This window comes from Canis lupus, chromosome 6 (assembly GCF_003254725.2).
Source record: "Canis lupus dingo isolate Sandy chromosome 6, ASM325472v2, whole genome shotgun sequence".
Taxonomy (NCBI): domain Eukaryota; kingdom Metazoa; phylum Chordata; class Mammalia; order Carnivora; family Canidae; genus Canis; species Canis lupus.
Genome location: NC_064248.1, coordinates 7,548,078 through 8,066,862, shown reverse-complemented (window position 1 = coordinate 8,066,862; position 518,785 = coordinate 7,548,078). Strand labels below are relative to the sequence as shown.

The window sequence follows — 518,785 nt, the reverse complement described above, 5'->3', positions numbered from 1 at the left end:
GATTAAAGGTTGGATCAACAGTAACAGGCTCAGGACTTATGGATCATCCTAAAATCCCTAGAGGGCAGGGCTGGGCCCAGGGAGGGGTGCCAAAGGGGTCGGGGGCCAGCTTACTCCCAGGGAGAATTCTGCTGTAGGCAGAGCTATTTCAGAGAGAATCAGCTGCCTCTGGAGGTGATGAGCTTCCGTTCGCTGGAGACATGCAACCAGGGCTGGACAGTTGCTCCAGCTGGTCCAGGGGGTGTAACGAAGCATCAGGCTGCAGTTGGGCTACCTGGCTCTCCCGTGCCATGAGTCAATAATGAGAGACGGCCTCTGAGGATGGGAGGTGGGGTTCCCCCCTCGCCCTCCCCCACCCTCCTCCATGCTCACTTCTTTTTGGAACTAGCTTGGGTATTTAGAAGATTAATTTCATGTTTGTGCAAAGCAGAGGATTAGGAGGGGGAGGAGAGTGAAGTTCTCTGTAGGTTGTTAAGGAAACATCATCTAAAAAAAGACTCTGGCAAAATTGCTGTGGATACCAGTTACAGCTGAATGCGCCACTTACCTCCAACAACCCAGGGCTTTTAGCTGGTAACTTGCTGTCGTTCTTTGCAGTCTCGAAACCCATGTGCTCTGGGACATTAAAACACAGAGCATGGTGGGGTTGCCTCCTCCAGAGCCAGAAGGACGGGGACGTCCCATCACCAGCCCTGTCCAGCCAGAGTCCAGGCTACAGGCCTCACGCAGAATTCCGCCACGGGGATTGCTGGCTCCTTTGTGCACCGCCACCACCGCCTGCATTACCTCCTCTCAGAGCTCCTGGGGGCACCAGGAAAGAGGCTGAGGCTCAGAGGGGGCACAGGCTCACCCCAGCGCACACAGCAAGCCGCTGACTCCAGTCCAGAGCTCCAAAGCTCCTCCTCTGAGCTGCCACTTGCACATGACATGGAGGCAGGGAGAGTCGCTGGACCACGGCAGGCCTCTCCCCAGGCCTCAGGGACACAGCACCTGCCACCCATGTCCAATTTTTTTTTCCGGCAATGGTTTTATTGAGATATAATTCACATACCACATAATTCACCCACTTAAAGTGTGCAACTCTTTGTACATTCACAGAGTCATGCAGACTCAGCACGATCAACTTTAGATAATTTCTTTCCATCACCCCAAAAAGAAACTGTGGACTTTGCAGTAGTCACCCTCAACCTCGCCTTCCCACAGCCCCAGCAACCACTAATCTGCTTTGTCTCTGTGGATTTGACTATTCTGGGCCTTCCGTAAAAGGAATCATATGCTACAGGCTGCTTTCACCTGGCACAGCGTCTTGAGGTCCCTCCATGTAGCGTGCATGTCCTGTCTACGGCTGAATAATAAAATCCCACTGTATGCACCTGCCATATTTTGTTTATCCCTTCATCCACGTACGGACATTTGGGTTGTTTCTACTTTTGGCTAATGTGAATAGTGTGCTATGGACATGGGCATACAAGCTTCTGTGTGGGCATATGTTTCTGTGTCCCTTGGGTGTTTCTATCCTTTTGAAGAGAAGAAACAGGCAGACTGAAAGTGTTTGAAACAAACCTCAAGGTGGATGAGAAGATCAGGCAGGAAAGATCACAAAGGGTGGGGGTGGTCTTGGCAGGCTTCCTGGAGGAGGCAGCACTGCACTGGAGCTAGAAGGGCAGACAGGAAGGGAAGAGACAAAGGGGCTGGGAAAAGCAAGGGCCCCATCCTAGCACCTCAACATCTGCTGAAGTCTTCCCAGAACTGTGGGAAGTGGAAGGTGAGAGGCCCTCCCTGCTCTGCGGACTAGAGGCACCAGCATCTCCTGGGAACTTGTTAGAAATGCACATTCTTGGGCCCGAGCCCCCATCTGTTGGATCAGAAAAGCTGCTGAACCAGCAGCCTGTGTTTATGGCCCTGCCGGGACTGACGCTGTCTCCGCTGTCTCCGCTGTCTCCGTGTAAGACGCTCTAGCTCTGCTGGAGATGCTCTGGGCAGGTGGGGAGAGCGTGAGGGGGAGGAGAAGAGAAGCGAGAACCCAGCACTCAGGCTCTGGCCCTGCCCACCCCATCCCCCCAGCTCCCTAGCTCTATGTCTGCCCTCCCCCAGGCCCTGCCAGGCTGCTATTCCTACCAGAAGCTTCTAATCCCTCAAAGTGTCTCTTTTGCGATATTGTCTGATCTGGAGAACAGCTAATCGGTAAACTAGGATCTGGGCCAGGGCCCCCGCCCCCCCCAACTAGGACCTCTCCTGTCTACCCAGGCAGTGGGTTACCTCCTCCAGACATGCAGGCGGCACCCTGGCAGGTCAGATCTGGGTCTGAGCAGAAGCCAGGCACGGGGTGGGGAGGCAGGGAACCTCCAGAAGGAAGTGGCTGAATGACTTGGTGATCTCCATACAAACAGGAACAGGGTAGGCTCCAGGCTGTTTGCGTCCCCCAGTATCCCCCCCACCCCCCGGGCATCCCAGCACCCATGAAGCCAGCCTTTCCCTCACTCCCTCTGGTCCCTGCACACCTTTCCCCAGCCTTCAAACCCTGTAGCACAACTCAGAAGTAGCATTCAGTCATTCACTTGACAAGCCTGCTTTGGGTACCTGGCATGCCAGGCATGGCATAGAACCATGGCTGGCTCCAGCATCAGCACAGCCCCAGATCATTGCCCTGCATGAGTACAACATGCTAGTAGGCACACAGGAGGTGCAACACCCATTTATGGGGTCAGAGGGGGCTTCCTGCAAGAAGCAATACCTCTTCAGAGCACTGGAAGACAAGCAGAACTTGGCCAAAAAAAAAAAAGGAAAAGAAAGAGGATTCTTAGTCCAAAGATGAAAACCGCTGGCACCTTCTTATATCATCAGCACAGGGCTCAGTACTGCTGGGAGGAGTGGGCACATGACCAGGAGGTGGACTGGGTGGCTGGTGGGTTCTAGGGAGCAGAGCCCTGGAGACAGACCAGACCATGGCAGGAAAAACGCTCACAGAGCTCTTTAGGCTGGAGCCGAAGTGATGAGATTTGGAATTTTTAAAAGATATTTATTTATTTATTTATTTATTTATTTATTTATTTGAGAAAGAGAGAGAGAGCACAAGAGCAGGGGGTGGGGGGAGAGGAGCAGAAGGAGAGGGAGAAGTAGGCTTCTCACTGAGCAGGGAGCCTGATTCAGGACTCGATCCCAGGACCCTGGGACCATGACCTGAGCTGAAGGCAGACGCTTAACCCACTGAGCCACCCAGGCATCCCATCATGCTTTCTACAATGTAGGGAGGGAGCTGGAGGGGTGTGGCTGAAGGCAGGAGGAGAGCCCAGTGCTTGGACTCGGGTGGTGACAGTAGACATCACAGCTGGTGTTCACCAAAGCCACTTCCTCATCTTCCGGGGCCCACAACTAAGTTTCCAGGGTTCCTTTCAATTAGCTGTGGTTTAGGGATGGAGTTCTGGCCAACCCACACAACAGGAGGTGATGTGCACACTTCGCAGCCCCATCTGTACAAATCACCCACAGGCAGGGCTCTACACTCTTTCTCTTTCCACCCACTGGAGGTCAACACCCAGGCCAACCTTGGAAGCGTCCAGCGGAAGATGGCAGACCTGCCATGAACCCGTGAATGAGGTGTCAGGTGGGGGGCACATGCAAGGAATGACAGCTTGGAGCAGCCTCCCACAGTCACAGCTGGAGGAACTCCCACTGACTGTACATGAATGAAATAAGTCAGAATGAGGTAAGTCTCAGAAATAAGCCCTTGCAGGGGCGCCTGGGTGGCTCAGTGGGTTAAGTGTCTGCCTTCGGCTCAGGTAATGATCCCAGGGCCCTGGGATCGAGCCCCACCTCGGGCTCCCTGCTCAGTGGGGAGTCTGCTTCGCCCTCCCCTGCTGCTTCCCCCTGCCCCCCTCCCTTGCCACTAGTGCTTGCTCTCATGCCTTGCATGTGCTCTTGCTCTCCCTCACTCAAACAAATAAATAAAATCTTAAAAAATAAGAAGAAGAAGAAAGAAGCCATTGCAGGGGTTTACTTGTTATGGCGGCGAGCACAGGAAAGACATGGAGTGGGTACAGCAAGGATAAAAATCAAAAACATGTGACATCAGCTTAGGAATTGGGTAGCAGAAGACAAGAAAATAGACTTCTCAGCCTGGGAGGCTAAGGAGCTCCATGAAACCATGCCAAAACTTTGGGCGAAACTGCAGTGGTTGGGTCTGCAGTAACCCCTGTTACCAGAGAGCATGCCATGCGCTCCCTGACTCTGTAGGTTTAGGGAAAAAGACTGGAAAGAGGCAGCATGATGTGTGTGTGCTACTAAGGCCTGGCATTGGTAAACACCTTGCAAGAAAGAGATGAGCTCAGGAAAGACTGAATCAGTTTGTGGACACAAATAGAAGGGAATCGAGAAAAATCCAGAAACTTGGGGCTTTCCAGGGTTTGAACAACTGACCATTTCTGGCTTTTAACTTTACATGTTATATAAAATTTACCCTGAAATAAAAGCTCTCCAAGGAAGCTGACATAATTCAGGGGTTAGAGGATGATCTTCTCCAATTAGTAAAAACTCCAATTAATAGCCCCAGGGGGATTCAATAGGAAAACAAAAAAGAACTGTAGGAAATTTAAAATGTGTTTGCCAGAATTTTAAAAATATAATAAAAGTTACTGATTACAGTTGCAGGAGAAAGTAGGGAAAAAGAGAGAAGAGAAAAGGAAAGATTAGATGACAGGGGTCAATTAAGGAAAGTCAATATTGGGAATTCCAGAAGAACACAAGATACGGAGTGAATAAATTATCAAAGACACACAGTAGAGAAGTTTCCAGAGCAGAAAGGCCACGAGGCTTCTGATTGCACATGGCTGAGCATCCAGCTTGGTGAATGACTGATTCTAAAGCAAACTCATGAAGACACATCACAGTAACACCTCAGGAGGCACCCTCTGATAAACAGATGTCCCTAACATTTCTGCTGGGTAGAGGCAGAAACGGGTCACCTGCAGAGAAACTATGAACCAACCAGCCACGGACTCTCGTCCACAGCACCATCTTCCAGAAGATAATGGAGCAACGCCTTCCATCTTCTGAGGGGAAATTATTTTTAACCTCAAATTCTAGATCCAGTCAAATTAGCAATCAAACCAGAGGACCAACTCATTTTTTTATTAGACATGCAAAGTCTCAGCTAATCACTTACCCACTCTGCCTCCCCCTGCTCCTCCCACCAAGAGAGAAAAAAGTAAGTAAATCAAGAAAGAGGAAGAAATGAATTATAGGGCAATAGTGGCTCCAGCCCAAGGGGACAGTGAAGGAAAGTTCTAGAATGACAATGTCCCAAGCAGCAGAGAGGTTTGCATAACCATGATAGTGGAGGCATTTTATTAATTTGCAGCTTTCATAATCAGCCTATAGACAAAGCAGAGAAGACTTAATTCAGGTTAAAGAATGCAAATTTTTCAACCACGAAGGTGGAAATGGACACATGGAGGCTGTGGGGAGGGAAGAGGGAGAAAGAGAGCTGGCACAAAGGACAGAGGGGACCACAGCCTCATCGTGTGCAGTAGGTTCTCAGTAATTGAGGAAGCAAAGTTCTGAAGATAAATAATAATAATAACTGGGAGGAGAGATGGTAAGTAAGATCTCAGGTCTTGGAGCAAGAAGTCGTCAGATATCTACAATTGATAAAGCAAGAAATCCCAGCACGGGAGACATGTGCCATCCTTACTGGCCACTCAGCATCTGGGTTCCTCTTCCGTGTTTGGGGAATCATCCTGCCACCCATAGAAAGGGGGAAATGCCAGATCCTCTTTCCCAGCCTCCCTCATGGCCAGGGTCAGGTTCGGCCGCAGCTTGGCTCAGCCAATCAGGTGCACTTGGCCGGACTGTGATCCAAAAGCCACGGCATGGAGAAGCAGATGCCACACAGATTCTATTCCGGTGAGGTGAGGCTGGAGCCTGCTGGGGGTGATGGGGGCCCACCTCGGCTTCTACAAGTGGCAGGGAGCACAGAGCAGTGTCCTGCATCGGGGATGCTCAACGCACAGGCTGCAGCATCCCGGCTCCTGCAGGGGTCTTCACCAGGCCAATGCCAAGGCATGAACTGGGGGCCCCCCACCCACCAGATCTCCAGCCTCCTATTGATTTTATGGGCCTCCCAATATGCTTCAAAGAAGTGCTCTTTCGACTTAAATGACCCAGAATTGGTTTCTATTGCCTACAACTCAAAATGCTGATGGATATAGGTGGCATGAACTTGTTCTTAGAGATGGGAAGGTAATCTCCAGGTAGAAATGAGGACAAAGACAGGTGCAGGGTACCTGAGGAGGGGTGCCTGGGCAGCGGGGAAGGACAGGGCTCCATGGCTTTTCCTCTTCTAAGCCTCTCTGTATGACATTTTTCTTTAACCCATGTGCTTTCATTAATCTGATTACAATTATATACATATATATATTTTTTTAGTTTTAGAGCTCAAGTTCTAGTTGCTGATAAGGCTCAGGTTGTGATGGTGTGTGTGGGGTGGGGGGTGGATGGCTGAGTAGTGCAGACAGGAAGCACTGGCCAGGTGTGGCATAGGTCACCCACCAGGCACACAGGCTGTCAGGCTGGTGGCACGAGAGAAAGCCTGAGTTGGGGGCCGATGTCTTCACTGCACGAGGAGTGACGGAGGTAGATGAAGTGAGCCTCAGGGGTCCTCAGAGCAGCTGCTGCTGCAGCCCGGGGAGGCCAGGCTCCGTACTTGGCCCACTGCCCAAGCTCGCCTCCCTGCCCACCGCTGGTCCCTCTCACCTCACGTCCGCACCCACCCAAACTCCGACAGAAGCCCGTGAGCAGCCCTCCCCGGCCCTCATGACGTCCCACACTGGTATGTGCACAGGAGGGAGCAGGCTTGCTTTTCAGACAGGTCAGCAGTGATGTAGGGGATGAACGGAGAAACTAAATACATTTTCCCAGAAGACTTGGCAGGGAGGAGGGAAGACAGGGCTGCCAGTGGCAAACAGCGTACCCAGGGAAGAGAGGTAGACTGTCTGTGGCTGGGGACCCCCAGTTGCTAAGCTGTCGGCAATGGGTGGAAGCCAAAGGCAGTCAGACTTGGGTTCAGATAAGTTCACTTGGAGGAGTGAGTTACCTGTCAAGGGACGTGTGTAAGCAAGCAGAGGCCACACCTCCACCCAGGACTCTTGCCTGGGGTGAGCATCTCCCCCGGCGCTGAAATACTAAGAAAAGGACAAGAAGAAGACCAAGGGGAAGGAGGGGAGAGCGAAAGAGGGCGCAAGGCAAGAGCAGAGATGGCACCATAGCAGCTGATAGAACAGCAGCTCAAGATGGAAACATGCCTTTATTTGTGAGGAATTTGTTTCAGCAAACGAGAGACAGTGATGATGCTCAGGCTGTCTCCTGAAATGAATACCATCTGGGGAAAAAAAAGATCAAATTCAACAGGACCGTTTTTTTTTTTTTTCCCCGCTAATGAACTAAGCCAAGCTTTGTGCCTGTCCTGATGCATCTTTTCAGAAAGAAGCTCTTTATGCCCAGGAGCCGGGCCACCCTTCTGGCCAGATAAGGAGAGGTTCCCTGTCTGAGGCTCTTTGTAAAATAACCGATGTTTATTGTGAAATATATTGCTCCAAATATCAGGTTAATTATTCCCTTGCTTTTCCTTCAAACCACCCACATTTGTATCCCTAAGTGATATATTGTTTCATTTGCTTGTCTCTGACCTTAAGATAAATGGACATGGACGCATACTGCATACATTTTTCTATGACCTTCTTCTCTTGCTACATTGTTTTGGATGGTTCATTTACATTGATGTGCGTAGCTGTATTTAATTTGTTTTTATTCTCAATGGTATTCTACTTGGTGAATATGGATATTTTTTTATCGACTTGTGGATTGAGAGGTTTTTCTGTTTAAATTTCCAAATGTATACTGTCTTTTCCAGTTATCTATTTATCATTGATTTCTAAATTAATTTCACTGTGGTCCTAAAATATAGCCTTATGATACACATTCTTTGAAAGTTGTTGAGGCTAGCTTTATGAACGAACGTGATCATTTTTCATAAATGTTTGTGCGCCCTTGAAAAAAAATATTCTCCTGTTGTTGGATACAATGTTCTCTGTATACCTGCTTGGTCAAGTTAGTGATATTTACTATTAAATCTTGTAAGTACTTTCTTATTTTGATCCATTTCATTCATGAGTAATTGTAAGCAGTGAGTTCAACTGTCCCATTATAATATTGGATTTTGGTATTTCCTTTTACATCTGTCCATTCTTGCTTTAAATATTTTAGGCTATATGATTAATGTATAAAAGATGCAAATTGTCTATCTTCTTGTTGAACTGATTGTTTTTTATTTATCATTGACTCTCTTTAATCTCTGGTAATGCTTTTGTCCTGAATTAAATTCTGTTTTTTTTTTTAAAGATTTAAAAAATTTATTTATTTTAGGGAGAGAGAGTGAAAGTACAAGAGTGGGGAGGCGCAGAAGGAGACAGAGAGAGACAGACAGAGAGAGAGAAAGAGAAGCAGACTCCCCGCTGAGCAGAAAGCCCAATGTGGGGCTCAATCCCAGGACCCAGAGATCATGACCTGAGCCGAAGGCAGATGCTTAACTGACTAAGCCACTCAGGCACTCAAAGTCTGTTTTTGTTTTTTTTTTTCTGACATTAACATAGTTGTCCCATTTTCTTTTCTTTTCTTTTCTTTTCTTTTCTTTTCTTTTCTTTTCTTTTCTTTTCTTTTTTTTCCCCTAGAATATATCTTTCTATCCTTTGGTTTTCAATCTTTCCGTGTCCTGTTTTTTTTTTTTTGCATATCCTTTATAAATAGCATAGGTTGATTCTATTTTAATGTTCTTTGAGAGTCTTTATCTTTTAACTAGATAGTTTAGTCCATTTCTGTTTTAGTGATTGGTGATCAATTTGGAAGATTCTATTTTTAAATATTTATTTATTTATTTATTTATTTATTTATTTATTTATTTATTTATGAAAGAGAGCTCAAGGGGGGGCGGTGTCAGAAGAAGAGGGAGAAACAGCTCCTTGCTGAGCAGAGAGCCCTACTCAAGGCTCAATCCCATGATCTGAGCCGAAGGTAGACGCTTAATGGACTGAGCCACCCAGGCATCCCTATTTTTTTACTTTTAAAAAATATGAAAAGGGGGCACCGAGATGGCACAGTTGGTTGGGTGATGGACTCTTGATTTTGGCTCAGGTCGGTCTCAGAGTCAGGAGATCGAGCCCCATGTCAGGCTCTGTGCTCAGCAGAGTCTGCTTGAGACTCTCTCCTTCTCCCTCTACCCCTCCTTCCCGAGCTCTCTCTCTAAAATAAATAAATAAATCTTAAAAAAAAAAAAAAAAGATAAAATGCAGTCAGAAGTGTTAAGTGGCTTGCCTGGGGCTGCCCTATTAGCAGGTGCCAGACTTGGGATTCAAACCCATGCAATTGGTCCCGGGGCCAGAGCTTGCATTACACTGAATGGCCCCTGCCATGTCCAGCCTCTGGGGATCTCCGTATGAGAGATGAAACAGGAAGGCAAGGCACAGCCTTGCTCAAGCTTCACAGACAACATGTGCACTGGGCAAATGAAAATTTCCACCACTATGTGACTATCCATAGATGACGGTCAAAGCACCATGAGCATGGACATTGGGATAACAAATAAATGTTAGTGAGATGAATTCACAAATATGGCATCCACAAATAAAGAAGCTTAACTGTATATAATCTTCTTTTATTCTCTGCCATAAAATCGACTCAATATTATTTGCCTGGTTCTTTAACTACATTTCTGGGAGTGGATGTGCTTGACCAAAATGGTCAATGTCTCTGTGCTTCAGGATCATCATCTATAAGATTTCTATCTTAGATTTCTTTCTAGAAATAATATGAGTCCAAAGAACCACATGGGATCGTGTAGAAGTACTCAGCAAACAGTGAAGGGGTTGCTGCTTCTTGCAACCTGAACCCACAAGTGCAATGACAGCCTGGTTCCACGAACCATTTCCAGTTACTCCCACAGAATGGAAGTTTGTGTCACCAGTAAATGTCCCAGGAAATGTCTCACCCCACCCCACTTCTCTTGTTGGTGATTTAATAAACTCTGATTGAACATCGATTATGAGTTCAACGCAGAAGGGCCGCTTGACAGCAGGAATGTCAGAGCTGAACTAAAGAGATAATCAAGTATCAGATCCAGACCTCAGAAGATTGTCCAAAGGTAAAGACTTGGCCACAGAAACCAAGAGAATGATCTACTCACCCCACTTACCCAGAAGGAGCTGCAAGAACAGTCTGTCCACCCAGACAACACCAAAGCCTGTCTGTGCTGCCCACACACGAGTTGCTGAGGAGCAGCTGGCAGAGGGGAGGAGGGTGCAGGGTCCCAGAGGACAAGCGGAGAACGTGCTTCTAGGGGAGAGAGGTCAGTTGTAGCAAAAGCTGCTGAGAAGTCAGGAATGATGTAGGCTGGGGATGGCCCATGGGATTTGGCACATGTCATCCCATTTCGTCCTTCTAAAAGTAGGTTCAGAGGAACACGTGTCTTGCTGGAGGTCATACAGTGGGGAGGTGTCAGAGGCAACACTGAAATGCCAGTGGCTACCTCCAGCTGCGGGCTCCTCTCCTGGCCCACCCCTGCAGCCTCTGGCCAAGAGCCCTGTATGCTCTATCAAATGACCCTGAGCTGGTCAGTGCTAGGAGGATATCCAACCTCCTGGGCAGTCACAGGGAACATTTCTTGACCAGTTACTACCAGCAAGCCCACTTCTAAGGGCTTGGCTCATGTGGACTTTTGCTCCTCACAGGAGTTCCAGAACATTCCATATGGTGACATTGGGTGGAGGGTGTTGACACTGCATTTTGAAGAGAATCTCAGAGTCCTGCCTCACATCCATTTCACAGCCGAGGAGACTGAGGCACATCAAGTGTTGTAACTTGCCCAACACCACATAGTATGAGTCCCCCACAGAGCGGGACTCCAGAGTCCCTCCTCCGTTACTCCAAGAATCAGCTACAAAACCCTCTTCTGTTTGTCCTTCCTGGGTCGAAATCTTCAGGAATTCAGCTCCTCCCTTGCCCAGTCCAGTCCTGAAGGCCTCAGGCCATCATCTGAACTGTCGGGAGGCTGGCTAGAGAAGGGAAAGGTGCTAGAGACAGAGGAAATTGCATTTGCCTGAACCAGCGCTAGGGGCTGTTTGGGAAAGGGGGTGAGGTTCAGACCCCCCCAGCCCCGGCCTTAACAGAGCCCTCTGTTGGGTTCATCTAACTTCCTTTGAAACAAGGTTCTACTGAGGCAGGAAATGAACAAACCAAAAGGTTTAGGGATCCCTGGGTGGCTCGGTGGTTTGGCACCTGCCTTTGGCCCAGGCCATGATCCTGGAGTCCTGAGATGGAGTCCCACGTCCGGCTTCCCACAGGGAGCCTGCTCCTCCCTCTGCCTGTGTCTCTGCCTCTGTGTGTGTGTGTGTGTGTGTGTGTGTGTGTGTGTGTGTGTGTCTCATGAAAAAAATTAAGTCTTTATTTAAAAAAAAAAAAAAGTTTAAAAACCAAAGGCCTCAAGTTCACTGGTTTCGAAACTTGAACTTGATGAGAATCTCCAGGTCTTCGTTAATGTGCATGTGAGGGGGACGCGGGTACCAGCTGTAAAAGAGGCCCGGGAGATGCTGGGAGGGGCTAGTCGCAGACCCAAGTAGGGAGAACAGCCTCCTTCTTCATAGGCCTTGTAGCTGCTGGGCTCTGATGGGCTCCCCATCCTGGCCCTGCCTGCAAACACCCCTGAGCCTGTCATCTCCCCACACCCAGGCTCTGAAGCCCTGGAGTGGATGGTGTCCCCTAGGAGCACACGGTCACCCTCTCTGGCTGGCCCGGCCTTGAGCTCTCTGCAAAGTCTCCTCATTAGTGACCAGAAAGCCTGGGGGGCGAGGTGGGGTGAGGGGCCGCCCCACCATTTCCCAGGGCCTAGTAGGGGCTGAGAGAGGCTGTAACGGCAGCCAGCCCCAACTGCCTTCCAGCAATCCATCATTATCCCTTCCCTGGCCCGGTAATTCCATTGTTAATTAAAATCCTGCAGCCTTTAATAGCATAGCTCATAATTACTGTTTTTACCAGTCCTGAATTGGCTGTGCGGGCTTTGGGGGGACCTGGGGCTTGGTTTCCTGGGCTTGGCTTTGACGAAGCTCTCTAGCCATATATTCACCCACTTGCCCTCCACCAAGAGTCCCCCACGGGTTTCACAGCAGGGTGATGATGGGGCCCAGTGTCCCCCACCCTGGGCCCCATGCCAGTACCCCCTCAACATCTCCAAGGAAGGAGGCAGCTCTCCATCCCCCAGAGATGCAAGTCTCCACAACAGAGCCCAGGGGAAGTCTGGTCTGAGCACATACAGTTGGCCCCGTGGGTGCTCTGAAGCTTCCTGCTGACCTTGTCTGCATGTGGCCACATCTCCTCTGATGCTCCCCACCACCTGAGCCCCTGCTGTATGAGCAAAGAAGCTGAAGATCAGAGTGGGAGGAGGATTTCTCAAGGCCACACAGCAGGCAGACAGCAGAGCTGCCAGGTCCAGAGTTCCCCTCTGCCCCCACCTACCCACACTCACCGCAGCCCCTGCTTCTCTTCCTCAGCCACTGAAGTCCCCTTAAAGTCTGAGGGATTATCCCCTAACTTCTGGGAAGGTGATTGCAGTACCTCTCTGAAGAGAGCTCCCCCACGGCATGGACCCCTTCCAGAGACAGCCTGTGCCCATGGGTGCTGAGTGTGGGTCTGTGAAGGCCCAGCCCCAGCCCTGAGCCTGGCTGAGGTCTGGCTGCAGGGCCAGCTCTCCCTCTGCTGTCCTTCCCCCCCAGGTACTGATCCCAGGAGCATCCCCATTAACCTTCCTGCACACCAGCCCTCATCCGGAGTCTGCTTTCTGGGGACCTGACCTTCCAGAACCGCCCTGACTTTTGGGAGTCCAGGTCCTGCTCCCTTCACTCTGCCCACCCCTCATTCACCCCTGGGGTGCCCACCCTCCCCCCTGCCCATGACCCAAGCTCCTTACCCAGTTCATGCTCCTGGTCCTCTGTTCCTCGGAATAAAGAATCAGTCCACTCAAGCTGTAAATAACCTCAGGTACACCCAGCTGGAGGTCACTGGAGGCCAAGGACTCCTTCAGTGTCCTTTACATCTCTGAGGTCACCTGTGTCAAGCCCATTTTGAATGCTCAGTTCATAGCTGCTTTGGCCAGCATCCAGAGAAAGGGCACCTGGGTGGTTCAGTCTGTTAAGTGTCTGCCTTCGGCTCAGGTCGTGATCCTCAGGTCCTGGGATTGAGTCCTGTGTTGGGCTCCCTGCTCAGCTGGGAGTCTGCTTCTCCCTCTGCTTCCTCACCCCTGCTTGTACATGCTCTCTCTCTCTCTTTCTCTGTGTCTGAAATAAATACATAAAATCTTAAAAAAAAGAAAAAAGTAAAAAAAAAAAAACTTCCAGAGAAAGAAAACTGGCATGGATCCAGCAGTAGGATCTCGCTCACTCCAGGATCCCGAAATCAAATGGGCATGATCACCTTCTTTTTCGTCATAAGGAAGACGAAGTTCAAAGAAACTAAGCACATTGCCCAAGTGGTGCAGTGGGGGTTCAAACCTGCATCTTATCTACTCCTAAGAGGCGAAGATGTCCAAGAGACAGCCCATCCCTACCCCCTCCCCGGGAGGCAGGCACCCCACCCCACCCAGCTGGTAGGGGTGCACAGGGCCCAGATACTGCAAGTGAACCTGCGTTGCTTGGTGCCAGGTGTAAGCTGCCTGGAGACCTGGGGAAGAGTTTTGTTCAGAGCCATGGCCAGGAGGGGAGGGCCGACTATGGCCAACAGGGTCACAGTTCCCTCCCTCCTTTGCGTCTCTCTGCCCCCTTCTTCAGGTGCCCAATGCCTGAGAGCTGTCCCTCTCCTGCTGCCACATTGAGGCCACCTGGGGTGCCAGCAGGAGGCAGTGTGGAGCAGAGAAGAGCGAAGGCTCTGGAATCCGGTTGATCTGGGAAAGCCCTTAACACTGCACCTTCTCCAGCAAGTTACAGTCTCTCTGAGCCCCATTGGATTAGTTTTCTTTTTTTGTTTTGTGTTTTTTAAAGATTTTATTTATTTATCTGAGATAGAGCATGAGAGAGAGAGAGAGAGAGAGAAAGCACGAGCAGGGGGCAGGGCAGAGGGAGAGAGAGAAGCAGACTCCCCACTGAGCAGGGAACCAGATGCAGGGCTCGATCCCAGGACCCTGGGGTCATGACCTGAGCCGAAGGCAGATGCTTAACCAACTGAGCCACCAGGGCGCCCTGGATTAGTTTTCTAGGCTGCTGTAACAAGTTACTACAAATGGAGTGGCTTAAAACAGTGCATATTGATTATCTTAAGTTCTGGAGTCAGATCTGACATGGGTCTCACTGCACTAAATTCAAAGTGTCAGCACGGCTGCTTCCCCCTCCAGAGGCTCCAGGGGAGAATCTCATCCACTGGCCTCTTCCTCCTCCTATGACTTTCGACTTTCCGCATCCCTTGGCCCATGGCCCTTCTCCATCTCCAAAGCCAGCAAAATCCTCTGCAAATCTCTAACTTCACCCTTAAAGGGCCCTCTGATGACATTGGGTCTACCCAGACAACCCGGATAATTCTTGTCTTAACATCAGCTGATCAGTGACCATAATTTCATCCGCAACCTCAATTCTCCCTTGCCATGTTAGGTAGCATATTCACCAGATCCAGGGATTTGGAAAGTAGACATCTTGGGAGGGGATGAGGGTGCGTGGAAGGAGTGTTCTTCTGCCTTCCTTACGCCGGCACTGTAGAAGAGCCCAAAACCCGAAGCTATCATAAATAGATGTTTAATAAATGATCCTGGTGACTGTGTGTTTTTATGCTAATTGATTTAAATAAAAAACAAATGTAGCCCTCACGAAAGGGATCAAAAGCCTTAAAGGAACCACAGGGAGGTCCCCCCTGTAGCCCCAAGCCTGACAGTCCGGGTCCCTCCAGGAAGTGCTCTCTCCAGCCCAAGACTTACACCCTGGCTGTTAGGGTATCTCTTTAGGAGGTGGGCTAGCCTGAGTTGTGTGCCAGGACTTAGTTAATTCTGGCACAATCATACCTCCAAAGCCAGACTCTGGAGCTGAACTGGAATGATCCACCCCAGACCTGGCATTTCCCAGACAACTCCCAGAGGCAACTAGCCGGGGAGGGCTACCTCCCAGCCAGGCAAAGCCAGCTGGCTCCTGGCCTCTGGAAATGTTAGTACTTGGGGTCCATTGAGTTTTCTGACTCTTCCTCAGATGTTTAAAAAAAAAAAAGAAAACAAAACTCTGGGCCAAGGGAATTTGCTACTTGAGGTCTTATGCATTTAAATGAAAATCAAGTCATTGATCCCAGAGTCTAATGTCATCAGTTTGTCTTAAACAAAAAGATATGCAAAATCCTCAGATCTTTCAGCTCTTTTCCTTGAGAGAAAGGAAGTCAAAGTTTCTCTTGTGAGGTAAGTCCTGAGCCTCCAAAGGTCTTGCTTCAAAGAAGAACTGGTCAGGCTGCTCAAGTCTTCACTCCAGGGGCAAGCCTCCTCTCCTGCTTACTATGGACAACTGTACACTCTGTGCACTGCACAGATATATCCAGCTCAGGTGTCAAGGAGTGAGCATGGGGCTTGAAAACCAGCCCCCACTGCACTTACCAGTGGCATGTATTCCCCCAGGGTTGGCTCCTCCCAAACAGAATGCACAAAAGCATAGTACAGGCTCATACTCTGCTTCACAAACTAGATGTCCATCATGGACAATATGTGGTGCTTCTGCACATGACCAGAATGCCGCTCAGATCAAATGTGACGCACCTCCCATGTTGACAATTCTCAATTGTATACTGTCTATTTCCTATTTGAAGAGACAGTACATGAATCAAAGTTTAGCTGTGATGGCAATGTCAAATTTCGATCCCAGTGTCTAGACATGCTCAATTTTTGTGCTCATCTTATGCCTACCAGTTAGCTATTTGCATACCATAGCCCTACTCCTTCCCAGTGTGGGTCCCCCAGGGACACTCTGGGGCCTCCTGGCCACACATTTTGGGAGATGGTCAGAAACCATGGCAGAGGTGAGGTCTAAGAGGGACTCCAGGTGAGGGAGTGCTGTCCAGAGGGAAGGGCAGAGAGACTTTCCTCCCATAGGCCCTGGCTTTCCATCATACTGCACATGCTCTTTGTGGTAGCTTCTTAGCTGGTGTGGAGGGCTCATCTCAGAGGAGGATCTTGAACATGGCCTTGGAAGTCACTCAGTCATGTCCAGTACATTCTACTGGTGCATATAGGGCCAGCCCATATTCAAGGGGAGAGCATAGTAGGAAGGCATGAACCCCAGGAGGTATGGCTCACTATGGGGGCCATCTTTGAAGACTATCTACCACAGGGGAGGTTCCTATGGCAGGGGCAGGGGAGCAGAACAGCCAGACAGTTCCCTCTGGCTCAGGTTGAGCTGGACTTTTTCAGAAATGTTCCTGGGGCACCTGGGTGGCTCAGTGGTTGGGCATCTGCCTTTGGCTCAGGTCGTGATCTCAGGGTCCTGGGATCGAGTCCCATGTCGGGCTCCCCCCAGGGATCCTGCTTCACCCTCTGCCTGTGCCTCTGCCTCTCTCTGTGTGTGTCTCATGAATAAATAAATAAAATCTTTAAAAAAGAAAAGGAATGTTGTCCGTGATTGATTTCACGACTATTGTTGCCTGTCCCAGTTACAACAGAGCACCAGCCCCACCCTCGGGGTGCCTAGAGTCACCAACTATTGGGAATATAAGCACGTTTTTCCTATAGGAAATTGTCCTTCCAGGTGGAGAAGTGGTATGAGATATTCCAGGCCTCACTACTCAGTCTGATCACTGATTAAGTATCTGAAATTTATTAACTACAGCCCACTCCATGGTCCAACCAGTTTAGAAATGCCCTGGAATTTTAGTTTTTCCTCAAGCAGTCTCAAAATTATTTAACTCACTCGTGGATTTTCAGCCACACCAAGGAAGTACACAGCTCTATATTCATCCAGTGCGTTGAGGCTGATCAAACTTTCCCTTCTCCAAGTGTTGATTTTCCCCTGGAAGAAGAACGGTAATGGGAGGGAGGCGAGGTTGGCCAGATGACTAGCCTCCAAGAGCCACCACTGTGACCAATGGGCTCCAAGTATCTCTATGGCCTTGGGCAAATCCCTACCCCTGCCAGGCTCTTAGTCTCCCACCTGTAACATGGGGATTCAGACAAGACGACGCCTGGGTCTTTCCAGCACCATCTGCCCCACTTCAGCACATGCAGGAATGCATCCATTGCCGTAGGATTGGGATTCAAGCCCGGCTGTTCAGAGCAGATTGCTCTTCCCAGATCCAAGCCCCTAGCATTTCAAACCATTGCAGACGGGCGTGCGCAGCCGTGGAAAGTGATCCGCAATCCATTCGCTGGCCCCCAGCTTCAGCGGGGCGGTGGGGCCGGCTGGGCAGCAGCTTGGGATAAGGAGAAAGAAATTGAGACATGAAGTCAGCCAGGCTGGGTGAAAATCCAGGCTCCTGCTTGATTACGGCCTTGACCTTGAGAAATTCCTTAACCTTGCCGAGCCTCAGTTTCCCCACCCGCAAAATGAGGGCTAAGATGCAGGCCGCCCGGGAGAGGCCCGAGGATTCAAGAGCACGTCCCAGTAAGGCTGATGCAGCGTCTGGAAAGCACCGTCTGTCTCGAAGGCAGTGGCGCTGATTCCTGTCACCCGCGCAGAGCCTTCCCGGGGATAATTGAGGAGGTCTGGGCTCGGGGACACTTCCCGGCGGGCGGCCGCAGGCTGGAAGGGCCACGCGGCCCCGCCTCCAAAGATGGCCTGGCTGTCGCGCTTTCTGGCACGCCTCGCTGAAAAGAGGACTCCAAAGAAAAGGAAGCAGACACTCCGGGCCATAAATATTTCAGAGCCCAGTGAACGTCCTTTCCCCAGCGCCGACTTGCCATATATATTATTTATAAAACCATAACTTGAGTTGAAAGGTAGTCGTCAAGAAATAGAGAGTCTCACTCAGATTCACTTGGTGATTGGAAAAACAATCTAGAAAGGGAGAAAATAGTGTTGGCCAGACGAGGTCACAGGAGGTCATCTGGTCCTGCCCCTGGCTTCAGCCCAGCCCAGGGGAAGTGTGACCGGAGGGTACAGCGGGGACAGGCTCCGGACACCTGCACCCTGCTGGTCCACACCGCCAGGGGCCTCACTGGCTTTTCAGGAAGTTTCCATGACATTACAAACAAAAATCGACATGTTTTTTAAAAAAAATCTTCTGGGAGGACCTGGGTGGCTCAGTGGTTGAGCGTCTGCCTTCGGCTCAGGGCGTGATCCCGGGGGTCCTGAGACTCGATCCAACTCACAGGGAGCCTGCTTCTCCCTCTGCCTGTGTCTCTGCCTCTCTCTCTCTCTCTCTCTCTGTCTCTGTCTCTGTGTCTCTCATGAATAAATACATAAAAATTTTAAATAAATAAAATAATAAAATAAAATAATAAAATCTTTCATTCCCCCCTGTGTAATAGGGAGCAGAGCTTACAATGAGAAAACAGGCCGAGAAGGGCGGCCACAGGCTGTTGAGGAAGCAGAAAGAGCCCCAGACCCGGATTTGGGAGACCTGTATTCCAATTCTTTCTGGCTTGTTCCTAGTGCAACATCCAGCAGGTCACGGGGTCTTCCTGGACTCCGTTTCCCCCATCTATGAAATAGAAGACCCAGCATTTCCATCCTAAAACAGATGCCTGGTGGCACCTCCCTCTCTCTCCAGAAATAGTTAACTGATAATATGACCTATTTGAGTATATAATTTTAAAAATCAATGTAATAATGCCTTCATTTGTAATATAAAGGAGAAATAAGAGTGGTATATAATCAAACAACATTTTGGGGATCCCTGGGTGGCGCAGCGGTTTGGCGCCTGCCTTTGGCCCAGGGCGCGATCCTGGAGACCCGGGATCGAATCCCACATCGGGCTCCCGGTGCATGGAGCCTGCTTCTCCCTCTGCCTGTGTCTCTGCGTCTCTCTCTCTCTCTGTGACTATCATAAATAAATAAAAATTAAAAAAAAAAAGAAATTAAAAAAAACAAAAAAAAACAAACAACATTTTGTATTTTTTAAAGATTTTATTTAATTATTTATTTAATTATTTGACAGAGAGAGAGAGAGAGCACAAGCAGGGGGAGAGGGAGAAGCAGGCCCCCCACAGAGCAGAGAGCCCAATGCGGGACCCGAACCCAGGACCCTGAGATCATGAGCTGAGCCAAAGGCAGACGTTTAACCAACAAGGCCACCCAGGTGCCCCCATATTTTGTATTAAATGCTTCAGCATGTATACACTAGAGATAGAAGTGAAGCAGTAGAATTGGAGGTTGGGGCACCTGCTCATCCACTCACCATGAATGTGACATTTCCAAATACAGGCTGGCGTCGTGACGCTGTACTGGACACTCAAATACCATGAGCAGCCTTGCGTCTGGGGACGTGTCTGGAGCAGTGAACACTCTCGGTAAAATCCTGAGACAGAACAAAAGACAATCTCTCCTCAATTTTCACTGTGGCTGCATGCCTTGGAGATTCTGTTTTTGCTAAAACTATGCAAAAACAAAACAAAACAAAACAAAACACCAAAACACATACTGTGTATTAATACGTCAAACAAAGTCCGGCTCTAGGCTCAGATCATCTTCAACAAGTTTTTCACCCATAGGAATGTCTGGTGGGACATTTGCAGTTTGCGTGGGAGGCAGTAACCGTTCTTCACAGCACATTAGAGGCCCAGGCATCCCTGCCCACCAAGTGGCAGTCCCCGCTGCCAGCACTGTGACCACCGAGGAGTGCCCCCCCATGTCCAAGACACCCCCAGGAGCCACCGGACAAGCTGCTCCCAAGGTCCTTCTGCACTGCTCTGACCATCTAACGCCACCCACAAAGGGCTTGATGACAAACACTCACCTGAAAGCCAGAGTGGCCACATGATGGGCACTTCAGTTCCTGCCCCGCCGTCACACTATGGTGACAGCAGTGGCCAGAATTTCCAGACAAACTCAACACTGTTTGAATGGAGGCCAGAGTTTGTGGGAGGGATCCCCGATCCTTCCCTTTCCCCACTCAGGAAGTCGGGCGTCTGATGAGCACAGAGGGAGTCCAGCACCCCACCAGCCAAGGCTCCCAGCCATCCAAACAGCAGTGCCCGTGAGCAGCCTAGGGACAGTGAGTCCATCTCCTGGGACTGTGAGAGCCCACAGTAGCCATCCCTCACCACACCCCAGCAGTTAGCCTCCAGCACCCCCATCAGAGAAGATCCAGGTCTCTATGGGCTACTTTGCAGCTGCCTGGCCTATGTCAGGGGACAAACGGGTTCCAAAATTCTGAGACTCATGCCCACCCCAGGGCTTGCAGCTGCATTAGGGAGGTGGCTTTACTCATGAAGCCACAAAGTGACAATGCATGGCTGTGAGCCACCACAGGTGGCCTTGCAGAGCCTTGGGATGGCCTTGCTGTCACCCTGCTCTGCCACTCACCAGAGGCCCCGCAAGCCTTAGTTTGTTCAGCTTTCCAAAGGGCATAAAAGCCATACCTGCACTGCAAGGCCTGGGAGGACCCACTGAAATCTGCATGCAAACTGCTTAAGCAACAGTCACCCTCGGAATTCTTACACCAGCGGTTCCAGGGCCTCCTCAGCCGGTTCCCTGCAGTAAGTCCACTTCCTCAGCTCCCAACTCTGCTGATGTAGCACCTCCTTCCTCCAGATGTCTCCCAGAACCTGCAAGTGCCCCCGGGGTGTCTCCTGTGAGTCCCTGGCTCTCTCTGCTACCAATGGCAGCGCCATGCTGCTTCCTCCCTCCTGGCCTAGACCACCTGCCTGCACAAGGGCCCCTTCCTCATTGCCAGAAAGTAGGCCCTGCCTCCCGGGGCACCACCATGCAGGGGCTGGCCACCTGTGGGGGGTGCCTCCCCGTTCTGAGCCTCTCTGTCACCCAGGCTCTGGGCAGAGGGGCTGCTATCTCAGGATCCCACAGCTCATCCGGACCCTGCCTGTCCCAGTTGTTGCCCACAGCCTCCTCCCCGTGGCCAGGGGCCTGGCTGGGCCCAGACTTCCCCTGTGCCCTCTGCTCAGACTGAGTACTGGACCCTCTATCCCCTGCACATTGGGACACTTTTCCATGCCCACAGTGGGCACAAATCTGGCACCTAAGGTCAGCGTATCATGGTTCTGAGCAATGGGAGGTGGGAGGAGGGTGGGGAAGAGTACATGGGCTGGGAACAGTCTGGAAGCCTCTCAGAGACAGCTGAACCTGAGCTGGTAAGGCCTGGGCAATGATGGGACCTGATGTTGACAGAGGCGCGGGCCTCCCAGGAGAGACAGGATGTGTGCCTAGGCCATGCCATGGGCCCCAGCATCTGCAGCAGGGCATTCTCGGGCTCTTTAAGATCAAATACCTTTAGTAATCCCCCAAACATTTGAGAGGAAAGGAGCACATGGCCTGGCTAAGAGGTGAAGGGAGCAGAGACCCCTCATCTGTGTTGGGGGTTTGCAATACCTGCCCCAGAAGGAGACATGAGTACAAACATGACTGTCCTGGAACTGCAGGCCGGGCCCCACCGTGCCCGTGACTGCAGTGTGGTCATTCTCACACGGGAAGGCCTCGCAGAAACTTCCAGACTGCTGTCTTCTGGCCCCGGGACAATCTGTTCCAGGAGGCCTGCTCAGACCCCAGGAATCCTACCCCACTTACTCCCAGTGGGGTTGTTAATGCTCTTCCAGCTGGTGGGCACAGCACAAAGTGTCCAGGAAACACGCTCAGGGGGAGTAAATTTCCTCCTCAAATATGTGCCCCCGCAGGGCCGGAGGACACATCAGCCTCCAGGAGCAGTGGCCCCGGCCCCCCTGCTTTAGCCTGGACCCAGCTTGTCTCCAAATCTGTGCTCAGCAGCTCAGCGGCTTGTCAGAGCAGCTGCTCAGCTCCGGCCCCGGCCTCCACCACCCCCGGTTCCCCCCCAACCTCCCGCCACATTAAAAAAAAAAAAAAAAAAGAAATAAAAACTGGACGAGTTAATTTGCTAAAATGGAACGGAGCGCAATAACTGATTACATTTTTCCCCAAAGGAAGCTTGAGTTAATTTGGCCGGTGACTCATATGCCAGGCTGCCAGTTACAACACACCACCCCAGACACAACTCCTCGCTGGGCCCAGCTGGCAGCCGCCCTCCCCACTCACGGCTGCGGGCCCCAGGGTCCCTGCTCTGAGAGGCGGTGTCCACACAGAAACACGTGCATCTGCACTCACACCAGGTACAGACAAGCACTCAAGTGCACACACATACGCGCGCGCACATGCAGCATGCACACATGTGCACACACATGTCCACGCAGAACTACGTGCATGCACACACACATGCACATGCACACTTGGGATGCCACAACAACACTCTGGCCTGGGCCAACTGAGTAAATCATTTGGTAGTAAGCTCTGCAAACCAATCCTGGGGGAAAATCCAATGAGAGTACCTCATCCCGGGACGCCTGGGTGGCTCAGGAGGTTGAGCGTCTGCCTTCGGCTCAGGGCATGATCCTGGAGTCCTGGGATCGAGTCCCACACCGGGCTCCCTGCATGGAGCCTGCTTCTCTCTCTCCCTGTGTCTCTGCCTCTCTCTCTAATGAATAAATAACTAAAATCTTTAAAAAAAGAAAGAAAGAAAGAAAGAAAGAAAGAAAGAAAGAAAGAAAGAAAGAAAGAAAGAAAGAAAGAAAAAGTACTTCATCCCTAAGTCATTCTTATTTTTCCCAGAATCTTAAAGCTTCCGGGGAGCAGAGGATGGGGCTGGCAGGGTGTTCATGGGAGCCCTGTGAGCTCTGGGTGGAAATCCCAGGCCCAGCAACCCATGGGTGGAGGCCACAGATGGGCTTCTTCATTCCCCTGGGTGTGAAGGGCACCTTGGGACCCCTGTCTACCACATGGCCACCTTTCTAATGAAAGTGGCACCGAGGTCCAGCAGAGGCCCCCAAGGTAGTCCTTAGAGTCAAAAGACACATTTGCACATTGTGTGACTTTGAGCAAAACTCCCTCTCTGAACCTCAGTTTTTTCTAGAAAATGTCTTCATCATCTGGTGGCACAATAATGGGAATGTATCTAATAGCACTGACCTGTACATTTCCAATGTTAAGATGGTAAGTTTTATGTAATTTGCATTTTAACACAATTTTTTAAATTGAAAAAAGAGGGGGAAAGAAAGGCTTAAGCTTTCTCCTTCTTCTTTCCTCCTTATCACTGGCTGGGGTGTAGAAATGATGGCAGGAGCCCTAGCAACCTTTTTAGACTCAAAGATGAAAGTCACCGTTGAGCGCGGCAGCGCAGCTGGATGAAAGGATACTGTTCCTATGACGCTGTAGAGCTGCCAGATAAACCCTACACTGCTTGTGTGCAAGAAATAAACTACTGTTGTTGTTTTTAAGAATACATATGCTCATACTTGAGAAAACTGAAACCATTTGGAGGGGTTGATTGGGACAAGGATGAGAAATATTTCCTAGGACCCCTCACCCAGTTATCTTCAGCAAGGGAATATGGCCCAGGGTTTTGGGTTCTGGCTCAATTCACCCACCAACTTCCGTGGGACTTCAGGTAGATCAACTGCTTCCCTAAGCCTGTTTCCCTACCCATCTTTTGACACGAATATTACCAGTCTCAGTTTTTCAAATCTGATTAGTGAGAGGCCCCAGCAGGGAAATCACTTAGCAAAGGCCTGGGAGCAGCAAGAAGGGGGTCCAACAGAATCTGAGGGAGAGCCAAAGCAGAACAGGTAAAGGAACCCCAGCAGCTGGCCCTTGATCCTCTTGCTAAACCCATTTTACAGGAGAGGAAGCTGAGAAAGAGCAGGGAGGTCTGAGAGGCTGGCCAGAGCCCAGGGGCACCAGGAAGAGCAAGGGGCCCAGGAGAGGAGCTATAGTCCCACAGGCCACGTCCCCACCACAAACGTACTGGTGGTCAGAGCTTTCTGGAGCTGAGGCCCTCCTATCAGATAAGAAAGTAGAGGCAAAGCCCTCCCCACCAACCAGTTCAGGATTCTTTTTTTTTTTTTTTTTTTTAAGATTTTATTTATTCATTCATGAGAGACAGAGAGAGAGGCAGAGACACAGGCAAAGGGGAAAGCAGGCACCGCACAGGGAGCCCAGTGTGGGACTCGGTCCTGGAACTCTGGGATCACACCCTGAGCCAAAGGCAGACGCTCAACCGCTGAGCCACCCAGGCGTCCCCTTGTTCAGGATTCTATGTGATCTCTGTTAGGCCCATACTGTGGGTCTCCCTAGGGCCCAGGGGGAGGAGCTAGCCTTAGAGGCTGGGTCTTAGGGGAAGACAGGAGCCAGTTCCAGCACTTGGGATGCAGAAAGAGGAGGAAATCAGAGAGAGAATTGCTGGGAAGTGGCATGGGTGAAAAAAAAGTGTTTGCTGGTTTCCAGGAGGGCCTCTTGCCTCCCTGGAAGAAACTGGGAGTTGTTATCAGAGTGAAGGACAGAGATGCCTGTCCCCAGATAAGCTCCAAGAAAATCTCTCCCTGAAAGCTGACACCTCACAGCAGGCAGGAGACAGTACTCATGGAGGCAAGACTCCACTCCCAGACTCCTGCCAAACCCAGAGCCGAAGGCCCAAGCACAGAACAATAGTCCATGCATGACGCCACAGCCAGGGAGCAGAGGCCAGATTCCTGGGCCAGCAGGCACCAGCTGTGGCCACTCTGAGGCACACTCAGGCCCCACCATGCCAGACCAAGCCCCATGGTGCCCCACCAGGCCGTCAGCATTGGTTGGCACTCCTGCTTTTAGGTAACATCTACACAGCCCTGGTGTCGGTCAAGCCAGCTTGAATCTTCCCTCTGTCACTTAGAAGCAGAGGATCTTGGACAAGGAGGTTTTATAACCTCCTTAAGGTTCAGTCCCTGTCTCTGTAAGGAGATACCCACTCTGGGGGCTGAGCTAATGGCCCTCAGCCAGTGGGAACCCCTTCCCCCTCCCCATGGACATCTGTGGCCTGATCACTCCTGGGAAGGGCATTACGTACGGAAGGACAAACTGTGCTGGTCACATTTGTGGTCACCATCCTCCAATTTCCTCCGCCATCACCATTTCACGTACCGACAAGTTCCTTCCACTCCAGCAAGCAGAGAGTCCCAGAGTGGAATGCCCCCAGGGCTCAGGTCTCCAGTCCTCCTCCTCATTTGGGGTCTGGAGCATCAGGTTCTGGATTTTTCGAGGCCCGAGACAGCAGAAGAAACACCCTCGTCCTCCCGCACCTGGAATTTTATTTTTTTAAAACATTTTATTTATTCATTTACGAAGAGACAGAGAGACAGAGACACAGGCAGAGGGAGAAGCAGGCTCCATGCAGGGAGCCCGATGTGGGACTCGATCCCAGGTCTACCAGGATCAGGCTGAAAGCGGCGCTAAACCGCTGAGCCACCCGGGCTGCCCTGCACCTGGCATTTTAAACCACACACTTAAAAAAAAAAAACACACTTAATGGCTGCTGGGTGTCCTCATCTTTTCCACCTGAAGATCCTCACACAGGGCTCTCAGACTGAGGCTGTAAAGCTGGGTGGCCTCCACGTCCAGCCTTAAGGAGCAATTTCCTGCAGGGCCACAACTCGAGGGAGCATCTGCTGCCAGTGGGACTGTGGGCGGGGGCTGGGTGGGGACAGAAGGGGCCAAACCTGGGAGCCGCCTGCAGGTCCCTCTGGGGTCACAGGAGGGCTCCAGCTGCTCCAGGAAGAGGGGCAGGGCGTGGAGGGCAGGTTGTACCAAAGTGCACGGCCGAAAGGGAAGCTCTGCCCAGTGTTGCATGCACACCCAGAACACACGCAGAGCGCACTTACACACACTCTCGTACAGACACACATTCACATATGCAGTCACACACACACAGATGCACAGACACCACCATCACGCTGTGCCCCCAGCATCATAAAGCCGGTGTGCATGGCCTTGCCTCCCACCGAGGTTCCAGTAGTAATGGGGTCCCGCTCAATCCTAGGCCCTTGGACCACGGACCCCTCCGGTGTTTCTTCCTGCCTGCCCCCTGGACTTCTGCCTCATCCTTGGGCCTGGAGGTGGGACCTTGGGAGGGGACAAAACTAGGACTGAATCAAGGTCAAAGCCTGCTTCCCGCCAGCATCTGCCTCCACCCCTTCCGCCCCTTAGGTGTCAGGTGTCACCGCCTGCTCCTCTGGGCCAATTGAGGGCGATTCCTTCCTTCCCCTCTCCCCCAGGGATGCAGAGGCCCAAGGACCTGGGGGCCCAGCTCCCGCGGGCAGGGACAGGTCGCGCCGCCGCTTCCCCAGAGGGCCGCTAGGTGGCGCCGCGCTAACGGGGATCGGGACGGGCGGGCCGGCCGCGGAGCCCCTGCGCCCAGCTGCTCGCCCGCGCGCCCCGTGCCCCAGACCCGGCCCACGCTCCCTCCAGCCCAGGCTCGGGGTGGGGCTCAGGGCACAGGGCACAGCCCCTGGGCCCCCTCCACCACCCCACCCCTGGCCCCTCTTCGCCCCTGGGCAGCAACTTTGGCCTCCCCTGCTGCAGACCCCACAAGACGCCCCGGGAGCAGGGGCATAAACAGGAAGCTTGGTGAAGAGCCTGAGAGTCTGGGTTGGGGCTTCCTCTCTCTGAGCCTCAGTTTCTTGATCTATAAAATGGAATTGATCCTGGTCCACAGAGTAGATGACGTCAGAGTGAATGATTCCGGGCACTGACTCTGGGCTCGCCAAGCAATGGTGCCTCAGTTTCCCCTTCATGTCTCCCTAGGATCACCTCACTTTTGCCTCTGGCCCCCCAGCTGCCAAGTGCTTGTGTCCCTGGGCATCCTCATCACGTGCAGGCTACAGCTCAGAGCTTCTAATGAACAGCCACGGGAACAGGAAGACCATGTTCCCCTCCTTGGCAAAACTGGCCCAGTGCCCACCTTCCTCCCCTCCAGAATCCAGAGAGACAGAAGGAGGCCCTGGGCTGCCCGCACGCACCAGACTTCTCCTGGCCTCTGCTGGAGTGATCCTGGGACAGAGACACCACATCCCATCAGTGGCCTGGCACAGGCGGGGGAGACGGAGTAAATGCTCAATAAATGCTTGTTAATTCGATTCATGTGAGGAACAGATGGGCGCTGACAGCCCGTATGGACTCCACTCTTGTCCGGGCACCGTGCAAGCGGGCTTCTTTACTATATTCTCCCAACAATTCTGGGTGGTTTACAGACAACAAGGCAGCTGGGGCTAAGAGAGCCCAAGGTCACACAGAAGAGCAACGACAGCCAGCGTTGCCACATTCCAGGGGCCCCAGACCCTCACTGTGATGAGCCCCTCTTGCCCTGCCTGAGACTTACCCCCAAAGTATGGTGACTAGGCCACTCTCAGACTTTTGGACTCAACTCTACCTCTGTCCCTCTGAGGCTAGCCTTTGCAGGGGCTGATCATCCTGCCAGGAAAGAGAGCCCACCTCCTGCAGGAAGCCTTCCAGGACTACTCCTTAAGTGGAGGCTTCAATGGCCCCTCCATGGCAGGATGTGTTTAGCTTAGCACCTCACTTGGTCTGTGGCTCAGACACATGGACTCAGCCAGCGGTCAGGGACCACACCACCACCACCACGATGCTGTTCCTTGGGGGACCTGCACCACCTGCCAAACTCAGCTTACAAAGAAGCTTTTAGAAGGGCAGTTAGGGTATGCCATGGACTGAATGTGTCCCTCCAGCACTCATACCCTGAAGCCCTCATCCCTAAGACAAGGGTGTTAGGAAGTGGGGCCCGAGAAGTGAGTAGGTACAGCTGAGGTCATGAGAGTGGGGACCCCCACATCGCGATCAGCGTCCTTAAAAGAAGAGGAAGAGAGACTTTCTCTGCTCTGTGAAGGCACAAGCAGAAGGTGGCCACCTGCACGCCCGGCAGCGCCTCTCACGGAGGACTTCCCAGCCTCCGGAACCGTGAGAAAAAGCCTGTCTGTTGTTTGAGGGCCTGGTCTGTGGTGTTTCTTCCATGGGCCGAACTAACAATGGGGAGATGATAAAACCGGGCGGCGCATGGGCCAGGTGACCAACACGGTCACACAGCAAACCAGAGCAGAGAGTAGACCCAAATCAAGGTCTGTCAATACACTTAGTGAGAGAAAATATATGTAAGGAAAAGGGGAGGAGCCAGAGGACCATGAATTTAAAACACACACACGCACACACATACACACTCACTCAAGGGACCGGGCACAGTCACGCTGTAGAAAGCAACTGGAAGCGAGTGACTCACAGCCAGAGATGTCCTGTGCTGGGCCCTAAGCCTTGTCACCCTCCACATGTCATCTGTCATCACTTAGCTTGCGTAGCCAAGAAAGCTCTGCCTCCGGTCCCCAGGACTAATGCCCCTGATCACCTAGGGGCACACTAGGACCCCAGAAGCCCTCTGACATCCAACCTCTCTCTCTCTCAGGGTCTCAGGCCAAGTCACTGGGCACCATGAACATTCTGGAAAGTACCTCGAAGATGGTCTCATGGAGCTCTGGGTTCTGGCCCTGCTCTGCCCCTGACCCTGCGTACCTTCGGGCTCTTCTTTGGGCTTCATCAATACAAGGATGGGCTGGGGTACAGGGCACAAGGTGTGCTGGGAGCGGCTCACAGCACTCTAGAGGGATCGTGCACATCTCGGCCTGGGCGGGAGAATTTACACCATGGCAAGCAGCAAACACTACTGCTTCCTCCTTCCTTCCTTTGTTGCCTTCTTTCTCTCTCTGCCTCTGGCTCTAGTCCTGTCTTTTTAGAGCCAACTGTCAGTCATTTACCTTCAGAGGTGGGGGGCCAGGCCACAGGATGGCCGGTGCAGGAAGCAAGCTGGCACTTCCAGCAGCACACCTGACCCCTCTGGTGCCCCCAAAACCTCTGTTCTTCCACTTGCTGGATTTCTTCTTTCCCTTACACGAACACAGAAAACCCTGCTGATTCTGGGTGGGTTGAGCTAAGTTCCCCACCAGCCAGCCCCCTACTTGACATGTGCCTCAAGCGTATCTGGTCCCAGAGCATCCCTGGAGGAGCCAGTATTCTAACAGAGTCACCTCTTGGCCTCGTGAGGACCATCGGTAGCAGGAGGGGATGGCTTCTGAGGCTCAACATAGGGAGCTGCTACAGCGAACCCAAGCCACCGAGAATCCTTTCACACCACCCCTGGAGATGACAAAACAGACCATCAGTGAGGTCGAGAGGCAGGACCCTCACGGATTCAGGCAGCACCAGCATGCAGCCGGCCTTATTTGGACAAGGGCTCTGCTAAAGCCGACCTTCGAACACTCTAGAAAAAATATAAAAGTCCTTGCTAAAGCTAGACTCAGGACTGAGACAGAGATGCTTAACCTACTTGAGGAAGGGGATCCCTTTCAAACACTTCTACCGTGTGCATCTAGATACACCAAACCTGATACCCTGATCATGCTCTGCCCGTGGTCACTAAAGGCTGACACCCTCCTTAACCCCACCCAGAAGTCAGAACTGGTGCCCACGCCGAGCATTAATAAAACTCCCTTTTAAGAGTAGCCAGCCAGCCAGCCAGGCTGCTTTCCTCTTTCGCTGAGCAATATTTACTCAATGAGAACTGGAGCCAAAGCCTGCTGAGTGCACACACTCAGACACTCTCCGTGTCCCTCTGGCCCGGCCGCCCCCTTTGTGGGGTCTGATGGCAGAGGCCCTGGGGTGGGCATGGCTGGGCCACAGGTGCCTCGGCTGGGTGCAGGTGCCGTGGCTGACTCCCCCCCACCCCAGGCCCAGGGGTGGCTCTGTCGCTGCGCACTTGGCACATGCTGACTGGTCCGGCGCACACCCGAGCAAGCGTCTGGCAGAGTGGCCTGAGGGGCAAGCCGGTAACCGCCTGCTCTGAACCAGATCACTGGCTTTCCATCATGCTCCAACACCCAAACTGGCTTCACCAGTGAAGTCCCATGCGGAACCCCGGGATGCGAAGTGGATACACTCAGGGCGGCTGTGGCTAAAGCGCATCTTGCCGGCTGCCCCTCTTCTTGGGACCTCCCTGGAAATTCCCGCTCCGCTGGCTGTGGTTTCCACTGAGGCTTGATTCTCCCTGCATCTGAGAAACCTGAGTTTAGAGATCACTCCAGCCTGGGGATGTAAAAAAAAAAATACCAGAAACAAAAACTGGAGGTTACAGTAACAATCCCAAAACTCTGCTCCCTGGGCTCCAATGCTTCGCTCTCTTCCCTCCGTGGATACTCTGGCTCCTCGGGTTCCCCAGACAGAAAAATCTTCTCATTCTCCACCTGATGGGAGCCTTCTTCCCTCTACTGCTCCAGGTCACTGTGGGGATGATGTTCCTGGTTATAGCCTCTGCCAAATCAGTGTCTAGAATGCTGAGATCCCATTGTCCCTACTTCACCTGTGAAGGACTAGGCTAAGGAGCCACATCCCCTGATCACACAACTGACAATGTGTCACTCAGTCATTCAACACCTGTGGGCCAAGCCCTGTGCTGGGTGCCAGGAACACAGTGTGGCCTGGAGAGACAATGCTGCTGCCCTCATGGAATGTGACATGGAAACCGGAAAGGATACTGGGAGTTCTAGCCTGGATCCATATGTGTCCCTATGAGAACAGGAGGAGAGCTTTGGGGCACATGGAAGGACCCTGACTCAATCTGGGGATCAGGGCAGGCTTCCTAGAGGAAGTAGCCTCTGAGCTGATACCTGGAGAGTTAGCCAGAAGGAGAGGATGCAGACAAAATGCATTTTGCTGACAAGAACAGCATGTGCAAAGGCCCAGGGGCAGGTGAGAGTTAGATAAACCGTGGGAGGAGTGTGGGAGCTGGAGTTTGGTGTGTCTTGGAGTGAGAGGGCCAATCAAGGGGCAGGCCAGGTGGCAGCCAGCCTTCATGGGGAGCTAAGGGAGCTAATCTTTTCAGTGAAGATTGCACGGTGTGGGGCTCAAGCCAGGGTGGCTGTGGGGAAGCCAGTGGCTGCACAGGGCCAGCTGTGCCTTGAGGAAAGACAAAGAAAGTCACCTGGTGTTTGGGGCTCACCCTTCGCATTGTGGTGCCCCAGAGCCCTCGGGAAGCAGTTCTGAGACTGTATCAGCCTCCACTGCAGCCCTCGCCTGAGTCTTGGGCACTCCTTGGGCTGGACTTCTGGGCATGGACAAGTGAGGGCCCTCACTGCTCCGGATTTCAAATGGTGCCAGCCCGTAGGGGGAGCTGTGGATCAGATCCAGGGCTCTGGGCCCCCCCAGAATGCCTTCTCCTGGGCTGCCCTGGGCAGGGGTGCCGCTGTGCCCCTGTGCTGGAATAGTGTCCAGAACTCTGCCCTCCACCTGCCCTGGTGCCCGCCTGTGGGAATGTGCCGAAGGCCTTGCTCCCAGGCTTTGCTCCCTGCAAAGAGTGTCCATCTTCCTGCAGCTGCTTGGGTTCCTGGGGCCCTGTGGCTGATGGCTGATCCAGTTTCCTTCTCTGTGTGGCCTACCTTAGGAGTCCAATCGTCAGGCCCAGCAAATGGCCCTCAGGCCATGCAATAATAATCAGAACAACATTATTATCATGATTATTTATTGATGGTCATGTTTTGAGTGTTCCTGATCAGTCCCTATGCTGTCTGCCTCACAGGTTTCTTATGTGATCCTTGCAATTACCCAAAGTTCTGTATGACTCCCGTTTTAGAGATGAGGGGATGGAGGTCAGAAGTTGTGGATCTGAGATTCCAACCAGACCTACAACCTGCTTCCTCTTGCTTCCTTCCCCCACCCCGACCCAGGGACCCTGTCAATTCCCCTTTATGTTCATTTTCATTTGAATTTTTGGTTTTTTTGTTTGTTTATTTTTCTAAAGATTTTATTTATTTATTCATGAGAGACACAGAGAGGCAGAGACACAGGCAGAGGGAGAAGCAGGCTTCCTGCAGGGAGCCTGATGTGGGACTCGATTCTAGGACCCCGGGATCACTCCCTGAGCCGAAGGCAGATGCTCAACCACCCAGGTGCCCCTCATTTTCCTTTTGTTTTTTATCCTACTGCCTGCATCACTGTACACCTCATGAAATTCTTTCCCAGACAAGGTCGGTACAACTATCCAAACAACCAAAGGTAAAATGAAAATGAACCCCTGCCCAGTACTGAGCCATCATCCACCACCCAAAGGTCTGCCTCTGAAGGTCCAGCTGACCTTACTCCCTGGAAGCTCCAGGGTGCTCCTGCAGACAAAGCCTGGGCAGGCCTTCCCTCCAGTTCTCCACAGGACAGGGGACAAGGCTTGGACCAAGCTGGGGGCTGGCGGCCCACAGCCATCCATTCATTTGCTCACTCATTTGATCGTGGGGCACACAGGCACACCGTTGGTCTGAGTCTCCATAGGGATCTCCAGTCTGGCTCGCTCTCATCCAGGGGAGGTGGGTCTTAGGTTGGTGGATGTGCAGTGGGGATGACACTACCGGTCCTGGAGGAGGGGTTGCCATGTGCCTCCAGGGCTGGGGTCTGTCGTGAGGTTGCACCCTGCAGCCGCAGATGCATGCCGCCTGGCCAGGCCCCAGAGTCACTAGCCCCGTTCAATGGCAGGAACTCCATCACCTGCTCAGGCAGCTCCAGGCCCTCCTGTAGACCGAGGTTTGGTTTCTGGAGCACCCCACCAAGCCTCCCTACAGAGGAGCTGCCACACCAGTGGGCACCAAGCCCCTGCCTGCCTCTCAAAGCTACCCCAGGTCCACCAGGACCTGGGAACAAGGCTCTTGGGTCTGGGAGAGGGTTTGAGACTCCACCTGCCTGCCTCTTATTCCTACCTCAGCCTGGCTGCCCCTCCCCAGGATGAGAGGCAGTAGAAGAGAAACTTTCATTCCTCTTTTGTGCAGACAGACGGACAGACAGACTGGCTCATCGGCACTGCAGGACTCCCAGGGCTGGCTGAGACTCTTTGACAACAGGGTGGCAGGTTTCCTAGGGCCCCTTCCACCATGGTGATGAGGACAGGGGAGCAGAAGTGCAGAGGAACAGAACAAAGGCAGGACTCCCCGGGTCTCACCCTAGGCCCCCCAGCCATCACCCCCACGGGACCCTGCTGGCTGGTGACCTCTCCATGGCTCCTGGAGGGCCACTGCCCTCTGTGAGGAAGGGCGCCTCGCAGGCCGAGAGGTGGGGAAAGAGTGGTGCATTATTGTGCACTTTTTCTTAAGTCTGTGATAAGCTCCTTCTATTAGACTATAGATCTCGTCACATAAAATAGATTTGTGGACTCACGGCCGGGGAGAGCCACGTTCCTGAGCCGTGGAAATGGCTCATTTTCCCCCTCTTCCTTGAGTAACTGATGGTCATGAATTTTTCACCCAAATGTCGCCACTAAAGATGTCACTAGCCTCCCTCCCCTGGAGGTTTTATGATCTGGCTCTAATGGGGTGGGGGTGGGGCCATGGGGGGAAGGGGGCTGTGTCCTGGGGGCCAGAAAGGGAACTGGGAATCTGGTGGGGGGTAGCTGGCGACAGAGCCCAGCTTACTGAGCTGTTGCTGTGGAGCTGACCCACTCCATTTTCCAGCAGCCCGGTGAGGGAGGTGGCCGATGGGCTGGGACTCAGAGAGGCTGAGTAACTTGCCAAAGGTCACAAAGCTTGGTAAGGCCTCAGTACCACAGGCCAACTCAGCTGTGGAAGGGCTCCAGAGGCTGGGCCGGTGACGGCTGTTTCATTCACTGCCGCTGTCACAGACCTGGGTCCTGGGGCAGGTCACCCCCGACCCCCCCACCCCCCCACTCCCAGGCTAAGGATCTTGACAAGCAGGTAGCACAATGCAAGGAGCAGCAGGGCTGAGAGGCAAGGCATATACTTGCATTCCCTCCTGGATGGAGCAGTGACTCTTCTGCGAGGGTCACAGTCAGTCACGTTGCGGAGGGACACAGCCTTTCCTCCTGCAGAGCTAAACTCTGAGAAACTGAGACGCTCCTTGAAATGCAAGATGTGTTTCCCTTCTGGGTGCCATCCGTAGCTCTTGTGAGGGAGGGAACAGAATGGGCACTGGAAGCCCCCCACCTGTCCCTGCTGGGGTGGGGCAGGAGATGCAGGCAGACTCCGCCACGCCAACACCTGCAGACCAGAAGGGATGGGATGACAGCTCCCTACCCTCTGGGGAGGGCTGGGCTGCTGGATGGAAAGAGACAGGTCTGGGAAACCAAAGGGGGAGAGAGCTGAGTGTGGGGAGCAAGAATGTTCTTGGGTTACCATCCACCAAAAGTCAAGGTCGGTGGGGCCAGCCTCCCCTTCGATGGTGTAGGGGTGAACCCTACAACCAACTCCCCAGTCCTCCTCTGAGCCACAGGGTCGCAGTGAAATTACAATGGTACCTGCATCACAGTCCAGCATCTGTCCGGACTCCACAGACTGCCACCCAGCAGGAGAGACACAGGACAGGGGTTTCACCTGCGGGAGAGGATGGGGGCCTAGCTGGGAAAGAGCTGAAGTCACCCTGCCCCAGATAACTACGTGGAGTCCTTGCCATCACCGGCCACCTAGAGCCAGGAGGACCCTCAGACTGGCTGTGAGCTCATGATTCTCAGGTGTCAGGTGTCAGAAAAAGCAGACTGTTGCTGGTCCCCGGCTCTGGTGCCCCCACCCCGGCTCTGGTGCCCCCACCCCAGCTCTGCACGACAGGAACAGAGGAGCCCTGTGTGCCTGGAGGTGGGGCATCCCTGAAGCCTGGGGTAAAGGAAAGAAGTCTTCTTCTCTTTTTTTTTTTTTTTTAAGAGCTTGAGTCTGTTCTTTTGAGTTGTGCTCACAGTTTCTTCTCTTTTGTGATTTATTTTCTTTTTATCATTTTGTAAAATTTATTATTTTTTTTTATTAAAGTATAGTTGACGCAGTGTTGCGTTAGAAAAGAAATAAGTATTCAAAGCAGCTGCCAGAGACTTGCTGGGCTGGAAAGGACAGAATGGCATCAAATGCTTGCATCTTTTCATAGCCTCCCAGCCAGGAGAAACTCTGGCTCTTGCTTTTATCCTAGCAGTGACGGGAAACTCACCACCTCTAAGCTCAGTCCATCTGCTTACAGCTCTGCCTGGAGAGTGAAATGGAATCAGCAACTACTGCCCCCAGCCTCCTCACTGAGCCATTCTTCTAGGGACTCTTGGGGACCCCTCAGGGACCTGCAGACTGTGGTCCTTTAGCAATTCAGGCCCACCACATACCAGAGCCAGCTTTGTGGTTCCCGGAGCACCCTCGTGTCCACAGTCTACTCAACACATCAGCCTTTGAGGCAGGAAGAAGCCCAGGCCCAGGTTACTGTCCCATCTTTCAGATGAGGACGCTGGGCCACACAGGGAGACAGTGGAGGATGGGTCTGGAAGAGCAGGACACTGTCCCCTCTTTGCCACCTTTTTTCTGGCCCCAGCCTTACGGCACCTGCTGAGAACCAGCTCCAGCTGGTCTCTGGTCCTACTGTGGGTCTAGCCCTAGCCCTGCTCTGAGCCCTCCGTCACACTCTGCCAGGACCCAGGGCACTGACTGGTGAACCAGGGTTACCCGAGGATGTCCCACCGAGGGCCCTGCCAAAACCTCTCCATAGGTTGCCTGGCCTGAAAAGCAGGAGGCCCTGGTTCTAGTCCCTGTACTCCCCACCTCATCTCAACCTCCTCCTCTGGAAGATGAAGGAAGGGGCTTCTCCAAAAAGATGAGAGCCCCACACACACCTGGATCCCTGTGGCTCAGCACTTTGAGACTTGGTGCACATGAAACTGCCAGGATCTGGCATTGGGGGCAGGGATGTGCCAGCCAGGCCCATGGAAACCCTGGCAGGCCTGGTGAGCTGGAACAAGGTGTCCAGGAAGGAACGATGGTGGCCTTTCAGCTCTCCCGGACAAGGGTCCGAGACAAGTGGGGGTCTGAGCCCTCAGCCACTCTGCAGAGCCCACTCCTAAAGATGAAGAAGCACAGCTGAGGGTCTGCAGGGAGCCTGTGGGAAGGGGGCAGCAAGGCTGAGGGGTGGGGACGATGGGAGGAGGAGAGAGATCCAGCACTGAGCCCCTAGAAAGAACCAGAAAATGCCCATGGACTGATTGACACTTTGCAAGAATGAAACACTGCACGTGGCACTCGGGCTGCAGCAGGTTATTGCCCTATAAATGAGTAAGAAACATGTTGACTGATTCACAACCAGAAGGACTCGAGGCTGAGACGAGTAAACAGGTGATTAGAGCTCTAATGGGCGCTCAGGTGCAGCTGAGCAAGTTGCTAACTCTGCCTAGGGGCAAGGAGATGGCCAGGAAGACTCCCTGGAAGAGGTGACAACTCAGCTTATAGCTATTATGGCACTCAGACTGCAGTTCTCCTAATGGCAGAGAATGGCTGACTCTCTGAGCTGGGTCAGTCGTGTGCAGCAGAAAGCGGGTCAGTTGCAGAGAGAAGAGGGTTGGGGGCAAGCTCAGAATCACTTTGAAACTTTCCAGTTTTATCTTGAAAAGACATGCAAATTTTGCATTTTGCTCCATAGTATAGCCTTGGTTTTAATAGAAAAACACATTTTCAAATTACTTACCACATTTATGAATAGATAAGTCAAAGGGACAGAAAGAAAGCCTAGAAATACACCCCCCATCCCTGGAACTAGTAATGTAGGATGAAGTTGGCCTCTTATATCTGGGAGGCAGAGGTGTGAGTTTCAATAAATGGTGTTGGCACAACCAGGAGACCAACTGAGCTGTATCTATGCTTTACCAGAAAACCACCAGGACAAACTCCAAAGGGATCCAAGATTTAGATGTAAAAACTGAAACCCTAAGGGGGGCTTGGGTTAAGTGGGTTAAGTGTCTGACTTCAATTCAGGTCATGATCTCAGGTCCTGGGATAGAGGCCTGTGTGGGGCTCCCTGCTCAGTGGGGAGTCTGCTTCTCCCTCTCCCTCTCCCCCTCTGCTCATTCTCTCATTCTCTCTCTCTGTCTCTCAATCTCTCTCCCCTCCAAATAAATAAAATCTCAAAAAAGAAAAAGAGAAACTGAAACCCTAAGACAGAGGAAAATATGAGTGACTCCCTTTAGAACGGCATGCAGAAACTCTTCCAACAATGACTTGACACTGAAAAGCCAGAAAAGACAATAAATTACATTAATAATAATAGGAGAAGAAATACAAGCAGCCCTTAAACCTATGCAAAGAGAGCCCACTTCATTCCTATGAAGAGAAATCCGAAGTAAAACTGGGACAAGGATCCCGTTTCTTACCAATCAGATAGGCAAAAATCCAAAAGTCTGACGACACAGCCTCTTGGTAAGGCTGTTGTGTTGGGAAACAGGCACTCTCCTACATCGCTGGTGGGAATGCAAAATGATACAACGCCGATGAAAGATGATTTAGGCATTCTTATCACAGTTTCAGATGCATTGACCCCTGTGACCCGACCATCCCACTGCTGGGAATTTACAGACATGTTAAACACGTGAGAAACGATGTACATACATGTGCATTCGTCACAGCTGTGTGTAATAGCAAAAATCTGGCAACGACCAAGGGTCTATGTGAAAGGAGTAGGGAATTAAAGCATGGTAGAGCCACACGGTACCCTACGCAGCTGTCACACGAGGCAGAGGTGGAGGAGGAGGACGGAGGCCAAGGGGCAGCTTTCTGCACACAGAAGGCTCCCGTATACATTATTAGGTAAGGCTCAAGGACTCAAACAGCACATAGGTATGCATATATGTACCACTTTATATATTTACGTAAAGAAATACTGGAAGGATACACAAGAAACTAAGTGCTTCTCTAGGGAGCAGGGGTTTGGGGTGTTGGCACATGGATGGAAATGCGACTTGCATTTCTAGGAATAAAAAACTTGCCAGGTAAGTACACGTTGGTGTTTATCAGGTATTTACCTGGTGGTCTGTTTATCCCGAGATACCAAGTCCTAGATCCACAGGACTCTGCCCCGCTCCATTTGGGGAGAAGGGGTTGCAGGCAGCGGGGAGCCAACAAAGGGTTCCAGTCAAGGAGGCACTTGTGGACAAGAAAGCCCACAGCCCTGTGACCAGAGCTGGGCATCAACAAACACCTGTGCAGGGCAAGGGGACCTGTGGCAGGGGCCCTGGGGGAGGCTCTAGTTCAAGAAGGGACCTCTTCTGTGCCCAAGCACACACAACCCCTCACAACCCCACATGCCCAAAGTCCGAGCTCCCTGGGATTGGCTTAGCACTGGCTCCTGGCTTCTGTGCAGGCTGCTTTCTGCTAAGGAGGATTCTCCAATTTGGGGAGAGAGGCTCAAACAAGCCTCAAACAAGTCCACAGGAGCCAGTTTCTGAGCCTAGTGGCCAAGGCTCTAAGGCTCAGTGGGGACCTGGTGGATGCTCCTCTCCTCCCTTTCAAAATAGCCTCCTTCCAGTGTACAAGGGGTAGATGGGAAGAAGGGATTCCTAGATGGCTCTCCACACCCCACCTCCTTCAGGAAGCCTTCCTGGATTCATCGAGAGGGTGGGACACTCCTTCAGACACACCTTGAGCCACAACCTGTCCAGGACTGGGACCCTTGATCCTGATGGTACATCATCCCATGACCCTCTCCTTAGCCCTGGCACACTGGGCCCCTGAGCCAGAAGGCACAGCCCCTCACCATCAGGCCCCAGCATGGGTGCGGCTCTGTCCAGAGGAACATGCCAGTGAGAGTTCTCTGCAAACTTTAAAGGGCTGTGCATCAACAGTGTCTCCCTGGGGGAAGGAGACAGAGGCAGAGCAGGAGGCAGAGCAGGAGGCCGTCTACCTGTGTTTCCCCCACCACGGGTCTGGGTTTTACTGCCCCACTAAATGCCATGTTTGCTTGCACCCCACCCGGCGGCTTGTACACACCTGTACACGGAAGGCTGTAATTTCTCTGCATGAATCACAGGTAGGATCACACCCAAGTTACCGGCACTCCGCTCCTTAGGGCGGGCTGGCCAGGCAGTCGCCTTTGTCTTCCAATTATGTAGTGTTTTATTGCTCTTTTAACTGTAACAGAAACACCCAAGGAGGCAGGGTCTGGAGGGCTAATACTGACATATGGAAAAGCCACACAAAACCACTGGATCTGGGACCCGAAGGAAGCTCTGGCTCTGGACACAGTGGGTGTAAGGAGGCTGCGTCGGGTAGTGGCCTCGCATATGTTCTGGCATCCTGCAGGCCTGCATTCAAATCTTGGTTCTGGTACCAACCAGCTGTGTGACCTCAGACAAGTAGCTTCACCTCTCTGAGCCTGCATCTCCTTTTCTACAGAACGATACTGCTGAGAGCAGCACGGATAACTCAGCTGGCAGTAGACATTCCATCAATGTGGAGTCCTCCAGGGGCCCTCCTCCAGGTCAGTTTTACAGACATCCTTCCTCTCCCTCCAACTTCCTGTCAATCTGGCACATGCCTTGTACACAGTAGATACACAGGGCTGCAGAAAGAGCATGGGCTTTAGAGTTCATCTTTCATCGATTCCATAAATATTAACCAAAATTGGGGATCCAGAGACCCGATCCCTGCCCTCAAGGGGCTCACAGTCCAGCCAGAGAGGAGACCCAGAGCAATAACCAAGGAGACAAGACAGGCGACAAGCACCACTACCAAGGGAAGCCCGAGGGGTACCCTCCCACCCAAGCAGGCCCCAGACAGGCATGAGGGCTCAGAAGGCATCTCTAGGGTGATGCATGCCTGACTCTGTGCCCCAGAGGAAGAGTTGGGGTGATCCAGAAGGGGAGCACAGTGTCTCAGGCAGGAAAACTACATGTGCAAAGGTCCTGAGGCAAAACACTGCTGTCGCCTAAAAGGAAGGATGCGGGGAGACAAGGCTGGGGGAAGTGTCTGTGGTGACATCTAAAAGGGCCTTTTCAATCCTGAGGAGTTTGAAACTGAGGAGTTTGAGGTTTGAGCTCAATCTAGAGGACGCGAGGAGCCTAGCGACAGCGAAGGATTTGCAGTATTCTGGTGCTCTGGAGTCAGAGGGCAGGGACAAATGTGAATTACAAAGCCAAGGGTGGAAGCAGAGGCAGTTCTGAGGCCAGGGCGGTGATCCAGGCAAAAAGATAGACGGGGCTTGAATCTGGGGTAACTTTCCCTCCCGCCTCAGCCACTTACTGGCCGTGAGAACTCAGGTGAGTAATTTAGAGACGCCTGACCACGGTTCCTTGCTCCTAAACCTCAGTGGGGACACCTAGTCCCCAAGGTGGCAAGATTCCATGGGGAGAAAAAGAGGGATTCATCCACACTGAGAAAAATAAAGGCATGGGGACAAGGGACAGCTCTTCCATGCACTGGAGTGCCAGTGGAACCTGCAGAAGGAGCCCTTGGCCAAACAACCTGTGATCGCTGCTGCCCGTGGATGCTGAGAGGAAAGGACAATGGTCCGAAGAGAAAAGATGCCTCGTCTCGAAGGACCACTCCTCGGATATTTATTTGCTAATGAGAGGAGGAGGAGGACGGTAACTTTACAGGGAGACACACGCAGCCCGCACACCACAACCAAGCGATCCAGGCTAACGTACCAAGGCGTCGAGCCACGACGCACCGAGGACACGCCGCTGTGCCTGTGCCTTCGGCGCTAAGATGCATAACCTCATCCCGGTCACGAGAACACTCGGGATGAACCAGACGGAGGAGCTTCAGCATAACACCCAATCGGGACTCTCCCGAAGTGTCCAGGTTATAAAGGTGAAGACGGACGCGCGGAGGAGAAATGACTGGCTGAAGCCAACGTGGGGTCCTGGCTAGGGTCCTGGGCCCGCGAGGGGGTATTAGGACGATCAGGTGACACTGGGCATGACCCGCAGTTCACTTCCTTAGGATTGTGGCAACGTTAATTTCCCTCTTCGGGGCATCGTACTGCAGTTATAGAAGATGCTGACTTTATAGGGGAAGCTGGGCGAGAGATACAGAGGAATTCTGCAACCGTTTTTGCAAGTTTTCCGGAAGTCTGAAATTAGCTTAAAATAAACCGTTTTGTTGTTTTTTTGGTGTGTTTTGTTTTGTTTTGTTTGTTTGTTACAGGATTATATCCGTGGTTCTTAAACTTGGAAACACATCTGATTTGCTTCGAGGATCCTCAGCCCCCTCCTCAGGCCAGCTGGATCAGCATCTCCAGGGGAGGAGCCCAGGCAGGAATAGTCTTTCCAAGTCTCCAGGATGCCATCGACAGCCCCGAGGGGGAGGGGACACTGCTGTAATCACTTGGCCCATAGCAGGCCTTCAATAAATCATCGTCTGCTCACATAAATGCGTTAGTTCATCAATTGACACCTTTGCGCATTCAACAGCTATTATTGAGTACCTACTGTGTGCAAGACACAGCAAGGATGCAGTGATAGGCAAGAGAGACGAGATCCTTATGTTCTTGTAGGGGAGACAAACAGTGGGTAAGGGAGATTATTACACATGATAAGGACTCTAAAGGAAATCCGTGGACACGATAGAGAGTAAATGGAGGAGTGGGAGCTCCTTTAGATGTAGTAGTTCAAGAAGGCATCCCGGAGGAGGTGACATTTAATCTGGGAGAATGGGAAGGATGGCGCCGGCATCTTTGCTACAAAGAGAACAGCCGGTGCCAGAGACCCAAAGCAGCCCAAGTGAAGGAGGGAGCATTGGAGAAAGATCACAATGAGGAGTCAGGATTTCATTTTTGACTCAATGAAAAGATTTCAGGAAGGGTTTGAGCAGGGTTGGTCGGGTGGGAGGATGATCTTCAATCTGATTTAATATCTTTATTTTATTTTATTTTATTTTTATTTTATTTTATTTGAGAGAGGGGGAGAACACGAGCAGAAGGAGGGGCAGAGGAAGAGGGAGAAGCAGGCTCCCTAGAGAGCCAGGAGCCCAAAGCAGGGCTTGATTCTGGGACCCTGGGATCACCACCTGAGCCAAAGGCAGTCACTTAACCTAATGAGCCACCAAGATGCCCCTGGTGTAGGATTTTAGAAGACCTCTGGAAAGCAAAAAGATCACTCTGGCTGCCAGGTGGAGAATGACTTGTCAGGAGGCTGCCTCTGTCCAGGAGAGAGATGATGGTGGCCTGGACCCAGGGAGATAACAACAGTGGAGACGAGATGCCAACCCACTGAAACAGGCCTTGTGTTGAGCCGAGGTTGGGGATAAGCAGCCCCTTGCTGGGCAGCAGAGCCATGTCGCCCTTCCACATTCAGCCTCCTGTTTGAGCCCTACTGTCCCTCCAGCCAGAGCCATCCTGGTCATGAAGTCCCCTCCTACAGAGGCACCCACATGCCTTAATATATCACATCCCACACTAACCTTGGAAGCCACATGTTCTCAGCATCCCTAATGCTGATGGGAAAACTGGAGCTCAGAGGGGTGAAGGCATTTGCTCAACATCACACAGCAAGTGATACCCAGGACCGACTGTACCCCTGCCCCAGGCTTGGTCCCTGATTGGGGGCCCACCTCCTCCTGCTGAGCCAGGAGGATGAGGGGAGGTGTTGGCAGAAGGCTGCCCTGGTACTCTTGAGGAACAGGGACAGGATGACAGCCCAACCTGGGCTGGGGCCACACAGTCTAAAGATGGCAACACTTTTCTGCCCAGGGTGTCCAGGAGACGCCAGGCTCCCAGGAAGCTGTTCTCACTAAGGTGTCAATGACTGATAGCCAGTCCTTTCCTGAAAGGGAGAGAGTGCATGGGGATACACAATAGGCTTCAAAAGCAGGAGAAACAGGAAGGCACTGAAGATAGAAACTGTCACCTCCGATTTGTACCCTCTTGGCAGCCATAGCCCCTTTGGGGCTCAGTTATTAGCTGCAAACTCCTCCACTTAATTCTGAAAATCAACAACAGATGTTGTTGCTCAGCCTCTCGTCCACCACCCACTAATGCTGCAGTCCCCTCCATGGTTGGTGGCTGTCCCTCCCCAGGCTTGGACACCCCCAGTGACAAGGCCTTATGCTTATCAAGGGATCTTACATTATTTGACAGAAAAAAGCAGAAAGTGCGTTCCTCCAGGTGTGCAACATGCAGATACATATAAAACAAACACGGGTGGATCTATTGGACGAAGATCCCCAAAGCCCAGAGAGGTGGCAGGAATGGAGCTGGGATCCAAACCCAGGCAGGGAGCCTGATTCTGGAAACCTCTCCAGCAGGTGATCATCCATCAGTGGGTGCCAGGCCTGGCCAGCTTGCCCCGCCGTTAGCTCCCCCTCTGCCTAAAGTGCAGCTTCCCAAAGGCCACTGTAGGGCTGGGGGCGGGAGAGGGCATGATGGGGGCACTAGCTGGACTCAAGACGAGGCTTCCTCTTTTCCTGGCGGGGAGTGGGGGTGTCTCGCTCAGGACAGCACTTCGCCCTCTCTGAGCTGCACTCAGAGAAAAGTAGCGCCCATAAGCCCGGCTCCCCGTGGGCCCCGACAGAGACTCCTCCCCAAGCAGCCCTAGTGGGCTGAGCACACGGAGTCCTCCCGCAGTGATTATGGGACTCTGGGACAGTGGAGGCCAGCCTCTCCTCCTCCTGCAGGAGGCCCCCCACGTCTGCCCCTCTGCCCGGTCCCACATTCCTCCAAGGCTGAACCAGCCCCTGCCCTGCTCTCCCAGGGACTCCAGGCCCCCAGCCCCGTCCTCCCACCCAGGCCCCAGCAGCCTCCATCCCGGCCCCTTCCCTCCCTGCAAAGGCTGCAAACGCTTCTGAGGGCTGGAACATCTGGCTAATGACGGAGAAAGTGCTGAGACGACAGGTTATTTCAACACTGTCATCATCCGTTGGGTATTTCAACACTCGGTGCTTGTGCAAGAGACATAATGGGACCTGTCATAAACTCACGCTGTCTCAAAGCTCAGGCACGTCGCGGCGGGGCTGACGAGGAGTTGTTGGGGTTTAGCAATAGGCACTGTCTTGGGGCCTGCAGCCTCCTTAGGGTTATTTTGGCTCCACCGTGGAAGGCCCTGGAGAGAAATCTCAAGGTGTCAGAGAAAACCCAGAGCAATTACCTCTCGGGGTAATTAGATGGTAGCAGAGATAGATTGCCCGCCTTCCTGCCTTCCCCTCCTGCATGCCAGGGAGAGGGAGAGGGGAGGACCAGCTGCCCCATCCCACTGGGCTGGCCCCCACCGAGCCCGGCCCCGTGCGGGAAGGAGGCCACAGATGACCTCATGGAAGCAGCAGTGGTGAATCATGGCCCCGACCATGTTCCCACTACCCTGGGGGTTGGTAAGCGGGTGGGTCCTCAGAGGTACAGCTCAACACCCCTGGACGGCCACCCTCCCGTCATGGTGGCTTCTCCAAAGGACCGTGGGGGAGGCTTCAGGGACCCGCCAGCCTCTCTTCAGCAGACGGGAGTCAGGACTTGTACTGGGAATCCTTGATCCAGCTCAGCCCCCATCCAAGATTTCGTCGGAACCCCAACCATCCTGTTAGAGGCCAAGTGGAGAGTTGAAGGTAGCCTAGGGCCAGCTGCAGCTTGGAGGCGGTGGCCACCCGTATGGGGACTGCTGTGGCTGGAAACAGTACTGAGGTCCCTGCCGCCAGCTGTATGGGGCAAGCCTGAGTCACTGCCCCGAGTTGGCAAAGCCAAAAGGATGTGTGATCAGGGACTCCCAAAGCCAACTAGGGCCAGGCCGAGCTATGTCCAGGCTGAGAACCAACCCTCCCCTCCCCCTGACCTTCCCCTCCCCCCCATGACCACGACCCCCAACACACATCTGCAAAGAGTCCTGGGAAGGAGGGTCCTGGCTGGGGATCTGGCCAGCACTCAGGGAGGAGTGTGGGGTCTAAGAGTAGGAGCCTAGGTTTGGGACAACAGGCCACAGGCCACGTGGGGAACACGCAGACCTGGTCAAGGCTGGGGCCTGAGGCCGTGGAGCCCCAGGAACATGGATTCCCTTGAGTGGACACTGGGGAACCACAGAAGGTCTTTGACTGTGGGAGTCCTAAGCACACCACGCAGCTTTGCGCTCTTTTTCTAGGTTCCATCTGGCTGCAAGAAGTGAGTAGAGAGTTCCAGGGGAGGGTACAGGAAGGCAGGAGGTACCGAGCGTGACCAAGAAGCTGGACTGTGGCCAGATGGGGACGATGGCCAGAATGAGCCACTGGAAGCGTGAGCCCAAGGATATTTGCAAGCAGATGCCATCACAGGATTGGGTTCCATGCGGGGAGAACAGGGACAGGCCACAGGGGTGGGGGTGGATTCACAGGAGACTTTGGGGTCTTGGTGGGAGTCAGCCCCTACAGGCCCCCAGCGGGTCCCACATCCCTCCACCAGCAGGGACTCATCCTCTGCTCTCATCGAACCTTCTGGAGTCAGTTGGAGATGAATCAAGAAAATGGTTTTATGTCGTTCTTGGCTCCGCCTCCTGGATTAAAGCTCCTTCCTGCCCAGAGAGGCTTCTCCCCACTGACCCCACCTCCTGGCCCACCTCCTCTTCCCCCTCCCCGCCCCCACCCTGCCCCGTGGTCTCTCAGGGCCTTCATTCGGGTCCCCTAGAGGGTCGGCCAGCACCCACAGACTCCTCGACAGGGCCCATACCTGTCCCTCCACGGTTCTGCCCACGCGCTCCCCCGCTCCAGGCCATACCTCCCTCCTGGGTGCCCCTGCAGGTTCCCCACCCCCACCACCTGCCAAGGCTGCAGGCAAGTCCCACCCCCTTCCTGCAGGCCCCAAGCCTCTGTCCCAGTCCCCCCCAACTACTTTATAGTTAGTGCAGCTGCCAGGGCTCAACCGGGCATTCAATGCCCTTCCTGGGGCAGGGACCTGTCCGCAAGGCTGTCACATCCCCTCTGCCAGAGGCTGTTTTCCAAGTGCCCTTTGTCACCAGCCTCAGACATACAAAGGCTGGGCAGGGAGACAGTTTCCTCTGACTGGGGCCTGAGTCTCACTCGGTGCTCACGCCTGTCCGCCATGGCAGGCAGGCAGGTACCATCATCATCCCATTTACAGATGAAGGGACACACTGTGCCCATAGGGCAGGGCCAGTGGCAGCCGTGCTCTGCTCCCCGGGCAGGCGGAAGCCACCCAACCACTGCCTCCCCAGCACCCCAGCCCCGCTTCCTCCCAGGTGCCTGCCTGGCCTCCCAGGTCTCAGACTGCCCTTGCCCCAGAACGAAGCGAGCAGCCGTGAATAGCAGAAGCCTGGCCTTGGGCTTGGCAGGCACGTCGGCAGTCCCGGCTCCACCCCTCCTCTTGCTCCATCATCTTGGGGAAGTTATTTAGCATCCTGGGGCTTCTGTTTCCATTCCTGCAAAAGGAAGCAGTGGCCTCAGTTTCTCCGGAGAAGAGACAGGCACATGGCATAATGGAGAACCACCCCTGAGGCCAGCCAGCCATGGGGCGGGCTTCTAGCTCTACCTCTTGGAGTCGGTCCCTCACTGCCCCAGGCCACATCTTCTCATCCGTAGCGGGATACAATCCCGTGTCTCACACACAGCCCAGGACAGGTGCAGGGGAGGTACTGTATGGTGTTTTCAGCATGATGGTCCAGGTTCCATCTGGCTCTAGAACTCTCTGTGGTTCTTTGACAGACCATCTTCCTGGGGGCAGCTCAGTAGATCTGAGGCTGGACCACCGGCGCCTCGCCCAAAGCGGGTCTGTGGTCTCGGTAAAGTCGCAGCTGCGAACCCAGAAACGGCCCCATTCCCCCGAAGCCGTCAGGACTTGCTGGAGCCCAGCCAAGGGGTCTCTGTGGGGGCTCCACACCCCCGAGGCAGCAGCCCCTGTGCCCCGAGTGGAGACAGACCAGCTGGGACACCCTCTCACCCCCCGCCCGCCTTGCTCTCTCTCCCTCGCCCTGCCCCATGACGCCTCACCAGGAAGCCCTCTTGCATTGACATGTCCCTCCCAGGGTAACGCGCTGCCGGCATCTGAGGCTGATTCACCCATTCCCAGGCCGGGATGACCAGACATGAAGCCGCTGAACGCACCGGGAGCCCAGGACAAGGAGCCGGGAAGGGGCCCAGGTTCCGCAGCGGGGCTGGGAGGCCGAGCGGGCAGCCACGGCCGCGCAGCCCAGGCCCCGGGCCCAGAGGTCCCTCCCCCCTCGGCGCCGCACCGGCCGCAGGGGACGCCCCAGCCCGCGGGAACGGGCGCACCGGGGGCGGCGGAGCCCGGGGAGGGCGGCCAGGCCCGGGGCTGCGTGGGCGCTGGGTCCGCTGGGCTCGGTGAGGGCCCGAGACCAGGCCGGCCTCCCGCCGTCGCCCCCCGCTGCGCTGCCGGATGGCACCAGCTCCGCGTGCATCTGCCTGTTTACATTTCCCCCAACGAAAAGCAGCTTTGTTTATGGAAAAGAGCTATTTCGGTTCCACGGTTTCTCTCAACTCCTCTGACTCGCAGGAATGGCTGCTGCTCTCTTGAGGGGCTGAGAGAAGCCCGCCTCCACCTCCCTGGGGAAGGTGCCCAGGGCTCCCCCGGTGGGGCAGGGCTGGGGGCCGCATCCTGCCATGGCCTCCTGGAGGAGGGGGATGTGAGGACCCACGTCCCTCCATCACGAGCCAGGAAGCTCGCCCGGATGTGAGCCAGAGACTCGGGCACACGGTGCCTCTCATCACCCCGCTCTTCAGCCCCCACCAGGTGAGTGACATCAGCCCTGCCACACAGAGGAGACACGGGCCCCAGGGGTGAAGTGGTATCTCCGAAGTCACAGAGCTGGTGACGCCCAGGGGTTCCGCTGCAGATGTCATGCCTGTTCGTCACCAGGTCACCTACCATGGAGGAAGATACGCACGTCTCATGGAGGGGCAGTTGGATGGAAGTCCATAGGTGTAGCTATTTCTTTTTTTTTTTTTAAGATTTTATTTATTTATTCGAGAAACAGAGAGAGAGAGAGAGAGGCAGAGACACAGGCAGAGAGAGGCACAGGCAGAGGGAGAAGCAGGCTCCACACAGGGAGCCCAACGTGGGACTCGATCCCAGGTCTCCAGGATCACACCCTGCGCTGAAGGCAGCGCTAAACCAATGAGCCACCGGGGCTGCCCAGTTGTAGCTATTTCAATAAAAAGCCATGGCAAACATTTTATTCCAGGCTCAGGAGACAACGAACAATGCGTGAGCAGGAATAATTAAGTTCTACGACGTGGGTCCTTCTCCAGAGAGAAGCTACCATCTTCTAGATGAGAACCCCAAAGCTTGGAAGGGGTAAGAGGAAACAAATCATGGCACCCCTTGCAGAAAGAAAAAACAAGAGGCAGGTCCCCCAGGCCCTGTGCACCTGCTTCCCCACACAGGAGCAGAGGGTGTGCAGGGTGGGTGGTGGAGGGTTCTCCCGAACACTCGCGGTGGCCCTGGATAGAGTGCCTGCACACTCTCCCTTCCCTCATGACCCTGCACACTTCCTCCGTGGAATTTGTGATTTCTGGTACACACGCTGCCTGGGCCGCCAAGGCAGGTCAACAGCTGTCACTATGACAACAAAGAGAAAGAGAAAGAAAAAGAAAGGCTGATGGAGGTGGAACACCCCCTGGAGAGACAGCAAGACAACCTCAGGACTCATTGCCCTGCCCCAAGGAGGGAAGTGTTCCTGGAGGCAGGGACAGGGCCACAGGGGCCCCCTAGGCTGGGGATGGAGATAAAGTGTGTTTAGAGAAGAGCTTAGAAGTTCTCACACAAGGTGGTAAACACTCTCAGAGCTTTGTGCAGGGCTTCTCCTAGTCCTCTGGGACACACAGCCTGTGGCCTCTGGTGTCTGGAACCTCCCATGTGGCCAGCGCAGTGATGTGGGCCTGGGGTCACCTGCTCTGGAGCAAAGCTAGGGTTCCTAAGCCTTGGGGAGACCTTGCTTCCCTCAGGGCCTTTTGTCCTAGGCTCCTCCTTCCCTGGTTTGCCTGCCACCCCACATGCAAAGCCACAGAGGAAGTCTTCAGACTCTTGAAGGAGGGACACACGGTGCCAGGTGGCTTTGTGCCTTGAGCAGACAGGTGCCCCCTTTACAAAGGTACCTGGAAGCCACCCTGGCATCCAGAGCAGCACTGTTCTGGATGCCTTTCCTCCATCCTCTTGGGTTAGTCCCTGGAGGGAGAAAGATCACAAAACAAGGTGACCCCTCCACCCCCTCCAGACAGGAGAGAAACGTGAAGGGGAAGTGCTATGCTCATCTAAGGGGCAGCCAGGGCTTTCCAGGATGGACCTCTTGAGGTCACTGTAACTGAGTCACCACCCAGGCTCCTTCTCTCTCAGAACTGTCCCCAAAAGAGGAAAATGTGGCCCCTTGACCTAACGGCCTCCTGACCTGGGTGTTCTCCCCAGCACCTCCCCAGCACTGACTCCTTCACATCTGTTAATGAGGACATCCAGCCTGAACCAGGCTTCTCCTGCTCCCGTGGAAAGCACCGTGGTTGGCTGACAGTGGTAGTTTATAAAATACAGTATCAGCCTTGGCTGACCCTGTCTCCCTCCTGAATCATCTCTCTCATGGTTTGGGGGGACCCTATGACCTGGGAGGGCCACTGGGCCCAGTCACACCACACAGGCCCAGGCCTGGAGCCCAGGAACCCTTCATAGTTGAACACGGCCCTTCACAGTTTACAGAAGGCTCTCTCTTGCCTCATCCCATGTCACTCTTTGAAGTGGAACCTCAAACACCTGGAAGACACAGTGCCAGGACCCAGACCCCACATTCCCCACCTTGGGTCACAAGTATTGCTACAGAGCCCACTTGGTTCCCAGGGCTGGTGGTAGAGCCCTGGGGTGGGTGTGGGCCCAGCCTCACCATCCAGCCCCTAATGCAGTAAGGGAATTCTGCCAAAATCCACCTCCCCTGAATCCCACCCGTGGCCCACCCAGATTCTGCGATGTGCCCCCATCCCGTTGCCCAGATGGCCAAGCGGCTCTTCAGCCTCAACCGGAGGCCCTATCCCATTTCATCACTGCATGCTCTTTGCTTTGGCCATAAAGTCTCAACTCCTCCTTACTGAGAGTGGCTGACATGTGGCAAGCCACCTGTTTCCTGTCCACCAGGACCTATTAAGCTTCCAGACTGGTCCCCGTACATACTGTGCTCCCCCTTCCAGGCCCCGGCCTGGAGTTTCATGCTTTCGAAGCCCATCAGTCGAACACATCCAAGACTATGGGTACTCTGTGCCCACTGCAAATTCCACCCTCCACAAAGTCACCGCACAATAAAGGTGGCCGCTACCCAGATCGCATCTGACACAGGGGTCACTCTGCCTGGCATCAGAGGCTCAGGCCTACCACCTTGGTCTCCTCCACCAGACAGTGAGCTCCTGGGGTAGGGAGTGGGACACATGCACCACAGGAAATGACTCAGCCCAGGGGCCCTATACACGGCATAGGGCCCCCCAGAACACGAGAACTGTCATGGGCTGAATGAATGAGCAAAAGGATAAATAAAAGAACAGGAAGTAGTGAGGCCTGTGGCCAGCCTTGGGGTGCTCTTGCCAGAGTGCTCTGTTAGCAAAGGGCAGAGGAACCCCTCACCAAGCACACCCCCTCACCCCTGCTTCGAAGAGCACCCGCACACCATTCCTTTGCCTGCCCAGCGCCTCTGGACCCTCCCCCCCCATCCAGGGAGATCCCCCCCTTATGACTCTGCATCTTCCCTCTTCTCGCACAAAAGCCAGCCGGCCCCCATCAGCCGCCCTCGCAGCAACGAATTAATCATGTGACCTGAGCTCCATCGGTGACACATCAGCCAGACTTGGGACGGGCCAGGAGTGGCCCAGGAGGCAGGTGCTGTACAGAATCCACTCTGGCTAGCAAGGGGCAGGGACATGACCCAGGGTGGGGGGCAGACCCCAGGGGGGATCAGCAGTTCTGCTGTGGGATTTGGGTCCCTACTCCTGGCTCTGGTACATTCGGTCTTTCTCAGAGAGTCTGAGCAGAGGCTGCTTTGGATCTTGAGGCCTGTTCCATGGCTATGAGGCCTGGCTCTCCCCTCTGGGCCTTTGCCCTGCTCCTGCCTCTGCCTATCCACACCCCCCAACCACTTCTGTTAACTCCTTGTCATCCTTTAAGACTCGGCTTCTCGTTACCTTTTTCTGGAAGCTTCCAGCCCCAACCCTTCTGGGTTAGGTGCTTCCTCGGTGCTCCCAGAGCCCCCCAGGGGCCACACCAGATGGTAACTGCCCATTGCCACACCTGTCTGCGTCCCTACTGGGTGACGATGCCCCGCCCCCTCCCCAGGGCAAGGGTCATATCTGGTCCACTCAGGGCATCCAAGAGATAAATGCTCACATTTGCTGAGTGACTGAGTAAGTAGGTGGGAGAAGCCAGAAGTCTCTGGGTTCTGTGAAAGTCGGGAGAGGGAAAAGCAGTTACAGGATGGCCTTGGGACTTGGTAGGCATGCCCAGCGCTCCCTGAACCCCTCCCCGCCATCCCCCCACCCCAGGCCAGCAATCACCTATTCAGCTTGCACCCATGCAAGGGGAATGTATGAGGCTGGTCAGTATCTGCTGCTCCATCTACCATGGGTTTCTTAGTGAATTCAGTGGAAAAATACTTCCCGGGAAATAAATCTGGAGTTACCGACTGGCTTCAAGGCCCCTTTATCCCACATTGATTTGTATCTTGGAGATTTAAGCCTCTCCATTTGTTTGCCGGAGACGCTTGTCGTGCAGATGTCGACGCACGTGGCCGCAAGAGCAGTTTCCTGAGCGGCACTGAGTACAAGTCAAGTGCATCCCTTTGGGACATATTCCTCCTCCCCTGACATGGGCAGGCAGGGAAGTTCCCGAGGAGCCACTCAGAGGCCATCAGGCCTCTCTACCGCACCAGCCAGGCCACCACGGGCTGCATGGGAGTCGAAGTACTGGAAGTCTCGGCCCCTCCAGGTGGCGGTCACCAGAGACTCACAAGGCTGCACCAGAATGATCCCCAGCCCACCCCAGCCTGTGCATGGGAAGCACATGAACTCCTTCCTCAGGATGTCTGCAGAATCTGTGGCAGGGGCAAGACGGGCCGCATCCCATCGGTGCCGCCTCCGCTGAGCATCAGTTTGGATGGTCTCAGCTCCTTGCTCGAAATGCCTCAGTTCTCTGGCCACCCGGACATGGAGGTCTTTTTCCTTCGTTTCCATTCCCCAAACCCACTCACACCAGGCATTCGTGTGAGTAGAAGTCTTACTGACAGTTGGAGAGGCAGAAAGATCTGCTTTGTAATTACAGGAGCCTCATTAAAATCCTTCTCCCTGGATGTCTCTCTGCTTTTTTCCGCCCTGGTCTACTCTCTTTTCCTTCGTGCCCCTCAAATCCTGCCTACTGTCAGAGCAGAACAGTCCAGCCCCCGGAATCCCATTTCCTCCCCTGGAGAGGCTGATCAATTCTCTTAAACAAGGAGGATGCGCTTCGAAGGAGAATTTGGTGCCAGTTCTTAAAACGATGAATTTTCAACCCTTGGGACAGACTTGCCCTCACACCCGACCCAGTGCCAGGCACCTCTTGCCTTCCAGGGACCCAGAATTGAATGGAGTACAGATGCAGACCTCACAGAGTCCAGGGTCGGGGGCGGGGGGGGGGGGGGCAAGCCCAGGTTCACCACAGCAGAGCGGGTGGGGAGATACTGAGCAGAGGGAAGCACAAGGACAGATGAAGGGCAGCTCCCTCCACGTGGAGGAGCCAGATAGGGCTTCACCAAAGACATGGAAAATATGGCCTGGAGGGGGTTCCATGGGGGGGGGGGGTTGCAGCTGGACCAGAATCCTTATCAGTATGTCTCTCAGGCTGCGCTGTAATCGCTGGTTGCTGGGTCTCCCTTCCCTAGCAGACTGGGAGCTCTGGAAGGGGATCTCCCTTCAAGGGCCACGTTTAATCAGCCTCAGCCCCAGGAGGAAGGACGGGAGGAAGGTAGGTAGGGGCAGGAGCCACGGCAGCATCTAGAGTCTGGAGGCGCTGGAAGCCACAGGACCCCTGACGCTGCAGCAGAGACAAGAGGCAGAATTGGCTGGATCTGCCTCCTACACGTACGCGGCAGTGGATGTGATCACTTCCTACTGAAAGTGGGCCGGAGGCAGGGCTGCAGGTCCCTGGGTCACTCCTATGAAGGACCTTTGCCGTCAAGTGCTATGACCACCGACAGTGCCCTGTGCGCTCACATCTGTCCAGCACTCTGCAGTTAGGAAGAGTGTGACCACCCGCAAGCTCAGCAGAATCAAGGTGTGGTAAGCCCTGGGCACTGGGCACCGTTTGGGACTCCTAGGAGGTTCTCCAGTCCTCTCGGTGTCCCCGTGCTTGGAGCTTCCGGAGCACGGAGAGTAGTACGCGCGTAGCAGTTAATTACAGGCTGCCTTGCATTGTTCTCTGATTACTGTTTCAGGCTGGGGAGGCTCCTCACCTGCTCTGGATCCTCGAGCAGAAAGGATGTGCCTTCTGCGTCTTCTCTGTGCCCAGCACCCCCTGCAATGCCAGCCTGGAACCAGCACCCCTTCAAAAGCATCAGGGTCAGGTGATTCCTCTACACATTGGCCGCACGTTAGAATCACCTGGGAGGTTTGATGAAATACTGATGCCTGGACGCCCCCTCCAAGGAGGCTGATTTAACTAGTCTGCAGTGGGGCGCCGGGCACTAGTATTTTCTCAGACAAATAATAATTATTCTAGTGTGCCGTGAGGGCTGCGAACCTCTGCTGCAGCATCTAGTGCGACAAAAGCCAGTGCTCATGGGAAACGTGTACCTTGAAGGAAGACTGGCTCTTGGTACCAAGTTTTGTCCCTTTCCAGAGCTCACCCATCCCAACAGCTTTCAGGTCCCCACGGCGTCAGATGACTCCTGAATCTCGGCGTCCAGCCCAGGGAGACTTTCAGCTCCAAAACACAAGCCCCCGGGGACAGTACATACAGTACGCAGCTCCATCTGTACCAGGACCCTGCCATCCTGCTGAACAGCTGCATTAGTCATATGCTTTAGGCTCTCCGTCACGGGAAACCAACTTGAACTAGCATAGTCAATGGAAGGATTTGGGGTATCGCCTACAGCCCTTGGGTGCAGGGTACCAGCGGGCCCAAGGGGGATGGGGAGGTGGCTAATGGCTGCCTTTTGGGGTGAATGCAGCCACTGCCACACTTGGAAGAGCAGGCACTGGGGAGACACCCCAACCTCTCTCTGCCTGGCCTGTAATCTCCCGCTGCTCTCTCATTGGCTGAACATACCTGGAAGTTAGAGAGAGCCCGAGAGCTGCAATCCACAGTGGTCAGCTTTCCAGGCACAGAGCATCTGTAGAAACGAATATGAAACACCATGAGCACTGGACAGCCACCCAGATGGACTCTACCCTTGGGCTTCCAGTTATCCAAGGGATTTAAAGTCACCCTTGCTTCCCCTGTTTGTTCTCCCCCACTGCCATATTCCCATCACCAAGTCCTACCCTACCCACATCACCTCCCAAATGTTTCTGGAGTCCAGCCTCTCTGTCTCCATTCTCTCTCTTTTGGACTTTTGCAAATTCTCTCCTCCCCTGGCTTCTCCATGTCCAGTCGAATCCACCCATCCAGATGCCATTGACTTGGACCCATGGCCCTTCCCAGCCAAAACCCTTCCAGGACCACCACCCCTAACCCCCACTGTCTTCAGGGTAACAGGCAGACCCACCCTGCATGCTCCAGAGCTACAGATCCCCTCCAGGTGGGTTGGAGCAAAACCAGCAAGGTTGGTGACAGCCTAGCTTAGAAAACTGGGCCTCTTCCCTTAGGCAACAGGAACCTAAAGGAGTTTTGAAAGCAAGATTTTATTGCCCTTCTTGTTAACTTCTTATTTCGAAATAATTTCAGGCTTTCCAAGAAGTTGCAAAAATGGCACAAGAATCCCCATCTACTCTATCCAGAATCTCTAAATGTCAACGGAGGACACGGTACAAGGATAAAATCGAGAAATACTACTACCTAGCCCACACACCTTATTTGCATTTCTCAGATAGTTGCCCTAATGTCTTTATTTTCTGGTCTGGGATTCAACCTTGGGTCACCCTGCCTTCAGCTGTCACAAATGTCTGGTCTCCTTTCATCTGGAACAGTTCCTCACCTTTGTCTTTCGCAACCTCCATACCTTTGTGTCTGTACTGGCCCCTTGTTTTCTAGAATGCTCCTCTCCTGGGTATTTTCTGATGTCTCCTACCATTTAATCCAGGGTATGCATTTTGGGTAAAAATGCCACAAAAGACGGGTTGTATCTTTCTCAGTGCGTCAGAGCAGGTGGCACATGACGTCAGCTCGTCCCAATATGGTTGATACTAATTTTGACTGTTTGATTGAGATGCTGCGTGCCAAGTTCCTCCAGTGTAAAGTTGTTATTATCTCCTTAGTAAGGATGCCCTGGGGAGGGTACTTTAACACTGGAAATGTCCCTTTTCATATACAACCTGCCCACCAATTTAAACGCCCATTTAGCATTCTCACCAGAAACAATCTCTACCCGGGCATCTGCCAAATGGTGATTCTCAAGCCCGCCACTCCTTCTACATGTACTCATTGGAATTCCACTGTCAGGACAAGAAAAGCGGGATCCACCCAACAGAGGACGGTCTCCAGGAACCATAGCAGTTCACCTGACATATGGCAAACCATATACCTGATAAGGAACTTTATCTGGAGTATATGAAAGACCCTCACAGCTCAATAATAAAAAGACAAATGAGCCAGTTAAATAAATGGGCAAGGGATCGGAATCTAAGTTTCTCTAAAAAAATACAAATGACCAATAAGCACATGAAAAGATGTTCGATGTAATGATTAGGGGAATGCAAATCAGAACCACTGTCAGATGTCACTTCACAACCACTAGGCTGGCTGTAATAAAGAAACAGACACTAAAGAGTACTGGTAAGGCTGTGGAGACCGAACCTCTCCCTTGCCTCTCTGGTAGGAATGAAAAGCGGTGCAGCTACTTTGGAAAACAATCCAGCCTCTCCCCAAAAAGTGAAATATAGGGTCACCATGTGACCTAGCTCTTCCATAACCAGGTGGATACCCAAGAGAAATGAAAGCCTCCGTTCACATGAGAACGTGCACGTAAATGTTCAGAGCAGCATCATTTGCGCCAAAAAGTGGCAAGAATCCAATGCCAGTTCAGTGATAAATGCATAAGATGTGGCCTATCCACACGACGTGCTATTATCCAGCAGTACAAAGAAATGATGTATGGATACACGCTACAACACGGGTGAACCTTGACAACATGATGCTGAGTAAAAGAAGCCAGCCACAAAGAACCACATATGCTGTGATCCCATTTATGAAATGTCCAGAATAAGCAAATTTATAGACAGAAGGTAGATTACTGGTTGCTACAGGCTGGGGCAGAGGAGGGAAGGGGGCGTGACTGCTAATGCGTTGGGGTTTTTTTTGGGGGGGGGCTGCTAAAAATGTTCTAAAATTCTGGTGATGGTCACACAACCCCGTATACTAAAAAACATTAAATTGTACAGCTCAAATGGGTGGGTTGCATGGTATGTGAATTATATCTCAATTATTTTTTAAAGATTTTATTTATTTATTCATGAGAGACACACAGAGAGAAGCAGAGATGTAGGCAGAGAAAGAAGCAGGCTCCCTATGGGGAGCCTGATGCGGGACTCGATCCCAGGACCCCGGGATCGTGCCCTGAGCCAAAGGCAGACACTCAACCACTGAGCCACCCAGGCGCCTCTCAATATATCTCAATTATATCTCAGAGCTCCTTGGGAGCTTCTCCACATCCCCGCCCAGCCCAGCTTCCAGCTGCCCTCCACACGCCCAACACGCCAAGCAGAAAAACGACCGTCTCTCAGGCCAGGCAAACCCAGCGCCAACTCAACAGAGTTGCCCGTGATTAAGACTAGGAAGATTCACGGCTATGTCCTGACCAGCTATCTCTTTACTCCCCAGTGAAATATCCTGAGCCAGACTGTGGTTTTGTGACTTGAGGCTCAAGTCCATGAATCAACATAATCTACTTATCAAGACCAAAGGCTGCGGTCACTGTGCCTGCAGAAGAAACAACTCGTATTTCTTGGCGCCTTCATGCCAGAGGGCTGGGCCGCACCCTGGTGCCCAATGGGGAGCCGTGCCCACGGATCCTATTGGACTAACCACACGCCACCCTGGGGCATACCTTTCCCGCAGCCGTCACGGTTGTGCCATTTGGAGCCTAGCAGTCTGAGTCCCCATTTGCTGCTTCAGTGACTCTGGTGGGTTAGCTAGACCCAGCCAGGCCCATGCTGGGTACCCTGGCTTTGGCTTCCTTGCTCTCCTTGACATGACGATGTAAGACACGACTATATGGGGGATGGTGAAGTGGGACAGGGGAGTTAAACGTATAAGCTCTCAGCCATAAAATAAATAAATCCTGGAGATGCAGTGTACAGCACGGGGACCACAGTTAACCACACTGTATTGTATATTTGAAAGATGCTGAGAGAGTAGATTTTACATGTTTTCATTACAAGGAAAAAAAATTGGGAGTTGTTTGAGTGGCTCAGTGGCTAAGCATCTGCCTTCAGCTCAGTTTGTGATTCCAGAGTCCTGGGATCAAGTCCTGAATCAGGCTTCCCACAGGGAGCCTGCTTCTTCCTCTGCCTATGTCTCTACCTCTCTCTGTATGTCTCTCATGAATAAATAAAATCTCAAAAAAAAAAAAGACTTTCATCTAAAAAAAATTTGTTATTAAATATGGTGCTGAATATTAACTAGACTTACTGTGGCGATCAGTTCACAATATATAAAAATATTGAATCGTTATGTTGTATGGTACATGTCAATTATGTGTATAAAAAAAAAGATCAGAAAAAGAAAACCAACTTCAATCAGGGCCCCTTCCTTTGGTTTAAAGTACTTTGATAACTTCCCAGTATAAAGAAGGAGCTCCCGAAGTTGGTCTGCTGTGACTTCTGGGGGGCAGGAGGGACCTGCCCCACCAAGGCCCTGCCAGCACATGGCCATCCTGGTCCATTCACTCCCAACCACATGGGCTCTATCTCAGCTTCCCCAAGTTCCCTTGTCCCCACTGGCCTCCGGGCCCCTGGACAACTTTCCCACCTTGCTTTTCTCACACCTAGTTGATTAGCTCACAGCGTCCTGAGATCTCTGTTAAAACCCCTCTTGATCTTCCCTGATGCCCCAGAACTCTTGAACCTCTTTCCAGCACTGGTCAGCATTGTCGATGTTGGTATGAGGATTGAACTAATGTCTGTCTCCCCTGCCAGGCTGTGTACTCTCTGAACCCTGGGGCCTCTCTGCTTTACTCACGCTGACACCCCCACCCCTGTGGCTGGCCTAGAGCCTGGCACACAGCAGACATTCGGAAAGCCTTGTAGATAGGAAAAAAAAAAGAATGCTGTCCCGAAGTCTCACTGGAGCCCTTCCTGCATTCAGCCTCCTGAATTATTCCATTCTCCCCAAACATAAATCAGATCATGGCCCTCCTCTGCCTAGAACCTTCCAAGAGCTTCCCACTGTGATTGTAATAAAATCCAAAGCCCTTGCCTCAGTCTGCAAGGACCTGCAGGGCCTCAACCCTCCGCCTCCCTCATACATCACTAGGGGAAGTCCTGAAGAGTTCTAAGCAGAGAAAGGCTTGGCCTTCAGAACTGTCACTTTGACTTCTTTGTGTCCCTTGACCTCTCCAAGTGCATTCCCATCTCCACATTGTGTGGGGCCAAACCAATCAGGAAGGGGGGCCAGCCCTGGACAGCAAGCATGAGCTGAAGAACCACCACCTGCCAGCCTCCTGGGGCCCTGTCCCCAGAGCACAGCAAGGAGTGGGAGAGGGCACTGGCCCTACCCCGTACAGAGGAGTGCTCTACCACTGACATCATGCACAACTGCCAGCATGCAGTGATAATAAAGAGCAAAGCAAACTCCAGATCAATTTTATTATTGTCATTAAATCCCCCCCACTGCCCGAAAGCCAGAAGAACCACAGACCACTCACGTAGCTCACCGCCTTGGCACGCCACGGCTCTGTGGGATGATGTCCACCGTTCATTCTCCTCTCTGTCAGGTGTAGGAAGAGGCTAAAACCTCATATTCACCCCTTAGGGGTTCCCTGCTACAGGCATGGATTATATGTCACTCGACATGGCCAGGCAGGTCAGTCATTTCCTGCTGGGGAGGGAAGTCAGGGCTCAGTCACCCAGTCACACTGCAGGAATTCAAGCAGCTCCTGATGTGACAGGCTTTCTGGATAGGGGCTCTAGAAGGGCTATGGCATTCACTTCAGATCTACTGGCCTCCTCTGAGATAAGCATGGGAATTCTTTTTTTTTTTTTTTTTAAGACTTTATTTATCCACTCATAGAGACACAGAGAGAGAGGCAGAGACACAGGCAGAGGGAGAAGCAGGCTCCATGCAGGGAGCCCAACATGGGACTCAATCCCAGGTTTCAGGATCAGGCCCTAGGCTGAAGGCGGTGCTAAACCGCTGAGCCACCCAGGGATTCCCAAGCATGGGAATTCTAGATCCTTCCCTCAAATATCTCTAGTTGTGGGGCTGCCTAGGGGGCCTGTGGCAGTCGCTGCTGATGGCGCTCAGGGGCCAAAGCAAAGCAGGAAAGCCTCCGAGTGTTCTTCCTATTTGTTTCCTGCGCCAGCATTCCCATCGCCCTGATCTACACATATCTTACTCTCATGTCAGGGAGGCCGACTTCTCCGCATTTTTTGGATGAGTAAACCAGGGCAAAGTTATAGCCAATGGGGAGCCAGCTGGTCAGACTCCAGTGGGGAGCACCTCCTATGCCTCTGACCCCCACACTCCCATGGCCATGTGGAGGAGAGGCAGGATCAGGGCCCTGTCCTCAGAAGGGACCAAACAAAGTCCTGCTTCACGAGTAGGGAGGCAGTAGAAATGGTTGTGAATTGTAAAATTTCACCAGAAACACCAGGGAAGGAAACGCTGGCCAAGTGGGCAGAGAAATCCTGGCCAGGAAAACAGCCTTCTGTTCCAGGTTCCACAGGGGGAGTCAGACAGATTCGGCTGCTCGGATCCAGCCCTCGTTAGGGCCCACCGCCATCCCAGATGCCAGCACGCACACCGTGATGCATTTTGTCTTCGCCACCATCCTTGGCAGAGCACTAATCATGCCCATTTTACGGATGATGGAACAGAAATGCCTCCAAGAAAGGCAGTAACTTGTGTAAAAGAGTCAGGAGCTCGGCCTTCTAGCCCAGGGCTGTTTTCAGGGATATGTGAACCCCAACCTCCCTAGCCCACCCTCATCATCCACCCTCATCACCCATTTCCATTCCACCGCTCCCCACCTCCCACCCTGCACAGATCCAGCCTGGGTCTTCCCCACCTGCCTGCAGGCCTGTGCCAACTGCAATAGGAATCCCAGGACATTCCCCTCCTCAGCCCCATCCCTGAATATTTTGTAAGAAGAGAGCACTCCAGAACTTTGGGCCCAATATGAAGGACATTTAGTAGATGTTAGAAAAAAATAGTCAAGTGTGTAATGAATTCCTGAAAACTTACATTCTGGGATCCTCATTTTACCCTCTGACAATCTCATAGCTAACAAATCAAAGAGGGTGGCCAGGGCGGGCATGGCCAAAACAGACCTGGGACCAGATCCACATGGAGCTACCAAGGGGCCAGAAGGTAGCTTATCTTCCTTATCTCCAGCTTCCTGAACCTTCTGAATTGGAGAACTTGCTCTTCCAGAAAGACCTAGAATGTGGGATAGCCCCAGGAAGGGATGGGGTGTCAGGGCTTCTGGACATACAGATCAGCCTCGGGATCTCCACCACTGGATACCTCCTCCCCTCAAAGCCTCCTCCAGAGACCTCACTCCTCTGAAGTGTATTCCCAGCTGATCGAGCTTCATCTTGCCTCTTTTCACTATAAGCCCAAGTCCATGAGGCAGGGATTTTGGCCCACAGAGCAGAAGAGACTTGTCTAGAAGCTCACCTTAAATTCTCTCCCTCTCCAAGCCCCAACATGTTAGGTCTGTGCCTCAAGGGTACATTTATAATCTGACTTCTCGTGTGGGCATATGAATTCCATCCCACTGGCCCACCCAGAATCCGAGTTCTGGGAAGGCAAGGCTTGGGCTGGGACTAATTTTTGCATGCCAGAATGCTAGCTCAGGGCCAGGCCACAGGAGGCAAGAACTCGGGGAGAGGAGGGGAGGTAGGAGATTAAACATGGCAGGTGGCATCACTCGGGACCTACGACCCTGCCCTGATGGGGCCACCATAGCAAAGGGAACCATCCATTCAGCAAATGTTTATTTGAGCTACCATAAGCTCAGCATCATTACAAACACTGAAGTGACACCAGAGAACAATGCAAAGTCTCTGTTCTCATGACATTTAATTCCAGAACTTCCCAAGGGGAGAGCAGGTAGGATGTTTGGATGCAAGTGACAGAACCCAAATGGAACAAGCTTAATCAAAATGGAAAATCAATAAATAAAACCTTTAAAAAAAAAAAAAAAAAGCAGGGAGGGGGTTATCCCTGGGTGGCTCAGCAGTTTAGCACCTTTCTTTGGCCCAGAGCATGGTCCTGGAGACCCGGGATCACGTCCCACATCGGGCTCCTTGCGTGGAGCCTGCTTCTCCCTCTGCCTGTGTCTCTGCTTCTCTCTCTGTGGGTCTCTCATGAATAAATAGGTAAATAAAATCTTTTTAAAAAATGGGAAATCGGGGTGCCAGGGTGGCTCAGTCTGTTAAGCACCTGCCTATGGCTCAGGTTATGATCCCAGCATCATGGGATCAAGCCCTGTGTGGGGATCCCTGCTCAGCGAGTAGTCTGCTTCTCCCTCTCCCTTTGCCCCTCCCCCTACTCATGCTTGCTCTCCCTTGCACTCTCTGTCTCTCTCTCTCTTTAAAATAAATACATGAAATCTTTTTAAAAAAAACTTTTTGGATTAAAAAAATAAAGGAAAATTTATCAACTCCAGTGACCTAAATGTAGGTCAGGCAGGGGAGGCACTGGCCTTTCAACCCTTTAGAGGCAGGACCCAGCATGCCTCTGGATGTGCTGCTTATCCCTGCCTGTCTCCATGGGCCAGCCTGGTTTGCTCTCACTGCAGACCCCTCTCTCCCACTGGCAGCTTCAGACTCACTCCTACCAGCTCCACCACCAGAACACAAAAGAAGTTTTGTTCTCCTCACCCTAGACTTTTAAGCCCCAGGGAAGGACTGTGATAGGTCTCAACAGTATCACACGACCACCCCTTGACCCAATTGTGATGGCCAGAGAATTGGGTCCATTAGAAGAAGCAAGGAAATAGTGCAGGACAGTCTAACAGGTGTTTACCACCCACGGATCTGATTTAGTTTGCTGCTCCTATCAGCTCTGGAAAGGAAGGTGTCTTAGGCCACGCAGGCTACTATTACAAAAAATACCAGAGACCGAATGGCTTAGAAACACCAGAAACAAAAAAAAAAAAAAAGAAAGAAAGAAAGAAAGAAACACCAGAAACTAAAAAAAGAAAGAAAGAAAGACCAGAAACTTATTTCTCACAGTTCTGGAAGCTGGGAAGTCCAAGATCAAGGCTCCGGCAGATTTGGTGTCCTGTGAGAGCTCTCTTCTTGATTCATAGCTCTCTTCCTGATGTGTCCTCACGGGGCGGAAGCGGCGAAGGATCTCTCTGGGGCCTCTTTTATGAGCACACTCATCCCATTCATGAGCACTCTACACTCATAACCTAATCACCTTCCAATGGCCCACAAACAGGGGGTTACGATGTAACACACAAATTTAGGGGAGATACAGACATTCAGACCTCAGCAAGAGGGCAAGAAGAAAGAGCAAGTACTGGGACACCCCTCTCCTCCCATTCGGATCACTACCTCGGACCAGTGCATGTTCATGTAGGAAGGGTTTTAGGAATGATATCGTCCACTCAGTCAGGTGGTCAAAGAAGCTCTGAAAAGCTGGAAATAGGATTATCATAATCACAGCTACTATTTCTTGAGTGCTGGACACTCTCTAAATATCAGGGGAGCACTTACTCTCCCACCCCTAAAGTTTTCATTGGGAGTGGGGTGCCCACATTCCCTTCCTGCTCCCCATCCCATTTCTGTACGCCCCCTCCTGGGGAGGAGAATGGACTTGCCGGATTGGTGGAGTTTGGAGAAGGAAGTGACCGTTCCAGCTAGTCCCTTGTGGGCATGTTCCTTTTCAATCGGCCACCTACAGAGAGGCTCCAACTCCTGTGAGTGTCTGTGTCAATCTGGTCCTGAGCTTGGAAGGGGAAGAAGTTGTGCTCATTGGCCTACCCCAACCCCCAACAACATGTATGTTATCATTATCCAACAACACAGGTGGGTGAGTATTGCTACTGTCTCCATGTTAAGGACAGGGCCATGGAGACAAAGGCCACCCCGCCAGCCGGGGCCAGGGCTGGGACTCAGAAGTTGGTTTGCCAGGGCTCTAGCCTGTGTCTTGGCCTCCCTAGAACTCAGGATTGGTGACTCCCAGTCCAGTTCTTTCTTTCTGGCACCAGGTCATCTCCTGTCACAGAACGGGCCTCAGAGAAGGCCCACAGATGTCACCAGTGGCTCCCGGAAGCTTGCAATGAAAACCAAACGTATCAATGGAGTTTTCATCAGAAAGGACTGCATGAGATGCCATGTTCAACCTTGTGTGAAATCAGGCTTCCAGCCACCCGCCCAGAAATAACCCTATGTACCTCCCAGGGTTAGTATATGAGCATTCCATATTAAAGTACACGTAAGGGGGCTCGGGGGTGGCCCATTGGTTGAGTGCCTGCCTTTGGCTCAGGTTGTGATCCCAGGGTCCTGGGATCGAGTTCCGCATTGGGCTTCCTACAGGGAACCTGTTTCTCCCTCTGCCTCTTTCTCTGTGTTTCTCATGAATAAATAAATAAAATCTTAAAAAAAAAAAAAAAAAAAAAAGTTGGGAAGCCTGGGTGGCTCAGCAGTTTAGCGCCGCCTTCAGCCCAGAGCGTGATCCTGGAGACCTGGGATCGAATCCCACGTCAGGCTCCCTGCTTGGAGCCTGCTTCTCCCTCTGCCTGTGTCTCTGCCTCTGTGTGTGTGTGTCTCTCATGAATAAATAAATAAAATCTTTTAAAAAAAAAGTACATATAATAATGCTGAGAACCAGGCATGGCATGCAGAAAATGCCTGATACCTTCTGGCTCCTGCAGCTATTACCATGTGACCTTAGACAAATCACCTGCCCTGTATGAACTTTGGCTTCTTCACCGATATCATGGCCATGGTGATGGCACCCAGCAAGGTGGTCATGCCAGGGTTCTATGAAAAGGGTATGGGGAAGCTCTAGCAGAGGTCTGGGATTTCCCTCTGGAAACCCTGGCGAGCTCTTGATTCTTTCTGATTCCTGACCCTAACCTCGTACTGGCCTGACTCACGGAGGGCCAGATGGCTGCAGCCTGGTGAGAAAGGGCAGTTCTGGTGGATAGAGCAGCATCACCTGGACTTGGTACTCTGTGTCACCCACTTACCAGTCTCGACACACCAGCAGGCCAAGGAGAGGCCTGTGATTCACCCCTGCCACCACTGTTTCCCCAAACCAGTGCGGGACATGGCAGAGGAGGGCCTGGGTGAACAGCTGTGGACAGAGCGCACGAGTGAGCGTGTCAGTAAATGGGTTAGATCCACAAATACTTACCGAGTGCCCATGATTGTGCCAGGCATTATGAATTGCGAAGCAAGTAGAGACGGCCCTATCCTCCCCTCATGGAGCCTCCAGTCTACAGGGGTAGATTTTTCACAGGTCTCTATGGAGACCCCCCCTTGGGGGCCATAGCACAGAATTCAGATTTTTTTTAAGGATTTTATTTATTTACTCATGAGAGATGGCGGGGGTGGGGGCAGAGACACAGGCAGAGGGAGAAGCAGGCTCCATGCAGGCAGCCCAACGCGGGACTCAATCCTGGGTCTCCAGGATCAGGCCCTGGACTGAAGGTGGCGCTAAACCACTGAGCCCCCCCGGGTTGCCCCCAGAATTCAGATTTTATCTTAAATCTTATTGAAAGCCATTATCACATTGTCGGCAAGGAGAGATATGACCTGATGGGCATTTCGGTTGCTCTGGCTGCTGTACAGAGAACGGATGGAAGGTGGGGCCGATGCTGTGGCCACTACGGGTGTCCAGATTGTGGGCCATGGCAGCTGAGACCAGGAGACTGGGGTGGTGGCCACACAGATGGTGAATTGTAGCCTCATGGGGGGTGCACCTGGGAGCTGGCATCCCCACCCCGGGATGTCTGATCAGGAGCCGAGGGTGAGAGGGAGGGATGAGTCAGAATAATTTCCAAGTTCCTGGCAGGGTGGATGGTGGCAGTGTTTCTAAAGAGGACAGTCAGAGTCCGAGTTGGGGATGAGGAGAGTCGGGCCTATCCCGGGGACCCGGAGGAGGTGTTGGGGGGCAGCAGGTACCTAGAGGTGAGTCCCAGAGGGCAAAGGGACAGAATGGAGGACGGATGGGTGAGCGGGTGCTGTTGCCACAGCCAAGGTGCTTGGATACAGCTCTTCAGAGTTCCTAGGAGGTGGGACCCCGCATTGGGAGACCCAGCTGGCTCCAACCCCTCCACAGACTGTCACCCCCGACTTCTTCTGCCCCAGTGATGCATACTCCTGTAGTCTGGGGGACAAAATGAGGCTTGGGCAGGAAGAGGAGATGGAGGCAGTGTGGGCAGACTCCAGGGACGACAGGAGGGGTACAGAGCGGGGGAGAGAGAGAGGGGCCTAGAAGCTCCTTCCTCCTTGGCTTTGCACAGCTGCCCAGGCCAGAGCTGGGTCAATGGTCTGCACTTCGTTCCCTCACCTCCAGGGGAGGCCAGCTTGCTGTCTGGGTCAGGTATGGAACTCCGCGGCAGGGTCCCGGCGCTGGGGACCCTCCTGTCCCCTTCCCACCCTAATGCATGGCCCTCCTCTGTCTCCATGACCCCATCACAGCCTGTAATTTCCAGTGCCCCCACCAGGCGGTGAGCAGTTGAGTTCATGGACCGTGTGTGTGCGCCCGCACACAACTTTTCCATCTTTCTTCATGCTCCTGGCCGTGCATACTAGGTGCTTAATCAATGTTTGTTTCATTGAATTAAAAGTGTTTGGGCTCCCGGATGGCTCAGTGGTTAAGCATCTGCCTTCTGCTCAGGTCATGATCTGGGGGGCCTGGGATCGAGTCCCGCATCAGGCTTCCAGCAGGGAGCCTGGTTCTCCCTCTGCCTGTGTCTCTGCCTCTTTCTCTGTGTCTCTCATGAATAAATAAATAAAATACATATTTTTAAAGTGCTTGATTCATCTTTTGTAAGCTAGGATTAAGATCTTTCTGTCTCTGTCTCTCTTTACCTCTCTCTCTCTCTCTGATAAAATGGCACTCAGGGTGGGGATAGAGGACTTCTCAGGGAGACCTACTACCCCTGCTCTGGATGGTTGAGGAAGGTTTTTTTCCCCCCAGTTTCCAGACCTGCCAGAGACACCAAGCAGACTGTCTCCAGCTGCCCGCATCAGTCCACCACGGTGGGAGAGAATAACAAGGACCCTATACTGGGCACACACCATGTGGCAGGTGCAATCACCTCACCTGCATTAATTACGTCCATCACTTCATTCCATATCCCCACGACATAGTTCAAGGAGTACATTTAGAAGGGCACTCAAGAGGGCCAGGTGACTTGCCAAGGACGCTCAGCAAACTCACGGTGAGCCTGCCTGTCCTCAAGGTCCCTGCCCCTGGTCACTCTGCCTCCCGACTGCCTGCCTCTCAGGAGGCCTCTCAGAAGTGACCATGTAGTGGGACCTTGGCAGGACCCAGAGGAGTATAAGAGGAAGTGGCTTGACTTGGTGACTCCACTCCTGCCCCTCCTCCCCACCCCCACCCAGGTGCACGGAGATCTTTCCTCTGTGACTCCGCACCACACCAGCCTGGCAGTCAAAGGCACAATGTCTCTCGCCTAGGACAGAGAGACATAACCCTCACATCAATGCCAGTAACGGTTTACCCACTTGGCTTCCTGTTAGGTTTTTTTCTTCCTTCCCCACAGGGGTGTCTCTTATCATAAACTTCTTAGGAGGGTTGTTGTGCTGGGCTGTTTACCATTTGGTGACAGTTGGTGCCAGAACCAGCCCCTGGGAAAAATGAGGAGTAGAGCAAGCCCAGGTGGGCCCTGGGGTCCAGACTGGACGGGACAAGCAGGCCCCATGCAGTCAATGTCAAAGCCACATCCAGCTGCCCTGCCAGAGGCAGACTCCATCTTCTAGACAGGACTAGCTGAGGCAGGTGGAAGGGTTTCAGCTTGCTGTGGAGCTCCCTCCGACTGCAGGGAAGAAAGAGGCAGGGAGTTGCAAATAATCCACCAGATGGATAACTGAGAGGTGGTTGGGTCTGCTGGGCTGGGGCTTGCTTTGGCCTCCAAACTGGGAGTTCTGGGTTATTCACAATGAATGCAAAATAAGAGAATCTGCTACATGAATTGGCCCTTTCTCATCCTTCTACTTCTTAACAGTCTTCTAGCAAAGACCTCTTAATGCCCTGTGGTGTGAGCTCTGTCTGACCTGGTGGCCCAGTTCTAAAGAGTGTTTTGCATCCTCCTGGGGGTCTCTGAGGCATAGCCCAGCCCTGAGCCCTGGGCCCCACATCACCCTGGGCCCCATCTCACCCTCATCAATCTGCCCAGAACACTTGAGTCTGAGACCTGTCTACACTTGCTCATCCCCACCCCGCCCAGACCCCAGAGCCCCAACCTCAGCTTCACTCAGGGCTGCTAGGCTGCTGGTCGCTCTTCCTATCTGCTCCTGCCTCGAGATGTCCGTCCACCTGAGGGATCACCTCCGGACCAAATATTACTCTCCCCGGGGAGGGGGTGAGGGTCTGGACTTGTGATCACCCATCACTCACCTGTAAACCAGCTAGGTCTCAAGCCCCCTGACCATCCCTCTGGGCCTGTCCAGGGTCTAAGTTCAAGGCTGACCCAGACCTGACTAACCCTGAACCTCTCTGGCCAATTCTCTCGAATTGTGCCATGTCTGGGACACATAAGGAACAGATGCAGTGAATGAAGACAGAGGGAGAGCTGGTGTGGGTTCAATTGAGAGAAATGCTCGAACCGGGCACAGAGGCATGGCCTGGGGTTGGGTCGGCCAAACTCTGACCAGTGATGGCAAAAGAGACTCTCTTACCTGGTATCCAGAAACCGACTCCTACAGCTGGGTGAGGCTCAGAGAAATAGGCTCTTGGATCCCCAACTTTAGTTGAGATGCCACAAAACACAGAGGCATGATCTAAATGGAATCCCACCAGCCCTCCTTACCCACCAGACTGAGATCTAGGAAGGAAGTCTGCGCCAAAGAGGCTCGAGTCATCTCTCAGACACTGCCTCTGGTCACAGTCACGTAAAAGGTGAGATGTACAGAAAGAAAACAATACGTGAGGAGGGTGGAGAAGATTCGAGAGCCCCAGGTGGCCAGTCCACGGCTTCCTCCCGCCCAGCTGCCCAGCCGCCTCCCCTCCCCACAACCAGGCTGGCAGCGCTGCCCTGAAGGTGCTCAAAGGAGGGCTGAGAAACTGAGGAAGTAGAGAGACAGCAGCACGTTCCTGGAGACCTGTGTTCACAGCCCACCACTGCGAAGACACACATGGGGACCGCACATGTCCAGGGCTGTGGGTAACACGGGACACTGAGGTGCCAGGGGGTGGAGGGAAAAGTGACATGTGTGAAAGCTTCTGAAGTTACTCATTCCCCATTCATTCCTTCGACAAATATTTATCGAGCTTCTTCTAGGTATGTAGTATAAGACAGAGATGAGCTCACAGACTCAGGCCAATGGCCTGAGTTCAAGTCCCTTTGCTTTTTTTTTTTTTTTTAATTGTTTTCTAATTGTGGTAAAATAACCTAACACAGCGTTTACCATCTTTACCATTTTTAAGTGCACATTTGGCCGAGGTCTGTGCAAAGGGACTATCTGTGCTTCTGGCTCCACCTAAAAATTTTTTTCCAGTGCTTTCTGTCTCCTTGTGGGCACAGGCTGCAAGGGACATAATATTGTGGGCAGAGGGGCACCTGGGTGGCTCAGTGGTTGAGGGTCTGCCTTCGACTCAGGATGTGATCCCAGGGTCCTGGGATAGAGTCCTGCATCGGGCTCCCCATAGGGAGTCTGTTTCTCCCTCTGCCTATGTCTCTGCTTCTATCTCTGTGTCTCGAATGAATGAATGAATGAATGAATGAATGAATGAATGAATAAATCTTTTAAAAAATATATATTGTGGGCAGAAATCATGGGTCTGGAGTTCCAGCTGTACCTCTCCTGGGCAAAGTGGAGGTAGTGAGTGTGTGTGTAGGTGGTCCCCAGGGTAGAGAGTCCCTGCACTTCACCCCTGCATCTTTCCCCTCAAGCCTGCCTCCCCTTTAACTTTGAAAAGCTCAGAAGCTCCTCTGGAAGTCAGAGCCAGCCTGCAATCTGCATTCACCCTAGAGTCAGGCAGGACCCCCGGGGGGGGGGGGGAGTGTGAGGGTGGAGAAGCTTGGGGCACCCTCAAAGCGCCAGGGGAGGGGGAATCCTGAGGATTGAACCACTCCCAGGAAGGAGATCCCCAGGGGGAAGGTGGACAGGTGGCAAGTATGAGGACAAAGGGGCTCCAGCCGAGGCAGGGATGTTTGGGGCCTGAGGGAGATAGGGAGGGCTGTGCTGAAGATCCCAGAGGTGAGAATGCCTGGGAAGGGGGACTGGACTGGGAAGGCCCCCCCTAGCCGGGGAGCTAGGGCCCCTTGCACTGCCCTGCACCCACCGACTGAGCAGGGACGGCCCAGGGAGGTGGATCCGGCCCAACTCGGAGACGGACAGACGAACGCTCACCCAGAAGACGTCATTGGCTCTGGAATGCAGAGCCGGGCTGGGAATGCAGTGACAGCGCCCGGTGGCAGCCCGCAGGACAGGAGGAGGGCGCCTCCCGTTCCCCACTCAGGGGCCCTCCCTCCCCCCGCCCCATCGACGACACAGAGAAAACCCACAGGTGACAAGTAAGGACTCTTGGAATGTGCCCCAGTGAAAAAGCCCTGAAAATCCAGCCACCTTGTTACCCAGACGGGGAAACTGAGGCTCGGGCAGGGTGCCCGCCCCGCCCCGCGAGCGTCCCGCTGCGCTCGCCAGGCAGGGGGCGCCCTTCCCCGCCCGCCAGCCCCCCGAAGGCGAGCTCTTAAGGAGTTTTCCCTTTCGCGTGAACTCGCCGCCTCCATCCAGCCGCGCGGTCTCAAAGGTGAACATCACGTAAATGCGTTGCAGATGTGCTTCCTTCCATTCCGGCTACCGCGGGGCGCCTGCGAGCGGCGGCCGCCTCCCGGCGCGATCCACGCCGCGTTTTCCGGCCCGCCCGCCAACTTTTTCAAGCTGTAGTTATTTGATAATGATTTTTTTTTTCCAAACCTCTCCCAATAATTGTTATCCTCCCCGCCCGGTGCGGCTCAGGTGATGGGCACAGACTGCAGACGCCTCCTCCTCCTCCTCCTCCTCCTCCTCCTCCTCCTCCTCCTCCGCCTCCGGGTGCACAGCGGCAGCCCCCGGGGTGAGAAGCCACAGCCCGGGCACCTTCTGCAAAGCCAAGGTCAGAGGTCGGTGTCTGGGCCAGCCTGGCGCGGCTGGAGGACCTCCAATGGTCCCCACAACCCCACAAAGTTTCTGCACGACCCCCCACCCCCACCCCTACCACTACCCAGGCCACCTCCCCAAAGCCCACTCTCAGGGGCGCCCATGGCTGTCTGATGGACGACTGAACAGAGAGGGTGTGCTGGGCACTGAGCTCCACACTACAAATATTGCTGGGCACCCACTGTATGCCCGGGCCCTGGGCAAAGCGCTGGCCTCAAGGACAAGCAAGAATAGGGCCTGCCCCCTTGGACTCCCAGTCCAGAGGAGACTGGGACCACACATCCCTTACTTGGAAAGATGAGAGGGTTTCCAGGCCGGAATTCAGACCAGAAACTGCTCAGAATAGCAGAGTGGGACAAGGAGGGCTTGACCCCTGAGTAGAGCTTCCACACTGTCCTCCCTTAACTTTCCTCCTTTACCCTGGCCTCTGCAAAGGGTCACTAACAGTCTGGGTGGAAGCCTCTTCTAAGAAGTTACAGGGCTCAGAAAATTGGGTCACACAGGTCAGGGTAGATAGGCAAGGGTCCAGACTGTTGAGGTCTCTGAAGCCACCCAAGCAGACCGCTGAGAGGCAAGGCCAGGTGTCCCTTTGGGAGTTTAACCCCCAAGGGAGGAGCCAGGTGAGCTCTTGCTTCCCCATTTAGGGATCACATGTGTTTCTGATGTTCAACTAGAGTGGTTTGATAGAGCCCTTTGCTGGAGGGGGAGTGACACCCCCAGAAAGCCTTAGTTAAACCTGAATGAATTTTAAGTTTTTACACTGACACATATGAGGTGGAATGGGGGCAGCCAGCAGCAGGGGGTGAAGGAGGAGGAAGTGAAAGTTAAGAAGGCAGAGGGGCAGCATGGGGATGCTGAGAAGAAGAGGGTGCTGGCTTTGAGGCCAGAAAAGAATATCCTTGGGCAAAATCAGAGGGCTCTGCTCCCCCACTCCCCTCATGGCTGGATCTTCCAGGAGCCCTCCAACCCCTGGAGCCTGGAGCCCACCATCCAGCAGGCTGGCTCAGAGACACCATGTGCTCAAGAGTTACCAGTCAATTCCAGTGAATCCCAGGGTAGCTGAGGGGCAGCATGGGGGTGTGGCAGTTGGCTCTTTCACAAACCTGCCAGCTCCCCCCACCAAGTGGTGGGACCCTCCTTGAGCCTTGGAGAAATCTGTCTTCCTGTCTCTCTGGGTCCAGTGGAGGCCCTCACAGCCCTCCAGGAGGGGGCTCCCCTAGACACCTCCCCTCCCCGTCCAGCTGGGAGGAGGGGCGTCAGCTGCAGAGTTGGAGGCCCCTTGTCTAAAAAGAAGCAGGATTTATCTCAGTTTGGGGAGGTCCGGGGCCCCAGAGTCCTAGATCATCATTAGTTCCATCAAAGAGGCGGCTGTGATCTGAAGGGGCAAGATGCATGGCGTCCAAATTGGAAACAGCCCGGGGGGCTCCGGGGCAGGAGCCGGGCTGTGAGGGGGCTCAGGCTTCCCCTGGGGAGCCCGGGACATGGGAGGAGTCCCACAGACAGTGCACAGGAAGGGGAGGAGGAGGAGGCAAGAGAAAACATTCCACTCGGGCTCCAGGGAAGAGTGCCGAGTGAGATGGAGCAGAGCCAAGTCTTCGAGTCAAGGCGGCCTCCCCAGGGGGACAGTGAGAGAGGGCGGCGAATGCTGCCAGTGACCTCAGGGCCTACTGTGTGTCTGGCCCCGGGCCGCACGCCCGTATGCATCCTATTGGACCGCCTGCAGAAATAGAAAGCACTGCCTTTGCTTTACAGACGGGGAAACTGAGGCTCGTCAGGGCGAACTGATGTGCCCAGGGTCACTCAGCCCAGGTGCCTTGCTCTCCAGGACTTCATGCCTCCCAGAAAAGGCAGAGCAGAAGGAAGAGTGGCTCCCACGGCTCCTCATCCTCAAACCCCCAGCTATTGCCCAGCCTCAAGCTGCAACCTGAGAGTTTAAACTCCAGGTCTCCAGGTGTGACGTGGAGATAGAAAAACAGGACAGAAATATCTTCTAAATATTGGGAAGTGATGACACTCCAGACAGAAGTAGAATTTGTTGTGTGTGTGTTTTTCTTTTTAAGTAGGCTCCACGCCCAACGTGGGGCTCGAACTCATGATTCTGAGATTAAGCATCACGTATTCTACTGACTAAGCCAGGCAGGCGCCCCCAGAAATGGAATTTAAAGGACACAGTCAGCTATAAAAACAAATTTTAAAGATCTCTTGGGGGCAGCCCAGGTGGCTCAGCGGTTTAGCGCCACCTGCAGCCCGGGGTGTGATCCTGGAGACCTGGAATCGAGTCCCACGTCGGGCTCCCTGCATGGAGCCTGCTTCTCCCTCTGCCTGTGTCTCTGCCTCTCTCTCTCTATCTCTGTGTGTGTCTCTCATGAATAAATAAATAAAATCTTTTAAAAATAAGTAAATAAAATGTCTTTAAGGGGAGATAGAGTTAGAGAAATGCTCAGGCTAGGAAGCCATCCCGAGAGAAGGAGGGAAACGCTGAGCAACAAGATTTCTGCCCAAGGGGTTCCAGAAACTTTACATATAATGCTAAAAAATGGGACATAACCTAAACTTCCAAGAACAGGGAGATAATTCTATGTGATGGAATACCATGTTGCCCTTGAAAATGATGCCTGTGGACGGGGTTCATTGACACAGGAAGTGCTTCAATACGACATTGAGGAGTAAATGAGATAAGTCTAGGTAAGTGCCCGGCACACGATAGACACAAAGTCCTGACCGTGGTTGGTGCGTGATAAAGGCAGGAAGGAAGAAGTACAGGGGAATGATCTCCAGGCGCTAAAACAGCAAATGCATAGAAAAAGGCAGGAGGGAAATACAACAGAATATTACTGAGTTGTGACATTAGAGATTTTCTGTAACAAGTGGGATTTTAAAAATTCATTTTCATTTAATTTTGTGCAGCATATTAACTTAGAAAAATTTCAAACATACAGCAAAGTGGATACCTCTTCCTAGGTTCTACCAGTACCCTTTTTTTTTTTTTTTAAGATTTTACTTATTTATTTGAGAGAGAGAGAGAGAGAAAGTATGAGCAAGGGGAGGGGCAGAGGGAGAGGGAGAAGCAGGCTCCCCCCAAGGACCCTGGGATCACTACCTGACCCAAAGGCAGATGCTTCACCGACTGGGCCACCCAGGCACCCACCACCACTAACTTTTTATCATGTATTCATCTATCTATCCCTCCCTCTATCCATCCATAAATCCTGTGTATTTTTTTAAGGTATTTTAAAGTAAATTGCAGGCAACAGTAACTTCACCCTAAATACTTTACCCTGAAAACATGCATGTCAGGAAAAATCATGTGTAATAGTTACCTACAGGACAGAGGCTGTCCTTAGAGCTGAGAAAAGCAGCCCCAACCACCCCCCCTCCTGCAACAGGCTGGTCAGGAAGAACTGAGCCTGGCTGGGGTGAGGCCTGGCCCTCCTGGCTTACTCTGTGCATAATGTAACCGTGACTGTGAGCTTGAGCGCAAGTCCCTGGAGCCCTGTGGTTCCTCCCCACCTGAGGCAGGGATAATGAGATGTAAATAAACCCTTCTTTCGGTCATCTGAGGACATGGTGAAGGTTACTTAAAACGAGGCCTGCACTCACCTTGGGCTTCCTACAGGGATAGAGTTGTCAAATTTCGCAAATAGAAATGCAGCACACCCAGTTAAATTTGAATTTCAGATAAACAACACATTTTTTTTAAGATTTTTATTTTTAAGCAATCTCTACACCAGACCTGGGGCTCAAACTTACAACCTCTGAGATCAAGCATTATAGGCTCTACTGACTGAGCCAGCCAGGTGCCCCACACGTTTATTGATTTATTAATTTTGTTAGTATGAGTGTGTCCCCGGCAATGCTTGGGACATGCCTATGTTAACAAGTATCCCGTCTATATTGTATCTGGCGGCCCCATGCAAGATGAGAAAATGGAAGCCCCAGGAAGCAAGCGTGGCTGAAGGTGGGAACAAGGTTGGGATTCTTGATAGTGAAGTCTCCTGCTTATGCTGTACTTTGTAGTGGACAAAGTGTTTTTCTGTCCTCACCTGAGACCCGCGATTGCCATTTGAAGTTGAAGAAATTAAGGCTTGGGGAGTCCAGGGTCCCCACCCAGCTGACTGGGTACGCACTTATAGCTCAGCCTCAGTGTGTGGTCTTCAAGGGAGCTCTCTCCTTCTCTAGCTCCTCTCTGGAGGCCTCAGCAGATCACAAAACCCACCAGGGGGCTGTGGGACCAGACCTGCAAGCCCACAGCTCCCATGCTCAGGGCCCACCACCCCTGCGGTAGTTGACTGTGTGTCCATTTAACCAGGATATAGGGTGTCCAAATGTTTGGCTAAGCTTAATTTCTGGGTGTGTCTGGGAGGCTGTTTCTAGATGAAATTAGCACTTGAATCAGTAGACCCCGTAAAGCAGATGGCCCTCCCCAACAAGGGTGGACCTCACCCAATCAGTTGATGGCCTGAATAGACTGCCTGACTGCTGAGCTGGGACCTTGGTCTTCTCCAGCACTCAGACTGGAACTTATCCCACTGGCTCCACTGGTTCACAGACCTTTAGGTGTGTCTGGAACTTACACCATTGGTTCTTCTAATTCTCAGGCTGCAACTCACTAGTTTTCCTGGGCCTCCAGCTTGCAGATGACAGATCCTGGGGCTCTGAAGCCCCATAATCACAGGAGCTGATTTCTTATAATGTATCTTTTTTTTAAAGATTTTTATTAATTTATTTGACAGGGAAGGAGAAAGCACACAAGCAGGGGGAGAAGCAGGCTTCCCAACGAGCAGGGAGCCCAAAGTGGGGCTCAATCCCAGGACCCCGGGAACACGCCCTGAATCAAAGGCAGACGCTTAAAAAACAAAAAAAAAAAAAACAAAAAAAAACAAAAAAAAAAAACAAAGGCAGACGCTTAACCTCCTGAGCCACCCAGGCGCCCCACAATGTGTCTCTTTCTATCTGTATGTATCCTATTCTGTTTCTCTGGAGAACTCACATAGGTCGCCCTGGGGTGCTAGAAGGGACAGATGTGAATTAAGAGGCCTTGACAGGTCGCATGTCACATAGTGGGGTTGAGGCTCCCAGAGGTTATGGGGCAAGATCCGTAGAGCAGGAGAGAGGGAGCATCCAGGCTTCTACCTCCACAATGCTCTTTTCAGGGCACCCTCGGGCTGGACATGTGGCTTCTCGGGGAGGACACAGGCACAGATGGTGGCAGCATGGAGTGACAGGAGCGTGTCAAGGCGTGTGAGTGGGTGCCACGGATGGGAAGTAGGGATCCCTGAAGTGGTAAACCCTGCCGAGTCCTCCTTCTGATTCCCCGGACCTGCTCTTTCCCGGGGCAGCCACTAGCTCCATTCTGGAAAGAGTCAGACCCAAAACGTTGAGTTTATGAAAAGGAGGCTAGGCCAGTCCCTCTTCTAGTTAGCCTTTCGTTCGCATGTGATCCAAGTGTTTGACCATTTACTTACTCCCACGTAGTGATAACTGCTCACTCCACCGGCGGAACTCTGAGAGCGCCTGACAGGTCTCTAGTTAACTATCTCCCAAAAGGCTCATTTTTAAATAACCTGTGAGTGTTTTCACAAAACAACATGAGGATTTCTAATTTTGTCACTCCTACAAGCATGCCTCATTTAGCCAAGACTGGGGCAGCCAGTTTGGGGACCTGTGAGTTAAAGATTCAAGGGTAAAATACAGTCCCTGGGCTCACACACCTCTCAGGGCCAGAAGGTTCTCCAGCACACCACGGAGGTCCTTCATGTCCTTCACCTTTTTCCCAGCACCTGCCCAGCTATTGTCAGTGTTGGCCACCAGAACCACCCCGGGGTTGGTCAAGGGCTTGAGCAAGCCAGGGCCCAAGAGCAGAACCCAGATGCAGGCTCTACCGAGTGATGGTTTTGAAGCTCCGATCTGCACCAGCCCTCGTGGTGAAACTGAGCCCAGGGAAGCTCTAGTGAGATTCAAGCTCTAGGGTCGTTCTTACATCAGGTGTGTAAATGTATCCCATATGTTCGGCCATTGCTTCACTCATCGGTTCATTGCATTCAAACAGTTATTTAAAAATATAATTTGTTTTGCTGTGATCATTCACCGAAAAGTGTGCTTTTAAATTTAGCAATACAGTAACCAACACTTTGTAGGTCACATATTGTCAGATGCTGTTCTGACAAAGTAGGGAAAAACTCACTATCTGAATTTCCATGATCTGCTCCCCCACCCCCCCAGACACACACACACACACACACACACACACACATCCTGCCCCATGCCAGAATTTTTCTTCTCTGTAGGAAAGGGTGTTATTTATTTATTTATTTATTTATTTATTTATTTATTTATTTATTTATTTTGGTTTTGTTTTGTTTTTTACTTTGAACTCCCAAGATTAGTTTTTGGCAAGTTTCCTTTGCTCTCTACCAAATGGTTTTGAAATCGTCATCATTTCTCTGAGATGATAAACAGCGAAAGATTGCTTTTACTTTTGAAGGCAATGAAAACATGTCTACGGTTTCACTTTGAAGCTCATCAGGAAAAAAAAAAACAACCCTCCTATAACATTTAGCATGTGTAAAGGAATTCTCAATTCATGGGCCACCTGTGTGTCTGATAATCATTTAATGCTACTTCCAAAGTTTCAATAATCTCTGTGAACAGCTCAATCACAGCAGATAAAGCCTGGCGATGCATGGCCCCATGTGACTTGCGCCAACTACCCCGTGTCCCCGGTGTGGCTTCGCTGCTCTGGTTACACGTGTTTTGGGTAATCGCCAGTCTTTTCAGAGATGAATAGATGGCATGGAACAAAGAACTGAACACAATGAAAGCATGTCATGGGTTTTTTTTTTTTTTTCATTTTTCTGCAAAAATGATCGGCATCACAAAGTCCAACCGATGGGCACGACAGTGTGCCTGAACAGCTCTGGTTCTTGCTCCTCATGCCACTGGGCACTGTCGTCCAATATCCCCCACATTTGTCATTGTGGATTTGATCACTTTTGTGATGAGTCCCGCTTTGATTTGCTGCAGATAAGGCTTCATGACCCTATGTAAGTCTACACCCGTCACCTTTTTCAGGACCAGCAACAATCCATGCGTCTTTGTAATTGACATTGTGACTGAGACCTTTCCTACCTAAGCCACGGGGGCTCTTTCTCTGCCCCCCCAGTGGTCTTGTCGTGATATTGAATCCGGAGACATTGATATCATCTGCTGTGCCCTGTCACATTTCAGGTTGTATTTTTTTTTTTTCTGGCAATTTCCTTTTGAATTTGCTAACTCCTTTAGGCATCGATGAATCTGTAAGTTAGAAGAGCTGGCTTTCTCTCTCCCTCCCAATTGCTTTTATTCATAGATAAAATACACTTGTCATGACATCTTAATGATAAACACTGTTTTCCAAGGAATAAAATATGTTTAACTCTGAATTTCAGGTGTATTCGAGTTTCTGCAAGCCGTTATGAGCGAGCAAATAATAATTTGTTAGTGACAGTTTCCCCGAGAAATCAATATTTTCTGCCCCCTCTACTCTAACTGCAGTGATTTTAAGTGCATCTTACATTTTTTTGAATTTTTAGATTTTTCATGCAGATTTTTTTTTCTCCAAAACAGAAACCCCTTGTACTACGGGAATGATTCTCCTCTGCAGGTGTATTTTGTTGGCAACCCATGGGCACAAGTAATGAGGGAAGCATGTTTTATCACCTCATTTCCCACCCCTTGCAAATCTAAGTATTGGGAGTCCTCAGAATTTCCAGATCTGCCTTAAACTCCTCATACATTAAAAATAAGTTATAGGGAGCACCTGGCTAGCTCAGTTGGTTGATCTCAAGGTTGTGAGTTCAAGCCCCACATTGGGTGTGAAGCATACTAAATAAATAAATAGGTAAATAAATAAATATTTTAACGTATTCATCACACATTTCAAATTATGTGTGGTATCCTGACTTGAAACCATATTACTTTCTGTATATTGGTGTCATTTGTATACAAATTAATTATTGGTAATCAGTGAAGTGCTGGATTGTACCATGCTGACTCCATTATTAAAGAATAAAAAAATGGGGGCCCCTGGGTTAAGCACTTAACTCTTGGTTTTGGCTGAGGTCATGATCTCAGGCTTGTGAGTTCAAGCCCACTGTAGGGCCCTCCGCTGAGCGTGGAATCTGCTTGCAATTCTCTCTTCTGCCCTCCTCCCCTGCTCTCTCTTGCACATGCTCTCTCTCAAAAAAAAAAAGGAGGGGTGGCACCTGGGTGTCTCAGTCAGTTAAGCATCTGCCTTCAGCTCAGGTCATGATCCCGGGGTCCTGGGATCAAGCCCCACATCAGGTTCCCTGCTCAGTAGGGAGTCTGCTTCTCCCTTTCCCTCTGCTGCTCCCCCCTGCTTGTGTGCTCACTCTCTCTCAAATAAATAAATAAAACCTTAAAAAAAAAAAAGAATAAGAAACGAGTAACACCTTGTCGGTATTTTTTTTTCAAAGATTTTATTTATTTATTCATGAGAGACACAGAGAAAGAGAGAGAGGCAGAGACACAGGTTCCGTGCAGGGAACCCGATGTGGGACTTGATCCCGGGACTGCAGGATCATGCCCTGGGCCGAAGGCAGGAGCCAAACCGCTGAGCCACCCAGGGATCCCTTGTTGGTATTTCTAAACATGGGTCCAATACCATGAGAGTCAGACTGTCCTGCATTCGAAATACTCCTTGGAGCCCTGTTTCGACTAGCCACCTGATTTTTAGATCGGCTGAGCTGAACTCTTCGAAATACGAACATAAGCTTTGATTTTCACATCTTTTCCCAATAATCACACTTAGCAAGAAAGCAACCATCGCAGATCATGATCAGGATATCCAGTCATTAAAGGAGAGTAAGATGTTTGCCCTCCCAGTGACACAAAGCTACGCGCTTGTCACTGTGAACACGGGGCTTCCCCAGTGAGTGGGCAGAGTACAGAGTATCCGTCAAGAAAGAGGGCACGATGGATGGATCCCGCTACTGTGCTGGTGCTGGTGCGAGCTCTCACTTGGTGAGAAGATTATTGTGGCTTGTACCACTATAGCATGAGCACGAGTGTGAGCTGTTTCTCACGCCTACGTAGCTAATTGTACAGCTTTTCGACTCTACGCTGTCATGTCTCCGGCACGTCCTTCTTCCTCTCTTTGGGAAGTTGGGGTGCCTCCATTCATTCTCTGACTCCTTGGGCTTTCACCAGGCCCTTCTATGTAGGCCCATAGCTGGGCCCTGGGCACACAGATGAACCACCCATCACATGTCCTAGCTGGGAAGCTTGTAGCTCAGAGGGAAAGACAGATGTAGACCCTTCTTTTTTTTTTAAGATTTTATTTATCTATTTGAAGCAGACAGAGAGAGACCACAAGCCAGGACAGGGGCAGGGGCAGGGGAGGGTCAGAGGAAGAAGCAGGTTCCCTGTTCAGCAGGGAACCTGATGTGGGGCTTGATCCCAGGACCCCAGGATCATGACCTGAGCTGAAGGCAGACACCTAAGCCACTGACCATCCAGGCACCTCCAGATGTAGACACTTCTAAACTGTTTTTACCTTCAACTCTCCTGACATCAATTGTGTGCCGCCCCACTCCCCCACCCCCCTGCCACACACACAGATGCCAACCACTTCTCTGACTTTCTGGACACCAGTTGGATGTCCTACAATTCACAGAGCTTCCCCACCTTCTGCAGGTATACCACCTCCCAGCCCCTGGTTATGGCCACCAACCTGAAAGCTCTCTGAACCCTTCTGTGTAGGGGATTTTATGGAGATTCCATTACAGAAGCAGGATTGCTCAAATCTTTGGCCATTGGTGATTAATTCAAACTCCAGCCCCTCTCCCTTCCCAGGTCAGGGGGTGGGGATGAAAGTTTCAACCCCCTACTCTCAGAGCTGGTTCCTCTGGTAAGCAGCCATTCTGAGGCATCAAGGGTCACCTCATTAGCAGAAACACAGGTTATGGATGAAAGGGATTTGTTACCAAAAAGATGTCCTATCTCCTCTATTTTTCAGGAAATTCTGAAGGTTTGAGAAGCTCTGTGTCAGGAACTAGGGACAGAAGCCAAATACATGCAGTCAATTACCTGTATATAATTTCTGACTTCCCCAAAACTTAACAGCCTACTGTTGAGCAAGAGCCCTACTGATAACATAGTGGATAAACATGTATTTTGTATTTATATGTATTATATGCTGAATTCTTACAATAAAGTAAGAGCGAGAAAAGGAAATGTTATTTAAAAAATTATATGGAAGAAGGGTGCCTGCGTGGCTCTGTTGTTTGAGCAGCCAACTCTTGATTTTGGCTTAAGTCCTAATCTCACGGTCATGGGATCAAGCCCTGAATTGGAGTCCGTGCTCAGTTCAGAGTCTGCTTGGGATTCTCTCTCCCTGTCCCTTTGCCCTTCCTGCTCATTCTCTCTCTCTCTCTCTCTCTCTCTCTCTGAAATAAATAAATATTTTTAAAAAAATCATACAGAAGAGAAAATATAAGTGCAGTATTGTCTCGTATTTATCCAAAAATGTCCACACATAAGCAGACAAACCCATGTTGTTCAGGGTCACCGGGACTTCTCCCTGTCTCACAAAACACAATGTGGTAACTGTAGAAGACAGGTGGGTCGTTTCTTCTGGTTGCAGCGAGGAAGGAAGAAGGAGCCAGTTTTCCAGAAGTGACTGGGACCACCCATAATCCCCACTGACACCCCCAAAACTACACAACCCAAGCAAAAGCAATGTCCAAATTGAGTTTCAAGGTAGGTTCCCAGTCCCTTGACCCAACCCAGAATTCTGGTGCTCAAAGTTCCTCCAATCAGAAGTGGGTGCATGCAGTAGAGGGGGAAGGGGGCTTTCTCAGGACCTTCTGGCCACCTTTGGGGGAGAGGCGGGCTCTTTGCCGACGCCGGGAGTATTCTTCACATGCAGAGAGGCCCCCTAACCCCAGGCGCCAAGCCTTGTGCCGTCTGTGATGGGTACATGTAACAAACACAGTCCATGCTCCAGCTCAGACACACTGCAACAGAATCTCCGGGTGTCGGCACCTAGGTGAACTGCCTGACCACAGGTGTGAGAAAAAGAGGGTGGCATTCCCTGAGAAGCCACAGCCCCTGGACCGCCATTTAGGGTCAGTGATGGGGACCTTGGTGATGCCGGCGGCTGCCTTGAAATGAATGGCAAAGGCTTCTCAGTTGTGACCTTGGGCCCTGCCCAGTGGCCTCGCCAGGGAGAGTGTGCCTTCTCAGGCCAGCTGACCTCTGCTCAAGTCAAGCCACAGGGAGGGAGGAAACCAAATACAGTGTCTGGGTTGGGCTGGTACCTCTCCCACTTTTTTAACCATTTGCTGTGCTCCTAGCCTACTCCTGCTTCCCGTCCCCCTCAACACTGTCGGAGAGCAGCCTCACCATCCCTCTGCCGATCTGCTCCTCTGCCTCTAGCCTCTGCCCCCGCCTTATCCATTCGCCAAGCTGCAGCCTGGGCAGTGGTCCATGATGCAAATTGCTCTCATTCTTCTCCCGTCTAAATCCTTAAATGACGCCCCCCCCCCCCTTGTCTACAGGGAGATGTCCAAACTCAGCAGCCCAGCATTTGGGACCTTACAAAATTCTGAAACACTTCCCTTGTCTCTGAATAACCCTCTTTATCCCCCAACCCCTACCTACCAGCCCCTGATTGTGACGTGTTTGGGCATCACTCATGTTGGGTAGCATAGTGGCTGGGAGTGTGGCTCTGGAGGCCGGCTGTTCAGGTCCAGATCCTTGCAATGCCAGCTACAAGTCTTTCAGCATGTGAATTTAAGCAACTTAAATTCTACCTCAACTGCCACATCTGAAAAATGACGACAATAAAGATTCCTACCTCACGGGGTTGCAGTGAGGACTAAAAGATTAAACACATATGTATAAAGCCCTGGAAGCATGCCTGGCACAAAGTCTGCATCTAACAAATATCCACTATCTTGGCTTGGCTCACACTGCTCCTTCCACCTGCACGTCCTTCCACCCTTCTCACTGAACTCCTATTCACCCTTCAAAACAAAATGCAGCTTCAAAGTCCACCTGCGACCTCTCCAGGATATCTACTTCCTCTTTTGTATTTCCTCCACCTCTTGGACTCCCCTCCAATGTCACCTGAGTCACTGCTTATCTGTCTCCTCAACTAGGCTATGTCTTATTTACCCTTCCCCCAAAAGCCCACAAGGCCAGTTTGATGAATGAATGAATAAAACTTCTGAAAGAGCGATGAGAAGAAAATTTCCCCCAGTATCGAACAAACACAAAAGACCACAGTATAAAGAAAAAACCTGAATTCTATCTATGCAATCTTTCTTAAGGCCATAAAAGACTGGTTATGTTTCCCTCTCAAAAAGAAAAATATGAAAAACTAGATAGAAGGTAGGGAAGTATATATATATATCAGAGAGATAATAAAGTAGAAAAAATTTTTTTGTTTAATTAGTCATTATGATCAGGCATCTATGGAAACAGATGGATATTCACATTCAAGACAGACAATCATCTACTTATTTAGCAATGTATAAACAAACATGAAAGTTGGAGCCTAAAGCGTCAACATTGGTTCCTTCAACAAGTGTTTCTTGACCGGAAGGATATGAGAAAACAAGATCCAATCTTTGCCTTCAAAGTCACCATAGGTCAACAGGCAACTCCAGTCCACCTTGTTCTGATACGATAGTCAAGGGAGGGTGTGCCAGAGTGTGTGGGCACACCAGTGGGGAAGACCTAGTAGCAAGGGAGATGGGGTGGAAGAGACAGAAGACGAATGTAGCAACAAAGCCCTTGAGAAGGTTGGCTGGGGATGGGAACTTTGGAGGGTTGTGGAAAGTTCTAGAACTCCTTGGGGGGGAACGTTCTAGAACTTGATGGGGTGATGACTACCTGAGTGTATGCAATTGTCAAAATGTACTTGAAAGGAGTATATTGTAGTGTATGGGACTTATACCTTTTTTATAAAGTCTTTGAGGGGCGCCTGGTGGCTCAGTGGTTGAGCATCTGCCTTTGGCTCAGGGAGTGATCCCGAGGTCCTGGGATGGAGTTCTGCATCGGGCTCCGCTTGGGGATCCTGCTTCTTCCTCTGCCTGTATCTCTGCCTCTCTCTCTGTGTCTCTCATAAATAAATAAATAAATAAATAAATAAATAAATAAATAAATAAATAAATAAAATCTTTTTTAAAAAAGCGTTTGAGAAGAAGAGAATGATGGTGGTGCTTGTCATTGCTGTGGGGAACATAGAATTAGGGCAGGAGAAGGAGTGGAAGGGAAGACTCTGAACCCCATCTTTAACATGGGGAGGTTCAGGTATCTGTGGTTTTATACTAAAAGTGGGGTCCCTACCCCTGCGTGTCACCGGTGACAAAGATTCTCTCCTTGACCAAAGTTTACTCAGGCTCCCTAACTCTTTTCCAGCTAAGCCCTCCCTTTTAGACTTCCGTGCTTGTTTCGGCACTCTGAGCCGAAATTTGAGCAAGAATCCTGCTCAGTGAGTTTAACCAGAATCCCCCATTCTCCCTATCTGATCACCCTCAATAGCTGACCAAATTCCTTACCCCAGTTCTATACCCCCCTCCTCGCCCCAGGGGATGCTGACACCCTGGCCTGCCTTTGGCAAGAATCCTGTTGGGTCGGTTTAGCCAGAATCCCCCTCACCCTTGATGATTCCTCTGACTAATTTTCTATCACTAACCCCACCCTGCTCCTTGGCTCTGAGTCTCCACGTCACTGGGGCTGAGCCCAACCTCCCTCCCCTACCGCAAGACCCCATTGCAGTGGTCCCTAGATCTAGCATGACGGCTCCCACCCTGAAGAAGCTTCTTTAGCAAGTGTCACTGGATAATGTTTTCTTAAATCCTGGGAATCTGTTAGAGACTCAGGATCTCGGTGCCACCCCAGACCTTCTGAACCCGAGAGCTCACGTTAATGAGATCCCCAAGTGAGTCATGCACACGTTGAGTTTGAAAAGCACTGATTTAAGTCTCCTGGAATGCCTCCTTGAAGTCAGTGACACACAGCTGTGACAACTTATAGCCACAGAAAGGCAAAAGGCACATAGTAGAGTGGCAGGTCTACATGGGGCACCCCCGCCCTCAGGTGGCAACCTGGCCAAAGGATGAAAGCAAAGAGGTCCAGGGCCCCTGATTTGGGTCCTGGTCATTTTCACAGTGAAAAGCAGCCTGGTCATAAAGATCGTCAAATTCACCAAGGGTTTTCCACACACGTGGTCGTCTTTTTTTTTTTAAGATTTTTTTTTTTTTTTTAATTTATGAGAGATACAGAGAGAGAGAGAGGCAGAGACACAGGCAGAGGGAGAAGCAGGCTCCACGCAGGGAGCCCGACGTGGGACTCACTCCCGGGTCCCCAGGATCACACCCTGGGTTGAAGGGGGCGCGAAACCGCTGAGCCACCCGGGCTGCCACATGGTCGTCTTTGAGTCTGGCTTAACCCTACAAGAGGCTGGCAAGATCAGAGTGAGTCTTTTCTCAGCTTTACAGATGAAGAAGATTGAGCTCAGAGAGTAGGGGCCTTCTGCACAAAGACGAAGCCTAGGCAGCCTGTCGCTTGACTGCAAAAGTCCCCCTCAGTAGAGTCAAGAGACTGGGCTTGGGGGGTCTTCGCAGGTGGCTTCTAGAACACCCTGGGAGGAGAGGGCCAGCCCCAACTTAGAGGGCCTCCCTAGCATAAGTCCTTGCTTGCCCAAGTGCCTCACTACAGTCTGGCTTGTTTTCCAGGAATACCCAGCCATTTCCCCACAACGCCCACTCAGGCCGTCTTTCAGGTATTGGGCCTGACCCGAGCACACTGCACAGAGGGCTGTGTCTGTCACCGGGATGGCAGGGGAGCCAGAGGAGCTTTACTCGGCCACCGGTGCCCACTTTGACGCTTATCCCTGCAGCCACTGAATCCTGGCAGGGTGAGGGGGTTCAAGTCTAGGGCCATGGGGCATCTCTCTGCTGCTGCCAAGCAGCCTCTGGGGGGGCTGTTTCCTGCCATCTGCTCCACTCCAAATCTCCACACCATAAGCCCGTTTTCTGGTCTCCAGATTTCGAGCTCATGCACACACGTCAGAGCCCACCCTTGGAGCTCAAGCCTTCATTATGTACAGACAGAAGTAGAGCCCAGAGAGGGAAAAGATGCTGCCTATGTCACCAAGCAAGCCAGGGGCAGAGCCAGCTCAACATCAAAGCCTACCCTTTCCAGGGCTTCCTGAAAATCACGTGTGCATGTGTGCCTCAGCCTGGGCTTCGCCAGGGCCGTACTCACAGGAGGCCTTTCATGAGCAGCAGCCGCGTGGTACTGCTAGCCCCAAATGCCTGCCTCAGGGCCCTTGCATCTGCTGTCCCTCTGTCTGACAGACTCTTCCTCTCAACATCCCCAGGACTTATCTTCTCAGGACATGCATGGATCCAGGATCTAGGATCAGGCCCTGGGCTGAAGGCGCTCCTGAGCCACCCGGGCTGCCCCTATAATAATGGTTTTCTTTTGTTTACTCGCTGTCTTCCCTGGCCTGAATATAAAAGCCAGAGTGGCAGGCACTTTGTTTTGTTAATTGCTGTATCTCCAGTGCCCAAACAGTACTTGGCATTTAAGAGGTGCCCATGAGGGGCACCTGGGTGGCTCGGTCAGTTTAATGGCTGACTCTTGATCTCAGCTCAGGTCTTGATCTCAGCGTTGTGAGTTCAAGCCCTGAGTTGGGCTCCATGCTAGGCTTGGAGTCTGCTTTTAAAAAAAAAAAAAAGAGAGCGAGATGCCCACAAAATATTCATCAGATGAATGAATGAATTGAACCTGTGAACACATCCCTATTTCCACCCTCCACCGCCTCTGTGGTTGGCAGATTCAACCCCTTGCCCTCACTATTCTCAGGGGTGTGCGTGAGGAAGATGGGGGCTTCATCTTCATCTTGCCCTTGGATGTCTAATCTTCACCCTCCTCATGCCGCCCTGAACTCCCAGCACTACCACCATCCCCTGGAGTCCTGCTGATTACTCATCTGAGAGTGGGCTCTCCCCCTCCCAGGTGAAGTGGCAGACAGTCTGTAATGCTGTCTCACTGCCTAGTCAATCCTCATCCCTACCTGTGGAGGCAGACACAATTACACCAAGAATCCAAGGCTCAGAAAGGTTAAGTAATTTCCCTGAGGCCACACAGCTAGTAAAGGAGCGGAGTGGAGACTCCAACCTGACTGCCCTGAATCTGGGTTCTGTCGTCTGTCCTCGTCTATGCCGGCTCCAGGGCCCGGCACGGAGGGAAGAATGCCAACACTGGGGTAATAAATGTGAAGCGCCTAGCAAGTAGTGAGGGCCTGAGAACCCAGACAGGGCTCTGCTACAGGAGTCGGTTCTCTTGGAATGTTGTCTGACGGGTCAAGCAACCCTTCTCGGTCCTTTCTTTTAGAACACCCACCAGGAGCTTGCAGGAGGCAATGAGTTCCTGGTTCTCTAGACGGTTCCATCCATCATCAGCAGAGGGGGCTGAGCAGTTAACGGGGCAACCCAAGCCAGGGGGTCCATGCCACCATCCTGAGCAGACTCTGGGTCCTGATGCTGCAAAGAGCAGCTCCAGCCAGGCTTCTGTGACCAGCCCAACCTCAGCCTCAGCCTCGGTGAACAGTGGCAGACAATTTATTACCCCATCACATTTCCCAACACCTCCAGTGGGGAGGAATGTTCTTCCCTACACTGAACTGAAAGCCTGCTTCCTGGAAGTTCTGCCCATGAGCCCTTTGAGGCCTCACAGAAGAATTTTTCTTCAGGAGAGCGAGGATCTCTTGCCCCACCAAGTTGCCCTCTGGTAAAATGATTGTGGGTTCCCTCACGGTTCCACACATGATAGAGCTCCTAATCAACTTCCTTCTTCTTTATTCTTTTTTTAAAGATTTTATTTATTTATTCATGAGAGACACAGAGAGAGAGGCAGAGACACAGGCAGAGGGAGAAGCAGGCTCCATGCAGGGAGCCCAACACGGGACACGGGACCGGATCCCGGGTCTCCAGGATCACGCCCTGGGCTGAAGGCAGCGCTAAACCGCTGAGCCACCCGGGCTGGCCTCCTTATTCTTTAAAAACACTCAGTTCCAGAGAACAGAATAGTCATCTCCCTCTGTATGAGAAACTAGGCCTCTAGTAATATAGCCCAAATTCACATTTGCTGTTTGAGCAGCCATCTCCTAAACCATGAAAGGTGTGAGCTGAGTTTGAAGAATGACAGGATTTTCATCCAGTATCCAACACAGTGAAGATTGGCAGTTGGCCTCAAAAATACACACAAAATGGTCAGAGAAAATGGTACGGCCAAAATCGTGAAGTCAAAAACAACCATGCCTATTTGGAGGAGAAGCAGGTCTGACTGAGCCAAAGGTTCACAACGGGAGTCCCAGGTCGAATGGGGGAGTTGGGACAGCTCATGCAAAGTCTTGAACAACAGATTCAGGGGTTTGAACTCCTTGCAGGCCTAGGGAAATGACTGAAGGTTAGCAAAGTTATGGACATGCTGGCCGTTGATTCAGAAAGTTTATGGGCTTGACTAAGGTTAGGGAGGAAAGGAAGAGAGCCCACATTAGGAGGCTCCCCTGCCATCCAAGTGGAAGATGAGAAATTATAGAATGTCACCAGGAAGAATAATAAGTGATGATCTGTATCTCCCTTCATCCATCATTGAGAGAAATCAGGGCCCAGAGAGGGAAAGTGTCTTGCGCAAGGTCACACCAGCTATCAAGGAACAGAGCCTGGACTAGACTTGATTTTGTTGTAGGGTTTTGTTTTGTTTTGTTTTTTTCCCTAATTTCCAGCAAGATGTCTTTCTATTACATCAGGCCCTTGCAGGGGATGACTTGGATCTTGGTACCTAGTAGGTATTCAAAAATATATGTGGGCTTGGTTTGATATGCTACCTGGCCTAGGTTGGTGGTGACAAAGAGGCATTACTGAATGGGTAGCAAGAAGATGATGTCGGGACAGGGTTCCACTTGTCCAATACAAGGGTGAGCTCACTCCACAGATACTCTTTCAAGGATCAAGCTGCTGAAAACCCCTACAGATCCAAATGGGCTCAGAGCCCTCCCTGGTCCCTAAGGCCATGGCGTGAGCACACAAGGAACATCCATCTGACCTCTGGAGGGAGGCACTGCACACAAATCCCTGGACTTTCTGCAGAGGGACACCCCCAGGACACCTACAATCCTCCCTCCAGGGTGGGGGACTCAGCTTGGGAGAACTGACTTCCTAGCCTCCTGCCAGCTGACCCAGGGGCTCTCTGGGCCACCTTGAGCTAATCACTTACCCTCTTTGAGTCCTGGCTCTCTCATCTGTGAAATGGGGGTGATGATACTTACCTACCTCATCGCCGAGTTATGGGAATTAATTAATGTTTATAAAGGACCTGGAGATCCACAGATGAAAGGCGCTATGGAACTACAAAGTATCATTACTGTAATTACATTACACTATTATATCTCAGGCCAAGGGCTTTCTGCAGCTTCACTTATTACTGAGAATGGGCGATGGGTTGCAGATAAAACCCAATCTCCCCCAACCATCGCTCCAAACTCCAACCAAACTCCATCCAGATCTAAATTCCGGGAGATTCCATCAGGCTTGGAAAACATGACAAGCGTCTCCAGCCCCAGAATTCCCCCAGGGGCAGAGAGACAATGAGAAAGACTGTCTTCTGAGTCTCCTCCTGAAAGCAACAGTTTTTGGGGGGGATGGAAGTGGTCTTAGGAAATCATGGGCTCTGCTGAATTCATGCAGGTACTGCACCCCCATTGCACTGACCCTGGGTTGTCTGGCTATGTGCTCTCTTCTGAGGGCCCTTTTGGTGTTAAACTGGGACCCTTACGAGACCCTTTTTCATAGTTTCCCTGGCCCCAAGTCAGAACCCACTTCCAGACCAAAAAAAAAAAAAAATAGAAGGTGGCTGCTCACGTTTATTGAACCTCCAGCGATTCGTGCATTCACCCATCATCACCCATTTCTCAATTCCCCAGCCTGGCCAGGTAGGCGAAAGCTAGATCAGAAAGAAATATAATTACCTTTTTATGAGCTTATGACATGGTTGCACCCTCCTCGGCTGCCAGCTTGTCCAGTCACTCACAAATGATGATATACATACTATAAATTATATCATTATCGACCTATAATTACAGGCAACATATATACAAATCCCCCTGAAGGAACTGGGGCTCCAAGATTATGTACCCTCAACCCTCGATCCCCTGGGAAAAAGCCCGCTGCCAGGAGGGGAGTTAACCTATTTCCACATCTCATGGACGCTCGGTTAAAACAACAGAGACGCCCCCTGTCATCTTCATGCACACACCCCCGGGCTCCCCCAGAACATATCAGCTCTCCCCGCAGAAGCACAAAGCCGGAGATGTTGGTGTGAACAAATCTGGACATGTGAGGGCGAACTCTCAGGGGGAGACCGAGAACAGAGGCGCCCTGGCACAGAGCTCCAGGGGGAAGGGCTGGTATCCAGACCCTGGAGCAGGCCCCCGGACACTTCAGCTGGGTGTCTCGAAGCCCCGTGGCTCCCCTCAGGCCTTGGGGAATACCCTCAAGCACACCCCTGCCTCTCGAGGCTAGCTGAGCATCCGTGCCTTCAGAGTTGTCCTCGTTCCACTGGGGTGATTTCCAGGGATTCTGGCAACATCTACATGCCTGCAAACCATCCTGCAGGGTGGCAGCGGGGTGAGGGGATGGGTTGGACCTGCCTGATAGGGCCTGTGGACCCTCCCTGACACTTGGCTGATGGCAGAGAGCTATGAGTCACAGCCCAGCTCAGTTCCTCCCGGGGAACGACCTCTGGGCAGGAGGGAGATGGTCAGCTGGGCTGCACCCCAGTTACACTCTGGGTCCTGGGGCCAGGCATCTACTCCTCTCTTTCTCCCTTGCATCCTTCTATGGACCTCCCAGGTCAGACTCTGGGGAGAGTCATGAAAAGGACAGAAGCCGGTCCTGAGGAAGCTCATAGGGAGAGGCCCATGGCTGGAGGAGCATCTGCCCTGAGATAAATGGGGCAGCATCACACCTGGACAGCACACAGGGTGGGACAAAGAAGGGGGGGCAAGGCAGCCCCGGGGAAGGCAGAAGCTGAAATTTAAGGGATCAGTAGAGACTTTCCAGGTGGGCAAATGGGGGAAGGAGATTTCAAACAGAAAGAACCACCCCCACTTAAAGGCACCAAGGAAGGGATGACAGGGTCTGGTGTGTCCAGGCAGAGGGGAGCCTTCCAGCAGGATGTCCAGGGCAAGCAGGGGCGTGGTATGGGGGCAAGGCAGGATCCTCAGGCCAGGCCTGTCCCTTGCCACCTAGGACATTCCACTCGTCGTTATACCTCCTCCTGCCAACCACCGTGCCCTGTGGCCCCAGCTCAGGGACCCCTGCTCTGTGACCCTGCTCCAGGTGCCCCAGCACATCTGATCACACTGAGTCTGTGAGGCCTGGATGGCTCTCTGCCCCAATTCCCAAACAGCCGGGCCCCAGGCAGCTCTGAGAACCAGCCCCCAGGCCCATCCACCCACAGCGAGAAGCCGGGGACTCGAGTCACAAGTGGCAGGCTCACGGCAACCAAGAGCCTCCTCCATCTGGCTGGCAGGCGACCCCAACTGTAGCTCGTCCTTGAATCACATCTTGTAAAAAATCATTTGCACATTTGAATTCAAAGCCCCTCAAAACAGTATAAACACCACCATTCCGAGTACCATAAAAACCACGTTGAGCATTTATGGAAACTAAAACATGTGTATTAACATATGGCAAAAATTTCACTTACTGCATCTTTTTAGCATTGGACTGATGCATGAGGCATCTGTGCTAAAAGCGTTTGAGTGGAAGCTTCAGAAAAGAGCAGAACGCGAAAAAGGCTGTCGCCAAGACTGGGTTGTTGGCAGGGCTGCAGGGAAGCCCGAGGACTCGTCCCGGGGAGGGCCTGGGCTTTGGCGGAGGGGAGCAGGGGGTCCACCCACCAGACGGCGGGATGGGGGTGCACGCACAGCATGGCACGGTCACCCCAAACCCAGCAGCGCAGGCTCCCTGGCTCCCAGCCTCTCTTCCCTCCTTCTCATCCCTTGTTTTCTTCTCCTCCCACCCCAGAGAGCAGATGGGTATCAGGGGAGAGGGTGGTCAGCATTGGAAACCAGAGAGGAATGTTCTCCAGGGACTTTTCTCTCACCTCAGTCCCGGGCAAGGGAGAGTTGGATTCCCTGGTGCCCCATAGCCCATGGACCCAACTCTGTCGGGGCTCCCAGAGCAGGGCTTCCATCAGCTTCCACCCAGAGCTAGCAACCCCTGGAGCTCTTCCAGGTGGCCGCAGCCTCCATGGCTACCTTGCCTCCAAAGCCAGTTGGGAACATTCCTCTTGTTCCAGGGCTCTAGGCACACAGGGTCCCACGTGCTGGGCTCTAGTCCTTACACCAGCTTGTTTCCAGCTGCGGCAGATGCAGGTTAGAATGCCCAGGCCCTCACAAACCCCAGCATGCTGGTGGTCAGTGGGTCCTTGAAGCAGTCCCCGACACCAGCTTCGGCCTCAACCTGGCAACTGGGGGGAGGGAGGCGGCAGCAGGTTGCAGATGGAGGTCTGACCTGGTTCCTTGGGGCAGCCTGTGGGCACGGGTGCTGTGGGCAGGGATGTGCTGGTCACTCTCGGTTGCTTTGGAAGAATAAACCAGCCTGGTCAATAGCTACGGGCTCCAGGTTGACTCATGGCTTTGATGAGACCTGTTTTTGTTTTTTTTTTTTAATTTCTTTGAGTGATTTTGCTATCATGTGTCTTTTTTTTTTTTTTAAGATTTTATTTATTTATTCATGAGAGACACAGAGGGAGGCAGACATAGGCAGAGGGAGAAGCAGGCTCTCTGCAGGGAGCCTGATGTGTGATTCGATCCCAGGACCCTGGGATCATGCCCTGAGCCAAAGGCAAACACTCAACCACTAAGCCACCCAGGTGCCCTACCATGTGTCTTTGAGAAGAGGCCAGACAGGCATTCAAGTTCCCTCTGAGTGGGAGACCATCCCAAGGAAGACACGAAGACCCTTGCCGGGCAGTGTGGAGCAAGTCTGTGGAGGGCTTAGTCACAGATTCGCGCTCCTAATTACATGGACATCAAGCATAGAGGTACTAGAATCTTGACCCTTCAACACCTTGCAGATGTAGGCCTGGGCTGGCCCTCTGTCATTTGATGGGATGGGGCTCCTCCCGATTGGAGGGGAGGGTTTGGGAGTGAAAAGCCACATTCCTGGTAGCAAGTGGGAGCATCATGACCACAACTTGATCACACCAGCTGCCAAGAAAGGCCCTTCTGGTGTGGGTGGGTGCCAATGGGCCCTTGGGTTTTGTGTCCGGGGCTAAGCGAGTCTATCTCTCTCTCAGACAATAGGATCATAGCCCAAGGCAGGCAGCGTGGGGGTAACCCAAGCCAGCCATGTTGCAGTCAGGATGTGCAACCACCCAACAAGGGAGGCATCCGGATGGTCATCTCTTTCTTACATTTGAGGAAGCTAAGAACAGAGAAGCGCAGTGACCTGCCCAAGGCCACATGCCTGACAGGTAGAAAGGACAGCACTCAGAGCTGCAGACATTGTGCCCCACCCCTGGCCCATGGGTTCCCTCTATCCCCAGAAGACTCCCAGGTGGGAAAGCTTGATGCTTTCGCTGGAAACCTAGCTCCAGAGAGCAGATCCCCCCTTTCTTGCACAGTGGGTGCCAGCTGGGTGCTTGCTCACTCGTGACCAGAAAGTGGCCTCTCAGGGTCAAACCAGTCACCTGGGGCTCCACGTCTTTAGCTCTCAGTCCTGAAATGGAAACAAAATAATATCCAACTTTCCTTCTTTGCCTTGATAAAGATCAAAACCCCGAAGGTAATGTCAAAGACCACCAACCCTCGCCCAGAACCAGCATCCTGGGTTTGGAGTTTATTCCAGCCCTGCAAGGTCTCTGGTCAGACAAAAGAGACACAGAGCGCCCCACCTGACTTTCCCTTTCTCTCCTGTTCAGAGAGAGAGCGAGAGTGAAAGTACCCCAGGCACAAACATGCTAAAAGGAGATAAGATGATACCCTCTCGTTACCGTCCTGGTATTTCGACTTCCAGAGATGGCAGCCCAGTGCTTGCATTGGCAAAGAAAGTGGGGTAATTGATCTCAACTTACGACATCTCTCAGAATGTGCTCCTCCCTGCTTTAATTTCAGCCTTAAGGTGTGGAGAAGCAGCCTGCTCTCCGAAAAACAAGAAAAACACATCCTCCCGTTAACCAGCGTGCCACATGGCTGCTGGCCTTTCTCACGCCTACCACCCGAGGCCCCCATGCCCCCACCCCAGCCCCAAGATGGTCCAGGGTCTTTTCAACTGGATCTGTCCCATTCCAGCTTCTTCCTGCTGGATGACCAGAGCGTTCTGTTCTGAGGGGTCATGGGAAGCTATGCTGTGGCCTCTGGAATAAAGATCCAGAGACAAATTCAGGAAATGGGAAAGGCAGTTGTGATGTCTCTGGCATTCAATGCTCCCCAGGGTTGGGAGGACGAGACCCCTCCTGATTTCCCAGGAAGTGCTTCCTGGGACACTCGTGTTGGCAAGGGGGTGGTTCACAGTGGCTAGGAAGGCCGGAGGACCTACTTGGAACCCTTGGCCCACACAAGTGTGATGAGAACCTGACCCCACTGTGACTTCATGCTGTCAATTCAAGTATCTGCCTTCAGTGTCTCGCCCTGTAGTAAGAGGTGGTAACTGACCTTCCAGAGTCCCCAGAGGGCCCAAGGATGGTGTTGGGCATGCAGGAGACTGGCACACTGTAAAGCCCTCTTCAAAAGCCAGCAAGAAGCCAGGGTGAGTGGACGTGGGTCCAGGCCAGGTGGCATATCTGAAGTTCCCTCGAGAATCCACCATCGTCAGCATTCCTTTGGGAAGAGCCTTAGATAGTCCATTGAGAAGTGGACGGGAATGGGTACATTTCTAATCTTCAGAGGAAGAAAAGGCATCACCTGTGCTGGCTGGCTCACAGTCACACAGAATTTCTGGGTCCTTCCCAAGCAGGCAATGACATCTGGTAACCCCATTGTCTGCTATCTGCAGGGAGAAAAGTGTTAGACTCGAGGGGCAGATGGAGTTTGCCTAGCGTGTCTGTTCTCTTCTCTGCTGCCTTTTCAACTTTTCTTGGGAATGCAGCAAAATAGCAGCTGTTCATAATTTCATGAATAAAGAACTATGTAAATTTCAGCTATGAAAATGTGTTGCATCTCTTGTGGGCAAAGTGTGGTATATGCTCCCGCTCAGTCTCTATTTCCATCTCGTGTGCATCTTGGAGTTTATCTAAACTGCATTCGCCGGGCAAATGCTCTGCTTCAGACTCCGTCCCGGCTAAGTGATGACAAGTCATCGCTCCCCTTCCCTACTGGCCAGAGCGAAAGGCTGACAGGCCAGGCTCCCAGTCCTGGTTCTAATTCAAGCTGTGGCACCTCTGAGTGAGGTGCCAGTCTCTGTGTGATTCTTTTACTGACCTGTAAAATGGGTATATTGACATTTCTCTCTTTTACAGGACACTCGTGTGATAATTAGGTATTTGTGAACTAACTTCCAGCAGCCTTTGGATGAGGAGGCCAAGCATGTTTACAGTTTTCTTCTGGATACCTGCACAAGGCCAAACTTGCCAGTGAAAGATTCCATCTTGACTGGGTCCAAACAGGTACATGCAGCTCAGGAGCTGCCTTCTGCCCCATTTCCTCTACCCCTGGGAGCTTCCAGAAGGTGTGTTCACACTGCTTCTGAGAAACATGTTGTACTCTTTACTCACAATCTTACCAGCTCAGCTCAGAAGTAGCAGGAGGGGTCACCCTGTTTGATGGGTCTCATACGGGAGAGATCAAGCCTACTGTGAATGGGTTTGAGGTGTGGCCTTAGAACCCATGTGTGTTCAGCTCCTTAGAAGGGGGAACTTTCCGGTGTGCCCAAAGAGATGGACCAGGCTAATAGGGAAGGATGAAGGTGGAGGTCTGGTGGCCAGTGGTCAGGGTACCACGAGGAAACACGTGCCCATCAGTCACCTGGGGACCTTGTTAAAATGCAGACCTTGTTAAAATGCTGGTTGACTATCTGTCTTCTGCTTGGGTCACTTCTCAGGGTCCTGGAATCAGGCCCTGTGTCAGGCTCTCTGTTCCATGGGGAGTCTGCTTCTTCCTCTCCTTCTGTGATATCTCCTGCTCTCTCAAATAAATAAAAATAAAATAAAAATGCAGCTCTTGACTCAGCAGGCCCAAGGGAGGACCTTAGACTCGGCATTTCAACCCAGTTTCTGGTGATACCAATACCGCTGATCCCAGGACCACCCTCAAGTATAGCTGATCCCTTGACATGTCTTCCAGCCCCAAGTACCTACACTTCTGTGATTCTATGGACAGGTGAATTAATTCCCTGGAGGTCCCTGTTGGCTTAGACTAGGAAAGGTGGAAAAGGAGCCAGAGAGCCTCCCTCAAAGGTGCCCCCCCGCTCAACATCCCCCTACTTGTCTTCCAATAGAACAGTGGCTTTCAGTTTTGTGATGAACAGCACGACATGGGTTGCTTCTGATCCCATGGGCTGAGGCTATTTGGGGGCCTCTTGGAGTCATGCTGCTTTGGAAAGCTCGGCCCCAAAAGGTTTCCACGGAGGCTGGGGCTACTGTGGTCAGTCGGCTTCATAAAATACAAAGTTCCCTTCCATGGTCAAGGTCAACAAAAGAGAGCAAGTTACAGGAATTCTATTGTGCCCACAGGAAACTGGCTGGCCAGGACCAAAGGAATCTGTGAACGAGAACTAGTCTCTGCCCAGTTGTCCTTTGTTGCCTGAGGCTCCGTCCATTCTCCAAGCCCAGCACACTCCTGCACACACTCCCTGACAATATTTGAACTCCATCCACTGGGTCCAACAACTATTTTCCACAAGCTTCCCTTCTCTTGCCAGGTACCAGGTCTGGTGCAGGGGACACAGAGGTGGGCCAAGCACAAGGCCCCTCCCCATATCGGACCATGAGGAAAAAGCAACCAGTACACAGAGGGAGGACTGAGGTAATCAGAGAGGGCTTCTTAGAGAAGGTGAGATTTCAGGTGGACCTTAAAGATTATAAAGATAAAGATCATTGGAAATGGGTCAGCCAAGAGTATGGGAAGGGAGTAAAGAATGCACGTGTCACAGAAAGACGTCCACAGGGAAAACTATCCAAGAAGCGTGAGGGCTAGGATGCTGGTAAGAACACCACAGGGTACGGCTGCTTTGGAAGACAGTCTGCAGTCAATCAAACAGTTAAACATGGAGTTAACCTATGACCCAGCAATTCCTCTCCTAGGTACGTACTCAAAAGAAGGGAAAGCATATAGTCCCACAGAAATATGTACACTAATAGCAGCATGACTCACCATAGCCAAACAGTGGAAACAGCCCCAAACGTCCATCACTCAATGAATGAATAAACAAAACATGATGTGTCCACGCACTGGAGTATTATTCAGCCCTAGAAAGGAATGATATATGCTACAACACAGATGAGCCTTGAAAACACTATGCCAAGAGAAAGAAACCAGACACAAAGGACCACAGATCGTATGAGGCCATTATATGAAATGTCCAGAATAGGCAAATCTTTTTTTTTTTTAAGATTTTATTTATTTATTCATGAGAGACGTGGGGAAAGGCAAAGACATAGGCAGAGGGAGAAGTAGGCTCCCTGTGGGGAGCCCAATGCAGGATTCAATCCCAGGACCCCAGGATCATGACCTGAGCCGAGGGCAGATGCTCAACCACTGAGCCACCCAGGTGTCCTTCCTGGATCCAGATTTTTGAGGAAAGTAGGCTTTAGCAGGGGGAAAAGTTGAGCTGGGAGCCACAGAAAAGGCCTCAGCCGATTCTATGGCATCCTCTGGACCTGGGATGATCCATGAGAATTGTCATACCTTGTGGCAAGGGGGCGGGCCCATTGAGTTGGGGGCTGCCTTCCAGGAAGGGGCATGACCTTGAGCAAGTTGAGTTTTGGGGGGGAAGGGCAGTCCTCAAGAAAGGATTCAGTTGAATCTTGTGGGCCTCTAGCACTCCCTCCCCCATCATTCACCACATTGCTCTTCAAAAAGGCTGGAGATCCACTTTCCACCTGCTTAAAGCAAGGAGCCTCACCGTCAAGGAGTGAGCCTGTCCCCCAGGCTTCATAGCTCCGATAAAACAGGCTTAGAGGGTTCCTGGCTGGGTCATTTGATAGAGCATACAACTTTTGATTGCAGAGTCGTGAGTTCGAGCCTCATGTTGAAGGTAGAATTCACTTAAAAAAAATTTTTTTTTTAAAAGAAGGCAGGCTTGTTTCAAAAGGACTATAATAGGGATAATCTTTAAAATAGCTGCATTCTAGCACATTTCTGGCACAAGAAGGAACCCGAGCCCTGCGTTGTCTCCTGTTTCTTCCTTGTGCTTTTTTTTTCTTTTAAAACAGTCTGAAAATGGAGATACAATCCATATAACATAAAATTTATTCCTCTTCGTAAATCTTTTTTTTTTCTCCCATTCTGTCATTTGAAGGCATTTGTGTACAAGGCTCACCCTTGAAGAAGCAGCAACACTGACAGTCAAGATATAAAGATTGGTGGAAAGTTAGGATGGTAATTATAACAAGTGTCATCAGAGAATGGCTGAAGTCATTTTTTTGCTTAAAGAAATGAGATTCTCCGCAAAGTTTTGATATGTTCCTTGTTGGTTATGTGCATCAGCCACTGATAAACATCCATGTATATAGAATAGAAAGAGACTCCCTATCCCTTTATTTTTTTTAATATTTATTTATTTATTCATGAGATATACAGAGAGAGAGAGAGACAGAGACATAGGCAGAGGGAGAAGCAGGCTCCATGCAGGGAATCCGATGTGGGACTCGATCTAGATTCCAGGATCACACCCTGAACCAAGGGCAGATGCTCAACTGCTGAGCCACCCAGGCGTCCCTGGCTATTCCTTTAAATATTCTTTCAGCATAAAAGAAGGAAAACTGGGGCATCTGGATGGCTCAGTGGTTGAGTGTCTGCCTTTGGCTCAGGGCGTGCTCCTGGGGTCCTGGGATCGAGTTCCATTGGAGTCCCCGTAGGGAGTTTGCTCCTCCCTCTGCCTAGGTCTCTGCCTCTCTCTGTGTCTCTCATGAATAAGTAAATAAAAATCTTTTAAAAAAATGAAGGAAAGTTACTTTAGACTATCCACTGAGGTTTTTTTTTTTTTTTTTTTTTTATCAATAATACATGATGTCCTGTCCCACCAATGAAAGTGAATTGGAAAAAAAAAAAAAAAAAAAAAAAAAGAAAGTGAATTGGATCATCAGATTGCCTGAGCTACAATTTAAAGCCACCTTCCACTACCCACAGTTCCTGTTTCCAAATCAACTCAAGTAGAAAAACAAGTGTAAAAAAAAAAACCTTAAATAATTATGGAAGTGGGCAGAAGGCTTTTTTTTCTTTTTTGTGATCAAAATGGTTGATAACACTTGTATAAGGAGGGAAAACATCTCACATAAAAATTTAATCTGAGTGTTTTTGTTGTTAAAAATCTCCTGTGAATCATGAATTATGAAAAACATGACCGGGGTAGGCTGTGAACAAGTTGATTCAAGTATCTTAGGCATCTGATGATCTCACGCCCCAGTCCAGCTTGGCTTCTGGGACTGTCAGGATTTTTATCAGGTTCAGAGCTCACTGATGGCCTAATGCTGGCTCTGGGCCTCACCCGGCTCCTTTCACACCGGCACCAGATGTTTGGAAGGCGCTCAGGAAATCATAGCGAACCAGCACTTGGCTGGTCACTGGTGAATACAGTGGCAGTGGCTGGTATGGCTCTCCTGTTCTCAAATTCAAAGAATGGCTCTGAAAATGAGGAGCACAATGAGATTGACTTAGACCTCATGATCTCTGACCTTGGACTCTTTTTTTTTTTTTTTTTAATTTTTTATTTATGATAGTCACAGAGAGAGAGAGAGAGAGGCAGAGACATAGGCAGAGGGAGAAGCAGGCTCCATGCACCGGGAGCCTGACGTGGGATTCGATCCCGGGTCTCCAGGATCGCGCCCTGGGCCAAAGGCAGGCGCTAAACCGCTGCGCCACCCAGGGATCCCCTGACCTTGGACTCTTAACTGAAGTGCGAACCTGGCTCCTTCCTTCATCAGGTGTTTTTCTAAACACCTACTATGTGCCTAGCTTATAGGCTATAGGAATGCAGTGATATGAGACAAGGTCCCTATCCCCAAATGGCTCAGTCCAATGGCAGAAACTGAAAAACAATTGGAATATGTTTAGACAAACAGACTTCAGATAACTTTTGACTCTGGGATGGAATCTGTGTGACGTGCATTTGGGGCCAAAAGATGGTGTTGACCTTGAGAGTTGGGGCCATCTGCTAGGTCCAGAGAGTGACTGGCTGAACGCAGGCAGAAAGACTTGCCTGCCCCTTGCGTGGGAGGGGTTAAACTGGGCAAAGAAAGATGTCGGTGACAAATCTGGTGTCCAGTGTTAGAAAATGCTAGCAACTAGCTAATCAGAATAGAAGGGCTCTGGCCAATCAGAGTGGATGCCGGCCATGCTGGGGCTTTGCTTGTGCATGTGCAGTGTTGCTGAAGCAGGGAAGAGTCTGGTGTAGGCTGGAACAGTGACTCCAGGATGGAGGCTGACATAGTCAGCAGGGGCTGAGAGGTTTAACTCAAGGGAAAATGAAAGAGAAGCTAAAAAGTTAGCAGGAGACAGGCCAAGCAAGGGTGTTTCAGGATGCTCACCCAGGTAGCCCTGTGGAGTGTCAAGTGGACGATTTGGTCCCTATGTCCTGTGTACCTGAGAATACAGATGCCAAGCTTAATGGCATGGAAAGGACATGAAAAGTTGAGAGGACTAGACCACTGGTCCCCTGCTCCCTTTCTTTCTGAATGCAAAGACAGCATCCAGCCACTTGATGTCTATTCTTATCAAGTTGTCCATGACTTAGAGGCTACAAGCATGACCTAGGCTATGCAGACCTGATTAAAAAAAAAAAAAAAAAAAAAAAAGATTAATTTTTTTTATTTTAGCTCTAAAAGAGAGAGAGAGAGCAGAAGCAGGAGGAGAGAAAGAGAGAGAGCAGAAGCAGGAAGAGGAGCAGAGAGAGAGGGAGAAGCAGACTCCCTGTGGACTTGGGGCTTGATCCCATGAGCTGGAGATCATGACCTGAGCCAAAGTCAGAAGCTTAATCCACTGAGCCATCCAGACTGATTTTTTTTTTAAAGAAAGATTTTATTTATTTACTCATGAGAAACAGAGAGAGAGAGAGAGAGGCAGAGACACAGGCAGAGGGAGAAGCAGGCTCCATGCAGGGAGCCCGATGTGGGACTTGATCCCAGGTCTCTAGGATCATGCCCTGGGCCGAAGGCAAGGCGCTAAACCACTGAGCCACCCAGGGATCCCCCCTCAGACTGAATTTTTAAATCACCTTCTCATCTCTTTTTTCCAGGGTCACCTAAGTCCTGGTGCAGCCCAACCCAAGAGAGAAGTCCACACTTGCCACACGCTCTGGAGAAGCGCTGCTTTCAACAAGGCCTGATCTCCTTCTAGATTGGCTGGAGGGCTTGAGATGTCCCCAGCACACCATAGGCAGACTGATAACATCAACATGGAACCACAGTGATGAGTTCCCAAGAATTTGAACTTCTGCTATTACCAGACACCATACCAGGTACTTTATACACGTAATAGTTAATTTATTCCCCACCACACGTTTTAACTCATCTTTCCTCCAAAGCACAAAGTCACCAAATATACCGTAGCATAGCTCTACCCCTCAAAATGGGTCCATAGCAATGAGTGGAGACCAGTAAGGATGCTGGACCATCTGTTAGAAGACTCTTTGGCAAAATGACCAGCTTCTGTGCACTTGCCTGCTGGCACCCCGTGAAACGGCAAAATTAGCACAGATCACAGACCTTCAGGGTTGGTCTCAAATCCTGGAACCTGAAAACACGAAGCCCACCAGTGCCAAGAGTCCGTAGAATTATTGCCACTTTGCAGATCAGGAGACCCCCATTCAGTGTCAGTGGCTGACTCGCAGTCAGTCACCCAGCTGGACTGTGGCGGAACCAGGACTCACACCTGGTCGTGTGTGGCTCTGAAGCTGTGTCATCTTTCGCTCCCTGCCCCGTCCTCTCAGTGATGTCTGTTCCCAAGTTATCTCAACGTTCAGGGTTTAAAAATATATGAATTCTCATGGGAGCTAAGATGCTACTTTTCTTTTGCCATCAAGAGGGTCTATTAAAGCTGGATCTGACCAAGTTCCTTCTGTGAACTGAGCTCCCGCACATGCCTTGTCTTCAGATCAACACTTCCAGGCTAAGCGTCATCACCCCTATTCTTTCTGGAGAGAAGGTAATCTCCCAGTGGCCCCCGGGCTTCCTTTTCTCTGTCACAGTCCCTGGTGATGGGGGAAGACCATGCATTCTGACACCCAAGGACCTCAGCTCTAGCTTTATTTGGCAGAAATACCTTGCTCCATCACCAGCCAGGCTCAGAAACCATGGGTGACTCTGGAGAGCTGGGGATCTCCCATGACATTTCCCAGCCATTTGCAAGAGTCCATAATCCTTCATCACCCTATTCTACTCCGCGTACGTCAGGGCAGAGGGGTCCTGTAGTGGTTTCTCCCTTAACCCTCTGAGCTAAATGCCCTCAGATCAGAACTGCAAAGACCGCTGCCTTGGACCCAGCGAGAGATGGGCTTGATGAATAAGATTGGTCAATGCCTTCATTCATTCAATGCATCATTATTGACAGAGCCAGGAGATAAAACAGTGAGAGGGAGAAAGACCCAGTCCCAGCCTCGCTTCTGCTGGGGGTTAGCAGAAAAGACAAGCAAACCAGGGGCCCTTGGAAGGCTTGGTAATATGCATACTGACAATGGGGGAAGAAATGAATGAAACCCTAACCAAATACCACTTTGGTGTGTGGAGTTTCATATATATTCTCTTTCTTCCTTCTTGTTCATTTACATATAAGTTAAATACATATTTGGAAATCCCTGCTGTATCAGGCAGGGGCCTACCAGAAGACCAGAATCAAACACAAATGATTCAGGAGAAGTTAACCAGAGTCTAGGTACAAAGTGCAGGAAAATTGAGAGTGTCACCTAGGGGTGTTGGGCCCCCTGAGATTAGCAGCAGCGGGAAGCTGTTACTACCCCAGGTCGGAAGGGGGAGGGGGGGAGGGTGAGGGTTGTGACAGATGGAGCCTCAGGGGAGGGAGGAATGGTCTGGTGAGGGGTGGCCTGGTGGAAGCAGTCCTTTTGGGAGAATGCAGCTGATACCCAAGCTCCAGAGGCAAAGCAGGGAGTGGGGAGGGAGTAGAAAGCAAAGCCCCTGCTGAGGTGCGTCATTCCAGGCTTATTATGCTGAGGAGCTAAGAAGAAGCTAAGGAAGAAGAGTGTTGGCACAGAAGAAAAAGTTGGCCCGGGGTCCTGGGATTGAGTCCCTCATTGGGCTCCCCGCAAGGAACCTGCTTCTCCTTCTGCCTATGTCTCTTTCTTTCTCTGTGTTTCTCATGAATAAATCAATAAAATCTGAAAGAAAGCAAGAAGAAAGAAAGAGAAAGAAGAAAGAAAGAAGAAAGAAAGAAAGAAAGAAAGAAAGAAAGAAAGAAAGAAAGAAAGAAAGAAAGAAAGAAAGAAAGAAAGAAAGAAAGAAAGAAAGAAAAAGTTGGGCTAGCTGGTTAATCTGCGCTGTTTGGGTAGTCAGAGTGCGTAATTTAGTCTCAAAATGGGAGAACTGGGAAGGTGAGGTGGTGGTGGTGGTGGTTTGTCACCATCCTGTCTGTATCGATCAACTAAACCGATAACTGCCAGCTGTCCCATTCCCTGTGCTGTGAATTCACAGCCATAATGTGTGTGCATCTGGCCCTTAACGAGAGTTCATGGAGGCTGAGTAATGTTTGGATGGAGAAAAAAAATTATTGCATTCAGCAATATGATCTTCAGCAATCGACAGCTGGTGATGGAAGAGCCTTCAATCTTTTATTTCGTCTCAGGCTGAGCAGCTAAGTCTGGTGTTTAGCTGTCTGTTGTATTGATTTCCAAAACGACAAAGAAATTTCCAAAGCTGTCAAACAAACAGGAGACGTTTATGAAATGAAGTTGCGTCTCCTCGCAATTTATGATTTCTTCCTCATCAATTATGGATATTTCATTAGCGATTAGTCAGAAACTTGAAGCTAACTCCGGAGTTTGTCATTTAGAGTTTTCATATCAATTTCCTTATAACACGAGAAATAACATTCCTATAAATAAAGCAAAAGGCTAAGTATGTAGGCGGATAATGAAGAGCAGAAAATAAAACATCATTTCCAAACATATGCAATTATGAAAAATAGAATAACAAAGCCGGCGATGTTTCAAATTAAGTTCCTAAATGTACATTTCATTTAAGCTTAATAAAATATCACTTATATTGCAGTAATACCATTTAATTATTAAAAATCCTATCCAACCAGATTAATAACTGTGTAAGAGATGCTTGTCTAAATTCTACGTTTTTCCTCTACCCAGCAGTCCCTCATTATGAAGACCATCCCTCATTTTAGAAAGAATTTTCTTCTGTCCTTCAAAGACCTGCTGTTAACTCATTTTTAACACTGTAAATTATTTACATCAGAAGCTTGGAAACAGCAAAGCAAAATAGAGAAGATGTCACTGATGTATCATTTCGTGTTTATTTTTCACCTACTCTGTCTTACTGGGCTCAGGCGAAATCTTGAAGAAACATCATTCATAACCATCTACAACTGAGTTTTGAGGACAGAAACCAGACTGTGCTGGGACATATTGTACGTACCTTCCCAGACACTGGACATGTTCTATCCTAAATACTCTCTGCAACAGGCCCATGAGGCGAGTACAAATGCCCCCAGTTTGCAGACGGGGGAAGAGAAGCTTGGAGTGACACAGCCAGTAAGCGGCAGGGCCTGATCTGACCCTACATGTACTGCTTCAACATTTTGTGCTTTCTCCACTCAATCATGCTGCTAAGACAACTTGTGATAATTACCTACTATAATTCCCAACACTGCAGTTCACATCAAATGCCACAGCCTTCTGATTTGGCTTCCGTTGGATCTTAGCAATCTTAACGCCTGATAACAGTAATGGTGCCAACCCCCTCCCATGACACACTGTGTGAATATATCAAAATTGATGGTTTTATTAATCGGTGACATGCCTTGAAAATTCAATCTCACAGGGTAAGAGTTTGGGGACTTGGCAACCAGACAGAGTATGCTGGGGAAGTTTCTGTCTGTATTTAAAATGTGTTCCTGGAGTTTCTCTGTCCTTTTTGTGGTTGCTTTTTACTCCAGGGTATTGTAACATTGGCCTCAGGACACGAAACAATCAGACATTGGTTGCTCAGCGGGATTTGTGTTGGGTGGGAAGCCTATTTTTATTCTATGAGAGTCACTGCTTTTTCTTTTCTTTTCTTTTCTTTTTCATCGAGTTTGGGCTTTAGAGGTTTTGGAACAGAGAAAAGCTTCAGGGATTCACTTGACCACAGAACCATGTCTTGGAAGTCAGTATGATGAAGCCAGTAGCTTAAGAGTCTGAGAAAGACACATCCATGACTGTGGTTGCAAAAGAGCCTAGGACTCAGAACGTAGGACATGACAGACGGTCCCTCCTACCTTTTTTTTTTTTAAGATTTTATTTTATTTATTCATGAAAGACACAAGCAGAGGGAGAAGCAGGCTCCGTGCAGGGAGCCCGTTGTGGGACTCCTGGCATCCCAGGATCAGGACCTGAGCCGAAGGCAGGTGCTCAACCACTGAGCCACCCGGGGTCCCTCCTGCCTTGTGAACTCAGGACAAGGAGATAAGGGACCTCTACTCCGGGCAGTCCTGGTGGCGCAGCGGTTTATCTTGGAGAGCTGGGATTGAGTCCCACATCGGGCTCCCTGCATGGAGCCTGCTTCTCCCTCTGCCTGTGTCTCTGCCTCTCTCTCGCTCTGTATCTCTCATGAGTAAATAAAATAAAATCTAAAAAAGAAAAAAAAAAGGGGGGGACCTCTACTCCCAGCTCTGTCTACTCCAGAACTTATGAGACGTTGAAAGCAACTTGATCCTGAGACACCCCCGCCCCCTACTACCACCACCAGAAAGCCTCCAGTCTGGTTCTCTACCTCCAAGGACAAAACTGGCTCACTGTGAGCCATTAGCACAGGACTTGCCCACAGGAAAACAAAACAGTTGTTAATTTCGGGTCACCAGTGAAAGGATGCATCACTTCCCTCCCAGCCGCCCTTCCCCTACCTTTAACACCTTGCATTATACGGTACATTTGTTATAGCAAAGGATCCATACTGATGCATTATTATGAACCGAAGTCCACAGTTTACATAAGGGTTCACTCTTGGTGGCGCACAGTCTAGAGTCTGGAGATACGCATAAGGTCATGTATGGACTATTGCAATATCACATAGAGGAGATTTACTGCCCTAAAACCCCAGTGCTATGGATCCCTTCCCCGGGCAGTTTCATTATCCTGGAGTTAAGCGAAAACCATACTCCTGGAATCAGAAAGCATGAACAAATATCATACTCCTGATGGGCTACGAACATCGTATGACAGATCTGGGCTCACAAACAAAAATTGTAATAGCAAAGAAAAGAATTATAGGCAGAAGAATGTAAAACGGGGTTGCCAAGGGAGGGTAGATCTTCACTGGGTGAGGTCTGAGCCCAAGTCAATGCTTCCCTTAATCCCACAAGGTGGGTACCATAATTATTCTATTTTACAGATAAGGCACAGAGTTTAGGCAATTTGAGTCCAAGGATGCAGAGAAAGAGCAGGCTGCATCTAGAATTTGAATCTGGGCTGCCAAGAATCAGGGAATGTTCTCTTAACTTCCACCAGGAAGCAGGAGCTTGCTGCATCATTATTGCTCAATTCACCACAGCCCTGTGGGACGGGGTAGCTATGGTTCAGATGTTACAGGTGAGGCCACAGAGGCTCAGAGAGGTTAAGCCACCAGTTCAAAGTCACCCAGCAGTATCGCGGCAAAGCCTAGGGTTTGCACACAGGTCTTTGCCCTCTGATGTCCGAGCCCACGACCTTCTCTGCCCTAGGGCCCCGTCTCCTCTGAGAAGAAGGGTGGGTGAGGATTCAGCCCTTTCCTTCATCAGCGGAGTGGCCGCTACAATTGTTCCCGGGAGCGCGAGGCAGGCAGTTTTTAAGAGAAGCAGCGACAGGAAATTTGGTCTATTGTTTGAAACAAGAGGTGCAAACAAGTCTCCGCTTTGAAGTGCTGAATAACAAATCCCGCCGGGAATGGAAAGGCGAGAAGCTACAAGATTCCTGAGCTGGTGTCAAATGCACAGGCAGTGGCGGAGGGCAGGAGGGGAAGAGGCGGCCCTCGGAGAAACTGGGGCAGGATTTGTTTGAAGAGAACGTGTCTTAAATAGATCAGGCTTACAGAGGACAGCCAGGGGCCAGGGGGTCATTTCTCTTTTTTCTCCAAGGGAGCCTGTTTTTGAAGGAAAACACCAGGTCCAAAGATGGGGGTGGGAGGCGAGCAGCTCAACAGTGAATCGCAGAGCAGTATTCAAAGAAAACAACACCAAACCCCACCACCTGGTCCGCCTGGGTCGGTCATAAAATGCTATCGCGTCCAAGGAGCTTGTGTAAACTAATCCCACCTCCCACTCACCCAGTCCGCGTTGCATTTAGGAAGCAGAGAGGGTAGGATACCCGACTTGGAATGATTTGTCATTGTTTTACTGAACGGTCCGTCTTCGCCCCTGATAGCGAACCCATGACCCCACCCTCCCGCCGCACTGGTAGCCAGAATGGGATCGTTGATTAGATATTTCCCCAGACGGTCTATTAGACCAGGCTCCCCTAACGTAAAGGAGTGAGAACCCCCTGGGCAATCAGCAAGGAGAATCCCGATGCTGGCTAGGAAAACACACCCCTCTCTCCTGCTGCTCAGCTTGCCAAACACCCTGTCTGGCTGTACTCTGGGGGACTTTTGACTCTCCCCGCCGCCTCTCATTTGTAATCGATGTCTCATTCAAGACCAAGGTCAGGTTATCAATCTTTATTATAGATGCCCTGGACCAGGGTGTCTGGAGCCTCCAACTGCCACAGAGAAATGTCTGGAGACAAAAGCTCCACGGGGAAGGACTGCTGGCAAGCAGGTTGCTGTAAGGTAAGGCGGAGGGATCCCCTCCTGGGCGGGCAATACCCAGGACTTCCTGTCCCAAGAGGGCCACCTGTCCCAAGTCCCAGGTGCGTTCCCACTGACCAGGTTGGAGCCCTGGGTGTGACAGGGGCAGCCCTGTACGGACACCAAACATTGGAGGAGTCTCCTTAGATCTCTGGTCTTTAGTTTTCTTATATGTAAAATGCTCCCTGCCTTGCAAACCTGCTGCGAAGATCAGAGATAAAGCTGTGGATGTCTCAGGACAGATGGCAGGTGCTCCCTGGATAGTAATTGTTGTTATTTGGTGGTTTTACAGACAAAGATGACTCTTCCAGGCTTGTGACTTTCAGTCTGGCCTTTTTACCCTCAGGACATCAGTAGATAATAGAATATCCTGCATGACTCTATTCCCAACCTCTTCCAAGAGTTTCCATTAAGATGTCTTGTTTGGGGGAGGCCTGACCTCAGAAGTCCCCGAAGGGGAAAGAAGTTCCAAGGGAGGTGCATGGCTGAGTCAGAACGGGGCTGGGTGCCTTGGACCCTGGTCTCAGGAGCAGTATCTACCAGCTACAGCAATGGACCTGCACGCAGTTGGGGTTTCCTAGGTTTTTACCTCCATCAGATATTATGTTCTTTTGCACATCAAGTAATCTCTAGAATGGAACCAATTACATGTTCCCAGTGTCTCTTCAGCCAGATCTTAAACTTTCTCCAAGGGCAGAAGCTACTGCATTTCATTTGGCTTTATATACATCCCCCACCTTGCCTTCCTTCCCGCCTGCCCCCAGTACACATGTGCATACACACACACACACACACACACACACACACACACACGATCTCCACCAGCCTGACACAGTCTTCAGGAGCAATTGCAGACTTGAGCTGACTCTAGTTCACATCACATTTGGGAAAGCAGGACACTCTGCTGCTCTATATGTGGTTGTGGTCTCAGCCCTGATTTCTGAAATAAAAGGTGGTCTGGGGTAAAGAGTCCTCGAAGCTGAATATGAGCGTAGCCTTTGCCAAGGTCAGACCTACCAAAGATTTCATTCTGCTAATAAGTGCTTACATTGCCAAAAGAGAAGGCTGAAGGGTTACAATGCCCTGTGGCATGAAGAATGTATGTCAGGGAAGTGAAAGGCACTTACTAGCCAGCACTGACATGGTACAGGATGAGCAGGCTGTGAGGGGCCATTTTGTCTCACTCCAGGATTTTTTAAAGAATATTTTATTTATTTATTCATGAGAGACACACACACACAGAGGCAGAGACACAGGCAGAGGGAGAAGCAGGCTCCATGTAGGGAGCCCCGTGTGGGACTCGATGGCAGGACCCCGGGATCACGATCTGAGCCGAAGGCAGACGCTTAACCACTGAGCCACCCAGGTGCCCCTGGGATTTCTTTGCACGGTGTTCAACCATCTTATAAGGAAGGATCAGAGGACTCCTTCGGGCTCCAAACTGGGCACATAATAGGCCCTCGATACATATTTTTTGGAGGAATAAATACATAAAGGTATACATTGCTTCAGAAAGGCATTTAGGAGGGTCAGCCGAGATCAAATCATTGAAAGGTGGTCAGAAAACTAGCAGGCGCTTGGCAGCCTGGTTGAGAAATCCAATCTCTCCATCAAACAGCTCTTGGTGCTCTGAACCTCAGTCCACTTGTCTGTAAAATGGTATTCTATCAGCACGAATGCAGAGAAGCAAAGTTAGGGTCCGTGGATGTGATTCAGCTGAGAGTAAGTAGCGGCTCGCTTTTCATGGGTGCTTGCTCCATGCAAGTAGAGCTCCAAGATTTGTACGTAAGTTTTCTGATTTCATGCTCGCAGCACACAATGAGGTGTGTGCTTCTTTTGTGGAAACTGAGGCTCTGCGAGGTTACATAATGTGCTCAAGTTCAAACTGTTCATTACTAGAATTTGAACTCACATCTGACCCTGTCGTTGCTGGCTTCAATGCAAACTGCTTCTCCTTAGCCCTGCTTTTAAATGCCGACGGATAAGGCAAGAGAGTCTTTTTGACATGGTGCGCTGCAAATAGGCAGTCAAGTGGGAATGGGTCGTTCACAGGAACAGCATGTCTGGCAGCACCGTGACACATTGTTCAAAACGGCTGACTCCCCCACCACCCCTGCCCCTTCCGAGATACCACCAGCATCTTCCCATCTGGCCAGTCTTTAAGATGCCAGCCTTCTTTCCCCCTCCTGGGCTCCCGGCTGAACAACCACACTCACCGTTTCCCTTCTATGTGTGGATTTAGTGTGTGCTGCATTGTGCATGATTTCCTGATCCCAAACACCCTCCACCTTTCTTGCCACCTCTTCCCTCCACCCTGTCCAACACCCCAACATTTCTGAAGTCTTGGCTCACGAGAAAGCATCTCAGTTCATTGCTTGGATCAAAGCGAGTGCTCTGGGGGTATCTGGTTGGCTGAGTTCAGGGCAGGCAACTCTTGATCTGGGAGTCATGAGTTTGTTGGGGGTGGGGGGAGACATTACTTAAAAGTTTTTTTTTTTAAAAAAGCTAATGTTATGGTATGTATTAGCATTTTAGTTTCTTCCCTGGATATCATTTGTCTTCTGCTTAGGTTGAATACTTATTTTTTTTTCCCACATTGAACAAGATTGTTATTTTTTACTATTGTTATGGACCTATTCCCAACAAAATTGTAAGCTTCAAAAGACAGGGACCTTGCCTGCTGCTTCTGTGTTTCTTTATAGTGTCTGGCACAACGCTTTGCCCAACAGATAGTGTTTGGTGATTAGATGGTGGACGTTCCAGCATTATTGGTGACATCCTTATCTGCCCTCAAAACAACTTTTGTAAAGAACACAGGGAACCCACACAGCCACGGTTTGTCATTTGGCACCGTATCTGTTATGCCTTCTTCCACTGACTGTAATGACTTCAGTTTTTCTCGAATGCCTTTGTATTTTATACTTGCTTCAATTAGTATTAATAGAACAATACCTTGTGCCTTTATGGGATCTTTTGCTGGAGAGCTCAAAAGCATTTTACAAGAAAGTATTAATTATTCCTATTTTACAGGCAGGAAACCTGAGGCAAAGTCAGTGACTCAGTGGCAAAATTAGGACATGATTTTCCTTCTGTTTTCAATTGTCTATTTTAATCACTAGGTCACGCTACCCCTTCTGGTTAGAGTTAAATTGCTGTTTAAAAAATGCCATATCAGGGACGCCTGGGTGGCTCAGTGGTTAAGCATCTGCTTTGGCTCAGGTCATGATCCCGGGGTCCTGGGATCAAGTTCCGCATTGGACTCCCCTCAGGGAGCCTGCTTCTCCCTCTGCCCATGTCTCTGCCTCTCTCTCTGTGTCTCTCATGAATAAATAAATACAATCCTAAAAAAATATAAAATGCCATATCAGCCTTTTCCACCATCCTTATTTTGAATAATATTCACAATTTTCCTGTATTATAAAGATAGTTTATGCTCATATAGAAATTATAAAAAATACAGAAATATTAAAGAAACTAAAACTTACCCATGAAGTCATTGTCCAGAGACATGCACGGTTAAGACTGACGTATATTTCCTTATGGCATTTTATGTGAATACAGAATATGCTGTTCTTTGTGGCTGGGCTCACCCTATGGCCTGTTTTCAGCTTATATGATGAACATTTCCTTGTCTTGTTACAAATTTTCAAGCATAATTTTTAATGGCTACACACTATTTCATCATTTCTGTGCTATTGGGCATTTCTGTATTGTGGGACATTTAGGTCTTTCCATTTATTTATTTATTTATTTATTTTTCTATTTGCTTTTTTTTTTTTTTACCAGAAATACTTCTGTGCTGAAAATATTTGCATTTCATTCTTTTATTTGACATTTTTACTTTTCAGACTATACATGTACATGTGTGTGAATATTTTAATTAGAGAAAACGATTGCTAGATTAGAGGTCCATTCTCCTGGCTTCTTTTTTCTATCTCACACACAAACAACATTTTGACATCCTATTGAGATTCTGCTAGCTACTTAGACCTCTAAAGATATTATAATAATACAGAGTCTCAAAAACTGACACTAGATCAAATATCTATTGTGAATGGAGCTTGAGGGAATGAGAAAAGTTTTTTATTCACTGCTAGAAATATCAGCTTCCCTATTTTCCAGTGGAACAAGCTTTTGGAATCTTCCAAACCACAGTTACCAGGGAAAAAATAATATCCAGCCAAACAGTGCTCATGACAAAAGAAAATCTAATTACATTTCATGAAAACAAATCTTCATTCAACTCCAACCATATAACACTGCAGAGATGTGTCATAAATGATCTTGTGGAGAAACAAAACAATATTTTGCTTCATGTTGTAAATGTGATTTTTTAAAAAGCATGTCTCTACCCTATATGTCTTGGCATCAGGGATATAGTTGTGTGTCTAAAATACTGGATGGCAAACTGATATTGTGAGAGCAATATTAATAATGAAAGGTCAATATAAATAGAATGCATATGGCTCCCACTTCCCAGGAGGAAAGAAAAGGAATTAATATAAGGTCTTAGCCCAGAACATGAACTTTACATTAAGCAAGATAATAATAATATTTATACAGTACTTTACACATTTCAAGCCCTTTCAAGCTACTGTCAATGTACACTATTAATTTCTAGTGATTCAGCAATGACATCAGTGAGAGCATCATGTAGGAGGGCATTTGTTTCCATAGTGCACAGGAAATAAGTAACACCCCATGAACACGGGCATCTCACGAGGAGGCAGAGGCAAGAAGGGGGAAAATGAGCTGTGATATTCTAATAATCTCAAAAATTCAAGAAAATTTATATTAGAACAGAAGTTCGGTAAAAAGAGACTCTGGCAGGGGAGGGGGTGTAGCTGGTGAGGTGCAGTTGGCAGAAATTGTTGGGTGATGGGAAGCCCCAGGACCTTCCTTGGGGCTTGGGAGTCCCAAAGCAGTGAGCAGTTGAGTCCGTGAAGCTCGATGTATTTCCAACTGTAAGACTGAGCTCCATTCGAAGGCTTCAGCTTCTAGCTTTCTTGTTTAAGAGCGGAGGAGAGCAGAATGTAATCATTAGAGGTGCAGAAAGATACCTAGAGCTAGTGGCATGGACATATGCTGTCCAGAAGTGTAAGGCAAAGTTAAATGGTGGGCCAGAAATGAAGTCTTTGAAGATTTCTAAAAGGGTCTTGGAGACTGAGAGAATGCTGTCACCAGACAGAGGCTGATAGGGGTGGTGAAGAGGAGAGCCCTACTGCTTAGAAATCATTATAGTTTGTTCTTACAAGTTTGGCAGGTTCTTGGTACAATTATATAACTACACATACATTTGGCGGATAGAGATGAATTATGTACTATGCATGTAATTACATGTAGCAAAATGTGTACTTTTATTTGGTGGGTATTTACATAGTAGGGTGAATAGCATACTTAGAAATAATTAACATAAAGTATTATTTAAAAAACAAAACAATTAAAAGTAGTTTGGTTTTCTTGAGCTCCCAAAAGAAAAAAAAAAAAAAGAATCTGGAATCTTCCTTTTATTTATTCCAGTAGTCCATGCCAAATTGTTCTGGAAGGCAGTCGCCAAAGACAAAAGGAAGACAAAGTAATTTCCTTCTGTTATTCATACTCTTTTGATTTAAGGAAAAGGCCTCTTCAAATTTAAAGTGTCTCAAAACTTCTGTCTGGCCTTAGATTTTCCTAAATTTAAAACATTTACAAATTCAGTCGACGTGAATGAATACCTTGATTTAATTTTCACCTTCTATCTTTGTAAAATTGAGATTCTCTTATGACTTATTAGGAGTATGATTCATTTTTACCCATGTACTACAAAGTAAGCACGTATTTATGTCTGTTTGTGAATAAATTATGATGTAAACGGGGATCCCTGGGTGGCGCAGCGGTTTAGCGCCTGCCTTTGGCCCAGGGCGCGATCCTGGAGACCCGGGATCGAATCCCACGTCAGGCTCCCGGTGCATGGAGCCTGCTTCTCCCTCTGCCTGTGTCTCTGCCTCTCTCTCTCTCTCTCTCTCCGTGTGACTATCATAAATAAATAAAAATAAAAAAAAATTATGATGTAAACGTTAAGCATCATGTCTTGTCTCTGCTTAACTGTTTCTTGTTGAACACGCTTCAAAAACAGTACTAATTCTGATGCAAAAATATTCAATAAGTGTAGTAAAGTTTCGGAATGAATCTCTTTAGTTTTCTTTTCAAGCATATCACATGAGATCTCTGAATTTTTTCATTATCTGTAGAGTTTAGATCATTTTCCAACTTTTTCTGGAGATAAAGTTTCTAGGTGAAACTTCATTTTATGAGTCCATTATAAATAAGATCTCAGAACATAAAGACTCTTGTGAGAGAGAGTATTTTTTTTTAATAATGCTCTACATTGTGAGACATTTTTCATTTTGGAAGAATTTTTTGACAGTTAATTCCTTCAAAAAATTAGGTGACATGTATCAGAACAACTACTATCCCAGAGTCTTTAGAAAACAAGGCAATATTATTTTCCTTTCTTTGGGGGTACCAAAGAGGACCAATTTAGTCATGATCAACCCATATGGTATTTTAGAGAATTTGCCAATTTTCACCTTTAGGATTTAATCAACTGTGTGTAGAGGTCAGGAGAGTAGGAAAATGGAAATTTCTAAAAGTGCTTTAACCATTTTTGGTAAGTTATATCCATTAATGTTATCACACCCCCAGTACTGGCTACTGTATTTTTCAGAGGCGAAACCAAATAGGTCAGAAAAGAAACTTAGGAATTCTGGACCTAGATTCCAGTTGTTAGTTGCTTTATTTGGTGCTAAGCTGTATTTCTTTTAAAGGTGTCAGCAACAAACATTGATTGGTTACTCCCCACTCTCCCCAGCCCCGTTGTCCCCACCTGATTATTTGGGGCTTGATTTTTGAAAGCTGGGGATGGAGAATTAGTCACAAACTTGGGAAGTCTGAGCTTTCCTTCCCTAAAAGGAGAGCCTGAACGTCAAAAAGTGAGAAGAATGCTTCTGTATTGTTTTCCTTCGGCTCCATTGTAAGAAAATGACTTTTAGTCAAAATGCTTTTCTGTTCTGGGCCAGTTGCTTGCTAACCTGTCTCTTACACTTTTTCTTTTTTTGGGGGGGGGGTTCTAGTCATTATCTTATTGTCTTTGTGGGTCCTAAAGGAGATCTAAGTCCTAAAGCCTTTCCATTTTCTGAATATTTTATACAGAATACAATTTAGTAGATCTACTATGTTTGGATGTCAGCAAGTCCTCCTAATCTTCCACAATGCTAAGACAAAGTCAAGCTGAAAAAAAAGAAAACCCGAAGAAAATAGTCTTTAGAAATAGACATAATTTATTCTGATTCTATGTCTCCACTCAAGAAAAATTAAATATGCTTTTATAGGTCCCTGATGATTACTTCACTCTGCTAAGATAATTTTTGATCAGTGGTTTATTTTGAATGCCATTTTAAAGTGGTAACATTTTGTGGTGTTGGCAAAGTTATTCCAACCCTCCCTTTCCTCCCCAGGAGAGCAAGAAGCCTTGTATAACGCAAAACTTTGGTAGAAGACATCCAAATGTTATTTAAATAGAGCTTGACCTCTGGGCCAGTCAATGTATTGTTTCTTTCCTGGCCAAGTTAGCATGCAAATAGTGTAAATACAACCAGAAATGTAACAGGGGTATCTAATACTCATCAAATTTATTTCTAAAATATTGCAGTGGATTCAGAACCCTGAATTCCAACCAGATGTACTTCTGGAGTATTACACAGGTCATATATATTTCACTTTTTTTTTGGTTCAAACCCAGGGGATCGACACGATAATTAGATTGAGAACATCTGCACCAAATCCAAACCATTTCCCTGATCCTTCCTTGAGCCTTCCCCACGGGAGCGGTCTTTTTATTTATTTTTTATTTTTTAAGCCCTTGCACATTTTATTTGTCTAGCCCCCTTTAGGGCAATTCCGAGGTTTTGCCTGCCTGCCACCGCACATATAGGAGGCGAGCGCAGACGTACCCCCAAGAGTAGGATACGGGGGCGGGGGGATCGTTAAGGATGTGGCATCTTGTCGGGACAGGAGTCCCCAGAGGTGGCAGTGCAGTTTCCCGCCTGGGGCCTGGCTCCGGGACAGGGCGTGGCCAGGCGCGGGGCGCGCGGGTGGGCACGTGCGCGGGGACCCGAGGACGCGAGTGTCGGGGCGCCGCTGCCCTCTACCGGGCGGCGCGGTCGGAGCTGCAGTGCGGCCGCCTGGCGACTGCGCGCGCGGGCTCGGGCGCCCCACACCAAGGCGGTCCTCGGCGTTCCCGAGGTCGCCACTGCCCTGCCCGGCGTCACAGCATCGGGGGCCGAGGCTCGCGGCGCCCCCCCGCCCCCCCGGCCCGGCTCCTGCCCCGCGCGCTCCCACCACCTGCTTCCTGCCCCTTCTGCCGGTTGGGGCTGCGAGGCCGGGACGCGGAGGGAACCCCCCGGCCGACTTCAGGAGCCGCGCGCTGAGCACACCGAGACGCCTGGTGTGCAGCGCGAGACCTGGGGGGCACGTGTGTCCTCTACTCCCGTGGCCTTTCGTTTCCAGTCCTTTCCACTCCAGAACGCTCCATTCGCCCCCTTGATCAGCGCTAAGCCCTCGCGCTCTCGGTTCGAAAAGCAGTTATATCCCACTTACATGCTTTATTTTGTATTCCATACGAATTTTATTTACATATAATTTTCAAGGTTCAGGAATTTGGGGGTTTAACTGATGACGCGTCAACTGGAGTGCGGGAGAGAGGAAGAGGACAGTATTCCTACTGGAAAGTCCAACTCACACGTGTGTGTAATCAATGAAAGATGACGCTCATAAAACGTGTACTTGTGCCAGGTTTCTGCGAAAAAAGGAAATCCAAAGCGAATGGACTCTCGGGTTTGAATTTTAGCAGTTCTGTACACCAGGGACCACGCTTTCTGTAAGAAGCGTTACCCACTCTTCCCAAGTTTCTGCACCAAAAGGAGTGCAAACCCAAGTGTCTGAACTACAGGAAGTTTCCAGGGCTGTTCCGCTGCCGCGGTGCGGGGGGATACACAACCGTGCCCGCCGGGACTTTTCCTGCCTCGGCCTAGGCGGGCGCAGCTCGGGCGGAGGGGGCGGCGCGGACCCCGGCGGCCGGGATCGCGGGGCGCCTCGGGGCGTCGCGGGGGCCGCGTGCCACCGCTCCGGGCGTTAACGGGTGCAGCGGCAGGAGGGTCAGGGCTGGTCTCGCCCCAACTCCACTGCCCCCAGCTGGAAACGCCGTCCCCGGCAGGCTCGGCCCGAGTCCCGCGGGGGCCCGGGGCGGTGGGCGTGCGGCGGCCGCTAGCCGGCTCGCCGGGCACACGCGCGGGGTCGGGGCTCGGGCAGGTGGTCGCGGCGGTCCGGCGCCGGCTGGAGGGCGAGCGAAAGCGGCGCGGCTCCGGCGCCCGCCCGGACACGGCCGAAAGCCCCCGGCCGGAGGTCCCGGAGGGGTGGCGGTCGCCCGCTGCGGGCCGCCCGCGACCCCCGGGTTTCCCGCCCCCGCCCCCGCCCCGCGAAGCACGCCCCAGGTGAGCCGGGCCCCGGGCCTCCCGCGGGGGCCCCGGCGCCCCTCCCGCCGCCCTCCAGCGCCCCCTCGGGGCCGGGCCGCCGCCCGCCGCCCGCCGGGGCCGGGGGCCGGGGGGCCGGGGGGCCGGGGGCCCGGGAGGGGCGGGGGTCGCGGGCCGGGCACCGGGCGCGGGGGGAGGGGCAGGGCGCCGGGGCCGCGCGCGCCAGGCCCCGCGGCTACCGCCGCGCCCTCGGGCTCAGACTCCGGCTCCGGCTCGGGCTCGCCATGGCTGCGGCGGCGCCGTGAGGAGGAGTCCGCGTCCTCCGTGGCGGCGGCGGCGGCCGGCTCCAGGCCGGGTTTTGGCGCCGCCCGCCTGCTGCCTCCTGGCGGCTCCTGAACTCCAGCCCCCTCTCTATCAGCCTCTCACTCCGTCTCAATATGTCTCAAGATGGCGGCCAATGTGGGATCGATGTTTCAATATTGGAAGCGCTTTGATTTACAGCAGCTGCAGGTCAGGCTTCTGCTCGCTCGGCCTCTCGCCCGGGGGTGGGGGCTGCGGGCGGTCGCGGCCTCCCCCGGGGCTCCGGGCTGCCCGGCCGCCGGGGGGCCGCGGCGGCGGGGAGGAGGGGGGTGCCGGGGAAAGCGGGGCCGAGTCGGGGACAAGTCCCTCTCGCTCCCCGGCCCCCATTGATAACTCGCTTGATCAGAAATTGATCCTCTTTGTTCAATTCATCGATCAGCCCAAGATGGCGCCGGGAGCCGCCGCCGCCACCGCTGCCCCCGGTGTCGGCCCCCACCCCGGGCGCCCCCCCGGCCCTGCGCCGCCGCCGCCGCCGCCGCCGCCGCCGCGGGACCGGGGAGGGGGCGGCCCCGGCGGCCCGCGGGGTGCGCGCGCGAGCGGGGAGCGGGCGGCGGCGGGCGGCGGCGGCGGCGGGCGCTGCGCGGGGAGGGGGCTGCGGCCCGGGGACGGCGCCCGGCCGCGCGCCCCGCGCCCCCGGCCCACCGTATTCCCGGGGAAAGTTTGTGGGGAGTTGCTGTGGGGGGTGAAGCGCCTGCCTCTCCAGGAGGAGCCGCCGCCGCCACTGCCGCCGGCGCGGCGGAGCTGGGGCTGGTGGCGCTGTGGTGCCGCCGGCTCGGGGGAGGGTCAGAGCGGCCACCGGCGGCGGCGGCGGCGGCGGCGGCGGCGGCGCGGCCCGGCTCCGGCCAGGCGGGCGGGCGGGCGGGCGGCCGGGCAGGCGGGCGGGCGTCCGCGCGCCCCGGCCCCGGCCGGCCCGGGCCCCGGCCGCCGCGCGGGGCTGTCAGCCGGCCGGGGCCGCGCCGCCGCTCCCGCACCCGGCGCCCGGCTCCCGGCTCCCCGAGCGGACCCCGGGGTTTGTTTACGTCCGGGCGGGCGCCCCGGGGCCACCCGCGGCCGCCCCGCTCTTTTGTGTGCCCGCGCGAGAGGCGCGGACCGGCCTCTCCGCGGCGGGAGACCCCGGCAGGGGCGCTGAGGGGAAACTCGCGGGGGGCGGCAGGCACCCAGCGCGCGGAGCCCGGGGATCGGAGCGCCCGGCGGGAGCCGCTGCGGGCGGACGGCAGCAACTTTCCCCGCGCAGGCTCCGCGCTGGCCCCCGGCCCTCCCCGCGGGGGCCTCGGGCTCAATGGAGCGCGCGGCCGGTCCCCTCCGAAATGCCTCCTCGGGTCGGGTTCTCGAAAACAGGGCCCCGGGGGCCCCCCGGGACTGTGGCGTGCCGGGCCGTGCTCCGCGCCCCGACCCCGGAGCGTCACGGGGGGATCGCGCGGGGGCTCCCCGTCCGGCGCCCGCGCCGCCGCGGTGCCCGGGGGGCGCGTCCCTGCCGGCCGCCCCCCACCCGGAGGAGCGGCGCTGCCCCGGGCTTCGCCCCGAACCTGCCGGCTCCGCGCTCGCGGCGCCCGGACAGCCCCGGGACTCTGCCAGGTGGATGTTGTGCGTAGCGGGAGCCAAGTTGAAGGTGAGCGGCGTGTGGTCCGGGAGCCCCCCGCCCCCCCCCCCCGCCCGGGAGCGCTGCGGGCGGCGGGAGGGCAGGTTGGTCTGCGGCTGGCCGGGGCCCAGGGCGGCCGGTGCTCCGGGGATCGCCCAGCGTCCCTTGGGGACGGCCGCGGCGTCCAACCCCGCCGGGTGCGGGAAGGCAAACTTGACCGAACTTTCCCAACCCGGAGACTGGTGACGGTGACCTGGGATACTTTAAGTCAGGAGGGAGGCAGATGAACTCCAGATGCAGCCTTGTAGGAAACGAAGCGGATTGCATTAAAACGTCTATCAGTGGAGTCCGACAACTTTAATTGTACACGCTTGTTTTCTGTTTCTGCCTACGTAAGAACGGTAAAGCAGACTCATAGTCGTTATGAAATTTCTTCAAATTTCTCGCTTAACTAGGAAGAAGACTATGTGAAATATGTATTTCCGATAAGATTAAAACTTAAAGGAGTTTGAGTATTTATTGACTAAAATAGATTACTCCAAAGTGTCTATTGTGTAAATTAGATTCCTGAATGTAATGAACACAGCCGAATGGCATTTTTGATAAATTGGTCTACCCTGTTTTAGTAAAAATAGCTCCCTTTTACCATAATTTAATTCCTGTGCTTACTGTAAAACCCGTTGTGGAGTTTTGAAGAGACAAACCTTAATTTTTTTTTTTTTTTTCTTCTTGGCTTCTTAAGTGGACATGTAGCTGAACATTGGCGAGGTTTATTTTTTAAGCATCTTGGCAAAACTCCATGGGAGATGGATTTGGTTTCCAGAGCGGTATTAGGTTTTTAGGAACTCTCTGACACCACGAACCTGTGGGTGATCAGCTACTTGAGGATATCATGAGGATGTTTAATACTGTGACTTACAGAACTGGGGTTGGAAGTTTTCTTGTCAGTCTTTGTCAACGAACGTTAAGGTGTTGATCTCAAAAAAGAAAATTAGGTGAGTGAGCATCACTATCGTCCTCTGTACAGAGCATCCGTCGGCTTTGGGTGGGAGGTAAAGATTGGGCCCCAGATGATTTCCTGCTCCTGCTCCATCACAGGTTTGAGAAACTTCATTTGACTATGGAATGCCAAAGTTCAAGTATAAGGCTAAACTCGTTCTTTTCTCCAGGCCCTGAAGAGGCCTTTTGAGTTGGTATCCAGTTTAACGTCATCTCTGTTCCCACAGACAGTAAGTAGTAAGTGAGCCAATGAGACTGCAGTTTGAGAGGAGAGAATTCATTAGTTTCAGACTCTTCTCATCTTTCCACAGCCCCTGACCCAGAGATCAGGTTGCCTGCAGAGCCAGCTCAGGCTATGGCCCTGCCACCTGAGGGCAGATCTCAGCTAGACTCAGACCCAGGTTGGACACTTAATGCTGGTTTGCTTGAGACAAGACAGTTGTGCCCCTCCCATGCCTCTACTACACCCTCAGTGAGCCGGGCCTGAGTTCTCATCCCTCTGCTTGGTCTTGAAGCTCCTTGGGACGTGGACTGAGTGCCCAGGAAGAGAGCTTCTAAAGATTGAGCTCTATTTCGTTTCCTTAGCAGTCCCAAAGGCTTGTGGTATGGAAGTGTCAGTGCTTTGGTGTTGCTAAGACTAGTTGGACAAGTTTTTGTCCTATCCCAGACTTGTAAAAACCAGAATTTTTTTTGTTGTCGTTGTTACAAGAAAAACACCGTTGTATAAATTTGTCTTTTAAATACATGTTTGAAAAGAGAACAGTTTCTAAAACAAGTTCATCTAACTCCGTGAGCGAAGCTTTTGGGGCATGGGGCCTGCCAGTGACTGGCTTCCCTTTGGGGCGTTATTCCTACGTGGTAACTAGTGCTCCCCTTTAAGGAGTCTCTGCAAAAGTAACCTTGAAACATTATCCTCTTTTTCAAAATCAGAAAATAATTCCGGTTTTGCCGAAAGTCCCATTTCTCTGATAGGTTTTATTTTGTGTTTTCCTGTTAAGGCAGTATTCCCCAGAAGTAGATCATTTTGATTACAATATGTATCCCGTCTTGTACCCTTTAGAAAATGCGGAGGAAACAAATCATCAAGGAGTTCTACACAGCTGCTGTCTTTGTTTCCTTGGTTCTCTTAATATCGGTGTCTTTGAGATTGGGTGTGGGAGGGGGTCACTTCACTGTCAGTGGATTAAAGGTTTTTTCTCCATGTGAAACTATGTGTAGTGTTTTGTTTTGTTTTGTTTGAAAGGTGCAAGGCAGTGGAGGGATGGGGTTATGCAAGAGTTTCTGATGCAGTTGGGTGGTGGAGTGTCGTTCTTCCCCCCCCCCCCCCCCCCCCGCCTTGGGGGGTGGGGAGGCTTTTCCTCAGTTTCACTTAGCTCTTGCCAGTAGTTAGCTACATGAGGAAGTTGGAAGGGCAAGGGGACAAATTGCCAGTCCTCTTAGGAATTACTCTCTCCTAGCCCACTGAGCTAATCTTAAAAATGCTGTCTGGGGAGCAGCCGATGGAGTCTGAGATCTTTAATGGCAATTGAAAAAGTCTCTGGCCCTGTTACATACAATTAAAACAAACCCAGCAGGGGGTTTACAGGAGCTGTGCAGAAGGGGTAGTCAGTGCTTTCTGATCAGTGGTGTCCCCCACTCCCCTCGCCCCCCACCTGTAGCAGTCAACAATCCAGACTGCTCCAGGGGCTGTGCTCACAGCCCTTCTTGGGAGAGAAAACAAGGCTCCAAGTAGAAAAATCTATACTCGTTTCAGCTCACTTATAAAGCACAAGGAACATCCTCAGTGAAATGAAGGAAGGACAAATTTGTTAGAGGGAAGCTGGCATATTTTAAAAAAGAAATTCATCACGTGAGAAATCCTATGGAGCTAGGCCAAATTCCTACCTGTGCTTCGTTTTTACACAGTTCACACTTTTGGCATGTAAATTTCACAAACTTAAAAGACAGGTGTACCTGATGTCCTGTACCACAAACCCTACCTAAAAGTTACTTTAATACATAGGATCCTACATTATAGAAATTACTTTTAAAAACCTATTTATGGTCACTTAATGTATAAAAATGTATATATATATATAATTGCTTTTCCTATGAAAGTTCTGATTTTTACAAGTAATCGTCAAAGATAGAAATTGGTTATCTTCTATTGTTTTGTCTGAAGCTCTGCATTATGGCTGTGGAGAGATAGTTTTGGTTTCAACTGAAATTCCCCTGCCTCTGATTGTTTAAACCAGACCCTTAATCTTATTTTAACATACTTAAAACGTTCAAAAAACCCGGAAGAATTGTTTTGTATAAGTAGCAAGTGAATGTAGTTTAAACACTCAAGCAATTCTGGTATCTAATTGGAAACAGGTGGAATTCTTGGAATCCTGTGTTTGAATCTTATTATAGCAAAGCACAGAGACACTTTTTACTTATGGCCATTTGTTTTGTTGAAGCTGTTTGAAGAGGGGCCCCATGACCTCTCATTGTGCCCCACTACTGTTTACCTGGACGTTCCAGTCGTGCTGGGCATTTTAGGAACTAGATGCCTGTGTATGTCTGGACACCCAAGAGAACTATGTGTGTGCAGATTATGTGGTGAAAAAGGAACTTTAATGGCATAATTAGACAACTGATTTAATATCTGTGTTATGTAGCATTTATGGTGAAGAAGTTATGAATTCACTTGTGATTTCTGATTTAAAAAACATTTATTGGGGATCTCTGGGTGGCTCAGCGGTTTAGCGCCTGCCTTTGGCCCAGGGCGCAACCCTTGAGTCCCGGGATTGAGTCCCGCGTCAGGCTCCCTGCATGGAGCCTGCTTCTCCCTCTGCCTGTGTCTCTGCCTCTCTCTCTCTCTCTCTCTCTCTCTCTCTCTCTCTACGTCTATCATGAATAAATAAATATAATCTTTAAAAAAATTTATTGACATGAGCATTTGGATACATTTTATTATACCCTGATTTAGAATTCAGAGAGAAATTACTTTTCTTAAAAACTCTACATTTAGGGATATAAACTTATGTAGCACTCCCCCCCCCCCAAAAAAAAAAGCCAAACGGAGTTGGAGATATTTCAGCAAAATGTCAGTGGTAAGGCTCTGAATTATCTCAGCCATTTTTCTTATTCTAGTTTTCAAAGCCAGCTAAATCGCTGGTTTTGCTGTATGTTTAAGAACCAGGTTTTGGTTGGTGTTTGGGTGTTGATTTTATTGAAGAGGACAGCTAAGATTTGTATTGAGCTGTTGCTCCTGTCACAGTTTTGGATTTGCTGAGCTGTAATCAGCCCTCATGTCAGCTATATTCTGAAAAAGTGGGTAGAGGAAGGTTGTGTCTGGCTAGGCCGGGGGTGGGGGGATGGGGAGTGTGTGTATTCCTACAGGAAGTTACCTGGGATTAAGGGGGGGACCCATGGCATCGCCTACATTGGCACCCATAGCAGGAGCAGCTTTGAAGCACCTTAGATTTTTTATAAAAGTACACAGTGCCACCCTATTCACATGATATGACACAGTTAAAAAACATAACGAGGGCAAACACGGGTTTCTGAAAGACATCTAATTTGTTGCAAAACCCATCAAGGACCTTTCCTTCGAAAAGTAAACAACTCTCTAATAAAAATAATTCTCATTCTTGCTGTAATTAAATTCTGAGAGTATGATGTTAGTGCACGAAATAAATCTTGTCATTTTCTTCATTTGAATCTGAAGGTTCTTTCTTGCTGCAGGAAGCCCAGGGCAGTTGGCAGAATTTTTGTGTTTATTAGAGCCCTGGGCCATGGGCAGCCTGGGAAGTTACTCAGATTTGGCTGGTAGGATTCCCACCTAGAGGGAGCCCCCGCCCACGGGCCCCATCCTCAGGAACCCCATCAGACAGGTGGCTGGAGAAGGAGTGAGGTTGGGAGTGTTCATTGCTCCCAGGAGTTTATCCAGCACCACAAAGCATCTGGGAAAAATAGCCAGGTAGGAGATTCACAGGGAACTTTATAAAAAGCCTAAGAGGCCACAGCAGGGCCCACTCAGCTGACAATTGAAACCCTCAATGCTTTTGACTGTGATTTATGAAGTTAATGTTGAAGAAATTACCAGAACTTACTCTGAAGCTTGTTCTGTCTTAGCATTATCCTGAGCGTACCAGCATGGGGCTTGTTTTCTTAAAGACATCTTTGTATTTGGCGGTGTTTAGTCAATATGTTAAAGGAGTTAACGTTTTTTAAAAAAGTTATGTATGGTTACGAGGTATTCCGAGTTTGGTTAAGGGAAGAACAAATTGACAAATTTGCTCTTTCTTAAGTGAACATTGCGAAATTGCAAGAAATGGAATGCCATTCTGACTGTCATTAAGATTTTATTTGGGTGTTGACAGCTTTTTGCTAAATGTAAGACGTTCGGATCCTGTCCACTCAACTGGAAAAAAAAAAAAAAAACACAAACAACTAGCTTAAAAGCTTCTTCCTAGTTTCCTCTTAAAAGTCTCTCTTACGTTAGTTCTTCCCCCAATACAATTTGAATGTTTCATTGTTTCATTTTCTCATATTGTCTTATGTTTTTTTCAGACCAAAAAGGGTAGGAGGTCCTTTTAGGCATCTTGATTCTGTTTATATTTTAGACTTGTGAAGGTCTTTGGTTGATTGCTAGTTTCCCTCCCTGTTTTTAGGGTAGAAATCGCTGTTGAGGTCAGAGTAACTTGATGAATGCTAAGAAATGACCTCATAGGGGTTTGCAAGGCTCAAGGCTCCTGGGCCCATGGGTAAGGAAGGGCCTCGAAGGCGCCGCCCTCAGTCTGGGCGCCGTCAGCCCCGAGCACCTGCTGTCACCGCTGCCTGCCATTCCTTGCCCCTCTTCTGAGCCCCTGCCCTGCCAAGCCTACCCCCTCCTGTGTTGTGACAACTGTTGTTTTCTTAATTTTTTTTTTCTTTGTAAGTATTTGTGGCACTCCATTATTTTGAGATTCTTGGAAGAAAGAGACTATGTAAATGAAAATTAAAAATAAAATTCTTGCTGGAGGGAATTGTGCATTTAATTCTTCTGATTAGTTTTGGAAAAGACTTTTTTTTCCTTCCCCTGAAAATAGGAACATTCTGTTGCTCCTATCACCATTTTTGCCTCATTCTGAAAGGTGTGGCAGATAATGGTGAAACATGTCCTTTATTTGCTGTGTCTCACCATGGTAGTTGACCTAGAACTTGAACCCACGCGATTCTGCGTACAGTGAATTATTTCTGATTCACATTGTTCTGCTCTGCCCTCGCTAAGCGTGTAGATAGCAACTGCCCATAGAACACAGACCTTTTAAAGGGGAAAGGTTTTGAGTCACTGAACACAGAAATTACAACTAAAATTTTGAGTAGCCTTACTTCAATTTCCAACTTCCCTTCTTGTTCATATGGCAGAGATGTTATAAGTCGTATGATTTTGAAACAGAAAACTATGATTTCAGGAGCATTCATGGAAATAATTCACTGGAATCCCTTCATTTCAGCTGTGCCATGGTTCCTTGCTTACATAACATCATGTGCTGTCACAGCATTCAGCTGGGGGGGGGGTACCAAGGTCAGATTTGGGGTCATGCTTCGGTTCTGTAGGCATGTGGGGGACCCAGGAGCCAGATGGGAAACCCAGGCTGCTGCAAGGCCCCCATCCAGGTGACTTGGTCCGGCACAGACCTCACAGTTGCAGGGGAGCTGGGGGGGGGGGGGAGGGGGCAAGTGAGCACCAAGGGCCTGGAGAGCAGTGCTAAGCGGTCAGGAAGTTGGTACCTGGAGCTGGTCACCCAGACGGGGTCGCTCTGTCCCCCCCCCCTTCAGATTTGTCAGCATTGGCATGGGATTGGGAGAGGAAGGGTATTGCCAGTTGTGGCTTAAGTGTCACTGTCAGGGGAGTGAGAAGTGGTTTGCGATTGTTTTACTTTGCTCTGTGTTGGTCTGTAATTATAGTCATTTTACGTCGCACGGATGCTTTAATAAATCTGTGTGTGCGCGCGCGTGCTCGTATGTAGGTAGTTTTGGGGGCTGCTTGTTGTATGAGAGAGCCAGATCAAAAAAAAAAAAAAAAAAGAGCCAGATCTTTCTAGCACAGGAGAACTGAGCATGTAGCCTTGACTTGTTTCAAAAGTGTCTGTTTGAAACAGGTCGTAATCCATTATAGATGTGGCTGCCAGATTATATCTTCCCAAACCATTGATCCAACCATGCTGTTCTCTCTCCTTAAACTCCTGCAGTGGCTCACTTGGGTGCAGAATGGAGACTGCTTTCCTTATGCCAGCAGATAGAGTTCCTCATGTTTGGCCGTACCTTACCTAAACCTTTTGCCCCACTTAGAAGGATCCCAGATTCATGCTCAATTTGGGGGAATGCTCTCATCCTTCCTCTGCACGTCTGAGTATCAAATCTTATTTCATGTACTTCCTTCCTTCATTCTGGCCCAGTGCTGCAGGAGTGTCTGGGTACCAGGTGCTGGTGATGCAGGCTGGAAGAGCAGCATTTGCCACCCTGGGGGCGTGGGCAGCTGGACTTTAGCCATGATGGAGCCATACGCCAGGAGTTGTTGGAGGGCTGCAGAGGAAGGGAGTCCAAAATTGGGGAAAGCGCCTCCCCCTTCCCTCACCCCGGAGCAGAGAGAAGGCCTTGGCTGAATTCTGTGCACCTGAGAATTTGTGGGAGAGAGGGCATTCCAGCAGTATGGTTGGGGGTGGCTGGTGATCTCTGAGGTCTGGTACCTTTTCTGGACCCCACATAGCATCCACCATAACTTCTGGCTGTCCTTGAGCACTCACGCTCTTGTTCTCCACCTTACATTGTCTTGTACCTGCTGTTTGATACAGCTCTGTGACAGAGCACCCAGCGAGTCCCGCTGCAAGAGAATTGCTGGCCTCTTTTAAGGGGGCAGTCCCAGGTATTCGGGTTTTTATTTATTTTATTTTATTTTATATTTTATTTTATTTTATATTTTATTTTATTTTATTTTAATTTTTATTTATTTATGATAGTCATACACACACACACACACACACACACACACACACACACAGGCAGAGACATAGGCAGAGGGAGAAGCAGGCTCCATGTACCGGGAGCCCGACGTGGGATTCGATCCGGGGTCTCCAGGATCGCGCCCTGGGCCAAAGGCAGGCGCCAAACTGCTGCGCCACCCAGGGATCCCCAGATATTCTGATTTAAGGCTCATTCAGCTAGTTCACTTAAGAGTGCAGACGGAATTCTTTTTAGGATTGTGCAAGGCAGGTAAGTTATATAAAAATGGGTGTGTTTTGAGTTAATAATAGATATATATACCAATAGAACATGCATTTCTTATTTATTTCCACTTACTGAATTCCATCTTTGTAAAGCTGCATGTACAGTGGTTAAAACATATGTAATCGTATTTGTGGTACATGAAATATTTAAAAAATCCACATTTTTAAAAATAGAATTAGCCAGAACAATTCTTTGATAGAGATTTATTCTTTGACTCTGCCCAGAGCCTGAATGGGAGGAAACTTCCCCCTAAGAACGGGGAAAGTGCGTTTTGTAATGATTAGAGCCCAAGCAATGCAAGAGAAAGCAAGCAGCAAGAGGCATGAAGGTCTGGGTGGCAGCACTGGAGAAACATCTTCCGTGTGCTCAGCCCGAAGAGGCTGCCCTGTGGGCCTGGCGTAAGGAGAGGCAAAGGCCCTGGGCCAGGCCCCCTTCAGAGCAGTGGCCTTCATAGCCTGCATGCTTTCTCTGCTTCTTCATTTACAAAGAAAGTACCTAGGATATTTTTGTGGAGGTGACGTCACTGTCTGGCCGCATAAGCATATGCATGGATTTGGGGAAGTGAGGGTTGCCAGGGGCAGCTAAGAGGAGCCACAGACCCCAGGGGCCAGCCTGGGTGGCTGATGGGAGGGGCGGGACCTGAGTTCACAGGGACTGGAAGAGGGAGAGGTGCCACCCCAGGCCCGGGAAGAGGGTGTGCTCCTGGCAGGATCCATGGGATTGGGGAGTCTGGTGGGAATTCAGGTGCTGAGCCCAGGAGAGAAGGAGCGGAGGAGATCAGTAGAGAGGTTGGTGTAAAAGTAGATGAGAACTTGACTCCTGGGGGTTGAAGCTAGTGGAGGATTTGTGTGGCAGTTGGTACTTGAGAGGCTGGCATCGTTTGAGGTGGGGAGGGCCAGAGAAGTAATCTTTATTGGGGGACCCCCGCTGAGTGTTAACTGCCCCAGTCCTGGAACTAGGACTGCTGGGATGTTTCAATGGAAGGGGAAGAGAAGTACTGTATTGCTTTGCTCATAGTAGACTGCACATCTTATGCCTGGTTTCATGGCCACTGGTGACAAGGTGGAGGCTTAAACTCTTCTTCTTCTTCTTCTTCTTCTTTTTTTTTTTTTTTAAAGTATACATTAACAGCTGTCATCTCCCAAGTACTGACCATGAGCAGGAGCGTTTTGGGGCCTTGAGTTCTTTCCTGTCATCCACATAACAGCCCTGGGGAGGAGAGAGGATCCGGCTGGTAGGTGGGAAGCCAGAGAGCCTCCTTGGTCCATGGCTTTCCTGCTGATCCCTGCTGCTCACGAGACTGGCTCCAGAGAAGTGGTGGGGTCCTTGTGCTGAGGCTGTGGGCAGATTCAGGAGCGGGGCCCCTGTCCATGGGACTACTCGAGACGAGCCTGGGCATGGGGAAGTCATCTAATGAGCAGCTGGAGATGGAAATGAAGCCTGTGAGGTGGGCATGCAGGTACTTGGGTTGACCTCGGTGGGTGGACACCTTCTGGTTGAGACCTTGCTGGATTTGAAAAGTTTCCTAGTGCCTCCCCGAGCCTTGAGACTTCAGAGTCCATTCATAGCAATAGAGCTCCCCAGAGAAGGTAATCAGATCATCCTTTGCTGGGCAAGGAGCGTTCCCATCAGCAAACATTATGTGATAGGGTGTAGCGACAGCCTTGAGCTGAAAGCAGCCCTCTTTTCTGTGCCCCCTGCTGTCCTCCTTGTCCCATCTGTGCAGACAACAAATGTGTCAGAAGAGCTTTGGGGAAATGGTAGGCAGGAGAGAGGGTGCTCATGGGAAGGAGGGAGAGAAGGAGCTGGCACAGGAGAGGCAGTATACCCCCATACCCCCTGTCCAGCTGCAGCGAGTTGGAGAGTGCGACTCTAAGCAGGGCTTTTCTCTGAGACACGGGGCCTGAAGCTGGTGCCGGGGAGCAATTTGCTGTTAGAGTCTAATATTTGTATTTCACTCCTGTGGTGGCCGGGACAAAACCCCCTCTTGCATAGCCCCCAGGAGTCCAGTTGTTTTAGGCACTGCAGTGATATTGGATTCAAATCCAAGCATCATCACCTGACAGCATGGGGTTCTGTCTGTAGTTACACATTGGAGGCAATGTTGGGGCGCCATCAGCGAGAGCCTGGCTTTGTAGGGGGGTCTGTAGGTGGGCATCTGTCCCGAAAGAAGAACCCTGGCTAGATCTACTCCTTCAGGGAATTATCATGGAAAAAGAGCTCTTAGTCTACTCTGGATTCAGATGACGTTTTTTGAATGTCTGATTTTTTTTTTTTTTGATGATGCAGTTTCTTTTGTAACAAAGTTATAAATTTAAAAAATAGAAAAAGGTGCAGTGGTCTTGGAAATAATGCAGCATGTGTGAGTGAAGTTGTCGGCAGTGACTCATTTTTCTCTTAGACTGTTGGGGCCATTCATTTATCAAGATTGTCTCTGTGGTTCCAGATGACCCCTGGGGTGCCAGGAGGAATAAGCCCTAGGCTCAGCTGGTCAGAGAACTGTAGGACACACAGGGTCCCCAGGGGTCAGGTTATAAGGGCGGGGGCCTGGAAAGACAGTCCTTGGCCATCTTGCTCCATTGGCTTATTTCATCTCCTATGGGCCATGCACTGTTCTAGCACAGTGTTCTAATGACCAGAACAGCAGGGAAACCCCTGCAATCAAGGAATTTACATTCTAGCAGGGGACTGAAAATAAACATAAGGGATACGTAAATTACATACTGTCAGTGACCCCAGCCTTGAGCAGACAGAGCAGGACTTTAGTGCAAAGCCCCACTGAGCCATATGAGGGGCTGACCAGAGTGAGGAGGGAGAAGCCGCTGAGACCAGCCTTGGGGAGGGGTGTGTGGAAGGCATAGTCCTGGAGAGAGATGGGGCGGGACAGGAGAGAACAGCCTGCGTGCAGGAGGGAGGAGCCCGGGCCCTGGTGTTTTAGGGCCGGGTCACAGGGTTGTAGTGGCTGTGGCTCAGAAGGGGCCACTTGTGCTCGAGGCTTCAGCAGAAGAACCCGAGTTGGGGAAGGGACAGGGAGCAGGGTAGGGAGGGAGTGGCCTTCTGGGTCTGTTTGACCCTGAGCGTCCAGCAGGCTGGTGTCACCTGGCGCTGGTCCTTGCACACTGCTGCCTGGCTAGGCCCTGGGAGTTTATTAAAAGCAGGTGGGTGGGGTGACTGCCCTGTACTTGAGCATTGGGCGTGACTCGATGTGCAGGGAGTCAGCTTGGAGTTTCTTTTCTTTATTCATCCCTATTTGCTTTTTTGTCGGTAATCCTTTGTAATTCCCCAGTTTCGTGATGTAATTTTAATGGAATTAAACTTGAACACTTTGAAATTATGTAATTAATTACGTTCAGCTTCAATTACAATGACTAATTATAGCGTGATACCTGGTGGCAAGTCAGACAGGTAGGTACTGGTGGGGGTTTGTTCCTGCTAGCTCACAGGACAGCCACTTCTGTGCAGCATCCAAGCCATCTGCACCCCGGGGACAGGCCAGCTGCCTTGCTGGTTGCCCCGGGTGCCTTCCAGTGCCACCTCTCCCGGAGCAGGTCCCTGGGACAAGGCGAGGTGCGAGACGCGTGGGCATTGCAGGGAGGGCGGGTGATGGCGTGTGGGAGGGTTGTTTTGGGATGCAAAGGCTTGAACTTCTTTGCAGGTTGAAAAGGAGGACTCACTCGTAAGTTTGGGGTGCCAGAAGGAAGCTGACAGCCCTGTTGTGAGATTCTTCCATTTTTCTGTGGGATGCGGGAGGGAGGCTACTCCCACAGGGAATCAGAAGTGTCAAGGAGAGGCTAAGACAGCTTACAGAGAAAAGAAAAGGTGTGAGAACCACCTTGGGGTGAACAGGAAAGTTGGGAGCAGGTTTAAAAAGGTTCCTATGTGGTGTTATTTCCAGGTGGCCAATGTGCAGGGCTTCTGGGACCAGTAAACTGAGCCTCAGACACCAGGACAGCAGCTCTGTGTTCGTGGACTTCCCAGAAAGTCTACCTCCACTTAGCACAAGGTAGCGGTTTTATTTTGTGTTAGGAGGAGGAGGAGGGTTGAGCTAAGAAATATTCACCTGAGTTGACCACTGCCCCTACAGCACCCACATCTCCTCCGGTTGGGGGGATGCAGTGTTCCCACGGGGATGGAGTGGTCAGGCCCTTCCACCTTGTCCCAGCACAGCTGCCTGCTTGCCCTTCCTTACTCTAGACACACCTGCCATCTAGCTGTTCTTCTGAGGAGGCTTCTCGGAATGGACTTGAAACAGAGGCGCCTGCGTGTGGCATCAGTGGCCAGCGTGCTGTTTCTGTGAGATGCCTGTTGTTTGAGAGGCTTAGGGCATTTTTCCAAAAGCTGATCTTTACGTCTCTGAGTTTTCTAGCATATTCCTCCTCTAGCATATTCCAAGGGTGCGTGGAGTGGACTGCACTAGCCAAGGAGCCCCTGCTCTCAGAAGCTTCTGCAGAGACTGTTATTTGGGTTAGGGCCTTTAGGATGTCTAAAAATCTTACAGATTTCTATTTTATAAGGGACAGTGTGACCTGAAAACATTTGAGTGTACAACTGGTTTTACATTTTGGTGGGGGTGGGGCACGATGGTGCAGAGTGCTCTTGGAAAATTTCTTTTTCTATTGAACATTCTTCAAAGAATATCTCCCTGGACACAATGCCCAATACCTCTGTTCTGTTACTTTTTACTTTTTTGTTTTTTTTATGGAGCCTCTGTGCCCAACATGGGGCTTGAATTCATGACCCCAAGTTTAAGAGTTGCACGCTCCACCAGCTGAGCCCAGCCAGGCGCCCCATTTCTCTTGATTTTTTTTTTTAATTTTTAAAAAATTTATTTATGATAGTCACAGAGAGAGAGAGAGAGAGAGAGAGGCAGAGACACAGGCAGAGGGAGAAGCAGGCTCCATGCACCGGGAGCCCGATGTGGGATTCGATCCCGGGTTTCCAGGATCGTGCCCTGGGCCAAAGGCAGGTGCCAAACCACTGTGCCACCCAGGGATCCCTCTCTTGATTTTTTAAAGATGAAATTCATATAAAATTGGCTGCTTTAACCTTTTTAAACTGTGCAATTCATTTTTTTTGTGTGTGTATTCATAATGTGCAACTGTCACCACAGTTGAATCGGAGAACGTTTTCACCACTCCAACAAGAAATCCGTACCTGGTAGCTGTAACCCCCCTGCATCTGCTCTGCACATCCCCTCCCGCTCCACTCCCCGCGCCTTCCCTCTCGCTGCCCCACACCTCCCCTCCCGCTTCTCACCTCAGGCTCTGTGGAATCGTTACTGTATTCTCTGTCTCAGTGGATTTGCCTGTTTTGGATATTTCACATATAAATGGAATCATATGATATGTGATCTTTTGTGTCTGGCTTCTTTCACTCAGTGTAATATCTTCCAGGTCCATCCGCTTTGTGGCACGTTCCTTTTTATGGCTGAATAATATCCCATGGTATGGGTATATAACATTTGATCCTCCTTTCATAAACAGGCATTTGGATTGTTTGTGCTTTGGGGCTTTTGTGAATACTGCTGCTTTTGTGAATACCACTCTGTGTGCAAAGTGTGTTTTTGCTTTTCATAGGTATGTACCTTGGAGTGGAAATGCTGGGTTGAACACGAGGACACTGTGTTCACATTTTTCAGTCTGCCCACCCTTAAAGATTTTATTCATGAGACACCCAGAGAGAGGCAGAGATACAGAGAGGCAGATAGAGAGGCAGCGGGGAAAAACGGGCTCCATGCGGGGAGCCCGATGTGGGACTTGATTCCAGGACCCTGGGATCATGACCTGAGCCAAAGGTGGACACTCAGCCACTGAGCCACCCAGGTGCCCTGAGTCTGTCCCTTTTTGACCTCCTGTCTGCAGCTCCGTTTTTATTGCCCAGGCTGCTCCCATCGTATTCTGCTCTGGTCTTCCTTTGGCCTCCTCTCCAGGGCCTTGTGTGGTGGGGTCGTTGCGCTTTGGAACCAGTGTGTGATAGAGGGGCTTGTGAAAAGACTGTGTGTTTGGCTAAGAGCAGACACTGCTGGCTTGCTCCCTCACTCCTTCCTGCTCTGGGATGAAATGAGAAGTTTGTCTAAACTTAAAAAAAAAAAAAAAAAAGTTTGTCTAAACTGCCACAGCATTGCCTTCCCCTGGCCAGGCGTGGTGGGGATTTCACTTTGTTTTGGCCACAGAGACAAGGGGATGTCTTATGACATCCTTGCTTATGAGAAAGTGCTGCTTCTCTCATGAAAGAAGATGAGCCAGACCAAAGCCCATAACGGGCCTGCGGGCAAGGAGGCTCTGGGGCCCGCTGCCACCAATCTGAGCACCATAGGGGGTGCCCAGGCTGGGGCAGATGCACACAGGTCATGGAGCAGGAAGATGGAAGGGGCCTGGGCCCTCAAACCTGCAGTCACTCTGCCTCCAGCCATCTGCGACACGAAGCAGGAATATTACAGATACGATCCAGATGGTAGGAAGTTTCTCTTGACTGCTTTGCTGGTGTGGACTTAGGAGTAATGCTTTTGAGGTGCTCTGGTCCTAGGTGAGGGGAGGCCTGAGAGCATGAGGAGGAATGTGTGCTCCAGTCTCACTCTCTTAGTAGCAGGCAGGATCCCATTTGCCAAGCCAGATGTCCCTCAATACTTTAGATGGAGCCAATAAAGCATTAAGCAATTAGAATTGTTAATATTCAGTTAAGTATAATTAGAAGCTGGTGTAAATTGTGAATGAAATTGACAGGTTCCATAAGTTACAGCAAAATGCCGAATCTTTTTCAGCTGTGTACGTGTGTCTGCGTGGGTCTGTCAATTCAGATAGGCGTGCCATGGCACCTCCTGAGTGCAATCACCACGAGGGGCTGTTACCAACTCAGTTCTTGGTCATTTTCAGAGTTTAGCAACATCTTGCCAACTGTTTTATCATATCAGAGATTGAGATCCTTGAGTCAAATGTAAGAGGTTTAGCACTCATTTTTGTACATGAGTGGCAGGAAAGTCCAGGTCTGTCTTCTGCCTGCCTCCAGGGTGTGTGTGTTGTGTGTGCATGTGTGTCTCTCACTCTATATCACTCCTCAGTTCACAGCACACATGATTCATCTTATTAAATGTTTTCTCCTCTGTGAGCCATTTCCGGACCCCCCACCCCCAGGCTGGTGTGTTTACTATGCCTTTACATGGCTGTGTTCTTGGGAACTGTGTGGCTTGCTTCGTAGGTGTAGATAGCTTCATGCCTGTCTGGCATTGTGCTGTACATCTTTCTCTCCCTCCTTTTCACTCATCACTGGTTTTCAAATCTGTTCAAGTTCCTCCCTACATTTTGGTCGACCTTCACAATAGCAGCATTGGATTCCATTTGAAGAATCCACTTGTCTTGCTTGGCTCAGGCAGATAGAACAAAATACTGTAGACCGGGTGGCTTCAACAACACATGTTTTATTTCTCACAGTTGTGCAGGCTGAAAGTCCAAGGTCAAGGTGCCTGCAGATTGCATTCCTGGTGAGCGCCTTCTTCCTAGCTTGGAGAGACAGCCATCTTCCTGCTATATCCTCCACATGGCAAAGGGGATTGAGAGAGTGATGTCTCTTCTTAGAAGGTCACTACTTCTGGCATGGGGATCACCCTTATGACCTCATTTAAACCTAAGTACCTCCCAAAAGCTCACCTCCAGATGTCATTATATCAAGGGCTAGGGATTCAACGTATGAATCTGGGGTACACAATTCAGTCTGTAGCACCAATCTGCCACCCCCAGCTCCTATGTCCATTTCTGTGGGGGGTGGCCCCGCTTTGTGGCCTCTTAACACCCCAATTCTTAGGGTATCCTTAACACATACCACTTGATGGATGGCCCAGGAGTGGGTTGGTGAGTCCAGAGCAAAAAGGATTGTTAATTTCACTAAGCGCTGCCAGATTGCTTCTCAGAGCGGAGGCATCACTGCTCTCTCCACGTTCACTTCAGCACTTCCTGGAGACTTTTTGCCATTCTGATGATTTTAAAGTGGTACTTCAGCGTTGTGTGATTTTACTCTGATCACCGGTAAGGTTCATACTTGTTATTGACCTGTTTTATACTTGTTAGATTTTCCACGTTTACCCTTCTGTAAATTGTCTCATCGTATAGTGGGTTTTTTTATTTTTTTTTTAATGGCTTACCATGTTTTTGCTGATTTGCAAGAGGTCTTTGTATGTTTTATATGCTAATCCCTTGTCGGTTTCGCTGTTGCAAATAATCTTTTCTTAGTCTCTTGTTGATTTGACTGTGGTGTCCTTCAGTATGTAGCAGAACCTAATTCTGATGAAGTCAAATCTGTCAGACCTTTACCCTTATGTTTGGTGTGATTTCCACCTTGAGAACATCTTTCCCCACTTGAAATCACAAAGACATTGGTATATATTTTTAAAGTTTATTTAAGTGATTTTTTTCGTCCAACATGGGGCTCACAACCCCAAGATCAAGAGTCGCACACTCTACCAGCTGAGCCAGCCAGGCGTCCCAAGGATACTCCTATTTTGATAGCCATAGATTGATCTTCCACGTTTAGATCTTTAGGTTGGTGATGGATTTTGTACCGAGAGTTAGCTAGTTTTTCCAACACTACCTGCCAAGCTGTCCCAGTGGTTTTTGGGATGCTGTCTTGCTTATAGTCTGGTGTGTTTCTGGGGTCATTCATTTGTTCTACCCAGCTATTTGTTTCTTCTTGTGCTCGTACGCTCGTACCACACCATTCTTTAACGGTGGCTTTATATGCATTTTAATTTCTGATCAGGTGGATTTATCCTCTTTGCTCTTCTTTTTCAAAATACCTTGGCAACTCAAGGTCCGTTGTTCTTTCGTGCACCTTTCTGTCTGGTTCCCTCCAAATTCCGGTGGAGTTTTATTGGATTTGGATGAAATAATACAGGTTATTTGGCGGCAGGAGGTGGGGGACGCGGAGTGAACTCTTAGGTTGTCCCATCCTTGAACAAAGCTATCTCTCCATTTATTTAGGTCTTCCTCCTCCAAAAAGATTTCTTGAATTCTTTATTAGAGGTAGTAGTAGCATTGTGATCAGTGTCTTATTTAAAAAAAAACACACACACACAACACACTTTTTTCCTCCTAATTGATGGTTGCGGTGTAGAGGGAAACAACTGGCTTTGTGTACAGATTCTGAAACTGGCAGGCTTGCTGAATCTCTAGTTTTCTGATTACCTTGACTCTTGCCTTTCTCTGAGGATGCAAAAAAGTGACACTTTTGTTTGTCTCTTTCCTTCCATTCCTTGAACCAGAGCTACTTGTTTTATGGGCCAGAGCCTTGGGGACCCTTTTGCCTATTGGTGGGTGATGGTGGCCTGTCCTTTCATGGTCACCAAGGGGATGTGCCTAAAGGGGTTTTTTGTTAGAAACCTTAATCGGATTGAGGAACTACATTGAGTCCCTTTCCTTTACTGAGGGTTTTCTTTTTCTTTTTTTTTTAATAATAAATAGGTATTGACCTTTAGTAAATACTTCTTCTTAACGATCTATTCAAGTCTGTGCAATTCTGATCCCCTCAGTCTGTGTCTGTGATAAATTACATGATGGTGATGGGTGCTTTGAGGTCAAATTGTGTGTTGCATTGTGGGGTAAACTTTTTTTTTTTTTTTTTTGGTCTCATATTTTAACATACAGTAGGATTTGTTGTAGAGTTTTTACATCAGTTCTATCCCCACCCCCCCAAAAAAAAATTGGCCCATACTTTTTACCTAGTTGGAATTGAAATGAGACAGGTCTCCTATACAGGGGGTGAAAACTGTTTTTGGAATCATTCCTCTGAGATGAGGATGGCCTCTGTAGGTCAGGGTGGAGTAGGGCTCAGCTGTTCTACCGTGGGTCCTGAGACTGGGCGCAGCTGGCAGGCATTTACCATTACACTTTCTTCAGCCTTTCGTTGACCAATTTGGGCATTTGGTAACTTTCTAGAAATACATCTATTGCATCTAGGCTTTAACATTTATTCTTGTATGAGTGTTCACAAGAGCTTCACCAGTTTTGCAAATCTGGCTTTTAGTGCTAGCTGTTGCGCGTCTTCTTTCTAGATTCTCTGCCTCTGAATTTATCTGCGACCTTATTTTTCAGTCTCATGTAGAGTTTTTGTTTGTTTTATTAATCCCTCAAGGAAACCCAGCTTTTGCCCTTCTTGACCTCTTTGTCTTTGTTTTTTGTTCATGTCACCAATTTCTCTTCTTCATTTCGTTCCTGTCTCTTAGAGGCCACTCTTTTCCAGACTTCTTTTTTCAGAATGCTCAGCTTTCTGATTTAAATTCTTTCTCGTTTTCTGCTAAATGTATTCAAAGCTGTAATATCTCTTCTAAGGATTGCTTTAGCAGTGCTCCACAAACTTTGACACCTCGTGCTTTCATTTTTATGCACTTTGTAGAATTGTATTCATTTTGTAATTTCCCTTATAATTTCCTCTTGAACCCAAGGGTTAGTTAAAAGTAGATATTTTCTAGATTTTTGACATTAAAAAGAAAACTTCTTAGACTATCTCGATGTCTGTTTTGATTGCATATAGTTGGAGGACGTAGTTCACATGATGCTGATTTCTCCAGAATAAATATGTAAGAGACCTTTTGAGTGCCTTTGCACTTGGTGGATTTTTGCAGATGTTCTGTATGTGTTCAAAAGTAATGTGTTTTCTGTTTGGTGATAAAGTTTTCTCTATTATTTTTGAGCCTATTTGTGGTACTTAATTTTTCTAGGTCTCTGCTGATTTTCTTCCTATAGTTTTGACAGCTATTTTATTATGTTAAGGCTGTATTGTTAGATACACATAGGAGCATGGTCTTTGTTTTCCTGATTAATAGTTTTTTTCTGGTGTATATGTAGACTCTTTCTTCCTCCTTTATGATGTTTTTCACCTTAAATTCTGTTTGTATTGTTGCTATAAGATTTCTGTTTATTTTTCTTTGTAGTTTCTGTGTGCCCGATAACACTTTTTTTTTTCCTCTAACATTATTTTCAGTCTTTCCATATCCTTTTGCTTTAGATGTGTTTATTTTAGATATACGATGTAGGATTCTGTTTTTTAAACCCAGGTTAAGAGTCTGTCTTTGATTAGTGAATTTAATTGGCATACATTTAGGGTAATTATGGTTATTTTAGGACTTGTGCAATATTATACGCTTTTCTTTTTACCATTATTTTTGGGGAAGGTGTCTTATAATGTTTTATTGACTTGGTTTTTTTTTCCTCTGCTGGATTTTAAAATTGTGCAATCTATTTTATTTTCCTGAAATCCAGAATCGAGATTATTCCTGAAGTTATTAAGACAGACCCCTTCATGTGTTTGTTTTTTTTCTGTTTCTAAGGTCATTTTCTCTGTCTTCTTTCCACCAGCCTCTCTTTCCTCTCTGCTGGTTTTGACTGTGTCCATTTTAAGTTTTTGTTCAGTCAGATCCATTAACTCTAATTTCCCTGTGCAGGTTGTTGGGCTAGCTAGTTGGTTTCTCTCTTCCAGTGTTTGCTCTCCTTCTGGCTGTTTTTCCCTGTGACCTGTGGTCTCCTCGGCCTGAGCCCAGGGGTATATCAGCTGATGCCTTGCCCCTGAGGGGAAAGAGTGAGGCCACAGTTTATCAACCACCTGGTTTGGTGAGAGGGCCCTGCCCTTAGGGTAGAGAGCTTGGGCAGGGGACAGTAAGGCCCCTTAGGCAACCTTGAGTCCTTGCTCTAGCCACACCTGTTTTCCTCCGGCTACCTGCCTCTGATGTTATCAGCCAGCAGATCCCCTGGGGCATGGGTCACCTTCAGGGATTCTGATTCTGCTAGTCTGGGATGGGTGTTGGTAGCTTTTAAAAGGGCGTGATCTTGGAGACCCGGGATCAAGTCCCACGTCAGGCCCCCTGCATGGAGCCTGCTTCTCCCTCTACCTGTGTCTCTGCCTCTCTTTCTCTCTGTGTCTCTCATGAATAAGTAAGTAAAATCTTTAAAAAAAAAAAATTTCTTGTGATAGGGGTAGGGTACACAGTGGACTGGTCATGAATTAGCAGTTGTTGAAGCTGAGGGACCACCAGATGGGTAAGTACTTAGGGGTTTATTATACTGTTCATAAACAGCTAAAATTCTGATTACTTCCTGGCTAACACCCACTGGTCCTAGGCTGTGGTATGGGGATTGAGATAGGGGACAGCACAGAGGAGACCAGCTAGCTAGACCCGGGGGTGGCTGCCAGAACATTTAAAATGACTTATGTGGTGTATGTTATATTTCTGTTAGCACTGGTCTAAATCGAGACCCTCACTACTCAAAGAGGTCCCACGAACCAGCAGTTTGGGCATCTCCTGGAGCTTGTTAGAAGTGCAGAATCTCAGGCCCCATCCCAGACCTCCTGAGTCAGAATCTGCAATTTTATGAGATCCCCAGGTGATTCATATGCACTTTAAATTTGAGAAGCATTGGTCTAGATCCTCTTAAAAGGGAGGGTTGGTTTTATTGAATTTGTATTTTAATAGTGACTCCTTCCTTATCTTCCCTGTAGAGTTTTCCAGAACACAGTGTTGCAGAGGGCTGAGCTGCCAGGTGGATGGCCTACAGTCAGTGCTCTTGGGACCCCTCCCAAACCTCTCTTATCTATTAGGCCCTCCCAAACCTCTCTTATCTCTTAGACCCAGCTCCTCTGGTATATATACTTGGTTCTAATAATACCAATCATCTGCTTTTCAAGGTCTTAACATATTAAAATAACACATTGGAAGAAGGCAAGGGATGTTCTCTTGGTAGGACAACTAGGGGTCAGCTAGGGAGCAGACCAGAAAGACAAAAGAGTTGCAGGCCTGGGCTTTGTGGTGTAGAGGCAACTTCTACAGGTAGACTCTTGAGGACTGGAGGGATTCACGATGGATGTCAGCCCCGACTTCCAGTATGATTAGCCCGAGCCACTAAGAAGTGACTAAGTTACACTGTGATTTGAGGCCTATATGCACCATCCTGTGGGGAAGGCCCTGCTTTCACCTGTGCCCTGGCAAATGTCGGGGCCTAGATTGAAGACATGTATTTGGAAAACGAACTTCGAGGAGCCTCTGCGCTGCTCATGGAGCTGTTCTCAGTGTGAGCATACGGGGTTTTCTTTTCTTTTTCTTTTTTTTTTTTTTTGGAGCCCGATGTGGGACTTGATCCGGGGACTCCAGGATCACACCCTGGACCGACAGCAGGCGCTAAACCGCTGAGCCACCCAGGCTGCACCACATGGGGTTTTCTAGATGGATAGCCTTTGGATGTGCCCAGAGCCTGTCAGCTGCTGGCCCTCCTGGCTGCGGGCACACCCACCTGGGTGGCAGATGACCCTCCTGGCTTGGAACCTTTGCTCTTCTGTTTATTGGCTGTGTGACTCTGGGCATCTAACCTGCTTCCTTTGTAAAAAAAAAAAAAAAAAAAGGGGTGATAGTAAAACTCCATACTTTATTGGGGTTTTCTTAAGGCTCAGCTTAGGACAGTGCCTGATATACTGTCCTCAGTTTTTTTAGCCTGAAAGAGTCAAGGAGAGTAGTGGTGCAGGCAGCTCATCAATACAGACTGCCTTATATTAAAAGAATAATAGGGACACCTGGGTGGCTCAGTGGTTGAGTGTCTGCCTTTGGCTCAGGTTGTGATCTTGGGGTCCTGAGATCGAGTCCCGAGTCAGGCTTCTTAGGGAGCCTGTTTCTCCCTCTGCCTCTCTCTCTGTGTCTCTCATAAATGAATGAATGAATGAATGAAAAATAGTGGGGTACTTGGGGGCTCAGGTAGTTTAGCATCTGACTCTTGATTTCGGCTCAGGTCATGATCTCAGGGTCATGGGATTGAGCCCTGTGTTGAGCTGTGCGCTTAGTGTGGAGTCTGCTTGGGATTCTCTCTCTCTCCTTCTCCCCCTGCTCCTGCTCTTTCTCTCTCTCTAAAATAAATACATCTTGGAAAAAAAAAAAAAAAGAATAATAGTGTTACTAACCCAGATGGAGCTGTCCTCTGTCACAGTGTCAGCCCTGATGCCTGGGCTGTCTTGGTCACTGGGTACAGACTGATGTTGTGTTGTTTGTGTTTTTCTTTTATGCTTTTCCCTGGAGATTTTTCCGCCTTATAAGATTAAAAATATCTGCTTCCACATTAAACCCAACTCAGTTTGAATAATGTATTTTTAAGGCAAAAGCCTGCTCTTGGGTGTGAGTAACTTCCACGTCAAATGTTCAGTGGGCAAATGAAAAATGTGAGTCATGCAGTACTTGGCACCTTTGGCTTTTAATATTTGGTGGCAAACTTCCTACAGAGAGGAGGAATTTCAAAGTGGAAGTCCTTTCAGATCCAGATGGCGAAAGAATTGTTCAGTGTTGGTGGGGACTGACTAGTAATTGGTTTTTCTCCTATTTTCTCAGCCTGCTAGGCCACTGGCAAGGCCAGATTTAGTTCTGACTTCACTTCTCTTGTGCGGTGAAGCTCTGGGCCTACGGAATGTGCTTACCTTGAAGGATGAGAACGATTTCTAGCAGCTTCTTAAATGCACAGCAAATAGAAAACAGAATGTGGGTAGTCCCACAGAACACTGGCAAGGCATCTCTGCCGGCCTGGAGAGCTTTGGTCTGCTCTCTGCAGTGGTTGCTGACAGCGACGAGCAGGATATAGCAGCTGGGCCATGTGACTTACATGTCGGGCTCTGAGTTTTGTTTTCTTGGCCAAGATCTTGAAGCCTGTTTCCAAGTAGGTGTTTCTGCCTTGGCAGCAGATTTGAGCTGTTATGTAGGCAGCCTTGTCCTTTTCCAAAGGGGAGCTGCCTTGGAGGGTACAGGAGAGGGACAGAGCAGCTAATATTAGTGTTCTTTCCCTCCTGTGTCAGGTAATCTTGAACGGAGTGGCACTGTTGCCTGAATTTTGAATGTAGGAAAGTCATATAAAACCTGCTTTGATCTGACTTTTTAGGTACATGATAGAAATACGAAAATTGGAGGAAATGGTGAAATCGTTGTGTAGAACATGCGTCAGCAGGGATTTCAGAGGCCGAGTAAGAAAGTTTGTTGGTGAGAAATCTTGGGTGATAAGGAAAGAGAAGTCAGTGCCTGGTAAGGGCTCGAAGCTCCCCTGCAGGTGTGCCTGGGGTGTCATGCCGGGGCCCAGCAGCTCCAGGCAGCCTCTGGGAAGCTGTGGCCTCCTCCATCTGACCCTTTGCAGCCCAGGCTGGAGCCAACCTCCTAGGTTCCACCACTAGAAAATGGTCAGGGAGGGGAGCCTGGCTGGTACAGTCGGTTGAGCATCAGCTCAGGTCAGGTCATGGTCTCAGGGTTGTGGGGTTGAGTCCCACATGGGGCTCCATGCTCAGTGCAGAGCCTGCCTAAGACTCTCTCTCCCTCTGCCTCTCCCCACCCCCTGCACACACAGGTACTCTCTCTGTCTCTAAAATAAATCAGTCTTTTAAAAAAATTGGTCAAGGAGGGTATGCCTGCGTGACTCAGTTGGAAGAGCATGTGACTCTTGATCTTGGGGTCGTGAGTTCAAGCCCCACATTGGGTGTAGAGATGACTTAAACGTAAAAAAAGAAGATGATTAGGGAGTAAAAACAGTTATTAAAGCAGGATAAACACTGTTCTGTGTGATTCGTACAGTTATCACAATTTGGAATTGTTGAAGGAACAATAAAAGGGGGGAGAAAAAAAGTTGTACATCTTGAGTGTATTTAATTTGAAAATAAAAATTGTCTAAAGGTAGTCATTGGTTTTTGCATGTTTTTCTTTCATTCAAAGCATTTGATTTTCAGTTTCCAATCAAAATTCTATCAGTATTCAAAAAGAACCAGCCCCCTGCCCACATCTCCCCACCATTGGTACCTGCGCCCTGGCACAGTCTCTTGTCTGGGAAGCTGGCTTCTCTGATCCTGATCCTGGTCCTTGGGTTTCAGGGTGGGCGTCTGCTTGCTGGTGTGGCGCTATGAGATGTGCAGGTGCAGTGGGGGCTCACAAAAGGTCCCCTTCACCCCTCTCCCCCTTGCAGGGGTAGTCCTGTTTCTCCTTTGGGCTCAACTGATTTTCACATATTCAGCGTTCAGATGGCTCTGACTACATAAATACTCATAAATACTAATTTCTGTGTACAAGGTCTGATTTCTTCCCAAACTCTCTTCTAGCAAGAGAATTTGTGTCTCTTAAAATATGGGAACCCATCAGACTGGTAGGGCCTCATCTTTTCTTGGCAGTACTGCTCCTGGCCCCTTGTCTTTCTGCTCCAGCTGGGACTAGCTGCTGCCTGGCCCCGGCACCACCCTCCTCCTGGTCCCCTTCACCATCATCTTTCCTTCCACTGTAGGATCGCCTGTCTCCCGAAATCTTGTGGTTTTGACTTTCTCGGTTAATATCTCACGAGGGCGCGGGGGTGGGGGGGGTGGGGGGCTCTTCTCCAGTAGCTCCTGATAAAGGTGGTTGTGGAGCGCAGCATTCCAGATCAGAAAGCCATGCCCTTGAAATCAGGAAGACCAGGCAGCCAGGGCTCCTGTTGTTGGGGACAGTGGCATTTCCCATCCTTTGCTCTGTCTCTCTGCCACTTGGAGAGACATGGTCTTGACCTTCCCCTTTTTCGAGATCAGGAAGATGCACCTCAGGGCGGGTCTTGTTTCCTTGCCTATATTCCGCGTCGTCCGGAGCTCAGAGCTCGTTATTCAGACGTGGGGCCTCAGGGCCATATCTGGCCGTTTTTCTTACCTTTTATTTTTCATGTCTTTGTCTTTTTTGATGTATCCTGGAGAACTGTTCAACCGCCCAATCTTTCTGAACTTTTATCTGTCATATTTGTAACTTCTGAGTTTTCTTTCTTGTTCTCTGAATGTTCCATTCTTATGACCTATTCTTGTTTTTGTACATTAAGTGTCCTCTTTGATCTCACTGGCTATATTCACCACGGTGTCTTTTTAAAGTTCTGTTGCTCGCGTTGACTTCTCTTTATTTTTACTTAAAACATTTTTTTTTTTTTAATTAAACGCTACACCCAACGTGGGGCTGGAACTCAGGACCCCGAGATTAAGAGCCACACCCTTACCAACTGAGCTGGCTAGGTGCCCCCTCTTCGTTTTTACTTTTCAAATCCTTAAGAAAACATACAATTTAATACCTGTAAACAATTGCATGTAACACATTTTGATCACAAAGTGTAGTAACCTGGTGATCTTCTCTCCCTCTTGCCCCAAGAATGTCACCAATCATTTACATCCACCTGTAAACTCCTCCTCTCCTGTTTTCCTGCCTCCCTATCCAGACAGGAGACCCCTGTCCTAAGTTCTGGTTCTATTATGCCACAGTCTTAAAATAGCATTTGTTTTATCACAAATGTCTATACGCTTAAATGCTGTGATATTTACTCTTGCTTGGGTTTGAGCTCTATAAAAATGATATTAATTCAGCATGCTGACTGCTGGCACTTACTTTTTGACTCTTGTGTCATGGAGATTCACCTGTGATGTTGCAGGAAATGTGGTCTGTTTTCTCTGATGTTGGTACCCAGTAGTGTGACTAGACTGGTTTTATTTATCTTTTCTCCTGTTGCTTCGTCTTTTTTCATTTTTTCTTTCTTTGTTTTGGTCCCAGTTAGAGATTCTGTCGAATGCCTGGTGACATTTGCATCATCTATCCATACTTCAGAGCAAGCCACTAGCATGCTTATGTGGAAGCTGTGTGTGCATGCGTGCGTGCGTGTGTGTGTGGGTGGGTGGGTGGGTGGTTTGGGGACAGTTGACTGCTGGCCTTCACTATAAGAGATCAACCAGGTGTTTTTGTGGGGTGGGGGAGTCCGCAAAGTGTCTGTATCTGTGGCTCTTGTTTTGGGCTGACAGTTTCTTCAGTGAGAGACCCTTTGTTTCCCTGCAAGGAGGGGTGGTTGGGGGCTATATGTCTGATTGACTGTCTTCCAGTGACCAGGCTGGGGAAGAGGCTGGGATGTTCATTCAGTCCGCCTGCAAGTAGTGGAGAGACATCTCAGTTTTCTGCTGACAGTGGGGGACATGTCCTGAGACTGCATGAGGTCTAAACGGCATCTTGCCCAACTTGCACTCCCACCTTCCAAACACCCCCCCCCCCCCCCCCCGCCTGTCTTGAGTCTTTTCCGAGTTCTTTGGCACAGATGACCTTACTGTATATTGGGTCCCATCTCAAGGTCAAGGCTATAAGCTTCCCCTGGTCTCTTGAGGCTATAGTGTCTGGTTCAACAGCTTTGCAGCCTCTTACATGGGTGTGTGGGGGGCGGGGGGGGGGGGCTTCTCCTTCACTCCCTCATCTCTCCACTTGTCTCCTGAGTTTAGACCATAGTTGTTCTGTCCGAGAGGGCATAGAGATGACCTGTGTGTCAGTCTGCCCTGTTAACCTGGAACTTACACGATTTCAAAAGGCCCACATTTTTGGATCAGGGTAGGCCATATATGATGACACCAGTTTTATAGGAAACACCAGTTTAGTCTTTTACAGCAATCTTGGGAGCAGCTTCCAACCAGGCTGCCAGTGAGTGACACATGGTAAACACATGCTGGGATCGTCTTTAGAAGTGGCTTCATGAACCGCCAGGAACACTGGTCTCCTTACTGTAGGGGCCTGGGCTGGACCGGGAAGAAGGGAGCACGCAAACTTTGGGACCTGGGGCCTGGGTTCTAGTCCTGCCTGCATCGTCTACTGCTTGCAGGGCTACACTCCCTCATCTGTAAAAGGCGAGCCCTTCTTGGCTAGGTTGTTAAAAAAACAAAGGGAGGGGGTAGATGTGAGGTGCCTTTGGGGAGCTGCTCTGCCAACAGGAGCTATTATTAACCCTAACATCCTTGCTGGACTAAGAAATGGCACCTCATTCTCAGCAGTGTGCTCCCACCTGTTTTTATTCACACACACACACACACACACACACACTCAAAAGGACTAAAACCAGACTCGCTTTGGATTGTGATGATCTGTTGCAGGTTATATATTTCCCTCTCTTTATGAATTTCCCTGCTTCTGTCTTTTTTTAAGTTATTTATTTTTCTAATCTCTGCCCAACATGGGGCTTGAACTCACAGCCCCGAGATCAAGAGCCACATGTTCTTTTGACTGAGCCGGCCAGATGCCCCATCCCTCTCTTGCTTTTCATCTTCTGCCCCTTCCCTTGGAGCCCCCCCACCCTACTTGGCCCTGCGTCCCTGCAGAAGTGATTCTGTTTTCCCATCCTCCGGAACTCTGTCTCTGGAACCCTTTGGCCTTCCTGGTTGGCCTGGCCCCTCTGCTCCCTCTGTGTTGACCTTGGAGTCTGTGAATCTGGCCTGGTAGCCTGGCCGGTCTGGGCCTCCTAATGGGAGGAATCACGCCTGGTTGTGTGATCTTCTTTCTGTAGGGTCTGGTCATGTCTCACTGATTGACAGATTGAGGCTCAGGGAACTTACAGGTGGCCAGGTGGCATAGCAGGAGAGCCCTCAGTGCTTCTGTAGGGATTTTGTAGCTGAAGTCCCAACATTTAGCATGGCACCTTCTCCATGTGTCCTGTCGTGTGTGTCCCGTGTCCCCCCCATCCCCTTCCCCCCCTCCCCCGCCCCGCCATGTTAGAAACAGCTTGGGTCAGCAGGAAGTGAGCAAGTTGCAATTTGTTTACCTCATTAGAGTGGTGTGTCCATCCATTCTCCTCCCTAACCTGAATTGTTTATCCAAGCCTGTGTTTTCCATTCTCTAATTGAAGGCTCTAAAAATGGGCCCATCAAGAAGCCGGTGGCTGTGGGAAATGAAGTGGACTTCACAGAAGGATGGCATGAGCAGACGGATTTTCTTCCCTTTCGATGGAAAGCCTTCAGAGGGCTGTGTCTCTCCCAGCCAGGACAGACACAGCGATGCAATCTGTTTCCTGCAGGCCCAAGGGGAATGCTTCCTCCTTGTGGTTAGTGACTTCAAAAGTTGCCCCAGTTAGATGAAGTTCAACCGTTTCTCCAGTTTCGACGACTTGGGGGTAAGCCGGTCACGTTGCTCTGACACTGTTGCCGTGGCACTTGAGGAAAAGCCTCCCTCGAACCCCAGGAGGAGCTTACAAGCTTTCCTCTTCTCTCCAGTCCCCTCTTCATCGTTAAACCGAAACTGCTGTCCTGAAGCCAAACTAATTTTGGGATCCCTCCCTGGGCCTCATCCTCCTTGACCTCTTCCTGTCCCCTCTGTGCCTCCTTGACTCCCACACGTGCCAGCTGTACCAGGCCCCTGGGTGTTTGAACTGCCGCCACTGAGCCTCTGCTCACGCCACGTCGTGTCTCCCCCCAGGAGCACCCTCTCATGTCCGCTCCCCCAGCCTCCGAAGCCCTGCCCAGCTCAAGTTCCTGTTTGAAAGGAGCCCTTCCGATCACCTCCAACAGACAGAAGCTACCCTCCTCTGAACCCCAGCCCGGGGCCCGTTGGGCCTGGCCTGTATTTCTGCCCTCACTGTACCCAGCATCAATTCCCTGCGTGCTGGTTTCGTGCCTCTTGGAGGCAGGCAGCTTACACCAGTGCAGGGGCTGTGCTGGGCTCTGGCACTCCAGCCCCTGTCGCCTTGCCTTACATATGATAGGCACAACATTCAATAAATGTCATATTTTTGAAATATCTGTAGAAATAAAAAGAAATGCTTCCCCCCTCCCTGCCCCCCGTTCCAGGAGTCACAATGCATGGCTTTCATCCACTTTCAACACATAAAAGCTGTTTTCAACACAGAAAGGCCTTTCACATTCTTAGTTAATAGTCAGCTTTTGGAATGATGTGGACTAGAATGAAAAATGAGGATGAACACCTCTGGAATCAGCTGTTTTGAATTAAATAAAGCTGAGTGAGTGAGGTTGGAGTCAGGTGAAGCGAGAAGATGGGATTGAACCAGGGAGGATTAATAGGCTGGGCTCCTTTAAACTCTGAGGGACTGTTTTCTCAGAAATGAGCCAAAGGGATGGACAGGGCTCTTCTGGTCCCCATTCTGTCCTCCCAAGGCTGTTGCACCCTTCCCTCCACCTGGCTCAGAATAACTTAATCCTTCCTGTGGCTTCGCATAAGCGCAAGAAGGTGTTTTTGGTCTTTTTTTGTGGGGGTTTTGTTCTCCCCTTCACCGTTCTCCCTGGGACTTTTCAGAGACCTGCTTCCCCAGGCTGGCTTAGCAGTAAGGACTCTGAGTCTGGGAGCGAGTTGTATGAATGTCCAGGTCACTGCTCTGTGTAGTGTGTAGGCATGTTGGGTGGGTTGCGTGCCCATGTCCCATGCTCTTGGTTGGCCTGCCCGCTCCACATGGAGCGTGGTGCTCTGGATGTGGCACTTTGGACGTGGTGGATGTGGCAGTCTGGATGCGGTACGTCCACTCAGCCCCCAGCTGCTTTGTAGTAGCCGGCTCTGCCCAGAGGCCACAGGAGCAGAACCAAGGTAACAAAACAAAAGCAAATCCTACCAAGTCCTTATTACAAAACCTGCTGAATTGACCTCTGTCTCAGTAGGGGCAGGGGGGTCCCAAGTCTGACTGTAAAGGTGGTAGAGGTGACCTTCCCTTGCCGAGGCTGGCGGTTTAATGAACTTCACCAATACCTTGGGTGGGGACAATAGATGGCCTTTGGCCAGCTGATAGGAACTAGCTCCCTGGAAATTCTGGGGCCTCCAGGTCTGCTAGCTTTTAGTGAAGTGTATGGACAGCAGCGCAGCCAGATGTGTCTGTTCCCATGTGGGTCCTCTGGTCACATTCGTCCGCCATGGGCAGGTGGGCACTGGCGCCCGCAGTTCTTGCAGGGGCTGAATGCCCCCACTTAACAGAGAGCATGGTGGGGCTAGCAAAAAAGGCTGTATGTAGATCCCTCAAGGTTAGGACACAGCTAAAGCAGCTCGTAACCAAGCAAGTGGACAAAACTCACCAAAAGGGTTTCAGTTTCTGTTTTCTGGGGGTGGTGGTGGTAGGGTTTCATTTTAGAGGCTGACTTGGTGTGCCTCAGTTGGTTTTACTTCCTTCAGGTCCCAGCTCAGATGTCCCCTTCCCACCCTGTAGAGGATAGCACCCCCTCCTGCCCCTCCCCGGACTTTTTCTTCTCCAATGACTTAACAGTCACGTGAGCCACTATTTATAAAGGCTATCCCCTTCCTCCCCTCCCCCCATGTGAACCGTGGCTGCTTAATGAAGGTATACTTTGGCCTCTAGCATGGGAATGGCTTTGTAATCCCAAGAACACCTTGCTATTTACTAGCGGATCATGGAAACCAGTACACTTCTGTTTTTTCCTTGAAGAAATCCAGTAACCTAGGCTTTCTGGATCCAAAGTAGGTCAGATGGCCATGGATTGAAAATGGATTGGCATCCAGTGTCTCTGGAAACATAGAGCTGGACTCTGGCTGCATTCATGTTTATCTTCCTGTCATGAAAGCACCTCCGATGGCAGCTGACTTTGCAGGCGCTGTGAACCAGGATTCAGCTGAGAGAGGGGGAGAGAGAGAGAGAGAGCGAGAGAGAGAGCTCGAGCGCGCTAGCAGAGAGAGAGAGAGAGAGAGAGAGAGAGAGAGAGAGAGAGAGCTCGAGCGCGCTAGCTCGTGCCAGAGGGCCAAGAGCAACCCCAACCCCAGGCGGGCGGCCCTCCCTCCACCTGAGCCCAGAGGGAGGCGGGCCCATGATTAACTCTCGGATGTCTTCATTGCAATTTGCTGGGGGCCAAAAACATTCACTTTTAAAAAATGATTTAAAATTACCAATTGACCATATCCGGGGCTGAACCTGCATGATTCAGCTCCTTTTAAAAATATCTTTTCTCAACAAATTGCTTCCTTAACATTTTAATTTGTTGATCATAAAGGAAGCTTGCCAAATATTAGCCGGTCTTTTCCATTTCCTGCAGCTTCGAGCTTCCCTTATTTGGCATATTTCAGAGGAACTGTAAGGTCACTCCCTATTTCTCTTCCCAAATAACTGTATTTATTACTGTCAAGTATTGGCGGGTTTGATCCAGCTGTCATCAGAACGTTTGGAAATATTGTTCTTTGCCAGAATGCTGATTTAATGATCTAATACTGACATGGCTTGTTTTCTCCACTGATTTGATAACTTACTTGTTCAATAAACTTCCGTCTTAGCGAGCCACACTGTTCTTTTTCTTTATTCCCCCCCCCCCCTCTTCTATAAGCTTTATGGGCAATCTTTCGCTCTCTTTTTAAAAGATGTATTTATTTAGTTTTGAGAGAGAGAGAGAGGGAGGAAGGGAGGGAGAGAACATGAGCAGGAGAGGCAGAGGGAGAGAGAATCTCCAGCAGGCTCAGAGCCTGATGTGGGGCTTGATCTCATGGTCCTGAGATCATGACTGAGCCCTGAGCAGAAACTGAGATTCGGATGCCTGACCCACTGCACCATCCAGGCACCTTTATGAACAGAGTCTTATTATTATTATTTTTTAAGCTTTTATTTATTCACTAGAGACACACAGTGAGAGAGAGAGAGAGAGAGAGAGAGAGAGAGAGAGAGAGAGAGAGGCAGAGACATACGCGGAGGGAGAAGCAGGCTCCCTGCAGGGAGCCTGATGTGGGACTCGATCCCAGGACCCTGGGATCACGCCCTGAACTGAAGGCAGATGCTCAACCACTGAGCCACCCAGGCGTCCCTATGGGCAGAGTCTTAAAGACAGCAGTAAGGTTTTTTTTGCCCCCCTTCTTTCTTTCATTTCCTCCCTCCATCCTCCCCTCTTTACCTCCCATCCATTTTTGTCTTCTTTTGTCAGAGAATGTGTTACCAGCTCTCCTTGAAGAAGCTAGCATTGCTGCTGCCTGGTATTTTGAGGAGCACTTCAGAAAACTTTTCCTCGGAAAATTTCAAACGTACACCAAAGTAGAGAGGCAACTAGAACATATCCCCCATGTACTGCCAACTAACTTGACCACTTATGAGCTCATGGCCAGTCTAGTTTCATCTCTGCCCCCACGTACTTGAATTTTGGAAAAGACCTCAGATTATTTTACCCATAAATATTTCAATAGGTGTCTAAAAAGTCATATGTTTATATTTTTTTAATACCATATACCAGTGGCATACCTAAAAAAATTAAAGCCAACAGTGTGACAAAGGAGTTCCTCCTGTGTGGCACCATAGAGAGTCAGTCTGTGGGTGTCATGGGGGCAAGGCGGCTTGACCCAGAGCCCTGCCCCAGGTCCTTTGCTCTGCTGCTACTGCCACCCTCGCCCACCGCAGGGCCGGGGGCTAGTTACTGCGCATTCTCAAGCCTCAGTTTCTCTGCGTAGACAAACAGGGAGTTGCTCTAGTTCTTCTGATTCAAAGTCTTGAGTCTTGGGATGTGTGAGGCACTGACTTGCTTTAGAATTGGATGTCCAGGCTCCTTGAAGGAGGGGGTGGGCATGTGCTTCCGGTCGACTGGTTCTGCTTCCTTCAGGGCACATTCTGCCTCATTCTTGCCCTACCTCATTCCTGCCAATGGGTGGGAGTTTGAGTGTTTGCTTTCAGCTGTGTCCACCTGGAAGACAAATGTGTGCTCCTGAGCATCTTTTTTTATCCTGGGGGATCACTTTGTGTGCTTCGGATTCCCCCCCCCCCTTTTTTTTTCTCCTGATCATCTGAAACAATGCGAAATAGTTGATTCTCTAAGTAGATGAGTTTCCACATTTAGTAGTTAGCTGTTAAGGGTCAGTTAACAGGTGTTCACATTTGTAACCCATTTTTCTCCCCAATCTATTGGAACTGAAATGTTTTCGCTTACTTGAATTTAACAAACGGCCTGACACCACACCAGATGCTGAGGCTTCAGAGCTCCTTCAGGTACTGGCTGTTTGTCTGGGAGCTCCTGTCTGGAGAGGAGAAGGCACCTGCCACTGTAACTGTGGCAGGATGAGCCAGGTGTAGGGCTCGGGGCTCAATGTTAGGGGGCTGGGTGGACAGAAGGTCCTGATTTGGTGGTAATGGTACTGCTGGAGCACAGGTGGTATGTGCACGTGTCCTGGCTGGTAGGGGGTAGTGGGTCGTCATGCGTCAATCACCATAATCACACTATCAGAGTCATAATCACCATTAACGTTGCGATTCATTTCCCTTGGATATTTTCCTATATGTGTTTATGATATCTATTCAAGTACTCAGGAACTCAAGAAACACGTATGGAGCACCTGGCCATGTGCCAGGCACCCTTCTTGGTTGTGGGTTTGGTGGGGAGAGGTCAAGATAATTTTTGCCCTCAAGGAGCTTACATTCTGGTAGACTTGTGTCATCTCCTCTCTGAGAGGAGATGTGTGTGTTTTGTTCACTTTACAAATGACATCAGGCCATCCATGGAATTATTTGCCTGCCCTTCCAGCCTGCAGTTGCCCTTGAGCTTGACAGAACAGCTGCCTGTGAAATGTGACCTTCTGGACGCCAGCCCCCCTGACACTGGCTCTAAAGGTGCTCAGGGATGGCTTCCAGCTGGGTACGCTTGGGACCTGCCCCCTTTCCCTTTGGGTTGTCTGTAAAGGATGGGTTTTTCTTCTTTTTGAGTAATTATACTGACCTAATTGGCATTGAGGGACATGTTTAAAATCCCGGTATAATTTGTAACCCATGTTTGCCTTTAAATTGTTCCGTTGCCAGGGTTGGCATGGGGGCAATTGTTCTGTTGGATTTCTTAGGATTTCTAAGTGCCGGGTGTGTGTTTGGAAATGTCGGACCTGAAGTTTAACATTCAGAAGGGATGAATGCCCTGTATCGTTCAGTGTATTTGGAGAATATGACTCCAAATTCAAATATATTCCCAAATAGAACAGCATAATGAATCCTTTTGTACCCATTATCCGGCTTCCTGGATTATCTGCTCACAGCCAACCTTGTTTTAGCTGTACTTTCTCATTCCCCACCCCAACTTAATTTTGAAACAAATCCCAGACAGCGGGTCTTATTTCATCCATAAATATTTCAGTGTGTATCTTTAAAAGATAAAGACTTTTTTTAAAAAAACACAACCACAATCCATTATCATATTTCTTCCCTCGCAGATGGCAAAGAAAAAAAAAACATTGATATCAACTATCTGGTCGGTGTTCAAAATTTCCATTTTCCCGTAAATATCATAATTAAAATTTATTTGAATCAGAAACCAAGTAAGATCGTCATACTGTGATTCGTTCATGCATCTTAGTCTTTTAAATCTCTTAATTGACCAGGACCCCTCCCCCCCATCATCTAATTCTGAACCTGAAGATCAGATTTGGGCTTTTTTCGGCGGGGAGGGGGAAGGTGCAGCTAGATTCCTTCCTAGGTGATGGTATGTATTTCTATCAGGAGGTCACGAGACACATGTAATGTATATGTGATGCCAGGGTTTCCCTCCCCCTTATTTTTAAAATTATAAAATACACATAAAATATACTATCTTGACAGTTTTTTTTTTTAAAGATTTTATTTATTTATTCATGAGAGATACAGAGAAAGAGAGGCAGACACAGCCAGAGGGAGAAGCAGGGAGCCCAATGTGGGACTCAATCCGGGGTCTCCAGGATCACGCCCTGGGCTGAAGGCAGAGCTAAACCACTGAGCCACCCAGGGGTCCCTGGCTATTTTTTCTTTTTTTTGACTGTTTTTAACTGTATAGTTTAGCGGCATTAAGCACATTGACATTACTGTGCAACCATCACCACCATCCATCTCCAGGATTCTCTTCATCTTGTAAAACTGAAACTGTGTCCCCATTGAATACTAATGCCCTCCTTCCCCTGCCCCCACCCCAGGCACCCACCATTGTACTTTTCTGTGTTTGTGGATGACTACTCTAGGTGCTCATGTAAGTGGAACCATAACAGTGTTTGTCTTTTTGTGACCGGTTTATTTTCCCTCAGCCCAGTGTCCTCAAGGTTCATCTGTGTTGTAGCCCATGACATAATGTTTTTCCTTTTTAAGATTGAATAATATTCCATTGTATGGATGGATAGGCCATATTTTGTGTATCCATTCATCCATGGACAGACACTTGGGTGGCTTCCATGTCTTAGCTGTTATGAGTAATGCGGCTAGGAACATACACAAACGTATAAATAATTCTTTGAGACCCTACTTTTAGTCCTTTTGAGTATATACCCAGAAGTGGAATTGCTGGATCATATGGTGGTTCTGTTTTTAATATTTTGTGAAACGGCCATACTGTTTTCCATAGTGGCTGTACCATTTTACATTCCCACCAGTAGTATATGAGGGCTCTGATTCCCCTACTTCACCAATACTTATTTTCTGTTTCTTTTAGTTTTGTTTTGTTTTGATAGAAGCCATCCCAATGGATTTGAAGTAGTATTTCAGTGTAGTTTTGATTTGTGTTTCCCTAATGATGGCACTTACTTTTAATAACTTATTTAAACTTAATATTTCATCTGTGGGTGCTTCAAGATGAGGAATGTATTTAGGGAGCCACCATAATTATTTATTTTAAAAAATGAGAACTATTTCTTAGACAATTTTCTGTTTTTTGTTTTATTATTATTATTTTTTTTAAGTAGTCTCCATGCCCGGTGTGGAGCCCAACATGGGGCTTGAACTCATGACCCTGAGATCAAGACCTGAGCTGAGATCAAGTCAGATACTTAACTGAATGAGCCACCCAGGCGCCCCCTGGACGATTTTCACAATGTTTGCATCATTTGTGTGAAATGTTTTGTACAATCACCAAAATTAGACCAATCCTCTCGGTTTGTCAGGAAGAAGCCGAAAGCCTGAAGGCTGAGTCTTTGCCCACGGCCTTGAATCCGTTAAGACCGAAGCGGAGGCTTGGGACACAAGTTCCCTGGGATCCAAGGTCTGAATCTCTTGGCTGCAACCGCCTTGTCGTTGTACCCTGTTTCCACGGCCCACTGTGGTCCTTGGGTGGTGAGGGCCAGGTGCACAAAGCCCTGCTTGTTTGGCTACACATGCCCACCAGCAGTTGCTCTTATTACAGAGTGGTTATTCTTATTTGTCAAGAAACCCAGAACAACTGTTTTTATTCTTCACAGCGGACGCTTATGCACATGACCTTTTGAGAACATATTTCTGGATGGTGTAGAGGCACTGATGTTCATGCAGATCAGCTAAAGTTAAATCTTTATTTCTTGCCATTGGAATCATCTCTCTGTGCCTTTAAGAATTTTGCTGTGTAGAGTTTGTGTGTTTCTCGTGCTGTTAAATGTTTATTAGAAATCCCGGGTAATTTAGTGTATTATTTTCAGATGACAGAAGAGCCCCTCGGCAGAGAGTGGTGTTAAAGCTTGGTGTTAGTTAAAGCCTCCCCTTCTTGTCATGGTTCGTGTTGTACGGCACTGGGTCTCAAGCGCACGTGGGCAGGATGGGACAGAGGGGACATCTATCTGACAGTCTGCCGCGAGCAGCCATGTCACATGTGTGTCCTGTAGCATGTCCTTCTGGGGGCAGCTGGTAAGTGTTTACGCATTTGTATGTGGTCTGTAAACACAGATATTCACGAATGGAGGAAGTGTGCTCATACACCTTGCAAGTGCAAAGATGTGTTGAATGCTGTTTAGGATGGCTGTGGTGGAAGGTTCATCTGCTTGTTCATGAAGCCGATATTTATTGTTTGTTAGTGAGAGCCAGGCACAATGCTAGGTACTTAGGATTATGACAGTTCCTGCCCTCCTGGGACTTAGATTTTTAGTGCTTTCAAAGGAAAACAACACTTGTTTTTGAGAGACCTTGGCAAAGCAAATGACCTTGAAATCTACCAAAGGAAGGGATTTGGAGTGCTCGTTTGATAGTCTCCAGATGCAGGAATCCTATCAGACCCTTTATTGCAGACATGAACATTTATTTTAAGGGCTCAAATTAAACTAGAGTAGATAAACGAGCAGGCATAGTTGTTTGCTGATCATTCATGGTTAATACAATGAACAACTCAGTAAATTGTTGATAGCAAATGGAATCATGAGAATTTCAACCCCGAGACACTCCAAATAGCACAAGCCAAGAAATGTTGAGGTAAATGGTGATTCTACTTTGTCCCCTAAGCTTTTGACTGACTTCAAAGCTTCTAAAGAAGGCACTTCTGGGGCCTGTGGGGAGATTGCCATATAAGAAGGTTCAAAAAGTTTTGTAGAAGTTAGATTTGAAGTCTCAGTGTGATTTGATTTTCCACGGTAATAATAGGCTCCGTGTTACCATAAGCATTTTGGTTCTGTTTTCTTCTGAACGCTTAATTTTCCAAAGCAGAGAAGAGTCAGTCTTGGTGGCTGAAATGGTGGAGGTTCCTTACACAGAGGTATGTTCCAGAACGTGTGTAGTGGAGCCAGCTCAGGCAGCAGCGTCCTGGTTGTTCAGGTGGCCCCTCAGAAGCTCAGTTTTAACGGCAGACTGTTGATTCCAAGTCTGGCCCTCCAGCAGCGAGTCCCACACCTAGAGCCACATAGATGCCACTGCACGTCCTGGGGTGCTGGCAGTGGCCAGGGTGAAGTCGTACCTGGTGTGCCGAGTGGCCTGGCTGTGGCAGATCTGAGGCTCTGCTGCCAGGGAAAAATGGGGTGGGCTGGGGGGTGAGGGCAGGCTCACGGGACACTGGAGAAGTTCTGAGCAGCACACCGTGTGCACCCTCCCTGATGCCTGGTCAGGGGCACATCACAGAAGCCAGCGAGTGTGTCAGCTGACCAGCATTTAACGTGCTATTCTTCCTTTCTGGACCTTCATCACCGAGTGTCTCCAGAAGCTCAGGCTTCAGATAATTTGCTCTTCCCTTTTTAAGCCAACTTCTTTGTAGAATCCCTCACTTCAGCTTTGACCATTAATGCTGCCTCAATGTCAAGGTGTTAAAAGTCTGGTCCTGTGGGCTTGGTTGCTTGGGTTTGAGAGTAGTCTCATCTGTGCTTACCCTAACCCTTGGCAGAGTGGGCTTGTGCCTGTGTGGAGCTGGCTCTATCTTCCTGATTGCTTGCTGAGCGCTGGCCTCTATGTGATTTGACACCTCCTCTGGCTGCTGGGGACCAGGCGGGGGGGGGGGGGGGGGGGAGGACTCTTGAATTTGCCCCTTTGTGTCTCTTCCCCTCCAGCCCCGCACCTCTGTTCCAGTTGCAGGCAGGCCTCCCCTGCTCCGTCTCTCTTGCTCTGCACGTGTAAGAGCTGGAGCACTCGCCGGTTCCCTGGAGCACTGCGATCCACAATCCACAACGACTGTGACCTGCCTCCCTCTCAGAGGTCGCTCCCTTAACTGGGTGATGGGCCATTTACAGGATAAGTCAGCCATGTTAACTGCAGGAAATCTCTTGAGCAGCATAGAACTCCAGAGGGACAGTTTGTACTTTAGGTGTCGACAGGAGAAGGACCGCTGATACAGGAGTGATCAGGAAAGGCTTCTGGGAGGAGGCCTTGTTGGAAGTGGGAGGTGAAGGATGAGGATCACGTGGCTGGCAGGGAGGGGGTGGGGCCTTGGGAAGGGACACACATGTGAGCACTGGCCCTGCACTTGAGGATGCCCTGGCCGGATCTGAATCGGGAAGCCTGGCATCATCGGGATCGCATAGGAGAGCCCCAGGGCTGACTGGCCATTGGAGACTTGGTGCAGGAGGGAGCCGGACTCCCAGGGCCCAGGACAGCGCCTGGCATGTAGTAGGTGCTTCATAGACACGGGGACTGAAGGAGGTGAGGGGAGGTCAGAAAGACTCCGAGTCCACATGCCCGGTGGTGTTCTTAACCCCATGTAAGTGAGTAAGTTCCCTGAGGGATGGAATTTAAAAAAGAGCCAGGGGCTGAGCATTGGCATGTTTAGAGGCTCAGTGGAAGCAGAGAAGTCAGTAAAGGAGTCAGGACAGGGATGGCCATGGGTGGGAGGTAAATGGCCCAGCCCAAGGTCAGCCAAGGTCAGGAGGTTCCTGTGAGGTGGTGGATACTGAGGGCACATGGGCCAGAGAGGGTAGAATAAGAAACCTTGTTCAGGTTTCCCATGGCTTCCCGAGGCCGCCCCTGTCAAATCTAAACATGGCCCGTAGTGGACGGTTCACCTCCTGCCACGTACACCCACCAGCCCCCTGACTGGCCACCACCGCCTGCCCCTCTGGCTTGGGCCCATCCTCCCCAAACCTTCTCTGAGTCCCTCCTGAGGTGACCTCACTGGGGGAAGGCTGTGTCTCCTGCCCTCCTTTGCTCTGTGATGTATGGGAGCATCTACCCGCAGTTGGATCCCTGTGTCCCCAGCCTCAGAGGGCACCTTTCGAGGTCACGTATCCCAGAGCAGCTGCTGTGTCCCCATGTCTGGTTTTTACTGGTGGGGCATGCTGTTCGCTCACCTCTGGGTCCAGAGTGGGTGTTCTGGTGGACGGGAGGAAAGTGTACTGATTGTCAGAGCTGGTTCTTCTCTGCCCTTTGTAAAACTCTTGTCTGAAAATTAATGGGTGAGCGAATCTAGGGAATCTTGTCAGCTTGTTTCTTGAGGAGGCCTTGAGAATATGAACTAAATAAAGGGAAATATCACAGCTATTTTGATGAGGCTGTCCGATGGTAAATGCGCGTAACCTTAAGTGGTAGAGCTGGTTTAGCTAGATTTTTTTCCTCTTTGTGGCAGTTTTCATTTTTCCTCCAGTAAAGTTGTTCAGATAAAGCTGTTAGGGAAGCATAGAGAGTCTTACTTTTTTTTTTTTTTTTTTTTTTTGAGTTGGTAATAAGTAATTTTAGGATAGATGCTTATGAAGTCTGTAAATAATAATTAAAAAAAAAACCCTTGCCTAGTGCCTTGCAGATATCACTTCTATAAATATTGATGTAGTTGGACTCACCTGTCTGCTTGGAGGGGTTGGGGTGTGGGTGTGGCTCAGAGCTGGTGGTCCTGATATTCCCTGGCTCAGACATTTTCTTTTCTTTCTTTTTTTCTTTTCTTTTCTTTTCTTTGCTTTGCTTTGCTTTGCTTTGCTTTTTCTTTCTTTTTTCTTTTCTTTTCTTTCTTTTCTCTTTTCTTTCTTTTCTCTTTTCTTTTCTTTTTTCTTTTCTTTCTTTTCTCCTTTTCCTTTCCTTTCCTTTCCTTTCCTTTCCTTTCCTTTCCTTTCCTTTCCTTTCCTTTCCTTTCCTTTTTTCTTTTCTTTTTTTTTTTTTTTTTTAAAGATTTTATTTGTATATTCATGAGACACACATGGAGAGGCAGAGACAAAGGCAGAGGGAGAATCAGGCTCCCCAGAGGGGGCCTGATGTGGGGCTTGACCCCAGGACCCTGGGATTACGCTCTGAGCCGAAGGCAGACACTCAACCACCAAGCCACCCAGGCGCCGCCCCAGACCAGACATTTCTTCTCAGAATCCCGAAGCACGCCTGTGGTCTGAGCCCCTCTACTTGCTTGCTTGTAGTCTGCAGATCCAAGGTTCAGGAGATTGTGTTGTTCATCCTCCTGTGGTCTGACTGGCTGGCACTGTTGGAAGCCACCTAGGTCATCAGCAGAACACAGGCCTCGGCTCCCTGTGATCTGGTCCTATAGTGAGGACCAAGAAGGAATGTTCTCGGTGACATGATGGCTTTCAGAAGTAAATCCCCTACCCCCCCTTTATACACTCGTCAGAGTGGCAGCATTTTAAGTCTGAATATACCGAGGGCTCACAGTGTGAACTCTGTCCTGTCGGTGGGTGTGTGAGCCGGAATGACCACTTCAGGATGATTCCTGGAAGGCCCCCTCGGACAACAGAGTGGTCATAGAGATGTTTTGGGCACATGTGCAAGCTATGGTCATGGCAGCACAGAGGAATAAAGAGCGAAAAAGCATGTTGGGATCCTGGGGGCGAGTGTGGTTGTCTTCCCGTGCTGTTCTGGAGAATAGGCCGCATGTGGCTGGACCTCACAGACATAGCGTGGGGCCCAGGAGGCCTGCTGATGGGTGTCTGTGGTGCAGGCCTGTCTCTGTGGAGTTCAACATGCACAGCCATACCTTGTGTTGTTAATAGGATCGTAAAGAGCTAGAACATATAGAGAGACTCTTTGATAAAGGTAAATGGCAAATTCTGGAAAGTGATTATTTGCAGGGAAAGAGGGAGAAAATGGGACGGATTAGGGTAGAAGGGGCTCCAAGTACATTTCCTTCCTTTAAAAATAGCAAAGATGGCAGAATGTTACAAGTTGATGAAGCTGAGTGGTGGGTACATAGGAATTTGTGCTGTTTTTTTTTTTATGACGGAAATACACCCTTAACTTAAAAATAAAGCAGTGTATGCTATCTATATGCATCTGTGTGAACGGTAACCTACTGTACTTACAGCCTAAACTTTTCAAAATTGGGGTGTTTTGTGTATATCTCATCTGCTCACTTAGCGGAATACTAAAATTATGGTGGCTTTAATTGTATCTGTTGAAGACCTTTATGTTCTCTTAGTTTATTTTCTGCCTTATTTTAAATATCTGAAGGTAGGTGACACTTTCTAGGTTTGTCTCCATTTTAAGAAGACAATTTTAAGGTGTGTCTTCTCCCTTGGATTATGCCTTTTGGTGGAAAAATAGATCCTTGCCTCTGTGTCTGTTCAATAACAGTGAATTTTCTACAGAGAAATGAGGCCAGGTGAACCACTGAAGTGAATGCCTGCAATTCCTTAAACTATTCGGGATGCCTCAGCAAAAGTAAAGTACAAATCATATTTAATATCATCCAGGCCATGAGTCTGGAATGGTTTCCCATTGTCCCCGACGTAAGATGCTTCTCAGAATGCGAGTTCTGGCTTAATTGAATTAGGATTATTGCAGGCAGGATGGGAATGAAGTGGTACATTCCTTCTGTGCCCGTTGTGGGGGGTGATATTAAAGCAGGCCGTTGATAGAATAATATCCTGTTACTTACTCCATGTCTCTTTCTGAGGAAATAAGAGCTTAATATGCCCCATTCAATTAATCCTGACAACATCCTTATAGGTGAATGGAAGACAGGTAGTGTTCTTTCCATTTTACTTTAAAAAGCAGCTGAAACACGAGGAGTCTGAGCTCCAGCCCTCGGACTCCCCTCCAAATGCCAGGCGGGAGTTCGTTAATAGGACAGGCAGTGGAGAGGACCGAGACCCACCGCGGGAGGGGGGGGGCGCGGGGGGGGAATTGATGATGCGTCACCTCCGTGCAGGGCTCTGTTGGGAACTCCTGGGATGGTGATCCCTTTGGATCCCGATTGCAGTTTTGAGAGATGGGAGGCCAAATCCTCCTGTGCCCATAGGCAAGTCCAGTTGTCCCCAGGCTTCTCCGCAACAGGCTGGGCTCTGCCCTGCCCACCAAGCATGCCCCACCTTCCCTCCAGGCCATGGGTCCAGCCTGGTGGTGTGCAAGAGAAATCAGGGCTGTCTATTGTTGGAGGCAGGGCTCAAGGTATGGGAAGTGAAATTGACAAACTGAGTTGTGGTGGATGTCAGTTGCAGAGACCGGGTGGCAGTTTTACTCAAAGGAAATAATTTGGGATCATTGAGCAGAGTTCAGGGCACGTGAACTCATGCTTCTTGACAACTGGACAGGGCTTGCCTCCCCCAGAGCTTCCAGCACGGATGCAACGTTCATTAGTAGCCTCTGCTGGTAGACTTTAGTTGGCCACTTTAATGGGGCCCATCCTGTGCCAGGGGCTCGACCATTCCAGTGTTTAACAGTTTTGATTAGAAATCATTAGGTAAAGGTCAAGAAGGGGAAATGAGGCTAATTGGGGCCTGTTGTCTTTGCTACCGTGCCCCAGTGTCTTGCCCAGGGACTTATTAGCATCAGGGTTTCTCTGTTTTACCAGTAAAGAGAGGGGGGGGGGGGCACGGGTGTTGGACTTGCCTGGGGCAACTTTTTATTAAGTAGTAAAGCTAGGCCCCAGGCCCAGGCCACTTTGATTACAAGTTCATGGGCTTTCAGATCTAATAAACTGTGTGCCGTGCCTTTGGTGGGATAATGTTTCTTCTTTTCTTGTTGTTTTTTAAAAAAATATTGCTAATCACTCACAAGAAATCAGGATGAGGGCTTAGACTACTTCAGCTGCTCTGAAGTAGACAATGATTTCTCTTATTATAAGCAGAGCCCTTTATTAACTGAAAACACTTGGCTGTTAGACATGGTGTTTAATTGCCTTTAGAATGTATTTTTGTCACACTGCCCTATAATAAGCCAAAGAACTGTTTGTGCCAAACATAGAAGGAAAGAGAAGGGAAGATGAAAACCCTTCTGCTCCTCCAGCTCCCCATTTGAGCCCCTGGTGTTCTGTTTGCTATTCTGATTCTGGTTTCTGTTTACCACTTCTACCTCTTACGCAAAGAACACCTGGTCTGGGGCTGATCGGGACCTGAGAAAGGGAGACCCTCCACAGGAGCTCACACAGTGTCTCTGCTTTGGCGGAGTGCTCTTCTTTTTCTGGTCTTTGGGGTTTCTTTCGTTATTGTATGGGCCTTAACATTTTATTTTAAAAATTTTATTTATTTACTTATTTTAAAGAGAGAGGGAGAGAGTGAGCTTGGGGGACAAGGAGCAGAGGGAGAGGCACAAGCAGACTCTGCACTGAGCACAGAACCCTATGCAGGGCTCAATCCCATGGCCCTGAGATTATGACCTGAGCTGAAATCAAGAGTTGGAGGCTTAACCTACTGAGTCACTCAGGTGCCCCAACATTTTGCGTACTTTAAAAAAAAAAAAGCTCTTTGGCCTTTTAAATTTTTCTTTGCAAAATGGAAGTGACTTTATGTCTGAAACTAAAGTCAAGAATGCTAGTAAAAATGAAGCAACTACAAAAGAGTATAATGAAGGAAACAAAAGTCACCACTAATCCTGTGTCACTATTCGCATTTGGGCAAATATCCTTCCAGAAATCTAGTTTATAGACCTAAAACTGGGTGAGTGGTATAACACTTTGGATACTGTTGTATAACGATCTTTCCCCACCCAGGAATTTACTGTGATGTTAAGAATATCTTTCCTTCGTGTGTTAGTTAAAGGAAATCAGTCTGCTATTTGTTGAGGTTACATATACAGGATTCCCCAAATTGCATTAAATCGATCCTTTTTCTGCTTCTTAGTACTTTAGACATTTGCTATATTTAGGCATTGGGGGGTGGGGTGAGCTCCATCTCTGTGAGTTTTTGATGATTGTACTTGATGTCTGATGACTTCTGTAGGTTACATTTCTAAAAGCAGTGCTGAGTGAGTGGTGTGAGTATATTTTTAAGACTTTTGAGTACATGCTTCCCAAACTTCCCAGAAAAGCTGGACCAATTTTATAGCAGCAATGGTACTAAATTCCTTGCATTATTTATTTCCAAATAACACGATCATGGTTCTGTAACAAAGCATAAGTACAAGTCTTCTGTCTGCCCTCCCCTGCTACTGCTGTTGCTGATTTCTTTGAGTATCCTTCCGGAATTTCTTTATACACACAGAAACAAATATGAATGTGTGTTGTTATTCCCCGTGGACACATAGTCTAGTGTGCTATGAACCGTCTTCTCTACCTTGCTTTTTTTTTTTTTTTAATTGTTTCTTAGACTTTTCAAATGAGACAGAAGCTGAGCTTTCTATCTCTAGCCCTTCCTACATCTCTCTCTCTCAAAGAGATGGGATATTCCATGCTATAGATGGCCATATTTGATGTACCCAGGTCCCCACTGATAGATACTTGAGCTGCTTCCAGTCTTTGCTCTTCTCTCTCTCTGTCTCTCTCTCTCTCTGTCTCTCTCTCTGTCTCTCTCTCTGTCTCTCTCTCACACACACACACACAGTGCACATAATCACACAAGCAGGGGGAGCAGCTTCGGGAGAGGGAGAAGCAGGCAGGCTCTCCCCTGAGCAGGGGGCCCTACATGGGGCTAGATCCTAGGACCTTGAGATCATGACCTGAAGCCAAAGGCAGATGTTTAACCTGCTGAGCTACCCAGGTGCCCCCAGTCATTGCTCTTACAACAGGGGCCACCTTGAAGAACTTTGTACCACATCCCTTTGACACTGGTACCTGTATATCTGCAGGGTACATGCCCCTGCAAGGAGAGTGGCTGGGTCCAAGGACAGGGACACCTGATGGGTACTGTCAGCTTACCTCCGCGTGCCTGTGTAACTTTTCCCAGCATTGTTCTCCATGGCCCCACCATGGAGCCTTCCTGGAGTTCCAGTTCTTTCGCTATCATTCCAGTTGTGCAAATAGTATGCACATAAGGAATGCAGAAACCAAAGCAAAACAAATCACCTTCTCTTGCAGGCAAGTGTGTGAGTGCTTATGGAAGCATGGAGTCAGAAGAGAGTAAAATTGGTTGCTGTGGGTACCACCCCCATACAAGTGAGCGTCCCCTTCGTCCTCCTCCCCACTTCCCTCCTCTCTATCCCTCCCCTTTCTCTCTTCCTGCCTTTCCAACCTGAAACAGCGCCACTTCCTTTTATGAAACAGGCAGTGGCTTTCAGCCTGTGTGACCAGAAAAGCAATGAGTCTTCTTAGGGACTGACCTCACAACTAGCAAGCAACAGGTACTAGCAGTTTAACTAAATGGTCTTTGAAGCAAACTTATGACAGTGCAGAGCTCAAGGAACCCAAATGATCAAAGCTAAGGCTGACAAAATGTAGCCTGGCAGTGCCCCGGAGGACTGGGTGGCGCCACTCTCGCTGGGACGTGGTTGGACTTCATGAGGTTCTGTTCAGAACAATGTGGTTGCCCAACCACAGAAACAAACTTATGCTTTTTAATAGAATTAATTGTTTAAAATGCTGCTTATAATAAAGAGAAAAAAGATGAACCAGCAGCTTATAGGTTTTTTTAAAGAGAAGAAACTATTTTCTCTGGACTCCTGTGAGGGCAGGAGGCCTGTCTGCATCTCATAGGGCATCCTGGCCCTGTCCATTCCACGCAAGTGGTGCAAACCCATGTCATATTCCAGAGCTTTTTCAAACTCCTAGCAGGCAAAGCGTCCCTGGTGCTGACTTGTGCTGTTGAGCTGAGCCCAGGGAAAGGTCATGGGGCTGCTCGTGGGAAGGCAGGGCACTACCTGGTAACTTTTGGTGACTTTGACTCCCTTTCTTTTCCTCTTGTGTCCCTTCCTGATAGCTTTAACCTAAAAATGTTTATACATCATCCACCCTGTGTGAAAATGCTGAAAATAGGGTGGATCTCTCCCTCTTATTTTCTATCCAGGTTTCTAGTCCTTTAAGATACCGTAACTTTCTGCTCTATTCTTCTAGATTAAGTACATTCCAACCATTGGCATTTCAAGGTTTCTTTCTCAGGGGCTGTTAGCCTCTTCCTGGATGAGGGTGGGCTTACCTGGATGAGGTTGGGCTTACCTGATGGTGGTCTTACTGAATGAGGCCGGGCTTACCTGGATGAAACTGGGCTTACCTGATGGTGGTCTTATTGGATGAGGCCGGGCTTACCTGGATGAAACTGGGCTTAGCATGGCTCCAGTGGCCTTCAGTGTTTTCTTGGACTTGCTGTCTCCCATTCCAGAGGCCCCATTCCTGAGACCCAGCCAGCACTCTCCTCAAGCAGTGGGACCCCCACAGTAGGTTCACCTGGCTTACCTGATGGGTGACATGCTTTCTTCTGAGATCTGGTGTGTTCCGCTTTTTCCATGACCTCACCTTGCTGGAGGATAAAAGTGGGCTCCCTAGGTGCTAAGTGGGCTACCTGTAGGGTCCCTGGTACACTTCCAGACACAGGCATTGATATGCCTATAGGATCTATCCTTGTCCTGAGGCATCCTCACAGTGGCTCCACAGAAGGTGCCCTGCTAGGTACACTGTGGTCACCAAAGACAGGCCAAGACTGCCTCTGTATCGGGTTACTACACGTGTCCATGTGGGGGACCATAGGATCAGGCGCTTATTACGCCCCCACCCCATGAACCTCTGTGGTGGGTGGTGGCAAACAGGAGTCAACTCGGACTGTAAGGAAAAGGTGGCTTTGCTGGGGGCCAGGGAGGAGGAGAAAAGGATGTGTTCCTGGGCTGCAGCACATACCGGTCTAGAACTGTATAAAAACCTATAGGAAAAGTCTTGCTTTCAGAAGCAACCCAAAGGCACACAGGACCCAAAGCACAAGAATATCCAGAAGGCATTATATAATGTGCTCCACTGGAAGGAACATTGTGAACAAACTGAAGAAAAGGATTTTTTAAAATGGCTTTCATAAAAATACTGCTAGGAACAGGTCAGAAGATTGGAGAGCTGGCCTGGAGAAAGTTCTGTTCCAGTGCATTGACTGGTGCTCGAAACTGGTTGTGGGACTTTGGGAAGTGTGTTCCCCAGACACAGCCACCTGAGGAAGGCTCCATCCTACTTTCAGTGAGTTGGGAGGAGGGTGCATGTCCCCCTGCAAGAGTGGGCTTTGGGGGCTGTTCTTCCTTATCATTCATCCCCCAGACCCCTCTCGCTGGCCTCGTAAAGAAACAGATGGCGCACCAAGAATAGCTCAGAAGTCACGTTGGCTCCTGGCTGTATAAAGAGAAAGAACCAGACCCATAAAAATTTGAAATCTCCCAGGAAAGGAAATTATTCCCTCAATGAAATATTGACATAAAAGGAGCGTTTAAAAAAGACAAAAATTATGAACCCGGATTCAAGTTGAGCTAGATCCTATACCTTCACCTTTTTGAGAACTGTTCATTTAAAAGCAAATAGAATGAAATATAGGCGATAAAAACAAATTAAATCATTTTTATGCTTCCTGGTTTTTTTGTATCACATGACTGGAAGAGCTAATAGGGGAGAGCAGGTTCTGGACCAAAGATGGGGGTGCATGTCCGATCAAGCGTGGGCTATGACCCTGCAGGGATGGGAAAGAAGCAAGCTGAGTGAGGCCTCACCCAGGACTAGAAGCTCTGCACATGCAGAGCGGCCTCCAGAACAGAAATCTTCGGTGACAGACATCTCTCTGGAGCAGAAGAGACTGCCTACTGCCTGTCCCGTGTCCCACCAGAGGGAGCAGATGTTTGAGAAAGGTGTCTGTATCTGATTCATTTGGGGGTGCCCCTCCCCGCCCCCTCAGCAGCCAATGTTTTGTGTGGAGTAGGGGAAGCTGGGGCCGGGTTACATGTACCTACCTGCAGGAATAAACAATTCTTTTGAAACATCACTAGGTAAAAAAAGGCAGCTTAAGATTTATCTGAAAAGGAAGTGGGAAATTTAAGTTGCTGGAGATCTCATTACTGTCTGTCTCGCTAACCGTAATTAAAAAATGCCTGAATGATCTTAATAACACATGATTCAGCTGACAAGCACTAATTGCCCTGTATCAGGCCAAGAGAAGATGAATGTTGTCAAGAAAACCACAAGTCAGACAAGCTGATTCTCTCCTAGTCTGACACCGTGTTCCCATGTACAGACCAGTTTTTACTGGAGCCCTTCCAGCATCAAAAGAAGCTCTTTACCTTCCCATTAATTTTCATCGCTGGCAGGCCCGAGTTGTTTGTGACGAGCCGTTCTCATTACTCCTGCTTGCCGGCTCTAGAGCCCCGGTCTGCAGACAAAATGTAAATATGTTTCTTGCTCTTATCTTGGTCCCTTTTAAGAAAAGAAATCCGCTCCCATTCAGGACTAATGCCCCGGTGGGCTTGTCAGTGAATTACATGGCATTTGGGAATTGATTTTCTGACTCTCTCGATTTGTCAGGAATTTATTCTGCCTTTTCAGCAATTTGACAGAACCTGTTGGTCGGCCGAATCATGTGATCCGGTCTTCTGTCTGTAGAGAAAAGGGAACGAGCAACTCTGTGTCTCTTGGACACACAGAAACCTCCTTGAAGGCGGGGCTGGCGGCGGCTGTGGTGGTGGGGTGTGATGTGTGAAGACGGAGAAGGGAGGAATAATGACGTTGGCCCCTTCCTGCACTTCCACAGGACGGCCGAGTCATCTTGTCACACTAGAACTGAATCATAGTCTGAGTCTAATATTGAAACTCAGTTCCCAAAACTGGGCCAAGTACCCCTGTGTTCTGAGCAGTGTGCTGGTGGGAGAAGGGGCCACGGTGATAATCACACCTTTGCTGGCCGTGACTGTCTAGTGCGGCCCTTGGCACCAGGCCCCGTGCCAGTAGCAGGCTCCCTACACCCTTGGGGCGGGGGAGATGGATGCAAAGCCTGCCCTCACCTGGGCTGGGCAGACCTCTGCAGGAAAACACCATAGCAGAACGTGCTGAGTCCTGACCAGCATCTTCTGTGACAGCCCTGTCCCTGCCCCCTGGAGAGGCAAGCCACTTGGGAGTGGAGAGATTGACTCAGAAACCCAGCAGAGCTAGCTGGGCCCTGGCTGTGGGGTCAAGTGCATGGTTCTTGCCATCTCTGAGCCAGTGTCCTTGTCCTAAGGAAGGACCTCTTAGGGCGGAGGTGGGGTCTCCAGGCAGGGATGCCTCACCGTGACACTGCTTAGCACAATGCATGGCACAGAAGAGGGCCAGTCCACTGCTGTTACTACCCCACAGGATGGGGAGGAGAGCACACAGGCTTCAGACTGCCTGGTACAAGGTGGCACATGTGAGGAGCAGAGTGATTGCTGCAAAAGGAGCCGCTCTATTAGTGGAGGCTGATCGAGCTAGTAAATAAATAAGCATAGCCTGGTATGTCAGCGCAGTAACTCAGCAAGGCGACAGTGACTAGTCACCTAGTGTTCCCTGCCGGAGGGCGGATGACCAGCTGACAGGAACGCTGTGGAGCCGCCCCCACACAGAGCTTTCGCTTTAGCCTACTTAGCGTAAATGTCTCTTTCCAGAGGCCTATTTTCTTGAAATTTAGGGGAAAAAAAAAAGTGAAAATTTGCAATGATCATCAAATACCATCAGCGCAACTTCGTCGTAGGGGAAAAAAAAAAGAATCTTAAAGGAAGTTGTGCATGGACAGCAATCAAGCCAGGGTGCCTGCCCTGTCTGATCTCTCAGTCAGAACGTGAGTTTGGTGGCCTCTGTCATTACCTTTTTACTTTGAAATGCAGGACCCTGTGCAGGGGCCGCATGTAGGTGCTCAGGATGGGAGCCGCTAATGTGCATGTGTCTGGAGGACCCAACACAGGAGTGTATACACGGTCCCTGCTCCCAGCCAGGCTCTGCGATCAGGATTGCCCTTTCATCAGGATGACCTGGTGACCTCCAGAGTGTCTGGAGGCCTGGACTCCCCCACCTTAGGTTGTCCTGGGATTTGAGAATCAGGAATAAACCTTTGCAGGCTTCTGGAAAGCCCCATGTTTCTGTATATTCTAAGAAACAGCACCTCTGTGTGGTGGTGTGTCCCCTTTGTCGTGTAATGTATGCAGAGCCCTGAGTCACTGGAAATGAGGACTAGAGAATCCAGATCCGTTACTGATTCCCAGCCTCATCCTTACAGGCTCAGTTTTTAAAAATTTTTGGCTCTGAAGGGGATAGTGGTTCATTTAATCTTCATATCTCACCGGTTTTTTGTGTGTAGGAGTGGTTCTCATCACCCTGATTTTTTTTTTTAATCAAGTTATTTATATTATGGGGCGAGTCTGTCACACGGTCTGAATGCGGAATGTTGCCATCTTTTTAATCAGAACCCTGCCAGTAATTTCTGTTTACAATAGAGCTATTGAAATTATATTGGGATGAAACTAGCGTAATATAGAAATTGTTGGCTTGCATGAGATTTCTATAATATGTACATGCAGACAAAGTTGGCTTTAGTTCAGAAGGCTACTTCTGTTTATTGTTGTGCTTTTATTAGCCCATGTTAGAGAGCCCCCACAGTGTGCCAGATGCTCTTGAGAAATTCAGGGAGATGGAGTCCCTGGCCACAGACCTTGAGATCTCTTGTCTTATCTGTAGTTAAGAGTCCTCTTGATGGCTTCTCAGAAAGAATCTGATTCTAGAACTCCTTGCTCTTCTTCTCCCACGATTTGATACATGCTTTTTTCTCTCCGGTAATTGCCACAGTGCCAGTTTGTAGACAGGGTGGGGAAGGCATTGTGCTCGGGGTGGGGGAGAGGGGTACCGGGGTGGGGGGGCTGCTCATCTGGGAGACCTGGTGCAGTTTTGGACAGGTGATTGTTTAAATCCCTCCCCTCCCCAGGGCAGGTGAGTGTCGCACCTGCCATCCGCCCAGGCCCAGGATCCTGTGCAAAGTACCTGGGGAAGCCTGGGGAAGCAGGCTTCCCGGAGAGTGCAGAAGAAGCTAATAGGCGGGGCTTTGAGACAGAGACGCACGTGATTGTCAATTTCATGGATTACAGTTAAGTCTGTTTAATGTCCTTTTCTCCCCCTACTTTTTGCAAAGTCCTGTGCATTATAGAACATTGACTTTAGCACAGAAGTGCTTAATACTTGATTTGGCACTTTAATGGATATTTACACAGTGACACCACAGATGTTGGATAAACAGGGGATTTGTTCTAATGAGATCTTCAGTGATTTGAAGCTGTTTCCCCCCTTGCCTTCTGGAATCCTGGGCTCCACTTCTGCCTACTTGTGGTGGTGCCAGAGCTGCAGAAGGCTTTTCTCTGGAGCATTCCCCCCACTCTGGTCTCTTCACTTCCTTGCTGGGTTTCAGCACTTTGAAGCACCAGCTTCCTCTTCTGTCTCTGTGTGCCTTCCATAGCTCCTGGTTCTGTGATTTGCATGTAGCGGAAATATTTGTTGAACTGAATTATTTTTACACATGAGCCTTTCATGTGGCCAACGTTTTGAGGTCTGTTTCCTTTGGCTGGAGGTGGGGAGAAGTCTTCCGGTCTCCCGAGGAGCATCAATAGGTTCAGGTACAGGGGTACCCTGCTCAGGGAGGGTTTCCGGCCAGAAGGGGGCATGAGGCGAGTGCCCACATCCCCCAGCATGGTGGTTGGGCAGAGATGAGAGTGCCTAGTCAATGGTGACGGTCAGTAGAAGGGTCTAGAGGTCTTCGGGTGGACGCCATGGGAGAGGCATTCCTTCTGCGGGCCAGAGAGGAAGAGGAAAGCCATCCAGGACCCCGGAGTTCCCATGTCCTTCAAGCCTCGGCTCAGTGTTGTCCAGATTTCCTCTTTGCATCTTGTGAATTAGCCAGTAGATAATCTGTGTTTTCCAAGGATATTTTGCCCAGCTCTTTCTGATGAGATTGCTGGCTCCAAGAATAAGGACAGTTTACGCTTATGGAATATTTCCTCTGCGTGCTGGGTACTGTTCTGAGCTCTTTGTATCTTCTAACTCGGTCAGTCCTCACGAGGAGGAAAGGGAGGTGCAGGTGGCAGTTCTGGCTCCAGGGTCCCTGTGTGTCCCCCCTTGTCCCCCAGGAAGACATTCCGGGAATGGCAGGTGAAGTTCCCCAGGCCTCTCCTGTCTCCTGATAGACCTGAATATCTGTGCCGCGGTGAGCCTGGCCTTGTGTCAGTCCCAGCCTCAGTGCCTGCTGGGACTTCTTGAAAGAGGTGCTGGCCTTTCATGCTGCTGACTTTTCTGTTCACTCAGTACATTCGGTAGGAGGGGTCTCAACAGGTCCCGCCCCCGCCCCGCCCACTGAAAACTTACAGTCCCCAGTGAGGGCCACCTCAGGCACCACATATTTGTAAAGTCCTGTTCTCTTGTATCCACCCCAGCCTGGCTGAAGTTAGATTTTGTCCCTGAGAATACAGCGGCGCCGGGGTAAAGAGGTGGTGTCAGATGGGCTCTGGCCTTTGTCGGAGGCCCCACACGGCCACTCTTATCCCTTTCCCCCCACTGACTCTGGGTCACATTTGCTTCATTGCGATTTGGAGGCAGCCTGAGAACTCACATGTTTTCTGGCCTGCCAGGTTTAATGCTGCTCCATGGTGACAAAAGGACCCCTCAGGACTCAGCTACAGTGCATCCCCCACCCCGTCCCAAGCATTGATCTGGGAAAGCAGCTGTGCCCAAGAATAGACGTTCCTGTGAATGGGGTCCGAGCACTGCTGGGAGTCACCTCTGGCCTGGTGGATGCTGGAAGGGAGGCTTTAAAGGAGCTCCGTGAATGGAAGATTCTGGAAGGGAGATCCTGACCATTGTGGTGGAGGTGCTGGCACCATCTCTCCTCTGCCTGTTCCCTTCTGAATTATGTGTTGACAAAGAGGGAGAGAGCCACCCAGGACACTGGCATCAGCCCTGGGATCACCTGCATAAATACCTGGCCAAGGATGCCTCCTAGCCCTGAAGAGGGCCTCCAGGAGGAGCCATTGGACAGGGCCGAATCCACAACCACTGTGGGTACGAGCCACTAAAACTGCGTCTTCCTCCAGGATTCGTTCTCCAGTGGCATTTCTTACTTTTAGTACCCAGGGATTGAAAAACCGAAACTACACAGGGTGTCATCTGGCAATGACAATGACCTTGACTTTACTTAGCCCCTTTCAGTTCTTAGGTGTTTTTTGGTTTACATGCAGCTCAGCAGTCATGGGATGCTCACTCCAGGAGAACACATCCAATGCTAAGGAACTGTGATGTATAAAATAGTTGAATTTAGGGATCCCTGGGTGGCACAGCGGTTTGGCGCCTACCTTTGGCCCAGGGCACGATCCTGGAGACCCGGGATCGAATCCCACATCGGGCTCCTGGTGCATGGAGCCTGCTTCTCCCTCTGCCTATGTCTCTGCCTCTCTCTCTGTGTGTGACTATCATAAATAATAAATAAAAATAAAAAATAAAAAAAAATATAAAAAATAGTTGAATTTAGGGACCTCCAGGCTAAAATGCACTGAGGGGCAGTAAGTTCACTAACAATTTTTACATGTTTTCCTTGCTGCCTGGTACTGTGCTCCATCTCATTTATTCCATTGACTATTAAACTAAATCCATGTTTGCTATCAGATTTACATACATCTCTATATTCCTGTTTACTTATAAATAATGTATTTGACACTTAGTTCTATACTGTCCTTCTCCCCATCTGTATCGTCAGCCTGAACCTCTTTTTTTTTTTTTTTTTTTCCCTGAATCTCTTTTCACTGTGGAAATCATGCCTCCTAAACTGGAGGATAGAGCAAATGAGGCTCTGTCCTTCTTTTCTCCCAGAGATCTCACTCATAGGATGTGGCTATTCAGATTCACCAAATCAGATAAGTTCTCACAAAACCTTGTCTCCTAAAACTTGGTATCATTCTTATTTTGCAGATTAGGAAACCAATGCTCAGGAGAGAATCTGAGGATGGGTGTGGAAGAGGCACCTCCTTCCTCTAATTCTGGTGCCTTTATCTCTGTACCACAACTTTGTCTTTAGGTGCACGTTAGCTTTTGGGTTTCATTCTTACCCCTCCTTTAGTTTTTGGATTGTTGTTAGTGGGGTTTTGTTTTTTGTTTTTTGTTTTTGTTTTTTTTGTTTGTTTACTTTAAGCTTTAAAGGATTCATAGAATAGACTTGAGTAACCACTTCATCCTCTTCCTGAAACATTCAGTGCACATGAAGTGTTCGGGAAATAATTTCTTAGAAGGAACCCTGCAATTGTAGACATCATATTGCTGGTTGCATGCAGGATGCCATAACTCTCCTTTAAAATAAATAGTGATGTGAGATGCTCTGTTTTCTGGTGATCCAAGCTTTCCTACCCCTGCTCAGCTTAGATGGGATACCGGGGCTTTTGTAGCAGACATGGCTGTCCTGAAAGCAGAACCATTTATTCTGATGTGTGGTGGGGCGTCCCAAATGATCTGAGGGGGAGGGAAAGCCAGTGGCAGGAAAAGACTGGAAGAAGAGGGTGCTAGGGGAAACATGAGGTTACCGAAGAATAGGTTTTAGCACCAGGTCAGCCTGATGTAGGATAGCAGACAGGCATGAGGAGCCCTGAAGTTGGCAGAGACCTAAAGAGTGTGTAGGTTTGGAGCAGGAAACCCATACTGGCACAGTGGGGTAAGCGGCCACTGGTTGGAGAAAGGGCAGGACGTCACTTTCAGAGGTAACAAAATCCCAGACAGTGACCAAAATGAGAAGAGAGCTTGGGGGTCAGAGCAGACTGGCAAGAGGGCTCTTGCCCCCACCCCTTCTCCCCCCTGCCTTGGGTCCAACTGGACTGGACAGCCGAGCCTTTCTATCCTGGGCAGGAGTCAGGGCTGGAGGGTACAGAGTACCTGGCAGAGAGCCCTGCACTAGATTTCTTGGGATCAGAGCAATGCACGTGCCTTATGATTTTGAGTTGCTGCTTCTGTGGGTTAGTTAGTATGGGGAAAAATGGAGGGTCCCTTCATATTTATGAAATGTATATAAAGTCTGGCTGGAAAAAGCAGCCTGAACCTGCTTTGTGTATCTTCTCTCACTGCTAGAACACAAATCTACTTTCCTATTTTCTGAATAGCATTTATTTAAGTTTTTAAATCCTTACATACTTACTGAACTGGCCAGGTTAACCTCAGACCTCTCCATGGCTGTGATTACTGCGTTCTCTGTCCTTCCTCACTTGACCTGTTAGCATGAGATCTTTTTTATTTCTGAAGTGTGGTTTGACATTGCTTAAGCTGCCACTTGCTTCTTATTTTCGACTCTTTTTTTTTTTTTTGTCACTTAAGTAGGATGCCTTAATTCTTAGTGTTAGATCACCTAGCAGAACTTTTTTTGCTATTTTTTTAAAAATGTTTTTGTATCGTGTTTTGAACATTCTCCTGTGGGAGGAATCTTTTTAGAATCACTCCAGGTCCTGTGACTCTGTTCTCAAAGATGTTTAACTAACTATCAGATGTAGACACACTTTGTTTAATCATTTATTTAGAACTCCAACCCAGGGAAGTCGGCTGTTGAGAACGAGCTCCAGAGAGAGTGCAGATTGGAGGAAGAATCACTTAATGATGGGCGTGGACTTCTGACCTGCACTAGGTGCTGTGGGGAGTCCAAGGATAAGCAAGACAACCTCTGTCTTCTAGGAGCTGGACTTAGTAGGTCCAGGAAGACCACACAGAACATGCATGTGCCACAGACAGTGGGCAGGGATGAACAGGGAGATGGTGGCATTTGAATCCCAAATTTGGGGCTGTTGGCGTCAAATATTAAATTTGGGGCAGTAATCCATTTTTATTTTCCCTTGTCAATTCAAAGAAATTGTGACATTTTGGGTTTTAAACTAGTTGGTGTAGGTGTTGAATTTCTTTTTCTTTTCTTTTCTTTTCTTTTTTTTTTTTTTTTTTTTTTTGGTGTTGAATTTCTGTATGGAGAACATCTGCTCATTTTTTTTCCCCGTTGTGTCTTCCATTTGTATAGTGTCCATAAATGTTAAAGTGAGGTCCTCGAAAGGCCTTGTTGCTGCCGCTGTTAAAGAGCCGGGTGCCTTGTTTGGCTTCACACAGATCGTAGACTGGAAGCCCCATGTGGTAGGGGCAGTGCCCATTTTAGCCTTTTGTCCCCACAAAGGGACACACCAGAGGCGAGGGGCTCACTAGATGCTCATTGAATGAGGCAGATCCCAGGAGCGTCTCTCCCAAGTTTAAATGGCGAGGCTGTCCGCGTTCTGTCCCTTTCCTTGCTCTGAGCTGACGGATGGCAGACAGAGCACGGTGGACTTGTTGAGAAAACAACACCTTGGAAACAGTTTGTTGGTCAGATTCTTTTCATTTTAGGCTTAGTATTGCTCCTTTTTCTCCCATTTGGTGAAGTGGTATGATGCTTTAGCACATTTTAAATAAGATTACACAAGCTGCTGTTAGTTGGCATCAAGTGTTTTTTAATCTGGAGAGAAAATGTTACCTCCTTCACTTGCAAAGCAGAGTGTTAGTGGTACCATAATCCAGAGTGTCTTCTGGTGGTTCCATTTTTCAAAATTTACTGTAGGCTTCTAATTACCCTCATTTAGACGTCCAGGGCAGAAATTGCCACTTTGGCAAGAAAACTTTGTGATGAGCCAGAGGAAATGGACTCATCATTACTATGTTATATGTAGCCTAAAAATCTATGTGGGTTTTATTTCATGAGAAAGTGACTGTTTAATTGAAAACTTTCCCTTCCCATCAGTCTGTTGTTAATGTTTATACATCCAAGCTAGAGTCCGTTAAAATTGGTGCCCCTTTGCCAAAATGCTTCTTCCTTCTCATTTCTTGTACAGAATTCTGTGGTGCTAGATCTATTTTTGTTTAATTAGGCCCTGCAAGACTATGAAGGAGAGCTGTATTTAAATTTTTAGACTATTAAAGAGCCTAAAACTACCCTAGATGAAAGGCGCAAAAAATTAACTTTAATATTTATTATATGGGTAAAACCAACAGGGAGAGTATTTCCAGAAACCTCTTTTTCCTTCTTCAGATGGCTGGCTCAGATTGATAGCAGGCCAGAACACAGGCATGTTTGCTACTTTTTCTTGTTCTGTCACCAGAAACTAAGACTCCGTCTTCTTGCCTTGGGAGGGGGAGAAGCGGGGCAGGTCGTAAATTCTGTAGCTCACTGATATAATAAAACGTTGGTTGAGAACATGATCATATTTTCTTTCCTCTCTGATGGGAAAGGTCCTCCGATTTTTACTTGGACTGGGATTCCTTTTAAAATCTTCACCTAGAAAACAAAACCATGTGCCACATACTTGCCTTGCATAGAAAGTTAGAACCACTGCTTCCAGTGACCTCAAGCAGGCTGGCCACTAGCCCGAGAGAAGCTTGGTATTGGTAGGAAGCTTGTCTGGGGCATGGCCTGCGAATGTTCCCTTTGTTGTTGGGGTAGCTATACCCATTTGAGCTGTGGGTTAGCCAGAGACTTTTGTAGAAGAATGGACAAGACCTGGTTGCATCAAATGGAGATGATGGGCCGAAAGAAGGAAGGGGAGATCCCTACCTGGCTTGAGCTCTTGTATTCCCTCTGTACACTTGAGTCCCCAAACTGGATTGGCTGTTGGGACGGAAAAGATTGTCAGTACTATATGTAAATGAGAAAGAGGGATGAAAGTGCATCTCATGCAGATAATTTCTATGTAGATAATTTGCCATAAAAATTTATATTGCAGTCCTTAAAACCTTCGGAGATTTAGTCTGTCTAGGGAAAGGTGATTTATATGGTATTAAAACACTTTTTATGTTCCAGTCCTTTAGATTTAATGTTTATTGCCTATAAAAATGAAATCTTCTTGTGGATATTTAAAAGTTTTGGTACTGTGCGAAATATATATTCAAGTTAGAGCCTGAAACGCTTTGGAGATGTTGTAAATAAATGGCAAATTCTTTGCTCCAAAGTCCATGCTGCTGTTTGGGCCTATGTCTGTGGTTTGCACACTTAAGAGGTTGTACAGGTGCGGTGCCTCATCACCATGGTGAGGTTGCCAGGTAGGAAAATGCCGTGTGTGTGTGTGTGTGTGTGTGTGTGTGTATGTGTGTGTGTGTGTTAATTAGCTAACAAGTCTAGAGGTATTCTGATGCTACAGAAAGTTATGCAAGGTGTGACCAGAATTTCATTCAGTTCTATAGCACTACATGAATTATGGCCCAGGCTTTAAAGACTGGAAGTGCTTCGGTGATACAGAATCAAGTACAGAGCCATTTTTGGACTTTTGAAGGCCCTCAGATTCATAAGTCACGGCATGCTTTAGTGCTGGTCTTAAATAAAACTCTCGTGGTTAAATCATACCATGAGGCACAGTGCTGCTGGGGAGGGAAAGCATTTAAGCATTTTGTGGCTCCTGAAGGATGTCTCTTGAACTAAGAGCCCTGAAGATGAGGACCTTGGTTTGATTGTTAAACTAAAATGTGGTCCCTGTAGCCCAAGAGCGTGCTTCCCCAGGCTGTCCGTGTCCTGATACTGCCCATGCGTGGAGAGTAGCTGGCCACCAAAGTGCCCAGATGGTGGCCTTGCTGAGCTGTACGAACCAAGTGCCCATCCCCAGCTGAGCCACAGTCCGCTTTCCAGCTTCTTTAGATGCTGGGCATTTTAGAAGTTACATGAGAAATGCCTTTCCTGGAGATGTGCAGGAAAAGGTGGAACTAATCAGCGAGGCCACCCCATTAGAAGCTGCAGTGGGGATCCCAATGGGAAAGCCATTGGAGCCTGGTAGTTGGGGTGAGTCTGGCCCGGGGTTTTGGCTGCTCTTTGAGGACTGGAATGGCAGGAAGAGGAGACTGGGGCTGTTGGCTTTGGATTAAATTTGGAGAAGAGGAACTTGAGGCTTTGAAATTGCTGTGATGGGGGTGTTCTCACCTATATAGCACAGAACATTTGTTCATCCATGGGGAGAAGTTTCGATAAGCCTCGCTGGGTGACCGCCCCAGGAAAGGGCTGGGCTCAGCCTCTGAGTGGGAAGAAGAGCCCATATTCTTACAATTCTAGGGGAAGAAGGATGGAGGCCCCTGAAATTCGGATCCCCTCAGTGGAACTTGAGTGTCTCTCTGTGGTAATCTGGAGGTCAGAGGACCCCTGTAAGGGATATCACTGAGATTGAGTTTTTTTTAGGCAGAATTGGCACAGAAGTGGTTACTCTTGGAGCACCTGGGTGGCTCAGTGGTTGAGCATCTGCCTTTGGCTCAGGTCGTGATCCCAGGGTCCTGGGACCAAGTCCCGTATCAGGCTCCCTGAAGGGAGCCTGCTTCTCCTTCTACTTATGTCTCTGTCTCTCTCTGTGTGTCTCTCATGCATAAAGAAATAAAATCTTTAAGAAAAAAAGAGAGAGATTGCTGTTGCCTGATTGTGGTGGTGTCACTGGTAGCCATATGTGTGAAGACAGGTTACTGCCAATTCAGGGGCTGCGTTTTCTTGTGTCACCAATAAAATGAAGCAAGATATCTATCTCGGGAGAGAAGACTATAGTCGACAGCCTCTTGACTTGGAGCTTGCTCTAACTCATGCCAGTGGCCTTCTGGGCCAACACAGTTGTTTGTGAGGGTGAAGGTCGAGAAGAGGGTCAGCAAGTGGGCAGGTGTGAGAATAAAGACACACCAGTCACTGTGGGGACAGTGTCCCACCCTGAATAGGTGTGTAATCCGTCTGCATTTGTTGAAAGGCAAATGGGTAGGTGCAGTGACAGTCCCCACCCTGAGTGGGGAAGGGACAGAGAAACGCCATAGTCAGCTTTGCATAGAAAAGGCCACTGAGCAGATGGCTAGCCTTGCTTCCCTGGCTCCATGTGCTCCTTGGGAGGAGGTGGAGCTCACCAACCTCAAAACTCTGCTTTATCGGCGTGAACCACACTATCTGAAAGGAATGTGAACACGCAGACTTCTCAATGACAGTGTGCGAAGCAGGCCAGTTACACAGCTACATCTACTAATATTTTTGGTATAAAGTGGTTGCTAAAATTAATTCCAGTCTGAAACTTGACAAATTCTCAGTCATGGAATTAACAGGTTTCAAATGAAAAAAAAAAATCAGCTCGATAAAAATAAACGTTTATGGTGGAGATTTGGAGCCTATCCCGAACAAACTACATCTGAAGTTTTTCCACTTTAGAAGGTCTGTTTGCCTCTTTGTGTTTATGGGGAAGGGACATCTTCAAACCAGAAATGTACAGACTGGTACCATTTGCCTTCCTCAAATACCCACTTATGGGGAGTCAGTATTATTTGTCCTTCGTGCAGAAGGCTGGCAAACAAGCCCTGTGAAGAGGCAGCCTGGCTTCCCAGGGGACCCCTGAGCACACGTGGAGGGGCTTTAAGTCGTGCACCTGCTACCAACGGTAGAGTACCAAGTGCCCAGGAGGGGCAGCCAGCCTCCTTGCAACCATGCTTCTCGTCTTACTAGGCCTTGCTCTGGATTTCTGTCAAGCGAACTATTTAGGACACCTACATGTGTTTCATTCAGTTCTTAATGAGGTTTTGAACTTCCTCTGCCCATCTCTGTCCTCTGGGTGACAGCACGGAGCTGTACGTCATTTGGTAGGAGACATCTGTGGTTTGCCACCCTTGAAAATGTTGCTGCTCCAGGGTGTGTTCGGTCAACATAGTGGGCACAGAACAAGGGGCTCTGGATGAAGTATTTGGAGATTAGTGCTTAGTTAATTAGAAGATTTCCAACAGTGAAGGAGTGAGGTACATGCAGTATTGACGGTTTAAAGATCACATGGTGGGGGGGCACCCTTGGTGGCTCAGTGGGTCGAGCATCTGCCTTCAGCTCAGGTCATGATGCTGGGGTCCTGGGGTCAGCTTGGCCCCTGCTTGGCAGGGAGCCTGCTTCTCCCTCTCTTTTTGCCTACTGCTCTCCCCCACCCCTCATGCTTGCTCTCTCTGCCAAATAAATAAATAAAATCTTAAACACCCCCCCCCCACACACACACACACGGGTCATCGTGAACAGTTTTATTCTTTGGACACCCAGCTTTGGTGTTGAATAACAGCCAGAATGTAGCAAGACTAGCTCATTATCATCCCTAGGCCTCTGTAGGTTTAGCTGTAGGCATTGAAAGTTGAGTTACCAACTGGTGTTCCTGGATACATCTGTGTAGCAATAATAATGCAAAAAGCTGGATGTTACCAGTTTCTGTTAAAAAAAAAAAAAAATCCATACCCAGGTGTCACTGCAGTGCCAGTGCTGCAAAATAAGCTGTCCTTCCCCCTCCTCCAGCTGTGAGATCCAGTAGCACACTCCACACTGGCCCGTCAGGCGTCTCTGGCAGCTGGCCGGCATAGGGATCCAGCAGGGTGAGGTCACCCCGGGAAGGGCAGATGTATTGGGAGGGGGAAGCCCATTCCCCTGCTTTAAACCACAAATGTCTTTTGATAACTAGTAAAATTGGCAAGCAGAGTGATTGAAAACATGTGAGAAGTAACTGGATCTAAGTTTCAAGTAGTACATATTTGAAAAGTTTTCCCCAATGTAAAAGTTACTCTTTAAGAGCCTTAAACTAATAAAAACAAGGAAATTCCATGTTACGGCTGCCACTCGGCCTTTCCATTTTTATTCCAGCAGTCAGATTTGACAGGTCCAATGCTGATTGGCTCTGGGACCCCCATGAGCATTTAAAGCTGGGTTTGGGGGAGGGTGTTGGGAGTGGGTACGTAAGCATAAGCTGGCAGCAGCTGGGCTGGGCCAAGTCTCCACGGCTCTTCAGTGCCAGGCTCCTAATTCCATTTTAGTATATCCTATTTTCTCTTCTTGGGACTGCTTCCTGTATTTACTTTATCCACTGAAGCTGATTCGGGATTAATTGAAAGATAGTGCTTGTTTCTTTTCTTTTTTTTTTTTTTTTTTTTCTTGGTCTCATCGCAGACTTCACTGGGTGTCTACTCCACAAGCATTGGGGGCTGGACGTCTTTCGCCCTTCGCGACCCTGCCCTGTGGCTTATGGCCCCTTGGCTGAACTGCCCGGCCTGCTCTTGGGCGCCCCCAACCCCCGCGCCAGTTCGTTTCTCCCCGTGGATCTTTCCAAAGAACTGCCTTGATCACTAATAGCCTGGAGAAGCAGCAACATACTGACTCAGCACAGTCAGACGCACATTTGGGGCCTGGTGAGGTGCCCCTACTCTGTTCTAGATCCACCTCCTACCTTTCTTAGTGACCCAGCAAATAACAGAGGGCTTTGGCCCGCAAACCCCCACCAGACTCTTTTCTCAAAGTGGACCCGGTGCCAACAACGTGAGGGCACCACCCCTGCCCCCGATTGACCCCATCATGGAACTTTACAAGAGGAAGGAGCCCTAGAGTCCATGTCCTCGGTGCCCTCAGAGCCCAGCGTCCCCATGTCAGCCCCAAGCCTGTTGTACTTTTTGGGACGATCTCGCTGTCCCGCTCTTCTTAGTCAGGTGACCTTTACCATGGTGTCCTTGTGCATGGGCGGAAGGGCTATAATGAACACGTAGAATCACAGTGGTGCTTAGTACAACGAGGGACATGAAACGTGGGTCCCTGAACACTAGATACAGCTGTTTTTCTTGCCTCTGCCCACTCTAGGCCTCCTGGAAACTTCTTCCAAAGTCAGCCCCATTCCTCAAGGCCACCTTAGATCCTGCCACCAGGAAGTCACTTCTCTCCCTCTCAGCTCCCAGGCCGTCAGGGTCCCTATCCTACAGCGATCTGCCTGCCTTACATAGAGCAGTTGGTGCACCAGGGCAGTGTGTTGGCCCTTTTGTGCCCGGTCTTTCCTGCAAAGAGCTTGGGAACTCATCTGATGAGTGGGTAGTTGGTTGACCAAGTGCCTGGTGGGAGGATAGCAGTTTCCTGGAGCATTTGGGCTGTGTAGTGTACCCTGGGAGTGAAGCCTTGGGTTTCCTGTGGCCCTTGTCTCACGTAAGTGTGTGAACTCGATCTAGCTGTCCCTGAAACTGGTTGTAGCCTTTCTTCTCAGAGTCTTTCAGATACAGGTGGGTTCTTCCCGTTGGATCCCATTGGACCTCCCCCAGGCCAGGCCTTTCCCCTGCAGCCAGATGTGCTGGGTTTTTGTGCTTGGTGATATGTAACAGTTTAAGTACAATACAGGTGTATAGTCACCCTGTGAAACCCACTAAGCAGGCCCTTAGGGATGGGAGTAGGTTAGCAGTAAACCAGCAAATCCTCTTTTGTCTTAGCTCTTATTGCAAATCTTGATAAAATGAATATGTTGCTGTGCTTTCCAAAGAATTAGTAGAGTATACAGAATATAATTGATTTTGCTTGTGATCATTGAAGATCTTGATTATCATTGTGGATCTGTGGCATTATTTCCTTTGTTATTTACATTAGCTTAGCAGAATCAAGTATTTGCTGGCACGGAAGGACCCTGGCTGCTGCTGGTACATCACTGCCTGTGGCCTTCTGCCTGTGATGCAGTGCCATGGGCAGAGAAATTGCCAGAGAGTGTAAGTGGGGCCACTTGGGCAGAGCTGCTTCCTGGTGTCTGTCTTCTTGGTGTTGTCCTGGTGTCTGGGCCTTTGGCTGATATCACTGAGAGGGCCAGTGGGGTCAGATGTGTCCTTTTCTAGATCACACTTTACTGGGAGCTGTCTTTTGTCCCCAAACTAGAACCCTGTTGTCCCCTTTGTCCCTCGAGAAGTCGCAAGAGGCACAACCCAGAGAGAGAACCAAGAGCATGGGGGTACAGGGAAATGTCATTCCAAAGGCCGAAACAAGTGGCGTCTGTGCAATTAAGAAATGACACATGGAATCAGGGAAAAACAGGTGCCGAGAACCTGAACTTGGAACGGTTACAGAGAGATCAGAATGCTTTGTAACTGGCATTAACTTCCTGCCTTAAGAGCCATTCCTGGGGCTCCTGGGTAGCTTGGTTGGTTAAGCGTCTGACTCTTAGTTTTGATTCAGGTCATGATCTTGGGGTCCTGGGATCGAGTCCCATTTCGGGCTCCCTGCTCTGCAGGAATCTGCTTGGGATTCCCTCTTCTCCCTGCTCATGCCCCCTAAAATAAATCTTAAAAGAACCATTCCCTTGCACCCCATGTGGCCTTGAGGAGACCATGGAGTCAAGCTGTGGGATGAAGGAGGGGACTGTTCAGAGTTGGGAGGGCATTGGGAGCTGCCCTGGCTAACTAAGCATGCTGCTTTTGGGTATCAGAACCCCACTGTATAGCATAGTTATTAGTAGTTTGTTGTAATTGTGCTTATCAATTGTGTGTGTTAGATAGTTAGCAAAAGCTCTTTAGCTGGCTTTATAAAGTCTGAGTTAAAGCCTCTCTTCAGCTATTTTCCAGAAGGTTCCCTGTACAGGATGGAGTGCAGCTGATGACCGGACTCATCATTCCAGTGGGCAGACTGGTGGCAGCACTTCCAGGGCAGTACATGGAGCAGCTCTTTTTCTTCTCTGGGTATCCCATACCTCTAGCACAGCTAGAGGTGAAACTCTGAGGATTTAAATGGCCTCCTTAAAGTCACATTTCTGCCCTAGGCACTGGGAGCCCTCGTGTCATGTCACCTGTTGGTGCCCAGCACCCAGATTTCCTGACAGTGGCCAGCAGCACTGGTGCCAGGAAAGAGTGTAGGAATCACAAGCGACATTCACATTCTCTGCCATACGAGTGTCATTCTGCTGGGCCATCTGGCTGGCAGTAGCTCTCAGCCAATGGCGGGATGTTATAAACCTTGCTTGCTGAACATGGCACCAAAAATCTTGAAAATTAACTGCAAAAATAAAATCAAAGCTGGCTCTGAGGTGGCATCTCTTGGCCTGACATATGCAGCTCCAGTGATGCTGCTCTGCGTTGTTGATAGATGCCTCTTACTGGTTTGGTTTTCCCTGGGAACTGCTTTGGCATCTTGTAACTTTTCCTTCTAAATTCCAGGCAAAAAACATTTTGAGAGCTTTTTGGGAGTTTTATTTGCTAATTAAAATGTGAGAAGGGAGCACAGCTACAGGTAGAGTTCTAGTGCAAGCCACAGCTGTGATTTAAAAAAAACCCAACCTGACAGTTTCAAAATGAAGTTATTAGCACTTCACCTATAACTGTGATAGCTTTTAACTTTCATGATCTGTCTCTTCAGCGCCCCCCCTCCGCCCCCATAGCATACAAAAAAGGCTCAAGTGAGGAAGTTGGAGGATACTTTACCCTTGCAGAAGAGAGTAAGAGCTACCATTTTTTGTGGAACCTTTTTAACTTACAAGAGATTTTCTTATTCTTTTCTGCCATGCAGTTTTCGAGCAATCCTGTGAGCCAGGGTAGGTGGTATATTTTACAGATGAGCAAACCAAGGCTCAGGGTGTCTTGGTGACCTAGTTATTGTAGCCAGGATGGAGCCTGGTCACCTGGAAGTTCTCCAGCTGCTTGCTTCCTAGACCTCATCTGTGTCATAAAAGACAGGGCAGTGTGGAAAAATCACCCACTGTTGGGTGACAAGTCCTCTTCCACTCACAAAATAATTAAATGAAATAGGCTCTGATTCTGATCATCGAATTCAGCTGATTCTCTACCAAGCCCAGTCATATACTCCTAATAACCCTCAAAGCAACTCCATCCCAGCACACAAGCACTAGCTGGTTGGCTTGATGCACAGCCTGTGTCTGCCTGCAGATGTTTGTGGCCAGGATAGCCCAAATAGAGAGAGAGAGAGAGAGAGAGAGAGAGAGAGAGAGAGAGAATGAGAGCTGCAGGGTGGTGGATGGCTTTGCCGCCAAGCATTTTCCCAGAGAAGTGGAAGGGAACCGTTGCCAGAGTGGCTGGTGCCCTAACAAATTGATTCCTGCCAAACAATAGAAACAAATATTTTCAACAGACAGAAATTTTGGCTCCTAAAGCATTCAAATTAAAGGCTTTATTTCTGAAACAAATACTTTAGGAGGAAAACGTTTACCAGCATAGATGAGATCAGAGTTATTCCTTCTGGCAGCGGCGTAATTATTTTTTGAGATTAAAACACGTTTTTCCTGTCCCTGCTTCATTTTTAGCCTGTGACCTTCCCTCCTACTTGCTGGAGAAAGTCAACTGTATTAAGCTGGGGCTTGGGGAAGGGGCCCCTACGTGGTTTACTGCAGAGAGCTTCAGCTTCCATGGAGATGGTCTCCCAAGTCTGGATTCAGATCTCAGGTCGACCCCTGACCCTTTCGTGGTGCACTTTGGGCAAATCTCACCAGCTACCCGTCAGTTCCATCAGTCCGTTAAATGTCAGTCTTGTAACAGTGAATAGCATCCCCCTCAGAACCCAGAGAGTCATTCTAGACCAGCACTGTGTAATGCATTGATGGAATGGTCCTTGTGTCATCAAGTGTAGTTGCCTCTGGCCCTCGAAATGTGGCTACTGCGATGGAGAAACTGAATCTCTAATTTCAGCGGACGTAGGCACATGTGGCTAGTGGCTGCTGTGGATAGGGCAGTTCCCACTCACCCCCCTCCTTCAATTAATTGGTCCCTGGGTCCAATTACTTGGTTGACAGGCCCACCTGCTAAAGATCTCTCTGTATTCCAAATGCAGCTATGGGGGGCTCGGGGTGTCTGCTCTGACACCCACCCAATCTCCTGTCCCGCAGCCAGAGCAGTGGGGCCATACCCTCGAACTAGACAATAAACCCCCAGGCCAAACCTCCGTGGGTGTTGTAAAATCGTGACAAGGTCTCATTTGGTTTTATTTTTATTATTATTTTTTTAAATTTTTATTTATTTATGATAGTCACAGAGAGAGAGAGAGAGGCAGAGACACAGGCAGAGGGAGAAGCAGGCTCCATGCACCGGTAGCCCGATGTGGGATTCGATCCTGGGTCTCCAGGATCATGCCCTGGGCCAAAGGCAGGCGCCAAACCGCTGCGCCACCCAGGGATCCCTCATTTGGTTTTAAAATACGCCTGCCTCCTGATGTGTACTAAGTGTAGGAAGAACAACAGAAGTCAGGGAGTCGAGGGAGCTATTTCCTAGGCATTTTTTAGCCAGGGTGAGTCACTTACTTGCCCAGCCTCAGTCTCCTCATCTGTGACATGGGATTAGCAAAGCTCCTGTGGCTGCATCTCTTTCAAAATCATTCCGAGGCCCACAGGTTGGGGGCGGGGGGTGCCAATAGGTGGAACCTCAGCAGCACTCTTTGGTCCCCAGTGCTGTGGCCTGGGGGACCTCAGAGGAGGCAGAAGATGAAGGCACTCAGCGGAGGAGGCCCTCGGAACAAGCCCCGGGAGAAAGCAGTAGTGAGCCTAAGAAAAGAGATAACGAGACAACAAGAACAAGGTGGAAGGGCTGGGAGAGGAGGAAGGAGGCTTCCTTGGGCTCTCTGGAGAAGTCCAAGAAGAGAGGGGGCGAGCCCTCCTGCCATTTGGGGCCACGTGTGTCTAAAAAGTGAAGGTGGGTGGGCAGAATTTATTTTTGTTTCGTGATACAGCCAAAGAGAGGAGCGGTAAAGAAGGCTACTTAGGAAACAGGCATTTTTATAGCTCAAAACTGGGCAGATATCCGCAGTTTCCCCTGGCTTGGTCAATGTGTAAAGCAGAACCTCCTTGTTCGGGTGGAAGGTGTCCCTCCATCTTCTCTGCAACCAGCGCCAGCCCCGCGGGCCTCCTCCCCACCGCCGGTGCTCAGATCCATCTATGTTTCATTATGCATCACCGAGACGCCGTCTCTCACGTCTCACTGTTTAAATGAGAGTCTGGCAAGTATTCTATGTAGCGCCGTGCTTGTTGGATACATCTGGCATTTTTGTCTTTGCCTAGTGGGTTTGCAATGGGGTGCAAAACAACAAAAAAACAAAATCTTGGTTCTCTGTTGAAATTTCTCGATCCCGAGGAGTTCACAAAAAGGGTTGGTTTGAGAACTTTTGTACTCACAGCCTTTGTTAGGCCGACGTATTTGTTTTTTATGCACTTTTTATTTTCTGAGCCAGTAACGCTTTCACTTGATTCAAAATTCTGCTTAAAAGTAGACACTGAGGCATCTTGGCCGCACCTCGGTTCTCTCCCATCCCCGCCGTCCCCGGGGGTGTAGCCTTCAGCCAGAGCTGCAACAGGCAGCAAGTTTTTTGAATTTCCTAGATTAGGAATTAATCCCAGGTCACGTCCCAGAACTGGGGAAATATTGAGTATGTATTAAACAACCAATACATACATACATACACACATAAATAAAAGTAAATGACCGATACCATCTTCAGAGTGAAAGGAGCACAAGGGAATAATCTTTATATGAGGTGGGATCTGCTTGAATCGGAAGAGAGGAGAAACTACCATAGTCCTTGTAGTGAGTATTTTATCCTGTTTAATCCTCATGACAGCCCCGTGAGATGTGTATCAGTGTCCCCACTTCAGGTTAGAGAGCTCGGCTGGTCGCAGAGCCGGCAGGTCCATATGCACACCAGTCCCCCAGCACCCTGCCCCACGGGCACCTCCTCCCCATCCCCAGCCTCAGAGATTCTGTCTTTCTCCGGGGGTGCTGGACAGCAGGGCCCACCCTTGTGCTGGGAGTCTAGCCATGTGCTCTGGGGATCTGGCCAGGAGGCTGTGTCCTGCTCCTTGGACTCTGATCTCCAAGGTGGGAGAAGACGAGCTGCATTGCCTGGAGACCTCAGCAAGGGCTGGAGCACACAGCATTTCTGACCCAGACCCCAGGGAGCTAGAAACCTGAACTATAGGCAGTCCCTTGCTTGTTCACATGCCCCCTTCTTTTTTCCTGGAGTCAGAGAGCCGCTGGTTGTGATTAACTGAGAGAGCTCACGCTCCTCCCTGGCTGACGTTTACTGAGCCCCTGCCAGGAGCTGGGCTCTGTACATGGTGCTCCCAGAGAGTGCTTTCCCTGCCCTGAGAAGAGCACTCCCTCCCAGAACCCCTCCTGGAGTCCCCTTCTGGGGGCCCGTTTCACAGTCAGGGGAAGAGCCTCCACAGAGAAGCCCGTGTATGCTTTTGCTGCTCCCTGTTTACCCCCGAAGTACTGTCAGGATAGACTTTCCCCACCCCTGTGTGCCCGTTCCGCATTCTTCGGCTGGAGCTCTGATGAAAGTTGCTTCCTGGGCTGCTATGAGAGCTTGCCAGAGTGGCTCCAGCAGGGAGGAGGCCCTCTTGGGCAAATGATCCTGATTCTTATAAGATGGTACTATTCTAGGGCTCGACCCAGGATCCTTGGAGGCTGAGCAAGAGGGGAGTGTGGGTCTCCTCCAGGCCTCCCTGCATCCTTTCCCATCCATCTTGCCTTTCAAGAAGCTGCCGGCTCTGTCAGCCTGACCCCCCTCCACCCCCTCAGTCCCCATAGTCTCCTGAACTGTTCTAGAACATTCTCTGCCACTCAGGGCCTCTGTGCTTGCAGCCATCTCTCTTTCCAACTGGAAGCCTTGCAGAGTTGTTAAATTTGTCCTCTCTCCTGGTATATTTTGCCTTTCTTTTTCTTTTTTTTTTCTTTCTTCTTTTTTTAAGCTTATCCTTTCATTTAGCAAATATTGACTGCCTACGTATGATGTGCCCCAGCACCGCATGACGTGCTGACGTGGGAATTCTGAGGCAAGCAAAAGGCAGGCCCTTTGGAACTTCCAGCCCATGGGGAGACGCACTGAACTCACACACTTGTCCGCGAATATGGAATTGCAAACTGGGGTCGCTGCCACAAGGCACGGTTCAGGGAGCTGGGCTCACTCACCTTACAGTCTCTTCCAGGGTGGGGGTAGAAGGGGATGGGGTCGGGGAAGTGGTATTCAGTTGATCTGATGGTTTGATGGAGGGGAACAGGGACAGGCCTCCAAGCAGAGGGAACAGCTGGTGCTGAAAGTTCGAGGACAAGGAGTGGACCCAACCCCTGGGGACAGCAGAGGAAGGCCATTGTGCCCTGTCATCTTATCTGAGGCCCCCTAGGAAGCCATTGGAGGCTCTGAGCAGGGAATGAACAAGCTCAGATCTGGGCCGTGCCATGGCATGTCTTCTCTCTTGCCTCTCGTAGAAGGTGTGTGCATGTCCTGGCTGTCCTTACAGCTCCCCCTGCTCCGTGCTAATTGAAACCCCCAGGGAATGCTGGGTGTCTAAATCTTGCATCAAGCTGCACTCCTGCAGCTCCCGTACAACTCCAGGATCCTGGCTTTCCTGCCTTTAGCTGTGCTGTTTTTCTCATTCAGTTCATCCACTGCCCCTCAGTGGGTGGGGTCTCTGCTGGAGTTCCATCTCACTCTGTGGCAAGTACTGCTTCCCGAGTGGGAGTACTCACTGCTGGCCCCCAGCTGCCATCACATGACTACTGTAGCTGTGACCCAGACCTCGGTGGGACTTGTGGTGAAATCAAGGATCATGAGCGGGAAAGTGATGAGTGAGGACCAGATGTCTGCAAAAGGCACTTGGGACACATGGGGTCAGCCTCAGTCCTCTACCTAAACTTAGAAAGTAAGCGAAAGTGGTAGTGTTCCCTTCGTGTGTTCTGCAAGGTTCTCCTTTAAATATCACACACCCAGCAGTGGAACAAAATGCACTTCCTGCAGCTCTGTGGGGAGCACCGTTCTGAGAATGAGGGGGCAGGCAGTCAGTGGTCCTTATCTGTCTATCAAAGCCTGCTTCCCATTACAGGGAAAAAAAAAGATTTAGAAAGATAAATGTATACTTTTTAGCAGAAGTCATTGCAGTCAGTGCTCAGAATTCAAAAGGTATGAAGGGAAGAAGGGAAGAGGACCTCCCTGCTGGCCACTGGCCCGCTTGTCCATTCTTCTCCCAGGATAGGGAGTGGTACCCGTACCTTGTACTTGTGGAGTCTCCTAGAGGCATCTCGTGTATATGGAGCAAATGTGTGGAGCACACATACTGTCCTCTTATGGTGGATGTCTTGGTCACTGTTGGTGGACATGTTTGGGGAAGTGGACTGTATGTTTCCATGTTGGCGTGTTCCTCCTGTGTCTCTGCTACCCCCACCCCAGGGGAGAGGGCTGACCAGGCTCCTGGTTCCTCAGAGCCCTGTTCTTGGTCTCCCACAGTGCTTACCCCACGGGTTGTGCCAGGGACTCTGTGAGCCCTGGAGAAGGAGAGGGAGGAGGGGAAAGAGGAGGAAGATAATGGGGGATCAAGGGTGACCCACACATAAGCCCCAGCCGAGATGGGTACCTTTTGAGAAAACTTGGAAGTCTTGCTGGAAGTTCTGTTTTCCCCTTTGAAACCTCTGTTTTGGTTCCCCTGGCTGGATCCCTTCTGTCCTGGTGCCCTGTCATGCCTGCCAGCTTCCTCGGCAGGACTGTGGGCACCTGGACGTCAGAGTCAGCTTCTGATTCATCTGTACATCCCTGGCGCCCCTGGCCTGGGTGGCAGACGGAGTTCAGGCCTGAGGTCAAGCGCGTGGCTCTGATAGTACAGAAAAACTCTCTTGATGGAGCACGTCCCATGCCACAAATTGAACATGCTTTATCTTAGTTATCTCCAGAGAGGGAATGTCATTTGACTAAAACCACACAGGTTACAGCCGAGGTGAAGCCCGGATTCCAAGCCGGGCTTTTCCAAGGGCACTGTCTGAAGGGTCTTCAAATTTTTTTTTTTAATTTTTATTTTATTTATTTATGATAGTCACAGAGAGAGAGAGAGGCGCAGAGACACAGGCAGAGGGAGAAGCAGGCTCCATGCACCGGGAGCCCGATGTGGGATTCGATCCCGGGTCTCCAGGATCGCGCCCTGGGCCAAAGGCAGGCGCCAAACCGCTGCGCCACCCAGGGATCCCCTGAAGGGTCTTCAGATGTCCTACGTAGGGGATGGGCATTTGGGCTGGGGATGTGGCAGGAGGCTGGAAGGTGGGCTTGGGCCTCTTGTGGGGGTGGTGGTGGACATGAACGACCCTGTCTAGCCAGAGCAGCTTCGTTTGGCCACTTGACCCCTGTTGTTGGAAACAAAGCAGAAAAAGCCCCAGGGACTGCCCCTTACAGAATCTGGGGTGCCTTTCCTTATTTTGTTTGAGTCCTCATGGTTTCACTGATAAAGCCATTTTGAATTCGTATTCAAGATTTTCTATTTGATTAGTTTGACAGGTAAGCCTGAAAGAAACACCAGATAAACTCACTCTTTGGTTTAAGGTTACAGACAATAAGTAAAGAATACTTTCCTTGCTTTGCTGAAGCAGTTGGCCAGGTACATTTCTGGCCAGCCCAGGGGTGCTGGGGGAGAAGGAGCAGGGAGGTGAGGCAGGCCTGTCCTGGGGGCTTTAGGGGAGGAGCCTCACAGACACTCCACAGGTATCCCCACATCAGTACAAAACAGCTGACACACATACTCTAAAGGTGAGCAGTTTCTTTTCTTTTCTTTTCTTTCTTTTCTTTTCTTTTCTAAGATTTTATTTATTTATTCATGAGAGAGAGAGGTAGAGAGAGAGAGAGAGAGAGGCAGAGACACAGGCAGAAGGAGAAGCAGGCTCCCCGCAAGGAGCCCGATATGGAACTCTATCCTGGATCCCGGGATCACGCCCTGAGCCAAAGGCAGATGCTCAACCACTGAGCCACCCAGGCGTCCTGAGGTGAGCAGATTCAAACTGATCATTGACGTGCTTAAGCTTCGTTTTCTTTGGGAAAATTTCCTTCTTAAACAGGCAATTATTGTCACTTTTTATTTTCTGTGTTTTCATATGTCTTCAACACTTGGTTGAGTCTGGAGTTCAGGCAGAGAGAAAGTTAAAATGTTAGGAGAGAAAGTTAAAATGTTAGGAGCTTTGCCTTTTGAGGATCTGTCAAAAAATGGAGGAAAAGTGTCCCAGAAATTCTGATCAGTGAAGAAAGCGGGATTTCAGGCATCCCCAGATCTTTGGCAGCCCCTGGGTCTCACTAGAAGGAGTGTACCTATGCACGGGGAGACTCGGCTCTGAAGCCACTGACTAGTCTTGCTCTGGACCTCGTCACCTCCTGGCATTGGTCATCACTTGATGACTCTGAACGAAAATTGATTGCAGTTTCTGCATCCAGGTGCCTGTTCTTGTAAGACACTTTCCCAGCACAATTCCCACCCCTTTTGGCCTAGTTGGAAGTGCCTGTGTGTTCAGAGCCTGCGGGTTTGCTGCCAGCCCTGCCGACTCCCCGTCACTTCAGACCTAGGACTCAGAGATGTTTCCAGCGGGACAATATTTCTAAATCGTTTTGAGGGGACGCCCTCCTCTGCCCTTCCCTGGGAAAGTTCTGGCCTGGGTGAGTGGTGTTTTCTGTAACTGGCCGCAGCCTCCTTGTTCGTCAGCTGGGAGAGTGGCCAGCGCGCAGCGCGTTGTGCAAGAAACAGCTGTTGTTTTGACAAAGGACGGGCTAGCCTCACTTTTTGAATTACCGGAGCGAGTCAAGAGGTCATCTATTCCAGGCCTTTGCTCCTGGGCAGGTGGACATAGAGACCATGAACACGCATGTATGGGACACATGATGTAAGATATATTTCTGTATGTAAATCTGTACTCACATTAGCAGGATTTAAGAAATTAACATATAGTACAGTTTTTCCAATTAGGTAATTACATGCGCATGGCTCACATAGTCCAAAGATGTACACTTGTCCCTTGAACAGTGAGGATTAGGGGTGCTGACCGCTGGCATAGTCAAAAAAAGTCTGCATATAACTTTTGACTCCCCCCAAAACTTAACTACTCAGAACCTACTGTTGATTGGAAGCCCAACAAGTAACATGATTAACTCGTAGTTTGTATGTTACACATGTTATATACTGTATTCCTGCATTAAACTAAGCTAAAGAAAAGAAAATGTTATTAAGGAAATCATAAGGAAGAGAAAATACATTTATGGGATTGCACTATAAAAAATTCTGCCTCCAAACCCATGTCCAAACCCATGTTCTCTGAGGGTTATGTTTGTGCTGAAGGGCCGGTCCCTGCACCCCCCACCATGCCTTCTCAGAGCCAAGCAGTTACAAGTATCTTTTGTGTCTTTCTGGAGACAATCAAAGCTTATGCAAGGGTACGTATGTATAGATACCCTTTCAAACAATATAAGCATTGTTTTTGCACTTTGCAGTTTTTGCTTAAATATATCTTGAAGATCATCCCATCTCCTACTGCATGTGGGACTTTTTTTTAACTGTTGCTGAATGATCCTTGAGTGGAGATGCCAATGCTCTCTTATTGGACACTTCAGTTGGTTCCCAGTTTTTTGCTTTTTGTTTATTTGGGTTCCCCCCAACCTTTGTGAGTTTTTAGTGCTTTTTGGATGTGAGGACTCTACATGCTCTTTTTTTTTTTTTTTTTTTTCTTACAAGTGATTGGTGACTCAGGGACTGAGGGCTCTGTATTTTAGGCCCCCACCGCCACCTCCCCTAAACCCATTAAATTTTCTTGTTAATGTGTCATTATATTTGACACTTTGAGAATAGGCAGGCTGGGTAGATAATAAAACAGTATTTGGCTTATGTTTAATAGCTGTGTCTTCTCTGTGTTGTCCCGACAACCTTAGAAAGTCCTGATGTCCTTCAGAAGGACTCAGTGGTGGTTTTGCAGGGGACCCAATCAAAGATCGTGAGCCCTAAGCCTGACCAACCAACCGGACCTGGGGCCAGGCAAGCGCAGCCTGTCCTCGCTGTGCCAATCTGTTTCTGTGGTGGCGGGTGGTGGTGCGGTGTTAAATTTGGGGACCCCTAGTGGTTTCTCATGTGGACCTGCGTATGTCTGCACCGATGGGGAAGGGAGTGTGGCAGGCCCCTGGAGGATCCCCGACTGCCAGCAAGTCCCCCCAAGAGCCCTGGCCCCATGGCTCCGTGACAAAGGTGGGTTTGGTGCCTTCCATCAGGGACCTGCCCTGGGCTGAGTACTTCTGAGTCGGACTTTCTGACGGATGTACCCATGGGGCTCCTTGGCATCAGGCTGGGCTGGACTCCAATGAGAGGGACATGTTGGGACCCCAGGACCCACCAGACCGGGTGCTCTTGCGTTTCTCCCACGGCATGGCCCCCACCGTCCCCGCACTGGTCTCCCTGGATGGGAAGGCAGGGATCAGGGCCGGGCCACCCAGTCACCTCTGTGCCCCCAGTGTCCAGTGGTCCTGGCTGACCAGGTGGCACCCCTCCCAGGAAGTAGGGTCCTCCTTGAAAGCAGTCCGTGCTCTTGTTTTTCTCCATGTATTCTGCATCTGCAGGCGATGGGAACAAAACATCGACTCTACTTTTTCTGTCATATTTCAATATTGGCGTTGGTCCCCTCTCTTGAAGCCTCCTTTTATAACTTCTTCTGCTGCTGCTTAAATATAGCTGTCTAAGTCCTCCTCCTTACCAGATTGTTTATATTTTTGAAAAGCCTTCTGCTTATCTGCGATTGCTCTCTCTTCTCCGTCTCCGTCCCCGCATCACCACATTGGTTTTGGTTGCTCTTTTTTTTTTCTTGCCTTCACTCGACTGGGATGTGTTTCAAATGTGGTCTATCAAAATGTACAGTGTTTCCCTCTTTTTTGCAGTAGCTTTGACATCTGTTCTTGAATCCTAGCCCATGTTATTCTTTTGGACTTGTTTGACCAAGATTTGCTGTGATGCCAGAAACACAAGAAGGGGAGAGTGTGGTGGGGGGTGTCTGTGCCCCCCCCCGTCCCTCCCCCCCGTTAAAACTGTCTACGATTTCCAAGCCGACAGCACGCTGGATATTGGCTCCAGAGCCCTGTCATCTTGTCTGGCAGTGGCCCACCCTGCTGAGTACAAGTGGAGTGCCCACTGGGAGACCCTACAGACTACTTGGGTTACTTCCTCCAAAAAGGGAAGCAGGTGGAATTTCATGTGGTGGGTGGAAGGTGCATGGAGGGGGAGACTCACGTGCTTCCTGGGTGTTTGTAGAAGGACTTCCATCTCTGATTTCCCTTGCCTTTCAATCTTCGATTGGGTCCCTGCTCTGCTGGGCCTCAGGGGATGGGCCGTGACATGGAGAAGCCACATGGAACGTTGAATCCTAAGCAGAATGTGCCAGTGTGTGTCTTTAGTAACTGAGGCCACTCAGCAAGAAAATGGGCCTTTTGGTGGTTCCGGCAACGTGTCCTTGGGCCCCTGCTGTCAGCCAGGACACCACTCTGGGCCCATCTGCCACAGCCTTGTTTGAAATAGATCCTGTTGGCCTGCTTCTCCCAGAATTTCTGAGGCCAGGGCACAGCTTCTCTGATGCTTTGAGTGTCATTTTGTCGTGTGGGCAGAGGTCCTCAGAGGGGCCTCACAACTGGTGACTCTCAGTTTCAGTGTGAGGAAGATAGTTTGAGGATAACTGTTGTTTCCAGGCGCCTCATGTTCAGAGTTGACTACGTCCTGCAAATCGTCATTCCTGGAGATTGCCTCTTAAAGATGCCTCCCGAAATCAAGTAACAGGTTAATTTGGATTGTCCTGGACATGATGCCTCATGTATATTAAACCCACAATAAATACTCTTAATGAAAGCAAAACCAAGTATCACTCCAGAAGATCCCAGGCCCTGTCGAAGACAAATCGATTGCCCCAATGAGCAGCCCAGAGTAAAGCAGAACCAGGGCACAGAGACGTAGTGAGGGGGAGTGCCTGTCAGGAACAGCAGTGAGCCACTCGGGGTGGGAGGGCGTCTAGGCATTGGCCTGATGCTGGGTTTAGTAAAGAAAAAATGTTTTGGCGTGTTCTGTCATAGAAGTAGCCATGTGTGAGGTGCGCATGGATACACAACCATCAGGCTGTGCTAGTTTGGTGCTCTCGGCCCACCCAGTGCACGGGATGGGTGTGATGGGTGGGATCTGCCCACGTGTCCACTTCCTTCCTGCCACCCCCTGCCCCCTGGCCCCTTCTGAGCCCAGGGGTCTCTCCCATATTCTGGTCAAATGCAAATACGATCTCCTGGTATGCAGTGCAGTGACATCTCCTCCTCCCTTCTTTCTTCTGGACAGAGGGAACTTGATGCCACCGCAACCGTGCTGGCGAACCGGCAAGATGAAAGTGAGCAGTCCAGAAAACGGCTCATTGAGCAGAGCCGAGAGTTCAAGAAGAACACTCCAGAGGTGAGGCTGTAGTCCTGTCCGGGTGTCTTGAGAGGGGTGTCCCTGTCCATGCACATGTTCAGGAGCCGTGTTGTGAGCATGGTGTTCCCAGCACTCTGCAGGTCTCTCTGTGGGTCAGGGAACTTGGGCATTGGTAGGCCGCCTGGACCCATGAAAGGATGAGCTAATTCCAGATGCAGATATGGACCCAATTGGGTGTGTGTGTGAGCACGTGGCTGGCCTGTGGCCCATCCGTGGACTCTGGCACTTGCACCCCTTGCCCACATCTGTTAGAGTGCCAGGCCAAGTCTGCAGGGGCACTGAGTGCTGGGGCCTAGTGGGATGGGGCCTCTTCCCCCGTGTGGCGTCTGAAGGCCATGCCCATCTGAGGGTGCGATGTGCTGATCCTTCTTGTAGAACAGACATTTAGCTTGGTAGGGCCTGTTAAACGCTTCTGTTTCCTGAAATACGCCTTAAAGGGCACAGGAAACATGCACCTCGCGGGCTCCTTTTTCTTCTTGTAAGCACATGTTTCAAAGGCAGCATTTAGAGGGGCTTCATTTTGGGAAACAAACAACTCTCTATTTTCAGAATAAATATTTGGGGAGAAAACGTGGGCAAGGGACGCAGGCGCCAGAGTGTTGGGGAAGAAGCAGCTTGAGTGGTAAATGCCATTTGATGCATTTTTTTTGCAGGGCATGTTTTTTAGACCCTTTCTTCCATAGGGAAGGGGCTCCCAGAACACACCTGGCAGGGGAAGGAAGGTTGCCATCCTGCTTGCTCCTGGCCTTTGCCAGCTGGGCAGGGCTAGCAGTCACTCAGGCTTCTCCTTCTGCACTAAGGAGGGTCTCACTGCCACTGGAATTTCCAGGAAGCTGGGAAGCGTGAAGCTGCCTGCAGGCTCCTGCACCGCCCCTTGCATTTTCCTATCCAGGTCCATCCTTGAAAACTGTGTGGAGTCCCTATGGCCCACAAACTGGTGGAGAAGATAGGTTCACGTAGGCCACCAACCAACCAGAATTCTCTGTAAATAGTGAAGCCACTTAAACCAGAATGGGTGTGGGGTGAGTCCTGTAGGGTACACGGAGGGAAGGGGTATGTGTGTGTGCGTGGGGGGGCGGTTCTGGTGGCACATGTTGGGGCTCTGGTGAGTGCAGGACCTGGGATCGGGAGAGGATGTTGGATTGTCTGTTTGTTTGGAGTCCTAACGCAGAGGGGCCCTGATATTTCTCCCATCTTTAGTTATTTCTTGTGACTGGGCAGATCACTCAGCACCTGAGCAGAGTAACACTTACTGTAGGGGAAACTCTATGAGAGATTAGACATAGAAAAGTGAAGGTTGCTTAGAACTTTGTTCTCAGGGGTTAAAAAAAAAAATCGGCTTGTTGGCAGGAAAGGCATCTTCCTCAGGTGGACACAAAATTGGCCATGTGAGGACAAGGCCCTCGTTCCAGGGTGGACAGTGTGGCAGAGCCAGGGCTGGTGGTGTGCCCACTGGTTTGTACCCAGTGTGCCTATGGCTGGTGAAAACACTGGATTCCCTCATTGTTCCTGGGAAGAAAATGTGTTCCTAGTGTCTGTTGAACATCTAGTGGATCTCATGTGCAGGCTTAGGCACCAGAGAAAAGTCCAAAGTGAGTAAGGTTGTCTCCTGATAGGGAGTTTATATTTTCCAACCTGGCCCTGCCCAAGCGTAGCTGGAAAAGCTCAAGTACAGAGGGAAAGGTGGGCTCTGCAGGAGGCTGGGAGCTACCAGAGGACATGCAGGAGGAGCCACAGGAGGAGCAGGTGCTGTGCTGGACAGAGCTGCGAAGGTTTCTCATTTAAAGGACATGTTTAAATTTAAGTTTCAATTTTATATGTTTTTTAAGATTTTATTTATTTATTCATAAGAGACACAGAGAGAGAAAGAGAGAGAGAGGCAGGCTCCATGTGGGGAGCCTGATGTGGGACTCGATTCTGGGACCCCGGGATCACCCTGGGCTGAAGGTGGCGCTAAACCGCTGAGCCATCCGGGTTTCAATTTTATGTCATTAAATTAATACATTCACAGTCAGTTAATATTATTGCTTATGACTTTTTAACCCCCAAATTGTAATCAATTTGGAGAACATTGCAGTTACTTCAAAAATAAAGTTTTATACATTGCTTTGATTCAAAAAAAAAGTCCCTTGTAAAGAAAAGTGGTTTTTAATTTTAATTTTGTAACAAAACATCCATTCCATATTGAATTAATAATTGAGAGTTGAGCATAAAAGACTGGGGTATTTCTAGATTCTATCACTTTCCATCCAGATTACCTCAGGTGACTTACAGCCTGGTGGCACTGCAGATTACTTAGCCTCCCAAAGTCTCAGTTTTGCCACCTACCCAAAGTGTAATAATAGGGCCTAGCTCACAGGGTTGCTGTGTGTGTGTGTGTGTGTGTGTGTATGGTGTGTATTTGTGTGTAGATGTATGGTGTGTATGCATATGTATATGGTGTGTATTTTTGTGTGTATGATATTTGCATTTTGTGTGTTTGTATATTTGTGTTTGTATGTGTATGGTATGTTTTTTGTATGTTTGTATGTGTTTGGTATGTTTTATGGTATATTTTTTTTCTGTGTGTATGGTATGACTTTGTGTGTGTGGCATGTGTGGTGTGAATGTGTGGTGCGTGCTGTGTATTTGTGTGTATATGTGTATGGTATATATTTTTTGTGTGTTTATGGCATGTATTTATGTGTGTGTATATGGTGCGTATTTGTGTTGGTGTAATTGTGTATGTGTCTCTCTGCATGAGGGTGTGGAGGGCTTTGCCCAAGCCTCGCATCTAGAGTCCAGGACGTTTCTTACTGGAATGAACTTGGGATATATACTGTGGAGCACAGTTGATTTATGCTCCTTAAAGTTAGCTCCGAGGACTTTAAGAAAACACAACAAACGCAGGTAGTTTCAGCTTAAAGTATTTAAAAAGTTGGTTTGTGGTAATAGGTGATGATTTTACAGATATTTTGTGAGCACTTTCCATGTGCCAAATGGTTCCACCCTGAGGATACAGTCCTATCCTTGTTCTTAAAGAGTTCCTTATCTTTGTTACCAGCAAGCAGAGCATCCTGATCTGGCATGGTAACGGCTAGGATGGTATAACTGGAATCTTCTGAATGCAGACTTCCCCCCCAGAAACATATTCTTTGTCAGCGGTAATAAAGGTGTAAGCCATGTAGGCCTCTGTAATCCTTCCTGTAGGTAAATGGGGCTGCTTTTTGAGCCTTGGTTCTAATGCTAAGTGGAAAGGACCTGCTGCCCAAGAAATGCGCATGCTTGCCTAGGTTCTCCTGGCTTCCTTGGAGCTCATCCCAGAGCCCCGAGCTTAGAACACAGCCTGCAAGACGCAGGAGGGCCACGCCAGGAGGGCTCTAGTGAGCTGGGGGGTAGGAGACAGGTGGGGGAACTGGGCCACCCCCAGTGTGATGACCAGGGCCAGTGCCTTCCTCCTGCCCGAGGCTGGTGAAGGGCAAAGTTAGGCTGGTGACAGGTACGCAGGCAGGGCAGCAGTAGCTTTCTGGAAGCTTGGCGGTGGTAGAACTGTGTGCAATGTAGGCCCGAAAGCACTTGCCTTTTGCCTTTCTGTGGCTTTGATTAGGGATCCCAGGAACAGGCCAGGATGGCTTCTGATGCCCTAGATGGCAGCTGTGTTGACACAGCCGATTGCAGACCAGATGACCCGGGACATGGAAGCATGCAGGCACTGCCTAGAACTAGTCCAGGATGCTGGGCCAGCTCTGCACTCCTAGAAACAGAGTCCTTTCTTAAAAGTCAGGGACCTTGAAAGGGACGGTGCTAGGGTTTCAGGATTCTACTTTGGAATTCCTTTTCTCTTGTTGTTTTGTCAGTTAAGTTGGCTCCTTGGGCCAGTTAGTCTCTAGAATGTGGCAGTCTCTGCTCGGATGAGCTGTGACTTGAGCCCAGGCATGGTAGGCCCTGGACTGGCGCTCTTACCTGCCAGGCTCTGAGCCTGAACAGGGTGCAGGCCCCTGCGGCGAGCTCACAGGGCACCGGCCTGGCTCTTGGAATAGAAAGCTCTCCTCTCAGAAGAAAGGTCCTCAGTGTTCAGTTTGCTTCCACAGAGAGCAGGGGCTCTTTTTTTGCTCTGTTCCAGCTCTTTTCAGTAGAGAAGAACCATCCTCTGCTGGGGGGCAGGGGCAGGCAGGAGAAGAGGGGAAGCAAAGACCCGGGGTGCAGGGATTTTATCACAAAACCACCCTCAGGGCTCACTTCTGTCCCATCCGTGTGTCCAGCTGCTACCCTGGAATCTGTCTTAGGCACTTGTCTGCCTGCCTTGGCTAGGTTGATTTATGTTTCCTATAGAAGGGGCCACACTGACTGAGCTGCCGTTTGGGGGCTCTCCCTGGTCATTTCTGCTCTGATAACCTCTTGCCTCAACTGGCTCTTCGGAGCATTAACCATCGTGACACCTGGCCCACCACACACACTCACATTCGGGGTCGTGTTTTCTGTGTCCCTCCTGCCCAAGTCCAGGGTTCCGTCTGGCTCCCATCATCATGGCAGAGCCCAGTGCAGCCCTGACAATTGTGGGCCTGGTTGCCTGGGGGCTGGGCCGGGACTGACTGCCCCTTCCTGGCTCATGTCTATACTGGAAGGCAGTCCTAGGAGATCTGTGACCGGGAACATTCTCTTTGCGGCTGACTTGACTGCCTGCTCACTGGAGTTCATTTCCTGGGTGGCACAATCTTATTCGCCCCTTGTGTCCCAGGCTGGAGTGCTTTTTGAATTTTACATTCCTGGGAAACTTGTAAAAGCCCCAGAGTCATCTCAAGATACAACTTGGAAAGAAACCTTTTTTGTCATCTGCAAATCGAACTAGGTCTGTGGATCCCTTCCCACCTCTGGCAAGTGGGGCTTGGGCCAGGGATAGGTTCTGGCGGAGGTAGGGGGGGACACCTCCTTCAGGACTGCCCCGGTCATCTCTGTACTGATCAGGCTGGACTACTGGAGCAAGAAAAGAGAGCATGGGTTGTCCCCTCCCCCGCAGGCTACCTGGTCCCTGTTGCCGAGCTGAGGACAACACTGCAGGCTTTAGGAGTCTTCTTGCATACCCCATGAGAGGGGGAGTCAGCAGGCAGCGGGAGGGTGGAGGGAGTAATATATAGCCGTGGCCCAGGCCCAAATGCATTTGGTCACTGCCTCCAAGCCTTTATATAGCCACTGCAGGGAGTGACTCAGCCTGGAAAAAGAGAGTCACTTCAAGTTGCGATGCAGATGGACACGTCCTGCACGGGCTGCCTTGAGCCCGTGTGGCCAGGGCTCAGGAGGCAGTGGGGGAAGCGGTGGGGGGGGGGTGCCTGCAGGGGTCCCTGGCAAGGATTGTGTTACCATTGCATTGTGGAGTAGGGGTGGGGGAGTTCCTGGGCTCACATGTGACTGACTCCTTGTGTCTTTTTGACTGTGCAACCCTGTTTAGATGTTATTAGCAACACCTGGCAACATTTGACTTGAGCCCTGAGCACATTCTCCACTCGTGTTTTCTACAGATAGATGGACGGGCTCAGGAGACCAGCCTGGATCTTCAGTTTACCACTGTTCTATGTTTTACCATGTTTTTTGTTCTTTTGCTTCCCTCCTTATAAGAATCTAAAATCAATTCCCACAAAAGAACTAGAAACACCAGCATAAATTTTCTTTCTCACTGGACATGTGAGTGGGTTCATTGAAGACCCACAGTGTCAGCTGACAGACTGTGACTTTCATAGAGGAGGGCAGAACAGACATGCCCCTCGGGACTTGGACCTTTCAGAGAAGGCATGGAATAGGAGGCCTGTAAGCCTGGAAGGCCAGGGGGTGCAGTCTGGGCACAGCTAGATATCCCCCCAACACACTGCTCAGTTCTAGTACAATTACTTTCTCCCACTTTCCAAGGGCAAGGCCTTTGTATTGAGCCATGCACTTGGTATCATGGACATTTGATAACAACTGTAGTATGAAAAAGTCTTAGCCATATTTACAGCATTTATTTAGGAATCTTTTCTTTATAAAACAGAATTCTTAAAAAAAATTTTTTTTAAAGATTTTATTTATTTATTCATGAGAGAGACATAGGCAGAGGGAGAAGCAGGCTCCCTGTAGACCCCGGGATCATGACCTGAGCCAAAGGCAGACACTCAACCACTGAGCCACCCAGGAGTCCCTAAAACAGAATTCTCAAAAATGCAAATTACTCTGCAAGATTCATTTCTCAGACAGGCAGCTAGCAACATTTTATTTGATGCTTCAATTTTATTTCTTTGTACAGAATTTTTAAAAAACCAACAAATTCAAGAAATGCCTCCCTTTGGCATTTCTTCAAAATGTTAAACATAGCATTATCCTCTGACCCATCATTTCCACCCCTAGGTATATATCCAGAAAAATTGAAAACATGTCCACACAGAAACTTGCACATGAATGTTCGTAGCAGCATAATTCAAAATAGCCAAAAAGTAAAAATAACCCAAATGTCCATCGACAGACAAATTGATAAACAAAATGTGGTCTGTCCATATGAAGGAGTATTATTCGGCTATAAAGAGGAATGAAGCCCTGATACCCACTGCAACATGGATGAACTTTGAAAGCATTATACTAAGTAAAAGAAGCTAGATACAGAACGCCACATGATTCCATTTATACAAAATGTCAACAAGAGGCAAAAATCCACAGAGACAGAAAGTAGATAAGTGGCTGCCGGGGAAGGGTAACTCATAACACTTATGGAGTTTCTTTCTGGGGTGGTGAAACTGTTCTGGAATTGGATAGTGGCAGTGGTTATACAACTCTGTGAATAATATGTCAGATACCACTGAACTGTATACTTTTAAAGGGTAAACTTTATGGTATGTGACTTTTCCCTCCAACTCTTTTGTCAGTGCCTCTCTTTGTGGGGGTAGGAAATCATTCATTTGTTCTCTCTGATACTCTGAACAAACTCCCCCTATAAAAGTAGCTGGTGAATTTTCATCTTGGCAGTACCAGCTTCGTTTCCAGAAGGCTACTCTGGTATCTGACAAAACTATAAAGTTCAAATAATCAGCTCAGATGTTTAATCATTCTAGAATCACCTACCGTTAAGTTATAATAAGACTTTAACTAGAAAAAGTTTAAAAATTAAAAGTGAGAATTTTAACTGTTACCGATTAAACCCTTTAAGCCAGCTGATCAACCCAAGAGGTTTATTTCCTCTTTGGGGTGCCTTGGAGAGAAAACCTGCCTCGTGTGTGAGGGGGTGATGGGTGTAAGTCACACAACTTAGTCACTGGCCAGTTGCCCTGTTGTCTGCCCTGCATTCCTGGCAGACCCTGCAGTGTGCTCCAAGGCACCAGGAGGCCTGTGGAGCAGGGGCATTAACTTGGGCCTGAGCAGATGGAGTGAGAGTCCAGTGCTAGCACCTTCATCTACAGAAGTATATATCATGCATACTTGGGGGGAATCATGTGAGAAACATGTGAGATTCCAGGGAAGTAAATGTCTAGCTTCATGTTGGGAGTGGAGTGGGTATTTGGGCCAGATGATCTTGACCAAGTTCACTAAACATTCTGAGACTAGGACCTGTGTATGTTTGCAGGACTGATCATGTCCCAGCTACTAGGCAGGTGGAATGAAATCAGATGGATGGAACATAAAATAGGTGCCCAGAAAACATTTCTGTCCTGTGTTCTTTCCTCCCTCCCTCCCTTTCATAAGTAGCTCTGAGTGCTTGCCAGGGGCCAGGGGCAATCTGAGGTTTGGAGAGAGACAGCAGGGACTGAGAGAAGGTTCCAGCTCTCACAGAAGGGCAGGCAGATAGTGACCAAGTAAACATGTGGCACACGGACAGGATAACTTCCATTGGTGGTCAGAAGTGAAACAGGGGGATCCCTGGGTGGCGCAGCGGTTTGGCGCCTGCCTTTGGCCCAGGGCGCGATCCTGGAGACCCGGGATCGAATCCCACATCAGGCTCCCGGTGCATGGAGCCTGCTTCTCCCTCTGCCTGTGTCTCTGCCTCTCTCTCTCTCTCTCTATCATAAATTAAAAAAAAAAAAAAAAAAAAAAAAAAAGAAGTGAAACAGGACACTAGGGTAGTGAGTGAATATGGATGGGGTGAGGGTTCTTCAGGGAGTTAGGGCAGTATTTAGAGTCAAAGATGGGAAATACCCCTTTGTACACATACACCTCCCATCCCCTGCAAAGGATGAATTTGGGCAGGTTGTTGAGCAGTGGCGTCCCTAAAATATCTTTCAGCTTAAAGCCCAGTCATCGTTATTTGTTTTTATCATTCAGCTACTTTCAGACATCATGTTCCATTCCTCTGCTTTCTGAGACTTGGATGCTCTTTGGTTTGGATGTTAGGAAGTTCTGGCAGTTTGAGGGATACCATCTTTTGTTCAATTGCCTTTGGCCCAGAAAAGTGAATTCTTAGGTCATCAATGAAGAGTGTGTGTGTGTGTGTGTGTGTGTGTGTGTTGGTGACACAGGAACCCTGCCGAGGAGCAGCAAGGTGGTGTCTCAGAGTCACCTCCTCTCTCCCCCAGGCCACACTTGCTTCCTTTTTTTTTTTTTTTTATTTTTTATTTTTTATTTTTTATTTTTTATTTTTTATTTTTTTCTTTTTTTTCACACTTGCTTCCTGTGAACCCCGCGGGGACGCCTGTCTGGATTACTCCCTGAAATGTGGACACAGCCGCCGTTCCCTTTCCTTCCTGAGCTCGTGCGTCGCTTCCTTCTGTGTCTAGCAGTCTTTAAAGGGCTATTTTAAGTCTAACAGACAAATTATCTAAGAGTTTAATAACTGGCAAGAGGAAGAGACTGTAATTGGATTCATGTGGTATGGAAGTTTAGTCGACACCACACCGAGTTGTACAACCTCTCTGGGCCTCCGTGTCCTCGTCCAAACACTGGGAGTGATGACAACTATCCTGGAGTTATGAGTCAGGCAACATGTTGTAGAATACCCAGAATAGCTTTGGCAAATAGTAGAAGCTCAATAAATGGCGCGTTGTATGTACGTTATTAAAACCTAATCTTCTGAAAGGAGAATTTGTGTTCGTGAGCGTATTTTGAAGCCATAAAGGAACATGAATGTCATAAAAATCCTCTAACAGCCTAGATTCGACCTGTCAGTCTGTGTAACTATAGACCTGGTTTCTACTGCAGACGTGAGTATTAAACGAAATAAAAATAGGCTCCCTCCATATGTATAGAGATGGTCATTTTCCTCTCCCTTTGGCTGAACTTGGTTGTTCATAGAAATACTTGGGCTGGACTCACCCTTTGGAAGCTCTTCTTTTCATATAGCCCCCAATGTATCTTTATGAGCGATAACCTCCACTGAAGTGCATTTTGAATGGAGGAGGTCACTCTGTGGAGATCTTCTCCAGAGATACCTTTGTCGTGTGTAGGTTGTAAGGCATAATGGCCAAATGTGAAGGCCATCAAATTTGGTTGGAATTGTAGCGCACTGTTGTTTATTAATATTTATCAAACATTTGCTAAGAGCAAAGCGTTATGCTGAGTGCATTACAGACGTTTCCCGGTCCTTCACTAGGAAAGTGTCGCTAATCCCGCCTCATGGTCTGTCAGCCACCTGCCTACCAGGCAGCAGACTCCTGAGAACAAGGCTGTAACCACTGTGCTACCCTGTCTCCTTTTAGATTCTAGAAGCTGCCTTTTCATTACTTGTCAGCAATTTCTCTTCTATTAGTAGGAAAAAGTACTGATTTTTAAAAAAATTTTATTTATTCTTGAAAGACACAGAGAAAGGTAGAGACATAGACAGAGGGAGAAGAAGCAGGTTCCTCGAGGGGAGTCCGATGTGGGACTCGATCCCGGGATCCCAGGATCACACCCTGAGCCAAAGTCAGATGCTTAACTACTGAGCCACCCAGGTGCTCCCAAAGTACTGATTTTTGAGTATTACTTTGAAGTGACACACTCATTTAAAGGTGTGTGTATGTGCAAGCGTGTATGTGTTCTGTGGGAGTGTACCCAGTCGGGAGCCAGTAGCCTGCAATCTGACGTTAGTTCAAAAGCATTGGTTAGGGGATTATTATAACCAGAGCATAGAAAAGTCTTCCCTTCTGTCTTGAAAGAATGTCAGTCAAGAAAGAGACAGTTGGGGCACCTGGGTGGCTCAATGGTTGAGCATCTTCCTTCAACTCAGGTCATGATCCTGGGGTCCTGGGATTGAGTTTCACATTGGGCTCCCTGCAGGGAGCCTGCTTCTCCCTCTGCCTATGTCTCTGCCCCTCTCTCTGTGTCTCTCATGAATCAATAAATAAATTCTTAAAAAAAAAAAAAGAATTCATTTTGGTATGCAGCTAAGAGTCATGGTGATCCTTCTAGTGTGTGGAGTTGGAGTCCCAGGGCGATTCTGTTTTGAGGGCTCTGGTCGCTGCAGGGACACAGTGGTATGTAATAGCCAGTGACAACAGCTGACACTGAGTACGTACTGTGTGTGCGCGCCAGTGTTCCAACAACTTCAGATGGGTTGGCGGAACTCAGGATGCCTGTGAGGTAAGCACCCTGTTTATCTCCATTGCAAAGAGGAAAACTGAGGCCCAGAGAGGAGTAGGAAGAGGCGTAGCTAATAAGCGGCCAAACTGGCTGGAGGTTTTCAACCCAGGCTGACTGGCTGCAGGTCTGTGCCAGAGCAGGTCCTCAGGGAGCATTTACTGAGCTCTGGCAGTGACAGGCCAGACCCTCAGAGCTGCCCTTCCCTGCCTCCCCAGCAGCAAGACGTCCCAGTGCAGTTAGCGGGAAGCACAGGGTCTGGGTGACTGCCTCCTGATGCACCTTCTAGCTGCAGGACCCCCCCTGCCCCAGTGGTTCCCTACTTGGGGCACTTGGGGTGCTTTAGAGAGGCGCCGCCGCCAAGAGCCCCTGGGATAAGTAGCCTGAGGTTGGACAGCCGGTGACAATGTGCCTAGCATTTCTTTCAAGAACTTGTCTGAGGGAGTAGCCACTTAGGCAGAAGGACCCAGAAGGTACATGCCCCCCCCCGCCTTCCCTGAGCCCCACTCACAGGCCTCAACGTAGGATTTTTCCCTGCGGGGACTCAGTTCTCTTGTACACCAAGCTGTGTAATGGCTTTAATTATTTTTTTTTATGTGAAATATTTCTCGCATACTGAAAAGTATAGAAAACAAAACATTTTCATGCCCTTCGTGAGGGCTGGATAGATGTTGACATTTTGCCCATTTGCCTCTGATGCCTGTTTTTTCAAACAGAAATAACACCTTTCACATGTAGCTCAAACCCCACTTCCATTCCTTCTCCTACCTTCTTCCTCAGATGGAAACCCCATCCTGAAACCGATGGTTCCTTTTCTTATGCTTTTTGCATTTGTAGCAGTGTTTATGCATTCCTAAGCAGTGTGTGTTGTTGTATGGGTACATGTATTTTACTGTTTGTACAAATGGTACTATGCAAATGGTATCTTGCTATATATGTATATATCCTTTGACACCTTGCCTTTTTCACCAAGTGTTACTTCTTATTTTATTTTTTTATAAGATTTTTTTGTTGTTGGAGAGAGAGTGCACACTGCACATGAGTGGGGGGATGGGTGGAGGCAGAGGGAGAAACAGACTCTCCACTGAGCAGGGAGCCTGATGCGAGGCTCCATCCCAGGACCTCAGGATTATGACATGAGCTGAAGGCAGACACTCAGCCGACTGAGCCACCCAGGTGCCTCACCGAGTGTAAGTCCTGGGTGCCTCACCTTTTAGAGAGTAAGTCCTGGGTGCTACATCTATGCATCTAGTTGATTCATTTGAGCTGTAACACAGTATTCTGCTGTGTGTGGGAACCACAGGAGATGTCTCCATCACCTTTTAAGATGGCATGTGGATTTTTGGTTTGCTGACACTCTTCTCTTATTATAATACTTCCCCTGGGGAGTAGTGGCTTCAGGAATTTTGTGGGGTGGACACCCAGAAGTGCGGTCCTAAGTCACAGCCTCGACCAGTCTGATGTGCCCAATAGTTGCGTTTGATGATGCGTGCTGTCACTCCCACTGGCGAGCTCCCGGCTGTGTCCTTGCCAACTTTTGCCATGTTTCCTTATTTCTAATGTGGGTGAACACCCTTTTGTACAATGACTTGCCTGTACAGTGTCATCTTTAGTATATTTTTTTTTAAGATTTATTATTCATGAGAGAGACGGACAGACAGACAGGCAGAGGGAGAAGCAGGCTCCATGCAGGAAGCCTGAGGTGGGATCGTGACCTGAGCCGAAGGCAGGCGCCCAACTGCTTGAGCCACCCAGGAATCCCTCATCTGTAGTGTCTTAACTGCTCGTATCCTTTGCTTATTTTATCTGTTGGGCTGTTTACTATTTTTCTTACCAGCTTGTGGGCAGTTTAACATTCTGAATTGAGACCTTGTGCTGTATGTGTGCTTTGCTGGTATATCCTCCTGGGCTGTTGGCCTGTCCTTTTGCTATGTTTACAGTGTCGGTTGTCACCGGTAGATTTTAATTTTAATGCAGGTGAAATGTTTTCCAGGTTTAGTTGTAAAATTTACATTTTCTCGTATCTTTTGTCAGAAACCTGCCCCATGCTGATAGCATAAAGACAGTCTCCTGCTTTCTTTCAATAGTTTTTTTGTGTTTGCTTTTCACGTTGGGCCTATAATATATTGTGTAGATGGTCTTGGGTGCAGCTCTGATTTACCTGTCTTTTGAGAGCCCCTCATTCCATAACGTTTACCATGGGATCCACCTTTCCCAATCTCTTTGTTAAGCCTGGGTATCTGGTAGGGGAAGGGACTGGCCTCCCCGCTCTTCAAAATCATCTAAGCTGTGCTTCCACATCACTTTTAGAGTCCTTTATCCACCTCCATTTAAAAAATTCTGTTGGGCCATATATGGGAATTGCGCTGTATTTGGAGATTAGCTCAGAGAAGCTTTATTCATAAAGTGTTGAGAGTTTTGATGGAATTACTTTAGATCTTAGGTGAATTTCATCCTGTGTATGGCTGCAGGGATCTGTGAAAACTAGACGCTCTTAACTTGCCCTAGTTCATTGTATGGATGGAGAATCGTCACAACCGAAGGATTGATCATTGTAGTCTGGAGCCAGGCACAAAAATAAACCCCACTCTGTTATCATAGGTGGCTGTGATTAAGATCAGGGGGAAGGTCAGCCCTGGGCCTCCTAACATTGACAGTTTCGTTCAGAAGATTAAGTGGTTCTTCATTTTTGGCCCCAGCCATCAGTAGCTTAAAGCCATTACTGTCTATTGGCTGTTTGGTTTGTCTGAAATATGGGGCTGGTCTCAGCCTATTTCCCCGGGGTCAGGTGTGTTCACATAATCAAAGTGCCAGGAGCCCATATCGTGCCTCTGTGTGTGTGTGTGTGTGTGTGTGTGTGTGCGCGTGCACGTGTGCGCATGTGCACACACACACACACACACACACACATATGAGCACAGATTAGCCTTCTTGGGGGAGGAATGCATAGGGCCCAAGACAGAGGGATGTTCTTCTTGTGCTTGCTTTTTAAAATATGCGCTCTTCATTAGTAGAGTTTTCTAGCTCGTTTTGAGATAGATTTGTTCAGCCAGTTATGTGGTGCTTTCGGAAATGGCCATTCGTGAAGCTGTCACCCACTGACAAAGTGAAGAAAAATGAAGATCCCTTTACTGATGATGTGTGTTAGGGATTTTCATCGGTCACTGTGATTCCCATGACCTGTTCAGGGAAGGGCGATAGCTTGTTTCCTTTCATTAAAAGTTAGTGACGACGAGGAAATTTTTATTTATTCTGTTTGTATATAAACAAGCCACGAAAAGCATTTCATATATATTTAAATGATTGCTTTGCCAAAGAAAAAATGCTGGTTCCCACAGTGATATGAAACCCCTCTGCCAGTGACCTGTGAGTTAGGAATGAAGTGAATAGTAAAAAATTTGATGAGGACAGGTTGGGCTTAATACCGTGGAGAACAGAACTTGGGGTTTGATTCCCTTTCCTCCTTTAATATATGGGAAATGTTTATATATTTCTTTCTTTTTCTTTCAAATCAGTTTGTTCTTCAAATTAGATAAAATGTTTGTGTTCGTTTTCTTAATTACAAGTGTGAGAAGTGAGTTCCATGGTAACCCTTTATAAGTAACTGAACTGATAAGTTAGAACCAGAAGAGCTGAGAGTCATTTTTATTTTAAAATTCTTTTTGCATTAACACATCTGCAGTGTTGAAGAATATATGGAAAATTGAAATAGTGCTTCTATCCTGCCGTGTCTCCAGCACGTCAATAAATCACCTTTTTTTCCTTTTAAAATGTCTGGCCTTATAATTTATGTTTGCATAACCCATTACTAAATTCATAGTAGGTGTTTTAGTTGGCAGGCATTATTCCAGGGATTCTGAAGATCTTGAAAAAAAATACAGAGCCTTTGTTAGTATTTATATTTAAGTGGACATTTTCCTTTTAAAGAAAATAATGAACTAGTTTTTATAAAAAGAATTGGGAACTAGCTATTTACCTTTTTCTTAAGCAAACAAGATTAAGTCTGTTTTCCCACATTATCAACTATGATCATAGATTTCTTAATAGACGTTTTCCCCTCTTTCTTTCTTCTTTTGATTAAAACCGGCAGAAGAAAAGGATCAGGATATTCGGATCATACTAATTTCTATATAATTTTCCGTAGGTTTCATGATGCACATAAAATAAGAATTTCTGGTTTAGTGATTTTTTTTTCATTTCCTAAATGCATTTGACTGTTTTCGTTATAAAGTGAAGATGAATATCTTCATTCATTTATAACAGTGTTTGGTGCTTGACCAGAAATAGAAATGTTCAGGGCTAGTTCACATACTTGTGGCTTACCTTTGAGACTTTCTAATTTTTAACCAGACATTTAAAAATAATCATTGTGTCTTCCAGCCCTAAGTTAGGAAAACTTTCAGAGCTTCACTTTGAATGATGAAAAAAAGAGTTATTTCTGTTTTTTTTTTGTTGTTGTTTTGTTTTGTTTTGTTTTTAATTGTAAAAGTTTAAAAAGTGATTTTTATGGTAGTGACAATGCCGGAAGGACCATTTATGGTTTTCTGAAGAAGTTTGCTTCATTCGAAATTTCTAACCTTCTCTTTCCCGTCATTAGCTGGTCAATAAAGTTTTCAATATAAAATATGTCTCAGCCCATTGAAATGACTGTGGCCAATCAGAGGAGGGATTGTTTCTTCCCAAGGGAGCCTTAATATGTTTATCAGGAAGTCTGTAGCCTCCTCAGTCTCTTTGTGAGACGGATTGCAGGTCATTGTTTAAAGGAGAGTGTTGTGTTAAAATGCAGAATTTAACACTGTTCAAGCTATTATCTAAAAGCAAGCCCAGTTGTGCTGTATAAGCTTGAAAAACTCTGCCTTCCTCCTACCTGAGGATGAAAAGGAATACAGTCTTCTCTGTTTTAGCTTATTTCAGAGTCCTAGCTAGCTCTTCAGATATTTTTTTAAGTGCCTTCTTGTCATCATAACATTACTTTGTTATCAGAGATGTTTATTCTGGTGGTATGGCTCTGACAGATCTTCTGCACTGATGGAATGATTTCTGTTGGGATCAAAAGGTGCCTCTTGTGCTTCTGCATTTACTTCTGAAAACTGGAGGGGCCATCACTCAGGCCTCCTGGTGCAGTGCAGGGTTTTAAGAGTCCGTCCAACTTTTAAAAACTTCACTCTCGGTTTTGAGCCTCTGGTGACTCTTCCAGGAATGAAAAGAGGACATGAAAAGAAATGGTATTGCTGCTTTCAGTAGATGAGAAACACATTCCCTGGCTTCCTGTGGGGCTTGCTTTCCCCCTCTGCATCCACCTCCTGTCCTGGGCTTGGTGGCCTCACCAGCGGGAGCCCTGAAGCTGTGTCCCAGAAAGCATTTCCACCCGGGAAGGTGCTGTGCCAGAAGCTGGGAGAAAGGAGAAAGGAGGTGTTTATCGTCCCAAAGACGCCTTCCAACTTTTATTATTAACTCCTTTCCAAAGTAAACTTTCGGGTTTGTTTCAAGTCACTGCTGGCCAAAGTGCAGTTGGGTTTGCCGTGTCCTGTAGGAGTGGAGGCGAAAACAGCATTGCCCTGGCCTGGAAGGAGGAGGGGAGCCGGATGCTGGCTGCGGGGCACTTTGGCCTCGGAGAGCCTGGGGCAGGAATGACTGAGGCCCACCCCTCAATTAGCCCTCTCTGGGTCCTGTGCCACTTGGGAGGTGCTGGGAGTCCCCAACCCCCAGCCCAGAAACAGGTACGGAGATGCAGCATTTCAGTAAAAAGTAGTAATTGACAAAATGGCAAGGATGGTGCCCAGAGGCCGCTTGGGGCAAAGGGAAGGGGCCCCGTGGGAGATGCGGGAGCCCTATGCCAGTATGGGCCCATGTGGGGCTATCACCAGGCGCGAACAGCCCCGCCGCAGGTGGGGTGGGCAATGGCATGGTGCAGAGCCTCTGGAGGGAGGCTAAAGAGCCTGGACTTCCCTCTGCCAAGTGGCCACAGGGCATATACTTAGGAGGGATGTGGCCGTATATCCAAGTTGCATAGTTGGTGCTGCACACTGTGGTGTAGCATGTGGATGTTCCCGGAACAAAGGCGGAGCCAGAACATCTGGGATGCTGCTTTCACAGGCTGGGCGAGAATGAGTTAGCAAATGGTAGTAGGTCGGATCCATAGAGCAAACGCCTACTGTGCACCTCCTTTGCGTTAGGCACTGTTCCAGCCCCTGAGGATGCAGCACTGAACAGAATACCCCAGATGCCTGCCCTCTCCTTGCTTAACCTTCGAGTGGAGGTGACAGCAAACCAAAACATAGGACCGTGTTCTATGAGATGCCAGCATGGAATCCTGATCGTGGAATTGGGGAAGCAGAGACTGTGAACTTTGGAAATGTTTGGTGGAGAAGGGCAAGGGAGAGGTAGGCAGTGGCCAGAGAAGGACAAGGTTTAAGAGGGCAGTTTTCCCAACCCTGTAGGGGACCTGAGCTTGCGGCTAGGTGTCAGTGGATGGGGAGAGCAAGAGCCCATGAGAGGCAGGAGGGTGATTCCGAAGGAAGATCTTGGTCACAGAAGTGGGAAGAGGAGTCAGGATCCCGGGTGGAGGGCAGGAGTGAGTTCGGGTGGATAATAGGGCATGGGCCAGAAGTGATGGAAGGTTCCAGGTGGTGCAACTCACCTGGAGAAGTAGGAGAAGAAATTGCCGTTGAGGGGTAAGCAGGGAAGCCCCGAGTACTTGGGGGTTGGGGTGGGCAAGGTTTGAAGTGGCCCCGGTGATGGCAGAGGGATTTGGCAAAGCAAACTAGAAGGATAGAGCAGTTGGCCATGCCCTGCTGTGGCCTGGCTCTTGGATATGTGGTGGTGCCTGCTCACCAGGTGTGCAGAAGGATATGGTGGGCATCTGTTGAGGATGGTGAAAGGATTCATGGGGGTGACCAACCCTGTGGTCCCACTGGCTTCCTGGCTTTCCAAGTTTCCTGTTGCTTTACCTATTCAAGCTGGCCCTGACGCTTTTGAAATCATGCAGCACCCAGCTAGGAAGTCATGTTTCTCATCTCTCCTAGTTTTAATGCTTAAGAAATCAGCTTTGCTTCCAGTCATGCAGGAGCCACCACCCTCTGTCAGTATTTTCCTAACTTAGCTAATCATAAAAATCTCCTGGGTGTGTGCTTGTTAAAAATACTGTCCCTGGGCCCCACCCTACACATAGTGAGACATGATCTCCTGGGAAGGGCCTGGGGACCTGCATTTAGAACACCCCCCCACCCGGCAATTTCTTGCTTCAGGAATTTATACTGGGTTGGGGCACCCAGGCTCCCTTGATCTCCTCGGTTGGGATGGCTTCTTCCTCCATGAAGAAGCAGAAAGTTTTCTGTGCTGTACCATGAAACCCAGCTATAGTTTTCATTTATCTGATGCCCCACGTTGTCATCGATGCTCAGGGACTGTGTGTGGAGTAGCCACCTAAGACTCACAGGTAGTCAGGGTAAGCAGGAGGGTCTGCCTCAGTGCACAGAAAAGCACCTTGTGACAAATTAGGGCTGTTGCTCCTGGAGGGAATCCTCCCTCATGGGATCCAAGGAAGCCTTATGGAAATGCCTCTTGTCATAAATGTGATGACTATGTGACTGGCTGGGGCCTTAGTGCTGTACAGAGATCTGCTAGGATTACATAGAACTGGCTTGGATCAGAGATCACCCAGGCTTTGGCTTAGGCCAGAGTAATGGTCTGGTAATGGGGTGCAAGGACATTGGGAGGTGTCCTGGAGGGAGCGGGAACCACCAGCTGGCAACTCTGCTCCCTCAGGGGGACTGGTGGGATGTCCAGAGTGTCTGGAGGTCAGAAACTGTGTCTGAGGGGCCCCCACCCAGAGTAGGGTTTAGTGGCTTCTGTGGTATTCTTCATAGGACATCTCCAAGTAGGAGACATAAGCTTGTGTACCTGTGTGTGTGGGGTGTGTTCTTTGGCTGAATGAAAGCAATGTTGCAAGCAGAAAGTGTGACTGTAACAACAATCACAGGCGTCAGGCTCATAGCTCACCCATAACACACCAGGTGCTGTGCTAACATGCTTTGCACCTGTGCCCTGTGTACTTACCCCACAGACCTCCAAATCAGGCTGTCCTCCCGCCATTATGCCGAAGAGAGGGCCAAGGCTTTCCTTGCCTGAAGTCGTCCGGCTGGGATGTGGCCAAGCAAGGTCTGCGTCCACCAACCTGTCCTGCCACCCTGGCTCTCCCACCCCCTGCAGCACAGAGCATGGCATCTCTGGCCCAGAGGCCCAACAAGTCTCCTGTTTTCCCCATTAATGATATTAGTTATTGATTTTACATTCATGCATTTCCTCCTCCCCAGCACTTTCTAGCTGATTTGAGTTTAGCAGGCCCCAAAGAGTTTTATAAATAATAGGAGATCGTGTTAAGTTTGGAAAATTCTTTCTCTGTTCTACCCACACTTAACCCCCTCTTCCCCCTTGAAAAGCTGGGAGAAGGATGAATAAGTGAATTAATTATAGTAGTGAGTATCCTGGTCTAACTACTCCAGGGTTTGTACTTGACGGGTGGTGAGAGGTGCTTTGACCTGTTTTTTGTTACACTGTAACTCCTTCTCTGGTAACAGCATAGAGGTATTAGTGTAAAATCAATTCTTCACCTGGAGAGAGATTTTTTTTTTTAAAGTCAGGTTTAGTTTATGCTCAGTAGAGTTCAGCCTTTTTAGGTGAACACTTTGTGAATCCTGAGACACGTACCATTGTGATCCCGCAGCACCACGGAGCTATAGAGCAGCTCCATGTTCCCAGATTCTTCCTCGCCTCTCTGTGATCAGTCCCCAGACACATCCCTAGCCCCTGGCGACCCCTGGTCTGTGTTCTGTTCCCATAGTTTTACATTGGCTAGAATGCCGTGTAAATGGATCGCACAGCCTTTGAGTGCGGCTTCTTCCCACCAGCCATGTTGTATTTCCTCCCTTCTTAAAAAGGTGCTCAGCAGAATTCCCTTGTATGCATGTACCACAGTGGGAGACATTGGTAAATGGATTGGACTGCCCTTAGCTCAGGATCCCCAATATCCAATCTCCTGGGACATTGAAAGCTGTGTACAGCTGGGACCCCTGGCTGGCTCAGTGGGTAGAGCACATGTCTCTTGATTTTGGGGTCATGAGTTCAACCCCATGTTGGGTGTAGAGGTTACTTAAAAATAAAATCTAAAAAAAGTGGCTGGGGGCTCCTGGGTGGCCCAGTCAGTTAAGTGTCTGCCTTCAGCTCAGATCGTGATCTCAGGGTCCTGGGATTGAGCCCCACATCGGGCTCCCTGCTAGTGGGGAGTCTGCTTCTCCCTCTGCCTCTGCTCCTGCCCCTCACTCCACACTCATGCTCACTCTCTCTCACTCAAATAAGTAAATAAAATCGTGGGGGGAAAAAAAAAAAGGCTGTGCACAACCCCACACCTAATCCTGCCTGATACTCCTGATTGGCTTAACAGGCAGCCTGGGCACGTGCACTTTGCACCCCTACAAAGGGTTGATCACGTGCCATACGCTGCCGTGTCTCTGCTTTGGGCTGTTCACCCTTGTTCTCCACATGAGCAGTCTTCTTTTTTTTTTTAATTTTTATTTATTTATGATAGTCATACAGAGAGAGAGAGAGAGAGGCAGAGACATAGGCAGAAGGAGAGGGAGAAGCAGGCTCCATGCACTGGGAGCCCGACGTGGGATTCGATCCCGGGTCTCCAGGATCGCGCCCTGGGCCAAAGGCAGGCGCTAAACCGCTGCGCTACCCAGGGTTCCCACATGAGCAGTCTTCTTGAAGACGTGGGGCTTGGGATCACTGGGGGGCTCAGTGTTGAGCGTCTGCCTTCAGTCCAGGTCGTGATCCCAGGGTCTAGGGATCAAGTCCCATGTTGGGAATTTAATATACTAGGGCTCCCTGCATGGAGCCTGCTTCTGCCTCTGCCTGTGTCTCTGCCTCTCTCTGTCTGTGTCTGTCATGAATAAATAAATAAAATCTTAGAAAAAAAAATGAAGGAGGGCTTGGCATTGGTAAAAGTGGCAAATTTCTGTCCTTGTGTCCCAAGGGAAGGAAGGATCTGAGTGCTGCTGTTGGAAACAGGCACATGCAGAGATGGGCTTCATGCAGCTGCCAGCCCCCCAGCCTCAGTGGGGTAGATGAAGGGCGAAGCTGGCCTGTGGGACCTGTGTCAAGCATACAGGTGTCACAGGTGTGGCAGGATAGAAGGTCGCAGGCTGTCACTCAGGAGAAGCCCTGCAGTAAAACAGTGTCTGGCTCCCTCTGTTCTCTGAACTGGAGATGCTCCTCTGGTATTTCCTTATATTGTTATTGGATTTCTCTGTCTTTTAACTTATGTGATGTGCTTTCTCCAGCTTAGAGGGTAGGAAGGTAGGAACAATCCCTCACATCCTTCATAATCCTCGGTTGGATTTGTTGATTGGTTGATTAGTTAAATGCCGTAATGCAGATGTGCACTGAGTGGTCTAGACCCCTGCCTGACCCCAAGGAAGCTGTCACAGCGGAGTCGGCGGGGAGGGGAGGGTGGCAAGGTGGAATGATCACTTGCCCACCCTGCCCAGTTCTCTCCGAGAAAACTAAGGCCCAGAGAGGGACACCGTCCTCCCCAGAGTTGCATGATGGACCTTCAGAGGGGCTGGGGGGCACACAGGCAGGATCTACTCCTCCCACCCCACCCCACCCCGAGGCCAGCCACCCTGCACATCTCATCTCCAGGCAATAGATGTGAAAAGGCAGAAGGCAAAGGGCAGCATGCTGGGCTTCCTTGAGACAGGTGGCTCTTTTAAAGCTGGGGCTTGTTGCCAATCTGACTTCGTTTCCATGGAAGCAGCCAGTGGGGCGGCTTGTTCTTGTCAACCTGAGGTGGTGGAGCCTCAGCCCCTGACAGGCTTGTAGGAGCTGGCTAACCCACTCGGAGGAGGGGGGACCTCGGAGCTCTGCTAGTCTCTCTTCTGGTTACTTTTTCCTCTAGGAGTTTGCTTTGAAGGGCAAGTCAGTGAAGTGCTAGTCGTAGCCTCTGCTTCTCCCCAGGACTTGTACAAGGGTGTCCTCTGTCACTGCCCTGGGGCTGCTTCCCTCGGTCCCCCTTCGTGGTGGGTTACCCCTGTGGACCATGTCTTTCCGCATCGTACCTGGAGAGTCTGAATGATGCAAATGGAAGATGCAGGTAGCATCTTTGTTTCATATGGTAGGCAAACTCTTCAAAAAACTAAGGACCTCAGTGGAATCCGTTTCCTGAAATCAATTTTACGAAGCTACTGAATTTCTTTCTTGCCGAGACTAGTCTCCCGGTTGGAGGTTTGACACTCCCCCACTCCCCCCCCCCCCCACACACACACAATCGCGAGACTCAATTTGCCTCCTTTCTTGTCCAGTAGTTTTGATGTCTTGACATTCCTGAGCTTGGTCTGCTTCATTTCATGCTGGGATCACAGCTCAGTAATGAAGCCTTTATTATATTAACTAGTCAACAGATAACATTCTTTGAAGAATTCTGAGTTTTTAATTACGCCACTTAAGCCTTTTGGACGCACTGGTTCTGAGGGGGCATTTTTGCATTGCTGAATTCCAGTTGAGTGCAAACCTTAAAAGATCTGAAAATGCTAAGAACAACTTGCTAGTTCACGAACCAGGGACAGGGCCTCCCAGCTCCCCCAATCCTTCCTGCTCCCCCACCCCCACCCCAGTTGTCAATCTTACTGGTAGGTAGTGGTGTCAGAGCAGTTTACCAGTCATGCCAACACCCACCGCTTCCTGGGTCTGTTTGTGCATTAGTTTAGGCGGAAAACCACCCAACTTCTTTTCCAGTAGGTGGAGAAAGACACTCAAATCCTAGAAGCCCTGCTCACCTACCTTTTTAGGGTATGGCAGGTTTAGCTCCAGGGCTGGAGGACTTCCAAAAATGCATGACTAAGGGAGAAAAAGGCTACTCCCAAAGCTAACAGGGTGGAGTATTGCGCCTGGAACGGGACTATTCCCAGCAGGGCAGCAGCCTGTCTGTAATGCAGATGCATTGGCTCATGGATTTGCTTTCACAGAATAAGTGAAACAGAGCAAAAGTTTTTTGAATTCTCTTTCCAGAAGGCCCAGTTTCTGCAGATGTGTCTTTCAGTCTCAACCTGCCTTTAGTACTATTTCAGACAATTTTCTCTTTTGGCTGCGTACTGCAAATAGCTGGCCGAAACGGCTGCCTCTTGCTCTGCCAACCACGTGTCTCAGGGCAGAAAGTGAGCAGCTTCTCTTCCTCAAGATCCTGGCCGCCGGGTGTTCTTCCCCTGCTGTTTTTCCTTTGCCCGTTAGCTGCCAGCCATGAACCTCAGCCTGCTGAGAGAGAGAGAGAGTGTGTGTGTGTGTGTGTGTGTGTGTGTGTGTGTGTGTCCGTCCATCCCCAGAGCAGTGTAGGCCTGGGGTCCCGATCTTGACTCTAGGTCCTGGTCTTGACTCTACTGGCTTGCTGGCAAGTCACTGAATTACTCCACACCTCCATTCAACTAGGGTGGGTGTTTGTTCATCCATCCCAGGATCCTTGTGATTAAGTCATCACAGCCACATCCCTGCTCATGGTAGCTTAGCACCCTGCACACAGGTAGATGTCTGGTGAACATCACTTTCCTTCCCAACCTGGTCCCAAATTGCAGAAAAATGAATAATTCATCTAGCTCTGAGAAGGTAGGTAAGTAAAAAAAAAAAAAAGAGAGAGAGAGAGAGAGAGAGAGAGAAAGTAGGTAGGTGCTTTCCTACACACCTGTTGGCTGGACTCAGCTGGGACATCTTTGAGCCTGGTTTTAGTGTTGTGTGTCACTGGCAGATGCTGAGCGAGGAGCCAGGCTCAGAGATCTCGGGAGAAAGAGGAGGAGCAGGAGTAGAGTGGGAGCAATGTCTCTTCACAGCGTGAAGTTTTATTTAAAAAGGCAGTGATGAGGTTTATGAGTACCTTTTGGCTTGGAGGTTCAGCATGTAATTTTGGTGACTGCCCTATACACTGCACTGCATGTTATTTGCCATGTGGTCATTACAATAAATATCATTAAATAAATAAGTAAATTATGAGAACATGGTTAATGCTCGTCTTTGCACAGAGACAGACCTGATTGCAGCACTTTGTTCATTATCTTTGTCAGTGAGATATTCCTGTGCAGTCCTATAGCGATCTATGAACTCTGCCTGTATACAGCACACCTTGGCTTTTTCAAAATGGAAGAAAAGAGCTTTGGGTTTTTTTTTGTTTGTTTGTTTGTTTTGTTTTATTCTTAGTATTAGGGTAATACGGGCTAGTTGTAAAACATTCATTTAATGAAGAAACAGAAAGTCATCTCAAATTCTGCTGTCTCAGTTTTACAACTGCTAACGTCTTGCAAACCGTGTTTCTAGTATCTCTATGTACACACATACAGGCTCAGGTTTTGCTCAGTAAGATTGGAAAGCACCTACTGTGTGTCAGGGACTTTGGGATCACAGCACACACATGTACTTCTAATGAGCTAGTGTATCAGGGACATCTGTCCAGTCTGTTGTAGCGTGGCTTGTGCTTTTCATGGCTGCATAGTGACCCAGTGCTTGGCTCACCCTGATGTGTTCAGCCAGCACTTGCTTGATGAGAGTTCAGGTTCCTTGTTATTTTAAGTAATCTGTATCTAATCAAACAATACCACAACTTGAGCCACACACGGGTTCTTGCCAAGCCCTCTATCTATGCCATGACTCAAGGAAGAACACTTGATTTTTCTCCAGGTACTGGACCATTCCAGATATGAGTGATGGAAGCCTGGAGAGCAGGAGGTTGACTTGTCAGAGGCACAGGAGGGAGCAGAGGGGGACTGCGCTGGGCCCTCCTGATAGCTCTTCCTAGAAAGGGTGGCTTTGTGGGGGGCGGTGTCAGAGCCCTACGTGAGTGTGGGGACCTGCCCTGGTCTGTAGCTCCAGCTTTTCGTCGGCTCGTGCATGAAGGAAACAAAACTGCTTTTCCCTAGGAGGATCTGTAAGTGATGTGCCCTGGCAGTCTCACTGGTATTAATTACCTGTGCTCACCTGCAGGAAGGCGGGGGAACAAGTGGGGAAGTGCCAGGTGTTAAGGTCCTAGCTCACTTCCTGCAGGCCCCAGGGAGAGAGGGGTAGTCTGGGCAGATGGACCTATGTGAGCCGAGGAGAGTGATCGCCTGTTGCTGTTAGGAATGCTCTCCTTGGGCTAGACTCCCCTCTGCTTTCCATTGGTGGCCACTGAATCCCCACTTGGGACCCATGATCTGGTCCACTCTTCCCACTCCACAGATGCTCATGGTTGTGCTTCAATTAGTTACTAACTGGCATTGAGGAGCTGCGCCCCTAGCCTTTCTACTGGGGCCCCACTGAGTGGACAATGCCTCCACATTGCCTCTGCTTTGTCATTGTCATTGGCTGTGCCATGTCTCCCTGTGGGAGAGTCTCTTTTCATTTTTAATGAAATCCTGTGCCTCTTGGTTGCTTTTATTCCTTGCAGGTCCATTTGGTCCAGCAGACACATGGGCTTAACCAGAGAGCAGGTGGGCATGTCCATGTTGTACCTGGGAGAGCCAGAGCCCCCACATTGCCACCTTAATACCTGTTTTGCCCACACTCTTGCCTGCCTGGCATGAGAAGAGAGGAGAGGGCCTCTTGGCTGGAGCGAAGGCCTGCAGTTTGGCCTGGGAAAGAGCACTTGGGTCAAGGTCAACCCCACTTCTTCTTTTTTTTTTTAATTTTTATTTATTTATGATAGTCACAGAGAGAGAGAGAGGCAGAGACATAGGCAGAGGGAGAAGCAGGCTCCATGCACTGGGAGCCCGGCGTGGAATTCGATCCCGGGTCTCCAGGATCGCGTCCTGGGCCAAAGGCAGGCGCCAAATCGCTGCCCCACCCAGGGATCCCTCAACCCCACTTCTTGCTTTACCCAGAGTGAAGACCCAAATGCCAGAGAGTGAGGACCAAATCCCAAAGTACTGTCACTCCTGAGCACTCCCCCACCCATTGCCTGCTTTGGAACTTTTGGTTCAGTTCATGGTTGCCAGAGACTAACGAGCCTGTGGGGCAGGTGCCAGGTGTGTGCGGGAGTGGGGTCAGCATGCCTGGCAGAGCCACCAAAGGCCTTGGACTACAGCCCACTCCAACCCTGGCTGGGCCCCGTCTTGGCTCCAGGATATGTTTGCTTTCGACACATCCACTATCATTTAGATACAAAGCATAACACGGCTAAAACCATTCAGTGGAATTTAGGATTCATTGCCAGGAAAATAAAACAAATCAAAACAGTCATTAATAATTTTATTTAAATTATGAGTAAATTCCTGCTGTTGCATTTTGTAGATGATATCTAAGAGTTAATTTATTGCTGTTTAAAACTGCACAAGGACTTCTGGAAGCCCTGTCTTTGTCGAGTGTCTTCTCTGGGCTGGGCTCTGTGCAAGGCATGGGGGTGCAAGAGCTGCCCTTCCCTCATGGAGCTGCCATTCTGCATGGGAGTGGAGTCCCTGGGTACATTCTGAGAGCCTGCTACAGCCCAGGGCTCTGGGTACAGCAGGGAGGAGCTGGGTGCTAGAAGAAGCCCGGACAGGATAGATTCCACCCAGTTCAGAATTCAGGTCAGAGGGAAGAGTCAGGGGTGCTAGTCTGGGTCAAGCTCAGGGTGGTTAGCAGGCCTCATTTATTCAACCCCAAAGCCAAGGGCTGTCCGAGGCCTATTGCATGTGTCCCCTGTGGTCACTTGAGGTAGACCTTGCTGTCTTAACTGGACAGCTGAGGACAACCAAGAGCTTAAGAGCTTGCTTAGGGCCACTCAGCAGGATTATGTACCCAGCATTGTTGCCCACTCAGCGTCACCACTGGACAGGGCTGGGGCAAACGTCAAATGAGACCAAGGAGGCCAGTTTTTCCACAGGCTTGGCAATGACTGGAAGAAGATGCAGAGCAAAAGGAACCACGGAAAATGCCTGGATACTGTCTATGTTTTCAGCTGAAGGGATGGAGTTGGTGGGGGAGGAAGGTGGAAGCAGGCTGAAGAGCAAGAAAGCAGTGACCTTTATTTTAAATGCTTCGGTGACAGATTTAAAACTTGACTAACTTCACACCAAAATAACCTCACTAGCCCGGGAGTGACCTCAAGCTTGAATATTGTCCCTGTAAATCCATAAGCGAATGTCGTGCGCACATCCACCAGTTGCACAAGGAGAAGACTGCTCTGTGTGGGGTGTGTGGGTAGGCAGTGACTTAATGCAGGGGGATGGCAAGAATTCCCCCTTAAATTTTCAAGTACACAGCAAAAACCTCTAAAATTAAAGAAAAGAAAAGATTTTTAAAAAGCCTCCAGTGAAATAATTGTCTCAGTCTGTGGTTAGAGCTAATTTGGGGAGAATCACATATTTTGATTTCTTTGGTGTTTTTTTTTTTTTTTTTAAGGAAGCTTTTCGAGCAGTAAATTAAATATTTTTGGATGTAGACTGAGATGACTTACTTAGGTATTACATTGACAGTGTGGAAAACGTTGAAGACAAATTTGGGGTTAGCAAGGACACCTTCCAGAAGTTTGGCTCCTGTGAACCATTGACCCCTCACTGGAAGATGGTTGTATTCCCTTTGAGCCATTGCTTGCCGGAATTAATGGTGAATAATGTCTGTGGCACCAGATCCCTAGCCAAAATATTCACATTTTGCCTCATCTGCAGAGAGACCTGAGCTGAGTTATATCTCTGCGTCTTTTTGCAAAGTGTTCCTGCTCTGTTAACAGAGCTATAATTAACTCACAGGACGCCAGGCAGCCGGATTCGGCCAGGCGCCAAGAAATCAGCCCCAATTACTATATTCACATTGTCAGTAATGCCCACTTCACAGCTTCTGCTAATTTGAAATGGCAAGTTCCAACTTTCCATAGTAAAATTACCATTTTTGTACTATTCTATTACATGGTGATATTTGTCCATTATTTTGGCTATGTAAACTTGGTATTATAACGACAATTAGTTGTTGAGCATTTTCTAAAATGATTCACAATTACATCTCTTAAATGGGAAACTCACGTCTGCCTTGATGGAGTGAGCGTCATGTTCCCTCTGTGCCCCAGATAGACTTCAGGCATCGGCTTCTCACGGGAGAACGAAAGGCCTTGGGATTTTATGATAAATGTAAGTGTTTACAATAAGGGATAGCCTTCAAATGTTGCCTGTTTCATAGATTTTTCAGGGTTAGAGTTGTGTGATCTCTTTATAATAATGGAGAAGTGTCCCCGCCTCCCCATCTCCCTAGATGCCCTGGAGTTGCCCTGGGGCTGGTGCACCACGGGCCCTCTGGTCTGTACAGTGCTCACGCAGTGGCTGCACTGGGGTCTGATCTGTGCCCCAGATGAGCCATCGTGGTGTCTCTTCTCTGACGGTTGCTGAGCTCCAGCCGGCCACGGTGCCACAGCGAGCAGGTGGTTTCCCGGCCGGTGCCGTGAGGTTCCCAGTTTTCCAGAGAGGCCTGTCTCTGGGGAGTCAAGCCTGCTGGCCTGATTTGGTTGTACATTTTGCTCTGTTTTCAGCAGAAACTTCAGGAGGCACGTTCTAGGCCAGTGTGCCACTCAAAGTGTGTCAGAATGTGGCCCAAGGGCCAGTTAACCGGTCGTTAACCGGCCTGCAGCTAGAGAAGCATAGAAATTCAGAGCAGACATTTAGAAACGTTTATAGCATCTTGACATTACAGTGACATCCAAGTGGCATTTTTGCTGTATTTTATAAAAATACCAGTCCCCAGCAGATTGGAAATTTTAAAATCCGTGGCATGTACTTCCCTACAGACTGTTTGAGAGGCATCGGTCATTAATTAACTCCCAATCCCTGATTGGATTTCATGGTAATAATTCATTTTTGGTTAAGGCTGCATAGTTTCTTTTTCTGCCGGGCAGTGGTCTGCTAGGCATGGTCACTAAAGGAGGGGCATCTGAGAGGAGAAGGCAGGAGTCCCTAGAGGCAGACAGGGGCCCTTAGGCCAGACTCATGATGCTTAGTGGCTGGCAGCCTCAAGTGTGGGCCTCTCTGGGGGTGCTAGTGTCTCCTGAGCATGTCCACCAGGACCTGACAGTTCGGTTATAGGCTTGAGCCCCAGAACTTTCAGTTACATGCTGGCTGGGCATCTGGAGTTTGCTGGCCTGCCCACCCACCTGCCTGCCTTGCCACCCTATCTTGCCCTCCATGATTTCCAGACCTTGATGGGAAGGGTAGGGGATCAGAGACCCAGATACCTCCTTCCCCCTCAGCCAGTTACCAGTTCCTGATTTGAGCTCCTGCCCAGCCCTCGAAGCTCTTGGCTCCTCTTTATGCCCGTTGCGTAGTGTGGGGTTTGGCCACCCACGCACAGCCTACCACCTGTTTGCCTGCCCCACCAGCCCAAAATGGCATTTATTCTTTTTAAATGGTTAAAAGATAACAAAAGAAGGCTATTTTTTGATACATAAGTTATGAAATTGAAATGTCAGTGTCCATAAATATATATTTTTTTAATTGCAGTAAGACATACCAACATAAAGTTTACCACTTTAACTGTTTTGGGCATACAGTTCAGTGGCATTGAGGACATTCATATAGTTTTGCTCCCGTCACCACTGTCCATCATCCCATGCAAAACTCTGTAAACAAAGTTTTATTGGAACAGCCATGTTCATTTGTTTAACTGCTATCTGTGCCTGCTTTTCTGCTGCCAGAATAGAACTGAGTGGTTGCAACGGAGATGTGTGGCCTGCAAAGCCCTTTCCAGAAAAAGTTTGCTGACCTCTGCCCTAGTGCATATTCTTATCATATCTTGCACAGTTACCATAGCAGCCACCTAACTGGTTTCCTAACCTCCAGTTACATTCCTTTCCAATTTCTCTGCCCCTGGAGTGATCTTCCTAAGATACAGTTCTGTCGATGGAACCTCCTCAATTAGAATCCTTGAGGGCATCCCATAGACTAAGGCTGTGTTCCTGGGAACACCAATTCCAGAAAAATAACTCGAGTTATTAAAGGCTCTGAAAAGCCCTGCAGAAAAGAATCCTGCTGAATATAGGTTAATCCAGTATCTTCCAAAATTAATTGACTATAGAATTATTACTATTTATTTTCTAATGACCTATGAACATCCTCTAGCAGGGGTTAGTAAACTCTTTCTGCAAAGGGCCAGGTGGTAAAATACTGTGGGCTTTGCAGGCCATATGGTCTCTTTTGTAGTTACTTGTGTCTGCTGTAAAATAACTATAGACCATGTAAATGGTGGGCACATTCCAATAAAATATTACATAGAAAACTAAAACAGGCCTGGGGCAGATTCCGTGTGCTGACCTCTTTTCTGTAGGACAGTCACTCTCCCAAGTGTGGCCCCAGACCGGCTGCACCATGTCATGGGACTATGGAATTGGAAACTCTGGGGGTAGCCCAGCAAGTCGGTGCCTTACCCAGCCCTACCTACCGGCTAAGGTGTAAGAACCCCTATTCTAGAACCACAGAACACACTTTAGGGAGTGTTGACTTCCCGAAAGAAGGCCAACATTACCAGAGATGGGAGGCCCTTCGAAATCTGGCCCTGCCCTCAGGCTGAACCTTCTGTAGACCCCCTCAGCATGCCATCCTCCTCCCCCCACCACTCCACCCCAGACCTGGGCATTTGCACAGGTGTCCTGTATGTGATGGCTCCCTTCTCCAGCAGCGACCTGCCTCTTCCCTAGCCTTTGCCGGGCATTGAAACTTTGGCCCAGACACTTGCTACCTGTCTGGAAAATCTGTTTGGAGCCTCCCAGCCCCTCTGCCTACCCCTGCTTGTCGGGTTCCGCCCCACTACACTGGGTAGTGCAGTTGTGGACTCCTCAGATGCCCATGGTATTCCTCTCCATGCGCCCAGCACACAGGATGCCCTGGGAGGGGGGGCGTCTGTTAAGTGGTTAAATACATGCGCAAAGGAATACCGGGGGCACGATGCCCATTTCTAGTTGAGCTGCCTGGTCTCACGTGGGAGGAGATGGGGCATAAAGTTAGTGCTTCGGAGGTTCCTGGCTTTCTGTGGCTCTGGGAGGTGGGGTCATATGGGACTCCCTATCCCTAGTCATTTCCTCTCCCTCCCCTTCCCCCACTGATTGATTGATGTTTGGAAATTGTGACTCATCTTGTTAGAGAAGGAAAAGGAAATTTTATCCTCTTCAGTCCCCCTTCCCTTTCAAATAAGCGATAAATAAATGCGGCTGGCATTCCACTTGGTGCAATAAGGAGCATTTAAATGCGTTTCTGGTTTTCATAATTGGTAGTTTCTTGTGGAAAGGTGCTTATTAGAAGAAAAATCTTCCTTGCGTATTTGTTGTCGGCCTCCTCGTCTGTGAAATCAGAAAGAGAAGGTGTGGTGGGAATCGTCTCTCCCTCCTTTTAAAGGTATTTGTGGCAATTCACATTTCCACAGTGGCAGCGTTAAGCTACTTCTCTTTTAGTAAGAAATGTGAGGTGTACCCTTGCCGCCTTCAGAGTTTCAAAATGAGTTCACTAGGGTGGTGAGTAATGATGTGTTAAGCTGGTTTATTAAATGTGAAAGAATAAGATGTTCTAGGTTGACATCATGTACCAAATATAGATAAGGCCTGGATCAGCTGGACTCCTGGCCTGGGGCTCAGGCTGGTGCCAAACAGCTGAATCTGGTGATGTCTGTTTTGTCTCATGACACTGGTGATTGAAGGGGCACACACCACCTTGGCTCTCAAGAGATTTCTCCTGGGAAACCCCCCAGAAAAGATGCTGGTTCACTTGCCACTGTAATGGTGGAGGTGGGGCTTGGCATTGCACATTTAATTTACCTCTATGCTTTTGCTTGTTCAGCATGTCCTGAGTTTTGGGCTCTTGCTTCTGGAAAACGTACCAATGGAGTCAACATCTTTTCAAGTCATAACTCTAAATAAGTGCTGTTATAATAATAATTTTATCATTGCTGTCATTATTTGCCAGGCATAATGCCTGGCATCTTAGGTACCTTTATTTTATTTTATTTTATTTTTTTAGTTTTATTTTTTGAAGTAGACTCCATGCCCCACATGGAGCCCAACATGGGGCTGGAACTCACGACCCTGAGATCAAGACCTGAGCTGAGATGGAGTCGGACACTTAACTGGCTGAGTCACCCAAGGAGCCCATTAGGTACCCTGTGTATCATCCAACTTAATGTGCCTAAAACAGCGTGAGGGTATAGGTGCCATGCTGTCACCACTATAGAGAGGACACAGAGGCTTCTAGGGACTTCCAGAATCACTTGCTTCTGGTTGCATGGTGTCAGCAAGTAAAGCCAGGGTGCACTCCTGGGTTCATCCCCCATGCTCACTCATGGCACTCAGGTTTCCTTGGTGCTGGTCCTCAGAGTCTTACCAAATAAATACATTACATGTCGGTATTTTAGGGGAGAGGCTATTTAAATGCAGGACTGTGGGGTCTGCTTCTCCTGGCCATGCTGCTTCCATATGGCTGCGAGGGAAGACAGACCTCTCACTTCTCAATAATGATATTAGTGAACGCTTGCATCCAGCCTCCACCATGCCGAGCACCTTACATTTATTCCCTGTCAAAAACCTACAACTCCCTCTGGGACAGGTGTAACAGCATCCCTCTTTTATAAATGAGAAAACTTGCTCAGGATGCTCCCCTGCTCCCCACCTCCACAGCCTGGTGTCTTAGGGCCCACGCAGTGGGGGCACCTCTTCTGCCTGGTCCCAGTCCCACGCTGTGTCCTTACTGCTGGCCCAGCCACCAGCCCCTCTAGCCAGGGACAAAGACCTGGGTTGGCCTGGGGGAGAGGACGAGGAGCTGTTCTTATTATAGGAAAAATCAAACAAGGGAACCTAGCAGAGGGTGCAAGGCCCGACCAAGGCTTGTATCTGGGGATTTGTGGCTGTCCATATGAGGCTGATGTGTGCCAGAGCCTAGAGTCATGACTTGTCCTCTGCCTTGAAGCATCGATTCCTTATCAAGCCATATCTCTAGAATTACCCCCCCCCCCCAAAAAAAGAAGCAGCTTGGGAGGGCTGTGTCTGTACCTCTTAAGGGGGGTAGGGTGGGGGGAAGAGCTCATAGGCTCCAGTGGACATGAGAATCTCAGTGCCTCCATCACACCATGCCCTCAACGATGCCAGGCTTAGGTCATTTCCATTTCTGTATTAGGAATGGCCTTTTGCAGATACTGGTTATATTTATCACCAGCCAACTTATCAGTGTGTGATGCCAGCTACTCAGAGCTTGTAACCTGACTCAGGAAAGAATAGATAGTTTGTGACTCAGTAGTAAGTAGATCAGTTTTAACGAATCAAGTAGATTATGGAATCAGCTTCTCCCTCAGAAAACTTCATTTGATGGTCTAACAGGATCGTTCAGATCGTTCTGGAGACAGTTACCTTAAAAATGTATATACTCCATTGACCCACCAATTCCAATTTTGAGAATCCATCCTCAGGGACACAATTGGGAATGGGCTCCAAGCTCTATGAGCAAGAGTGTTTGTTACAGTGTTATTTATAATACTAAATAGCTAGGAGCAGCCCAATGTCTAATATAGGAGGTAGTTAAATTATGTTAAATCCACTCATTGAAGTGGATGTATCTGATGCTGTTTTTTTCAAGAATATTTAATAACATGGAAAATGACTATAATGTAACCCAAAGCAAGAATTGTAGATGCTGTGTCACCTTAGTTTTAGCAGAGAAAAATATACAAAAATATAAACAGAACACGAACACATGCAGATACCCATTACATAAACACAGGGCTGGTGCACATAAGTCCATAGAAAAAAGAAAGGAAGAAAATAAAGTCTTCACAGGGATTATTTCTGGATGGTGTGAGATTGTTTGATTTCTAAAAACTTTTTTTGTTATGTCTTTCTATATTTTTCAAATTTTCTGTAGCCAGAACTTTATTATTCTTTAATTTGAAAGCAGTAAGAAAATGCTCAACTTCACAAACGAGAAAAGAGACTTTTCAGTAGCCATTTACCAGACATTTTTAAGTGAGAAACAGGTTAAGACAGGGATCCTAGCCCACTGTTTATTCATTCTTGTCCCCAGGAGAGTCGTTGAACCTCTGAACCTCAGTGTCCCCGGCTGTAAAATGGGAGACTTTTGGCACCATCACTTGGAGTTGGTTGGCGGGCTTAAGTGGGACAAGGCACATGAGCCCCTAGCTGGAGCATATGTCTGGAACACCTCCTGTCCTTAACTCACGATCGTTGTGATCAAAGGCCCAGCCACGTGCCAGACTTCATGTGAAGTATAAGGAGTGTGGCAGTGCAGAAAATAGCCCTACTTTCCCAGGAGCACCCAACCTGGAGGTAGGAAGAGGGTGCACGGGGCACAGACTTGTGGGCTCTGGGTTCTAGTAGGTGCTGCGGAAGGAGGACATGCGTGCTGAATCCTGGGGGTTCAGGGAGGCTGGAGGTGGTGGTGTGGTTTGAGCTGGGCCAGAACCAGTAGGTGGCAGCCTGCCTGAGAGCCAGCTGCAGCCCTGGCTGAGGCCTAAGCAAGGTTCTAGGACATTTAGCAGGAGGAAGTCTCTAGAGAACTTGGTTCAGTGGGTGGTGTGACCAAAGGGAGTCTGGGGTTGCACTGAGGTTTAACTAGAGCATGTGTCCAAGAGGGAGGGTTATTTTTTTTTTTCTTCCTTCACATCATAAGGATATGATGCCTTTACTGAGAGGAAAAACAGACTCTTTTCCAGAGTTCACCTCTTCTAAAGGTGTGTGTATGTGTGTGTAATGGGAAGGGGTGCATGACTACGACAGGGGTATTCACCCAGCATTACCATTTCTGAGCTGCCAGTACTTTTGTCACTCTTTAACTCGTCACCCTAGGCTGTCAGATGTCTCTTTTTACCTCATCCTGTGGAAGAAGGATCCAATTCTCTTCTCCCAAGCCCCGTGCATTTCTGCTCATTCCTTCAAGGGCAGACCAGACAGCATTCCCACCCTGACCTGGGCGTCGTTGGCTCGGGCATGGAGGCTGGGACTCTTGCCTCCGTGGGGCCATCAGGAGGTTCTTTCTGTTCCTTAGAGCAGTGTGAAAAAACCATGGAAGCTCAAGTAAGATCCCTAATTATTTCTGCTGAAACGGATTATATTGAGGGTGGAGTGCATCGCCTTTAATTTCTTTGTGTGCATGCCGTCTTTTGCCCCCTCACAAGAAGTATATTCTTTTCTTTCCTGTTTGTTCCTGCTTGATTTGGGGAGGCTGCTGTTTTTCCTTGCCTAATTAATGGGGAAATGTTCTGAGGATTTTTATCATGTGCACGTTCTCTGTTTGAACATGGTACAACCTGTGGACCCTTTAAAACATAGTTATGTGCTTACCTCTTTATAGGGCAATAACTGGATTGTTCTGCAATGCTTTTCAGAATACCATTGTTCTTTTTCAGAGAATAGGTTTGCTGTTTTAATAAGATGTGAATGTCATCAAGACGCCTTAAATTGGCACACTTGCTCTATAATAGCATGGTCCCTTAAAATGAATTGTAGGGAACGTTTTATGGCTGCCTGGTTGTTCAAGGAGGTGTCACTTAGATGCTGCTTCTGCCCTCAACTACAGTTACCATGTTGACCCTAATGTTCTCTCCAATTCAAGTTCACGATCTCTTTAGCTTCTAGCGAGGTTCATTGTGTTTGCGTTGCCCGGCTCCAGGTTTTCACTAATGAGATTCATTTTGTAAAAGGAGAATTGAAAATTAATTGGATGATTAATTGTGAGATTCTTAATCTTACCAGGGGAAGTTATAGATGTTGTGGCTTCAGATAAAATCTGGAATGAACCCTTGAAATACTTTTTTTGTTTGTTATTTTTAAGAGCGTGATCGTGTATAGAGAATTCGGTGAGATGGAAGATTTTTTCCCCCGTGCATTTGCCACAATTTTAATTCCATTGTAAGGCAAGGCAGCGTGTTGTTTGTAACAGAGCCTAGTGTACAGAATCCGAAGTTTCCTTTCACCTACCGTGTCTGCTGTGCCCCCTGAAAAAAAGTGAGCTCAACCAAGGCCATTCTGTGCAATGAGGACTGAGCCTTGGAAATGGTTGGATATAGGGGCGCAGGAGGAGGGAGCTTTCCGGCTTGGGCTCTTGTGGTTGGTATCATTAATGAAAATCCAAAAGAGACTGGTTTGGGGATATGGTGAAGAATGAGGTTGGTGTTTAGAGACTTTGAAATACTTGTGCGATACTAGGTATGGAGATAGAGGTAGAGGTACTAGTGAGAGCCTTCCGAGATGCCTCTAGGCAGAGCTGCCCAGTAGACAGGCTGGCCCTCTGGATCAATGGTGTTGACTTAAGAGCCCCTTGACCAAGAGACTGGTCCCTCCTCTGTGTCCTCTGTCACTTCTGGCAGTGTGATCATGGGGCAGTCTTGGAAACCTCTAAATCCTTGTTTTCTCTGCCTATAAAGTAGGCATAAAAAGGACTCCTGGGGGTGCCTGGGTGGCTCAGTTGGTTAAGCGCCTGCATTCGGTTCAGGTCATGATCCCAAGGCCCTCAGATCGATCCCCATATCAGGCTCCCTGCTCAGTGGACAGTCTACTTCTTGCTCTCCCTCTGCCCCTCTCCTCCGCTTGTGTTGTGTTCTCTCTCTCAAATAAACAAACAAATAAAATCTTTAAAAACCACACAAAACCTATACAAGGTTGCTCTGAGGACTGAATAAGCTTAATGCACATGAAAATGCTTTGTAAATTCTTAAGCTAGCTATAAATATTGGTTATTATTGTTATAATCATTCTTCTGTTAAACTATAATTTGCCCAAGGCATTTGGGAAGCATTACATACTATAGCCCCACATGGAGTTTTGCAGGGCATATTATTATCTGTTTGTTCATTCCGTCACAATATTGATTAGTATTCAAACAACTAAAGCAATATGTTTTAAAAGGCAACAAGGAGCAGCCATTCTTTGATGTGATCTGCCACCATTAAAAATTATGTTTGCAGAGAGAGTTTGTAGTGTCTGGGCAGGCTTAAACAAAACAAGCAGCCTAGGAAGTCCATACAGAGGATTATTACAATTATAAGAGAAATACACAAATCAGATGCACCGTTCTACACCAGCCTGGCAACTAAGTACCTTGGGGGTAGGACTTGGAGTAATTTTTCTTCTTTATTATACTTTTCTGTGCTTGAAGCACACATGACCATGGCGTGTATTACTTCTGTAATCCAAAAAGAAATTCACTAACAAGGGGAATTGTCCGCACCCCCCCCCCGCCCCCAACACAGGTGGGAATGAGATGTCTGAAGAACTGAGAGGCAAATGTTGGTCTCCTCTTTTTAATATTTTCCCGTATTCATCTTGCCTTAAAAAGCCCCTTTTCCATCTGGCAGTGACAACTTTAGTTCGACTGCACAGTTACTGTGGGAACAAAACCCAAATGTCCCTGAGCAGAGTCTCAAATTGCTGTGCCCTTTTGGGATCTCCTGTTTACGTTTTTTGATAATGAAATTTGATCTCGATTTTGGCTAAAGCTTATTATGTATCAATCTCAAATTGTCATTTGGGGGATGTTTTTAGCAGCCTGTGGGGGCTGAGGAGAACACCTTGTCATTTATCTTCTCCACTGCCTTCATGTGCCGTGGACTCTGGTCCACAGACATGTGTATGGAAATGGATGCAGTCCCATGTGCCCGCCATGCCTAAGAGGGATGGCACCCGGGTGCTGAATATTCTTTTCTGGGAGAAGTGGATTTCTCCAGTGCTTTTAGAATTCTTGGCTTCCGTCTGTCGTTCTCACGGAGGAGTAGTCATCTGATCCTATTTATCAATCTCAGATTTCTGATTTGTCCTGAAAAACACTTACTCTTTCTGTCTAGCTGCAATCTATGCCTCTTTCCTGTGTCTGCAGTCATCCTGTCCTGACACCGCCCCCCCCCCCCCCCCCCCCCGTCCCCGCCTTCATCCCTGTATAGGACTCTTGTCCCTGCCTCTGCTGTGGTCCGCTGCATCTTTGGTTCTCTCTGCTGATGCCTGCCAATTTCTCCAGAACCATCCCCTTCTCCCACCCGTGTGTGAATATAGTTAGTCTTCCTTTTAGCCGATATCTTGCTGCCAATTGGCGGAGAGGAATCACATTGGTGAATCGCTCATCCATTCATGTGTTGGGTCACCAGCTTGGTGGCCTATCCATGACGGGACTCCTGTGCTGTGAGCCCATGTGGTCTTGATGGATGAGGCAGACACATAACCTGCCCCCTGTATTGGACCCAGTAATTCACCTTGGATCAGGGGATTGGCTTCCATTTCTTCTTCTTTCCTCTTCTCTCTCTTAAGGGGGTATTGCCACTGGTTTGTGGGCTGGAAAGCAGGGGCAGAGGGCATTCCATGGAGGAACAGGGGAAGCAGAGGGTCAGGGATGGAATAGGATACGTGACTGTAGTCCCACTTGGGTCACTGACTTGCCAGTTCCCCCACTGACAGGGAATAGTGGCTGTGGTGAGGTTACTGGTTACTTATTACCGATTGGCACAGACCCTTCACCTATGTAACTTTTCTTCACCTTCTTGGCAACCCTGTGGGGTAGGTTGGTCATTTTGTCCCAACGTCACATGCAAAGGACTTGAAGCTCAGAGACCTCTATGAAATAGCAGAGGCAGGAATCTGGGTCCAGGTTTGGTGACTAAGGTCTCCATTTCTTTTCATTACACGAAGCAACAGATTGGCCCGAGGGATTGTTTCCCAGGGTATGTTCCAGAGAGCATGAGTTGGAGGAGGGAAGGCTCAGTGACCACTTCACGTCAGGAAACACTGGTCTCTGACATTCTGGTGTCTGGTCGTGTTAATCCTTCACTGAGTGCCTCGTCCATTTCCCTAGATGCCCAGGAAGCAGTGCGTGGCTGTGGTTAGAGGGGGCAGAGTGGGGAGCCAGACCACCTGGGTAGATCTTGACCCCACTACCTACCTACCTGGGCAACTGTTTTCTTTCTCTGTGAAGAACTTGCCTCACTGGCTTGTCAGGAGAAGTAGCTGAGGTCACACAAGTGAAGTACTCAGACCAGTACTCAGAAGTAGCCTATGCTAAGCTGGGTGTGTGTATGTGTTACTGCTGGTGTTGGCTCAGGGCATAGAACAGTGTGCAAAGCACATGCAGGTTTTGAGAAGCCAGAGAGAGAGAAAGCTAGCAGTGTTTGTCCTGAGATTCTTTTGTCCTCATCCTCTTTTGATCATGAGAATGCCCACCTCTATGCTGGAAACCATAACTCTGTGTGACACACTTTGGAAACACTGGTCTAAGTGATTTTGCTGGCTCTGCACAGATTCCAGACCCAGCGAGCAAACCTCAGTGCTTTTAAACCATCTCTAGGAAGCAGAGTGTCGTGTCAGGGTTGGGAGGGGCTGCAGAGTCCACCATGCCAGGCCACCCTGTCTGGTGGCAGGCCCCACATGGAGGACAGTTTTTTTGGACCAGAGCAGAGGGCATCTCCTTCCTAATGAAACAGAAGGGTTTGTGAAGCACGCTTCTTATCTAATCTCCACTAAATCACAGGGGCCAGATTCATTTCCAAGGAGGACAGGGAGGGAGGCCTTTCCCTTTCCCTTCCCAAAGAGTGTATTGTGTGTGTGTGTGTGTGTGTGTGTGTGTGTGTGAGAGAGAGAGAGAGAGAGAGAGAGAGAGAGAGAGAGAGAATGATATTGTGTTTGTGTAGAGTTTGACCTTGTGCATGCATAGGGTTTCATGGTGATGGTGGATTCCTCACACCTTTTCCCTGACACCTTCTGTTCTGTATCAGGCCTGACTCTGACATCAATGAACCTTTTTCTAGCCAAACAGAGAAGTCATTTGTGTGTTTCTGCCACCGCGCATCTTCAGAAATGGCAGGTCTGTGCATGAGGAATTTTACCTTCCTCAAATAGCAGCATGGGGTTAGGTTGCTTTCCAGACTCAGATTTGTAGATCTCACCAAGAAAATAACCCCAGGAGCAAAGCTGTGACATCCACCAAACCTGCACAGTGGCCTGAAATAATCAGCCCTCGTACCAAGTTCAGGAAAACGGACATCGGTGTTGTGTCCACAGTGATTACACGGTGGGCCCTGATGAGCTATCAATTATAAATGGAATCCACAAAGAATACAACTTTAATGCATCGCTAATGTGACCTATCTAAAACAAATCTGTTGGGACATAATAAAAATTAGATCTTTAATCATGGTGTAAGCCGTCTCAGAGTTTTGAAGCATTCGTGGTCTCACATCTCTGGGAAAAAAATGCCTCTGCATTCTTTTTTTTTTTTTTTTTTAATATTTCTTTCTTTTTTTTTTTTTAATTTATTTATGATAGTCACACAGAGAGAAAGAGAGAGGCAGAGACACAGGCAGAGGGAGAAGCAGGCTCCATGCACCGGGAGCCTGACGTGGGATTCGATCCCGGGTCTCCAGGATCGCGCCCTGGGCCAAAGGCAGGCGCCAAACCGCTGCGCCACCAAGGGATCCCCTGCCTCTGCATTCTTTAAGCAGCGAAGAAACAAGAGAATTCTTCTAGTTTTTAACATAGTCCCAAAATCGGGACCATTCTTTTCAAAATTGTCCTTCCGGGGCTGTGAACGAGGACCTGTCTGTGACCTTGACCAGTGGAGGAGAGTGTGCAACATCTGATTTTATTGGGATGTCCTGGGCATGGACAAGGACACCTGGCTCTCTGTGGTATGTAGTCTTGTTCTGTCGTGACATGAGGAGTCACCTCGCCTGGGTCTGCACTTGGCTCCCTCACTTTCACTGCGCCATGACTTGGGCAAGTTGCCCTGCCTCAGTGTCCCCATCTGAAAAATGGGGGAGGGACTAGGATGTTGTCGTGAGTTTTTAGTGAATTAATGCAGGTAAAGTGTTTAGAACAGAGGCTGCCTTGGAGTAAGGGCAAGTAAGCATTGGCTACTAATGTGGTAGAGGCTTGACAGCATCTGCGTAACCCTCAAGTAATCAGAAGCAGCTCTGAGGATGTACAGGGAAGACACACTGCTTGCCATTGAGAGGGAGAAGCCAGAAGCCCAGGAACACACCTCTGTTTCTGGAGCCGTCCAGGCTGGTTCTTGTGGACATGCAGGGTTGTCCATGCCAGACACCAGGTGCTCTGGGTCCAGAGTCGGTCCCCACCTTGGAGGCACCACAGTACTGGGCAGGGGGCAGACCTGAAAATGGACAAGTGGTTTTAGAATAAGCTATTTTTTAAAAGTACGGTATATACACATATGTGCCATTAGGATGTAACGAGTGGCAGAATGGTATTAAAACCCCAAATGAGAGGCTAATTGCAAGCAGAGGATCTGAAGATGGTCTGGATGGATGAGCAGAAACTTCTTTATAGAAGGACAAGGATACCAACCATTTCTTGAGCATCTACTCTGTGCTGGGCTCATGCCAGGATGTCCCCACCAATCCAAAGGGGACTTAATAAGCCCATCCCAACACTCAGCCCCACCACTTGGGTCCCAGCTGCCTTCAGAAAGGGACTGTTTGAATCTTTTTCCATTTAACACATTTGCGACTTAGCTAAGTATCTTTTTCAAAGACTAATAAAGCCTTAACAGCTTCTGAAACACCACAGTAGACCTGATAGTAGTTGACAATTTGGATTCCATCTCCAGTGGGAAAGATTGAAAACTGTGGGTTTTAGAAGCTTTTAAAAGCTTCTTGTTTGTGTGATGTTCATTGAGCACAATTCTTTTGCAAATAATGGTCTGCAAAAGCTTTAAAGAAATAAACTCCACTTGCTTAGCTGGGGCATGTATCTGTCGATGGTAAAACCACAAGCACACATTCTATTAGCTGAATTGTGTAATTAAACCACATCCTCGAAATGATCCATGCCATATGAAGGGACAATATAAGCAACACACTTTCTGAAAAGATATGTAAAGGGTCCCCAGAAACAAATAATCAGAATTTATCTTAGACAAGTCATTTCCTCTCTCTGGACCTGTTTCCTCATCTGTAAAATAAGGTAGTCAGGCTAGGACACCCACAAAATCCTTGGGGTAATGCAGTTTGAAGATTCTTAGTTACTTGGGGTAACTGTACAGACAGTCCCAACTTACAATGGTTCAACTTAGGATTTTTTGACTTTGCAAAAGTGATGAAACATTCAGTAGACATCAGACTTCGAATTCCGAATTTTTATTCTTTTTTCCTGGGCTGGTGATGCAATACGTGCTGTCTTGTGATGGTGGGCAGCATCAGCAGCCACCACCCCCAGCCAGCCAGTGATGTGCTGACAGCCCTCCTGTGCCTAGACAGCCATTCTGTTTCTTGCTTCCAGTGCAGCATTCAGTACATCATCTGAGATATTCAACACTTTACTGTCAGGTAGGCTCTGTGTTAGATGATTTTGCCCAACTGCAGGCTAACGTAAGTGTTGTGAGCACGTTTAAGGTAGGCTAGGCTAAGCTAAGCTATGATGCTTGGTAGTGTGCATTACATGCGTTTTCCACTTAGGATATTTTTGACGTACGATTATATCAGGACGTAACACCATGGTAAGTGAAGACTTGTAATGCCTTAGGGTTTTATCCATTTTCCCCCTTTTATCTTCAAATAAAAATTAAGTGGTAGGAGATTCCCATATCAAATGAAAATTTAAATATGAGAATCAAGAGGCCCAGACTGTTTCACACGGATCTCCTGGTCAACCCTGTCCAAGCTTGCCGTTGCTTTTAAAACGGCTCTGAACCCTGGACACATGGGTGGTGAGGTTCACAGAAAGAGCATCTAGAATCTTTTGGCCCTTTCCTAGATGTCCCTGCTGTCCAGGCGTGAGGCCAAGGCGTGGCGGAGCAGATCTGGAGGCCAACCCCAGCTCTGCAGCTCATGGGCTGTGTGGTCTTGACCCTCCCTTAGCCTTCCTCCCTCCTTGGTCAAGAGGTCTGGCCAGGTTGCCCAAAGGACTAGCGGTGAGGCTCCCCAGAGCCACCGCCTGCTGTTGCTGTGAACACCTGGCAGGTGGTGGCCCTCGTTTCCCTGGGGGAGGGAGGTGTACTACCTGGATTGCATTAAACTGGCAGGTGCCTGGATTTCCCTGAGCCCCACAGAGAGAAAGCAAGCTGGAGTTCAGATGGGGAAACTGGAATTCTGTTAGAAACAAGAGCCACCAAATCCTACTTTCTGAAATTTCACCTCCATTTTTACACAAGTGGAATCCTCACAGTAAAGGCAGATCTGACGCCAGGTTAGTCCTGGATTCTCAGCTGAATATCCTGAATTTTCAGCGCTTATAGAATCATTCGCTTTCAGTGGCTGAAAGGAACTTAAGATGTACCAGCTATTTCAAAGTTGTGAAGCAGAGACTAAAATAGTTTGAAGCTGAATTTTAAGCCTCTTTTGGCCGGATCAAAGAAACCCAAACTTCTAAAAATACCAAATTAGCTTTTTAAGCATAGTTTCTATCTTTAGTTGGAAAATGTGTGCAGTGTGTGCTCCAGGAGCCTACTTTAATGTATCCATTGGAATGAGCATTTACCTTGAAAAATGAGGCATTTGGCCTGTGCTAATAAAGTCACTTTCTCTGCCCTTGAACTCCCTGCTCCTGGGATCAGGGTTCCACGGGACAGACGGGGCCTCCTGCCTTTGCCTTACTTAGCTTATCCCCGTCTTCTCGCAGGAGTTAGTTATGGCATCAGTTATACTTTTGAAAACCTAGATGAGCAGACGTGGGATAGAACTTTCAGTTTACATGTCATAAATTAAAATGGATGTTCCTGCTGGGGCATAATTGAAATACTTGTATTTGGGTTTCAAATGTGGTACATGATGCTCTTAGCAGCAAGATTGGCCTTTGTACTCACTGTGCTTGTTCAAATTCAAATTGGTCTTTATTTTCCCATAAAACTTGACCGACGTTTGCAGAAAGTGGCCCAGAGTCCTGTTGAGTGATGGGGGCCAAGTGATCTGGGGTAGAAAACTTGGGGCAGAGCATTTACAGAGACGTGGACTTGACTTGCAACACTTCAGTCACAGATCCTTTAGAGACAAGTCTTTGTGCCCTACCTTATTGGCCATGGGCATGGGGGGGAGGCAGCTTTCTGCCTGTGGTCACTGAGGGGAAAACTCACTCAGATATACTCAGTTGGGGCACAGGAGCATTATCTGGGGACCACACTCCCAGGATTACAGAGCCTAGTCTCTGAGAGCAGGACCTGATCTCCCCAGGCCTCTGCCATACATCTTGGACCTTTGCATTCCTGGTGGGGACTGGTCCTTGGGTCAGCTGATCTCCTTGGGGCTGTCTGGGGACTTTGTATGGGATCTCTACCACCTTTGCCTTGTTAAGAGGAAAGAGGATAAAGAAATAGGTCCAGGGGGGGAAAAATGGGACTTTACCTAAGTATCTGCTTTGTTCTAGGCACTGGGCTGAGAATATACACATAGGTCAGCTAGTTAAATCCACACAACCCTGAAAAGATACTTTTCCCATTTTGCATCTGAGGACATGAGGCTCAGAGAGGTCCCTGGCCTCCCTGGGCAGTGCTGCTAAGTACTAGAGCTGATACCAGATCCATGCCCATCTGACCCTAAAACTTAGCATGCTTCTTGTCACTATGCTTTTCTTGTCCTGGTCATGTTCTATCTTCTTTTCTAAAAGATTTCACAGGTATGACAAGCAAGGCAACAAGCCTGGGAGCTCGTGGGGAAGGAAGAAGAAATAAAAGGAGGGGGGCAGGGCAGCCTGGGGGGTCCAGTGGTTTAGTGCCACCTTCAACCCGGGGTGTGATCCTGGAGACCCAGGATCGAGTCCCACATTGGGCTCCCTGCATGGAGACTGATTGTCCCTCTGCCTGTGTCTCTGCCTCTCTCTCTCTCTCTCTCTCTCTCTATCTCTCTCTCTCTCTCTCTCTCTGTGTGTCTGTGTCTGTCATGAATAAATAAATTAAATCTTTTAAAAAAAAGGAGGGGGGCAAACAGTGACTACACCCTAGTAAGATAGCCATTCATTTATGTTCCCAGGCCTTGTATGCTTCATAGTAGTGAGAAGTGGTCTGTACTCGATTGTGAGCTTCCCAGCGTCCAGTGCAAAGAGGGCAACCAGATGAGTCATGTGGCACACACTGTCCATGAGCTAAAAACAAAGTGTATGTTTAGGGAAAGCACAGCTCCTCCGATATTGGTAAAAATTTCTTCCCAGATCCTCATAAAGAGGACTCACTTTTTTTTTTTTTTTTTTTAAAGATTTTATTTGTTTGTTCATGAGAGACACACACAGAGAGAGACGAGTAGCAAGCTCCCTGCGGGGAGCCCAATGTGGGACTCAATCCCAGGACCCCGGGATCATGACATTCAATCACTGAGCCACCTAGACACCCCAAGAGGACTCACTTTCTAAATTTTACTGCTGGTTACCAGTTTCTGGCAACCAAGTGCCACTGGCATGTGTTCTCCCCCCCCCCCCCCCCAAAGATTGATTTATTTTAGAGAGAGAGAGCATGTGCACACAAGCAGGGGGCAGAAGGGGAGGGAGAGAATCTCAAGCAGGCTCTGACATGGGGCTCCATCTCCCCACACGGAGATCACGACTTGTGTCGAAATCGAGCTGGATGCCCAACCGACTGAACCCCCCCGCCCAAACACCCCCAGTGCCCCATGTCCCTACGGGCTATCAGAAGTAGCATTCCATTTATCCGAAGAAATCAAAAGAGAATTGTAAGCCTATGTTTGGAGTGTAACCTGTTTCTGAAGGCAGAGAAACTTCTGTCTGGATTTGTGAGATGTGGGAGACTTAGTCTGATTTCAGATACAGGGCAAATGTGGCATGTAAAATACTGATCATTAGAAGCAGGGAACCGTCTCTGTCAAATCATTGAGCTCCCTTCTCCTTAGGCAAGTGTCGTTTGGTGACAAGGAGGTTTGTAAGAAAGAATTTTCTTGTCTGGGTTAAGATCGGTGTGGGGTAGGGGGCATCTCATGGAGCCCACACCACAGACTTCGTGGAAGAGGGCCCCAGCCCCTCTGCACACTCTGAAGTCCCCTCTAACCCTGCCCCATGGCTCTGCAGCCTGGGCAGGATTCCTGCTGCATCGTTTCCTGGGAGGGACTCGCCTCAACCCCGTCCCATCATGCTGGTGCCGGGCTGCGGTCTGCTGACTGGAGCACTGGGGGCCACACAGAACAACTGCCACCTTTGACTCTGACCGTTCGTATGAAGTCTGGTAGACATACCTGTGGAAGAACGCACGTGTCACGAAGCATACGCTCACCCAGGTTCCTGAAACTGAGTGCATGCTTGTCATCAACTCCCAGAACCAAGAATGCTACCAGCACCCTCAGAAGCCCCCAGAATTGGACAAAGTTGTACAGGAAGGGGGAAAAGGAAAAGTCTTGAAGGATTCACTCCCCCAAGATGGGCCCTTGCATACTTTTCACCTGTCCCAAATCCTCATTTTGAAGATTAGGAATCTGCCTTAAAAAGGATGAGCGACTTGGCCAAAGCCAAGGCCACACACAGAACCAGCTCACCTAAAATCTCTGTTCCGTGCTCTTTCCCATAAAGCACACTGCTGAGCCTCACTCTCTGTCTTTTATAGATTGTTAGGAGATGAAATGCCATAGTAATATTTTCAAAACTTCTTAAGAAATTTGAAATGCTGTATAATGATTAAGATAGAAACTAGGAAATGAGAGCTTTTAATCCCAGCTTACAGGAAATTCTAACTAGTAGGAAATCTAATTCAGGCCATCCTGGGAAACATCACACGCTCTGAGATGAAAGTCATCTAAATTGGTATCTAATTCTATAATCTAAATATAGATGTAGATATATTACAGGTTGGCCTTTTCAGCTTGAGAGAGGATCATTCACTTTAAAAAGTGCCTTTTGTGGCAGAGAGAAGAGCTGCCATCCACTGTGACAGCTCAGAAGGGCAAGGAGGGCCCTTACTTTTTTCTTCCTTACTTTCTTAAATTTTACAGGAAGAATGCATTTGTACATCACACATGTAATAAACAAATGGGAAGGACAAGAGGGAGGATGGAGTGTTTTCCTGTCCTTGGGTTCGGCCACCAGGAGGGAGTGCTTTGGTTGTGGACAGGGGAGGTTTTCCAGTGGTGGTTGCCATTCCTGCGACCATGCAGCTGCTGCCCCCATCCATGGAACACAGGGACACTCCTGAAGTCACCAGCCCCTGGCCTCTTTTATCTAAAAAAATGTTCTATTACAAAATTAATGTGCTCATAAATTAAACCACTTAGAGACAACGTATTACATAAAAAAGTATAAAGTCCCCTTTCTGTTTCCCACATTTGAGGTCCCCACTGTTAATTACCTAACATATGCATACTTGTTTTGATTTTGGTCCTGCCCTGTCGGAATGTAAGGGCTGGGATCCCGTCTTTTTTGTTCATTGGGCTAGGTCAAGTGCTTAGGAGACTGTCACATGCAGTAGGTGGTGTGTTAAATGTCTGGAGGATGAGTCCTGGGGCAGTGGGCATCTTCGTTCACGAGTCCTTGACCCCTGGTACAGGTATTACTCAAGGATAGATTTTTTTGGTGTGAAATCGCTGGGCCACAGGGCATGCCCGTGTTTTCCTTTTGCTGGTTCTGCCAGTTTGGTGGCAAAATGGCACTCTTTGTTGTCACTCCTTACCAGGTCACAGAAAAGACAGTGGGACTGTCCTTTCCCTCACACCCTCGCCCATACTGGATATATGTCAGTTGTTAAATCCTCCACTAGGAAAAAAAAATACTGCTTTAAGTTCAAATTTCCTCAGTCGACAGTGAGGCTGGCTGTCCTTTGGTGTGTCTGTTAGCTACTGGTATCTCTTACACCAATTGCCTTTTGATATTGGTTGCCTATTTTTCTAGTGGGTGGCTTGCCTTCTTGGTTTTCAGAGTGTGGTATTAATTCTTTCTCTCTTCTATATTGCAGATATTTTCCCCAAAATCTTATCATTTGCCTTGTAAATATAAGCATTTAAAAAAATATCCTCTTATAGCAATGAAAGAGTTTCTTTCCTCTTTCTTTCTTTCTTCTTTCTTTCTTTCTTTCTTTCTTTCTTTCTTTCTTTCTTTCTTTCTTTCTTTCTTTTCTTTTCTTTTCTTTTTCCTTTTCTTTTCTTTTCTTTTCTTTCTTTCTTTTCTTTTCTTCTTATCTGACAGCAGTTTTGTGTATATGATATGAAGTGTAGAGATCTATTTTTTTTCCAAGTTGGATAGCTAATTTTCCCAGTGCAGGATTCTTTTAAATACTCTGAATAAAAGAGGGGTGGGGGGGGAAGGTTTGTCTTTGAGAGATGGGGATTGTAAGCCAAAAATATGCATAGCAATTTTAATTTTAAAACCCAGACGGGAGCAGGAGTTTGAAATGAATTTCCCCTAAAAGCCAAAACTTGTAGAAGTGGTAGCCTGAGGGCTTTCCAGAAAGCTGTAACCCTATGTTCCTGCCAACAGCTTTGCCTCTTCTCTCCCTCACTTTTTCAAGCAGCCATTAAGGATCTGATGACTAGTGTGACTGTGGCAGCATTTTGGCATTTAGGACGGCAATGTAATCACGTGTGCTGAAAAACTCTAAAGTCACATCAGTCCGTCGGCTGCGTCTCTTTCTACTGAAGGTATATAAATCCCTTGTGCTGCTTTGTACACCTGTCCTGCCCATCACAGTTCAGGGGAAACAGAAGTCACTATAACTCACATTACAGAGAATTGTTTAAATTAGACTTGGTTCCCTTGAGTGGATACTGAAACTCGAATTTGAATGTGCTTTGCCTTTCTGGCTTTTCGCTTCCCCTTAACCCATGCAGCTCAGACCCTATAGTCGCCCTACTCGCAGCCCCTGCTGCCTTCCCGTGAGAGGGGAACCCGTGCCCTCATTCACTGTGCCACAGCCACTGCAGCCCCAACTGGTGCCAGCCTACGCACCTGCCCCAGGCTGGGCCCCATGATCCTCGCCCTGGCCCGCCCAGGAGTCCCCAGCACTCACACCCCTAGTCTGAAGTCCGTGTCCGATTCCTGGCATACATTGTCTCATGTTGTTTCTCCTTTTCTGCCTGGTGACTCGGGCTGGAATGTTAGTCCATGTAGAGCAGGGACCCTTTTTGGGCATTTCACAGCTGAACCTCCAGCCCCCAGCACAGAGCCTGGGACATAATAGATGCTCAATAAATAGCAGTTGACTAGCTGGCTGGATATTCTTGTGGGTGGAACCATGACCAGTGATTACAAGTTACAGAGGGGCTACCCGCCCTTTCCCATAAAGCTGAGGAGTGCCTGTTTAATTGGCAAGGAACTTGCTCCTGGACAAGCTGTACAGATGTAAGCTCTCAGAGGAGGAGCATTTTTACTACTCAGAAAATGTTGCAGGCGACAAGTAGAGAGATACTGGCATGTCCTAGCCTGTGAGGCTGGGACCTTGGGTTCTGGGCTGGAAGAGCAGGCTAGGGCTCTATAGGCAGGCCCGTGTTACAGGACCCTTGTGCAAAAGAGGGGCTTAATGGGGAGGCCCCTGGGGCTCTCACCCCCAGCAGGTTATCACGTAGAGGCAGAGCCAAGTTTGAATTTGGTAGTGCTTATATGAAGTCTCCGTGTTGGGCAAAAGCCCAATTGAAATAGGATGCAAAATTGATGTTACTGGTTTTTGCATTATAATTAGGTAAACCATGTAATTAATTATCAATACATGGTTATAAATCAAGTATGAGGTTCACTTCTAGTAACTCAGAAACAGCCCAAAATATAGATTCCTAGGATTGACTCCCAGTGGGCCTTTATCAGCCTGTGCCTTTGGACAAGATTGTCCACCCTCACCAGGCTCGGGTTTCTTCTGTCCTGGTTCATTTGTTCATCCAGGAACAAATGTTTTGAGCACTTGTGGATGCCAGTCCCAGTGGGAGGGGCTGGAATGCAGTGAGCATGGACTCACCTATAAGCTGAGTCCGCTGAACAGAGGGGCTTTGCGCCAGCCCTAAGCTCAGGAAGTGGGCCAGCAGGGTCACTCTGAGGGATATTGTGATCATATCACAATAAAAAGAGGGCTGCCTGTCTTGCTGCCTCCCAAGAATAAGATCTTACAGAGGAAGATCTTCTGAATTAACAAATCTGACCCATTCTCTCCCTGGCGTTGGAGCAGAAAGTGACAATGCAGAGGAAGTGGTAGATTGGTCTCCAGGCAAGCCCTGAGACTTTGGCTTCTCCCATCTCCTGACCCAAGGGCCAGCTGCCCAGTTGTTGACAGCCTCCCCATGCCCTTCATCAACTCTTTTCTGGTTAAACAGGTCCCTAGCCAGTCAGTCAGTCCTCAGGGTAACCCTGTGATCCAGGAGGTCCCAAAAGCCATGACACCCTGTGGGCTGCCAGGCTTTTTCCCCCCAAGATGAGCACACAGGTTTTGTCTCCCCTCTCTCTGCATTCACCCTTTGTGTACAATTTTCTAGGTACTTCACGCCAGAGTTTTTGTTTTCTGTTTCTTAGCCACCAAGTTACATGCTGTGTCTTGGAATTTTGAAAATAAACGGAAGATCAGGCTTGTCTTAGGGGGCATTACAGACACCCCTCAGTTGCCTGACAAGCTGAGCAGGGGTAGGTCTGTGACATGAACACTCCCCTACTTTTCATGAATCCTGACCCAGCACTGTGGCCCCCCACCCCAGCCCCAGCCCCTTTGCTTGGCTATATTTTCTCCACTGCATTTAACTCTCCTGATAAATAATCTATCAGTTCATCACTCATCTTTCCCTTTTAGGTTGTAAGTCCCATGAATACAGACACCTGTTTTGTTTCCCTGTCCACCATCATGGCTGCCATGTATCAGGCCCTAAAATATTCGTTGAACGAATGATAAATACTGAGTCAGAGCGCGGAAAGTTGCTCTGGCCTGAGCTCCACAGAACTACCACTTGATTAGTGGCCGAATGAGGGTGGTGAGGGATTCCCAAGAGACGCCCTCTGTCATTCTCCTTGGCAGATACATGTTTATTAAAAATACATCTGGAGGGGCCTGACCAGTATTTAAACTGTGAACGCAAATGTCAGGGAGTCTCAAGTCCCAACTCTAAGGAAACCGGGGATGTTTTGCCTGGTCACAGACGTAGGAGGGAAAGTCAACTATTGTTTCCTGTATTCACCAGAATGACCTGAAGTAAAAAAGTAGTGAAAGAAAGAAAATCAAACCCCGAGAGGTTAGGCAAGTACATCTTTGCAGGTATCTTCTTGCCTGCTGATTGCTGGATTTGCTCATTACCTGCATTTCAGGCTAAGAGGTATGACTCAGCTCTGGCCAGGAGTGCACCAATAAAAAGTAGTTTGCCCTTCGAGCTTTCTCTTCTTCCAGAGTTGGGAGGAAGTGCTGACAGTGTCTGCAGCAAGCAGGAGGACTGTTTTGGCTCTGCTTTGCCCTCCTGGTGGCTTTGCCCACCCGGCGTGGTGGCTGCTGGCCTTTTCCTACATCTCCATCAGCAGCATCGTGGAGACCACGGTCCCTGAAAATGCTCCTGTCTCCTAGACAGTGCAGGAGGGAAGCAGCCCAGGGAGTGGGTATCAGGAGAAGGGAGGAAGAGTCATAGGGCCTCTTGAGTTTCCTCATCTGCCAAACAGGGACAATGTTAAATTCTCTGCCCGGGTGGTGGTGACAGGAGAGACAAAGAGGTACATGGATGGTGCCATGCTCTGCCCAAGTAGAGCACTTCCTTATCAGAGAGTCCACTCATTCATTCAACCAGTATGGTTACTGACAGCCCACCTTGACAGGAAGGAACATTACACAGCCACTAAAACCCAAAACCATGACCACTGACCACTGGTAAGAAAGGTGTGAATGTTTATGGTAGAGTGCTGATGAGGGAGAGCCACCATGTTGGCAGGAGGTCAAAGATGGTGGCCAAGGGATAACGTCCTGCTGGGGTCTCAGGATGGATTATAGGTGTTCTGAATACAAACTCTTTCTTGAATGCTGTTATATGTTCTCTCTAAATTAGTTATTCTGAGGGTGGCAACCTCTATATTAGAAATTAAACCTTGAAAAAAGAAAAACAGAAGTATTCGTGTAGAACTCAGCCTGAGAGTAGCCTCTTGCCTCTTCCCCCTGGGAGTCTACCCTGCCCTCCCCTCCCACCCACCCACTCCACCCCCATCATCTGTCCCTTCCTCTGAGGACTGAGATGTTAAGTCACTTTGTGCCCTGGATGCCCCCAGCCTGCTGCTGCTGATCACATTCAACAGTTACTTAGGTGCCACCATAGCCAGTAGACAGTAAGGTGTTGGGTACGGGCCCCATGTCTTATTTATCTTTATTTCCTTATTGGTTAGCACATAGGTGTACCTGGAGTAGGATGAGTGGGTGAATCACCTTTCTAAATGTTTCCTAATCTGAAAAATGTACCCCCCCATAGGATGGTTGTGAGACAGAGGCACATAAAAATCTCAGTATAGTCCCAGTACACAAAAGGTGCTCCATAAATATTTTCTTCCATCTTTTGTGGCTTTTCGTTTTTGAGTGCTCCGACTGTTCACTCCAGAAAAATCGCTTGCAGTAAGAACCTGCCCTGCACTCACTCTATTTTTACTTCACCGCTTTGTGAGTGTCCCATGGGACTGGGTTTTTTGAAAGCCACGCACTCTGTGGGCTGCACTTTCAAAATGGCGCCCCACATGGAGCAGGCCCCGCAGTGGGAGGTGGCCCCCACCTGGGAAAACTAGACGCCAGTGAAAAATGCTGGAGGTGTTCGGCACCCACAGAACCTGGTCATAAAACTGGCACGTTTGGCGTGTTCTCAGTACAAAATGAACGCTGTTAAAAATAAAATGTACAAGAAGAAACACATTTGAATCTGTGGGCACTGCAAAGAGTTTCGCAAGGTATTAAGATCGCATTAATCTTAATTTTATTATATATTAAAGTTTCTAACTTTTCAAATAATGCAGTTTTCGTTGTTTTAAAACATCTGAGAATTATAGAGCTATTTGGTGTGGCTGTCAGGCAAGGACTCCTGCCATTTATTGGGGCCCTGGTTTTATTTAATAGCCAGATGAATGGAACAGTTAATAAAAGAAATATTGCTTTATTCCCTGACATTTATGTCCTTGGTTTCCAATAAAGAATTGAAATTATGAATAGTTGATGGTTTAAATTGATGTTTTATGTTGAACGCTAGCTATAATTTGCCCTCTGAGGATTGTAATACCGAGAAACAGATGGTTTTTCACAGTAACAAATTGCTATGTGTATACAGTCTATAGTCTTGGCTTTCAGATACTTTCACCTTCAGTTCCGAGCTGCCCTGCTGCTGGCAGGCCAAGGGAGACGCAGTGTCACTGGGAAGGGCTTCCCACGTGGGGGCGGGGGAGGGGGCACAGCCAGGCCCCCGGGGTTCGGGGCGGTTCAGATCGGAACGTGGGAAGTGTTATGCACCAGCCGCAGTTGGTACCTGCATTTCAGGCCCAGCCTGGGAGCCAGGGCCAAGAGGAGCAGCCTGCCTCCAGAAGCCACCCCTCCAGTGTTCTGGTGGCAGCTCCGGGGCAGCGCCCACAGCACAACTGCGTGTGACAGTCAGATGCCATGGGCACCGCCAACCTGAAAGAGGTGGTCCCGGAATGGGCAGCGAATGAGATCCACTAGAGGCGAGTTGTTGCATTTTGTGGGTACCCTGCAGAACAGAGAGATTGAGAGCTCAGCCTCTGGGGCCAAATGGCCCATGTCCCTGGCCTGACCACTGTGGCTGGCCAGGTGACCTTGGGGAAATTCCCCGATCCCACTTTCCTCATCTGTAAAATAATGACAGCAGGAGCCGTCTCCTTGTTATGGGGAGTGAATGAGATGGTCTCATAAAACAGCATTAAGCATAGTGTAGGGTACAAAGTACGGTGCCCAGTAAATAATGTGCTGGTGCTGATGAGCTTGAGAAACCATACTTACCAAGCGGAATGATGTAGTGTGGTTATTAGCATTACAGAGCTTCCTTGTTCATCAGAGCAAGTACCCACACGGGCTCTTTAAACAGCAGTGCATGAGGCCTGCTGAAATGTACTTTCTAGAATGTTCTAAAGACACATGACATCCTTGGAGTGTGAGACCCCTGAATAGTAACACTCCAAAGCATCTCTGTGGTGTTGGCCCCTGTGGTGCCTCCCCCCAGGAGGGAGGACCCCGGCGGTCGCAGGCCTGATGGCTGCCAAGGTTGGTGAATCTCCCATGGAAACATGGAGCTTGTTAAAGTGTTGAAATGTGAGCGAGCTAGCGTCCTTGGTAAACAGTTCAGGAGCACTTACAGATAGAATCCGGTGCCTGATTTCATGTGTGATTTTGCATGAGGGATAACAACACTCAGTAATTGGAATTAATAGTGATGCACTTGAAGTTGGATCTTAATATTTTTGTAAAATTTCCTTGGTTGACATCGGGGGTTCTCTCTTCTCTGAGAAGAATGTTGAATTTAGTGGTTTCCCATGTTTAGATTCTGTTCCGAGAGCTTGTTTTCAGGGCATCTATCTGTTACTCAGAATGCAAAGCTCTTTTCCAGTAGGAAAGAAAATATAAAAGTGTTTGAGCTCCCAGTTGATTGAACCAAAAACCCATTTGTCTCATGACTCATCTGAGAGAGAGCTAGCAGCATTTCCTGAATACCTCTTATATGCTCCACTTATCCTTTTTTTTTTTAATTTTTTATTTATTTACTTATGATAGTCACAGAGAGAGAGAGAGAGAGAGAGAGAGAGGCAGAGACACAGGTAGAGGGAGAAGCAGGCTCCATGCACCGGGAGCCTGATATGGGATTCGATCCCGGGTCTCCAGGATCGCGCCCTGGGCCAAAGGCAGGCGCCAAACCGCTGCGCCACCCAGGGATCCCTCCACTTATCCTTTGAGTCGATCCTCCCAAGGAGGATGAGAGCCAAGGCCCCATCGCTGTGCTGCTGCGTGACAGAGCATGGATCCAAGCTGGCCTCTGTCGCAGAGCCTCCTGTCACTTGGCCTCAACTGCCTCCATGAGGGATCCGTGGCGAGCTCTGGAGGCCAGCCTTCGCTGTGGGGGTGGGGGGGGGAGAGCATAGTCTCCTGAAGCACAGAACCCAGTGAGTGGTCGTTAATCTCCAAATTGGTGTGAACTGGTGGTAGTTTGGAGATAAGAAGTAGGGAGGTCGTCATCTGGAGACCTTCCCTGCTCTGGACCATACTACTCCAGAGCAGATATCTTTCAGAAGCTCTTCCTCATCTGAAATGTGAGGTCATGAATCTTGGGCACAGAGCTGGTCCTCCTTGGGATCCTACAGCATCTCCCTGAAGCCTACAGGACCAGGCTGGCTCCTTCCAACTCCAAGCCCAGACCATCTCCAGCCTTGCTGACTGTGCAACCCCTGGTCAGTCCCCTTGCCTGCCACTGCCTCCACTTTGCTTTATTCATCCCTACGCCTTGCTCCTGGGTTCAGCTCAGACCCTGCCACCTGGAGCTGGGACTCCTTCCTGTGTGCACAATGCCTCTGAGGAATGCCAGTAGCCCTCCAGCAGAGTTGGGCATGCTTCCTTCCCAGTTAACTCACCTGGTCCTGACATGGCACCCCACACGTGGCACATGTAGAATGGATGGGTGTAAGCCAGGTGGCAGATGGAGAGGTGCTTCTTTTATCGTGATCGTGAGATTCTAAAGGTGGGGACAGTCACATCACATGGTGGCAGTGGTTACTAATAGATTGTCATATCCTCCAGTGTGAGAAATGATAAATGCAGGAGCACCACTTGTTTTGAAGTCTGTTCTAGGTCAGAGCTATGTTTCAGAGCTTTTGAAATATTTTTTTTAATGAAACGAAATTTTTCTCATGAGCGTTAAGGGCCTGTATCCTGATTACATGACGGGATAGCCTCTCAGGCTTCCCCACAAGAACCAAGGACAGGAACAGTGTCTTCCGTGGCCACCACAGTGTCCTGGCACAGAGCATGTGCCTGAGGGCCCATGATGATGGGAGGCTGATTGGGGACTCCATTCAGAGCACAGGAAAGTAATAGAATCGGTCTGGTGCCCTGTTATTCCTGACCCAGATGAAAAACAAACCTGGCATGTCTTACATTGGAAATAAGTTTAGAAGAATTATTGACAAGAAAAGCCAAGGTCAGAAGAGGTGAATGTTTGGTTGGCAGGAGCTAGTCCGCAAGGCCACCCTGGTGCCTCCCAAATGTCCCGGGCTCATTTCTCACAGCCTGTGTTGTCCCAGTTGGGGGCTGAGGGGTGGGAGGTGGGAAATGGTGGCTGAACCCTTAAGTTCTTGGGGAGCTGTGAAGAAAACGTCACCCTCCCTGGCTGTGAAAGCTTGAAGCTCTATTTGTGGTGCCTGTTCCTTGGTGGACCTTAACTTGCCCAAAAGCCTGTCTTCGTCAGCTGCAAGCCCTGCCAGCTGAGTTGGCACCAGCTTCTCCTCCTCTGCGCCTCCTGCTTTAGACCTCTCCCCATGTCTCATGCCTCCGCTGCATGTTTTCTGTCACCCCAAACTCCACAGTCCTGCTCTCACGTGTCCTCTGGCCTCTTGCATGGCCTGGCCTGCAGCCATCCGACAGCCTTCCTAGTCTTTGGGAGGTGGCCTGGCCAGCCTTTCCTGTCACCATCGTGCTCATGATCTTCTCTGTCTCCCAGGACACTTGGAATGAGGCCTCCACACCCTGATGGCCACCCCAGGGCTCTTTGTGACAATGGTCCCACACCCCAGTGCCAAACAGACTCAGCCTTTGCCCAAGGGCATCAGACTCCTTGTGCTGAGGACACAGAGATGCCTTATGGAAGCGAGGGCTCCCACATTCTGGAGCCTCTGGACCTGCTTGTCCTTCTCTTTCTATTTGTCAATAGCCTGCCCATCTTCCAAGGCCCAGCTTGTGACCTTCCTAGGCCCCCTCTCCATCCACAAGATCCTCGTTACTCCATCCAACCTCCATGTGTGCCAAGTGCCCAGTCCTTCAGTAGAACCAGAGACCTTGGGTGGGGTCAGATCTCACACGGTATCCCATTGGCACCTCACCTAAGATTATGCGTGTGCCCAGCCATGGTAATGGTCACCATAAGAGTGGCACTGGTTGCTGGCTTTATGTTAGGCATGGTACTCAATGCTCTATGGCCACTATTCTTTTGTTTAACTGCATAGCATCCCCATGGGCTGAGTGATCGCATTTTGATTTCACAGGTGGGAAAACACAGGCTCAGAAGCATTAGGAAAGATTCCAGGCTTTCCAGAAGGTCACAGGGCTGCCAAGGGCCAGAGCCCGAGCCCAAGCCCACACCTGAGCTTTCCACCACTGGCCATGCTCGGCATGAAGTTTAGCCAAAGGTCTGAGCATTTGAGAGTTTGAAGGCCCTTTGGAGGTGATGAGGCCAGGTGCTGTCACCTGGTCGAAGCTGAGCCTGGTGCAGAGTTGTCCTGGGCGCACACAGTGGGTGGAGGCACAGTGACGGGTATGTGGCATGTACTGAGCCCAGCCTGGTTTCCTCCAGCTGTTTGCATTCTCGGCTTCTCTGTCACTCCCAACCCCAGGTACGTGAAAAGCAGGAAGGCAGCTGCATGGGTAGATTGGGGTAGACTGTGACCCCTCCGTAGAAGATGCTCATAACGTCTCTCTGCACATGCTTTCTATGGCTGTGATTTGTGTGTGCGTTCCTGTGCTCTGGGAAGTAACTTAATAAAATGATGGCCTCACTCCAGTGGAGACAAGCCACGCTGGGAAGAGGCTGAGAGGTACAGAGCCTACAGCCCCAGCACTGCCAGGAAGAGCAGGTACAGAGCACAATTCTTTAAGTCCCATTCAGCATATGTACTGCTAATCTCTGCCCCAGAACTTCTCCAAGTATGTGTTTTCATGTCCCCTTTGACAGATAAAACCCATCAGGCTTCTTGGAGCCCAGGAATGCAGAGTTAGAGGGAAAGCCTGTTTGGCTGCCCGGCTCTCGTTTTCCCCTTTGGTAGATGGTTCTGGGGGCCTCCCGAATCGACAGATGTTGGAGTAAAAGATTTGGGGTTAGAATACCATCTGCATGCAAATAAGAGCCAACGGGGTACATGGAGACAATGAACTTGAAAGGAGACCAGATAAGTAAAGAAGCTGCTAAATGTAACAAGAAGCAGGACTTCCCCTGCTTGTGGTCGGGGAGAACCATCGGCTGTGTTTCTTCCCATATTTTCCCCCAGCTCTTAGCCTTTGCACCCAGTCATGCTGCTGATGTTTCTGGTGGCCACGCTGGGGAGAGGGTAGCCAGCCGCAGTCACAACCCAAAGGCTGCGTGAGGATTTCAGAACCTGCTTTTCCTTTTGCTGAGTCTAGTCAGTGCTTTTTGAGCCTCCCAGAGGAGGTGAACTTGGCAGGCCATCAGGGTGCTGCTGAGGCAGTGTCCCTTCCCCTCCCCTTCCCCTCCCCCACCCACCCAGTGCAGATGGGCAGCACTTCCCCGGGTGGCTCATGAGATCCAGCACTTCTGGTTTCATATCATTAAAAAGAGTACATAAGAAAAAAAGCTGTGGAAACAAGCAGCATTTGAAACAAACCATGGGTGCCCCCCACTGCCATGGGCAGAACAGTTAAAGTGCCCTGCAATGGCAGCCGAAAGGTTGCACCCAAGAGAAGCCAGGCACTCAGGCCAAGTGGCTGAGATCACTGCTGAGATAGGACCTATGGTTTGTATCCCAGGTAAGCATGGACACAGTCACAGAGGGTTGCGCGAAGAAGCCCCTCCTCTGCTGTGGAGATTTCCCACTCAGTTTTTTGAAGCTGCCAGGGAAGTAGGGGAGGGGGCTGGCCTGCCTGCCTCCTGTCTGTCTTCAACCAGAGCAATCCCATCTTCATCTGCCTACATACATCCATGTTCCACATCCTTGTAAAGTTTTGTTTGAAAATAGTCTTGGAAAAAAAAAAAAAGAAAATAGTCTTGGGGCACCTGGGTGGCTCAGTGGTTGAGGGTCTGCCTTCAGCTCAGGGCGTGATCCCGGGGTCCTGGGATGGAGTCCCGCATCAGACTCCCTGCAGGGAGCCTGCTTCTCCCTCTGCCTGTGTCTCTGCCTCTGTGTGTGTGTGTCTCTCATGAATAAATAAATAAAATCTTAAAAAAAAAAGAAAATAGTCTTCTGTATCCAAAAATTTAAAAAAAGTTTAAAAACCACTAACTTAGACTCTAAACTCTTTGTTTTCGATTTGGGAAACTTGGGCCCACAGAAGGGAAGTGACTAGCTAGTGAGCTGGAGGCCGGTTGTGACCTTGGCTCATTCACTGCCTGTGGCTGGTGGGTCCCTAACACCCAGGCAGTGCCCTGACCACATGCCCAGTGCCCAGCAAGGGGTGCCTTAGTACATATTTATAAACAAATAAATAGACATTTTCCATTTGATCACATGGCCCAAAGACAGACACTGATTTAGGTCTCTTATTTCAGCTTGGCTAGAGAGGAATATATGAGATATGAGAAAGCAAAGTCTGACAGTCATGGCTGTGTCTGGAAGGTGGTACATCAGACTTTTCACAGATTAATGGGATTTGGCTCTTGTATCATTTGAGGGGTTTCTTTGTTTATAGAGAGTATATATTGTTAGAAAGTAATGTAATTCCATTTTTAGTAGAGAATAATACAATATATATAAGGATATAATACCCCCAGTCTTCGGATCTGAGGAACCTTTGACCATGACCACCCCAAGTTGAGCCTGGCTTGCTGTGCCAACCACAGGCAGCCTGGGGTTTCATCTCCCTGGGCTTCTGCTCTTCCCTCTATGAAAAGAAGGTCTGAGCCCCACGTCCTTACCTTTCCTGACATTCTCTGACCTGTGTCATGGGACAGCTGCTCTGGTCCAGACAATATGATTGGCTAATCCAGTGCAGATGTGGAGGAATGCAAGAGATGGGTTCACAGGTCAGAGGTAGAGGTGCTCTGTCGGGAGATGGGGCCTGAGAGCTTTAGTGGCTCTGTGTCCCCGGTCCCTTCTGCTGGCCTTGCCCACTGTCCCTGGACCACGTCTCCCAAGTGAAGAGGACACATTCAGGCCTTGTCTTAGGCACTCCTTCACCTAAGGATGCACTCCTCCCTTGGTTTCTGTGACTGCCCCTCCCTGGTTTCCTGTGGTCCCCTCTCTCTGTCACCATGGTGCTCCTGGGAGCAGAAACTGGCCCTTCACACCTGCACATCTGTTTAGCAGGCCGGGCCTTGCCGAGAGTGCCACTTACCCTCTCTGTCTTTCAGCTCCAAATTCCACCAGCTCTGAATCCATTGACCCAGTGCCCCGTGCATCAAACACAGCATGTCCAAAGCCAACATGATCATCTCCGCTGACTTGGGCTTTTCTGCCTCCCCTATGGTGGCATCATGGCCCACCAGCCTGCTCCAGCCTGGAGTCTGGGAGGGACCATGAGATGCCCACCCCCCGTATTAGCGCCTTGCTGAGGCTCTCCCAAGTTTATTCCCTGGGGGCCTCAGGCTCATTTATTATTCTTACCATACCTTAGGAGTCACCTTTATTTTATTTTTTATTACTTTCAAATTTTATCTAGAGTTTTGCTGGTATTAGCCTAGCAGCAGTCTCTTCTGGGACGGGTTGGTCAGCCTTGCCCACCTTTAATTGGCTTTCTCCACCCAGACAGTTGCATTTGGACCTGAGCCGAGGGCTTCCACTTCTGTTGTTGCCTTCACATACCTACATGTTATCTGCCTCCCGAAGGCATTACAGAGGGTCTTGGTTTAGTTTTTGGAGGGCATTTAAGAACTTGTTTATACAGAAGATAAATCGTAGAAACCCAGGTGGCTTTGGTGTACACCTTGGACCCTCATTATTGGGAGCTATGAGGGATTCAGGTCTCCAGGCACCCCTCCTGCTCTTGCTACTTCCATTTTTCTGGATTGCTTAGGAATCCACCTCACATGCGAGCCACACTAGCTTATTTAATCCTGCCACATGGACTCCAGAAAACATTTTAGAGAACTTTGTATAAACCAGAGAAACCATGCACACTGACAGAGCACATTCTTTACCTCACCAGGATCTTCCTGTTCTTTCTGCTGTTCTTTTAAAAATTAATGAGTCTGGATCTCTTCTTACAAGTCAACACCCTCTGAACCTGTGTAGCTTAAATTATGGCCTTATGCCTCCTTGACTAAATGACCCTAATCCAATATCTCTGAGCTAAGGGTTGCTTGTGATAAATGTTGGCAGAACTTCAGGTAACACTTTACTTGGGAAACGATTGGGGTCACAAAATAGAAAAACAAGTGCAGAAAAGGACCTTGTGGACCATTATGTCTTCAGACTGTAGTTGTCAAGGCTTGGATTTACTTGTACAAAACTCCTGTTGATGTTTGAGATGCACACTGGTCTGGCTCAGGTCCTGTAGGCAAGACGACACCCTAGTGAACACAGAGTGATTTGTGTTTATGGGGACTTAGCAGATTGGTGGGTAGTTTGCAGTAAGCTTGGCAGTGCTTATTCATATTTATCCAAGAGCTGCAGGGCCATCTGCCTATTTTGCATTTTGGTAGAGACGTCTGACCTTCTTGTGGAGGAGAACTCTCGGGGAGGCCACGCCTAGGAGGGTGGCCGGAAGGTGACAGGGCACCTCCGGAGTTGTGTCCTCTGCTCCGGGTCAGTGCTGTGAGTGAGGGCAGAGGGAAGCTGCTCCAAATGAGGTCCTTTGCCCTTAAGCTCAGCTGACCCTAGAGGAATCCCCGTTGTGGGCCTGTGGGGTGGACGGCATCCCATGCCTCTGGCAGCCAGCCCCAGCTGCTCAAGCATATTGCAGCAAGTCACTTTTTTTCTGGTTCGTCTCTGCTTTGCCTCATGTGACACAGCCTGGCGGGGCCCTGGGCAGATCTGTAGGTGGCAGGACCAAAGCAAACACACAAGGGGAGAAAATGAAATGATGATCCCCAAATGCAAAGCTTTCATTATGACTCCCTCCCTCTTTTCCCAGCATCCTTTTCTCCTTTCTTTTCTGTGACTTGTTGATATAGCCCTGTCTCCTCTTTCTCCTCTGCTGTGGCTTGTCCTTACCTTGCCACCTGATGTCCACCCATAAAAATTGTGCACCCTCTTCCGTGTGCCTGCCCAAAATAGACTTCTCTAGAAACTTCTCTGACATGCTCACCTAAACAGGGCCATTGCTCCTTGGCACTGCCCTGGGTTGTCCGCATCTGGTACTTATCTTATTTCCTCCCCATTCTGTAGAAGAAAAGAACAGATTCATGGTTAGGAAGCTGCTCGAAGCAACCCAGGCCATGAGTGGAGGAAGCCAGCCAAGTGCAGCTGAGAGCCCCAGCTCCGGGACAAGGTTTTGCTGACAGGCCTCAGCTTCTCCCTTCCTGGGACAATGATCTCAGGGAAGATTCACTGAGTGTCTGGTCATAAGGCTGATTCCACCCAGCACTGCTGGGCCCTGCTGGCACTACAGAGTGGTTCTCACTGGCCTAGACTCCATCCGCAGCCCAGGGATTCCCTAACTGAGGAGCATGTGCTGTCCAAGCGCCAGCCAGCCAGCTACTTAACTCCATTACCGTGTCTTAATTGGCTTTAGCAGGACTCCATAGTGGCCATACACTTTCCCGCTCCCTACCACCACTTCTACCCCGCCCTGGGACTGCCACATGGCCAGGTCCTGTGCCATGATCCTGGGTAAAGATCACCCTCCGCTTCCCCCATGTTTCCTGGGCATCCAGAGTGCCTGTTGCAGAGCCTGGAATGCAGGGATGAGGTAGCCACTTCCTGCCCCAGGGGTGGAGGCATCCCAACACAGGACCTACCCTCAGCCTGGGGCTCACCTAGGACTGCCTGGAAAGCATCTGTCTTAATGTACCAACAGCCCTGCTTGTTGTGGGAGGAGCAGCTTTTCAAAAACGGTTAGGCCCATAGGGTTTCAGGAAGGACAGAAAGGGAAGGGTGGCTTTCCCGACTTCAGTCTTCCTGAGGGAAATTGATTCCTGGTAAAAACTGGCTCTTTGGATTGCAGCTTTGGTGTGTAGGGCAGAGGGCCTGCTCCCCAGGATGCCCCCACAGCACCTGCAGCCAAGGGGTCCTTCCTTGTCCCAGTATCTGCATCCAGCTCTTTCTCCCTCCTTCTCTGAAGTCCAGGGAGGTGGTTCTGTCAAGGGGATGAGAGATAAAGGCCAGGTTTATGGTGGGACTCTGAAGTGCATTTCCTCTTGGGCCTCGGGCAGCAGCGTTTCCGTCCTCCAGCATGGTATGCTGGAGGAGAGCCCCTGGCTCACCAGCTTCCTCCTGATTCTGCAGACATTCTGGAAAGACACGGTGGCCTCCGTCACGCTATCAAGTGCTACATCTTGGGGCATCTGCTGTCCCCGGGCCAGCTTGGAGCAGGCGAGATCTGATTGTTGGGAGTGGGGTTGGCCCCATCCCTGGGGCCTCCATCTGTTAGCTGGGTATGTATGTCCAGGGAAGCAGCTCTCCCCTCCTCCCTATTAAGGCTTTCCCTCCGCTTGGCCTCACCAGGGGCCTGCTGGCCACACCTGTGTGACCCTTTGAACTTCATGGATGACGAGTGTTGGAGGATGACTTTGAGATCTCAGTTCTCCAGCAAACATACCAGTTTGGGGGCTGCCTTTGATTGATGTTGGCTACCTCCAGACCACAGGATTGCCCTGATTTGAGAGAGCACCCCACAATTAGAGTGCTCAAGTGTGGTTTCTGCTCCCCTGAGGCCTGTGACAGGTTCCCCAGGAAGACCCCCTGACAGAGGATGATGTGTTCATCTGCAGCAGGTCCACTTGGGGCCCAGTTGTTGCCCAGATTACACTTGGCCCAGCAGTCCACGCTGCCCTGTGAGGGGTCCAGCTACTGGGTTTAAGATTACTGACAAATGCATCCAATTGGATCTCGTTTAAAACTTGATAGCTTCCGAAGTTTCCAGGTTTGGAGAGAAAATGAAATCCTTTGTCCCCTTTGCAGGGCCTAGTGGTTTTGTCAGTGTCGTGTGAGCGTGTTGTAAAGAGTCTCTATTTTGAGCTGTTCGGAAAAGCAGCTGCCCTGACGTGAGACACATGTGTCTTAAACTCGTTTCCCGATGTTAGCACTAAAATAGAAATCGGACTCTGTCTGCAGTATTTCTCGAAGGCAACTTGTCAGTAAAACTGCTTCCAAATGTTTTCCCGAGTAGGCAGCTTTGACCCAGACTCATATCCTCATGTGGAGGCCACGACAGAGTGCATCTTGCTGCTTTCCATGCACCCGACTTCCTCCTTCAGACATTCGTTTGCAGTCTGGCAGACAGTTGACTTTGGTGTATGCAGTTCCCTATCGTGCCGATGGGTTTGAGGGAGTGTTCCTCAGAATTTGGGGCAAGATACCTTTAAACATTTTTCTTTTGACCAACATCCTGTAGCCTTCACTTGGAGAATCCGTGGGATAGCTCAGGGTCTTTTCAAAATGACTGTGTGCACCTACCTGCCAGACTTAGGCCGGAGGGGGACTGACCATGGGCATTCACCTTGGGTACTCAGTAGCTCCAGTTGACTGCTTCCCCATGAGCCAAAGTGTTAAATTTGGGAGTTCCTTGTCTTCAAACAGAAAATCCCTTGTTCATTTAGCTGTGACTTGGAGGGGAGGAGTAGGGTAGAAAGTGGAAATGCTCTTTCTCCACCTTTAAGATCTTTTTAAAAATTTTTAAATTTTGTTTTAAAGATTTTCTTCGTTTATTTGAGAGAGAGTGAGCAAGAGAGCATAAGCAAGGGGAAGCAACAGAGGGAGAGGGAGAAGCAGGCAGCATGGTATGGGACTTGATCCTGGAATTCTGGGATCACCACCTGAGCCAAAGGCAGGTGGTTAACCAATTGAGCCACCCAGGCACCCAACCTTTAAGATCTTTAATAAAATATTTGTATTAAATGTATCCTATTTGTCAGGGCCCATGCCAGGAATAGAAACATCCGAAAGTCATAGCCCAGCCCACAGGGGGCTCTCCAGGGACCGCAGACATATAAACAGGGTATCCTGGGGTTTGGTGACCCAGAGCCAGCACCCCGCCCTCCCTGGGTGGGCTTCATACTGGAGAGGACCCAGCCAGTGAAGATAGAGCAGGTGTGTTCGAAGGCCTGCCCGCCTCTGAACCCTGGACACCTAATTTGCTTTTTCACACTAGATTGCCATTATTTGCATCTTTTATCCTCACAGGACTCCAGTTTAAGAGGCTCGGTTGATCTTCCTGGCCATGCACATACAGGGCACACAGTGGGTACTCAATAAGTATGTGCTGAGCAAGTGCCACTCTGCCCTCCTGGAGAGAGTCCTCACAGGTTTGCTTGAAGAAGCAAGCCCTGGCCCCGGCTCAGGAGTGCTTACTCACTGATTAACTGCTTTTACGGAGTGTGCTGAAGTTAGAGATGTCGCTGTCCATCTGCTCTTACATTGATAGAAAATTGTGATTCGTTTACCAAAATGTGATTAAAGGATGGTCAGAGAACTGTTGGGTGAGGTGAAAGTGTATGTGGTTGTGACTTCTGCATGACACCCAAAGTCCTGGGCAGGGAGAGGGATTTGGCCTGTTCCTTTCCTCTGGCACCAACAGCCGTGGGATTTGGGGTGCTTCTATTTCTCTATCATGTGTTCCACCTCATGTTTTTGCTTTTTAAAAAGATTTTATTGATTTATTTGGTGAGAGAAAGAGAGAGAGAGCACAAGCAGGGGGAACAGGAGAGGGAAAAGCAGGCTCACTGCCCCATCCTGATGTAGGGCTCCATTCCAGGACCCCGGGATCATGACCTAGTCCTTTGGTCCTTCAAGGTAAGGTCTCTCTCCCACCCCATCCAACGGGCCCCACTGTCTGGGGAACAGTGCCCCAGACAGATGGGGCTGGCATGTGCCTCCCTGCTGTTTCAGGCGCATTTTGGTTATGGGGGACCGGTGGAAGCTGTCATGATAAAGGAGGCTACTTTTCAGCTGCCCAGAAAGTGACCTGAGAGGGGCCCACCACCAGCCTTGTATTTGCAAATAATAGTGACCACACTGGGGGGCTTGGGATCAGAGGAAGGAGCCCCTGTGGACAGAGCAGACTCCTGGGCTGGGAAGCCTGGGGTCCATGGCTGCCACACCACTCTGCCCGGCCGCCCTAAGCTTTTGCAGTCTCTGATTCCTCATTCCTGCCCCAGAGGCTGCTGCATTAAATGCCCAGGAATCGTGAGGTGATAAGGTCACCACAGTGTCACTGAAATTCAACTTAAATTGCAACCCTGGTTTTAGAGTGACCTCAAATGTGAAGTATCACTGTTTTCTCTGAATTGCCCGAGCTTTGTGTTACAAGATGAGAAGACAGGCCAGGTTTCCTAAAATATACGGCTTAATCCTTGGTCTCCCAGCACATGTCTGGACACAGAGTGTGGATGGGTGAGCCGTCTGCAGCGAGCTGGGCAGCTTCCACCCCCAGCATGTGGGCTTCTCGGGGACACACAGAAAGTTTAGCCTGACCCAGAAATGAGATGGGATCGTGGAAGCCGGGTTAAGCTGCTCGGGTCATCTCTCTGGCACCTGAGCAAATCCTTGCACACATTCTCTATGGGCATGCACTCGGAGAGAATGTCAGGCTTCAACGTTTACAAGAAAAGGAAATAAATTTTAGTGATAAATCAGCTGGTAAATAAGTACTGGTGACAATCAGCTTTCATCCCCGAAGCGTCCTGAGCTTTTAAAGAAGAGATTCACATCCCACATCTCATTTGTTTACAGCAATCTTTTAGCAAGGATCATGCCCGGGTGGGGGGACAGTCCAGAGGCTGCTGTGTGCCCGGGTGCTCTGGCCTCCTGGTTCTTTCCATTTGGCCACACTCATCCCCTGTACTGTATGCAGGCCTGCGAGGGGGGGAGGGAGTGGGCTGATGAGTGGAAAGGAGAACGAGGGAATAAATCAGGGAACTCCAAACTTTCTCTTAAAGGCCCAGATACTAAATATTTCAGGCCCACATGGCCAAGAGGCAAGATAAGGACATTGCGTAGGGACTTATCCGACCATTTTAAATGTAGCCATTCAAAAGCGTAAAAACCACTCTTAGCTCGTCGGCCATAAAAATACTGGCAGCAGACTGGACTTGGGCCAGGGGAGCTTGTAGTATCTCCCCTCCTCCCCGCCCCTCACCACCACCCAGAGGTAGCCTGGTGCTTGTTGCAGGTAGGATTCTGCAGATTATGCCCCGATGCCTCCCCCCTTCTCCAGCCTCCCACGGGAGGCTTCCAGCCAGAAGTTACCAGCAGTCTCGGAGTTGCCCTGTGGCACTGAGCAATTGGCCTTGGAGAGAGGCAGACAGGAGCCACAGCATGCTCCGAAGGAGGCATCAACCTACTTCCCTGCTCTCTTCCTTACTGAGGTTACTGTTCTCATCGTGTCCCTTCTGGAACTTGCTCCTAGAGGTACAGTGCAGGTGGAGTGGCTTCTGTGAGGCCCTTTCCCTGAAGAAAGAGCAGCTGCAAAGGATCCCAAAGAGGAAAACAGCAAGGAATGGGCGGGCACGTAGATGAGTTTAGACAGGCGGTCAGTTCTCACAGATGATGGAAGATTAGCTTGGAAAATAAGGCCACGGGAGCTTATGTGCACAGTTATGGAGGCGCCGACCCAGGGAGGCAGGAAGTGAGGGGGTCTGGGGGGGAGCTGCAGCCACTCAGAAGGAAAGCCACCTGCATTTTGTTTCAGGGTCATTCCCTTTCTGCCTGGGGATGAAGAAGAAAACAGATTGGCATGTAGGTCCATCTCCTTTGTACAGACCAGCATGGGGGCAGGCAGGGGGGCTCCAGTTGCTCACTCATTTTTTTAACGAGGTGGTTGCTTGGTTACTTTTTTTTTTTTTTTTTTTGCTTGGTTACTTTTGAAACAGGGAAGCCTTATTAGAATCGCTGAAGCCCCAGACATCTCCAGCACTACACTCCTTCCTCAAAGAGGAACCCTGCAAGTATCTAGTAGAATTCAGGGACAGTGCATCTTTTCCTCAGGGAAGAAGTAGCTTCTCATGAATGAGTTTGGCCATCATCTTTGGAAACTGTTCGAATCAAGATCAAGATTCGGCTGGTGGGAGTGGATTAAAGCCATTCCACGCATCAGATTGAGTGTCACTGGCAGCTCCCAGGGAGAGAAACCTCGAGTGCCAGGGACACAAAAACCAAAGTCCTCCGTCCCCACCCCCACCCCCCAGCCATGGACTATAGGCTGTAGAGGGAGGCTTCCACTTTTCCAGATTGTCAACATGGAAATATGTTTCTTTTTGATTTCATTGTTGTCACCACCATCCTTATTGCAGTGACTTAGTGAGCTGTCTTGAGGTGTCTCTCCATCCCCACCACTCATCTTGTTGGAGGAGTGAACTCTCCTCCCCAGCCTGGTTGCCCTCTCTGTCTTCACCGCTGACTCTTAACCGCCTCTGCTCTCTCTGAGTTCATGCCACATCCTGCTGTCTCCTGTAGTGTCTTCTTTCTCCTGGTCCCCAAAAGCCCCTGAGGGCTCTGGTCACCGCCCCCCCCCACCCGCCCATCACTCCTGACCCCCCATCCCAGGGCCTTGTTTCTCCAGACCACTAGGTCCTGTGAGGGCCTAGTATTCCAGAAGCAGCTTCCCATTATCTTCACCTTCTGGGGCCTGGCCCAATCCTTGCTTCTCTACTTGGCTGCAGGGTCATGACCCCTCATTCTGGCTTTACGTTTCACGCAGACTTCATCTCCACCAGGCTTCTCTTCTCGGGGTACCACACTTGCCAGGTCCTGTCTGTTTTGATCTAGAGAATACCATATTGCTTCTCCTCCATTGCAACTGCCCCATTTCTGAGTTTTGGGTTTTTTGTGGGTTTTGTTTTTCTGTTTTTGTCTTTTGGGCTTTTTTTTTTTTTTTTTAAGATTATTTATTTATTTATTCATGAGAGACACAGAGAGAGACAGACAGAGAAAGCAGGCTCCATGCAGGGAGCCCGATGTAGGACTCGATCCCAAGTCTCCAGGATCAGGCCCTGGGCTGAAGGTGGCGCTAAACTGCTGAGCCACCCAGGCTGCCCGGCTTTTGGGCTTTTTGGTTTCTTTTCCCATTTCTTGTTTTACCCCCTTTGCCTAGATTTTACTCCCTGTTGGTGTCCTCAGCTCCATGCTTCCTTGTCCAGCCCATCCTGGGGACTCCTCTCAGGGGTTTAAACAACCCTTGATCCAACCCCTGTGTTTCTTTGTCGTGGGTGGTGGTGACTCTGCCTTGTGTAGGCCATGTTCGGGTCCTCTGAGTTGCCCAGAGGACGTGCTTCATTTCTAGAAAGCCTCCTACTCTCCCTACTTGCTCCTCCATGTCCAAGCCTTGCCAGCTTAAGTGCCCTCCTCTTCCTCCTCCTCTTGTCCTTCCTTGATCCATCGAGAGGGGTGCGCTCTCGCTCTCTCGCTCGCGCGCTCTCTCTCCTCCATCATATTTTCCCTGTGCCTTTCTTTTCTGGGTGTCCCTTACCCCCCCACCCCCATGTCATTATTTGCATGTGTGGCTTCATGCCCGATGCAAGCTTCCAGGTGGAAAGGAGAGGAGGCGCCCAGCACCTACCCCTGCTCCATGCAGAGTGACCGTGCTTGGTCTCCATGAACAGGAGCGCCTGGATGCCTATTCCCATGCTGTCCTCCTCTGCTGTGGACTTGCATGCTGGGGCAAGGTTCCATTCTTTCCCTCCGGCAGGACAGGACATTGCTGGAACCTAACATGTAGCAGATGTCAAATCACATATCAAAGGTGAATGGAATACTGTTTCAGGAGGAGAGACTGAGGTGTAGTTAAGTGAAGTCGTGACTTCACATGGCAGGCCTTTGTGTAGAACTTCTTCTGCCCACCGAGCACAGACAGGTTCACATGTGGTATATGAGAGCTAAATTGGGTTCTTGATTGCTCACCAGTTCTGGGAACCCTTGGCCACATGCGCTCCAGCAGCCCGAGATATTAACCAACCAGAAGGATAGCATACAGAGACTTGATCGGCCCTGGGCCCAGTTTCAGGTGCAATCTAGCATAGGCGGCCACACAACATAGTGGCTTTGGCCCCAGCAGGCCCCTGACTTTGCATTTGGGCCAAATATTCTCCAATGAAACAGCCTCTTCGAGCCTCAGATTCCCTGGGTCCACAGTGAGGATCATTCCACACGCCTAAAGGGCTTTCTGATACATGCACAAGATAGCACAGGACAGGGCCTGCCATGGTGCTGGCCTCGCAAGTGATACCCTTAGAACTCCCCATGGGATGTAGCCAGGTGCCCCCCATCACCTAAAAGTACATGCTACGGAAAGACTACAGGGGCAGCAGAGCAACTCTGTCAGAGAAGGCACAGGAAATGGCTCAGTCCACACCATGAAAATAAGCCTCTTTCTATAGGCGAAGCCATTCAAGTGAGTTAGGGGCCCAGGCCAGGTCTGGGAGCCCAGCCTCCTGCCCTGTACCTTCCACCCTCCACCCTTTGTCACTTAGTACAGGATCTTTCTATATGCCTCCACACCAGGGGTGGAGGACAGTTCGGGCAGCACCTGGAACTTCTTTACCTCTAGCTTCTGTAAATTTAGACTTTCTCAGTTGGTAAAAGCTTTAGAATTACTAAGATTCCTTTTGTATTGCATAATGTTCTTGCCATTTAAAAGATTAACAGGCATCATTTCAGTGAGCCTTCATGAACGGCATGCCTCATTTAGCTTAATCTCTCTTTGGTACATGTTAAGACATAGAAAGAGAGCGTCTCTAGCCTATATGGGGAGTATGGAAATGAAAGGTTGCTCTGATCCAACCTCTCAAAACAGTGCATGTCTTAAAAAAGAAAAAAGAAAAAAAGTGGTGAGCAGCCTTGCCTGATATAAAAATGCCAGGTGTCCACAGGACAAGGCATAGGAAGTCATTCTCACATCATCTGGGTGCCAAGTTTGGGGCTAACAGTTGAGGGAACCCAGGACATTATTGGACCTTCCCAGCCACAGACTAGCAGAGATCACCTTGGGAAATTTCTGTTGTGTGGGAAAAATCCTTGCAGCCCAGCCCTGCATAGGACACCATGAGCTGCATTGGGCAGCCTTAGGGGTGGCGTAGGAAAACAGTTTGAAGGAGCAAGGGCTTACAGAGATGGCACTGGCTTCCCTAAAGTCAGCAGCATGGTGTGAACACCCAGTCAATGCCAGGTCCTTGATTCAGTGCTGGGGATAAGTAACAGCCTTGCCATCCATCGGGTTAGACTCCCTAAGCACCCACTTGCCACAAAGGAACACTTTGCAAACCACACAGGTAAAAGATGGGAGAGGTTTCACGCCCTGAGTAGGACACATGCAACAAAGGCATAACATCACGACCATCATCCCAGTGACTGCCACTTTGAGAACTCAGTGCGTTCATTCACTCAAAAATATTTACTGGCTGCCTGCTGTGGGTTGGACATTGTTCTTCTAAGACCAGTAGCATCATTCCTACCCAACAGGAAAAAATCCGAGGTTCAGAGAGAAATCTTAGCAAGCAGCTGAATTCGCACTGCTAGAACACGGCAAAGCTGGCATTCCAATCCAGGTGGATTTGAAATTTTCCATAAGGATGACTTTGCAGATGTGCTTACATAAGAAAGGGAGGTTCCCAGAGCTACTAAACCATGTGGAGTATTTCTTGAATCACATCTATATTTGGAGAACATGTGTCTCATACATGTCTCATGAGTGTCTCATACATGAGGCCGCACCCAAGGAAGCAAGCCTGGAAGAGGAATGAGCTACCAGGTGATGAACTTGTTTATTGACTTGTTTGCGTGTGTGTCTTTATGCACGCGTGTCCCTATGATAAAGAGCGTCTCAAAGAGGCTTGGGTGGCTACTGATGGAACTCTGGGGAGGGTCGTGTGTGCAAGCACCCGTGACCTGTTAACCTGAGGACTCTTTCAGAAGATGCCAGTCAGTCAGTTTACCTTGCTCAGTACCTTTTTTTTTTTTTTTTAAGATTGTATTTATTTATTCATGAGAGACACACAGAGAGAGAGGCAGAGACACAGGGAAAGGGAGAAGTAGGCTCCATGCAGGGTGCCCGATGCACGACTCGATCCCAGGACCACGGGATCATGCCCTGAGCCAAAGGCAGACACCACCCAGGTACCCCACTCAGTATCCTTTTATTGAATTTTATTCCTGCAACCCCTTACCAGGATGTTTCAGGTGGAAGAACCCCCCCTTTGGATATATCGCTTTATAGTATACCCATGGTGCCATCTGTTCTCATAGCATTCCTAGCAGGTAGTGGGAACCCGATAAGGGCTTTTGTTACAGAGAGAGAATCACGGGAGGGTGATGGATCTCAGCACTGCCTAGCCTAGCACTTGGCATGCAGGGAACATTTGGAGAAGGGCACACTCTGATCCTGTGACCCTCTCCCCCTAGCAGAAACCAGTCATTCCCCTAAACTCCTTCCCTAAGACCACCAGGAAATGCCTTTCTAGAAAGCTCTGCTGCTCTCTTAGGATGTCTGTGAGATTTGGAAGACTAAGACAACCTCTCCGATGTGTTTTTCTTTAACTCCCTCTGCGGAAGAGAGCTACCGTGAGGAGTCGGTACCCACCCAGGACAGGAGGCTGAGGGGAGTGCAGTTTGTAGTTGCCGTGATCCTCTAATTTAAAATACATATTTTGTTACAGATACTTTCAGACAACAGAGAAAGCGTACTTAGAAATAGTTTCACCAAATTAAGTTTGAAGCACAGGTCACCATAGTGTTGATTTTGCATGGCCTTTATAGAAACATACCTCTCCATGATCCTCCAAATATGCAGACATTCCCAACAGAGACACCCTTTGGTGTCCATTGACTCTTGAGGAAAGAGTCGCCTGATGGGATGGAATGGCAGGTGAATCCTCTCAACTTCAGGTCGGATAGCCAAATGTTTGAACCTCAGGCTGTACAGCCAGCTTCTCAGATCTCTTGTGGGCCTTCAGCATCTTTTCGAGGTTGTATCTGAAGTCTTTGCTCTTGTCACAAGGGGAAATATGAAAATAAAGAGAGAAGAGAGATGGATGTCTGGCTGATTGTCCTTAAAAGTATAACCTAGGGTCATGAGGCCAGCTCCTTGCCACCTTGCCTCTAGCAGCATCCAGACCCCCTCCTGCCTGGGGGACCACCCCACTGGGCCATTCCTCTGGGCAGGTACAGTGACCTCACAGTCCCCTCCCACAGCCTTCCCTGTGCCCACCCTCATTCCCCTGTGCCCACCTCCATTTTTTCACTGAACCCACTCCCGCCTGCCCCCAACCAAAGCCCTTTCTCTGAAAGCTGGAGGACTCTGTTGTCCCCTTCCCTTGTACCTTGCTCCCCTTCTCTGTCCTCAGGAGTGGGGCAGGTCTGGGGTTCATCTTCACAGCTGTATTATCTTGACTCTTGGGGCATATTTAGTGAGTGAACCAATGAGCTCAGTAGTCGTTCTCCAGACTTCTTCGACTGGCTTAGCCAGTCATGGAATTTCCCCACAGTCCATGCTTGGAAGCCTGAAAATATTCTTGATGTTTATCTCTTTAAGGAATATGTCAAAAAAAATCACCGCTGGGACACCTGGGTGGCTCAGTGGTTTGAGCGTCTGCCTTCGGCTTGGGACATGATCCCAGGGTCCTGGAATTGAGTCCCACATTGGGCTCGCCGCCTGGAGCCTGCTTCTCCCCCTGTCTGTGTCTCTGCCTCTCTCTCAGTGTCTCTCATGAATTAAAAACAAAAAAAAAATAAAAAACAATTCCATTTCCCACTTAAAAAAAAAAAATCAGCCCCAACCACTCTTCTTTAGCTGATTCCTAAATGTGAGATAAGAAACACGATTCCTTGAGGAAGAAAACTCACTCAGGTTAAATTCTTGTAGAAATCCTTATAGCCCCTTGTTGTTCAGCTATGATGTAGCAAGAATGTAAATAGCTAGGTATTTTGACCTACCTCAAATATTTACCGATGTAAAACATTCTGTTCTCATACCACAAAAAAGAGAGAGAGGAAAAAAAAAAAAAAAACAGCCCAGGGTTATGAATGTCAGTATTGTCATTGGGGTGTGTTGCTGTGTGTGGCTAAGTCATAGAGCAAGAGACATTCTTAAGAAAGACAGTAAGGTAGGGAAAATTCTAGCTCACATTGAGTTGATTAGAGATAAATAGATCTATATTTGCCATATAAGGTAATAAAAGAAAAGTCTGTGCAAATACTCTCGACATTTATGGATTTCTCTATGATTCATCTAGTGGGGCCAACGGCTGTGGCCAAAAGATATAGAATTTGTTAAGCTCTATCTCTTTCCTGAATTGTTGCACTACAAAGAAGCCTTGCTGTGCATTCAGAAGGAAATTCCAGAACTGTGCAGAAGTTAGGATTTGGTCCTGAGAAGGACTGCTAGAGGAATTCCAGAAGTGTTTTAAAGCCATTGGTTTACCAAAAAGAAGAGTGATTCTGTAAGCATTAGCAATTTTCTGTAGACCCAGGTCCAGACACTTGGTGTATGTTCTGTGGCTGGTCACCTTGCCTCCCACATCGGGAACACAGGGCTCTGCTTTTTCTACCGAGTTACTTCCATACACAATCTTCTTGCTCTTGCTTTAATCCGTTACAGGGTTAGGTGAAAATCATGGCTCTATTTCCAGGAACAGGATTAAACGTGAGAACTTTGCCCGGGTTTCCTTAAGCCCAGGGGTTTCCCAGCTGTGTCTGGGTCTTGCCGTCCAGGTCCTGGCACAACACTGGGGCAATATGGCCTTCACGGTAGGTTCCTGGTACAAGTGCCTTAGGAGCTACATTTATGGCACCACATGGGGACACAGCCCAGAGGAACACTTGGTATGCCCTTTGCTCTCTCCCGTATACCACCTTTCCCCACCCAGGATTTCCCATGAAAGGCTAATTTTGAAATGGTACGCCTGCCTAGAATGCAGTGTTGGCCATACACATCAATACCAAGCCAACTCCTTTCCTGACATACCCCTTGAGCAGCGCTACAGGCTAACAAGAGTGAAAAGTCAGGGAACAAAGTATCTTTTAGACCTTGAGGCCTTAGCATAACTAACCTTTTCACCCTGTTCTTGTCTGCATCATAAACCTCATCCCTGAGGTTTTCTGGGGGTCTCTGAGGGCTGGCACCTGCTGGATAAGACTGTAAGAAACTAAGGAGGTGCATCCTTGGTGCCTCAAAACAACATCCTTTGGGGGATGACATTGAGGGCCCCTTCCTGGAGCTTAGTGGTGCTAGTTGGCCACCTGTCAGGGTTGCTATAGTGGAGGGGGGCCAGGATGTCTTTCTTTGCCCTGGAAACTTTTGTTACTCCTTAACTGCTTGGTTGAGGTAATCCACTGGGAAGCCTCTGAGTGCCTTTAGACATAAAATCAGATTCCTAAGGTTTAAATTCCCTTGTTGGCTGCTGACTCACATGTGTTTCTTAGACTTGGTTTCCAGAAGCATGATATAAATAATTCCATTTAGAAATTAAGAAATTATGGCCTGCATCTCATATGCCCTTGGCTCTGTAGTATTTTCCAAAAGAGAAAGTATAAGTAAGAATCATAAAGTCCCTATTTTGATCCCACATCTTTGGGGACTTCTGGTTGCACAGAGGTCACTGAGTACCTTGTTCCACTACTAAGGAGCAGGACCCTGCAGACGAAGGCCCCTACTTCTGTTGACATGTGTGCAAATGAGTATCTGAGAAAGCATTTACAGTGTGCTCTGTGTCTGCAAGTAAGTAGATTTTCCTATCATTTATTATTAATTATTCCTTTGAGTGGCTCTGTGAAGCAAGTAAATATTAATAACAATATGCACTGATTATTAAGTTAAGATGAAGGTGGTATACCTTGGCTGTGGTGCTTAATTTTAAGCAAGCTAGGTGTACACAAATGATAAATAAATTTGAAGTAAGGCCTGTGGGTGGGGGTACAAAACTAAGACCAGGACAAGGAAGAGGGGGCTGTGTTTGAGATTTAGTTCTAAATCTTCTCTGTCTCGTTGGCAAAATCTGTCCTTGTCTGGTGATTTGCCTGCTGAGCTCCAGCATCCCCCATCTGGGATCTGCCTGTGGGCCCTCCCTGCCCCTTTAGTGTCAGTTTGCAGTGATGTTTTAAGTCTCCCTGATATTCTCTGAGATCTGTGACTTTGTCTTCTGACCGTAAAAAGTATGAATGTGCATTATAGAAATTTACATATAGTATAAGGAAGATAATAAATCCCTCATAATCCTAGATATAAATGTTAGCGTGTTGCTTTTAGAGCTTTCCAATTTCTTTTTGTTCATAAATATTACATATTTTAAACAATTAAGATCATGCTGTACATCCTGTTTTGTAGCACGCTTTTTCCCGAACCATAGTATTTTATATAAATGAAAAAAAAATAAAATTAATGACAGACCAGTGGGTTTCCTGCTAACATTTACTGTGCTTATAAAATAATTTTTCCTTAGAGAAGTACGTGTAGTTTGGCCATGAGTTAGCAGGTACAGTATTTATTTTCTGTGGACTGTGTGTGGATGGAGATAATGCCTGGCCGCTTAGTTGGCCATGTAGACGTCACTGTGGAGATTCTGCAGAGAGGAGTGGCAGAGGGTGACCCCTTTGCTCAGCAAACCTTAAAAACTCCTCTTACTCTTTAAACTATTACTGGATCCCCATCCTCAGTTTTCAAAAGAGTGTTTTTGCTGTGAAGAGGATACGATGTGTTTAAAGGCAGAGAAGTGAAAAATAAACTGTAACCCTATTCGTTTACCACGTAATACCAATGCATATATATGTGTATATTTATTCATTTTTACCCACAAGGGAGTCATACTGTAAAGTTTGTGGCTTCTCTTTCCCTTTTTCGCCCTTGCCAGTCTTACAGATCTGGGCTAGCTACCCTTTTTCAGAGGAGTGCCCTCTGCTGTCCAGGGCCAGCTCTGCCCCTTAGACACGCCCAGCACCATGCGCTTTCCCCTTGCACCATCCACAGGCAGAGTTCTCCAGGGGGTGCCGATTTGACAAGCCTCCCTCACCTGCTGGACAGGAACCGCAGGTGGCCCAGGGAATCCAGGGGTCTGGCTCACGACCTAAGAAGCTCCTATAATAGGGCCCGACAGCCTGTAATAGCCACCCAACAAATATTTGGTGAATAAGTGGCAGTGGCGCATTATTATGGTATTAACTGTCCTTAAAAAAAATACTTTTACTGACTACCTGATAAGCCATCATATTGCTTTACTGAAATTTAACAAATAAACCCCTACTGCCGGCATCCGTATTATTTCTAATTTTTCTCTTTTTTTAACAGGATGTGCTAAACATTCCTGTACATAAATCTCTGCCTGCATCTCTGGTCATCCTTATGGATGAATTCCCAGCAGTAGAAGCACTAAACTGACAGATGAATCTACATTCTAACAAGTAGCCCATTCGTCTAAATGTCAGCAGGGCCTGAAGTCTAGTGTAAATTATACAGTGGGTGTGTGTTGTGGTGAAGTCAGAGCCATGTTCATGGTTCCTTTCAGAGAGTCCCAGGGTAAAAAGGCACCTCTGAGGCAGGTCCTTTGTCTGGCACATGAGTCTCCTTGCGGCAGTTCTCATAAAAGGTGGACATGGTGTTGAGTCTGAGAAGAGCATCTCCTTATTCCTTCATTCAGTCTGCAAATATTCATGGAGTGTCTTCCGGGCCTCACACTGTCATTGGACCCAGGAGCAGACTTGACGTGCACATTGCCTCTTAGCCACCTCCTAGGAATCTAGACTTGGTTCATCTTCACATAGGATGTGAGCCCCATGAAGGCAGGACTGTGACTAGCTCATTTGTGGCATGAAGTAAATGCTCGAAGGGTTTTATGATAAATTAGGTGCATAACATGTGATACCTCTCATTGACAGACTCAAAACTCAGTGGCATGTAGATACATAAACAAATCACAACAGTACTTTCGAAGTTCAGAAATAAACTAAGGGTGTAGACATGAGCACTTATTCAGGAAGCGACCCGAAGGCAAATCAGGTGTGGGTAGAGAACTGGTCAGAGGAACCTGAGGCTGCTCCCTCCCTTGGCCACTACAAGTCCTGCAGGAAGTTCCTGTGCCACCAGGCAGGGCTGATGCCAGCTGGGCTGGGAGAGCCAGCGCTTCCAAGCCCTCAGCCCCGCAGACTCCACAAGACACTGGGGGACAGCTCAGTGGCTGTCCCAGGGGTGACTGGCTGGCCCAGCTCCCTCATGGGATGCCAGCAGGGCATCAGACCACCTCGACATCCTGACACCTGGATGAAGTTCTCTGCTCTAAGAACTGGAAACCTCACAGCTGCCATTTCTCAAACATTCTGGTGTCTTAAAATTGAGGAACGAGAGAGCTTTCATGTCTGTGTGTCTATCAATAGTGATGTGTTAGAGATTAAAACAGACCCTTTTTCAAGCACAAGAATACACAAGCACGCATGTGTCAGAGTGATGGCATCATCACACATCATATAGCTTGTGGAAGGCAAATGACACAAATAGTCTGGCCTTGTGGACCTTTGGAAGGGTCTCAGGGAGCCAGGAGTCCTCAGACGTCACTCTGACAATCGCTGGCTTAGTGAACTCAGGCTCTCCTGTACTGCTGAGCTGCTTCCTTCAAACCAGCGCCTCTGTCTTGCATCTGGGCCCTGGCCTCGGCCCTTGTCACCTTAGGTCCAGGTTTGAGCATGCCAGTCTGATAAAACCTGCCACTTCTCATCATCAAATGAGTCTCCTGAAAGAAGACCACTTGCTCTTGCCCAGGGACTCGGGGTACCCTGTCCACCTTCAGATGCCTGCAGCTGGCCGTGGGTGTTTACCTTCTACCTGAGCCTCACATATGCCCACCCCACCTCTGTAGCTCTACAAAGCCAGGCCTTCCCATTACGCAGTTTTATTCGGCACGGTGCTAAAGGCACATCCATCAGTGTTAGAGACTTTTTTGCCAAGATACAGAACATGTTCTAAATGGAGCAAAGAAATTTAAATGGAAAGAAATTATAGCATGAGTGAGTTTATCCCTTTCAAGATAATCTCATTTAATAACCAAAAAAACTCACAAAGATGTGCATTTTATCCAGCTACAAAGGCAGCGTGGCAGCTTATATATTGTGGTAATTACATGTTTGGGGTTTCATTCCTTCCTTAAACTTGATTTCTATTATTTCAAAAAATCAGCCATTGTAGAAAAGGACTATTCATTTATTTCATTGCTGGGTGGCCCATGCACTGTAAAAATAGGTCAAGAATGGTAATCTAAATTGACTGCTAATAAATAATTAAAGTTAATGGAATTCTCTCAAATCTGTGAACTAAAATCTTTGAGAAATTGCCAGGACATACTGCCTGCTGTTGTATAGAAGGATATTTTTTATTTAACACTTGAGCTTAAATGCCATTTAACATTACTTTTTTTTCTATCCCAGAGACTGGAGGGAGTATGTGTCCATCTATAAAAGTAACCAAAAGTAGGGTGCTCCATCGGTAGCTGCATGATTCATCTTCAGGTGATGAGACAGGAAGCAAAGGTTTCAGGAGCATGGTGCAAGAAAAACTTCACTTTACATATTTTAAGTTGAGCTCAACAGTCTGTGTGTCATACTGTCTGGACTTTGAGCCTCCACACCTGGGCCGTGCACTGGCATACCCTGATAAGGGAGAAGTTCCTTAAATCTAAATGACATGCAGGGAAATAAGTGCCAAGAACAATTTTTCTTTCCCACATAATTAGGGTTCTTTCATTGGTGCCACCAGGACCTTAAAAAAAAATACACTGGACCAATGTGCATGGATGGTATTTGTAGAAGAGATGGCTTATCAGTAAGAAAGCAGACTGTTACATCACAGTCAATAAAACCAGCCTTCAACTATGGTGTGTCACATGGGCTCTTCTTTGATAATAAGGATGATGCAGACATCATCAGGGTATTTTCAAACCCCAGAAACCTCAGAATAAAGAATCAGGAGCTCCCTGGTTTTGAACAGTTTTCAGTCTTTTGGCTTTAGGCTGTCAAAAAGAGATCTTTTCTCATTTCAGTCTGAGGAATCTCTTGGTTGGAAAAAAAAAAGTCACCAATTTATAATCACTTTTTGGCAAAGTAGTAGTTCTGTTAAACTGCAATATTCATATCAATCTGATGTTGTATTTACTGGGTGTTAATGCATTTATAAATGGCAGACTCTTTCTGAAATCAATGTATTTGCATTTTTCTTTTAGAAAATACTCTCTAGAGAGGAATTTCTTGATTTGCAAAGGCAATGACTCCATCCAGGTTACCCCTGTCTGGTATCTCTATGATCTGTATATCTAGCAGCTAGAACCTGAGGATTTGTAGACTCAGAAGGCAGCATAGAGTGGCATTTGGTCCAGAGGGAAGACGTGGGGTGGAGCGGAGGGTCTGCAGAGTGTCATGAGCAGGGTTCCCAAATACTGGACAGGCTAGGGTAGGGGGGCACTGAGCCTCAGCTGCTCATGTTCTCCCCCAGCTGACCCATGGATCTGGGGAGCAGCTTCCTTCAGTCAAAACGCATCACAAAGCGAGTCAGTGAGAATGGAATCACCTTGAATCTGCTTGGATTTTTGTTTTAAGTGACTTGTTCATAAACAGCTACTAGTAGTCACATTCTTTGTGTCTGCTCAGGACAACTGTTCCCCCAAATACCCGCATTCAATGGTGGCTCTGGGAGACCCGTATTGGAAAACTATGATCCTGCATTGAGGTGTATTCTAACACCATGACTGTCCCAGGAGGGACAGAGTGGCTTCAGGAGGACAAGCCTCATGGCCAGGACACCACAAGTAAGTCTCCTGCCTTGGGCAGGAGATGGGACCAGATGACCCTTTGATCCCCAGGTTAGTCTGATGAAGGTGACAGGTGACAAGCTGGTAGCTTGTAACTTAAGAGACATGCTCCTCCACCCCCCACCCCCCCACCCCAACCTCTTAATTCTTTCTGCCTGTTCCCTGTGATCAGTCAGCTGAAGGCTTCATGTGTCTCAGAGGGAAATCTAGTGTTTTAAAAACATTTTCTATTTTAAACATACACAAGATAGGGGTGACGAGTAAAGCGAACCCCTGCGGGTCACGCTGTCCATCTGTGGCAGCCATCAGCCCGCCAACACATTCCTTCCTTCCTTCCTTCCTTCCTTCCTTCCTTCCTTCCTTCCTTCCTTCCTTCCTTCCTTCTTCTCACTCATGACCCCTCTCTGTTATATTATTTTGGAGCAAAAATCATATTTTATCTAGAACTTAGGATATATCTCTAAGAGACAAGGACCCTTTTGAAAAACAGCCACAATACCTAAAACATAGGCCACTATCGTTTCAAAACAAAAACAACTCCAGTGTTGATGTTTTAACATCAAGTCATTGGCATGTTGTATTTTATCGATTATAATGCGTACGCTTGACCATCTTCAGAAGCAGAGTGAGGAATAAAATCAGTGCCATCCCAGTTTAAGAAGCTGCATTCTTTCCTTAATGTGGCATAAAATAAGGGCACCTGGCTGGCTCAATTGGTGGAGCACGTGACTCTTCATCTTGGGGTTGTGAGTTCAAGCCCCACATTAGGCTTGGATCCTCCTTAAAAAGAAATGTGGCATAAACAAGTGATACATCTTACAGGTGATGATATCACATGAAATGAAATATGCCATATTATGTAGTGATTTTCTTTGAATATATACCTAAAACCTTTTCAAGTCAGAATTGTTTCACTTTGAGGCTTGAGTAGTAAGGCAGAAATAAGGGGTTAGTAAACTCATTTGCAGCTCACTTTTCTCACCCTGGGTAGGTGTGGAACATGCAGTTATGTAATGCCTTTCAGAGGTGACCTGGCCCACCCCCTCTACTGTTCCCACCCTGACTCTTCTCCCCACCCCACCCCAACCCCCCCACCCTGGCCCAGTGCTCCTGGGTTGTCCCAGACAAGACAGGATCCACTCCCACCAGGGGGGATGAGACACCTGTGGGGAGTGCCAGGGAGTGCCGTCCACACACAGAGAGAAGCAGAGACACAGGCAGAGGGAGAAGCAGGCTCCCTGCAAGGAGCCCGATGTGGGACTCGATCCTAGGACCCCGGCATCATGACCTGAGCCAAAGGCAGACGCTCAACCACTGAGCCACCCAGGTGTCCCCAGTTGTGAGTCTTAAATGTCACAGAAATGCATGTGAGTTACCGTGGAGTAGAAGTGAACGGGACATTGTAAAATCTGTGTAAAAGTCCGTGGCATGAGATTCTGTGATATGTCCAGCCCACAAAATGGGAGAGATGTCGGGGGTATTGGGAATACCAGGCTCCAAAGTGGGTCAGAGCCTTCCCAAGACCACCCAAGTGCCCTGAATGGGCAGAAACCAAAGATGCATACTGTATAGGACCAGGGACCATGTTTTGGGATATCTTCTGCTTGCACCTCACAGGTGCATCTGAACACCACATGGTGATTTTGTTTTGGTGTTGGCTTCTAAATCAGCATGATTTTCTCTGGTAGTCATCATACACAGAAAATTCAGTTGCATTTTACCATTCAATGTTCTGATCTAAAAAAGTGAGTTGTGAATCAATGGTTTGGAGAACAATGAAAATCCTTTTCACCTAGAAGCATCTCTCTCTAAACATTGCTTATTATTTGGAATGTACTCAAGGGAGAGAAGGTTGAAATGCGCTATTCTGGCTTTGCCAACAGACATCGATATTAATAATCTCAAGGACATCACTTTCTGTGTGTTAAGATGTTTGTTGCTTTTTGCTCAATAAATGGGACTGAATCAAAGTGAATTTAAATCCACACTGCAAAACCTACAGTGAAATTAAGTGGGTACCCTGAAGTTACTGAGTGTTTTGGTCCTTGTATTCAATCCCTAATTATCGTCTCATGCCAATATGCTTTTCACTGGCCTGGACCCCACTTTCTTCAGTTTACAATTGCAGAGAAGGGCACATAGATACACGTGGTGCCCAGGGTGGCAGTGTCTGCAGTTCATGGCGCTGTGCAGACAGCAAAGGACACCGTGTTCTCAAAGGACAGTAAATCATGTCATGTGCTCACCAACCGACGGTGGAGTGGCCCAGGGGTCAGGAGTGAGCATCCTCAGCTCTGTCTCCTTAGTTTAGTACTAAAGCACATAATACATGCAGGTGGCAGACTTGGATAAGGAATGTCTCAAACTGCCTAAAATAACATCGGAATGTTTTTTTTTTAATTTTTTAAAGATTTTATTTGTTTATTCATGAGAGACACAGAGAAAGAGACAGAGACATAAAGGGAGAAGCAGGCTCCCTGCAGGGAGCCTGATGTGGAATTCAATCCCAGGACCCCCGAATCACAACCTGAGCCAAAGGCAGACGCTCAACCACTGAGCCACCCAAGTGCCCCAGAATGGGGGGTTTTTAGCTGGTGATTTGAAGGACATATGTACCAGTTGTGTGTGTATGGGTATGAATATTGAGTGCCTTTTTTCTCTAAAACTTCAAATATTATGTATAGGTGTGAGTACAAACACACACATCCAGCTTTAATCTCTAAAAGGTTCTTTCAGGGGCTGTTTGGTCCCCCAGTCAGTTAAATGTCTACCTTTAGCTCAGGTCATGATCCTGGGGTCCTGGGATTGAACCCCACATTGTGAAGCTCCCTACTCAGTGGGGGGTTCTGCTTCTTCCTCTTCCTTTCCCTCTCCTGCATGCATGTTCTTGTTCCGTTTCTCAAATGGATAAAATATTTTTTAAAAGAGTTTTAAAAATATACATCTAAGAGGTTACTTGAGTAAGCCTGTCGTGAGATGTGACTATGTCCAAATACAGTGGGTTGGTCAGAGAGGGGACAGTGTAGATAAGTTGACATTATTTATGGTCATTATGGGAGGCTCAGCCTTCTGCCCTCCCAGAGTGCAGTGATAGAACACAGGAACACTTTTATCATTTCTTCTACTTCTCCAAGCTGGTGTTTTCATGAGGCAGGGCAGGAGCCAGGTGGGCGAGCTTTGGGGTAGACTGAGGCCAAGCCCTGGGTCTGGGAGAGGCACGGTACCCACAGATAGTTGTTGGACAAGCATCATGCTGAAATTACCATCCCAGAACTGTTCACGTCTTCCTTTTATGTATTCCATGAATGTAGGTTTATGGCCTCTTTTTTTTTTTTTTTAAGATTTATTTATTTGAGAGAGAGAGAGCAGAGGGAGGGGCAGAAAGAGAGAGAGAATCTCGGGCAGACTCCATGCTGAGCATAGACCCTGATGCAGGGCTCGGTCTCATGACCCTGAGATCATGACCTGAGCCAAAATCAACAGTCAGATGCTTAACCTGATGAGCCCCCCACACGCCCCAGTTTGTGACCTCTTGCGAGGAAGATTCACAGCACATCTGTGGTGGCTGGGCTTGCATGCCATGGACAGTGCTGGCACCATTTTGTGAATGTCCGCCAGCTCTTCTTTATGCACTGGGATACGTACCCTAGCACCAGCTGTACCTCATTAACCAGTTGCCTTCCTCAAAGCCAGCCTTTTCGGAAAACAAACAATAGACAGACTCCATCCATCATCTCCTTTTTGCAGTTTGTGACCAGAGCCACCCAGTGCACTCATCCTTGCCCCAGGGGTGCAGGGGCAGGTGGGAGAGCGGGGGACCTGCCTGGCCCCCTTGGAGTCCTCAGAGTCCTTGGCTCTCTCTACTGCCACCCTGCCGTCCGTGTCACCCTGTCCCCAACACACAGCGAGCTGTTCGCAATAGACCTCCCACGTCATTACCTGTGGTTGAGGGTGTCTGATGAAGGAGCGTGGCTTATTTCTCGTGGTTACAACATTGACCTTGGTTGGGATCCAGCAGTAATTCCCCCTCATTCTTCACCTTTTTCATCCCCAGTTCCACAGACTTGCTGGCTCAAAACAACAACAGAAATTTGTTGTCTGACACTCCTGGAGGTCACAAGTCCAAAATGGGTGTTGCTGGGCTGAGATAAGGTGTTGGCAGAGCTGTGTTCTCTCAGAAGCTCTAAGTGGGATTGTTACCTTGCCTTCTGCTGCTTCTCAGGCCGCCTGCACTCCTTGGCATCCACCCTTACCTCATTCTGATCCCCGCTTCCACCATCATATCCTCTTGGACTCTCCCCCTCCTTCCTGCCTCCTGCTCACTTGGGCCATTCAGGTGCATCTTCCCAACTCAGGGTCCCTGACTTACATCTGCTGTGTCCCTAACCTCACAGAGCCCTGGGTACCAGGGATCGAGATGTGGGCCTCTTTGGGGGCTGTCTACCATTTAGGAAGAGGCTGGTAAAGAGTTTGGTTTTTTTGTCATTGAACGTGGTGTAAGAACGTAGAAAAGGATGCAGTAGAAGAACAAACATACTGCCTTCTCCAGGGAAATAATGGTATCACCCTTAGGAAGGTGACCTATAGGAAAATGTGTAATCAAAAGGGAAATGATACTACTTCTTGATCAAATGCTTGTACAAGGCCACAGTACAAAACAATGTGGGTTAGCTGTGTTTGGCAAAGAGCTTAGAATACAGCCCCGTCTAATAGATCACTCTGTAGTGACAGAGGAGCTCCATATCTGTGCTGTCATGGTGGCCACCAGCCTCGTGTGGCTGCTGCGTACTTGAAAGGTGGCTTCTAAAATGAAGGAATTGACTTTTTCAAATTTAGTTTATCAAGTTACATTTAACTATAAATTAAGTTACATTTAAGTATAAATAGCTGGTGGCTGCATTTGGACAACTCAGGCTGGAACAGGCAGTCCTAACTTGGGTCGTGGGTAGGCTTAGAGAAGACCACAGTGAAATCTTTCTCAGAGTTGCATACCGGAGGGAAGAACCAATAGCTTTCTTCAGATTCTCAGAAGGTTTCATGACCCGAAATGGTTAAGGGATCTGGTCCAGAGGAGAACCACAGACTATGCAGGAGTAAAAACACCTGAAGCCATTCTACCTCACTTCTACCTAGGACTGCTCAGCTTGGTGAGCAAGCAGGTGAGCTGGTTTCAGAGCATAGGATGGAAGGACCCTTGGATTAGGTATTTGGCTAAAGGAATACAGGATGTTGTCAGTGAGTTATCAAAAGAGCAAGCAGGTGTCACACGTGCCCCTGTGTACATACAGCTGACGAGGACGGCTCACCTCAGGTTGCTGAGCAGGCCCAGAGCCAGGCAGGCCTACTTAGGGAATCATTGCATCCCAGAGTGGTTGAAGCCAAGGGATCGTCCCCACCCCTACCCCTTCTGGGATGCGTGGGTTCCCTCTTCATCCACCTTCAAGCAAGGCTTAAAAATCCTGGTGCCAGAAAAGGCTGTCTTCTGTGCACCCAGATGGATTTAGGGGAACTCTAAGTTTGCTAGAAAGCCTTTCCGTGAATGGTAACTATGGTGTTAACTCATAATAATACAAGTCATTTATATTATTAAGTACTTACTTTGTGCCATAAGCAGTGCTACCCCCCCCCCCCCCCCATTGTACTTTATCCCTCTGTTTCGGGAAAGACACGATTACCCGTGAGCACTTTGGGGAGGGAAAACTAAACTTTCCAAGGTGAGGTGTCATCCCTTGCCCCCATTGATAGTGAGCGGCCGGGCCAGAATTCAGAATCAGGACTCTGCCCTCTATCTTCCATCTTCTGGACCTGGTTCTGACCCAGGAGCTGTGGACAGAAGCCTAGACTCTTCATTTGCTAGTAGCATTCGTGTGTGTGTGTGTGTGTGTGTGTGTGTGTGTGTGTGTGTGTGTGTTTTAAAGATTTTATTTGACAGAGAGAGCACAAGCCAGGGTTGAGGCAGAGGTAGAGGAAGAAGCAGGCTCCCCACTGAGCAGGAAGCCCAGTGTGGGACTTTATCCCAGCACCCTGGGATCATGACCTGAGCCAGGGGCAGGTGCTTAACCAGCTGAGCCACCCAGGTGTCCCACATTCACGTGTTTGACAGCAGCCCTTCTCAGTGGTTCAGAGGTGGTGTGTGCATGACAGGAGGCATATTGAGAAGTGACCTGTGAAAAGATCCTGCTTGACTTCCCAGCCCAAGTGCTGCCTCCTCTGTGAAACTACTTCTCACCTCCTTAATCTGAATTTATCCTTTCTCTGTGCTCTCCCCATAACACCTGGGCTCTTACGCTGAAATAATTCTTTTCCTCCTTCCTGTGTTATGGGTTGATTGGTCTGTGTCCAATGTTTACCAGTACTAGGCTGTGTCAGTTGGCGGGTACATTGGTCTTGGAACCTAAAAACAGGTATATGGCTAGCCTTGGCCCAGACTTACTAAATCTGATCTGGCATGTAGATCATGCTCCATAAATACTGCATCTGCTGAAGGAGAAATTGCGCTATTTGAACATATTCTCAATTACTTCATTTTTTCCCCATTGAGATACACTTGACATCTAACACTGTGTAAGTTGCAGGTAGACCATGGACTGGTTGGTGCGTCTCCATATTGCAGTATTGTGGCTGCAATAGCATCAGCTAACGTCTTTATCACATGACATAATTGTCATTTCTTTTTTGTGTTGAGAACATTTAAGATCTAGTCTCTCCACAGCTTTGAAGTGTATAATACACTACTATTGACTATAACCACTATGTTGTACATTAGTCACTTACTTCATTTGAAAGAAAATATTCTCAAGGAGATCATACAGACTTTCTTCCAGGGGTGTTTCATTGTTTTGAAATAGGTACTGGTGGCTTGGGATGAAATTTGCACTGACAATATCAGACATGGATTCAAAACATGTATCCCCGAGTAAGAGTGCTCAAAAGAAACAGCTCAGGGGCACCTGGGTGGCTCAGTGGTTGAGCATCTGCCTTCAGCTCAGGTTGTGATCCCGGGGTCCTGGGATGGAATCCTGCATCGGGCTCCCCACCAGGAGCCTGCTTCTCCCTCTGCCTGTGTCTCTGCGTCTTTCTATGTGTCTCTCATTAATAAATTAATAAAATCTTTTAAAAAATAGAATGAGGAGCGTATAGCTGAGACTTGGTTAGAAATAGAATCTAGTGGTATTCCCAAGTAAGTTCATTTAAATTACAGAGCTCCAGTCGCCATTATTTATGTTGTATGAATGAAGGAAACGGACAGGGGAGGTACCAGGATTGCTTTATCTAATGATAATCATCACTGAATTCAAAGCTGTTTTTAGGAGGCTTTAACGAATGTTTCCCTTCTCTTTCCTTCTCCAATGGCTGTTTCCTGACCCACCCCTCTTGCTCCAGGATTTACGCAAGCAGGTAGCACCACTGCTGAAGAGCTTCCAAGGGGAGGTAAGCATTTATATTTATTTTATATCCTGAGCTAACCTTCATAGCTCATCGCGCTTTCTTTTTATTCTCATTAAATAAATGCCGTTGACAGAAGGTGCCTGCCCAGATGGAGCCTTCTCGGCTGCACTCATTCAGTGTCATGTGGATTTTGCGCTTCCCAGTGTGATGCTTTCACTGGGTCCTCAATTAAAACCTGTATAGAAAGTGAAGCCATATCTGAAATATATGAAGGTGTGGTAGATTCAGGGGCCAAGTGGCCTGTGTGCTTGTGCTTCCCACAGTGGGCTGAGTTTGTCTGCAGTAGAGCCTTCAGAAGTCCACGGCCCTCCCTGGGCCCTGGTTTCCTGAGTTAGCCTGAGGCTGTGGCCACCAGGAGGCCTCCTGTGTGGGAAGGATGGAGTGGGGCAGTCTGGTGCTTTCACACACAGCTACTGGGGAGAGAGGGATTTCACTTGCTTGGGCCTTGAAACAAAGAACAACTGGTAGCCGCAAGGAGTAAGTTTGGGCTCAGTATAAGGAACAGCTTCTCCTGCATCCTTCCAGAGAAGAACTGCGCCATCTGGTACGATGGTGGGCAGCCCTCGGAGATGTGAGCTGTTGAGATGGGAGACACTCCAATGCCTTCTCAGCCCCTTGTGGAGACTCGGTGAATTTTAGAAAACCAGAAATGTTTTTACTATTGTGGAATTACCTGTTCCTGGTTCTTACCTTCTCTTACTAAAATGATGGCAATGGTAATAATCCCAAGGAGTGGGAACAAGACTTTTTTGAAGCCCTCAAAAGAACCCAAATTGAGTGCATCTTGGGAATTATATTTTCTTGCAACTTCCTAATGCCCAGGTAACATGGGGAAGGGGCTAGATTTGGGGAAGTGAGATGGCAGGTTCAGGAATGGCAGGCAGTAGGCCATGCCAGTTGCCTCCTTGGACACAGGCTGGGATCCTGGGCCCAGAATCCCAGATGCAGGGGTTGGGGCTGCCCTCTGGCAAATTCTTTTTTTTTTTTTTTTTTTTCCTGTTTTTAAAGATTTTATTTACTTATTCATGAGAGACACACACAGAGAGAGAGAGAGGCAGAGACACAGGCGGAGAGAGAAGCAGGCTCCATGCCGGGAGCCCGATATGGGACTCGATCCTGGGACTCCAGGATCCCACCCTGGGCCAAAGGCAGGCGCTCAACCGCTGAGCCACCCAGGCATCCCTGGCAAATTCTTCAGTGTGCAGGTGACAGCAGAGGGCGAGGGAGCCGTGCGGGAGGCAGCAGGGACTGCTGGCGCCACTGCAAGTTTCGGGAGGGATGACACAGAAGGCTCCTCTGTTTACCACCTCCTGCTGCAGGAAACCCTCCTGTGCTCTGCTGTGTGAGGCTTGGGGAGTATCACTGTCCTGGGCCTGGAAGGACATGAATTGCCTTGCCTCACAAATGCATCTCCAAATTCTTGTTTTCTGAGCTAGGCTGTCACCTTACACCTGCCCTCATTGATCCGATTTCTTCTTTGACCTGTTCAGCAGCTTTTGTGAGGCCCAGTGGCTTAGTATTTCTGCCACAGAAATAGCCCAGTGTGCTGGTTTGGGTTGTTGACTTGTTTTTGTTTCTTTTTGAAAAATTTCAAATCTGCATAAAGGTGCAGAGAAAGAACGAGTATAACGAACATGTGTACACCCTTTACCTAGACTCATGGCTCACTAGCATTTTGCCACTTTTGCTCAGCATTTGAAAGTAAGTTACAGAGAGCTGGTTTCTATACCCTAAACACATACAAGTAAGTAAGTAAGGCTATTCCCTGATACTACTACAAAACCCCGAGTATCACACTGAGGAAAGCAACACTCATTCCATGGTATCTAATATGTGGTTCAAAGTCAATCTCCCAAAGTGTCTTTTATAACTGCCCTGCCCCTGAACTGGGGTCAGTCAAGTGCATGTGTTGTACATCAGGGATGGGCGTATATATATTTATATATATCCACCCACGCACTTCTCCCTCACCCCCCACATATTTCTCCTTTAATATAAAACATTGTCTTCACATGCTCTTTTAAGAATTTAACCCACTTACAGTAGAGATTACCCAACATTCTGAATGGGGTAGTGGATGTGCTTCCAGATATATTAAATCTGAAATGCATGAGAGACATCCAGATTTCTTACTTGCCTTTTTTTTTAAAGGCTATTTGAAAAATAAATATTTTTATAGCACCACTAATATTTACCATTGCTAATTGCTATGTTTATATTAAATAATTTGTGCTTTCTAGTATGCTAATTGGAGTAGAAAGAACTAACTCCTACTTATTTCTGAAGAGAGAACTTTCATAGCAGAGGGCAGCCGCAGACGGAGACCATGTGTGCAGGGTCGGTTTTCTGATGAGTAAGGCCAGAAGCCTGGGTATCTTGCTGCTTCGATGGCGCAGGATCCAGTAAGCTTGTTTTTCTAAAAAGCCTCGTCTCTAATCAGAGGATTACTCTTGTATCCTTCGTTAGCAGCTGCTGAATGAAGTTGTATTTATTGGATACGTTCTTTGAGTTTATCCCAAAGTGCTTGAGTCCCCACCCCCCACCCCCCCGCCCCAGAACAATGTATGGTGTTGTGAAAACATGTTCTTTGCCTTAGAATTGGTAGAGATTGCCTTGCCATTTGAGATCCTCAAAAGAAAAAAAAAAAAAAACAACACAACAAAGAGTAAGATAAAGTTTTCAGGCAGCAAAAAATTCACATAGGACTTCAGAGTTCCTGTGAGAGGGTATATTCATAGTGTGTTGTACCATCATGGGAAACAGCCTGCTCAGGGTACCGCTCATGCCCGCCAGGGTTTTCTTGTGGTTCTCAGAGTAAATCCAGACACCTTCCTGCCTGGGGCTGCTGAGACTCGCGTGACTGGGCAAGTGCTTTCCTTTTGAGACTCCTTTTACTCCTTACTGCCTATCACTGGATACACGCCATTCTGAATTTCTGCCAGGCCCCAGTGCATTGGGCATCCTCACCAGCCTCCAGGCCTTGGCACGGGCTGAATCGCTTCTTTGCCTGGCTCCCTTCAGCTTTGACGCCACTTCCTCAAGGAAAGGCTTCCCTGAGCCCCAAATGATAGGCCAGGTCCCCTCCACAGGGCACTCCCATCGTACCTACTGTGTGTCATCAGATTTGTCATTGTGCCTTAAGACCCACCTATCCCTTTGTCTGTCTTCTCCTGTAGTCTATAAAATGTGTGAAAGCAGCCACTGTGCCATGTCTTATTGGCCACTGATTCCCAGCCCCGGCCACAGCAGGAACTAAAAAGTTTTAAGGCTCTCAAAAATGGCTAGAGAATAAATGATTGAAGAGTGAAGTGCCTCCGGAGGTGGTTTTAAAAACATTTTGCCTCCACCCGTTTTTCTGATTGTGTTGTATTAATAAGGAGAAAGGGACACCAGAAAGTCTGCTCGGGAAATAGCCTTAAAAGAAACTGGTGAATAATTGCATTTGTTGTCCTTGATTAAACAGTAGGGAATACTATAATGGTAGCGATCACTCAGAGTCATTAAAGCAAAATCATCAAATTTAGCTCACAGTGAAATTTGATTAAGTGATTGATTACCATACCTACATTTGCCTATTTCATAAACCCAGCCCACTGGTCAGTGCAGGGAAGGGTATCACCTAAAAGGTCAATCCAATTTAAGAATTCTTTTAGTCCCGTAAGTGAAGTGACACCTACACTCTCTGAGAACATGCTGAGTCTTGGAAATTGTCTCCGCCTCTCTTGCTTCTCTCCCTGATAAGGGTCCTGGTATAAAAGGTTGAAGGAGAGGAAGGAGTTGGCTTGGGCCCTCCTCCTCTTGGCTGTAAGAGAGTTGGATGCTTAAGCCAAGTGTTCTCAGAGAGGAGAATTCTCCTAAGAAATAACTTGGATGCTTAATTCAAGGAGAAAATGAAAGACCCAAAACCTATGAGCTTAACATCCATCTTAAAAAGTTAGAGAAGTACAACAGAATAAACTCAAAGGGAATAGGAAAAAGGAAATAATAAATAATAATAAAAATATATAAGAATTTTAAAAAGAGAGAGGGAGACCCAAAAGAGAAACAGCCAGAAATTGATTCTTTATAGAGACTACCATCTTCCTAATCAGGAAAGAAAAGGTTAGTAATGGAAAGAGGGTAAATTTCTCAGCCACAGCAGAGATTAAAAAGATAGTAAGTAAATATTTCAATCAATTTCATGCCAACAGATTTTAAAAGCTAGACAACATGGATACATTTCTGAAATTCTATAATGCATCAGAGCTGATTAAAGAAGAAGTAGAAACTCTGTGTAGTTTTGAAACTATTACAGAAATGTTTGTTAGGATGGTTTTGGGGAGAGTCCTGTCAATCATTCATGAAACAGACAAGCATTACTCTTTTGCAGACTCCTTGAGAAAATTGAAAAAGAACACCTCCTACCTCCTTTTGCGAAGCTAGTGTAACCTTGATACCAAAACCAGACAAGAATAGCATAAGAAAAGAAAATTCGAAGTCAGTCCTATTTGTGAATAGATTTGCAGAAGTCCTTAAAGGGGTGTTAGTAAATGGAATTCATCAAGCTCTGTGTATCCCAAGAATGCTGTTTGGCTTAACATTAGAAAAATGTTTTATTGCATATTAATTTTAGCAGATTAAAGGGAGAAATTATCTTAATAGAGGAAAAGAATTTGATAAAATTCAGCCTCCATACATGATTTTTAAAAAGGAAAGAAAAAGATGCCATGTGACGTAGAGGGGAATGTCTTTAACCTGAGGAAAAGTTTTTACCAAAACTTATATCAATCATTATACCCAGTGATATCAAAAATATTCTCTTAAAAATCAGGAGCAGGACAGGAGTGTGTATTATTGCTACTTTTACTTGACATTGTACTGGAAGTCTCAGCTAGCATGGAAGACAAGAAAGAGATCCAGTATTATCAGAGAAGGAACAAAACTGTCATTTTTCAAATGAGCCTCAATTATCTAACAAAGTTGCTAGATACGGAATCAATATGTAGAAGTAATTACATACTTTTATATCGATAGGAAACTGAAAAGGATACACCTAGAGTTAGTGACAAAAAATAAAAGATACTTAGAAATAAATAGGAACTCTTTCTGGAAAAAAGTGGGTCATTTATATTGAAAGAGATTAAGAGGGACTTAAATAGAGGGACAGAAGATATTCAGGGGTAGAAGTTCCTGCTATTATTAACAATAATCAATTTTCCCCAAATTGATCAGAGGGAGTCATTGTAATTTCTGATCCAAAATCCAGCAATTTTTCACAAAACATGAAAAACTGATTCTAGAAGTGACAAGCGAAAGCAAGTGGTCAGTGATGGTGAAGGTAGCATTACACAAGAACATAGTGGAGGGTTTGTCCTGCCAGATGACAAAAGTTGCAGTGATGGGAGCAGGGATAGATAAATACAGTGATGGGACCTAATAGAGAAATCAGGAACTGACGTGCGTATATAGAAGCCACGAGTGTTGCAAAGATGGGACTATGGATCAGTGAGGAAAGTGGGGATTTTTTTCAGTAAATGGCCCTCCAACAGTTGGTTATCCTGTGGAATTAAGGGAGATTGGATCCATACCTCACACCAGACACAAACACAACTTATAAGTGAAGATGTAAAGCAAAACGTTCAACCTTGTGGAAGAAAATATAGAATGTGATGACTTTGGGTTGGGTAGGATTTCCTAGAAACCATAAAGGAAGAAATTGTTACATTTAACCAAATTAAAATTTTCAAGTAAAAGCTTTATTTACTTATTTATCAATTACGGAAAGACCACCTACAGAAGGTGGCACAGTAAGCCAAGGGCACTGCTCACTCCGTTTCACCTGTGTCTCAACTAGGAAGAGGCTCCACCTTTCTCAAGACATTTTACATTACCTGTTGGATAATGATCCAGGCTTCTCTGAATCTTGCTCATAATAAAGACCAAATATCTCCGATGTGAAGGGGGATCCCTGGCCGCATGTCACAAATCAGGAGACAGTTGCCAGACAACATGATTAACAAAGGATTAGCATTAAGAAAATATTAAAGACTTTTACCTATTTGTAGGAAAAAAGCATCCCAATAGGAAAATGGCCAAAAGCCACAAACAGCATCCTTGGAGGAGAAAATCGAAAGGTTATGATGCCCAACCTCATAATTCGGGAAATGCAAATTAAAATAATTCAAACACCACTTACTCGTCTCTGCCAGGTTGGCCAAAATCCAAAACCCAAGATAGGAGTGTAAATTGTGTAAACTGTTGTGAAAACCAGTCTGGCATCAGATCCTAAAGCTACAGAAGCCTATATACCTTGACACCGCACTTCCACTCCTAAGCATAAATTCTAAATAAGTTGAAACAAGGGCCCCAGGAAACAAGTGCAGCAGTGTTAGAAATTTGTAAACAAACGGAAATAGCCCACTTTCCATCAGCAGCAGGAAGAATTGGCAAAGAGCAGTATAGCAGGAGAAAATGAACGACACGTGAAAACGGGCACTACTGCACTGACGTTGTTTAGGGGTATGTGTATATATTTTTATTATGAAATAAAACCATAAAGAAAAGGATAAGTAGGAAATTGAGAATAAAGGTTATCATAGCGAGGCCCAAGGGAGGCTTCAAAAGTCATGGCAGCGTCCTTACTCGCAGGTGCTCATTTTTTTATTTATACTTTACGTTTACTCTTTTGTCAGCATGAACTACTTTTTTCAAAAAGAAAGGCAGTAACTCCTTAATTGTATTTTTGCGTGTGAGAAGCTAAATATTCTCCCTTCTCTCTGCATTTCACGGGTGGTAATTTTCATCTCCAAGTAAGTGGATGCTTTGGGTGAGGCCAGGGGCTCAGGCAGGCAGAAGGGGAAGGCACATTTGTGGCAGTGTCCAAAATGGCATTTGAGGGACACTGAGCAAATCCCAAGTGCTGCCCTGGGTGCTTACCAAACATAAGCTCGCCCCGTCCTCATAACACTGGGAAGCAGCACCCGCCACATGTGCTCTGGAGCCTTCCCCTCTTGCCTCCCGAGGAACCACAGCCCTGCAGGACCCCCTGTCCTGGCTCTGCAGTTTGCTCACCTGCGCTCTGTAAGCACTAAGATGTTCCATCGTAGTGAATGGGCAAGTGAATGGGCATCGTAGCCCTCTGGGCCAGGCTTCTCCAGAGAGCCAGCTTCACTCTCCTGTGTGCCCATCACTCTTCAGCCTGACCAAGTCTGGCATCTGTCCCCTCTCTCTTGACCCTTGTCGTCATTGGCTCACTCGAATCAGGGACATTCAGCCTGCCTGACTGTGCCTTCTTCCGAATCCCATGATGGTATGCCCTCCGGGTTTTCCATCCACTTCTCTGGCTATTGATTTTCAGTCTTGGGCAGTCCGTGGCAGTGTTCTGTACCATATGATCTCCCGGGCCCCATCTGCTGAAGACTCAGATGGCTGTCTCTAACCTGCTCTTCTACTTTGTGAGGCTGCCCCTTCCATATTTCCACTCAGGCAGTCCACAGGAAAGGACCCTTAGCCCACGGCACTCCCATGTCCAGCCCCTGCACCTGCCAGACTCTACTGCCCTCTCCTCTCCCTCCTCAGGAATGGCCCTGCCATCTGCTCAGTGGCCTCAGCCAGAAATCTAGGATACCTTCTCCCTCCCATCCACCCTGCTCTCCTCCATCCTTCCTCCCAGTACCCTCATCAGCCCGCATCTTTCCATCCCTGCCACCCACAGCCTGTCCAAAGCTGTCATGTGTCACGGAGGCCACTGCAGTGAGTAGTTCTCTGCCCGGTCTCTGCTCCAGCACCTGCCCATACCCCCCTACCCCCCCACACACCCCCACTGCCTCCATGCCTCGGCTCTGTGCATCAGCCAGGATTGGGAGCACATCACTTCCTGCATGCTGTCCTCTAATGTCTCCCATGCCCTTGAGGTGGACATGAAACCCTGACCTCAGCCTTCAGGGTGCCCGGCCTGGCCACAGCCTACCTCCTGCCCAGCCCTCCCCTTCTGCCTTCTTGGTGCTTGCTTTAGGTGTCATGCCCTCAAGAGGTCTTCTCTGACTGCCAGTCCAAACCAAGGCCCTCTTACTAGTTCTCTTGCAGAGAACTTGTCCTTTTGTCCAGAGGGCTTTTCTCCTTGTCTTTGTGGGTTTGTTTGTGTCCATCCACTCTCCAGACTTTCTATTATCTGTATGGCCTCTGTATACATACCACCTGGCCCTAGTGACATGCGGTAGGAGTCCCTCGGATGGATGGAGGGAAGTATATCCTTATTTTACAGAGGAGGAGGCTATGCCCAGAGAGGGAAGTAGCTGCCCAGAGTCACATGGGTGATCCTGGCAGGACTGGGACCCATGTTGGTGTGCTTGAGGACTGCATGGGAAATGGGGAAGTGATGCCTTCACCCTCCATCATCTTAGTCACCACCCCCCAACCATGATAAGGACAGTGGATGTTCAACTTGTGCAAAGCACTTTGCAAATGTTCCTTAGGCTGCCTTGCTCTTCTGGCCAGCCCTTCCTGTGTGGATGCTGCACTCCCTGCCTGGTCACCTGTGTGTGTAAATATCCATAACTGTGTGCACACACTTTGCTACAACCAGATTTGCACTCCCCGCCGGAGTGGGGCCCTGGTTAACTTCAGACAGCTTCATGCCGGTACCACCTGCTGCCTGGCCCACATGAGGGACCAAATCATCATTTGGAACATGCTCTGTACTGAAGGTCCACACACCAGCAATACTCAGAGCCATGGCCAGGCCACGTGAAACGCCATGTGCTGGGTTTTACTCTCTGCTACCTATTTATTCTTCATTCAGTGAAAGCCTCTGACTGTGTACAGCTCTGGGCCAAATAAGAGCCAAGGATATACCCCTGGCCACAGTCAGCAAAATCCCTGCTCCCTTGAAGCCTAGGTCCCAGTGAAGGGAAATGTAATAAAGATAAGGAGTAGCATCAGATGGTGAAATGTACTGGGAAGGAATTAAGTCGAGAAAGTGCAAGAGCAGGTGGAGCAGAATGACTTCTTCCGAGACTGTTGTCATCTGGGAGGCCTTTTCCTGGAGGTGGTATAGAGAGTAAGACCCAAGAGGAGGAAAACCCGACAAGCTCAGGGCTGCAGAAGGAGCACCAGGCAGAGCAGGCTGGGCCAGGGGCAGCACTGCAGGTGAGGGAGGAAGGCAGGCCAGAGCACTCAAAGGCCCCGTGTATACTTGCAGGGCCATTTGACAGATGTTAATCAACCAATAGATGAAATTGATTAATGGTGAGTAAATACTCTGTGAATTTGCTAAAAGGAGCTGAAAGCTTAAAGGATGTCCGGGAGCCAGGATCTGTTGTGCTATAACATATTTAAGTGCTCAGATCTAAAGGCCACATCTAAATAAAGCCAGAATGTCCAAGGACTTAACTCCAAAGAACATGTCGCAAGGAGTTAAAAGGACCTGGGAGCCAGCCTAGGCGCTGCTGCTCACTCTCCTGTGACCTTGGGCAGCTCCCTGGCTTCTTTCTGCTTCACTTTGCTCTTCTATAAGATGAGTGGGTGAGCAAGACAGCCAGCAAGGAGCCCCATAGCTCTGAAGAACAGTATGACTCAGTGGACTCATACTTGGGTCGGCTATCATCAGCAGAACAGAAGAGGACATTTGTCAGCAATTAGAGCCACTCAAAAATGGAGTGAGCTGTCACCTAAGGGAGTGAGTTTCCTGTCACTGGGAGTATTCAAACAGGGGCAGAGGACCACTGTCAGGGATGTGGTCAGCTCTTACCCATTCTTCTTCAAAGCCCCATCCTGCCTACACCCAGTGAGTACCACATTGAGCATTGCAGGCAGGATGGTGTCAGAGTAGGTTAGACCAGACTGCTGGTTTCTGAAGCTGGCCCTCGGAGGGACCACCTGGCTGCGTGAGAATCGCCCTCGTGTTCACAGAACTTCTGCTCCCAGGCCCCTCCCTGTGAGGTTCCGATTCAGCTGCCCATGACAGGGTCTGAGCAACTGGAATTCGAGAAAGTCTACACCCAATTCTCAAGTGTGGCCACTCGTAGGAACCATGGTGCTATGTTCCCAGCATGGGGACTTCCTCTCGAGGCCACGTCCTGTGGCTCTGCCAGCTCGAGCACCTGAGCAGGCTGGGTGCTTCATGATTTTGCTTTAAGTGTATTTCCAGGCTTTCAGCCCTTGGCTTCTCCTCCAGCCAGACCAGTCCCTTTATTATTCTCAACCATGCCTTGTGGTGTCCTGCCTCTGACCACCTCCTAAAGTCATGGCCTCCGTTCTTAAAACCTTCTGCTCTTCCTCACCTTTAAGAATTGTTTCCATCCTCGAAGACCTGAGAGTCCACCTCCTCCGATCCTTCTCCTGCCATCTCTAAATGTCCAAATGTCTGTTTCCTCCGAGGGCCCAGATCTCCTCTTTGACGTCGTATCCTCCTTGCCCCACCAAGTTGGCTCCCCAAGACCTCCTTCGGGGAACAACTCACCCTCTCCCATCTGCCCCCCTTAACAGGTACTCACCAGGTGCTGTGTGGGAGGTTTCCCACCAGGTTCCCAGTGACCCACAAGAACAGTTAAGGCTGCTTCTCCTCCTAGGGGAGCCAGGGCCATCTGTGAGTTGGGGCCCAGTATCCCTGCCAAGTGAGAATGGGGCAGGAGAGGCTTCATGAGGACGCCCACCTTGCCCATTGTCCTGACCCCTTTCCTGGGGAGGTACTTGTTTCACACCCCCCTTGGCCACCTGCTAGACTCTTAGGCCTTTTCACGTACGTGGCACTTGGGGTGATGGTGGTGGCAGTTGCGGTGGCCATGGCGGTGATGGTGACAGCATTTTAATGACCTTGCAGTGCAGTCTGAAGGCCTGGTGCATTCGGGTGTCTTCCTCGTGGCTCCCTCCATGACGGCTCAATTAGGGGAGCGGCAGGACTGTGGTTCAGCATTCGGGCCAGCTTCCTAATTGAAAACACATTTTCTCCTCTGAAGCTGCAGCTGGTTTGGTTCTGCTCATGCAGAAAAGGATATAACCTTGCCTAACATAGGAAATGAACGGTTGAGAGAGAAGCCAAATTCAATTTCAGTCAGATATGTTGAGGCTAAGCCCGTGATCTATGGAAGCAGGGGAGCGAGCCGTGTGCATGCGGGAAGGGACGCACTCAGCGCCCCATTAATCACGGCCGCCCGCCCGGCGCGGCCACCACCGCGTGTGCCACTGCGCCCGCGCCGCGCCTCCGCCGGGGGCTGGCCCGCAGCCAAGCACTCCAGAAGTTAACCTCTTAAAGACCCGGAGCTGCTTTCTGTTGAATAAATGTAATTTTGTGGTCAGAAATAAATGCTTGTGATGTAGCGGGAGCTTTGGAAACAACAGCGAGCCAGAGCTATTACAAATTACTCCGTGTTGTGGAAGTCAACAGCATACATCAAAATTCCAAGTGTATGGCAAATTGATTTCGGCCCAGAGCTCTGCAGCTATTCAATAAAAGTCCTATTAAGCCATTGTATGTAATGAACAATCCAGAGCAAATCTAATATTTTCAGTGGGTAATTATTTTTAACATCCTCTCGGTAAGCGTCGGCAGAGGCCTTAGATGTTTATAGCACGTACCCACATACAGTGGGCCCTCCCTAGCTTTCATTCGCCTCTTCCGGAGGCCCCGAGACAGGCCCCCCCACCTACCCCCTGAACTCAGGGCTCCCACAGGGTTCACCTGCAGACCCCACGCCCAAAGAGAGCCATGTAGGCTGCTGGCGGATCGCAGGTCCCTGTGAAGCCTTGGTTGAACTGAAATGAATGGAGTTGGAATGGAGAAGAGGCAGTCAGAGGGCCCTAGAATAAGTGAGTCAGATGCTGTGTTGGCAGAGTTGGCTCAGCCCCCCGGAGCCTCTGGAGATGGGAGAGTCACAGGTAAGGAATTTGAGGTCCGACACACTGAAGGGATCCCCAGGTGGTGCCCACTGCACCTCTGCTCCTCAAGAGCTTGGGAATCAGCCTGTGTTTCAGGGAACCCTTGCTAATGGAGCCCCCAAAGTGATCTTGTTGCCAGCTGAGCAGGGGTCCCCCTCCACAGAGGCTGCCTCCTCAGCTGTTCCACCGCTGTGTTCACACCAGGAGATGACCCTGGTAACACTGACTCACGTCACACTTCCAGTCTCCCCTTCCAGACCATAAGCTTCTGGGTTTACTCATTTATTTTTTCATTTACTGAACACCTACTGTGTGCCAGGCTAGACCTGAACTAGACAGTGGTCTGTAGTTATAGGTGATTAACTCACATGCTGCTTTCATGGCACTTAATAGTCAAGCAGGATCTGTGTCCTCATATGGCACAGTCCTTGGCACAGAGCAGGCCCTCAGTAAATGATGGGTGGGTGGGTGGCTGGCTGGCTGGCTGGATGGATGGATGGATGAGCAAATGGGTGGATGGATGGCGAGATGGGGAGTTAACAGCCCCAGTGTCTAAATCGAAAGCATTCTCTGTCCATAAGAAAGGTCCCGTTCTATCTGTTTACATTCCCAGAACTCTGCAGGGAATCATGTGATACCAGGAGGCAATTGGGATATGATAAGGGTCCTGACTTACAAGGCCTAGGTTTGAGGCCTGATTTACCAGTGACCTTGACTTTCACCAAGTTTTGACCTCTCACTACCTCTTTTCCCTCATATGATAAATGTGAAGGATTAGGGGAAAATAAATTTGAATGGTGATGATAAGTAGTATTTGTCTTATGGTTTGTTGTTATTGTGTTTTCCTGGACTAAAGTTATCCAACTTGTAATAGTCACAGAGTATTTATTTGAATTTGAATACTGTGGAATTTAAATTCTTAGGGTATTGTATTTTCTGCAGATCTTTCTTCCCTTAGAAAAACTCATTCTGGATGTTAATTAGGTTTTACTACCGTTCTATCAATATGATGCAGTAACTCCTTACATGAAACTGGCCCTACAGAGCAGATGATCAAAAGGAGGCCGGTGAACACCTGTGTGGGGCCCTGGGAGGGACCTCAAGGACACTATTTGATAACAGCTGAGGGCCCAGCCAAGTTCATTGCCTGCATGTGGAGTATCCCACATTCCATCTCTCCCTTGGTCCTTTTCAGATTGCACTACTGCCCTCTTTGCTGGCAATTATTTGCACAGCATTTTATGTCTCTAAGTTCCCATCTCCATGATTTCCCACAGCCTTACCCGGCACCCTATGCTCTTGACGTTATATCCAGCCAGGGTGATGGGGTGGAAAAGTGGCTGTGAGGTGGAGGAGCAGGGTGGGTGCCTACACTCTCGACTCCTCCCCTCTTGCTGTTTCTTGGTCCCACCTGTCCTGGGATCTATGGCTCCCTGGAGCCTTGTTATGCCCAGCCAGATGCCTCCCTCTTGTCACTAAATACTCACAACCTCCAGTAGGTATAACAAAGACTGCAGAAGCCCACCCCTGCAGGGACTTTGAGCCACACACTCAGTAGCCACCTGCACAGATGAGCCTCAAGGTCCTGAGTAGCCTGAACAGCGTTACAGGTTGGAACCCAGCTGTTTGGACTCGGTCAGATACTCATTCCACTCTTCTGCCACGGAAGGGGAGCATGACCAGTGTTTCATCTAACTACAACTTCAGGAGCCTTCCAAGTTGCCAGACAGAAAGAGGCAACCTGGCTGGATGGGCCAGTGACCTCCCAGCTTCTCTTTCTTCGCTTGGGGAGCCTCTCGTTCTGCCATTGCCTGGGGCTGTTCCTCAGCTTTGTCCCCTGTCATCATGAGGACCAAATGGCAGGAGAAAGGAAAAAACAGCCCTTTGCCCCCACCCCACCCCCCCACCCGCCCCAGGAGCTCTTGCTAGCTGAGCCCTCTAGTGGGAAAGGAGACTAACCCGGAGAGCAGGTTCTGCTAAAACATGCAGACTCTGAACGCTGCCCTTGGGGAGAGGAAGGAGAACATCTCTTCAGCTCCAGCTATGTGCCGGAAGCTTCGTATGCGTTATCTGATTTTGTCTGTACAATAGCAAAGCCCTGAGAGGTTTTATGATAATTTCTGGAGAGAAGAGGAAGTGGGCCCAGAGAAGTCGAGTAACTTGCTCGAAGCTACGCAGCTCACCAGCCATAGAACTGAGACTTCAACTCCACCTTCTTACTCAAAAGCCAGTGCTCATTCTAGAAAGCTTACAAAGTGTCTTGAGATTGTTTCAGAAGTAGGAGAAGATGCAGAGACCTATGAGATTTACGCTTTATCCTCCAGCATAACAAGGGAAGCCTGGTGGCCTCAGTCAGCAAGCACAAGGGACAGGATTCTTTCCCAGGGCTCTCAGGGAAAGGACCTGGCACCTACCTGGAACAGAGCTGTGCTCCCCAGGGAGCCCCTCCACCTCCAGACTCAAGCCCCTTTCATCCTCAGGCTTGAGACTACTGAAGTCCAGGGACTTGGGAAGGCAAATCTGGCCTGGAAACACAGGGCCTGGCATATGCTCAGGGCAAATCTCTGAGTGTGTGTTTTTCTTGAAAAGCAGCAGCAAAGTGCCACCACCCGAGAAGCCCAGTAGCATCCTGCTGTGGGCACAGGGGGCCCACAGCCCTGCTGGGAGGACTCACTAGTGTTCATACTGGGCAGCTGCCGCTATGGACCTGGAAATTCTAGGGGTGTACAAGCAGCCTCCAGGGCTCTGGGCACCTGTGCCACTCCTTCCTCCTTCACTCTGCCTCCTGGCTTCTGTCCTGTGTTCGCTCCTACCTAGGCCTGCAGTGGCTCCTTCCTAGGGTGGAGACCTAGAGCTGCAGAAAAAACAAACAGACAAACCACAGATTTTGGAATCAAATGCATCTGGATTTGACTCCTGACATCATCTTTTACCAGTGTGACCTTGAATGGGTCCTTTCAGCTTTTCTGTGTCTCATCTATGTCATGGAAAATCTGCCCCATAGATGTGAGATCTAGTTATTGATCATAGCATTCTCCAGATCCTTCCATCTCTTAAATACCACTGGGCCCCCAGGATTTAGCCATAGCCTTCTGGGGCTCTCACCGCACACCCATCCTATCCCTGGTTAACCTCATCTGGCGATTTAGGGGCTGAGGGCTCCAAATCTTGGTCTTGGGTCTGGGCTTCTCTCAACATCAGGCCTCCTGAGAGCTCCCCTGTGACCTCTCACAAACTTCTTATATCCACAGAAACACTTGAACACACACATCTGTGTGTCTCCCATCTCAGGGGAGTTCTGTTTCCCTCACCTCACTTGCTTTGGCTCCTTCCTTCCTGACACACACCTTCCTCCACTGCCCCCCCGGCCCCCCGTCTTCCATCCCCAGATTCCTTGCCATCCAGTGTGATCACTTCACTTTGTGTCACCTCCTGATTGACGTCCTCAACCTCTCAGTATAAAGCTGAGCCCCTGGCTTAGCCCCCAACCCCTCCCTCCAAGCTGCTCTGGCTCCAGGCCTAGCAGGTCCCCTCTGAAAGGCAGCATGCGCTCTGCCTTTGCACAGGCAAATTCCCTTCCCCATGCAGCCCTGGCCCTCGCACGACAAAGGAGACAGATCATCCTCCTCAAAACTTACCAAGGTGTGCAGAGCTGTATCTGTGATATTCTACCATTTTCATTTATTTCCTTATTTATTTATTTATTTTGAGAGAGAGAAAGAGATCACAAGCAGGAGGGGCAGGAGAAGGAGAGAACCCCAAGCAGACTCCCTGCTGAGCACAGAGCGGGACATGGGGCTTGATCCCATGACCCCAAGATCACGACCCGAGCTGAAACCAAGAGTCAGACACCTAACGGACTGTACCACGCAGGCACCCTTCCTACCATTTACATTTTTAAAAAAGGAAGACAACGTGTGTGTACAGATGCTTGTAAATGCACAGTATGTTTCTGGAAAGATGCACAAGAGAATCTTTGCCTGCGTGCCAGCCAGGCAGCTGGGTAAAGGTGGACATGGATAGGAAGAATATCTTTCACTGCATTCTTACACTTTTTGTTGTTTGTTTTCTTCTTACAAGTAGATGGTTGCTAGTATGTATATTCACAGAGTTGTGCCACCATTGCCACTGTCTGATTCCAGAACATTCTCATCACCCAAAAAAGAAACCCTGTACTCATTCACAGTCGCTCCCCGTTCTCCCCCCGACCTGCCGCCCCCGGCAACCACTAATTAACTTCCTTTCTGTCTCTACAGGGTTGACCATTCTCAACATTTCCTATCAATGAAATCATACCCTGTGTGGTCTTTTGTGGCTGGCTTCTTTCACCTAGCATTATGCTTTCATGATGTATTTCTGTCATAGCATATATCAGCACTTCATTCCTTTTTATGGCTGAATAATAATCCATTGTATAGATAACACCACATTTTATTTATCCATTGTCTGTTGATGGCCATTTGGGCTTCTGCCACCTTTTGGCTGTTGTGAGTAATGCTACTGTGAACATTCATACACAAGTGTTTGCACAGATAATGTTTTCATTTTTCTAGATGTGTGCCTAGTAGTGGCATTGCTGGCTAATATGGTAACTCTGTGTTTAACATTTTGAGGAATTGCCAAGCTTTTATCCAGAGTACCTTCATTTCATGTTTCCATCACCAATGTATGAGGGTTCCAGTTTTCTTTCCATCCTCCCTAACACTTAACCATTCTAGCCTAGCAGATATGAAGTGATATCTCACTGTGGCTTTGATTTGCATTTCCCTAATGACTACTGATATTGAGCATCTTTCCATATGTTTATTGGCCATTTGTGTATCTTCTCTGGAGAAATATCTTTTTAGATATTTTGTCTATTTTTAAATTCAGTAATTTGTCTTTTTATTGTTGAGTTGTAAGCCATCTTAATGTATTCTGTGTACTAATCCTTCATCAGATACATGGTCTGCAAAAATGTCCTCCTATCCTGTGGGTTGTCTTTTCATTTCTTGATAGTGTCCTTTGAAATACAAGTTTTAAAGTTGATGAAATTCAATTTACCTCTTTTTTCATTTGTTATTTCTGCTTTTGGTATCAGATCTTAAATCACAGAGCTTTATGGTTGTTTCCTTTAAGAGTTTTGTAGTTTTAACTCTTATATTTTGGTCTCTGGTTCATTTTGAGTTAGTTTTTGTAGTAAGTTTTGAAATTGGTAAGTGTGAGTACCCCCCCCCCTTTGCTTTTCTTTTTCAATATTGTTTTGCCTATTTTGAATCTCTTGCATTTCAATACGAATCTTAAGGATCAACTCGCCAGTTTCTGCAACGAAGCCAGCTGGGATGTTGACAGGCATTGCGCTGAATCTGTAGATCGATTTGGGAATTTTGCCATCTTAACAATATTAAGTCTCCTGATCCATGAACATTTTAAAGTCTCACTTTCAGATGGTTTATGGCTAGTATATAGAGAGACAATTGATTTTTGTGTATTGATCTTGTATTATGCAACCTTGCTGAACACTGTATACGTTTTTATACATATAAGATTTTTTTTAACTATATACATATATTATCTGTTCATCAAAAACGGGTTTCAGAAACCTCGGATAAGAAAATGAAAAGGGAAAAAAAAAAAAAAACTCAGGTAGACATTCCTCCTTCACAGCCCACTGTGATTTACCTATGAGGTTTGGGGGGTGGAGGATTGGTTCTGGGCCCAGAGGATAGGATAGCACACTGCCGGGCACATTTTAACCACCCCCATGATTCTGTTGAAAGAATGAACAAACCAGTAAGTAGTTCAGACAACCAGCATGGTCTACCTCTGAAGCGCTGTGCTGTGGGCAGAGGCTTTCCCACCGGGAAGCTATCATCTGCCTTGTAGCTTCTACCTGTTGGTTCTGGTTTTGCACTCTGGGAAGAGAGAGGATTGATAATCCTTCTTCCCCACAGCAGCCCTTCAGATACACGGTGACAGCCAGAACATCAGATGGGCATGGCAAATGGTAAAGGAAGATAGAGGTACTGGTTACTGTTCTCATGGTCTTTGCAGTATTTCTCATGCTGTCCTCTGTCACAGATCTCTTCTCTGTGGCCCCATCTTTATTTCCCCACTTGTCCTTCATGGCACTATCTTCTCTGGATTTCTCCAGTTTTCTCCTTTTAGACACTTGGTCAAGGTGGAGGCCAGGTAGTTGAAGAATATTCCATCGGTTTATATAAGAAGCCACTGGGTGTTGTTACCCATGTCTACACTGCATTGCCTCCATAACCAAAACTACCCTGTGGTATTTGTCCATCCAGCTTTGAGCCACATAGGGATGTCCAGTGAGTCTTGTTCGGGTCTCTGCAACGGGGAGTATCATGGATGTGATTCTTCCTCACTGGAAGACTCCACCTGCAAGTTAGAAGTCATAATGGAATGTGATCTTGAGAGAGCAAGCTGTGCTGGCAGCTGGGCTCCCACACCTGTCCCCAGTCTTTCCTCCCTCCGCATTGCTCCAGAAGTGACTAGGGTACTGGAAGAGGGGCTCCCTCTACCCCAGGGTCCTCTCATGTCTCCCATAGGGCTCATAGCAAACGTGCTCTCTGCCACTCTGATCTCACTTCAGAACACATATGCTTTCCTTTTACATGGCTGTGTTCAATTAAAATTATTTTTTTAAGATTATTTATTTATTCATGAGAGACACAGAGAGAAAAAGAGAGAGAGAGAGAGAGAGAGAGAGAGAGGTAGAGTCATAGAGGGAGAAGCAGGCTCCTCACAGGGAGTCCGATGTGGGACTCGATCCCAGATCCTGGGATCACGCCCTGAGCTGGAAGGCAGATGCTCAACCACTGAGCCACCCAGGCATCCCTGTGTTCAATTAAAATTAGAACTCCAAAGCTTAGCCACGTGCGAGTCTATTTTGGGTGGGATCTTGGTCATTGTCTGTTGACTTCCGGTGTGCCACGTGGCTCTTCAAGTGATGTTTTGCCCTTGAAAGACACAGAGTAACACAGAACCAGTCTCTCATCCCTATAGCTCTTGCTGGTCCTTATTGGCCTGTAGGCCAGCAGAGCATGTCAATTTGAAAATTCTGTTAGTAGTCCGTGTTTATTTCTAAATCATTAGCTTGTACATTCCCAGGGTACAGGCTACTGGGTTCCTGAGCATGTCATTGCCACCGTGGTGTTTTGGATGTCATCTGGATGTATCTCTGTCCCCAGACCTGAAGCAGAGGAGAACAGTTTGTGGGGTGCACTGGGAAAAGAATGCTATGTTTGGATTTTTTAGAAAGTTACCAGCATTTACTCAGATTCTGTCTCCTCCATACTGTACCAGCTACTTGATGTGGGAGATTCTCACAGTTCATTTTCACAATTCAGCAAAGAGGGAACTATTCACTAGACAGATGAGGAGACCAAGGTATAAATGGTTTAAGGAACCCACCTCCAGATTATCCAGTAAGTATATCCCAGGGCTGGCTTCAGACCCAAGTCTCCAGTCCTTCAAGGCACATATTCTTTCCACTGACTGTGCAGCCCTGGTCATTGTGCTGGGGTGTCATCGTATTCTTGGTGGGGTTCTCCAGGGGCTCAGCTCTGTACTTGGTCAGTTTCCATATCTGAGAAGTGATATTGCCAATCTGGGGCTCTGTCACCATTCACAACAACCAAGGTTTATTCTCCCCACGTTGCAGACAAGGAAACTGAGGCACAGAGGTTAATTCAGTGACTGATATAGTGCACCTGTGTTAGTGCTGGAGCTGGGGCTCAACCCTGTTCTTCTGACACTGTATCCAGGCCCTGGGCCCTGTGTGCCACTGCCCTCCCTACCACCTGTGCCCGGCGAGGCCCAGGTAGCATTGCAAAGATGAGCCTTTTTCACTTCAGAATATACAATGCTGGGTGAACATCAAGACCAGTCTGTTTCTTTTTTCTTTTTTTTTTTTTTTTGGTGATCCCTTAGTAAAAAATCCACAGCATTGTCTGTATCTGTGCATCACAGCCAGCATGCCAAGGTACACGGAGGTGGCCCAGCGGGGCAGCACCAGGGCACCTGCAGCAGTCTGCTCACTATGCCAAGGAATAGCATCTTTGTCACTGCAAGCTCAGTGTGCAACAGTTGTGGCACTGAGACCGAGGCCACCCTCGGGGAGGTTTTGGGATCACCTGTATATAAGCAGGACATTCATTGTCATGATAGCAGCTACAGAGTGTTCTGGGCCTCCCAGGTGCTCAGCCCAATTGTAGGCATATTCCTTCTTAATACTCACCAAACGCCCAGGAAGAAGGCATATTTCCTCCATTTCAGAGATAACATCACCTGGTTATTTCATCTTCAATCCCCAGCCTCCTTCCCTTTCTCTGCCACCACCACCTCCCCAGGGTTCTCTTGTTCTGACAAGGAAGTTTGCTCTTCCCTAAACTAGGCCTGAGCTTGGCTCTCATGCTTCCCATTTTTTAGACTAGACTACAAGGGGGCTAGTAAAAGCCTCTTTGAAGCTCTTAATTACAGGAAACTGCCTTCTCCGCTCTGATACTGCAAAGTAACCGATGCTGCAGAATTCGGTAGTGAGTTCCAAGGAGTCCCTGAGTCTGTATGGCCTTCTCTGCCTGGAACCTACCTGCATTCATTCACAGATGCTTCCCAGGCAGCCTTCTGTGTTAGTTAGGACCCTGATGCTGGGGTAGAGAGAGAAAGATACCACTGTCCCTGGCCTTGGATAGACCACAGGGTGGTGGAGAGGAAGCTCATGCACATGAGTCATCATCACATGGTGTGGGAAGTGGGCAGAGAGGGATTTACCAAGAGCTCAGGTACCAGGACTGAGTGACCAGTGGTGCCTGGGGAAATCAGGAGGACACCACCCAGGAGGCATCACCTAGACTGACTTATGAAGGAGGAGGGCTGGATTCCCCCGTGACCCGGGGTGAAGAGCATCCTAGGCAGAGGACCTAGCGGACAGTCCCAGAGGCATGAAGGGGCATGGCATGTTAAGGAGGCAGCAGCTTGGGGTGGGGACAAGTGTGGTTGGTGGTTGGATTTGGTGGGGGTTGAAGTTAGTGTAAATCAAGGGCTGTGTCAGGAAGGGTCCTAGGACCTCAGCCTAAGGAATGTGGGTTGTAACCTCGCAGTAAGGAGAAGCCATTAGGGTAAAGTGACTATATGTGCTTTTCTGGGTGCTAGGACAAGGACCCAGGGCCGCTGTGGAGGACACATCACCCTCTATGGCAAGGAGAGGCCACAGTTACAGAAATGTGCTGGGTCCAGGCTTACAGTGTCCGAACTGGAAGTAATGGGGGGATGTCAATTAAGGCTAAAGCATCAAAGGAAGGAAAGAAATCATAATTCTGCAATCGATTTCTGAGGCCAAACGATTGGGACTTCTTGATTGATTGGTGGTCAAGGCTGGTGGTCAAGGAGGATTTCTGCAGCTGTAAATACTACACTATTCTGTTCTTGTTTCCATTTTATGCAAAGCATCTTCCAATTAAAATTCAGACTTGTACTCATTTTCCCCACATTTCCTTCCTCTGCAGAATACAAGAGGGTCCTATTGAAAACTCGAGTAACAGTCCCCAAAACCTTAAAGCCATTAATGTTCCGAGTTACAGGTGGGTGAGGGACTTTCACAGAGAATGTTACCTTAGACATGAGCATACCCCTAAAAAGTTGTAACGCTCCCCTGTGAGAGCTATTTATGAGACTGCCTTTTTAAAAGTGGCATAGTGGTTTGTATAAAAGCTAATGCCTTGAGTGTGTAAATTCTCTTCTAACTGACCCTCTGGAAATTGGCATTAATTTACATGATATTTGTGTGATGTTTCATCTTCTAAGTACATCACAGGTCAGTAATTATCACCAACACCAAAAAGTAGTTTGTGAATAGCTCCACACTGTTAGATTTTCTATCTTATTGGATTCTCCGGGGCTTTGATAAGGCAGATGTTCTGGTTGTTCTCTTCTCTTAGACATAGAAAATAAAATCCAGAGACACAAAGTGTACGTAGCTCGCTTAATATTCCCAAATGTGCAGTGGAGCCCTGTCATAAATCCAGTCTTCTGGGTTTAAGTCCTGTGTGCTTTCTACTTTATCATACCATCTTTCCCCTGCCCTGCCTGTGGCAAAAATAATAATTAAAAAAAATCCTTTGGCCTGTACAACATTGGTTGTTTATTCCTTATTTTTACTTTGTGCTGTCTTAGCGGTATAGCTACCCTAGGACTTGTAACAGACAGCTTTAGTAGATCATGCTGCTGTAACAAGCAACCCCAAAGCTCAGTGGCCTACGACAATAAAAGATTACTTCTTGCCCTTATGACATATCGGCTGCAGGCTGACTGTGACCGTGTGGTCTTCATTTGGAGAGCCCAGTGGAAGTGGCAGCTCCCAGTAGGTCATGTTGGCCTTACAGTGGAAGAAAAGAGCTCAGTGCCAAACCATGTGATCGCTTTTAAATCTTAAGCTCCAGCGTGGCACATAGCACTGTCATTTACATTGCATTGGCCAAAGCAGCTCACCTGGTCAAACCTGACATCAGTGCGGTGGGAAAGCAACCAGATGGAAAGTGCCGTTCACCACCAGTCACACGGCAGTGGCAGAGGTGTGTGGCCTGTCACGCAGGAAGGGTAGACAGTGACTGATAGCGACAACTCAAGATTCCACATGACTCCCAGAATGGCACAGTGTAGTTCCGCCAGTGCTCACATGGTCAGGCACCTGCTCAACCCCTCCACAATCTTAGGGGTCTCACTGGTGATTTCCATGAACTCGTCTCCAAACCTGGCTTCTGAGTGTACATGCTACTGTAAGCAAGTATTTTGAATTTATAAAGTGGTTGAGGTGGGGTTTGTTTGTTTGTTTGTTTGTTTGTTTTGCTTGCTTACAAAGATCGTATGTATGTATGTATGTATGTATGTATTTTTAGCAATCTCTTCACCCAGGGCAGGGCTTGAACTTGCAACCCTGAGATCAAAAATCGCATGTTCCGCCAACTGAGCAGGCCAGGGGCCTCTGATTGTTTCAGACTTAGAATAAGCTACCTTTCTATACACTTTCATCTTCAGTTTTAATTCTTATTACAGAAAGGCCAAACTCAGCATGGTAAAAGTGATGTTGCTGGGAGGATAACCATTGGGTCCAGGAGACTTGCAGAGCAACCACCGGGGTCCTACTGGTAAGGAGACACAGGTCGCTGCAGGAGGGCAGCTCCAGAGCGCTCTCAGGCGCATGCAGTGGGAAAGGATGCTTCTAGCGTGCTGGCTCCCGCCAAGTGGCTGTCATCACGTCAGCACAGGAACCATACTTCCTACACAAAGAACTCTTTACATATTAAGCATTTTCTTAAAGACTTAAAACCAGATCCCTTAACCATTTACTCACTTCTGTAGGGAAAACTCAATCACTTGAGGCAAATTGTCACGTGCACAGCGAGAATGTATAAAACACCTCCCATGTGCTATTTGGGAGGAAAGCCAATAGAGATAAAAAGCATAGCATAGTCTTTCAAGGAACCCGGGGTCTCCTGAGGGAGCCTTCTCTATGGTCCTGGAACCTCAGGACAATCCCATGCGGCGATGGCCATGTCCCACAAGCGGCTGGGAGAGGAGTCAGTTGAGCCTCAAGGATCACAAGGAGGCGCCTTCCAGGCTGCTGGGGAATTGCTCACGTATGCATGGAACAAGGAGTAACCGGGCATGGCGGGACATGAGGCACATCCCTGGAGCGGAACCGGTTTTCCCCAGGGCCAGGGCCCCAGTGCAACCAGAGCTTTGCCAGATCTGCCCCAGTGCCACAACCTCTGTCCCTGCCCGAGCTCATCCCCTTGCTCAGCCAGTGCCTTTAAGGGCTAGGGTTGGTAGACAGACTCTCTACCTCAGGCTGTCTTTGCACATGCAGTAGTCCAAGTGTCTAACCTGGATCCTGCTTCCAGCCTTCTACACCCTAAGACCTTACATCAGACTGTTCCTCAGGGCTGCCACGCTGAGGCCTGGCTCATGGTTGCCGAGGCAGGCAGTGCACACAGCCGAGCATCTGCAGCAGGTGGAGGACATGGGGATGAGGACCACACTCTCTCTCTCCCCTGTGTTCCCAGAATGCTCAAGGGTGACAAACACAGCCTCGCTTCCTGGGCTCTGACTGCATGGACAAACCCAGGAAATCTGTGGAATGTGACAAAGCCACTGTCAGGTAGCCAGCCTTTCCCTGAGCACCTTACCCATGTGAGCTTGTCTTCCCACTTTTGCCCAGGAGATGGGTACCATTATCCCTTGTACAGATAAGGCTGGCCAGCCCGGCCTAGGGGCCCTCCTTCCCCTCTCTAAACTCAGAGCCCTGCCAGGCCAAGGGAACCCACTACCCACGTCCTCTTCGAGCCTGAATAAGTCTTCAGCAGTAGAGATGCCAGCCAAGGGTAGTCAGAGGGAGCAGAAACCCCTGAGATAGGAAGTCCTAGGCTGCAGCAAGGAGAAGCCTGCCACAGGAAACACAGAGCTGGAAGGAGAAGGATCCACCAAAACTCAGACTCTAAGACCTGGTCTTGGCCGAGGATGCTGACCATCAGGGTGTCCAAAGACGAAATGACAATAGAAGGTCTCAGAATTCCCAGAATCAACAGACTCTTCCACCCTTGGAAATCTTACAGTGGGGCTGGGTCGGGAGACCCCATCAAGTAGAAACTCAACCACGCGTGGAGCACTCATCATCTCTCTTCAGAAACCTTGTAGTCCGATTGCTTACTGAATTAATGAAACCTACTGGCTTGGTCTTAATTCTCTCAGGACTGGCTATGAACTCTCGAGTTTGTGGAAAGGGGAAGGCCAGGAGAAGGGCTCAGAATCACGATCCCTGTTTGAGTCTGTTAGAGCCGCCATAACCAGGCACCACACACTGAGCTACTTAAACAGCAGATCTTTATATCTTACAGTTCTAGGAACTAGACAGCCAAGTGAGGCTGTGGGCAGTATCGGTTCCTTCTGCAGGTAAGAGGCTGTGAGAGGGATTCTGTCCAAGGCCTTTCTCCTGGCTCTGGTGGCTTGCTGGCAGTCTTTGGTGTCCCTTGGTCCGTAGACATGATCCCAGTCTCTGCCTTCATGTTAACATGGGGTCCTCCCTGGGTGTTTGACTATGTCTGCAACCAGATTTCCCCTTTTTTATAAGGACAAGGCCATACTGGGTTAGGACCTACTCCAGTAATCTCCTCTTGGGATGCCCAGGTGGTTGAGCATCTGCCTTTGGCTCAGGTCATGATCCCAGGGTTCTGGAATTGAGTCCCTCATTGGGCTCCCTGCAGGGAGCCTGCTTCTCCCTCTGCCTGTGTCTCTGCCTCTGTGTGTGTGTGTCTCTCATGAATGAATAAATAGAATCTTTAAAAAAATAATAATCTCAACTTGCTCACCTGCAAAGATGCCTTCTTTGCAAATCAGGTCACATTGATAGGTGTTGGGGACCAGGGCTTCAACATCTTTTGAGGGGACACAGAACAGTCCCCCAGTGTGCTATGTAAATAACCAGCCCTCATCCCCTGCCTCTTCCTCCGCCCCACCCCCCACCCCCAATTAACAGTCCTGACAGGAGAGACAGGATCTTTCCAGATCTCATCCTTTGTCCACCAGAGAGGCAGCGACCCTTTGTACACTTGGTCGTACTACCTGGAAAGCGAAGGACCCTCCCTCCTCGGGTCCTGAGCTGAGTAGAGAAGCCTCTGTCGGGATCAGGACATACAAAGAGCTGCCAGGGCATGTGCCCTGCTTCCTAGGCAGAAACTCTGCTCCCCATGAACACATTGCTCTCCAGAAGTAACAGAAAGACCCAGAGCATAGGGAGTGTTCCAGACATCTGAAGAGGTAACTCCAAATCCACTTTTACTCAAAACATCTACATAGGGGATGTTTAGATACAGATAAAATCATACTATTAAGACATTTTCCAAATTTTGCAATAGGTACTGGAAAAGATTGATATATTATGATAGCACAATCCAGCATTTTACATATGGTTTAATTTCAGATACATTTCTAACAGCTTTATTGAGATATAATTCACATACTGTTTAATTCACCCATTTAAAATCTGCAGCCCATTGACTTTTAGTAGAGTCACAAAAAGTTGTGCAACCATTAACAATCAACTGTATAGAGTGTTTCATCACCCCATAAAGAAACCCTGCACCCTAAGCTATCCTCCTCCAAACCCCCATCCTCTCCAGCCCCAGACAACCACTAACCTACTTTCTATCACTCTATAGTGCCTGTGTGACTGCATTTCATTCAACTGTATGTTTTTTTTTTTTTTAATTAGAAAAAAAAAACTTTGAAGAGAATTTGAAATCAGACAGAGGATGACTTCTACTGGAGAGTGGCAGAATTGGGATTTTTATTTTCCTCTCAATCTCTCTCTCTCGATTTTTTTTTTTTTAATTTTTCTAGTCATACAATCAGCCTGAATTGCTACTACTTGGAGGGGGGAGAAACCCACCTTATTGTAAAAATAAAGAGAAAACGGTCTTGTCATTCTTAAGTAGTCCTTGGGGATTATTCTGAATACTTCCCCAGCACCTAAAAATCGGTCTTATTTTATGGGAGGAAAATGTGTCTGAGTTCCAGACAGCTGACTTCAAATGGGAATTTTGGAGCCCAACTGGCTAGAAACTGGAAATGCTTGTCTGCTCTTCATTGGCTTTCCTGAGGCCTGGCCCCTGCCAGCCCTGGAGTCCCACTCCCCAGCGCCTTCCCATCCTTCATCAAGTGGCCTCTCTTGGCCCCGAACAAATTGTTGGTTGGCTCCCGTGAGGGACCCTATAATTAAGCCACATCCTTTTGCCTCTTTAATAACATTGGAGACAGAGAGTATAATTCTGTGAGGGGACCGAAGGAATATGTAATTTTGTGTCCTTTTCCTGAGCCAATATGAACTCGGTGCATGTAGCATCTTGCATGCTTCAGGTGTAAAGAGATCTGATATCTCAACAAGTGTGTTATGTGAGCAGAAGACGTACTGAGTTCATCTGGCAATCAGGGGCTCTTAGAATGTGTGTCCAGCATACCTTAGGAGTTTCATGTGTCACCTTTCTTTAATGAAGAGGCTTTACGCTAGCCCGGCTGGGTGAGCTCACAAGGCAGACTGATCCTGGCCACCATCACTAGTCTGGTACCAGAGTTAGAAACCTGGATGCCATCCTTGACTTACCTGCTTCTGCTTCCTCTGTGTCTCATATCAACACGGTTTGACCCCATTCTCCCTGATTCTCCCCATTCTCAATCCTTCCTGCCCTACAGAGTACTCACTGTGTGGGAGGTAGGAAGCCCTGAAATGTCCCCTTCTGCATGCACTGCTGGGCCTTTGTGGTCTGATCCCTGCTCACTTGACCAGTCTCATCACCCACATGTCCCTGTTCCCACCCCAGCAGACCCCCATGTTCCCTGGTATGTGACCACCTCATCTGTGGGTTCTTAATCTTGATTCCATGGACAGAACACAAGAGGACACATCAGTGTCCTAAATAGAGTAGAGTATGTTTTTAGGAGGCAGGTCCTTGGCTTTCATAAAATTCCTAACCAGGATCTATGAACCCCCAGATTTAAGAGTTTTGCTCTGGGTATTTGAACGTGCTCTTCCCCTTTCATGCAATGTCTCTCCTTCCCACCTTGATGAGCTACTCTTGTGGTCTCTGCTCAAAAGTCATCCAGTTTCCTACTTGGTGGCCCTTTCTTGGTGTCCCCATGGCTCTGCTTGCCCAGGATTTTGCCAGCTGGGACTTAATCACTTGTTTCCATACCTATTTCCCCACTGGACCATGGCTTCTAGGCTAGGAGCTGTCGCTCTGCACCCATCTCTAGCACAGTGTCTGGCATATGGTCAACTCTTGGTCAGTACTCGCAGAGAGCGGAAAAGGGACTGTTTTCTCAGCTGGGCAGTGTGACCAAGCATGGCAAATGGCTGCAGAGCACCACTCCTGCCTTGTCACCCTTGCCACCTGGGCTCACATGGCTTGTCTCCACTCCATGTGTTTATAGCCACTTACCCTAAGAGCAAGGCCCAGCTGTCTGGCACTTTCCTGAAGAAACCAGACTTCAGTTTGCCATGTGATGATTTCTTAGTTACCTCGTGACAAATTTTGAACTCTTTGTTTTTTCTTTTCCTCCTTCTCTTGTCTTTCAGATTGATGCACTGAGTAAAAGAAGCAAAGAAGCTGAGGCAGCCTTCTTGAATGTCTATAAAAGATTGATCGATGTTCCAGGTAAGTCCAATAACTTATACAGCCCACCAGTGGGCATTGTGTGTTGGTGAGTTGGTGGCTCTCGGGCTTCCTCTTCTCCGCTTCCCTGAGGGAATTATACCAGGAAACTGGGAATTCTGAATATGGATTCTCCAAAACTGAGACTTTGGATGGGTATGGAAATTAGATGCATATTTGCTGAAGTTAATCATATAACTTCCACGTGATGCCTTTGTAAATACAGAAACTCAAATCTGTGGGGCTGCCTTTGGCTTCGGTATAAAATGCTGCACATTCTTAGAGAAGAAATCAAACCCATGTGTGGGCCATGCAGGCATCATGAATGTTCATGGTTCTGGGCTGATTCAGGAATGGCCCTCATTGGGCCCCTCAAACACCTCCTCCCTCTCAGGTCATCCAGGGAATTAGTATCCTCTGGCCAAGTCTTTGACTTAAGGGTTATAGCCGAAGGCAAGGGGTAGCCTGTTTACCACGTGTGTGGGTTGTTTCTTCTTTTAAAGGAACTAAAGAGTTAACCTTTTAATAATGCTTGCTGGGCAGTCAGAGAGGTAACGGCTTTCCATTCCTTATTTTAGAAAAGTAAGGCAGAATTTAGAGCACCTTGAGCCACTGTTCCCATTGGTCCTCTTTTCCTGGGTGTTCCATTCACTTAGAATCCATGGAGAGGTGATGGACATGATCACATGGTCCTAGCTCAATCCTGGAAAGACTCAGATCAGAAATTTAGGAAAGTTGTTTGAATATCCTCCTCTTCAGACCAAGGAAACCAAATTACCAACACCCTCCCCTACTCAGCCATTGGAGTTGCTCACTTGCTTTTAGTAATCCTCTGAACATTACTGGCATTACTAGAGCTGCTTTTAGCAAAACAGAGCAAAAGCAGGTCTCCTTGGTATCTGTATTTGTATTCCAGTTTAGGTTCTCTGTGGGCTCTGCTGTCCCTTCTGGGAATGGGAGTTAATAGAGGCCACAGCAAGCTAGGTGTGGCAGGAAGCACTTTGGACACTTTGGACAGAGAGGAGGGAGATACAGATTCTCCTGTCAGGGCCTGTTGTCTTGGTCACATTCCTTTTCTTCTCCGGACTTAAGCTTTTCTAATCTGGAAAATGGAATAAGGTAGGGGAACAGCCTAGTGATGATGATAATAGTTTTTTTTTTTCTAACTTTTCACTGTCTTTGGAGTATATCCAGCCCTTAGTTCCAACTCCTAGGCTTTTGATTTTCTGCAAGAATTTGTGTCTATCTAGGGGTTCTCCAAAGGCCCTGACCATGGCTCATGAGGAGCTCTTCACAGTAACTGGATCATTTGATGCCTGACCTGGACTATTTCTCAGGAATCGGCAGCTTGGTGGGCCTACTTGCATTTTTTATTTTGCAACTTTTGTGTCAGTGACTTAGTTAAAAGGGGACAGGCTTGTTTTGTCTTTGCCAAAGACCCAGAGAGCCTTTAGCTGCTGTGTTTTAAATAACCTACACTCTATTTTAAAAGTCCATTTGTACCTGGGTTTTCCCTTAGTGAAGTTTCTCAACTGGGTAGTTACTTTCCAAGTTACTGGGTTTCTCTTCAGTTTTTCCATCTTCATATTCCATAGAAAAAGCAGAGATGGTTTTTAAATCAACACTCCTCTTTGCCTGACCAGGCCTCATTCATAGACAGACATAATTTTTACAGAATTTTGATCATAACATGGGTATATATTTATATTCTGCCCTTTTTTTATTAATATAATACCATCGACATTTTTTTCTGTATCGGTGATAATCTTCATAATTATTATTTTTGGCTGGAGAATTAAAGTTTGCAGTTTCAATTTAAGATGATAGGAGCAAATGATGTTTGATGTTTTCTGTTAAGAGTAGAAGTCAATTCGAGTACATCTGTATCCACATAGAACATTTTTACCCACCTCCTAGGTATTTTTTTCTTAAAAATGCTGTGGTCTGACAGATCTAACAAGTTCCTTAAAAAGCAGGAATGGAGCTTGGAGCACTCTACCTGTGTTTTGAAGTCTGCTTATTGCTCAGATGAAGTAATCCTGCGGCTGAGCCTTACAGGAAGGGTCTGGTCAATAGCATTGCATTTACTGACAGTCATGCAGTTGGGGGAGTCAGGGTGCCTTAACTGTCTGTGTGTTCCAGGCTTCCATCCAGCTGAACCCAGAAACATTGGTGGGGTGTGTTAAGTTCTAGTTGCAAGAGACAGCAACTTATACTCTGTCAGAAAAGTGAAGGAAGAGCTCTCGGGAATAATGGGATGGGTATTTCAGCTATGTGTCATATAGCCCAGCTCCAGGAGCCCAGGAAGAGCTGACCAGCTGGCTCCAGGAAAAGGAGGAGACAAAGCCCCAGTAACTAAGGAGGTTGATCCAGAAATCTGACAGAACCAAGCCCTACTGTCCCCGGTCCAGAAATTTTTTTAAAAAGGATTTTATTTATTTACTTGAGAGAAAGAGTGAGTTAGCAGAGAGAAAGAATGTCAGGCAGACTCCACATTGATCCTGGAGCCTGACACAGGGCTTGACCTCATGACCCTGAGATCATGACCTAAGCCGAAACCAAGAATCAGATGTTCCACTGACTGAGCCACCCAGGTGCACCCCTGCCAAACCGTTCAGGAATTTTATTTATTTGTGTCTTTTCTTATTTCTCACCTGCTAGTTCTACTGGAATGAAAGCTCTCTGAGGACACTTTGCTTTATCACTCTGTGCCCAAGACTTGGAGCAGGGCCTGGCATACCACGGGTGTGATATGTTGCATGACCCGAGGGGTGCATCATCACAGAGCCACCCTGGAGTCCTCAGCAGCAGAAGTCACCAAGGGACATGCTAGTGGCTCTTATAGCTCAATCTCGGCTCAGTTCTAACTCCTTAGTGTCAGTTTGCATATCCAGTAGCTCCTAGGCACACCCACTGGGATGACTGATGTGCACCCCGAAGCTACCCAGTGTGTCCAGAGAAAACCAGCTCCTTCTTGCTTTGCCTCTCTTAGCAAGCAGCACCACCTTCAACCCACCTGCTCACACGAGAGCATGGGGTCACCAAGTCCTGGCCATTCTGCCTCCAGAATGTTCTCTATTCCATTCACCTCTCTCCATCCCAGCTTCTGCTCTCCATTTTGTAGTTCAGGCCACCCCCCTTGTGTCTGCAGTATCTCAGAGTGAGTCTCTGTGCTTATAGGAATAGATTTGTTTCTACCCTGCCGGCAGGCCAGGCCCCATCTCAGCTGATACATTACTCACCCCAATTGACTTGAGACCCTCCTACCTGGCCTCCCAGGTCTGGCTTAGCCCTTTAATACACACACACTCACTCACTCACTCACTCACCCTCCCAGCACCCTGTGTCTGTCTCTGTCGTAACTACTTGGTACTCTGCTGTTTTCCTTTTGGGCCCAGCAGAGAGATGGGGCAATGTGGTCTTGTCCTTATTTTCCTAGTGTCCACCCCGATGCCTGCCACATAGAGAAACTCTACAAGTACTGGTTAAATGAATACATTGGGGTCAGATCATTTTTTCAAAATGCTTTCTGAGGTTTTGCAGTCTTTAATTGTTCATATTGGACATTCTAACCCAGAGTGCAAGAGAATGGAGCATATCATGTACTGAGTTGTAGCAGTGCGGAATAGCTGTCTGGGCTCTCCTTTTGGTTCAGTGTTCTCCTATAAAGATTTACCTGGACACATAAACATTTATATGACACTTAGCACTCTGGGTTTAGCAGCCCGGCACATGTGCTTCAGAATCTGTGCTTGGTTTAACAGCTGTTCTGCTGGCGTGCCAAGCTTTGCACACCCTGTGTCCACCCCATGCTCCCCTCCCATCCTCCTTTCTGGCAGTGGTGTGACTCGGCTCTGAGGGAGAAGAAACATTTGAGCCCTGGCTGCTCCTCCCTCTTGCTCATCTTCCACATCCCATATCCCAAATCCTGCTATTTCTCTTCCCCAAAGCTCCTTCATATTAAAGATACTGAATAAACATTTAAATATAGAATTGTCCTGATGAGTCCTTCAAACAGGTAAAATAGTTAAAACCCTCATATTTACCTTCTTCCTCACTTGCCACCAGATTGTTCTTCATTTTATAGTCAGTTTTGAGAATATTTTAAAATGCTTTTTATTGGGAATATCCTGCTTACTTCAGCCAAAGCATGCTTCCTTTCCACACTGCTGTGACTTCCCCCACAAATGGGGTTAGTTGGTCAGCACCTCAGAAACTGCCCTTCCCTGTGTCCTAGGAACCATGCTGAGCCGCAGGGGTAGAATCGGGAGCTAATCAGCCAGATAGCTTCCTGTTTTCATGGACCTCAGAGGGTGGTGGGAATGTGGGTATTAAAAGTAATCACACACATAGTTATACAGTATAGGTATGACAAGTATTTTGGAGGCAGAGTCCATTGGGCAGGAGAGTATAGATCAGAAAGGACTGGGCAGGATCCCGGGCAGCTGCTGTTGGCAGTGACAAGAGTGGCCAAGTACGATGTCATCTAAACCAAAACACTGTCACTAGTCAAGAGGGCCCTGCTAATAGTTATGCCCCAAAAAGGGCACACACCAGTGTGGTCACCTGCTGCAAAGCCAGGCAGAGGCCTGGTAGATTATGTGAAAGATTCTAGACTTCATCTAACAGAGAAACCAGGAATGACTTGTAAGCAGAAAAAGACACTATCAGATGAGCATAATAAAAAAGTCATCCTGACTTCGGGGAACATGGGGAGGAAGAGATGAGGTCACTTGGTTTTAGATGGCGGGAGTAGAATTAGAGGAAAATGGTTGGATTTCAGCTGCATGAAGGAGGTAGAGTGGATGGTTGAGGAAGGTAACCAGGACAGCCTTTGCCAGGACCTGGTGGGCACAGCATTACTTCCTTCAGGACTTACTTACATGGTTCCCTGTGGTTCATTAATTAAAAGGAGAACCAACAAGGGCACCTGGGTAGCTCAGTCGGTTAAGCATTCAGCTCTTGATTTTGGCTGAAGTCATGATCTCAGGGTTATGAGATTGAGCCCCATGTCATCTGGCTGTGAGCTCATCAGGGGATTCTGCTTGAGATTCTCCCTCTCCCTCTGCCCCCAGCCCCACTCTATAAAATAAATAAATCTTGAAAGACCAACAGACCATTGGGAGGATTAACCTCTCTTCTATTATCATCTCTGATTATTGTGTTAATTGAAAATGGCCTTTGCCTTTGTTGTCAGTGTCATGGCCATAGGAAAGGAGTTTTACATTTTGATTCATAAATAAGTTAGTAGATTTTACTACATTAGTTGAGATGACTTCATCTGTCAGTTTCATCACAAATGGATTTTGTATCCATAATGTTTGTGGTCAACATATAGAAGTGTCTTAAACTTGGACATATTTAAGTTTATTTCTTTTAATACACCTTTGATCAAGATTTGTACTTACTACTTGCTGATGATTAGCCTCATGAAGAAGAGCATCATAGCCAACTGCCAACAACATGACTTGGTAAGGACACCTAGGCGAGGCCCCCTGCCCAGAGGGGAAGTCCCTCTGCCACTGGGTCCCTCACAAGGCCAGTGTCCTTCCGCATGGGCATCTGTATTTGTGGGTGAGAGCCAAGTTAGTGAATATCTGTCAACAACAGTGATCCTGAGCGTGTAGGAAGAAGTTCAAGGTATGCTGTTTAAGAAGCCCTATAACCCATTACCTTGGCCAGCACTTCCCGGTAGTGTGTTTTTTTGCCAGGCCCTGGAGCACGCACCTAAGGTACAAATGCAGTTGAGCTTTGGCCCTTGCTTGGCCCTTGGGTGGTTTCCTTTTTGGGTGGTGGGAGACTACACAGCCTTTGAGAAAATATTCCCCATACTTAAACAGGCTACACAGGCAGCCTCCATCCCTCCTCCTAATGAAAGGAGAAATAAAGGTCTCAGCTCTTAAAGTGTGATCCTCTCCAATAGCTGGAAATATTCTAGAATGACCTCTTTAAAGGCTTTTGCATAGCTGGAATGTTACTGTATTCTGAGCAAAATTACAATGGTATGCATAATCTGCCAGGAATTAACTTTGCGTGGGTGACTTGCTCTTGCTTCTTAATACTTTTCAGATTTTTTTTTTTACAATGAGCATGTATTTATCTGTACAATTGGAGGGGGGAGCATAAATCAGGAAAATAATCACGATCTTAGTTTCTAAATAGCCCTTACTGGTGGATTACAGATAAGAATGTAAGCATTAGTCAGTTGAGTGTTTTTGAGACCCTTAACAATTTGTGTAAAACACAGCTATGACTTTCCTGTCTCAGAAGCATCTTGATAATGGTATTTTTTTGAAGTTTCAAAAGGAGAAAAAGAGACAAAGTGGGTGGAGCTCCCACCTGTGCATCAGGTGCTACAGCCTCTCTGCTTTGGTATAGATTCATCAGAAAAGCCTCTCTGCAAGCTCCCATCGCCTTCTTGTCTCTGTCTGTGGCCCTCCTCGCTAAGATGTGGTTTAGGTCCTACAGATAGAAAACCTTCAAACACAAAGGCAGTGCCTGGAAGGGTTTATTTTAAGATTTAAATCTGAGGAAGCACATTACCAGTGATATAAAATATTCATTGACTCATGAAACACTGCTAGAACTTCATGTTTCATGACCGCCCGCTCTCGCTTTATTTCCGTGGAATAACCAGCCTGCAGGTCTAAGTAGAGGTGTTAGTTTGCAGAAGTCTTGAAAGAAAGCTACCCGAAGAGAGGCCGCTCCATTTTCAGAACCCACTCAAAAATACCCCTGCTCCAAGGTGCTCCTCTGGGAGGTTTTAATTTGCATTCAGGAAAACCTGCCCTAGTAAATATCCCCAGCCGCCTAGCATTTGAGGATCCAGAAATAAAGTAGAACGTCATCATTTTTGAGAACTGCTTTTTAATGCTCCTCCATAGGAAGACAATAATAATCTGGTCCCTCCTTCCCAGCCTGTCCCCGACTCAAGGTTCCCAACAGCAAGACTCCTGGAAAAAAGAAATGAAATCTTAGGATTTAGTTAGAAAGACCCCTTGCTTCTTGTACCAGGGCTTGTGCTCCTTGGTGGCATTTTTTAAGACTGTAGGGATGTGGTCACCCCAGCCTGATCCTGTGAGGCTGCTCCAGTCCATGTATTCTAGATCTCCTGGTATTGACAGCCAAGCCAGTGCCCAGGCCCCTCTGAGAGAGAGAACTCTGTAACCTCAGGATCCCCTTTGCACATTTTCAGTTTGCCTTCATAAAACATTTTCATTCACACACAAGAAGCAGCCGCCAGCACCCTAATGGGACAGAAGAGGAACTGGGGCTGAGATATGAAGGTTGTGGTTGCACATACCCTCTTGTCTTTCAACTGGTTGCAGGGCCCTAGCTGTTCCCACAGCAGCCTGGGGACTAGGGATCAGGGACGGTGATGCTCTGCCCCATGCTGAGGAAGCTGTAAACCAGGTAGGGAGGTAGCTCCTCTAACACTCATTGATCAGCTTCAAATTTGGGGCCTGATGAGCCTCTTCATTTTACAACCAAAGGTTTGCTGGCTGGGCAATTAGCTACATTTTAAAAATAGACAGACGTGACAAGATGGGCGTCTGGGTGCTGGCCACCACTTTCATGTGCTGCCTCTCCTTTGGGCTCTCCCTGCCCATCCATTTCTCAGTCCCTCGACACAGCTTGGGAACTCGCCAGCCGGGACTTGGGAATCCTGGGTTTGCTTGCATGGGGAGGTGTGTCGCCTCTTCCCCCCTCTGCCGTAACCAGGGTGGTCCTGGCATACTTGATATCTAGACAGCTTTTCATCAGTTGCTCATCAGCATGCTAATTGCTGTATGACTAATTATGCCCTGAATTCCAGTTGATTTTCTTAATGAGACAGCTGGGTTAATTATGTAATCGAATGATTACATTAGCCTAGAGTGCCCCGGCGAAAAGTAGCGTCTGCCTCCCTGTGATGTCATCGCAGGGATGGCAGTCACAGGGGCCACTTTCCCTCTCCAAAGGCAGGGACAGCCCCACCACCCGCAGAGCTCTCTGCACAGACGCGGGCTTGGTTTAGCGAGGTCATTCTTTCCAGTCCTTGTCCTGCATATGGAGAGGCAGCTCACCACTCGCTTGTCCACACCCTCCCCAGCACACCTCGGCCCCAGCCTGTACTCTCCATGAAGTCCAGCGGCATCCTCTTCCTTCTAGAATGTCCCTCGCCAAGAGTGTCGAGTTTTATCAGAGCGTGCCAGCACTTCCTTTATGGTGGCCCAGAGAATCCAAAACAAGAGGAATGAAGACCAGAGTGTGGCAGTTTACACAAAGTCTAAAGAGCACAGACTGGCCCCAACCTTATCCTCCTTTTCTTCATCCATGTTCAGTTTCATTCCTTCTTTCCATCCTGATCTCCACGTGCCTCGCACTTGGCTGAGAAAGTACATGTGATCTGAGGAGGGTGACATGTTCCAGCCACAGGCCAGCTCTCTACTTCCCATGACAGCAAAACTCCCAGAATCAGTTATGCCTGCTGATCCCTCCTCACCCACTGCTATACTCCTCCTTCCCCAGCGGCACAGCAGCCTCTTCCTTGTGGGACTCTGAATGTGGGCAGATCCCAGACTCTGCTTAGCCTTTTTCTTTTCTGCATTTATATTCTCTCCCTAAGTATCTTCTGATTCATGTTATCCTCCCAAATGCTACTACCAGCCTCACCGAGGCCACCATGACCTCTCGCCTAACCGGGCTCACCCCCTTTCATCTCCCTTCTCCTGTCTGTCCTTTGCATGGCAGCTGGATGGGTCCAAGTCAGTGGTTTCCAGACTACTCTTGTTCTTGTACCCCAAGTCTTGAATTCATACCCCCAGCATATGCTTACGTATTGACTTATTTAAATGATATGCATGTGTAATTACAGAAACGCATTAAATACATTATAAATCACATTATTAAAAAGATGTGATGAAGAATAAAAGTGACTTCAAATTTATATTGTATCAGCAGTACAAAAAACTTTCTGCTCTCAAGAAAAAAAAATCACATTTTAATGTCAACTTGATAGAGGCATGATTTGCATCCAATAAAATGCACCCATCTTAAGTGTACAATTTGGTAGTGTGACCACCCTCACAATCAGGATATGGAACATTTCCATTGCCTCAAAAGTTCCCTGATGATCCCAGACCCCAGCAATCACTGATCTGTTTTCTGTGGCTTTTGATTAGATCTGCCATTTCTGATCTTTCACATAAATGGAGTCGCTGGCTATGTACTTTCTTCTGTTCTGGCTTCCTCCCCTCAGCATGGTGTGTGGGGATTTGTCTTTGTCGTTCATCTGTATCAGAGTCCTTTCCTTCTCATTGTGGAATGGGATTCCACCATATAGAATATAACAATGGGCTTATTTATGATGGACATTTGTGTTGTTTCCAACGTAAGGCTATTGTGATTAACCTGCTATAAAAGCATTTGTGAGCGGTGAATTCATAACGATGAATTCATTCATTCATAATGATGTGGACATACGATTTAAATACCCAGGACTGGAACTGTTGAGACATAGAGGGTAGGCACATGGTTAGCTTGATATGAAACTACAAGGCTGTTTTTTCAAAGCAATTGTATCATTTTATCCCCCAGTAAGAAACCAGTGGGAGTTCCAGTTACTCCACGTCCTCTCCATCCGTTGGTATTGGCAGGCTCTTCAACATTAGACACTATAGTGAGTGTATAGTATTTTGTTGTGATATTAGTTTACATTTTCCTGATGACTGATGATGCTCTTTTTGTCATGTGCCTTCTTTTAATCATTCTTAGATCTTTACTTATAAGGGGTTTAAAATCTTTTGCCCATTGAAACAATAGATGGTGGTTATATAACTTCTGAGTTGTGAGTTTGTATATATTCTAGATACAAGTCCTTTGTCAAATACATACATTCCAAATGTTTTCTCCCCAGATGAGGATAAGTTTTTATTTTAATAAAGTCTCAAGTTACTATAATTACTATGTTTTTTGCTTTTTGTGTATTAAGAAATTGCTGCTTAAGTTATAATTTTTCTCTTATATTTTTTGAGTGAAGTTGTATAATTTTTATCTTTTACCTCTAGGCCTATAATACATTTTGAGTTAATTTTGATATATGATATGAGGTTAGTGTCGAGTTTCATTGAAAATTAATGGACATTATGTGAGATTTTTTTGTTCTAGATCCTCTTTTTTTTAATAAAAGGGATCATCTATTTTATTTCATCAGTCTGGGTGTCTATCCTTTTTTGTGTGTGTATATTTTTTTATTGGAGTTTGATTTGCCAACATATAGCATAACACCCAGTGCTCATCCGTCAAGTGTTTGTGTCTATCCTTCTGTTAATGTCACACATCTTGGTGACAGTCTTAAAATTAGGTAATATAAATCGTTTATCTTTGATCTTTTTCAAAATTGTTTTTAGCTAGTTGAATTTCAATATATATTGTAGATTTAACTCGTCAGTTTTTATAAACATGTCTCCTAGGATTTTAATCAAGGTTCCTCTGTAGATAATCTGAGGAAAATTGACAACACTCTTGAATCTTTCAATTCAAACATGGTATATTTATTTAGGTTTTTTGTAACTTCCCTCAGCAATATTTTATAGTTTTCAACATACAAGCCTGGCACATATTTTATCCAGTATATCCTCAAGTAGGTTATGTTTTTGGATGCTATAGTAAATAGTATTTTCTTTATAATTTTCTTTTCCATCTGTCACATTTATATAGAGATGCAGTTAATTTTTATATAATACTATATTTGTATCCTTTTCAAAATCACTTATTATTCTCAAAGTTTTTCTGTAGATTCCTTAGGATAGCCTATCTTGAATGTTCCTTGTGCTCTTGAAGGGATTGTGTACTTTGTAGATGTCGGATGGAATGTTCCGTAAATACCAGTTACGTCAGATTGGTTGATAATGTTATTGAAGTTTCCTGTATCCACATTTATTTCCAACCTGTAATGTCAAATATTTGTTTTTCTTGGTTGTTTTTGTTTTGTTTTGCACTGGCTAGGACATCAGGTATAACAGTGAATAGAAGTGGTGAAAGCAGACATCTTGCATTGGTCCCAACTTTGAGGAAAAGCATTCAATCTTTCACTGTTAAGAATGTTAGCTGTGGGGTTTTTAGTAGGCAGTCTTTTTTTTTTTTTTAAGATTTTATTTATTTATTCATGAGAGAGAGAGAGAGAGAGAGAGAGAGAGAGGCAGAGACACAGGCAGAGGGAGAAGCAGGCTCCATGCAGGGAGCCTGACGTGGGACTGGATCCCGAGTCTCCAGGATCAGGCCCTGGGCCGAAGGTGGTGCTAAATCACTGAGCCACCCAGGCTGCCCAGTAGACAGTCTTTATGAGGTTGAGAAAATGCCCTACTATTCCTAGTTTGCCAAGAGTTTTTGTCATAAATAGATACTAAATTCTGTCAGTTTTTTTTCCTACATCTATTGAGATGGTCATACAATTTTTCTCCTTTGTTCTCTTAGTACAGTGAAATTGTTTGATTGATTGTGTAATTTTAATACAGCCTTGTATTCCTAGGATAAATCTCAACTTGATTATGATGTATTGTGCTTTTTAGAATTCACTGGATTCATTTTGCTAATATTTTATTAAGCACTTTCACATTTAAGTTCATAAGGAATATAGAACTGTAGTCTTTTGTTTGTTTGAGTTTTTTTTCCCCCTTTTAATGTACTTATTGAGTTTTGGTATCAAGATAGTCCTGGTCTTATAAATGAGTTGAGAAGTGCTGCCTCTTTCTCTATTTGCTGAAAGAGTTGGTTTAAGATATCTATAATATCAATGTTATATTACACCATATCTATTATTGTGTGTAAGATATCTATTATTCTTCTCTAAAACTTCTCTAGTTCACCAGTGAAGCCATCTGGGCTTGACATTTTCTTTGGTGCAAAGTTTTTCATTACACATTTAAGTTCTTTAACATTTATAAGACTATTAAGATTTTTTTTCTTCTTGAGTCAGTTTTGGTAGTTTTTCAAGGAATGACCCATTTCATATAAATTATCCAATTTATTGGTGTAGTGTTGTTCATAATATTTTGTTATCTTTCAAATATCTGTAGGATATATGTGTAGTGATACCTCCTTTTTCATTCCTGAATCTTAGAATTTGTGGATTCTTTTTTCTTCTTGATCATTCTGGTTAGAGGCTTGTCTATTTTGATGATTATTTTTTTAAGAAACAGCTTTTGCTTGCCTTATCTGTGCCACCCCCAGCACTGCCATTTAGGTTTTATTACTCTCTGTTCTTATATTTACTAACTATGCTTGCTTTGAGTTTTATTCTCTCTTCTTTTTCAAGCTTCTTAACGTAGGGGTGGGGGGGCTATGTCATTGATTTATTGTTGTATTTGCAGGAAATGCATTGTATGATTTCTGTTCCTTTACATTTATCGAGATTTGTTTTATGGTCTCATATGTTCTATCTTTATGAGTGTCTATGTGCACTTGAAGAGAATGCATGTTCTGTAGTTGTTGAGTGGAGTGTTCTATAGATGGCAATCAGGTCAATTTGGTTGATAGTGTTGTTCAAGTCTTTTGTATCCACACTAATTTTATATCTAGTTGTCCTATTAGTGAGAACAGTTTTGAAGTCTTTATTATTGTAGACTTTTTTTTTCCTTTTAGTTCTTTCAGTTTTTGATTCATGTTTTGAAGCTTTGTTTTGGGGTATATGTATCTTTAGGATTGTTATAGCTTGTCAGTGATTTGGTTCTTTTTTTTTTTTTTTTTTTTTTTTAAGATTTCATTTATTTATTTGAAAGAGAGATCATGCACACACATGAGCACGGTAGGCAGAGGGAGAGGAAAAGAAAGAAGCAGACTCCCTGCCCAGAACCCTGAGATCATGACCTGAGCTGAAGTCAAATGCTTAACTAACTGAGACACCCAGGCACCTCAATGATTTGGTTAAGTTTATACAATGATTTTCTTTATCCCTAGTAATATTTCATGTCCTAGAGTTTCCTTTGTCTGATTTTGATTTAGGCGCTCCAGCTTTCTTTTATTTATATATATATAAATATCTATCTATCTATATATATATATCTATCTATCTATCTATCTATATATATATATATATATATATATATATTTTTTAAGATTTTGTTTATTGGGCAGCCTGGGTGGCCCAGTGGTTTAGCGCTGCCTTAAGCCCAGGGCATGATCCTGGAGACCCAGGATCAAGTCCCATGTCAGGCTCCCTGCATGTAGCCTGCTTCTCCCTCTGCCTCTCTCTCTCTCTCTCTCTGTCTCTCATGAATAAATAAATAAAATCTATTTTTAAAAAAGATTTTGTTTACTTCTTACACTTCTAGGTGTGTTATAACCCTACAGTAAATACATTGTTACTATTTTTGTTTTTTTCTTTCACCTTAAAAAAATATGAAACAGTCCACAAATTTGCACATCATCCTTGTGCAGGGACCATGCTAATCTTCCCTGTACCATTCCAGCTGTAGTATATGTGCTGCTGATGTGAGCACTACTGTTTTTGTTTTTAGTCAGTTATCGGGCACCTGGGTGGCTCAGTGATTAAGCATCTTCCTTTGGCTCGGTGTGATCCCAGGGTCCTGGGATCGAGTCCCATATCAGGCTCCCCATGGAGAGCCTGCTTGTCCCTCTGCCTGTGTCTCTGCCTCTCTCTGTCTCTTATGAATAAATAAATAAAATCTTTTTTTTAACATTTTAACATTTAACATTTTAAATGTTAAACATTTAACATCAGTTACCTGTTAAGGAGATTAAAAATGAGAAAAATATTATTTTATTTTTACCCATATGTATACCCTTTCCAGTATTGATTATTCTTCCATTCCCATCCAGGTTTCTATCTGGACCATTTTCTTTCAATCTCTAACATTTACTTTAAAATTTCTTATAGCATAGGTACACTGGCAGTGAATTTTGCCAGCTTTTGTTCACCTGAAGGAAGCAAAACCAACGTCAGCCTCATTTTTGAGGTATTTTTGTTGGGTATAAAACTGTTGAGGATTTTTGTTTGTTTTTCTTTCTCTCTCAGGACTGACCTGCTTTCTTTATTTTTTTAAGAGTTATTTCTTTATCAGAGAGAGAGAGAGAGAGAGTATGAGCAGGGGTAGGGGCAGAGGAAGAGGGAGAGAATCTCAAGCAGACTCCCTGCTGAGCAGGGAGCCCAACACAGGGCCCGATCCCAGGACCTGAGCCAAAATCAGGAGTCAGATACTCAACTGACTAAGCCTCCCAGGCACCCCTGACCTGCTTTATTTCCAACAGGAGGTCTCCAATTAGTCTTATCTTTCTCCTTCTGTATAGAACAAGGCTTCTTTTCTTTAGCTTTTAAGATTGCCTTTTTATTCTTCAACAATTTGATCGTGTTTATTGGTGTTCTGTGTTTATCTTGTTGGTAGTTTGTTGAGTTTCTTGGAGTTTTAGGTTGATAGCTTTTACCAAATTTGTAATATTTCACTACTGTTTCCTCAAATGTACCCCTTGCCCTTTTCATCACCTGGTACCATTCCACAGGTTGCTGAGATTTGAGTAACTTTTTATCTATTCAGACAGTTTCTGTGAAGTGTCTTTGAATTCACTGATCTTTTTCCTTTTGTAAGGTCTAATCTGATGTTAAGCCAGTCTAGGGAATTTTTTTTTTTTTTCATTTCAAACATTGTATTTCAAGCTTTAGAGTTCCACTTGATTCTTCTTTGTATCTTCCATTTCTCTTCTTATTGTGTTCATATTTTTCTTTAAGTCCTCCAACAGGCTTATAATAGCTATTTAGTCTTTGTCAACTAAATCCCATTATCTCTTGTCATTTCTGGTTCTCTTTTTATTATTCCCCAACCCCACCCCCAATTATCCTGTTTCTTTGGAATTTTACAGTAATTTTTAGTGATTGAGACATTTTTGTAAAGGACATTGTTTTTGCCCATAAGTTTATTTATTTATTTAGAGACAGAGATAGGCAGAGGGAGAAGCAGGTTCCCTCCGGAGTCTGTTGCGGGACTCCATCCAGGATCCCCAGATCACGGCCTGAGCCAAAGGCAGATGCTCAACCACTGAACCACCCAGGGTCCCTGCCCATACGTTTAGATGTTGATGGGAATGTTTCCAAATGTCTGCTTTCAAACTGCTATCACTATAGCCTGAGTTTCTTTCAAGAAGTGGTTTTTTCCCCCCACCCAGTATTAAAACATCACGTCTACTTCAAAGACATAGATATGTGTGTTTCTTTTTTCAAAAATGTCTGCCAAGCAGCATATTACTGATAGCCATCTGCCATCAGAGAACAGGGCAGCTAATTTGGAACATTTAACTTTTCAAAAGAAAATTGCGCAACTCATCTTTAAGCTTAAAACTCTTAAATACTTTGCCACTAAACCAACAAACCTTTTTTTGGTTCAAGTACTGCAACTTGCTTGCTTCTCGAGGCACAATGGCCCTTGCAAGGGTCCTCTTCTCTGTGGGTTTTCCTACCAGGAGTAGAGCTGAATACAAACTTGACTCAAATGTATTTTTATGAGACTGATGCGCTGCTTAGCATACCAGCAGAGCACTTCAGATGTGGTATTTTCAGATCCGGAATTCACTTTGATTCTTCTTGATGTCTTCTACATCTCTCCTTAACTTTGTTCATATTCTTTAGATTCTTAAGCACAGGCCTCACCTCAGTCACTGATGTTGTGTTGCTTATGGTTCTCTCTTACCTTCATTGCAGCCTTCCTGGCTTTTTCTCTGTGCCTAGAGTATGCCACATTCACACCCACCTCTGGGCCTTTGCACTGCTCTTCCCTCTGTCAAGAGCTTCAGAGTCTGTCCTCTTTGCCACCCAGATCTTAATCTCAGGGCCACCTCTTCCAAGAGGTCCTCCCTGTCCATCTGTCTCCAGGGCTCATTCCCCGTTCCCACACCCTGTTTCCTCTCTTACTGCTGCTTGGCAGTACTTTAAAGTATTTTGTTTAGTTTTGCTTTTTTATCGGTTTCCTTCATTTCAGTAAAATGTCAAGCCTTTGAGAGCATGGATTTCTGTCTTTTCACCCTCAATGTCCCCCACCCCAAGCACCTAAAACAGTCCTGACGTCATACAGCGTACATAGGCGATGGCAGTTAGATTGATGTGCTCTCTTGGCCTTGCCTGGCACTTCCGTGCATCCTGTTCTCCGACTTGCTGCGTCTTCCACAAGGATTGATTGCCCCCACAGTCTCTATGGGCCTAAATTCTGTCTCCTCTTAAAAAAAGAAAAAAAAAAAAGTTTACCTTTGCCAATTGTTTCCATCTGGGAGTGGGCTTCTTCCTATCCTATCTTCACTGTGGCCCTCCTTGCTTTCTCTTGGTCATCTGTGAACTTGGCTTATCTCTACTATGAGTCTGGTCCTGGCTAATTCTGCCGATTGTCCTTCCCAGTGGACCCAGGCCTTGCCCGAGCAGAGAGATGCATAGCAAATACTTCTTAAATTAGTATTTGAAGAGATGGTATTATTTAGTTGGCTGCTGGTTCAGGAAGCAGAAATCTTAATTAGAATAGCGTGTGCCTGTGTGCCTCGCCGATGACTCTCATCCCCCTGTCCCTGGGTGGGATGCCAGGACCCCCTCCCCTGACCTCTGTGACGGCTAGAATTAATGAGGTCATGTTACATGTACTTAGGAGAAGGTGCCGGATAAATACAGGTGATGGTATTGTTGTTGTTTGTTGTAATTATGTTCCGAGGCTTGTGTTGCGTAATGAGCGCTATATAATGCCTCAAAGAGTGTTTTAGGAATTAACTATCAGATGATTGTAAAACACTTTGCAAGTTTGTCACGTTGGGTGGATGAAACTGATAATAAAGCATGTTGACTTGGAGGAGGCAAGGGAGACAGGTTTGCAGGATTTCGTGTGTTCCTGTTCCTTGCACAGGTGTGTGCCCTGGCCTCCCCTAGGTGGTTCCCTAATTGAACTGCCGAGGTCAGAGGCTTGTGACATTCAGAATGAGACCCCGCAATACTTGTGTGGGGTTTAAGGGCATCGAGAGTCATTAACGAGACAAAAGGCCATGATTTCCCCTAGATTCACAGGCATGTTGGAGTTTGGTGGGCTGAGAGTCATTGTTTTGGTCTCTGGCCCAAACATGCTAGAGTCATTATATTGTCATGTGGTAATTAGCTGTTCCTTTAATACAAGTAATAAAAATTAAGCCTAAGAGGTACTTTAGCAATGCCTTTTACATAATCCAAAACAATATTCAAATGCTGTAGGCGTCTAGTCATTCAACTGTACTGCAGTAAAGTTTGAAGTTTAATGTACAGAGATGTTTGAACATTCAGTTCATTCTTTATTCTGTGACCAGTTTTGCTACTTAGGCATTAACCTTTAATAGTGTTAAATTAAATATACATGCCTAATGAATAATTATGAGATTGCCAGAATTTTCATTTACAATGTAACGCTTTGAAATTTTGTCTAAAGGTCTAGTTACCATTCACTTGATAATGTGCATGTTATTTTTATATGTCACTGAGTTCCTGGCTGAATCCAACGAGGGAAGCAATTTTTTTATTCAAAGCAGACACAGGTCTGCTGTGGGTCCTGGCCTTTTAAAAGGAATGGAATAGAAAAGTTGTCGACAGAAATTTTAGGGATGGAGAGGGCAGTACACTAGCTTAGCTCTTTAAAAATATCATCTGTACTGGCAGTCACACCAGAAAGCCCATTTCACCATGCGTGAATGTTAATAGAATTTTATCCAAGTACAGTGGTTCTCCTTCTCCTTGATGCTTCCCTAACCTCGGTGTCAAGTTTTGATGGAAGTTCCAGGTGAAGGAGGCCCTGGGCATACTGTTTGTTTCCCTCAGGCTGGTTGTCCAGTGTGAGGCCACAGGGACAAGGGTAAAGAAGGTGGAGTTGGAAAGGGGAAGGTAGGCACCCTGGAAAGAGTTTTGAAATGAAAAAAAAAAAAAAAAAAAAAAACAGGACGAAAACCCCACACCTGGAATGTTCTGAGAAATTCGGTCTCTGGTGTTATTACTACCCCTACTTACAAGGAATCGTCTCCCCAAAATAGCTTTTGAAATCTAATTTAATATAAATATTTTAATGCTGATTAAAATAATAATGAAAAGCCACAAATGAGAAAGCGGTGTAGTCATAAACTGTGTATACACCCAGAATAAATGCCCAGCGGCCAGGGCTGTCATGTGACGGGCAGTGTTGTGTTAAGCCCCACGCGCAGGTCCATTGGTTGCACTGGATATATCCCAGCGCCTGCCTTTTGTAAACTCTGTAGAGACGTTGGCATCGCACAGAGTTCCTGGCTCCTGGCGGACTGGCTGACTAAGGCATGGGAGATCTCCCCTCACTTCCAGAAACTGAGGGTGGTCTGAAAAATTAATGACTCTGGTATTTGAAAATTAAGTGAGCTCTTGAATATATACCCCTGTTGATCCACTGGGCTTGGTGTTTAGCATTCCTCAAGTAGAGACTAAATCTTTGCAGCCACCTCACAAGTGATACTGGCGTCCATACCAGAAATATCTTCAGTAATCTTTCCTAAGCCCGGTGGACTCGAGTATTCCACTCTGATGGGGCCCGAGCATTCTAGAAGTACTCCACGGGTACCCAGCAGGTGGACTATGAGTGCCTTTTAGGCAGAAGAAGAAAAAATAAGATCGACACCAGAAGAGCATCTAACGTCTCTCCATTTCACACTGAATTAACAATAACACCAGAGACTGAGAGTCAATATTGTAAATTCCATGTCTAAGGTCTCAAATTTTGGGTCAAAATACAGTTTTGTGTAAGTCAGTCTAATCACAGATGGTACATTGAGTAGGCCACAGGACCTCCCACACATGACCAGCCTGGGTGTGGCCTCCTGCCGTCTGTGCTGTGATGCAGATTGCTATGGTTCCCTCCCAGCTGGCTGGCCTGCTGGCCCGGTGTGACCCTGCCCAGGCTGTGCCTCAAGAAAGGTGAGAAGCCAGGTCACCATGTGCTAAGTCTCAATTCTTCCTCGGGAGTACCCTTCCCTGGGAAAGAAAGACAGTGATGGGGAACCATCATGTCCTAAATAAAGTAACCTCATATGAAGCCTGCATTGACGTCCTCCACCCCATCAGGGGATCTTCCTTGTTGGAAGACTGGTCACTTGGAGTTAACAGACTTTGGGTTCAAGTTCTCTCTGCCTGCTAACTAGCTGAGAAACCAAGGGCAAGTCACTACACTCCCCAGAGCTTTAGCCTATACTTGTGTGACAGAGATGTGACAGTGTTTCACCTGATACATGTCACATCCCCTTCCTAGAGTTGCTGTGAGGCCCAAAAGAGAAAACATCCATCAGAGTCTTGTGATGGTGAGACACACTCCGAGGATCAGGTGTTAACTTCCAACTTCATAAGGATTATTGGAAACTTGAGGCTTATGGCGCCTTCGCACACACTGTCCATGCTGCATGCGTGGTTGACTTTCCCTGAGACTCCTCCCCTTGCCACTGCCATGTGCATCCCCTTCCTGTTGGTCGGATCAAGGACTGAGAAATGTTCCAAGTGTCACACCATGCTGAAGCAGTGGACAAATCCCCACGTACCTCTGGCTGTGCGCAGGTTGTGTCCATAGGCTGGGGCCCTGGAGGGTGAGTCTACGTACTCATCCTTTGTAGCCGCACAGAAGCATCCCTGACCAGCCAGCTGTGGGATAGGGCCCAGGGCTCTGCGGAGGGACAGGGGATGGCAAGGTCACAGGTGCCCTGACTGTTGGCAAGTGGTAGCATCCTGTTGCAGGGGCCAGCAGGAGGCTGAGTTCCCGGGCACCCCAGCTGGCCTGCTTCAAGCCTCTGCATGACCGTGAAAAGTGTCTACTCTGTGCTTAGAGTGGGGTGACGTGCGTGTCCCTGTCCCGTAGATCCCGTGCCCGCGCTGGACCTCGGGCAGCAGCTCCAGCTCAAAGTGCAGCGTCTGCATGACATTGAAACAGAGAACCAGAAGCTTAGGGAAACTCTGGAAGAGTACAACAAGGAATTTGCTGAAGTAAAAAATCAAGGTTAGTGGAAGATATGTTCTGTGCTTGGCTTTGTCTTGTCTTTATTTTTCTTTTTTTCTTCTTTTCTTTTCCCCCCTCTGCCTTTAATTGCCTTCCCCACACTGTTGGGACTAGCTCTAACCATCATCCACGTCACAAAGTCAAGGTGGGGTCCCCATCAGAATCATTACAGAGAGATAATAATAGTAATAACACTTAGCTGTTGGGAAGTAAAACTTTTCCTAGGCACAGTAACTACACATGATTTTGTTGCCCTGTGATGGGACCAACCAGGAGTCTTTCAGAACCTTCCTGGATCATCATGTGATAGGATCCACCTTTTAAAAGGGTGGTTGTGTTGCCTGCGGGCGACACCTGTCAGAGAGCCAGCTCATGATCAAAGGGCCGCAGCCACTAAGCCATTTAGTAGTGGCCGCTGGTACACGAAGGCTTCCAGATGCATCTTCCCAGCCTGAATGAAAGAAAACCATCAGTCAGGCAGGGAGGGCCAAGGTGGCCTGGCTCTTCCTGTCAGGGAAGAACAAAGGGATCTCGAAGCACCTAGAATCCAGATGTGTTCACCGTCCAGGATCCCGTTGGCTTGCTTGTTGCGAAAACAGGTTGTGGGCCCCATGTCGCAGCAATAGCTGCAGATCATTCTGCCACTACCTAAAACCTTACCTGTGTGTTTTGGTTTGGGGGTGTGGGTAAGGAAGGAGCTAGGAGCGAGAGGCTGACCACTTGGGTGATTCGGGGCATTTCCTCCCAGTGGACCTCTCTTTACTGCACCCCAGAATTGCTGGCTGAAGATCTTTAGAATGTCCTTTGACTTTGAGACCATTGGAGACAAGACTTCAAGAGGCGGTCCTGAGGATCCCCTTCCTCGTTGGTTGGGAGGCTGGGGGACACAGAACCAGTGGAGGCAGGGAGCCGACCTTGACTGCAGGGAGCAGTGAGCCTTTGGGACACATCCAGCCAGCTTTGTCCTGCTTGAAAGTGAGGTGTCGGACATAGTGGGCTGGGATCCAGGTGAGAGAAGGTGCGGCCTTGCCCCCACACTCCAGGTGAGAGAGAACCCGTGAATGAATGAACTCTCCGGGTTGCCCTGAAGTACCACCCAGAAAAGAAGGTGCTGCTTTTTCCCCCTCCGGTGACCTCTGACATCTCATTTTGTCAGACCCCCTCTTTGTGTTTTTTATAGATTGATTTTGTTTTGTTGGAGTCCACCCAAGGCTTTTTGTGGCCCCCTTTTCCCACTTGGCTTGGTCAGCAACCCCATGGCCAGTTGCCCAGTGAGGAACTAGAAGTGAATGTGAGATGTCCTCCTCCTAAAAGGCCCCATTTGACGGGCTTTTTTTCAATGAAATACCAAAGACCTGCCTTGAGACCCTTTGGTGCCACGGTTTAGCTCTGAGCCCTCACACAAGCGATCAAGGGACTTCAGTTTATGAAAAACCCTCCTTTTCTTGAGTGGGAGGCTTCACATCATGACCACTTAGGATCGTGGTAGACTTACATGAGATCTGGGGAGGCATTTAGTGCTTTTCCTGATGCTCAGTAACTATCAGAGGTTCTTACTGCAAATGGTTGTTTTTTCTAGAAATTCCCACCGCCCCCCCTTCATTTATTGATAGCTTTATAGGTTTTCCCAACTTTCAGAAAAATGAGTTTCCTCCCTTTTCTTCCCAATATGCAGTGGTTTTGATTAGGAAAGGGAGAGTGTGCATCATGTGTATTTATCACAGCCATAGCGTAGATTGGTTTTTCACCAATTTACAGCAGGAGGGATTTCTATCATATACTGGAAATGGCATGGAAAGATGAGGACGTTGGTGCCCAGGTGCAGCTAATAAGAGCAGAGCACTGTGGTCCTCTCTCTGCTGGGCCATTCTTCCTCCTCATTTGCTCACATGTAGGGACTCCAGCTGGGGCACACTGTGGGGAATGTTCTAGACTCCAGCCTGCCTATCAGAGGACCAGAGGTTCCAGGATGAGCCAGACCCTGGCTTAGTCTCGGCTGGCCAGCAAGCAGCCCACGCAGGCTGGGGATGCCAAAGAAACCTCATCAGATGGAGTGGGAGCCCCCAGCTAGTGCCCCAAGCTCCCCTGGGAGGAGCAGAACCATGTCACACTGGGAAACCCTGTTGGAATCAGTGCTGAGGTCCATGGGGTATATATACAGACATTTCCCACCAGTTGCAAGAGGCAGAAAACACTATATGTTGACGTACATGGTCACATAGACCACTGACTTAAAAGAGCGTGCATGTGTTTTCAGAATTGTCCTGTTGTGATGTCCACTTGGGAAGTATCCACTCTTGCCCAAACTTGGCCCTGTCTCTGTGGCTTGACGGTGATGTGGATCACTAGCCGTGAGGCTCACAGAGCATTTCTTTCAGGCCCCAAACAGCCACCCCCAAAGGCAGAAGGACCCCGTCTCTCCTTTCAGGTACCCTGACAGGGTCATCGGTTTGTTATTTTTTTTTTTTAATTTTTTTATTTATTTATGATAGTCACACAGAGAGAGAGAGAGGCAGAGACATAGGCAGAGGGAGAAGCAGGCTCCATGCACCGGGAGCCCGACGTGGGACTCGATCCCGGGTCTCCAGGATCGCGCCCTGGGCCAAAGGCAGGCGCCAAACCGCTGCGCCACCCAGGGATCCGGGGTCATCGGTTTTAATTTCTTCTCTCTCTCTCTCTCTCTCTCTCTCTCTCTCTAAGGAGAACCCTTTGGGTTCTACTTAATGAAAAGGGCCAATTTCTGCCCTTAACAAAAGAGCCTTTAGCTTTTATCCACTAAGCCACTCGGGTCCTGACCTCCCAGCACTTGTGCTCCTGCCTTGCTCAGCATGTCTATGCTGCTCAGGGAGTAAAAGTGGATGCGGGTTATAACCTGAAGGACCAAGGGCCCCAGTGCAAGCTCTTACTGGTAGTCAGTGTTGTCGTGTGAGCCTGGAGCCCCATCGTCACAAGCCGCATCTGAGCCTCCCCCGCTCAACCTACCCAGGCTCCTCCATTCATTTGTGCCTTTGCCCTTTCTTGGCCTAGCCCTCTAGGAGATGGATCCATGTGCAGAAGGTGTAGTTCCCCAAGACGTCTACCCTCCTTGGAGCTGGGACCCCAGTGCCCTGCCAGGGACTATCCATCGCAGAGGGTGGTGTGGGGTATCTATGGGAGGAAGCAGGTGGAACAGTCCTGCCCTCGAGCCACCCACAGGTCTGAGTCAGGACTCTGCCCTCTTTGTTACATCTGCTTTGGTGTTCCTGCTTTGAGTCATTAAAGCGATGGCTGTAAACATGCACTTGGTGGTGGTGGGGCCCGGGCTTTCTGGGGACAGCCCTGCCCCCTGAGGGGCCCTGTGTCCTGAGCATTGAGCCCTACAGGGCTCCTTCATTGCCCAACTCTTCTACCCCCCACCCCCAGTACTCACTCTGCCTCAGATGGGGCTCCCCCAGGCCCTGTGCCGCCTGCTCCATGCACACAAACCCCATCCACCAGCCTCCAGCCTGGATGCATCCCTTCCAGAGGAGGAGACATACACCGTGTCCACTTAGCACACTGCGTATTCCATCACTCATGAAACCCTGGAGCCAAAGCCCAGGGCCAGGGCAGTCTGTAGACTCACCTGGCTTTGGCTAAGTCTGCTTCTTCCAAAACACGCACATAATTATGAACTGTTTTTCTTTGTGAGAAAGTACTTAAACTGCACAAAAACATTATTCATCTTCCTTCGGTAGAGGATTAATTTAAAGCTCATCAATAAGATGATATTCTGTGTGACCATTGATGCTCCCCCCCACTGACTTTTTTTAAGTTGTATCGAAGAAACCATAGCTCTTCTGCCCAGCAAAATCCATTGATCCTCCTCAGCCTAAATGTTTAAAGTTCACTTTAACATTTAGGGAGTAAAAGGTCTCCAAAGGGACTCGTAACCATTGATTTTGTGTCAGGGTTGAGGAGCTAAAGTTTAAAACACCACAATCCTACCAGGTTACAAAAGCCTTGTGTATGTAGCTGCATAGAATCATGCTCCTCTCACTCCCGTCTTTCTCTTTCTGCAGAGGTTACAATAAAAGCACTTAAAGAAAAAATCCGAGAATATGAACAGACTCTGAAGAACCAAGCGGAGACTATAGCTCTTGAAAAAGAACAAAAGTTACAAAATGATTTTGCAGAAAAGGAGAGGTGAGTGTCTGTTGGGGTCCTTACACAATGACACAATGTCATACCTCTAAACTTCACACCACAAGGAGTATTTAAAATGAGCCCTCTAGACCTGCCCAGGTGGTAACCATGCTCCACGGGGCTCTCAGGAAAATTTCTGTTTGAAAAATAAAGGTGTCCCTTACTCTGTAATATGTGGATATTACCTTGGGTGCCATCCATTGGTCTTTACTCATAGAGGTGATGGCATCAGATAGTTAAGGGGACCAAAGTGTGTCTGCTGGGGCCATGTGGGTCCAGGGGTCGAGCACAGAGCATGTGCGCAAGGCATGCACTGACATGAGCAGAGATGACAGGGCATGAATGTGTGCCATCTCTGGGTAAGCCCTGGACACAGGCTGAACTCCTGCCACCTTCTGAAATGAATGTGGATATTTAACATCATTCACAAATCTGGGGGTTTTTTGGGTTTTTTGGTTTTTACCTCTTTACCTCATTGTGCTTCATATATCAAGCATCTGATGTCAGTAAAATATGTTAGAGAAAGTGGGCTTCAGATGAGGGACCTGCCCACAGTCTCCCACTAGTTACCCAGAGGTGGGACCGGAGCCCAACCCACCACTCCAGCCCTGACTTCCCCTGGTGATCGTACTTTACCTCCCAAAGTCATCACTACAGGACCAATGTGGGTCCCTTGTGGCCTGGCAGAGCCGGGGCCAGGTGCTGCCCCCAGGAAAGAAGTGAGCCATGCAGAGAGCTGGGGCTCTGAAAGATGAGAGGAATCCTGACCCAGCCTAACTGCCTCCTAGAACAGCACTTTATGCCCAAAGCAGTTTCTCACCAGGTTACTGATACTAGGGCAAGGAGGGTGGGATGCCAGCAATTGAAATGCCCCGGCCATAGGGAAATGGGTAAGTAAAGGTGGACTGTCCCCAACTGGAACATTATGCAGCCATTAAAATAATAGCAGTGTAGAATTTGAAATGAGACCAGAAATGTATCCAGCATGATATGGAGAGAAAAATGCATGATACAAAATTACATACAGCATGATTACAGCTGCACAGAGCAAAGTCACGCATCAGAAAATTGTGGAAGTAAATTCATCTGAGAATTTGATATGATTAAGTTGGTTTTTCAGACTTGGTAAAAGGATTAATTATATTTAAAGATGCAAATAACGGACTGACCACTCGGGATGGAGGATAAAGCTAGATTTTTTTTTTTTTAATCTCATTCTTTACACCAAGAAATTTAAATGGATCTAGGGCTTAAACATTAATAATTCAATCATGTGCATCCTGGAAGGAAATTTCTGCAAGTATTTTGTTTTCTAATCATAATTAAAAACTGATTGTTTAAAAATAAATAACAGTAAACATTTTAAAAGCATCAAAAACCTGGGAAGAAATTTTCTCAAAGCATAAGAGCCGTTACCAACTATTAGGAAAAAATGAGCACTACAAAGTGGATGAAGATACGCAGACAGTTTATACAAAGAGAAACAAATGCTCCAAATGCTCGGCTTTACTCAGCAGGAAAATTAGGTTTAATTTTACTCAGTGTTGGCACAGGAAAACAAACACATATTGTTGGCAAGAGTTTAAATTAGTGAGGTTTTTTTTGTTGTTGTTGGGAAGTTTCTCAATATCTATCAGAACAACAATAACAAAAAAATTGCACGTACTCTTTGACCATTATAATTCTTCTGCTAGAACTTCATCCAACAGATTCACTCTCAGAATTATGCAACAATGTCTGCATAATGATCACTGCAGAATTGTTTAGTAGAAAGAGGCGATAAACAATCTAAGTGTCCACAGAGGCTGGTTACATTAATTATTTAATAAGAATGAGGAGGAGCTGCATATGCTGGTGTAGAATGTTTCCAAAGTATGGAAATAAGTGAAAAAGGCAAGGGTGAAGAGTGTGAGTTTCTATATTACATGTGAGTTTATAGAATACTCGTATGTGTGTTTTGCCTGTTTTGTTTTGTTTTTAACCCAGAGCCTTGAATAGTTTTATAATTGGAATATGCAAAAACATGAGCAATCTTTCTCCATAGGTGATGGAAATTTGGCTGATTTTTTTTTAAACACTATAATTTCTACTTTTCTGTATTCCCAGGTTTGTTAGTATGAGAGCATGTGTTCTATTCATATGATGTAAAAATAATAAACTTATTTTTAGAAATTTTCTGCAGATGAGGAGGAAGGAATGCTATTTATTGACCAGGGAATTCATTTGGAGATCAGGGGAAATGTAAATCTGGGGACATTGGGTTCAAACATTGAGAATCTCCCATTAGGTATTACGGTCACATTTGCATTCCATTATAACAGACGTGGAGCAGCTGTCACATCTATTAGCACGTCCTTTATTCCAACAAATTCCTTCATTGTGTCAGCAAAATGTAAATGTATCATTCTTCTTGGGTAACTTCAGAAAACAATGAGTGCGTGATGATGATTTTTTTTCCCCCTAAATATCTGGCACGGGAAGAACAAGTTGCATTTAAGATAACTGGCTGCATCCATTAGCACACAGTCAGGTCCTGCAGGATGCACACTCTACATTGTATCACACTCGGGTACAAAGTCAGGGTGCTGAGGGTCAGGGAGCGGGTGTGCAGGGCTTGTGGCGCCACCAGCGGTAGCCAGCTGTGCGCCTGTTGCCAGTGGGGCATGTTGCAGCAAAGATCGCTGGTCTTCGAGCTCCAAAGCACACAAGACTTCACTTTGGGAAACAAGATGACCAGCTCGCTTTATTCTCTTATCCTCTTCCTTTTCAGAAAGCTGCAGGAGACGCAGATGTCTACCACGTCAAAGCTAGAGGAAGCAGAACACAAAGTTCAAAGTCTGCAGACAGGTGTAGTATTCTTCATCCTATCATGAAGTCCATCCAGGGTGTACTCAAGTGGGGGGCTTTGCCCTGTCTCCTGGTCCCCCCAGGTCTTCCCTGGTACCGGTCACCCTGGAGGAGTAAAGGAGCCCACGCTCCTCAGAGCCCACAGCCTCCCCACTTTGACTTCATTAGTCACTCACGCTGAGTTGTTAGCGTGAAGGCGGGAGGATCTGCCTTCCATTTCCATCCCGTCCACAAGCCATCCTTTCTTTCTAGGCTTTTTTTCCAACAAACACATCTAAATCACCAAACTATCAAGGACTGACATTTCATTTGGAACAATAATAGGAAAAGGAAAACAAAAAACAAAAAAAAAACCCACAACACTTATTTCCACCCTAAGTGAAGTTAAGCACAGTAATAACAGACCTTTAAAATTTAAGACGCCAAAGAAGGTTGTACTAGTTTTTATCGTTTCTTTATGCTTTTTTCTTCTCCTTCTTTCTCTTTCTCTCTTTTTTTCCCTGAAAGGGAAACTGCATCATACATTTAATGTAAACGTGGAGGGAGAAACATCAGAAGACATCATAATCCAGGAGGCATAAGTGGCTCAGTTAAGCATCTGCCTTCAGCACAGCTCATGATCCTAGAGTCCCGAGATCAAGCCCCATGCTGAGCTCCCCTCTCTCTCTCAAGTAGATAAAATCTTTAAAATATAAGAAAAAGAAAAGAAGACATCATAATCCAAGTGAATACTAAATGACAGAGAATGATAACATAATCATAGCACATTTACAGATACATGAATAATACCCCCCAAATCTAGAGACCTCCTAAAAATCACTAAGAAATCAGTAAAAAGGGGTGCGTGTGTGGCTCAGTCTGTTAAGCATCTGCCTTAGGCTCAGGTCATGATCCCAGGGTCATGGGATCAAGCTCCATGTCAGGTTCCTTGCTCAGCTAGGAGTCTGCTTCTCCCTCCCTCTCTGCCATTCCCCCTGCTCGTGCTTTCCGGCTCTCTCTTGCTCTCTCTCTCTCTCTCTCTCCTTCCCCCTCCCTCTCCCTCTGTCCCTCTCCCCCTGTCAAATAAATAAATAAATAATCTTAAAAAAAAAAAAAGAATTCAGTAAAAAGAGATAAACAGTCCAGTAGAACAAGGGGCTAAAGACGCAAACAGCCTGCAGAAGAGATGCACGTGGCCAATACACATATGAAAAAAACATTAACAATTCTTAACAGGTAGGAGGATGCTAATTAAATCAGGGAAAGATTGTTTTGCCTGTCAGACTGTCAAAAGAATTTTATTTAATTGATAATATACAGTGTTGGTGAGAGTATAAGAAAATAGTCGCACTCATAATAGTATAGATGGGAATGTAAATTGCCTCTTGGGGGATCCAGCTAAGTCGGGTTTGTCTCCTTGGGGTGTGTAAACTCCTCACCCTAGTACCTTCACTTCTCTGGGTCCTCAGGTACACGGCATCTGGCAAACTTCTTACAAGAGCTAATTGTTACTGCCTGTGTCCTGACATGGAGAGCTTTCCATGCTGTTCTGCTTAAGGAAAAGAGCAAAGCTTAGAATATATTTGTGTCATCCTATCTGTGCAGAACTGGAGTGGGGAATATATATATGTATATATATGTGTACACACACATACACATAGATGCAGGTGTATGTGGAAATATATTTTAAATAATAAAATGTATGTAAAGGCAGGGAATCCGTACACCAAACCAGTAATAGGAGTTATCTCCAAGGAGGTGTGTGGATAAGATGAGGTTAAAAGTGAAAGGGGATTCTGGGCCCCATTCTGTGTATTTTTGTAATTTTTGACTCTTTGTGAATTTATTGCTTGTGGAGTTTTTTTCTTTTTTTCCTTTTTTTTTTTTTTTTTTTTTTTTGAGAGAGAGAGCAAGAGAGGAGAGGGGAGGGGCAAAGAGAGGGAGAGAATCTCCAACAGACTCCCTGGTCATTGCAGAGCCCAACATGGGGCTCAAACTCATGACCCTGAGATCATGACCTGAGTCAAAATCAAAAGTCAGACAATTAACCAACTGAGCACCCTCCCCACCCTGCCAGCGCCCCTACCTTTTCTTTTTAAATTTAATTTGGACAACTGCTGTCTTATAGTAAACTTTTCCGTCCTCTGCCTTTCAGCCCTGGAAAAAACTCGAACAGAATTATTTGACCTGAAAACCAAATACGATGAAGAAATTACTGCCAAGTAAGTCTCTGCCTGGCTTTCTCCATCTGTACCCTTTCGGTCAGGGATCCCCTGATTTTGCTAACCCATAGAAGCTTCCCCCTGCTTTGCCCTCCTGTCTGCTGGCTTTCACAAAGCGGTATGGGGTTCAGGAGGTGCTTGGCCCCAGAGCTACCATGAGGAATACAGTGTCCCCCCCCCCCCCCCCATGGGCTGCTTGTTTCAGTTCAATACCCAAGATGTAACAGTACTCTGGTGCTTCTAGAACCCTGGAATTGCATCCTCAATTGTCATGAAGCCTCATCAACATGGGCCTTTTTCTAAGAAAGTTTGGGAAGGGGCATCTTACAGAAGATGTGATGCGTGAGCTGTTTCGTGGAGCTGGGTCTGTGCAAAGCACGTCACCTTTTCCTGTATCTGGGTCCTTGGCTCCCGCGCAGATGGATCTTTTCAAGTCCACTTGGAACACTAGGCGTCCCCGTGCAGACACGTACACATAGGGTGTGCCTGTGTTAGGGCCGGTATGTCACACAGGGCCGGTTGTCAGAAGGAAGTCAGTGATCTGTGGTAGCACAGGCACACTCATTGCAAGCCCACCCTCCAAGCACAACACCAGTAAAGAAAGAATGGCATTGATAGAATCAAGAGAGACAAAAAAGCAACAGAAATTGTCCTGAGCCAGGGTCTTCTCTGCTGAAGTCCAGACAGGCAGTACCAGGCAAGTGGCTGATCCACCTTCTGTCCTGGGAGGCTCTTCCCATCTCCTGCAGAAACCCATACTCCACACCACCCCCCCATCCCATCACCCCCCATCCCCCCACCCCCTGCTGCTCTGGCCAGTAAGAAAGGTCTCCTGCTGTGCTCCCACAGCACCTCAGGGGTCCTGGAGGGGACAGTGTGGGGGGGGGGCTCTACACAGTTTATCCCTCTGGCCCATCCCCCTTGCCCTTGGCCTCTGAGGTTGCTACTGGGCCTGCTGCCCTCAGGACACATCTCGGTGGGCTCTTGATCTTTTCATTATTTGGTAGCTAGAGACTCTAAGAGCTACCCCAGGCCTTGTAGTCAGACCAGTTTTGATCATGAGCACAGTACTTCTGCACAGACTAAAATATCCTTCTCAGTCTTGGCAACTTGGGCTGGCTTGTTGGCATATCTAATCCTGGTGGAAGTTGCCAGGTCATTTTACCTTACTGTTTCAGCATGCTGATATATGAATTCAGGTGGGCTAGAATGAGCTGGCTGTAAGGTATCATAACTGTTAAGATTTCCCTGGGGGCTCCGGTATTAATTCCCCCAACTCCGGGCACCAGTGTCAATGGGATGGCAGACGTGGATCCCTGGCCCCCCCTTCACCCCCCAGATGGAAGCTTGGCAGGAACTATACCAACTGCTGTCATCCTAGTATTCCTTGGTGTCCGTGTCTCCCCTTTTCTGCCAATCCGCCATCTTTATTTTTCAATTATTTTTGCCTGGACTTTATTCTACTAAGAAGAGTAGTGGTTGGTCCATTTTTATTTTTATTTATTTTTATTTTTTTATTTTTTTAAAGATTTTATTTATTTATTCATGAGACAGAGAGAGGGAGGGAGAGAGGCAGAGACACAGGAGAGGGAGAAGCAGGCTCCATGCAGGGAGCCAGACATGGGACTGGATCCCTAGTGTCCAGGATCTGGCCCCAGGCTGAAGGTGGCACTAAACCGCTAAGCTACCGGGGCTGCCCATGGTCCATTTTTAAAAGTTATAACATTTTAATCTGACACAGAGTTCTACCCTCAGTTTATAGCATTTCCTTTCTAATAGTTTGATTTTAGAAAGGAAATGCCTCTCTGGGCATTGGCTACAACGTGCTAGTTCCCTGACCCATTCTATCTCACTAACATCTCATTCTAGAAAGAGGTGTGGTTTTAATAAAATAATGAACTATTTTTTAAAAAATACACCTCCTTCTGGAAGACATAGATACATCTTGTGTTTCTGTAATTAACCTAAGTTTGCTTTGTTATGCACTTCAGAAGTTGTGCAACCAGGCTATAAACCCCCGCTGAGCCAGTGTTTCTCAAACAGGGTATCACAGGGGCAAAATCAATTTAGTGAGTGGCGACCAGCCAAATGGACAATCAAATACAACATAAAATGAAATAGAGTAAAAAATATCATGGCTCGTGGCACATAGTAAAGTCAAGTATTGTTTTGTGGCCCTTTTGTGTTCGTTATGTGTATAAATCTAAGTGTGCAGTTATTGGGTCACAGTGTAAAATGTGGGTCTTCAGGTGGGTTTCAATCCACCGTTACTTTGAAAGCTACTGCCCTGAGAATGTTCTAAGAGGCTCAACTTCCAAAAGCCAATATCTCCCACTGTGTCCTGGGGCGACGCTGTTTGCCACAGATGGGCACCTCCTTGAGGAAAGAGCCTGAGGACATACATGTAGCACCTGTCGAAACTATTCAGAAATGACAGCAGATAATGCCACTCGTCACATGAGGGCTTAGTACTGGTCCCTGGTTTAGAATCATGATTTCATTATTTGGCTTCTAAAGAGCCACAAAGACAACCTGTGTCCATTTAATTGGTTTGTTTTGGGGGTTGAGGAAGCGATGCAGCAGGGGAGCTGTCAAGGAAGGGCTTACGTGCACTTACAGGTTTCCTGTCAGGTGGGGAATATGGCGGCCGGGAGCCACTGGGAGATGGCCCTGAGAGGCAGGGGCTCTGTCCCCACCCACTCTGACCTTGCCAGAAGCTAGGCTGACACTGGGGAATGGCTGGCTTCTCTCAACCTGAACCACCAATTAACTAAGGACAGCTCCATCACCTGTCAGGGCCCTGCTACCAGGTGATCCTGCTCCCTAGAGTGGGGTCAGGGGTTCTTCTAAAGATGACAGGGATGATTTTCAGTCTTAAGTATTTTTCTAGTTACTGTTTATAGACACGTTGACTCTTGGGCTGTTCCTAGGCAGCCAGCTCTGTCCTGTTACAGGTAAGTCTTAGGTCCCTGAACCAGTGAGGTCACCCAGTGGGGGGGCAGGGGGTGCATCAGAGGCCCTACACCTCTCCTGGACACTGATCCTACTGGCATCTGATGAGAAATGGCAGTTACTGGTGTGGGCTCAGTGAAAAATATTTCTAGACTATTTCTCATCAAATTGGTATACCTTAAGGCCAAAGAGATTCCCCCTCCCCAAATCCAAATAAATGAAAATCCAAGCATTACTTGTTCATTTTCACTAAACTCCAGTAAGTGGAAAATAGAATCAAAAAGTAAGAGAGTTGTGTATTCTAGCATGTAAAAATGCTCTGCTTTGGGACGGTGGCTATTGTCACAGACTGCTCTTAGAGCCATGGGCACTCTTGGGGTGCGTCCCCTTCCAGGATTGCAGCAGGGAATTTCTTGCCTTCTCCTGTGAAGAACAGAGAGGCAGAGGGGTGGCATTTGTGTGCATACGTGGAGAGAACAAGCCTAACTTTCGTGAAGGACATGACTCAAATAAAACAGATCCACTCATCAGTGCAGCAGACATTCCTAGGGGCCCCTTCTGAGCCTGGCCCTTTGCTGGGCTCTGGAAATCCTGAAGCTAAGGGAGAAAAGCCATTGGAATCCAGTGTGATCACTGCTATGATAGAGGGGACATTGGCCAGCATAGCCTCTGTGCTGTCAGGGTGTCCACAAGACAGATGGCACACTCCAGCTAGGGACTGGCAGGAGGGAAGCCACAGAAGGAATGTGGCAGTTTGAGCCAGCACTGGCCGGGCTGTACAACATCTAAGCTTGCAAGGACCTGTGGTCTTTGGGAGGTAGAGAAACCTCTGACTTCACCCCCCTCCTTCCCAGGCCAAACTCAGCAGTGGCCAGTGGGCAAGCTTACAGCGAAGGCACACCCAGCTGGAGCAAAAGCAAGGTAATCAGGGAAGCCTTCCTGAAGGGAGTGACATGTGGTTTGAGGTGGAAAGATGAGTTCGGGTGAGGTTCTGCTGGAGACAAAGGAGTGCAGGGTGTGAGAACACAGGGCGGCCAAGCTAACCCAAGGGGCCAGCCAGATGTGCCAAATGTGGGATGGGGCCAGGTGGGCACAGTGTATGTGAGGCTGGATTGGGGTGGGGTCGGCAGAGTCGAGCCCCCCACGGGGGTCGGGCATCTCCCAAGTCGGAAATGGACTGACTGCTAACAAAAGGCAGCCCAGGGCCAAACACTTACTGTACATGGTTCCCGGAGTAAGTAATCCACAAAAAATGTAGAGAATGGACTGAGTCAATAATCACTACTTTCTTGTAGCTTTGTGAGGAGTGCTTCAGGCTGGGAGATCGCATATGTCCAGAAGCTCCACACTGCCTCACATCCCTCTCCCCTTTTATGGGAAAGGTTTATCACTCTACTGTCTGCCTCAAGCCCCCACCCTACATGCATCTTACTAGACGAGACATCTTCTCATTAACATGTATGAATGTAAGCCCACCAGGGGCAGACCTTTTCACAAATGGTCTTAAAACATTTCTAAACAGTTTATTGTCTCTCTCTGGGAGAGTAGGGATTCTTAAATCCTTGTGGACAAAAAAAAAACACAGGAAGAGGATGGGGGTGGCACAGTCCAGCATGGGCTTTGGAGAAGGCTAACCCAGGAGTGGGTGGCAGGGTCCAAGACTCTTCCATGTGGCTGTGGGGGAGCTCATTGACCACCACTCCCACTGTCCTTACCCTACAACAGATGGGCACAGTGGTGGTCAAGACCCTAGCAGGTTGTGCAGAATAACAGGAAGGTATGTGGGCAGCCCCTAGTACAGTCACTGCAAGACATTCACTGTCTCATGTCACAGTCCTCTCCAGACGAGCTCATAGTACAGCTTGGTGTGCCTTTCTGAAATTAGTGGGCCCTGGGGAAATTGACATTAGTGGCATCATCTCCTGATGGGATTCGAAGAACACATGTTGCCTTTGCCTCTCTGTCACTGGGAGATGTCACCCCCATTTTGGAAAGAATCCTGCAGGTTGAAGGCACCAGGGCTGTTCCAAGAGCCCAGTTTATTGTGTGCAGTCACCACCCTGCGTCAGCTGGGACAGCGCAGGCTGACTTGTCGGGCCAGCAGCAGTAAAGTTTTCCATGTGTAGGCTTGAAGCAAAATGTAATTAGCCTTTATGTGCAGAACAAGGACCCATTGATGAATACAGCTGGTCTTTGTTTTGTCCCGTCATTGAGAGTGGGAGGTAAAAGTGTTCTTCTCATGTTTATTAATGCAAGATTCCTTAGACAAATGGCAAGCACAGTTTAATATTTGTTGGAACATAGGGGGGTTTGCCAAAACAGTTGTGTAAGAGGATTGCAGGGTTGCAGATTATAACTGTTTCTGGGTTAAATAAATGAATTATTTCTCTGCTTTTTTTTTTTTTTTTTTTTTAAGTTAAAAAGGTACCTCCTTTCTCAGAGGGTCACCCTATGTACCGATCGTCCCATTTGTGTTAGCAAATGGAGATTTAGCACCCTGGTTGACTTTAACCTAGAAATTCTAGCCAAGCAGAGGGATGTGGATTTTAATATTTAAGCAGTCCCCAGGATGGCCGCGGAGGTGGACAGCATTCTTTCTTTTCGGCACGTGGCATCTGGCCCCAGGGAAAGGCCTGGCCAGCTTGCCGGGGCCTCGCGTCCTGCAGCTGTTCGCCTGGGCTCGCTGCTAGGCCAGTACCACACACCCGGGAAGGGAGTGGTGCCCTTCCAGACTAACATCCTGCGCAAAAGTGCAGGAATTCCCATTTTTGTTCCCGTCCAGAGCCATCTCTTTGCTCTGTCCCCGGAATCCTGGTTGCAAAAAGAGCTTCAGTGGTAACACGTACAGTCTTCGCTTGTGGCCTGTGACTCTCAGCCTCCGATAAAAGAAAATACTGAATTGCACTGAAATGCCCTATTTTTTATAGCTAATGTTAGTCTTAGGAGAATTTGCACCTCCAAACCTTTCCTGCCAGAAAAATTCATATTTCTTAAGGTTACTGGTGTTATAGTCCTTTCCTATGTGCTTCTTAAAAAGAACTACATTGTATATACACTGACTTACCTAGTATATTACAAAAGAGACATTTATGAGGAACTTCACTTGGGTTAATTTTAGAGTATTTTCTTTAGAGCATATATGTAACCAGTGCCTTCTCACAAAAGGCAGTGTGCTCTGAGAGAGGAACCATTCCCAAGTGAGCATGGCTTAGCGCTTTGTGGAAATTGTTGAGGGCAGCCTGTACCCCGCATCGTGGAGGTCGGGAATGCCCAGTAGTGGAGCCCAGGGGCCCTGAAAGGCAATCTGACAAGGTTAGGAAACCAAAAGCTCAAGGCACAACGCCCAGGTGGGACGTGCAGCCCATATGCCAGTGAATGGCAGTGGGATGGGCACCTTCTGTGCACTCGGGTTGCTTGGACTATTTCACAGAGGTTTCTGGCATGGCCCCCAAATCCAGTGCTCTTCACACACTGCCATGGTGGCCCAGAGTCCCATTCTGTGCTGCCTTCTTAAGAGAGCAGTGTGACCTGTGTGAGAGCCGACCAGGCAAAAGGTTTCCGTGAAGTTTCATGCTTTCCCTCTTCCTGCAAGCCCTATCCTGTTAGCCCTTGCAGACTCATTGCTCTTGTATTTATTTTTTTATACTTCCACGTGAAAGACTTAGGAAACTGGGCCCCAGTAGAGCCCAGGCGACAGAGCCTGAGAATCGCCTAACTATTCTGATCATTTTATTGGACAGATGTGCCTTCCCCGGTTGAACTTGAAAACACCCACTTTAGTCTGCTGAAATGGAGTATTTCACTGTACCTTTAAGAATGGAACATTTTCTATTTCCTGTCTTTTTGATGAGTCATCAATTTCCAGTACCAGTTGCTGTAATTATCCTGGTTAGATTAATTTCCCTAAAAATAGAGAGGCAGCCACTTTTATGGTTTCGAGGGGATGGGCTTAGATAAAGAACCTACTGTCCCTTCAGCCTTAGAGACAACCAGATCACACTTTCAGGGAACATCCAAGGATTTTTTTTTTTTTTTACCCCCTCTGTAGCTTTATCTCCTGAATAGTATAACAGTGCATTTTATAGAATTCCTGGGATTTTCCATCCCTGTAGAAGTATTTAACTTCACACCTAAAATTCTATGCCTGGGTGAGCCCCACAGGCTTTCCTTGGCTTGTGTAGCAACAGCAGCATCTCTAAGCAGCACAGCCCAGATGGAGACTTTTCCCAGCCCAGGGCGCTACGCAGGAAGAAGAGGGTGGCTTTGTATTTTCAAGTCCATGTAGAATTTCCTCTGAGTGCCAAGGATTCTTCACCTGTTTCTCGGACTCCAGAGGTATCTGGACATTACACAGCATCAATGAGAACTAGCAATCTCTACGCCTCCCACCTTCAGCTACACTTACTAAAGGCCTGTGTTAAAATGTCAGGCATTGTGTCAAGTGCTCGAACTGTGCAATGAAGGGGGTGGGGTGGTCCCAGATGCCATCCGCACACAGGCTCACATGCTCTGCTCTGTGCACTGAAACACATATGTATATGATACATATGGCAATCCTGGATGTGGTATGTGTACAAATATATTTATGGATAGAGTGATAGTACTATCATATTCATCCAGCATCCTTGGAGAAGGTATTGTGGAGAAAAGTGTTATTCTCTACTGTCACCAGGTTTGGCATGCTTTTATAAAAATTTTCTGTTTTTAGAGATCTTTGAAGTTTTCCTGGTTCGCTATAAAGGTAAAACATGGGGAGCTCACAGTTTGAAGCTCAAGGAAACAGGTAAGGGATCATTGGAGAAAACATGGATTTGTGACAAACATGGTACATCTAATGACCTGTAAGATGGGCATCATAATATGTGCCTTCCTACTTCCCAGACTGGGGATCAAGTGAGTAATGGAAGTGTTCCTGCAGCTTGCACAGTGCTGACAAACATCAACTGAACTACCTCCAAGGAGGGTCCTCATCCTATTTTCTGTATACTGTGTGCATGTCAGCACGGTCGTAGGTACAGTCGAGGGCGAGACTTTGGACGATCTAATAAATCAGCATGAGCCTTCCCCTCAACGACAGCAGCACATGGCCTGGATCCTGACCAATGACGTCATTTACTCTCTGAAAGGACAACCTAAGAAAGCTGATGGTTTCTAAAGAGAAAGCAAGAGCCATCTGAACCTTTGAAGTGCTTTAGGAAGGAAGACTTACCGGAGGCCCTGCCTGGAACATGTATACCACCTCCTGCCCCCAGTGAAATTCCTCTAAAAGCCATGCATTTCTTTCTTCTTCTTCTTCTTCTTCTTTTTTTTTTTTTTTTTTTTAAGATTTTATTTATTTATCTGACAGCACAAGCAGGGGAAGCAGCAGAGAGAGAGGAAGAAGCAGGCTCCCCACTGAGCAGGGAGCCTGATGTGCGGCCCAATCTCAAGATCCTGGGATCATGACCCAAGCCAAGGGCAGACACTTAGCTAACAGAGTCACTCAGGTGCCCCACGCCATGTGTTTCTGACTTGCCGCGGGAGTACCTGGCTATTGCTGAGGCCCGTGACCACACTGGTGACCATGATGCAGTATATCTTCTCCTGTGCTTCCCAGGTAGCAGAGGAAAATGTGATTGGATGCACACTGACAGGTCCAGGGCCCTTTGGAAGAGAAGCAGGAGGGCTGACAAAAGTGAGAGACTGTCCTTGCCGTTGGGACACCCCTACATCAATGAAGATCGGTTCTTTTTATATGACACATTGTTTTTAATTACAGAATTCTTCCATGTTAATTATACCATATTTAGAAAATTCTAAACAGTTTTAGAAAAGAGATCATCACTCGTTATTTCACGTCACAGAGATAACTTTCTGGCGTATTCCTTCCAGTCTTTTTTCTAGACAGTGCTTTATTTCTGTTGTCTTTTATGGATGGCATCAGATTGACATACTGCTTTCATTTCTCGGCTATTGGTTTATTTGTTTGTTCACTTGACATGTAAGTATTTGTTTCCTGTCATTAACTATCCTTCCAAAACTTAACGCGCGCTGCCCAGTATTCCATTGAATAGGTATACTGTGAGCTCATTACTCGTTAATTCCCCTGTTGTTTGGGAGCCTGACTCATTACCCTGCTGTCAGTGCCCTGCAGGTTAAAACTAGAAAGCTTCATACTTGCTCTTTTTGTACCTCTCTTCTGCCAGTGGCTAGCGCATTTTTAGGTGACTTTCCTGTGTCATCATCAGACCAGGAGAGTCCGGACCCCCAGTATACTCCAAGGGCACCAACGGCACTAGCCTCACTACCAAACTACTATTTTGTGACAGTGATCGAGGTCATAGCCTCCTCTGGTCGGTGGATGGTAGAAGGTGCGAGGCCTAGATCAAGAGACCCTGGGTCCAGCCCCAGCTCTGTCACTGGTCAGGCCTCACAAAGTCCCCTTCCTACAGCAGTAGCTGTGTTCTTGTTAGTAAAACGATGAGATTATACTGGATGGCAATGGGCAGCATTGAAGAGCCTGCCTCCTTTTTGGCCTCTTAACTTTATCTACTTACTTCCCAGAAGCTGACTCTCCAATCCTGTCTGCCAGTGGGGCCTGCACACCCTGTTTGTGGAGGGGCCTCGGGGGAAGGCACTGATCCGAACCTGGGGGACAGTGTGAGCATCAGAGGGAGAGCCCTAGTCTCAGGGTCACTATGAAGCTTGATTCCTGACCCTGTGAGAGGAGTAACCTTGGACAGGACACCCACTTTCTGTAACTCAGGCTTTGGTGTCTTAAAAAATGAAATGAAATAATGCCCTCATAAACTGCCTGGCGTAGCATCTTGCATGCAAACTTTCAGTCAACGGGGCCCTGGTCGCCACCTACCCTTTTGCATGTTGACTTTGTGAAGATTGGTACGTCAGTGCCACAGGTCCCCTCCTGACAGCACGCTGCAGCCATGAGAGTCCTCAGGGACACGGAATTAGAAATCATAACTAGTTACCCCCTGGGTGCTGCTAATGTGGGGAGCAGAAAGCTCCAAGTGCCTACCACTGCAGAGCTGTTAATGCCTTAACCTCTGGAGGTTCGTAACCACTGAGTAACTCTGCTGGAATCGGAATGCCACATGCGTGCAGGCCCATCGCCTGACACGAGAACTGGTCATTCCACGTGTGGTCCCCTCTGGCCACATGTCCAGGAGACTCACACTCTGGGAGAGAACTCACCCCATGTGGCTTGGAGAATTTAGGGCTCCCTGGGCTGTTGTAAAACACATTAAGAGAGGTGCCAAACATCTGGGTACCAGTAAGGATGTCTAGGGCTCTTGTTCTGCGATATCATTTAGAAAAGGGGTTGGGGGGGGTTGGACTTTTTGGAACCAGCTTTAAGAATGAAAAGCTTCCTATAGGAAAGTGAGAGTGAGCTAGATAATTGAACTCATTGATTTCCTTCACGGCTTGTTTGGCCTTTCATTCCCTTCCCGAGGTGCTGTTTGTTGAGGAATGTCTCCAATTGCCAGAAAGACAGTAGGGTGTCTCATATTTCCCCGCCAGCTCTCCTTTCAGCCAGAGCCGAGTTCCGAGGCGAGCCTGCAATATGAATTTTTAATGCAGAACTTTATAGCTTCACTCTTGCAGCCCGGCTGCATTGCTCTCCTGAGCTTTCAGATTTAATGCCCTGATGAACAAGCAAAGACTCGGGGCATTCGGCATCAGTGAGAATTAACCCCCAGGTGACCGCACGTGCACCCTCTCATTTCCCTAAAGGTAAACCTAAAGCAGTCTGGAGGAAAAAAATTTTTAATCCTGTAGTGTTTGGAATGTTCTCAAAATAAATAGCCTGGAGCACAAAAACAGCATATTCTTGAAACGTTACTGGAGAGCAGACATTTATACCTTTTCATTTATCTTTTCAAAGTTTGTTCTCACTTTAACGTGCTTCCGTGCTTTCTTCTACCCATAAGACAGCTGTACACTTCTTAGGATATACCAAACACAAGGGTTGCTGGACACTCACATTTTTTCCATGGGAAGTCCAAGTGTAGGTAGAAGTCCAGAATTTGTCATCAATAATGGGAAAAAAAACACCACTTACATCCAGTGGTCGATTCTGTGTGTAGGCCTATGGCTGATTGGGGTTTTTTTTGTTTGTTTGTTTTTCCTGTTGGTAGCCCTGTATATTGGTGAAGGTTTTGAAATTAAGGGGAAAATATTTTAGAAAAGCTGCCCGTAAAAACTGTGTGAGTTTAAATAAGTTAGAAAAGGATGGAGTTTCCGATAAATGGTGCCAGAATAATTGGCTATGCAGAAGATAAGAGAGTCTGAGCTGATCCCCAGCAGAATCAAGTCTAGATGTTAAATCCTTAAGTGTAAAAAAACAAAACTGTAAAAACACTAGGAGAAATTTTAGATGGCTCCTCCTTTGATGTGGGGGTGGGGAAAATCTTTTGAAGCATGATGCCAAAGGTAGAAATCGGGGAAATTCACAGCTCCCTTTGAATGGAGTGATTGATAAACTGGCAAAAATGTTTGTATTGTATTGTATTGTATTGTATTGTATTGTATACAATACAAATACATAAAGAGCCCTTACAAAGTAATAAAAAGTTTAATAGCCCAACAGAGAAAGCTCTCTGTTTTCAGTTCCATCTGCTTGCTAGGCTGTTCTGCCGTGGGCATCTCAAACTCAAGTGAGCTCACCATTCTCCGTGACCTCCGTCTTCCCTACAGATGGCTTCCCTTGTTTGTCTTCCCCACCTAAGGCAAACGTGGTCTGCCTTTTTTTTTTTTCTTTTTTTTTTTTAAGATTTTATTTATTCATGAGATACAGAGATAGGCAGAGGGAGAAGCAGGCTCCCTGTGGGGAGCCCAGTGGAGGACTCAATCCTAGGACCCCGGGATCATGACCTGAGCTAAGGGCAGACGCTCAACCACTGAGACACCCAGTCTGCCTTTAGTCCAGAAACAGAGGGTCCTGCCACTCTAATCCATGTTCATTCCACCTCCTTGAGACATTCCATATCCCTCATTTTTCACTATAATAATTTGGCTCTTTCATCTCTTGGCCCCACAACTTTGGTGTCTTCCCAGCAGATCTCCCTGCTGCCAATTTCTCCCTGGACTAATCCATCCTCTAAGTGTCTGCTAAAAGTATCTTTCTGAAATATAAATCTGATCCTGTTAAAATCTGCCTTCCTTCAAATCTTCCCTTGGCTCTTTGTTGCCTTCACTGAAAAATCATGACATAGTGCTTGAGACTCTTCGTGAGGCAGCCCCACCTTCACAGCCTCATTTCACACCAAACCTAACTCCCCTTCTCCCCTGGTAGAATTGCAGGCCCTTCTCAGGGCTCACCATGCTCTGACATCCCGGTTCAGAGTTACCAGCCTTTCTTCACAAGGAGAGGAGGCTCTGGTCTCTCTCATTCCATGGAGAGAATTCGGGGTGGGAAGCTATCAGGAATTTGGACCCAGAAAACGTACATCTTTACTTTTACTAACATCTGACTATGGTATAGCATTTCCTTTCCCTTGCAAATGAAATCACCAAACCAGAATAAGAATCTCTGACCTGGTTGCAAGTGGAAATTGTGGATATTTTCCCTCACATTAAAATTGTCGTGAATACCCCAGACAGTCTGTCTGTCCATAGTTCTTAAACCTACCACTAGGTTCATTATCCGTTCTTGCATGGATAAAGAAGAAAATGTATTACCACATTTTTAAGTATTATAATAATTTTTTTAAAGTATTATAATAACTGACCTTGAAAATAATTGTTATCCTTAACTAAACTTACATATTTAAAATATTTTTCTAGGAAGAGGTCCATACTCTTCCCGAGACTGTCAGCAGGCACCACTGCACTAGAGAGATTCAGCATCCATCTTAGACTGGCAGCATCTTGAAGGCCATGATTGGATCCTCCTAATTTTTTGCCCTAGGACTTTGCACAGTTCTTGCCACATTAGCTGGGCTTTTTTTTTTTTTCTTTAAGATTTTATTTGTTTGTTTGTTTGTTTAACAGAGATAACAAGAAAGAGAGCACAAGCAGGGGGAAGAGGGAGAAGCAGACTCCCCACTGAGCAAGGAGCCTGACGTGGGGCTCAATCCCAGGATCCCGGGATCATGACCTGAGCTAAAGGCAGACACTTAGCTGTCTAAGCCACCCAGGTGCCCCTGTGGCGTTCATGAAACCCACCTCTTCCAGGCGTTAAACAGTTGGGACTGGGGCGGGGGCAAGTATTGTCTGAATCCATACAGAGAACAATGCCGATTATGTGGATGGACCCTTCCTCTAGGGATGGAGGATGCCTGCTTGCTGCTCTGAGTCTGCACCTCACATACCTAGAACCCTGTGTGAAGAAGCAGCTTGGGGATTTAAGTTGTAAGAGGGCAAAGCTTGTAAGGTTCTGCAGTGTATGCGGTTAGTGTAGCATGGGGCAGAAATCTCAGCCACAGTGGAAGAATCAGTATCAGATCTGTCGCTAATGTTCATAACGAGGGGAAGGTGTAAATGTATTTTCAGTCTAAGGAAAGGGACACCTTCATAAAAATGGAGGCAGTCCCGCTCCCCCCATGTCAGGGCTATTTTGAACATTCATCCATTCGGTAAGTGTCTACTGAGTGCCTCCTGTGAACTTGGCACTGATCCGGGCATGGGGAGCACCTCACCCTTGGGATTCAGTCTTTACACTTGTTCATTGTGTCTCCGAGAGGTTCACTGCAACCCCTCACCCCCCACCATAACTTTAAATCCCATCTGCAAGCTCCCATACTGGTGTTTCTGGCCCAGACCTCTCCACCCACCTCTGGGCTTGGCAGCCACCCCTAATAGATATCACAAGCATCATGCAGACAAAACCAAACTTCTGATTACCTCCATCAACCTGGCAAAACAGCCACTAAAGTGATCCTGTCACTTTGCAAGCTGGCCATGTCACTGCTCACAGAACCAGAAAGGGTTGCCTATTTCTCCAGGAATTTGGGGAGGGGGGGGTTCCTTACAACAGCCGTCTCCCCTCCTGGTGGATTCTGACCTCTCATCCCACTTTACTCTTCTCCTTCAGAGACTCCCTGTATTTCCCAACTTGCTGATCTCTCTCTACTCACTAGAATCCAGATTCCTCTGGCACTGTGTCCCCCGTGCCCAGAACAGGGCCTGCTGGGTACTCACAAATGTTCCTGAATGAATGAAAACAAAGTCCATGCTCTCCTAAAGGCCATCTCTGAACAAAAAGTAGATTGCCATCTAATGAAAGTTTAGGTGGTATCTAGTGTCAAGTACTGCCAAGAAAATTAAAGCAAGTTAAGGAGGGAGACAGCAGGGAGAGAGCCTTGCTGGCTTCCATGGATGGTCAGGGAAAGCCACTTGGTTCCAAATGAAATGTAAAAGGCTAGAGCAGAGGCTTGATTCTATATGTTGATTAAATCCAACCCATGCGTGCTTACCTTGCTATTTTAATGTGGACATTTCCTCAGAGATTACTTAAATGGAGGTCCTTGGACCTGGCCCCAATATGAGAAATCTTGTGCTGAAATATGGAACTCCCCTAATACGTTCAGACCAGGGAACCTGGGTGGCTCAGTGGTTGAACATCTGCCTTCGGCTCAGGTCATGATCCCAGGGTCCTGAGATCAAGTCCCATGTCAGGCTCCCCCACGCGCACAGTCTGCTTCTCCCCCTGCCTATGTCTCTGCCTCTCTCTGTGTGTCTTTCCTGAATGAATAGGTAAAATCTTAAAAAAAAAAAAACTCGGAGCAGAAAATCTAGGGTAGCTCCAGGTATCTTCTAGAAGGGCAAGGATGTTTAGTACAAGGTAGGAGCAGAACACATCTGTGCCTTCTCACACCATGTAGAATAGTTGACCTATGGCTCTGTCCCAACCGCAGAAGCATGGGCATTCAGCACATTGGCCCTCATCATGCAGGTCAGTGACTCCTGACCTTGGCTAAGATTCCTTAGAGCCTTGGCTGAACATGCAGATCTTTGGGCCACATCCCATAGTGTCCAACACAGTGGGTCTGGGATGGGACCCACGGCTCTGCAGCCCTCCACACACACACACACGGTCTGGTGACTACTCTTTGAAAAACTGGTTTCATTGTTGATATTTGGTTTGAGAAAAAGAGTTGTCCAAATAAGGACAAGGGACAGCACTGTGATGGCCGCTCTGGAGCCCCTCATCTCTGTCCCAGTGCTTAAGCACAGCCTTCCATGGATTCACATTGTGTCAGACTTGGGTGTCTGATGATCCCATCTGTCATACCAGACCAGGAGCAACTCGAGGGCTTGTGTCTATGTTCTGAGGTTCTAGGACTATGCCTGGCATACAGCAAGATGCCCATCAGTATTTGGATAACCCATGAGCTAACACACCAGGGGGAGCAGACACCTCCCCACCTCATCTTGTGTCCTTGCCCTTAGGACTCTCACAGTCTTTGCATCTGCCCCTCACTGGAAGGTCTAAAGAAAAAGATCCCTGGAATATTAATGTATCTTGACAGCTAGGGCAGGGGAGGGTAGAGGTGGAAGGCACACGAGTAGATGATGGCTGTAGGTGGCACTGTCATGGGCAGTCAGCCCTGTGAGGCTCTGCTGTGCCTGGTCTTCTGGAATTCATGTGCACTCTGATCGCTAAGTGAGCCCTTTTCTGTCTTTAAAACAATGAACACAGAACCTCCTTATGTATTGCTATGTCCAACATATGTAATTAAGTGGAAACCACAAGGCTCAGAATTTCATGTGTATAATGTGCTCTGTGTGCAAACATGGGCTCTGGAAGGGGATCTGGGAGGAGGGAGACAAGCACGTCTTCGCTGCAACCCTCTTCTAAATTTTAAATCTCCAATTGAATGAGAATCTATTTAGTCTTCCAGCTTTCACATCAATGGATGGAAAGTGGCCTCATAGCCATCAGGGCCCACCCCTCTGCAGGCAGAGTCTGTGCTCAGCCACCTCTCTGTCCAGCTCAGAATCCATCACCAAGATAAACAAAAAAGCACTTTGGCACCATCTTTATGAATGTGTGTACCTTTAAAGCAATTCTTACTTTTCTACTAAAAGCTCAGTTAGATGGAGCCCGCAAACCCTAGAGAAAGGAGGCTGAGCGTGCAGAGGCCAAATCTGGGGGCTCCCCCGGTTCTCTTTGCCAGTGAACAGGGGGCCCTCGGCAGAGTGCCGTTAGCCTTCCCTGGCCTGGGTTTCGTGTTCTGTGATTGTGTCTGCCTCCACGTGAGCTCCCAGGAGTTAATAGGCATAAAGTGTTCAGTGGTCCCTTTGCCAGGGTCCAGGCAACATTAGCTGTCGCCATCATGATGAACATGTCTGACACCCTCTGATCTGGCTCTTTTTGGAAAGCTAGCAGCTACTGAAAGTGCTAAGTGACCTTCCTCTGGGCCTGTCTCTGTTGTTCACGGTTAATTAGTCATCTTAATAGTAAAAAAAAAAAAAAATAGGAGACGTGTTTTGTCTCTCCCTAACCAGTTCTCTTACCAAGAACAGACTCTTCTACACATTTCTGATGCCCATGGCAGTGCCTACACGTGGCACATAGCCACGCGCACATTGCTGGTATGAGTAGACGACCTCAGGACATTCTGCTTTGTGTACTGTCCTTTGTTCTTTGGGCCTGACATCACTTGTACAGTTTGTACAACCCATGCTCATCTGCTGATTTGTCATTTTGATGGCAAAGTTTTATTTTCTTCTCTCGATGAATTACAATTTACATAACCATTCTTGATTGGCAAGTGTCTTGGTTAATTTGATTTTTCATAATCTTTGTTCAGAAAAATAATTCCTTCAAATATTTTTTATAAAAAGAGATCACCAGGGCAAAAGAAATGCTGCTTTAAGGCTTCTTAGCTTTGCACCAGGGTGGACCACTTACAAGAGCAGCTGAGGTTTCTTCTCTCTCTCCCCCTGGCCCACATTTCAGAGGTGTAAGCCCAGAGCTCCAGTCTGGCCTGTTGAATGAACACTACTTGTCTCAGACCTGTGCCAGATCCAGAGGATAAGGGGCAGGCTGCAGTGATTTCCACCATCTCTGCCACGCTGGGTGGGACCTCATAGATGTTTAGCTTTATATTTGTTACCACAAAACTCAGCATTTTCCCATCTTCTCATTCACTGTATGTTTCCTTATATCCCAAGAATGTGGCTACAGTGGAAACGAGGTAGTAATTCTACATGTATTCTAGATTTTAATTACTCACATTTATCAGGACTTTTACTTATTAACTGATTTTCTTTTCATTTGAGTTTTAGTGATTTCATTGTCCAGAGGTATTATATCTAGTTTATAGCAGACAGCTCATCAAACTTATCAGTAATCATTTTCAATATGGTTTCAACAATAGAAAGTGGCCTTTCCTTCCCAATCCATTGTTTTGTGATTTATCTTATCTTTAACCTGCTTGGAATTCATTCTAGCATGAATAAGTAAGACATAGTAAGATATGTGTCTGTTTATTATTCTTCATATGAATATCCAGTTTGTCCATTAGTGCTGACGATCCCTTCACTTGGTATTTAACATTAGAGAAATGAGGTGTAAATACCACATGTATACCACATGTATACCTGGTTTACTGTCTGGAATGCGATTCTATTGATAGAACTTTTCATTCTAATAGGCACCACACTGTTTTGCTACTGTCTCTGTTTTCTGTTTGGATATTTTGACCATATAGTTTGCTGTTGTTGGGTTTTTTGGTTTAAAAAACCCTCAGTGTTTTGATCACCTAATTTTTCTGTATGCATCTTGTCATTTCACCAAGTTTTATAAATCAGCTTGGGAGATGAATTTTTTTTTTAAAAGATTTATTTATTTATTCATTCAGAGAGAGCGAAGAGAGAGGCAGAGGGAGAAGCAGGCTCCCTGCAGGAAGCCTGATATGGGACTCGATCCTGGGTCTCCAGGATCACACCCCAGGCTGCAGGCGGCGGTAAACCACTGCGCCACCGGGGCTGCCCGGGAGATGAATTTATATTTATTTATCTTCAATGCAACTGCACATAAGAAGTATCATTAACTTTCTTTGCCCACTAGCATTTTGTAATTCGATTCTCTATAAAAGGAATTTATATCACGTTATTTTAATTCCCATGTGTTTAATATTTATATCCTTGTTGTGGATAAGACAGATCTTTCATTTTCTGGATATTTATTACTGGTACTTGGGAGTTTTATCTTTTTTTATCTTTACCAAAAAAACATGGGGCTTTGCTGAATTCACAGGTTATCTCTGCTCATTTACTCCTGCAGATCCCTTAGATTTGGTGAGCATGTGACTTTATTACCCACAAACTGAATTTGCACCCTTTTGTGACAACCAGGACATCTGATCCTCTTCTTTCATTCCTATTCTTAAAAGGAGCATCTCTCTTATTTCTCTGTGGAGAATAATGGAGCCTCTTGGTTCTGAGTATCTGCCCTGTTCAATCTAGTGATTTCCCCCATTTAAATTCCAACTGTGACCTGGTTTTCAGATTCCATGTGATAGGAACCCTTTAACTGTGTTATGCTCTCCAAGCGGTGTAGTAGATTTTCTGGTAGGATTATATTCTATACGTTGCATCTCTTTACATTTTTATGTTACCTATTTTATAGATTTTCTTGCCTCCAAATTTAAGACAAGCTCAAACTTGTGTTTTATTACTTTGCCATTTAGTGTGACTTACTTCTCTGGAAAGTTATATTCTACATAAGATATTGACTACAGTGTTTTAAAACCTTGCCTCAGCCTTTTAAAAACACTGAGTTGGTCTTCATCTTTTTAGTCAAAATGTGTTTCTACTCCATTTTGTTAGATTTGGGGTTTTCTTCAAGTATGTACTATTATTTTTATAGGTGAATTAGGCTGGTTACATTTACTGATATAATCCTTCTCTTAACATTTGTCTTTATTGTTGCTAACTTTACCTTTCTCTGATTCATAGTATCTCTGCCAGATACTCTCTGATCTATTTAAGGAAGATGAGCCAAAAAGCTTCACTGACTCTAAGAGTGTCCTGAACCCTCCAGCCCTGTCCTGTGTCTGTCTCCTCTTACTACTGGAATTCACCACCAGATACAGAACCATGGAGGCCCTCTAAAGCCTTTTAAAAAAAAAAAAAACCCACCCATTTATTTTTGATTCTCTTACCGTCCTGCATGTTATTACATTATATGTCACGCACGGCGGCAAGTTATACTTTACTGCATTAACCCTGCCACTGCCTCTGCAGTGAGGCCCAATCTTTTATGTGATACTCTGAACCCACAGATACTCTGGATGGTGAATTCTTCAAAGATATTTGCATTTTCCAAAGAGTATCTGCTACCTTCACAAAACTGCTGTTTAGCAAGATTATCAACTAGTGATAAGAATCTTTTTTTTTTTAAGTCTTTATCTACTTAAGTGATCTCTACACCCAGCACAGGGTTCAAACTCAGGACCCTGAGATCAAGAATTCCATGCTCCTCCAACTGAGCCAGCCAGATGCCCCAGTAAGAATCCTTGATTCTACAGCATGTGGTAAATATTTTTCACAGACTGAGGTGTGCCAGGTGTCATCCGACACAGACGAATACATTCTTACCATTCACATTGTTTAACTTTTACTAAACTCAGAAATGATCACCTGGGTATTTGGGAGTCTTTCTCCTAAGGGTTAATTAAATTGGGGAGCCCCCACCCTATCATTGGAAAAGCAACTGAATCCAATTTCCTGTCCGGAATTACCACGGCACCGCACCTTACATCAGTGATCACAGGCACGGCTGAGCTGTCAGGCAACTGTTGGCTCTACGTGATCTCCCGATGGCCAGACCTTGAGATGTTATCAGCTGAGGCTCTCCAGCCATAAGCATGTGAAAGAGGATTTGGCTTGTCCACTGTGAATCCCTTACAAAATTAATTTTGCAATAAAACCAGGAAAGTTGTTTGCTTAACTTCTAAAATTGTCATCACACCTGCCTCTAAAATAGTATTTGAAAGTGGCCTTAACACAAAACACAGAATCACTGAGGGTCTTAGGGTGGACCAGGGCAGTTCAAGGGCAAAGCTCTGTAGGGAAGATATTTTTAAGGCTTGGATTTGAATATAAAAGCTCAACTATAGGGGGCGCTTGGGTGGCTGGGTGGGTTAAGTAGAGGACTCTCGGTTTCTGCTTAGGTCTTGATCTCAGGGTCCTAAGATCCAGCCCCATGGGCTCAGTGTCTGCTTGAGCCTCCCTCCCTCTGCCCCTACCCCTGTCTCTAAAATACAGAAATAAATCTTAAAAAAATTTTTTTTCAACTGTTCAGTAAGCTGATATGACTAAGACATTCCATACATAGGCTTTTAAAGAGTTCCGTATCACTGTGACTGATGTACTGTTTGCTTGGCTACGAAGGAAAACTTTAGGTTGCAATTAACCTTTCTATTTTTTTCCCCCTGCGTCTAAGTATTGTGAGCTTCCTTTGTGGTATTTTAGTGATTAGACAGGATGGAGGGTGTTCTTAAAGATTCATGGCCAAATCCGATGATGTCAGAATGAAGGGAAGGGACGGTCTTCGTGGGGCCAGCAAGTCTGGCCCCGTCTGAATTGTTTGTCTAACACTTCACAAGTAGAATAGGAACCGCTGAATTATTCATTTTCAAGTTGCCCTAAAAAAGGCACTTATGCTGCCGAAATGCAGACTTTTGGTGCCAGTGAGAGGAAGAGGAAGGATGCTGGCTTTCCTGAGTGTGCTGGGCTCCTCTGCCTTGGTCTCCAGTTTCACTTCCCAGCCCTGCGGGTCATAGTGAGGAGGGGGTAGGTCTGGGGGGAGAGGAGGGTTGAGAACAAATTCTTTGAGGGCCTCTGAAGCCACCCATGGAGCTGGGGCATGAACTTGGTGGAGAAAGACCAAAAGAGGAAGGTTTGGAAGGAGCTTTAGGTCGGGGAGGAGCTCTGTAGTCAGCAGTCCCAGGGCATGGGTGTGGTAGGAAGAGCCCACCCCAGGGCCTGAGATGGGCCGGGGAGGTCACCTTGGCCTTCGGCTTGGAGGTGTGGTGGGGGAGGGAGCCGAGAGTAATAACTAGGATGCAACAGCTGGAGATCTGTCTTTATTCTTAAGTTTTAGCTTCTCTGCCACTAAGCCTTCTCTTAACATTTCCTACCAAATAGCACTTAGGGGAGAAAGGGGGTAATTAGGAATTCCTTACACTGGGGAATAAAAGCAGGGCTCTCGCCCTCCCTTGGCCGAATCAGGTTCTTTCCTGGGGCCTCAACTGTAACTGTGAGCCCCTTTATCACGACTCTGCCCTGGGCCTCAGTTTCCTCACCTGTGGAGTCTGAGTGGTTTTCTCCTGGTAGACCCTGCACTCTGCTTGCAGGGGCGGTGCCGGGAATCAGACACGTTCTCTGGCAGTCGGTAGGTTGGCCAGCACCTGTCAGTTGTAGGCAGGGCATCTACAGGTTAAGCAAACAGAGAATGAGAAACAGAATCTGAAAGGCAGTTCTGGAAGAGCCGGGGCTCAAGTGGGGGAAGCAGCACTCCAGCCGCGCAAAATATGTGCTGATAGATTCTACACTAAATACGTGAAGGAGACATTTAAAATCTGTGTGTTACAAACGGCATTAGCAGCCCTTCCCAAGCATTTTTCAAAAGTCTGAAAGTAAGCAGGCTGCAATCTGGGTCCAGAGCCCTGCTGTGGTGGCCTCTGCCAATGGGCCCTCGCATGGGTCTCCTGGGGTTGGGGGCACGGGCTCTTGGTGAGTAGTGAGGGGGTGTGTGGGACCTGGGTGTCCCATCCAGAATTCATTTTCCTCTCGTTCTCTGTTCTCAGCAGTCTTTCTCTGGATCAAAGGAAAATATTCATATATGACTTTCCAATCATGTTTTTCTTACAGAGATGAGCTCTTCTTGTGCATTTTTTTCTTCCTCTTTGCTGAGCAAGTAAATTGAGATTTGGGGGAATTAACCCTTTTCACACAAGTCTGCAAAGTGTAGTCTGGGCAGAGCTGGACTTCTGGCATAGAGGCCCCCTCTGATGTGGGTTCTTTCCTGGGGCCTCAACTGCAGCCCCCACCCCCACCCCCCACTGCTCTTCACCTCATTCTTGTACAAATGGAGTGGCACGGTCAACATCCTACAGGCTTCATTAGTAGACGCCTAGTGTTGGAGGGATACAAAACTACTGTGAGGGTCATTGCTCTTTTTATTACTTTATACTTTTTCTGGTTTTCTTTGTGTGCTAAATTTCCAACACACAGTAGAGGATAGGAACTGCCTGTGTGCAGTTCCAGCCACCCTGTTAATTCGTGGCCACCTGTCTTGCCCGTCCTCACCCCTACCCTGTTTTATCATGAGGCTCTTCCAGAATCCTTTCCCTTCCCTTCTAAATGTTTTAGCATGTCAACTTCATGTAAAGACTCTTCTTCTATAACATAACCACAATATTATCATCAGATCAAAAATTAATTTAGTAAAATCATTAGTTCCTATATTTCTCGTTACCCCCAGTCATAGATGGTTTAATTTTTTAATTCATTTGGCTCAGGATTCAATAAAATCCGGATCTTGGGATTGGTTGGTATGCCTCATTCACTTTCTGGATCCCCCTTCTCTCTTTTTCTTTTCCTTGCAATTTATTTGCATAAGGAACTGGCTCTGGCTCATATGTCCTGAAAAGTTTCCCAAGTCTTTCCAATTTTGCCAATAACATCCCGGAATGTAGTTGAGCGTGTTCTCTTGTCCTCTGTAATTCCTCTAAGTTTGTAGTTGAACCCAGAGGTTTCATCAGATTCAGACTAGAAATTTGGAGCAAAAGCCACTTCATAGGTGGTGTTGAGTGTCTTGTAATGTTGTCAGGCATTGAAAATCAGCTCTGACCAGAAGAGGAAGATCCTGATTTTCATGTGCAACAATAAGAATGGTTATGTTATGTGCGTGGGTCTTGGTTTGCAAAGCCCTTTCCACTTCGGCACTGCTCTTATTTAATCCTTGTGCCAGTTTCTTTAAGAAAGGCTGCATTATTCCTGCTGTGCAGATGGCTATCAAGCTTAAAAGTCTGCCCAAGGTCAAACAACTAAAAGGCAGTAGGGAAGAATTTGAGCCTGTTTGCTCTGCTGGCCACGTTCTTTTGCTTCTCCAGACCACAGTTTCTCTAATTTCACCTCCGGTAACCTCCCATCCTACCCGTGACCTGCTGGCATTTGATTTAAGGAAAGAAAAGGATATTCCCATCCAACCTGCTCCCCATTGCTTTGAGAGCAACAGCATTAGAACGCTACAGAAATGGCAAGAAGCACCTGAAGTTTAATCCAGACACTGATCCCAGGAGGCTTTGGTTGGTCTCAGTAGCAAAAGCAGAATGAAGTTGGCAGTCTCATAACCTGATTGTCAGCCACAGCTGTCCCATGTCCTTGCCCAGAGATGACTGGAGTCTGAGTGACAGCCACAGGCTGTTTCTGATCATACTGAGGGTCACACAATGGCAAGTGACCACCCTGCTGGAACTGCCCTGTTGGTTTGGCACAGGTGGAAAATAAGCCTGGTGCAGACTGTAGACCACTTCATTGGTCAGCTAGACACAGAGTAGCCTAACAGAGGATTTTATTTCAATCATTTCATGAAACCAAGTCAGCTAAACAGTGGGGCAAGAAGGAGAATCTTCTTCCCATCTGGGATTAACAAGAGGAGAAACATAACTGAAATTGATTTTGTTACTTGTATCATTTAAATTTAAATAGAACAGTCAGAAAAATGAACCAATTGTGGTTATTTCTGAGCAGGCAGAGGTGATGTTCTGGCCACTTCACTGTCTGAGCACAATTTCATTTCCAATAAGAATAAAAACCACTATTTCCTGAAGGCTTGGCCTAGACGCTAAGGGCTACAGCCATCTCTCTGCTGGATGTGACTGGGGAGGGCTGCATCTACTCTGGCACGATGTGTTTGATCAGAAGCTTGGAAGGGAGCCAAGTGGCTTCACCCCTGCCCTCCACTCCTGCCAGAGCAGAGCCAGCTCAGTGTGGGTGGAACATGAAAGATAGGTCTGGTCATAGGCAAGAGGGTCATCCAGAAAACCTTCCTCCTCCTCCCCACTCCTTGCCCTCCTCATGTCTTCCCAGTTCCTGTTTGTGCCCAGCTCTGTGTCAGGCACAGGGATACACTGGGAGCCAGGCCTACAGACTCTAAAAATTTAGCAAAATACCCGACACCCTCTGCTCTTTAAAATACCTGCCGTGCACCTGGGTGGTTCCTTTGGTTGAATGTCTGCCTGCAGCTCAAGTTACCATCTCAGGGTCCTGGGATTGAGTCCCTCATCAGGCTCCCTGCTCAGCAGGGAGTCTGCTTCTCCCTCTGCCCCTCTCCCTAGTTGTGTGCTCGCGTGCACGTGCTCTCTCTCTCTCTTAAATAAATAAAATTTTTTATAAAAAATAAAAACAAAATAACATACCAGCACATGGATGGTTGCCCATCAAGTGCAGAGCTGATTTCCTGTAGCACACAGATGTCGTTAATTTGCATATTTAGTCAGCCAATATTTAGCGTGCCCCTGCTGTGTTCTCTGAGATTACAGTGGTGAACAAGTAAGTGATCAATTTGTGAATAAGATACTATAAGGCCAGAATAAGTGCGATAAAAATAAAACGAGTGGACAGAGAGGAGCAGGGCTACTGGGAGGCCTTTCAGAGGACAGACAGCAGGGCTGAGACACAGATGGTGACCACAGCCACCCATGGGGGCCTCAGTGGAGGGGACAGCCATGTGGACGACCAGAGTTCCCAAGAAACAGAACTGAAAAATCCCCAAGAGTATTAGCCCATTGAACTAGAGGAGGAAATTTACACGGGATGCATGTTACTAATAGGTTTAAAAAACATCCACCAGGGATCCCTGGGTGGCGCAGCAGTTTGGCGCCTGCCTTTGGCCCAGGGCGCGATCCTGGAGACCCGGGATCGAATCCCACGTCGGGCTCCCGGTGCATGGAGCCTGCTTCTCCCTCTGCCTGTGTCTCTGCCTCCCTCTCTCTCTCTCTGTGTGACTATCATAAATAAATAAAAATTTAAAAAAAAATCCACCAGAAGCAGAATACACCCAACACAATGGCTCCGATTAGGATACGAGGCTTCTCTTAGGCTTCTTTATTTGGAAGACTTGATTGCCTGAAATCTGGAAAAGGAGCTGAGGTGTTTAGGGAGGCGGGTCTGTAATCAGCTGTTGATCCTCTGCTCTCTGCTGGGATGAGGGGGTTCTGGCCCAAAAGATACATTGGGCCTTACTGGGAGGGAGCAAGCTGAAAAGAAGCTTCTGGAATCCATGGCACCAACCAAACTCGACTGGTGGCCAATGGACTGGATTTGACCACAAACTACCATGGAAATGCAGTGGAGGGAAGGGCTAGTCCATAGGCTGAACAGACCCATCCAGAGGGATGGTTACTGGGTCACTGTGGGCTGGGGGTAGCAGCAAGTGTAGACATCACAGGGCTCACATGCCTAATGGCAGTGTTCAAACTGTACAGAGGGAATGTGGGTTCAGGTATTTTAAGAGCAGTATCATTTGGGCATCTGGCTGGCTCACCCAGTAAAGCATGCAGCCCTTGATCTCAGATGAGTTCAAGCCCCATGTTGAGTGTAGAGATTCCTTGAAAATAAAATCTTGAAAAGAGAAAAAAGATCAACATCGTCAAATCTGTGATAAGTGACTTTGTCTACAGAAAGAAGGAAATGCTTTCAAAGTATTTCATATGACTTCACTTGGCAAAGATAAGACAAAAGAAACTGAAAGCCAATCTCATATATAAGTATTTATGGATAAAAAACTAAATAAATTAACCAGCACACAGAATTCAAGAGCAAACGGGCAAGTAACTGTTGGTATCATTTACCATTTTAGTGAGTCAGAAGAGAGAAACCTTTTCATTTGCTCCATTAATGCTTTTTTAAAAGGTACTTAAATCAATATCCATCTTTTATTAAAAAGTCTTAATAAAAGAGGAACAGTTGGGCATTTCATTAACAAAATAAAAACACATATATTTAAAGTCTAAAATGAGCAACATACTTAACGGTGGAACATTCGATGCATTGCCCTCGAAGTCAGACACCAGGCAGGGATTTCTCGTCACTTCACTTTGTGATGTGGCTCTGGAAGGAAGCACTGCTCACTGCCTTCATCCGAGAGAAAGAATGAAAAGATATAAAAAGACAGGAGGAGACGGCCCTGCCATGTGCATATGAGGGCACAGGACACCTGAACACCCAAGAGAGCAACTGAAGAGCTGTTACAAAATCGAACAGGCACCTACCATGTTGTGATTCTTTCCTCTGTCTAGAATGTTGTTCCTCCCTCAACCCCACTGTCCTTTGTCCCACAAGCTCCTCTTTATCCTCTAGGATGTAGACCAGATGTCCCCTCATCCGTGAGACTGTCCCTCTTCTGTCTGCAAAGGAGACATTGTCCCTCTGTCCCTAGGAGGGCTGTTACTGTACCAAATTATACCCAAATCACTTGGGTCTCTTCATGTCCCTGCACCCACCACAGAGGAGGCAGTAACAGGGTCCCACTGGGTGCATATGTATGAGCTCCAAGGATGGGCAGGGTAGGTCCTGTGTACTAAGGATAAGGCAGATGCCAGTGCCACTACACATTTCTGACTCAGCACCAAGGACCTTTGTCTCTCTCTGGACCAGGTGCTCAGGCATTATTGAGTGGAGACCCCACACACACACACCCAAGTCTGTGACCCACACCCGTCAGAGCTAGCTGCTGCCAGCGCTGGAGGAGGCACAGTGCCACCTTCTCTGGGCACAATCCTGCCCTGACTGTCACACGAGACTCTGCAAACCAGCCTTTCCTCTTGGTGATGTTGCAATTCTGTGCTCTGCCCATGCAGGGCCAGGGAGCTACCTCTCCAGAGAAATCTGCACCACCACTCCCACCACCCCACCAATTAGGGGATTCCAGACGGTAGCCAAGAAACTTTCCTCAGCGCCTGGCCCTCTGGCCACCTCTTTTTCCTTTTCCTACCTGTTGTTTTTGAACCCAGCCCAGTGAGCCCCACTTCTGTGTCTCATCTGCCCTCTCTGCAGAGAATGAACTTGGCCGGGATATAGGATGTCAGCAAAGTGTTTGCCTTCCTGCCAGCAGAGGCCATCAAGTGCAGCCTCTGGGTAGAGGGCAAGAGTCATTTTATTAAACATTCTAGAAATTCTCTTAAATTCTATTTTTAATTTTTAAAGCAGAAAGAATTAACCTTTCAATATTTCTTCTTTCCGTGCCCAAGAACCTTACAATCTAGTTGAGACTATTGGCTTTTGACTTGGGTCCAGGAACACACACTGACCCGAGGGATGCCCTGGAGCCTTTTCCAACTGCCCTTTGTTTTAACAGCTCCTGATGTGGCTGTGATTCTTTGGAATGGTAATATGTGCCAGCCTTGCCCTGGTGCCATCCCTCAGCACTTGGGAGGCTAGTGTGGAAGTAAATACAGAGTTTCTGGCATGGCTATCATTTTCCTTCCATCACTGACCGTGCCCTTTTAAGTTCCTCATAAAAATTGTGTGCTAGGCCAGGGAATACCCTGAAATGATTTGTGGGGAACTGATTGAAAGAACTACCTCTTCTAGGCCGCGCAGAAATTATCCACTGTTTGAAGCCAGAGCGGAGCATAATGCAGTGCAGGTTAATAGATCAGTGGAAGCTGTTTTGTCAGCTCGTAAAAAGGCAAGAGAACCAAATTTTTATAAAAAATAGTTTTGCTGAGCAAACAGTATGTGCACTTAATATGGACTTTGGAAAAATAAATGATTTTAGGCTAATGTCAGGCTCCAGATCCTGATGTGATAATTTGAACCCTCAAAATGAAAGGAATGAAAAACCTCTGGAATATTGTTGACCTTTGTGCTATGAATGCACACGCACTGTCATTCATTACTCACTTCTCAGAGAGCATTTCTAGTTGTGGTATCAACCTCCGGGCATTTTCATATTACTTACTGAGGGCAGGTGCGTCTGGTAGGATTAATTTTGTTGGGGGCTAGGGACAGCCGTTTGAAGGGGAGTGGCAGACATGTTCTCAGACCAGCACACACACTCGAGCCTGCCCTCTTTGTCCTTGTCTACAAAGGCCAATGGCCACACTTGAAGTCTTCGGAAGCCCTGATCACACATAGACTAGCCCAGCTAGTTGTATCTTCTTTGGCCTTTTAAGAAGCATGCCCCTTGGAAAAGCAAATCCTGAGCCTACAGACTTTTAAGACTCTGAACCTTTCCTCACTGCCGGCATCCCTGGTTCCTTCCATTGTCTCCTGTGGGTTTTGTTCCATTCTGTGAATGGGACCTGCAGCCTCTCTGGGCCCCATCGTCATCAGGATACCTGGTATTGAATAGCCCCTGGTTCCTTAACAGCAGAGCTCAGTGTTGTGATTATCATTTGAAAGCTTTGGAAATCTGAGAGTTGCCCCAGGAATGAAGGTAAGTGCCTTAGTTGTTATCAGGCTCAGTATTTTGGTCAGTTTCACGGTTGCTTAGTAACCGAAGTGAAACTGACCAGAAGATGGAAAAAGTTGAAATTCATTTCCAGGGATTGCCTCAGACTACAAGAAGGCACCTTCCTGTTTAAATGTGACTAATCTTTTTTTTTTTTTTTTTTTTTTTTTTAATAAGTGCCTTGAAATCCTTTGGTGATGTCTTCTGGATGTTAGGTAGACTAATGAATATCCAAAACCATCCACACCTGAGAAGAAATCCCGAGTCTGTATTTGTGAGGAGTCTCTCAAGCCTACCACATCCCCTAAACCAGGCAGGATCCAGATGCCTCTTCCCAGCCCCCATGGGTGCCAGCCTTGCCTGTCCTGGCCTCTAGCAGCAGCAAGAAGTGAGGGATGGCTGAAAACAGGCAAGGGTGGGCCAGTGGGCCCCCAGGCAGCCACATGCCCACCCCTTATCTCCAAACTCCAAGGGCTGGGGAATTGCACCCACAGAGACCAGCTGCCTCCTTTCTTTGTCCTGCAGCTTTTCTCTGAGCATTAAAGTCCTGGTAGAGGGGAGTTATCAGTGAGGACTCTGGGAGCCTGGAGTCATCCCCTCCTCATCCTTCCTACGCTCAGCAAAAATGCCTCAAACACCTGCTCTGTACCTTTCTGCTCCAATTCATCTTGAGAACTACAGTAGAACCTGCCTCTCTATGTCCTCCCAACACCTACACTACCAGAAAGAGTAGCTGGTAATCCAGGGGGATGTCAGCCCCAGTGGGGAATATCCCTCTGGAAGACACAAATGCAGCCTGTGACCTGAAGCAAAACAGATGGACCACAGGTACAAAACAAGCATGGAAATGTACTCTAGGAAGCGAGGAAGCCATTAGCCATTAGCAACGCCAAGCAAAAACAAGGAGTAATTTAAAAATGAATGAAGTAGAGATGCCTGGGTGGCTCAGTGGTTGAGCATCCACCTTTGGCTCAGGGTGTGATCCTGGCATCCTGGGATCGAGTTCCGCTTCAGGCTCCCTGCAGGGAGCCTGCTTCTCCCTCTGCCAGTCTGTGTCTCTCATGAATGGGTGAAGCCTTTAAAAACAAAGAACAACAACAAAAATGAATGAAGTAGAAACACCAGGTATGAAGAAGAGAAAATCCAAACAAAGGAACAAAAGAGAAAAGTTACGGGGTGGGCACAGCTACATTTGGGTCAAACTGAAGAACCAGCCAAAAGACAGCAGGAACAGTGAAAGAAACAGCAGATATAAAACAAACAGGAGATCTGGATTCATGGTGAACCCAGCAGGAGAATTAGGGGGAAATCCTCATGGGCAGGATTTTGGCTCCCCCACACAGGCCATTGCCCTACAGACCACCAGGTTGCACAGTGAGCTCCCCTGATCTGCCCAGGGGAGAAGTGAGGCGAGGCGGCCCGCAGATCTGGTTCCGGGCACCCAGCAGTGATGCCTTCTGGCCCTCTCTCACAAATATGCGGCACCAGCAAAATATGCAGAAGCTATATATACATGGGCCCATCCTGTAGTCCCCAGCCGGGGCCGGAACACTGGCAGGTGGTGGGATGTGGTCACAGGACAAGCAAGGGAGCAAACGAGCCCTGCCAGTAGCCAGGGAAGTCGGCCATCTATATCTGGATTTTGCACTTATGTGATGAACAACCATCCGATTAAAGTTTTCAAACTGCTTTTAGTAGGATTTGCCTTAGGAAGAGTCTTAACTTTTTCTTTCATCTTGAATCCCAGGAAGTTTACATGTCATCAGCAGGTTGTCAGGGTGACAGCTGTCCAGACTGACTGTCAGGCGTCCTTTTCTGTCGCGTGTAAAGCCCCTGACACTTCCACTGACTTCTTTGCCCTTTGGAAACAGCAGGCTCCTCTCTGTGGCCCCATGGTTTTCCTAGTTAAGGCCCCATGAGCCATTTCCTAGTTAAGCTGCCCCAGCCCACCCCCTGTCACCCAGTACTTCACTTCAGGGACCGGTGTTTGGGTCTTCCAGAGACAACTGCCTTTGTCACAAAGTTGCCCAAAAAAATAGCTTCATTTCATGAAGCCACTTTAGGAGTCCTTTTAGACTTTTTTCAGACCAAGCCGAAAGCAGGATACTATTTCCAACAGGCATAATGAGCATTGAACCCGATCACAAGGCATCTGTTAACCCCGTTGGGGCTGCTGAGAGGTGATAATGATCACCTTGTCTGGAGGAGCCTCAGGGCCAGAGGGAGCCCAGAGTGCTGCAAATGGTAAAATCAGACCAGCCAGGGCCTGAGTCCAGTTTGGCCAATTCCAATTCTTGGTATTACAGGGGTGGTGGTGGTGAGGGTTTCAGGGACAGAGGAACCCTCTTAGCATTGGGCCCATTCCGGGTGCCCCTACACTGTCCCAGGGAGTGGACGGGACCACCGATGGCAGGATGGGCTGTATGCAGGACTCTGGCCTTCAGCCCAGTGACAAGGTCCTATGCAAGCTCCAGGGATGAGGGTGAGGGAAACACACAGCCTGGCCTTCAGAAAGCTCCCAGTGTATGGGGACCTCACCTCTAACCTGTGAACTCAAACCTGTTGTGGGGGTGGGGGCAGGGAGGGGTTGCGGAGGGACTACCCTGAGATAGAGCAGTTAAGACAATTTGGGGAGTGCTGAGGGTGGTAGGGGACAGAAGTAGGAGATGAGATTCCCAGCGGTGGAGGGCAAGCCAGGTAGACTGCACAGTCCAAGGCTCTTTACAGGCCCACAAGTGGTGGGAGCCATCATAACCCAGGGCCCTGGCACTGGGGGGTAGGCTGAGGCAGGCAGTGGACCAAGCCTGGTGTGGAGCACCAAGCAAGGGACTGGGACTTGTAGGCAACAGAGGGCTCCAGTCCACTTGGAGTGTGGAATTGGGAGCCCACACAGGAGCAGGCCCTGAAGCCCAGCAAGGATCTGTGGCTATAACATTACGCTCCTTCTCTGCCATGGGCATGCTGAGCCCTCCTCAGGTAGCAGCCAGTTTCAGCCTCAGCCTCCTGACAGGGGCCAAGGGGAGCTGTCCTGCAGAAGATGGGGCCATGATTGCCCCGGGAGTCTGTTCTAACCTCCCACGGACTTTTGGAATTAGGCCTTTATTAGAAGTCAGCATCTGCCCCCCCCATATTATTATATCTCAGAACTATACATTTGTCTTCAAATGACTCAAGGGAGTACTTCCAAAACGGGGGGGGGGGGGGGGGGGGGGGGGAGGCCCTAGCAGCTCCCTGTGTATGAGCCAGCCCGTGGATGACAGTGACCTTGGGTGGTGTATAGAGTCCCCTAACCTCCATCCTATCCTCCCATGACCCTCTCCACCCTCTTGTGGTTCACTCCATCCTAGTAAACTTCTATTCATCCTTCAAAACCCAGTTCACACATCCTCCTTTGAAGCCTTACCAGATTCCCTTCCCAGAGAATTTCTCTCCCTCCTGTTTTTTGGGGGCACTCTGTTCAATCTCCTGATAGGACACATTGTATTTTATCTTTTGATGGCTCTGTCTCGCCCAAGGTCAGGGCAGCCCTGCCCACAGCACGAGCATAGCTCCTCCAGATGGGCCACAGAGTCCCCTCACAGGCCCACATGACCCCTCTCCCCAAGTGCCAGGGACTCTGCCTGGCCTGTGTAGCTGCTGGTCAGTGTGCCAAGCTAGGAGCCCTGGTCACCCAAAACCCACCCACTGCCAACTAACGGCCGTCTCTCTCTCTCTCTCTTTCTCTCTCTCTCTCTCTCACCTTCCTAGGGCCGACGAAATTGAAATGATCATGACGGACCTTGAAAGAGCAAACCAGGTAGGACCTTTTGTGGCTTCAGGCTTAAAATCCCAACAGCATTGCCATTTCTTGCTAGATGCTTTTCTTAAGTTAGAAGGCCAGTTATTCTCGGTTTTTTTGTTTGTTTTCTTATGGACAGCTGTCAATATCAACCCTTTTTCCAATGTCATGAAAAGTATGTGGAAGGTCCCAGCCATTATTTCCTTGGCAAAGCCTTGGGCGTGGTCCCAGTGTCCCAGACTCCCATGGTGAGCCTCTGCTGCAGAGTGGCTACTGTGTTTCCTTTTTTTTTTTTTTTTTTTTTAAGATTTTATTTATTTATTTGCGAGAATACACACAGGAGAGAGAGAGAGAGAGAGAGGCAGAGACAAAGGCAAAGGGAGAAGCAGGCTCCATGCAGGGAGCCCGATGTGGGACTCCAGGTCTCCAGGATCATGCCCTGGGCTGAAGGTGGCGCCAAACCACTGAGCCACCCGGGCCACCCTCCTTTTTTTCTTAATCTGTGTCTTAAATGCCCAACTCTGCTCCCAAGGTAATCGTTATGCTCCAGAGTTTGTACCAGTGAGTCACACCGTAAGGAAGTCTTCTGCCTTCAAATGCTTTGAAGCCATTTGCTCAACTGATAGCTTCCTCCTGGCTGATACTTAGGTGTCACAGATGCCCCAGGGAAAGTACTTGGCACTGTGTCCAGCACAAAATACTACACAGTATAGGGTGGCTTTAATTACCCAGCTGCCTGGGGTGCCTGCGTGGCTCAGTTAGTGAAGCATCCAGCTCTTGATCTCAGCTCATGTCTGGGTCTCAGGGCTGTAAGTTCAAGCCCTGCGTTGGGCTCCACGCTGAGCATGGGCCCTCCTAAAATAAATACTCAGCTGCCTGAAAAAATGGGCCCCCCCTACGGTACCCGTAACTTGCCCAGGACTCCATAGAACAGTAAGACATTCCACTTTAGCAAGTGATGCTGCTGCTTTGGAAAGAAAGAGCCTCTCCATTTATTTTCTTTATTCATGGGGAGAAGCACCCAAAGCTGTGATCTATCTCTCAGCCCCAGAAAGCCCCGTGCTGTGGCCTCTCCCCACTCAGTTTATAGCTGAGTCACCACAGGCATTAGAAAGCTTAGCAGTTTGCCTCAGGTAGTCTGGGTGAGCACAGCCCCCCACCAACCCCCCAGCCTCTGTGGGATGAAAATCCTTCCAGCTCTGTGGTCCCTGTGTGAGAGTTCCATGAGCTACCTGCCTCTTGGTGGCTGGTGTTGCTTGCACACCAGGGCAGAGGGTCAGGAAAGCGCATCCTTGTCACCTTTTTGGCCAATGAAAACATCCTGAAGTCCAATTGGAATATGAAAGCTAGTTTATGCATGGGAATGATCATGGGATATATGGATTTCTTCGTTCTTTAAAGAAGGTTTGTGGGTTCGGTGTTGCACACAGACTCTTCACTGAGCATCCTGGGCCTGGCCCACAGAAGACATACAGCAGAGATGCATGGAATGAGCCCCCCGGGATAGAAACGTTGTGTAGTAGTGACCCTGACAGTTATTAAGAGGCAGTCACAACCCTTGAGTAACTCCTTTTGTGCCTGGCCCTATTCTGAGCACTTGACATGAACCGAGGCCTGCAGCCTGCGAGCAGCCTGCTGTTATGATGCCGTTTATAGACAAAGAAACTGAAGTCAGTGGCTGGTTGGGTACAGAGCCAGGACTGGAGCCTGTGCTCTTCACCACCATACCCCAGAACCAGGAACTTTACCTTTCTTGCAGACCCTCTCTGCACCCAAATGCACCCGTCCATACCACTCTTTGCTGCAAAGCACTGCCTCTGCTTCCTCTCACCAATGTCCTTAAGCCTTTATTTACCTGTATTTGCTAAACATATTTACTCTGGCCCCTTTGCTTTTACTCAGCACTGCTCCGCGTTGCAGAGACCTTAACTCAGAAGTAGTTACTGGAAAGAGTTAACTTTCTCTGTTCAGACAGTTGCCATCTGCACATCCCAGATTTGTTCCTGGGCCAATATCGAGCATGTATCTCCTTTTGATGGCACTTTGGGGTAGACTCCTGGTTTGTTATAACAGATAGCCTCGGTCTAGGATTATGGAGTGCACTGTCTCCTACAACCTCTAAGGCAGTCCACAGATACTAAAGAAGTTTGGTGGAGTCCGTATATTTCCCAGACTGCTGGAGGCTGCTTGCGGGGGAATCTCGGTCCTGGGAGACACCAGGCAGGATTGCAGAGAAAGGGGCAACCTCCAAAATGACACTGGGTCTAGGTCCCAATTTGGTATTTGCTAGTTGGTGTGGCCTTGGACAAGTCTCTTAACTGCTTACATTTCTTTAAAAAAGAAAAGAAAAAAGAGAAACTCTGCGAACATGTGAAGGGAGAGAGGAGTTAGTCATTGAAACAGAAGGTAGAATCCTGGGTGCTAGGGGCTGCGGCAGGGGGAACTGGGGACTTGTTTCATGGGTACAGAGTCTTCAGTTTTGCAAGGTGAAAAAGTTCCAGAGATCGTTTGCATGACAGCGTGGATATACCTAACACTGCCAAAGCATACACTTAAAATTTGGTTAAGATGGTATATTTTATATGTCCTTTACCATAATTAAAATGTTTAATTTTTTTTTTAAGATGGAAAGAGAGGGAGGGAGTGATAACCGATACTTCCTTTGCACGATTGTTTTGAGGATAGAGGTTAAAACACCCAAGTAAGAAGTAGGTACTTAGATAAATGTTAGTTCTATAGTTGCCGAAGAAGCGCGGATTTGGTGGGAGAATTGTATAAAGTCTTGCACTAGGGAAATACCAGCGTTGTGGGCATGGGAGAAGCGTAGGGGAGTTCTAACTGGCAAATCAGGGTGAGTTAGAGCCTGATGTGGCTACCCAGAGAAATTAATGCAACCTCAGGCTACATTAATAGAAATAGTTTCTGGAATGAAGGAGATAGTGTTCTGCACTAATCTGCAGCCATCGGTCCATGCCTGGGGAATTATAATATATCTTGGAAACCACACTATGAGGACAGTTGGTACCTGGGGTGCATTCAGGCTCCACCCCATGGCCAGGACCACAAAGGGACCCTAACACAAAAGGAATCAGGAAGTTTTGGGACATTCCTGATCCCTGGGGAACATGGAAAGAAGATAGAGGGCTTTGACACCAAGCACCAGGGCATTAATTTCAGGAACTTGGGATGTGACAGGGTTATAAAGGGGAAGGCATAGGATGGGGACATGATGGATTCTGTCCCGTAGCTCTCCAGGACTGGCCTGGGGAAGGGGTCAGGCTTTTTCATGGCCATGGCCACACTCAGAAGCTGGTAAGAGGGACCTTACTCCTGATTAGAGAAGCCCTCTCTCAGCCCAGCCCTGGCTCTCCAGAGGTGCTAAGAGCTGGGTGCCACCAGAGCTGTGAAGGCAGATGCTGGCCAGCCCTCAATGAGGGTGTGAGGTGGGGGGATCAGACACAGAGGGAGCAGAAGGAGGGATCACACATGACTCCGAGGGTTGACATGGAGAAAAATGCCCTGGGTGGCCATGAGGAAGACAGTGTTGCAGGCAGGCACAGAAGGGCGTAGTGAGCTCTGGGGATTCTGGGCCATTCCATAAAGCTGAAACAAGGAGGTACAGGATGGGAGAGAGTGGGCCCCCAGGAGGGGATTAGATCTGGGTTCAGAGGAGGAGGGCTTTGAACACAGGCCTCTGCATGGAAGACCTCTCTCTGAGAACAGTGGGGAATCATGGGCAGAAGTGAGATATTGGACTTCTGTTCCAGAAGGATCACCCTGGCGAAACATCAGAGCACGGATGGGAGTGGAAAGACAGGAAGCCAGCAGAGCAGCTGTCGTGATACGTTAGGGCAAAGATGACTCGGGCTTGAAATGAGGCAGTCCCAAGTAGAGAGGAGGCAGAGGCAGCGGGGCAGGAGTCGGGGGACAAAGGAGCCATACACCCGTGCAGGCGCAGCCAGACAGCTGGTTCAGCTGCCTTTCCCATCAAGGGAAATCCCCAGGAGGAGCAATTTACTAGTTCATTGGTATATCACATTATTTTTGCACTAGGTTTATAGTCAAAATGTTCTACTGAGACCTGAAGCTGTTTTATTGCCGAAGCACTTGTGTTTCTATTGTGGAAAAGTGGAAGAGCAGTCAGCCACCGATAGCTCCGGGTCTCATTTACACCTGTTTGTTAAACTTCAAGGCACTTGCTTTAATACTCACCACCTTAATTGGTGGCTGTGATGGTTCAGAACTTTGAAGACTGGATGGTAAATAAGAAGCCACAACTTTGTGCCTTTTTGACTGTATAAAGCCATCTGGGGCTTCAACCATCCTGTCACTTTGCCGGCTGTACCTTCACCTGCATGCCTTTCCAAGTCCCAGCCAGGGGCATGAAGAAGTCCTTTCACTGAGTGGTCCTCCTCCTGCTACCTGCCTGATTCTTACAGAGGAGACTGCCCTAACGGGAGGAACTTCAGCTAGAAGTGCAGCTTAATCTCACCGAGGAACAGAACCAAGGGTAGAGAAAAATGCAAAGAGCTGCAAGAACTCCTAGCAAGGCATGGCACTTTCTCCAACCAAGGTTTCTAGGTTCTCGCGGGGAACAACTGGGTTTGAGTCCCACACCTCCCATTTCCCTGCCATGGGTCTTGAACGAACCTCCCAGCTCCCAGTGTGTTTCCCATCTATCTTTGAATGAGGGTAGTAATTCTCTCACGTTGGAGAGAACACTGCCGAAAAAACAAATCCACTGAGTAAATTTTGAAGATCTTACTGGCTTTATTCAACGATTCATGAATTGGGCAGCATCCCACCTAGCAGACAGGAGCTCTGAGGAGCCATGCAGAATGGAAGGCAGAAAAGGGAAGGATAAAGAGCGAATTGTTTTAGGTTCCTTCCTACAGGAGGCAGGAGGGGTCTGTTGGACCTTACTAGCACAGACTGGGAAATTCCAGGTTGTTGGGTTAAAAGTCACATTCCCAGAAGAGGCTGACACTGCAATGAGGTTAGGTCTTCCTTCGATCTGGGTTTGCTGACATGGGGTTTGGCACAAGTGACACCATTTGGAGCATGTTGTTCTTAAAAATAACAGTTCTTACCTTTTGATCAGACTATCAGCCTGAGAGATGTGACCAAAATTTAAACCATTAGTGCCATGCTCAGCCACGACTCTGTAGTCCTCACAGCTTTTACTGATCCTCTGTGTGATATTGCCAGGTCATGATGTTTTTTTTGTGGAATTCACATGGTGGTCACAGGGTCACAACTTCAGGCTCACAGTCTCTTAGTGGGTCATTCTTTTCCTTTTCTGACACTCCAGTCTTGGGGAGATTGTTTGCTTGATGATTAGTGGCTTTGAACATGCATTTAAAGCTTTTGAGAGATGGGGCACCTGGGTGGCTCAGTGTTTGAGCATCTGCCTTTGACTCAGGTCATGATCCCAGGGTCCTGGGATTGAGTCCCACGTCGGGCTCCCCACTAGGAGGCTGCTTCTCCCTCTGCCTATGTCTCTGCCTCTCTCTCTTTCTCTCTCTGTGTCATTCATAAATAAATAAATAAAATCTTTAAAAAAAAAAAAAAAAAAGCTTTTGAGAGAATACAGTGCACCAGGGAGGTTGCTATAATTATAAGAAGCAGGATAATTCCCAGTGTCTGGAATGGACTTTGGAGCCATGGTCCCCAAAACCCAAATTATTCAAAATCAAATGAGTCAAAGAAAGACCCTGTTGAAAGAGTAACCTTTCCAAGCCAGGTGGCTTGCTCAGTGGTTTTATGGAAATGAATTCATACTTCCCCAGAAGTGTTAATCCAGATGCAGCAGGTGGTGTTGATCACAGCACAGACCCCTCCTTGTTCAGCCAAAAGATAGAGCCTCTCTTATTATCAAGAACAACCGTAGCCAGAGAGTCTTAAGGATCTTTATTGAGCAGCTATGGCTTTAGCAGTGGATTCCCCAGTACTTTCAAGAGTTAAGGAGAGGTTCCTGGTCGTAACCTCATTTGTATTTACTGCTAACCAGGAAAGTAGGGCCCAGCCGAAGGAAGCAAATCTTGAATCACAAATACCTCCTAGTAGGTGTTTTCTAACTCTAAATTCAGAGACTGACCACTGAAATGTCTCAGTCTGTGGACAGTTTGAGGCATGTTAGAACCTAAGAGGCATTGCCCAGTTAGGCACCAGCCAGCCAGGCATTCATAGGCCCAGGGAGAATGATAACTACCAGAGGCAAAGATCAACCCTGTCGGGGCACAAAGCATTCTCACTAAGGTGATGCTGTCCATGAGGACAGATAGGAGTTCTTATGACAAATCCAGTAATCTGAAAGGCAAAGGTTACCCCCTCTCCTAGCAGTGGCCTTAAGAGATATGGATGATGGTGTTATCTTTCCAGGCTAATGTGAGTCAAAGAACAAAAGGGAAGAAAGGGTCTCATGCTCAGTTCAAGTTTGAGGTCTCCATCCAGCATCTTTTTTTTTTTTTTTTTTTTAAGATTTTATTCATGAGAGACACACACAAAGAGAGAGAGGGGCAAAGACATAGAGAGAGAAGCAGGCTCCAATGCAGGGAGCCCGATGTGGGACTCGATCCTGGGACTCCAGGATCATGCCCTTGGCCGAAGGCAGGCACTAAACCACTGAGCCACCCAGGGATCCCTCCATCCAGCATCTTGGGGAGAAGCAGCCTACATCAGTGTTCACTGCTTCTCTTCCTAGTCATTCCATGCAAAGGGTCTCCAGCATTCAAACAAGATCAACTGTCAGGTGGAGCCTTTTTGGCTGTAAGATGTATATACCCAAGCTTCAGGTCCCTGGAGTCTGCCTGCCATCTAGGCAATGAGGAGGACCTGGTCTCATCCCTTCCTTCAAGGAGATTATAAAGGGCAGTCTTTGTTCCTAGTGAATCCAAATCAGAAGGGTAGGAGAAATTTAGAAGTGTTCGTTTTGAGAGTTATGGCCAGATAGTTGAGGAAACTAGAAGAGTCAGGATCCAGGCCAGTTTAGAGGTTTTAATCACAAAACCTCAAAAACAGTTAACAGGATTAGCATCTGATAGTTACAAAGGCACAAACATAATTTTTCTCTCTGCAATCACCCCTATCCTTTTTTTTTTTACTACAGATAATCACAGTAAAAGTAATTTTATATTCAACTTGGCCTGATTATTTATGTGAGTGCAGCAAGAATCGTGACTGACCATGTAAGCTCCTCTGTGCTTTCAAAGCTAGAACCTTGTAAGCAAAATATCAGGTTAATTTTTTTAAGGAGTTTTTTTTTTTAAGATTTTATTTATTTATTCATGAGAGACACAGGGAGAGAGGCAGCGATATAGGCAGAGGGGAGGAACAGACTCCATGCAAGGAGCCCAATGTGGGACTCGATCCTGGGACTCCAGGATCATGGGTGACCCACCCAGGTGTCCCGAAGGGGCTTTACTTATTGGCCCCATAAAGTCAACCCTAGTTCCTTAAAGCTTTCTAGTCATTTCCGAGTATATGCACATCTCTCAAATATGACAAGCAGGTCAAGCCTGTGGTAATATAGCCAATATTTCCAGTTGTGTCCTGTTACAAGGAGAACACATTCTCATTGAACTTATTAAATAACTATATTGCTGTGAAAAGAATAAGGTTTCTGAATTCTGGAAGGATCAGGTTGAGAGAAAAAGTAAATGTTTCATTTTTGTTTAAAAAGGTAAAAAATGCCAAATTCCTGTTTGAGAAAAGTTTCCTTAAATCTGGAAAAATGAAACATCAGTCTTTCAAGTAAGAAGTCATAAAAAACAATCCTCCTCCGCTCATTCATTTCCTTGTTATTAATCCTCATTCTGCTTGAATCCAGGTTTTGGGGGTTTTTTCCCCATAAATTCTGGAAATTCTTATCCAGTTTGGTTTAATGATCTTGGTTATCCAAAATTTGGACTTGTTAAAGTCCTTTCCATGAATCCCCATGAAGACAACACACTTTTAAAGGAAAAGTTTTGCAAAAAGCATCTGAGTAAAATAATATAACTCTGTAAATGACAAAGACTTTAAAATGTCTGTTGCTACAGATCTGCTGAGAGTTCATTTGATAAGGAATTGTAGTCATTTCTGTGATGTATGACATTTTAAGATAATAACTAGAATCATGACATAATACCAGGACAAATCAGATTTCTAGGAATTTCACACAATTTCCGAAACACTTATATCCCTATACAAATACAACATAAAGAAGGCTCAGTATTGCATTTTACTGAACAACTCTTCCTGTGTGATTTAACAAACCAAATAAGCCAAGTTAGTTTAATATCTCCCTTTTTATAAGGTGAAAGAACAAATCCTTTGAGATGTCCCAGGACCCCTCCTGAAAATCTCAAAATTAGTTCAAAGTCAAAAAGACTTCCTTTAGCATTTGATTCACAGAAGTTTGTCAGAAAACATCAAAGGATTTTTTTTATTTTTTTTTTAATTTTTATTTATTTATGATAGTCACAGAGAGAGAGAGAGAGAGGCAGAGACATAGGCAGAGGGAGAAGCAGGCTCCATGCACGGGGAGCCCCACGTGGGATTCAATCCCAGGTCTCCAGGATCGGGTCCTGGGCCAAAGGCAGGTGCTAAACCGCTGCGCCACCCAGGGATCCCAGAAAACATCAAAGGATTTTAGAACACTTGGTCAGGTAGGATCGTAGGTCTCTGTGACACAATAATTACTCCTCTATTTAACCATAGTGACAACTGAAGACCTTGAAGGCAAATACAGGAAGTTAAATAGTTGTTTAACAAAACAAAGCAGGGATCCCTGGGTGGCGCAGTGGTTTAGCGCCTGCCTTTGGCCCAGGGCGCGATCCTGGAGACCCGGGATCGAATCCCACGTCAGGCTCCCGGTGCATGGAGCCTGCTTCTCCCTCTGCCTGTGTCTCTGCCTCTCTCTCTCTCTCTGTGACTATCATAAATAAATAAAAATTAAAAAAAAATTTAAAAAAAAAAAAAAAAAAACAAAACAAAGCAAAAAAAAAAAACAAAAACAAAACAAAACAAAGCAAACCCTTAGCTCTTTTAGTAGAGAAGACAGCTTTCTTAAGGAATCAAAGACCTGATAAAGACCCAGGAAATTATTTTGACAAGACACAAAACCTTCATTTTCCAGGCAAGTTACCTAAAATGTAAAGAAGAACCTTTTACTGTCTCTTATCAAGAGCAAACCAGTAGTTCAAGAAAACTGTCTTTTTAAAAGAGAAACCCAGGGCACCTGGCTGGCTCAGTCATTAGAGCACGTGACTCTTCATCTCAGCTTTGTAAGTCTGAGCCCCACATTGGGCATAGAGATTACTTAAAAATAAAATATATTTAAAAAAAAAAGAAAACCAAACCCTATTTTGCACCAAATCACTTTTGATGTTAAAACCCATTTAACTTTATCACATTTATTCTAATCTTAGGTAGCTTGACCACACATGAAAATTTCTTTCAAAGATTTCTTGTCCACAAATCTACAACTTTCTTTTTCACATTCAGATTTTGCCCTGTGTTTTTCCGTTTTTGCATTCTGAAATAAGCAGCCTCTCATTAAGACAAAATTGTTTTCTTTTCCCTCAACACAAATGCCTCTCCATTCTTCATACCTTCTTTGATTGAAAACACACATCTTACCTTCCTTGCATACAGAGATGTTTCCTTTATTATTTCTAGTAGTGTAATTACATATATTAGAATTTCTAACCCTTAGAACCTTTCATTTCTGTTCGTGAACCTTTACATCAGCATTCTGTGGCTTGGCAAATGTATAAATGCATTGTATAATTTCTAGAAACATGGTTTCTGGTAGTAAATTTTTCAGTGTGGCACAAAATGTGTCTTACTAGTAAACCCAGATATCTTTGATTCCTCTGTAAAAGGAAGCCCAAAATGGATAAACCTGTGTTCAGTGATTAATTAGCTTTTTGCAATGAAACTGGGAATTTTGAAGCATTTTGGAGACTTCTGCTTGCCAATTAAATACGTACCCCATTCGGTTTGTTTGATTTGGGAGCCCTTGCTTTCAAGTGCACTTCTTAAATGATCTTCTCTAACTGGAATGTTCCTCATAATGGCCATTGTAATTCTAGGTTTTTTTTTTAATAAGATTCTGCCATTTTTATAGATATTAAGTTTCTGAGACTGTAGTTCTTAGACAAAATAAGCAGGGTGCCAGTAGGTGGTGGAATTATCATGATGATGATTATGGCTGTTTCAGCTGAGCCTTTTGGTCTTTTGGAGCCAGACTAATATCTAAAAGGGGTAGGCTGCTGGTTTGGGAGTTGTGTGATGTTTTACAGTGTACCTGATTAAATGGAAGTTTTCTTAAGGTTGGCAGGTGACCTTGTGTCACTCTAACCCATTCCTAATTCTCCCTAACGCAGGAGTCTTAGAGTTAGATGAGTCTAAACAGGGACTCCAGTCACCAGCACAGGGCCAGCTTGAGAGGTAATAAGTCTCATCTCTGTCCCAGAGTAGACTTTCCTGACCTCTCTCCTGCAGAATCTCTGAAGCAGGGTCACCTCTGGGGTTTTGGCTGTTTTCTGGAATCATGCGGGGGCATTGCTTTGGAAGAATGACCAGGAGTTGGCTCTGCACTTTCCAGAGCAATGGAGTCCACCCACCCCTTTGGAAGGCTCATTTGTTGGCTTTGCTAGCCTCCCCTCTCCTTTATCTCTCCTTCCAGAGTACAGGGCCTTGTGAGGAACAGGCCGGGAGGTCATCCCCAAGGAGAACTTGCCTTCTTCTCGAAATTGTCCAAATGTGGTGTTATTTGTCCTCGAGTATGGTAGCTAGAAAAATGGCCCCCACATATGCTTCCCAAGCCCAACTTACAAATATGTTAGTGTACCTGGCAAGGAAGGGTTAAGGCTGTTACCAGCTGACCTTGACATAGGGAGATGACCTGGGAGTGTGTGAGCGCACCCAGTGTAATCATGGGATCCTGAGATGCCGAAGAGTCCACATCAGAGCCATGTGCTGGCTTTGAAGGTGGGAGAGGGGCCATGTGCCAAGGAATGCAGGAGGCCCCCAGAAGCTGGAAATGGCTGGAAACCAGATTCTCCCCCAGAGCCTCAGAAAGGAACACAGCCCTGCCCACCCTGTGATCTGAGCCCAGTGAGACCCATTGTGGACTCCTGACTTCCAGACCTCTAAGATAATAAATGTGTTTTTCAAACCCACTAAATTTATAGTAATTTGCTCCAGTAGCCTTAGCAAAGTAATAGAAAGAAAGCTTGCCTGCTAACAGACCTCATGTTCCTAGCCAGGTCCCATCTCTGAGAAGCCATGGGTTTACCTGGAGGCTCTGCCCACGGCCAGCCTATGTGGCTGCTTTGTCACTGGAGGGACTTGCTTGCCTCTGGTTGCCCCAGGCCAGGGTTTTCGTGGCCACATGTACAGAAGGGGACAAGACACAAAGACCAGGGCCCAGTTGGGCAGAAGACCAGATCAGATACCCACTAGCACCGCCACCATTTAAAACCAGGGACTCCAAAGGCTATACCTTAAATGGATAAATTGGACAAAGCCTGGACTCCATCATGTCTCAACCCTGGTCCTGGGAGGAACGAAAACATGCCACCCTAGAGAATGTCTAACCACAGCCACCTCTCTGTGGGCCTGGGGCCTGCATCTCACACCAGGCCATGGCTGGCCTCACCAGCCTCCCCCCTGGGCCTTCACCCACCCTGCTGGCTGCAGCTGCCTGAGGCTTTCACCATTGCCTCCTCTCTGCCCTGCCCCACCGTGCCTCCTCCACATTTTATTAATCAAATTTTTCAGACTTTCAGGTCGGGAAATAGCTGTCAGCATTCTATATTGGCCTTCTAATGTGTCTTCTTTCGGGGCCTGAGTTTTGGGAAAAGCTTTCTTTCCTGCCCTTCCTGGGACCTTTCAGGAGCCCTTGAGGAGTTGGGGGGGGGGGTTCCCTTGGCCCTTCCTGTAGGACGGGGAGGCACCCTGCACCCACAAGTCAGGCCACCTTTCCTGAGATACGAAGCTGTGACTTGGGCGAGCCAGTGTCCCACACGTAGGACTCATCACTGCTCTTTGGCAGCCTGACTGACAGAATTGATCAAGTGCTGCTCCCTGCCTCTGGCTTCCCAGGTGGCTGCTGAAGCCGGCTACGGACTCTAGTCATCTTTCCCTAAATAGTCTTCCATTTTCAGATGAGACAAGTAATGAAACCTTCAGGCAGTGCCCGCCGGGGGCCTTAAAGATACTAATAGTGGTTTCTGATTGGACTCCTCACCCCACGTGGGGGGCGCTGTTAGGCCCTGGACTCCTATTACGTCCTTGGTCCTCAGTTGTCCTGCGCAGGCTCACGAGGCACCTGTGTCTGTGCTTGTCACCAGGCCGCTGCCGGTACAGCCAGTGTCCCCACTCGTGTCCTCCTGCTTCACTGCCCCAGGCTATTAGCACCGACTCTCACTTCCCAGGAAAGTACAGAAAGTAAGCAACAGCCAGCAGAGGAGGCGTCTCAGGGGAGCAGCTCCGACTTGGTGAGGAGTGGCTGCTGGATCCCCCACCCTGGGGCCGTGCCAGCTGCCAGCCAGAAGCCTGGCCTCGGGCCCTGGGCTTGGCCTCAGCAGGGCGGGGAGGGGTAGGAGAGCCCGCACCCCGGAAACAAGGAGGTGGCCGTTTCGGGTCTCTGTGTCTGGGGTTCCAGGTCAGAAAACACCAGAGCCTTCTGCCTGCCACCACTGATTCCTGTTCTTCGAAACACCCCTTTATCGGGCAGGATTGTGGGCCCCAGAAAGACGGGAGACCCTGCACACGAGTGACAGCGCGGTCCTGACCCAGCACGGCACCACCCCCTTTTTTTTTCTGCCTCAGCTGTCAACGATGAGACTAAATTTACAACGGCAAGAACTAATTCCCCCCAGCTGCATACTGGCGGCTGTTCCCACTCCCTCCTTCAGCTGCTCTTAGGCCTGCTTTTATTTTTGATCTGCTCTGTGCCTGTTTAGCTGCACAAACCACCTCAACTCATTTTGTTTTTGATGTACCCAGGGCACAAATCCTAAACAAATAATATAAATGCTAAACGTTCAAAAAGTTGCACCGTAGTAACCAAGTCAAGCCAAATGTGGTAAAAGGCTGTGACCACCGTGGATAGGCCACAGAGCAACTCTGAATGTGAACTTGGAAACTGAACAGAGTGCAGACGCTCTGGAGAAGTTGTGCAAGCTGAAGAGAAAGCTCTCAACAGCTAGATCCCTTGTTCCATGAGCCACCCGCCACTAGTAAGACAGCACTGTGCTCCACACGGCTAAATGCCCACATGAGAGCCTTGCCATGAACCCATTGCCTGGGCCTGCCCGCATTCGGGTGTTTCTGGAACACCTCAGAGCCAGCATTACCAGGCAGGGCAGGGTGGCTGGATGACCTCATTGGCTGCTACTAAAACAGCTTCTCCACTGGGCTAATATTTTTCCTAGTCCAAGAGACTAGAAATATGTCAAATACACTTCATTCCTGGCAGAGTCATGGAGATTCTATGCCCAAGGGATTAGCCGACTAGAAAGAGAAGAGTAAACTTTTCAGTAGTAATGACATGATTATCAGAGAAACTTGGAGTGGCACATCTAGAACCCTGCCACCGAAGAGGAGATTTCCTGCACTTAGCAGGAACCAGGACTCACCCTAGCCACTGTCACCACGCCGGTAACATCACCGCCTTTCCCGTTCTGGATTCTGCTTGGAGCAGAGGGTGGGAGGCGGCTTCTTGAGCACAGGTAGGCATGGCAAGGTGCCTTGTGAATCAAATGGAGTGAGGTTCCAAGCGCCCCTGGCGAAGCCCGGCAGGCAGCCACAAACACCACCCTGGAAGAAGCAATTGCTGTTAGAAACATCCTTAGGGGCACCTGGGTGGCTCAGCGATTGAACGTCTGCCTTCAGCTCCCTGGGATCGAGCCCTGCTTCAGGCTTTCTTCTCAACAGAGCCTGCTTCTCCCTCTCCCTTTGCCCTGCTCATCCTCACACTCTCTCTGTCTCTCTCTCAAATGAATAAATAAAAATTTTATATATGTATTATATATCCATATATATATATATGTATATATATATATATATATATATATATTCTAATATGTCGGCGTGCAGGGAAGATTGGCAAAACAGTACTGTGTCAGAGAATCGCTGAAGGCTGCCAAACCCATCCCTCACCAGCTAGATTGATCAGTGAGTCCTGGGTAGGCTCACTTCCTGTCTCTCTTCTTCAGTCCTTTCTTAGCAATTAGTCAACACAGGCCATCGCGCCACCAAATGAAAAAATGCACGACATAGCTTGCCCAGCCAGGCTCTCCTCGTTCATCTTTTCTCCATGCAGTGGGAGTCCAGTGGAAAGAGATGACACATGATTTTGCAGTCCGCATACCCAGTGCTACCCTTCCCCACCCCTCTGAGAGTTTTTCTTCCATCATAATTGTAAAATCAGGACAAGCCCGTTCATAAAACGCTTGTGAATGAGTCCTCTATGCAGTGTACCCTTGCAGATGCTGAACCCGGTAAGGTTCCTGAGAAGGTGACCAGGTGACTCTGTCCCCATCCTGGTAGAGAAGAAAGAAACTCAATGGGTGGAGGTCACCTGCCCTGGCTCCTCTGCCCACTGCACCTCCGTGCCTTCTCAGGCAGCGGGCACGGACATGTCCCCCATCTCACCGTCCAGTGGGAAATCCTGCTGTGCCATCCAGTAGCATTGGTTTTCTCAGTCCGAGAATGACATGCAAATAGTGGCAATGTACCTCCCTTTTCTCCTTGGGCCCCCTTCCTGCGGTTGCCTCCAGTCTCCCCTCACCCCTAGTAAAGTCAGGCCAACCTCCTGCCTCTGCATGCACCCCCCACCCCATGTCCCACCCCCCCAATGCCCCCAGCCCCCCACCATCAGCCTGGCGGGCTGGAAGTGCCAGCGTCAGAGTCAGAAGATTTTGTCAGGTGAAGGGTTAAATATGTTGCAATAAGCCTGGCCCTCACAAAAGAGGTGGCATTTACACCCTGTACGTTTATGGAAATACTCACTACAGGAAAACAACCACAACATTGTGCGCGTCTTTAGGAAGAGAATGGCCAAAGTGTCTTTAATTCACTGTTTACCCGTGAGAATTACTCCCAGGAGTAATCCTGCAATAAAATCTTCTTGGTCTATGAGAATAGAAAGAAATTGAATCAAAAGACTCTATTTCCACTTGTATTTATTCAGTCTGGGAAATTCAGTGGGCCGGAGCATTAGTATCAGCAGGGGATTCCTTGCTCCTAGCGTTAAATTACTGTCATAATCGCTCAATTATTTCTTCCTTGTACTGTTTAAAATAAAAATCCATCACATTCTGTGTTTTTTTCTAGCATTTATTAGGTTGAGTGTTTAGGAAAATCAATTATAGTCAGTCAGGCATGAATTGATGAATGTTCTTGTAATAATTGTCAGTTGTTAAACTGAATGCACTTTCTCTTCTCACACTTTTCATTTCCTTCAGAGGGCAGAGGTGGCTCAGAGAGAGGCGGAGACTTTGAGAGAGCAGCTCTCGTCGGCCAACCACTCTCTCCAGCTGGCCTCGCAGATCCAGAAGGCGCCGGACGTGGTGGGTAGCCCAGCCCTGTGGGGACTGTCTGCCATGCCTCTGCCCCTTTGGGTGACAGCTGCTTGCTTTTGCTTCTTAACGGTCCTTGTTGGGAAGAGATTTTAACCAGCACTCCTGTGTCAGTCGGGAATACTTTGGACAACCCCAGGATGGAACTTGTAAGAGTCAGAGGAAGAGCTTTGTCGATTGCGCATAAATGCTAAGTGGTCGGCGTATCGCACCCCCACCCCTAATGTGGAGGCCAAGGCTCCTCAAAGAGAGGGCCTTCCCAGCTAGGCCTGTGGGGAGAGGGCTGGCAGTGGGGAGTCAGGAGTTGCGGGGGCAGGGGGCGTTTGTAAAGCAGGAGCATTGCCAAAATCACACTGGAAAATCGTAGGTTTGGTCTCTACCTCGATGGGTCCTTCCAGAGTGAGAAAACAAATGGTTAGCAATGAGCTGGGGAGGCCAAAGAGGTAATAAAGGGACAACCTGCTCCAAGTCTACGTAATAGCAGACTCTCTAGAAATACCAGCATTTGGAAGGATCAAGGCACATATTCTAGTCCTTTCTGTGCCTCTTGATTTCTCTGAGATGAATAAAAATCTCTCTTAGATAGAACTCTCCCAGCTCGATGGAGGTAGCTTTGACTTAGCAGATTCTAGGCTCCCACCTAGAGCACCTTGCAGTGATATGGGGTGGTGCCAAGTTAAACCTGGGTATTAGAGTCACACTCCTGGAGTCATACCCTAGCACTGCATGATGTTGGCCTAGTAGCTTGACTTCCCTGAGCCTGGGTTTCACCATGCGTGTTGTAAGGGTTCTGGAAATTCTTACAAGTAAACTACATAGAGCAAGGCCTGACCCATAATCCATGTCAGTCAACCTCAGCACTTACCTACTGCAGTTGGCCTCACCCTCTCTGATCCGGGAGCCCTGGGTTTATTTATTTAAAAAAAAAAAAAACAAAACTTTTTTTTAAAAAGACTTTATTTATTTATTCATGAGAGACACACAGAGAGAGAGGCAGAGACACAGACAGAGGGAGAAGCAGGCTCCATGCAGGGAGCCCGACGTTGGACTCAATCCTGGGTCTCTAGGATCTCGCCCTGGACTGAAGGTGGCGCTAGACCACTGAGCCACCCAGGCTGCCCAGACCTGGGTTTAAAGCTCAACTCATCACCTGTATGCTCACAGGCCACAGATAGCCAAACTTGGGCAGCCTCAGTTTCCTATGTGCAGAGTAGGGACGAGTGGCCCCCAGGGCCTGCCAAGTTCCCATGGCCTATAGTGGGTGAATTGTGCTTGTAGGTGTCCATTCTTTAGCAGAGGGTTACAGAGCACCTGATGCTACAGAGCATCAGGACCCATAGTGGACAGAGGAAGAGCAGGGAGGGACAGGGACAGGCCCTTCCAGAGAAGGAGGGCACTCACTCGACAGTTGGACAGCCACTCTTCCACCGAACCCATGAGGCAGGCATTTCCTTTCTTTACCTAAATGATGAAGCGACAAGTTGCAGAATATAAACCTTTGGCACCAGAACGCTTGGCCCCAGTGGCCAAGCCAGGACTCAACTGGGACTTTTTAAAAATTATTCCCTAGGAGCGAATCTGAAGCAGAGTTTTAATATGAGGACCCCTTTTTAAGGATGGATTCTCATTTTCTTTCCTTATATTAACATTAAATTTTAAAATTAATTAATTAACATTAAATAAAACATGATTTAAGTGTTTCAGGGTACAGAGAAAAATTTTCCATTTATGGAGCCATCACAACTTCATGGACTCTGGTCTTCATTTTCCCTGAAATGTCCCCTTGGCTCTGTTGCTGTCCCTTCATCCAAGTGGACCTGCACAGAACCCAGCACTATGGCTGAGAAGGGAGGAAGCCTTCGAGGAAGGAGTCAGTATGGCTCCTCCCGGCCTCTCTGGTTGCATTGGATTCTCTAGAGAAAGCCATCCACCCTGATGTGTCTACATAGTGCTCCCGAGCTAAATGTTTTTGATTGAAAGGATTTCTGGCACCATCCAAGACTGTAGCAACCAAAACATTTTAGAAGGAAATGAATGTTTTTGTAGGTAGAGTAAGTTGTGGGTCCTCTAGGCGCTTAAACACTTCATCATGGGCTAAGTGCAGTGTTTACGTGGCTCTGGTTCAGCCTTCCAAGAGCAGCCCTGCCAGGGATCCCCCCTGGGTGTGCGTTCCCAGTAGCTCCAGCTCCAGCTCCAGCCAGTCGGGGAGCAAACATAGGAACCAGGCCAGCGGAGAAATGTCTGTTGGGCTTGGCTGGCAGGACTCAGCAGAGAAACAGTGGAGTCTATAGATCCAGCAGAAGCCAAGACCGATCCGCTGGGTGTCTTCACAGAATCGCCAATCGAGGAAGGTGAGCTGTCTCTCAGCAGGCTCTTGCTCTGCGGTAGGGGCCTCACTGGGGCTTAAATGGTTGTCTCGTTGATGCCTTGAGACACCAGTCATTAGAGGTAGGTTTTATTATCCTCATTTTATAAGTAAGAAAACAGGCTCAGAGAAGCTCAGTAATTTACCCAAGGTCACATAGCTCAAATATGATCAAACTGGAGTTTGATCCTAAGTTGTCCTTCTCCGTAACGCACTCTTTCCCCTACAGTGAGCTACTCTCCTTCATGTGCATAGAATGAGACAGGACGTATGCAGGTCCTTTGTGGAGTATTTATAGGCAAACATTAGTTCAGGGCTCTGGTGCATCACACCAGGCCACCCCTTGAGCCTAAACAAACTGTAATATTGGGAAACACACCTCTCCATTGATGAGGCGGCCTTCCAGGTGAAGCCACCAGATGGAATCAGCCTACTCTGGCTACTTGGTATTGACAGGAACACAGGGGTCAGTAAAAGAACTAAAACCGAGGTCCCCGTGCCCTTCTCTTTCCCCCTCTGGGGTTAATAGAATAAGGCAGTGGCCCAGAACCAGGCATCTGTCTGAGTCTGGGGTCCTAGGCACACCATCACTTCGCAGTTAGGTTTTTCACCCTGTCTTGAGTGAGCTCTTGCAACTCATCCATATTTGATATGGAAATTGCTGCAGGATAAAAGAGATCATTACATAGCTTATTTCAACCTGGGCATGCTGGTCTCATCAAAGGACTCAGGTGCACACGGCTTGGGAGGGAGGGGAGGTGAACAGGGTTCAAAGGGACAAAATTCAGTGACGTCTTTCATCAGTAACTTCTGCTTTTACATTTATTTTCCCTTTTGGACTAGCATCATCTTAAGGCCTTCCTTTTCTTTTTACCATGTTTTCAGACTCTACAGAGCATTTTCACACATCCTTTCCTGGCTCTTGAACCATCAGAGCCCCCCACCCACCTACCCAAGACCTGGTACCCGTAAAGAGCATAGGACCACCCCCACCCCCCACCCCCCGCCGCATAGGTCTTGGAAATCTGGAGCCTGGGAGACAGACTCCGGTTCTGGTGCCCACCAGGGCCTCTGATCAGACTTGCGGAAGCCCGTTTCTGTTCCTTCGGAAGCTTGTCCAAGCCAGAGTCCTAATGCTGAGTCCTAGCAGATGCCCCAGGGAGTCCCTGAGCCCTACTCCAGGCCCTCTGAAGCTCAGTTGCCAGGGGAGGTCCCAGAACCCATATATCTTCTAAATCCCCCCAAGTGATTCGGGTACAGCTGAATTGAGGCCCAGAGCGACACTCAGGAGCCAGCAGTCCTGTCCCTCTTTGACTCGTGTACACTTCACTTCCTGCCAGTGATCTCAAGAGCATCTGAAGTGCCTGACACTGACCTCTGTGCAGTTGTGCAGAATACCCCTCCACTCAGCAACTCATCTACTACATTATACAACTTTCAGAGAGCACTGAGACCCAGGCCCATACCACCCCACCCCACTGCCCCGCTCCACCCCCGGCCCCTTGATCATCTCCTGGGCCTTTGTCTGGTTCTTCCTTAATTTCCTGTGTGTCTTTGTGATGAGATGGCCAGGAAGCGAGTAGAATGACCTTTTCTGTCCTATTTCCAAGGTCTTACTGCTTTGGAGTGGATGATCTCATCTCTTTGAGCTTATGTAAGACGCAAATGACTTTTGCTGTGTTATGAATGAGGAATCTGGCCTGGGTGCCTGAGAGTCTGTTGATGTGCCCAAGGTCGCACAGCCCATTGAGGCCCTAGAGTTGAATAGATGACCCTCTGGGACTGCCTGCCCCCAGGTCCCCATCCTGAGTCCAGGATCAGCACTGCACAGACCATTTGAAACACTTAACGCCGGCATACTCAATGTGTGCTGGCCCATTTAAAGCCCCAGATCCCCATTTGGCTTGTTTTACAGACTCTCAAAGAACACTTGAAACCCTTATTATGGCTGGTTTCCCTTAGGCTGGAAATTTGGTAAATAAGTTAAAACAAGATGACGAGGCTCAATCTCTACCCCTGATGAGACCAACCTCCCTGGATATCCCTTTCATCGTGTCCCTTCCCTGCCTCCCCAGGCTCTCCACCACACATGCAGGTGCCTCTGAACACCATACTTAGCAGTGTAGGTGGCAACAGGCTCACTCCTTTTCAAGCTGGCCTCAGAGTCGATGACTCCCCCTCATGCCCTGTCCCTGTTCTTCCAACCTCTGTGCCTTCCCATGCTGCTCCCACCCTGAAATGGGGCCCATCCTCCTTCTGACAAGGCCCACCAGCCCTTCCACCCCCTTCTCTCCTTCTCACAGCTCACTTCCATGTGCTCCTCTTGCTGGTGTCTTAGGACTGACCCCTAGCACTGCCAGGAGAACTCCTTACCTTTGTCCCAGCCAGTGTTGTCGAGGGCGGGACTTCTCAAACCCTCCAGAGGTCATGGAGGGGCTTGCTTTTGTTGTTAATTCCCAATCTGTCACAGGCTGATCTGTTTTGTTTTTTTTTTTAAATAAAAAGACAGAAAACGTGTCACAGCAATGTTGAATTGCTATGAAAAATGTCTAAATGCTCACTCTCCATTTCTGTGCTCGTCTCACTGTGTACCAGCAACATTTTGTGAGTTGGCACTGGTTCGTGGAGCACACAGTGAACAGAACTGATCTGGACAGCATGTGCCTTTTAAATATGCCGGTGGGAAGATGCTCGTTGGGTCCATGCACATGTCTGCCAAAAGTCAAGGGGAATGAAGACTTGACTTTACAGTGGAATACAAACCACAGAAACAGAAAGGGGTCGTTCCTTTGCACTCAGAGCTTTCCGTTCTTAAATGATCGAGTCCTTAATTTCCCAGTGGAGAAATGTGGAAAAACTATTTCCCTCATGACTAGCTGTCCCCTAGCGTGAGAACCCTGTGACAGGTACATCATGCGTGGCATGGCATGGCTATACCTGCCAACCCCGGTTGCGGCTGCCAGTGCTTTCTGGCCCAGTATGGGCCAGATCCAGACATGAAACAGGGTGCTCCTGGGGTGCAGTTGGGGGGTGTGCAGCAAGGATGATGACATCCCACACTGAGGTCTGAGCCACCCCCAGGTCTCTGCCGTCACAGAGACCAGTGTGTCCTGTCCTTCCATCTCCTGGCCATGCCCAGGAGAAGTGCAGCCACCCACCAGAAAAGCACCCGGAGTCACTCAGGAGCCAGAGTTACTTTTAAAACTTGAAAAGAAGTATAACTTTAGTCCTTGGGAAGCGGAATTTATTTTTTCTTCTTTTTTTTTTTTAATAGATTTTTCCCATTTTCCTATTTTCCAAAATGAGGAAACTGGGTGAGGGAGGGGCAGTACATTTTTAAAAACATCAATTATCCTAAGTGTCCCCAAGCAAAGAAACCTCAAATGCATCTTCCACATCTTCTAGTTCTTTTTTAAAATGCTGGCTCAGACCCAGTTTCTCAAACACCTTGCCAGCCTCTAGATAACACAGTATCGAGCCAAAGGGACATCAAATTTCATCTTGGGGTGGAAAATCCTAATGCTTCAGAGCTTCCCAGGGGATCTCCTCAGAGCCGGCCTGATCAGCACCCCAGCGCTCAGCAAGACCCCTCTGTCACCTTCTTCTAGGGGGTTGCTCAGGCGTCACCATCTCAGTGGAACTTCTCCTGAGCATCTGCCTTGCCCCAGTCTGACCCCATGCCCTGCCCCCGCTCAGGTGTCTTGGTGGCACAACTGGGGCCCCACTCACCCTGTACCACCGATGGCATCTCCACCACCCGGCTCCGCCTACTGCCAGGATGCCCCGGGACAATGGGGACTGCTCTCCTTGTGCGCACAGTGTGTCCCTGGTTCCTGGTGTGTACCCAATAAATACTTGTCCATCAGCCAAATCTAGATGTGTTTGCCACATAGACAGGAAGGTGGTGCAGGGAGGGTGTTGGCAGGTCCATCCACGTGGAGGCAGGAGATAACGTCTCACTGTGAGCTCACCATCCACTGCCCTCCACCTGTGTGTTCTTGCCTCCGTTTGCAGCACTGATAAGCCCCAGCCCTGCTCAGAGCCGGGGCGGTTTTGTCATTTCCTTTCTTCTCCGCAGGAGCAGGCGATAGAGGTGCTGACCCGCTCCAGCCTGGAAGTTGAGTTGGCCGCCAAAGAGCGGGAGATCGCCCAACTGGTGGAGGATGTGCAGCGACTCCAGGCCAGCCTCACGAAGCTGCGTGAGAACTCGGCCAGCCAGATCTCCCAGCTCGAGCAGCAGCTGAGTGCCAAGAACAGCACGCTCAAGGTAAGGGCGCCATGGCGGCCATGGGCCAAAGGAGGGCTTTATGGGCACGTCTATGCATACCTGCTGTCTTGGCCTTGCTCCACGCACGGCCCTGGAGGGAGCCTGGGGCTGGCCGTCCAGCATAGTGATTCTAGCTCCCCACTGATACCCTGAGCCCTTCCATGGGTCGCTTCTGTCCTCAGTGTCTGGAACACCACGCTGGGTGTAGTGACTGCGGCAAGACGCCTTAGCTCAGAAACCACCTTATGGCCCCACCTTGGCTGTTACACAAGCATATTTCATATTTGTGGCCTGCACAGGTAATGGTTAGAATCCATTCTTGTGTTAAAAACAAAAGTGACGGCTCAGGTTTTTCTCATTCTGAGCCCCAACCACCAGCAAGAGTTGTTCTCTCCGGTAAGAACAGGGAGAGCCTAAGAAGGTGTGAGGTACCCCTGCATGCATCTCTCAGAAGCACGGATGCATCCGTCCTGTCAGAGCTTTCTAGAGACCGTCTTATCTGGAATTGGTGTAAGTAGGGCATCCTTCAACCTCCATGAGGGAGCAGGAAGCAGTCTTGGAGCCCAAGGCAGGGAGAATGACTGAACCCATCTCCCAGCCCTTGCCTGGACAGCACTGCCTTTGCAGGCAGCACTTGGTAGAAGGCCTCATCCTCTGGGCCCATCTACGGTGCTGCTTCCATACCTGGCATCTCAAAGACAGATATTTGTGCACCTACCTGTGTGGGGCTGGAGTGATTGTTAGGGTCACAGGCTATCTACACAGACGTGCCTTTCTTCCACTCCACCAGCTTCTCAGTGTATTTTTTAAAATAATTGATTTAGGATATTTCCAACCAGTTACAGTTAGCATGCTATGAAAAAAATCCTCGTACCCTCAATTTGTGGCATGTCAGGGCCAAAAGGGCCTCCTCAGAAGTATCTTATTTGCTAATTAGTGACAGGGCTAGAGAAGGTGTGGACCCCATAAGCTCCCCACTCCACCATCACCTCCCAGCCTGCACAATGCTGCCCAGTAGCATCTGTTTGCAGTGTGGGAATGATGGACAAGCCCAGTCTTCATGGACTAAATACAGTACATCGAGGATCAGTTGTCAAAATGTCAGGAAAACTTTCTCATCTATAAAGTAATTCCAGAATGTAGTTAGGTCTGTTTCAATTTAAAAAAAAAAAAAAAAAAAAAAAACAGATTTCCCTTTCCAACGCATGACCGCGTCTCTAACCTCAAGCTGACTTTCCAACAGGTCGGCAGCTTGCCAGCCTGACCTCTCGGACCCAGAGTACCCATCATTTTCCTTCCCTGGTTTTTCCTGGCCTCTTCAGGGTGCATTTCATCCACTGAAAAACGGCCCCTCTGTGGAGCCAGTCCTGCTGACTTTGGGGAGAGGGGTTGAGACTCAGTCACATTTGTCATCGACCGTGGCATTTATTTCTTCCCTGGTTCTTCTTCTCCCATCAACCTGCCCAGTGAGTGCCAGTGCTCATTTTTTATTTCTAGATTAAATCTAATTTTCTCATGTTACAGCCATTCCTGACCCCAGCAATGACATTATTATTAGCTAATTTGCCTTTCTCTGCTTTGTTACAGTTAAGGGATATGACTCAGATACATCCTGCATTTGACTAGGAGAAGAAGGCTATAGACCTTACATTTTTTATTATGGAGCAATTTCTTCTAAATCAGTTAAGGTTTTAATGTTTGCCTTCACACACAAAAAAAATGAAACGCAGTTTTACAAATTAATGTTCTTTATCCGTATCTTGGGGGAATTCTTTAATACGGTGCAGTTAATGAAACAATTTGGCAATACTTCTTCCAAAATTATCGCTCCCTTATCTTCATCTGATCTAATAATCAAAACATCCTCTAGTAACAAGACTTCTCTGATTCTAATTATCTTAACCCCTTGTCACCAGGAACGAAGATCTCCCCAACACCAAACCCATGCACAAAAGGCATTAGCCTCCCCTAGACAAGCACATCTACCTCCCTCACCCAAAGGAGTAAGGTTAATTGAATGAGATACCTTCCCTGAGCTTTCTTTTTTCTAATGTGTATAATTTATAGTCTCAAATCTAAACAGCAATACAATTATTAGGAAAATACGTTATGAATGAGACCCGTCAAATTGGCAACCTGCTGCTTTTGCGGTGGGGGGTGGGGTCTCTGACCTAGCAATGGTGGCTGCTCAGAAGCAGCCAGGAGCAACACCTTTCCTGCTCCTCCGTCTCCTACCCCAGCCTCCCAGTCTTTTCCTTCTTGGACCATATTGTTCAGCCCTGGGGGCTCTGGGATGCACCATGCAAGGCTTGAATTGGGATCGCATCTGAGGATGCTGTGGCTTCCAGTCCAGCTCCCCTTCTTGGCACTGGGGGTAGTTTTGCCCTGAATGTTGACAATGGCCTTTGAGACAAATGCTAACGTGCTTGGTGACAGTCACTGAGGAGACAGGGGGTTGATCTCATACGGCAGAGTCTTTACTCTTGACCTTAGACCTTATTGGGGTTTTCTCGGTGGCATATCCTGAAATGAAATATATTTGGGAACCCATTGGTTTACTTTCCCCAGCACCTCAAAAGTCTCCATCCCTTGCAACTACTGTTTCCTCTCATCATGTAGACAAACGATTGGTAATTCCATGAAGATTAATTGATAATTGGATGTCCACCATTTCTTTTTCCTCGTTTTTTACTTTCTTGAGCCAAGTTTACCCTAAACACATCACTATCCATATACAATGGTGCACCCTCTAACCTTTAAATAAACATGGAAACAGACTCAGAAGTGGGAGATGTTTCTTCCTGCCAAATCTGACAAGTACTGAAGCACATTGCCACTTGTACAGGATAATTCTGTATTTGTAATTAATGAAATAACCCAACTGCCATTACAAGACTGCTATTTTTGATAACTCTATTCTCTGGTCTTCTGTTGGAGCACTTCAGTACAGAGGCAGTATAATTAGGCAGTCACCTGCATTTTACTTGCTAAAGCACAGAAAATCACGCTACCAATAGCTTCAATTTAAAATGGGTATTTATAAGAAAGGCTAGCTAAAATAATGCCAGTCTCCCATCAGGAGAAATTGTATTTTCTAAAGATGAGTACTTGCCATGGGATGGGGGGAGAGGGAGCAAGTGTATTTGAATCACCCAGGGGGCTATCTCCAAACCACATGCCTCCCCCACTCTCTGTCTCCCCCTACCCCCAATCTCCTGCAGTTTTGATGGGTCCTGTTGAGCCACCACAGAGCACACTGTGTCCCTCAGAGGGTTGGGCCAGGGGAAAAACTAATAACTGCTTCTCTAGATTCACTCAGAGTCTCAGATTCTGGATGCTGGCACTCTGGCACATAGATTCCCTTGCCCAGCAGTGAGTTTACTCTACCTTGGGGCTACCCTCAGTCCTGTGTCCATGAGCATCTTACCAACATCTCAGGCTCACCACACGAGCAGCCACAATGATGATCATGATCTCATGGAAGAGGTTAGGAAAGGCCGGTACATGTCTTTCCACCATGCCTGCCCGCTAGCAGGGGAGACTTTTACCCTGGGAGGCACAAGCAAGCCCAAACATCAAAAATCTCAGTAGCAGAGATCCCGGGGCTAGGCCTCCCCCAGCCTTGCCCTGGTCAGGTCTGGAAGGCAGCGTGAGCACAGATTCAGGGGGAGGAAGGGGTGAGGCTTCCACAGGGAGGAGGAGGAGGGCAAAGGTGGCCCTTAGTGCAGGAAGCAGAGGCGATGTGCCAGGCCACAGGGGTGAGGCCCCGGAGCAGAGCGCACTGGGATCGATGTCAGAGAAACTGGGGGGCTCTGAGCTAGTGGCCTTGAGGTCCACATGAGGATGAATATAGGAGCAGGAGACAAGTGGGCTCCTCCAGAGTGGCTGTAAACCAGGGCGCATTACTAGAAGTGCTTTCTTGAGCTGATTACTTGTGGGAATCTATGATGAGCCCTCTTGGAAAGACATACATGCCCCTGGTCCCCTGGTGATGGGTCCGGGTGTTTCACCTACAGGCAGTCCCCCCAGCTTGTGGCACACCTACTTGACCGTGGTGGGCAATGCAGGTGGCCTGAGCGTTGAGCCTGGACCTCCTGGCCTGGGATGGCACCATTCCATGAGAAGGAGTGGGCTGTCTGGGTCATACCTGGATTCTAGCTCAGAGAAATTGGAAGTGACTTGTGATAGGGTTGCCATCCCAGGGTTCCACCTTCACAGTCCAAGGCCACACTTCTGCAGCCTGCAGCGAGCCCTCCAGTATAACTGTCACCCCCTGCCATGATTTTGGCCTTGTCCGTCTGGCCATGTGTGCACAGGACCACCTGGGCCCCCTGGACTCCCCCCACCCCCCAACACATACCCAGCATCAGTAGATCCTAAATGTACATGCCTGCTACCTCTCAGCAAGGAACGGTAGAGACGAAACAAATTCCCCATCCAGGTGAAGGGAGGTGCATGAAGCCTAAGCCAGGACCTCAGAGATGGCATGTTATCCCAAGGGGCTGGGCTTCAGACCCTCTGCCCTGGACCAGGGAGCCCGGTCACACTTGCACATTCGTGTCCTGTGGCCTCTCAGCCTAGGGAGTCCCCGTGAAGACAAGGGGCCACATGCTGCTGCCCCTAGCCTGAGGTGTCGGCCTTCACAAAACTCTGCTGAGAGCCTGGCTCTGACCATCTGGAGGGAAAGATAGAGGCGTCTGCACAAGGCATCTGGGTCACTTCATCAGCCCAACACCTATTTGGTAGGAAAGACATATTACTGCCCTGACCCTGGCTCCCTGCCGTGCCACCCAGAAGAAGGGCCTTCCCAAGAGTCTCCGCATCAGTCTTCCTGCCAGGCGTCCCTTGAGTTGGTAGCCCTAGAGCACTTTAAGAATTTCATGTGGATAATTCTTGTAGCAATTCAAGATCCATTTGATGAGCACCTGTTGAGTTCCCAAGATCACATGTGTGTTCTGCATTACTAAATAGATGTGACCTACATCATACGATGGTCCTGCTGGAAGGGCACTGGCAGCCTGCACATGTATATCCAGCATGTCCTTACCGCTGACTTTTGAGAACCCATTTTCTTACCCCATTGTCAGGATGAGGAGCATGAGGCCCAACAGGCTTAAGCCTGTTACAAAGTAGAGAACTTCATAAACAGAGCCCCCGGATTCAGAACCAGAGAGCCCCTTCCAAAATCATAGTCCTATTCGATAACACCCACCGGGGATAAAGTCATAATAACACCAGTAACAGTAACCACCCACTGTCTCCGGAGTGCTTTGCTGTGCACCACACACTTAGCGAGCATTATTCCATCCAGACCTCACCAAAGCACTGTACTGTGGGTGCCATTATCCTCGTTTTATAGCTGAAGAAACTGAAGCTTGAAGGAGTTCAGTGTCTGGTTCAAGGTCACCCCACAATTAAGTGGCAGAGCCAGACCTTGGCCTGGACCTGTCAGGCTCCGGAGCCCAGGCCTCAAGCGAGCACCTGGCTTGGCCTCTCAACACACAAGCTGGAACTGCAGGAGGAGGTGTGGGTGGGGGCAGCCTCCGCTCTACCTGATTGCAGAGCTCAGTGATTTGTTTTCTTTCTATGGGCACACAGCCACCCTGCAGAGGTGGTGCAGCAGTTAAGTGAGATAGCATTTCGGGTGTAGAACCCAGCACAGAATCTGGCCCAGCCAGGGAGCACTAGTGAAATCTGGGAGGAGACTTTCTCCACAGAGGACAACAGACAGAGCACTTGTTAGTTACCCTTTCCAGATTGAGAGTTTTTGAAACTAGATTTCTCAGGCACCCAGCAAGGAGTTTTTGGTCAAAGACCCAAGCAGAGGACAGCACATGGCTCCAACATGTCACACTCCCCAGAGAGGTTGGTGAGGATGGGCTCACAGTGCTGCTCTCAGGTCAGGACAGGCTTTGTCGGCAGCCCTGCCAGACCTGCATCCCACTGTCTGCCCAAAGAAGAGAACGTCAGAGGTTTACGGAGGTGGTCTCGGGGGTTCTTAATTAAGCTGCCCCCAGGTAGGTGGCAGAAATTTCAGCAGACGAGTCAGTCCTCCGAGAAAACTGTTGCATCCGACCAAGTTACATGCCAGTCCTAAAACCTTCTGATTAGGGCCCATCGTGGACCTGCAAAGCTGTGCTCCCTGGAAGACTTGGCAGTGATGATAGCCCCACATCAAAGGTCCCGTGGTGCCACATCTGTATCAGGACCTGGCTGGTGTTCCCTCCCTGAACTCTGAGGTCATTGCTGCCTTTGCGTGTTTCACAGATGAAATACATTACCATGCCCCAAGGTGTCCCACTCATAAGTGACGGAACCGATTCTAGACTCGGTTACCTGCTGGCTTCTGTAGTGCTCTGGATTTTGCCCTCCCGCTGCTTCCCTTCTGCCTGTCTCTCTCATGTTCCCTGAACACGACCGAGTGTTCTATGTGTTCCAGATCTGGCGTTAGTGAAAGGTGCTCTGCATCCCAGCAGTACCCCATAATGTTTTGTTGGTGAGGGCTTCCTGTCCTTCGACTATAGGGAGCATGAAATAATCACTTCTTCAAGAGCACCTTCGGGGAATCTTTTGTTGGAAAAAGAGTGCATGTGACCCCCTGTTTGATTATGATGAGAAACCATCATAATACATAAAGTTGGCAAGAAGTCATAAAAAGGAACTAGGGCAAAGCACTTTTACGTGATGGAAAAACACACAAGAAACTGCTAGCAAAGGCGAAGGGAAAAGGTGAGCTAAATGAGTTGAGTTTCTAGAACACCTGAATTCTTTAACAGTGGGCAGGTCGAGATTCAGGTGGGCATCAGGCCTGATGGGCCAAATGGGCATCTCTTCCCCAAACTATAGAACATTCTCAGCTGGCCTTAAGCTGTGGCCATAGTCATGGCTGGCCAAGCAGAACCTAAAAAGGCAACTGGGAGTGCTGTGGATTCAGTACCTGGAATTTGTTCACCCCAGACCTGGAAACATGCTAAATTATCAGCCATCCCTCGCCAGAGCTGGATCTTTGTGTTTTATGTTGTGCTGCCTTAGTCCCTTCCCCTTTCCAGGAGGTTGAAAGCAAACTAATCCAGACACCTTTGTAGAAGGGAGCATCCGCTGCTGACCACCCAAAGCCAAAGGTGCTGCCTAGCTAGAAAGGCCTACAGGGCTCTGCACAAACCAGCCACATGAGTGCCTCATGAGCTCACAGACTCAGGGAGCATATCAGAGCATCATCAGAGCTGGGGTGCGTGTCATCTCCTCCCTCTGAAGCACATTCAAGGGTCAGGGAGTCAGCTGTGCCCGACCTTGGCCCTGTTGGCCAGGTGCCCTGCAAGGGCCCTCCACAGGACTCTGACAGAAAGACCACCCTGCTCAGCAGGCCTGTGCTCCTAAATGCCCACATCTGCGGGGGTGGGGAGGGCAGATCCAGAGGTGCAAATGGTTTTTCCCTGATGCCTATCTGATGCCAACACTCAGCGACAAAGGGCTTGTACCTCTTGTTAGCAGGGTCCCACCAGAGGTGTTGACAACCGACTGTATGTGTCAGCTAGCCTAACATAATTCGTGAAAAGCCACACGCTGATTTTAAGTGCAGAGACTTCTCTCCATTCTGTTTGCCATTTCCTGGTATTTCATACAAAATGGCTATTTTCTCGTTTTCCACTTTTGTAAAGCTTTATTCTACTTCAGTTAAGTTTTCATGTTACACCTTGTATTACTTTGTGTGTGTGCATGTGTGCACACATTCACACTCACCTGCACCCACTCACACACACACTTGCGCCAGACCAGAAATGTGAAGGCCAAAAAGCGACCCTGCACATTGTCATCATTCACTTCCACATGTTTACGTTCTCTCTCAGGGCAGCTGGATGTTTTTTTTTGTTTTTGTTTTTTTTTTTTAGCTGGATGTTTTATAGGGACTGTTCAGTGAAGGCTGTCCTAGTCCCTACATGCTGCCCTAATAGGACATCATGAACTGGGCGGTTTAAATTTTAAAAATGTATTTCTCACAGTTCTGGATGCTGGAAAGTCCAACATCAGGGCAGTGGCAAATTCTGTGTCTGGTGAAGGCTCACTTTCTGACTCACAGACGACCATCTGCCTACCCACTGTGTCCTCGCACACATGTGGCAAAGTTGCTCCACAGAGTCTCTTTTAGAAGGGCACTAATCTTATTCATGGGGCTCCCCACTGGTGACCCAGTCGCCCCCAACACCCTCACCCCAGGTGTTTGGGGTACAACACAGGAATTTCAGTGTGGGGTGGGGAGACACAAACATTTGGTTCATAGTGAAGTCCATCACCCCGTTTCAGGCACACCCGCTAATAAAATTCCTCTGTTTTCAGCAACTGGAAGAAAAACTCAAAGGACAAGCTGATTATGAAGAAGTGAAGAAAGAGCTAAAGTAAGTGTGGAGACACCTGCACGGCCACTTGCAAGCCAGGGCTCGTTGGCGACTTCTGCTAAGGAAATGCTGTGCCAGGAACAGGGCGGCCACAGGCCCTTGCTCTGGGCCTTGGCGGCTGCTCCAGCACCAGGCTGTGTCCCAGGCTGCCCAGTGCCGTGGGCGTGCGCACTCAGGCCTGTGCCTGAGCTCTTTGGACTTTTTCTAAGACTCTGTGCATTTAAAGTATGCCAGTGTGCACAGAATCAGGGGAGATGTTGCCCTAATAGAAATTATGAAATACGAGTCTGTTTTCCAGTGGTTAAGTTCCCAAGACAGGAGCAGAATAGGGAAATGTTTTGTTTGGGTGTGGGTTTTTGTTTTTGTTTTTTAAGATTTTATTTATTTGAGAGAAAGAGGGCAGAAGGGAGGGGCAGAGGGAGAAAGAGAAGCAGACTCCCACCTAGGCAGGGAGCCTGACATGGAGCTCAGCTCGATCCCAGGACCTTGGGATGTTGACCTGAGCCAAAGGCATTCGCTCAACCACTGAGCGACCCAGGGAAGTGTTTTCCAATTGAAAGAGTGCACATGACCTCACACCCCCTCTAACCACCTTCAGACACCAGGACTTTCTTCTCTCAACTTCCAGTGTCCCATCCAGGAGGCAATAGCTGAAGGCCTATCACCCCTCCAGTGCTAATGTTCACATTCTCAAGTAGAAGTCCCCTCCCCACACTCGGCCTCCCAGGCTGCCCTGGCCCTCCTGGAGCTCACGGGCAGCCCCCTCCAGCAGGGCCCTGCTGACCCCCCAGTCTTACTTCAGAGTCTGTCCACAGGCAGCCCTGCCTCTACAGCTGGGCTGTCAAAACACTGCAGACAGTCACCGGGCCCTGCAGGCCTGAGTTCTCTGCCACTGTGGGAGCAGGGGGTCCTTCTGCTCCCCCTCGTTGAGTCCCAAACTCTCCGCAGACAGTCCTTTGGCCTCAGAATCCCTGCTGTGGTCTTAACATCTCCCTCCCATCTCTCCAGACTGACCCTCCCCCCACCAGCCCCTACCAGATCCCTTTCTACTCCCCTGCTATCCCATCAGCCCCCCTCTCTTCCTGACACTTTTAATTCCTCCTTTTAAAATAAGCCTACACCCACTCGCCATGCTGTTCTTTGTATTCTCAATTCTATCCCCTCGGTCTTGCTATAAAAGCCCACTGGAAGGCCTCTTCGACCTTCCCACCGCCAGAGCCCATTGCACTCCCTCCGTCATGAACTCCTCCAGCCTCGATGGAAAGGTGCCTGCAGGTGGCTTCTCAGGCCCGTGCCCAGTGGCCCAGCCTGTGTCTCCCTGGACAGTCTGGCTGCAGACAGCCTTGCAGCACCTTCTTGGACGCCCCCTGCTCCTGCCTGCATGCAGCTCCAGCCTCTTCCCTCTTCCAGCCTTGGGGCAGATGCTATTCACCTGTCTGAACTTCTGTCTTTGCCTCTCCTGTCCCCATTGTCCTTCCTTCCTCTCTTCCTCCCACTCAGAAGAAAACAATGTGGGCCTCCTAGTGCTGAGTCAGAGGGAAGGCCTTCGCCCCCAGCCCACTCCCATCCACGCAGCTCAGTCCAGCTCTTCCTCTGCACTTAGCTCCTTTCCCACCTGCCACACGTTTACAGTCCATTCCATCCCACGCAGCCGCCTGCTGGCCGTGACCGCATGCCCAGCGGCCCTTTCTGCTGCACCTACATGCCGCAGCCCCCCCCCAGCCCCAGCTCTGCTTCTGAAAGCCCCACTTGGATGGCTTTTTTGCTAAGAGACATTCCTGCCCTCTTGCTTTCTAGTGACCCAAGTGCCCTTCCAGACACACGCCCCACTTTCTGTCCCATCCCCCCCCACACACACACACACACGCAGACCCCTTGCCGACCTCTGCAGTCTCTAAAACACCTTCCAGACACTTCTCAGACACTGACTGCTCCTGAGACAGACCCCTTCTCCAACCTGAGGAGATTTCTGCTGCCAAGGGCACCTACCAGGTGTTCCCTTTCGGGTGCTATTTGGATTTTGCCCTCTACCTATAACAGCCTATGGAGTTTGCAAGGGCAAGGGCCAGAGCAGTTCCAATCCTCTACGTGCTAGGCACCCAGTAGGTCATCGGTAAAGAGCCAGTGAATAAATGAACAAGTGCTGGTGTTTGGGGTATATAAGCTTACTTTAGTCTTGACATGATCCTAAGGAAGATCTCAGACAAGAACGTAGCTGCCAACACGACGGCCGTTAAGAAAAGACAACTCCCAGACTGCTCGTCCCTTCTCTCCCAGCTGATGCAACGGGGCCTCAAGTCCTTACTATTTTCAATAGCTCACCATAAAATTAAATTACGAGGTGTTCCCCATCCCCCCGCCCACCAGCTGCTCTTTCATTCCTGTTCTGTTACTCTACATGACGTGGGCCACCATGAAGATAGAACCACAAATAAACTAAACCATCAGCTCCATACTGACCACTGTGGTGGCTGTGGCAGAGTGGTCTCCGGGAACCCTGGACATTTTTACACCATGCTCTCTCCATGACACTCCCATGGAACTTAAAGAGGGTGAAGGCCAAGGTCATGGCTGCGAGAACGCTGGGAGAGCACTAGTGGCCCAGTGACAGGCACCACTACCGCTCTCACTCACCTTCCCAAGCTCTTGGGGCCATGTGGACTCCCTGTCCTTTTCTCCCAGATAGACTCACAGAAAGGAAGGAATGTCCCCTTGAAAGGAACGCTGGAAACAGTGGTTCCGGGCACCTGAATTCACTCAGCTCTCAGACTTGTGGAAACAGGCTGGGCCCGAGGTGATTTCAGCCATACGGAGAACAAAGGAGAGAGTCCTGCTCCCCCGCACCACCTGGGGCTGCAGAGCCAGTCCGGGGCCAGCCTTTGAGCCATCCAATTTGGGAACCTCGCTTTTCGCCTATTTTCCCAGGTCCCCACGTGCCAGGCACCAAGTGAGCGCCTGGCCCCCGGGCAGGTGGGAGGAATGAGGTTTCTCTCTCTGGCTGCCTCCTTACAACTTTTTCATTCCCTGTAAGCCTGACAAATACATTCCACTTGCAACAATGTTACGTCTGTGTTCAACTTTAAAATTATACTCTGAACAGCCCTGGTGTGATTCCATATGGAATGATTTACATGCTGGGCAAGAAACTTTTGCTGGCCAACTGCTAGTTGAATAGTTATTCTAGAGACACTATCAGATTATAATGCTGCCAGGGAGGTTGTTAAAACTGTCAGTTGCTCGGTTCCTGGAGTGCAGGGAAGTGTGATGTTAGTGCTCGTTAGCATGGTGGTTATCAAAGGTAGGGGTGGGGGATGACCGCTCTATCTTACTCTTCACAGCATTCTGAAATCCATGGAGTTTGCACCCTCCGAGGGCACTGGGACACAGGTATGCGCTCTCATTTGTTTGCAGCGTGCGTGTGGGTCAGCTCGCCGTGATCACTCTCCATCCCCGGGCAAGCCTCACGTTCCCAAAGTTTCTATGAAACCTCCCGCCTGTAGCTGGCAAGTCATTTTCCCAAAAACTTTAAGCAAGTTCAAGCACATTATTTCCAATGAAGAGGAGGCCAGAAGAGAAAAGTCAGTGTTTTCCAAATGGGTAGTGGGTAGTTCAGTTCCCGGGGATGTGGGGATCTCACCTGGGTGGGCACCGAGAGCGTGGCAAAGGCCACTTTGAGATTGTCAGAGGCCAGCTCCAAATGGACTGGCTTAGGAACTTTTTCTTTATTGGCTGCCTCATGTGGAAAAGAAGGGTTAAAAGGACCATGGCCACCCAGTAACCTAGCAGCCAGGTAGAATTCACGGCATCAAGTGGAATCCTGCTCCTGATGCCCAGACCGCAGCCAACTCTGTGGTTGGCACCAAGGAACGGTTCCCCTCTGCGGTGCCCTTCGGACAGGCTCGTGGCCCGGCAGCCAGTCCTAATGTCAGGTGAGGCGCAGGTCTAGACTCCTCAAACCTGGGCAAGGAATGGAGAATAATGAGTTATCTAGAAGCCACACAGGTGGAAAGGAAGAATGACTTTGACGGGGGTGCGTTCTTTTGGAAAGGAACTTAAGTGCTTTCCCCGTGTAGTGTGAGCATCTTCAGGGGAAGGCCTGGGAGTCAGTGGGCTGTGCGTGAGCCATCAGAGCAGGGGGTGCAGGGTCGGATGGCCCTGGGGGAGTGCAAGGGTGGCCTTCAGTGAGCCCTGCTCTGCCCCATCTAGGACGCATCCAAGCCCCTGGAGGTGCTTCTGCTGGAGAAGAACCGCTCGCTGCAGTCCGAGAATGCTGCGCTGCGCATCTCCAACAGCGACCTGAGCGGTAGGTTGACAGGGTCTCGAGTGCTGTGCTCGGTCCCTTCCGGGGGTCGAGGAAGAGGAAGATGAACCGTGAGTTTGGGCCAATGCATGACGGGAACAACAGCGGTGGTTGACAGCTTTGACTAATGAGCGCTTGATCTCCTCCTGGTCCTCCTCACGGCTCCTCCCCTCCCCCTGCCCCACTTAAAGATGCTCCAGCCGAGGCGCGTGGCCGCAGAGCACCTGCGGAGGTGATTAGGGCCGATGTTGGCAGGAGAGGCCAGGAGGGACACTCGGAGGATGATGGCCTCTCTGGTCCGTTCCCAGTCGTGCGGCCTCTGTCTTGTGGCATTTCCGGGGCTGCTCCCAGCCTCAGTGGAGCTTTTCTTCCTTCGTCAGGTTTTCCTTGGGAGTGCATCCCATCCTTAGCCTTTCTTTGCTCGTCCCAAAATGGTGGCGTCACTGACTGCTTCTGGTTTTGGCAGCTGGTAAACCGTTTAACAGTGTCTCGGGCTCCGAATATATTTCATTCTTAAAAATGTGCGTGCCTTCGATCGAGTGGACTTGGTGCGGTGCGTTCGCCTCAGAGCAAGTGGTGTGAGAGAACCCATTGGTCCCAAAATGTCAGTGTTTGCTGCTCCTCAGGCGGGGCCCTTCTGGTAATAGCTCGAATGCTAGAGGCCCGATACGAGGCCCCGCGACCTGTCGACTCTTTACTGTGTGTGGTACCGGCTTCTTGCCACCATAGGGGTTTGAATCTGTGTCGAGGGGACTCTCCAGGCTGCAACGTACAAGAAAGGTGCAAACATGAAATGCATGTTGCTTGTTTCGGGGGGCCTCGTTTGGCTAATTTAAAAATTCAATTGAAAAACAAACCAACACACCTCATTGGCCCTTGGAAAATCGGCACTTTTTTTTTCCCTTTTGTGGGGCAAACTTGGCATTTTGGTCTTGGTTTTTTTTCCCTTTTGAATCCCCCATAATGCATTATGTTTGCCCTTCCTTGTAGGGTCAGCCAGGAGAAAAGGGAAAGACCAGCCTGAGAGTCGGCGTCCTGGACCTTTGCCGGCTTCCCCTCCTCAATTATCCCGCAACACGGGGGAGCAGGCTTCCAATACTAATGGTACACACCAGTTCTCACCAGCGGGGTTAACGCAAGACTTTTTCAGCTCATCCCTGGCAAGCCCCAGCCTACCCCTGGCTTCTACGGGAAAATTTGCACTAAACTCTCTCCTCCAACGACAGCTAATGCAGTCCTTCTACTCCAAGGCCATGCAGGAAGCAGGAAGCACAAGCATGATTTTTTCAACAGGTCCATACAGCACAAACTCCATATCTTCCCAAAGTCCATTACAACAGAGCCCAGACGTAAATGGCATGGCCCCATCTCCCAGCCAGTCAGAAAGTGCTGGGAGCGTCTCCGAGGGCGAGGAGATAGACACAGCGGAAATCGCCCGGCAGGTGAAGGAACAGTTGATCAAGCACAATATTGGACAGCGCATTTTCGGACATTATGTCTTGGGACTGTCTCAAGGGTCTGTGAGCGAGATTCTGGCCCGGCCCAAGCCATGGAATAAACTGACCGTTCGCGGCAAGGAGCCCTTTCACAAGATGAAGCAGTTCCTCTCGGATGAGCAAAACATCTTGGCTCTTCGCAGCATCCAAGGCAGACAAAGAGGTGAGAGGCTTTCATGAGCTGGCGCTAGTGTGTGAGCCCTTCAGGGTTGTGTGTGTGTGTGCACGCGCACGCGCGTGATGAAACATTTGTGCATCACATCAGGTAAAGTTCTTTTCAGTTCTACCATCTCCGGGGTCCAAGGGTCGGCCGGCGTGAGCCAGAGCCTGTAGATTTTGGGGGGTCTGGCCTCTGACACTCACTCAGCACCTCTCATGTAGTAGACTCAGAACTTCAGTTCCACATATCAAATCGGATGGGATTATGCCCCATACAATGTGTTTTGTCCGCTGGTCCGATTGGCAGTGGGTGCGGCCTCACATGGGAGGAGCCCCCGAGTAGCGTCCAGCCCTAGAGCAGCAGCACCAGCCGGGGTCCGAGCTGGTTCCACAAGGAGAGAGTATCAGCCACGTGTCCTCTCCTCTGCCCCACACACACAAGGGAGCATGTCCTGTGGGCCAGCTTCCCTCCCGGCGTTACCTTCCACTAGCGGTTTGCGTAGCGCAGTGAGCAAAACATGCCTGCCTTGCAATACGTGGATGTTTTACTAAAGCACCCTTCCTACCTCTCCCTCCACAAAAAAGATGAAACGTTATTCGCATCCCTGACTGAAAGAATCCCTTCCCTCTTGAACGACGGGATCGTTCTGCTAATAAACCAGCAGTGGTAGAGAGGGGTAATCTTATCAGACACGTTTGAAACACGACAAACAGAGAAGGGAGACGTTTCAAACGGCGTCGATTTGCACAAAGCACTTCGAGCTTTCTATGGCAATGTTAACTGAAATGGACTGTCTTTGGATGATTAATGTGAGTTTTTGTTCCGGGGGCTGGTGGGTGATGCGCTTGGCGGCAGGCGGTGCTCCCTCCATTTGACCCTCATGGCATTGGTGCTGTGAACCACTCCTAAGGTCCGTCTGATCTTCTGCAGCGGAGCCACAGCCTCCGCAGGCCGACTGGCCAGGGAAGGGCCTTTCAGAAGTTTCTAGTAACTCCCAAGTTGCACAGGAAGCCTTGAGCCCTTTCTGTAGTGACAGGCGGCTCAGATTTCATGTCACACAGCCCATATCGTCAACACCACCATCCCCTGATTGTTTTGTTCTTACCACACTTGTTTTTCAACAGAGAATCCAGGCCAGAGCCTGAACAGACTATTTCAGGAAGTACCGAAACGAAGAAATGGGTCCGAAGGTATGTTGCAGGCAGGTGTTTTTCTTTGCAGTTAGTAAAATCTAGGAAGCAGCATGTCCTTAGCTGTGCATTTGGGTTAAAACTGTGCAGTGTGATTCTGGCCTGGAACCTGATGGAAAAACAGCTAGTGAGTATAAAACAAAGCTATGGGCTCAAGTCCTCGCAGTGCCTTCCTCCCAAACTGCCCGTGATCTACTGGGTGTGGAGAGGCCAGGAGAGGAAACGCCACTAAGACTCGGTCCCCAAGTGCCATCCCAACCCCCTTCAGGTTCAAAACACACACCCTGCCCCACCCCCAATTGTTGCCCTGAGAAAAATCAGGTGGCTCAGTCAAATGACATACTGCTGCTTCCTTGTAGTTCCTTGTAACTCTGAGCTGCGTTAAAGGTGCCATGGAGTGGACAAATTTCAACAAATTCCAAACGTAATCGGTTCTCCTCTGGGCCCTGGCAAGCCAGCCCCAGCTGCGCTTGTTGGTGCTGCATCTTTAAAGGGGCTTCACCCCCTCGGTCTGCTTGTTTTGCAATGGTTTGGTGTGGCAGTGCACACTTAGTAAGATAGCCAAGAATTAAACTGTGATACATGGAAGGCTTCCAGAAAGAGCCTGGGCCAGCCCCCCCCGGGCCACAGTAGCTTCAATGCGTCTGTGCATATGGCTACATCGCAGAGCATCACCCCTGTGACCAAAACGACTGTCCTGGGGGGTGCTCTGCAAGCTGTTTGCCGCCTCATTCCTAAATTTGGGAAAGACAGCATGTGATCAGAGAGCCAAAATGGGAAGCCTTCATCCTCTTCACCTTGTATGTGCCCATGATGGATAGGTAATCAGCCTCAACCCTTCACCTGCTTTTCCCATCTTTGCTCTTTTGGAGACCAGTGTTAAACAGACATGCAGAGCCTTGAGCCTAGTCCCAGGCCAAAGCAATTGTCGGATTGCTTTTAAATGACTCTCAAGCACCCCTGCCTTTTTTAGGCCTTCATCTGTTTTTATACTGGAATAGGTGATCTGCTCTCCCTGGGCCCGAGCCACGGGTGCCATCCAGTTAGGGATGAGAGCTTGTCCCGCTGGCCAGATGACACTGACCACCAAGTAGATTCCGCAGGAAGCCCTTCCTGCACGGGGGCCACGGTACCTGCTGTGAAGTAGCACGCACAGCAGGTCCGGGTCAACGGGAGGCCACGCCTGCCTCCTTAACCATCACCAGCCTCGACTCGGGAGCTTTTGATCAGAGTGACATCTTCGTGCAGCACTGATTTGTTGTTGTTGTTCTTGTTGTTGTTACACGTGTGGGTTTGATGTCATTGGTGTTGCTTCTCCCTGCAGGTAACATCACAACCCGGATCCGAGCCTCCGAGACCGGATCCGACGAAGCAATCAAGTCCATCCTGGAACAAGCCAAAAGGGAGCTGCAGGTCCAGAAAACTGGTACGGAATACACTTCTTTGACCACTGGCTTCCAGGCTTAATTAGAAGAATTGTCCTGAGTGTTCTGGTTAGCAGTAATTAACTTTAAAACACACACAATAGAATGTGTGTTTTCAAGCATGTAGGCAAGTGCAGAGGGCAGCTGGTCTGCGTGATGGTTACCAGTCTTTTTAGAATGTCCCGTCCTAGCATGGACTTGAGAACGTACCCCTCCCCGGCCTAGACTCTCCTTGACTTACATGAACAAGTGGTTTGTAGCAGATTTCTTTTCTCCAGTGCCGTATAGGCTTTGTTGTTTGGATATATACTTGACAAAACCCTGAAAAAGAATGGATGAAAAATAAATCCTAAGCTCCTAAGCAGAATGAATGTTGCTAGGGAGGAGCGGGAAGTTGTAGTGGATAGGTTTCCAACTCTGTAGTCTGTAGGCCTCAGGAATGGGCCTCTCAGAGCCCTTCAAGAGCTGCCTTGTCTAATAGGAGAGAGCTCTCACGCTTCAGCTTCTCTGGTTGAGTTTGCGCAGCACACTGACTGTAGATTCAGCTCAGCCCTTCTGCCAGTCAGGAGACTGGGTGCCCGAGGTCCCTTGCTCTGGGGTTTGCCATATGTATGCATGCCTGCCCTGTACCCATGAAGCCCCTGTTCTGCAGAGCTGCTCCACCTGGACCTAGGTCACAGGACTTCCACCAGGCCTGGCTGCAGGCTGCCACCTGGTCACTTCCCCAGTCACTAGGCCCTCTCTCCCTAGGCCACCCCACTCCCACATGACTCACTCGGTGGTGACCTCGAAGCTCCCTTCTGGGAACCAGGCCTGGGCTTGGCGTTTTTACCTCCTCTGCCCTTTTCAAACTGGGTCTTCACCACTGCCATGAAAGATAGATATTGTTATCTTACTCCTGATCATTAAACTCAGACTCCCAAGTGAGAATAGTGTGCTCAAACTTACTTAAAAGTCGGGCCTGGGTGAAAACCTTGGTCTCTCAGCTCCTGTCCCGGCACCTCCCCCTCTGCCATCTCCTCTGCCTCTTTAATAGGGATCCTGGAGCGGTGGGTGGGAGACTGTCCTGTGAGGCCTCAGACCTGACACTGGGGGGACCATCCATTTGGGGTAGTTCCTACCCTCAAGACCAGAATTGACATTGAAACTGGCCTCTCCTCTGGGTGGCTGAACAACTAAGAAGCTTAGCCAGGCACCCTGACAGGGTGGGAAACAGCCCTGAATCAAGAGCAGGAAGGCCCACTTGGAGGTTTGTGCAGTTTCTCCTGCAGAGCAGTGGTCTGCACCCTGAGAGCACTGTAGGGATGTTGTGAGTCAGAGAAGGAGGACCTCCTATCAACCAGTGAAATCAAGTCCTTGAGAGGCCTAAAAGGTTGTCCCTATTGTTTGAAGCATTTTTGGGCCTTATTTAAAGTGGATAAAGGGCCGACTTATGTGATTCCCTCCCCCTAGATATGAGGGTATCTAGGAGCTGCAGCCACCTGCAGGATCGTTCAGCCGAGTCGTCCTCAGCCAGGGCCCTGCTCCACAGTCGCCTGGGAGATGGTCAAAGATTCGGTGTGACTACACGTGCTACTCAGGCAGACACTCCAGGGCAGTGGCCTGGGCATGTGCATTTTAACAAGCCCAGTGGATGATTCTGGGGCACAGCCCTCGTTAAGAGTCCTTGATCTAGCCCATCACCCATCCCAAACTTACAGACGGAAATCTTGAGGTCCAGCCATGCCCTATGACCTCCCCCAAGGTCACAGCTCTGGGTTCTTGGGCCAGGGCCTCCCCGCTATCTATCCCCCACAAAACCTGCATCATGGGGCTCACTATTGCTGGCCACACCTCGATCACTTGCCCAGAGGAAAATAAATGTGAGCCAACCCAAACACAGCTACTCATCACTAGAGACTCTGGTCTTGTGCTGCAACCAGTGATAGAAATTATGTCTCTAAAGTTTGACAAAACCACTACAATTTGGTAATTTAGTGCACGGGAGTATTGTTTAGAAATCCTCAGGGAGGGGCACCTGGGTGGCTCAATGGTCGAGCACCTGCCTTCAGCTCAGGTCATGTATCCTGCAGTCCTGGGATCAAGTCCCACATCAGGCTCCCTGCAGGGAGCCTGCTTCTCCCTCTGCCTATGTCTCTGCTTCTGTGTCTGTGTCTCTCATGAATAAATAAATAAAATCTTTTTAAAAAATAGATTTAAAAAAAATCGTCCGTAATGATGGCATGTGCCTGAGTATTTGCCCACTTACACCCCCCCCCAGCCTCTACTCCTATTCCCCACCAAACACAGACACTCTAGAATAATGAACCCTTTCAGATGGTGTGAAGTGGAGGCCAGAGGGTCCCAGAGCGGTGGTGTTAGTCTGGCCATCCCTGCCTGGACAGGATGCACAAGCGCCCCCCTGACAGGGGAAACATTGGCAGAGCAGAGCAGCTTGGTTCTCCCAGATAATCAGCATTTTGTGGGAGGCCAGGTTAGAAGGAAGTGGAGGGAAAGCAGCACGTTCCCACCTGAGAGGGACGGTCCACCAACCATCTCACACCTCTTTTTGCTTCGTGCAGCAGAGCCGGCCCAGCCTTCTTCCACGTCCAGCAGCGGGAGCTCAGACGACGCCATCCGCTCCATCCTGCAGCAGGCCCGCCGCGAGATGGAGGCCCAGCAGGCCGCCCTCGACCCTGCCTTAAAGCCCGCACCGCTGTCCCAGGCTGACCTCGCCATCCTGAGCCCCAAGTTGATACCTTCCTCACCCATGTCGTCTGTGTCCAGCTACCCTCCACTCGCCCTGTCCCTGAAGAAGCCCCCCACCGCCCCTGACACCAGCGCCTCCACCCTGCCCAACCCCCCAGCCCTCAAAAAGGAGTCCCAGGACGCGCCCGGGCTGGACCTCCCGGGAGCGGCTGAGTCTGCACAGGGGGTCCTGCGGCACGTGAAGAGCGAGCTGGGCCGCAGCGGTGTGTGGAAGGACCACTGGTGGAGCACCGTCCAGCCAGAGAGGAAGAGCGCCGCACCCCCCGAGGACGCCAAGTCAGAAGAAGCCGGTGGCACCAAGGAGAAAGGGGGCGGCAGCCAGCCACGGGCCGATCGCAGCCAGCTCCAGGGACCCTCATCATCGTCGGAGTACTGGAAGGAATGGCCCAGCGCTGAGTCGCCGTACTCCCAGAGCTCTGAGCTGAGCCTGACTGGAGCCAGCCGCAGCGAGACACCCCAGAACAGCCCCCTGCCCTCCTCCCCGATTGTGCCCATGTCCAAGCCCGCCAAGCCCTCGGTCCCTCCACTGACCCCGGAGCAGTATGAGATCTACATGTACCAGGAGGTGGACACCATTGAGCTCACTCGGCAGGTGAAGGAGAAGCTGGCCAAGAACGGCATCTGTCAAAGAATCTTCGGGGAGAAGGTGAGGGCTTGGATTCGGGGGCCCGGGTTTTCCCATCTCTCTTGGCGGCTGAGACTCAGCATTTCTCTAGAGGATGTGGCCACCGGCCCTTCAGTGAGCCACAGAGCAGAAAGTTCGACCATCCCCAAACTTGCCCAGAGGCTGGCTGGTGAATGTTCCATTTCCTGCATTCCCCTCTGAGGCGAGACCCTGGGCTAGGCCCCATCACCTGCCATTCTCCTTTTGACTCCCGGTGACACTGTGAAGGGGCGCTAAAGTCATATTTGACAGATAAGGAAAGTTAGGCTCAGGGAAGTTAACTACATGCACCCGGCCAGCCAGTGACTGAGGTCAGATCCCGGCTCTTGACCAAGTGTGGCCCAGACACCCATCCGTGGGCTTTTTTTTCCCCCCAGAAAAGATCTGATCCCATAGAGAGACCACCAGCGTGCAGAGAAGCGAAAGGCACATGCTGAGGAAAGCTCATGTCACATGATAGACATAATCGTACCTTCCTCATAATTCAGGAGATGCCTGGGCCCTCTGCAGCCAGATTGGTGAAGCGACCTGCCCAGAACCCATAGCTAGGGTGACCCCAGGCAGAACTGCACAGGCCATGCCCACAACTGACCCTGAAAGCCCCTACTTCTACATCTCTCCTCCCTGGCTTATGAAAGTACAGTGGTTGGTGAGAGAGCCCCCAGACCCTTTATGTTCTAGATGGCACTTCCCGGTAACAGATTCTGGGTAATGGGGATTTACCAGGGCTATAAAATAAAAGATAAACATAATACCCCAGCATCACCTCAGATTAAGTAATTACAGAGTATAATGAAAAGCACTCCACTCCCCTACAAGACAGCCTCCCTGAGGGGATGTGGCAGGGTCGGCAGTGGCCTCCGAGGGGCCCCACGTGGGGTCTCTCTGCCCCCTCCTGCCCACCCCCCCAGCCCCACACTGCCCTGCCTTCCATTCGGTGTTTGCCACATACCGTGTCGTGGATCCTTACAATATCTGATTGTGATCTCTTTGTCCTGATTTTGCAAAAGGTGATGGGGTAGAAAGAAGCGAGGATGAGAATGTAAAGTCCCTTGAAATTTCTAGTTCAGTGTTGTAAAAATATCATTTGAGAACATTTAAATAGACATTTGTGCTCATGCCTTAAATTTAGCAGAGACTTAATAGCGTTGAACTTGTTTGGCCCGTGAGTGCAGTTTATTCTGGAACTTGAGAACTTTTCAAAAGAGTGATCGAATGCAGCCCCTAAATATCTCTGGGCTGCATCTGTGTCCTATGGGGGGGTGTTTGTGCCCATACATATGTATGGCCATATGTGAGCGTTAAGAAAACTCGGGCATGTACGTGCAACTTGTCGGTCGTCTGCAGTTGAGACTTACTCCCAGGCTGGCACCCCCATCACCACCCGCTCACCTCTGGGCCCCCACTGCAGAGCAGGATGTGGTCAGAGAGAGCAAACCTTTCTAAATGCCGGGCTGGCCCAGCGCCATAAAGAAAACTGGCCTCTAGCATCCTGCCAGCATCCGCCGCTCTGGTTGCTAAAGGGGTCCTTGGCCCCAGCACCTCGGCCTTTTGTGGCACCACCAGGCAGAGCAAGGTGGTTTCGACGCTTGCTTCTCAGGTTGTCGGGACAACAACCCTGGGACCTTGGCAGGATCGCGGCCCTGGGAGAGATCCCATCCCCTCTCCCTGGGAGCAGAAAGCTATGACTGTAACTGTGGCTCCCCCTGCCAGGGCATCAGCCCACCAGTGACCTTGAAAAGTTTCTCTCCCCGCCCCAGGCTGGTGCCGTCCACCAGGCAGGGGGTTCTGTGCTCAGCCCCTGCAGTGCTCACTGGGTGTCATCCATCTCGGCCTCTCCATGGCTCTGCGTGTGCATCACTAAAGCATTTTGTGGCCTCACACTAAATCCCAGGCACTGACGCCATGTCTTTGGTTGCTACTGCAGGTACTGGGCCTGTCCCAGGGCAGCGTCAGCGACATGCTGTCCCGGCCAAAGCCTTGGAGCAAGCTGACCCAGAAAGGCCGTGAACCCTTCATCCGGATGCAGCTCTGGCTCAACGGCGAGCTGGGCCAGGGTGTCCTGCCTGTCCAGGGTCAGCAGCAAGGGCCAGGTAAGAGCAGCCCTGCCCTGGGCTCCTACAGGGAAGTGAGTGCAGGGGATCTATGGGGGGAGGCCGCCAGCTGTGCCCTCAACAGTTGCCCAGTGCCTAGAGACCAAGAACTGCCCCCTTCTTCCACTACCTGTTGCCATGGGACTGCCTTTAGTTTTTAGGAGAGAGAAGATTGTGCCTAGCTAATTTTATAAGCAGCAGAAAATGAGTTACTAATTAAGAAAATGCTGTTTATACATAAATATAGGTAAAAGTCAAGTAGCTAAATCAGAGAATCAGGAAAGGAAATCAGCCAAAGACATAGAGGTGGAAGATATAATGGGCTCCAGCTTCCACCTGCTCCCACCCAGGGGTCCCAGCTTCCCAGGAGAACCGTGCCTATCTGCGTCAACCCTGAGTTCTGACCTTCCCCCCCACCACCCCATAAGGTAAGGGCCCCTACCTTCGGGGCCTGTCACTGTCCCCACTTTGCTGCGTTGAGGGCATTAGGAAGTTTTAAATGCCTGGGCTTTGTTTCCCCATTTAATTGTAATCTCTTATCTTATTTAGTTCTCCATTCTGTGACGTCACTACAGGACCCCCTGCAGCAGGGCTGTGTGAGCTCAGGTAACTACTAATGTCTCTTGTTTTGTGTGAGATATTTCCCTCCCCTGTAAGTTTTCCTGTTCTCTGGTCCATAGTGGGGAGACTCTGATCCCTGACTTTGGATCCAGGGAGCTGAAAACATTCTATCTTGTTGGCTTGTTGCCATGTTAGATTCTCATGATCCTAGTTTCTAATGGAGACGAGGAGAGTCAAGAGCCAAGGGAGGGTTTCTTCTGGTGTTTTCCTGCTTGCCACCAAATTGTCTCATTGGTCTGTGGCTTCTTAAGTGCCCAGGACTGGGGGCCAGGGTCCGAGTCAGAGACAGAGTCTGCACCTGGGGGGGGCCTCCATTTGAATAGGAGGGGACAGGATTGGGCACATGATATCCTCCCAGCAGGGTCATGGTAGGGAGAAGTTGAGTCTGTCCGGAAGACCTTGGGGTCACTTTCAAGCAAGAAGGATGGGGAAGAAGGAAATGGCAGATGGGATCACCTAAAGGAGATGGCAGGGGGCTCCTGGGAGCAGTGTAGGGTATAGCTGGATAAGAGCCAGTGATGCCCCGAAGAGTGAGGCTGAGCATGGGAATCCAGCCTGGAGGCAGGTAGAGGGGCTCTGGAGTGCCAGCCGGCCGAGACGCTTGGCTGCTGCTTGTTGGCATCTGAAGCCCCAGATCTCTGAGGTGGCATTTCGGCTCTGTGGACCCCTTGCGCAAGCACCATGCTCCCAGACCCCCTTGAGTGTCCTCCCCGCGATCCCACTGGTACAGAGCTTTGCTCGCCCAGCTTCCAGGAACAGCCAGCATCTTGTGCTGCTCCTCGTTTTTCCTTTATTTTTCTAAACATGTTGATTAGCCTCCATATCCCATTGATTCATTGAAAACACAAACAAAGCTAAGTGAGGAGCGTGAAGCCCGCCAGCCTGCTGCAAGTTTTACGAGGGAAAACATGTGTAGCGCGGGAACAGCTGGGCGGCAGCGGCCGCTACCACTGTGAGATGCCAAACCCACGCACAGATGCAGCCGGAGCGGGGCGCTTGCAGCAGAGCTCCTGGCCAAGCTTGTGTTTCGGATGTTCCCAGTTTGCTCTTGACCAGAATGGGAGGCAGAAGGCTATATCTTACCCGAATCATTGGTCCCCTGGCTGGACATCTAAATGGAATGGTTTGTCCACCCAAAGAAGGATCACTGGTACTTCCTTCTCACTTCATTTCCGGCTTGGTCAGTTTGGTTAACAAGTCCCAGAGAACTTACCCAGCCCTGGCCCATATTCCAGATGCATTAGGGTAAATAATGCAACACCTTGTTTGTGCCAGAGTTTTGCAGACATTTGCATCAAAAATTAGCCTTGCCTCTTCTTGCTGCAGCAGAAAGTTGGCCTCCCCATAGTCCCCCAAGAGTAGTTGCTGCCCCACCAGACTTAGGACTAAACTTGGTAGAATGTGACAGACATTTTTTAGATCAAAATCACTTGTTCCTAAATAAAACATGAGATCTCCTGCAGTCTCAGGTCAGTTATAATTGATGCCAAAATCTTGGCCATGTGTGAACAAATCCTTGAAAAGAATGGCCTTTTGCTCTTTGCTCTATGGCAGGTAGTTGCTACCATACTGGAACTTCCACAGTCACATTTCCAATATAGGAAAACCACGCCAGGCTCCTCAGAGGGAAGTAAATAGTATTTGTGAGATATCAAATTACTTTATAAAACAAATTGATGCATAGAATGCTTGGAGAGTCTACAAATTGGCAGGGGCAGGGAGCCTGGATAAAAGTGAGCACTGAGGAACTTTCCAGTGGTTTCTGTGAAGGGGTGGCAAGCAGGCCTCTCCCTGTGTCACCTCTGCAAGATGGGAGACAGATTGCAGACCATTTACCCATCGTGCCCCTTATCAATAACAGGGAAACCGTGGAAACAATAGTCATGGTGATTGTGGAGAGAAATGGAAAAATATTTCATATATTCTAGGAAAACACAGGGTTTTTTTTTTTTAAAGACATTTATCTTAGTGCACGCACAGGTGGGGGCGGGGGGCAGAAGAAGAGAGAATCTGGGGCCCCCGGTGTCTCGGTGATTGACAGTCTATCTTTGGCTCAGGTCATGATCCAGGATCCTGGGATCAAGTCCCATCTTGGGCTCCCCACAGGAAGCCTGCTTCTCCCTCTACCTATGTTTCTATCTCTCTGTCTCCAGCAGACTACCCCCTGAGCACAAAGCCCAACTCAGGACTTGATCCCAGGACCCTAAGATCATTAACTTAGGCCAAAACCAAGTGTGGGACACCTAGCACCCCTAAATTTTTTAATATCATGATGGTAGCTAACCAAAAATGTTTCTCTGGATCAGCAAAGACTAGAAAGTGCTTGTCAAAACAAGAAGAATGATTATCATAGTGGCAAGACTGTGGGTCGTAGTTTTCCTTGTTTGAAATTTCTTTACTATCAATATTATCCTTTCAAGAATGTTTCTAAAAATCAAAGTAGCTGAACTTTTCAGCATGTGGAATTTAGATTCAAAAGACGGAATTATTTTATGATGATGCGTATTGGTAAATCTTTGGGATGGATGCCCATAGGGGACTCCAGAATCTTCCTCAATGGATTAGAGAAACAGTGTCTCTGAGGAAGGCTTCAGCAGTGCTGTCCCAAAGGCATGGTAGTGAATCCAGTTCAAGGACTTCCTCAGGATTCTGGTTCTCTGTTCTCACCATGGCTACCACAGAATCTTTCCAAGAAGCCCCCAGACTCAGAAAGATGCTGTCCTTGGTGGTGGCTCCATGAGGCGTGTGCCAGAGGTGGCTCGGCCCAGTAGAACCAGCTGGCTGCAGGACGATCATTCCAGTGCTGGGTTGGTTGGTTCCTGAATATGGTGAGAAATGCTCAGCAGCTGAGCATCCAGGTGGCTGAGCTGGCCTGGCTGGGAGGGTAGCCTCCCAGTTGTGGCAGGACTCTGGAAGACTGGCCCTCTATCCACAGCCCCTCAGTGAGAGGTATGGACTCAGAGCAGAGGACGCGTGGGCCCAGTGCAGGGCTCGTCCTCAGTTACCATGGTGATAAGGTGACCAGGAGTAGAGTGGCCTCACTCATCAGAACGGCAAACTGCTGACGCAGGAATCTGTTTGCCTCACTAAAGAATTCCTGTCTGCCTCTTTCTGCCCAGTGCCGTCATCCCTCAGGGTCTCCGTTTTCCTTAATGATCTATATGTCAAGCTTGCTGATGAGTTTTACAGCAAGAGACTGAACTTTGAATTACATCACCAGTTCCTCCTGGTGAACAGAACCATTCCTGAATGTTCTTTGATGATCTGAGCATTGGGTGATGGCCTTGGGCCTTTGGGAAGGTTGATGCCATTTTCCACCGGTGACCTGTGCTTTTGCTTGTAAGCCTTTGGGGTCTTGATGAAAAATCATCAGAGTAGAGGGTCCCCTGCCAATCACATGAGTACCTTTGGGGGGTGGGGGGCGGCGTTAAAGACCGAACTTAAGATCACATACTTGTTCATGTATTTCCAGGCAGCCTGGTCCTCTACACAACATTTTTGAGTTGGCTTCTTTCAAAGTTCCCAGCGTCTTGGGGAGGGGCGTCGGCAGTTCCATCCAGGGTCGTCTTTGATCTAATATGACAGAAGTATTTAAAGATGGCATTGCAGAGAGGCCTTTGGGGGTTGGTTCTCTGCGTCTTCCTTTTGTCTGTCTTCCATCCTAGGTATCATGCTTCAGCCAACCTCACACTGCTTAGCAATTGCAGTGCTCTGGGGAAGCCAAGAAAAAGCACTTACAGGAGGAGAAGGGAGGGGCCTTGTAAGGCTTGTTTTCTCTGAGTGTGGCCTGCCATCCATGCTTATCAGCTAGCAGGCTTTTTTAAAGGGAAGAAAATCTTGAAGTACAAGGAAGGGGGTTGCTTGTGTGCATATGTATAGCTAGGGAGGGAGGGAGGTACATAGATCGGTAGGTAGATACAATCTAGTAAACCACTGGATTTTTTTTTTCCCCATTTTCCTTCCCTGAAGCTTATTTCATATTCACAGTTCCTTGGTGTGATTAATCTTTTTGCCCCAAGGGAGGGAAGGAGACAAGAGACGATCTAAAAGGGGCAGAAAAAAAGGAGGCGGGGGAGGATTTTCCAGATTTTCCTGGATGCAATGTTAGTCATTACATTACAGAGAACCGGTGGGCTCCGCTTTGTAACTTTTTAACATGAGAGCATTTCGTTACTGTAGCTAATAAGCTTCCACACTGGCTTCAGATGGATTATTGCAAACTGTAAAACCTCCAGCTTTTTTCCCAGTGTATCAGTCAGGAACTGTGAATTCCGAGTCATCTCCCCCCATGGAGGATTCATGGCTCCGTGTCACTGCTCTCAGCAGGGCATCAGCTGCCTCTCAGGGGGACAGCTGCTGCCATGTCTTAAACATGGGTGGTCTCACATGTGCCCCCTCACTGGCACGATGGCCACAGGCCGGGTGCTGTACGGGAGGTTCAGGCACCCAGGGGATTCCCGTGGCAGCAGCCCCTGGTTAGGGACAGGCTGACATTCCTTGGTAATCTGCATAATGATTCTCACTTCGCGCCCATGAGATGACCAGGAAAATGTCCAGGGTTTGAGTGCTTTGATCTCAGCAATAGGATTCTCATGCAGGCATTTGGCTAGCGTGTTAATGGAGAAAAGGAGGGGCTACTTGCCCCCTCTTAAAGATTCCATGGCACTAAATCTCATCATTCTGTGCGTTAGACTAGATTTGATTTGATTTTTTTTTTCTTCTCTTTTCATCAGAATAAATCAGCGAGAGTAACTGTTGGTTCTCTACAGGAAGAGTTATTCTAACCCCTGAAAAGATTTGTATAAATATAACTGATTTACACATAGCCACAGACAGCAGAGAGACAAAAGAGAATTCTGGAAGGCCCCGTGTAAACTAGAAAGTGCCCCCTCGGGATCCCTGGGTGGCGCAGCGGTTTGGCGCCTGCCTTTGGCCCAGAGCATGATCCTGGAGACCCCGGATCGAATCCCATGTTGGGCTCCTGGTGCATGGAGCCTGCTTCTCCCTCTGCCTGTGTCTCTGCCTCTCTCTCTCTCTGTGTGTGACTATCATAAATAAATAAAAATTTAAAAAATGTTAAGATAGCATCATGAATCATTAAAAAAAAAAAAAAAAGAAAAGAAAAAAGATAGTGCCCCCTCCCTGAGCCAGGTGGCTGCTGCTCATCATTTGATGGGCAGCTCAGCCTTGTGCAGCCACTCATTGTCAAGAGGTGGTGTCATGGTGGCCAGAAGAACTGAGTGCTCCACCCATATCTTTCTCTCTTGGTTGAAACCTGCATTAGGATGTTTTTTGTTGTATCAGGAATGCCGTAATGAAGGAATAACTGTCTCTTCTAAAGTCAGAGAAGATAGGTTTCTGGATTCAGACACAACCTCCCTTCTGGTTGTCTGTCATTGGGTATGTGTGGGTACAGTCCCCATCCCCACACTGAGGAAGCCCCAAGGAGGGGCTGGGCTGCAAAGGCATCAGAAAGGAGGACATTGCAGGAAGGGTTCTGTAGGCCCAAGGTTCATAGTCATGAAAGGACATGGCATGTGTGGCACCTTTGAAAAAGGTGAGGAGCCCCTAATTCAGAGGGCTTTTTTTTTTTTTTTAATGACAATAGGGGGCACCTGGCTAGCTCAGTCCATGGAGCATCTGACTCTTGATCTTGGGGTTGTGGGTTCAAGCCCCACATTGGATGTAGAGATGACTTCAAAATAAAATATTTTTTAAATAATAATAAAATAAAATGACAGAAGCAAAGTGGGTTCTGGGGGAATTTTGTCTTCCCTGTACGTAGCTTCCTTTACTCTGTTGTATAAGAAAAGTAGAGGTGGACAGATGGGTGGTGCATTGCTCTTTCAGAGTGACCTTGGTGACCTGCCCCACTGGCGGTGTTGGGCCTGGAATGCTGGCCTGCCGCATCTCATCCCAAAGTACTTCTTCCCTCACTGATGGCTCTTTCTCAAGAGGAGGTGGGCTGAGGCCCATGATGGGCAACACAGCCCCCCAGGCTTCTCACTGATCCCATTCAAAGAGATCCCAGGATGGAGGGGAGAAGCCCCTCACTTAAGGGCTGCACCTTTGGACCACAGGGAGCCAGAGTCTAACCAGGAAAAACCTTCCACCACAGGACTGTGGAGGGGACAGGTGAGGGAGGGTTCAAGACTCAGTGGGCAGAGTGGCCTCTGGTACGCAGAACATGGGCACAGCCTGGACACTGAGATGGCATCTGACTGTGCCCAGGCAGGAGAAATTGTCTAGGGCTACAGGATGATTTGGAGGGGGCTCAGAAAACCCTCCTAGAGAAGCATAGAGGGCAGGATGTGACGTTAGTCAGTAGGCTATGCTGGCCCAAAGCGCAAAGGTCTTTCGACCTCCTGTGGGGAAGGGCCTTTTCAAACAGAGGGTGGGCTGAGGAGGAGGCCATGAGCCTGAGAAGTGCGTGCCTCAGAACCAGCCAGGCCTGGGACCCTCGGCCAAGGCAGGGCTTAGGGAACTTCTCACCAGGGCCTAGAATGTTCCTTGCTCACTTTGGGTACAGTGCCGTAACTTGGTCTGTCAAGAGCAATGTGTCTCCCCACTGCCTGCCAAGATGGTCTAGGAGTTGTGAGTTTCCTTCTAATTAATGTCTTTCAAAAATTGTCAACCTTATCTCAGCTGAGCTCAGGTAGAAAGGGATTTGGTTGTACTACAGCTAATCCTTCAAGAGTGATGAGATGCAGGCTAGGGCAGAGCAAGCCCATGAAGGGCCTCAGAGTGGGACTCCCTCCCAGCCCCCACACCACAGGACAGGAGGGTGCCCTGTCACTAATATTCTCAAAATGTGACTTGTTGGGATTACGTCCCCCTAATATTTGCACGTGCTGCTTTTCAGTTCTCGTAGCCACTAGGAACATTGTGGGATTCGTTGTGGGGGACTAAAGCATCCCCACTGTAGCATTAACACAGGAGGGCAAGGGAGAGTGGAGGCCCAGCCCACCTGCCCTCCCCTGGAGCACGCTCTACCTGCAGGCCCCACACAGGCCTCCCTGAGCACGCAGCTGGCTCAGTGTTTGCTCTCAGGCAGGAAATGTTGTTCCCAGGAAAGGCTGCTTCAGCGTATAGCACCCCCCAAAGGTCTCTGTTCCTACAGTGGGATTTGCCACCATGCCTCTCAAAAAAAAAAGAGAGAGGGGAGGGAATCAGAGTAACTCCGAATAGGAGATTTATTTGACTCTTTTAAAAATTATGATTTGTAGGATTTTCTTGAAGAAGTAAAGTACACTATGATTATAAAAGGCAAGATTTTGAGGGGCTTACGCCCTTTTTAAAAAAGCAGTCACCCAGCCTCCCGAATTCCCCAGTCCCCAAACTGCCCTCCCCAGGGACGATCCTATTCCCAGTTTCCTGTAGACAGTCTCTACGTCTAGATGCTCCACACAGAACGGAGCATGCAGGCCTCAAGGTGCTGTGCCTTGCTCTTCTCAACTAGCAAAATATAGCAGATACTTTCTAGGCCAGCACACAAAGAACTTCCTCCTCCTCTTTTTACATCCATAGGGAATCCCCGTATCTGGATATATACCATATTTTATTTAACCAATCACTAGTGAGAGAGATGTAAATTACTTTTAACAGCAAAACATAAGAAACTATCCTGCAGTGACCAGCCCTGAGCGCACGTGAGCAGCAGTGTCGAGGCAGGCTGGACAGACTGCAGAGGTCTCATCCGGCCCCTCCCCCTGAGCGATTGTGTGGCCTTGGGCAAGTGACTCAACCTCTCTGTGTCTCAGTTTCTCCTATAAAAGGGAGAGAAGACAGTACCCGTCTCCTAGGCTGTTGGGAGGTTTAAATGATTTTGTGCACAAAAGCTTCCGAAACAGGCTGGCACAGAGGAAATGCTATTTGAATGTTTACTTCTGCTGCCACCACTAGCATTACATGCTGCTTTGTGTGCGCATGGAGAGCTGCAGAATAGTACATGTGCACACCCAAGGTGCCAGGCCTCTGGCTTTAAAACAGAAAAGAAGCCCAGCTACTCACTCCTTGGGGTAGCTTGTCGAGTGCAAACGTTGCTGGGTGGCAGCTGGGGTCCACTGAAGGATGACCTGCATGCAGCTCTGCAGATTCTAAGCTTCTCTGAAATGCCATCCATCTTTGGAAGTTGCCTGTCCATCCACAATTCTGCAAAGTTGATCCCAGATTCTGAGCTTCTAGAACAAGACTGCAGGTTATCGCTCATGCCATCTGGGGCAAACTAACATGGAACCAGGCCATCTTGTCTGGATATGGGTGTGACTGTCGGCATGGGTGAGCAACAATACCATCCCACTCAAGCTCTTTCGGTTGGTTTGCCTGGACCTCTGTCCCGGCACACTCCAGCTCCCCTTTTGGAGAAGGCCCTTGCAGGCCCTGGTCACGGGCCTCTGGACACGTCTGCCTTCTCTCCCCTTTAGACTCTCTTTGGAAAACAGAATTTACAGTACACTGGGCATTCAGTGCAAGAAGCAAAAGTAGGTCATAGGAGCAAATGAGGACTTCGGTTTTCAGTGATTTGGTTCTAGGGAAGGCTGAAGAAAGCTTAAATGCCTAAACATCCTCAAGGAATTTTAAAAAGGTGGTAGGAATAAAATGAGGAAACTCCTGTATTTATGTGTCTCAACACCTTTAATCCTTAATCCGGGACAGAGGCAAGATGGTGGAAGAGTAGGGGTCCTCGTTTCATCTGGTCCCCCAAATTTAGCTAGATAACTTTGAAACCTTCCTGAACACCTATGAATTCAACCTGAGATGTAAAGAAAGAACAGCTGGAACGCTACAAATCCTTAATCAGTAAATGGACACGATGTTCCCCATCTTACCAACAAAGAAGACCAAGGCACAGAGATGAGAGGTGATTTGGCCCCAGTCAAGAAGATGGAAAAGGCATGCATGGTCCTGAGACCAGCGGCCCTGCTGCCGAGTGTGGAGGTAGGTCCAGGCGAGCTGTCACCTGCCCCTACGGGCTTGGTCTCACCACCATGGGTGAATGGCTGGTCCTGGAACTACGCTCAGAAGTCAAGGCCACATTTCAAAACAAGGAACAAAACGGGGTTCAAATTATACATTTGAACAAATACAAAAGAGCAAATCCAAGATAAAAGACCGTAGAAAATCAGATACCTCCATTACCCTGGGATGCATCCCTTGTATTTCAGCCAGGAGCTGGGCAGGAAAAGAGGAGAGAACCCAGCGACAGATCAGTGGCAGAGTCAGACCCAAGTCTCTGAAGTTTTGCCATGGAACATATGTAATCCATCTGGCCTGGGAGACGGGTCCATGATGCTTTGAAACCCTTCCCGTCTACATCCAGGGAAAATACACACAGTGTCCCAGGGCTCTCTCTCTTGCTGGGACAGCCCCCTCCTTCAGCTGTCATGCCCTCCCCCTGCCTATAGCCCAGAGCCAGCCCGGCCCCCCTCCCGACCTCCTGACCCCAGCCCCATGTGCTAGGGCCACGCTCAGGGTCTTCACAAGGAGTGAGGAGGGCATCTCAGAAAGAAAGCGAGCCAGGAGACTCCATCACTGGCCTCATCTTGATTTTGTGTTTTGTTCTTCCCTTTGGAAGTAGATTCCCTAAATATAGCCCAAGTCTGAATTGGCAGATGTTGGATTTGTCCTTTACAAGAGGACCAAAATTAGTCTGTCATTTGGCACCTAAATAAAGCAGCCAAACTGCCTTTGTACCAACTTTGCAACAAGGAGGGACTAGAGTTGCAGCATTTTGTCTGATAAGGAAACTTTCTTGGAAGCTGTTGAGCAGCACCTCCAAAGCCAAAAGCTGGGGAAAGGGGGGGGGCCTCTCCAGGCACGGAGTCCAGAGGGATGTGCCTTCTTCCTGGCTACACCTGCTCAGTCCTAAGTTTTACAGTCAGTTTTGTTCCACGTAGTTTAAATACCTCCTGAAATTGGAAGGAGAGGATCAATACTCCCCTGAAATAGCAGTCAGAACAGCAGTGCTTCCTCTGTTTTGGGGAGGAAAGGAACAATCTGTCCAGAGTGCCTGGAGCCGGGTGAGCAGAGGGGCTCCCCAGGGGCAGCAGAAAGATGTTATAATCAATTACCACATCATAACACTGATGTATGATAATTACGGAGTGTTTCTCCTGAGATAGTGCTGCGTTTGGCTGGGATACAGTTCTTTCATGGTCCACTGCCTGATTAATATGCAAATAATAGGCTGATTGCATGATGAATGCAGAAAATGAGTTCGCTGATAACGTGCGCACTGAAGCGGGAAGATGATAAATTACTTTTACTGACTGGCCTACATTAAGTACCCTTTCTCAACAATTTCATCACAAATTAAGTAAAGCAGTATGGAGAGATTAGGAGGATGTGTAAAATAACGCACTGTAATAGCTTTCCTAGTGCCGTCGTGAACGTCGGAGACAGGATCGGTTTCACCCCTCACAACCCGGTGCCCATGGAGGACCAGGTCACTTCATCCACCCGCATACTATGCGGAAGCTGGGGTGCAGCCCACCACACTGGCACATTCAGTGGCTGCCGTCAGCCCTGGGACCTCTGCGGAACATTCCGTCACAGCCCAGACATCATTACCCACACGCCAGGCTGCCTGGCAGCGTTATTGAGAGGGAACAGGCTGCTCTTGGGGCGGACACTAGAGCCTCTGCACAGATGGACAGTCCGAAGCCTGCTGTCCACCAGGTGCCTGGGGATAGGAGGGTTTCTGAGCTGCAGGCCTTGAAGGCCCAAAAACAAAACCATATTCAAAGCCACCACTTGGCTCCTCCAACTCCTTGGAATCTGGGAAAATTAATTCCGCTCTCCAAACAGCAGGGTGACCTGTCTGCCAAGAACGTGGCCATCGGTAAAGGATGGGCAGGCTTGCCCAAAGCCATAAAGGAATCATGGAGAAAAAGAGAGGACACGGGCGTGCGGGCGCACACGCTGCCACACACTCACACAGTGATTAATCTTTGATTACAGCGAAGCAATTTAACTAGAGGGTTTGTTTTTTCCCATCTCGGTAATATATATTTAGACTGTTTGTATGACATACATTTTCTCTTAATGCACAGGGACGCATTGATAAGTGTTCATACACACAGCTGGTTTGGTAATAAGGTTATTGAAGGTAATTTGAAAGCATTATTTCTAAATCAGTATGGATCTGCAGAAATGCTGGAAACCAAGTGAGCACCGAGCTCGTGAAGCAGGGCCAACTGTGTCGCCCAGTGCTCCTTCTGCAGCTTCACCAGACTGAGTTCACTACAAAAGATGAATTGTAATTTAAGGAGCGTTTTTAATTTTGAACCAAATTAAACGAACATTGCATTCCCAAACGCTGCTTTTGATGTGCGTGTTTCCTTCAGAGCTTATAAAACATGCACCAGAAAAATGATGATCCCTGACAGAGGGCAGACGGACACCTGGAACCTTCCGCCGAGCCCACCCCCAGCTCAGCCATGGTCGCAGGACGGTGCTGTTGGGGTCAGCACAGAACATCTCTCTCGTGTGTGCTTTCCTCAGTTTGGGAGAAGAGAGAAAAAACATCTCAAGAGTGAGGGAAGCCCTGGGTTGTACAAGATGATGTCTTGGGAGGAGCCGAGCATCTGTAGATCTCTGGGTGACATGAGGCAACTTCTCTTGCACCCTCATGCAATGCACCAGGCTGAGGCGCCCAGCTGGGCACGTTCCTGCCTCCTGCCTCCTCCCACCATGGGCTGACCACCACTGCCAGACCCAAGAACTCAACACCCCTTCCGGTAAAATGCACCTGACCTTGGACTCAGCCTTGTCTCCCCAGAACTGCTCCCTTCAGTGAACAGGACCCCAGTGCTCCCCCTACCCCCATTTGTCTAAGCCGAAGACTGGCAGCCCGTCTCCATCCTTCTCTCTCTCTGAAGCACCCTCCCAAACACACGCTCGCATACACGCACACACATGTATGCATACACACAGCTTCTATTTTCTAAGTGTCTCTCATTTTTTTCTTCCCATTACCACAGTCCCCACCCTGACCCAAGCTCCAGAGCCTTCTTTCCAGATGGCACACTGGCTGCGGCACTCCCCTGCTTCAGTCCGTTCCCTCAGGTCCCACCTTCCACCTTCGTAGTGTGTGACCCGGCCCCTATCTCTCCCTCCCTGGCTCCCGGCCCACCCAGCCTCAGCAGCAGTGTCACAGTGCCCCCGCGCGTCCCTGTCCTGCCCTCATCTCAGGATCTTTGTGACCGTGACTTGCTTGATGAAGTCTGCTTGGCTCGCCACTGTGCCCCATCTCCCAGCACCCTGCCTGGCTCTTGGAGGACCCCCTTGTTGAATGAAAAAGGCAGGCCCTCTCTTCAAGTGGCTTAGAAGTCAAGTTTGGGGAGGGAAGCTGTACGTGGCCCAAGTAACAACCTTGCTTTTATTTTGTTTTCTTTGTTAATAAGTATTTTGGGTTTTACGTCACTGTAAGAGTTCCTTAGACAGGCTTTAAAAATGTTTTGTTCACGCGCGCACGCAGCCCAGTACCTACTGTGTGCCAGAGCTCTTTGCTCATCTGCCTGCCTTCTGTGCTGGCAGGGGGCCGGGTGTATGGGAGAGAAAGCATTGATGTTCCGCATTACAGAAGAAACGAGGACCAACTGGAACTTTTTCCCTTCCTGGGCCAGCATGGGGGTCCCACCCGGCCTAGTCAGGCCCCTCCCCAGCTCTCTGTCCAACTTTGCTCAGGTTACACCTTTCTGCCATTGGTTGGGCGGGGGGGGGGGGGGGGGGGGGGGGGGGGAACAAGGGATTTGGTAGGTTTGCTGAGATTTTCAGTGATTTAAGGCAATGCCCAAGTTGGCTCGGGGCCAGAGAGAGTGTTGCCAGCCCAAGGAGAGGGAGGCAGGGCCTAGAGTGTGGGCATGGTGTGCACTGATGCTTGGTGCCACCACCTGTTTGGGACTAGACCTTTCCTGTGGGTGGGGGAGACTGCCCGCCAGGGACCCTTCGCTTACTCCCCTGTACTCCATGTTTTCTATTGGCCTGGGGAAGTCGGTGGTAGTCCTAAGGGGTGGGAAGTGTCTGCTGTTAGACCCAGAGGCAGGGTTCGGGACCCAGGAGCCCATGTACATTGCCACCACCACTGCCACTGGGGCAGGGTTGGGCACCAGGGACATCAGTAAAGGGGTCTCACATGACCATGTGGGGCAGCCTGGTCGATTTCTGAGGAAAAAACAGGAGGGCCAATGAGCATCACCATGCACTTTTGAGGTGAGGGTGTCTCTTAGAAGAAGCCAAGTGAGTCCCGACATGTCCGTTAGGGTTCAGTGGCTCCTCACGCAACCCCCGTCTGAAGTCCACTGAGAAGTGTTGCAGCCTGATGGTCACCCTCTTGTACTCTTTGAGGCTGTCAGCCCCATCCGCTGGGAAGGCCTCGAGCCAGGCAGGGTCCTTCCAGGCCACCAGGGCTCCCGCTGGACCCAGGATGCCAGCACCGGGCACCCCAGGACCTTTTGCACACCCTGATCCACTCCCCAAGCAACCACAGTGGCAAGTCTGCCATCCCGCCTCTGGCTCTGTCTTCCACTCTGCCTCTCCCCCTGCACCCCCGTTTCCTCTTCTCGATCTCCTCCCTTGCTCACATTTCCACATTGCCAGGCCACAGCCATGCTGCTCCCCAGCTCTGCCCGGCAACCCCCCACCCCCTATCCTCTCCCTCCCCTCTCCCATCTCCCCATACTTGTCTGTCTTCATAGTCACTTGGAATTTCCTGGCTTGGCAGGGGCTCAAAGCCTAAACTATGGACATAATGAGAAGTGGTGCATCAGACCAGCCACCAGTTAAATAATGTTTGGGTTCTTGTCAGAATGTCACAGAGTACCCTGTCATTTTGTTTCAGCAACTTGTCCTTCTGAATGCACAGTTCGCCTTATGGCATGCCAGCAGTAAAAATGTCACTTACAATAATTACTTTTTGGTGAAAATGCTTGCTGACTTCCTACCTTCAAGCTGTTTTTTACACAGTGGGGAGATAATAAGAAATGACTTTATCCTGACTGCTCAAATGAACACTAAATGGAATTTGGGTTATTATTACTGCAGATAGAGGGCTGGGTATGGAAATTTCAACAGTGGATCGGATAAACTGCAGGGAGATTTGTCTCTGGAAATTACGGCGGGTGAGCATTTTCAACCGGCTTCTATTGAAAACTTAAGGCAGCTGTTTGCGTGCTGTTTCTGGAATATAATATTTTTCATAATCCTTTTATAGTTCCTGAATGCATCGTGCATTTCAGAGGGCCTCGAGTCACTGCCTCTGCTCTCTGGATCTTACTTAACCAAGCGACTCCTGTGTACGATTTGAAGCCTTGCAAAAATAATAATCTACATGGATCGCTTCTCAATCTAACACTTTACTATTGCCGTCAACATTGGATAGACGAGCTGTGTGGCTGGGTTTCTCCGATATGCAAAGTACCCATTTTCAGTTGGCACAGCCCCACTGTCTGCGGGCACCACGAAAGCAAGATGGGTGTCTGATTTCTCTTATTCCCCAGTGACCGCAAAGTGCATGACACAGAGTAGGTGCTTTCAGAATGCTTGTGAGGGAGTGAGCACATGAATGAATGTACAGCAGGCAGGCGGATACTCCAGTGACTGCCAGACAAAGGGTGGGTGGAAACACGGAGACTCTCCATCCTCGGTCTGGTCCAGAGCCTTCTCCACCCACATGGCCTGGACAAGTCACGTTGCCTGTTTGAGCCTCAGTTTCCCCGCCTGGAGTGCGGGGTTTATATTCCAGCCACAGGACCGTTAGGAGAATGGGATGCAGCAGTGTATAAACGTCCTCCACTCACTGCCCCATTTGCACTGGGCGCTAAGTGCCTTCTGGTTCCCTTCCCTGGTCCCAGTCGCGGGTAGGCTTTTGGGTGCTGACCTTCCTGTTTTTGAGATTCATGCATGTTGACATATGGATTATAGAGCAGCCGTGTCCCGGAAGTTATAGAGCAAGCCCAGTGGTTCTGCCACAAATGGACACGCAGGTGCAGGCCAGGCCCTGCTGTACAGGTGGGCCGTTTTATTTTTTTTTTTAATTTTTTTTTAATTTTTTTTTAAATTTTTTTTTTTATTTATTTATGATAGGCACACAGTGAGAGAGAGAGAGGCAGAGACACAGGCAGAGGGAGAAGCAGGCTCCATGCACCGGGAGCCCGACGTGGGATTCGATCCCGGGTCTCCAGGATCGCACCCTGGGCCAAAGGCAGGCGCCAAACCACTGCGCCACCCAGGGATCCCTGTGGGCCGTTTTAAATACAGAACATCTCACTGGTTCTGACCGTGTCACCAAACAAGACATCTTAAGTCTGTCATAGGAGGGAAATTGATATGTCTGCCTCACACCATGAGGTCCTTGTGAGGAGCTGGGTCATTCTCGTGAGCCATAGCCCAGTACCTGGCACGCAGGGAGTGCACCATAAATGTTAGCTTGGGTAGTAGCCACCCTTACGAGTGGTGATAAAATAAGACTTAAGACTTCTTTTTTTATTATTATTATTTTAAGGTTTTATTTAAGAGAGAGAGAAAGCATGAGCTGAGGAGAGGAGCAGAGGGTGGGAGAGAAGTAGACTCTGCACTTAGCATAGAGCCTAATACAGGGCTCGATCTCACGACTCCAAGATCTTGACCTGAGCTGGAATTAAGAGTTGGATGCTTAACTGACTGAGCCCAATATAGGCTTCTTAATATGGTCTCCCCCACCCCACCCCAAGATGCCCCTGCTTCTTGGACCCTCTTCCTCAGGCCACATCCACCCAGCTCCCAAGGCCTGATGAAGCTTTCCCCTACATCTGTCTTGAACCACATAGTTCTGCCCACCACACCTCCTGCCCCCCTACAGGCCACCACCGTCTCCAGCCAGCAAGACCTCCCAGCCCCAGCTACCGTGCTATTGGCAAGTTCACTCTCTCCTAAAGAGGGAATTTACTTGGTTTCCTACTTTTTTTTTTTTTTTTATGTTAGGTCGGTAATATTTTAATTACAGAATAATGCAGTGAACACCCATGTACCAACACCCAACTTTACCCTGAACGTTTGGTCACAGTGCAATCTTAGATTCGTAAAAGAAATAAAACATCCAAGATAGAGTTGAATCCCCCTCTCCAATCCCATTCCTCCTTGAAGGCGACTGTTGTCTCTCGCAGACTCGCTGTTTATCCTTCCTGGGCATGATTGTAAATCCTTGCCTCTACGTATCTATGTAACCACGCAAAACATAAGGAATGTACAGGCTCTCCACACGTACAATCATTATGCTCTGCTCCATTCTGTCCCTTGCTTCGTGGCTCCCCTGGTATGCCCCGGGTGCTGGTACACGTGGCCCCAGCCCTGATGTCCTCGCCACTGCCTCTAGCACATGGTATATTGTATAAATACACCACAGTCTGGAGACCTGGTCTTCAGGTGACAGACACTGTTTCCAGTCCAGATGAGGCTTCGATACACACTCCAGTGGCCGCCTGGCATCCCGGGAGAAAAGCATTGCTAGGGGAAAGGTAGGCCCATCTCACGCTGGCTCCCATGTGTGCACACATGAGGATTACAGCAGACGTCTGAGCCCGTTCAAATCCCCTGTCCTGACCAACCCCGGGGTGCCTCTCTTTACCCCATATTCTTGCTACCCTACATGGCATTCATGTCATTAGCCCACCAGAGGTCTGGAGCAATCTACCTCCCTCTCTTGCCACTCCTGCCTATCCCCACTCACCAAGCTAACTCCTCTTCATGCCAGAAGTGTCACTCTCCCTGGGGCCCCTCTAATCCTCAGGCCACATCCATGCCCTTACTCCGTGTCCCCCCCCCGCCCCCCGTCCCTCATCAGAACCTTCATTGCCCCTTGGGCATTTCTGATGAATGGCTGTCTCCCCACTAGGTAGGAGTCCCAAAGAGGGCAGAGCCAGTCATCAGGTGACTGCCATATTGCCAGTAGTCTGATTCCACAGATTATGGAATGAGTGAAAGAATGAATGGAATAATGTCTCTTCATTCTTTCCCAGCACTTAGTCCTGAATAAATTGGTACTAAAGTATAATTGAAATACAGCAAAATTCACTCTTTGCTTGTGGAAGTGTTCTGTGAGTTCTAGCAATCAAGACACAGATGGATTCCATCATTTCCCCCGCCCCCAGAATTCCCTTGTGGCCTTTTGTAGTCTAGTCCTGCCCCCAACCCCTAGCAGTCACAGATCTTCTTCATGTCCCTATAGTCTTACCTTTACCAGAACATCATCCCATCCATACCATGCCAGGAGCTGTGGAAGAAACAGCAATAAATCACAAGGAGATTTAACTGAATGTAAGGGACTTCATATAAACAAATACATTTCTTTTTTTTCTTAAGATTTTATGTATTTATTTGAGAGAAAGAGAAAGAGCACAAGCGGGATAAGGGGCAGAGGAGAAGCAGAGTCCCCCCACTGAGCAGGGAGCAGGCTCCATCCTGCGACTCCAGGATCATGACCTGAGCTGAAGGCAGGCGCTCAACTGACTAAACCACCCAGGCGCCCCTAAAATTATTTTTAATTACATGGAGTGGAAGAAAGCCTTATTCCTTCAAAAGTATTATTTTAGAGGGCTCCACTTACTGACTTTTGGGAAAAAAAATATTTCTTCTGTTGGCGTTTCTTGTTCTGTCAAGATGGTCGAGAATGGGCAACTACATGTCCCCCCTGCACCCAGGGCCTGGGCCACCTCACCAGGGGCTCTGGAGCTCATTTCTATGGTGTTCTCACCAAAACAGGCCTGGCTTTGGTTAATGAGTTTGTGGCTACGGTGCCCAGGCTCTAGAGCTGTGGTGCTTACCAGAAACAGCTTCCTAAAGAAATGACTCTTTCCAACGTGATGTTCTCAGCGTGAGAGTTTGCGGGGTCTTGGACCGGGCTATTTGCTATTGCATCTGTCTGTGCCTGTCCAAACACATGGGCCCATTTCCGTGACCTGAGAGCGTGGTGGTGTCTGTCCATAAATAACTGTCCCCCAGAAAGAGCTCTCAGCCTGGAGGTGTCCGTTAACAGTTTAGACACGGGCCCACAGTGGAGGGCCAAGACACACCAGCCCAGCAGCTCTCGCCCGGTACATTTAAGGCCTAGGTGAGCTTTTGATCTTGAGGTCTATGCCTATGTCTGCGGTCACAGCCGGGAACACAGAGGGACGCCAGTAATGTGCGGCGGTGCCTCTGTTTGATTCTCTCAGGGCTTCTTGGTGGTAAAAAACCCACATGGGCACTGGCCAGGATGCCTGGAGGAGAGAGAAGTACCACCGGCCGGGGATCTGGGCGCTCGGTCCCGGCTGGCACCAGACTAGGCAGGGAAAGCACCAAGGCAGCGCTTGTTTGTTAGCCGGGCAGCCATGCTTTTGACCTTGCTGCGGGTTACAGGACACCAACCTGAGAAGGAATCTGTTTATCATGTGGGGATTCGTGCCATCCTTGACAGTCTGCAGTGAGCAAGATGGATGATCTGCCAAATCGGCCCCTCGCATGGGTGAATCAGGGCAAATTTACAGTACAATTTCTTTGCTGCTTCAGATACAAAAATAACATTTGCTGGGTTTTATATCCAGTTGTACGATGACCTAGAGGTGAGCAGAGAGAAGAAATCCGATTTGTAGGATTCATATTGCCTTAAAGATTTATATGGATCATTTCTGCTGTTTACGCCTATCTCTTTTACATCTTTTACGAACCAGTGGGTTTTGTTGTTGTTTTTTTTTAAGCCAGATTTTCCAGGTGGAGGATGCGGGCTTATGTGATGGTGGAACTCTGTTACTGTTTAGGACAATAAATGGGTTTCTCGGTTGAATTAGTTACTTTATTAGGGATCTTATCTTTCTAGGTATTTATACAAAATATCCCTTGTATTCCAAATACATTTCCCAGCCTCTTGAGTTCAGAATAGGTCGGTATGCTGGATGTGATCCAGTCCAGGTTGTTGTCCTGGATAAGATATATCCAGCAAAGGACACTCGACTTTTATGGCCAGTTGAAATTCAGTCATTACTCAGTGTTAACATTTTGTTTAGTCAGGTAGCAAGTATTTGTGTGCTGATGTTCCCTGAGTGGCCTTTTTGAGACTATCATCTCTCTGGGGCCACAGAGCCCATGTGACAACACCTGGCCTGGCCCCTCAAACATGGCACCGTGGGGTCTTACCATGTGCTATGCTTGATGGCTGGGTAGTAGGGGGAGCCCATGTCAAGACATCGAGCCGCAGCAGAGTTTACCTCATCGGTAGGACCACAGTGCTTAGCCACTCTGCATTTTCCTCCTGGACACAGCCTTTCTCTACATTTGGTAATTAGGAAACAGCCAAAGCCTTTATTCCAGACATCCCAAGACTGAAATGGATGCTAGGTTTCATGGGTGATACAGACCAGGAGGGACTGCTCCCCAACAGAGCATGGGGTGGCACTCCCCACTGGGTACCTGAAACAGGCCAGAGACCCTTCTTAAGAAAGGAGAGCATGGAGACCTGACTGCCACTCTGGCTCCATCTCACCCAGCCGTGGTAACAGCGTAGATGATGTGGATGAACAGAACTTGGCCTTCAGGAGTATGTCCTGGGGTTCGATGGGGAACAGGGTGGTCGTTCCTCTTCTGTTGGTTCCCTCCAGCCTGGGTGCTGTGGAGCCCTCCAGGGTCACAGCAAGAACCCATGTGGAGTCCCAGGACTCCAGCAGCCCAGGCCTTACATCTCCTCTTCAAGGGTCTTCGTAACCATGGTAGCCATGTGTCGTGGGTGGCCCTCATTTAAAGTAACCCACCCAGGGGATCCCTGGGTGGCTCCATGGTTTAGCGCCTACCTTTGGCCCAGGGCGCGATCCTGGAGTCCCGGGATCAAATCCCACGTCGGGCTCCCAGCATGGAGCCTGCTTCTCCCTCCTCCTGTGTCTCTGCCTCTCTCTCTGTCTATGTTTATCATGAATGAGTAAATAATCTTTTAAAAATAAATAAATAAATAAAGTAACCCACCCATTCGTTTTGTTCTGGAAATTATGGACAGAATAAATACGCAAATTATAATTTAGCCAAGGTCCTTCTGAGTAGGGAATGAGGGGGTCCCATTGGAAGAAATCATGACTGTGAGAGCCCATGGTTCATAAGACAGCAATTTCTCAACAGAATGTCCTTATATTGAGCCTTCAGAAACCTTTTGCTTAAACCCCTCATTTTTCTTCTGTTGCTGTTACATTTTCTTTTGTAATACAGAAAATTAGAGGCTTCTCTCAGCCATGGGTCCATAGCTTGCCATGCTGTATGGTTGCATAGGCGTTTCATTTATACTTCCTAGGTAAGGAAAGTAGATGTTTGCCATGCAAGACAGCTATTTTCAGCCTCAGATTTCCATGTGCTTTAATTACAGAAAGCACTCCAAAGACCTCTGCTAGCTGCAGCCCTGCACCTGAATCGCCGATGAGCTCTAGTGAATCCGTGAAGAGTTTGACTGAACTTGTCCAGCAGCCCTGTCCCCCCATTGAAACGAGTAAGGATGGCAAGCCACCAGAGCCCAGCGACCCGCCCGCCTCAGACTCCCAGCCTGCCACCCCGCTGCCTCTTTCTGGACACTCGGCCCTCAGCATCCAAGAGCTGGTAGCCATGTCTCCAGAGCTGGACACCTACGGTATAACCAAGAGAGTCAAGGAGGTGCTGACGGACAACAATCTCGGTAGGTTCCCTCCCTGGCTAAGTTGGAGGCAGCAGGTTGCTTCCTGTTGGTTTCTGGAAGAATGAGTGGAGGGTACGCAGGGTGAGCCAGCCAATGGGTTTAAACATTTGTAAGCTACCCCTAAGAACATAAAACTGTGAACAGTAGGGCTCCTGAGGGCGGCCAGACCCAACCTGCCCCTGCCCACAGCTTCCCCACCAGGATCTCTTAGCAAATACCCATGCAGCTGGAGCAGACTCAGGCCAGCCCCTGAGACCACCCTGCCTGGGGCGTGCCCAGTGGAACTCCAGTCCTCTCAGGGTGCCAGAGCTGGGCAGGAGCAGCATCAGCCCAGCAGCATCTGGAGAGCATGCTGGAAGAGTCCCCAGCTTGGGTTTGTATCCCAGCTCTTCCTCTTACTGTGTCCGTGATCCTGAGCAAGTTACTCTCGGAGCCTCCTCTGTAAATCAGGCTTGTGAGGAGCACCTGTGGCAGAGCACCCTGCCTGGCAGCCAGCAGTCTACTCTTGTCCTCCTAGCTGCCTGGTGATGCTGGCTCCCTTCCCTAGGCCCTCCACTGGGAGGCAGTAGAGGGAGCCCCTGTGGGACTGAATTCACAACTCCTCCCACAGGGGTTCAACCCAAAGCCAGGCTGTTTGCTTCCTGCACGACCCACCTGAGCCAGCTCTCCCTGAGGGCTCTGTGACACACAGTCAGTAGCTGTGACTGTGAGAATATTAGAGTATATGGTCATTTTAAAGCTTTGTGCTGCTGTGGCATGATATTGACCACACAGAGTTCTCCTGGTTTAGGCACCCAGACAGTGGAAACAGCCACTCCCCCAAACACTTAATATGGGGCTTGAACTCATGACCCTGAGATCGAGACTTGAGCTGAGAGCAAGAGTCAGATGCTTGGGTAGCCCGGGTGGCTCAGCGGTTTAGCGCCGCCTTTGGCCCAGGGCGTGATCCAGGATACGTGGGATCAAGTCTCACATCAGGCTCCCTGCATGGAGCCGCTTCTCCCTCTGCCTGTGTCTCTGCCTCTCTGTCTCTGTGTGTCTCTCATGAATAAATAAATAAAACCTTAAAAAAAAAAAGTCGAATGCTTAACTGACTGAGCCACCCAGGCACCCCCAATTCCCCCAAAAATTTCTGTCCTTATTTCCCAAGTGTAAATGTCAGTTAAGGAACACTGTTTTGTGCAGTATATGTTCAGACAAAGGCCCCAAAGGGGGCCTGGCATGTCTGTTTTTCCCAGAAGATAGGAAAAGAAGGGAGTAGTAGTAAAGTGAGGTCCAGGGAATTCTGTGTGGTGACTTCACAGCCTGGGAGTTTAGGCAACCAGCTTGCCCAAGTGAGGTTCTCTACCCTATCGCTTACGCAAAACAGAACAAGAAAAAGTAATTATCAACTGGGAACATTTTTAACTAATTCATAGAAATAAAATTTAGCCATTGTTTTTTTGTTTTGTTTTGTTTTTTAATGGCCGTGAAGTCCCATGTGTTCATCAGTGAATGAAATATGCAGACATGGTTCATCCCCTGCCTTAGAATCTTGTCACAAGTCTAGAGAAGCAGGCCCGATAGATTATTGCTACCCACTCCCTTATAGGAAGTGTCGTTTCTGTAATCGTAGGCAAATAGCTGAAGAAAACTCTTCTTTTAAACCACTGAGAAGTTGCAAGATCGCAATTGTGAGGTCATGAACACTAAATCTCCTTGGCCTTGCCATCCCCATTTCCATCCTTGCTGGAGTTCTGGCTGGTGTTGGTTATGTGCCACCACCGTAGAACCCTGCGGGCTTGTGGAACTCCATTTTCAAATGCTGTAAAGCACAAATCAGGGGTGAAACTTTTCACACCAGAGAGAGATGACTTCCTCCTCTTGGAGCAGGAACTTCCGGGAGAGCCATAGCAGCACCACCATGGAGCTGAGAAGCAGTCTTGGTGGTTGCTCTAGCTGGTCTTAGCTTCTCCAGGGAAGAAGCTGCCTCCCCTGCTGGAGTCTCTCAGTGGAGTAATGGGCATGGAGGGGGCCAAATTCTAGCTGAATTATGCAGCTGGAAGACCCAGGCATCCTCTTCACTTCTGACTTGAGACCTTGAGGTGTTCATAGGTCAGTCTCTTAAAATCATGGGCAGAGTGCATGTGTATGCACATTTTATCAGGTGAGGGTCGGTAGCTTTCTTCAGCTTCTCAAGTGGGTCCATGACCCAAAAACAATCGAGCCACTGCTATGAAACCTCTAGAAGTAATATAAATTTCCAAGAATATTCATTTGATTTCCTCCCCTGCCCCTACAACCAGGTGGGTCAAGCAAGTAGTAACTAGCTATTTATGACATATATCACTTCCCCAAACATAGCAAGCTCCTTGGAATGAAACGAGATTCATCTGCTAGATTAGAATTAGATAAAATTTAAAAGAACCACAACAAAAATCTGGTAAGGACTTAGGATATTTATAGGCTAAACTAAGAATTTGAAATGCAGGCAACCACAGGTTTATGAAATTGGTAAATGTATCTCTAAGTCAAAATGATTGAGACCCGGGGCACCGGGGTGGCTCAGTCGGTTAAGCGTCTGCCTTTGGCTTAGGTCTTGATCTCAGCATCCTGGGCTTGAGCCCCATGTTGGGCTCCCTGCTCAATGGAGAGTCTGTTTGTCCCTCCCCCTGCTCTTGCACTCTTGTTCACTCTGGCTCTCCTCTCTCTCTCTCCCCTTCTCAAATAAATAATTTTTTTTAAAAAGATACCCTGCCAATTTTTTTTTTTCTCAAATCCAAATCATTCCATGCAGTAAATTTCAACTTGAAGCCCAACTTTTTTACAAGGAGGTGCTCTGCCATTTCTGACACCTGCCGTATGGGCACAGGTGGTGGGGTTTCCCTCTCACAGATGGAGGCAATGAGCCTGTCATCCACGATCACCCTGCTGCGGAGGGGCAGAGATGCTCTGGGCCTGGATGTCCTGTTCCCTACACTTTGTGGCACCAAACACTGGCCGGTCTGGTCCCAGGCTCCATTTCCACCTAATAAGTCCTATTATTCACGTTCTCCCATCTGGTCGCTCAGGTTGTGCGTGATTCCCATTTGCGCCTTCAAAAGTGCCAGCCCCTCTTAACCTGCAGCTGAATGGCTCTCAGAGAAGAGAAATTTTCTTTTTAAGCCTCTGACGAACATGGCAGAGCTGGTGCCGCACTGCTCTCCAGAGCAGATTTCCCTCTGATCAGCCTGGGGAGCAGGCTGCCCGCCACGGCCTCGGAGAAAAGGCATCGAGGAAGGGGTTTTGATCCCCTTTGAGCACCAGTCAGCAGAGGCAGCTTAGACTGCGGGAAGAGACTTTAGAATTGGAAATGGCCTCGCTTTTCAGAAAAACAGAGCTGAGGGGCTCTTTCTCCTCTTTCCTGCTGTGACCTTGGGTCAAGTGCCCTGTTTTCTCAGCAAGACCGGATAACCTTGCTAATCGTGAAAGGAGCCAGACAGCCCTGTGGTTTGAGGTTGTATAAGAGAGGGCTCCCTGTGTGCTACTTAACCTCCTGAGCTTGGGCGAGGGATTAACCACCTCTGATAAGCACTGCAGGTGTGTTATCCAGGCCTCAGTACATCCAAAGCCTGAGGCTTTTTTTTTTTTTTTTTTTTTTTTTGAGAGCGAGAGAGAGAGAAATGTTGTATGCCAACAGAATACAAGGGTAGGACTGACTCTGTCACCAATGGAATTTGTCACAACACCGGTTGAAGAAATTTGAAGAAATGATTCTTTTTTTTTTTTAAGATTTTATTTGAGAGAGAAAGAGGACGTGTGAGCATAAGCAGGAGGGAGAGGGAGAAGGAGAATCTCAAGCAGACTCTGTGCTACACGCAGAGCCTTGTGCGAAGCTCGATCCTACAACCTCAAGATCATGATCTGAGCCAAAACCAAGAGTCAGGCACTTAACCAACTAAGCCATCCACCCAGGCGCCCCTGAAGAAACACTTCTAGAAAGTGCTTTCTCTGAGGCAGGACCCAGCTGACCAGATTCTGGGGTTTCAAACCTTGTGTCTGATTGTAGCCTTGGCACATACTTGCCCTTCCAGATCCCTAGATCTCAGTCCTGACACCTCCCTTCTGTTTTCTCACCAGGTCAGCGCTTATTCGGGGAGACCATTTTAGGGCTCACCCAAGGCTCCGTCTCCGACCTCCTGGCTCGCCCAAAGCCCTGGCACAAGCTCAGTCTGAAGGGACGGGAGCCTTTTGTCCGGATGCAGCTATGGCTGAATGACCCCAACAACGTGGAGAAGCTGATGGACATGAAACGCATGGAGAAGAAAGGTAAGCCCCACTGCCTGCTCTGGCCACTTGCTTTCTCATCTTTGAATGCACTGCTTCTTTTAAAGCCTTTGTGCAGAGCTGGTGAGGGACATTTATCTGTGGCCAGATCACTGTCTGGCAGGGCAAAGGTTTTTTTGACAACAGTCAGTTGATGAGTACCTACGAGGACTGGGGAGATTTGTGACTGCTTCTCCCCAGGGGACTGAACCCAAATACATTTTAGCTTTGGGGGGCACTCTGACAGTTCATTGTTGCCCGCGCAGTCACCATACCTTTTTCCTTCTTCAAGGCCACCAAGAAGTTAGCATCACAGCGCTCCATGGTGGCCCATTTGTGTATTGTCTCTGTCTTGGTGGGTACATGGGGTAGTAGATCTCGGGCACATGTACCACATGCCAGGGCCTTCCATACCATATCTTATCAGAGAGATCACTGATAAACACATTTGTAGATAAGGAAAACTCGGGTTCAGAGAAGCTAGGCACCTCCATGAAGGGTCACCCAGCCCAGCAAACAGAGGAGCAAATTCCTTCCAGAACAGGTCTCTCATGCTATTTCTTCATAGTCTGTGGGGCTGTGTAGGATTCAGACTTCTTGAGCCTTCTTGAATGTTGATCCAAATTCTTCTTACACTCTGGAGGCCACAACACAGGGGAGATCCCAAGGCGGGAGCAAGTAGTATCTGCCCGGTCTCCTGGTTTGCTTCTCCCTGCTGCTCCCCATTAGTGGATCCTCCCCTGAGCACACAGAGTGGCTGATTCTGAATCCCTTAGACGTGGAGACGAGGCACTGGCCACCCGTGTGGCCGAGGCATGTCTGAGCCAGGGGCTGGGCATGGAGCCCAGGCTTATATCCTCGTAGTTCACCGAGAGAGTCTGCTCTTCACCGCCAGCCTAGTGGCAGTGTTGTCACCCAGCCAGGGCAAGGGCTAGGTCTCCAGAGAAAGCAAGCAGCGCTGGCGTCTCCTCCAAGAGCTCAGTGGAGCTGGGCCTTTAGATCACAATGAGACTCCAGTCTCCAAGAGCCTTCTCTTTGCCAGGTGCTGTGCTGAGACACCCCCAACCCCCACCCCAGTCCGGACACAGCTCTGTCCAGCATAGGCGGATTCTGCAGCAAAGATGAGGCTCTGGTGTTACGACACTTGCCTGATTTCAACAGCTGGCATAAGTAGGGAGCAGGAAACCAAGGTCACAGGCTATCAGCCCCTGGAGCTGGTACTCTCAGATGTGTGTTGTTTCCTGGTGCCCATACAGCAGGCTTCTACCACCCAGGGCCCTCCAGTGGACTATGGTCCACCCTCCGGTGCATAGACCAAGGCTCTGACCTAGGCCACAGCCCTTTGGGCAGCCGCAGGCGCCTGGTGCCATATCACGCCCAAAAGTTTTTTTTAACTTTCTACCTTAGGAAATTTCAAACAAAAAAGTAAAAAGGTATCACGAACCCAATATATCCATTACCGAGAGTCAGTGATTATGAGCGCCCACCAAGCAATTTTAAAGCCTTCTGCACTCTCTCCAAAGGCAGTGTCTGCACACTTGAGCTCTGTGTGGCTGCTGCTCCCAGTGCCAGGGAGCCCCCTCCTGTGCCAGCCCTCCAGGGCCACCCCCTGAACAGCCCCCCAGTGCTTCAGGCATCAGGAGCAGGACAGCCTTGGTTCTACCACCCCCTGGTGTGTGTCTCCTCGTAGGCCACTAGGAAAGGACCCTTGCCCCCACAAGTAGATCTTTGAGGGCTCCCTAGGCCTCTGCTCCTTCAACGTGGGCTCTGGGCGCCATCTTGTGTTACAAAAGAGTTACTGTTCCAGCCGGGCCCAGGCTGCTTCTCGTATCCCAAGGTCCCTAAAAGCAGCTGTGGCCTCACTGTCTTCTCCCTCTAGCAGGGATGCTCACTAGAGGAGCCTTCCCCAGACACAACAGTGGTTGAGCCAGACTTCCTGTGGTTGATAGCACTTCCTGTGATTTCCACCTGTTACTGGCTGTCCACCCAGTGGGAGCGGCCGGCTGGACAGACCACACCAGGCTTGTTTCTTTCTGGCCACACACTGCATCATACTCCTTTTCTTTGGGGGAAGATATGCCTTTTCAGCTGCGTTCCTAAACATAATCATAAATTGGCAAGTCAGCTAAGGAGCTCCCTGGTCTAATTTTCTGCCTCTGTAGAATGAGGCCATAGAGTGACGTGAACTTCTTCAGGTTGTTAGATCAGAAAGAACATACTGAGTATAACGACCAGCACGCGTAACTGCTCAGTAGATGAGTTTTGAAGATAAGTCAGGTTCCTTTAAAATAGATGAAAGCCTGTCATGCTCCCAGTCTAGACTGGATGGAAAACTCTGCACTGGGTAATTCAGCCTGTAGGGTTCCCATATGCACTGTGCTTCCTTTTCTTCCCAAGCAAAAGCCTGTGCCGCTTCTCCCGTTGGTTCGAATCCTTTATTGCTCTCCTCCCCTCCTACTACCTTTCCTGTAAACGTTTTGTGTCCACCCTGGTCTGCCTTCTGCTTTCTGTCCCTTTATGAGATGGCCCTTGCTCTCCTCCCTGTTCACACAGCCCCTGGACGCACACAGGCACCACCTGGGCTAGCTCATGGGCTCTTCTCCCCACTGGCTGTAGAGGGACCCTGACAATCCAGAGGCTTCTCCTCTGACATTTATTTGTGCCCCAAATGTCAGTGCTGCCGAAGGGTGTGTCCGTGGCTTGTCACGTCTCCCCAGCTGTGGGGTGGGGGCGCTGGCTACCATCAGACAAGACAGAGCAGGCATCACCGCCCAGAGCAGACGTAGGTCAGACCTCACATCTGTCACTTAGCAGTTGTGTGGCCTGAGGCAGATCATCTCACTCCTAGGCTTCGGTTTCTTCATCTGTCCGCAGGGATGGTGACAGTCCCTCTCCTGGGGCGTAATTGGGAGGACTGCACAACACATGCTGGCTGCTGCTGCTGCTACAGCCACTCGTCCTCCCACCTGCTGCTCGAATTCAATAATACTATGCCCCATCTTCCATTGGTTCTAAGAAGTTTAAAGGAATTCTCAGACCATATTCCAAGCTAATCCACTAGAAAGCTCTCTATGGATGACTCATTTGCTGGAGAAGTCCGAATGGTTTTTTAATTGAAGCATAGTGGGAACAGGTGACGTGTGAGGGCAGAGGAGGCAGGTGAAGCCCCAACAGCATAGAACAGAGAACTTGAATCTGGAGGTGCGTCCCCTTTCCTTCGCAGCTGCCTGCTGCCCACTACCCCCTCAGTCCTCCCACATGTGTAAAAGCCACATCAGGAGCACGAGGACCCTGCTCTTCCCCAGCTGCTGGGCTGCTGCGCTGTGTCCTGTCGCCCCTTCCAGAGCAGGTGCATCTTCCGAGAGTGCTATGCACCCTCCATCCACCTCCTCTTCTCTCCTGGGCTGAGCCCTCCCTACTGGGCTCCTCCTAGCGGCTGTTTCCAGTGCCTGTCTCCATCACCCACCAGCCTCCTGTCACTTTCAACTTTTTCTCAAGACCACGGCCCCTGGACTGCTTTCTTCCCCCATAACTATGTCCTGCCTCATCCAGGGAGATTTCAAAACTGATTTTCTGCCCCCATCCTCCCCAGCTTCTGGGACCTGAGGATTCCAGCTCTCCAATGGTGGTATCACCCCAGATCTGGGTCCTAGCTTCAGCGGGTACCCTGCTCTTCTCCCCACTCCTGGCCACCCCTGTCCACCACCACTCTCATGGCTCGGTCCTATCACTTCAGATCACCTTTCCTCTTGCCTTCCCTCCTCCATCAGGAGAACGTAGCCCACCAGCTTTCCTACCTCAGTCCCCGGAGGCTTGTGTCTACCTGCAGCTCCCCACCCCCAGCCTGCCTCCTGATGCACCTGTGGTGCTTGTCTCTCTCACCTGTACCTCCAGCTCTCTCCCCTCAGCTTTGGCAACACTGTCAGCTTGCTCTCGTCTTTAAATCCACCCTCAGCCCCGGATTTCCCTTCTGGAAGCCATACTACCTCTGGCTGTTCTTTTACATTTAGGCATCTTAAAATAATAACTCATGCTCACTGCCTTCACCTCCTCAACTCCCGTCCCACACTCCACCTACAGCCTCCTGGCTTCTACTCCCACAGCTCCACTGTGCCCATTCACCATGCTCTCCAGTTACATCCTAACCGCTAAAGCCAGAGGCCCTCCTGGGTCCTTTCCAGACTCTGCAGCACAGACACTGTCGATCATCTCTCCTCACTCATCCCTTCTCTCCCACCATTGTCTCCTGGTTTTCCTCCCATCATGGCTGCTTTTTCCTGGGGTGGGGATGGTCCACTCTGCCCGTGTGTGTCCCTCAGGGTGCCATTCTCAGCCCTGGTCTTCGTCCTCCATGGCACAGACTGCAACCTCAGTTTCCGTTCCAGTCCGAAATCCCTCTTCCTAGCCCAGACTGTTCTTCTGAGCTGTATTACCTGCCTGTCCCCCTGCCTACAGGACATCTCCATGTGGGCAACCCAGAGACCCCACCAACTCCACCGTTCCAAGATCAAATCACTGTCTTCTCCCTTCTTCTGTGGCACCCAACCCAAAAACACTGGTGCCCCCCTTACCTCCCAGCCTGAAACCACGCAGCTCCTCCGTTCTCCATTCCCTCAGGAATCTGTCCCCCACTCCTGTCAGCTCTGGCCCTTACCACCTCCACGCCCTTTGCTTCTCTCCAGCCCCACCACCACCTCCCTGGTCTTGATCTTTATCTCTTACCTCCTAACTGAGCATCTTCCTGCAAGCCCTCCCATCTACTTCATCCTCCTAACTGCAGCCAGAACAGCTTTTCCAGAAGGCGTATAGCTGATCATATCATTCCCCTGACTAAAGCCTTTTATTTCTTCCCACTGACTTTATGGTCAAGTCCAAACTTCCGGCCTACCCAAACTCTGCCCATCTCTCCAGCTCCTCCATCCCCCTCCACACACCTATGTGTATGCGCATGCACACCTCCCCCTTCCCCCCCACACACTGTGCCGTCCTATGCCCCTGGGTCTTTGCACGTGCTGGTCCTACTTTCTGGAACAGCCCCCTACCATCTTCAACCTCATCGCTATTTTTTTCTGGTTAATCACTCCTTGGCCTTCAAGATTCTCATGGAAAGCCTCCCTTGATCTCTCTCCAGTCCCCTGTGCCTGCCTCCCTCACTGCATTCTACTGGGGTCACCTCTACATTTCTCTGTGTCCCCCACTAAGCCATTAGGCTGGACAGCCAGCCACCTCGCATTACAACAGAGCAGGTCCTCGATGAGTATGTGTTGGGTTTTCCAAACAGTCCTAGTCCAAGTGTTGTGAGACGCTCTTGGGAGAGCAGGACAGAACAGCCGGCTGTCACAGTGTATGCAAAAGTAACTGTGAGCTGACGGGGCACCACAGTGCTCTGAGGGGGTCAGGGGCTTGGGTGGACCTTGCAGCAGGGCCCGCAGCTCAGTCTGATTGCTCTCCCTCCCTCAGCATACATGAAGCGGCGGCACAGCTCGGTCAGTGACAGCCAGCCCTGCGAGCCCCCCTCCGTGGGCATCGACTACAGCCAGGGCGCCAGCCCCCAGCCCCAGCACCAGCTGAAGAAACCCCGAGTGGTGCTGGCTCCTGAAGAGAAAGAAGCTCTGAAACGAGCTTATCAGCAAAAGCCATACCCGTCACCAAAAACCATCGAAGAACTCGCCACCCAGCTCAACTTGAAAACCAGCACCGTCATCAACTGGTTCCACAATTACAGGTACGGCCCGGCTTGGTCCGGCTCCATCGGGCTCTCGGCCCCGGCCGAGTTAAGTCAGGGCTCCAAGAGAGCGCACGTCAACCCTTGGGAAGAGTCTGGGCTACTCTGTCCTGCAGACAATGGCCATTAATGGTGCACACGGACAATGGCCTGGGGACTTGGCCCTGGCAGGCTGGGGACTAAAAGCTTGGTGTTTGGTCAGTTAGTCGGTTCTTTATCTTTCACTGGAGTTTTTAACTCCCAAGATATAGGGTCACGTGGTTAGAGAGAATCCATGTCTGCCATGGCCAGGAAAACAGTTATCACTTAGTAAGAGAGAATGTAGGCATCCATGATGCCATAGTGGCACATGTTTCTTAGTGGAGACCCAAAGGATCTCATACAGAATTATCTTCCAAATTAGTTTGATTAGTTTTGTAGTTAAATAAATTGAGTCATGTGAGCTTTTGGGCAAGTTCACAAGTTAATGAAGATTTATTGAACATCTACCACATCTCCAGACACTGAGCCAAGTGTTTTAACCAGCACCATTCCACATGATCTTCACAATCATTTAAGGGACATAGTTCTACCTGCATTTTACAGGTGGAAACCTAAAACTCATAGGGGTTAAGTAACTGACCGAGGCAGAAGGGCCTACTGCTCTCCCGTAGAAAAAAGCCTGCCTGGGGTGAAAGATTTGTATTAGATCATGAAAATCCACTGACACGTAATGAACTGTTGACCATAGCTGTAATCCAGACTTCCTCTGCTGGAAACCGAGACTTCCCAGTGGCCTAATAGGAAGATCTGCTTATTTAATGCCCTATAAGTGACCATCTCAGTTGCTGGTTCTCATCAGAATGTCATTTTCTCTAGACCCCAACAAAATTGGGGCAGGTGTTCCTGGTTCTACCCAGGTGAAAAGGACACATGTATAGCCAGTGCAGGTAGAGCACTTCTGGTCACTTAGCTGAAACAGCGGACAACAGAATACCCTAGACACTTGGGGGCCACAGGGAGGATCCAGTGTCTCTGGCTCTGCTGCAGTTTTCCAAGTAAACTTGAGGACCAGTACACCCCCACCCCCAGGTGCTGAGCAAAGTGGGAGGTTTTAAAATATTAGACGGGAGTCAAAATAATATCTCTGCTGGTGATGAAAGCTAGGTTAGCATTTGCAGCTTAGTGTGAGAGCCAAACAGACCTGCTACCTGACCCCTGGAATCAGGCAAGCTTACATGCATCATGGTAGCACTGTCCTCCACAGGCCTCCCTGTCTATGGGCTGACTCCCAGGATAGAAGACGGTACACGAGCTGAGCACAACCACTTATTCATCCTAAATTTACTGATGAGATAAAACCAGAGGCAGAGCCAGGCTAGTAGGTACAATAATGGAGCTCCCTCTACAAGGAAGGAAAGTTTAAGAATAGTAGACAAGGGAAATGAAGGAGGATGAATGAGGACCTGGGCAGAGGTTCCCCCAGAGCCTCCCTTTGCCAGGTATTATGCAATCCCATTTTCACTTTCTAGACATACAGGCACATTTGAATATATACTTTCGCATCTTCTGCAGGCTGTGTCCATTTTAGTGCAAGTATGGGAACTTGAGATGGCTGAATATCTGGGTGAAGTTGCCACCAGTTCTACAAAACAGCTCCAGAAACCCATTTCTCCTGGCCTCACCAGGGTCACCTTTTTCCACAGATCGATCTCCCCTACAGGCCCCAGCTGAATGGTGGTCACTGCCTCCTGGCCAGGGCACATGCTCTCCAGGTTTCTCAGCTTCCGTCATTCATCTTGCTGACACCCATGGTAATGCCTGCTCCGTCACAGGTGGTCAGCTGCTCACTGTGGAGAGGCCTCAAGTGTACATTTAACAGGAGCAAATTCAACTGTACACAGCCAAAAAAATAAAGAGAGAAGGGGGAGAAAGGAGGAGGAGCAGTAGAACCTCAAAACTCAGTAAATAAGCTCAGCTCCAGATCTGGAGTAGATGCTCAGTAAATGTTTTCTTTCAAAAATAACCATAACAAAGCAGGCTGGACTAAGACAGATGGAAGAACCAAGGGCAGAGATTTGTTTCAGCTGCAGAGATCCAGAAAAATACCCAGGAAGCAATATGAGATGTGCAGGGTCTTGAAAAAAGAACTGAAAAGAATTTTGCAAACCACAAAATAGGTCAGATGAGAAGTAGCATTAGGTCATTCAGAACTGGCATAAAGCCCAAAGAATTGAAGTCACTTGGTCACCCAGGAGGCAAAGTGCAGAGCAGAGAGTGAGTGTGTGCTCCTCCAATTAAATGCTTCAAACAGAGACCAACTTAGCCTGATAGAACCCACAGAGCTTCAGATAAGAACTGGCACACATAGACTAAATCCCTAAGGAAGGGATTAGTTTCTCATTCTACAGGAGTTAAATAGGAGAAGTTCCCCCCACCCCACCCCGCCCCATTCCACCAGCACCCACAGGGAATAACGGGGAAGGGGAAATCAATTTTTAGGCCCATTTTTACTTCCTCTTATCCTTTCACCCTCAGGGAAGTAGAAGTATCTTAGGGTGACCATTTACCCAGGAACAGGGCCAGAAATGCCAGAACAGTATACCTACCACAGGACACCTGATCTCCTCCCAGAAGAGCAGGTCCACCCAGTAGAAACTCTTCCAAGCCCTCAACACCATAGCATCTTGTGAATCTTGTGTGACTGGCCTGAAAACAAGATCTGCTCCTAGGACCTGGTCTTTCTAGATCAGAAGATAATATTTTTTCATGGACATGGAGAAAAATCTAGACTAAGGAGAACGTCTCCTATCAGCTGAGCATAGAATATGTGCCAGGACTGAGCCAGGAGCACTACAGCTGTGTCCTCTCATCAGATCCTCAGATGAGCTGCTGAGGGTGGCAGCCAGAATGCCAGGCCCCATGCAGGAAATTGTCCCTTCCTTCCCCCTCCCCCCAGCCCTTTTACCAGGCTTAGCACCTACCGACAGATTCTATCATTCAAAAGGCAGGTAAAGGGTCTGAATAGTCCCCTCTTTTCCCTGGGCCTACTTTGTGTCTTACATAATACACCAATATTTTATTCTTCACATCTCTGCAAGGAAGATGCTATTCTCCACATTTTTCAGATAAGAAATCTGAAGCTCAAAACAGATCAGGACCTTTTTTTCTAAGCGGTGTCGCTAGTAAGTTTACAAAGCCAGATTTCAAACCCAGGTTGGCCTGGTTCCATAAAGCCTGTGCTCTGTTCTGGGCCACTCTGCCCCCCTGGGACTCACAGTGGTAGATCTGTGGCCTGCCCATCTAGCCTCCCACCTCCCCAGCCAGGATGGGATGGGATTTAGGTGTTCACCCCAACTGGCATTCTTGGCTTCCAAGGAGCCTGAAAGGCAGCAGAGTAGGCTTGCCCTCACAGCACAGTGCCCAGGAACATATTGACAAGGGTCTGCACTGCACAGGCCCCTGTGATAGCCCCAGAGAAGGAGGAGGGAACTCCTGGGTAGGGTAGGAGGGGGCTGTTCTGCAGTTCTCACTCAGAAACTATTCTCAGAACAAGGGTCAGAGTTCAGGCTGTACAGGGAGCAAATAACAATGTGAACACATCACCACCACCAGGGTTCTGATATAAAAACTACAGCCAGATTTCCCCCTGGCTTCAACACTCCCCACATCCAACACAAGGCCTGGCACGTGGTGGGTTCTCAAAATATGTTCCCTCTATTGGGTTCTATGTACTGCAGAAAATATTTTCATTGCATGCCTAACGCAAGGTCTTTTGGCAGGCCCAGTTTCTGCCAAACAGTCGGCTTCGTGCTTAATCTATACGCGAGAATGCTCTTCCACTAGCAGTTGGCACGTTGATCAGAGGCTTTTAAGCTCTCTGGAATAACCACCTAGAGAGACTTCTGATTGAGCCTAGTACTGTGAGCCCATGGAAGGAGAAACTTCTGGCACAAAAACAGACTTAAGAGGAGCCCTTTCTTGATGTCACCAAGGGCCCAAAAACAGGGAAGGCCAGGGCGCATTTGTAGCAGTTTCCTTCAGACTCAACAAAGTAGGAGATCACACATTCCCGGGTAGGCAGGACTCAGCTTGATTACAACGTGCTTGATGTGTTGGAGCACATACCTGGTCTCCTTCCCGCTTGATGGAGACTGACCCTTCCCTGCTCTTCTCCTCTTAGAGGAGGGAACTGGTCGAAACATAATTCGGTGGAACCTTGCCTGGGCCCTAACCCCTGACCTGTGTGGCTCAGAGACCACAACTGAGGTTTTTCGGTTTGGGCACTGCCTACCCACGGGTTCGCTCATGAAGTCCCGATGAGGGAGCCGTGGTTACCCTCCCTCCTGCATTTCCATCTCCTAGTCCAGTCAGCGTTTATTGCCGTGTACCAAGCACCATGCCGCGCCGGGTGTGCAGAGAGTGGGACCTGCCATCCACAGCCGGCTCGGAGGGAAGGAGCCACTGCACAAGTCACACGGGGCGCCGTCCTCGTGGGACAGAGGGGCTGGCACCGCCCAAGGGACGACTCGGGCACGGGCGCCGAGCTGGGGGGAGTTGAGCCCTGCCCCCCCGGCCCCGCTCACGGCGCCCTACCGCTTGTGTCTCGCAGGTCTCGGATCCGCAGAGAACTGTTCATTGAGGAGATTCAGGCCGGGAGCCAGGGCCAGGCCGGGGCCAGCGACTCCCCGTCGGCCCGAAGCAGCCGGGCGGCGCCCAGCTCGGAGGGCGACAGCTGCGACGGCGTGGAGGCCGCCGAGGGCCCGGGCGCCGCGGACGCCGAGGAGTCGGGCGGCCCCGCGGCCGCCGCCAAGTCTCAGGGAGGGCCAGCCGAGGCGGCCGTGGCCCCGGAGGAGCGGGAGGAGGCGCCGAGGCCGGCGGAGAAGGCGCAGCCGCCGCCCTCGGGGGCCCCGGCCCCGGCCCCGGAAGACGCGGAGGAGGAGGGCCGGCCCCGGGCGCCCCCGCCGCCCCCGCCGCCGCCGCCCGAGGGCCCAGCCGACGGCCCGGGGCCCGTGCCAAACCCCGCCGCCGCCGCCGCCGCCGCCGCCGCCGCCACGCCCGCGGGGGAGGACGCCGCTACCTCAGCCGCCCCGCCCGCGGAGGGCCCCTGCCGGGCCCGGGACGGCGCCCACAGGAGTTCCGCTTTGCCAAGCACCAGCGCGCCGGCGGCCGCCCGCAGGCCCAGCTCGCTGCAGAGCCTCTTCGGCCTCCCGGAGGCGGCGGGCGCCAGGGACTCTCGAGACAACCCCCTGAGGAAGAAGAAGGCCGCGAACTTGAACAGCATAATCCACCGCCTGGAGAAGGCCGCCAGCCGGGAGGAGCCCATCGAATGGGAGTTCTGAGAGGGCGCCGCCCGCCCGCCCGCCGGGCCGGGCCGGGCCGAGCCGCGCCGCGCCGGGCCGAGCCGGGCTAAGCCGGGCCGAGTCGGGCCGAGTCTGGCCGAGCCCTGCCGAGTCTGACCGAGCCGAGCCGGGCCGAACCTGGCCGAGCCGGGCCGGGCCGGGCAGAGGGGCGGGCGCCGACTCCGCGGCCTGGACCGTGTTGCGCACTTACCGCCCTGCGGGCCACAGGGCAAAATCGCCATAGGCCAAGGTGCATATAGAAAACAAAGGAGCATTAAGCCCAATCTATGTCGTGTTTTCAAGGAAGAAAACGGAAATGTGTAGTCGAGCTTTTTTGTACCCTGAAGTGTTTTTTTTATTGCCCTAAGTGATTTCCACAGGTTCTGGAATAACTCTTACAGCTTTGCCTTGCGCCCTCCTCTTTCGTGTGGGCTTTAAAAAAAAAAAAATCAAACCCACATATTAAAAGGGGGCTTTTTATCTGCCATCTAATGGCTTCAGAGCGATAATACACTATTATCTTCTTAAACCAGGAAAAAAAGGGGGGGAGGGGGGATTTTTCAGAAAAATTAAAAAAGAAAGTTTTTGTAGCTGTTCAGTTGCCACTAAGAGATTGCACAGTCAAACCGACTCTAAACACACTAGTTTGGATTCCTAAATATTTTCAAGTAAAGAATCTTCTCGTTTGAAACTTTGAATTAAAATAAAACACATTTACTCCACATATTTTTTAACGAAAAGAGAAGTCACATCAGGAAACTATCTGATTTTGTGGTAGCTGACGTAGTGTTTTCTTGTACGTGAATAGAATCCTGACATGTAGTGCACATTGATCCATAGCTTTAACTGACTCTGGGCTTTTGCTGGCCAGAGTCTGTTTAATACACTCCATTCTAGGCCAAATCAGGACAAAAAGAAAAGATCCGAATCTAGGTATTTTATAATCTGCTTTTTAACCTCTAACCGCAGAGCACGCTGATCAGACCTCATATCTCGGAGGTTTAGGAGACAAGTTAGAACTGTAGCATGTCCCCGTTCATTCTGTTTAATTTATGGTGTCTACGTCTGTGTTAATGCGTCTGCACACGTGCGAGCATGTAAAGCAAGGAGGAAAGAGTGGGCCGCCGAGGTGGCAGCAGACAGTCGGGGGGCCGCAGGGGCCCACCCTGCGTAGTCAGCAGGCTTTCCTTGGCACAGAAGGCAGCACACCGCACTGCACTCTCCCGGGCGCCTGATGGACTGAGCCCCACCAGGGGCCGCTGCTCCCCGGGCCTGGGCAGGGCTCTTGCGCACGCACGCGCTCTCTCTCTCTCTCTCTCTCTCTCCCCCCCTCTCTCTCCCTCTCTCTCTCTCCCCGTCTCCTTGCCCCCCCCCCCCCCGCCCTCTTCCCACCACAAGCACTGAGGACTGTTGACGTCGTGGGAAGCTTCCTTCCCTGCAGAAGAGAGAACGTGGCAGTCTGGGCTCTGCTCCCATCCCTATAGAGGTGGCCCACAGTCACACCAAAACGTCGTTGCTCTTCACTTCCAGACCAGACCATTCATTTGGCCCTCCATTCATTCTGCCTCTTGGAACAGTTCTTTTATGCACAGTCTAGGGCAGTCTAAGTACAAATCAGAAGTCTAACTTGTCTCTGATTCCTCCTGTTGTCTATGTGTATATGCGTGAGAATAGAGGTGGATGAGAGTGTGCGTGTGTGCGTGTGTGCAATTTTATACGTCTGTGTATTTTCTTAAGTACCTGTGCACACATAGAGTGCATTACTGCCACCTTTTTTCAATAAGCTGTTTTATCAGTTATGGCTTCTACAAGTTTGCTAATTTAGACTCCTTTATTGCCATATCTTTAAACTAACAATAGATGATTTCGGTATATATATATATTTTTTTTTGCTTATTTATAGGTGCTGTATTTTATTATCTGATTGTTAGGAAGGGATGAAAGGGGCAAATATTCTTTAGAGGGATAGACTGCCGGCAGTATTGGGTATAATTTACAAGATGTAGTTGTCATACTGTATATTACTGATTGAAAACTTTTTGACCGTATTGTGTATCATTGAAACCTTTGTCTTAGGTCAACATCTTTGGATGGCATTTTAATGGTGCATTCATTATTTCTTAAGTTTAATTAATATTACCTTTTTTGATTTTGGGGGGGGTGGGAGGGAGTTATAATTTTCAAGGTATGCTCCCGCTATTACACCTCAGTGTGCTTGTATTAATTAACTTGTAGGACTTTGACTGTAAGATGTGAAACCACATTTCTTGCATGATGTTTTAGGAATTATGTAGTTCATTTACAGTCTTTTAACCTGCAACTGCAGCACTTAGTTCAAGTTTTCACAAATTTAAGAGTCACTACACTAAAAGCAATGCCTTTTCATGAATGAGAAGTTTTCAGAAGGCTCTAGGAGGCTGGGAGGCAGGCTGTTTGTCTTTTGATGGTCGCATCATCTCTGAACTTGATACCTGGTTCAGTGAAGAGAGATTTCAAAATGGAGGAGCTTAAGGGGAAACAGATTAACATCTGGCTCGATTCAGGTGCGTTAAGAAGAGCGAATTTGCATTAGTGACCCCCTAGGACAGTGAGTAGCAGAGCCCCTGACAGTACTGTGGTGTCCTCTCCACGAAAACCTCGAGGGAATTTTGTCATCGTGTGTGATGGATCTCTGAATATCTGATTTTCATTAGAATTGAAAGCAGGGAGTTAACCAGAAATATTAGGCTAGTGTTTTAGTTTTAAAGGCATGACTGTTATTTACAAAGTTGTTAAATCTGAGGAAATTGAGAAAGTAGAGGTTTGTCCATCCTAGTGGCCATAGTAACAGTCTAAAACAGCCACTTTGGCTCTTCCAAGCGATTTAGTCCTTTTTGTTGGGTTTTGTTGGTTTGTTAGTGTTTGTTTTGTTTTGCTTTTAACTAGGTTTTTGTTGATTTCCACTCTACCTTTTTTGTTTTTCCAGACTTAACATCTGGGTGCTCGATACAATCAGTTGGTTAAAGTTTGCTTGCAGTTCTGTGTTTGTATTTTTTTCTCTATTTATTTTTTTTTTAATTGTGATCCCAACCCTACAATCTTTTATGTTGAGCTTTCACTGTCTATAATACTTCTAAGAGCTGCCACTAAATAACAGAAACCTTCCAGGGGGTCAGGGGAGTGTCCCCCCTCCTCAGTTTGCACCCCTCAGTTTGAGCCTAAGGGTTGATCTTTCATCTTGATAAGCAATATTCAAGTGCCTTGAACAGCATCGTCTCGGGGAGGGGGGGCTTTACCTTCAGCTGGCTGGCATTCCAAGCAGTAGCTCCCACAGGCAGCCGACCTCGTCCTTTTTCTGCTCCATCAGTTTAAAAAGCTGATTTGTACCTCTCCCCTGGGGAAAACAGTTCTGTATAAAACACTAACACTTAATTACAAGCCCCATTATACCATTTTAAATGGCTTCTTTTTGTTAATTGGAAGCAGTGTTCATAACTTAAGGTTTTTGCCATTACTTAGCTTGCTAAGTGGAGGCTCAGTGGAAGGGCGGTGTTCACGTTCAGTCTCTTGACCCCTGGTTCCCATCCACACTCCCTTGTGGTGTATCTGGGATGGAAGGTGTGCAGGTTCTGTCCTAGACCTGTGTGCACTCGCTTCCACCGCCTGGCGCCTGGGGTACCCGCCAGCCTTGAACCTCTGGATCGGTCAGGATGTCTGGGATTTCCGTCCGTCAGACCGCTCTTCTTTAGAAAGCCTTGCCACAGTCAGCTAGCTCAACTCCGTGATTCTCAGAGCTGACTTCATGGTCCACAGACTATCCTGGGATGCAGGCTTAGAGAAGTCTGGAAGTGCCAGGATCTTGACTCATAGGACTACTATGAAACCATGGCCACTAGGTCTGTGAGAGTGACTGAGGCAAAAAGATGACAGTTGTGACCTCCCCTGGGGACCGGTTCCCTGAACTTTCAGAGCACAGGTGCCTCCCTGCCTGATGTCCTTCCTTTTGGCATCTTTGTTTTCTCCCCATTTAAAAACCATCCTGTCTGACATGGACGTTCAGGTCTGCTGGTTGGTGGTCCAGACCCACAGTGCCCCAGAGCTTTAGGTTGAGTGTTTCTCTGTGGCTACAAGAGACCCTCCCTGTGTAACCCCACCCCCGGGCCCAGCCGGCCAGCCCAATAGGAAGGAAAGACCTTGCCTGCCTCCCTGACCAGAGCCACAGCAGTCATGCAGATGTGAGCAAACCAAGAGGAAGGCAGATGGTTATACTCTAATCCGAAGGAAAGCTCTGGTGGTGGCTGGTTGCCCTAAGATCATGCCCCAGTCATGCCCTAAGAGGTTGGGACAAGGGTCACCCCATAGCCTAGTCCACAGGCAGGTGCCTGCCTGGCAGGTGGACTGGGGGTGTCTTTATTCCTCCTGAACCCCCGCCTTCTCTTGCAGCACTGGCCAATGAACTCTGTTGACATTCTATGCAACATTTCTCATCCCTTTCATTTTAGAAAAGCAAACCTCACTGAAGAAAGCAGAGAAGCCAGGGGGAGTATATGCATGCCCTCCTGGGATGAGCACAGAGTTAAACGGTGTTAGTGACTTACTCCATCTTGAGCCAGGGGACAACAGCCATTGCCTTAAATGCACTATGACAGGCGCCTCTCGACAGGCTGTAAAAACAAGAGTCGGCCTTCAGCCATCCCAGGGTGCCACCCTGGGAGGCCAGGAAGCCAGCTGTGCAGGGGAGACAGCAAGGTGAGGTTCAGGCATGTGTGGCCAGTGTGATGGGCTATTTGCCATGCCCCTCCGTGGATGTCCTCCCTCGGCACACTCCTCATCTGTCCCCTTCTACCTCACTAACCTGTGCTCCCACTTGACATTCCTTCTCCTCTCACTCCCCTCAGAAACAGAAGGCACAAGCAGGCTCTTGGGGGTGGGTGGAGGAGGAGAGAGCACTAGAAGCGTGGCGTTCGTGAGTGTGTCTGGGCCCGGTGGGCAGGCTTCTTCCCCTGTTCCCTTTTGTGAGCACAGCATGGACAAGACAGCTGTGCTCCGCAAAGCACATGGATTTTTCTCTTTACTTCCACCTGTTCCTGACGCTCTGACAGCTGTTTCCTTTGCAGGCAAGGGTGGTCTCAGGCCTCAGAGGGCCTTGCTCCGGCCTGCCTTTGCTTTCAGCCTGCTCCTGCTCAGCTGTTAAGATCCGTCAGAGCCATTCCCCTTGCCCTAGGCTGCCCCTAACTGGCCACGTGAGGACACCTCCCCAGGGTTCCTACCTGGCATTGGGAGACTCCATCCTTATTTGCCTCTGGCACGGGGATGCTGTGATTTCAGCTTTGCTGTGAGACCTCCTTTGGAAGCGTCTCCAGGACAAGAGGGGAGATGGCCTTCCCCCCAACCTCCCACCCAGTCCGCAAAACCAGTCTTCGATCACGTGACTTTTCCCAAAAGAATATACCAGTTTCTATGCAGTGCAGAACAAAAGCCCAGCCCTCAGAGCTGCTGATTAGACTTGAGTCCACCGTCTCTGGTGGCCAGTGTTCTGGTGGAAAAGAATCAGAAGTGGGAACCTAAGGATTTGTGCCATCACGGTGTGCTTGGGCATTTGCCAGAAAAAGCCTACCCTTAGAAATCCCCCTCCCCCAATGCTTTTGTGGTTTCACGTGGGCCTTGGTGGCAACAGGGGAACCTTCGTGAACCCCCCAAGAGCTCCCACCCCAAGTGACAAGATGGTGACCTGGGCCTCCAACATGACAGACTTCCATTCCTTGGCTCACTTGCTGAGAGAAGGGCCCAGTGTGAGGACAGGGTTTCCATTCCCACCAGTTTCTGCCTTTTCATAGATGAAAACTACTAGGAAACAAGTTCCCAGGGAAAGTTCCAGAAAGATCCAGCCTGTGAACCCTTAGAGATGTGCTGAAAGCAGAGGCCCAAACTGTCCAGAGTGAATCAGGAAGGCAGGAGGGGCAGGGTGGGCAATAAGCTGGGCTTCCTGCCCCAGCAGCCCAGGAGCCTCATCCTCTCCAGGGAAGGAGGATATGCAGCTTCCCAGCCTCCCCCATCCGCAGGCCCTGCCCGCACCTGCCCAGGCCTTGGGGCCATCTTTCCTCCACCTCCCCTCCAAAGATACTGTGACCACACTGTCAGTGGTATCTCCATTCTAATTTTTGCATGAAGTGACATTTAGCTTTAACAAGACATTTCCAAAGCGCCTAGTCTCCTCCGGAATGCTAACTTTAAAAGTTGGGCATTGTAGGCGAAGAATCCTAAAAAAGGCTAGTGAGAAAGAGGCATTAGGCTATGCATAAATGTGCACTTCCCCATCCCCCATTATTAACCTTTGAAAATAACTTTTGAGTTGCTTTCCATGGGTCATTATAGTTTCTCCAGTAATGTTAGGTATAGTCTGTGTTCCTGTCCTTTCTGTAGTGCTTAGGCTTTTAATTTGTACCACAAAATATGCTATATGCTATGTATCAAGCTTTCTGTGATCAGAAAGGAAAGGTGCCTTATATCCCAATGTCACGGCTACATCCCTATGGAAAATAATCAGAAGCACAGAGTGTACGGAAGCGTTGGGACTTCCGTTGGTGAAACCAGACACCATTCAGCAAAGATGCATTGAAAAAGTGGCACGGGGCTGCTTTTGTTTGAAAGTTCCTCTCCTTTTTTCATTTTTTTTCCGTTTTTTCTTTGCTTTTTTCTTTTCTTTCTTCCTTTTTTTTTTTTTTTTTTGGTAGTTTGCTTTAAACAGAAAGCACTTAAGTAGATGACTATGTGTAAAAAAGCTCTGTGCAATAGAAATCATTTTTCTTCATTTTTAAGAGATAATGTATTGCACACCAAATGAACTCAAAGTAAGCTTTAGACCAGGACGATTCAGGTTGTGGATGAGTATGTTCACTGTAGTTCTGTTTGTTCATGAACTGAAGGGAAAACAGGCCTCCCCAGCCCCCGCAACCCCCATCTCAGCCTGCCTCTTGCTGACCACCCACCTAGGTGTGCAGGGCCCCACAGGCCCCTGGCGGGAACCACTGGCTGGGTGGGGGGGGTGGGGGGTTGGGGGTGAGGGGGGTGTTTGTGACTCAGCAGCTAAGAACCCTCCCAAGTGTGAGACCACAGCCATCCCTTCCAGCACTTAACCTTTTCTCGTTGAGATGGATTGACTGCTACTGACCTGCCAGCGTGCGTGAGGATAATTATAAAAGGATGTTTCCTTGAGAAGAAAAAAAAAAATTTTATTTCTATCCTCTTCTATTTATTATTAGGTTAATCATTTAAGTTCTTATCAGGAGTGTATTGTTGTTTTGTGTTGTTGTTGCTATAAATGCTTTTTGCTATCACTCCGGTGGTTACTGTCTTCTGCCTCCTGCCCTCTCCCGCCCCCCACACACATACCCCAAAAGAACCGAAGGGTCTGGGGATTTGCCTGGGGGGCAGAGGGGGCTTCTCCAGCAGAATCACATATCTGTCTCCAGAGTAGCCACTCAAAAACTGGTGGTCTCCCCACATCTAACTTTTTAAATGAGAGACTTGAACACTCGTGTGAGGAGCTACAGAGACTTAAAAAAGCAAAGTTCAGTTCCCCAAAGCCTCCTAGAGCCTCTGGTAAGACTTCTGGGTTCATGAAGTTTCAGCAAGCCCTGGTCAGGGCGGGCGCGCGGCCTGGAGGAGACCGTGGCTTCCGAGGGAGGATGGTTTCCGGCGAGGCTCGCGCGGGTTGCTGTGTCCTGTTGGCTTTCCTTGTCGTGCTAGTGGTTGCTCCCCCTGCATACAAAGTTGGGTCAGAACCATCTGGCGAAGCAACAGTGTTTCCTAGTCCGGCTGTGGCTTGAGGACCCGCCCCAGGGAGGTCGTGGGGGTCCCCTTTTGCCCTTATGTGGTGAGGTGTGGAGGGGGTGACACGTTGCTTGCTAATCAGGTGTGAAGGCGAGGTGGGGCTGGCCTCTGGGGCCCAGGAGATGGGGGCGCCCCGTGAGGCTGAGGTCCAGGTGGGGGCCACACGGCAGCCGGCCCCCCTCCCCTGCTCCCAGAGGGCCGCCCCCAACCCCCAGCTCGCTTTCCTGTGCCAGGACTTCTTCTTCCCTTCTCTGAAATCATTGGGGGTCCTCATCTCTTTGAAAGAAAGCCCTCGGCTGAAATCACCGTCCCCATCCCTGCCCCCACCCCAAAGGGTTTTCATTTCTCGAATGAGTCTATGCATTTCTCTCTCTCCGGCGGTTTTCTGCCTCTTTCCTTGAGAAAACGCGCATCTCCTGTCCCACCGAGACCCCTCAGAGAATGCTGTGCATTTTGGAGACGTGAGGATTCCTGCAAAATTCTTACAGCATTTGAGACTAACTTGTTGGAAAAATAGAAGTTGGGGGGGGGAAGAAAGGTGGGTCTCCCCACGCCCTTCCCACTGAGTGAGACCTAGCTCTTCGCGATGTGCAATAACTACTTGCCATGAGAGCGGGTGGCACCACGCTCCTGTCCAGACTACTAACACAGCACAAGACAAGCTCGCTCGCAGAGTGGCGGACTTCTTCCAGAATACCTTTCATAAGCTCAGCTCCCCGCCCCCCACCCCCCGGTGTATCGTGGTGTCTTACATTTTAGCAGTATTTTATATTTTCTGTAACGCACTAAGTCTTAGATGTTTCTAGAGCTCGTTTGTTAATACAATCACAGACTTTTTTTTTAATCCTCACAGAGACCCAATTGACCAAAAACAAAAAACAAAAACAAAAAATACAAAAAAACGACAAAAAAAGGCGTCATTTTTGTACAAATAGCTGCAAGAAGCCTCTGTTGTGTTGCTGTGACCCATCTCTGATAACATTTTTTTTTCTTGCTATTTGTTTTCCACATTAAGAGTCAAAAGTTGATCCAGCTGGCGTGGGGGTGGGGGAGGCACCCGTCGGCCCCTGGCGTTGTCCCTTCTGTCCTTGGTTAGCCATACGATGTTTGTTCTCAGCACTGTACAACGGTCCCTATATGATATGGAGAAGCAATATCACTGTATGAAACTCACACCATGTATTATTATTATTCACTAGCACCCTAGGTGTGATAATTGAAGTAAATATCTTTTATACAAACACAAGAATGCGTGGGTTGTTTTTATTTAAAATGCCCCGGCCTGAGGAGGAGCAGCAAATCCTTATTTCTGGGTCCAGAGGCACCTCAAGAGTTGCCATGCCAGGGGCCACCAGGCAGGTGGCTGGGCTGGATTTGGGGGGGTTGGTTTTTGGGCACTGCTCTCCACCGGGTCTCCATCAGGGCCTATGTCCCTGCTTGCTGCTGTGGGCCTTACTGTCTGAATAGCCTTGAAATGCTGACCTTCCCGGCATCCGCTTCCTTGTCTGTGAAATGAGGACATCATCGCTTGTGGCGCAGGCTGGTGAGGACCAGGAATGGTGGCTGGCGGTGCCAGGCGAGGCACCAGGCTGATTGTAGCAGCCCAGATGAGTGGGGTTCAGGTGCCCACACCCAGCCAGAGGCCTGGCCTAGCCTGCTTCAGGACGGGGAGGAGAGGGGGCGTCTCTCACTTTGTCCCCATAACCTGATGTGAAGGACAAGCTGGGGGCACCCAGGAATGTGAGCAAGTGAGTGGAAAGAGGGAGGAGGAAACGATGTCTATGGGTTTCTGGATTGGGCTTCTGAGAAGGGGTCTCCAGCCCACGCTCAGGGCTGGAGGCCAGAGAGTTCTGCAGAGTTGGCTGCTAGGTGGTCCATGTGCTTGTGAGTGAGGATGTTTCTCATCTTGAAATCTAGCAGGTTGGAAAAGAATCGCCACCCTCACTGATGTGTGCTGGGGGTGGTGAGGGTGATTGGCTTGTTGTGCATTAATTTGTGGGTTTTAGAATGTGCCGCTCCCACGTGGGATCCGGAAGTGTGAGCAATCCTCCCACCAGTGGGAGGAGCCCCCGCAAGCAGGGAACAGTCTCCCACCAGTGCCAAGTGCTCCCAGCAGCCCTGAGTCTCATATGATCACTCAGGGACCTGAGCGTGGCTATAGCTGTCCCCAAATGTCTGCCCCCACAGATGGGAGAAATTAGGATAAAGCCAACAGAGCTCTGCCTGCCTGATGTTCTGTGTCTGCTTCAGCTAACGTTCTGCTGCTTTTCTGATTGCTAGTTTAGGTATGCTCCCCCCACCCCGCCTTTAAAGATCTGTTAACTAAATGAAAATATAAAATGTAGAAAAAATTAAAAACACTTGGCACAGAGTCTTTTAACCCAGAAAGTCTCCCCCGGTGCTTTTAAAGTGAGATTTAATTAAGCAAAACTATAGTTACACATGGTTTCGTAGGCCTGAGTCTTTCTGTAAACTGCCAGCTCCAGAGGCGGAGAAGGGGGTGAGGTTTCATGCTCTGACTGCGACTGGGTGATGCCCCCACTCCAGGCAGAGTGCTCAGCCTCCCTGCGTGTGGCCCCCTCTCTCCCCATAGTTAAGTGGGTCCGAACAAAATGACGAGCCTTGTTTGATGCCTTGAGAAAATACGACTGGTGTTATAGAGGGAAAGGCCACCTGATGATACATGGAGTTGACCCTTGAAAAACATGGGGGTTAGCAGCGCCGACCCCCGACCCAGTCGAACCTCTGCATATAATTTTTAACTCCCCCAAAATGTACCTGCTAATAGCCTACTGTTGACCCAAAGCCTTACCAATAACATAGTCGCTTAACACCTGTATTTTTATTCATACGTATAATATACTGTATTCTTACGATGAAATAAGCTAGAGGGAAAGACGTCATTAAGAAAATCGTAAGGAAGAGAAGATACATTTGCACTATGGAACTGTAAAAAAATCCGCCTATAAGTGGACCCGTGCGATTCAAACCTGTGTTGTTCAAGGGTCAACAGTAATTACCGGAGAGCGCGAGGCATCCGCTGTGATCCCGTCTGCCTGTGTTTCCAGGGGCCTCCGAGCGGCTGCCTGGGGTTGAGGTGCGTTGCTGCCTCCTCCACAGCCCTAGCGTGTCGGCTTTGGGGGGCACGCAGCTTGCTGGTCTCCACTTGGGCACGACCTTGGTTCCTGTGAGGGGCCAGGGGTGTGGGGACCGAGCAGACAACCCCAGGGGCTCGGGGGACCTGTTCCGATGCTGGGGGCGGGGTGTGCTTCTGGTCATCAGACCCTGATCTGCGTCGGGCCCACCGCGTTGGTGGAAGCGGGAGGCGCGTGCCAGTCCCGGCCGGGCATTCAGCAGGGACTGCCTCTTCCGAGGAGCTGGGGCCCTCCGCACGTCGAGGGGAAGGGCCAGTTTTTGGTCTTTTTTTAAGAAATCGGTTTGTGGACAGTACAAGGCTGCTCTGTTTGGGAGAGTGGAATGGGGGGCTCCGAGGAGTGGGGTTTGAGGACCCACTCGACTCACAGCGGGGCATCGGGACCCTCCTCTGCGGTCAAGTGGCAATGCTTGAGCCCCAGCATCTCCTCCGACCAGCCGGCGAGCGACGGGGGGCAAGTCCTAGTCAAAGCTCGGGAAACCCTTTCTGGGAGAATGAATGAATTCATTAGCTTCTTTGAGCTTCCATTTCTGTCTCTGTGAAGGGGACATCATAATGCCAGACTCGCAGCGCTGCCGAACGGGGGGCCCGTGCGGCGACATCTGTTGACTGTCCACTGTGGCACCCAAGCCCACGGCAGGCACTCGGGACGCGTCACCCATGGCAGTTGACGGTGGCCGCGGCGGTCCCTGCAGTCCAAGCTCTCCCACCTTGCACAGGAGCAGGAGGTGCGCCCTCCCGGGAGCAGGCAGTCCCGAGGGTTCGGGGTGCCTGTGGCCTGTCACCACCGGGGGTGCCTGGGACGCTCCGCAGGCGCGCAGATGGGGCAGCAGAGTCCCCCACACCCAGCAGCTCTCTCTCCAGCCTCCGCTAAAAACTCGGCTCTCGGCTCCTGTGGGGCCCAAGCCGCCCACCCTGGCCTTGGCCACAGGCAGGAAGGAAGGCAGCTCCCGGGCCCTCAGTCCCCTGGCGAGTCCCCAGTCCTCTGGTGGCCCTTCCACAGAGGAGGTTTCCTCTGGGAGGTCCCATCGGACCGAAGCCTCTGGAGACGCTGATCCCCGTCCTGGGAACCCCGAACCCAGAAGCCTCTTGTGTTTGAGGAAAGTAGGGTTTCTGGGATGGTGGTTCTAGACTGGGGTGACTTTGCCCCTCAGGACGGTTGGCAGTGTCTGCAGGCATTTGGGGCCGTCACAGCTGAGCAGGGTGATGCCACTGGCATCTAGAGGGGAGAGGACAGAGACACTGGTAAATGCCCTACAAGGCCTAGGACAGTCTCCCCACACCCAACAAATAATGACATGGCCCCAGATGTCAGCAGCACTGAGTCTAGGGTGGTGGGGCTCCTTCGGTGGCTTAGTCCGCAGATAGTGGCTGAGGAGGGCCCTGTGCCGGAGATGTATGTGCTTCAGGCTGGGAGTCCGGCACTCACAGCCCAGGGGAGGCAGAGCAGTGCACAGCCACAGCCCAGGCCTTCAAATGGGAAACAGCATTTGCAGGAGGCAGGGAGAGGACACCAAAGTGCAGGGTCGCCCTGGGGCTTTGCACTAGCAAATCTGCAGTCCCAATTCAGGGCCAGGTGAGGCCTGCGCAGTTCTTGGGTGGTGGGACCAGCACAGGCCAGCTGGCCATGCCAGGCCCTGGCCGTCTGTGTCCAGCCGGCTCTCACCCAAGCTGGGAGACTGAGCCCCAGGAATACCCTCTGCAACCTTCCACCTAAAGGAATGGGTGCTTCTCCACTGGGAGGAATGGTCTCAGACCGTCAGCTGATGGGCAGAGAGGGGTAACAGTGTGCCACTGATCTGGGGGCTGTAGTTATAACAGGGGACAAAGTTTGCCTTTCGGTGGGAACAGACAAGACAGTAGACCTGATAAATAAAGGCATTAATAGGGCCTTAGGCAGTGGTAAATGTTACTGGATAAAAACAAGGTAAAGGGGACTGGAAGAGCAAGCAGAGGGGTTCAAGTTTTATTTTTTATTTTTATTTTTAAGATTTTAATTATTTATTCATGAGAGACACAGGAAGAGAAGCAGAGACATAGGCAGAGGGAGAAGTTCAGGATTCGATCCCTGAACCCCGGGATCACAACCTAAGCCAAAGGCAGATGTTCAGCCACTGAGCCACCCAGGAGCCCCGAGGGGTTAAAGTTTTAAATCAGGTGGTCAGGGTAGGCCTCACGAAGAAGGTAACATGTGAGCAGGGTCTTGACAATGGGGAGGGAATGAACTATGCCAATGCCTGAGGTAAGAACATTCCAGGCAGAGGGGAAACAGTAAGTGCAAGTCCTGTGGTGCAAATGTGCTTGGGCGCCAGAATAACGTGGGAGGCAACAGGTCAGAGAGAGGAGGGAGAGGCAGGGCAGGAGGTGGGACCTGATAGGCCGTTGTAGAGTTTTGGCTGTTCCTCTGGGGGACGTAGGGTCCATTGGAGGGTTTGGACAGAGGGTGGTCTAATCTGTTTGAAGGGCCCTCTCTGCCTGCTGCTTTGTGACTAGACTGTAGGGCTGAGGGTGGAAGAAGGCAAATCAGCAAGGAGGCTGTTGCCGTAAGGACCAGAGGCTATGACTTGCAGCAGGTGGCACAGTGGTGAAAAGTGATTGGCTTCTGGATTTGAGGGTAGAGCAAAAAATAGTACTTGAGACAGATTTGATGAAAGGAGTGATAGAGAAGAACAAGGATGGGCTTTGGGCTGAGCCACTGAACGGTGGCCTGGCCTCTGTTCCCCCAGCTCTGAGGACACCATCTCCCTGGCTGTGCAAAGGGGGTCCTGCTGGGGTGAAGCAGGTTTGAGGGGTGGGCATCAGGCTCCAGTTCGGACCTGTTTGGACTCCACACTGGAAGCCTGGGGAGAGGAATGGCCTGGAGGACACGCTGGAAAGTTACCAGTTTTCAGTGGCCTGCATGGTAGCCAGAGTGAGGGACAGAAAAGGGGTTCGGGACGGCCCCCGGGTCCCGCAGCGTTGCCAGCTTAGCAGGGAGGAGCAGCAAAGGAAAGTGAGTGAGCAGCAGGGGCAAGAGGCCCAAGAGGCTGTGGTGACCTGGAAGCCAGGTGCTGGCGGGTCGGTGAGATGAGGGCCAAGGATGCAGCGATGTGCGAGGTCATCGGTCATGTTGGCAAGGAAGTGGGCAGAGTGGGCACCCAAGTCAGGTGGGAAAGGTGTAGGGACGTGCACACTTGAGAACAGGTGATTCCTTCAGGGAGATTTGCAGGGGGGGGATGTAGAGTCGAGAGGAGTGTGCATGTGTTTCAGATGCAGAACACACGCTCGTGTGCTTGTGGAAAGTTGCACAAGAGGCGATGCTGCAGGAGGGAGGGTGGACGCCGGCTGGGGTCCCCCGGCCTAGGAGCGAGGGGCTGCCACCGGCAGCACAGGAGCTCTCAGCACTCCTCTCTGGCCACCTGCGGGGACAGACAGGTGCAGAGCTGGTGGATGACGAGCAGCTCCAGTGCTCCCACCTGGTGTGCAGGAGGCTGACTCAATAATGCGGGCCCCCCACCCTCGGGAAAGCCGTGAGCACAAAACCCCCAGGCCTGCCATCCAGTTGCGATGAGTGTCTGTGTTCAGTCGATCCACAGTCAGAAATCGTGCCTTGACCTGAAGTCATAGCCAGGCTCAAGTCTTGACCTTGACAATGCTTTAATTTCTTTCTCCCCTCAGTGAAATGCACTCCCCAGGAAGCTTCCCCAGATTCTTCCCCAAAGGACAGGTTCCTATGAACTGGCCCATCTCAAGGGGGCCACCTTGCAGAGGCGAGGGGTCCTCTCTCTAGCCCAGTGGTGTTCGTCTGCCCTACACCCGCCCCCAACTCTCCCTCTGCCCCGGCCTTTCCGTCTTCTTAGACACCATAATCTATCCATGCGCCCTACTCCTGAGCACCACCCGGCACCAGGTTCTGCCCACTGCGCTGCGCCATCTGCCACCTGTCCAGAGCGGGCTTGTCCCCAGGTTCCCCCACAGCCCTGCTGCCCCCCATCCCACCACCACCTCAACCAGGGGCTTTCCTCCATCTCCTTGCTCAGCCTTCCTTGAGCCCCCGGCCACCCCTCCTGACTCACCAGCTGTGCCTATTCGACTTGGCACTTTGACACCCTGCTTCCTGCCATCTCCTCTCTGGGTCTTTTCTGGGACACCCCTAAAAATGTCAGCGTTCCTGAAGGTTCTAGTCACTCTCACGGCAGCTATCCCTGGGCTTCCTGTTGGCTGCCTGGGGATTGGAGGGAACAGATAGGGAGCGGGGCCTGAGCGCCCCCCAGCCTGCATCTCTGGCCTTAGGCCATGCGCCCCACTGCCCCTTCCTCACAATCCCTTTGCTGCTCCCCTAGTACCTCGTACTCCCTTTTGGGGAACCAACTCCAGGCACAGGCCTCACCTTCTGGAGTCTCTAGCACAAAGGGGTCCCAGCTGTCTCCAGTACCTTTTACTGCCTTGACCCAGGGCCACAATTCAAGCCCAGTTCTGCTGGAGTCTAGCTCAGGACCTCCCTTGACACCAAGTGGCCTCCTGAAGAGGTGCCCCCCACCTCGTTGATCCAGGTGTTCCTTCCCCCAGCAGAGGAGGCAGGGGAAAGCATGAGGGCAGCAGCCAGGGGACCCTCACATTGAAGACTTACGTGGCTCCAGGACAGTGTCTCTGAGCAGGGTCTGTAATCAAGGCCCCTTCCTTTGGCGGTGCCCACACGGTCAGTCGCCTGGCCTTCCCGTCCCCACAGCGTGGAGCGACAGTTCACTGCTAGGGTCCAGCCTGGCTTCTGCCTCTGCAGCCTCTGGCATCCTCAGCACCCCCGGGGCCTGCCTTCGGCCGTGCGTATGGCATCACCTGGGCCGCCCCCTCGCCCGCCCCTTCCCTGCGTGCCTGCTGGGAGCGCAGGCCAGCCCTCAGTTCCGCCCAGAGCCCCCTCTTCAGGGACGGCCGCTCCCGACACTCAGCTTTGCTCCCTCAGAGACCCCCCTTGATGGCCAACCCAGTGTCTGGGGGCATTTGTAGCAGCATGTGGGGCAGGCCCTCCAGGCCAGCTCACCAGGGCAGCCCAGAGCGGAGGCTTTGCTGTCAGGGCCCTCGGGCAGGGAACCGCGTGCCCACCCCGACGGAGCAGGCATGGGCACAAGTGCACAGGGACCACGGGCCGGGCCCCCCCTCCACTCCCCCCAAGCCCACAAATGGCTCCAGGAGCTGCAGGGTTTTCCTATCCTGGGGGCCTGACCAAGACCACGCCGCAGTGGCCGCAGGCAGACAGCAGATAAACAGCCCTAGGAATCCTCCGCTGGCCTTGGGTCTACCCCTCGGGCTGTGCTTGGTCCCCTCGGCACCAGGCACCGTGCACACCCCCCGGGGATGACGGCTCCCTCTGGCCAGGCCCCTCCCCCCCGCCCCACCGTAGGTACCTGCCCCTCCAACCTGTCCCTTCTGTCCCCACGGCCTGAAGGCTGCACCCCAACCCTGCCACCCACAATTCTCCCTCGGCGACCTGGCCCTGCCCTTGGGACCAACTTCTCTGAACCCCACCAGGGACCCCTTACTTCCACCACCACCACCTACCTGCCAGGTATCAATGTCTGAAGGAAGAGGTCCCCTTGGGGCCTGACCCAGTGAGGACCCTGCTGTGGGGAAGGGCGTGGACACCCCTGGGTTTGGTCCCAGACCAAGAGGCTCCATTCTTCATCTGTAAAATGGGGATCACCTTTTCTGACTGATTGGATGGTCGTGACATGTGTAAAGAGCTTGGCGTGAGGTGGGCACCAGGAGATGGAGCAGGTGGGGGCGAGGTCAGCTGCCCGCCACCCTAGCCCAGGATGCTAAGCGCGGCCAAGGCCAAGCGGGCCGGCGGGTCAGCAGGCTGCCAGGCGGGGGACAGACGCCTGCAGCCTTGGGCATTCCTGGTGCCACAGTGCCCCCTGGTGGCCGTGCGGGCTCCCCCACAGGACAGCGCCTCCACCACCTTCCCTGTGGCCTGAGCATCTAGAAATGAGGCCGCCCCCCCCCCCCCCCCGGGGGGCTGCTCCCAGGTGCCTGCTGTCTGCCCTGCTACTGGCTGCTGACGGCACCCCCCAGGGCCTGGACTGGGAGACTTGCCCAACATCTCCCGTCCCCCAAAAGGACAGGAAAGTCTTCATACAGAATTATTTTGGAGTGGCTTTTGTTGCAAGGACGACACCTGCCACTTGGGTGGGGGAGGGTAAAGACTGTGAGTCAGGGGGTTCCTGGAGGGGCCACCCCACCCCCCTTGCTGGGCTGGGGCCTCCTGGGGGAGAGGCCAAGCAAGTCTGGTGTCAGCTCCAGAGGCGAGACCCCTCACTCCTCCTGCTGGATGTAAAGGGGGCCCTCCCACCCCTGCCTGCACCTCCTCCCCTACTCCTACCCCTAGGCCTCCTTCTGGTCGTTACCCCAGGGCATCAGCCCCTGGAAGAAACTTGGACTTTGCTGGGTTCCATCCCCCTGCCTGGCTTGACAGAGGCAGCATGAGTCCTAGAGAGGGCAAGGGGCTGGCCAGGCTCCTGCTGGTCATGGCAGAGCCAAGGTGGACCTGTTCCTCCTGAATCCCTGCCCTGCGCCCCTTCCCCTCCTAGAGAATTTCAGGAGCCTACTGAGTTCTTAGGGCCAAGAGTGCCCTGCGGCCGAATAGCGATGTCAGGCAGTGGCACAGGCTGCGGGTGGAGAGGCAGGTGGGAAGGCACCGGCGGCCACACCAGGCTCCCTCTGACGGCCTCGTCTCCCTTTGGCACAGGGCGCTGCGCAGAGCTACAGGTCCACGTCACTGAGGCCATGGCCACAGCAGCTGAGCAGAGGGACCTGATCGCCCGCTTGGAGCAGGACCTCAGCACTATCCAGTCCATCCAACGGCCGGACGCCGAGGTGAGCCACCCCCCACGCGGCCCCCTCACCCCCCGCCCCAAGCTTTGAGCTGTGTGAAATACAACTTCGCAGGTTAACTGGCCGGCAACTCCGGCACCTGCAGTCCTCCTGCCCCAAAGGCCCGCCAGGCTGTCCCCTGCAGCCTTTGAATGTTGCCTGCACACTTTACCACAAAGGCCTGGGTCGGGAGGCCAGGCCACGGGCGTGGGGACAGGCTTCCTCGGGCTGGCACAAGGCACCCTGTGTCCCCGCACCGGCTTGAAACTCCGCCCATGGAGCCATAGGCAACAGCAAGGCAAGATTACCCACCCATCCCACAGCTAGAGGACCTGAGGCCCGGGGATCAGGGAAAGCTGGAGGCCACAGCACCCTTGAGGTCGCTCTGTCATCCACCTCATTTTCTAGATGAAGAAATGGGGCTCTGAAAGAGCAGCGGGGCTGGCCCAGGCCACGGGGCAAGCTGGCTAGCAGGGTCGAGTGTCCCCGTGACAGCACCACCACTAAGCTCCCGCCTTGGGGTCAACCCAAGACCCAGCCTTCCCTTTGTTTTTGTTTTTGGTTTTTTTATAAATTTATTTTTTATTGGTGTTCAATTTGCCAACATACAGAATAACACCCAATGCTCATCCCATCAAGTGCCCCCTTCAGTGCCCACCAACGAGTCACCCCCACCCCCCGCCCACCTCCCCTTCCACCACCCCTAGTTCGTTTCCCAGAGTTAGGAGTCTCTCGTGTTCTGTCTCCCTTTCTGATATTTCCCACTCATTTTTTTCTCCTTTCCCCGTTATTCCCTTTCACTATTTTTTATATTCCCCAAATGAATGAGACCATATAATGTTTGTCCTTCTCTAATTGACTTACTTCACTCAGCATAATACCCTCCAGTTCCAACCATGTCAAAGCAAATGGTGGGTATTTGTCATTTCTAATGCCAGCCTTCCCTTTGGTGGCCCATGTGGGGCATTCCTTTCAGGCCTCTCGTGGCCATTGGTGTGCCCAGTCCCGCCACCAGACCACCCCACCTGTTCCTCACCCCCCATTTGCTTGGCACCCTGAAAGAGTGCATGCAGTGGCACATACGGAGCAGCCACCTCCTCCTCCCACCTGCAGGGTGCAGCTGAGCATGGCCTGGAGAAGATCCCAGAACCCATCAAGGAGGCCACGGCCCTGTTCTATGGTAAGGAGGGGCCGGCCTGTCTCCAAGGCAGGGATGGCAGGGCGGGAACAGGGAAAGGAGAAGCAGAGGTGCCAGTCTGAGTCCTGATCCCTAAAGAACACTCCCCTTCCTCCCAGAAGGTCAGGGCCCCCCACCCCAGCAGTGCAGCAGCAACCAAAAAGAGGGGGCTGGGTCCCCCACTTACTTTTCTGTGCCTCAGCTTGACACCCCCACCTAGGAACCTGGCCTCCCTTGTCCTGTCAATGGCTGGTGGGTGGTGGTCAGCTCCCCAGGGAGGCTCAGCACTGCTGGGGAGGTGGCCTCCTCTAGTATCAGTATGGAGGAAGAACCGGGGGCTGCTGCTGGGCCCGGACACTGGAAGGGGGCTCTCACAGCTTCCCAGTACTTCCAGTGTCCCTTTGGCTCCCCAGGAGTGGGGGGCCTAGTCTGACAGATGCAGGAGTCTCAGATCCAAGAATAGAGAAATGGGGGCCTGGGACCCTGAGACAGTATGGGCAGGGAGCCTGCCTGGGCCCTGCCCTCCTAGGATCCCTATTCCCCTGGACACCTCTTCCCATCCGTGGCCTCTCAGCACCTTGTGCTCAGATACCTGTGCCTTCTACCTCTGGCACTTGGCCAGAGCTCCCTCGGAGCTGGGGCTACTTGACCTGAGGACCCCCACCCACCACCCCAAGCTACTCTCCCCTACCTCCTAGGATCCTCGGCACCGGCCAGTGGCACCCTCCCTGAGGGCCAGGTAGACTCGCTGCTCTCCATCATCTCCAGCCAGAGGGAGCGCTTCCGTGCCCGGAACCAGGAGCTGGAGGCTGTGAGTCACATTCTTCCCTCCCTTAGACCCCTGGGACCGGGGGACACAGTAGGGACACACAGGCCTGGGAGAGAGAGACATGTCACAGGCCATTAAACCACAGAGGGGTTAGATTTGTTCTGGCAGTCAGGGAGGGCTTCCTGGAGGAGGTTATGCCATGCTGGGCTTTGAAAGAAGAATCAGACGCCCAAAGTAGAGGAGACTAGGTGAGCAGAGATAGGGGACCAACAAGTCCAAAAGGCTGGGCCAGGGCTGCCCGAATAAGACACGGAGTGCTCTACTGCCAGGCTGGGGTGCAACCCGAGGATTTAAGCAGGGGAGTGACATTCAGAATGGAGCATAAGAAGGGTCACTCGGTAGCCAATTCAGGACAGAACCTGGCCCAGGAAGAAGACTGGAGAGTGGTCACCATCGTCCAGGAAGAAAATATCTAAGTCAAGTGGAGGACTAGAGACGAGCAGGTTGGAGAGAGAAAGGTCTTTGAGCCCTGTAAGGAGGAACAATCTGGAAGTGCTGAGGAGCTCTGGGGCACTGAGAGAGCACCCGGTTGGGGGCCTTCCTGGAGGGGCGGTCTGCAAAGGTGCCTCGCAGATTCCCCAGAGCCAGCCCAGATCCTCCCTGAGCTCTCCACGCCCCGAGCAGGAGCCAGGGAGGTCTCCATCCTTCTCAGAGAGTCACTGCTTGAGCTGATGATGGAATTTCTCAACTCTTCCTCTCCAAACCCACTGAGCGCTGGCGGCGGGCCAGGCCCGGTGCTGGTCCAGCGGGACCTTCTGTGACCTGGGCTCCAGGGCAGATGGCTCCGCTCACAGCAGGGACTGGAAACACCCACACCCCCCTGAAGGACTAGGACAGCCGCCCAGCGGGAGGCTAGGCAGCCCTTATAAGGGAGGCCTTCAGACTAAATGGGAAGAAAAGCAGTTTATACTATTCTACCTTTTGCTTTAAAAATCTAGGGGTTTGGGATCCCTGAGTGGCTCAGTGGTTTGGCACCTGCCTTCGGCCCAGGGCGTGATCCTGGAGACCCGGGATCCAGTCTTGCATTGGGCTCCCTGCAGGGAGCCTGCTTCTCCCTCTGCCTATGTCTCTGCCTCTCTCTGTGTGTCTCTCATGAATAAATAAATAAAATCTTTAAAAAATAATAATAAATAAAATAAAAATAAAAATCTAGGGGTTTTTAAAATCAGGCACTGACTTTTAAAAGATTGTAAACGCAACGTAAAATTTACTGTCTTAAAAAAAATTTACCATCTTAACCATTTTTAAGGGTACAGGTCAGGAGCATGAAGTATATTCATGTTGTACAGACCTCCCCACCATCCGTGTCCAGAGCTTTTTTCATCTCCCCAAACTGAAACTCTGTTCCCATTAAATGCGAACTCCACATTCCTTCCCGCTACCTGTTCCTGGTTAACCCCCCTTCTACTCTCTGTCTCTGTGATTTGACTGCCCCAGGGACCTCATGTAAGTGGAATCATACAGCATTTGTCTTTCCATAACTGACTTATTTTGCTGAGCATGACGTCCTCAAGGTTCATCTGCATTGTAGCAGATGTCGGAATGTCCTTCCTTTTTAAGGCTGAGCAATATTCTGTTGTGCTACACACCAAGGTTGCTTTTTTTGTTTTGTTTTTGTTTTTTGCTTATCTGTGCATCCATCAAAGGACCCTTGTTTTATTCCCATCTTTTGGCTCCTGTGAATCATGCTGCCATGAACATGGGTGTACAAATATTTTTCCAAGCCTCTGCTCTCAATTTTTTAAAAACATTTTATTTATTCATTTGAGAGAGAGAGAAGGGGGGAGAGCAGAGGGAAAGGGAGAAAAAGACTCCCCACTGAGCAGGGAGCCTGATACAAGACTCGATCCCAGGACCCGGAGATCTTGACCTGAGCCAAATGCAGATGCTTAACCGACTGAGCCACCCAGGAGCCCCCCTGCTTTCAGTTCTTTCAAGTAGATACCCAGAAATGGAATTTCTAGATCATTTGGTAATTCTGTGCTTCATTTTTTGAGGAACTGCCCTACTACCGTGTAATTTTTAGTCCTGTTTGAATTTTTTTTTTTAAGATTTTATTTATTTGAGAGAGAGAGAGAGCACACGCAGGGGTAGAGGGGCAAAGGGAGAAGCAGACTCCTTTGAGCAGGAAGCCCAATGTAGGGCTCGATCCCAGGACCCTGGGATCATGACCTGAGCCAAAGGCAGACACGTAACTGACTGAGCTACCCAGGCACCCTGATTGAATTTTTTTAACAGTATGAAGAAAACATCCACTTAAGCATTTGGATAAGCTGAAAAATGAGGTCCCCTTTACTTTGTTCCTGGATTGGCAAACATTAAAACCGCAGAGCGTCTGATTCCATTTACATGAAATCTCCAGAATAGGCAAATCAAAAGAGACAGAAAGATTAGTGGTTGCCAGGGGGTAGAGGAAGAGGGAAGGATGGATGGGTTTGGGGTTTCCTTTTGGGATGATAAAGATACTGTGGAATGAGATCGTGGGGATGGTTTCGTAACACTGTGAACATACTTTAAAAAAGTGAATCGTATACCTAAAGACAGTGATGTTTGTTATATGAATTCCATCTCAGTAGTTTTTCCAAAGGTTGATGATACCATAAACAAAACATAGGGATCCCTGGGTGGCGCAGCGGTTTGGCGCCTGCCTTTGGCCCAGGGCATGATCCTGGAGACCCGGGATCGAGTCCCACATCGGGCTCCCGGTGCATGGAGCCTGCTTCTCCCTCTGCCTAAGTCTCTGCCTCTCTCTCTCTGTGACTATCATAAATAAATAAAAATTTAAAAAAAAAAAAAAACATGAAGGAACCTCACCCCAAATCTGTCTTCTGCTTGGGGTGCTGTCACAGGAGGAGAGGGGGATTTGCCAACGTCTGGAAGGTCAGGGAGATGGGCACAGGCAAAGAAGGGTTCCAGGTAGACGAGTAGTACCTGTGCCAGCCTGGCAGCCTCTCCCCCTACCCCTTCCACCGCGGGCCCTACCCGTACTCCTGCCCACCTGCCCACCTGCCCCCAGGAGAACCGCCTGGCGCAGCACACCATCCAAGCCCTGCAGAGCGAGCTGGACAGCCTGCGTGCAGACAACATCAAGCTCTTCGAGAAGATCAAGTTCCTGCAGAGCTACCCAGGCCGTGTAAGTGCCCTCCCCTGTTTCAGCCCCAGGTGAACCAGGCAAGGAGAGAGGTCAACCAGGCCCTCCAGGGTGAGAGGGTCAGAGGCAGTGACCTGCCGGGAAGCACTGGGCCCAGAGGCGCCCAGAGGCCATCCAGCCTGCCCTGCCTGCTAGCTGTCCTCCCTGAGCTGGGGAGAGGCCCCCACAGAGGAGCCTTTGCGCAGGCTCATTCGCCAGAACCAGCCAGGAGGTGGAGAGGTACAGCAAGAGGCAGGGCTCACAGGCCCCAGGTGACCCCCCTCCATGAAATGGGAGTGATCCACTAGCTGATCCTAGGATCTGGGGATTAACTACAGGGCTCTTGAGCATGCAGGATAAGCCCTGGGGAATCCATATGTTTTAAAGTTACATTCTAAAAAAAAAAAAAAAAAAAAAACCAGAATTTGGTCCAATATCCCCCAAACCAATCAAGAAAACAGAATAAAACCCTGCTCACACTCCATTCTGGGTCTTGGCGGGCCCTCCCTGGCTTCTCTCAGCTCCCAGGCTTCACAGGGGACCCCCTCGTGGGAGGAAGCCCTTCCGTCACCCAGGGGAGACAGAGTGGCTGGTAGAAGCAGGAGGAGCAGTGACACTCCTGGGGGCTGCCTCCCTAGGACAAGACCTTCAGCCCCTGCTGGAGCCGCATTCAGGCCACCAGAGGGCGCCAGACTCCGCACAAACTAACATCGTACCCAGAGCCCGGCTGGGGCGGGGCGGGGCTCACCCCTCGGGTGCCTGCCTGCGCCCCCCAGCCACCCTGCACACTTCCGGACAACCCGTTACGGGCCCACTAGCCCGCGCTGCTCCCGTCCCGTCTGTGACGTACACTCCAGCCCCAGACCGGGCTTTAGTTCCCCGTACCCCCCCCCCCACCCCCCCCACCCCCCCCCCCGCGTCCCAGCGGCCCGCGCCTGGTGGGAACTCCGGGAAGGGCAGTGAGAGCTCCGGCCGCGGCCCCGCCTCATTCATGCTGCCACCCAGACCTCCCTCCGTGCGCTGTGCTGATGGGGAAGCTGAGGCTCCCTGTGATCCTGCCAGTCCCAGAATGCCTTATCCCACCTCGTTCCTGCTGGGCCCTCAGTGACTGGTCTCTCCTGTTCCTACAGAGCGGCGGCAGTGATGACACGGAGCTGCGCTACTCCTCCCAGTACGAGGAGCGCCTGGACCCCTTCTCCTCCTTCAGCAAGAGGGTGCGTGAACTTGAGGACGCTGCTTGCTGAGCAGGCCGTGGGCGGGCTACCGGGAAGCCTGGAGGACCCAGTGGCCCACAAGGCCTCCCCTCGTGCCTCATGCCACCAGCCCTGGTCTGTTTACTCAGGCCCAGCCTCACCCTGCTCTCTGCCACACTGCCCCCCCCCACACCCACTCCCAGACCACCAGGGCAGCCTCTATGCCCACTGTGGTCTTGTGGAGGCCCAGGGTGCATCCCAGGCAGGCCGAGGGTGCCAGGAACATTTCATGGCTATTTGCGGGTGTGTGATAGTGAGTGGGCTAATCCCACATCCACGCTTGTGGGTTAGGCAGGCAAGCAAAGAGGCCCCCCAACCTCCCTGTGTCACATGACCTCCAAGAGGCCTCATCTCAGGCTGGGGAAGCCTTGCAGGTGAAGACTTCCCACAGCCAGAACCTGGGCCTCGGAAGAGGGCTGAGGGAGGCAGCTCTCCAGAGGGGTGCTCACACAGACATTGGGCGAGCCTTGGGTGACCCACTGAGTGGAACAGGTGGAACTCATTGCCCTACTGAGTGGAATGAGTCACCAGGAAGGCCTCTGGCAGCTCCCTGGGGTCCCTCTCTGCAGCAAGCTGGGGTCTTTGGGGCCCCTTGGGGTTCTCCTCTCATCATCCCTCCCCCTTTAGGAGCGGCAGCGGAAGTACCTAAGCCTGAGCCCTTGGGACAAGGCCACCCTCAGCATGGTGAGTTCCCTCCTCTGTGCTCAGCTGGGACACACTGGAATGTCTGACTCTGGGCCTCCAAGGATACCTGCCCTCAGCCCAGGCTGGAGAAGCTCCAGGGACCCCACTCAGCCCTCACAGGCCCTGCCAAGAGTGGCTGTGGGATCTAGAACAGGGACCCTACCCCCTACAGGACAGCTCCTCTGAAAGCACAGTTCTTGGTAGGTTCTGGAATTGTGCTGCAGGGGGCGCCATTTACTGGAATTCCTGTGGCGCGATTTCCCAACCTACAGGGTGGAATTGAGACCTGCTGCCTGCCCTTCCTTCCTCTTGCTGCCTGGAGGCCCTCTCTGCAGGAACCTGGGGCAGCCCTTCAGGGGTGGGTGAGGCCTGCCCCATCCCCACACCACACTTTGTTGCTCCCAGGGGCGACTAGTTCTCTCCAATAAGATGGCGCGCACCATTGGCTTCTTCTACACACTCTTCCTGCATTGCTTGGTCTTCCTGGTGAGTATCCAGGCAGGCGGCCAAGGGTGCCTTCACCTTGCTTCCCGTATCTCCAAGGGCCTATTACTGTGGCCTGGCGTCCTGGGCCAACCCAAGTCACATTCTCGGCTACTGGCCACCTCTCTCCCCTCCAAGGGGCCAAGAAGGCCACCCATCTGGCCCTGGGGCTGGGGCTGCAGCCCAGCCGCTCTGTGGGAAAGGCCTGGCTGACTCCATCCAACCCAGGGCCCCATCTGGGAAGGGTTTGGGAGAGGGAATGGCCCCTGTGGAAGCCGGAGGCAGGCTGGAAAGCAGGTCTGATTGACTCTACTAAGGGACAGCCAGGTGGGCTGCACAAGCAGGGCTATCTTGAACCAAATCTCCTCGAGTGCAGAGTGACCGTCCAGTTGGGCACAGTGCGTGTACAGGCCTGGTGATGTCTGCAAGTCCACTGAGTCAGGGAGGGTAGGACATGCCCATGGAAGGCTCCAGCCTCAGGAACTCCCCTCCCCAGCAGGGCCACAGTCAAGATGGCCTCTACAGGGTTGCCCTGGGTTCCAGCTCTGACCCCAGGGCCCAGCAGGTCCTGGCCCTGCCTGTGGCACACACAGCGATATTAGGGACAGTATCTCCAGATCAGGGCCAGTCTGACCATGTGTGAAACAGGCGGGCACCGGGGCATCTCTTCTGAGGCCCTCCTGCCCTGGGGCCTGGGATGTGAGAACCATCCTGTGCCACCAGAAGGCCAGGCCCAGGGGCTGGAAGGGGACTGAGGAGGGGTGGCGAGTCAGGCGGAAGGCTCACTGTGTCTCTGCCCGGCCAGGTGCTTTACAAGCTGGCGTGGAGTGAGAGCATGGAGAGGGACTGCGCCACCTTCTGCGCGAAGAAGTGAGGATGTCACCCAAGTCCCACCACAGCCCTGCACTGAGCCCCCCAGCACTGCCACCCCCCGACCCCCTCCTCTGTTCCCCACGCCCAGCCCTCCACCATTGCCGCCCGTTCTGCCCCTGCCCCGCTCCCCAGCACCAGCCCTGTGTGTCACACGGGGGGGGGGGGGGGGGCGGGGGGGTCTCCATGCCCCCTAGACACACACGCACACTTCTCTCCTTTTTACCCTTGGTCTCAGCAAAGATTTCTATCCCTAACAGGTTCGCAGATCACCTACACAAGTTCCACGAGAATGACAATGGAGCAGCAGCCGGGGACCTGTGGCAGTGATGTCCCCAGGGCCTCCCTGGCACGACCATGATGGCTGCATCCCCCACCCCTTGCTTGTTCAGCTGCTTCTAATGATTTAGACTTCCCTAGAGAATTCCCCACAGCAACTGTCCTTGCCTTCCACCCACCAGTGCCAGGGGCCCCGGGTCCCCGTGGGCCCACCGGAAGAGAATGTCAGCTACATCAGGCCCCCAGGTCCAGAAAGCCCCCAAGGCCCAGCCAGGCTGAGTCAAAACCCCCTGCAGCCCCATCTTAGGCTGCTGACCTGGCTTGGGACCCACCCACAGCCTGACCACTAGCCCTGGTGGCAGTCACCTCCCATCACCAGCTGTGATGCTGATTCTGGCCATCGTTAATCCAGTTGGGATTCCCGGGGCCTCTCTGTGCCAGATCTGGAATCCCCTAGGGCTCCCCTAGAATCTACCACCACCATCACCACCCCACCTCCCACCCTGCCGAGAGACAGACGGCCCTTCCTTACAGGCCAACAGGCTTTGAGTCCTGCCTTTGTCACCACCCCCACCCCACCCCAAGAAGAGGGGAAGCCCCAGAGGGCCTGGGATAGTTTCTGGTACCTCCTCCCAGCCTCTAGACCCACTGTGAGTTTGCTTTCTTCTTTAGCAAGATATTTTGGCTTCTAGGCAAGGACAGGTCTCCAGTGAGCCCTGTGCCCCAGGCTTTTCAGACCCAAGGACTGGTCTGAGGGGCCTAGGTGCTTCTCAGCCAAGGCAGAACTGGCCGTGGGCCATCCTAGGATGGCCACCTCGGGGCCACTGGCTGATCCTCCTCATAAGTTAGATTTGCGCTTGCGTGTTTAGCTTTGCACATTTCAAATAAACACATGGTTGCAGCTATGCTGGTGCCCACTCTGTGACTCCAGGGGTACAGAAAGCTGGCGGGTGCCTATAGGAATGTGCCTGGGAGCCCAGGCTGGACCTTTCAGCTGCTCTGCTGATGTGAGGCATGACCCCCAGCACACAGGAGGTCTCTTCCTTTTCCCACCCCCCCAGGAATTCTGTGAGTGGGTTCAGACCTTTGCTGAAACTCAAACCCAAAATGTCTTAGTTCTCTTGAGCAGATAAGCAACCCAATCCAAAGGAGAAATCTATTCCTTTAAAAAAAAAAAACAAAAAACTATCAGGCTGCATTTGGATGTATGACATTGAATGAGTGATGACAGCTCCTGGGAAACCCCTCCTTCCCTTTCCAGGGTGCTGTGGAGCCATGTGCTCTATGTCCCTTTCCCTTGGGCCCCTGCTTTCCAGATACTGCAGAGCCCATGCCCAAGCCCCCTGAGTGCCAGCTTTGCATGGGGACCCCCTGAGCCACCGGTAAGCCCTAGCCCAGCTCTACTCCCACAGGTCTCTTCCTACCCAGACCAAGGGGCTTCCTCTGGATTTGTGGTGGTTGGTGTTGCCCCACTGGCCAGGTGGCCCTCTGCCTGGCTCTACACCCAGCTCCCACCCCGCAGTCCACCAGGTCAGAGTCCCATGTACTATCCCTGTCTCAGTTTTAGTCCTAGTCCCTCTAGAGCTTGTACATCCAGGGACACCCACCCTCAGCACCCCTCATCATCTGCTCCATCAGAACTTCCTCCAACGTCCCAGAGGCTCCTGCCCTCAGGGACCCCAGATGAACCTGTCTTCCCTGGCTCTCATCCCTGTCCGCATGGCAGAGCTGGTCTTGCCCAATCACTGATACCCTCCACCCTCCTGCCACTTCCACATCTCCCACCAGTTCCTCCTTGTGGGTCAGAGTCACAAACAACTGGCTCTTCCTCACTTCCTCCTCCCTGGGGATCAGACCTAGTGTCCTGCCCTCCCTGGCCAATGACAGCCCACCAGCAGAGCTCAGCCCACTACTCAGAACCAGGTTAGTCCATGGGGGCCAAGCTCTCCCATCTCCCAGAAGGGTGTGGGGTCTGCAGCCAGGCCACCCACACACACTCCCACAGCTCTCACGGCTTCATTCACAGACCTCCTGGTTCCCAGCCAGGAGTACAGGCCTCTGTGCCGCTCCAATCGATAGCTGGTCCACGTCTAAGCTTTCATTAAGTGTCTGCTGGCCAGGTGCCGCTGAGAGGGCAGCTGGTCTGTGTGAGACGAGGTACCAGGACCTCAGATGAGACCCTCCTTGCTTTAGGACCCCTGAGGAGGGCAGCCCAGGGCTGGGAGGTGGGAAGTGAGGGCTCCTGGCTAGTCTCCACTGTCCCCAACCCACAGAAAGGCCTACCCTTTCCGTCCACAAGATTGGGATAAAAACCCTTCTCTGCCTGTCCTGCTTCCTGGGATATCAGAGGTGACAGTGCGTTGTGAAAGGTTAAAGGGTTCTCTGCAAAGGTCAGAGATCTCTAGGGGTGGAAGAGAACAGGTGGAGGCACTCAGCTAGTGAGGAGATGGGGGGCCCAGCACAGAACCGCCAGAGGTAGGCTGCAGAAGGTTTTGTAAGGGCGAGGAGAACTTATCTAACCACCTGTGAGGGCTGAGGGCTTGGGCAGGAGGCAAGGGGTCGGAGGGGAGGAGGAGTTCCGGGGCCCTCCCCGCCTCCCAGGAGCAAGGAGGAGGTCTGAAGTCTGAGCCGCCCTTCCGCTGCCCGGACCCCCTCATTGGCCTCCTGGAGGCCCCAGTTCGCCAGGGGTCAGTCCACAATTGCTCCGCGAAGACCAGCAGGAGCCTTTGTCTTCTTAACCAGAGTGCTCTCTGTCCTAACCTATGCCTTGGGTTTTGGGGCTGCAGAACCCAGCAGTGGTGAAGAAGCCAGCGCTGTGTCTCCCTCGCATCGGCCCCGTTTGACCTCTGAAGATCTCTCCGGGTGGAGACAGTCTCCCCGTCCCGGTGAAGGTGCGTAGACCGGGCAGGGTTCGGGTCTTCCCAGCCCTGTAGCCCCTGGGCTATTTCGGGCGGGGGAAGCACCGCAGGGGGAGGGCGTGGTGCTCGCCCTCGGGATTTATGAGAACCAGACGTCGACTTCCCCGGTTGCGACATCTGGGCCTCCTCGAGGCTCCCATTGTTTCCACGGCGGAAGGTCCAAGCCAGAGGCGGCCTCCGCCGGGCGCCCAACCCCAAGGGGCCCCCACACCCCCTGCACCCGGCTCTTCTCTTCGGGCCACCCACCCGGCCCCCACCCGCCGCGCTCCAGGGGCATGTTTACGCGCTGGGGAGACTCGCCCCGAGAGGGGCGGCTGCAGGCCGGCTCCTGATCCCCGGGCCCCAGCGCCCGGCCAAGCGCAGCCCCAGGGAAGCCGGCGGCAGCGGCGGGCGCGGCTCGGGCTCGGCGGGGGGCTGGGGGCGCGCCGGGGGCGGGGCCGGCGCGGCTCCTGGCGGGAGGGGGCGGGGCCCGCCGGGGGCGGGGCCGAGGCGGCGCGCGGCGCGCGGGCGGGGGGCCCGAGGGGAGCGGGCGGGGCGCGCGCGGCGCGGGGCTGGGCTCGCAGCGCGCGGGGCTCGGCCGCCGGGACCGCCGAGCCGGGGCCGCGCAGGGCCCGCGAGGAGCGCACGAGCCTTCGAGGTTGCGGACGAGGGAAGCAGGAGCCGCGGCCACAGCCGGCGCCCGCCGGGAGGGAGCCCGAACCCGCCGCGGGCCATGAGCCGCCGGGCCCCGGGAGCCGGGCCGCGGTCGGGGCAGCGCTCCGCCGGCGCCCCGGCCCGCCCGGTCGCAGCTGCGCGCCTGTAGGTACGGCCTGCTTGTCCTCAGTTCCCCGATCCGTCTCCCCAGACCCGGGCCGTCCCCGAGGGCGTGCGGGTGTGTGCGCGCGGCTGCCCCGGGAAGCGCGGCCGCACGCGCCCCGGTCCGCGCGTGGCGTCTTTGTGTGCGCGGGTGGGAGGGAGCGCGACGGAGGGATGCGCCCCCGGCGGGGACCCACTCGCCGACCCCCGCCCCCGGGCCCGGCGGGAGCGGCGGGAGGGGCCGAGCCGCCTCCGGAGCAGCTGCGCCCCCGCCCCCTCCTCGGGCCCAGGGCGCAGGGCCCACGGCGGGGCGAGCGCAGCCGGGCCCCCGGAGGAGGGGTCTCCGGCTGGGCAGCGTCGCGAGGGAGCCCGGGGCTCGAATCCGGGCTGCGAGGGCGGGGGGCGGGCCCCGGGAGGCCCTGCCCAGTCCGCGACCGCCGGGCCGGCACGCCCTCGGTTCGGCCCAGGCCGTCCTGCTCTGGGTCCCCGGCCCGGCCCGCCCACCCGGGAGCTCCCCGAGCCCGCCCTCGGTAGCGGGGAGGACGCCGTGGGTGCCCGAGGGGCCGGCGCCTTTAAGAAGGGGCGGGCTCGTGCCCTCCATTCAGGCCCTTCGGCCTCAGCCATTGAGGAGCCTGCGGGCCGCGCGGGCAGAGACGGGGACCCGATCCGCCCCCATCAGCCCACCGAGCGAGGTCCTCAGAGGGAGAGGTCTGCAGTGGCTGGGGTCCCCTAGGACCTGGGCAGGGCGGTTCGGGCCGCCAGCCTCGGGAGTACCTGAAGGAATCTGTTAACACCGACTGGGCGCTGGGGAGAACCTCCGACCGGGGCTGGGAGGCAAACCTGGCTGCACCCCGCCTCTGCGCGTTGTACGGGGGAGATGGTGCTGCCTCCCTCGTGGCCGGGTGACCAGCAAGAGTTGCCCCCTCCAGCACACACCACACTGACCGTGGGGTGAGTGAGGGCAGGAGGCGGGAGGAGAGGTCTCCCTAAGAGGCTTTGGCTGTGTCAGTGCCCCGCCCCCCCAAACTCTGCAACCACTTTCAACAGATCTCTTCCTTCCTAACCTCCCTGTTCTGTCCAGGAGGCGATTGGTCAGTGGAGTGACCTAGAACCTTCCAGCTCTAGCAGCTTTGGGAGAGGTCTGGCAGTACGGGCAGTGCTGTTAGGCTGGCATGAGTCAGGGAGTTTATAGGGGTCTGGAAGGCAGAGTTTCCCACAAATTGCTGCCTTCTACCCCTGTCTCCCCCTAGAGGGCATGCCTGATGGTGGGCAAGAGATTCTGAAGTGGGGTTGATGAATGCTTCTAAGTAATTGAGGGTTGGTACATACATGCTTTTCCTCCTGCCTATCCTGGGAAATGTGTCTGAGTTTTCTAAACCCTTCCTCCCTCCATAGTGGTCTTCTAGGGAGAATACACACACACACACACACACACACACACATCCCGAAGAGCGGGCTTCCGCCAAGGCTGAGCATTTGGGTTTGAGTTGATGTGCCAAGCAAAGGGCGTCCTGCTGTTTGTCATGTAACCTTCACAATAACCCTGTGGGTTTGGTACTATTATTACAGAGAAAGAAACAGATTCAGGGAAGTGAAATGACTTGGGCCAGAGTCACTCAACCAACAAGCCAGGCCTCTGAGCTACTTGTCTCTGACAAGAGCCTGGTCATTACCTCTTGCACTGTGTACCTATCCTGGATGGTAGGGAATTGGGGTTTTAGGTGCCATGGGCCTCCTGGCTGCTGTGCCCATGGGGTTCTGGTCCAGTCTGGGGGGCTGCTGCACTTCCTGCTCCTCATGGTCCACATGGGACCAAGGGGTGTTGGCAGCCTTGGGGCCTTGGGAAAGTTTCTCTTCCCCAGTCACCTGGCTAGGTCTGTTTTCATGGCTGCGCTCCATCCCAAGGGAAAGTAGGTGTCCCTCCTTATCCAGAGGAGGTTACGGCCCACACTTTTTTGGGCAGAGCAAAGCAGAGCATCAGTGTGTAGGAGTATAGCATCCTCTGGGTGCTGCAGGGTTTCCAGACACTTCCGACCCCCTGTGTATAGGGCCCACCTAGGGGTGGATATAACACCTGCTGGGATTCATGGTCTGGTGCTATTGTAAAAGGGCAGGAGAGTGAGGGTGGAGGCGGGGAAAGGACACAGTGGTGTTTTCAAGGCCTCCACCAGCTCAGGGGCCTGGCAGCTGTCGGGGCAGAGGAGTAGGAGCTGGTGAGGCAATGCCAGGCTGGGTGCTGAGACTCCGAGGAGAGAACAAACAGGGGTTGGAGGAAAAGGATGTAATCGAACTTGGAAGTGGTGAGTTTGAGGTCCCTGGAGTTTAGCCAGGCTGGGAATTCAGTTGTTCAAAGACCCAAGGAAGCTTTATAAGCTTCCTTGATACCCAGAGTTTGGGGATCCTCAGAACTGAAAGGAGGTACTGAGGTCTCAGTTAGGAGCCACTGGTATGTATGATGTCATGAAAAAGTCGGAAGGCAGACTGGTGGGCTGGGTAGTAGGAGTTGAAGGGGGTGTCTTGCAGATTTCAGGGGTTGAGCCAGGGAGGTTAAGGAAGGAGATGAATCCAGCCTAGGTGAGATCCATGGCAGGGAGAGAGAGGGAGAGACTTCAAGCTGGAGAGGGGCTGCCTCCATTCTATACCCGGGGAGGGCAGGGCCAGTGCAGCTGGATCCATCCCAGCCTGCACTCCACCTATATAGCTCATCCAGGAACTGTCCAGCACCAGGTGCTCCTGAAGGAGGATAGGCTTCCCTCCTAAGCCCCCAAGCCCCAGCATAGCTCCCTGTTCTGGGTCCCACTGCCTGCTTATCTGACTTCTATATCCTCCAGGGCCCAGCTCACTCCCCTGCCCTCCAGCCTGTCAGAGTGCCCTTTCCCAGGGTGGGCATCTCGTTGCCTTTTCCTGAGGCAGGACTGGGTCCCCCTCACCCCCCCTCCCCAAGAATGCCCTCAAAGGAGAGCTCCACTGGGACAGGGCCCTGTTGTAAGTAGCATGCTGCAGAGAGAGACAGATCTGGACTCAGCTCCACCCTCCCCTCTTGCTCATTCTGTGGCCCGGACCCATCCGCATGTCTCCTGACATATAGTAGAACCCAGTACAAATCCAGTAAATGATAGGCCAGTCATCTCCCTTGCAGGAACCCCATTTTCTCATCAGTAAAATGGGCAAATCCTTTCTTCCTGGCAGGGAAGATGTGAGGGGAGAAGGGTTTGAAACAGGGACAAAGCTCAACTGGATGTGGGTTCTAGCAAAAGACCTGAGCCACACTGCAGAGCTGTATTCGTTGGCAGTCAGGGGGACAGTGGGAAACAGGGAGGCCAGGGAAGAGGGTTCTGTAACCATCTGCTCCGAGCAGTGAGAGGACGAGAGGGAATGGGTGCAGTACATTTATGAAATAGAAGCAGAGGAACTTTCGATTCTTAACCAATTGCTTACCTTTTTTTTTTTTTTTTTTAAGATTTTATGTGTGAGCGGTCTCTATACCCAACCTGAGGCTAGAACTCACAACCCCAAGATCAAAAGTCACATGCTCTTCCAACTGAGCCAGCCAGGTGCCCCCAGCTCTCACATTTGTTAATTTTCTCCACTGTCCCATGTGTCAAAAGACCGGATGTGGAAGTGTGGAGACACTCGGGCAGTGGGGTCCCCAAGGACCAGGGGTCTGCAGGTCCCAGAGCCAGCAGGGTTTGTCCAGGTTGGGGGCATCAGTAAAAGCCCAGGGGCTGGCGGGAAGGGCGTCCACCCTCCCACAGTGGCAAAGGCTGGCAGTGTGTGAAAGGCACGGGGGAAGCCCTGAGTGCAGAGCTGCTCCGGCTCTGACAGCCTCCTCCTAGCGCTGCTCCTCAGCATGGGCCTTGGACCAAGAAGCAGTCCGTGTGTGGGGGAGCAGGATGGTCCTCTTCACAGCTACAGAAACTGATGCTCGGAAAAGCCAGGCCCACCTGAGTGCCCCCCCCCCACACACACACACATACACACTGCTGCCCATACAGGGCAAGAGTCCTGTCCCTGTCATTAACCGAGTGCCCTCCTCCACACCCACTCTGCAGCCAAGTCCCAGCAGGTTCAAGGTTGTGAAGACCAGAAATGATGCCCACTTGTGCCTCCTCAGGGGTCATGGGGTGAGCGCAGATATTCTGTGTGGGAGGGTGGGGAAATTCCAGCCCCACCTCCCTCAAGGGAGGCCTTGGTTCAGAGCCTGTCCTGAGGGGACGCACTCTGGGGGTGGGGTGGGGTGGGGTGGGGATTGGGCTTGAGAGCCAACACCCAAGTACCCAACCAGAGAACTTGCCTGGTGTGCTCCACCCCACCCCACTCCCGGGAGACTCAGGCAGCCCGAGGGCTGAAGGCACTCTTGGTGGAAGAACTAGCCCAAAGGTTGTCTGGTCCTGTGGGGGCTGGAGGGGACAGTCCCCACAGAGGCCAGGAGGTCAGCTGGAAGGATAGCAGGATGGAGGACGGAAGGAGCGTTCGTGGTCAAGTGTGGGGTTGGGTTAGCCAAGCCAGGCCAGTCCTGGGAGGCCCGGAGGACAGGACGTCAGTGGGTATGGTTGAGGCCGAGGGACGTCTTGTCTTCTCTTGTGTGGCAGGGCCCCAAGTAGAGACCACAGCTTCCCCATCGTGGATGGTTCTTGGAGGGGGAGGCACTGCCCACCCCAGCACGTAACAGAGCACCCTTAGTTCTGACCCTCACCCCCACCCCTTCTGGCCCTGGCTGTCCAGGTGTCCCCTGAGCATGGAGCTGAGTGAGAAGAAGGTGATGGAGGAGCTTGCACAGGGCCTGCCCTGGAGGCAGCCCCCACAGGACAGCTTCTCGGGGTGCTGGGTGGCTGGCTCGCACTGCAGGGCCTACTTCCCTTCCCTGGGGGCAGAATGTCTCCTGTGGCAGTAGAAGTTCCGGAGAGAGGGCTCCTGCACACGAGGCCCTGAGGCCCCTGCAGTTTGTGGGCCAGGCTGCTGCCTCCTGCTCCCCAGACCTCTGCCCACCGCGGGTTGGATCGATTGGTCGTCAGCCCATTAGCGGGGGTGGCTAGGCTGTCTCATCAATATTTTAAGGAATGACCTGGCCGTGGGGTCCGGAACTGCGTGTGGCGTGTGGCGTGTGGCGGGGGCTGATGACTGGCCTTTTTTTTTTTTTGTATTCCAATTGTGAGTGCTATTTTTACCACCGGAAGGCCAGCCGCCCCCTCTCCCAGGCCTCTAGCTGGTTGGGGGTGGTGGCAGGGTCTCCCATCTGGGTTCCCTGCTGCAGGGTTAGCAGAGTCGGAGGCTTGGAAAGGTGACAGGCAAGCACTTGATTGGGCTTCCCCCATCTCGACTCCAGGAAGCTCCCTCCCATTGCACTCCGGCCCTAGTAAAATGGGAACAAAAAATGACGAGCGAGGGCAAGTCATCAGAGCCTCGAAACTGTGGGGCCATGGATCAGGGGAGGGTGATCTCTCTGGGTGGTCACCCTTTGTCTCTGGCCCCAGTCCTCAGGAGAAGAAGCCCGAAGATGAGAGGCAAGCCTTGCCCATCCCTGGTCCCAGGGGGGTGACAGCAGAGCCTCAGTCATCAGTGTCCAAGGACCATGACAGCTCTAGGCCTTAGAGGCCACTGTTCAGCACCCCATTTCACTGATGGGGAGCCAAGGTCTGAGGGGACACAGGGCCTAGCTCTCCTGTTGCCCAGTCCAGCGCCCTCCCGCACTGACTCAGCAGGCCTCTTCGGGCTCCCTGGGGCCATAGGCAGAGAAGCTGGGACCCTGCCCACGGAAGCAAGAGGGCCAAGGGCCACAGGGACCATGGGAGCTCAGGGAGGGAGGGCCAGTGCCCTCCAGTGCCCAGGAGGCTTCCTGGAAGGAAGGGTTTTACACAGGCTAAAATGCTGAGGAGAATTTGAGTAGTTAACAGAGTGAGGATGGCTATCCAGGCAGGAAGGTGGCACGGGCAAAGACCAAGGGGGGTCCCCGAGGAGCCACTGGAGGAGGGAGAGCCCAGGCCCAGCTGAATTCATCCATAAACCTTCCAGGCCAGCCAGGCAGTGGGGGCCAGGGTGAATTCGGCCACCCTGCTTCTGGTACCACTGGCCACCCCTCCCCCTGAGGCTCTGCTTTTCACACATCTGGATCTGGTCACCTGCAGAATGGGAGCGGGCTGTGTCTCATTAATTGGGTGACAACACGGGCTGGTCCCTGGAGAGGACTGGAAAGGCCTCCTGGCTGCACCCAGAGGTTGGGCGGTGGGCAGTGGGGGAAGCCCGGCTCTGCCCAGGGCCACACATGGATCATGACAGTACCTAGCCACCTAGTGCTGTCCTTCCAGGGAGGGGTACCCCTCCTCCCCGTTTTAAAGTGAGGAAACAGGCTCGGCGGTGGGAGCTGTGGTCATTGTCACTCACCCAGAGAGCAGTGGGGTCAGCCTTGGGCCCAGAGCAGCCAAGATCCCAAGTAGTTGTCTCATCCCAGTTTTGGCTCCAAGGGCAGTTGGGTTGGGGTGAGCACAGCCTTGCCCCTGCCAGGACTGAGCCCCCTTCCAGCCAGGTCTAGGCCTCCATCTCTGCATCTGTAACTAGTGTGGGGCTCCCTGCTCACCCTGCTGCTGGTGACTTTTACCTCTGGAGGCTCAAGCCCTGTCCTTTCTGTGTAGCTCCAGCCAGACCCAGGGGACACTGAGGGCTTCAGGCCAGCAAGGGCGGGTAGGGGAGGTCAATGCAGGCCTAACCTCCCAGCGCCTCCCAGGCCAGTCCCCACCCAGGACACAGCCACAGCCGCCATTCCCTTGGCAGATCCTTCTCTGAGTCCCACTCCTACGTCCAGTGAGGACTGGCTGGACCCATGCTGTGAGAGCCTCCCCCAGGGCCGTGTACCTCCACTTTGCCCCTTCAACCAGCGGGAAGAACAAGGAGGACCAGGGATTGGTGTGCAGAGGTGCTCATTGGAACTGATTCCTTCCTGCCCCCTCCCCAACCTCTGGGGGGCCAACTGGGTATCCACGCTGGTGCTGGCTCCAGCTCCAGCTCCAGCCCTTCCCAGGCTGCTGTGTTGCCCAGTCTGACCCTCCTGGCAATACAGGGGGAGAAGCTGTCAATGTGGGGAGCACCACCGCCCGGGGTGAATGGATGGGCTCAGAGCACAGGAACAGAGCCTCTCGGGCTTAGCCGAAGGACTCTCTCCCCCAAAATGTGCCCCCTTCTAAGTAGGTTAGGCCGAGGCCGAGGCTCTCCACCTTCCCTGGAGGCCTTGGTGGTGGTGGTGGCAGGGGCATTCCAACCTGCACCCTCATTCCTGACATATGACTCAGGCCTGCCTTCTGCCCCCAAGGAGTGTCTGTACCAGATGAGGAGACGCACATGGGAGCAGACACCTGGAGCACCTGGTAACTGGCACCTTGCTAGAGGGGCTTACAGGAGGAGATTGTGGGAGCTTGGAGGAGACTCCCATGCCACATGGGTGGGGAGGCTTCCTGGAGGAAGTGGCCCCTGGACTAATTATTGAACGATGAGTAGAAGTTAGCCAGATGAAGAAAGGAAGAAGAGCAAGGCAGGAGCCAGGTGCATGGGCGCCTCAGCCCTCCTTCCCCAGTCCTTCCCACTGCGTCGTATAAGTCCGCTCCCAGTTATTGTTCATCCCTGCACGAGGTCACCCTTCCTTCATCCTCTCCCCTCTTCCCTGTCATAAAGGCCATTGCAGACTGCCCTCGTCCTCCAGAAAACCTTCCTAACTCCCTGCTACCCTCCTCCCCAGTTCCTACCAGGCAAGAGCCTCTCAGCAGCTCCGGCAATTCGGAAAACTGTCCCTTGTGCTAAGTAGCCTCATCGAGTGGCCCATTTCCTTCCCAGGGCTGTGCTGTGGTTATCGACTGCAGATCGATGGCCAAGGCTGCCCCGAGTTGAGAGGGAATTCCCATGGTGCCCTATGGCCCAGCAGCCCTGCAGATGATCTTACAGAAGCGGGGCAGCTATTTTTTACCAGGCATTTAATTACAGAGTTTGGATCCCAGAGGAGAGATGAGATGGTGCTCCCAGGAGCTCTGAGGGAAAGGCCGTGCTGGGAAATGTGGGGATCCTGGCAGGAGGTGAGGGCATGATGACCATCTTAGTTCCCCTAACATCAGGCTGGCCCCCTCAGACAGGGGCTCCCCAAGACAGGGCAGGACCACATTACCCCATTTCCTTGCCACTGGTAGTTCTCACCCTGGCCTGGGCCCAGGGGTGGAATACATAAACACAGTGGGCTGGACATGTGCTCCCAGGACAGTGGCCACCTTGGGGGACAAGGAGGCAAGGCCCCCAAATGCCTAGACACACCAGTAGTTTGATGAGTCAGAATGATAAAGGCTGGACAGGCTGGGAACAGGAGGAAGCTGGATAAGGAGAGAGCTGCAATCCCTGCACTGGGACCTCTTCAGGAAGGCCAGGTTTGGAGGCGCCTGGGTGGCTCAGCTGATGAAACATCTGCCTTCGGGTCATGATCCCAGGCTCCTGGGATCGAGCCCAGCACCAGGCTCCCTGCTCCATGAGGAAGAAGCCTGCCTCTTCTGTCTCTCTCTTCTCGTGAATGAATGAATAAAATAAAAATAAAAAATAAAAAAAAGGAGGCCAGGTTTGAATGGGAGCTCTGGAGGGAGCAGGATTTCAGAAAGTGGGAGCACAAGTAGACTGCAGACCATGGGGATGGAAAGAAGCCTGAGAGGGCAGCGCCTTCAGTGCCAGTAGGAAAAACAGGTCCTACTTAAACACTAGAGGGTAACTCCCTGGGGTCCTAGAGTCAGGGTGAGCGTCCCAGGCCTGTCACTAACAAGCTGTGTGCTCTCAGGCCCCGTGCGAGGGCTTAGGCAGTGTCACAGCTGTGACATGCCTGGTGTTCTGGACACATTCATTTATTCATTCAGTGTTTTGTTTTATCTGTTTGTTTGTTTATAAAAGATATTATTTACTTATTTGAGACAGCAAGAGAGAGCAAGCATAAGCAGGGGGCAGGGGCAGAGGGAAGAGCAGGCTCTCCACTGTGCAGGGAGCGCGATATGGGCTCGATCCCAGAATCCTGAGATCATGCCCTGAGCCAAAGGCAGATGCTTCATGGACTGAGCCACCCAGGCGCTTACTTGATTTTTTTAGTAATCTCCATACCCACCGTGGGGCTTGAACTCAGGACCCTGAGATCAAGAGTCGCATGCTCTTCCAACTGAGCCAGCCAGGCACCCCATTCACTTAGTGTTTACTGTGCCTACTGTGTGCCCAGCACAAGGGACAAAGGCACTTGAAACACTGCATTCTCAGGGGAAGGGTGTGGAAGGGAGTGCAGGATAGGACAACTCAACCACGCAGGGGAACAAATGGTATGTCAGATGGGGATAAGCACCGCAGAGAAAAGTAAGCAGGCCTAGGGCATGCAGACACCAGCACTGGGTGGAGCAGGAACATTCCTTAGTAGAGTGGTGGTCAGAGAAGGCTATTGGACAAGATGGTATATGAGCAGCCCCTGGTAAGGGAGTGCAGGAGAAAGGACATTCCAGGCAAGTGCCAGAGAGAATTGCAGGTGCAAAGGCCCTGGGGTGGGACCCAGCAGCAGCCAGAGCAGAGTGGGCGAGAAGTGGCAGGAGATAAACAACTCAGGGAGGTAAGTGGAGGCAGATCCTGTGACGCCTTGCGGGTTATGAGTAGGACTTCTACTTTTACCCTGAGTGGAATGGGAGCCAATGTAGGATTATGAGCAGAGGAGGGACCTGATCTGTCTTGTTTTGGGAGCGACGGGTGTGTTCCTGGGTGGAGAATGGACTAGGGGTGAGGTGAAGTTCCAGGGGACCAGTGAAGAGGCTGCTGAAGTGCTGCAGGGGCGGGAACAGATCAGGGGGGCCCCTGGAGGGCAGCTCAGAAGATGAGTGGGGAAAGGTTGGGTTCTTGGCATATTTCGAAGGCAGAGCCAAGAGGATTCACAACTTCCTCCTGCCCAGCGCGTTTGAGCGCCCTCAGGAGAGGTCAGCTTGGGAAGCTAAGTAGGGGGCTCGGAGGACCCTGCATCAGGGCACCTGGCACCCCAGAAACGACCTTGAGCATGCCGTTTGAAGGGTGCGCCTGGGGGCTGGGGGGAGGGGTCCCCTCCTGCAGACAGTGCCCCCCCCCCCCCGCCTCCCTGGTCGTCTTTCTCTGCCCCCAGCCCCCCAGCCCAGCACGCAGCCCCGGGACCCCCGGGGGAGGGCGGAAGGGCAGAGGACCCGGAGTCACTCGGCTCCCCTGTCGCCCACAGCCGCAGGGGGCTGCGATGGGACGGGAGCCATGAATGGTGCCGCCCCCGGCCCCGCCGCCGCCGCCGCCGCCCCGGTCCCCGACTGGCGGCAGTTCTGCGAGCTGCACGCGCAGGCGGCCGCCGTGGACTTCGCGCACAAGTTCTGCCGCTTCCTGCGGGACAACCCGGCCTACGACACGCCCGACGCCGGCGCCTCCTTCTCCCGCCACTTCGCCGCCAACTTCCTGGACGTGTTCGGCGAGGAGGTGCGCCGCGTGCTGGTGGCCGCCCCCGCCGCCGCCCCCGCCCCCGCCCGCATGGAGCCCGCCGCGCTCAAGGCCGCCGCCTACGGCCACTCGCGGAGCTCGGAGGACGTGTCCACGCAGGCGGCGGCCAAGGCCCGCGTCCGCAAGGGCTTCTCGCTGCGCAACATGAGCCTGTGCGTGGTGGACGGCGTGCGCGACATGTGGCACCGGCGCGCCTCGCCCGAGCCCGACGCGGGCGCCGCCCCGAGGGCCGCCGAGCCCCCCGCCGAGCCTCGCGACAAGTGGACGCGGCGCCTGCGGCTGTCGCGGACGCTGGCGGCCAAGGTGGAGCTGGTGGACATCCAGCGCGAGGGCGCGCTGCGCTTCATGGTGGCCGACGACGCGGCGGCGGGCGCGGGCGGCGCGGCCCAGTGGCAGAAGTGCCGCTTGCTCCTCCGCAGGGCCGTGGCCGGCGAGCGCTTCCGACTCGAGTTCTTCGTGCCGCCCAAGGTGAGCGCCGCCCTCCCCCCGCGGCGGCCCGGGCGCCCGACCTGCAGCCCTGCAGCCCTGCAGCCGCGAGCCGCCCCGGTGACGGTGGTGGCGGTGGCGAGGGCGGTGGCCGGCCGCCCAGGGTGTGAAAGCTAGCCTGGCTGAGGCCAGCACTGCCGCCCGCCCGCGTGCCCCATGACCCTCCCCTCGGGAGCCCCGGGGGCAGCTGGGGCCTCCTGCAGGGTGGCAGACCTGCCCCATTCGGAAATTGGGAATAACTGTAACATTAGCACCCGTTTTCTGAGGGCGCCCGCATGCTGAGCCCTGAGCCTGGTACACAGCCTCCTCCCCCCAGCCTCCCAGCCGCGGGGAGGGGCATCATGGTCCCCAGGTCACCCAAGAGAGAACAAAGGAATATTCAGAGAGGAGGTGCGGCCTGCCCAAAGTCACAGAGCTGGGGGGTGGCGGGGCCGGGCTAATTATACTCACCACCCTGGTGGTCCTGAGAATGGAGGAGCTGGAGGTGGGAGCTGCTTGTGTGCTGGGAGGTTCGGAAAGGTGGGCGGTTGTGCTGATGCAGCTGGCAGCACCCCAAGAACCACCCAGCCCTCCCCCCCTACTCCCAGGCACCTTTAGTCACCCTGAGCCTCTCTCCTCTCTCCATCTCCTCATCTGTCAGGACTCTGGGTGCCCCTCCTTGCCTCTACTCCCTGGAGGTGCAGGGTGTGGGTCCCCAAGGCTGGGTGCATGGAGTCTGGAGAGATGACTTCCCAAGGGGTTTTTCCCTGCCGGGCACCCACCATTAGGCCCCTCAGAGAAATCCTAGACAACCAAGCCAGCTCCGCTACTTGTCAGAAGGGAGACCTGGGCCTGGTGAGTGGGGCAGGCAGGGTGGGGCTTGCCCAGAGTCACCCAAAGGGCAGAGGCCCAGGGCTCAGTGCCTGTGGGCCTGAGTGGCAGTTACAGCTGCCCCGCTGTAAATAGCGTCTGCTGCTCTTGGGGAGGGGTGGGGTGCAGCAGCTGGCGCCTCTCTTTTAGCCTCTCCCGGCCTACCATTCACCGCTGGCAGAGGGCAGGGCTCTTGAGGGCTCACGTTCCCAACCTTGGAAGAAGACAGGCAGCTGGGTTCCTAATGCCCAATCTGGCCTCAGACCCTCCTTTTCCCAGGGAAGGGTTTGTGAATTCAGGTGCGAGCCCCCCAGGAAGGCAGACAATATCATGCTGAGGTCTTAGGTCAGGTTCTCCAAATGTGTTGGGTCCCAGGGTGAGTGGGCCCCTTCAGGGCCTCCCTGCGGACACCGCCTCCCGGTGCCTTTTTAGTCCTGCCTTCCCACCCACAGTCCAGATCTCCTGCTCCTGGGGGCACCCTGGGAGCACAGGAGTGTGGGGTCTGCAGGCTCCGGGACTTTTTCCTGGGGTCTTCAGACTTTGCTCTCACCTGGCCCCATGAGTCAAGCCTCTGGCCTCCTGCCCCCTCATCCTCCAGGAAGCCTCCTGGGCCTCAGGTGCCCCAGAGCCCTTTGCAAGGACAGCCCCGGAGAGAAGAGGGCCTGGCCCCACGCTGTTGGGGAGCCATCAGGAAACCTCCATGTGCAGAACCAGACAGTAAACGTCAGTGGAGTGAGCACTCGCTCTGGGAATCCTAAGGACAGAAGCTTGCACTGCATCAATGTCCACCAGGAGCAGAGCCCCCAAGACAGGCATCTCTGGAGACACAAGCAGAGTGAGGAAAGGCTAGAGATGTGACACCACCTGCAGGCTCTGGCCAGGGAGTGGGAATGGGGAGGTGCAGGGTCAAAGGCCACTACTGGGCTAGCTAGGACAGATGCATCTCAAGCACCAGGCAGAGGAATCGGCACCTGCGGCCAGTGGAAGCCCAGTTAAAGCCCCCAGTCTAGGCCTGCACCATCCATCTGTGTCTCCTCTCTCTACTCCCAGATCACGACCCCCTGCCCTGCCGGCTGGTAGGATGGCCTGCCCTGGTCAGCTGCGGCCCTTCGGCACTGCTCCAAGCCCAGCCCTGCATCCGCTGGATGGCAGCCAGCACTACCAGGAATTCCCATTAGCCTGCCCACCCAATGTGTGGCGCTTCCCTTTCCTCCTGAGAAAGTCCCTGTCCCAGAGCCCAAGCCCTGCCGGGAAGCACAGTCTTAAACCAGCCCTGGGGACTTGAGGGCCAGAGCCAAGAGCCTTGGAGCAGAGTGGAGAGAGCCAAGCACAGAGTGGCCCTCCCTGGAAGCCCTGACAGCTCACCTGGCTTAAAACCCCACACCGGTCCCTTGACCTCCACCTGGGGACATGGCCATGCCCAGCTTCAGGAGCCCTGTTCCAAGTCAGGGACCCCAGAGCCATGCTCTGGAAAGTCCAGTCTCAAGGGGAAGGGCAGCATTTTTTTCTCAAAGGAGCTAGGAGAAACTAGAAATTATCTCACTGCACCACGCACAGCATAAACATTGTCTGGTGAGACGTTTGTTTCGGAAACACTTTTACCTAAAGTGTGTACATCGTGGGCCACGGTGTCAGATCTGTTTCTCAGTCTGGGTTGGGGTCAAAAACCACAGATGTGGGTACACGGGGCGGGAGGGCAGTCTGGGGAGGCGTTTCCCCTCCAGGCTCAGAGCTGGGAGAAGCAGATGTCGGTTCCAGCTCTGTCTGTGCCTCGCTGTGTGACAGTGTGGGGAGGTCCCTTTGTTTCCCTGAACCGCCCCCCCCCCCACTCACCCATCTGTGAACTGGTGATTGGAATACCCCCATGCTGGGGCTGCCATGGTGCTCTAAGCTGAGGGTTAGGAGGGGGACAGAGGGTTTCAGGAGATGCTGGGTGACTCTCACGGTCCCTTCCCCTGGCCTTCCAGGCCTCGAGACCCAAAGTCAGCATCCCTCTCTCGGCCATCATTGAGGTCCGCACCACTATGCCCCTGGAGATGCCAGAGAAAGACAACACGTTTGTGCTTAAGGTAAGCCCCCCGCCCCCGCCCCACAGATACCCTGGCCACCCCAGCCCCCCCCCCCCCCCGCCCTCCACCGTGGGCAGCACAGCCTGAGGCTGCGTAGTGGGAAAGAGGGTAAGGAGCCAGCCGCAGGAGCTCTGGTGGCGGGGCCCGGGACCCTACCCAGCTGTCTGGCACACAGCTAGGACTTGAATCTGGGCCTGGCCCATAGGGCTGCGTGCTCTGGGTGTCACCCACCATCTGGGGCCCCCTCTTCCCATTTCCTCCTGGCCTGGTGAAGCTCCTCTGAGTTTCACTTCCTCGCCTCCCTTCCCCAACTGGAACCAGCCTATACCCACCCCATGGCCTACAACAGTTATGCAAATGCCTCCCCCCCCAACCCGGTCTCTGGGCACCAGAGTGTGGGAACCTGCCCCGTCCCACAGATGGTACAAAGGCATTGGGGGTGGCCGGGGAGGTGGGTCTGGGGGCAGCCCGTCCTTTTCCCAGGCTCCGCCACACCAGGGTGGCCTGCTTGGGTTGCTGAGGACACGGCTCCGGGCTGCCAGGGCTGTGGCCCGGGGCCTCCTCAAAGCACTGGGCATTTGTGAAGCCAAGCCCCCAAGGAGGCCTGGTTCCACCCACCTAGAGCTGCATGGAACACCCCCCTCCTCCACAGGCTCCCCGTTGGGTTTATGTTTTACTTGTCCCTGTTTGTTTAGCCATGAACTCCCTTATTCATTTAGCAAACATTTGCCAACCCCATACCCTGAGTCACCTCAGGCCCGGGGGCTGAGGACACAGTCCCTCCCTGCTTGGCATTCTTGTCCGCTGGGTGCGACAGGCTCAGAGCTTCGCTTCCAACAGCCAGCCTGCCACTGTGTGGGGGACTGTGCTTCCTGCTGGCCCCACTTTGGCCTCTGTTTCTCCATCTAATCAGATAGGGGTTGAAGGTGGTCCCTGAGGCTCTCCCAGCCCTGACATGCTGGGAGGCAGCAGCTGTATTTTAACTGGGACACACACAGGAAGCTGAGAGCCCGGGGCCTTGGCATCACGGAGATCTGGGTTCAGGTCCCAGCACCACCACTGAGTGCTGGTGTGAACAAGTCATCTGACCTCTCTGACCTTCAGTCTTCTCCTTTGTAAAATGGGGAAAACCTCCCACCTCCCTCACAGGGGCTGTTGGGAAAAGGTCATCAGATAAAGTCTGTGCAGGATTACACTCTGGGCCACAGCAGGGCTTTCTCCTCCTCTCTTTCCCTGTGGGCGCTGCCTGTCCCAGTGGCCTGGCCACAGAGGTAGAGTTCCAGGCACTCAGGTGTGGGAGCCCCTCAACTCCGTGTGCTGGGGCCAGCTGGGCCCTTCATTGACTTGAGGGTTGTGATGTTTTTTACCCCACCTCCTGGGTGCCAGGCCACCGTGGCTTCCTCAGAGGCTGCATCTCCAGTGCCTGAGGACCTGAGTCAGTGGGGCCAGACATCATCCCCGGCGATCCCCACTGGTGGGCCCCAGGCTGCTGAAAGTGTGGCCAAGGCTCCACCCCGAGACCCTGGCCTAGGCTTGGGGTGGTGACCCCACTGTCTTCCGGGCTGCCTGCACCAGCGAGCCCCTGTGGAGGAGGGTTGGGACGAGCCATTTGCCCTGGAGTGTTCTGGGGCTCTGTACTGAGGGCGCTGACAGACCTGGACTCTCGGCCCCCCCTCCTAGGTCGAGAATGGAGCTGAGTATATCCTGGAGACCATCGACTCACTGCAGAAGCACTCGTGGGTGGCTGACATCCAGGGCTGTGTGGACCCCGGGTGAGTGCCCAGATGGCCCTAGAATGGGTAGATGTGGGGGGCTGGCCAGGGAGTGCCCGTGGTCCCCCCTTCCATGGGGAGGTTTCCCGTGAGGCAGGAGCTGAGCTTGGGAGCTGGGCTTTTCTCATTGTAGTCCTGGCCAGGCTCATCTGTACCCCTAGCCCCAACAGACCCTTTGAGGCCTGCTTCACATGGCCTGGGCCTAAGGACCTAGAAGAAACTTGGCCTGAGACTTGTCTTCACTCCAGGGGAGTCAGACCAATAGGAGGTGGGCAGTGATGGGGTGAGCCCGAAGGGCCAGGGGTGATGGAACAGAGGCAAGGCCCCAAACCTAGCCCTGGGGCTCAGAGCTGATATGCTGGTAGAAGTACTCCCCTCCTCCAAGACTTAAGGAAGAGCAGGTCTGAGCCAGGCAGAGGGGACCCCAGGCCTGCCAAAAGTGTGAGGTGTGCGAGGGCCTGGGACTCACAGAGGATGTCAAGGCCTTTGGATAGCCAGAGGTAGAGCTGATGAGGGGGACTTTGATGAAAGCCTGGAAGCTAAGCTGGTAGGTCGATGGCAGCGGGGAGCCATGGCTGGTAATAAGCAGAGGGCAGCTACAGTCAGCTATGTGAGGAGGAGCAGCAGGGAGGCTGGCTTCATGATCCAGGAGAGATCCAAAGGGCAGGAGTAGGAGGCATAAGGCCAGGAGCAGGAGGGGTAGGCCGGCCAACAGCCAAGCATTTGGCAGCAGCTCTTCTGGCGAATGGGGTGAGCCAGGCCCGGGGGAGGGGCTGCTGCTTTCTAATTAACAGCTTCATTTGAGGAAGCACAATTAAAGGCCTGAGTGCCTCCCAGACCCCCCTCCCTGCTCCATCCCCCAAATGGCTGCAATCCCTCCCCTGCCACCCAGCCATCTGCCCTGCAAACTCCCACCCCCCCACCCCGCCCAGCCCCTGGGAAAGCGAACCTCACTTTACAGTATTTTGGAGCTGGCGGGATCCCAGACACCTCATATCACAAACAGGGAGACAAAGGTCGGGGCAGGGAAGGGAGCTGCCCTGCCATCATTTGAGGGACACCTGCTGGGGCCATGTCCATCGTGGCCACAGAGCAAGCTGACAGTGTGTAACAGAGGGACATGGAGGCAGAGGGACCCAGATGAGCAGGATAGGGCTGCTGCTGGCCGTGGAACTGTCAGCCATCCCATCCCGAGGCTCCTTGAGCAGCTGGTGGTTGGGGTCCGAGTCCCATGGCAGGACACCGTTGTGCTTCCCTGCCTTTGCAGGGACAGTGAGGAAGACGCTGAGCTCTCCTGTGCCCAGGGAGGCTGTCTGGCCAGTCGAGTGGCCTCCTGCAGCTGTGAGCTCCTGACGGATGGTATGTGGGGAGCAGAGCTGGCTAGAGGAGTGGAGGGCAGGTTAGAGGGGGTGGTTGGTCCCGGATGGCTTCCTACCTGCTACTTCTCCAGCAGGGGACCAGCCCCGGCCCCCAGAGACCATGGCAGCCGTGGTGACAGCTCCACACAGCCGAGCTCGAGATGGCATTGGGGAGTCCCTGGTCCACGTCCCGCTGGAGACCTTCCTGGAGACCCTGGAATCCCCAGGTGGCAGCGGCAGAGACAGCAGTAACACAGGTATGATGCACACAGTCTTCTCTCCCTGGGCTCCCCACCCCCATCCCAGGCCACAGAGGCCCTCAGACTCCCCTGAGGACCTTCCTGAGCCTCAGAAGCCATGATGTTTCACCCAACCAGGTCCAGCGCATGGCAACTTGGTAGTTCTGCCTTTTGTAGGCAAGTCTGGGAAGGGGACCCCTCCCCCAGGCCCTGGATTCCATGGAAAATGCTGGTGGGAAGGAGTGGAGCGTAAAGGGTTGGAACCAGAAACTGGGGACAAGGAGACGACTTGTTCCCAGGTTTCCTGCTGACTTACAGAGTGACTCCAGGACACTCGGTTTCCCTGTGCTTCAGGTTACCTCCTATGCCAAACAAGTGGGTCGGGCCGGTTCCCTGCCTTGTTCTAAGACCGTTCAAACAGCGTTTTAGGGGCAAATATTCAACCAGCTGTTGCATCTCTTCTCTCATTTACTCATTCCCCCCACACACACACCTCTGCTTCCCCAGGCCCCTCACACTGTCACCCCTCTACAGGGGAAGAGGGAGCAGAGCCGGAACCCGAGGCCGAGCCTGAGCTGGAGCTCTCCGACTACCCCTGGTTCCACGGGACCTTGTCACGGGTCAGGGCAGCTCAGCTGGTGCTAGCAGGCGGGCCCCGGAGCCACGGCCTCTTCGTGATCCGTCAGAGTGAGACTCGGCCTGGGGAGTACGTGCTGACCTTCAACTTCCAGGGCAAGGCCAAGGCAAGTCGGGGGTGGGGGTGGCACAGGGGAGCAGCATGGCCAGCCCTGAGGGAGGGGTATCATCCTGAGGCGTGCCCTCACCTCACCTGCATCCCCCTACCCCCACCGCCCTGAGGAGTGTAATCAGCCCCAGATGTGGTTTCTTAATTATCCAGATGGGGAACTCACTCACTGGTAGCTGAGCCCACAGGAAGCCAGGCCCTTCTAAGGGTTTGCCTTTGACCCTGTGCACTGGGGATCGCTTACCACTAAGGTTTCTGAGGGTCTCTACGCACAGCCACATTGGTGCAGGGCTGAGGTCAACCACAACCATGCCGCCCCACCCACTCCCAGGTGACTCCCCTTCTGCCCTGCTCTGTAGGGTCAGTTCACCAGCCCCTCCTGGGCCCCAGCTCTGAGCCAGGCCTGTGGCAGGCCCAGGGTCACAGAACCATGCACAGGCGGGCCTTCAAGAGCTGGGCAGGAGAGGAGGAGGTGGACTGGGCCCTACAGTCATGCAGAGTCTACAGGGCCACAGAGCTGGGGGTACTCCTGAGCCCACCAGCCAGAATAAGGGGGTTGGTGACCTGAGGCGTACAATGGATGGAGAATCCTTGAGGAGATCCAGACAGGGCACAACAAGTGGGGAGGGCAATGTGCCTAGATGGGGGGCTCTTGAGGAAGGATACTGTGTGCTAACAATGTGCTAATAATAATAAGGGGCAAAGGAAAACATGACAGGAAAGTCAGATGATGTTGGGGTAGGGGATGGCTTGTGGTTACACTGAGACCAGAATGAGCCGGAACCTCAACCCAGCTCCCCCCAGCATCCCAAATCTCCAATAAGGATACAGACCTGGCCCCGGCTCCTCCCAGAACACAGTTCCCATCAGTCCCTGCTGGAGGAGGGAGCACCCCAGGGCTCCCGCTGCAGGCCTGCTCTGGGGGTCAGTGTCCCAATTCCTGGTTGGCCTGGCACAGGCCCTCCCCTGCTCCCTGGGCATCTCTCCTTGGCAGCGTTGGCCCACCGTGGAAGAGGCAGCACCTCCCCCGGGACACCTCGGAAAGCAGCTGCCCTTAACTAGTTCCTCTGGCAACCAGGCGCTTAACGCTGTCCCTGGCAGCCCGAAGTTTACTGCTGGGCCAGCAGCGCCCCGGGCGGCCTCCCTGGAGGGCCTGGATCTGACTCCTGCCCAAGCCAGAGCCTAGGATGGCGCCCAGCCCTCTGTGGGGCATGGTGGGGGTGGTGAAGCAGGGTGGGAGGCTCCTCTCCTTCCTAGGGCAGGACCCAGCCTTAAACTTGCCCCAGTTGCCACCCTGTCAGAGCGGAGTGACTTCCAGGGTTTGACAAGTTAGTCGTGGGGTAGAGCAAGACCTCCAGCCTCCTGCCTGCACACCTCCTAGGAAGAATGACCTCTGCCTTCCCAGGCAGTTCCTTTCACCTTCCGATAATAAATGTCTGGAAGGTTTTCCGCAAAATTGAGATGCACCTGCCCCCTGAGGCCCAGCTCTACTGAGGCCTTTGCCTTCAAAGGACCCACCCAGACTTGAGGCTGTCGTAGGCCCCCACTATGCTGTTCTCTCCAGCTGAGCCCCTGCCCTGGCTGCCAGTAATGCTCCCTGGGTTCACTACACTGTTCTGGCAAGTTCTGGCCATGCTGAGTAGCAGAACTCACTCATGCAACCACCTTCCACCCCCAGGGCCTCTCTGTCCTTTATGTAAGGGGCCAGGCCAGCTTCCCCTCCTCCTGGGCTTGGAGTCACATGCATACCCTAAAACCCTGCTACCTCTGACCCTCTTGCCACCCACCCCCCAGAGACAGCCACTCTTCCTCCTGCGGGACACGTGTTGAACAAAATAGGGCTGAAGCCAGAGACCTGTGGCTCACCACTAGAGACCACAGGCCTGAGTATCACCTGTCACATGCGGGCCCCGGGGACCCTCAGAGGACCCAGCTCTGTTCCTCATGCTCCAGATACTCCCACTGCAGCATAGCTGAGATGGACATTTGGTCCCTCCTCCCCAGCTAGACTTGGGGTTGTTTCTGGCCCCCTGGATTTTGGCTGTGCAGGAACAGCAGGCCAGCACCTAGCCTGCAAGGCCAAGAGAATCACACAAATGCGTTCTCTTCCCAGCTCTGTGACTGGGGGGAGTCCCTCCTTTCCCATGCCTCAGTTTCCCCATCTCTAACATGGAGGCTATAATCTCCACCTTCTGGGATTATTGGAAACTAGAGATGGGTTTGCAAAGGGCAGGATGCAGGTGCTTCTAGCATAGGGACAAATGCATGGCTCCCTTCAGTCCCAGCCTGGCTCTGTTCCCTTCCTTCCCCATCCTCACTACAGTAGCGACCCCCTGAGATGGGGCTCGATGTGTGACGTGCCCGCGTGCTCTCACACTGCCCCATATGCCCCTGTGACACTTGGTACTTGTAGTCACCCCCAAAAGTACTTGCAAAGCAGTTGGCTAGCCCAGAACTCCATCTCTGACCTCCCCCCACCTGTGCCCACAGCACCTGCGCCTGTCCTTGAACGGCCACGGGCAGTGCCACGTCCAGCACCTGTGGTTCCAGTCTGTGCTGGACATGCTGCGCCACTTCCACACCCACCCGATCCCCCTGGAGTCCGGGGGCTCTGCAGATATCACCCTGCGCAGCTATGTGCGTGCCCAGGGCCCCCCACCCGGTAAGGCCCCCCACTTGGCCTGTGGGATAGCTCAAGAAGAGACGGGGTGGGGGGCGGCAGGAGGGGAAAGGAGGCACCCGCAGGGCCACCAGGATGGGAGAGAGGGTGGCAGCCCGGGGAGCCCGGCCAGGTCCTGAGTGATTCGGGGCAGGCCGAGGGAGGTGGCTCAGAGGAGCACCGAGGGGTTCTCTGGGCTCCTGCAAAGGGGGGCTCAGCGCGGAGGAGGGGCAGGGGCAGGTCAGGCTGTCGGGCACACGCGTTGTGAGTGCCCCGTTGCCCACAGCGGCGACGTTAGTTGGGGGGGGGGGCCGGGATGCGGCGAGCGAAGGCGGGGCTGCCCCCGCCCCGGCACCGCGCCCCCTGCGGCCCCGTGTGGCTCGGGGGCCGGGGCGGGGCGAGGGTGCCCGGCTGGGCCTGACGCGCCCGCGCCCCCCGCCGCAGCCCCGGGGCCCTCGGCCGCGCCCGCGCCCCCCGCCTGCTGGAGCGAGCCGGCCGGCCAGCACTACTTCTCCAGCCTGGCCGCCGCCGCCTGCCCGCCCGCCTCGCCGTCGGAAGCGGCGGGCGCGTCGTCCTCGTCCGCCTCGTCGTCCTCGGCCGCGTCCGCGCCCGCAGCCCCGCGCCCCGCCGACGGCGCCCTGAGCGCGCGCAGCCGCAGCAACAGCGCCGAGCGCCTCCTGGAGGCGGGGCCCGGCGGCGCCGAGGAGCCCCCCGAGGCGGCGGCGGGGGACGGGGCGCGGGGCCGCGCGCGCGCCGTGGAGAACCAGTACTCGTTCTACTAGCCCCGCGCCCCGCCCCGCCCCGCCCCGCGCCCCGCGCCCCGCCGCCCCGCGCTGGGCGGGAAAAGCAAAGCTCTTCAGTGAAGACATAATGTTATTAAAGAGCCTGTTTTAGGGACTGCATTCGGCTCTCCTGTCGTCCTTTCTTCCGCCCTGGCCTCGGACACTGCTCCTCTGGGCCTGGGGAAGGCGGGGGCACCACACAAGGCACCCCCACCTCCTCACCCCCAGCCTCCGTCCAGCCCACACGCAGCCCTTGTCGTTTGGGGAGCCAGCACCCCGTCCAGCGGAGGTGGGGAGGCAAGCGGCAGAATCTGGAGGAGGCCCGGAGCTGAGGCGCCAGGCCCCACAGCGGGGCTCCGGCGGGAGGGGGAGGGGTGACCCGAGCAGACGCCTGGGGTCAAGAATGAAGGCTGGCGGAGGGGAGGGAAAACAGGAGAAAGACGGGGCCCCTTTCGCGGGGACACAGTGAAGATGGGGGCTGGGGAAGTCATGGGGCTTTGGATGCCAAGATGAGCTGGTCCCTGGCTAAGAGAGTAAGGGTGTTCTTGGCCAGGTCAGTAGGGGCGGGGGGGGGGGGCAGGTTTCCTCCACATTAGGGATTGGGCAGTGGGAGAGGCTGGTTGACTCAAACTTGGGAGAGGCCTGAGGGTCTTTCCACCCTCCCACCCCCTCGACCCTCTCCTCTACCCCCTCACCCCAGCCCATGCTTCCCTGCAAGCAGAGGTCCAGCTGTGGCTCCTGTGTCCCTGGGCAATGGAGACACAGCCTACTCAAGGTCACAGCACTCCAGCCCTCAGGCCATACTCCCTCTGAGAAGGATTTCCTTCCTGTCAAGCTAAAGAGCACCCACCTACCCTGAATCCAAAAACCTGGGACCACAGACCCAAGGTGCCCCTGCCCAGGAGTGCCCTTGCAGGGCCTGCGCCTATGATGTGCCATTCAGACCCCCAGACCGCTAATCCTCTTGCCTCTGCAGCCCCAGCACCCATACGCCCTTCCCCACGTGAGGGGCACCAGCACCCCCACTGGGCCCCCACAGCTTTGCTGCTGCTCCCAATTCACAAAATGACCTGGAAGTGACTGAATAGTGCCCCTGCTGCCACCTCAGAGAGGGAGGAGTACAAGGTCACTGCTCTGCAGAGCAGCCTGTGCCTCAGCTTCCCACATCTCCGTTCATGTGGCCAGGGTTACTTTGCACTCTTGCTCCCATCCCCCGGTAGTTTGGGATGTGCCCCACCCAGACAGGAGCAGAGCAGGTCTGGGGTGAGGCTCAAGCTGGCCAGAAGCCCAGCAGCTGGTGAGAGCTCTGCATGGCGGCTCTCTGCCACTCAAGCATCTGGAGTCACTGAAGATTCTTCCCCTCCAGCAAGAGGCTGAGCCCCAGACAGCACCCCAATTCTGGGGCTCCAGCCTTCTCCCTTAGTGGAATGTCCCCCTTCAGGCCCTCTCCTCTCCCCTCAACCCACCCTGACACAGTTCCTGCCCAAGCAGGAACCTGGGGCACTCCTTTAGCCTGTCGCCTTGGCTGAATTGGGGGCACATGAGAAAGCAGAAGATGGCCTGCACCCACCCCGAGGATGGTAGTCCGACACTGTTTCTGAGGTGTTCCCAGAGTAAGATGAATTTAGGGGGGGGGTGGAACGGCAGAGAATGAGAACCCCCTGGGCACTCTAAGGTACACACTGGCCCTGCAGCAAGACGTCAAAGTGGAAAGGGGGCTCTTTCCATGACATGGCCCCCAAGGCGAGATCCTTAGGCCTGCTACTCAAAGTGGTGCTTCCAGAAAGCCCAGACTCTGTGGAACCCTGGGGAAGCCATAGCCGTGGCCCAGTGGCAGCAGCATTTCTGGGGGGGAAGCACTTCAGATGCCCACTGGGTGCCAGGTCGGGCCCACAAGATAGCAGGGCTGGCCCAGGCACTACAGTCACATGGCCAATGTGCCCAGGCTGCCTGTTGCGGGCACTGATGGGGCTGGGGACCCCAGGTGCGAGGGATAGGGAGTAGTATGTGAGAACAACCAGGTTGAGAAAGTCTTGAATGCCAGCCAGAACTGAGGGGCACTGGGGATCCAGAGCTAGTTTGAGATGGGAGCAAAGGTGGTCAGCTGGGGTGGGAGGGGCGGGGGGGAAAGATGGGTTGGAAGGGGCAAAATAGAGGGCAGGGGGCCAGGGAGGCTGTTGTAGGTGTGGGGAGGGCAGGGCAGAGAGCTGGGGAAAGGAGGATTGTCCATAGGCTGATGGGAAGGAGCTTGAGGCTAGGAGGCCAGTCGGACCCACCTGGAGACCTATACCCAAGAGCTCCCCACACGGAGAGAAGGAAGAACTCTCGCCCTCCTCCAGCAGGGGGTTCCAGGGACTGTCTCCACCAGGGACCATACCATCCAACCCTTGCTGCCAGATCTCCCAGCTCTCCCTCCAGGTAAGAGATGGGGTTAGAGGTCTTCTCTATGAGCTGCAGAAGGGGAACTGGGGCTACCAGAAGTCTCCAAGATGAAGAGCTGAGGGCGGTAGAGAGGCGAGCCACTGCCGTTGATTCACTCTCTTGGGAGGGGCCCTCGGGCCAGAGGCAGGGACATGGTGAGGCTCAGTCTGGGCCCATGTGCATGACCGAGGCGACCCGGTCTCAGAGGGCACCAGGCTAAAGCAAGGGTATAAGGTCTCTCCGGGAGGGCACCCAGGCCTGACTATGTGAGGTGGGTTTTCCCTTGCTTCGGCCACCCACCAGCCAGACCAAGAAGTTGGAAAATGCTCTCCGTCCTGCCTGCAGACATGAAGCTGAACTTGCTCCAAGGTAGTCATTGCCATGGGAATGGAGGTGTGTGTGCCAGGGGATCTACACCTGTGCCTGCTCCATCAACGTGCAAAGCCAGTATTTTATGGCCCTGGTGGTGAAAATACTTTCAGAAATAGAAGCAGGGTACCAGCAGTTATTCAAATAAACAGTCTCCTGTTGGTGCTCCAAACAGCCAAGTTTGAGCCATTTTGGAACAGAACATGTAAAATTCTTGGGACCTAGGAAGGGGGAGGGGTTCTCATATGCCTAGTGTTAAGAGACATCAGAGCAGAGCTCTAATGCAAATTTTGAGTAATGAATCTCATTCTCCCCAAATCCTTTAAAAAGGCAAAAAAAAAAAAAAAAAGAAAAAGAGGGGCACCTGGGTGGCTCAGTCAGTTAAGCATCTGACTTCAGCTAAGGTCATGATCTCGAGGTCCTAGGATCACCTCCGGGGCTCCGTGCTCAGTAGGGAGTCTGCTTTTCCCTCTGCCCTTCCTTCCCCCGGCTAGTGCTCTCTCTTCTTCTCAAACAAAAAAATAAAAATCTTTTGTTTTTTTGTTTTTTTTGTGTTTTTTTTTTTAGTGAAAAAGGCACCTGGGTGACTCAGTTGGTTAAAATATCCAACTCCTGATCTCTGTTCAGGTCTTGATCTCAGGATCATGCACTCAAGCCCTGCATTAAACATGGAGCCTACTTTAAAAAAAACATTTTTTTTAAAGTAAAAAAGATTCATCTGGCCCAAATTGCCATCCTGCAGATGGAAAAGGGCAAGTATCCTTAAGCTCTTTTGTGTCTCAGACCTCATAATAGTCTGATGAAGGCTACAGACACCTGCTCAGTATAATGTTTTAAAACTCATGGGGACACCTGGGTGGCTCAGAGGTTGAGTGTCTGCCTTCAGCTAAGGTCATGATCTAAGGGTCCTGGGATCAAATTCCACATCGGGCTCCTTGCAGGGAGCCTGCTTCTCCCTCTGCCTATGTCTCTGCCTCTCTCTGTCTCTCATGAGTAAATAAATAAAATCTTAAAAAATAAAACTCATGTCAAACCCATAGATTTGCAAAGGAAACAAAGTATACTTCAATCAAGGTATTAACTAAAGGAAAAATAATTCCAACAAAATTTTGAACTTGCAGTATGGTAATATATGTGCTTCTTTATTAACATTTTAAATAGCAAGCTCTAGCAACGGCTCTAATAACCACCAGAATTCCAAAGAATAACCAGTGTAATTCGCACTTCCAAGTTTCTGCAATTGAGATCTGATATGAAAATATCCCTGACTTCTAGCCATGGCAAAGTGGCAGGTACTGCTAATACTACTATGGTTTCTCCTTAAATTGAAGAACTGTAACTCTTAGAGGTTAAAGACATAATTTTATCCCCATTCAAATTCATGGACTGACGGAATGATTTATGCATGAACCATCTCAGACCCACAGATTAACAACAACTCTTCACTAAAGAGCGAAAATAGGGGAATGCCTGGCTGACTCAGCCTACAGAGCGTGGGACTCCTGGATCAGGGTCATGAGTTCAAGCCCCATGTTGAGTGGAGAGCTTACATTTAAAAAGAGAAAGAAAAAATAAATAAAATAAAAATAAAAAGAGAGAGAAAGAGTGAAGACAAATTACATGTTTTTTTTTTTTTTTTTTTTTTTTTAAATACATGCCCAGTGTGGGGCCCAACTCAGGACTTAAACTCATGACCCTGAGATCAAGACCTGAGCTGATATCAAGAGTCAGAGGCTCAACCAACTGAGCCACTCAGACACCCCGAGAAGACTATTTTGTAACTTGATTGAGATTAAAATTTGGTGCTCAGGAGCTTTAAAAGATACCAGCAAATTCACAGAGACAGAAAGTAGATTAAGGGTTCCCAAGGCCTTGGAGGAGAGGGGACATTATTGCTTAATTCATTACCCATGTGGGGTAATAGAAGAGTTTTGGACACAGATATGGTAATAGTTGCACAACCTTGTGAATATAATTACTGCCACTGAATTGCACACTTCAGAATGGCTAAAGTGAAAACAACATGGCTATGATGTGATTTATATACTTTAAAGATTTTTTTTTGGTGGGGGGAGGGAGAGTGTTGTGGGGAGGAGCGGAGGGAGAGGGAGAGAGAGAGAACTCCAAGATTCCTCACCATGCGTGAAGCCCAGCAAGGGGCCCAATCCCACAACCCCTAGACCATGACCTGAGCCAAAACCAAGAGTCGGACACCCAACCAATGGAGCCACCCAGGCTCCCCAGTGTGATTTATATTTTAATACACACACCCCAAATAAATTACCATTTACACACAGCAGATTGGCAAAGACTAAAGTCTTTCAATACACTCCATGACCAAAATTGGATCAATGAGAATTTTTAGTTGAGTGGGAGAGGTATAAATTGGTATAACCACTTTGAAAAGCTTTTTGGTGTTATGCAATAATGTTGAAGAGATTGCATACCCTTTACCCAGAAGTTCTACTCTTAAGCTGGTGTCCTAAGGAAACTCTTTCAACATGTCTAATGACTCCTGTGAGAATGTGCACAGAGGCACTATTTATATTGCAAAAACTTGGAAATAACTGATATATCTCCCAATAGGAGAAAGGCTAAGTACCTAATAGAGCATTCATATAATGGAATGCTGTTAGAGCAATGAAAATGAATGAGCCACTGTGACATCCATTATCATGGATAAAGCTCTTAAAATATTGATCAAAGAAGCCAGTTGCAGAAAGATGTGCACAGAATATCTCATTTACATAAAGTTCAAAAACATCCAAAACTAAATAATGTGTTGGAGGTGTATACATATACAATAAAACAAAACAAGAAAAAAAATTGACAAACACAAAATTCAGTATTGTGGTTTTTCCTAGTGGGAATGAGTTGGGATATAATGGTGGGAAGGTGCAGACTAGGGTACCCGGGCAAATGGTGCTGGTATTAATCTGTTTCTTAAGCTTGGTGGTAAGTACATGGATGATCACTTAATTTTTTTTAATACCTCACTTTTGCATTATATATGTCCTGTTATGGATATGGAATATTTTGTAATTTTTAAAGTGAAATATATATAATCATTAACTGATTTTTTTTTTAAGATTTTTATCTAAGAGAGAGAGAACATGAGCAGGGAGAGGAGCAGAGTTAGAAGCAGAAGCAGACTCTACACTGAATGTGGAGCCTGACATGGGGCTTGATCCCAGGACCCAGAAATCGCAACCTGAGCCAAAGTCAGACACTTAACCAACTAAGCCACCTGGATGCCCCTAAACTACCTGACTCGTTTTTAAAAAGTGAAAAGACAACCCACAGAATGGGAGAAGATATTTGCAAATCATCTCTTTGATAATGGACTAGTATTCAGGATATATAAAGAACTCTTGGGACGCCTGGGTGGCTTAGCAGTTGAGCAGCTGCCTTCGGCTCAGGGCATGATCCTGGAGTCCCAGGATCGAGTCCCTCATCAGGCTCCCTGCATAGAGCCTGCTTCTCCCTCTGCCTATGTCTCTGCCTCTCTCTCTCTCTCTCTCATGAATAAATAAATAAAATCTAAGAAAAAAAAACTCTTACAACTGAATGACAAAAACATAAATAAACATAAATAAATAAATAAGAAATGGGTACAGTAATAGACATTTCTCCCAAGAGCATTTATAAGTGGACAATAAGTTCATGAAAGGATGCTCAATGTCATTAGTCATTAGGGAAATGCAAATTCAAACCACAATGAGACCATTTTATACACACCAGGATGGCTATAATCAGAAAACTGGAAAACTGTATTGGCAAGAATGTATAGAAGTTGGAACTTTTCATATGTTGCTTGTTGGAGGGCAACATGGCACAGCCATTTTGGAAAACAGTTTAGCAGCTCAAAAAGCTGAACAGAGTTACAGATAATACAGCAGTTCTGCTCCTAGGTATATACCCAAGGGAATTCAAAGCCCATGTTCACACAAAATTGCAAACATGAATGTTCAAAGCAACATTATTTATAATGGTCAAAAAGTGATGAAACCCAAAATTTCCATCAGTGGATGAATGGATAAATAAGATATGTTATATATATATATATATAAAAGATATGTTATATCCGCACAATGGAATACTCTTCGGCCATAAAAAGGAAAACAGTTACACATACTGTAATGTGGAGGAACCTTGAATACAGTACGCCAAGTGAAAGAAATCAGGCACAAAATGCTACACATTATAATGATTCCAGTTATCTGAAATGTCCAGAGTAAGTAAATCCACAGAGACAAAAAGTTGATTAGTGGCTGCCAGAGCCTTAGGGGGCGGGGGGTGGGTGGGTGAGAGGCATAGAAAGTGATCAGTAGTGAGTACAGTATTTTATTGGAAGCAATAAAAATGTTCTGGAGTCAGGTAGTAGTGATGGTTGCACAGCTTGGTGCAATGCCCATTGAATTGGTTACAGTTTAAAAGGGTGAATTTTATGTGGATATAACTATGTGAATCGTATGTTGATAAAGCTACTGAGGGAAGGAATTTACAAAGTAAAGTTATTAAAGAAAAACATTGTCCAGATCTCAAAAGTAATTCTGTGCTTGGAAAATGTGATTCCTTCGTGTAAAATTTCAAAAAAAAAATTTAAACCTCTGTGTATGCATTATATTTAAACTTCTGTTTTTCATTTTTGTGTTTTAAGAAATAAGTGGAGCACCTGGGTGGCTCAGTTACTTGAGCATCTGACTCGATTTTGGCTCGGTTTGGGTCATGGTTTCTGGGTCATGGGGTCAGGCTCCAGACTCAGTAGGGAGTCTGCTTGGGATTTTCTTGCCCTTTGCCCCTCACCCACTCCACTTGTGCTCTCCCTCTCTCTCCATAAATAAATAAATCTTAAAAAAATAAGTGTGTGGGGTGCCTGGGTGGCTTGGTAGGTTAAGCGTCTGCTTTTGGCTCAGGTCATGATCCCAGGGTCCTGCGATAGTGCCCTACATCAGGCTCTCAGCCAGGGAGTCTGATTCGCCCTCTCCCTCTGCCTGCCACTCTGCCTTCTTGTGCTCTCTCTGTGTCAAGTAAATAAATAAAATATTTTTTTAAAAATGTGTGATGGTGCCCTGTCAAGGCAAAATATTTGAATATCTGGAGTAAACATGTAAAAAGGTAAAAGCTTTTGCCATTTCTAGGATAATCCTGGATCCCAACATTCAAAATTAATAAGGCTTTGTAAGGTCCCAGTAAAATATAACCGTACCTCAGGTTGCTTTATCAATTGCTAATATTTATGTTTCAGGAATGATTTATTTGTAATGATTTATTTGTCTCAGCAAGAGACAGGCTTACTGAGGTGGGGTTACACTGAGATAAAAGAGAATGACAAAAATCCCCAAAACAATGATCGGCCACAAGTTCTCCACTATGGCTAAGATCAGCAGGGAGTGGAAAGTTTTCTTTTCAAGTTACTTCAAAATCCTGGAGATCATGCATGGATCTAGATTTTTGCACCAAAGATAAGACAGCCTATGATGTCGGTTCTCATGGCTGTTGTTACATAATGAATCACCTCAAAACTTAGTGGCTTAAAGCAACAACAATCATTATCTATCTCTCATGGTTTCTATAGGTCAGAAATTCAGAAAGGGCTTGACTGGGAAGTTCTGGCTCAGGGATCTTACCCAGTTGAAAACAAATGGTGATTGGAGCAGAGATCTAGGGCTGGCCAGCCATCTCCTGCTCTCTGAATAACCTTGAGCCTCTCCATTTGGGCTAGTCAGGGCTTCCTTACAACATGGCAGCCTCGAGGGCTGTTGGATTGGTTACGTGGTGGCAGAAGGCCTCAAGAGGGAGTATTCTAGCAAGAAAGAAACTGAATTGCAATTTTTTTTTTTTTTTTTTTTACCTAAGCTTGAAAATCATGTGGTATTGCTTCTGTGCAGCTGGTGACAAGGCTACCCAGGATTCAAAGGGAAGAGACTCTGCATCTCAGAATTCAAAGGGAAGGGACACCTGGGTGGTTTAGTTGTTGAGTGTCTGTCTTCAGCTCAGGGCATGACCCGGGAGTCCTCGGGTTGATTCCGCATGGGGCTCCCTGCATGGAGCCTGCCTCTTCCTCTGCCTGTGTCTCTGCCTCTCTCTCTCTGTGTCTCTCATGAATAAATAAATAAAATCTTTAAAAAGAAAAGATTTCAAAGGGAAGAGATTCAGACAGTACTAAAAGTGGCAAGGTTCTCAAAGAGCAAATAAGATGGAAGATACTCTGTTTTTAAAAAGATGTTTTTAATTTTTATTTTAAAGATTTATTTACTTAGTTGAGAGTGTGTGCATGCGCGCTTGCGCATTAGTGGGGGGAGGAGCAGAGGGAGAGAATCTCAAGCAGAGGCGGGGCTCAATCTCAGGACCCTGAGATCAAGATCTGAACTGAAACCAAGATTCAGACCTCAACTGACTAAACTACCCAGTCACCCCCAAGATTTTATTTTTAAGTAATCTCTACACTCAGCATGGGACTCGAACCCACAACCCTGAAATCAAAAGTCACACGCTCTCCGGGGCAGCCTGGGTGGCTTAGCGGTTTAGCGCCGCCTGATCCTGGAGACCCGGGATTGAGTCCCACGTCGGGCTCCCGACATAGAGCCTGCTTCTCCCTCTGCCTGTGTCTCTGCCTCTCTCTCTCTCTCTGTTTCTCTTTTTTTTTTTTTTTTTTTTTGTTTTGAACTCTCTGTTTCTCATGAATAAATAAAATCTTAAAAAAAAAAAAAGCCACACACTCTAGCGATTGAGGCAAGCAGGCACTCCAAAATGGAAGATATTCTCAGAGCTTTGTTAAAAGATAGACTTTGCCACAGTGTCCATGGCCGTAATTCTCATTTTTCTCTGCTATGTCTTATTAAGTCCTAAAGTATACCACCAACCAAACTGATATTATAGAGTTTATAAATAAAATATAAGGATGGATTGGCAACTGAAATGTGTAATAATCCAAGTGTGCTGGTTGGATATTTTTATAAATCTACTTGAGGAACTCAGATGGCAGTATAAACATTTCGTGGACTTACATAAATTGTTTCATGTAAACTTTCTTGATATGGTTTTTTTGTTTTGGTAAGATATGTATAACATAAAATTTACCATTTTAATCCTTTCTGAGGATACAGTTCAGCGGCATTAAGCATATTCATGTCGTGCCGCTACTACCCCCACACTCACAGTCTACACCCAGCAAACAGCAACTCCCCACTCTCCCCTTGCCCCAGCCTCAAGAAAATTTGTAAATGTCATAATTGACATATTTCTTTGGTACTTATTATTAATTTTAGTCAATGTTAGAGCAATTGAATTTGCTGACTGTTGTTTAAACTTTTGTAAATTTGTATCTGCATTTATCTAAGCCCATGAAACCATTACATTTAAACACTCAAAGTGCCCATGATAAAATAAAATAAACAGCAAAATGGAAATAAAGAAATAAAGGATGGGGGACTTGGGGGGCTCAGTGGGTTAAGAGTCCAACTCTTGGTTTTGGCTCAGGTCAAGGTCATGACATCAAACCCTGAGTCAGGTTCTGTGCTGAGCATGGAGCCTGTGTAAGATTCTCTCTCTCCCTCTCCCCTCCCCTGCTCATGTGTTCTGTCTCTCTCTCTAAAAAAAAAAAAAAGAAAAGAAAAAAGAAAAAGAAAGAAAAGAAAAAAGAAATAAAGGATGATTTAAACATATCTCAAAAAATTTACACCTTGTTCTTTTTCTTGTCTGCCTATGTCTCTGCCTCTCTCTGTGTATGTCTCTCATGAATAAATAAATAAAATCTTTTTAAAAAATATTTTTAAAGGATTTTATTTATTTTTATAAAAGATTTTATTTATTTGAGAGAGAGCGAGCACGAGCAGGGGGAGTGGCAGAGGAGAGGGAGAAGCAGACTCCCCAGTAAGCAGGGAGCCTGACTCTGGAGCTTGATCCCAGGACCCTGGAATCAGGACCTGGGCCAAAGGCAGACACTTAACTGATTGAGCCACCCAGGCACCCCCTAAAAAACAAATTAATTAGCGAGACCTGAAAGGAATAAACTGTCTCCAAATAACTAACTGTGTCCCAGAACAAAACACTAGGATATTTAGAAGAATATAAAAACACCCAGCATCCAACAAGATACAACTAACTCACAAGATGTGGCATCTGGTTAAAAATTATCAGGCAGGGATCCCTGGGTGGCGCAGCGGTTTGGCGCCTGCCTTTGGCCCAGGGCGCGATCCTGGAGACCCGGGATCGAATCCCACATCGGGCTCCCGGGGCATGGAGCCTGCTTCTCCCTCTGCCTATGTCTCTGCCTCTCTCTCTCTCTCTCTGTGACTATCATAAATAAATAAAAGTTAAAAAAAAATTATCAGGCATGTGAAGAAAAAAGAAAATATAACCCATAATGAGGAAGAAAATCAACCAAAAGTGACCCAGAAATGACACCGATGATAGATTAGGAAACAAGAATCAAGCCCTGAGCTGGGGTCCGCGCTCAGTGGGGAGTCTGCTTCTCCCTCTCCCTCTGCCCATTCCCCCCCCCCCCGTCCCTGCTTGCTCGCTCTCAAATAAATAAAATCTTTCTAAAAAATGAAAAAGTGGTTCTTATTAACGAGATTCTACATGTTCTAGAAACTATACAAAGTAGTAGATTCGGTAAGGAGAAATGTGGAACGTAGAACAGAGTGCCCAAACCAAGCTTCTAGAAATAAAAACTATAAGGACTAAGAAGAAAAACACCCAAGATCTGACTAATAGGCAGGGTGTTGCAGACAAAGAGATCAGCGACCTTGGAAGCAGAGCAACATATACTATTCAGACAAAAACTGGATATAAATGCAGCAGACACAAACGGACAAATACTGTATGATTACACTCATTTGAAATATCTAGAATAAGCAAGTTACATAGACACAAGAAGTAGATTAGATTTAACCAGGGGCTGAGTGCAGGAGGGCTAGGGATTACTGCTTAAAGGCTGCAGAGTTTCTGTTTGGCCTGACAAAAATCTGGGACCGGTATGGCAACAGTTGCACAGCATGGTGAATGTAATTCATGCCAGTCAATTATACAGTTGAAAGGGTTAAAATGGCAACACACATTTATATATATTATATAATAGTATTTATATATACAATAGTATTTTTATATAAATATATATACCCGGTGTTTTATTGTAATTTACTATATATAATATATACATACATACATATATGTGTATGTATATATCTCAACAATAAAAAGGGATATCTGGCTGGCTCTGTCAGTAGAGTATGTGACTTTTGATCTCAAGTTTGTGAGTTCAAGCCCCATATTGGACATGGAGCCTACTTAAAAAATAAACATTAGGGGCACCTCGGCTGCTCAGTTGGTTAAGCATCTGACTCTTGATTTCTGCTCGGGTCATGATCGCAGGGCAGTGGGATCCAGCCCCTTGTCAGCCTCTGGGCTCAATGTGGAATCTGCTTGAGGTTCGTTTTCTCCCTTTCCCCCTTCTACTTCCCCGACTTGCAGTCTAAATAAATAAATACATACATACATAAAGTATTTTTAAAAATATAAATAAATTAATTAATAAGATAAGCTGTTTTAAAAATGAACATCAGTGAACTGTAGGAAAACTTCAAGCAGCTAAATATACATGAAATTGGTGTCCCCAAAGGAGGGGAGAAGAGAGAGAGAGAAAGGGTCCAAAATAAGGGCTGAAATTTTTCCAAATTGATACAAACTAAACCTGCAGATCCAAGAAATTCAGTAAATCCTAAATGCAAGATACGTGAAGAAAATAGATACGTGAAGAAAATGATATCAAGACACATCACCATCAAATTGGGTAAATCGGTAATAAAGAGAAAATCCTGAGAGCAGCCAGAGGATGAAAGTCAATCAGGCATATGGGCAAAAAATGAGGTGGAAACAACCTGATCCTTCATGTTG

The 518,785-nt window shown here is 49.5% G+C and overlaps 2 protein-coding genes, 4 long non-coding RNA genes and 1 other non-coding gene across 27 annotated transcripts; 4 read left to right on the top strand and 3 right to left on the bottom strand.

The window, feature by feature from the left end:
* Window positions 1–45,564: 45,564 nt before the first annotated feature.
* LOC112646384 (uncharacterized) lies at window positions 45,565–62,434 on the bottom strand. Of its 4 annotated transcripts, none has more exons than XR_007411115.1 (3): window positions 62,283–62,434; window positions 53,997–54,060; window positions 45,565–46,140 (listed from the first exon to the last, which is right to left on the bottom strand). It is a non-coding gene; the product is annotated as an uncharacterized LOC112646384 (long non-coding RNA). The 4 variants fall into 4 exon arrangements; XR_007411112.1 differs by lacking the exon at window positions 62,283–62,434 and adding an exon at window positions 58,750–58,916; XR_007411113.1 differs by lacking the exon at window positions 62,283–62,434 and adding an exon at window positions 54,436–54,544.
* Window positions 62,435–117,358: 54,924 nt separating this feature from the next.
* Window positions 117,359–481,834, top strand: CUX1 (cut like homeobox 1). 13 transcript variants are annotated; one of them, XM_049111083.1, is made up of 25 exons: window positions 117,384–117,630; window positions 131,193–131,300; window positions 196,057–196,167; window positions 283,663–283,710; window positions 311,708–311,786; window positions 331,634–331,771; window positions 335,812–335,935; window positions 338,706–338,782; window positions 340,917–340,983; window positions 373,097–373,145; window positions 388,589–388,693; window positions 395,146–395,334; window positions 403,669–403,727; window positions 407,066–407,114; window positions 407,934–408,030; window positions 409,018–409,686; window positions 410,808–410,873; window positions 412,198–412,299; window positions 414,859–415,691; window positions 417,637–417,802; window positions 418,352–418,408; window positions 438,780–439,082; window positions 443,181–443,369; window positions 448,827–449,091; window positions 453,683–454,451. In XM_049111083.1, exons 8-25 carry the CDS (start codon window positions 338,725–338,727, stop codon window positions 454,410–454,412), a joined length of 4,053 nt encoding a protein of 1,350 aa, XP_048967040.1. In that variant the 5' UTR covers window positions 117,384–117,630; window positions 131,193–131,300; window positions 196,057–196,167; window positions 283,663–283,710; window positions 311,708–311,786; window positions 331,634–331,771; window positions 335,812–335,935; window positions 338,706–338,724; the 3' UTR covers window positions 454,413–454,451. The 13 variants fall into 13 exon arrangements, with proteins under 13 accessions (XP_035574171.2, XP_025281699.3, XP_025281703.1 ...); XM_035718278.2 differs by lacking the exon at window positions 131,193–131,300 and having other exon boundaries at window positions 117,359–117,630; window positions 395,152–395,334; window positions 453,683–454,444; XM_025425914.3 differs by lacking the exon at window positions 131,193–131,300 and having other exon boundaries at window positions 117,359–117,630; window positions 453,683–454,444.
* Window positions 119,137–121,350, top strand: LOC118355127 (uncharacterized). 3 transcript variants are annotated; one of them, XR_004816962.2, is made up of 5 exons: window positions 119,137–119,460; window positions 119,802–120,054; window positions 120,158–120,288; window positions 120,370–120,459; window positions 121,119–121,344. It is a non-coding gene; the product is annotated as an uncharacterized LOC118355127 (long non-coding RNA). The 3 variants fall into 3 exon arrangements; XR_004816961.2 differs by having other exon boundaries at window positions 119,140–119,460; window positions 120,370–121,348; XR_007411111.1 differs by having other exon boundaries at window positions 119,138–119,460; window positions 120,158–121,350.
* Window positions 134,785–147,819, top strand: LOC118355128 (uncharacterized). The gene is made up of 3 exons (XR_004816964.2): window positions 134,785–135,315; window positions 146,935–147,198; window positions 147,501–147,819. It is a non-coding gene; the product is annotated as an uncharacterized LOC118355128 (long non-coding RNA).
* LOC112646394 (U6 spliceosomal RNA) lies at window positions 325,158–325,264 on the bottom strand. The gene has a single exon (XR_003127626.1). It is a non-coding gene; the product is annotated as a U6 spliceosomal RNA (small nuclear RNA).
* On the bottom strand, window positions 433,931–453,788 carry LOC112646191 (uncharacterized). 2 transcript variants are annotated; one of them, XR_003127507.3, is made up of 4 exons: window positions 453,667–453,788; window positions 436,805–436,992; window positions 435,633–435,671; window positions 433,931–434,054 (listed from the first exon to the last, which is right to left on the bottom strand). It is a non-coding gene; the product is annotated as an uncharacterized LOC112646191 (long non-coding RNA). The 2 variants fall into 2 exon arrangements; XR_004816965.2 differs by lacking the exon at window positions 453,667–453,788 and adding an exon at window positions 438,220–438,783.
* An 80-nt stretch (window positions 481,835–481,914) lies between the features above and the next one.
* On the top strand, window positions 481,915–506,215 carry SH2B2 (SH2B adaptor protein 2). Of its 3 annotated transcripts, none has more exons than XM_025425921.3 (10): window positions 481,915–482,852; window positions 483,716–483,820; window positions 494,871–495,604; window positions 498,439–498,540; window positions 500,221–500,312; window positions 501,580–501,671; window positions 501,766–501,927; window positions 502,444–502,652; window positions 505,145–505,316; window positions 505,758–506,215. In XM_025425921.3, the coding sequence occupies exons 1-10, from the start codon at window positions 482,147–482,149 to the stop codon at window positions 506,093–506,095; spliced, it is 2,712 nt and encodes a 903-aa protein (XP_025281706.3). In that variant the 5' UTR covers window positions 481,915–482,146; the 3' UTR covers window positions 506,096–506,215. The 3 variants fall into 3 exon arrangements, with proteins under 3 accessions (XP_025281706.3, XP_025281705.3, XP_048967045.1); XM_025425920.3 differs by having other exon boundaries at window positions 501,763–501,927; XM_049111088.1 differs by lacking the exons at window positions 481,915–482,852; window positions 483,716–483,820 and adding an exon at window positions 485,240–485,593 and having other exon boundaries at window positions 501,763–501,927.
* The last annotated feature ends 12,570 nt before the right edge of the window (window positions 506,216–518,785 follow it).

Bases quoted from the DNA above. Each gene is read 5' to 3' on its own strand.
- CUX1 (XM_025425912.3), top strand. From the start codon at position 118,760: ATGGAGCGCGCGGCCGGTCCCCTCCGAAATGCCTCCTCGGGTCGGGTT. The intron at 331,772-335,811 runs GTTAGTGGAAGA...CTCTTTCTGCAG, and splicing joins TGCTGAAGTAAAAAATCAAG to AGGTTACAATAAAAGCACTT. The intron at 443,370-448,826 runs GTAAGCCCCACT...TCCCTCCCTCAG, and splicing joins GAAACGCATGGAGAAGAAAG to CATACATGAAGCGGCGGCAC.
- SH2B2 (XM_025425920.3), top strand. From the start codon at position 482,147: ATGAGTGATGACAGCTCCTGGGAAACCCCTCCTTCCCTTTCCAGGGTG. The intron at 495,605-498,438 runs GTGAGCGCCGCC...CTGGCCTTCCAG, and splicing joins AGTTCTTCGTGCCGCCCAAG to GCCTCGAGACCCAAAGTCAG. The intron at 500,313-501,579 runs GTGAGTGCCCAG...CTGCCTTTGCAG, and splicing joins CAGGGCTGTGTGGACCCCGG to GGACAGTGAGGAAGACGCTG.